The following is a 570,252-nucleotide window of genomic DNA, read 5'->3' as shown; positions in this document are numbered from 1 at the left end:
CTAAACAACATACTTTTAAAAAATGAATGGATCAAAGAAGAAATAAGTGCAGAGATCAAAAGATATATACAGACTAATGAAAATGACAATACGACATATCAGAATCTATGGGATGCAGCAAAAGCAGTGATAAGAGGGAAGTTCATATCACTTCAGGCATATATGAACAAACAAGGGAGAGCCCAAGTGAACCACTTAACTTCCCACCTTAAGGAACTAGAAAAAGAAGAACAAAGACAACCCAAAACCAGCCAAAGAAAGGAGATAATAAAAATCAGAGCAGAAATAAATGAATTAGAGAACAGAAAAACTATAGAAAAAATTAATAGAACAAGGAGCTGGTTCTTTGAAAAGATCAACAAAATTGACAAACCCTTGGCAAGACTTACCAAGGAAAAAAGAGAAAGAACTCATATAAACAAAATCCAAAATGAAAGAGGAGAAATCACCATGGACACTGTAGATATACAAAGAATTATTGTAGAATACTATGAAAAACTTTATGCCACTAAATTCAACAACCTAGAAGAAATGGATAAATTCCTAGAACAATACAACCTTCCTAGACTGAGTCAAGAAGAAGCAGAAAGCCTAAACAGACCTATTAGTAGAGAAGAAATAGAAAAAACCATTAAAAACCTCCCCCAAAATAAAAGTCCAGGCCCTGATGGCTATACCAGCGAATTTTATCAAACATTCAAAGAAGACTTGGTTCCTATTCTACTCAAAGTCTTCCAAAAAATTGAAGAAGAAGCAATACTTCCAAACACATTTTATGAGGCCAACATAACCCTCATACCAAAACCAGGCAAGGATGGCACAAAAAAAGAAAACTACAGACCAATATCTCTAATGAATACAGATGCTAAAATACTAAACAAAATACTAGCAAATCGAATACAACAACATATTAAAAAAATAATACATCATGATCAAGTGAGATTCACCCCAGAATCTCAAGGATGGTTCAACATACGTAAAACGGTTAACGTAATACACCATATCAACAAAACAAAGAACAAAAACCACATGATCTTATCAATAGACGCAGAAAAGGCTTTTGATAAAATACAACACAATTTTATGTTTAAGACGCTCAACAAAATGGGTATAGAAGGAAAATATCTCAACATGATATATGATAAACCATATAAAGGCCATATATGATAAACCATCAGCTAACATCATATTAAATGGCACTAAACTGAAGGCTTTCCCCCTTAAATCAGGAACAAGACAGGGTTGTCCACTCTCTCCACTCTTATTTAATGTGGTACTAGAGGTTCTAGCCAGAGCAATCAGACAAGACAAAGAAATAAAAGGCATCCATATCGGAAAAGAAGAAGTAAAGGTATCACTTTTTGCAGATGATATGATCCTATACATCGAAAACCCCAAAGAATCCACAAAAAGACTACTAGAAACAATAAGCCAATACAGTAAGGTCGCAGGATACAAAATTAACATACAGAAGTCAATAGCCTTTCTATATGCCAACAATGAAACAACTGAGAAGGAACTCAAAAGAATAATCCCCTTCACGATTGCAACAAAAAAAATAAAATACTTAGGAATAAACATAACAAAGAATGTAAAGGACTTATATAATGAAAACTATAAACCATTGTTAAGGGAAATTGAAAAAGATATAATGAGATGGAAGAATATACCTTGTTCTTGGCTAGGAAGAATAAATATAATCAAGATGGCTATACCCAAAGCAATATACAAATTTAATGCAATTCCCATCAAACTTCCAATGACGTTTTTTAAAGAAATAGAGCAAAAAATCATCAGATTTATATGGAACTATAAAAAACCCCGAATAGCCAAAGCAATCCTAAAGAAAAAGAATGAAGCTGGGGGCATTACAATACCTGACTTCAAACTCTATTATAGGGCCACGACAATCAAAACAGCATGGTATTGGCAGAAAAATAGACACTCAGACCAATGAAACAGAATAGAAAGTCCAGAAATAAAACCACATATATATAGTCAAATAATTTTTGATAAAAGGGCCAACAACACACAATGGAGAAAAGAAAGCCTCTTCAATAAATGGTGCTGGGAAAACTGGAAAGCCACATGCAAAAGAATGAAACTGGACTACAGTCTCTCCCCGTGTACAAAAATTAACTCAAAATGGATCAAAGATCTAAACATAAGACCTGAAACAATAAAGTACATAGAAGAAGACATAGGTACTCAACTCATGGACCTGGGTTTTAAAGAGCATTTTATGAATTTGACTCCACAGGCAAGAGAAGTGAAGGCAAAAATTAATGAATGGGACTACATCAGACCAAGAAGTTTTTGCTCAGCAAGAGAAACTGATAACAAAATAAACAGAAAGCCAACTAAATGGGAAATGATATTTTCAAACAACAGCTCAGATAAGGGCCTAATATCCAAAATATACAAAGAACTCATAAAACTCAACAACAAACAAACAAACAATCCAATAAAAAAATGGGAAGAGGATATGAACAGACACTTCTCCCAGGAAGAAATACAAATGGCCAACAGATATATGAAAAGATGCTCATCTTCTTTAGCTATTAGAGAAATGCAAATCAAAACTGCAATGAGATACCATCTCACACCTGTTCGATTAGCTATTATTAGCAAGACAGATAATAGCAAATGTTGGAGAGGCTGTGGAGAAAAAGGAACCCTCATACACTGTTGGTGGGAATGTAAAGTAGTACAACCATTATGGAAGAAAGTATGGTGGTTCCTCAAAAAACTGAAAATAGAATTACCTTATGACCCAGCAATCCCTCTACTGGGTATATACCCCAAAAACTCAGAGACATTGATACGTAAAGACACATGCAGCCCCATGTTCATTGCAGCATTGTTCACAGTGGCCAGGACATGGAAACAACCAAAAAGCCCGTCAATAGATGACTGGATAAAGAAGATGTGGCACATATACACTATGGAATACTACTCAGCCATAAGAAATGATGACATCGGAACATTTACAGCAAAATGGTGGGATTTTGATAACATTATACGAAGTGAAATAAGTAAATCAGAAAAAACCAGGAACTGCATTATTCCATACGTAGGTGGGACATAAAAGTGAAACTAAGAGACATTGATAAGAGTGTGGTGGTTACAGGGGGGAGGGGGGAATGGGAAAGGGAAAGGGGGAGCGGGAGGGGCACAAAGAAAACTAGATAGAAGGTGACAGAGGACAATCTGACTTTGGGTGATGGGTATGTAACATAATTGAACGACAAGATAACCTGGACTTGTTATCTTTGAATATATGTATCCTGATTTATTGATGTCACCCCATTAAAAAAATAAAATTATTATTAAAAAAAAGAAAAGAAACGAGTTCCTCAAAGTTGTAAGATACAAAACCAATACACACAAAAAAATCAATTGCATTTCTATACATACACAATGAACAATATGAAAATGACTCTTGGGTGAAATTTTAATTAAAAATAGCACCAAATAGAATAAAGCATTTAGATTAAATTAAGCAAAATAAGTGCAAGATTTATACACTTAAAGCTATAAAACATTACTGAAGAAGATAAAAAATAAATGAAAAAATAATCATGCTCATAAGTTGGAAGATTTGAGATCATTAAGATGGCAATATTTCCCAACTTGTTCTACTAATTCAACACAAAACCTCATCAAAATTCCAGGTGGTTCCCCTGCAGAAATTAACAAACTAATACTAAAACTCATATGGAAATTCAAGAGACCAATTATAGCCAAAACAGTCTTAAAAAAAAAAGAACAAACTTAACTGCACAGATCTTAAGTTCAAAAATTACTACAAAGCTGCAGTAGTCAAAAAAGTATGGTACTAATATAAGGATAGGATACACCATAGATCAATGGAGTACAGTTGAGATCCAGAAGTAAACCCTCACATTTTTGATCAATTGATTTTTAACAAAGGTGCCAAGATAATCCAATGAGCAAAGAATAGCACTTTTCAACAAGTGGTGCTGAGACAACTGAATATTGACTAAAGGTGGACCCTTATTTTATACCATACACAAAGATTAACTCAAGTGCTATGTGAAAGAAGCCAATAACAAAAGACCACATGTTATATGATTTCATATGAAATATCCAGAATAGATAAATCTATAGAGACAGAAAACAGAATAGTGATTGGCTGTGACTGGGAGGAGGGGGTGAAGAGAATGGAGTGAATGCTAAGGGGTATGGTTTCTTTATGGGGTGATAAAAATGTTCTACAACCGATTGTCTTGATGGTTGCACAATTTAGAGAATATACTAAAAATCATTTAATTGCACTGACTGAGTTATATGATGTGTGAATTATATCTCTACAAAACTGTTATTTTAAGTGCCTGACCAGGTGGTGGTGCAGTGGATGGAGCATCGACTTGGGATGCTGAGGACCCAGGTTCAAAACCTCGAGATTGCTAGCTTGAGCACAGGCTCATTGGCTTGAGCATGGGGTCACTAGCTTGAGCATGGGATATTAGACATGAGCCTTTGGTTGTTGGCTTGAGCCCAAAGGTCACTGACTTGAAGACCAAGGTCGCCGGCTTGAGTAAGGGGTCACTGGCTCAGTTGGATCCCTCCAGTCAAGGCACATATGAGGACACAATCAATGAACAACAAAAGGCTGCAACAATGAATTGATGCTTCTCATCTTTCTCTCTTCCTGTCTATCTGTCCCTCTCTCTGTCTCTCTCACTAAAACAAAAAAACAAACAAGAGACTGATCATGGTAGTGCAATGGAGAGAGTGTTGACCTGGGACTCTGAGGTCTCGGGTTCAAAACCCCAAGATTGCCAACTTGAGCTCAGGGTTGCCGGCTTGAGCTTGGGATCATCAACATGATCCTAAGGTCATTGGCTTTTCTTTTCCTTGTTCTTCTTCTTCTTTTTTTTTTTTTTTGTGGGTTGGATGGATAGATGAATAAATGGATTATGGATAGATGACAACTTTTCAAACCAAGGCTTCTTAAAGAAAGGGCACCAACTAGGTTTCCCCCTAGGAAGTTGCTATAAAAAACTGCTGAAATATCAAATCTCTTTAGTAAGCCACACTGATGTTCCAGAGAAAGGGGCAGCATAAAGTCTTTGTTCCTTAGAGAGAAGTTACCTTTCCCATGACTCAGCCACCAAAGGCAAATTAAGCCACCTTCACTGCATGCTTCCTAAGGCAGGAGAAGTCACCCTTATATTTAGAAAGGATGTTCCCAGACCAAACAGGTTCTATGAAGCTCCTCCCCCTTCAAGGAGTCTCAGCCCACAGGGCTCCACTAGCTCTTCTTATCTTGGGGTAATAGACAAGGCAAGGGGTGGTTTGAAGCTCAAGGTTGCTGGCTTGAGTCCAAGCTTGCTGGCTTGAGCAAGGGGTCACTGGCTTGGCTTCAGCCTCTGGGTCAAGGCACGTATGAGAAGCAATTGATGAGCAACTAAACTGATGGAATTATGAGCTGATGCTTCTTATCTCTCTCCCTGCCTCTCTCTCCCTCCTTCTCTCTCTCTCAAAAACAACAAAACAGCAAAACAAAACAAAACAGAACCCCTAGCAAAACCACACAATATAAACATTTATCTCAAAACTAAGGTAAAGAGGATAATGATTACCCTTGAGGGTAGCTGTAACTGGAAGAGGGTATGAGGTGTATTTCTGGAGTGCTGGTAATATTGTTTCCTGATGTGGATGCTGGTTCCACGATGTACTCAGAAAATATAATTTTGATTGTACACTTATCACTTTGTATTTTTATATGTATGTTTGACTTCAATAAAAAGCATTCAGCACAAAGATACAGAATGAGAAGTTCTAACATATATTTAGTATTAGTTCCATAAAGAGAGAATATGGAAAATGTGAGAGAGGCACTTTTTCCCAGAACTAATGTAAGGCGTGAATCCTCAGATGCAGTAGTGAATTCCAAGCAAACCAAATGAAAAGAAATCTGTTAGACATATTTACATGTTCAAATTCATATTTTTATTATACTAAAAATAACATAATTTACCACCTTGACCACTTTAAAGTGCACGACACAATAGAGTTAACCATATACACATTGTACAACAGATCTCCAGAATTTTGTGTCTTACTAAACAGAAAGTCTGTGTCCACTAAACAATTATTTTCCCTCTTCTCCCAGCCACTGGTAACCACCATTTTATTTTCTAAGAGTTTGACTTCTTTTGATACTCCATCTAAGTGGAATCAAATACATATTTTTATTAAAATATTCTTTTTATTTATTCTTTACAGTCAGAGCATTATATAAATTTTAAAAAATATTGTACCAATACCCTGGCTGGTGTCTCAATGGATAGAGTGTCAGCCTGGCATATGAACGTCCTGGGTTCAGTTTCAGTCGGGACACAAAGAAGTGACCATCTGCCTCTCTCCCCCTCCTCTTACTATTTATTCTCTTCCTCTTCCCCTCCAGCAGCCAGTGGCTCAACTGGTTCAAGAGTGGTCCCGAGCGCTGAGAATAGCTTTGTCAGAGGCATCAACCTCGGATGCTAAAAGTAGCTTGGTACTCGAGCATTGGCCACACATGAGGTTGCCGGGTGGATCCTGGGGTGCATGTGGGAATTTGCCTCACTATTTCCCCTCCTCTTAATATATATATGGTGCCATAAATAGAGCAAAACAAATTATTTTTATTAAAAAATGGCCCCGAGTTACATAGGGTTCAGAACTGCTGAGTCCCATATAAACCTAACTGATGCATATTCATAACATTCCACTCTAGAAACCTTATACACATGACAGACTTTCCTGCCCTTATGCCATATCCGACACCCTGCCTTCCACCTGAGCTAGCTTTATAGCTTCTCTCTAGACTTCATGACCTAGTTTGGTGGCACCTCCTCCATGGAGCCTTTCTATATCTCACCAACTCACATACTGAAGCATTCATTGTCCAAAGCTGTCATTTGGCAATAAATCATGCACTCTCATGAGATAGAAATGTTGTATTGCTATTTACTGTTGCTGTGTGAATGCCTTATCTCTCCAGCTGTAATCTCATAGTTCTTTTCTTTCTTCCCTAGGACTTTAGGAGTATTCTGGGCAGTTAATAAATACTTGTTGATTGCCTGGAACAGCTACTTATAAAACAGACTAAATTAATTTCAGGAGGAAAACTAGAGAGCTTTATTTCTGTTTCCTTTAGCAACCAAAGAATCTGCTGATTCCGTGTGTTTGTGTAGTGCACATTCTAAAATAGCTTTGTCTCTGCTGAGTGCTAGTGAGTTTATCAACAAATTAATAGGAATAAAAACTGGAGTTAAATCTTTTCAACATTGTGCTTATGCTGTTTTGCCAGCAAAATGGCCATTACCCTAATCAAGAACTCACTGCTAAATAACATAGAACTATAATATATTCTGGTTTTGGTAAACCATATTTTTCCTACTAATAATATTTTTAGGCTCTGACTGGTTAGCTCAGTGGGAGAGTGTCAGCCCTGCATGTGGGTGTTTCAACTGGAACTGAACCCAGGATGTTCATATGCTGATTCCCGGTCAGGGCACACAAAAGAAGTGACCATCTGCTTCTCCACCCCTCCCCTCTCCCTTCTCTCTCTATCTCTGTCTTTTCCTCCCGCAACCATGGCTCCATTGGAGCAAGTTGGCCCCAGGCACTGAGGATGGCTCCTTGGCCTAGCCTCAGGTGCTAAAATAGCTCAGCTGCCAAGCAACAAAGCAATAATCCCAGATGGACAGAGCATCACCCCATACTGGGCTTGCCAAGTGGATCCCGGTCGGGGTGCAGGCAGGAGCCTGTCTCTCTGCCTCCCTGCTTCTCACTTAAGAAAAAATAGCAATTTGTCAATATTGTAAATACCCCCTCCCTTTTCAAGGAGCACATATTTGATGGCATCAGGTACATACCTTAACTGTAGACATTAAAATTGTTAACTCATAACTTCTGTTCTAATCTGGAACTCCATATTATAATGAAAATGTTTCCCTTATCCTCGCAGCCTGCCTTCTCTAAAAATTGAGTGTCCTCTGAGACCATTCATTTCCCTCTGGTATCCAGGCAGGGAATAAGGGTCGTCAACACCCTTCACTCTCTCCAACGCCGCTTCCTAAACATTATCTCTTCCCCCTCCAGAAAACTGTTCTCCCCTAGTGTCTCTGACCATCCTGCTATCACTGTCTTTAAGCTTCCTTACCAGTGTCATCTACTGATCTTTGGGTTGCAATCTGCACATTTTCTGAAGACTCTGACACCTGCTCATACTCTCTCACTCCACCCCAAGCCCTGATATCTCACTGGGTAATCTTAAGGTCCATGTGGATAACCCATCCACTATCCTGGCACTCCTAACCTCATCCTCACCTCCTCACCACAGTTTCACTGTGGCTTCCTCTGACTTGGCAGTGACCTGCATCTGCTCTGTTCTACTTCTAAAACTCTTAAATAGGCAGGGGTCCCCAAACTTTTTACACAGGGGGCCAGTTCACTGTCCCTCAGACTGTTGGAGGGCCGGACTATAAAAAAAACTATGAACAAATCCCTATGCACACTGCACATATCTTATTTTAAGGTAAAAAAAAACCCCAAAAAACGAGAACAAATACAATATTTAAAATAAAGAACAAGTAAATTTAAATCAACAAACTGACCAGTATTTCAATGGGAACTATGCTCCTTTCACTGACCACCAATGAAAGAGGTGCCCTTCCGGAAGTGCGGTGGGGGCCAGATAAATGGCCTCAGGGGGCCACATGCAGCCCACGGGCCGTAGTTTGGGGACCCCTGTAAATAGGTCTCTCTTTTTTTCTTTCTCTCTCTCTCTCTCTCTCTCTCTCTGCCTTTCTGAGGTTAAATCCACATAACATAAATTTAATCATTTTAAAGTGTGAGATTCAGTGTCCTTGAGTAGACTCACCATGTGAAATGTAGAAAAGAAAGGCTCTTAATATAACTAACTTGTAGCAATACCTATTTCTCTAAAAAAAAAAAGACTTTCAGAAGAATTTACTTTTTTTTTTCTAAAAGACTCCCTACCCCTGGCCTTGAGGCTGGGTTCCCGGGCTGTAGCCTTGGGATAGTTCCGTAAGGTTGCAGATGTTCCCAGAATGTTTCTCCCTGAATTAATCTTATAGATAAACATTGTAAAAGAGCTTGTTTCACTGCTTTGTTTTACTGCAATGCTTCCCCTCCTTCCTATTCCCTAATCAGTGTGTAACTTTGTCTTTAAAAGCTGACTTCAAACTATGTTTGGAGCCTCATGATTTGAATGACTTAGGTCTCCATGTGGTCTCTGGCTTTGAATAAAGATTCCTTTAAATTTGAACTTTGGTGTGGAGAACGTCTGTATATTCTCACTGGTTTCATTACAACAAATGCTGTGCAACCATAACCTATATCAAGTTCCAGGTTTCAATACCCTAAAAGAAAAATCTCTTGTCCATTAAGTAGTCACTCTTCATTTCTCCCTCCCCATTCCATTACCTGGCAACAACCAATCTGCTTTCTGTCTTTATAGACTTATCTAGTTTGCATTTTCTTCACATAAACTGAATTATACAACATGTGCTTTTGGTGTCTGGTTTTGTTTGTTTTTTTTTCACTTAATATACTGTTTTTGAGGTTTATCCGCACTGTAGCCTGTATCAGTAATTGATTCCTATATTAGTTTTCTTGGGCTGCCATAACAAAATACCACAGACTGAGTGGTTTAAATAACATAGAACTATATCCTAGCCTATCATCATTGGGTCTATAATCTCCATACAACACCAGGGTGGTTAACTCTTTTGTGGACCAGCACAAAATTTTTGGCAGACTAGCACCAGTCCACAGACAGGTAGTTAAAAACCACTGGTTTAAAAAACAGAAATGTATTATCTCATGATTCTAGGGACTGAAGTCCCAGATCAAGGTGCTGATGGGATTAATTTCCTCTGAGGCCTGTCTCCTTGACTTGCAGATGTCTTCACTCTTGCTGACTCTTCACATGGCTGTCTGTCCCTTTGTGCACGCACATGCCCCTAGTAGCTCTTCCTCTTCATGTAAGGACACCACTCATATTGGCTTAGGGCCCCATTTTAATCCATTTAACTTAAACACCTCTTTAATGACCTTATTTCTAAATACTGTAATGTTCAAACATAGGGGTTTGGATTTCAATATATGAATTTGAGGGGACATGATTCAATCCATTACAATAGTTTTCTTATGGCCAAATAATATTCCATTGTAAGTATATACCACATTTTGTTTATCTATTTATTTACTGATGGACATTTGGATTGTTTCCACCTTTTGGCTATTGTGAATACTGGTTCTACGAACACTCAAGTACTAGTATTTGGCTGAGTATCTGTTTTCAACGCATTTAAACTAATCATTAAAAACATCACACCAAGAAGATTTATTTACAGTGCAAAATTTTCGAGTGACATTGCTGAATGTTAGGAAAAATATGTTTCATTTTCCACACAGTGAAAATGTATTTTCCAAATGACCTACATGGTACTCTGACACTTCTGAACTTGAATGACGAGAAAGACATATGAGTTCACATTAATATTAGGATATCTTCTTCAGCTTAGTATTATTTACAGTTTGACCTTAGGGGTAAAATTATGGAAAGTTTACAAAAACATTTTATTTCAGTGTTAAAATACATCTGGGGATATCTTTATGGTAGGTATTTCCATTCAGCCTGTAGCTATCTGGAATTTGGTCCAGGCTGAGGGTGAACATGACAGGACACATATTGGTTGTTTGACAATGGTACTTTGATTCTGCACATACCTTGTTTCAAGTATTGTGTGAAATGTAGGCTACATCTTTACTTTTGACTTATGACACAAGTGTAACGTTCCCTGTACAAGTGCAGTTATATTGGACTTACTGTTAAAGTTAGCTATATAATTGAAATTACTTTTAAACTCGAGGTTAACTTGTGTTCTCTTAAGGGTTGGTAAATCTGTTTACACAATGATGTCTCGGTTTAACATCAGGAATCTGACTGTATATTGAACTCAATATGCTGATAATGGTGTGGTTAAAAAATGAAACACTTTTTCATTAAAAGAAGACGTTCTGCAAACTATTCATGGAATATCTTCCTGAGCAGAAAACAGACACAGTTTAAAAATGAAAGCCTGAAGTTAATTTTATAGCGCTGCCAAACATACACATGAGTGAAGCTAACTCAAAACACCTGAAATTAATTTCAGCAAAAAAACCCAGTTACAAGGAGGAATTAAATCTGACGTGTAAAAGCGTTAACCATTGTCTTGGAAGAATATAGTCCCCTTAGAAGTATGAACTAATCTTTGCACAACTTCTTACCAAAACTATATTAACAGTAATTTAAAATCTCACCATTTCATTCAGTTCAAGAATCTAAGCACAGTGGGGTGGATGTACATTACTGTGTAAAAAAACTGAGTACTATCTCAACATCTAAGGAAAAAAAATATGGCCAAGCACTGCTTCTCTTGAAGAGCAGACCACAGTGTAACTCTAGCAAGTACTATAGTAACTATGAATGGTGATTCTTGTGCAGTTTTGTAAAGAATGAAATGAAAAGGTTGATATATATGGTCACTTTTGAACGTCTGTATACTGTGGGTGTTATATACAGTGCTAAAGCCTACAGAATGCTTTAAAGATATTTCAAGTGTGCTTTTTGCATTAATGGCTGAAGTTACAATGATGATCTGTTCCTTATGGTACTAACACAGACACATGTCTTACCTGCAATGTTCTCTTGCAAACGCTGAACATATAGCAAAGAGCAAAAACATGTATGGGTTGAACGTTTAAAATGGCATCCAAATGGAAACACGGCACTGTTTCTGATAGGCCAGGATCTGAACGTTTTGATTTACATACGTAAAACGTGAAAGAAACAATGTGATGAATATTGACAACACATTTCAACTACTCATTCTATCTACATGTCACTCAAAGCAGATTTGTGTACAGTGTAAGATTTTCGAGTGAGATTCTTAAAATTTTGTCAATGTATGTTTCCTTTTCCATACAGTGAAAATGTATTACTTTCCAAGTGACCTGAATGGTATTCTGACACTTCTGAATGGGAATGACCACGAAAGACTGATGACTTCACATTAATGTTAGGATATCTTCTGAAGATTAGTGTTATGTACAGTTTGACATTAGGGGTAGAATTATGGAAAGTTTAGAAAACCTTTTTTTTCATGGCTAGGATACATCTGGGGTCATCTTTAAGGAAGGTATTTCAATTTAGGTTGTAGATATCTCAAATTTGGTCCAGGCTGAGTGTAAACATGACAGGATACATATTGGTTGTTTGACAATGGTCTTTTGATTCTACACGTACTTTGACCCAAGTATTGTGTGAAACGTAGGAAACATCTTTAGTTTTAACTTATGATGCAAGTGTAATGTTTCCTGTACATGTGCAGTTAAGTTGGACTTGCTGCTAATGTTAGCTAGATTTTTGAAGTTACTTTTAAATTCGGGGTTAGCTTGTGTTTTTTCCAGGGTTTGTAACTCTGTTTCCACAATGATGTCACACTTTACCATCAGAAATCTGATTGTATATTGAACTCTGTATGCTGGTAACAGTGCAATTGGAAAATGAAGTACTGTTTGGTTAAAGGATGACTTTCTGTAACCTGAGCTTGGAAGATCTTCCTGAGCCGGAAATAGAGACAGTTTAAAAATGAAAGCCTGAAGTTGATTTTAAAGGGATACCAATCATAAATGTGAGCAAAGCTAAATCAAAACACTTGAAACTAATTTTAGCAAAAAACACGGATACAACGAAAAAATAAATCTTATGTGTAAAAGCATTAACCATTGTCTTGGAAGAATATAGGCCCTTTCAAAGTATGAACTAATCTTTGCACAACTTTTTACCAAAAATATATTAACAGTAACTTGAAATCTCACCATTTCAGTTCGAGAATCTAAGCACAGTGGGGTGGATGTACATACTGTGTAACGAAACTGAGTACTATCTCATTTCTTAAGGAAAAACAAAATATTGCCAAGCACTGCTTCTCCTGAAGAGCAGAATACAGTGTAACTCTAGGAAGTACTATAGTAACTATGATTGGTGATTCTTGTGCAGTTTTGTAAAGAATGGAATGATAGGGTTAATATATATGGTCACTTTTGAACATCAGTATACTGTGGGTCTTATAGAAAGTGCTAAAGCCTACAGAATGCTTTAAAGATATTTTAAGCGTGCTCTCTGCATTAATGGCTGAAGTTACAATGATGATCTGTTCCTTATGGTACTAACACAGATGCATGTCTTACCTGCAATGTGCCCTTCCAAACGTTGAACATATACCAAGGAGAAAAAACATGTATGTGTTGAACATTTAAAATGACATCCGAATGGAAACACGGCACTGTTTCTGATAGGCTGGGATCGGAACGTTTTGATTTAAAGTTGTAAAATGTGAAAAAAGCAATGTGATAAATATTGTAACACATTTTAACTAATCATTATACACGTCATTCAAAGCAGATTTGTGTACAGTGTATAATTTTTGACTGAGATTGCTAGACTTTAGGCAAAGTATGTTTCCTTTTCCACACAGTGAAAATGTACTACTTTCCAAGTGACCTGAATGGTATTCTGACACTTCTGATCGTAAAAAACCATGAAAGTCTGTTGAGTTCACAACAATATTAGAAAATCTTCTGGAGCTTAATATTATTTACAGTTTGACATTAGGGATAGAATTATGTAATGTTTAGAAAAACATTTTATTTCTGTGCTAAAATACATCTGGGTCATCTTTAAGGTAGGTATTTCAATTTAGGTTGTAGCTCTCTGGAATTTGGTTCAGGCTGAGGGTAAACATAACCAGACACATATTGGTTGTTTGACAATGGTCCTTTGAGTCTGCACATATCTTGTTCCAAGTATTGTGTGAAATATAGGAAACATCTTTAGTTTTAACTTATGACACAAGTGTAATGTTTCCTGTACATGTGCAGTTAAGTCAGACTTGTTGCTAATGATAGCTAGAAGTTTGAAGTTTCTTTTAAATTCAGGGTTAACTTGTGTATTCTTTTTTTAACTTGTGTATTCTTTAGGATTCATAACTCTGTTTACTCACTGATGTCACACTGAACCATCAGGAATCTGATTGTTATATTGAACTCTATAAGCTGGTAACGGCGCAGTTCAAAAATAAAGTCCTTTGTGGTTAAAGGAAGACTTTCTGTAACGTAAGCTTGGAAGATCTTCTTGAGACAGAAATAGAGACAATTTGAAAGCCTGAAGTTAATTTTAAAGTGGTACCACACATGCACACAAGCAAAGCTTACTCAAAACACTTGAAATTAGTTTTAGCAAAAAACCCGGATACAATGAAAAACTAAATCTGACGTTTTTTGCTGCTTCCTTACTGCCCCAACACTTCATCAAACAAATATAAAAGCAAATTTGAAAAAGTGGCCACAAATCTGTACATATCTTTTTTTTTAAAGAAAAAACAAAAATGAAGAGTAGTAGAGAGTATGATGGGAAATTAAAGCCTAGTAATCATTTTATTCTTGTTGATTTTCTTATTAATACTAAATGCAAAAGTCATACACAGTGTTACTTAAATGGCCACATGATAAATAAAAATATTGTTTTAGCATTTGGCACTGGGCTTGCTGTTTCACTCCCATTCGAAATGCCAGCGTGGACATTTTAGCATCATGGATATGTCAGAGGATAAATAAATAGAACAGACTGAGTATTAAGTCTGTGAAAAGTAAATTTTGCATATTTTAAAATATACTTTTTATCTATTAAATGAAAAGAAAATGTTAGAATTGACAAAATTCATATAATTTAATATAGGTTACCAACAAAGAACTTTTTTACCACATATAAATATGGACATGTTTGATCTTTTAAAATCAAATATGCTCCTTGTAAAGAAAAACTTAAGCAGTTCAAAAGCTTGCTTCATGAGCAATACTTCATGTAGCAGGTAAACTAATTTCTTGTAGTAAGAGAGAAAAATTAAAAGTTTTTTTAATCTTAAGAATTGATGTTGACAATTTAAAAAACCTGTTGCATACCTCTCCACATTGGGGATACACTTTCACTTTAAGAGATACACATTGGGGGCAAATGTGTTTGGTGGCAGACTGTCTCTTCTCCACCATCCAGCTGTATTTCTCAAACTCACTGTCATCAGCATAGGGGCCCTTCTCAGTTACCACATTCCACCTATAGACAGCATAAAACTTTGACAGGAAAACTCTAAGTCATGTTCCCCAAATGTTTAGACCCATAAACCTGATTTTCTGAGCCTCTTCCTTTATCTATTTTTAGCTTCTGTCACTTAAAAAATATGTCTTTGCAGTATATAAAATATGCTTTTTATTTCTACAAATTTTTAAAAGTAAAAATAGCTATATATATTTTTATATATATATAAAAGTAAAAAAGATATATTTGCAGTATATAAAATATGCTTTTTATTTCTACAAATTTTTAAAAGTAAAAATAGCTTTCTTTTCTGATTAGCAAAATATTGTATGTTCAATGTAAACAATTCAGACTGTATATACCACTTTCCAACATATGTCCTATTATTTATGTTTTTTAGAAAAATGCAAACATACTATAAGCTGCTTGTTTTTACTTAGTGTTGCATCTTAGTCTAGGTTAACATCCAGAGAACTGATCCAATATATATTTCTTAATGATGAAAGAGTATTCCATTGTATAACTGGTATCTTAATTGGTTCATCCAGTTTTCTATTTACTAACATCAAACTTGTTTTCTATTTTCAGTATCTGAGACTATCTTACATTCCTGTACACATATTTTTGCTCACTAATTGGACTATTTCTTTTGGATTATGTCCAAGACCTGGAGAGGCATGTACATTACTTTCATGTTTCAAATTGTCAAATTGCCCTGTACAATATTTTGTATCAGGTGATTCTCCCACCAACACTGTTAAAGTCTGATTTTACTGTACTTATATCCCCATACTCTTACCAATGCTGGGACTTAGCAATTTTTAAAAACAAATCAAATCAATGAAAGGTGAGATTTTATTACTTTAATTCTAGTGAAGTTAATGATTGTTTTCTGCCTTGAAGTCATACTTAGAAAGTATTTTCTGAATCCTCAGACGGATTTTCTCTGTGCATATGCATTTCCAGTGACTCTTTCTCTTCTTATAGGGCACCATATTGGATAAGAATCCCACCTTCATGTTGTCAACTTATGTATCTCTAAAGATCTTCTCTTCAAATCTGGTCACATTGAGAGGTGGGGCTTCAACTTGTGAGTTTTGAGGATGCAGAAAAAAAGGGGACCATCTTCCAGCCAAGAAGCCTCAGAACAAAGAAACCCTGAAGACACCTTGATCTTGGAGTTCCAGTCTCCAGAACTGTAAGAAATACACATCTGTGGTTTAAGCCACACAGTCTGTGGTATTGTGTTATAGTAGCTGAATGACTCATTAACTTTCCCAACTCAAAATGATAACATTGGTAATCCACATTTTCTTCTCATAAATTATCATCTTTTTTTTTTCAATTTAAATCCTTAACTTTACATCTCAAAATAAAGTTAGGATTTATTTTTAGTGTCCATGAGAGGTGGAGTTCCAACTTTATATTTTTGTGAAAGCTAAGCCATTTGTTCCAAAAAACTTTTTGAAAACCCATTCAATGCAGTGATTTGAAATGTCACTGTATGGCCAGTATCCACGGCCACCATCACAGCCATTTGGCCCATGCAGGTTCATATTGGATTTGGACAGACGGTAATGAAACAGTGGAGCCAAAAACTGATGAGCCATCACCTTTAATCTTAGCTTGCACCTGGCAGGCAAGTAAAAATACACACTGGGCTCCAAAATCCACTCATTCAGTGCTCACAACCAATACCATCACCTGGGTGATGGGCTTCCACATGGGCAGTGCCGTCTTTAACAAAGTGAGCATAATATATTTTATCTGCCCAACAGTCACCTAGAGTGCTTGTTAAATTCCCACTTGTGTCTACTCCTGAGCTCTCTAACCCCGTCCATTAATCTGCCTGTTTTTTCCTGTGCGGGTATCACACGGTATTACACTGTTTCAACTGTCATACCTTAACAATATGGTATAATATGTTTTTGGTAAATTCCCACTCTTACTTTTCTTTCTCAAAATTTTTATAAATATCCCTATATATGTAGCTTTCCAAATAAAAGAGGATTATATTGTAATGTCAAATAAAAGAGGGATCTCTGTTTTATATTTACAAATACATATGTAAAAAAACACCTCATTACTTCATAATACCTGTCCTCCCAACTAGAACAAACAACAGCTCTCCATTCATTCTGACGTCCTTTCACGTTCTCCATTTGGTTGATTGGTTTGTGTCTTTTCTTCATATAGGTTGCATATATGTATTTCTTGTTAAGTTCATTCTTGGTGTTCTTTGCCCTGGGCCTGCACTTTGCATGGGAAGATAAGATGCCCAGCTGTGTCCCTTTGAGTCTAAAATGTATTCCTCCTCCCTGGTGACAGGCTTATTTCTAAAAATACCATTATGAAAAACTTTGATATGCTTTCAATCTATTTTGTTCTCAAGAACAAAATACAGAGCAAAATTTTGAAATGAGAGGCTTCTCCCTGCATTGCTACATCACCTTGTCACTGATTCTCAATAGCTGCAAACATGACCGGAGAATGCGGCCTGTAAAGCTTTGGTTGCTTAGCAACAAATAGGACTACCTCCTCTTCTTCCCGTCCTTCTAGAAAGAAAGGCTTAAGCCTCAGGGCCCTGAAGGGAAACATCAGATTGAAGTCACAGTGAAGGGGCTTTTTTTCCTTAATGTGCCTTCAGTTACATCCAGAAACCCATCCTGCATTCCACGTTTTGGACACGAGAAGAATCTATAAAGGGAAGTCTCATCATACTTGGGAGGGGACCGAAACTAGAAAGTATTGTAAGGTACCAAAGGCTACAGAATTAATATTAATATTTATGAAGCTTAAAGAACATTTTATTAATTTGGGCTAGGCGTGCAGAAAGATTTTGTAAGTGTGATTTCTATACTTGTTATTAGCATAAAACCAAGATGGCCAATGGCATTGTGTTGTAAATGCAGAAGAGGAAGGAGACTTGGATTCTCTGACCTTCCCCCATACCTATGGGGAAATGAGTGAATAGCTAGCCAGGTGTAGGGAAAAAATAAATTAATTAAATCTTTTTTTATACTAATGGACCATTTACAGGCATTTGTTCCCATGAAAACTACCTCTCTCCTCCTGAAAGCATGTAGTTAATGTATGTATCTCTGGACAAAGGAATAGCAAATGAACACTAAAAATTATAGGAATGTCTTTTGGTATGTGAAATGACATTTTTGCCACTGTGTTGCCTTGTAGGTTTTAATGTGTAGAAACATTTTTTTTGTGAATCCGATAGACAGATGTTATAGACTTGCTAATGAATTGTGTCCCATCCCTGTATAGGAGAAAACAGAAGGTATAGACTTACACTTTGATGTCAGGTTATTTCCCCGCCCATATATAATTAACGGTATATAACCAATCCCTAGAATATTAATGAGACACACGATTTGGGACTTTGGAACTGCCCATGAAAGATATATGCGGCCGGCATATCTAATAAATTTTCTCCTTTAATAAAACTTTTCAAAAACTTATTTGAACTACATGCCTCTACAAAAACCTGCAGAATTGTGAATTGGCTACTTTATAACAAAAGTATGTGAGAGAGGCCAGGGTGCCAGAAACTCCCAGCTTCCCCCACTCTCCAAAATAACATTCTTTTCTGTCACTGGCCCAATCTTAGCCAAAGAAATACAGTGTGATAGAGGAGTCTGCTGCAGTCACTTACTGGTGACAGAGCCGGAAGCAGGGGAAGAAACCACTTCCTGCGAGGTGATGTGTTGTAAAGTAGCTAAATCCACAAATCCACTGGTGTTCGTATGGGCACGTAGTACAAATAAGTTTTTGAAAAGTTTTATTAAAGGAGAAAATTTAGTAAATATGCTGGCCGCATATGGCTGACACAGGGCAACAGACCCAAATTGTGCAGCCCCCAAAAACAGTTCAGGAGCTGTTTATAAACTCCTAATTATACATGGGAGGGGAGAAAATCTGACATCACGGCATAAGTTTATACCTTTTGTTTAGAGATGCATACATTAACTACATGCTTTCAGGAGGGGAGGGGTAGTTTCCATAGGGACAAATGCCTGTAAATGGTTCATCAGTATAAGAAAAGATTTAATATAATTTTTTCTCCCTACACCTGGCTAGCTAGCTATTCACCCATTCCCCCATAGGTATGGGGGAAGGTCAGGGAATTCAAGTCTCTTTCCTCTTCTGCACTTACAACATAAAGCCATTGGCCATCTTAGTTTTGATGCTAATCACACAAGCATAGAAATCACACTTAAAAAATCTTTCTGGCCTGACCAGGCAGTGGCTCAGTGGATAGAACGTCAGACTGGGATATGGAAGACCCAGGTTTGAGACCCTGAGGTCACCAGCTTGAGTGCAGGCTCATCTGGTTTGAAAAAAAAAAAAAAAAAAAAAGCTCAACAGCTTGAGTCTAAGGTCGCTGGCTCAAGCAAGGGGTTACTCGGTCTGCTGAAGGCCCGCAGTCAAGGCACATATAATAAAGCAATCAATGAACAACTAAGGTGTTACAATACGCAACGAAAAACTGAAGATTGATGCTTCTCATCTCTCCGTTCCTGTTCCTGTCTGTCCCTGTCTATCCCTCTCTCTCTGATTCTCTCTCTCTGTCTCTATAAAAAAAAAATCTTTCTGCATGCCTAGCCCAAATTAATAAAATGTTCTTTAAATTTTCTAAAATATTAATATTAATTCTGTAGCTTTTGGCACTTTACAACAGATGCGCTATCCATGCTTTTCCCTTTTTTGTTCCCCACTGGACAAGCTTTCTTCCCCATGTCTTTCCTGCTGTGCTTTATCTAAGGCCACAAAGATTTACCAATGGACTCCAACAGTACCCTTCCCCTCAGCGACTTTAATTCCCCCAATTTGGAGAAAGAATCTGATCTTCTCCATTGCCTTTTCAGCCAGGATACAAAGCACAAGCCACTAGCCAGACAGTGGTATGGTCATCCTTCTTCATCCAAAATACTGTATAGCCAGGTGCGGTGGCCCAGAGTCAAAGGATGAAAAGTATGTCCTCTATCCTGCGGCCACAGAGCGAATGTGACTGGGTAACAGCAGTTAACTTGTCTGTCCTACTGTCCTTTTACTTTTCACGTTGAGTCACTTTCTTTCACTCGTCTCTCTTTTAAACACCCCAGAGACTGTTTTCAGCCTAATTTGAGGATTCATCTTTTAAATGAATGAGTTGTTTCAGCCCATTTTCATTTAGATTTACTAGTAGCAATATTTAACTATGGTATGATACTAATAAGATTGTAAAGTCACTAGCCATGGCCACCATCACAGCCGCCTGGCCCATGCAGGTTCTCATTGGATTCGGACAGTCAGTGAAGAAGCAATGGAGCCAAGAACTGGTGGGCCATTAGCTTTAATCCTGGCTTGTACCCGGCAGGCAAGTAAAAACACACACTGGGCTCCAAAACCCACTTATTCAGTGCTCACAAAGCTACTGACTTATCTGAGTTTCCTAGAATCAAAAGTTTCTAGCTCACCAGACTTATTCACCTCTGTTCCTCATCTCCTTCTCTCTGCACAAACTCTGCACAAACTGGCTTCTCCTTCAGCATTCCTCTATCTTGGCTGCTTCTCCTCGCCTCCACATGGCCTTACTCTGCTCCTCCTAGAACGTAATCACTCTTGCCCCCAAACAACGTGATCTCTCTTCCTTTTAAAACCTTTTGGCACAAAAGCTCTTCCCCAACACACATTAATATAATCACGCCCATCCCAAGCAAGAAGGGCAAATAATATTATCACCTGGACAACGGGCTTCCACGTGGGCAGTGCCACCTTTAACAAAGTGGGCATAATATATTTTATCTGCCCAACAAATATCAAATGCACGTTTGATTTATTTACGTTACAATTACTTATTGAGCACTATGTATATAAGCAATATTCTGAAAGCTAGGAGAAACAGGGTAATACATAAATTGCAGTCCTTGCTCTCAAGTAGCTCAATATTTGTGCAGACAGATAAGAAATGTAGGTGAATTCAGTGGGAAACAAACAGCATGTGCTGAGATTCAAATAATTGGAAAAAATAAAATATTTTAGTAGAGGAGTATAATTGTAATTCAGAAAGGTGTCTCTGTTAAGATACTTAGGTAGCCTTGACAATAAGGGTAATTTATTAACAAACTCAAAATTTTACTAGTAGTAGGTTGCAAGTAAAACTTGACCAGCAGCTCTGTGGTGTTCCCAAGTAACAGTCTGGCTTTTCTCCTCAGTTTTCTTCGTGTGGCAAATGTTTTCCAAGGCTTGTTAACCTTATGGTTATAAAATGGATCAATAACCACAATTAAAGGGTGAGTGAGAGAAAGAAGGAAGGAGAAATGGATGAATTCATTTTTTACTCCAAACACCAACTTAAAGTCTTGGATTTCCTTCTAATTGAACCAACCACCTACATCCTTTCCTGATCCTTGGACAATCTTTCTGGCTAGAAGAATTCTATGTATTGAGTAGACTTAGGTCTTGATTTGTTAGTGTAGGCTAATAGCTAGGTATTAGTAGGGAAAAAGAGCAAAGGGAGTTGGACATTATATTTATTAAAACTTGGAAAGCCTGCTTCATTAAGAAACTGCAACATCGCATTTAGCATAAATTGCTAGATGGCTAAAACTATTCATAGACCCCATGGCACATCTCAGGAATGCATTTGTGCTCAGAGTTCATTATGCCTCAGCCCTCAGGACTCAAGTTTAGAAGGAGTCTCCCAGCTCCCAGGGCACAGCCAGTCCCAGTTCTGGGGAGGGTGGGTGGGGAGAGATGTTTCTATGCTTGTACTTTAGGTCATATGCAGTAGAAGCCAGAATGGTGACCACAGGGGCTTGTCAGTCTAGCTTAGAAAAAGGATCTGATGGAGTAGCAGGAGGAATCAATGCAAGCCCGTGAAATTGTAAAGAAACTGATTAGTTAGCTTAATGGAAGCTAGTCCTTCCCAGCCCAAAAATAGAAACAGGAACTTAACAGAGATCCAGCCCCTTTTGCCATTTTTTGTCCTTCTTTCTGCCTTCCTGCTGAGAGAAATGCACTAGCTCCGTTTGCAGCCATGCTGCTTGGACTGACAGCCAGACGATGTCCCAAGTACAGGTCTTGAGCAGCACCTGGACTGGACTAAGCTTTGATATGGACTAAACCATGGTGCAGAATATCTAGACTTTGATCCTTATATTGGGCTTATTGAAGACTAGACTGAACTTTTTCCTTGGCTAGACAGAGGGAGATAAGATATTGGAAACCTGTAAACAGCCTTCTATTTCAACTTAAAATACATCTTTCTGCAAAGGCCCAAGTTTCTCCAAGTGCACTTTTATAAAATGCTTTTTATATGACACTATGCACACACCCTATCAGAACTGATATAAAATTCACATGACCCATTATTCATGAACCAATCTCAACTCTAAAGGGATCATGGCATTAGATAATAAGAGTCCAATTTTAGAAGAGGTGAACTGGCTTAATTTCACTCAAAACATGTGGTTTCCAGATAAATAAGGGTAGTGTGGAAAGAATATGAGGCAGTGACCAAGTATGGCCACTACAGTCCACTCCATTCTGCCATACAAAATCTCATTTTGATATAAGAAGTGGCATTTGAGGTGACTACTGAAGAACAAGAAATAAATACACACCAATTCATTCTTTTCTTGATGGAATAAGAGGGCACTTCAAAATCTTTTAGCGAGTTAACGTCACCATTATACTTAATTTGATGTAGGGAAGACACAATGAAATGAAAGTTTTTCAAGTACCCCAGAGAATCTTCAGTTTCAGGCAGAGAAAGCTGATTCTAGAGGTAGAGCTGTTTTGGTTCTTACATCTTTTCAAAATCTTCCTTTCCTCTTCCCACTTCCCCAAGTAAGATCCCCAAATCAAGGTCTTCAAAACTGAAACCTGATCAGTTAAAGTGGGTGCTTAATGCACTACGAAGCATTTTATTCTGGATATAGAAACTGATCCATGTGTGCCCATGTTTGTGAAGAGGCTTAACTCTCCTCATGGCGTGTGCCTGAAAAGGTATTTTATGTTTTCCAGAGGCCTCTGAACTAACACTTTCTCCCAACTCCTGTTACTCATGCTGGCTATCTGAGCTTCAAAACTACCCTACAACCATTTCTCAACATTCAAATTTGATCCTGACTTCCCTGTTTCCACTTCCCACACTGAATCTATTTTTTCCCCACTATGTGTTATAAAACTGTCCTTCAGTGATATAAACTCTCCTCGTAAAGTTCTGTAATTATAATTGACTTCAGGGATGAGGGGGGAGGCAGGCCCCATGTGCATGGACTGATTCCTGGACTACGACCAGAGCGGGCATCGGCTCCTTTGTTGGATGGACTTACGGATTTTGGACAATGTGAAAAACCTTGATGGCGGGGCAGGGGGGGAAGGGGGGGAGCAGGACTGATGGAGGCCCCCTCTACCAGGAAGCTTTTCATCCAGTTGGAGAGAAGCTCCGAGGACATTTTGCACTTTGGGCAAAGTGCTCAGAGAGACCCTGATGGGCGAGGGCAGCTCCGGTGAAGGGCATCTTTGTAATTATTGAAATTGTATGATTTGTGCTGTTGCTGTAATTTGTGCAATGTGCCTTATTTCCTTGCACAGGAATGCTTGTGGTGTGAATTTTGGATTGCAAAGTGAGCAAAAGGTGTGGAATGTTGGGCAAATACATTTGTAAAATCTGTATTTTCTGGTTTGCTCACTTTTGTTAAAGATGGTCGCTGCCCACATGGTGCAGCTAATTACCTTCCTGCTTGGGAAGGTGCTTGGTTATGCTAATGTGTGCTGGAGGAGGGCTTTCCCACCAAAAAGTTTTAAAAGGAAAAGCTAGGAGGTCATTTTGGCAGAGAAGAGATCACGTTGTTGCAGGGAAGAGAGGCCATGTGGTGGTGGCCGTGACTACTCGCTTTACAACATTCTTAACCCATCATTATTATTTCATTATTTTCCTTCAATGTTTAGAAAACCTAATACCACCTTTTAACCTTTCTAAATTTTCTTTTTTCTTTTCAATATCTACCTCTCTTCCACCTCAAGAAACACCGATACTTCTTTGTTAGTTTCGGGATTTTAGAATCTGGCTCGTGTTTATTCTAGGTATTTAAAACTGGAGTCATCATCAACAGTTCCAAACTCTGCTGAATGCTCACAGTATATAAAGAATTTATAATTCTTTGCTTTTTTTTCAGATCCTTTATGGCTCTCCAACAACATGACCAATCTTTGTAGATGGCATTCTCACAGGGGTCAGATTCACCAAGATTTCAGTCTTGATTCTATTGTCACTGTACCTACTCTTTCCCTCCACCCAAAGCTTAGTCATTTGATTCCTTCCACTTCATCCAGTCCAGTTGACCCTTCTTGCTACAACCTTCTAAGTCCCAGCTCACTTCTCCTGCCCTACAAGGATAAAGCTTTTGGCCGGTCCTTCAAGACTTTCTTTCCATGTTTTCAATTTTCAGTTTCCTTTACTGTTCTCCAGTCCAAATTATACATTCTAGTCAAACTGGTTTAATTACTACCCCATGGACACATCAGTGATCATTATTACCTTGTAATCTTGTTCACTCTCTTTCTGTTGGAAGAAGGATTATTCATTTTCTAAGCTGCAATCTTCATTCTTTTTCATCTCTGGCACACAAAAGCTAAATTTCTAGAATTCTGCAGCACACCAAAGAATGTATTTTATTTTTTGCCAATCTGACAAAAAAATATAAGTATAATTTTGATTCACTACACTGGACGGCTATTGTTCTGTATTGTCATATTTTTTATTTGACAACCTAAGAGAAAAGAGGTCAATGCCTCTGACTAAATAGTCAGGTAGTGCATGTTTTAAAAATTCTTGCAGCATACCTGTTGAAAATCACTGCTCAAAGAAATCATTCAATTTTTATCTACAGAAGAGTTTCCCTGCTTATTCAATCAGAATGATTCTCTTTCTTCTGGACTGTATGGCACTTTTCTTGACCACTATACTGATACTTTATCATAAATATTATGATTATTTAATTTGTCATATGTATGTATGGGCTCTTATTCTTAAGTATATAAGATCCTTAAGGGCAGAGTCTATGGTTTTTATATTTATTTGTATCCTCTACACATAAGAAGAACATAAATAAAAATTATCAGTCTCTGGGGTATACCGATGACAACCTGTAATTTAAATGAAGTTGAATGCTCATCATCTTTAAAGTATTTGCCCAGAGGGGCAGTTTTAGCTGTCCTAAATGTAGTTAAGAAGGCCAGAGGCCTTAGCTTTGATTAATAGCTTATTCTAATTAAGCAGAATTCTTATTCTAACTAAATTCATGGAATATGGCCATGCTATCATTTTATACAAATCTTAAAATTATTGCCCTGAGCTGTTAAAGGAACATTAAGTGCACAGAATTTAAAAAACAAAACAACCAACTAATCCAAGCAAGTAAACAAACAAAATATTTTTAAAATGAGTTTAGAACTGAATGCAAATTCTGTATTCCTTTCATACTAGCTTTACAACTATTTACCATAAATCTAAAACTATTCTAAAATTTAAAAGTTTATTTTAAAAAATGGTTTTCGGAAAAAAAAAAGGTAGAAGAGTGTGTAGATGTCATTTGTTTTTCTTTCTATTTTTCTGTTTCAGATCCTCTTTTTACTATGAAGCCATTGGCTAGAAACATAAAATCCTATTCAACATATAAACTACGTTATAAAATGTTTTTTCTATTTCTTTTTATACTCTCTTGCATGACTTGTTGAGAGTTTAGAAGATAAAAATAAATAAAGTCACTCTAATCTTCATACTACATAAAGAAAAGACCTAAGTGCATTGACATAATGCATTAGCCTTCATATATAACTATAAGGCTGACATACTGTCAATACCACTGAGCTTAGAGCTGAGCAGTGGTGACATATGGATGCTGAACTATCTACAAAGACCCAGAGAATATGTTCAGGGGAAGATGGGCCTAAACTTGGTTGGGAGGGTCTAGGTTAAGCAAATTCTGATAAACTTTGAAGACAGTCAACAAAGTTTCAAGGAAAACTAAGCACAAGGTATAAAATTGTCCCTGCCTTTGGTCAGTCTGTTCACCAGGAACCAAGCTAGGACAATCTTTGCTAGCTAGGTCCAATAGCCTAATAGTGTTCCACTAGTGTACTTTGTATTCCACTGAAGTCAAAAGTAATATCGTTTATGTACCCTAAGGTGTCTACAGAAAACCTTCTTAAAATTAAAGTAAGAAAATATTAGAATTTGTGCTTACATGGATTTTTATCTATAAAGAAATCCATTAAGCCCTGGCCGGTTGGCTCAGCAGTAGAGCTTTGGCCTAGCGTGCGGAGGACCCGGGTTCGATTCCCGGCCAGGGCACACAGGAGAAGCGCCCATTTGCTTCTCCACCCCTCCGTGGCGCTTTCCTCTCTGTCTCTCTCTTCCCCTCCCGCAGCCAAGGCTCCATTGGAGCAAAAATGGCCCGGGCGCTGGGGATGGCTCTGTGGCCTCTGCCTCAGGCGCTAGAGTGGCTCTGGTCGCAACATGGTGACGCCCAGGATGGGCAGAGCATCGCCCCCTGGTGGGCAGAGCTTCGCCCCTGGTGGGCGTGCCGGGTGGATCCCGGTCGGGCGCATGCGGGAGTCTGTCTGACTGTCTCTCCCTGTTTCCAGCTTCAGAAAAATGAAAAAAAAAAAGAAAAAAGAAATCCATTAAAATTTACTGCTATTTGGCCCTGGCCGGTTGGCTCAGCGGTAGAGTGTCGGCCTGGCATGCGGGGACCCAGGTTCGATTCCCGGCCAGGGCACATAGGAGAGGCGCCCATTTGCTTCTCCACTCCCCCCCCTCCTTCCTCTCTGTCTCTCTCTTCCCCTCCTGCACCCAGGGCTCCATTGGAGCAAAGATGGCCCGGGCGCTGGGGATGGCTCCTTGGCCTCTGCCCCAGGCGCTAGAGTGGCTCTGGTCGCGGCAGAGCGACGCCCCGAAGGGACAGAGCATCGCCCCCTGGTGGGCAGAGCGTTGCCCCTAGTGGGCGTGCCGGGTGGATCCCATTCGGGCGCATGCGGGAGTCTGTCTGACTGTCTCTCCCAGTTTCCAGCTTCAGAAAAATACAAAAAAAAAAAATTTACTGCTATTTAATACAGTGGTTCTCAAACTTTTTGAAGTTGGGGTGCATTTAAAATCCTACAAATAATTGTAGATGCTCTATATACAAATTTGAGAAATATGTTATAATAATTAAGTCAAATATTAAAGAAAAAATATAAAGTCCAAGCATGCTTTTATGGTAATTAAACAAAAAAAATATGACAAAATTAAATTTATTCTGACATTAAAAAACATTTTTATGTTACATTTTTTGAGTTATGCTTTTTAGAATTTGTAAAAAAGAGGGATTAAAAAATAAAAAAACGACAAAACAGTTATCTTTTTATATGTGTGTGTGTGTGTGTGTGCGCGTGTGTATATATATATATGGATACACTCTTAGTAAGATTTAATAAGTTGGTCCCGGCATGAATGTGTTAAGTTTTTTCATTTTTGTGCTTATAAGAAACATGAGCCTGATGTGTCCTAGTGATTTCTTCAATGTTTGGGCATATATTTGAAAGGCAAATTCTCATTTCCTCGTCAATACATTGAAGAATTCCTCTCTTTTTACTCTTAATTGTGTTGAGTGCAATAAACCCCCACCATACATATCATCTTAACTTTACACCACACAAAGGATAGAAGAAACTTGCCTCCAGTCTTTAGGGGAACATGGGGGTTAGTGTAAACAATCCAGCACCACAGCTTAACAGCCTTTTGCAACCTAATCAGGCAAGTGAGGTGGGGGGTTGGGCAGACTGTCAGTTTACAGCCAATTCCCCACACCTCTGTTCCCTAAAAATCTAAACTCCAAAAACTCTGTTGGTTTTTTGGTCCCCAACAGGCACATATTTCTCTGAAATAGCATAGGGTGCACCCGGAAATCTTCTAGGGCATACCAGTGCATCCTGGCACACACTTTGAGAACCACTGATTTAATATATAGGTTAACCTTGCCATCCACACCAAAACTATTTGTTAAATATCTTTTTGGTAGAAGAGAACATTGTTTTCTCACACTTAGCTTTTATTAGAAGGGATTGTTCTTGTCAAACCCTTGGTCTCTCTAACCTTCTAACCCAATGCTGTCAGTCTAATCCAGTCTAGCAATGCATAGACTGGGTATGTCTGCTAATTCTGGGACCTCATTAGCAGGTCCATTTTGCTCTCACATTAAACTGCATTCTCTAAACCAGCAGTTCTCAACCTGTGGGTTGCGACCCCGGCGGGGGTTGAACGACCAAAACACAAGGGTCGCCTAAAGCCATCGGAAAATACAGTGTTCCTTCGTTGAAGAGTCCTCTTAGTTTAGTCCAAATCTGGTTTTTCCAGATGATGGTTCTTAAAATTAGATTGTAATACACTTTGGTTCTGGGAGGTGGAAGTTGGTACGTCTGCCTACTCCATAGCCATCTTGTCTTCTGTAATTTTTTATTATATTAAAAATAAAAAAAGTAAGCCAGACTGGTTGCCATGGAAAAGATTATAATGTCACAGTGGATGATGACTTATCACCATCTACAAGAAGCAAGAGCAGATATGCTTGTAAGAAACAAAGATCTTGTTTTCATACAAATGTTCTCAAAACAAAATACAAAGAAAAATACCCAGAGCACATAATATAAAGAAAAAATTTGCTTCTAAATAGAATGTTTTACAAAGTTTTCCATAAAGACTCAGCTGCTCCTCAAAGCACACCCAGCCTGACCATGAATAGCAAACGTGAAATTACAATACAGTGGTACCTGGAGATACAAGTTTTATTTGTTCTGTAACCGAGCTTGTAAGTCAGTCAACTTGTATATCAAACAAATTTCTCCCATTAAAAACAACTGAAATAGATTTAATCCATTCCAGCAATGTGAAACATTCCCACGCCATCCTAAATTATGAAAAAGACATGTTTTTAATTAATAAAAACACATGTATACTTTACCAATGCATAACAAAATATATGAAATAAAAGAAAAAAGTGTTATTTAGTACTGTATTCTTACCTTGGAGACAGACGAGTGCAGCTAACGGAGGTGAATGGTGAAGGAGGAGGGAGGGAGGAAGGGATGCAGGCACTGTAGACACGTAAACTAAAACTGCACTTTCTTAACACTAAAGGTAAACTAAAACTGCATTTTCTTTACTTTAAACAAAACTAAAACTGCACTTTCTTTACTTAAAATGAAACCACAAAAACAATTGTAAAAAATACACTTTCTTAATTTTAAACTTAACCTAAGCTTAACATTACATATTTTTCATTTAATCATCACCTGTTTTTGCCTTTTTGGCTGCACTTTGGGCACTTTCACTTGGAGGACTTTTGAATGAAAATCTATCCAAAGAGGTTTCCTTTTGCCTGCCTTTTAAAATGTTATGTAAATGTGACAAGTGTCATTAAAAAGTGCTGAAGCATGACCAGTTGAAACATTTTCTGGGTGTTTCTTTTCAGTGAAACTTGAAAGCTTCTCCCACATTGCCAGCATGTCTTTAATTTCACTTGTAGAAATCACTTCCTCCAACTCTACCTCCTCCTCACTACTAATCTCACAGAAGCTCCCTATGTTGCATCATCTGTAGCTCCTTCAAATCCTCAGTTGAGAGTTCCTCCTCATGTTCCTCGATGAGCTCATTTACGTTACTGTCATCTAACTCCAGACCCATCAAATTTCCAAGGGACACAATCTCCTCCAATGCTCTACCTCGGTCTCGATCTCTGGTTCGAATCCTTCGAAGTCCCTGTCTGCAACAACATCAGGCCGTAACTTTTTCCATGCTGAGTTCAAGGTTCTTCTTGTAACCTCTTGCCATGCCAAGTCAATAATGCGTAAACATATCACGATGTTGTAGTGATCTTTCCAAATGTCTCAAAGGGTTAGATATGTATTCTCAGTCACCTCAAAGCAGCAACAGAACAAGTGCTTTGTGCAAAGTTTTTTAAAGTTGGCAATGACCTGCTGACCCATAGGTTGCAAGATTGAAGTTGTGTTGGGTGGGAGGTAGAGGACTTTCACAATTTGAACTCATCGAGAAGGTCACCTTCATGACCAGGTGAGTGGGCTGAAGCATTCTCAAGGATTAATAATGCTTTCATTGGGAGTTTATTTTCTTGAAGATATTTCTTCACTGCAGAACCAAAGACAAGATTTACCCATTCAATAAAAAAAAACTCTCGAAAAAAAAAAAAACAAAAACTGCTGCATAACCCATGCCTTAGCATTGGCATGCCACATAACCTGCAGTTTTCTTTAAGAATCTTCTGAGTCTTAAAGGCTCGAGGATTTTCAGAATGATACACTAGTGTTGAGAGTCGATCAACAGCTGCTGGTTGACATAGTCACAGCAAAGAAGATTAACAACTGCTGGTTGACACAGTCACAGCAAAGAAGAGGTGCAACGATACTTCCCCCTTTAACTTTTTGAATTAATTTTTTTTATTCTATTTTTTCTGGGTGTGTGTGCTATCATTTATGGCACAGGGATAATAGCACTGTGCTTTCCCTGCATATTCGTGCTAATTTCTCTGGAAATGAGACAGAATGAGTGAGTTCCACGGAAAAGCCTATAAACCCCCTTGCCTGGGCCCATAGACATAGGAGGCTCGCTATGATATCCCCTGAAAAGGGCTAAGTTTGAGGGAAAATTCCCTCCTATAAATCATATTAGGAAAAAATAGATTGTGACTTTCACTGGATTTGCACTTTTGATGGCATCCTTTTGTTTAAGGATGGTACAAATTGTAGATGTATTGCAGTCGTACAGCCTTGCCAATTCAATCACTCATACACCACGCTCATATTTTTCTATTATTTCTTACTTTACTTCTATCAACATCATTCTCTTCTTCTCACCACTGTCTTTTACACTCACTTTCTTCAGCCCCATGACAGCACGCAAAAAAAGTTAGTAAAAAAAATGCAAAAATGATGCAAGAACGAGTACAGTGCACAAGATTTGACTTGATTCTGAGGGTAACATGTGAGAAAGAATGAGATGCTGGTGTTGTGCTGCCGACACTGGACCCGTGCACCAATGCGCCAACTAGCGGCAGCTTTCCGAATCACGACTCATATCTTGGAATTTTGCTCAGATCTTGAACACAAATATGGACCAAGTCGCAGCTCGTATCTTTAAAAAAAAAAATTCATATGTTGGTCTGCTCGTATCTCAAGGTACCACTGTACTGACAAAATTAGTATTCAGGTTGCACAATCTCTCCTTTCAAAGGCTCTAAGCATATTTGATACACACAAAATGACAGAAGCAGGTAATGAGACAGATTCTGATTTTCCTCCTATTGTTGTTATTGTACTTAGCTAGATAAGCCTTGATAAAATTGCTTTGTTAAAAATAAATCTAAGCAATAATTTATTAATTCTATTGAAAAGGTCTTTTGGCTTTTATTATAATTTGCGTTAGGTATTTTTTAAAACGCATTATTCTGTCCAGAGAGATGAGTAGCAACTTATCAACTTTTAGTAAAGAATCAAAGCTCTGTAACAATTAATTATCTGCAAGCTATAGTATTTCTTTTTACAACTTTATTATTTCACATCACAATTAATTTTATTTGATTTTTAAAATGGATATTCAAAGTTTATGACAATGACCTTCTGAAATGCATAGATAGGATAAAAAATATATATCTAACAAATGGGTTGTGTCAAAATATATTATAATGCTTTCATTACATCACTTTAAATTTAATCCTATAATTTGATGGCCATTTGATGATACCCTCCTAAATTAATTCTTGAGATTCTTAAGTATCACCTTCCCAAACCTCTAATATTTCTTAGAATTTTTCAAAATTTAAATAATAAAATTAGTGATAATAAAGTTCTCATTCCCTAAAGTAAAAAACAAAAATTAAAAAAACCTCCATCCAACTTGCAGCATAAGTTTGTCAATAAAAATTTAGAATTCTTAGATAGCTAAATGAAAGGTATGAACTGAATGGTCTTCGGTTTCATCTCTTTAACCCTGCCAGTAAGTCTGATTCAGGGCTTGCAGCAGATGACCAACCGCAAAGGACTGTCTGACGTCACAAGCTGAGAAGTCCTGGCAAACTTCCATAAAAGCAGCCAATGGGCTAATGCCCCACAACCCGTCTCATTCTCCCTCCCCAAAAACCCTTAAAACCCAGTCCCAGGCTGTGCCTGGCATGCGACTGTCCCTTACGAGTCAGCCCGGCAGGGTTCCTTTCTTCCTTTCTATAAAGCCTGTTACTCTGGTCTTTTCAGACTCCCATGGATTCCAACATTTGGTGCCGAAAACCGGGACAGGATACCGGATGCCTGGACGATCCCCTTTACCAGCCAAACTTACTACTAGGGAAGCAGTGGGCAGCGGCAGCTTGTCCCGGGCTAACTCCCTGATTCTGTTTGGTTGTGTGAATGTAGGTTGATTGGCCGGCGATCTGACCCTGTCTCGAACCCCTGCTGGACCAGAAGGTAAAGAATTTCTGCTCTTTCCCAATCTCCCGTAGGCTCCTCTCCTTCCCTCACCCTCGTTCTACTCTCTGAGGCTCACAGTTTGGGAGGTTTCTACTCCGAGCAGCCTGCTTCTACGGACTTCCTCGGAAGTCTAGGCGCCTAGCCAGGTTGCTTTCCACTACTCTGGAACTGAGATCTCCGGTGACAATCGGTTTCCTCACGCCCCACCCACTCTACTCAAAATAGTTGAAAGAGTAAGAGGATGCTCTTCTCTTTCTCTATTCTCCGCCCACATGGGCTCCTCCCAATCTCAGACCTCAGAGACTACTCCTTCGGGATGCCTCTTAAAAAAAGTCTCATCAAACTCGGCCTCGCGAAAGGTGTGGCCTCAATATAAACACTACTTTCAATTACAGTACACTCAAAGATCTCAGTAATTTCTGCCACCAGACTGGGAAGGCCTCAGAAATTCCTTACATGCAGGCTTCCTTCTATCTTCACTCCTGTCCTTAATTTCTGTGCTGCCTGTTCTACACACAGGCCAGAGAAACCTCACCTAAAACCTCCACTCCTAATCTTTCCTTCTCCACGGACTCCCAACTCTCTCCCCCTCCTGCCTGACCCCCAGGGGCGCCCCTCTCTTGGGACCCCTCTCTGGTCCCTCTGCAGATCTCTTCCACTTCAGTCTCTTCTCTCTAAGAGCCCCCTCCCCTCTCTTTGCTAAATCCTGTTTCTCATTCACTTGTAAATACCAGTCTCTTTCTCCTCCCCTGCTGGCCAGGGGCCCGTCCCTTCTCCACTGTGTTCTTAAACCCCTCCTCCCTCCTTAGAAGCTGTGGCTCTGGCTGCAGTGCCTGTCTCTCCAACCCAACCCCACCAGCTTCAGCTGTATCTTACCCATTCCCCTCTCCCCACTGGCTCCGGCAGTGGTGCCTGTCTCTTCTTTGCCCCAACCCCCCTCCCCACAGGCAACTATGCCTTCCTCCCCCTCATCCTCTCCCCTCTCCTCAGAGCTCTAAATATTTTTGACTCCTCTGACCACATGGCACCACTACCAGCACTTCAACTTCCTCCCCTCCTCCTGCAGATTCTGACCCTCCTTCTTTCCATCCAGCTGCTCACTCTGTCCATCCATCTGCTTCCCCTCTTTCTCCCCTCTATGCTGACAACTCCCTGCCATCTTGAAAAGCTTAAAAAATCAGAGTAGTCTATTAAGCAGTGTGAGTAAGTAATCAGTTTTGTCTCTTTGTTTGTCAGAAAATATCTCTAATATAATTTTAATTGAAACAAGTAAAGCATGCTTATTTAAATCTATTAATTTATAATTTATATATAAAATCTTTGTTTAATGTGTAACTGTATCTGTTTCTAAGGCCTTAAACCAATAATTAACCCACCTCTTAAATCAAGGCTTACTCATCCCCATGGACTCTCCCTGAAATACCCCCATCCTTCCTGTTCAAAAACCTTCAGGGGCTTATTACCTCGCACAAGACTTACACCTACCTAATCAATGAGGAGGTAATTCTCCTCCATCCAGTAGTCCCTAATCTCTACACGTTACTATCACACATTCCCTCAGACATCACTCACTTCATGGTCCTAGGCCTCAAGAATGCCTCCTTTACCATTCCTCTACACCAGGGGTCCCCAAACTTTTTACACAGGGGGCCAGTTCACTGTCTCTCAGACTGTTGGAGGGCCGGAGTATAAAAAAAAACTATGAACAAATCCCTTTGCACACTGCACATATCTTATTTTAAAGTAAAAAAACAAAACAGAAACAAATACAATATTTAAAATAAAGAACAAGTAAATTTAAATCAACAAACTGACCAGTATTTCAGTGGGAACTATACTCCTCTCATGACCACCAATGAAAGAGGTGCCTCTTCCAGAAGTGCAGCGTGGGCTGGATAAATGGCCTCAGGGGGCCGCATGTAGCCCGTGGGTCATAGTTTGGGGACCCCTGCTCTACACCCTGACTCTTACTTTCTGTTTGCCGTTATTTGGATTCTAACACCCGGACACTAATGCAGCCCAGCAACTTACATGGACTGTCTTACACCAGGGGTTCAAAAGCAGCCCACACCAGTTTGGACAGGCACTAGCTCAGAATTTAGCAACATGTAATCTCAAAACTAGCACTCTCTTACAATATGTAAATAACCTACTCCTCTGCAGGCCCTCCCTGCCTGTCTCAAGGAGACACACCGCCACCCTTCTCAACTTCCTCACCATGAAGGGATATCGTGTCTTCTCTGCTAAGGCTCAACTTCACTCTTAGTCCATAGTCTATCTGGGCATCGCCTTAACCCCCACCACCTGAAGTCTCACCCTAGATCAAACTCAGACTCTCCGCAGTCTCCAACCACCTATCACGGAGAATCAAATCCTTTCTTTCCTCAGTCTAATAGGCTTCTTTAGACACTGGATTCCCAATTTTGTTCTCTTAGTCAAGCCCCTTAGTTAGATCTTCTGAGCATGGCTTTTAAGGTCTATAATGGCCAAGGGAGTAACAAAAAAGGCAAATAAGGCCCAAAAGAAGTCAGGAAATACCAACTTTTGGCATATGCTCTTAAAGGCTCCAGCACCCTAAAGGGCTTCATAGGATTCCATCAGGGCCCTGCTCCAGAGTGGAAAGAAAGGTCATTGAACTGAAGCCTGCAAGGCTTCCCAGCCCCACCAGGGACACATCTTTGCTATGGAAAGAGGGACACGAGAAGGTAAGCTGCCCCCTTGCTCCATGGATGGAGGGTTTATTCTCTTCTAACCCTGCTCAAGCTTCCTGTAATCTGACCTTGCCCAGCATGCTGGGAATTGCCACTGAAGGCCCAAGGACATCATTCACAAGCCTAAGGTATTTCTTCCAAATAGCAGATAAACTGATCTCATTTCTTATGAACACAAAGGCCATCTACTATGCCTTGCCTGAATATTTGAGTTTTATTTATCCCTCGAAGATCTCTACTGTGGGTATTGACAGTCTGATTTTGGTGTTTTATTTAATGTATAGTGTCTCTGTTATTCCTCTTGTCTCAATGCCCCATGCCTATTGTAGGCTGGGACCTGCTGCTAATTCCAGCTAGAAGCAGTGGTCACTAGGACTTAAACTCTAGCTGCAAAGTGTAGAAATGTAACCACCCTTTCCCTAAGTACTTGCAGGATTTACAGGTTACTCAGCAAACTACTGTTCAAAGACTATCCAAGAGGTGCTTCCAGCAGTCCATCACCCAAGGACTGACTTTCACATGGACAGGTCCACACACCGTGATCCTGACAACTCCCACTGATGCTCAAGTAGAAAAACAGCATGCCTTACTCCAACCACAAACCGGAAGCTGGTTGGTCTACATATGGCAAATATATAAAAAAACTAAAGACTCTTTTGAACTGGTGACCTCAGCACTCCAGGTCAATGCTTTATTCACTGCACCACCGCAGGTCAGGTTAAGACTCTTTTAATCAGACTTTGGGAAAAGGGAAACTAGGATAAAAAAAAGTCAACTTAATTGTCACTAAAGGTTAAAAATTTTTAAATCAAGAGTTTTGACTAGAAAGGAATTATATGGTTTTAATAATAGAAGGTATAAGGTATGGAAATACTTTTGAAGGAAAAAGGAAAAAAGCAAGTTGTTATGAAGGCCAGTTATTTCTGGATAAGAAAATTCATGAAAGTTGAAGGTTTATGTAAGTTGTAGAAAGTTTGTGCAGGTTGTAGGAGATTTGTACAGAGAGAAAAGAATTTGAACAGTCAGAAAACTGGTTTTTGAAGAATGTTTAATTAGTCACCCTAGTTAACAATCCTATACTCTCCCCATTTACTGGGGAGGCTCTTTCCTCCACCCTGACCATCTGGAGCTCAGAAACAGAGAAATGAAACCGACCCCTTGTCCTTCTATTCTCTATTCACCTCTCATCCTGTATCACCCAATCAGAGGATTTCTATTGTGTGGGACCAACATCTATATATGTCTCCCTACTAACTGGACAGAAACCTGTACCCTAATCCATCTCACCCCAAATATCAACCTAATCCCACCCCATAAGCCTCTTCTAGTTCCTAGTACACTACCCGTCAATCTAAGGACCAAACGAGCTACACAGGTAATTCCTCTTCTTGTCGCTTTAAAAATTTCTATAAAAATAGGTCTAGGGGCAGGGGGACTAGCCACTGCCCTGTCTTACTTTCTCTCTCTCTCTCTCTCTCTCTCTCTCTCTCTATCTATCTATCTATCTCTTTCTCTCAGCGTATTCGTATTCGTAAAAAACAAACCGAGTTATGGAATTAGTGGTTTTGCACAAATTGGGTGTCTTGACTATTGCCTTTCATTGGTCCACTCACTCTTCTATTTATTTTTCTAACTTTTGGACCCTGCCTCTTATGTTTGTTCACTAGTTTCTTACAGAACCGCATGCAGACTTTTCGCCAGTCAGAAAATTGGAAAAATATATCATCTCATTTAACCTTCATTGGAACTTTGTGAAGTTGGAACTATGCTAGGTTAACAAATAAAGAACCTGAAGCTGAAAGAAGGGGACATTATTAGTCCAAGGTCCACTTAGCTAGCAGGTGAAAGATGGATTTGAAACCAGGCGATGCGACTTCAGAACCCCTGACCTAACTGCTGCCCTTCACTGAGTGAGCGAATACATAAATGGTCTCGCTCAGCACCAAACCTGCTCAACTGTGGCTGCACTGGGCTCTTTTTCCTTTAGCCGTGCAGGGGTTTTCAATGGCATTGACATTTCAGGCAGGTGGCACTGCTCTCTGAAAGCAGAACCTATTAAGTGGAAGCTCAGTTGAAATCCTATTTTGTGGACTGTCTTTATATTTCATCAGGCACTTGGCAGGGGTTGTCATTTTCTATACCTGAACCAGGTGAGCCTATTATGAAGAACAATAGGAAAGGGAAAAGAAAGCAGCACATAAAGGAAACCATGCGTTTTGCCCCAAACAGGATGCCTCTGGGACAGAGTGAAATGTTCAGTCTCTCTGATTCCATTTTGGTCAAGCCTGTGTCGCTCTCATGGCCTTCAAGCTAATAATTTCCGTGTTAATCATTACAGGAATTCTGCTTGGGGCTTGAGCTTCTACTAAGATAGCCCCTCCCATTTTCCCTTCTTTTGACATAAAAGAAGCCTGAACCCTTAAAGATGTATTTGAAGAATGACCAGGGCTTCCATCTTCTCAGTTGGCACCTTCTAGGTCAGTAAACCTTTCCTTATTCCCAACTCGGATGCTTTGAGTTTTGGCCTTCTGAAGCACTGGGTGCATGGACTTTGGACGGGTAACACCAGAAGGTGTGGCTTCAGAGCCAGAAAAGGAAATGCAGACATTGGTATTCTGTACCTAGGTTTACAAACAAATATGAGGAACTAGACACCATAGAGATGAAAAGTTGTGAGATCAGTTCTGATATTTAGTTCAAATTGCTTGCTTGTTTGTGTTTCAATTACATTTATTTTCTTTTTATTTATTTGTTATTCAGTGAGAGGAGGGGAGGCAGAAACAGACTCCTGCATGAGTCCTGACTGGAATTCACTTGACAAGCCCTCTACAGGGCAAAGCTCTGCCCATCTGGGGCATTGCTCCATTGCTCAGCAACCAAGCTCTTCTTAGCACCTGAGGTGAGGCCATGGAGCCATCCTCAGCATCCTAGACCAGCTCACTCCGATTGAGTCATGGCTGCAGGAGGAGAAGAGAGAAATAGGGAGAGAGAGAAGTGAGAGGGGGAGGGATGGAGAAGCAGATGGTCTCTTCTCCTGTGTGCCCTGCCTGGGAATTAAACCCAGGACTTCCATATGCCGGGGTGACACTCTACTGCTGAGCTAACCAGCAAGGGCCTCAATTATATTTCTTTATGATAACTGAACTTCCTTATGGTGCCTTCCATCTCAAAGGTGTATGTGTGTATCATGTGCATGCCTTTGGTATAGAATAGGTCACCAGGTTCACCTGAAATAAAGTATCTTCGAAACATAGACACTTATTAAATTGCAGCCCAGAGCGGTAGCTTCCAATCTTCCCCAAATGAGTATTTTTCATACACACACTCATTTCTTCCACAGAATGAGAAAAAAAATAGTGCAATTTTGGGAATCATTTGCATTACAGACATCCACCACCTTTTTAAAGGTCAAAGAAAGGGTGACCTTTAAAAGTGAAAGGTCAAAGATTATTTCACTCTGTCCCAGTATGAGTTAAATAATCTTTTTCATACTTTGTGATTCACATGAAAGAGGAAGGGAGTGTCCTAAACATTAGGAACAATTCAAAATAGCAGCTTAAACCAGACTCAAATTTATCCTTTGGGTTATAATGAAACCCTGCTGTCCCTCTGTGTTCTCTGGAATGTTTCAGCACAAAAGTCATGCTTGGTTCCTCTGTCTTACTGAACGGCGGAGATATTTGTGGTCTATTGCAAAAAAAAGGTTCAAAAAATTTCAGAAATATTTCTATATGTCTTTTCTACATCTTCATGCTTCTTATAGTTCATTAAGTGAAATGGACTATATAAGTAAAAATAAGAGGGAGCTCCTTGAAAAGAGCAGTAAACCTTTTGCGTAATGAATTCGGGAGTGAGGGGAGTGAGAGAAAACAAACTGCAGTAAAAGCCAGTGATGACAAAGCAGGCAGGTAGGTGGGCCTGCACAGAGCAGAATGATAGGCCAGGTGTGAAATGTCAGCAAAGCGAAAGTCGCAGGTGCCTAACAACAGGCAAAACTAGAGAAAAGAGTTATTATAGGCAAGGGCTTCACCCCCAGGGTGACCTTTCCTCTCCTAGCATGTCATTAGTCATGAACTTTAGACTCCGCAGAGGAGGACCAAGAGGGCTGGAAAATGGCCTCATACAACTCCCATACAAGCTCTTGCACGACCACTCCCTCAAGCATTAAGAACTCAGGAAAATGAGGTTGTGACCCACATCAAATAATCTTAAGAACAAATCCTCCTGTCTGCTGACCACAGACAGAGTTTTGGTCAAACTAGAGATAACATCTAGGCCTCAGTTGTGTTTCAGCTGCAGGCCCAGAAGAATAGCAAAACCAGATGGCGCACCATGGCTGACCTGAGGACTGGATGCAATGACCAATTGTTGGGCAGATAAATATGATATTATGCTCACTTTGTTAAAGATGGTGCTGCCCACATGGAAGCCATCACCCAGGTGATATTAATGTGTGTTGGGGGTGAGCTGTGGGCAGGCAGGATCCTTGTAACCTGGGGCTTGGTTTTAGGACTAAGCCTTTCCCACCCTTTTTGATGTGGGGTGGTGCAATCCCATCATGCCTCCGATAGGTGACTTTGTATTAGAGACTTCTCTGTTTTGTGTATTGGATTGAAGGTTTTTATTTCTGCATTATAAAGTGGGGCAGACCGAGAGTTTGCTCTCTCAGTTTCTGAGATTATTAGCATTAGAGGAGGGAGCACAGAAAGGAGAGCAGAGAAAGGCCACATGGAGGAGGCCAGGAGAAGCAGCCAAGATGGTGGAGTGCTGAGTGAGATGCCAGTTTGTGCAGAGTTTGTGCAGAGAGAAGGAGATGGGGAACAGAGGTGAATAAGGCAGGTGAGCTAGAAACCTTTGATTCTAGGAAACTCAGATAGCTTTGTGAGCACTGAATGAGTGGGTTTTGGAGCCCAGTGTGTGTTTTACTTGCCTGCCGGGTGCAAGCCAGGATTAAAGCTAATGGCCCACCAGTTCTTGGCTCCATTGTTTCAATGCCATCTGTCCGAATCTAATGCAAACCTGCATGGGCCAGGTGGCTGTGCTGGTGGCCATGGTTTCTGGCTTTACACTAATGACCCCTCCTCTAATGATGATCAATCAGTAAAGACCACAACCTGCAAGGACACCCAGAAAGCTGATGAAAACTCTATTGAGATCCATCCCTAACACCTCCCTTAAAATCCCCACCTTTAGAAAACAGATAAAAGCCCTTAAGATGAAGAACCCAGCGCATGCTCAGTACGTTTTTCAACCACCAGTTCATGAACTAGTGCCAGTCTACCAGGAATTTTATGCCGGTCTGGAAAGACTTAACCTCCCTGATGTTGAATGAAGATCCAATGATTATAGACTCTATATTCTTCATACAACATCAGGTGGTTAAGTCTTTCGTGGGCCAGTACAAAACTTCTGGTGGATTGGCAGTAGTCCTCAAAGCAGCGGTTGAAAAAAACTGCTCTGCCCATGCCTTCCCACACTCCTCTCCTTAGGCACGTATTTTTTGCTTTCTTTCTCCTAAGCTCCAAGGGCCCTTCTTTTGCCTCTAAAACTTGTTTCCTGAGTCTACACCGCCCAGCTGGGTCCCTTCTTCTGCCTCTGTGACTTTATTTCTAAAAGGCTAAATAAATCTTGTACCAGGGTTCTTGGTTCTCTATTCTTCCTTTGCTGAGCTCAATAACTGAGGTCTAATACCATTAGTAACAAAGGGAGTAATAAAGGAGGTGGAGAAACATGGTGGGGAGAGATGAAGAGGAAAGAAGGAAGAGAGAAGAAGCTCTGTAAGACCCTAGAGGATTTAATTACCCTAGTTGTTCCCCACCTCTCTGGTCTCCTGCTACTCTCCCCAGCCCTTCAGCCCTCTGGCCTCAAATACACCACACATGCACTAAATTTTTCCTCAATAAATCTGTGCTTTCCAACACTAAATTCAGCCTGGGAAGCTACACAAGTGCCACAAAGTTAGGTTCTCTAGAGAAGGCCGTCCTGATGCAGGCAAGAAGAGAGCATGCAGCCAGAAAGCCCACAACACTGAGCACGGGCAGTGCTCGAATCTGCCCTGCCACCACCACGTGGTTCTGGGCTCTAGGTCTCAGGAACCCCAATCATGAGGTTTGCTGGCTTACCGCTATGGAAAACCTCTCCTGAGCCCCACTCTGGCCCCCTACCACGACTATTAGGCCCTACAGGCTCAGAGCTGAAGGCATGCTTCAGCATGGCAAAGGAGAAAGGGCAACGTGGACACAAAGCTCTAATCTGGTTACCAGCTCGCAGAGACTCTCCCCATTCTTGCGCTGTGCAAAGGCGGCGGACCTTGCTTCACTGTGCTTCACAGATACTGCATTTTCATCAAGACCCTCCACCAGCAAAAACCTTACAACTCACCAAAAGCTCAGATAAAATCATTTTTAATTAAGGTAAGTACATGTTTGTTTTAGACATAGGGCTATGGCACACTTGATAGCCTATCATATCATATAAACATAACTTTCATAGGCACGATAAAACCCAATATTCATGGGACTGTCTTTATTACAATGCCCGGTTTGGTGCAGTGATCTGGAACTGAACCTGCAATATCTCCGAAGTATTGTATTAAATAAGTGGGCCTCTGGAGAAAGCTGGCAGGACGAGCGACGAGAAGGGTAAGGCCGGTAGATTAACGGAGACTCTGACCTATGTAGATTGCTTTCATCAAGAGTAAAGCCACCTCTTTCTTCACCCACCTGCTGATGGAGGGGACCCCCCCTTCCCACCCAGGCCTGGCATATAAACCACATCAGCAGGAACACTTCTCCGTCAAAGACAACCACATCTTTATGTTGTGATGCTTAAGGCCATGATGGCAGGGCTGCCATGATGCTGACACTGTGCCACGCATGAAGACATTTCACTGTCATCTGGAACCACCCTTGCACAAAAAGCTTTAGGCCTCAGGCCCTCTCAGTGAGGATAGTTTTAACCCCCCCCCCCCCCACCAGGTATTCAGGACTCACTCTTTTTGAGTTAATCAAAAAACATAATCAACTTTAAGCGTTCAGTGTCATGCAAAAATTCTACAGTTCTACGAAGAAAGAGGAGAAGGCTACTTCTTGCCTGACCTGTGGTGGTGCAGTGGATAAAGCATCAACCCAGCATGCTGATGTCGCTGTCTGAAGCCGCAAGGCTGCCTGCTCTAAGTATGGCTCATTAGCACAGGGTCACTGGCTTGAGCAGGGGAATCGTCCACACAATCCCAAAGCTTGCCAGCTTGAGCCTAAACATCAGAGGCATGAAAAGCCCAAGGTCACTGGATTGAACAAGGGGACACTGGCACGGCTCTGCTCAAGGCTTGTACAAGAAGCCACCAATACACAACTAAAGTGGAAGCAGCTACAATTTGATGCTTCTTACCTTCTCCCTTCCTGTCTCTCTCTCCTTCTCTCTCCCATAAAATGAAATAATAAAAAGTTTTATACTTCTGCCCTGGCCGGTTGGCTCAGTGGTAGAGCGTCGGCCTGGCGTGCAGAAGTCCCGGGTTCGATTCCCGGCCAGGGCACACAGGAGAAGCACCCATTTGCTTCTCCACTTCCCCCCCTCCTTCCTCTCTCTCTCTTCCCCTCCCGCAGCCGAGGCTCCATTGGAGCAAAGATGGCCCGGGCACTGGGGATGGCTCCTTGGCCTCTGCCCCAGGCGCTAGAGTGGCTCTAGTCGCAACAGAGTGACGCCCCCTGGTGGGCGTGCCGGGTGGATCCCGGTCGGGCGCATGCGGGAGTCTGTCTGACTGTCTCTCCCCCTTTCCAGCTTCAGAAAAATACAAATAAATAAATAAATAAATAAATAAAAATAAAAGTTTCAAAATAAAAGTTTTATACTTCCTAGTCCCCAGAGCTCAATCTCTAACTCTTCTCCCTCTTCCTCTGGCCTGAGCGCAGCTTTGCAGCTCTGCAGCCCAGACCTGTTTTCTGCCTCACCCTTGCTCAGAGCCTTGCTACCACATGACTTCTACCCAGACTGCTACAGGGCTGTCTCTGAAACACAGCCACCCTCTGCTCCAGCTTCTCCCACCTACTACCCCTCTTCTGATGTCTCCAAGATAAAGCTCCTATCCCTCCAAACACTCAGCTGCTTTAAAATGTTTTCATCTCCACATTGCCTGCTGAATAAACTTCAATCCAGAATCGTAGTGGTATTCAAGGGCCTTCACTATGTAGATTCTGACCACTCTGACCTCATCCCCTACTGTTGCCACATAACCTGGAACACCAGCCAGGCTGCAGCTCACACTTAGAAAGCCACGCACTGTGTTCCAGGCAATTAACTAAGTATCCCATGCATTTTGTTTTATTTCAATACTAGAAAGCCCGGCGGTCATACGAAATGACCGCTGTTCTAGATATTATAAATTGTAATTAAAATGATTTGTGCAAAGGTGCCTGCTAATTCAAACTGAATTACCCAGAGCAGGCGGCGAGGACGCCCCTTTGCTTACTGCCCCACAGGGTTTCCCCCTTCTACTTGCTTAATTGCTTAAAGTAGAGTGCAATGAAGGAAACCACTGGCGGTACATTTCTTAAGAGCCACCGCTAGCTCAATAAATAAAGGTGATTTAAATAATAAAATATTAATTCACATGTCAAAGTGGCTTGCTGGACATTATACTGCCTTTGATCTAAGTTACGATCACAGACAATGGCCATGGCAATGCTGATTGCTGGCTCATTGCTTGCTATAGCATTAGAGGCCAACTTTTCCTCAACTTCGTGCATCATTTTATATGCAGTAGCAAATGAGTTAATGTCTTGAAATAATTCCCCCATTTCATTAAGTAAGGTCTCAGGAACTCTTTTATTCCATTCTAAACGTGCCGAACTGGCTTCTGAGGGATCAAGTATACATAATTGAGCAAACTTTCTTTTCCTGTCAGAAGGATGCAAAGTTCCAGTTTGATGGTAAACTTGACCATGAAGTCGAAAGCAATAAAGTCCTGGTCCAGGCAAGTCAATTGGTTTGTTTCCCATGGACGCAAAAGCAAACGAACTATTAATGGATCGAATGCTATCCATGTACGGTTTGCTATTTGGATGCTGATTAGTCAATAATTTATTCAAGAGTGGTGGATAATTCTCAATTAGTGGAACTACAATGTTTCCATACTTGCAACATTGAGAAAATCCTTTCTTGCCACGGTCAAATCAATTAGTTTCTAACTTGAAGTTTAAGGACTGACAGTGTTCACATTTAATATTCATGTCACCAGAGGAATGCTCAAAAATTAAAATTTCTCCGTTTGAAACTGTTTTAATCCTTTTTGTGTTTCGGTCAGCATTACTCTGTCGTTTTTTTTGCATTTCTCTCCTGCCTTTGTTCAAGGGACTCATTTTGTCGAGACAGGCTTTTTTGTCTTGCATCTGAGGCAAGCCTTGTTTCTCTATGCTCATCAGTCTCATTTTGCTGAGAAAGATGCATTTGCTCTGCGACTGAAGCAAGCCTTGTCTTTCTCTGCTCAGTGGTTTCTTTTTGTCGAGAAAGCCGTTTTTGTGCAGCTTTAGCTCCTTTTCTCTCCTCTTCAGTGCTGTATTTTCTAGGAGGCATTCTTAAAAGAAATTACGTTAAGACGTAGTTTTTATGTAAAACATATGATTGCCAATGCAAACAAATGTTCACCTTCCCCCTGACCCGCTCAATTTACGTTCAGCCGTGGCAACTTCACCCCATTGGCTAGTACAGTTATGCAAGCAACTAATAAGCTATTGGCGACAAACAGACACTTAAGCCACATATAATAAAGATAAGTGCAAGCATTCATGTAGCTATAGACAAGGAAGCTCCTATAACACAGTATCTTCAGCTGACACTTTTGCACATTTACTAATTAACAGCATTGTTAAAGATCGATGACTATCAGGAAGTAAAAACTAAAGTGTATGTTTTCAAAGACAGATTAATTTCATTTCTATAATTCCTTATAATACTGTGATACCATAACATATGCAAAGTAATTTCATGTTGGGTATATTTTATAATATTCTACCATATCATAAATCATATTATTAGCCATACTCTTTAATTAACCTTAGTATTCTATTTCCTGACTGTACTAGTTACCAGCATACATTATTTTCTATGATTCCAACACCATGATACTAAGAAAATTATGCTTACTTAAAGCAGACTGCTTAAAAAACTAAACATACAAGGAAAATAACTCTTAAACAATTTTAGAAATATTCTGAACTTATTTTTATTTCATAAAAAGAAAATAAACTGTTTTCAGATAAAAATTTTCCTACAAACCTGATTTACATATACATAATATTACCCAAAGTTCCATGTAGCCTCCCCTGAACTATAATCCTTAAACATTTTGTTTTTAATAATTTCCAGGCCCTGGCCGGTTGGCTCAGCGGTAGAGCATCGGCCTGGTGTGTGGGGGACCCGGGTTCGATTTCTGGCCAGGGCACATAGGAGAAGCGCCCATTTGCTTCTCCATCCCCCCCCCTCCTTCCTCTCTGTCTCTCTCTTCCCCTCCCGCAGCCAAGGCTCCATTGAAGCAAAGATGGCCCGGGCGCTGGGGATGGCTCCTTGGCCTCTGCCCCAGGTGCTAGAGTGGCTCTGGTCGCGGCAGAGTGACCCCCCCCCAGGGGCAGAGCATCGCCCCCTGGTGGGCAGAGCGTCGCCCCTGGTGGGCGTGCCGGGTGGATCCCGGTCGGGCGCATGCGGGAGTCTGACTGTCTATCCCCGTTTCCAGCTTCAGAAAAATACACACACAAAAAAGTGCAAAATTAAAAAATAATAATAATAATAATTTCCAACTTCATACAGTCCCTTGAAATAAAAGCTTATTCTAAGGCTTCAGAAATAAATTACAGTTGGAAAAAATTACCTTAAGTAAAGAGATGTAACTTACCAAAAAAGAAGTCAGAAATGGCCAAGTTAAGGAAAAAATAATTACTTTGATGTCTAAGGTTTTTGTCCACCATGAAAGCTAAGATGACAATGGCATTTCCTAGCATGATAGCAAAAGCTAGGAAGCCCATTAAAATGCTAAAGCAATGCTAGTGCTTACTGGTAAAGTAACCGTGTTATTAGTAGCTAACATCATATCAAATGGTGAAGCTCAATATAATAAGAGAATTCTGACAAGTATGAGTCTAATTGTAAAACTAATATATATAGTCTTCTACTCAATATGCTTTTCAAGATTTAAGTACTGATAGCAGTACTTCCTGATTCTTGAAAAGGAAACTTGTATGTTTCCCCTTGACAGTAAAAAAAAAAAAAAATTACTTCCAAAAGACAGTAAACTTTTTACCTTCAACATTTTAATATCATGCACCCATCTCTCATTAATAGAGAGCAATATTATATATTTGATACATTATATAGGGAATAAACTAGGCTCAAATGAGATCCATTTTTAAAGCTAATATGGATCCAATTAAACATTCTCTTCTGATCATGATAAATAACAGGGGCTAAATTCACCATCCTATCTGAAACAATAATACAAACTGGACAATATATATAAAACAATGGTTTTCAAGGCACTGCACATTAGCCATCACTGTCCAGCTGAGAGGAGGGAAGGACACTCAGTGACACCTGCAGTTGCCTGAGCTTACTGACTTGAGTTTCCAGGGCACACAGCAGAGGACATCCAGGAGGAGCCCAGCAGGTGGGGAGATGAGCCGAGAGTCCAGGAATAGCAGACAGCACTTTGTTGCAGAGGAAGTCTAAAAGTGAGTTTCCATTAGCTAGACAATTACACCTTTGTGGTAGAATTAGAAGGAAAGTGATAAGGAATAAAATTTACATACAAGTCTTCCTTTGCCATAATTTTCCTATTCAATGGTGGACCTCATAGTCCCTAAAACCAGAACTATTATTAAGGATCCTAAAGTCTAGTATTATTATAAAACATAATAATATGTATATTAATTTGGATTTAAATGCAAAAATGCCAAAGAGGCGACAGGATGAATTATCTCTCTCCTGCACCTTGCTAAGCTGGGGCTGTTACAAATGTTTTTGCCTTGTGGAAGAGAGAATTCCCACTGATTGGGACTAGAGCAAATGGGAACCCTGGAATATCTCAATTTGCAACCAACAATATAAATATAGACCATCCCAGTGACCTAACCAGAGGAACCTACATTAAGGAGAAAAGTTTGGATTTAAATTAATGATAAATGGATCAAAGGTGGAATTATTGTTGAGGGCAGGGAAGCTAGTAAATGCATGTTACAAAATGGAAAATTTAATATAATTTTGGTGCCTTAAGAGAAGCATAGAGCTGCCCTGGCCAGTGGCTCAACAGACAGAGCATTGGCCCAGTGTATGGATGTCCTGGGTTGAATTCTTGGTCAGGGCACACATGAGAAGTGACCGTATGCTTCTTCTCCTCCCTCTCCTCCTTCTTTCCTTCTTCCCCTCAGGCAGCCAGTGGCTTGCTTGATTGGTTCAAGTGTGGCCCTGGGCGCTGAGGATAGATAGCTCTGTTGGAGCTCATCAGCCTCAGGCACTAAAAATAGCTCCATACTGGAGCTTCGGCTAAAGATGGGGTTGCCAAGTGGATCCCAGTCTGGGCACATGTGGGAGTCTGCCTCACTGTCTCCCCTCCTCTCATCTAAAAAAAAAAAAAGAATAAATAAATAAATAAAAAGAGAGAAGCATAGAGCAAGAGAATATTATTCTCTCTTAGCTTTGACTCAGATGCCTACTGGGTGAGAAACTCTGATTGCCAAAATCATCTCTTTTCAATAACCAAGAAGTAAGCAGGACAACAACCATCCCAATTACTATACTCCTGAGTGGTCTGGTTTCTCAAATGAATGAACAGATAGAAGCTCCGACTCTAACTGTATGTAACAACACTAATGTGGCTAGGACTTCTGATTCCATTTTCACAGGATAGAGCTATTGAAGACCTGAGTTAGGAAAACTATAAGAATATATATATATATATATATATACACACACACACACACACACACACACACACACACACACACAGTTGAATCCAAAGAACACTAATTGACCATCTAAATGAACAACTGCGGATGCTGGCAGGTGGGAGGTTAGCTGGCATGAGCTACAGCAATAAGACCAAAGGTGATTAACTCTTATTAGATACACAGTTTACAAACATTTTCTTGCATTGCACAGGTTGCCTTTTAACTCTGTAGATTGTGTCCTTCAATGGAAAAAAGTTTTTATTTTATTTTATAGTCAAATTACCTATTTTTACTTTCCCTGCCTGTGCTTTTGGTGTCATATGCAACGAGTCCTGTTAGTTTTTGAACATTTTATTACTAGACTCATAAACACATAAAACAAAAAATGAGAAAGCAATACAAGATTTAAAAGAAGAAAAAATTTCCCCAAAGAGTCAATCAACATTGATGCTCAATTTATCCACACTATGGTCTTATTTTTCTTGGAGCTCTATACTCTTTCCATTTTTTTCTCCATGATTCTTCATACACGCAGACCCAGGGTAAAACTCCAAGGCAGGGAAAAGCCAAAGAATGAGGCAGGCCACTCCAGTCTGGCAATTAACAGGAAAAAACTTACATACACGTTGCATCTTAGATTTCAGCCGGACAAAGTGAGTATCTTCTGCACCTCTGGGCAGGTGCTAAAGGGTTAGGTAGAACAGGGCAGGATGCATAGGTGTACTGGTACATAACCGGCCCCAGATAAGGGAAAATACCTTACATGCTTGCCCAGAGTGGAGCTGTGGCTCATTCCAGAGACCAGCATGCCGAGAGGCACAGGGCAGAAGTTAATCAGATTGTCTCTAAGGGGACTGATGGAAAGCAACTTCCGTTCTAGCCTGGATCTAGTACACGGGTTGGCAGCCATCATTTCACAGAGCAGTCTCTCTCCTCCAGAAGGTGCAATTTAAACATCTAATCCAAACTTCTAGGCATTTTTCTTTTATATATTCTAGAGTTTGCCTCTGAGAAATATTCAGTCCTACCTTTCTATACATCCTTTCTTTCACTTTAAAAACTAAATTACCCGTTGGCATCAAGGCGTGCTGCTGCTCGTGACAATACAGTGGGGTTTCTGGTTGGAAGGAGGACAGGCTCTCCTGGGACTCATCACACTCGGCACGCAGCCTGAGAACCGCAGCTCTGTACCCCCTGTCCGAGCCATGTCCTTCCTCCCCGCGTTCTGCTCCTGGTTTCCTGACTCACTTGCCAGTCTGGGCTCCAAAGAAATGGGATCATCCCTTAATGCGTATTTGGTCACTGCCTTTTTTTCACTTCAAGAAAGTTTCTGGCCCTGGCCGCGTCGGCCTGGCGTGCGGAGGACCCGGGTTCAATTCCCGGCCAGGGCACATAGGAGAAGCGCCCATCTGCTTCTCCACCCCCACCCCCTCCTTCCTCTCTGTCTCTCTCTTCCCCTCCTGCATCCAAGGCTCCATTGGAGCAAAGATGGCCCGGGCGCTGGGGATGGCTCCTTGGCCTCTGCCCCAGGCGCTAGAGTGGCTCTGGTCGCGGCAGAGCGATGCCCCGGAGGGGCAGAGCATCGCCCCCTGGTGGGCAGAGCTTCACCCCTGGTGGGCATGCCGGGTGGATCCCGGTCGGGCGCATGCGGAGTCTGTCTGTCTCTCCCCGTTTCCAGCTTCAGAAAAATACAAAAATTAAAAAATAAAATAAAAAAATTAAAAAAAAGAAAAAAAAAGAAAGTTTCTATGGGTTCTTTCCTCAGGAAATTCAATTTCTCTGATGCCTGGCTTCTCCTTTGTTCGACCTAATGCACCTGGGTCATCCAGAACCAAAGCCTAACATTCAAGCTGGCAGCATCCAGCAGGCCATTACCTGAGGGCACCATGCCCATGAGTAAGACAGCAGGGCAACAGCAAGGGCATCTAAATGGCAGTGATATGGCTTCCTGATTAGGAAACAAGGTTTGACTTAAATGGCACCATCACCTACCAAATTTCTCAGCCCAGTATCTAAATGCCAATCTCACTCCTTTCCTACCCCCTAACCACATCTTAAATCCACCCTCTTCCATCCATCCCCACTACCAATAGCTTGATTTAAACCACCATCATCTCTCACTTGGCTTTTCTTTTGACACTGAGTGTACTGTAGGGGAGGAAAAATAATTTTGCCTCTACTTTTCTGAGTTCTTGGCTAAGACCCCTGGTAATTCAAAAACCTCAGCAAGAGAAAAACAAACAGGAGTTTATTAACATGTATGACTCATGTACACATGGGAGATACCCAGGAAAAAGGAGTCAAACTCCAAGCCACTACCTTAAATACGATCTTAAGTTAAGGACAAAAGAGGGATGTTGGGGTGAGCGCGTGGGAAGGAAAGCAATGCACAGGAAAGCAAAGGAGAAACTGTTCATCACCATCCACTACAGTCCTCCGCTCTACCAACTGAGCTATCGAAGGCCCCGCTAGGAGAAACTGTTCAGCAAACAATGTTGCCCAGCCTTGCGCAGGGTGAAAAATGGTGAGTGATAATAGCTCTTTCTGGGACAGGCACCTTTCTCATGTAAATTTTGTCTATAAATATAGATTTCCCTTCCTACAGAGTAACGTCTACTCTGTTCTCAGAGCTTCTTGAAATAACCCAGCTTCAAATAATCCTTCTGGCAAGAGGCATATTTTAGGGAGGCTACTCTGCAACATCAACATCTTACTGATTACAGATCCATCTGATCTCACGTCTCTTACAATGAGAAACATACTAACCATCAGCTATTGAGTTCCCACTGAGTGTGAAGGTTTAAATTAGAGACATTTCACACATTATCTCATTTCATTCAACCCTTCAAAAATCCTATGATGAAGGATTTTTGAGTGTGAAGGTTTAAACTAGAGACATTTCACACATTATCTCATCTCATTCAACCCTTCAAAAATCCTATGACGAAGGATTACTAGCACCATTTTACAGATGATGAAAATAAGGCTCAAATAAGTTAGGTAACTGGCCCAACATGACTTCCATGCCCAAGGCATGGAACCAAAATTCAAATCCAAATCTGATTTCTAAATCTCCTTTTTCTTGATTACAAACACATACTTGTAATTTATCTTGTCTGTTAAACAACAAAATAATACAATTTGGTAATGAGTTTAATGTCCTGTATTCCAGGGAAAACAATTGCAGGTCAGGGGAGCACAGTACCTCACAAACTGGGGAGCACTCTTCCCAAGGGATTGTGGGCAAGAGTTAGTTTTACAGAAGGTTAGAAGAGGCAAGGTGGAAACAGGGCACAATGGGTTAGGACAGGGGTCGGAAACCGTTTAGGCTGAGAGAACCATGAATGCCACATATTTTAAAATGTAATTCTGTGACAGCCATACAACGACCCGTGTACATTACGCATTATCCAATAAAAATTTGGTGTTGTCCCAGAAGACAGCTGTGATTGGCTCCAGCTACCCACAACCATGAACATGAGCAGTAGGAAATGAATGGATTGTAATACATGAGAATGTTTTATATTTTTAACATTATTTTTTTTTTATTAAAGAGTTGTCTGCAAGCCAGATGCAGCCATCAAAAGAGCCACATCTGGCTCGCAAGCCATAGGTTCCCGACCCCTGGGTTAGGAGGTCTGGAGTTTCCTTCAAAGGCTAGCAGTCCTGTTTTCTAGGGTAAGGTAAGCTAGCTAAAGCTGAGTTAGAGGATTGTAATCGGTGCAAGTTAGGTTTCCTTGACAGGTGTTTCCCATTCAGTGCAGGCTAACTTGGGTTTAGATTAGTGATGTGGCCCAGACCACTGGGGCGGCCTTCATTTTATGGGTCCTGATATACAAATTAATTTTATTATTCCCCTAAGAGTATACAACTCAAACCCTGGGCTAAATGGCAAAGAAAACCCTCTTTCCAAGGCTCAGAAATCCAAATCTTCTGTACTAGCATTATACTTTGTGACTTGCCTCTCTCTTTCTACCTGGTCCCCACCAGGGGTCGGCCAACTACGGTTCACAGACCATAGTTTGGCCCCTGGGCGAAGAATGGTTTCTATATGTTGTGATATTATAATTTATAATGAGCAACATTTATTTGGTCTTCATCCCTATTTCTGGAAGAGAACCCCTGGAACCCTAGGAATTTCCTAAGTGATATGAGCACTGGGAGCATCTTTTGAATACTATTTGGTCTTTTGTCACTGGTTCCTGAAATAGCTCCAGAGCCTTCAAGGTAACGGGGTGTCTTGTGATTCCTAACCAGCCCCTTTCAACCACACCTGAGTCTAAGTTAACAGGTGACTTTTGAAAATCCCCTAAGGCTTGTTGGCAGGGGAACCAAACACATGATTAGAAGATTGAAACTTCCAGTCCGCCCGCCTCCCCCCCACACACACACACACCTCAGGAGAGGGGACTCAGGAGACTCGATCACCAATGGCCAATGATTTCATCACAATGCGTACGTAATGGAGCCTCCATGAGAACCTAACGGGATGGGTTTTGGAGAACCTCCAGGGTGGTGAACACATGGAGGTACAGGGAGCGTGGCAAGCCCAGAGTGTGGGAGCTCTGTACCCCTTCCCACACTCCTCGCCCTATGCACCTCCTCCATCAGGCTGTTTCCTTTTATAATAAACTAGTGCCCTAACAAGATGCTTCCCTGAGTTCTGCGAGTCACTACACCAAATCCATGAACTGGAGGCGGGAGTCATGGCAACCTCCAATCTACAGCCAGTTGGTCTGAAGCACAGTTGTGACGACCTGGACGTGCCATTGACATCTGAAGTGTGGGCAAGGCGCAGTCTTGCAGGACTGAGTCCTTAACCTGCAGGAGCGTGTCAGAGCTGAACTGAATTGTAGGACACCTCACTGGTTGTGCAGAAATGACTTGATGTGTGGAAAATCTACATGTCTAGTGTCCGAAGGGACATATTTTGTAAGTAGAGTTTTTGAAAGTAGAGGAGATATACAGAAGATTGTTTTTCCTTTATGCATATTTACACAGTTGAGAAAATTTAAAAAAATATTTCATAACGCATGAAAATACATGAAATTCAAATTTCATTATCCATAAAGTTTTATCGGAACACAGCTTACGCTATTACAGGCGCACACTCTGACCACGACTGCTTTGGCACCACAATATATTGAGTAGCTGTGGCAGAGATGGCTCATGAAGCATAACATAATTTTTGGATGTTTACAGAAAAACGTTTGCAAACTCTGCTCTATACTCCTTGACTAGATTCAGGGCTCCTCAACTAAGCTCTTTCAATATCAACCTGTGGCCTGCTTAGTTAGCTCTTTATATAAGCCTTTCAACATGAAATACAGAGAAACTAGAAAGTTACTAGAGTAACTTTCCCCAGCTTGCAAGCCTTGCAAAAAGCAGACAGAATTCAATACAGACAGACTCTAGACACCCAGCTCTAAGCTACCATGCTTCACTGCCTCCCAACAACAGCCTAACAATTTGATAACCTCAATGTCAACATAAAATTCTAGGTTCTGTTGGCCCTGGACGGTTGGCTCAGTGGATAGAGCATCGGCCCAGCAGGCAGACATCCCGGGCTCAGTCCCTGGTCAGGGCACACATGAGAAGCAACCATCTGCTTCTCTCCCCCTCCCTCTCCTTCTCTCTCTCTTCCTCTCTTGCAGCCAGTGGCTTGATTGGTTCGAGCATCAGCCCCAGATAGGGTTATAAGGTGGATCCTGGTCAGGGGTGCATGCAGGAGTCTGTCTCTCCATCTCCCCTCCTCTCACTTAAAATAATAATTTTAGGTTCTATTAAAATTTTCGGAAATAGCCATCTTAAAAGGTAGGTGAGTTCTTCCACAAAGAGGGAGGAAAAATAAGATTTACTTGATGACTTTATTGAATGCTTATCACATGGAAGGCACCTCATTTAACAACCATAATATCTCAATATCTCAGAGAGGGAGGAATCATCCACATTTTTATAAGTGAGGAAACTAGAAGCAAAAAATGATTAAGTTTCCTATAAATTCACATACCTACTTAGTATCCAGTGGGTTGGTGACCAGATGCTGACATTTACAGACCTGGTGCTCAGATATGCAAAACTGCAACCTTGTTTCTGTGTCTGAATCAAAATCAGACTTGATAACAAACCTTTATTTCCATTCCTAGAAGTGTGTGTGCGGGGGGGGGGGGGGGGGTGTCATTACAAGATTATTCAGTCACTTCAGACATAAAATATAATCCAAGTGTTCAATTTCATTAGTCATCAGGGAAATGCAAACCGCGAAGTGATGCTGCTACAAACCACAATTAAGATGAGTCAGATAATACCAAATGTGGATATGCAGTCACTAGAACTCCCACTCACTACTGGGAGGAGCATAAATAGTTGTAACTATTTGGAAAACTGCTTGGCAGTATGAGTGATGGGTGCTGGAGCTCACCAGAAGTGACTGTTAAAATTTTGAGGAATTTTGTGAGCCAGCTGACTGCACACTGGCAGAGCTTGAAATTAGACAGAATGGGGGTATTTAGACCACAAGAACAGGCACCCACCCCAGTGCCAGTTGCTTAAACTTTACCGGCACACCCTTGGGCAGTATACACTAAATCTCCAGACACATAGCCTATGACTCAACAAATTCATTTCTAGGTATTTACGCTTTAGAAATGTGCATATGTGTCTGACCAGGTGGTGGTGTACTGAAAAGAGTGACTGACTGGTATGCAGAGGACCCAGGTTCAAAACCCTGAGGTCGCCAGCCTGAGCGTGGGCATATCCAGCTTGAATGCAGGCTCACCAGCTTGAATGCAGGGTCGCTGGCTTCAGCATGGGATCATAGACATGACCCCATGGTCGCTGGCTTGAGTCCAAAGTTGCTGGCTTGAGTAAGGGGTCACTTGCTCTGCTGTAGCCCCCAGTCAAGGTACATATGAGAAAGCAATCAACGAACAACTAAGATGCCACAGTGAAAAATTGATGTTTCTCATCTCTCATCTCTCTCCCTTTCTAGCCTGTCTGTCCCTGTCTGCTCCCCCTTCTCAATCACTCACTAAAAAAAAAATAAAAAATGTGTGTATGTGTTGACCAAAAGCCATGTGCAAGAAAGTTCATGGCCCTGGCCAGTTGGCACAGCAGTAGAGTGTCGGCCCAGTATGTGGAAGTTCCAGTTCGATTCCTGGCCAGGGCACACAGGAGAGGCACCCATCTGCTTCTCTACCCCGCCCCCTCTCCTTTCTCTCTATCTCTCTCTTCTCCTCCTACAGCCAAGGCTCCATGAGAGCAAAGTTGGCCCGGGCACTGAGATGGCTCCATGGCCTCCACCTCAGGTGCTAGAATGGCTCCCGTTGCAGTGGAGCAATGGCCCAGATGGGCAGAGCATCGCCCCCTGGTGGGCATGCCCAGTGGATCCCAGTCGGGTACATGAGGGAGTCTGTTTGCCGCCCCCCTCTTCTCACTTCAGAAAAAAAAAAATGTTCATAGCAGCACTAACTATAATAGCCTCAAACTGGAAACACTAATATCCATAAACAGAATTGGTAAATTGTCACATTCATTCACTGGAATACCATGCAATGATAAGAAAGAACTGCTACATGCAACAACCCAGATGAATCCCATAAAATGTTTGAACAAAGGAAGCCCAAACAAGGCTACATATTGCATGTTTGAGCTCACATAAAAGTCAAAACAGACCAAATTAATTCTGATGTCAGAACTGGGGAGAGAGAACAGCTAGTGACTGGCTGAGGCACAAGGACTGTCAGGTGCTGGTACAGCACTCTTTCTTTTCAAACTAAGTGCTGGTTATACAACTGTTTATGTTATGATAATCCATCAATAAAACATCTGATTTAAAATATCCACATTCAGCCCTGGCTGGATAGCTCAGCTGGTCCCAATACGCCAAGTTTCGAGTTCGATACAAGAACCAGGCAAGGAATGAATAAATGAGTAGAATAATAAATTGATGTTTCTCTGTCTCTCTCTCCCCTTCCTCTTTCCCTAAAATCAAGAAACATTTTAAAAAATAAAAATAAAACATCCAGGCCCTGGCCAGTGGGCTCAGTGGTAGAGTGTCAGCCTGGCGTGCAGGAGTCCCGGGTTCGATTCCCAGCCAGGGTACACAGGAGAAGTGCTCATCTGCTTCTCCACCCTTCCTCCTCTTCTTCCTCTCTGTCTCTCTCTTCCCCTCCTGCAGGCAAGGCTCCATTGGAGCAAAGATTGCCCGGGCGCTGATGGCTCTGTGGCCTCTGCCTCAGGCGCTAGAATGGCTCTGGATGCAACAGAGTGACGCCCCAGAGGGGCAGAGCATCGCCTCCAGGTGGGCATGCCGGGTGAATCCCGGTCGGGCGCATGTGGGAGTCTGTCTGACTGCCTCCCCATTTCCAGCTTCGGAAAAATGAAAAAAATAATAATAATAATAAAAATAAAAATAAAACATCCATATGCAAAACAATTAAGTTCAAATTAAATTTCATGTATAAAAAATAATTGCACATAGATAATAGATCTTAAAAAAAATCCCTAAAACTCTGAAACTTTAAAAAGAGAAAACAGATGAAAATCTTCATGACCCAGGGTTAGACAGAGACCTTAGGCATTACACTAAACACACAATCCCTCACCTCCCAAAAAAGATAATTTACTTCACAACAAAATTAAATACTTTCACTCTGTGGAAAACATCCTTAAGAGAATGAAAAGACAAGCTGCAAGCTGGGAGAAGATCTTTCAAATCACATATTTGCCAAAGAATTTGCATCCGGAAGGCATTTCTTGGCTTTGATGGACATATTGTAGCTACATGAGATGTTAATACTAGGACAAAATGAGTATTTGTTACTTTTTATGAGTCTACAACTAGTTAAAAGTAAAGAAGGCCAATTAAAAAGAGTTATTGGTCCTTTCACCTGCCAGGTTGCCTGTTTTTCCCCCTCTTTCCTTGGTATTCTAAGTTTACTCTGATACATACTAATGGAGGGATAGCTAATAAACTTTCTACAGAGTAATTTGGCTACACCAAGAAATTTCATTTATTGGGTTTTTTTCCTAAGAAAGTAAGTAGAGATAATATATAACGCTAGTATACAATGATTTTTCATAGAAGAGTGAAAAATTGGAAAAAATTTTAAAATTGGAGACAAGCAGCAACTAGTTAATATAGTAGACACACCTAGAAAATAGAATATGATGTAATCAAAAGAAATTAAGCCACAGAATAATATTTATTGACATGGTAAAACATTAACAATATACTTCTATATGAAATATCAAGATACAAAACAGTATATACAATTTAATACCATTTTTATGGAAAGAAAAATAGCATATGTACAAAATTATGCACAGGAAAAAAATAGAAGGATGTGCATACCAAAGATTACTAACATTATCTCTAGGTAGCGGAATTAGAGACGATTATACAATTTCCCCAATAAATTTCACCTTCCCTACAATCAGCATCTGCTCCATGCTATTCCTTCTCAGTTGTGATTAGCTTGATACAGTGCTCTTCAAATAGGCTGTTTCATGGTATCTACCTCCTAATCACGCTGCTGTTCCCATTTAAAAGGTAACCGCAACCTGCTCTTTTATTCTGGCATATGGAGAATATAATTGACTAATACAGTAACATACTAGAAAATATGCCACCACATAGATTTATTTGGCTATAGAAAATGTGAAGAATTTGAAAATCTTCTGATCGAGATAAATTTTAAACAGAGAAAAGAAGATACTATGATTAGTCAGGGTCCACATAAGTAGTGTGTGAGATAACTCAGGCTCCACAACTAGAGACTCTGGGATCTCTCCTATTAACTGACTGACTTTGGGCAAAGGAGAATTGGCATTTTAGTAGAAACAAAAATAAGATTGTCTTTAAATAAAGAAAAATAAGATCCCAGATATAAAGTTTTTCTATAAAGTCATAAGTATTAGATAAAAGAGCAAGAAAGAAATTCAAACTTGCTAGTACAGAGAAACAAACTCACATTTATTTTTCTGAAATTATTTCAATATTAATGGTTTTAAACTTCAATTATCTTAAGTGAATATAGGACATAGCTAATTTTTCATGGAATCTGGGGTAAGTGTTCTAAACACATGTCATTCTCTGATGACACTTGATAACTGGCAACAGGAAACACACAACAAATGCAATTTACATTTTAATTCTCAGAATCCATCCTAATGTAAAACTGTTTACTAGATTCTTATTAAAAATACCAAGTAAGGGTGCTGAATGTTTTTAAAAGGTGAAACACCAGAGAACAGCACCCCCCGTCTGCGCCCCCTCTCCTCCACTGCCCCCGCGCACCGCGCCAGCACCAGCAGCCTCCTCATCTCTGCTCCTTCTCTGGACGGGGGTCTCAGGTACATCTGTAACCAATGAGCTCTCATAATTGTTTAGAATCATATCTGAAAGGAAACAGTCAATGACTTATTATATCTCAAAGGTAAATTTATTGTCTAGATGCTGAGAGGTAAATCACACAACTTGCAGATGAAAGAAGAAACGTAAAACACTGATGAAAAGGAAGATTTGATCGTGATGAAGAAAAAGAGAAACTTTTTTTATTTGTTTTTCCAGTCAAAAGTTTTGTTCCAAATCCAGCCCCTGCTCCCCCCATAGCAGGGGCTGGCCCAGGTGGCTGCTACAGCCAGCTCTACCGCTCATGGGCTCCGGGTTCCTGCCCTGGGACCTGGGGATAAGTTTAGCTGTGGACATGGAAAAAAAAAAAAAAGTTTTGTTCCTTTTCTCCACAAAGGCATGGAACTGAGAAAGAGGGCTGGGATGCAGCCGGGACACGTGCAGCACATTTCTGTAACAACACCACATAGCCCTGCCCTACACCATCGGCCACCTATCCTTTGTGTCTCAATAACCAAGCACAGCTTCTAGCATGGCTCTAACTCCTCAGTGAAGACCACAGAAAGGTACTTCCAGGTTGTTAAAAGAAACCAGAATAGCCTGACCAGGCGGTGGCGCAGTGGATAGAGTGTTGGACTGGGATGCGGAGAACCCAGGTTCGAGACCCCGAGGTTGCCAGCTTGAGCGAGGGCTCATCTGGTTTGAGCAAAGCTCACCAGCCTGGATCCAAGGTCGCTGGCTCCAGCAAGGGGTTACTCAGTCTGCTATAGCCCCACGGTCAAGGCACATATGAGAAAGCAATCAATGAACAACTAAAGTGTTGCAACGAAAAACTGATGATTGATGCTTCTCATCTCTCTCCATTCCTGTCTGTCTGTCCCTGTCTATCCCTCTCTGACTCTCTCTCTGTCTCTGTTTAAAAAAAAGAAAAGAAACCAGAATATTACACCAACACATTTCAGGGGTGGGCGGAGACCACTGACACTCCACATTCATTGCTTTACATTACAAGAATTAAACAGAAAAGATAGAGGCTAGAAAATCACTTTTTGAGATTTCACAATCACCAATCTGCGACAGAACTGAAGCATAACACTTATGCTAACAAATATGTTAGATGAATTACTTCAGCAAATAGTTGTAGATGTATCCTTCTGAATTTTCATTTAACCAATTTCTCAATGACCGAACTAGACAATGAAAGGTGACATACTTATGAACTAAAATCACAGAAGAACCTCTCCAAGATCAATCTTCAGTGAGCTCCTATTCCAATAAGCCATAAAGAGCAGTAAGAGGCAGTATTCATTTAACAAAATGAGAATCCCAATGACAAGAAATCAGGTATCTATACTCCTCCAGAGACATTTAGTCCCCACTTAACAAAGGCACTTGACATGTACTGAAATGGACAGTTAATTCAGGTACTGCTCTGGGCAACTGTTACCTTCCTAAAAGTAGGTGAAATGGTGAGTAAGTTCAAATCAAGTCTTCTGAATCAGCCTGAAACACACATGAATATATCACAAGTTCTCTATTTTTGGCAGATGATATAACCAAAGAAGAAAAGGTAATGGTGTCCGTGATGAACTGGCTGACCTGAGCAGTCCAGGATGCCCTCTCTGCACAATATATTCTTTGATGAGTGTGGAATGTGTATATAATTACAGGCAAGTTAACCTTTCGTGTAGTTTCAGGTCTTAATGTTCACTCCTCCTCTTGTCCTTTCTTACTTTTTTGTTCTTTCCCAAAGCCTTAGATGATTCCTCCTGAAAAAAAGACAAAAGTCAATGTGGTATCTCCCCATTTATATGAAGACACTGGCTGAGGAACCTTAAATCTAGTCATAAAGAATAGGTACAACAGTGGAAGTGCAGTCACTTCCATATGTATCATCTTCCTGTCTGATAGGGTGCTTTCACTTACTGTCTACATAGTCACAAAATGATCAAGAATAATCAAGGAAAACACTCATTTATCTAATAGATTTATGTTTAAATAATTTCAATATTATTTAATCTATTGTCTACTTTCTAAAGTAAGGCAGCAGAGTCTAAATACAATAGAAATGAACATAGTTATAAAATATGAAACAAAAAAACCCTCAAAATATAAAGGAAGAAGGCATCTAAAGTCACACCAGGGAAAAGAGGAGATGCTTTTGACAATAACAGAAAATGTAAGAATTTATAGATGTTTAAAGAATATCTAGCCCTGGCCGGTTGGCTCAGTGGTAGAGCAGCAGCCTGGCGTGTGGATGTCCCGGATTCAATTCCTGGCCAGGGCACACTGGAGAAACGCCCATCTACTTCTCCACCCCTCCCCCCTCGCTTCTCTCTTTCTCTTTCTTTCTTTCTCTCTCTCTCTCTCCCCCACTCTTGCAGCCATGGCTTGACTGGAGCAAGCTGGCCCTAGGTGCTGAGGATGGCTTCATGGCCTCTGCCTCAGGTGCTGAGAAGAGCTCAGTTGCTAAACAAACAGAGCAATGCCCCAGATGGGCAGAGCATCACCCTGTAGTGGGCTTGCCACGTGGATACCGGTCAGGGTGCATGCAGGAGTCTGTCTCTGCCTCCCTTCCTCTCACTGAATCAAAAAATAAATTAATTAAAGAATATCTATGTCACTGGAGCACTAGCTGCAACCTCTCTGGGTATCAATTTTAGGGAATGGAAACTAATTGGTCTTTAAGGTTTTTATAAAACTCTATGATTCTATGAAATTAAGGTTCAAGGAGATGAAGTCATCTTCCCAAGGTCACACAACCGGCCAGTCACATGGTTTTGACTAGAACCCAAGTCTCCAGTTTCCCAGTCCAAAGGTTTTTCTATTACATCACATAAATTCTGATTTGTTCTAAACTTTTTTTTAATTTCACAGGCAGTGGTGAGAAACTCTCTAGATATAATATCAATAACAACTTACCGGAGAATTTGTGTAGTTCTTCTCCACTAATATGTTTCTGGCACAGTTGTTGATGTGTTTAAAGCGATCTGGTCCTAGCAGAATCCCTCCATACCAGCGTGACACCACCACCATGACATTTCTCACATTCAAAATCTGTTCAAAAGCGTAATTAGATATACATATATACATGTGCAAATGTGAGTTTTAAAGGCAAATGAAATAACTCATATATAAAATCACATATAAAGTGTTCCCATGACTTTAATGACAAAACCACGAGTGAATGGAGTGAGATACTAACAACTGAGAGGACAGAATGTTATAAATGAGAAGGGAATTTGGAAAACAAACAAATACTGCTCAACAGTGTCTCAAATTCCAAACGCTGGGGCAACAGGACCCAGTGAAGGGGAAATCATGCGGGTGGGGTTCCAGTTCTCGATGACCTCAACCAGAAGAGCTTCGCAGGCACCTTTTACCTTAGGCCAAACAACAACACAGACCCTGCTTCTAAACAAACTACAAGAGAGAACTGGGGTTGCAGGAGTAACTGCTGGTGCCTACCAGGAAGGTCTTCCTCAGTTGGACATTTGTCAAATGCTGCTCTTAATGTGAAGCTCACCAGTCTATAGGCCTGACCCACAAACAGAGTTGCTATCAGGGTTAGTAAACAAACTTCCACATGTAACAGTAGAAGAAACTAAAGCAACTGCCTTAGGAAAAAAAGCAACCCATTCTTAAAATTAATGGACAATGATCCCCAGACAAATGAAGAAAATCCAACAGCATAAAAGAGAAAAGACAAGATAAACTAAAATGAACCAGACAAAATTTGAAAGAACATCTCAAAAAAAACCCCAAAACACTAATTAGTATATTCGAGAAATTTTAGGAGATATTACATCCATAAACCCAGAACAGTACACTATGAAAAAGAAAAAATAGAGAAAAAGCAACTCTTGACAACCAAATACATGGTTGCTAAAACAACATTTTTTAATTCAATAAGAATTTTAGGAGACAATCAAGAAAATGTCTCAGAACATAAGGCAATGAGATGGACAACTTAATAATAATAAAAAAAGAAACATTCTGCATCTATACAGAAGGTCCAGTATCCTAGTAACAAGAATTTCACAAAGATAGAACAGAAAAAATAAAGGGCAGAAAATTGTCAAAAAAAACAAAAAGGAGGTTTTCCAAAGCTGAAGACAATCTTCCCTGGTCTGTGACTGAAAGGCCTGCAAGCACACTGTTACCAGCCCCATATCCAGTGGTTAAAAACTACTCTGTTAGTGTTTAACACTTAACTACGAATTAACCCAAATATCTCACGTTACATAGTCTAACTGATTCACTGATTCCTAAATAGAGCTCTGTCTCGTTGAGCAGTTGTATGGCTCCCAGAACAGGACTGACAGGATGTAAGTTACACTCACCTCCATGAGATGGAGAAGACGTCCACCAGCTGCTGTCTCGCCGTCGTCTTCATAGTCTTGCAGGAAGGTCTGTTTATCCTCACAATATATTCTAGAAATACATTCAACAGTGTTACACGTTGAAACCTCAAAATAGTATAATAAAAGTTACCCCTTCACACTATTTGCAATCAATTTACTTCCCAAATCAACATATTTGTTTTTAAAAAATCTTTACTGAACTATGTATTAGATGTATTTTCACTGATACTTTACTCTCTAGTATGTTTAATTTTTTATATTTGGGAAATCTAGGAATCAAGGGTATCTCCCTTAAATCAGAAGTGGTGCGATTATGAAAGGCGAGTTTACTCATTTAACCTTCAAGCTTTGGATATAGAGAGAAGTCATTGAACATTTATTGAGAGTAAACCCTATTAAAGCATTACACATGATAGGCACTACGAAATGATATGAAAGAAATAAGTGGCATACTCCTGTCCTCAAAGACCCTAAGATCTAGTGAAAGAGACCAAAAGTATATTAAAAAGATGAAGCTGATAAAATCAACAAAAGTTAGTATTCTGTACTTTCCCCACATCTTAGTCTATCAAGTGAGAATTTCTCCATCTTCCCCATTTTAAGTGGAATTATAAAATGTCTTTTTCTCTGTAATTTACCCTGGATAGTTATCAATATCAGGGATAAGTCATGGTATTTTTCGCAGTTAAATTATCTACAAAATTAGCACTTGGAATAATACTGTAGGCCTACATTATAGTAAATAAGCTTAACAATTAAATGTAAGTATAAAAAGAAAAGTGTCAACTAATGGATGCCACATAGTGGATTTCCTAGGCTCCCACAAATGGTACCATCTATTAGGAGTAGGCAAATGTAGCAAAGATAGCTTTCTGACTATGGCCATAAAAAGCCAGATACTACCTTACCTATACACCTAAGTCAATTATATTAATTTTATTATAGCAATCATATTCATGCATTCATTCATTCATCTTTCCACCCACCAATCCATCTATCCATTCACTCACTCAATAGATATTCACTGTCTGCTTACTATATATAGCCAGGTTTTATTATTATTTAAAGTTGACCTTGTTTGAAGAAAAGAGGTTAGTACTATTAAACAAAATTTTATACGGCAAATTTAAGGCAAAAAGGAATAGCAGCTGATTTATATTAGGCTTATAATTATATATAATTATAATCTAACACCAAAATTTTATGAAAAAAATTGACCATATAAATCAGTACTGTTAGGTTATTTAAAAAAATAAAACACCACAGACATTTTCACACAGGTCAAAAAAAGAATGATGTGGCATCTGATAGCTGTGTGTACCAGAAGCCTGAAGAGTGCCCACAACTCCACAGCAGGAACACAGCCCAGAACCTGGAAGCAACCTTAAAAAGACCCTGAGCATTCAAAATACGTAACACCAAGTCCAAGTACCAAATAAGGTCATTATTTTACTCCCAACAGGGTCTCTCAAGCCTCCACCTGTGTCTTTTCAGTCTTATCTGATACGATTCTGACAAGCTCATCTCTTTCTTTCCCAATTAAATGATATTAGGTGGTAAGGTGGAGGGACTGCTACATATAGTCATGCTGACATCTGTGAGAAGTGACAGGTGATCGTATATTAATATGCAGAAGGACAAAAATACTCACAAGAATTTAAAGACCCAAAAATCTGGGGCTTGAAATAGAATATCCGGCACATTATTTAATTTTTTGATAATTTAAAATCAATATTATGTACAGCGATTGTTGAAGGTGCAGACTCACAGCCATGTAGAAATAAAATAGAGACAAATGAAATTAGATTACCAAATTCAGCTCTACCACTTACCAACTACATGATCTTGAAAAGGTTAACCTTTCTACAGTGGCAGACTTGCTGTAATAATCAGAATTCACCTTAGTAAAAATGCTTGGCACAGGAAGTGCTCAGTAAACATGTTGGATGAATGAATGGTAACTATTACTATTTTTACAGCACATTCCAACCACTGAGAGCAAGCACAACCCAATCCCTCATTTTTATATTGATGATACAAACTCATAAGAAGACATTAAAATTGGAATTACATAACAAGTAGTTTATTTTATAAGTTTTAGCACTTAAAAGAATGCCACTTAGTATTAAAAACTCATCTATACAAAATGATGGATATTTTTGAGTTTTCTGAGTTTCAAATAGTCTAGATTTTAGTCTCAATTACATTTTAAATCTGCACCAAATCCCTGTCCATATTCTGCTTTATTTCAGTCCTTAAGTAAGTTCTTTCAAGCCTGTACTAATCTGCATATTTTAAAATAGAATCTTTATCTCTTTACTAACAAATCAGCAAAGATTTGTACAAAACCTTAGTACTCAACAGTAAAAGGCACATAGTAAAGAAGCACCCTTAACTCACTGCTAAAGGAAGCATAAATTGGTTTAACAGAAAAACTGAAAAAAAATTGGCACTATGTATCAGTTTAAGAAATGGTCATACTTTTTGATCATTTTAATTCTAGAAATCTATTTTTACTTCCTTTTTAATTATATCCCCATATCATTTCAAAAAAGACCTGAATCAACTAAAACCTATCCTGAAAAGTTAAGATGGGCCCTGGCTGGTAAGCTCATTGGTTAGAGCACTGTCCTGATACACCAAGGCTGCAGGCTCAATTCCTCCAGTCTGGGCACACAAGAATCAACCAATGAATGCATAAATAAGTGGAACAGCAAACTGATGTTTCTCTCTCTCTTCCTATCTCTAAAATCAATAAAAAATAAGTTAAAAGTAAACAAAGATGTTCATAGGACTATTTTTTTATGTGTATTTTATTTTAGAGAGAGGCAGGAAGAGAGCAGGGAAGAGACAGGAACATCTGTTCTTGTATGTGTCCTGACTGAGGATTGAACCGGCAACCTCTACACTTCTAAACAACCGAGCTATCCAACCAGGTCCATAGGACTATTCTTCGTAATAGTGAAAAAAATAGGAAACTAAAACAAAAAGGAAATGGTTAAATAAATTGCAGCTTGGAGTCTCAGACATATATTATACAACCACTAAAATAATGTTTACAAAGCAATTATAACAACATAGAAAATGTTTTTGTAAATTAAAAAATAAAATAGAATACTTGGGTAAAACATTGGAAAGATAAACTTTGCATTAAAAAGATAGAAAATTCGGCCCTGGCCGGTTGGCTCAGCGGTAGAGCGTTGGCCTAGCGTGCGGAGGACCCGGGTTCGATTCCCGGCCAGGGCACACAGGAGAAGCGCCCATTTGCTTTTCCACCCCTCCGCCGCACCTTCCTCTCTGTCTCTCTCTTCCCCTCCCGCAGCCGAGGCTCCATTGGAAAAAAGATGGCCCGGGCGCTGGGGATGGCTCTGTGGCCTCTGCCTCAGGCGCTAGAGTGGCTCTGGTCGCAACATGGCGACGCCCAGGATGGGCAGAGCATCGCCCCCTGGTGGGCAGAGCGTCGCCCCATGGTGGGCGTGCCGGGTGGATCCCGGTCGGGTGCATGCGGGAGTCTGTCTGACTGTCTCTCCCTGTTTCCAGCTTCAGAAAAATGGAAAAAAAAAAATGAAAATTAAAAAAAAAAAAAAAGATAGAAAATTCATCAAAATAATATCAGTTACATTTATTGGTAGAAAATGGTTGATTTCCCCTCTGATTATTTTTTATTTTCTGAAATTTCCAAATATTCTACACATGATTACTTTTATGATGGAAAAATATATAATATATATATTTTTAAATCATGCATCAGTTTCTCCCATATTTACAAATTGCACATTCCTAAAATCGAGATGCTCACTCACCGGTATGCGTATATGTTGTGGGTGGCACTGGCTATTTTCTTATTCTCATACAATTTGGCAAGAACCATTTTCACCTTAAAAACAGCCACAATATAAATACATAAATAAATGTACACTTTTTATTTTCTCTGTAAATAATACTAGAAAAATATCTTAAAGCTTATTGACATAAATATTGTGATACCAAAAGTTACTTAAAGAATCTTCTACACTCTGAAAAAGCCATTTCCAAAGTTTTCTTCTCATTTCAGGGGCAGAAACTAGTACTCACAATTGGTGTAAAAATGACAGGCCTGGGCCCTGGCTGGTTGGCTCAGCGGTAGAGCGTCGGCCTGGCGTGCGGGGAACCCGGGTTTGATTCCCGGCCAGGGCACATAGGAGAAGCGCCCATTTACTTCTCCACCACCCCCCCCTCCTTCCTCTCTGTCTCTCTTCCCCTCCTGCAGCCAAGGCTCCATTGGAGCAAAGATGGCCCGGGCACTGGGGATGGCTCCTTGGCCTCTGCCCCAGGCACTAGAGTGGCTCTGGTCGTGGCAGAGCAACGCCCCGGAGGGGCAGAGCATCGCCCCCTGGTGGGCAGAGCTTCGCCCCTGGTGGGCGTGCCGGGTGGATCCCGGTCAGGCGCATGCGGGAGTCTGTCTGACTGTCTCTCCCCGTTTCCAGCTTCAAAAAAAGTAAAAAAAAAAAAATGACAGGCCTGGTTTCTAAACAACAATTATCAACAAATAATTGAGCACTAACCATGCCTAGGGTACCTGAACTAGAAATTTTTTCCCCATGAATAGAATTTTCAATGTTAATATGAGAATTTCTAAAAATGAGTTCTGAAAATTTACCAAATTCATGTATATAGTCTGATATATGCACAATAATGGTATGTTCTAAATGTTGTAAATTCCAAACTCTGTGGGAGTCTTGTAAGGTTCACAGAGGATTAACATAAGCCAAGTCCTGAAAGAGAAGTGGCAATTTTTCTGCATCAAAAGGGAAGAAGGGGGTGAGACAGGAAGAAGGATTACATTCAGAGGAAACAGCATGCATAGAAGTACCAGATTTAGCAAATAAAAATAAAAAATGTTTAGTTAAATTGGAATTTCAGATAAATCACAAATAAATGTTTTTTAGAAGTATGTCCCATAAAATAATTATCTTAAATTCCAACTGTTGGGCAAATAAGTTTGTAAAATTTGTGTTCTTTAATTTTGCTCATTTTTATTTTTAAAAATGGCACTGCCCATGTGAATGGAGCTGCCCGGTGATTCTGCTAATTGCCTTCCTGCTTGGGAAGGGGCTCTGTTATGCTAATGTGTGCTGGAGGAGGGGTTTTCATGCCAAAAAGTATTAAGAAGATGGAGAAAGGACAAGGAAGGAGGCCACGCTGTTGCAGGGGAGAGAAGCAGCCAAGATGGCAGGGTGCTAAAGGAGAAGCCAGTTTGTGCAGAGAGAAGGAGATGGGAACCAGAGGAGACTCGAGCTAGTAGGGCCTTTTATTTTAAAAAAAACAAGAGAAAGTCAGTGGCTTTGGGAGCCCTGAATGGAAAGGGAAGTGTTTTCCCGCAGTGTGTATTTACTCGCCCGCCAGTGCGAGGCTAGAATAAAGGCATGGCCCACCAGTTTTTGGCTCTGTTGTTTCTCTACCGTATGCCCGAATCCAATGAGAACCTGCACGTGCCTGGCTGCGACTGTGATGACTGGGGCTACTCGCCATACACCAACTTAACTAGGTTTCCTGTATTTTATCTAGCTACCCTGGCAGGGACATAAAAGAGAAAGGCTCAGGAAGTGACCATCAGGAATGATCAAGCTAAGGGTCATGTCACAAAAGACTTCGTATAACAAGGTTAGATATTTCCTTGTTGATGATGGAAATCTGTAAGGATTATAGGAGGGGGACCTGGGGAAGAGACTTCTGGTCAGATCTTTTGGAAAGGCAACTGACGAGTATGGAAGAAATACTGGAGGCAGGGAAGACTGAATTGGAGTCAGGGAAACCAATTTGGATCAGAAATGGTACAATTTACATTTATCATTTTTTAGCCTTTGGGTGCTCAGATTTATATCAATAAAATAGACATTGACCTCTAAGAATTATTTTAGCTCTCACAGATTATGATCCTACAAATCTAAGTGACTATAATCAGAAATAGAAAGAGGATCCAGGATGAACGGAATCAGAGGGCCCTGACAGTAAGATTATGAGCAAGAGCCAAGGGCAAAATAGGGTTCCTAAGAGAAAAGCCCAAAAGCCTACACTAAAAGCTGTTATCTCAGTCACAAGTCACTGAAGAAAAGAACTGCCTCTTCCAGAGGCTAAAAAAGAGGGTAAAAGGGCAGCCTGGTACAAAAAAATTGTATCCCTATGGGTCAGCACTTTAGGAATGCTAAGAGAATAGAGTGGTTGCAAGACCAAAGGGAAGAGACTAATGCTTGAAACCTATGCTAAGTTAATAAGACTTTTTTTGTTAATTTAACTTTATAGGTAATATTAAAATTATCCCTTATGTCAATCAAGTTTAAACTAGGCTAGATTATAGCAGCAAGGTAGAAGAAAATGATTCTGTTGAAAAGGGGGTAATAAAGACAAAGACTTGGGAATACAATTTTTGAATGAGAAGTCTCCCATTAAATATCCTTTGGTGGAAAAAAAGTCACCTAAGATCGGGAAGCAGAACAGAAAAGAAATTCAGGCAAGAATTGGGCAACAGTGGAACAAACTCAGTTTTCTAGCACTCCCATGTGACAAATAATTCTTTTTAACAAACTATTAAACGCCATAATTTTCTACGGCACTATAAAATGGGATTTTCTTGTTTGAAAAGTCATTTGAAGGTAAACCCTGATCAGAGTTTGATACAATTTTAAAAGTAGTGACAAACAGAAACAAAACAAATCTTCTATGATTCACATTATTTTGGGGGTAAGAAATGAGCAAATCATTTTTATCTTACATGATTAATAACAGTAAAAGGAAGGATATCCTTGTAAAAAGCATTTACTTGAATTACTTTGGTAAAACAGTATCAAAGTGAGCTGGACATAGTAACTTTACCTGTTTGGGACAAACCACTGGAGCCAGATGTGCCTGAAAAGTACTTCGCCGGTCTGTAATAGGAATGCCATGATCAATCGGAGGGAATTCTTCTATTTCTGTAAATTTAAAAAATTGTTAATTTTATTTTTTTTTAATTCATACATTTAAATACTAAAGCAACTGGTGGCCCTGGCCATTTGGCTCAGCAGTAGAGTGTCAGCATGGCATGTGGAAGTCCCAGGTTCAATTCCTAGTCAGGGCACACAGGAAAAGCAACCATCTGCTTTTCCGCCACTCCCTTCTCTCTCTCTCTCTCCTTCTCCCTTTCCCACAGCCATGGCTCAAATGTTTTAAGCAAAGTTGGCCCCAGGCACTGAGGATGGCTCCATGGCCTCGCCTCAGGCGCCAAAATAGTTCAGTTGCTGAGCAACAGAGCAGCAGCCTGAGATGGGCAGAGCATCACCTGGTAGGAGGCTTGCCAGGTGTATCCCAGCTGGAGCGCATGCAGGAGGAGTCTGTCTCTGCTTCCTGGCCTCTCACTTAATTAAAAAAAAAAAATTGGCAATGGTATGGGTGGAGGGGGAGAGTTGGGAAATATAAATTATATGACAAATTAACCCAAATAACATTAATAGTTATCTATCAAAATTAAATTATAATTTTAAGTAACAAGTTTCCAAATATATTGCACAGAAATCATGGATTATACATGTCTAAGGTCACCTAATGGAAATGGTGGGTTGGGACTCAAATCCTGAACTGTTGCAGTCGTGTAAATTGATACAATTAATGTTTTTAAGAGTATATAGGGGGGATCTTGAGGTCAAAAAGATTGACAATTGCTAATATAGAATGGATAACTTATATGATATATCCATTCTATTGATGATGGACCTCAGGGTTGGGAAATCTATGACTTTATTTTATATAGCTATAATACAATGTCTTCTGCTAATAAACCTGTTCCTACTTCATAGGATTGAAACTAAATATATCAAGAATACTGCCTTGGCCAGATAGCTCAGTCGGTTAGAGCATCATCCTGTAGCATGGCGGCTGCCGGTTCGATACCCAGTCGGGGCACATACAAGAACAGAGGGATGTTCCTGTCTCTCCCACTCTCTCTCTCCCTACAATCAGTAAAATAAACATTAAAAAATAATAATAATGTACCAAATTGGATATCATAGAGCAGCACAATTTCCAGTTATTCTGCTTCTGAAACAAATTTAAGAACCGCTAGTTTACCATTAACTCTGATGAGAAACTTACAATCACAACAAGGTTGGGAGAGGTAGAAGAGGGTACAGGGGGACAGGTGGTGATGGAAGGACACTTGACCTGGACTGGGGAACGTACAATGTAATATATAGTTGATGTATTATAGAGTTGTACACCTGAAACCTATATAATTTTATTGAACAATGTCACCCCAATAAATTCAATAAAATTAAAAAAAAAGAAAGAAACTGACCAACCATCCCAGCTGCTCTAACTGCCTCATTTAGGATGAAAAGTTATTCAGAAAATAGAATTACAATTTTTACCTATTTCTATTCACTAATCTGTTGAATCTTACCAAGTCAGTTTGCTTTACAATTGATGAAACACTTCAACAAACACAAGTACAAATATTTCTGGAGAGCTTTACACCACTGCCCAGAATTGCTGCACTGGTTTGCAGCAGCTAGCACACAAAACCAGGTGTGTGCAGGCTGTTTTACCTTCCCCTAAGTGTCCTCTTCTCAAGTAGACTGTGATTACCATACTAGCACAGTATGAACTAGATGCTATTTATTATGACTGTGATTTTTACTCTTCTAATAGTGGATCCTATTTCCCAAAAGAAATCTTTTGCCAAATTCACGAAGATATAAGTGAATAAAATGGGAGCTTTAGATGGAAGCAGGGGTAGGAGTCCTTATCCTCTCCCCAACTCTCACTTCCTTGCATCCCCTCCCACGAGTCCCGAGACACCATGAAAGAACTCTCTACCTTCACGGTGCTGGTTAAAAGCTGCTGCATAATGGCACAGGAGACTCCTTACCTTCAAAGAGAAGGAATGTTTCCTCTGATCTAACATGCTCTTGTAAGAGACTTGAGGACACTGAGGGCATTGTTCAAAACTTTAAAATACTAAAATGGAACATACTTTCTGATATTAACATAGAGCTGATTTACCTTTCATAAATTGCATACCACTAGATTATGGAACAAATTTACTCAAGCAAAAACTACAACCTTAAAGGCATTTTACTAGCCTTAATTCAGTGGTTGTACTCTCAATTATGATATCTGTTTAGTGAGTACAGACTAAAATTTAATTCTGAGACATCAGAAGACAGCTGAGAATTTCAAAACAAAATTGTGAGTTGAAAACACAGCTTTTCTTAGTTTCAATTTCTCCCATCACTAATTCAACACTCTAGAAAGTAGCAAAAAATAAAAATGAATTTCTATTATTTTTTTCTTCACCATTCTGAGAGACCCAGCAAAATCAAAAAGGTCAGCAGGCAGGGAAAAAAATAACTCAGTTTTATGCAAATTAATTATTTCCTAACATGTGCGAGTTTAAAAATTTCTAAACCAATCCACAATTTATAATGCTACCATCCCACTTTCCTCAAAAGAAACTAGTTAGTAACACTATACCTGTTTGCTTTGCACTGATATCAAAACCCAGTGGTTTAACTGGATTTGCTGGTTGCCGTGCTAAGAGGATATCACCTTCACATTCAACACGTTTCTCTTCAGTGTTTTTCTTTACATCTGGGCCTATGTGGACAGGAGACATTATGAGCACAAAGGCACTAAGAAGTTCCAGAGATTTTTTTTTTAAATGTTCAATTCGAGCAACAAAATAATGATAGTATGAAATTTTAACCTATGGAATAAAATAACACATGGGAGTTCATACTAATATAAATAATTACATAAATAAATGGGAGAAGAGACATCTCTTCCTCACAAAAGAATTCCAATTAATAAATGTAGAAGGCCAGAAGAAAATGAGAATCAACATTGAGCAAACATCCAAATACTGTAATAAATACTGTTCAGCACATACACTAATGAATACTAAAATTAGTGAGTGAGAAGTTAAAGAATAAGATATTAGCATATCCTCAAAGTATCTCTCCCAAGATCCTTATGAATTACAAATGAAAAGATAATCATTTTGATGATAAATTTTATATGTCAATTTGGCTAATCCACAGTACTCAGATATTTGGTCAAGCACTATTCTATAATAGATGTTTCTGGAAAGGTATTTCTTGGATGGAATTCACATTCAAAATATAGTAGTTGACTTTGAGTAAAGCAAACTGTCCTCCAGAATGTAGTAAATTTCATCTAGTTAAGGTCTTAATAGAAAAAGGACTGACCTACCCAGGGGTAAAGGAAATTCTGCCAGCAGACAGCCTTCAGATTTGAGCTGTGACATCAACTCTTGCCTAGGTCTTCAGTCTGCCCTGCATATTTTGGACTTGCCAGACTCTATTTGATGAGCCAATTCTTCAAAATAAATCAATCTCTCCCCCTCTCTCCCTCCTTCTCACCCCCACCTCTTTCTCCCTCCTTTTCTCTCTCTCACTTTTTAAATAAACACACACACACACACACACACAAATACAAACACCTCTTCTGCTTCTATGGAGAATCCTGACTAATACAAGGAGACTTTGCAGTGCTGACATCTGGCAGGTACAACCTTATTCAGGGGCTCAAGGTAAATACCACCAAAGGTAAAACATACTGATATCATGAGCTCCTTGATTTAATGTACTGTGAAGAACACAGCATCATTACGCTAAAATGCCTAGTCATATTCCAATTATGAGACAAAAAAAATACTCGAATTAAGAAACATTCCATAAAATAATTGCTCTTCGAAAGAATCAAGTTATAAAAGGTCACAAAAGTCAACAGCTGAGGAACTGTTTAGAAACTATAAGAGAGTAAGAAGAAATAACAATTGCACCAGGGAATCCTGGACAGGATCCAATAGAAGTCAAAAGGACATTAGTGTAAAAATTAGTGAAATCTGAGTAAGCTCTTTAGTTAATGTTACACTAGTGTTAGTTTCCTGTTCTTACTACTTGTACAGTAGTCATGAGAGACGTGACCAGGGAAAGGGTGAGTGATAGAAGCTCCTTGTTTCATTTCTGCAACTTTTCTATAAGTCTAAAATTCAGAATCTTTAAAAATTGCTAATAGTTGTATTCAATTATTTCAAAATTTAATGTTTCTAAAGTAGAAAAAACATGAAATAATAAAATATAAATTTCTATTGAGATCAACATTAAAATCAAAATAAGTTATTTGTCAAGTGGTGCCCTAGGGAGAAAAATTCTCATAAGATATCCTGATCACTAGCTTGTATTAGTTCTTCAGAATTACTAATCCTTCCGTTTTAATATGAAATTTAAAAAACAAAATTTTTGATAAAACATTCCAGCCCCTGCTCAGTTGGATAGAGTGTCATCCTTATATGACTACATGGCAGGTTTGATCCCTGGTAACGGCACATATAAGAATCAACCAATAAATGCATAAATAAGTGGAACAACAAATCAATGTTTCTTTCTCTTTCTCTCTCTCTCTCACTCTGCCCTTCCTCTCTCTCTTAAATTAATAAATACAAGTGTTTTTTTAAATCTCAAACAAAATTTCTAAAAATTGTAATTGTACAACACAAATCAATAACTAAAATTTGAAGAGTGGCTAAACTAATTATGGGAAAAGAGAAAATATATACTTTTAAGATCAATAATTTTTTTAAATCTCCTAAAAGTTGAGTGATCCCAAACTTTCTAGAGTCCTAAATTTTTACAGGTATACATTCTATTTTTGCAATTATCCCAGATTCTAGAATGTTGGATTTGCAAAAATCAGTTTTGTTTTGAGACTGCTTTTTGCATAAATTCCCTGAAATACTATAAAATCATTTATGGATTATAACAAGTTAAGAAAAACACTTAAAAACTGTTACATGGACAAAATACCTTAACATCATTTATATCTTTGGTTTTAATGGAAGCAGTAAAAACATTTGCTTCTAGAAAACAGTAAAATGCTCTGAAAAAATACATACTATCAACTTTAAATATATACTGATTCTGCTAAGGAAGTCCTAAATAACTGGTTCTTTGTAATAACCTTCTAATATAGTCATAAATAAACTAATGGCTTTTTTAACAAGTGAAGTTGACTCGAAGGAACTGCTGACTCAAGCCAGCCCCAATGGGTTTTTTAAATCCCTATTTTTCCAAATGAAAACCATTCTATCAATGATAACAATAAAACACTATTTGGAAATAAAATTAGGTTAAATAGAGTTATTTTCTTCTCCAAAAGGTCTTTATGGTAAGTGAAACAAAGACTATAAAGTAAATAGGAAACATTAGAAATTTCCATGTTATCATATACTTAATAATTCTATAAAATAATAATCATAGAATAAAATATCAATTTTCAAGTGTGAAATTAGACAGTGATGATGTTGTACAACTTTGACCTATACTAAAAACCACTGAATTAATTAGGCATATAAATTATATCTCAATTTTAAAAATCAACTTTCAAAGTCAATTTTTATATCCTTAATATCAATCAGTATGTTTTTCAAAGTTCTTTTTCTACAAACACTGCACTCATTTGAAGCTCATGTTTAACTTATAGTCTAATTCATGACGAATGTTACATGATACATATTACCTTAACAATAATAAAAAAAATGCAGTTTTTTTTGTTTCGAGTTCTTTAACCATAAAATTCTATTACTATAAAAGACTATAATATTAAACCAAAGAAGCTAAACCTTATATTAAGAAACATAATTATATAAGTAAATGAACTTTCCAGAAAACGTATATTTTATCGTATGTAACCCATAAAACAGAATACAGGTTTTCATTAAAAATTTCAATTAGAATATCATGTGAAAATTCAATTACTGTAAGTTAAGATAACACTGATAATATATTTTAATCCTACCTGGTTCTGTCATCTGAGATTTTTGTATTAGAACATCTCTTATTTTCTCCACCCACAGGTAAAGAATACTTTCACCAATATTCTGTCTAAACAAAATTTAGGGGAAAAAATGTTATTTAAAAAAATGTCCTTCTCAAATTCAAAAACTACAGACATATTTACAATGTAAGAATTATATGCATATAGCCATGCCTTTTAAAAAAGAATTTATAAAAATTATAAAAATTTACTTACACCTGTGGATGAGTATTTAATACAGTTTACATTAACATTAAAAATTCTACTGCCTCCAAAAGTAACATTGCCTACTGAAAATAAGCAGAAGTGTTGCAACCAAAGAAGAGAAAGAAAATCTATGAACTTGAACTGGATGCATTAGATAGATGTAAATGCAATTCAGTTTCTCAGTATTAATATCCCATCATCTTTTGCTGTCCTAAACTTTTTGAACAATTTCAAACCACTTATTTTGTATATTTATTATTTAGTGTGCTTATTTCAAGACAAAGAATGCAAAACATTTCAGGAACTCTCTCAGAGAGCCAGTTTATAAGACTTAAAAGACAATCAATGCACCAGCTTTATATTCATATGTTGTTCTTGACAAAATATTCTAATGCCCAAATCGATTCATTTTGGTTCCAAATAATATCTGCCTGCCTCAGATAATTAAATCCATCTCAAAGGATCATTGAAAAAAAGAATGAGTCATACAGTTCATGTCCACACCGTTATGTTAAATAGTGGCAACAGCAACAAAATAAAGGACCAAGTGTCTGTCTATTCTTTAGGGAATGGCACAATTTTAGATAAGTTGTAAAGAAATCACCACACCACTTCAGAAAAACACCTTACCAACTTCCCCTAAAAGTTTCCCTTGAAACCATTATTTCTTTTTATCACCACTCATCAGCTCCCACGGAAGGAAACTTGAAAAACACAGACAGAAGGAAACAACTCAAATCCTCCCTATCTCACCCATAACTCCTTATTATGAAAACAATCCTCTATATTCTTTGGTAATCTGTCTCAAAGCCAAAGTCAATTGGAACGGTTTTTGAAAACTGAGAATATTGGCTGAATTTCTTTTTAAACAATTCCTTTGCCCATCTTCTCCTCAGTAAGACTTAGTTATAGAGGCGGAGAAAGGTAAAATGTATTGAGTATGTACTAATGTAATGCGTAAGTACATTATATGCATCAACACATCTAACACTCATAACTGTCTAATGAAGTAGATTATTTCCCCATCGTACAAATGAGAAAACAGCCATAGAGGGATGAGTTAACTTGTCTAAGTCTTATAAGCAATAAGGGGCTCATAGCTAGAATATGAACACAGACTTAGTCTGAAACTCAGGTGCAAACTACAGTTATTTCTCCCATAAAGCAGCTGTGCATTTAGGCAAGTAAGCCATTTGAACTCTGAAACTCAGCTTCCTCATCTACAAAACAGAGATTCAGCCTTGGCTGCTGGCTCAGTGGATAGAGCATTGGCCCAGCATATGGACATCCTGGGTCTGATTCCTGGTCAGGGCACAAAGGAGAAGTAAACATTTGCTTCTCTCCCCCTCCCCCTTCTCTTTCCCTTCCGCAGCCAGTGGCTCGACTGGTTTGAGCGTGGCCCTGGGTACTGAAGATAGCTGGGTTGGTCCGAGCATGTCAGTCTCAGATGCTAAAAATAGCTCAGTACTCAAGCATCAGCCTCAGACTGGGCCCAACAGGTTGGAGAGGCAGGGGGGATTGCTGGGTGGATCCCAGTCAGGGTGCACATGGAAGTCTGCCTCACAATCTCCCCTCCTTTCATCTAAACAAACAAACAAACAAACAGATTTAGAGCACCTTGTCTTATTTTACAATAGTAGTTTCTTTCTAAGTCAGTGGTTCTCAACCTTTCTAATGTCGTGACCCCACAATACAGTTCCTCATGTTGCGGTGACCCCAAACCAAAAAATAATTTTGGTGGCTACTTCATAACTGTAATTTTGCTACAGTTATGATTCGGAATGTAAATACCTGATATGCATTATGTATTTTCCGATGGCTTTAGGTGACCCCACTGGGGTCGCGACCCACAGGTTGAGAACCAGTGTTCTAAGTGAACCTGTCTTAATTCACTCAACAAATTTTTAGGGCCCTATAAACTGAGCACTACATGCAACCCTGGGGGTGTGGTAGTAAATGAGAAAACTGGGTCCCCTATTTGTGTTTGTAATCATTAGCCTTATATTTTATGGTTTTGCATGTACTTCTCTATCTCCTACTCTCATTCTATTCAATTCTTCACATCATCATCACTAAAGTAGTGAGTAATACTAATATCTAGTGTTCACTGAACACCTACTATATAGAAAACACATAGAAAATGCTTTGTTAATTCACTCAATCCTTACAACAACCCTTTGAGATGGAAAACCATCCCTTTGTGAATATACATTCACATTCAGAACTGGGGGTGGGGTTGGGAGGAGACACACTTTGGAAGAATTATAACAATAAGTAGTATTTCCAAAAAATAGAAAAAGAAATTAAACCTTAACTCCAAAACACCTCTCCTCATGGCCTCCTACAGAAGAACATATAACAGCAACTGTGCCCAACATCTTTGCCTGATGCTTCTTTCTTCCCTAGTATTTAACAAGATTACTGAAATTCAGTAAAAGGAAGGTGTAGTGAATATGAAAGATTTCCTGCAAAAAATGAAAATTATTCTTCCCCCTGAATCCCCAAATTCTACCAGTGATGGTGGGGTTTTTTTCTTCTTTAATTTGTTGTTATTACTGCTGTATTTGTGTTTTCCCTTGTGACAATAGTTTGTTCTTATTTTTTAAATTAATTTATTTATTCATTTTAAGGAGGAGGGGAGAAAGAGAGACAGACAGAGCAGAGGGGGGAGGAGCAGGAAGTATCAACTCCCATATGTGCCTTGACCAGGCAAGCCAGGGTTTTGAACTGGCGACCTCAGCTTTCCAGGTTGACGCTTTGTCCACTGCACCACCACAGTTCAGGCTGTTCTTATTTTTTAATTATCCATTAGGGTTTGTTTTTCAAATTTTTGCCATTGCTGTAATGAAAGCTCTGGCAGTTACAAATTTAAACAAGCAAAAGCTGGGAGTCCTGCCTCCTGTATTGCTCCTCCATGCCCACAACAGGTCTGGAGGGGATCATATAAATCCTAAAGACTCAGACTGCAAAATCTGAGAACTCTTCATTACAGAGTGAGACGTCAAGCTTTTACTTATGAAGTTAAATTATGGTAAAGTAGCAGAATATAAAAAGTTGTTTCAAATTGAATAAAAGACCAAGTGGATTAGAAACTGGTATTTACTTGAGATATTCTGTGGATAACTGATAACTAACATCCAACTTAGAATGATGAAAACAAAGTCGTGGCCCTGGCTGGTTGGCTCAGTGGTAGAGCATCAGCCCAGCATGTGGAAGTTCCAGGTTCAATTCCCGGCCAGGGCACACAGGAGAAACACCCATCTGCTTCTCCACCTCTCCCCCTCTCTTTCCTCTTTATCTCTCTCTTCCCCTCCCGCAGCCAAGGCTCCATTGGAGCAAAGTTGGCCCAGGCGCTGAGGATGGCTTCATGCCTCTGCCTCAGGCGCTAGAATGGCTCTGGTTGCAATGGAGCATCGCCCCCTGGTGGACATGCGGGGTGGATCCCGGTCAGGCGCATGCGGGAGTGTCTGACTGCCTCCCCGCTTCTAACTTTGGAAAAATACAAAAAAAAAAATTGTTACTTGTGACTCTGCTTTCACATATCTCTCATTTTTGTAGCTTTAATTTTTCAATATTTATATTTGTTGACTTAAGGGTAAAGGGACTCACTAAAGTGCAATACTAAGCAGTATGACCTTAGAAAACTCAATGTCTCTGAGTTTCCATCATCTCATCTTTTAAATATTAAAGTTAAATAAGAACAACAAAAAAGAGAGCTATTATATATTCCTTAAGTACACTGCATGAATTATGTCATTTAACCCCACAATATTATTCTATTATCCTCATTTTACAGAAGAGAAAACAGAATCAAAGAGTTCGTACTATGTATTTTAAAAGCTGACTCCAGAGGCTTGACCAAGACAAAAACTTCAGCCTGACTGAACTTCAGACAGGCAGAACCTGACTCAAGCTCATGACCTCCCTTTTCTTAGAAGATTTTTATTAGAAAGCTTATTAATACAAACTCTTGCTCCTTTGGAATATATGAACATCTTGTTAGTTTTATAACCTAGGTCAGTCTTTCTCACTGACCTAGGAGCCGTCCTTTTGAAATGTAATCATCAAAGAAGATAGTGTCCCTGTTTTTTTCTTTTTGTTTTGTGTTTTAGGGGCCTAACTTATGATGAGCAATAACTCGTAAACACATGTGGCCTAATAATAGAAATAATCATTTGTAAACTCAGGCAATAGCAATACACTAGACACATCTCGCTGATCGGCCTCTCCCAGCATCTTCTGGTTCTTTTCTACCAGCTCATCCCAGCCCTTTAAAATTCTCCTTTTTGTCTTAGGACACTAAGTTCCAACTGAGTTCTGGCTCTCTCCCCTAATACAATCTTGAATAGCTTTCTTTGCCTGCTTAACTTTGTCTGCAGTGATTATTGCTTTGACAAGCCTCACTCTCCAACTTTTTGATACTTCAAAATGTGAAAAGCTGTTGAAATTTAAAATAATCATTTTCTTGGACTTTAAATTAAGTATTATTGAAATGGATCATCATAAATTCAAACTACAAAAAATTTCTAATGCCTTTCATTTCCTCTCAAACAATACCAATTGTTCTAAGTAAGTATTTTTAAATGTTATTTACCTTTGGTTTGGTTTTATTAAAATAATTCTTTTCATATATTCAAAATACAGTGGTACCTTGAGATACGAACAGACCAACTTTTTTTAAGATACGAGCTGCGACTTAGTCCGTATTTTTGTTTGAGATCCGAGCAAAATTCCAAGATACGAGTCGTGATTCGGGAAGCTGCCGCTAGTTGGCGCGTTGGAGCACGGGTCCAGTATCAGCGGTTTGATATACGAATTGACTGACTTACAAGCTCGGTTACAGAACGAATTAAATCTGTATCTCAAGGTACCACTGTATCCACATGCAAAATATCAATATTTAAACAAAAATAGGATATGCAAATTAATCTACATCTAATCAATCACCAAAGCCTAGTTTATATTCTTGAGTATTTCTATAACTGGCCATTTTTATCCATTACGCATTCTCATTGCTTTTAAAGGCCTCCATCCTCTCCCTCCTGAGTTACTGACTGCTCTTCCTGTACACCGGTGTCCCTTCCTTCAGGCTCTTTGCAGCCCATCCTCCGCACTGATTACAGATTAAAGACTCCACAAATCTGATTAAAGATTCCTCTGCCTAAAACTCCTACAGCCTACAAGATAGCACCTAAACTTCCTATCCCAGCTTCCAGGTTCTTTCTTCTTATACAAACCTCCCCTTACACACCTGGCATCCTAAACTACTTGCTGAACTCGGAAGATGCCAGGCTGTCCCACACCTACATGATTTTGCGCATGCAGTTCCTGTCTATCAGAAAACCTTTCCCCTTTCGATTACCTGGCAAACACTGTGCTCAACAGTCACCTTCACAATGGAACTCTCCTTACAACCTCATCCACACGCCCAGATAGTTACTAAAACTTCTAAAAAATGCTATTACAGCACTTGGTCCAAACCCCTCAGTAATTATGTCATAATACTGTATTGGTATACATCTTTACTATTTTTTAAATTCCAAACTCCTAAAAGAGTGCCAGTATATAGAAGGTAATAAATGTTTATGGAGAAACTGATAGTTTTCTGACATCTTAGCTCCCTACGTAAGAGGAAATAAATTATAATTCATCTTCCTACCTAGGTAAAAATCAAATTTAGCATTCAAAATGCTGCTAAATTAATATGAAAATCTAGGTAGTTACAATATTAAACATAATAAAAATATAAGCATTAAAAAACTATATGCATGCATTTATCTCATGTTTAATTTTCAGACCAATATTTTTCACTTGCTGCCCCCTGCTGGAATTTTATGGGAAAATATGATTCAAAGTCATCACATAAAACTTTTAGAAACAGAATGCACATTCTATTTAGACCACACGTGAAAAGACTACCACTGGACTTGGGTTATTCAAGCACTTTAATAAAGAAGACAGTATGAATTATATTCTACCTTTAGAACAAATTGCTTTGTAATTTTGGATGCTTCCTAATTCTTAAATAGCTCAACTATACTAGTTAAGAGTAGCAAGTTGTATCCTACGGAAGTATATCTCTTAGTAAAGGGGGGACTTTATGGATAGAGAAAAGAAAGAGTGCAGAACATTGCGCTCAGGTAGGAGAAAATCGTAAAGGATGAGTATGACTAGTGTGACATAAGAAGTGTCCAACCCCACAAATTTACAGAGGCCATGTAAAAACTAAAAAATGAAATACAATTACATTACTGGTGAGCAAATTTGCTATATATTTATATTTACCTTATTCTAATTTAATGGGAAAAATAAATTGCTAAATAAGCATAAATAAAGGATTACAGAAGAAGTTTGTTGGGTGCAAAATGTTAGAATGGTCAATAAGGTAAGGGAAGGGTATCAGGAAGCATTTGAGGACATTACAATTCTTAAATGCTGAGGGTGATGGAGTCACTAAATGAGAACATCTCCTATTGGTATGTTCAGTTTAGTTACTTCTGGAGTCAAGCGTACACCTGGGGACTCAAGGAACACCACACTTCCTCTAGGAAGCAAGAAATAGGAGCAAACTTTTTTTAATTCAATATTTTAGGAGGAACAGAGACCTGGTCTAGATCCCAGGGACACATAGGGAGGGTAGCCACCTAGAACAGGTAAGACAATCCTTACCAATTTGGGGATTACAGTAAAACTGATATTCCAGAGCATTATTTGTTTTACTAATTTAATGTATCTTATTAAAATAAATCCAAATCACAGTCATAGCTTCTCTGGACTACTGCATTAGCCTCCTAATGACATCCCACATCTGTTCTTGCTCCCTTCCAATCAATCTCCACACAGAAACAGAAGGCATTTCCAAATGAAAATTTTATCATGGCATCATACCACTTCAAGCCCTTCTCCTAGTACGATAAAGACAAAAGTCTTTAACATGGCCTACAGGACTCCGTATGACTTCCCTGCCTACCTTACCAGGTCAATACCCCACCATGTTCCCATCTCTCCCCTTCTCTCCCCTCTCCCCTTTCCCACTTCATACCATCAATACTTTGTGTCTTAAAATGTGCCAGACTCCTTGACATAGAGCCTTTGCACATGCTGTGACCTTTCACTGGAGTTATTGTCAACTAAGTAACTCAGCTGTTAAGTCAAATTACCTATTCCTGACCTCCTACGACAGGTCAGGTTTTGTTTTAAACTGAATTAGTACTATACATTGATATCCTCCTTTTAAAGAACTTATCAGAGCTGCAGTTTTACATTCATTTTTACAATGTTATAAGTAATATCTCTTCTACGAGTATATTCTAAATGCCATGAAAACAGGGACCATCGCTTTTTTTTGCTGATATATGTATCTGGGATCTTGTACAGTGCCTGCCATATATCATACTATTTGTTGAATGAATGGCACAGTAATAAATACAGTATATTTAATAAACTCTAATTCTTATGGCATAATATAAGAAAATTACCATTAAAAGTATATAGCAGCTTAATAAATAATTATGCTTAGGATTCTGGTGTTACAGTTTCATTCAACATAGCCTATGATATCAAATGCATATATAAAATGTTATAAGCAATCTTTCAAGGTCTCTTCAAGTGCATCTTTTTTGTTAATGGAAAGGTAGTTTAACAAAAAGTTTGGGAAAAGCCCCTAAATATCACAGTTCCAACAAAAACCCACAACAGAATAACTAATAGAATTGTTTAAATCACCTGTCACTTACATATATATTTCCTCAAGGATATTAGATAAATCCGCACGTTCTTGCCCTTTCAGCCAAGGAGCACTAAAATTAAAGAAAAGATAATAAAAAAATATTATTCAAGGATTCTGTTTATATCTCAAATACAAATTACGGATTATATTACAAATTAGTTTTATTTTAACTTTTAAAATGTTATCTTAAATGAATACAGTTTGAAAATGCTTTCATTGGCATTAACTCAGTCCTCCCAGGAAACCATGATAAAGCCAACACCAATATTATTCAATTAAAATATGGTTTAAAAAACAGGGGTGAGTTCCTAGAATACCGTACCACTGTCCAAGTTCACATAAACAGCAGAACAGGCTCCAGAATCTAAATTCCCAGATTCACAGCATTTGCCACACTATCAGGAATTTCCAGTTTCTTCTAAATGGTATCTCAAAAACAACTCTAACAAATAAGCTGGTTGCCACATGACTGCAAAAAACATTAACTTTTTTTGAAAAGGGTGTTTATGTTTATAAACATGCTGTAATTAAAATTTTAAATAGCCCTGGATGGATAGCTCGGTTGGTTAGAGAATTATCTGGAAGCACAGAGGTTGCTGGTTCGATCCCCAGGCAGGGCACATACAGTAACAGATATATATATAGGTTCCCTGTCTCTCTCTCCTTCTCTCCCTTCCCTCTGCTAAAGTCAATAAAAAGGAAATGTTAAATTTTTTTAAAATTTAATACAAATTTAAAACTACAGGTCTATTATTAACAGCAAATGTTATTACTATGGTTTTAAAATACTCATACTAAAAACAATCTCACTGGTAGATAAAAATTTAGTAACTGAGATTTTTTTTTTTTTCCTGAAGCTGGAAACGGGGAGAGACAGTCAGACTCCCGCATGTGCCCCACTGGGATCCACCCAGCACGCCCACCAGGGGCGATGCTCTGCCCACCAGGGGGCGATGCTCTGCCCCTGAGCCAACCGGCCAGGGCTAGAAACTGAGATTTAATGCAATTCTGTTCACCCAGTTTTATACATCTTTGTAGGTCATGTAGGCCAGGTTGATCAAAGGTTACTTGCAATCAACAGGTCATGACATTAAGATTCAGCTTTGGCTGCTGATGGTTCCTCAACAACAATGGGCAGAAAGAAGTCCCAGAAGCACCCAAGGAGAAGCCCTGGAAGGCAGGCAGTCGCAGGCAGAGCCATGCAAAGGAACTGCGGCTAGATCTGTGGCAGAACCAGGTCAGGAGAAAGTCTACAGGCCAGGGTTCCTAGATTACCAGGTTGTCTAAAGTTCCTTCCCCATCTCTATAGATAAATACTGAGTGATATATGATACTTCACTGTGTTTTTATATAATTTACTTGTTTTATTTAAATGCTTTGTACCAAGTCCAAAAAGTATTTTTAATTTCTATATATTTTTATAAGATGGGTATTTTATAAACACAATGTACAGTATAAACATCCTTGAAAAGTATGATTTTTATAAAGAGATAAATGTAGAAATTAGATCTCACTTCAGCTGATAAACAGGTGGAGCTGTACCAGGGTATTCATCCGGTAGCATCACCTACAAAGCAGTTTACAAACAAATGTTTACATTTCGTGACTCAAAAATAGTATTATTTATAAAGCTAGTCACTGGACAAATTTCTAACTTACCAAACTAAAAACCAACACCATGGTTTTGTTAAATCTCGAGAGAGAACTCCCTCCTCTTATTTATGCTTCTACTTTAAATATGTTGCTAATGATGACACCAGATTTTTAAGAAGGAGCTCATTATTTGTAGAGAAAGTATAAAAACAACAAAAGTTATAAAATAACTGTGGGGAGGACAAAGATGAAAGGAAAACAAAAACTGAAATAGGGTCATTATACCCTAGCCTTACATGAATGGAGTGACATAACACATTCCAGGGATTTTTCTGAAAAATACTCAAAAAATATCCTATTAAATACTGTTGAATACACTACCAGCTACCACTTAGAGAAGCATACAAATTTCTTTTCAAAACAGTATTATTATAAAAACAAATACTGACAAAAACTCAATTTGTCATCTCATGTTGAAACTATAGGCAATAATCAAAGAATCAGCATGAAAACAGAATGCCATATTGATCTTTTCATTCACCAATCCTAACCACAACTCATTCTCAATTAATAAAAAAATGAGTATCTATCTGTGAACCATCCAAATTATTAACCTATTCTTCTTCGAAAATGTTAGCTATCTTCCACCTTTAGAACCTCTCCTATTAAATGGATAGGATAATGAAAGGAAGTGAAACTCAAGTCTGTCAATGGTACATTAAGAACACTTAAATTATTGAGAGAAAACACTGAGACTATCAATTAAAGCTTGACTTGAGAGTGATCTGAGATTTAGTCACCCATTTGTTTAGGTAATCAATAGTTAACACAAGCCAACAACAACAAAAATGGCAATTTAGAAAACGTCACACAAGAATAGTCATTAGGGAAATACAATAGTAGTCAATCATATAGCATTAATGCTGTAACTGATAAATGACTATAAAGAAGGGGGAAAGTTACCTGCAAGCAAAGTGTCCACTTAGGGTCATCTATATCATCGCTAATTCTAATGCAAAATATTTTGGCACAGTCATCAATGACACACCATTCCTCGCCATATATAGCTGCCATGGCTTCAATTTCCTCATTCTGAAAGTTGATAAGGTAAAAAAAAAAAAAAGTCAATAAACATACATATGCTAAAAACCTGAGTTTTCCTTAAAGCCTTTGCCTTTATCATTACTAGTCTGGATGAAGGACCCCTGTTTGTTCTTTGCAGAAACTCACCATGTTCTATCTACTCTGGGTGATTGTCAGACACTATAGACACTGCGCTCTTGGCCACTATTGAGCCAAAATATGTATGCACTCCATTACTCTGCAGCAAGAGTCACAGTGAAGGGATAAACACATCTTCTCTGCTGCACCTTTGCATTTTTAACAGATAATCCCCACCCCCACTCTAGACCTATATATTCCCACTAGACCTATATATTCTCATGGGGTATCTCCCTTGTTTTTGTTTTGGATTTGGGTACGGGGGTGGGTGGTTGTTTGGTTTTTGCTCATCAAAAGATCTAGGAAATTGTTCTTTAGGTTTGGGGTTAAAAAAGAAAAATAACCGGGCCTAAAGGTGAAATAGGAAGCAAAGCATGCATTCAACTGTATCATCTCATTTTGTCCTCGTAGCTCAGGAGGAAAGGCTTGACGGGCGCCAGCGTTGAGCCATGCACAGGGCAAAGCCCAATGCCAAATGAAAATGAGAATTTGCAAGCCCTCGGAGAACTCCAAAATCTGTTACTATTGACCGTTTTGCAAAGGCAGAAACCAGGGTTCTCAAGTGGCTTGTCCAAGGTGACCCGGCGGCGACAAGGCAGGGAGCAGAACCAGGGTTTCCGTCTCCGGCCTTGAGCTGCTCAGTCGCGTGCTGATGGCTGACGATGACATGGTCCGGAGCAGGCCCAGCCCGCCGACGGACGGAAGCGGCTGGCCGGGAACCAGCGCCGGGAAAACAGACCGCGCGGGAGGAGAGGGCGCTGCTAGCAGACCGAGCGGTGCAGGAGGGTGCGGGGGCGGCCTCGGGCTCAGGGTCCCGGGGCAGAGGAGGCCCGGGACGGCGAGGCGAGGCCGACCCCGGAGGTCGGCGCCCCGCCGGGGCCTCACCTGCCTCTGGTCGCTCCCTGAGTCCCCCTCAGCCATGTGGCCCCGGGAGCGGCCAGGCAGCCGCCGCCTGCCAGGTCCGGAGCGCGGGGGCGGGGCGCTGCAGCGGAGAGCAGAGAGCTGAGGCTCGGCCAACCCGGAACCGGAACCCCCTGCGCCGCGCGGTGCGCATCTGCTTCCGGGCTGAGGGTTAGGGATGCAGGGGGTTCCCCGGAGGCTGGGCTCCCTACCCTGCTCTCCGGTCCGCCCAGCTCCCACGCTCTAGCGGGGTCCAGAAAAAGATGTCGTCTCTGAGAGGCGGCTGAACTTGCTCGGCCCCTTCCACTGGAAACTCGCTAGGTCGGGAGCTTCTCACCCTCTGCGGCCTCGGCACTGGCGAGACCCCCACAAGACGTTGGGGACTCGGGTTTTCCTCTATTTTCCAGGAAGGGTCTAGACCAAGTCCGCAGTCCCACGCTCGTCTTTGCACTTAAAGGCGGGGATTTTAAGATCTTTTGTCTGATTTGAGCAGGGATGGGTTTTGATTTACCAAAAACAGGACAGCAGGAGAGAGCAGCAGGTGGCAACTTTGAAAGCGTGCAGAACAACTTACCCTCTGGCTACTGCATTAAGGTGACCAACTTTTTTACAATGAAAAGGAGTACAAAAGTAAATTGAAAAAAATATCGTAAATAAAAGAAACATTTTATTCATTGCAACAATAACACATTATAAGTGCATAAAAACATTTGTAATATTTTATATTGTAATTATGCTTACACTAGAAAGCCCGGCAGTCATACGAAATGACCGCTGTTCTAGATATTATAAATTGTAATTAAAATAATTTGTGCAAAGGTGTCTGCTAATTCAAACTGAATTACCCAGGGCAGGCAGCGAGGACGCCCCTTTGCTTACTGCCCCACAGGGTTTCCCCCTTCTACTTGCTTAATTGCTTAAAGTAGAGTGCAATGAAGGAAACCACTGGCGGTACATTTCTTAAGAGCCACCGCTAGCTCAATAAATAAAGGTGATTTAAATAATAAAATGTTAACTCACATGTCAAAGATCTCTTTGTACAAAACATTTCTTGTGTAGATCTTTCCATCATTTTTAAGCTCGCCTTGCAGAGGACCATCAATTATTTTTAATTTTATGTCCGTTCTTTCACAAACTCTTGAACAGGCAACATAAAGCTGACCGTTTCCAAATGCAGGTTCAGGTAAAAAAATGCCAATACGCTTAAATGTTTGGCCCTGAGACTTATTGATGGTCATAGCAAAGGCAAGTTTTACAGGAAATTGTCTACGTCTCAATTGAAATGGCAACCCTGTTTGAGATGGAGCCAAATCAATTCTTGGAATGACATGTATTTCACCTTTAGAGGAGCCAGTCAAAGACTTAGCTATTATGACATTATTTTTCAATTGGAGAACCTCTAGTCTTGTACCATTGCAAAGACCCCTTCTAGTGTTAAGATTTCTTAACAGCGTAATAATTGCTCCAATCTTTAACCTCAATTTGTGAGGTGGCATGCCAGAAGGCGGGACTATTTGAATGCTGTGGCAACTTCACCCCATTGGCTAGTACAGTTATGCAAGCAACCAATAGGCTATCGGCGACAGACAAGCCACATATAATAAAGATGCCTATTAATTTTTAATAGTAATTGTAAAAAAAAAAAGTACTCATTTAGATATAAGTACGTCACATCACACACAATGGATCGACTGTGCATCTATCGAATACGAATATTTACAGATTAGTCTTCCAATATCAAAAAGGAGGAAATGTAGGAGGACACTTTCCAAGGGAGGATGGAACTTAAAAAACAAGGATTATCCTCCCTAAAGGAGGATGATTGGTCACCTTACTATTGTTCCAGTTTTCTTGGATATTTTGCTTGGGAGCAACTTTTCTACAAGATGCTAGTTGTGCCAATCAATATAGGGATCGTTCATTATCCCCCCAAAATCAGTCATTTTGTGTCATTTCTCCCTGCCCCCACTGCATACTTTGCAATACATTAGTTGTGAATTTTGTCAGTCACCTTGTGGGAGACACCTTAATCAGGCCACTTAATCTCTTACTCAACAGGCATGCTCTCCCCTCTTGTCTCAGTTTCTTTACACAGACAAATTTCAAAATATTACATCTTTTCTCCTGTCTTTTTTAATCATGGGCATGTTTTAATTTGTTTTTAAAGCTATTCTCTGAGTCAAGGGTGCACTCCTTATGTTCTTTTTAAGAATTCTGCCTGAATTACTCTGAGGGAATCCAATATAAGCCTTTTTGTGGACAAGGCCCACTGAGGGTGAGGACGACAGAGACGCAGAGACCCGACTCCAGGGACCAGGTTCAGTGATGCAGATCCGCTTTATTCAGGAAGTAAGCTAGCTTATATACACAGGTTCAGCCTATAGGGTGTTACAGCATGCTCTTCAAAGCCAATGGGCAAAAGGGTCAGGCAGTTGCCTGGTTGGTGCTGAGCCACCTACCCACAGCGGGCAAGCTCCCTCCTGGGTGTGCCTAGGAGGGTTTCAGGTGCTGGAGTGTTCTCACAGCATTGCATCAGCCACAGTTGCTAGGAATGCACTCTGTGCTCTACCTACACCTTGTGGGTTCATTAATTCATTCAACAGACGTTTATTAGACCCTTACTGTGCTAAACTTTGGAGATGCAGGGGCAGATGTCATGCATTGCCTTACGGAGCTAAGAGGTGGGGAAATGAAAGTAAATCAGCATTCAAATGGACTAGAATTGTGTCCTAGTATTGTGTTACTAGCACAAAGAAGGGTCATCCATCTAAATTTTATTGGGCTTCTTGATCCATTGAATGCTTGAGTTGAGTTGTACAGTAGAAGAACAGATAGAGGCTAGCTGATTAAAGAAGGGGGTGGAAGCTCTTCCTGATGAAGAGAAAAATATTGGCAGAAAAATTCTGCCATTTAAGGAACTTTATGCAATTAATGGCCTTCGACATCACAGCTGTAAACTTCCTCTAGTCCCAGCATATAACCCTTTTATGACTGTCTCCATAAATATGCCCATGTGCATTCGAAGAGAGGAGTTGGAGGGCTCTAGCCCTTTCTGATGTCAGTCACATCCCATCCCTCCAATTAAGTGGTTTTCATCTTGAGCAAAAACAGTTTCAAACCCCAACCAAACTTCCAACCAAATTGATCCCCAGGGTCCATGATGCAGTCATTCCATCATGGTATTTCTCTTCTAGGAGAGGAATTTTCTAGAAATGCTGAAGGATTTGGCCATGGTGCATCTCCAGGTTGCTTGAAAACCTTCCTCACTTATCATCCTAATACTTCCTAGGTGTCCCTCCATTGTTAAAAGTTTTCTTTCCTTTCTTTGGTGGTCTGTCTCTGACTTCTTTATATGTCTTATAGCTTCAATTGCATAAAATAGTAGTTGTCATACTTTAAAAAGAAAAAACCATAAAACCCTTCAATGAAAGCTAAGAAAATCAGATTAGTTTGTTCTGGCTGAAATAATAGTGATGCCCCTAACGTCCCAACTACTCAGCAGTTCTCCCTACCAGTATCATATTAAAATGTAACAGAAAACAATGCCTAGGAAAACTTAACCGTCTATACAAAGCAAAATATATCCAGTTTATTGCACATAGCACCTCTTTTCTTACCACATATCATAGCATTAAAGAACAAAATTCAACCAAGTAAATTGAAGATTTAATTGGTTTTAAGTGATTCATGAATCCAGTATCTCATCTAACAACTAGAAGGCTGTTCCAAGGGGTTATACAAAATGGAAAGGTTTTATAGGCAAAAAGAGGGTGAGACTAAAAAGGTAAAAGTAGATTATGTCAGGCAGAGACACCTTCCTTTAGGGTAGAGCAAAGGAGGTCATATCAGGCAGCTATGCTCTCTAGTGTTGATCAAGAAATTTCAGACTGATAGGTTTAAAATTCCATTTGTGGGAGAGGCTAAAAACCTCAATCAGGTTAGTTATTAACTTTGGTTTGGTGACATGGCTTAGCAAAAGTGACTCCATTTTGGGCCTTTTTTTTCTTTTAACAATAGCAACCAACTCTATCTTTCCTTCTGCAGATCACACTGATGATTTTCTATTAATTTCTATTTACTTTAGCTAGAGCCTTTAAATCTTCTTGTGAGCTCAGATTCTAAATGGAAATGACTCTGCCAAAAGGAACTGTTTCTATGAGTGCTTAAGTATGTGGCCACTACAGAGAACCGTAAAAAAGACCCAAAACTCAAGATATGCAAGAGCACTTTGGAAAGAGGAAAGAAGTAATTACTGAAGAAAAAAGCATAGCAGGCAAATCTTCATTTTGCAGAACATACTGGAAGAAAGTAAAACTTTAGACAAGTCATTTGAAAAGACCTTATTTAACATGAATTTTAAGTGGTTGCCTAAACAGAGCCTGAAAATGGTCTGCAAATATACTGCACACAAAAATTAGGAGATATTTCAAAATGAATATAAAGCGATGAAATATCCCCTAATTTTTGTGAGCACTGTAGTAACATAGGCTTGGATATCAGAGTTGTCTCTAAGCCAAACTCTGTGGATTTCTACATTCAATTACCCAAATAGTTCCTGGATATCCCCCGCAAAGTCACTGTTTTAAACTGAGCTCCATATATTTCTCCTTAATCCCATTTCTCCTCCTATCTTTCCCCTTTCAGTAATTGACAACACCCCCCCCCCCGCACTCCTGCATCAACAATTGCCAGGCTTGAAACCTGACAGACATATTCCTCTTTTTCACCCCTTCCATACCCATACAACAAGTTCTGGTGATTCTGGTTCCTTATGTCTGTGTAAGAAGTGCCCAAGCCTTTGGAGCATTTTTATAAGAGTTTATTTGAGCCAAAACCAATGACATTGCCAGCTAGCGGCATCTCAAATGCTTTTGCAATTTCTTCTATACATTTGCACTAAGGCTCTGCTTTCCATGGGCTGCTCTCAGCCAGGAACTGGGCAAAGTTACTCAAACAGACCATTCCTGAGAGACAAGACATTCCTCTGATGGGGCACTTGGGCTCTAAGGCTCCCATGAGGCCTTGCTGAACTTTCCTAAGAACTACACACATTCTTTTTCCGTCCTTCCTTCCTTATCCCCATTTATATTCAGAGTCACAGCATTAGTCTGATGGCTTTCGGAGCACTTTCTGGCTTCCTTCCCATTTTGGTCACAGGTATTTGCCCTATTAAATTTCTTGCACATGTAATCTCATTTTGGTTTGCTTTCTAGGACCCAGACCAACACAAACTGCTTTAGGATATAGGTCAGGGGTAGTCAACCTTTTTATACCTACCGCCCACTTTTGTATCTCTGTTTGTAGTAAAATTTTCTAACCGCCCACCGGTTCCACAGTAGTGGTGATTTATAAAGTAGAGAAGTAACTTTACTTTATAAAATTTATAAGGACAGAGTGACAGCAAGTTAAAGCATATAATAATAATTACTTACCAAGTACTTTATGTCAGATTTTCGCTAAGTTTGGCAGAATAAATCTTTATAAAACAACTTACTATAGTTAAATCTATCTTATTATTTATACTTTGGTTGCTCTGCTACCACCAACCATGAAAGCTGTAATGCCCACTAGTGGGTAGTAGGGACCAAGTTGACTACCACTGATATAGGTGAATTCTACCTCTACAGTGTAGTCTTGTAGTAATATTATCTGTTTCTGAAACATTTTTTCTTAGGGAAAATTCCTTAAAATATTTAATAAACAAAACACAAACAAGTCATCTAAACACACAGTTAATAATGAGTCTTTCCCGTTCTCTGTGTTTATCTGACACTCCAGCTAATGAAAGTGTGTGAATGCTGAGGCTGTAGGTTCTCCTTGTGCCATTTATTTGTGTTTTAACCAACAAACGGACCAATTACGAGCAAGAAAAGTGATAGAAGTTCAAAGAAAGATTAAAATTCTTGACATTAGCCCTGGCTAGATATCTTGGTTGGAACTTCATTGGAAAGGTAGAGGTTGTGGGTTTGATCCACAGTTGGGGACATATACTGGAACAGATCAATGTTTCTGTCTATCTCTTTCTCTCTCTCTAAAATAAATAAACTTAAAAATATCTGGACATTAAACTCTTAAGTTTTATGGAGAATCTCTTCAAAGAAATAGTCAAGGAAACAGTCAAGATTAACAAGCAATTGAGGAAGGGAGGAGACCCTTGAATATATAACACAATAAATAACATGCAGCATGGGAAGGTTAGCTGGAAGTCCTATAAACAATAGTCAGAGGCCCTGGCTGGTTGGTTCAGTGGTAGAGCATCGGCCTTGCGTGCAGGAGTCCTGGGTTTGATTCCCGGCCAGGGCACACAGGAGAAGTGCCCATTTGCTTCTCCACCCCTCCCCCTCTCCTTCCTCTCTGTCTCTCTCTTCCCCTCCCACAGCCAAGGCTCCATTGGAGCAAAGTTTGCCCGGGCGCTGAGGATGGCTCTGTGGCCTCTGCCTCAGGTGCTAGAATGGCTCTGATTGCGGCAGAGCGACGCCCCCTGGTGGGCGTGACGGGTGGATCCTGGTCGGATGCATGCGGGAGTCTGTCTGACTGCCTCCCCGTTTCTGGCTTCGGAAAAGCACGAAGAAAAAAAAACAAAAATAGTCAGGAAAAAAATAGCCAGGCATTACCTGACTTTAAGAAATTTGAAGGAAATGGAAGGATGCTGTCTAATATCAAATGCCAGAGTTCAGCTACAGTGGAACTATGCATGAAGGACCCCGTTACTGCACTGATCTCATCACCACACCATTTCAGAAACAGCACCCCACCCCCATTTGCTAACAAGGTGTGCAGCCACTTAGTGACATCTGGGGCAGTGTCTGATTTCCTAGTAAGTGTCCAAATGTGTATTCCACAGAGATTCATCTCTCAGAGTACAACATGGTCAAAGGGAGAAGGTGTTCTGTTTTTAATCCAGTTTGTCATCGCTGTGCTAAATACACTTCATCTGACATTTTGTTAATATATTCAGAGCCTTTAGAATTTTAATGTGCACTATAATTCTCCAAGAGAGGACAATAATGTGTAGCTTTTCACAGTGTATGACCAAGGAATTTCCCCCTTTCCCTCCTACTTCCTAAAATCTTGGAACAGTAGAATTACTAGGACACTTTTTGATAAGCACTACCCCATTTACTATCATGCTCGCCTGGTGGTAGCATTTCAGGGTTACTGTTATATCTATTTCTGGTCTAATATTAAGAAGGACCTGGATCCCCAATTGCCAAAAATATTAACTTTGACTTCAAAGAAACTTTTTTTAAATATACTTCTAGAAGGGTAGTTACCAGTTTGATTTTTTTTTAAGTGAGAGGCAGAGAGGCAGAGAGACAGACTCCTGCATGCACTCCGACTGGGATCCACTTGGCAAGCCCCCTACAGGGTGATGCTCTGCCCATCTGGGGCTGCTGCTCTGTTGCTCAGCAACAGAGCCATTTTTAGCACCTGAGGCAAGGCCATGTAGTCATCCTCAGCACCTGGGGCCAACTTGCTTGAACCATTTGAGCCATGGCTTCAGGAGGAGAAGAGAGAAAGAAAAAGAGAGAGGGGGGGAAGGGAGAGAAGTGAAGAAGCAGATGGTTGCTTCTCCTGTGTGTCCCAACTGGGAGTCAAACCCTAGATACCAGGCCAGTGCTCTACCACTGAGCCAACCAGCCAAGGCCCAGTTTGATTGTTAAAACCTCAGGAAGGACTGAGTTCTAGCCAACAGAGAACAAGATCCTGGATGAGAATGAGAGAGAAATAAGCCTTCCTCAGCAAAGCACACACTTACACTATCTTAGAGCAAGTATCTTTTACACTCTGCTTCCTTACCTCTTTACATGACACCTCAAATTTCATTTGCTTTAAAAGTTTTTTTAAATTAAAAGTAGGTATCAGAATATAGCTTCCTCCTTACCCTAAAATCAATGGTCAAAGTAGCTGATGTATGTGAAATCAAAATATGTTGGACAAAACATACAAGTTATTTGGTCTTTCTTCTGATAGAAATGTTCTCCCAATCTTCAAATGGCTGTCTCCTACCTTTCAGTTCTCAGCACATTGACACCTCTTCATCAAAGACTTCCCTGAGCACGCTAACTAAAGAATTTCCCCCTCTCCCTCTTGTTGATACCCATTAGTCAAATTCCACCAGGAATATGAGGAACTCCAGCAATAATAGGCTTATTGATGCTCCCAGCAGCAAATGAGACCGCACACCTTGAAAACACGTGGGACATCTTGTTAAAAAAAGTCTTTCAAGTGTCCTTTTAAGGGTTTGTGGTGGTGTTCAAGGAAACAGGGTTTGCTCTGGATTGGGGGCCCTCAGAGTATGGGAGTAATTCTATGATTAGGTATCTGGAAGGCAGTGGAGCAGAGTGGGGGCTGAAGCTGCAGTTGGTAAAGAAGCAGTCTTCACTCGTGTTAGCTAGGAGAGGGGGTTTTTGGTCATTTTAGTGGTTTGCACAGTCTACTTGGTTTTGTCTGTGATCAGACATGATTACAGAGTAGTCTTTTTTCTTCTCCATCGCAGTCATAGAGTAACCTTATCTCAAGTTGGCATGCCATAAAATTGTGCTTGATAGGAGAACACTATAGTCTAGCTGTGAGAGCCAGACTAGCTCCCAGAAAACAGGAAATTTTTTCTTTCCTACTTTACTCCATTATCCTTTGTAATTTTCTTCACAGTATGAGTCGGTAGCCAACAATTATCTTACATATCTTACATACTTATGTATTTTTAATGTGTGTGTGATTTGTACACACACACTTCCATTAATGCATGATATTCTCTTTTGCTCACCACTGTGTCCAAAACCTCAAAGCAGCCCCAGCACACGGTAGATACTCAATAAAAATTAGGTGAATAGATGCATCAATAAGATGCTTGGGGAAGGGGTTCATTTGGAGGTGGGAGAGATGTTCATGAAGAGAAGTCAGAAGTGCTAAGGCATCCACCTGATAGTGCAGCCATTTCAAATTACCTCTAGGATTGGCATGTCAGTGCCAGTGATAAGATATCTGATCTGGGAGTTTAGGAACTACTAATCCAAAAATGAATGGTCTTTTCAATTCTAACTAAAGAATTTTGTGAGGCTGTGAAATGTCAAAATCTGATTTTCTTGTCCAGATAGGTGCAGAAGATATTCCAGCCCTTGCCTGTTTGGATTGTTTCACCTTCAGGAAATAGACCCTGAAAAAAAAATAGTCTATCACCTTTATACAATGGCCACCATAAAGTGTCTTCTCAACCTGGAAATGCTGAGGTCGCCAGTTTGAAACCCTGGGCTTGTCTGGTCAAGGCACATATGGGAGTGGATGCTTCCAGCTCCTCCCCCCTTCTCTCTCTCTGTCTCTCTCTCCTCTCTCTCCCTCTCTGTCTCTCTCTCTCCCTCTCTCTCTCTGCTCTCTAAAAATGAATAAATAAAATAAAATAAAATAAAATTTTTAAAAAAGTGTCTTTTCAGAGCTTTTGTTTTTATGTCCAGCCTTTAGATTCCCCTAAATATGAAAAGAATGTCAATGAATATAGTTCTTTTCTTCTCATTATAATACTATGGTATATTTGGAAATCATTCTGAAGCTTTCAAAGAAAGCATTTCAAGTAAAGATGCTTTCAACTGCACTTAAAAATCTATTAGTAACCATTTTAACCAGTGTAGTTTTATTATTATTATTATTGAATTTTGAGAGAGAGAGAGAGAGAGAAAGAGAGAGAAACATAGCTACGTTGTTAGACTTATTTATGCATTCATTGGTTGACTCTTGTACTTGCCCTGACAGGATCAGACTTGCAAGGTTGGCATATTGGAATCACATTCTACCCAACTTAACTACCTGGCTAGGGCCTTAACCAGTGGTGGGATTCAAATAATTTAACAACCGCTTCTCTGCCCTAATGATCGTTTTAAGTATAAAAAGACAATATACTGAAAGGTAGTTTATCATTTCATACATTTAATACTTAAATAGGAACAATAAAAGTGGTTCACAAAATTAGATTATGTTATAAGAAAGAGCTTTAAAATATCAATAAAAAATATTAAATCATACCTGAGAAAAACCAATAAAACTGTTATTGAAGATATTCCCATATTGCTTCTTGATTGGCATCCTCACTTGCAATTTTTTTCACCTATGAATGGAATGACCATTACTACAGGTGCTTAGAATATGCTGTTGCACAGATGAACAATAAAAAAGAGTAATAAATGTAAATTTGTGATTTCCACATCAGACATCTGCCCAGGCGCCTACCTTAGAAAGAACCATGATTTCAAGTGCCATTTTAACAATCAGTTCACTGAACTCAACAAAAAATTTAGTATCAGTTCTGCCGAACCGGTGAGAACTGGATTAATCCCACCACCAGCCATTACCAGTGCTCTTGAAAATATTCATTGAGCCATTCTCCCAAAGCTAGCAAAAATTTGTATCTAGGAGGTAAAGATAGTGATGTATGTTCATGTTTACTATTTGTATATTTTACTACCACTGTTTTATTTTTTTAATGCCTCCTGATACTTTTCTTACAAAGCTACTAGTTTGGTTGAATGCAATAAATATATAGCAAATGCCTATTTTGTGTTATGTTAAAGGCAGTATGCAATTCATTTCAAAGAAGGCTAAAAAGTATAGGCACACCCCAGGTTACAAGTGAGATAGGTTCTGTAGGTTTATTCTTAAGTTGAATTTGTATGTAAGTTAGAAAAAGTACATTTGCCCTGGCCGGTTGGCTCAGCGGTAGAGCGTCAGCCTAGCGTGCGGAGGACCCGGGTTCGATTCCCGGCCAGGGCACACAGGAGAAGCGCCCATTTGCTTCTCCACCTCTCCGCTGCGCTTTCCTCTCTGTCTCTCTCTTCCCCTCCCGCAGCCAAGGCTCCATTGGAGCAAAGATGGCCCGGGCGCTGGGGATGGCTCTGTGGCCTCTGCCTCAGGCGCTAGAGTGGCTCTGGTCGCAACATGGCGATGCCCAGGATGGGCAGAGCATCGCCCCCTGGTGGGCGTGCCGGGTGGATCCCAGTCGGGCGCATGCGGGAGTCTGTCTGACTGTCTCTCCCTGTTTCCAGCTTCAGAAAAAAAAAAAAAAAGAAAAAAGAAAAAGTACATTTACCTATTAAATGCGGTTTAGATAGATGTTTGTTTTAACAGTTTTTTCTTTTTACCTTTCGGTGCATATAAATACTTAAACATTTTCAAACCTACAGAACCTATCTTGTTTGTAACCTGGGGACTGCCTGTATGTAGGAAAAGTTGTAAGTTTTTTCTATAAGACCTGTTTTCAGCTGTGTAACACACTGAATTATCTTAACTAATTTGTGTTGAAGAGATTCAAAATTGTTAGCCTTACTTACCCAAGAGCTATTTAACATCATCTTAAGAGGTTGATATGGTACATTCAAGCTTCCATAAGTGTATAATTTCTTCCTGTGTTCGTGTTCTTTTTTTTTTAATCATTTTTTATTTTTCAGTTACAGTTGACATACAATAGTATGTTAGTTTCAGGAGTACAGCCTAGTGCAGTGGTTCTCAAACTTTTTGAAGTCAGAGTGCATTTAAAATCCTACAAATAATTGTAGGTGCACTATATACAAATTTCTGAGAAAGCTATAAAAGAAAAAATATAAAGTCCAAGCATGTTTTTATGGTAATTAAATGAAATAAATATGACAAAATTAAATTTATTCTGACATTAAAAAACATTTTTATGTTACATTCTTTGAGTTATATTTTTTAGAATTTGTAAAAAAGAGGGGTTAAAAAATAAAAAAAACAAAAAAAAAGTTATTTTTTTATATATATAGATACATTCTCAGTAAGATTTAGTAAATTCAACAGGTCCCGGCGCATATGTGTTAAGTTTTTTCATTCTTGTGTTTATGAGAAGCATGAACCTGATGTGTCCTAGCAATTTCTTCAATGTTTGGGCATATATTTGAAAGGCAAACTCTCATTTCCTTGTCAATATATTGAAGAATTCCTCTCTTTTTACTCTTAATTGTGTTGAGGGTAGAAAATCCTAAGTCACATAAATAGGATGTTGAAAATTGTAGTAAAATGTTCAAAGCTTTTTAAAATATTGCCACATATTCTTCTTTTATAGAAATCCAAAAGGCTTCAAGAGACAATTCCTGATGTTTAATCATCAATCCACAATCAGTGGATATGGCTGCCAGTTCTTCTTCTTCTGTTAATGTTAAACCAAAATCACTCGAAACTTCCATGAATGGGTTTCTAATCCAATCGTATTGTTCAGTGTTAAGTGATGAAAAATGGGAAAATGCTATAAATTAAATTCTGCCCATCAGCCTTCAAGTCCTATTTTATTTACACTTAACTTTTGCTCACTTCCAGAATCAGAGTCTTCAATATCATGCTTCTTTTTGAGAAATCTATCCATTTTATTTGGGTGTATTTATCTAAAAATAATATAATGATGTGTTAATAATAAATATAATAATGATGTGTTAATAAAGAGTGGTATTTCCATAATGAAATGGTATAATAGAGTAACTATATTTATTTTTATATCTGGGCACATGCTGCAAACCAGCACAGCTAGTAATCCTAGGTCCTGAGTGGGAACAGTGCGGAATTAAGAAAATACAGGGTCAGGAGGGCCCTGTAATTGCTGCTGGCAAGAACAAAGCATGCCCAAAAACCTCATCTTGTTTTATTTATAGGGCAAAGTGAGGCCATTAGCAAATCAATGGTCTCTGATTACATTTCCAAGGCAACCCAAGATTTTACCAAGTGCGGAAAACCCCCACCATACATATCATCTTAACTTTACACCAAACAAAGGATAGAAAAAACTTGCCTTCAGTCTTTCCAGGGAACATGAGGGGTAGTGTAAACAATCCAGCACCACAGCTTAACAGCCTTTTGCAACCTAATAGGACAGGTGAGGAGGGGGGGTTGGGCAGACTGTTGGCTTACAGCCAATTCCCTACATCTCTGTCCCCCAAAAATCTAAACTCCAAAAACCCTGTTGCTTTTTGGTTCCCATCAGGCACATATTTCTCTGAAATACCATAGGGCACACCTGGAAATCTTCTAGGGTGCACCAGTGTGCCCTGGCACACACTTTGAGAACCATTGGCCTAGTGATTAGACATTATATAACTTACTAAGTGGTCACCCAAACAAATGTCGTACCCATCTGACACTGTACATAGTAATTAGAATATTATTGACTATATTCCCTATGCTGTACCTTACATCCATCCCCATGACTATTCAGTAACTGCCAATTTGTAATTCCTAACCTCTTCAACTTTTTCACCCATCCCTCCCCATTCCCCTCCCATCTGGAAACTGTCAAAATGTTCTCTGTATCTACGAGTATGTTTCTGTTCTGCTTGTTTATTTATTTTGATTTTTTTTCAGATTTAATTGTTAATAGATATGTACTTATTGCCATTTCATTGTTCATATTTTTTATCTTTACTTCTTTTTCTTCTTCTTCAAGAAGACCCTTTAACATTTCATATAATACTGGTTTGGTGGTGATGAATTCCTTTTACTTTTTCTTGTCTGGGAAGCTCTTTATATATCCTTCAAATCTAAATGTTAGCTTTGCTGGGTAAAGTATCTTGGTTATATAGGTCCTTATTTTTTATCACTCTTTTTATTTCTCGTCACTCCCTCCTGGCTTGCAAAGTTTCTGTTGAGGAATCAGCTGACAGTCTTATGGGAGCTCCCTTGTAGGTAACCCACTGCTTCTCTCTTGCTGCTTTTAAGATTTCTTCTTTGTTTTCACATTTCGCACTTTAATTATGATGTGTCTTGGTGTAGGCTTCTTTGGGTTCATCTTGTTTGGGACTCTCTGTGCTTCCTGGACTTGTATATCTATTTCCTTCACCAGGTTAGGGAAGTTTTCTGTCATTATTTTTGCAAATAGGTTTTCAATTTCTTGTTCTCTCTCTTCTCCTTCCAGAACCTCCAGAGATGAATTAAGGTTGGTTGAGGCCTTGGGTGCAGAAGAAAATATTGGGCCCCTTAAAAAAGAGAGATACAAAGAAAATAAAAATACATGTTAACCATATTTGTAAGTAAATAAAAATATTATGTACTATTAATGTTAAAATTGCACATATGAAACCAACCTTGGTGTCATTAGAAAAAAGTGTAAAGTTGGGGTTTTGAGGGGCTCTTTCAGAAGTTAGGGTCCAGGGCGCACACTTTGTGTGGCACCATTAAATCCGCCTCCAGGCACCCCTGTGATATGAATGTTAGTACACCTGAAATTGTCCCAGAGGCTCCTTACACTATCTTCATTTGGGGGGATTCTTTTTTTCTTTTTGCTGTTCTAATTGGGTGTTTTTTGCTTCCTTATATCCCAAATTGCTGATTTGATTTTCAGCTTGATGAAAATCTATTGACTCCCTGTAAATTACACTGGGAAACAACATTTTTTTTTTTTGCATCCACAAAGACACTTGTTCTTACCTAATTCGAGTGTGCTGATCTCAAATCCGACATTAGTTTTTCTCTGTAAGCTACAGTTGTTTTGCAATTCAAGATTTTAGGTTTTCATCTTATTATAAAATTTTCAACATTTAGTTTAACATAATGAAGTAGAATGTCTTCTTGGGCATCAGCTTTGTGAAAATATAATAATTTACACAATGCAGTAAATACACTAATACACAAAAAGATATGATTGCATCAGAATTTGTCTATAATTTTGAAATAGAAAATACTAAAACAATTATTTTAATCATAAAATTTGTGCAAAACTTATTTAAATTCTATTCAGGCAAAAATTTGCATTTGTAACTCTTGCATTTGTGTACTTGTTGAGGACAATCTCGTTTGATGCTCTAGCAGTAGTCTGCATCTGCTCATCACTAACAGCTCCAAGATTTTTGGGAAATTTATCAAGGTGACTGTTCAGGAAGTGAATCTTAACACTCATGTTACATCCAATGTCACGGAAAGCCAACAGCATCCTTTGAACCAGAAGTTCATAGTTTTCTGCTTTTTTGTTGCCAAGGAAGTTCTTTGTAACTGCCACAAAAGACTGCCATGCTGCTTTCTCCTCCTTATTTATCTTCCTGGCAAATTCTTTGTCACATATGAGGGTTCAAATTTGAGCTCCATCGAATAAACCTGCTTTTATCTTCTCAAAAGACAAGGCAGGAAAAGCAGAAATAATATGTTGAAAGCATTCAGTTTCTCTATTCAAAGCCTGAACAAACTGCTTCATTAAGCCAAGTTTGATGTGAAGTGGGGGAAGAATGATCCTGTCTCGATTAACTACAGGTTCATTCACAATATTTTGCATTCCTACTTCTAGAGTTTCACGTTTTGGCCACTCCTTCTGTGTCCAGTGTTTCTCCCGAGCTCGGCTGTCCCACAAACACAGAAAGCAAGGATACTTCGTGAAACCTCTCTGTTGTCCTAGCTGGAAATTTACCATTTTAAGATCCACACAAATGATCCAGTTATGCTCCTCATACTTCAGAAAGTTGAGGACAATTTTTATGTCTTTATAATCTTCTTGCAGATGAGTTGAATAACCAATTGGAACTGCTGTATAAACATTACTATTGTGTAGAAGAACACATTTCAGACTCCATTTAGAGCTGTCAAGAAATAGCTGCCATTCTGTTGGACTGTAAGTGGTAACACCTAGCTGGCTGAGAAGACTACTGATATCATGACAGTAAACAAAGTGTTTGTCTTCAGAAAAAATGTCCACAAAAATTTGTTAACACTTCCTGAAATGGGATACTTTAGCTGACCAGTGAAGTACATTCTTTTCTTGAAGCCTGGAGGCTAATAACTCAGCTGCTTTCTTTGATAGGCTCAAATCTCTTACTAAGTCATTCAATTCAGGTTGGCTATACTGTTGAGGGGTTAATGACTGCTTGGCATCAGAAGAAGACCCTTCAGATTCTACACCCATTTCCTTATGCATCTTATCAAAATACACTTGATCACCATGTTCACTTTCTTCATCTTTAGAAGAAATAAAACCATTGAAAACTGGAACCGGGAGTGTCTCAGAGTGTGGGATAGGTCATATTGCTGAAGGAATACTAGGATATGAGATCATATGCCATTTTTTCTTGCTGATGCCCTTTGTATGGATCAGACAGAAATAACAGTCACTGCTGTGGTCCTTAGGTTCATGCCAAACCATGGGAATACCAAAAGGCATTCCTTTGCATTTTCCTTTTATCCAGTCATGAAGCATTTCCTCAAAATTATGACACACAATATGAGGAGCCCAATTCTTGTCTGGATCAAAATGGGAACTTGAAAATAGGCAATATGTGCACATATCACAAATGATGAAATATTGTGCCTTTGACATTGAAGTGTGTAACAGCCAAATATATAACAGAAGGTGTCAGGACTATTCTTACATTTATGCCTACTGGAAGAAGCCATGATTCAATCTTAAAACAAAATAAGAGTGTGTTTTTTATCAGATAATGATTTTTTTACATTTAAAAACAACTACAATTATGTAAAAGTGATTTTTATAAAACATTAATTGCCTTGTGGTTATGTTCAATCCAAGAGTCGTTGCCCTTTAACTCCAATTTAAAAACAAATGCATGCCATTAACTGTAACAAAAAGAAATTAAAATTGCATAAAAACTAGAGCATGCACCCAAAAAACAGATTTCAGATTTGGAATCAGCAATGTAGAAATATATAGAAACAGTTCTAAAACCTCATGCAACAGAAAATGAAAAAAAAAATTGTTCCCCAGTGTTATCCTTTATTTCTGTTAATGTGTCTTCCATTTCTGGCTGGTTCTTTTTTATAGTTTCTATGTTCTTTTTTATACTTATTATTTCTTTAAAGTTCTCATCAAGCTCCTTGAACATCCTTATAAACCAGTGTTTTGAATGCTGTATCTGTTAGTTTGCCCACCACTATTTTCTTTAGTTCTTTTCCTGGAGATTTATCCTGTTCTTTCACTTGGGATATGTTTCTTTTTCTCTGCTTTTTGGATGCTTCCCTGTGTTTGTTTCTATGTAGTCAGTAGAGCTGCTATGTCTCCCAGACCTAGTAGAGAGGCCTTCTGAGGTAGGTGTCCTGTCGGGCCCAGTGGTATAGCCTCCCTAGTAACCCAAGGTGGGTACTCCAGGTGTGCCCCTGTGTGGGCTGTGTGCACTTTCCTGTTGTAGTTGAGCCTTGATTGCTGTTGGTGTCACTGGGAGGCATTGACCCCCCCCCAACTGATCAGGTTTGAGGACTGACTGCAACTACACTGGAGGAACAGTTATGCAGAGTTGACTCAGTGGAGGTGGACTTGCTTCTGTGGGGCTTTGGTGCTCACTGAGTTCGCCCCTTGAGTGTGTCTCTCATGGAAGTTGCAGGGTTGTAATCTTGTATGGTCTGAAGCTGTCCACTGGGTGCATTGGCTCTGGGACCTCCCAGGAGGTGCAAGATCAGCCGTTATGTCCTTCCTGGGGCCACCAGGCATGAGCTATAGAGTAATATGCAGATGGCTGCTACTTGTGCTGGGCTTGGAGGTGCCCAGGAGAGGCCAAGCTGTGAACAAAGGTCAGCGGATTCTAGTGCCAGGCCCAGGGTCACTTAGCTAGAGGTATAGGGTATAGGGAAACCAGATGCTACCTGTTTGAGAGATTTTAGGAAAGTCCAAAGCATGACGTAAGAGAGGCCATCTGTATGGAAAGGCCACTGGACACAGCTTGATGGTGTAATGCCAGTGGCTGAGGCCAGGCAGGTCTACACTGGATTCGGGCTGATGGTAGAGAAACTGTGGAGCCAGACAGTGTTGAACCATTTTCCTTTAATAGAGTCTCACTATGACAGATGAGCAAACAGGCAGGGAAAACCGCTTCTCAGGCAAATAAACAGCAAATTGGCCACTCACAGTGACAGGCAGGCAATCCGCAATCCAACCTGAGGGCAAGCACCCACAGCCTTACATAGACTATACACATGTGGCACTGCCATGTGCTCACGCACTGATCAAGCAAAGTGCTTGCAGCTGGCCAACCAGCAAGCAAGCTTAACACAGCTGTTTCCACAACAGTCCACCTAGTTAGGGTTGCTTGCCTCATAATCTATGTCAGTGGTCCCCAACCTTTTTTGGGCCATGGACTGGTTTAATGTCAGAAAATATTTTCATGGACCGGCCTTTAGGATGGGACGGATAAATGTATCACGTGACTGAGACAAACGTCAAGAGTGAGTCTTAGAAGGATGTAACAGAGGGAATCTGGTCATTTTTTAAAAATAAAACATCGTTCAGACTTAAATATAAATAAAATGGAAATAATGTAAGTTAGTTATTCTTTCTCTGCGGACCAGTACCAAATGGCCCACAGACTGGTACCGGTCCGTGGCCCGGGGGGTTGGGGACCACTGATCTATGTAACAGGTATCTTCTGCAATGGTCCCTGTGCAAGAAGTGAGGTACATGACATAGAGTCTACAGCAACAGCACAAGTTATAGAATAATTACAAAGGTTCCCTTTCCAATGTCTCCCCGAGCACTTGGCCAGAGAGTTAACTGGAGGCCCACCTCTAGCTCCCTACCCCATGGTAGATGGAAGGACCTGTATAGTCCAGGGCTGTGTCCATTGAGACCACAAAGTGTCCATGGTGGATCTCTGCGACTGGATGAGAACCACTTCCCAGTGCAGGAGGGCCTCCACAGGTGCCATGGCCTTCCTCTGGTCACAGTCCATTATACTGCTCAATGATCAGTCCATGATAGATAGCCCAGCTGTCTGTGCAAATCACCAAGGTAAAAGTCCATTACAGACAACTAGCCACACAGCTCTTTATTAACGGACCTCGGCACCTTTCCATAGCACTCTGTCCATTGCCACAGCCCCATCCAAACCATTCAGAGGTCCAATCTCAGAGGGCCCGGTGGAGTCAAACACATTCAAGGCCTGTACCGCCTTGACAGTGCTCTTAGCTGTTACTGTAAAAAAATAAAAGAAAAAGAAAAAAGAAAAGCACCCATTACCTTCTAATGCCAATACCTGCTACACATTAGAAGTGCACCAGAGGATTGCCAATTCCACATGGGGCCTCTGGCCCCTCACCCATCCCCATTGGATGGGTCCCATAACCTTCCCCCTATCCAAACTGGGATAATGGATCTTGGGGATCCTCCTCTTCCACAGCTGTCTCCATCAAGTAATCCTGCAACCGTGCAACCCAAATACCAGCCATTTTCTTGGCAGCTGCCGGTGCCGCCCACTTTCCCTGCTTTCTCGGTGGATGGAACCTCTGTTGTGGCTTGAGCTGCTGCCAAAGCTCTACCAGGACTTTATTAGACCTGCCATTTAATTTATCTCTATCTGCACTGGCCAAAATCAAATCTACCCACATCTGCGTTTGGGTAGTCTTTACAGGCCTCTTTCTCTTGTTAGTCGGTGGGGGGGGGGGGCGCAGCATGGGCAGCAGCCCTCACAGCTTTACGGTCCCATGCTGTCTCCAGTTTCCCCAAATCTGCCACTGTCTGTGTAACCATGTTGATGGGCTGCCTCACATAGGGGCTCAAGATAGCCACTAGTGACCCAAAAAGGGCTGATGGGGTACTACAGAGAATAAGAGCCCTAATTCTTGCCATAAATACTTCCTCATCTGGCCCACAAGACCTCAGGTTGAAAGCAACATTTTTTTTATACCCAGTTCCCAAAGGTCCTAGGGTTGCTCACTATAGGACTGCCACTGACTCACTGCCCCTGGCAAGTCCCCAGCATTCTGCCAGACCATACAAGTGGCAGCCATCACTCATTATAATAGGGTATGATCTCCTGGGTTGTCATGGAAGTTCTGAAGATGCTGCCTCAAGGAGGAGTGTGTGGTAATGGCAGCCAATTTCTCTCTCTCTGTTCTGGAGAGCATGATGCCATCCACCCCCCACATCCCACAACCACAGCAACCAGGCTGCCAGTGGCTTGGTGGGTTTCTGCCTGAATTGCTCCCCCAACTCCATCAGCTCTAGTGATGTAATGACTCCTGGAACAGACTGTTGTCCTGACCTGGTCAAGCATGTTAAGTAATTTCCACACCTTCTAGCATTCACATATTAGTACCCGGGACTATTGCCCCCCCCACTGTTATTCTTCATAGTTCTCTGGCATCTGTCAAGTTGCACAGAAGACGTCCACTTGTAGCCACCCAAGATGCACCTCATATGTAAGTTTCCTTTAATAAACTCTGTTAATTGCCAAACTGGAATGGCCTGACTCTTTATTCAGTCTCTTGCTGCCCCAGCCCCAGTGGTAGGATTCAGCTGGTTTGCTTCAGTTCAGCAGAACTGATACCTATTTTTTTGTTGAGTTCAGTGAACCAGTTGTTAAAATGGCACTTGTAATCAAGGTTCTCTCTAAAGGTGGGTGCCTGGGCAGCCACCCAATGTGGAAATCACAAATTTACATTTCTTACTCTTTTTTAACATTCATCTGCACAACAGCATATTCTCAGCACCTGTAGTTAATGTTAATTCCGTCCATAGGTGAAAAAAATTGCAAGTGAGGATGCCAATCAAGAAGCAATATGGAGGCCCTGGCCGGTTGGCTCAGCGGTAGAGCGTCGGCCTAGCGTGCGGAGGACCCGGGTTCGATTCCGGCCAGGGCACACAGGAGAAGCACCCATTTGCTTCTCCACCCCTCCGCCGCGCTTTCCTCTCTGTCTCTCTCCTCCCCTCCCGCAGCCGAGGCTCCATTGGAGCAAAGATGGCCCGGGCGCTGGGGATGGCTCTGTGGCCTCTGCCCCAGTCGCTAGAGTGGCTCTGGTCGCAACATGGCGACGCCCAGGATGGGCAGAGCATCGCCCCCTGGTGGGCAGAGTGTCGCCCCTGGTGGGCGTGCCGGGTGGATCCCGGTCGGGCGCATGCGGGAGTCTGTCTGACTGTCTCTCCCTGTTTCCAGCTTCAGAAAAATGAAAAAAAAAAAAAAAGAAGCAATATGGAAATATTTTAAATGACAGTTTTATTGTTTTTGTCAGTTATTTTTTAATATTTTTTCATTATTACCTTAAAACTCATAACATAATCTAGTTTGATGCACCTCTTTTATTGTTCTTATTTAAGTATTAAATGCATGAAACAATAAACTACCTTTCGGTATATCATTTTTTTATACTTAACACAGTCATTAGGGCAGAGAACCAGGTGTTAAATTATTTGAATCCCATCACTGCCTGGGTCTGCGTGTACTAACAATTTCCTAATATGTTCCATCCACTGTAAGACAAAAGGAATAAACTGATGAACAATACTACTCATCTATGAAAATAAAGAGGCGTTTGCAGCACAGTGTGGTAAATGTTAGCACAGAAATAAACACAAGGCAAATTGGAAAGCCTGTAAGAGAATTATTAGATACACATAACCCAGTCATAGGGGGTCATGGATGGCCTTAGGAAAGATGTGATTTCTAACCTCAGACTGGATGAAGCATAAACCTCCACAGAATGAGGAAGCAGGGAAGACAGTTCAGACAGAAATGAGCCAAATATCATATGACCTCACTTATATGTGGAATCTAATGAACACAGTGAACTGAGAAATGGAATAGAAGCAGAGGCGCGGTCACAGGGAGCAGAGGGACAGCTGTCAGAGGGAAGGGGGAGGAGGTGATGGGAGCAAAGAAGGTGAAGGGATTAGCCAAATTATATCTATGTAACACATAGATACAGGCAACAGGACAGCAAACCCCAGGAGGAAAACAGAGAGGGTGGGAGGGAATCAGGAAGGGGGACAGAGTGGGAGCAATGGAAGGCACGTTGTTGGGGGTTGAGGGTGTTATATTGAGTGGTACACATGAATCCATGTAAAAAGAATAAATTTAAAAGTTTATTAATAATAATAAAAATAATAATAAAGGATACAAACAAGCAAGATTAGCCAGGTCCTAAGCTAGCAGAGACTGTGTCAGTGTGGGGAACTGAAAGTTGTTTATAATTGCTCAAGTGTAAAATACTATGGTGATGATAAGAGATGAGTCAAGACATTGTGAGGCTTTAGCAGTTTAAACTACATCTCAAAGCAATGAAAAGACAGCATCGAATTTTAAGCAAGAGAATTATTTGATCAGATTTTAAATTGGAAACCTCTCCTGACTACAAAGTGTAGATTCGGTTTGGGGGGAGTTGGGGAGTGGGTAGGCTGGGGAGAATGGAGGAAAAGAAACATGCGTCCTTGCCACTGAGAAAGAGAGGATAAGGAGGGAAGCAGGTTGCAGTGGGGGGGGGGGGACAGAGGAGAAATTGCCCTTTTAGTTGCACTGAGTTTGATTTATTGGTGTGAGTCAGAAACTCAGGAGTGATGTTGGCATTCGAGTTACAGATTTGTGAGACATGAGCATGCGGAGGGGTGGTAAACAGTGGGAGTAAATGACCTTATCCAGAAAGGGTATGAGGAGAGGTAGAATTTAAGACAGAACGTGCAGCATTAAGGGAAGGGCCAAAGACAGGAGCTTAGGGAACAGAGGGAGAGAAGGGGTCACCAGTGCAGAATGCTGCCAAAAGGTCCAATCAAGTTAGGACTTGTAAGGGCTCATTGGGTTTTGCAACAAGGAATCTTTCGGTGTCCTCAGCAGGACCAGTTTTAGCAGAAGATTGGGAACAGAAGCCAGAGAGAGCGCAGAGGAGAGAATATAGGGGAAATGGAGAGAGGCAGCGTAGACTACTCTCTCAAGCAGTTTAATTCTGAAGGAGGAATGAGGAGGGTTTTCAAAAGATGGCAGAGATTAGAGAACACTTGGGCGGCAGGTACAGTGAGAGCATTTCAAGGTGAAAGAGGGAGAGAGTTGATTAGAGTGAGATGAGGAGAGATTGTGAATATGGTGGGAGGTTCTGGCCCTTGATCAGAGGGTTACCTCTTCTATTTTAACAGAAAAAAAAAAGTAGAAAAAAAGTATGGGTTTAAGTAAGCTTGTCAGTTGGGAGTTAAGAAATCTGGGGGCAGCCCTGGCTAGTTGGCTCAGCGGTAGAGCATCAGCCCATTGTGTGGAAGTCCCGGATTCAATTCCCAGTCAGGGCACACAGGAGAAGCGACCATCTGCTTCTCCATCCTTCCTCTTCCCCCTCCTCTTTTTCTCTCTCTCCCCTCCTGCCTCCCACAGCCATGGCTCATTCGAGCAAGTTGGCCTTGGGCACTGAGGATGGCACCATGGCTTTGCCTCAGGCACTAAAATAGCTTGGTTGCTGAGTAATGGAGCAGTGGACCCAGATGGGCAGAGCATTGCCAGGTAGGGTGCTTGCTGGTGAATCCTGGTAGGGGCTCATGTGAGAGTCTGTCTCTCTGCCTACCTGCCTCCCTGCCTCTCACTTGAAAGAAAGAGGGAAGAAAGAAAGAAAGAAAGAAAGAAAGAAAGAAAGAAAGAAAGAAAGAGGGAGGGAGGGAGGGAAAAAGAGAGAGAAAGAAAGGAAGGAAGAAGAATTCTGGGGGCTTCTCATCTAATGGCTTTTGTGGTTTTGGTAATAATGTAGGGGTGAGTCATCTGTTGAGAGTGTGCAGGGGAGCTGTTGGGGAGGGCTTTGAGAAGAGAAAAGGAAGTGCTGTGAAAGGCAGAAAACAAAGCTCAGTCCTAGAGCCTTTCACTCTCACTCTATTCTTCTTTCTCCCTAGACTATCTCTGCAAGGCTCATGGCTCCAAGTCACCTCTACACAAATGGTCCCAAATTTATAGCTCTAGCTATAAATTTCTGAGCTCTCAACCACTTCTGAGCTCTCAACCATCTAACTGACACCTACACTTGAGTGTCTAAAAGCCTCCTTCGATTACCTACCCCTCCAGCTCCAGCTCAGAATTGTCAGGAAAGGATATGGGCAGAGCTGCAAACTCAGTGTATGTTTAGTTCCATGCATCTGCAGTGTGGTCTACTCTGGGCAAGGCCCTATGCTAGCTTTTATGAGCCCCCAACCCCGTCAGTGTTTCCTATACATTTTCATCTGCTTAACATGTCATTTTGCCCTGGCCTGTTGGCTCAGTGGATAGAACATCGGCCCAGCATGCAGACAACCTGGGTTTGATCCCCGGCCACGGTACACAGGAGAAGTGACCATCTGTTTCTCTTTCCTCTCCCTCTTCCCCTTCTCTTTCTCTTTCCCTCTTGCAGCCAGTGGCTCAATGGGTTCAAGCATCAGCCCCAGACTGGGGTTGCCAGGTGGATCCTGATCGGGGCGCATATGGGAGTCTGTCTCACTATCTCCCCTCCTCTCACTTAAAAAAAAAGTCATTTCTCCAACCATTTCTAAATATCAGATTCTATCCATCTTAATGACTTAACTTTAAAAGCCATCCTTTCTGTAAAGCAGTCACCGATAGCTCCAACCGGAAAACAAAGCAAAACTTTCTTCCTTTCATTATTTATCTGATCTTTTCTTATGGTTCTTTTTATTTTCATTTATTTTAATTTAAAATAATTTTTTCCATTGATGATAGAGAAAGAGAGAAAGGAAGGGAAATATAGGAAAAAAGCATCAACTTGTTCCACTTCGTTGTTTCATTTAATTATATAATCACTGGTTGCTTCTTGTATGTGCCCTGACCAGGGATCAAACCTGTGACCTTAGTGTGGTGGGACAGCACTTTATCAATTGAGCCACCTGGCCAGGGCTCCATTTATTTTTTAAAGTTTTTTATTTATTGATTTGAGAGTGAGAGATAGAGAGAGGGAAAGAAACATTGATTTCTTGTTCCACTTATTTTGCACTCATTGGCTGGTTCTTGTGTGTGCCCTGACCTGGGATTGAGCCACAACCTTGGTGTATGGGGACGATGCTCTAACCAACTGAGCTACTTGTTGGGGCTTTCATTTCTTAATATACCTGCAGTATAATATACTTACAAGCTTTATATTGCCATACTAGGTTGATAAGTTCTTGAAGGAAACGCTGTTATCAGATTCATCTTTTATCTCGGAGCCTAAAACACTGCCTATACATAGTATTCACTAAAAAATCATGTCACTTAATTAATATATATTTACTGACTAATGAATAAATGTATTGATCAATGATGAATGTAAAATTCTGTGCTCTGATAGCCTTTACACGTCATTCCAATCTTCTTTCCATGGGTAATCCTATATATATCGGGGTCGGGAAACTTTTTGGCTGAGAGAGCCATGAACGCCACATATTTTAAAATGTTATTCCATGAGAGACATACAACCACCCATGTACATTACACATTATCCAATAAAAATTTGGTGTTGTCCCAGAGGACAGCTGTGATTGGCTCCAGCCACCCGCAACCATGAACATGAGCCGTAGGTAATACATGAGAATGTTTTATATTTTTAACGTTATTATTTTTTAATTAAAGATTTGTCTGCGAGCCAGATGCAGCCATCAAAAGAGCCACATCTGGCTCACGAGCCATAGGTTCCCAACCCCTGCTATATGTCATAGATATTTGTGGATGTTTTTATCTCTGAGCTCTTGCCCAAATTATTCTCCCACATTTTTATTTTCTTGCTGCATCTATCAAATTTACGATGTTAAAGGTACTCATATCCTGTTTCCTAGAGTTTCCTATCTAAAGCTGAGGCTAAGTGTAAACACCACCACTTCTAAATATCTTCTTTATTCTAGCCCTTACTAATCTAGAATACCCAAGTCCTTTAGAATATACTTTATCTACTGCTTTTGGGTGTTATGGCTTGTCTTTTTTGTTAGTTTTCTTTGTATATTCTGCCTCCCAACTAGATTATAAACTTCATGGGGCCAATAATTTGCATATAAATATGTCACTTTTTTGCTGTGCTTCCTCTCTCCTTTCTCCAAGCTTTCCGTCTTTTCATTTAGTTGAAAAAAATAGTTGACACTAGAGGGCAGTAGAGAGGTCAGATAATACGGATGGGGAAAAGGCTATATATATAAATAGTATAGGTTTAGCAAAGTAATATAACTGGACTCTCTTGGGCTTCATGGAATGGATGTGATTTGCTTAATTCTGGATGTTACATTTTAAGAGAGAAATGTGCAAACTGAATATCAGAATGACATGACCAGTTGGAGCATGAGGACAGGTTGGAGCATCTGGAAATATAAGCCAAGAAAACAAATATTAAGGCAGCTCAGGTTGGTTGTCTAACTTTTTAGAAGAATGGCCTGTGAAAGGGTAGTCAAACTTACTGGGTTCAGCTTCACATTGATAACATACAGGTGAGAGCTGAGTGGAGCCAGCATTTCCCTCAGTAAGAGGAACTTCTAACAGTAATGATGTTGGGCGGTGGGTATTGTGGTTTGAGATGATAGAGGCAGAAAACTTTTCCTCTCTTCCCTTCTAGGTTCTTTGTCTGGTTTAATAATTAAATTGACATAAGACAAATTAACAAGAGAAAAACAAATTTTGTACATACCGGAGTACCGTGAAATATGAGGTAATTGAGGCTTGTATACAGTTCTGAGCTAAGGAAAAGGGGGTGGGGGTCTGGGGCCCCAAAGGGGAGGAAGATAATTCACAGGAAGATGAGAAGAGCAAGTGTTTACAAATGGTAAACAAGTGTCTGCCCGGCCTATACAGATAAGTCTTTCTACTATAAAAAGTTGTCTCTGATAATGGCTTTCTTCCTAGTAGAGGCCCTCTTTCTAAATCTAAATTCTGTTGGGCAGTTAAGGGGGAGGTAGAAGCTCTTCCTGAGTCTGTTAGGTACCGATTGTCTTCAGCTCAAAATAACTTACGTTGCAAATGGCACCGCTCTAGGCTGGTGGAGTCTGTTCTCTGCCAACCTGCACTGTGAAGCGGCCATCCAACCGTCCAGGAATTTTCCAGCGCTCAAAAGGGAGTGAAGGGCAGTGCAAGCTTCCTGAGGCTTCCAAGGAGGGGTAGAGTAATTGTCAGGCACACCGTTTGACAAGATATTTATGGATGAAAAGTGCGGTATATTCAAGATGAATAGAGCTAAGGGCTAAAAGTGGACCTAAAAATATTGCCCAAGTTGCTCATGTCTTATGGGAAAATCTATAAAAGAAAAAGGCCTTGATTGAAAAACAAAAAAAGAGACTGTAATGGGCATTTCTGTGATTGTGGCTGCCCATTATCCATTGCTCCTTCCTCTGGTAATATTAGTACACCAGGATCGTGTGTGCGTCTGTGTGTGTGTGTGTGTGTGTGTGTGTGTGTAGGTGGAGAGCTACCTCTCGTGGGATTATCAGTCAAGCTACCCTGCCTGTAAACCAAAAAGTTTTTCTCCTCCCTTTCTCCCTCTTTTTCTCTGTCTTTTTCTCTTTTACCTCTTCTGAAGAAAGACAAAAGTATAGGAGAGCAAAAATAGTTGGAACATATTCTTTCCCAGTGGTGGAAGCCAGGAAAAACTGTACCCTAGCTCGTCCTACTCAGATCCCTGGGTATGCCCTAGTCCTGCTCTTGCCAGGCCAGATTTTCAGCTGTGTCTTTGATCCTGTGCAATACAGCCCCTATCTGCTTCAGTTAGTATCAGCACAGTGCTTGCAACCAGGACACCACAAAGAGACCTTCCTAAACTTTCTGTGTGAGGACCCAGCAAAATCAATCATTGGTGGAAGGCAGTTGCTTAGACATCTGTGTGTCACACCCCTAAGAAAAGGGGGACAGGCACAGAATTAAATCTAGACAGAAATAATTTGATATCTGAAAACATACCAATTCATGTATTTTAGTTATTAAATAGAGTGTAATGGCACAAATGACAAAAACAATTGATACAGCTTTTATGAGAGAAAAAGCCCAAATACCTCATAGCCTTGATGGTATGGAGTTAATCATCACTATAGTGTTAATATATAGGTGTGGGGGATGGTTAATTTCACCCAACTCAACAATTTATCTGAATTTGCTTGATGACATCTGGCCTATTTTTCAGCATTCCAGGCAGTAATTACCCAAAGTCTCAGTTCATAAAATCCTCCTTTTAATATGATTTAACAAGCCTTTAGCGTGCTCCTGAAGCACTTCTAAGTCACACTGGCACCAGGGGAGTGTTTTTAAAACATGCAATGCAGGAAGTGCATTCTGGAGTGTTTCAGGCTTAAGACAAAACAATGGAGACACAAATACCAGGTACTATATTCTTGAGGGAATCGTATTCTGGAGAGAATTGTTGGGATGTGGGGAGAATAGTGGTAGAGAGCTGTGGGCTTTTAAAGGTTCCTGAAACAAGCAAACAAAAGAATCCTAGGTGGATCCAGTCTGAACCAGGCAATGAGCAAGTCTGATGAAGTGCACTGTACTCTAAAGTTAATTGGACCACAGTAATTTTTCAACTGGGTCAGAAGGCATGGGAATGGTAGGGGAAAGGGTTAGTTATGCCCAAATCTCTTTTCTGTCCACCCAGAGCTTCCATTCCTGTTACTACTTACATGCACTGTAGATAGCGATGCCGTAGTTACTTTAACAGGGTCCATCTGCAAAGTTAAAATTCATAAGCTTAAAGAGTTTGGAGAAAATATTGTTTCAAGAGATTCTATGTCTGCCAAATGTTTCTTAAAATAGAGTATGACGTGACTGGGGATAATATAGTAATTGCTTCGTTTTTTTTAGAATAGCACTGCCCAATATGGTAGCTATCCACATGTGGCTCTAAGTTAAAATGAATTAAAATTTAATAAAATGAAAAATTCAAATCTTTGCTCACACTAGACACATGTGGCTCGTGACTACTATATTGGACAAAATAGAATCACAGAACGTTCCCGTCATTGAAGAAAGCTCCATTGGACAGCAGGGTTCTACAATATCATTTACAAGTTTAAGAGAGTAAATTGACTTAAAAAATGAGGGTAGTGAATTTAGTCAAACTATTGTAGAATGAAGGCTTTTGTGGAATCATATGGAAAATTATTTCAATAGTCAGTTTTAATTTTGGCAGTGAAGATAATTCAGTATCATTAGAAAATAAGTCCTGATATCTCTTCTTTGCGAGGCAAATATGACTGCCTTAGTTATCACTCATTTTGCAGTTGAAGTATTATGCTGGTCAAATGCTTTTTTTTTATTAATAAAAAGATGACGCTTGCCTGGTATACATAGTAGGACTGCTTGTGTTGTCCAAAGATTCTCAGAGATCTGTTACATAACCTGTATCACACGTAATGCAATGATCAGCTGGCCTATATGTTCTCAATATGTTCTAGGCTTAAATTACCTGTAAAACTACTGTAAATCCCTTAAAAATGATACCTACTTATTAATTTTTCATCATAAAAAGAACATGTTGAATGCAAGAGTGTTGAAACATTGTTCATATGCTCAGATTTCCTTTCTCTTTTAGTTATGTATATTTTTAAAAAGTTGTAATTATACTAGAGTTTAAACCTGCACATTATAAACTGTGTTAACTCCATTAGCTAGACCTGTTGGGCATCGAGTCTGAAGAGCTGAACTCTTCATAGATTATATGATGGGGGGAAGAAGTGAAGAAAATTTTGCAAATTCATATCTTCTTAAGCATCCCTCACTCATCTATCTGAGAACTTGGAAAACTGTAAGGCATTTTAAGACCATCATTTGTCATGTGAAAAAAACGGGAGCAGGAAGAAACCAAGGAATGGATAAGTAGAACAACAAATGATAGCTTCCCTTTCTCAGTCTCTTTGGAATTAATGAACTTAAAAAAAAAACCTTAAAAAAAAAAAAAGAAAAAGGGGTGTAGCTAATTTACAATGCCAATTAGGTTCCCAAGGGTAAAGTCACAACCAAAGCAGAAAGAAAACATCTGACCCTCTGGGTGATGTATTTGTTTAATAACAAGTTTCCAGAGTATTAACCCAGAATTTACATTTGCTTCGGCTTGGGGGACTTCCTCTCCCCGCCACAGCTCCTCCACGTCCTCCGGGTAGGGTGTACCCCGTCTTGAGTGTTGGGGGGTAGTGGAGGAGCGCGGAGGCCTGCCCCTCCTCTCAGCCGTTGGCAAAGCCTGGAGCCGGCCTCCGTGGTCCAGGACAGGAGCCGGGCGAGAGCGGGGCGTGCCGTGTCGGGGGCGGGGCCGGCGAGCCGAGCGCGCGCCGGGAGGCCCGCGAGCTGGTCACGTGCTGCACAAGCCCGGCACAAATAATACGAGCGCGGGCGCGCGCACTCGTGGAGCGGGCGGCGCGGAGGGGCGGAGCCGGCACCTCGCCGGACGAGGTCCGGGTACTTTGCACTCCTGGCGCGGGGATCCAGGAGAGCGTCCTTTCGCGGGGCCGCGATTACTGGGGAGAGCGAGCTAGGCGATCTCTGCTTCATCCGACGTAAAGCGAGTAGCGGGAAGCCTGCAGCTGTTACCCTCATCCCAGCAGTTCTGGGAGCCTTGGTGGCCGCGTAGGTCAGTTTCCGAGAGCGGTTCCCGTGCGGGCGGGTTCCACCCTGCCCGGCGCTCGGGGGAGGTCTGTCCGCGCCTGGTGGGGGTGCGTGCTGGTCTCCCGCGAACCTCCGAGGATGGTCACAGTCCTGGCGTTGCGCTGCCGGGCTCCAGGGCAGAGTTCGGCTTCCCGGCGGCCGCTGACTGCTTTAGAGCTGCAAGGAAGTTTGTTGTTAAAAGTAGCAAGATGTTGGCATTTGTTGCACTTACACTTGTGGTGCCAAGACTTCGTGCTGGTGCCACATGCGTTCCTTTCCAAGCCATCAGCTATGTGCTTTGTCGGTACTGTTTCCTCTTAACGTGAGGAGGATTGACTCTCAGTGGAAGTCACGAGCTGTTCATGTGATCATTCTCACAGTGTGCAGCGTGGTTAATTCGACAGGCATGAAAGACGCAAAGGGATTAAGAAATAATATGAAAGATTGCAGCTGCACGATAGAAGGAAGGAGTCATTCACCTGATGGCACTATTGATTGCCAGAGTTGTCCTCATTTTATTAATATTAGTTTTCAGCTGCCAACATCGTCGCTGTATTCAGAACTGTATTGTGAAGTTGAACTGTTGGCATTGCGAAATTAAGTTAATTTATTAAGGCTGTTTGAATGTTGTAAATAATAGCTATTACGCTTTTGTGGGTAGTTGGTAGTATATTGAAATCAGCTTTAAAATCAGTGATGTGTTTTCCCTGAAAACCTCAGCCTTAGCATTTCTGTTGATGTCTTCTGGATATAGAGTTTGGTATATCCTCACTTCTTCAGCCAGCATTTGGAAAGTATTGTTGAATGTTTGCTTCTAACAATGATACAGTAAGTTTTTTTGCATCTAGTGTGGTAGGTATAATTTCTGAATCCCCCAGCTGAAAATTTTTTTTTTTTCATTTTTCTGAAGTTGGAAACAGGGAGAGACAGTCAAACAGACTCCCGCATGCATCCGACCGGGATCCACCCGGCACGCCCACCATGGGGCTGCGCTCTGCCCACCAGGGGGTGATGCTCTGCCCATCCTGGCATCGCCATGTTGCGACCAGAGCCACTCTAGCGCCTGAGACAGAGGCCACAGAGCTGTCCCCAGCGCCCAGGCCATCTTTGCTCCAATGGAGCCTTGGCTGTGGGAGGGGAAGAGAGAGACAGAGAGGAAAGAGGGGGTGGGGGGTGGAGAAGCAAATGGGCGCTTCTCCTATGTGCCCTGGCCGGAATCGAACCCGGGTCCTCCGCACGCTAGGCCGACGCTCTACCGCTGAGCCAACCGGCCAGGGCCCAGCTGAAAATTTATAGATTGTTTTAATTAAAGAATAGTTACAAAATCCAGCCTCTTTTCATTTTCTAGTTCTGAACTATGGACTTTATCTACAATTTATGGGGGAAATGAGTGAAAACTGCCAATAATATTTCTTTTTTAAGAGTTAAATATCTTTGTCTTTTCTCCCAGGCAGAGCAACTCTCCCACAGCATCGAGCAACTGATATTAAAAATAGGAGTTAACGGCTGCAAGTTGAGTAAATTTATCTGAAGCAGTTGTATCTCACTCAGTGTAGGATTTGGCCCAGGTCTGTTTATCAGATGACACTAAGTGTCTCATTGTTCAACAGCAGAAATCTGTAGTGGTGGCTAATCCTTGTCTCTGGAGGCAGCTGTCTTGGCAGATATTATTCCAGTATTTACACCTGTAATTCAGAGCAGGTAGATGTTGTTTCTGTAAAAATATTGCTCCACACGCTCCCCAGTAAAGCAAAGGGAAGTATCTTGTTTAGAACCAACAATTAAGTAGATCGAAGACAGCCAGTTTCTTTAGAGCAGTAATATGGTACAGTGTCTATGAAATAAATTTAAAAATTTCCCCTTGTGTCTCTATTTTACTTAGAGATACATCTGTATCACATTTTTAAGGTGGGACTCTGTTGTGACAGTTTCTTACCTCTTGAAATCAATAGTGAGCTTTTGTACATTATATATTTACTGAGAGAAGTGGCCAGTAGAAAGTAGAAATCAACGTAACTAGTAACACATGGAGGAGAGAGAGGACGGTAGCAAGTTAGTACATGGAGAAATTTGTAGTGGGAACCTTGTCAGTTTTTTTCAAGCCAAACCTGATGGTAATCAGAACTTTTATTGCTAACGAGTAAATTCTTCCCAGCTGTAGAAATAGGTCAGATGTTAGCAGTGTAGGCATCAGCTTATATCAGCTCACCAGAATTCATTTATGAGGTGTCAAAAAAAGATAGCTATTCATTTTGTGATGTCATATACTTAGAGGCTGTTCCTGATTCCTAGAAATGTTGGATTTTTCCTTAACCTGGCTTCATCCACTAATAAGGTGAACAAGTATAAGAAATAATTTTAATGCTGTTAGTAAGAGGTTATACTAGGTCATGTACTGTTTCTGAGTTCTTGGATTCATCATTTGGCAAATAGGAAATGACTATATCATGAAAGTAGTTCCTAAATGTACATTTTCCTTATATGACAATGGAAAGTAACCGCATGTTTTTACTTTGTTTCAAGTTTTCCATTAAAGGGAAATTTCTTATGATATGTAACTGGTCAGTATTATACATTGTTTGGAAAACAGTTTACAAATGTAGAATCAAAATGGGAAACAAAATAAATGAACAAGCAGAACAAAAACAGACTCATAGATACAAAGAATATTTGATGGTTGCCAGATGGGAGGGGGTTGGGGGGTGGTGAAAAAGGTGAAGGGATTAAGAAGTACAAAATGGTAGAAACAGAACAGTCATGGGAATGTAAGGTGCAGCATAGGGAATAGAGTCAACACTTCTAATAACTCTGTATGGGGTCAGATGGGTATGAGACCATCAGGATGATCACTTAGTTACACAATGTCTAATCACTGGGTTGCGCACCTGAAATTAAACTAGACCTTAGCCCAGGGGTCCCCAACCTTTATATAGGGGGCCAGTTCTCTGTCCCTCAAACTGTTGGAGGGCCGGAGTATAAAAAAAACTATGAACAAATCCCTATGCACACTGCACATATCTTATTTTTAAGTAAAAAAACAAAACGGGAACAAATACAATAGTTAAAATAAAGAACAAATAAATTTAAACCAACAAACTGACCAGTATTTCAATGGGAACTATGCTCCTCTCACTGACCACCAATGAAACAGGTGCCCCTTCCAGAAGTGCAGTGGGGGCCGGATAAATGGCCTCAGGGGGCCGCATGTGGCCCGTGGGCCATAGTTTGGGGACCCCTGCCTTAGCCAAAAGATAAGAAGCGGTCCCTGAAACTAATATAATATTGTATGTTAACTGAAATTGAAAGTTTAAAAGTGATTTAAAAAATTTGAACTGTTATTTTTCTTTACTATTCATGCTTAATTTCTACAGAATATAGATTCCAAGAAGAAAATTCTTAAAGTTGATAATAAAGTTCAACAATCAGAGCTATTTCGCCCAAGTACCATAAACTCAAAATATTAAATGTGTCTTTTGAGTTCTTAAACAAAATTTAAATATGTGTTGTTTAAAATTTAAGAAATTTTATCATTAAAGGGTAACATTTAGGTTTATTGTTAGTATTTTTATTATCTAACACTGGATTTATCTAATTTGTGGACTTCTCAGCCCTTTGCTCTTATGGATCCAACCTGTTTTGAAACAGTAGATAATAGCTTTCAGAATCAGGTTCAAATTCAAATCAGGTACATCTAAGGGTTAGCTCTTTGTTGTTGCAACGTCTAAAATGTATAGCCATCTATGGTTTAAAAGTTTCATAAAGCAAAGCCACGAAACATTTAAAGTTCACAGATTTTGATAAACGTTACATTTTCCACTGAATAAAGGAGAAGCTGCGACGACACCAGAGGAGCTGCTGTGCAGGGGCTGACCCTCTGGAGCAGGACTAGCTTCAGTGGGGTGCTGCTGCTCACCTGGTCCATCCCTTGAGTGTGTCTCTCACGGAGGTGGTAGGTTTGTAATCTGGTGTGGTCTGAAACTGTCCACCGGGTACAGTGGATCTGAGGCCTCCTGGGAGGTCAAGGTTAGCCACTGCCTGTGCCCTGCTTGGGCCCCCCGCCCCCGCACTAGCTACAGAGTTGATGTGCAGATGGCTGCTACTTGTGCTGGGCTTGGAGAAGCCTAGGAGAGGCCAAGCTATGAACCATGTACAGGGTGTGCAGAGGCCAGATGCTGCTTGTTTAAGAGATTTTAGGAAAGTCTGAAGTGTGAGGCAAGAGAGGCCATTTGTATGGAAAGGCCACTGGAAATGACTTTGGCCTGCAAGTTGGATGGGGTGGGGTCTCAGGGAATCACATGTGTGGGCTGAACATTGTGAGCCACCTCGATGGAAACTCAGATATGTGCCCACTGCTGGCTCTGGGCGGGGAAAGGCTCAGAGGAACAGTGACCGCTGCCATCACTTATCTGGCAGAAACCTGCTCCCACCGAATTTGCCTTGATGGCGTACAATCCAGTTCCTCCCCAATGTCCCTGGTTCCCTTCAAGCTGCTGTCCCAGAGGGACTGAGTCTGAGTAAGTCTGTGCCCAGGCCCTTTAAAAGAAACTGCCTGGGATTGCAGCCACCCTACTCACTCAGCCATAGTCCTTACTGGTTTTTACAGCCAGAAATTATGGAGACTTCTCTTCCTGACTCTGGAACCCTGAGCTGGGGCCTGGTATGGGACTGGGACCCCTCGCTTCTCATGGGGAGCCTCCACAGATGAGCTATCCCTCCTGACTTTAAACTGCCACACGAGTATGGGACCAGTCCCTTCTGCGTCTCCATCCCTCCTACCAGTTTTGACTGGCTTCTTCTTTATTTTTTATTTATTTATTTATTTATTTATTTATTTATTTATTTATTTTTAATGGGGTGACATCAGTAAATCAAGATACATATATCCAAAGATAACATGTCCAGGTTATCTTGTCGTTCAATTATGTTGCATACCCATCACCCAAAGTCAGATTGTCCTCTGTCACCTTCTCTCTAGTTCTCTTTGTGCCCCTCCCCCTTCCCTCTCCCTCTCCCCTCTCCCTTCTCCCCCCAAAACCACCACACTCTTATCAATGTCTCTTGGTCTCACTTTTATGTCCCATCTATGTATGGAATAATGCAGTTCCTGGTTTTTTCTGATTTACTTATTTCACTCCGTATAATGTTGTCAAGATCCCACCATTTTGCTATAAATGATCCGATGTCATCATTTCTTATGGCTGAGTAGTATTCCATAGTGTATATGTGCCACATCTTCTTTATCCCGTCATCTATTGATGGGCTTTTTGGTTGTTTCCATGTCCTAGCATCAAATTAATGAATGGCTTCTTCTTCAAATCCCTGCATATAGGACTTCCGTTCAGCTAGATTTCACGCAGTTCTGAATGATGGTTGTTCTGTAATCTAGTGTTAATTTTGATGTGGCTGTTGGAGTATTTCTGTACCATGTTTACCTACACTGCCATCTTGACCGGCAATCCCTCAAATTATAAAACAGACCCCTGACAAAAGTTAACAAGTCATGATTGCCCTTTAAATTATATGTAAGGTTGAGGGCCTCCACTAAGATCTCAGAGTTCTTAGGGCTGCAGAATTACCCACTATATTGTATGGGGCGTTAGCGCTGTGGACTAGCAAGTATGGTACTACTTTAATTAGGTAATCTTCAGTGTTTATGAAACAACAAAATATAAATTTGCTTTCCATACAATTTAAAATTAGAAGTCTAGCTTCCTCAGTGGACCTTGGAGGAGAGGAACCATGAGGCAAAATGGTCTCTAGTCTCCCAGTTTTTTGAAGCTCAAAATGTTTTTTGTTTAGTTATTTCCTTGGAAACATTCTCTTGGCCTTTCAAATGTCATTAATTAATCTAACAACAGCTTGGACTTGCAGTTGAAAAAAATATGTAATGTGATCATGAAAATTCCTGTGTGTGCTGATAGGGTTTGGCTCGGATCCATTCTGATCAGCTGCATTAAGGGACTGTGTGTCTTTCTCTTTCAGCTTAAACATCAGAGCACTTTTCTGAAATAAGCGCTTGATTCCAAAGAATGTTTTAAAAAATATGTTTAACATGTGAATTTGGATTCTTTCATTTTGCATTATTTCTAAAGGTAACTGTTAATTACAGATATTAATAGTTTATAAATTAGAGATACATCAAATTAAAGAAGTAGTGATAATCTTGAATCACCCTAGTGTGTATTTTTAAAATTTCTCTTTTTTATATTATTTCCTGTGACTTACAAAAAAAACTTTATTAATTTTCTTTTTGTGATTAATTAAAGGTGTACCACTCAAAACAAATGTGTTGCTGTTAAGCCTTCCTGTAGGGAAGCTTGATTGCTTTGTTCTTGAAGAACTTAAGTCCTCATTCATTCATTCATCCATTTCCCCATCTGTCCATTTAATGAATATTTGATTTCTTGCTGTGTTTTAAGCAGCTTGCTAGGTACTAGGATTATAGTGGAGAACATAATAGACGTGGAACCCATTTTCAAATCCAGTTCACAGTATAGTGTGACAGGAGGCAAAAGACAGTTGTGAGGGTTTATATTGTAAAAGGGATCTAGTTGAGGGTGAGGGTGAGGAGGGCAAGTCAAAACTCTTTTTTTTTTTTTTTTTTTTTTTTTTTCATCTTTTCGAAGCTGGAAACGGGGAGGCAGTCAGACAGACTCCTGCATGCACCCAATCGGGATCCATCTGCATGCCCACCAGGGGGCAATGCTCTGCCCCTCTGGGGCGTCGCTCTGTTGCATCCAGAGCCATTCCAGAGCCTGAGGCAGAGGCCACAGAGCCATCCTCAGCGCCTGGGCCATCTTTGCTCCAATGTAGCCTCAGCTGCGGGAGGGGAAGAGAGAGACAGAGAGGAAGGAGAGGAGGAGGGATGGAGAAGCAGATGGGCGCTTCTTCTGTGTGCCCTGGCCAGGAATCGAACCCGGGACTCCCGCACGCCAGGCCGACGCTCCACCACTGAGCCAACCGGCCCAAGTCAGACCTCTTGAGAAATGTGGGTAGTAGTTTGTATACTTGTCTTCCTTACAGTATAAGTTCTCCTAGCAGGAGGTCTGGATTTATTAATGTGTCATTAGAGTTTCTGACAGTACCTGGAATGTGGCAGGCTCTCAATTAAGTGTTTATTGATTCATCTCCTTGCATGGTAGTAGAGATAGGGAAGGCAATGGTACAGCAGGTCCTTAAGTAATGTTTTATTATAACAGTGAGATGCCGAGGAGCTTAACTCTTGTTTATATTGATTATCCTATGGTACAGTTGGTTGTGTTATATGTCATTTCTTTAAAGTCACAGAACCTATCTACAACATTGACCTGGTGGTGATGGGGAAACAGCAGCTTGTTAAGGCTGTCACATTGGACACCTTCCCAGCTCCTGCTGGCTACCTACGTGCCCACCTAAGGAATAGGGTTTTACATACTAATGGATATTTAGAGAATTCAGGTCTGTATAGACAATCGAGGACCTTTAGTTATGCTGGTTCTAGAATGAAGAAAGAAATTATGATGAATGTTTTCATGCCTTGGTTTAGTACACTTTCTTAGTAATTTTTTTGTAGCATAGCTGAAAGGAACTTTAAGATCATTTTATCCTACTGGTATCATTTTAGGATGTTTACTTGGTTTTTCAATTACAGGTATTTTTGGAGTTGAGGGTTGTCTTTTTATCTCTGTGTTTATAGTGTCTTTCAATGAGCAGAATTTTAAACTTTTCATGATATTCAGTTTATTTTTTTGTTGTTGTTATCTATGCTTTTGGTGTTTTATCCAGGAAGTCATTGCCAAATTCAATGTCATAAAGCTTTTGTCCTACCTTCTAAGATTTTTATTGTTTTAAGGGTTTACATTTAGGTCTTCCATCTGTTTAATGTTTATGTCATATGGTGTTATGTAAGGGTCCAACTCTATTCTTTTATGTATGAATACCCAGTTTTTCCAGCATCGTTTGTTGAAAAGGTACCTTTACTCCATTGAATGGTCTTGTCACGCTTGTCAAAAATCATTTGACTGTATATGTGAGGGTAGTCTATTCCATTGGTCTATATGTTTGTTTTTATACCAGTACCAAACTGTTTTGATTACTGTAGCTTTGTGGTAAGTTCTGAAATCAGAAAATTGTGTCTTCCAGCTTTGTTTTTCTAGCTAAAGATTGTTTGACTATTTGAGGTCCTTTGAAATTCCATATGAATTTTGAGATGGGTTTCTCTATTTCTGCAGAACACATTGTTGGGATTTCGATAGGGATTGTAGTGAATCGGTGACTAGCTTTGGAGAGTGTGGACATTTTAACAATGTAAGTCTTCCAATCTGTGGCTATGGGATGTGTTCCTATTTATTTGTTGTTATTGTTTTCTTTCAGCAGAACTTGTTTGTTTGCTTGTTTTTTCTTTTTCTGAGGGTGGAGGTTTTACCTATATATCAAAGGATGAACAGGAAGAGGGCCTAAGGTTAGAGCAGTAGGAGAAAGGCACAATGTTGAATAAGGTGCCTCAGAACTGTCTCTGTGTCGTTGAGTGACAGCTGCCAGTGGCACAGTCTCAGGGCAGCAGTGCCCCCAGGGGTTTTCTTTCAGCACCAGCCACCAAATCTTGGCCCCACTGCAAGGGGGGGAGAGGGAGAGGACTTGTGAAAGTGCTACTTTTGTAGTTTTTATTGTACAGATTTTCCACCTCTTTTGTTAATTAGTATTTTGTTCTTTTTTGATTCTATTGTAAACCAAATTGTTTTGGCAATTTTCTTTTTAGATTGTTTGTTAGTGTATAGAAATGCAACTAATTTTTCTTAACTTTGTATCCTGCTACTTTTCTGAATTCATTTGTTGTTTATAATAGTTTTTTGTGGAATCTTTAGGGTTTTTTGCATTTAAGATTATATCATCTGCAAGCACAGATAATTTTACCTTTTCCTTTACAACTTGGTTGCCTTTTATTTATTTTTCTTGACTAGTTTCTCTGACTAGAACTTCAGTAGTACATAGAATAAAAGTAGTGAAAGCAGGCTCTGGCTGGTTAGCTCAGTCAGTTAGGAGTATCGTCGAGTGTCATCTTGGAACACCGAGGTTGGGGTTTGATCCCTGGTCAGGGCACATACGGGAAGTGACCAGTGAATGCATAAGTAGAACAACAAATGAATGCATCTTTCTCTCTCCTCCCTTTCCTCTCTGTCTGTCTAAAATCAATTAAAAAATAAAGCAGTGAAAGCAGACATCCTTGCCTGTTCCTGATCTTAGAGGAAAAGCTTTTAGTCTTTCACCATTTATATGATAGAGTTTGTCATACAAGGCTTCTATTATATTGATATTGTTTCCTTATATTCCTAATTTTTGAGTGTTTTTATAATGAAAGTTGTTGAATTTTGTCAAATGCTTTTACTGCATCAGTTGAGATGACTTTTTTTCCCCCTTCATTTTTTGAGGTGGTGTATTACCTTGATTTTTGTTTGTCGAGCCATCTTGTATTCCAGGAATAAATCCCACTCATGATGTGTAAGCCTTTTTAATACGCTGCCAAATTTGAATTACTCATATTTTGTTGAGAATTTTTGCATCAGTGTTTATAAGGGATATCGATCTTTAGTTTTCTTCTAGTGTTTTTGGCTTTGGTATCAGGGTGATGCTGGCCTCATGGGGGGGATGAATTGAAAAGTATTCTGTCCACTTCAGTATTTTGGAACTGTTTGGAAAGGATTGGTAATAGTTCTTTAAATGTTTGGTAGAATTAACCAGTGAAGCCATTGGGTCCCAGTCTTATCTTTGTCAGAAGATTTTTGGTTACTGATTCAATCTCCTTACTAAATATAGGTCTGTTCAGATTTTCTGTATTTTCGTGAGTTGGTCTTAGTAGGTTTTTTTGTTTCTACGAATATGTCTCTTTTATCTAGGTTATTAATTTCTTGGCATATAGTAGTTCATAGTATTCCATAAAATTTTTATTTCTTAGAACTAACTTACAGTGATGTCCTTGTGTTTATTTCTGATTTTAGTGATTTGAATTTTTTTTCTTAGTTTAGTTAAAGATTTGTCAGTTTTCTTGACTTTTTCAAAGAACAACTTTTGGTTTTATTTGTGTTTCTCTATTGTTTTTCTCTTCTCTATTATGTTTATCTCTGATTTAATCTTTGTTATATTTTCCTTCTATCTTTGGGTTCAGTTTATTCTTTTTTCTTTTTCTAGTTCCTTAAGTTGTAAAGTTAGGTTTGTGTTTTGAGATCTTTCTTTTTTTTAAATGAGAGGAGGGCAGGTACATAGACTCCTGCATGCACTCTGATTGGGATCCACCTGGCAACCCCTGTCTGGGGCTGATACATGAATCAGCTGAGCTATTTTTAGCACCTGAGGCCAATGCTTGGACCAACTGAGCTATCCTCAGTGCCTGGGCCCAGTGGTCCAACCAGTTGAGCCACTGGCTGTGGTAGGGGAAGTGGGAGAAAAGGTAGAGAGTGACGGGGAGAGAAGCAGATGGTTGCTTCTCTTGTGTGCCTTGACCAGGAATTGAACCCAGGACATCCATATGCTGGGATGGCGCTCTATCCACTAGCCAACCAGCCAGCGCTTCTTGTTTTTTAATGTAAGCATTTTTGCTATAAATTTCCCCTTTAGCACTACTTTTGCTGTACTTCACAAGTTTTTTTAGTTTTCATTTGTCTCTAAACATATTTTAATTCCCCTGTGATTTCTTTTTTCACCCTTTAGTTGTTTAATTTTCATGGTATTGTTATTCCTGCTCTCTTTTGGTTACTATTTGCATGGAATGTCTTTTTTCATCATTGCACTTTTTTATTTTTTAGCAAGAGAGATAGGGAGACAGACAGAAAGGAAGGGAAAGAGATGGGAAGCATCAACTTGTAGTTGTGTCATTTTAGTTGTTAATTGATTGATTCTCATATGTGCCTTAACCAGGGGGCTCCAGCTGAGCCAATGACCTTAGGCTCAAGCCAGTGATCTTGGGCTTCAACCCAGTGACCATGGCTGTGGACAAGGCCCACCGGGGGTGAGGACGACGGAGACGCAGAGACCCGACTCCGGAGACCAGGTTCAGTGACGCAGATTCGATTTATTCAGAAAGTAAGCTAGCGCCTGACCTGTGGTGGCGCAGTGGATAAAGCATCCACCTGGAAATGCTGAGGTTGCTGGTTCGAAACCCTGGGCTTGCCTGGTCAAGGCATATATGGGAGTTGATGCTTCCAGCTCCTCCCCCCTGTCTCTCTCTCCTCTCTAAAATGAATAAATAAAAATTAAAAAAAAATTAAAAAAAAAAGGAAGCTAGCTTATATACACAGGTTCAGCCATAGGGTGTTACAGCATGTCCTTCACAGCCAGTGGCTGAAAAGGCCAGGGAACTGCCTGGTTGGTGCTGAGTTACTTCCTTACAGCAGGCGAGCTCCCTCCTGGGTGTGCCTAGGAAGGTTTCAGGTGCTGGAGTGTTCTCACAGCATTGCATCAGCCACAGCTGCTAGGAATGCACTCTGTGCTCTACCTACACATGGGATCATGTCTTTGTTTCCACATGCAAGATGGCAACTCCACGCTCAGGCTGGTGAGCCTGTGCTCAAGCCAGTGACCTCAGGGTTTCGAATCTGGGTCCTCAGCACCTCAAGTTGATGCTCTATCCACTGTGCCATCACTGGTCAGACTCATCCTTGTACTTTCAACGTACTGGTGTTTATGGATTTCGTGCATATATAACTGCTCTCAAAAATTAGAGGATCAGGGAACGTGCAGATACTCCCGTACTTTTAACCTTTTGTATAGTGCATTTTCACCAATGAAATAAAAGTTGATTTTGCATCTCATTTGCATAATAGAACAACTTTCTTTGACTTGTCGTTTGCTTATCTGATGTTCCTGTTTAATAAAAAAAATCAAATCCTTTTTTTAGTTGCTTCATATTGATTTTGAAATATACCCTAATTTTTGTGAGCAGTATATTTGGATCATGTGTTTTTATCCAATCTTCCAATCTCTATCTTTAATTGGAGAGTTTACTCCATTTACATTTAAAGTAATTACTGATCAGGAGGACTTCTGTCATTTTACTATTTGTTTTTATATGCCTTATCAACGTTTTTGTTCCTCATTTTCTATATTACTGTCATTTAGTTGATTTTTGTGTACTGAAATGTTTAAATGTCTTTATACATTCTATAGCTATTTTCTTTGTGGTTACAATGTGCCTTACTTTCAACATCCTAAAAGTGACCAGAGTTTGAATTCATACCAGCTTAAATTCAATAACATAAGAACAAAAACAAACAAAAAGAAAACCTGTATTTATTTACAGCTCCACCCCACTTGTTTTGGTGATTGATGTCACAAAATTTTATCTCTATGCACTATATGTCCCAAACCATAAACCAATAATTCTTCTAAATGCATTAGTCTCCTAAATTAGCTCACAATATTTGGAGTTACAAACTGCTGTTATAATAATATTAGCTTTTAGGCTGTCAATGTAAGAAATGTTCAAACCTGTAGAGAATTTTTTAGTTTATTTGAGCCAAACCAATGACATTGCTAGGAAACAAGACCTTAAATGCTCCAGAGAATGTCAATTTTGCAGGTTTTAAAAAAATAGACACATTTGGAATTAAGGAGGGAACATAAAATTACATGAAGGTGGGAGAATGCAAGGTCCAGGATAGTTACAAGTATGTGCTCCCTTGAGGGTGTGATGCCTTTGAGGGGTTTGGAAAAAGAGTACTATTTCTGGCATTTCGAGGGTATGTTAACCTAGATACACAAGAACAATAGGGCTGGCTGAAAAATCTATTTCTAAAGAAGTTATAGGCCTGAGCATGACTGCCTACCATGATCTGTCAAGTTAGGAATTTATGATCAGTTCACCTTGTGAGATTCCTTTCAGTGAGATTTAGTCCATTGCTCCCTTCTTGTTCACAAGACTAATTTTTTTTTCCCATTAACTGTATCAGTTTCTTAAATCATATAGAAAACAAAAAGTACAGTTAACAGCTAGTGTTATAGTAATACCAGCTTAATAATTGCCCAGGTATTTACCTTTATTGACATCTTTGTTTCTCCATATGGCTTGGAGTTACCGTCTAGTGACCTTTCGCTTGACCGTGCAGGACTCCCTCTTGAGCGTTTCTCTCTAGAGCAGGTCTAGTGGTAATGAGCTTTCTCAGGTTTTGTTTTTCTGGGACTGTTAATTTTTCTCACATTTTGAAGGACATTTTTGCTGAATATAGGATTTTGGGGTTGACAGTTTTTTTTTTCTTTTGAATATAGCACTTGAATATACAAGCCCACTATCACCTGGCTTCCAAAGTTTCTCATAAGAAATCTGCCCATAATCTGAGAATCCCTTGTATGTGATGATTCATTTCTTTCTTGCTGCTTTCAAGATTCTTTCTTAGTTTTAAAATTTGATTATAATGTATCTCACTGTGGGTCTTTTTGAGTTCAGTCTACTTAGAGTTTGTTGAGATTCTTGGATGTGTATATTCATGCCTTTTTTCATACTTGTGAAGTTTCAGCCATTATTTTCTCAAATATTTTCTCTCTGATCCTACCTCTCTTTGTCTGGGATTCCCACCATGCATATATATATATATATATATATATATATATATATATATTCCTCTTAATGGTGTCTCAGAGGTCCCTTAGGCTCTGCTTACTTTTCTTTAATCCTTTTTTATTTTCAGATTTAATAATTTCCATTGTCCTGTTTTCACATTTGCTGCTTTGTCTACCTTTGAATTCCTTCAGTAAAATTTTTATTTCGGTCATAGTATTTTCAGCTCTAGGATTTATTTTTTGGTTTCTTTTTAGGTCTTTTTATTGATATTCCCATTTTGTTTATATGTTATTTTCTTGACTTTCTCCACATTTTCCTTTAGTTCTCTGAGCATCTTTAAGATGGTTATTTTAAAGTCTTTTTCTAGTATATCTGCCATTAGATCTTTTTCGGGGACAGTTTTTGTTGAGTTGTTTTCTTTTGAATGGGCCATACTTTCTTGTATCCTTTTTTCGCCTTGTGATTTTTTTTTCTTTTGTCAAAAACTGGACATTTGAATAATATGTGGTAACTCTTGAAAATCATATCCTCTTCCTATCCAAGATTTTCTAATTTTTGTTTGTTGTTTCTAGTTTTTCATTTTATTTATTTATTGATCTAGTCTATCTTTCTGCTGAGGGTAAGCTTGAGGTATAAATTTAAGGTCTATGTAGTTTTTTTCTTGAGACTTTATCTAGGTGTGTGAGCAGTCACATTCTAATTTTTCCCCTATGTACAGTTTTTTTTGAGTGTCCTAATCTTTAAAGTTTGGTGTTTAGAAGGGGGAAATAAGAACAATGGAAGTGGTAATAAAGAGGTCTCGGGCCCTTCAAATTGCTTGGAAGATACTTAGGGGGAGGGGGAGGAGCTAGGCTGCCCCTTCTTGGTCTGCTCCTCTGTGATAGCAGAAGCAGCAATTGTTGATCAGAGCACAGATCTCTGGTGCTTGGAGGAAAGGGTCCTTCTCTCAATCCTGCCTCCGTCCGGTTGCTCCAGGGACCCTCTGTAGCTGCCAGCCATGTAGCTGGGGTTGGAGGATGCATAGTTAAGCTAAGAGCTGAAATTAGCCTACGTTAACCACAGTTTACCTTCTAAAAATTTTCTTGATAGTTGTAAGCCTTCAGTATATTCTAGAATTTCTAGAAAAGTTTTCACCAAATTCTCCCAGTGCATTTGTTATCTTATTGGACAGAAAGATTCTTGGTGCTCTACACTGTTATCTTTCTAGAATTTTCCTCAGTGTTTGTGTATTAGGAAATTTAAAAAATACTATCAAATAGTTGCCTCTCCCCTGCAACATAAGAAAAATTGTATACATTTACATTTTAGTTTACATTAATTTTTTAGTTTTACAGAAGGAGGCTGGAATGAGAAGTATCAACCCATAGTTGCTTCATTTTAGTTGTTCATTGCTTGCTTATTGTATGTGCCTTGACTGGGCAAGCCTGGGGTTTCAGACCCACAACTTCAGCATTCCAGGTCAACTCTTTATCCACTGCGTCACCACAGGCCAGGCTCTATGCATTTACATTTACATGAACTGTTTATCAGAGTGCACATTGCCTGTCCTCCATGCAAGCATTGAATGTGTTTAATCCTTTTTTTTTTTTTTTTTTTGGCTAATCTGGTAGGCAAAAAAATGTATCATTTGTGTTTATTTGTATTTATTTGATTATTAGTAAAAATATATTTTGGGAATTTCTGTTCATAACAGTTTGACATAAATGCTTTATCTTTCTTTGTAGTCCTCTGTATTTGTTTTGGAGTTTGGAAGAAAATATGAAAAAAAAATTTATTTGTAATGGCCACTTCAGAGTCCTTATCAAAAGTTATTTTTTGTATTCAGAAATTTTTTGCACAGATTTTGTATGTGTTAATTTGCGTTTCAGCCTTTAATATTTTTATTTGAATGGCCATATTTTAATTTATGTCTAGTAATTGTTGTAATAATAACTATTTGCCAAAGGCCTGTATGTGACCGAATACAGAATGCTTTTATAGGTGTAGTCTTATAATAGCTCATGGAATTGGATGTATCTTGCAGATGAGGAAACAGGCTTTGATAGATTAAGAAACTTGCCCAAATGTCTTGCGCATTTCTTCAGTAATAATGCAGAGGGCAAGCTGTCCGGGTCCAGCTCTGGCCCTGCAACTGATTTATTAAATTAGTTGTGTCTAGCTGCAAAATAAAGATAATTCTTTTAACAGGTAATATCTAAAAGCTGTTTATGTTTTTAAATCAAAGCAATTTTTTTTAAACATAGCAATGAATACAGAAGCAGAACAACAGCTTCTCCATCATGCCAGGAATGGCCATGCTGAGGAAGTACGGCAGCTATTAGAGACCATGGAAAAGAATGAAGTAATTGCTGACATTAATTGCAAAGGTAAGCTTTGAATGAATTTTTCACTTTCTCTTTTACTACCTATACACCCTCTCTTATGTACTAATCTGTCGTTCATGTTGTATTAATCTTTCTGATATTGCTTGTAATAAATTTCCATCTCTTATCCTGGAAAACACCCCCATAAGAGAGGTAAAATGTCTGTCCCACTTCCTTCTCAGTCAGAGAAATTGAGATCTAGTCTTAAAATTGTTGTGGATAGTAAACCTTATAGCTCCAAGCGTGACCCTGAGATGCATGCTATGGCAATTTGTTCTTCTACTGTAATTGAATTAGCAGATTTGAGTGTTTGCTCTATGCCTAGCAAGTCATATGAAGTACCTTACAAGATGGTGTCAGTCAGTATCTCTTCCCTCACTGAGTCTAGGCTAGTAATGTATCAGACTAGACTATATCACATATATGTCTCAGAATATGGAAGTGTAGGGTATCATGAGACCTCCTAGGAGAGGTATGTAACTGGAACTTGAAGGGTTAGTTCCTTGGAGGAAATGATTCTAAGGTGATATGTAGGGGGTCCTCAGGTTATGACAGTCTCGACATATGACGTTTCGAGTTTATGATGCTCTCTCCCATAAAAACTTAAAAAAAAATTGAGACATAAGTGTTTCGGCTTATACCGTTAGTGTCGTACTTACGGACTATATGGGCAAAGTAGTTTGGTTGTGTGCGGAGGAAGAATACATAGTAATGTGGCGTATGGGTGAGGGAGTTAGCATCCCCGGTATGCTTACCTAGGCCATTTTGGACTGTTCATGGGCAAGTGTTCCATTTGGGTTAGGCTAGGGTGTGTTTGGACTTCCTTCAGAATTCGGGTTACGTCACTGTCATAGGAACAGAACTATGTCATAACCCGAAGACCCCCTGTATTAAAAGTGTGTAGGACTTAACCAGGTAAAAATAGAGAAGAGGGTTCAAAGTAGAAAAAACAGTATGTGTCAAGGTCCTGAGGTAAGAGGCAGCCTAGATGGCAAGGGCCTGCAGGCAGGAGGTGGAGAGGGGTAAGGATAGGTAGGTAAGTAAGTAGTAGCCAAATCATAATGTGCCTTGCAAATATATCACACTTGTGTATGCAGACAAATAGAATTTATTTTGTAAAGTGGGTCTGATATTTCAGCCAGCCCCTTCTCATTCTAGGAGGACGGAGGACTAAATGTTAGTCTTTGGGTACTTCAATCTCAGTAGCTTTCTCTGGTTAATGGTTGGTTCTCCAGAGTCTGTCACCTCTGTCCTCCCTGCAGTCTCCCCTGGGGTGGCAATAATGTGAAGGTGATTTTGCTGTGTATTTGTATAGCCTTTGGTTCCTCAGTGACCCCTGTCTTCCTAGTGCTCCTTAAGCATCTGTAGCTAACGTAGAACGTGGGGACAAAGTCAAACTCGGGTCTGTTTGTCATACTATCCAGGTGATACTCCTTGGCTGTCCCAAGAGACTCACCTTGGCTCTCGTTGGCTTTGCTTCACCCTCAGACTGTCGTATCTTTTATCTGGGACATGGCTGAGGCCTCCTGACTCAGCTCAGCCCAGCAAGAGTGAGAATTTGATGACACGAGAGCTCAGAGCAGGTATGGTTAGCCAACGTCTGGCCTTCCCTTTGCCTGGACTACAGTTTTCTTTGCTGTGGCCACCCATGTGGTGGTCCGCTCTGGGGGTCTTTTTTTAGCATCTCAGATACTACTTGCCTGTTCTCAGTGTTTCCCCAATTTATCTTGCTCTCTGGGCTTATGATCAGGAGCCACATGTCTTATCTTATGTCGTCGCCTCTCACAGTCCTCTGTCCCAGTAGATCTTCTATTCTGCTGTGTCAAATTCTCCTGTCCTCGAGTAGCAAGCCGCATGACCTCAGCCTCAGTGGGGAAAGAGTATATTATCTTTGCAACAAGGAAGAAATTGTTGTCTGAGTTGTCCAAAAAGTATGGTCTGAGATGGTTCTTGGTGTGCTAAAAAAAAATCTGAAGATCCTCCTGTCCTTCAGGAAAGACTGATTCTTTTGTGTGTGTGTGTATTATTTTATTTATTTATGATTTTAATTTCTGTTTACATAGATTCAGGTAGGTGTCCCACTGAATATATCTCCCCCATCCCCTTTTTCCCCTCGGCCCCCCCATGCTCCCTCCCCCCAATGCCTACCCCCTTCCCTCCAGGATTTGCTGTCCTGTTCTCTATAATGCTGTGTTATGTTATGTATATTTAATTTTTCTTTTTTATCATTTGAAACATGTTCATCTGTTTACCTTTGAAAAAGTTAAATTCAGTGGGGCGACATTGGTCCCTAAGGTTTCAAGTAGACATCTCTGTGGCATTTGAACTGTAGACTGTGTTGGGTGCCTGTCACCCAAAGTCAAATCATTTTCTGTCACCATATATTCAAACAATGTAAGTCAACTTGCTTTAGGTCAGTTTTTCTGATATCTTTTCTTTTTATGATCACTAGAGGGCAGCAGTTAGAAAATATGTACAATTGCCACTTATTTTATTATTTTTTGGTTATTGTTTTACTTCTCCAAAATTAAGATTAAAGTATCCTTATAGAGGCAAAATATTCTGAATTTTAAATATTCTGTTCTATTACCCAACTATGTTTTCAGATTTTAACTTTGGATTGTGCTACTGTCAATATACTTTTTTTTTATTATTATTATGTTTACATAGATTCTAGTTTCCCCCTCCCCCGAACACCTCCTCCCCTCCCCCACGTTCCCCCATACATCCCCCCTTCCCCGTAACGCCCTCCCTGCTTCCCTCCAGGATTTGCTTTTCTGCTCTCATCCCATCCTATCACCCTATCATCCGCTTTCCCTCTGTCCGCTTTCCTTCTGGTCCCTTTGATCCTGTCTCTGTCTCTATTCCACTCCTCAGTTCATATTGTTTGTCAAATTCCTCAAATGAGTGAGATCATATGATATTTTTCTTTCTCTGCCTGGCTTATTTCACTTAGCATAATGGTTTCCAGATCCATCTGTGTTGTCGCAAAAGGTAAGATTTCCTTCTTTTTCATGGCCCCATAGTATTCTATTGTGTATTATGGACCATAGCTTTTTTTTCTTTTTTTTCTTTTTTTGTATTTTTCTGAAGCTGGAAATGGGGAGGCAGTCAGACAGACTCCTGCATGTGCCCGACCGGGGTCCACCCGGCCCGCCCACCAGGGGGCGATGCTCTGCCCATCCAGGGCATCACTCTGTTGCATCCAGAGCCATTCCAGCGCCTGGGGCAGAGGCCACAGAGCCATCCTCAGCACCCAGGCCATCTTTGCTCCAATGGAGTCTCGGCTGCGGGAGGGGAAGAGAGAGACAGAGAGGAAGGAGAGGGGGAGGGGTGGAGAAGCAGATGGGCGCTTCTCCTGTGTGCCCTGGCCGGGAATCGGGGAATCGAACCTGGGACTTCCACGTGCCAGGCCGACGCTCTACCACTGAGCCAACCGGCCAGAGCCTGTACCATAGCTTTTTAATCCACTTGTCCACTGTCGGACTCTTGGGCTGTTTCCAGATCTTTGCTATTGTAAACAATGCTGCCATAAACATGGGGGTGCATTTCTCCTTTTGAATTGTTGATGTGGTGTTCTTGGGATATATTCCTAAAAGTGAGATGGCTAGGTCAAAAGGCAGTTTGATTTTTAATTTTTTGAGGAATCTCCATACTGTTTTCCACAAGTAGCTGCACCAGTCTGCATTCCCACTAGCAGTGCAGGAGGGTTCCCTTTTCTCCACATCCTCGCCAGCACCTATTCTGTGTTGTTTTGTTGATGAGTGCCATTCTGACTGGTGTGAAGTGATATCTCATTGTGGTTTTAATTTGCATTTCTCTAATGATTTGTTATGTTGAGCATTTTTTCATATGCCTATTGGCTATCTGTAGGTCCTCTTTGGAGAAGTGTCTATTCATTTCTTTTGCTCATTTTTTGATAGAATTTTTCATCTTTCTGGTGTTGAGATTTACAAGTTCTTTATAAATTTTGGTTATTAACCCCTTATCAGATGTTTTGTTGAGTATGTTCTCCCATTGTGTCATTTGCCTTTTTATTTTGTTCATACTGTCTTTATCTATGCAAAAGCTTTTTAGTTTGATATAGTCCCATTTGTTTATCCTGTCTTTTATTTCCCTTGTGTGTGGAGATAAATCAGTAAACATATTGCTGTGAGTGATGTCGGAGAGCTTATTGCCTATGTTTTCCTCTAGGATGCTTATGGTTTCATGACTTACATTTAAGTCTTTTATCTATTTTGAGTTTATTTTTGTGAATGGTGTAAGTTGGTGGTCTAGTTTTATTTTTTTGCAGGTAGCCGTCCAATTTTCCCAACACTATTTGGTGGTGTTTTTTTTTTTTTTAGGTTTTTTTTGTTTTGTTTTGTTTTGTTTTGTATTTTTCTGAAGCTGGAAACAGGGAGGCATTCAGACAGACTCCCGCATGTGCCCGACCGGGATCTACCCAGCACGCCCACCAGGGGGCGATGCTCTGCCCATCTGGGGCGTCGCTCTGTCATGACCAGAGCCACTCTAGCGCCTAAGGCAGAGGCCAAGGAGCCATCCCTAGCGCCAGGGCCATCTTTGCTCCAATGGAGCCTTGGCTGTGGGAGGGGAAGAGAGAGACAGAGAGGAAGGAGAGGGGGAGGGGTGGAGAAGCAGATGGGCGCTTCTCCTGTGTGCCCTGGCCGGGAATCGAACCCGGGACTTACGCACGCCAGGCCGACGCTCTACCACTGAGCCAACCAGCCAGGGCCCAACACTATTGGTTAAAGAGACTGTCTTTACTTCATTATATGCTATTACCACCCTTGTCAAATACCAATTCTTCATAAAGGTGCAGGTTTATTTCTGCGTTCTCTGTTCTGTTCCATTGATCTATATGCCTGTTCTTATGCCAGTACCAGGCTGTTTTCAGTACAATGGCCTTGTAGTATAACTTGATATCAGGAAGTATGATACCACCCACTTTATTCTTTTTTTTTAAGATTGCTGAGGCTATTTGTTCTTTTTGGTTCCATATGAATTTTTGGAATATTTGTTCTATATCTTTGAAGTATGTCCTTGGTATTTTCATAGGAATTGCATTGAATTTATAAATTGCTTTGGGTAATATGGACATTTTAATGGTGTTTATTCTTCCTAGCCATGAACATGGTATGTGCTTCAACTTGTTTGTGTCTTCCTTGATTTCTTTTATCAATGTTTCATAATTTTCTGAGTACAGGTCTTTAACCTCCTTGGTTAAATTTACTCCTAGGTACTTTATTTTTTTGTTGCAGTAGTGAAGGGGATTGTTTTTTTAATTTCTCTTTCAGACAGATCATTGTTGGTATATAAAAATGCCTCTGATTTCTGAGTATTAATTTTATATCCAGACACCTTGCTGAATTTCTTTATCAGGTCCAGTAGTTTTTTGACTGCGACTTTAGAGTTTTCTATGTACAGTATCATCTCATCAGCAACTAATGATAGTTTTACTTCTTCATTTCCAATTTGGATGCCTTTTATTTTTTCTTCTTGTCTGATTGGTGTGGCTAGGACTTCCAGAACTATATTGAATAAGAGTGGTGAAAGGGTGTACCCCTGCCTTGTTCCTGATCTTAAGGGGATTGCTTTAAACTTTTGCCCATTGAGTATGGTGTTGTCTGTGGGCCTGTCATAGATGGCCTTTATCATGTTCAGATATGTTCCCTGTATTCCCACTTTGCTGAGAGTTTTTATCATAAATGTGTACTGGATTTTATTGAATGCTTTTTCTGCATCTATTGATATTTATCATGTGGTTTTTGTCCATTTGTTTATATGATGAATCACATTGATTTGCAAATATTGTACCAGCCTTGCCTCCCCAGAATAAATCCCACTTGATTATGATGTATGATTTTTTTTCATGTATTGCTGGATCTGGTTTGCTAATATTTTGTTGAGAATTTTAGCATCTAAATTCATCAGGGATATTTGGCCTATAGTTTTCTTTGTGTTGTCTTTGCCTCGTTTTGGAATCTGAATTATGCTCTCCTCATAGAAGGAGCTTGGAAATCTTCCCTCCCTTGAATTTTTTGAAATAGCTTGAGAAGGATAGGAGTTAGTTTTTCTTTGAATGTTTGGTTGAATTTTCCTGTGAAGCCATCTGTCCCAGGGCTTTTCTTTGTTGGGAGTTTTTTGATAACTGTTTTGATCTCATTTGTTATAATCGGTCTATTTAGGTTTTCTGATTCTTCCAGACTGATTTTTGAAAGATTATAGTTTTCAAGGAATTTGTCCATTTCACCTAGGTTATCTAATTTTTTGGCATACAGTTCTTCATAGTATTTTCTTACAATCTTTTGTATTTCTGCTGTGTCCATTGTTACTACTCCACCCTTATTTCTAATTTTATTTATTTGAGTCCTTTCTCTTTTTTTCTTGGTGAGCCTGGCTAAGGGTTCATCGATCTTGTTTACTTTTTCAAAGAATCAGCTCTTGGTTTCATTGATCCTCAGTATTGTTTTTTTAGTCTCTATGTCATTTATTTCCACTCTAATCTTTATTATTCCTTCTATTTCCTCTAGGCTTTACTTACTATTCTTTTTTTAGTTCTTTAGGTTGCAGGATTAAGTTGTTTATTTGAGCTTTTTTTAGCTTCTTAAGGTTTGCCTGTAATGCTATGAACTTCTCTCTCAGGACTGCTTTTGTTGTATTCCACAGATTTTGAGTTGTTGTATGCTCATTTTCATTTGTTTCAAGAAAATTTTTTATTTCTTCCTTGATCTTATTGTTGATCCATTCATTATTTAATAACATGTTGTTTAGTTTCCAAATGTTTTTCAGTTTTTGTATTGTAGTTGATTTCTAGTTTCATGCCATTGTGGTCAGAGAAGATGCTTGATATGGTTTCAATCTTCTTAAATTTGTTGAGGCTCATTTTATGCCCTAATATGGAGGCTATCCTAGAGAGTGTACTATGCACACTTTGAAAGAATGTATATTCTGCTGCTTTAGGGTGAAAGGTTCTGAAGATATCTATTAAATCCAGTTAATCTAGTGTGTCCCTTAATTCTGCTGTTTCTTTGTTAATATTCTTTCTTGAGGATCTATCCATTGATGTTAGTGGAGTATTGAAATCCCCTACTATTATAGTATTGCTGTTGATCTCTCCCTGTATGTCCATCAACATCTCCTTTATATATGTAGGTTCTCCTATATTAGGTGCAGAGATATTTATAATGGTTATCTCTTCCTGTTGGATTGCTCCCTTTATCATTATGTATTGACCTTCTTTATCCCTTACTGTGTAGTCTTTGTTTTAAAGTCTATTTTGTCAGATATAAGTATTGCTATCCCAGCTTTTTTTCATTTCCATTTCCATGAAATATTTTTTTCCATCCTTTTACTTTCAGTTTATGTGTATCTTTTGTTTTGAGGTGGATCTCCTGTAAACAGCATATGTACGGGTCCTGTTTTCTTATCCATTCATCTGCCCTCTGTCTTTTAATTGGAGCATTTAACCCATTTACATTTAAGGTTATTATTGATATGTAGTTGTTTATTGCCATTTTTTCTTTAAATCTGTATTCCTCTTTTACTATATATATATATTTTTTTTTTTTTAAAAAAATTTTTCCTGCTTTGTTCTGTCTACAGCAGGTCCCTTAACATTTCTTTCAGTGTTGGTTTTGTTTTGATGAATTCTTTGAGTTTTTTTTTGTCTGTTAAGCTTTTTATTCTTCAATTTTAAACGATAGTCTTGCTGGATAAAGAAGTCTTGGTTGTGGGTTCTTGTTCTGCATTACTTTGAATTTTCTTGCCAATTCCTTCTGGCCTCAGGTGTTTCTGTTGAGAAGTCGGATGTCATCCTTATGGGTGTTCCTTTGTAGATGATTGACTGTTTTTCTCTTACAGCTTTTAATAGTCTTTCTTTATCTCTTAGCTTTGGTATTTTGATTATGATATGTCTTGGTGTGTGTCTCTTTGGGTTCTTTTTTAATGAGGTTCTCTTTGCTTCTTGAACTTGTGTGACTCTTTCCTGTATCAATTTAGGGACATTTTCAGCTAAAATTTCTTCAAAGAGCTTCTCTAGTCTTTGTTCTTTCTCTTCTTCTTCAGGAACCCCTATTATGCAGATATTGTTTCTCTTCATGTTGTCACAGAGCTCTCTTATAGTTTCCTCATACTTTTTAATCATCTTTTCTTTTTGCTTTTCTATTTCCATGCTTTTGCTTATCTTGTCCTCTAAGTCGCTGATTCGATCCTCTGCTTTATCCAGCCTGCTTTTAATTGCTTCTAGTGTAGTCTTCATTTCTGATATTGTGTTTGTCATTTCTGTCTGGTTCTTCCTTATATTTCTGTGTCCTTTTTGATGCTTACAATTTCTTTATTGAAGTGTTAAGTCCATCCATTGTAGCTTTGAGATCCTTAAGCATCCTAACAATCATTATTTTATACTCTGCATCTAGTAATTTGATTACTTCCGATTCATCCAGGATTTTTTCTGAGGATTTATCTTGTTGAAGCATATGACTTATGCTTCTCTGCCTTCTCATTTTTCTCTGTTTTCCAGTTGTGGTCTCCTTGGCTAGTAGAGTAGCTTTGAAATCTTGATTTGTTTGTTTTGTTTTCAGTTTTCTTAACTTGGTGGTAATCTTGTTTACTGATCTCAGTAGGGGGCTTATTTGAAATTGTATCCAGGAATGTGGTGAGTGTAACCTCTTAGGCTCTGCCAGCTACTCTCTGGGGGCCAGGTGCTTTCTCAGCTTCAGTAGGGGGAGCTGTATCTCAGATCTCCATGCAGACCTGAGTTACTGGCCCTCCTCCCCACTTCCTGTTTTTAGCTGTGTCTTTTTGCACTGATTTGAACTGGAAAGCTTTCTGGAGGTGGGTCACCTGGAACCACTTTATGCTTGTGCTGTGTGGAGAGATCAACCCCTTCTCCAGCTATGGTCACCTCCGCACTGGGTGAGTCAGCTTCTCAGGTCATCCCATGCATTCCTCTGCCCCTTTTTCTTGGAAGATAAGCCAGTCCTCTCAGCACACCTTGTTTCCAGGTCCCCAGGCAAGTGGCTGTAATATTTTCTGCTCTTCTCCTTGTAATGAGAGCCCTTCTGGGCTCTCAGCCTCACCCCTTCCCTAAACTCCTGGTAGTAGGGGAGCTCCTACCGTGCCTCCGCACTCCCTACCAGGCTTGGTGTGGCTTCTTCTTTGCTCCTTGGTTTTTGAGACCTGTTCTTTTAGTCCAAAGTTGGTTTTTTATGCTGATTGTTCCTAAATTAATTTGTAATCCAGTTTGGTGGTGTGAGCTGGGAATCTGTGCATCTGCCTACTCTGCTGCCATCTTGGTATCTCCTGTATATATAATTTCATTAATCTCTTTCCCTTCTCTGATCCCATCTTCTCTTCTACTTTCCCTTTGACTGCTTTCCTTCTGGTCCCTTTAATCCTGCCTCTGCCTCTGTTCCATTGCTCAATTCACATTGTTCATTGGATTCCTCAAATGAATGAGGTCATATGATATTTTTTTTCTCTGCCTAGCTTAGCATGATAGTTTCCAAGTCCATTCATGTTGTCGCAAAAGATAAAATTTCCTTCTTCCTCACGGCCACATATTATTCCATTGTGTATATGTACCACAGCTTTTTAGTCCACCCGTCCAATGACAGACACTTGGGCTGTTTCGAGATATTGGTTATTATAAACAATGCTGCAAGAAACATGAGGGTGCATTTCTTCTTTTGAATCAGTGATTTGGTATTTATAGGATATATTCCTAAAAGTGGGATAGCTGGGCCAAAGGGAGGTTCCATTTTTAATTTTTTGAGGAATCTCCATACTGTTTTCCACAGTGGCTGCACCAGTCTGCATCCCCACCAGCAGTACAGGAGGGTTTCCTTTTCTCTGCACCCTCTCCAGCACTTATTATGTGTTGTTTTGTTAAGCACTTTAAGTGCCATTCTGACAGATATGAGGTGGTATCTCACTGTGGTTTTAATTTGCATTTCTCTAATGATTAGTGATGTTGAAACATTTTTTCATATGCCTATTGGCCATCTGTAGGTCCTCTTTGGAGAAGTATCTATTCATTTCTTTTGCCCATTTTTTATTGGATTGTTTACCTTCTTGGTGTTGAATTTTACAAGTTCTTTATAAATTTTGGTTATTAACCCCTTATCAGGTGTATTGGCGAATATATTCTTTCATTGTGTGGGTTGTCTTTTTATTCTGTTAGTGGTGTCTTTTGCTGTGCAAAACATCTTGGAAGAAAACATAGGCAGTAAGCTCTTCGATATCTCTCGTAGCAATATTTTTGCTGATTTATCTCCATAGGCAAGTGAAATAAAGGACAGGCTGAATAATTGGGACTATATGAAACTAAAAGGAAAGACTGATTGTTAATCTTAACCATTTTTTTGTATTTTTTTTTGTATTTTTCTGAAGCTGGAAATGGGGAGGCAGTCAGACAGACTCCCGCATGCGCCCGACTGGGATCCACCAGGCATGCCCACCAGGGGGCGATGCTCTGCTACAACCAGAGCCACTCTAGCACCTGAGGCAGAGGCCAAGGAGCCATCCCCAGCGCCCGGGCCATCTTTGCTCCAATGGAGCCTCGGCTGCAGGAGGGGAAGAGAGAGACAGAGAGGAAGGAGAGGGGGAGGGGTAAAGAAGCAGATGGGCGCTTCTCCTATGTGCCCTGGCCGGGAATCGAACCCGGGACTCCTGCATGCCAGGCCAATGCTCTACCACTAAGCCAACCTGCCAGGGTCTTAATCTTAACCATTTTGAATGCCACAACATTCCTGATTTGATACTCTTTAGTGACCCTTTACGTGCTGCCTTTCTCATTCGCACCTGTGGTTGTTTTATGTTAATACTCTTCTGAAATTTCATCCTCATTCCACCTGTCAGTCAGACTTTGTCTTCAGGGCAGTTTGGTAGATGAATGACATAATTATATGATGGATAGTTTGCCCAATAGTAGTAAATAGGGAGGGTGGGACTGGACATGAGTAGTGTTTCCATGTGGGAATCCACATTCCGAGCGTTTCTAGGTTTTTCTGTCTTGTTTTTCCAAACCCTGGAAAATGGAGAAAATGGTAAAATGTACGGTAATTCTTAACCTAAAGCTGGATGATTGTTAACCTAAAAATAAAAGACCAATATAAGAGGCAACAAGTGTTTAAGATCCAGAAGAGTATCTAATCTGGAAGCAGTGATTCACCTAGAAACCCAAGCGGTATTCTAATTAGAAGATGAAAGTCAGGGTTATTGAAAAAGGGAAGGGAATAATTACATGAATAGAAAGAGGGCCTTTTTTTGTGTGGCAGAGACATAGAGTCAGAGAGAGGAACAGATAGGGACAGACAGACAGGAAGAGAGAGAGATGAGAAACATCAATTCTTCATTGCGGCTCCTTAGTTGTTCATTGATTGATTTCTCATATGTGTCCTGACCGTGGGGCTACAGCAGACCAAGTAACGCCTTGCTCGAGCCAGCAACCTTGGGCTCAAGCTGGTGAGCCTTGCTCAAACCAGATGAGCCTGTGCTGAAGCTGGCAACCTCGGGGTCTCGAACCTGCGTCCTCCACATCCCAGTCTGACACTCTATCCACTGCGTCACCGCCTGGTCAGGCTGCAGGGGTCCCCAAACTTTTTACACAGGGGACCAGTTCACTGTCCCTGAGACCATTGGGGGGCCGCCACATACAGTGCTCCTCTCACTGACCACCAATGAAAGAGGTGCCCCTCTGGAAGTGTGGTGGGGGACCGGATAAATGGCCTCAGGGGGCCGCATGTGGCCCGCGGGCCGTAGTTTGGGGAAGCCTGCTCTAGGGTTTTAAGGTTTAGTAGGACCCTGTATTTTAGAGTAAGTGTTAAGAGTCTTTTCCATGACTCTGAAGATAAAACATTTGGAAGTATCAGAGTAAGATAATGATTCTTTATAAATGACAGATTTTAAATGACACGATTAAAGATCTGATTAAAATGCAGTTTGCTTTTTTCTGCCACACACAATTTTTAAAGGTAACAGCTGGAATTACAAATGAAAACAATACATCAGGATATTTTAGACTTTTAGAACTTTAAAAAAATTTATTTAGAAAATTAAATTTAATGGGGTGACATTGATCAATAAGAATACATAGGTTTCAGGTAAACATTTTTTTTTTTTTGTATTTTTCTGAAGCTGGAAATGGGGAGAGACAGTCAGACAGACTCCTGCATGCACCCGACCGGGATCCACCTGGCACGCCCACCAGGGGGCGATGCTCTGCCCCTCCGGGGCGTCACTCTGCCGCGACCAGAGCCACTCCAGTGCCTGGGGCAGAGGCCAAGGAGCCATCCCCAGCGCCTGGGCCATATTTGCTCCAGTGGAGCCTTGGCTGCAGGAGGGGAAGAGAGAGACAGAGAGGAAGGAGGGGGGGGGGGTGGAGAAGCAAATGGGTGCCTCTCCTATGTGCCCTGGCCGGGAATCAAACCCGGGTCCCCCACACGCCAGGCCAGCGCTCCACTGCTGAGCCAACCGGCCAGGGCCTCAGGTAAACATTTTTATAGGATTTGAACTGTTGATTATGTTTTATGCCCATCACCCAAAGTCAGATCATTTTCAATTACCTTATATTTTTCCCTCTTTATATCCTTATCTGCACCCCACCCCCTCCCCCACAGCCTCTTCTCCCTGATAACCATCCATATTATCGTAAATGGCAATATGTCATCTTTTCTTATGGCTGAGTAGTATTATTATGTTGTATATATGTACCACATCATTTTTATCCAGTCCTCTATCGAGGGATACTTTGGTTGTTTCCATGTCTTGGCCACTGTGAATAATGCTGCAAATGAACATGGGGCTGCATTTTAATATTATATGCATACAAATACAACATAATAATTCTTATTTGCTTACAGGGCTTCCCATATAACTTTAGCATCTTAAAAAGCCCTAATTTGTGTCTCCTTTTGATACAGAGAGAGGTAGAGATCCTTTGAAATGTTTCAGGGATCTTTCTTAAAAAATCTCAGTTCTTTTCAAGTTAAGAAAAAGACTAATTTTGGAATTTGGGGAAGCTTGTCAAACATATTAAAACTTTTGAGACACTTGGTCAAATAGGATCATAGGACTCTTTGGAATAGTACTTAGTTATCCATTTAATCATGGTGACAAAGACTCGGCAGGCAAATACAGAAAGTTACATAGTTGTGAGAAAATTTAACTAAGACTCAGTTAACTGCCTGATCAGGTGGTGCAGTGGATAGACTGTTGGACTGGGACTCAGAGAACCCAGGTTCGAAAGCCCGAGGTCGCTGGCTTGAGTGCGAACCCATCTGGCTTGAGTGCAAGCTCACCAGCTTGAGCATGGGGTCTTTGGTTTGAGCCCAAGGTCTCTGGCTTGAGCAAGGGGTCACTCTCTCTGCTGTATAGCTCCCACCCCTTGTCAAGGCACATATGAGAAAGCAATCACTAGACAACTAAGGAGCTGCTAGAAAGAATTGATGCTTCTCATCTCTCTCCTTTCCTGTCTGTCTGTCCCTCTCACTGTCTCTCTCTGTCTCTGTCACACACCAAAAAACAAACAAAAACCCAAAAGACAAAAACTCAGTTAACCTAAGCAATTAAAGACCTGATGATAATGAGAACAAGAAATCACAAATTCTTTGCTTTTTTTTTTTTTTTTTTTTTTTGTATTTTTCTGAAGCTGGAAACGGGGAGAGACAGTCAGACAGACTCCCGCATGCGCCCGACCGGGATCCACCCGGCTCGCCCACCAGGGGCAATGCTCTGCCCACCAGGGGGCGATGCTCTGCCCCTCTGGGGTGTCACTCTGCCGCGACCAGAGCCACTCCAGTGCCTGAGGCAGAGGCCAAGGAGCCATCCCCAGCGCCCGGGTCATCCCTGCTCCAATGGAGCCCTGGCTGCGGGAGGGGAAGAAAGAGACAGAGAGGAAGGGGGGTGGAGAAGCAAATGGGCGCTCCTCTTATGTGCCCTGGCCGGCAATCGAACCCGGGTCCCCCGCACGCCAGGCCGATGCTCTACCGCTGAGCCAACTGGCCAGGGCCTGCTTTTTTTTTTTTTTTTATCTCTTATGAAGAGAATTCAAATTGTACAGGAAAAGTTTGCCCTTTTAGCAAATGAAAGAACTTTTTTTTATAGAAGTACACTGTTGATATTAAAGCTTATAGTAAATTTATTCAATCTCATCCAGCTTGTACATACATAAAATTTCTTTTCTCTGGATTCCTTTCCACAGACTTTTTACAACTTCCCTTATAATTCCCTCAAAAATGTATTTTCATGCCTTATACCTTCTTTTACTGAAAACACATATCCAGCTTCTCTTGTAATCAAAGTTGTTTCCTTTATTATTGTTTCAATTGCATGTGTTGAAATTTTTAACGCTGAACTAATTGTGAACGGTTATATCAGTATTATTTTAGATGGGCAAATTTATGAATACATTTCATAATTTTAAGAAACAGTTTTCTTTTTAATAGTACAGTCTTTTAGTAGGACAAAAGAGATGTTTATTAATAAGCCCAAATTTATCTTTAGTATCTCTGCAATAAGAAGCCAAAAGTAGGTAGACTTGGGCATATTTAGCAATTAATATTTCAGTCTTTTATCTTATTTGGAAATGATGTAAATATTCAGAGAATTTTCATCATTTAATTTAGCTAGCAAAACTTTAAAATTTCAAGATACCAAAAGATCTTAGGAAACTCTAAGTACATATATCATAACTCATAATTACTGCTAAAATATGTTACTGGTGCCTGACTAGGTGGTGGTACAGTGGATAGAGGATTGGCCTGGGACGCTGAGGACCCAGGTTCAGAACCCTGAGGTCACTGGCTTAAGGGTGGGCTCATCCTGCTTGAGCTGCAGGGTTGCCAGTTTGAGCGTGGAATGATAGACATGACCCCATGGTCGCTGGCTTGAGGCCCGAGGTCCCTGGCTTGAGCAAGGGGGTCACTGGCTTGGCTGGAGTACCCAATCAAGACACATTTGAGAAATCAATCATTGAACAACTATGAGTTGATGCTTCTCATCTCGCTCCCTTCCTGTCTGTCTGTCCCTGTCTGTCTCTCTTGATAAAAAAAAAGTGTTACTGAAAAATCTTTTATTCTACTTACATCTATTTATTAGGTTTTTTTTTGTTTTTTTTTTGTATTTTTCTGAAGCTGGAAACGGGGAGAGACAGTCAGACAGACTCCCGCATGCGCCCGACCGGGATCCACCCGGCACGCCCACCAGGGGCGATGCTCTGCCCACCAGGGGGCGATGCTCTGCCCCTCCGGGGTGTCGCTCTGCTGTGACCAGAGCCACTCTAGCGCCTGGGGCAGAGGCCAAGGAGCCATCCCCAGCGCCCGGGCCATCCTTGCTCCAATGGAGCCTTGGCTGCGGGAGGGGAAGAGAGAGACAGAGAGGAAGGAGGGGAGGGGGGTGGAGAAGCAAATGGGCGCTTCTCCTATGTGCCCTGGCCGGGAATCGAACCCGGGTCCCCCGCACGCCAGGCCGACGCTCTACCGCTGAGCCAACTGGCCAGGTATTTATTAGTTCTTAACAATTATGTTTAGATCATGAAGTTTTATCATACAAAGTTATTTTTTTTATTGACAGATTTGTAACCTTAGGTAGAATAAAATATTATACTTTATTTTGATAACTAAAGATACATACATTTTTAATTAAACCAACAAATTAGCTTAAGACCAGATTTGTTCTAGGACCTGAAGAATATTTGGGTTAATTTGTTATATTTCTTAATTTGTTTAAGTGCTTAATTCCTTTAAGTCAATTTAAATAGTTCTTTAAAACTTGTTTCTTTAAAACAAATTTGATTAATATCTTCCAGAGGTAAACACACACACACAGATGCAACAAGAGGCCTGATAGTTTAATTTTTAAAATTTCAACCATAATAAAAGTACAATAAGGCAAAAATCCACTAATTTATAACAGTTAAACTAACTTTTAAAAAATCTTTTATTAATTTTAATGCAGTGACATTGATAAATCAGAGTACATATGTTCCGAGAAAGCATCTCCAGATTATTTTGACATTTGATTATGCTGCATACCCCTCACCCAAAGTCAAATTGTCTTCCATCACCTTCTATTTGGTTTTCTCTGTGCCCCTCCCCTCCACCACCCCCTCTCCTTCCTCGCCCCCCCACCCCCCCCACCCTACTCCCTGTTACCATCACATTCTTGTCCATGTCTCTGAGTCTCATTTTTATGTCCCATCTATGTATGGGTTCATATGGTTCTTAGTTTTTTCTGATTTACTTATTTCACTCCGTATAATGTTATCAAGGTCCATCCATGTTATTGTAAATGATCTGATGTCATCATTTCTTATGGCTGAGTAGTATTCCATAGTATATATGTACAAAGCTTTTTAATCCACCTGTCCTCTGATGGACACTTGGGCTGTTTTCAGATCTTTGCTTATCATGAACAATGTTGCCATAAACATGGGGGTGCATTTCTCCTTCTGGAACAGTTCTATGGTGTTCTTGGGGTATATTCCTAAAAGTCGGATAGCTGGGTCAAAAGGCAGTTCGATTTTCAATTTTTTGAGGAACCTCCATACTGTTTTCCACAGAGGCTGCACCAGTGTGCATTCCCACCAGCAGTGCAGGAGGGTTCCCTTTTCTCCACATCCTCGCCAGCACTTATTCTGTGTTTTGTTGATGAGTGCCATTCTGACCGGTGTGAGGTGATATCTCATTGTGGTTTTAATTTGCATTTCTCTAATGATTAGTGATGTTGAGCATTTTTTCATATGCCTATTGGCCATCTGTATGTCCTCAATGGAGAAGTGGCTATTCATTTCTTTTGCCCATTGTTTGATTGAATTGTTTGTCTTTCTGGTGTTGAGATTTACAAGTTCTTTATAAATTTTGATTATTAACCCCTTATCAGATGTATTGTCAAATATGTTCTCCCATTGTGTAGTTTGCCTTTTTATTCTGTTCTTATTGTCTTTGGTTGTGAAAAAGCTTTTTAGTTTGATATAGTCCCATTTGTTTATCCTGTCTTTTATTTCACTTGCCTGTGGAGATAAATCAGCAAATATATTACTGTGAGAGATGTCAGAGAGCTTACTGCCTATGTTTTCTTCTAAGATGCTATGGTTTCACGGCTTACATTTAAGTCTTTTATCCATTTTCAGTTTATTTTTGTGAATGGTGTAAGTTGGTGGTCTAGTTTCATTTTTTGCAGGAAGCTGTTTAATTTTCCCAACACCATTTATTAAAGAGTTTGTCTTTACTCCATTGTATGCCCTTACCTCCTTTGTCAAATACCAGTTGTCCGCAGAGCTGTGGGATAATTTTGGGTTCTCCATTCTGTTCCATTGATCTATGTGCCTGTTCTTATGCCAGTATCAGGCTGTTTTGAGTACAGTGGCCTTGTAGTATAACTTGATATCAGGAAGTGTGATACAACCCCCTTTATTCTTCTTTTTTAAGATTGCTGAGGCTATTTGTGTTCTCTTTTGATTCCATATAAATTTTTGGAATATGTGATCTATATCTTTAAAGTATGTCATTGATATTTTAATTGATATTGCCTTGAATTTATAAATTGCTTTGACTAATAAAGACATTTTAATGATGTTTATTCTTCCTAACCATGAGCATGGTATATGCTTCCACTTGTTTGTATCTTCCTTGATTTCTTTTATTAATGTTTTATAATTTTCCAAGTACAAGTCTTTAGCCTCCTTGGTTAAATGTACTACTAGAAACTTGATTTTTTTGTGTTGTAATAGTGAAGGGGATTATTTTCTTAATTTCTCTTTCTGACTGTTCATTGTTGGTGTATAAAAATGTCTCTGATTTCTGAGTATTAATTTTATATCCTGCCACTTAGCTGAATTCATTTATCAGGTCCAGTAGTTTTTTGACTGAGACGTTAGGGTTTTCTATATACAAGATCATATCATCTGCAAATAATGATAGTTTTACTTCTTCTTTTCCAACTCGAATGACTTTTATTTCTTCTTCTTGTCTGATTGCTGTGGCTAGGACTTCCAGGACTATGTTGAATAAGAGTGGTGAATGGGAGCACCCCTGCCTTGTTCCTGATCTTAAGGGGATTGCTTTTAATTTTTGCCCATTGATTATGATGTTGGCTGTGGGTTTCTCATAGATGGCTTTTATCATGTTGAGGTATGTTCCCTCTATTCTCACTTTGTTGAGAGTTTTGATCATGAATGGGTGCTGGATTTTATCAAATGCTTTTTCTGCATCTATTGAAATTATCATGTGGTTTTTCTCCTTCCTTTTGTTTATGTGATGAATCACATTGATTGATTTGTGAATATTGTACCAGCCTTGCCTCCCCAGAATAAATCCCACTTGATCATGGTGTATGATTTTTTCCATATGTTGTTGGATCCAATTTGCTAATATTTTGTTGAGGATTTTAGCATCTATATTCATCAGGGATATTGGCCTATAATTTTCTTTCTTTGTGTTGTCTGGTTTTGGAATCAGAATTATGCTCACCTCATAAAAGGAGCTTGGAAGTCTTCCTTCCTCTTGAATTTTTTGAAATAGCTTGAGAAGGATAGGAGTTAGTTCTTCTTTGAATATTTGGTAGAATTTACTTGTGAAGCCATCTGTCCTAGGACTTTTCTTTGTTGGGAGTTTTTTGATAACTGTTTTGATCTCATTTGGTGTAATCGGTCTGTTTAGGTTTTCTGATTCTTCCAGATTGATTTTTCGAAGATTGTATGTTTCAAGGAATTTGTCCATTTCATCTAGGTTGTCTAGTTTTTTGGTGTACAGTTTTTCATAGTATTTTCTTACAATATTTTGTATTTCTGTTGTGTCAGTTGTTATTTCTCCACCCTCATTTCTAATTTTATTTATTTGAGTCCTTTCTCTTTTTTTCTTGGTGAGTCTAGTTAAAGATTCATCAATCTTGTTTACCTTTTCAAAGAACCAGCTCCTAGTCTCTTTGATCCTCTGTATTGTTTCTTTAGCCTCTATGTCATTTATTTCTGCTCTGATCTTTATTATTTCCTTCCTTCTACTACATTTGGAATTTACTTGCTGTTCTTTTTCTAGTTCTTTTAGATGCAGTGTTAAGTTGTTTATTTGAGCTTTTTCTAGCTTCTTAAAGTGTGCCTGTAGTGCTATGTAGTTCCCTCTCAGGACTGCTTTTGCTGTGTCCCATAAATTTTGAGTTGTTGTATGCTCATTATCATTCATTTCTAGGAATTTTTTTATTCTTTGATCTCATTCTTAATCCATTCATTATTTAACAACCTGCTATTTAGTTTCCATGTGTTTGAGAATTTTTGAGCTTTTCTGTTGTGGTTGATTTCTGGTTTCATGCCATTGTGATCAGAGAAAGTGCTTGATATGATTTCAATCTTCTTAAATTTGTTGAGAGCACTTTTGTGCCCTAACATGTGGTCTATCCTAGAGAATGTACTATGAGCACTTGAAAAGAATGTATATTCTGCTGCTTTAGGGTTAATGGTTCTAAAGATATCTATTAAATCGAGTTGATCTAGTGTGTCCTTTAAGTCTACTGTTTCCTTGTTAATTTTTTTCTTGAGGATCTATCTAGTGATGTTAGTGGAGTATTAAAATCCCCTACTATTATAGTATTGCTGTTGATTTCTCCCTTTATATCCATTAAAGTCGGCTTTATATATTTAGGTGCTCCTATATTAGGTGCATAGATATTTATAATAGTTATATCTTCCTGTTGGATGGCTCCCTTTATTATTATGTAGTGGCCTTCTTTATCTCTTACTATATTCTTTGTTTTAAAGTCCATTTTGTCTGATATAAGTATTGCTACCCCAGCTTTTTTTTCATTTCCATTTGCATGAAAATTTTTTTCCATCCTTTTACCTTCAGTGTATGTGCATCTTTTGTTTTAAGGTGTGTCTCTTGTGGACAGCATATGTATGGGTCCTGTTTTCTTATCCATGCAGCTACCCTGTTTCTTTTGATTGGATCATTTAATCCATTTACATTTAAGCTTATTATTGATATGTAGTTGTTTATTGCCATTTCATTCTTTAAAGCTGTATTCCTCTTTTGCTATATACTTTTCCCACTTTGATCTGTTTACACCATGCCTGTTAACAATTCCTGGAGCATTGGAATGAATTCCTTGAGGGTTTTTTTTTTTTTTTTTTCTTTGTCTGGGAAGCTTTTTATTTCTCCAATTTTAAATGATAGCCTTGCTGTATAAAGTAGTCTTGGTTGTAGGTTCTTGTTCTGCAATACTTTGAATATTTCTTGCCATTCCCTTCTGGCCTCAAGTGTTTCTGTTGAGAAGTCTGATGTCATTCTTATGGGGGCTCCTTTGAAGGTGATAACCTTTTTTTCTCTAGCAGCTTTTAGTATTTTCTCTTTATCACTTAGCTTTGGTATTTTAATATGATGTGTCTTGGTGTAGGTTTCTTTGGGTTTTTCTTTAGTGGAGTTCTCTGTGCTTCTTGAATTTGTGAGAATTTCTTCTGCATTAATTTAGGGAAGTTTTGACTTATGATATGATTGAACAAAGTCTCTATCCCTTGTTCTTTCTCTTCTTCTTCAGGAACGCCTATCATGCGGATGTTATTTTTCTTTATGTTGTCACAGAGCTAAGAGTTTCCTCAGATATTTTGAGTCTCTTTTCTTTTCTCTTTTCTGCTTTCATACCTTCATTCCAGTTGTCCTCCAACTCATTGATTCGATCCTCTGCTCTATCCATCCTGTTTTTAATTTCTTCCATTGTGGTCTTCATTTCTGATATTGTGTTTGTCATCTCCGACTGATTCTTTTTTTAATATTTTAATATCCTTTTTTATGCTTGCTATTTCTTTAGGTGTTCGTAATGACTATCCATTGTTGTTCTAAATCCCTAAGCATCCTTACAATCATTATTTTGAACTCCACATCCAGAAGTTTGGTTATTTCCATATCACTCAGTTCATTTCCTGGATGTTCGTCTTGTGGTTTCATTTGGATTGCACTTCTCTGTCTTCTCATTATGTCTGTGTGTTTGGGTATTTAGTTTGTAGAGCTGGTTGAGTCTAGGCTTGGTGTTGTCTGCTTCCAGTTTTCAATTGTGTTATTTCTAGTTCTTCTTGGGTTGTCATCAGCTATTATTTGTAATCCACTTTCGGATTTGGGCCACTTTGAAGTCTTGATTTGTTTGTTTTCTTAACAGGTGATTGTCTTGTTTGCTGATCTCAGCAGGGGGCTTATTTGAAACTGTATCCAGGGTTGCAGTGGATGTAACCTGAGACTCTGAAGTCCTCTTCTGCCAGTTAATCTCTCTGGGGGTGGGTTGCTTTCTCAGCTTCAGTAGAGGGAGGTGTATCTCATATCTCCATGGAGACCTGAGTTACTACCCCTCTTCCCTACTTCGTGTTTTTAGCTGTGTCTTATTGCACTGATTGGAGCTGGAGAGATGTCTGGAGATCTGTGACCTGGAAGCACTTTGACTTTCGTTTTGTGGAAGGATCAGCCCCTCCCCCAGCTATGGCTGCCTCCAGCACTGAATGTGTCAGCCTTTCAGGTCGTCCCCTTCATTCCCCTGCCCCTCACCATCTGTCTCTCTCTCTCCCCCTTTGTTTTTGGAAAGAAGCTGGCCCTTTCAACACACCTCGTTCCCTGGTCGCCAGGCAAGTGGCTGTGAGCAGTATTTACTGCTCTTTTACTTGGAGTGAGATCCTTTCTGGGCTCTCAGCCTCACCCCTCCTCTATTCCTGTAAGCAGGGGAGATTCAGGCGCTCCCTACCAAGTTTGTTGTGGCTTCTTCTTTGCTCCTTGGTTTTTGAGAGCTGTTCTTGTAGTCCAAATTTGGTTTTTCACGCTGATTGTTCATAAATTAGTTTGTAATCTAGTTCAGTGGTGTGAGCGGGGAGTCTGTGCGTCTGCCTACTCCCCTGCCATCTTCAGGTCCTCCGAACTAACTTTTTTGTACAGATGGCTAAAGCTTTTACTAGTTGATGGAAGGCTTTTTTTTTTTAAGTGAAGAGGAGGGGAGACAGACAGATTCCTGCATGTGCCCTGACCGTATCCATCCAGCAAGCTCTGTTTGGGGCCAATGTTCAAATCAACCAAGCTATCCATAGTGCCTAAGGCTAATGCTCAGACAACTGAGCTATTCTCAGCATCCAGAGCCGTGCTTGAACCAATCAAGCTACTGGCTGAGAGAGATTAAGAGGAAGAGAAGGGGGAGAGAGGCAGGGAGAGAAGCAGACGGTCACTTCTCATGTGTACCCTGACCAGGGATCTAACCCAGAATGTCCGCACACCAGGCCAATGCTCTACCCATTTGACAAACCTGTCTGGGCCAAGAACACTTCTTTTTTAAGTTTTTATTGATTTTAATCTATTGTGTTTACATAGATTCTAGTGTTGTCCCAAATGCATTCCCCCTCTCCCTGTATTCCTCTCAACATCTTCCTTTGGGCCAAGAAGACTTTTAAGATTTGTTTTTGTCCTTGACAAACAATTTTAAGGAAGGGTGTGTGTGTGTGTGTGTGTGTGTGTGTGTGTGTGTGTACTGCATAGGTAAGGAAATGTTTTCAGCCACTTTTGCTTTTTGAAAGATTCTCCTTTTCCATATTTCCCCCTTGGGTTTGTTTAACTTCAGACAGTGGTGGGCTGTCTTTGCATTCCTGACTATCCACAGGAAGACCTGGGGAGTTGCTGAGGAGGCTTTAAAAAATCTCATCAGACTTTAAAATTCTGTCAAATTTCTAATCATAATTATTAGTCTCTTCACAATATCCTGTTAGGTTTCAGGCAGGACAAACAGTAAGAAATTTTAAAGCACCTGCTCAGGTGGCCAAGTCTTTTCAAATCCTTTTTTGAGCTCTGTGTGTGTGTGTGTGTGTGTGTGTGTGTGTGATTTTTATCTTGTAGAAGTTTCTACACATCAAGGAAAGAGTGTATTCCATTGACTCTGAGAGATATGGAATCCTTTCTGTTAAAGGGGACTGGGTTTTATGTGGACTTTAAATAAAGGTTTTCTTGAATGGCTAAATTATTAAATTACTTTGGCTGAGCTGGTCCATTTTATTAAAAAGATAAGAAAAGGAACCAAATGTTTGTATATATACTAGCTAGAGTTCTCAAGGGAGGGACTTTTAGAGGATGAAGGTCTTGTGTTCAAGACAGAATCCCCTGAGAGCTGTCAGGGCTGAACAAAAAGACAGAAGAGACATTAACCTAAAGCCTCAGGTGGTTAGTTGGACTGCCAAATGCACACAGGCTCATGCACATTTGAATGGCAGGTATCAAAAAGCCAACACTCTCAATACGGAGGAAAACTCCTGTGTTTTATTACTTGCACAGTAATGGCTTTAGTTAAGCCATGGGTCTCTTGGAGCTAAACTAATACCTAAGGGGGATGTGCAGTCTAACCATTTCCATGACCAAACTTATCCTATTATGGAGCCTTCATTTTTTAAGGTTTTAATGACTTTTAATGGGTTTTTAAATTTTTTTATTTGTTTTTAGTGAGGAGAGAAAGAGAGAGAGAGAGAGAGAGAGAGAGAGAAATGGAGGAGGAGCAGGAAGCGTCAATTGACCAGGCAAGTGCAGGGCTTTGAACCCGTGACCTCAGCATTCCAGGTCGACGCTTTATCCACTGTGCCACTACAGGGCAGGCCTCCTCTTAATGACTTAAATGCTTGAACTGTGCCACCAGTTTGCAGCTTGGGCTTTCAAGATTCTCTTTGCAATAGCTTTTATCTCATGTGTATGTAACGCAGTCAAGTTTGCTTAAATAAATGCTGGTCTGGTGATGCCTGCAGCTTGTCAGTTTTGGGGGCCCTGCCCGGAGAACAGGTTTAAAGTGTTTATGCTTGTGTCCTCCCCCATGAAATTTCTTTCTTATGAAAACAATGCAATAGACAGTCACAAGGAAAGGAAAAAGCATTCCACAGGTTTGAGGAGTAAGATGAACAAGGAGGCATTTCCTGTGGGATGGCAGCTTTGACTTTATTTTAAAACGGGTCTGTTTATATTACTTTTACACAATTAATATAGAACTGTTGTTGGTTGAAAGGAATCCACTGATGTCAAGTCAGGAGCAAGAGAAGGAAACATTCATATTCAGTTGAAGGTTAAGGTCAACTTTTCTAGGCTAGGGGCACAGAGGAGGATGTAATTAGTCTTGCTTATAGCTGTTACCATATTATAAGTATGAGTTCATGATTTTTGTCTTTTGCTAATGGTGATACATTCTTACATAAAAAATAAATATTAATATGTTTATATGAATAGTACCATCTTTCCCCATGTATAAGACGCACCATTTGTGTGTGTGTGTGTGTGTGTGTGTGTGTGCGCATGTGTGTGTGTGCGTGAAAAATTTGGGGTCTAAAAACTGGGTGTATCTTACACAGTGGTTGTATTGATAGATTTTTTTTTGTATTTTTCTGAAGTTGGAAATGGGGAGGCAGTCAGATAGACTCCCGCATGCGCCTGACCGGGATTCACCCGGCACGCCCACCAGGACTGATGCTCTGCCCATCTGGGGTGTTGCTCTGTTGCAACCAGAGCCATTCCAGCACCTGAGGCAGAGGCCACAGAGCCATCCTCAGTGCCTGGGCCAACTTTGCTCCAATGGAGCCTTGGCTGCGGGAGGGGAAGAGAGAGACAGAGAGGAAGGAGAAGGGGAAGGGTAGAGAAGGAGATGAGCGCTTCTCCTGTGTGCCCTGGCCGGGAATCGAACCTGGGACTCCTGCATGCCAGGCTGACGATCTACCACTGAGCCAACTGGCCAGGGCCGATAGATATTTTTTTTACTTGCATTTCCAGCTTTCTTGTGCTTGTTGTCTTTTTTTTTTTCAAATTTTGGGCCCCAAAATTAAGGTGAGTCTTATACATTGGAGTGTCTTATACATGGGGAAATACGGTATACTTTATATAAATTATGAATGGTTTTCCAAGAAATAATAAGTTTTAGAAGCAAAATAAGACCTTATATTGGCAATGTCAACACCTGTTTCTGCCTAGTGCTGTCTTGTCACTGAGTAGTAGGTCTGAATGTGAAGTTATTTGTTACCCATAACGTTATTTGCCTATTACCCATAACAAGTTATCTGACTGTTCTTTATTACACCATAACTGTAACTGGTGTTTCACAGTGTTTTTGTATTTTATGTAGGGTATTGTTCTTTGTAAATATTTCTAAGCTGTATGTTTCTTACTCTTGAGCAAAAGATTTGGATATCCATAATAAGTAGGAAAGGGTATAAAGAATGTGTGGAGTATTTAAGAATTAATTTAGGATTTTAGAAATTGATTTCTTTATCCATAATCCCACCTGGAACTAGGCGTAAGGAGACCAGTTCACAAGCTATTATAGTAACTTAGAGAAGACATTCTGGGCTAGATGGGAATGGTGAAAAGTAGAAATCAGGCAAGAGTGCTGCTTCTTGTGCTGCTTCTCTCTCACTGGAGAATGAGGTGAATAACAGCTCAGTTTGTTGTGAAAACAAATGCGGGAGGAAACTAGGTAGTCTGTGCCTGTGGGTATGTAAGATGACAGTTGGGTTCAGCTTTGTGCTTCCTGAGCATGATGTCTACTCGTATCATCCAAATGGAGGTAGAAAGTTGGAAATAGAAATATGAATTCTGAAGTCAACAGCATGTAAACAAAGTGGTGGGAAAGGGCAAGGAGATACTGGAGACACCAATCGTAGAAATCGGAGCCTCCAAAGAACCCTGGAAGAAGTGCCAGGGCAGAGAGAGAAACCCTAGAGAATGCAGGGCTGTGGGAGCCAGAGAGGCTTGCGGCCGTGGTAGTAAATGCTGAACATTGTCGTGGTATTGTGGCAGCTGAACAGTGCCCCTGTGATTTGGTAACAACATTTATTGATAAAAATTGAGGACAGTTTTAATGACATGCTGGGAGGTGATCCCAGTCTGCAGCGGGTGGTGGGAGCTGGTAGGAAGGAGGGCGGTGGGAGAGTAAGCGGGGACTGGGAGTGGGAAGGGAGGGTGAGGACGACAGCCGCTGGCAGGGAGCACAGGTCAGAGAGGGGTTTGGTTGCTTTACTGGTTACACAGAACAGATATGAGTGTCTCCTTGCTCCTTTCTGTGTGCAACTGAAGAGGGAGAGGTTGAAGATGAGAAAAAAGCCTCCTGATAAGCAGGAAAGGGCAGATCCCAACATATCCACAACTGTTGCTCCATTAGTTGATGAGGGTTAAACCACTAGGAAGCTGCTAGAGGGCAGCAGAGAGGTGTTTGAGGGAGCTGTAGCCCTGGCTTGTTGGCAAAAGTCATAAAGTAGTGAAGTCACTGACCAGAGACGGCATTGGATTTTGATGGGAAGGTCCACATGACTTCTGTTCTGTGAGGACCGGTGGGTGTGCAAATGACGGGAGGTTCCACCGAGGGTGGGGTAAAAGAGAATGACCATCAGTAGGAACTAGGTTTCAGTTAGGAACAAAAGGTAAAAGAAATGTTCCATGAAATAGACTAAGGCTCTAGGATTCATTCCCTGTGAATCCAGAGGGCACACATTTGAGAGACAATAGATATGGAAATTTGGGAAAATGTCAAACAATTACAGGGACAGTTGGTGTTGGCAGCCCCTCAGGGAGTGGTTAGAGACCTGTTCTGGGTACACTGAAGTTTGTGGCTGAGGTTGGCTCAAACCTAAAATCCAGGCACCGAACGCAGGCATTAAAGCACCAGCTCCTTCCGAGGATTGCCCTTTCAGACTTAGATAGACCCTCCAGGGTGGTGGGCTCAGGGGATTTGAGAGGCTCTATCCTGTCAAGCCTGATTTGGAATTCTGGTAAGCTTTTGAAACTATCTCAACTCTAGGCTATAATGCCTTCCCCTCCCTTTTCTTGTTTGCTAAATTGAATTGCAGTAGTTTCTGTTTTTGCAATACTTGATTGTTTTATACCTTTTCCCAGTTCTGCTGCTAGGATCTCACATTTAATTGTCTTTAATTTTGGTTCTTGTTATCTAAGCTGACTCTGGTAACCCAATATCCTTATTACCTGAGATTTTATCTGAAGTCAAGACTCCATTTTAAATCACTATTTAGGGAGCTTATAGCTTTCCAGATGCTGCTGGAAAAAAATGATCAATTCCACCTTCCCATGTTACAGGCTTTCAAAGAGAGGCTCTTTTCATGAAATACTGTGTCAAGAAAACCACGTCTTTGCTAGATGATGGCAAGATGGTTAGAGACTCAGGACCTTAGAGTCAACAGCTACTGGAGATCATCTAGTTTGAATGTAACCCCCTCATGGCCCCTTCCACCCTTTCGGAATGAGGACATTGACTTAGGAAAGTGGCAGCAGAGCCTGGGTCCTATCAATTCTAATCCATGACACTATTACCCTTTTCAGTCTGTCGTGTCTCGCACCCCCCCACTCATCAGCAGTGCAGTATGAAAGGGAGTGTTGGCCTAGGCATTAAAGTAGCCTGGCGCAGAGAAATTAACTTGATTGTAAAATTACCTAAATTACATCTAAAAATACCTCCTTTTTTCTATTTTTAGGAAGAAGTAAGTCTAATTTGGGCTGGGCACCTCTTCATCTAGCATGTTATTTTGGACATAGACAAGTGGTCCAGGATCTACTAAAGGTATTTATGGCTTTAACATAATGGTTTATTTAAAGCAATAGCTTGTTACTAAAGACACTAATGTTCTTTACTAAATACAGTACATGAATTCGGTTAATTTCTAATTAAAATTCTAGTCATTTGATTTTTACAGTATTGACTTTTTAAAATTGCAAGAGTAGACATGTGAATTAATGAAGATATTACATATTTTCAATTATTTTAGTGTAACAGTTAAGAAAAATAACCAAAGTACATCCTAAGTAATTAAAAATCCTTCCAGAAATTTTTAATGAGCACTATATAAGAGTGCTCATATTTCTCAATTCTGTGATTAATTTTCACATACTGTTATTTCTGAAGTTGGGTCGCATCTTAAAATTGATGTGTACATTTAAATGATGGCATCTTTTTTCCCCCTGAAAACTTATTAAATTGGTGGCAAAGATACGGTATTTCATTCAGAGATGGTTTGTCTTTTTTCAAAAAATGATTTTCAAAGTTGAATGAAGGTGTATAGATTTTTAAAGAAGAGTTAACTATTTTTCTATCTATCAGGTAGATTTTTACCTTTTAGGAAGTTTACTTATTTACTGTCACTGTGAAATGAACTTATCTTTATTAGTGATAGCCAATTAACAATGAGTTTAAGTTTTGAAATATTTAATGTATTTTTTAAAAAGTTATTTTTACCCTTGTATATTTCTTAATATGTGAAGGATATTTAAAAATTTATATTTACTAGGCTGGTGCAGACGTAAACGTATTAAATGACATGGGAGACACACCACTTCATCGAGCTGCCTTTACAGGACGAAAGGTGAAACACATTCTGTATTCAGTGTTTGTAAATGAAATGTTTGGAACAGCAGTCAGAAATGTTTTTTCTTTTATAACCATATGAATTGCAACTGGGAAGACACAGAAATGTATAAACTAACTCTTTGGGTCAAAAGGCCACAAGCTCCTAGTGTTGGACAGTGACGTCAAATATGAAGGTCATGGAGACTTCCTATCTGGGAACCCTGATAGGAGCTCATTCAGTCTCTGCTTGTGTAATGCAGGGATAGGGAATTCCTGATTATTTCTCTTTTATTTTCCCTTCTTTTCCAAGTGAGAGGAGGGGAGATAGGGAGACAGACTGCCACAGGCGCTCTGACTGGGATCGCCTTGGCAACCCCCGTCTGGGGCCAATGCTCTGCCCATATGGGGCCATGCTCGCAACCAAGCACTTTTTAGCAACTGAGGTGGAAGCTCCACGGAGCCTGCCCAGGCTGATGCACTTGAACCAATCAAGCCATGCTTGCAGGAGGAGAAGAGAGAGAGAGAGAGAATGGGGAGGGGGAGGAGTGGAGAAGCAGATGGTACCTTTTCCTGTGTGCCCTGACCGGGAATTGAACCCAGGACATCCACAGGCCAGGCTGACGTTCTACCACTGAGCCAACCAGCCAGAGCCCCTGATTATTTCTTCAAAACACAAACAGACCCAGCTTCATAGAGAAATAATTTACATTGCATAAAACACACCCACTATAAATGTACATTTCAATTATTTTTAGTAGGTTTGCACATTTCTACAACCATCACCACAGTCCAGTTTTAGAATATTTCCTTTTTCCCCCAAGAATTTCCTCATAATCATTTGCATTCATTTTTGCATTCATTCACAGCCTCTAGTCCAAGCTTCAGGTTACCAGTGATTTTTTTTTCTTTCTATAGATATTTGCTATTTGTAGAAATTCCTCATAAATAGAATCAAACTTTTGTATCTGAATTTTTAGCATAATATTGTTGAAGTTCATCCATGCTGTAGTATGTATCAGTAATTAGTTCCTTTTTATGACTGAATAATATTTCATTGAATTGATATAGCACATTTAAAAAATCTAGCCACTATTTATTGGAAAGACTGCCCATTACGTATATTGTCTTGGTACCTTTGTTGAAATGACTATAAATGTAAGGGCTCATTTTTGGACTTGCTGTTCTCTTCCTTTGCTCTGTATGCCTGCCCTTACACCAGGATCACCCTGTCTTTATTACACTAGCTTTATAATTAAGCTTTGATGTTGAATAGTATAAGTCTTCCAACTGATCTTTTAAAAAGGTATTTTGGCTATTCTTAGTCAAAACTTTGTATGTTCATATAAATTTTAGAATCAGCCTCTCAGTTTATCTAAAGACATCCGTTAGAATTTTGATAGAAATTGTGTTGTCTCAAATCTGTAGATGAATTTTGGAAGAAATGACATTTTTTTGCTACTATATAGAAAAACAATTGATTTTTAAAATGTTGATCTTATATCCTGTTTTCTTGCTGAACTTGTTTATTAGTTTTATTAGTTTTTGGTAGATTCCATGGCCTTTTCAATGAACTTGATCATATCAGCTGCAAATACAGACAGATGTGCTTCTTCCTTCCCTATCAGGGTGCCTTCCCCTCTTTATGTTACTAGCTAGATTCCAGTACAGTGTTGAAATGCGTATGGCAAGAGCAGAAATCCTTGCCTTGTTTTTTGATCTCAGAGGAATAATATCAAGTCTTTTACCAGTAATCATGATGTTATAAGTGTCTTTTAAATGTTCTTTATTAGATTGAGAAAGCTTTTTTTTAGCCTGACCTGTGGTGGCGCAGTGGATAAAGCATCGACCTGGAAATGCTGAGGTCGCTGGTTCGAAATCCTGGGCTTGCCTGGTCAAGGCACATATGGGAGTTGATGCTTCCAGCTCCTCCCCCCTTCTCTCTCTCTGTCCCTCTCTCTCCCTCTCTCTCTTCTCTCTAAAAATGAATAAATAAAGTAAAAAAAATAATAAAAAAATAAATTTTTTTTTAAAAAAAGAGAAAGCTTTTTTCCTATTTCTAGTTTGTTGAGAATATTTGCCATAAATACACGACAGATGTTTTTCCTTTCTTTTGAGATACATGATTTTTGTTCATTAGTCCATTAATAAGGTGTATTAATTACATTAATTGATTTGGGGTGTTAAGCCAACCTTACATTCTTATATAAATCCCACTGATGTTGTTAATAATACCTTTTATATGTTGCTGGAATCTGTTTGCTAATATTCTGTTGTAATTTTTTGGATCTGTATTTATGAGCAATATTGCTGTGTAGTTTTCTTGAGATATATTTGTCTTGAGATATATTTGTTTTGCTTCATAGAATGAGCTGGGAAATATTCTTTAGTCCAGTGGTCCCCAACCTTTTTTGGGCCACGGACCGATTTAATGTCAGAAAATATTTTCATGGACCGGCCTTTAGGGTGGGATGGATAAATGTATCACGTGACCAAGACAAGTGTCAAGAGTGAGTCTTGGATGTAAAGAGGGAATCTGGTCATTTCTTAAAAATAAAACATCGTTCAGACTTAAATATAAATAAAACAAAAATAATGTAAGTTATTTATTCTTTCTCTGCGGACCAGCCCGGGGATTGGGGACCACTGCTTTAGTCCACTGTTTCCTGAAATAGTTTATGAAGGATTATTAATATTTCTTCCTTAAACATTTGATAGAATTCACCAATAAAGTCATCTGTATTTTAGACTTTCTGTGTAGGAAGATTTTAAATTAACTAAATCAGGCCCTGACTGGATGGCTCAGTGGTAAAGCATTGGCCTGGCATGTGGAAGTCCTGGGTTTAATTCCCAGCCAGGGCATGCAGAAGAAGCTACCAACTGCTTCTCCATCCCTCCTCCCCCCCTTCTCTCTCAATCTCTCTCTTCCCCTCCAACAGCCATGGCTCAGTTGGAGCAAGTTGGCCCCGGGCACTGAGGATGGCTCCATGGCCTCACCTCAGGTGCTAAAAATAGCTCAGTTGCTGAGCAACAGAGAAGGGACCCCAGATGGGCAGAACACCACCTGGTAGGGGGCTTGCCGGGTGGATCCTGGTCAGGGCGCATGTGGGATTCTGTCTCTCTGCCTCCCTGCCTCTCACTTAATTAAAAAATAAAATACTGCCTGTCCAGGCAGTGGCGCAGTGGATGGAGCACTGGACTGGGACGTGGAGGACCCAGGTTCGAGGCCCTGCAATAGCCAGCTTGAGTGCGGGTTCATCTGGTTTGAGCAAAGCTCACCAGCTTGAGCCTAAGGTCACTGGCTTGAGCAGGGGGTTGCTCTGTAGTGCCCTGGTCAAGGCTCATATGAGAACAATCAATGAACAGCTGAAGTGCCACAACGAACAACTGATGTTTCTTGTCTCTCTCCCTTTCTGTCTGTCTGTTCCTATCTGTCACTTTCTCCGTCTGTAAAAAAATAAAAAATAAAAAAATTACTAAATCAATTCAATTATTTTATATACCTCTGTTCAGATATTTTGTTTTTTCGTTAGTCAGTTTTGGTTATTTTTGTCTTTCTAGATATTTTTCCATTTTACCTAAGGTGTCTAATTTGTTGGCATAAAGTTAATAATATTCTCCAATAATTCTTTCCATATCTGTGGGATTGGTAATATTTCACTCCAGTTTTTGGTAATTTGTGTATTCTCTTTTTGTGTTGTTAGTTTGCATAAATATTTATCTTTTCTTTTTTTTAAAATCTTTTCAGAGCCAGTATTTGGTTTCATTGACTTTCTGTTTCATTTTCTATTCTTTCTCCTTTTTTGTTCATTAAAGACTTAGATTATTGATTTGAATTTATTCTTTTTCAGTAGAGGTTTTTTTTTTTTGTTTTTTTTTTTTTGTTGTTGTTGTTTTTAAGGTGCAAGGAGCCCTGACTGAGAATCACTGGCAACACTATCTGGAGCTGATGCTCAAGTACCAAGCTATTTTTAGCACCTGAGACAGACATGCTTAGACCAATCAAGCTGTCCTCAGCTCCCAGGGCTGATGTTCGAACAAATCAAGCCACTGGCTGCAGGAGGGGAAGAGGGAGAAAAGGAGAAAGGGAGGGGGAGAGAAGCAGATGGTTGCTTCTCCTGTGTGTCCTGACAGAATTGAACCTGGGATGTCTATACACTGGACTTATGTTCTATTTACTAAGCCACTGGTGAGGGCCACAGAGGCATTTTTTTTAAGCTATAATTTTCCCTCTTAGCTACATACAATAAATTTGGACATGTGTTTTTGTTTTCATTTTAACATATTTTCTACTTTCTTTATGGTATAGCATTTTTTCTATCCTGGAGAATGTTTCTTGAGTTCTTGGAATGTGGGGTATCTATAAATTTACATTAGTTTAAGTTAGTTGATAAGGCTGTTATTCTTAACAAATCAGTTTCTGTTTGGTTGTTTTATCAAATATAAAGAATGTGGTATTGTATGTTAGGTTTCATGGCAAGGCAAAATTGAAGTTGCTGATGGAATTGAGGTTGGTAATCAGCTGACTAAGACAGGAACATTAATCTGGATTATCTGGGTGGGCCCCGTGTAATCACAAAGGTCCTTAAAAGTGTAAGAGGGAGGCAGGGGAAGAGTCAGGGTTGGGAGGGAGATGAGCCTGTGAGAGAATGGTCAGAGAGCTGCAACATTTCTGGCTTGGAAAATGGAGAAAGGGGACCATGAGCCAAGGAATGTGGGCAGCCTTTAGAAGCTGGAACAAGCAAGGAAATGGATTCTCCCCTAGAGCTTCCTAAAGGAATGTACCCTGCTGACACTGATTCTAACCCAGTGGGACTCAGTGTGGACTTCTGACTACAGAACTGTTAACATAGTACATATCTGTGATGCTTTAAGCTGCCACTCTGTGCTAACTATCACAGCAACAACAGAAAACCAATACACTTCAATGGGAAAAGCAGCCTCATGCTACCAGACCTGTAGGTTTTCCTCTTTGTTTCCTACTGAATTTGCTGCTCTTACTGACAGTGACTTTTGGCCCTTTGCTTTAAGTCAAGTCAGTTGCTTCTGGCAGCAAAGCTACTGGTTTTCTCTGCCAACCCTGGCCTGGTCAGACTTCTGTGGGGAGGGGGAAGGGAGTAGCCTATGACTAGAAGCCTAAAGACTTGATGTTTTTATCTGAAGTTCTAGTCCTGTTGATTGTGCTCCTCAATTTGTTTGTCTTTAGTGGAGATTCTGCACCATGAATTGATGTTTTGTAATTTTGTCCAGTTTTATAACTCATTTTTAGGATGACAGTTCTCTGATCTCTTCACACCACCATAGTGAAAAGTTGTTTCACTACTTTTTCCTGGTAATTGTTTGGTTATTTGGATGATTTGGTAAATTAACCATGACATAGGGTATATTTCTTGTGTATTCTGATTGTTGACCATATTCTAACATCCCTAAAGGTTATTTGAAAATCTTATAATTGGAAGATGGGTATATTTATTATGAGTTGAAAAATAAATTTATTACATTTTATACTTTTCATTATTTTCGTGACTAGATTTAACTAGTTTTTATATCAATTATCATGAATCAGCCCTTTAAGTTACGTGCTAAACCTGTTTGAAGTACGACCTTTGACACCATTCCAGTATGGTTTTTTTTAGTTGCTCTTATAGATTTTATTCTATCTTTTATTAATTTTTACTTATTGTGTTAAAATGTATTCAAGTGTCCCACTCAATATAAAACCCTCAACCCCAACAATGAACCCCCCACTACACCCCCCTTACCCCCCTCCCCCTAAGTCCCTCCCTGCATTCCCTCTGGGATTTGCTGTCCTGATATCTGTATCTATGTGTTATACATGTGATTTTACTAATACCTTCACCTTCTCTGATCCTGTCTCCTGATCGCCCTTCCCTCTGACAGCTGTCCCTCTGCTCCCTGTGACCCTGCCTCTGCCTCTATTCCATTCCTCAGTTCATTAGATTCCACATATAAGTGAGATCCTATGATATTTGTCTTTCTCTGCCTGTCTTATTTCACTTAGCGCAATAGTCTCCAGGTTCATCCCTGCCATTGCAAAAGGTAAGATTTCCTTCTTTTTCACATCTGTGTAGTTTTCATTGTGTGTATGTACCACAGCTTTTTAATCCACTTGTCCACTGATGGACCCTTGGGCTGTGTCCAGATCTTGGCTATTGTAAACAATGCTGCAATAAACATGGGGGGTGCATATCTTCTTTTGAATCAGAGACTTGGTATTCTTAGGATATATTCCTAAAAGTGGGATAGCTGGGTTAAAAGGCAGTCCCATTTTTTGAGGAATCTCCATACAGTTTTCCACAGTGGCCGCACAAGTCTGCATTCCTACAAGCAATGCAGGAGGGTTCCTACAAGCAATGCAGGAGGGTTCTCCACACCCTTGCCAGTACTTATTCTGTGTTGATTTGTTAATGAACGCCATTCTGACAGATATGAGGTGGTATCTCATTGTGGTTTTAATTTGCATTTCTATGATGATTAGTGACATTGAACATTTTTTCATATGTCTGTTGGTCATCTGTATGTCCTCTTTGGAGAAGTGTATATTCAGTTCCTTTGCCCATTTATTAATTGGATTGTTTACCTTTCTGGTGTTGAGTTTTAGAAGTTCTTTATAAATTTTGGTTATTAACCTCTTACAGATGTGTTGGCAAATATTATATATTCTCTCATTGTGTGGGTTGAATGTTTATTTATTTTGACTTTTTATTTTGTTAATGCTGTCTGTTGCTGTGCAAAAGCTTTTTAGTTTGCCATTTGTTTATTTTCTCCTTTATTTCACTTGCCCGTGGAGACATCAGCAAAAATATTGCTACGAGAGATATTGGTGAGTTTACTGCCCATGTTTTCTTCCAAGATGTTTATGATTTCGGAATTTACTTTTAAATTTTTTATCCATTTTGAGTTTATTTTTGTGAATGGTGTAAGTTGGTAGTCTAGTTTCATTTTTTTGCATATACCTGTCCAATTTTCCCAACACCATTTATTAAAGAGACTCTCTTTACTCCATTGTATGCTCTTACCTCCTTTGTCAAGTATCAATGGACCATAAAGTCATGGGTTTATTTCTGGGTTTTCTGTTCTGTTCCATTGATTTGTATGCCTGTTCTTATGCCAGTACCAAGCTGTTTTAAGTATAGTGGCCTTGTAGTATATAACTTGATATCATTCGGAAATGTGATACTTCCCACTTTATTCTTTGTTTTCAAGATTGCTTAGGCTATATGTGTTGTTTTTTGGTTCCATATAATTTTTGGAATATTTGTTCTTTATCTTTGAAGTATGCCATCGGTATTTTAATAGGAATTGCATTAAATTTATAGATTGCTTTGGGTAGTATAGACATTTTAATGATGTTTATTCTTCCTATCCATGAACACTGTATATGCTTCCACTTGTTTGTATCTTCCTTGATTTCTTTTTTTAATGTCTTATAATTTTCTGAGTACAAGTATTTTACCTCCTTGGTTAAATTTATTCCTAGGTACTTTTTTTGTTGCTGCTGTTGTTGCAGTATTGAAGAGGATTGTTTCCTTAATTTCTCTGACAGTTTATTGTTGGTGTATAAAAATGCCACTGATTTCTGAACATTAATTTTATATCCTGCCACCTTGCTGAATTCAGTTTATCAGGTCTAGTAGTTTTTTGGCTGAGACTTTAGGGTTTTTCTAAGTACAGTATCATGTCATCAGCAAATAATGATAGTTTTACTTCTTTTCCAATTTGGATGCCTTTTATTTCTTCTGTCTGATTGGTGTGACTAGGACTGTCAGAACTTGGTTGGATAAGAGTGGTCAAAGAAGGAACCCCTGCCTTCTTCCTGATCTTAAGGGGATTGCTTTTGATTTTTGCCCATGGAGTATGATGTTGGTTGTGGGTTTGTCATAGATGGCCTTTATCATGTTGAGGTATGTTCCCTGTATTCCCACTTTGTTAGGGGGTTTTGATCGTAAATGGTTGCTGGATTTTATCAAATGCTTTTTCTACATCTGTTGATATAATTATGTGATTTTTATCCTTCCTTTTGTTTATGTGATGAATCACATTGATTGATTTGCAAATATTGTACCAGCATTGTCTCCCTGGAAAAAATCCCACTTGATCATGATGTGTGATCTCTTTAATGTATTGCTGGATCCAGTTTGCTAATATTTTGTTGAGAATTTTAGCATCTGTGTTCATCAGAGATATTGAGTTGTATTTTTTTTGTTTTTGTTTTTGTCTGGGAAGCTTTTTATTTCTCCTTCAATTTTAAACGATAACCTTGCTGGATAAAGTAGTCTTGGTTGTAAGCTCTTGTTCTGCATTACTTTGAATATTTCTTACCAATCCCTTCTGGCCTCAAGTGTTTCTGTTGAGAAGTTGGATGTCATCTATATGGTGGCTCCTCTGTAGGTAATTAACTGCTTTTCTCTTGCAGTTTTTAGTATCCTTTCTTTGTCCCTTAACTTTGGCATTTTAATTATGATGTGTCTTGGTGTAGGCCTCCTTGGGTTCCTCTTTAATGGGACTCTGTACTTCTTGAACTTGTGTGACTTTTTCCTTCATCAATTTAGGGAAATGTTCAGCTATGATTTCTTCAAACAGGTTCTCTATTCCTTGTTTATTCTTTTCTCTTTTAGGAACCACTGTGATATAGATGTTGTTTCTCTTCATGTTGTCACAGAGGTCTCTTGGAGTTTCCTCAGTCTTTTTGAGCCTCTTCTTTTTGCTGCTCTGCTTCTGTGCTTTGGTTTATCTTGTCCTCTAAATCACTGATTTGATCCTCCACTTCATCCAGCCTGCTGTTGATTTCTTCTAGTGCAGTCTTGATGTCTGATATTGTATTTATTTCTGACTGGTTCTATTTTATGATTTCATTGTCCTTTTTGACGCTTGCTGTCTATTTAGGTACTCATTATGACATCCATTATTGCTCTAATATCCTTGAGCATTCTAAAAATCATCATTTTAAACTCTGCATCTGGTACTTTGGTTCCTTCCATTTCATTTAGTTCTTTTTCTGGGGATTTCTCTTGTTGATTCATTTGGGTTGTATTTCTCTGTCTGCCAATTTTGTCTGTGTATTAGGTAGTGCAGTCTGACTTTGAAATGTGTTGTAGTGTCTTTATGAGGAAGATGGGCTCAGTCAAGGCTGACCCTTAGAACCAGCCAGTGTGTTTGTTAATGTGCTGACACTTGTGAACCATCTAGTGTCTTATTAATGCTGAGAATAAAGTACCTTCTGTGGTAAAAGAGTAAAATAAATAAAGGCAGGGGGTTAGTTGCTATGCTAGACTTTGTGGGATTTCAAGTAGTTTAATTTGCCTAGCCGTTAATAAATAAACTGTTTACTGTTTCCCTTTAGAGTCCTGCACCTCTCATTCTTTTCTGTGTACGTAAGTTCTTTGCCATCTATTTCCACACAGCTCAAGTCTACCCATTCTTGAAAGTGCAGCTCATACACTGGCTCCATGAATTCTCTCCTGACTTCCTGCAACCAGAAGGAAGCTGTGCTTTTCTATTCCTACATGCATGAGATCACTTTCATTCATCTTGTACCTTGTATTCTAATGATTGTTATTTAAGTCTCAACTCTGCTACTAGATTGCAGAGATGCTTTCAAGGAATTAACACATTTCATTTTTTTGTGTCATCCACTAGCACCAACCATGTCTTACTGCTCATCTCTGTAAGTACTTGGACCAGGCCAGTTCTCTTATCCATGCTTTGTTCTTTATATATTTGACCACTTCTACTATTTTCTTTTCTTTTCTTTTTTATCAAGTCAGAGGCAGGGAGGTGGAGAGACAGACTCCTGCATGTGCCCTGACCGGGATCTACCTGGCAACCCCTATCTGGAGCTGCTGCTCTGCCCATTTTGAGCTGCTGCTCTGTTGCTCAGCAACCTAGCTACTTTAGCACCTGAGGCGAGGCCATGGAGTGATCCTCAGTGCCCAGGGCCAACTTGCTCACTTGAGCCATGGCTGCAGGAAGAGAAGAAAGAGAGGCGGGAAGGGGAAGTGGTGGAGAAGCAGATGGTCACTTCTCCTGTGTGCCCTGACTGGGAATCAAACCTGGGACTTCCACACACCAGGCTGATGCTCTACTGCTGAGCCAACTGACCAGGGCACTTGTATTTTCTTTTCTTTTCTTTTCTTTTCTTTTTTTTAACAGGGGCAGAGAGAAAGTAAGAGAGAGGGACAGACAGATAGGAAGGGAGAGAGATGAGAAGCATCAATTCTTCATTGCAGCTCCTTAGTTGTTCAGTGATTGCTTTCTCATATATCCCTTGACTGGGGGGCTACAGCAGAGGGAGTGACCCCTTGCTCTAGCCAGCGACCTTGGCCTCAAGCCAGCGACAATGGAGTCATGTCTATTATCCTATGTTCAAGCTAGCAACCCCTCACTCAAGCTGGTGAGCCTGCGCTCAAGCCGGTGACCTCAGGGTTTTAAACCTGGGTCCTCCATGTCCCAGTTTGACTCTCTATCCACTGCGCCACTGCCTGTTCAGGCTATTTTCTTGAACTCAACATGAGTCTGTGCTAGGTTGGACCTTAGTTAGATTTGAACCATAGCATATATTCTTATTTCTTGTATTAGAAAATAAAATTTGGCTGAAGCTAAATGGTTACATCACATAGGAGACATTAAAAATTTATGTGCTAAATAGCTAAGCATGAATGAATTGTGCAAAAAGTTTAATTTATAATTATACTTATGAAAGGAGTTAAATCCTTATTTCGATGTAATCTTTTACCATGAAAATAAATGATCTATGATAATAAGATTCTGTGAATTAATAAATAGAATGATTAGTTGAACAGGGATTTGGTTTATTATAGAGCATTTTAAATTCTTGTCCTTTGGAATATATAAAATACAGCTGCCAAAATTTTATGCGAGACCACTGGGCTTTTTCTTGGTACATTAGTGACCCCTAGTGTTCTTTAATAAAAATATACCAGAATGCAGATGTATTTAACATTTGTTCCTTTATATTTCAAATGCAGTTTGAATTCTGAAGTTTTTACATTTTTTGTAATCAGTTTAAAATAGGAATACAATTACTATAGTAAATGATTGGATTGCGGTACTGATCTGTGGTTTGACTTTACTGCTTTCTAAGAGAGCTGAGAATACTTTTAAAACAAGTTCTATGTTTTGTGGTTCAGGAATTGTGACTCTCTCAGCTCACATATATATGATCATATAATCCTGGGGTTTATATAAGCTTATCTGTCTTGTTCCCTGGGATGCCATTTCTCATGCTTATGGATTAAATACTTATTACATGTCAGGCACTGTTCAAACAACTTGACACATTTCATCTAATGGAAAATGACCACCTTGAAATACAGGTACAAAAATATTTCTTGTAGGTTGGGCTTTCCAGTATGCCAACTGAGGTGGAGATTAGTGTGTACCTGGTGTGTCAGGGTGCTACGGATCACATCAGGAACGCATCTAGAAGGAAGAAGCGAGGTAGGGGTGGGAGCAGGAGTGGGCAGAAGCTGAAATCAAGCTGTGGTGTATCCTTAAGAAAGGCCAGTATGGGAGCTTTGCAGAAGAGATGACCTTTCAAAGCTGTCCTGATTTGAGGTGAGAGGGCTTGACCCCAGGATGGTCTGTCAGTGCTATGGGCTGCCCTGGGCAGGGGATATATGACCTTGCATGAGGCAGCTTTTTTCAGCTAACATTATCTGAAGTGGTTGACAACTGAAGCCTGCTTCCCAGGCATGCCCAGCGTCAAGGAGAGTAAGCCCTCTATTCCTCAGGGGGAATCTGGGTGGTGCATCGCAGCTTTGACCACAGCCCACCATTTATCCACTCAGTGTCACCTGTTTGTACATTTTAGGAGCTGCTTCTTCAGAGTTCCAGTGGCCTGCTACTCTGGCTGAAATTTAGTAAGAAAAATGGGTGCGACGGACTAGAGTCCCTGTTGTTATAGTTGGTCTTGAGGGGGTCACACCTGAATCATCTCTCTTCTCTGCTATCCAGTCTCAATTCCTCCTCCCCTCAGCCAGCACATCTGGTCTGCATGGCATACCTGGTGGTGTGACTCAGGCCCTCTGGAGGTCTTAGCCCTTGGTAGCCATGCCCTTCTTGGGCTGGACTTGCTACACTTGTCCACTTAACTGTCAAAATAGGGCAAGCGGTATCAATAGACACCTCAGTGTGTCATCTGCATACCAACATATTCCTCCTACTTTCCTAACATGAACTATTTATATAAAGTATGAAAACTTCTCCCAGAATGTTACTTTTTAAATGATAGGAAATGCTAAGATACTTTATAAGAATACACTTTATTGAAATTAGACTTTTTAACCATTTCTCTATATATAAAATGTGGTAGCACATTTTATAGACTAATATTCAGCCATGAAAAGTCTGTTTATAGACACTATAAAATATCCTGGAAAACATATTAGATGAAAAGAGTATAGCGTAAGCAACTATATCATATAAAAAAGTTGTTTTAAAAAAATCCTCAAGCTTATACATGGGAAAAATTAGAAAGAAATACACCAAAATGTTTATTGTGATCATGTAATGACTAGTACAGTGCATATTTTGTTTGTTTGTTTTGTCTGTGTTTTTTGTATTGTTTTTAAACATTTTACTACAGCCTTACCAGGTGGTGGTGCAGGGGATAGAGTGTCGACCTGGGACACTGAGGACCCAGGTTTGAAACCCTGAGGTCACTGGCTTGAGTGTGGGCTCACCAACTTGAGCTGAGGTCACATGCTCACCAGCTTGAGCATGTGATTGTTAACTTGATCCTGTGGTCACTGGCTTGAACTCAAGGTTGCTGGCTTGAGCCCAAGGTCACTGGCTTGAGCAAGGGGTCACTGGCTCAGCTGGAGCTCCCCGGTCAAGGCACGTATGAAAAAGCAATCAGTGAACAACTAAAGTGTCGCAACAATGAATTGAAGCTTCTCATCTCTCTACCTTCCTGTCTTTTTCTCTTTTTTTCTCTTTTGCTAACAAAATAAACATTTTACTACAATTTTTAAAAATTAAACTCATGGGAAATTCATGTGAATCATTGCACCATGATCCTAGAAGTTAGAGTAGTGCTGCATTTTGTCCTGCCTCAGTGTGAACTGGAGAACACATATTACCACCGTCCCCCTGCCACAGGGCTGCACATCCTGGTGAAACTAAACATCAGAGCTCTAATGTTCTCCTGCAAATTGCCAGCATTCCTCTCCATTTCTGCTGTCTTGTTAAGTTGTATAACTGAACAGGACCAGTGATACTGGACTTGTATATAGTATTACTAATATAGTTGAAATTCTTTGAAGGACAGTTGGCCACTTAGATTAAATGAGTTTTGTTTTTTTCTACATTAATATTGACTTTAGGAGATCATTTGTTTATGATAAACTAGAAAGCCCGGCGGTCATACGAAATGACCGCTGTTCTAGATATTATAAATTGTAATTAAAATGATTTGTGCAAAGGTGTCTGCTAATTCAAACTGAATTACCCAGGGCAGGTGGCGAGGATGCCCCTTTGCTTACTGCCCCACAGGGTTTCCCCCTTCTACTTGCTTAATTGCTTAAAGTAGAGTGCAATGAAGGAAACCACTGGCTGTACATTTCTTAAGAGCCACCGCTAGCTCAATAAATAAAGGTGATTTAAATAATAAAATGTTAATTCACATGTAAAAGATCTCTTTGTACACAACATTTCTTATGTAGATCTTTCCATCATTTTTAAGCTTGCCTTGCAGAGGACCATCAATTATTTTTAATTTTACGTCCGTTCTTTCACGAACTCTTGAACAGGCAACATAAAGTTGACCGTGTCCAAATGCAGGCTCAGGTAAAAAAATGCCAACACGCTTAAGCGTTTGGCCCTGAGACTTATTGATGGTCATAGCAAAGTTTTACAGGAAATTGTCTATGTCTCAATTGAAACGGCAACCCTGTTTGAGATGGAGCCAAATCAATTCTTGGAATGATATGTATTTTACCTTTAGAGGAGCCAGTCAAAGACTTGGAATGACATGAGTGTGGGCTCACCAACTTGTGCTGAGGTCACATGCTCACCAGCTTGAGCATATGATTGTTAACTTGATCCTGTGGTCACTGGCTTGAACTCAAGGTTGCTGGCTTGAGCCCAAGGTCACTGGCTTGAGCAAGGGGTCACTTGGAATGACATAGTCAAGACTATTATGACATTATTTTTCAATTGGAGAACCTCTAGTCTTGTACCATTGCAAAGACCCCTTCTGGTGTTAAGATTTCTTAACAGCATAATAATTGCTCCAATCTTTAACCTCAATTTGTGAGGTGGCATGCCAGAAGGCGGGACTATTTGAATGCCATGGCAACTTCACCCCATTGGCTAGTACAGTTACGCAAGCAACCAATAAGCTATCGGCGACAAACAGACACTTAAGCTGCATATAATAAAGATGAATACCACTACTTCAATAGTGGTATATCCTGTCAGTCTGTATCAATTTAGGAAATAATATTCTATTTCTTATAAACATCAAAATTAATTTTTAAAAATCTGGGTCTGCTGGGGAAATTATTTTTTCAAATGGCATTGGAAGAATAATGTTAAATGAATGTACTATCTATAATTTAAATATGTTAACATTAATTAGTTTGATCACATGAATCAATTTGGTTAAAAATATTAAAAATAAATTTTAGAAATTAGAAATGTCTCTGCTAATTGCACAATGGCAATTATTTAGGCCATCGTTAATTATTATTACACTTAGTTGAGTTATAGTATTCAATTTATTGTAATTACTTAGTTTTCACTTACTGTGGACAAAACTGGTGTTAAAAAAATTCCTACATAGTACCTTTTTCTATTGTAGAAACTCAGTAGTAATTAGTAATTTGTGAAAGAAATATAATAAAGTCTTTGTTTAATAATAGCTAAAAATAATTTCTCTTTTTTAGGAGTTGGTAATGCTTCTCTTAGAATATAATGCTGATACTACTATTGTTAATGGGAGTGGACAGACAGCAAAAGAAGTCACTCATGACAAAGAAATTAGAAACATGCTAGAAGGTAAATATTATGGATCTTAAATTGCATTTACTTTCATTATAGTAAAGATGCGGAATATCAGAGAAATGGCTTCTAATATGCAAAGTATATAGATGATACGGAGCCTGTGCTGTAAAGATAATGTAATTTGGGAGTCACTGATTAGACACACAATCAGACACACACTGATTAGACACTGATTAGACACACTCTTAACTTGATACAACATCACGGCAAACTTTAAAAATCTGTTTATCAAATCTCCAGCAAGATTAAAAGTAGACAATTAGAGACGTGGATCATGGCTGGTAGGCTGCAGAAGCATGATAATGGAGGAGTACAGAGGTGCAGGACAGAGGAACTGTGAAGAGACATAGCTGTTTGGAGTCATTTAATGTTGGGGATGATAGCTATGGCCACCTCCATTACCTAACTGCCAGGAAGTTCTTCTTGATGGATTAGCTTCATTGTTATGAACTTTAAAGGTTAAATTGCACTTAAGACAAATGAGTCTGCAGTAACTCAGAGAGATTTCTCTAAAATAGTTTAAGACAAAAATATTTTGATGCCTACATTGGGAAGCCTTCATGCTTTACGATTATCCTGTGAATGGCCAGGGCTTTGCTATCATTATTTTTGGTAACATTTCTATGGTGGAGAAGAGATTTTTTAATTACTACTTTATGAATAAAGATACCAAATAGAGTTGCAGTTTTACGCATATCCTGTGTTGCTTTCCTTTGCAGTTCAGAGAAGGGCAAGATCATTTTGTATTTAAAGGGGGTTGAATTTTTAATTATGAGTATTCTTAGCTATGTAAAAAACCAAGATCTTGCCTTTTTAACTTTCCAGTTGGCCTTGAGAACTAAAATCTCACTTGTTCTCTAGTTACAGAATGCCTGCTTGTCAGATACTTTTTAGATCAGTGTCTTAATATGCTCTTGCATTTAAAATATTGTATCTCATTTTCAATAGACAGATTGACATGTAACATCTTCTCTGAGGCTCTGTATTATGTGATTTTAGGGAGATACTAGATGTTATGCCTGCCCTTTAATAACTTGTGACTTAATTGGGAAGATGAGATAATGCCTTTGATCCTGTTCTACCATTTTAACTGTAACGAGATGAGAACCCAGAACTGGGCTCCTCCTGACAGACTGGAATCTGACAAGTTGACAGTTAATGTGGCCAGTTGTACAATATGTTCTAAGGCTTCCAAAGGGCTTAGCTGACTTTATAGGCACTGATATACATATTTGCAAATATATTTTCTCACTTGGAATATAGAAATAGAAACTTAATCGAGTGATGTTGCTCATGAAGAGATAGTATCACTTGTGGATAGCATGTTAAATGGGTTAGATGGCAGGAGCACATCTACAGCCCACCCAGACCGTGGTAGACCAGGAACCATTTCAGAGAGTAATACATGTAGAAATGAAATGTTTCCCTCTCGAAAGACAGACTTCAGTAGACAGAACACAATCATACTCAAGTATCTGAAGAGCTGTTTGGAGGACTTCTTTGTGACAGACCAGGGCCAGTTGATGTCCCAGCTGATGGACTGCCAGGGAGTTTGTCTTTGGGGGTGGTGTATTGGAATGAAGGCTTGGGTTGTCCTGAAAGGCTTTGTGAGTTTTCCATGCATGGAGATATTTGGAAGAGCGGAGATTACTACTTGCAGGAACTAGAGAGGAATACCTTCTATATATAACTTACTGTAAAAATTTTTGATAAATTTTCAACCTATGGGTAAATTTTAAGAATAGTACATTGAAAACTTGTACATCCTTAACTTAGATTCAGCAATTATTAACATTTCGCCACATCTGGCTTATCCTTTTATATATTATATAATGTCATTTACTTTTAGTTTCTTTTGCTGAAATGGGAATAATTTGCAGACATAGTGATACTTTAGCCTTTAATATGTCAGTATTTATCTCCTAAGAAAATATTTTCCCACATAATTACAATGTATTGATCAGTTTCAGGAAATATAACATATAATACCATTTTACAATATACAGTTTATATTGAGATTTTGCCAGATACCCAAATAATATTCTTTGTAGAGTTTTTCCCCCTCAGTCCAGAAATCAGTTTAGGATTCCATATTGCATTTAATTTTTACATCACTCTAGTCTCCTTTTATCTGGATTAATTATTTAAACTTTGTCTTATGTGATCTTGACCTTTTTTGGAAAAAAAAAATTGTAGAATTGTTTGTGGAATGCCCCTTGATTTCACTTCTATTCTTTTGTGTAATTAGATTCAGGCCGTGCATTTTTGGCGGGAATATAATGTAGGTGAGGTTGTACCCTTTATGTGAGCATCACATAGGAGGTATATGATGTCATTTTGTTCCATTACTGGTACTGTTAACTTTGATTCCTTGGTGGTCCACTGTAAAGATGCCTCTCCCCTTTTGTGATAAATAATCTGGGGGGAGAAAAATTGAGACTATGTGCATATCCTGCTTACTAATAAACTTTTACTACTGGTCTTAGCATTCATTGATAATTCTTGCCTGAATCACTTATTGTAATAGAGATCGCAAAATGGTGATTTGCTTTTGTCAGTGAAGAACATTTGCCCAGTTCTCCCCTGCATTTCAAGTGGACTAGTGTCTAACCTACCCTGTGCATGTTTATAGGTGTCTTGTCAGAATGGAGTGAGACTGTGATTTCTGCAATCCGTACTAACTCTGGATTCTAGTTTTAAAGAAGGATAAAGAGTTAGTTTATAGTCATGTTATAAACTTTAAGACAAATAATATTTGGATGGATGGATTTGCTTAAAAAGCATTTATTGAGGTATAAAATATATGGATAAAAGTATACATCTTTAATGTCTAGCTGACTGTTTTCACAAATGGAACACATCCGTGTAAACAGCACTCTGGAAGCCTCACCTCCCCCCACTGGAATGTTTTTTGTTTATTGACTGGATCAACAGTTGTCTTGCAGTGTCCTGAATGAACTCGGGACAGAAGCATGTGTAGGGTTTTCAACTCTAAATCTCTATTTTTCTTCATTTATGAATCTGGACAATCTAGAACAGGCATCCCCAAACTACGGCCCGCGGGCCACAATGCGGCCCCCTGAGGCCATTTATCCGGCCCCCACTGCACTTCTGGAAGGGGCACCTCTTTCATTGGTGGTCAGTGAGAGGACCACTGTATTTGGCAGCCCTCCAATGGTCTGAGGGACAGTGAACTGGCCCCCTGTGTAAAAAGTTTGGAGACCCCTGAAAAGAAACATTAGGTGTCCTTTACCTCTCTTTCCTAAAGTTTAGAACCAACATTTTAAAGCATTCTCTGATTATTCAGGAAGTATTTATATTTACTCGCCTGATATGCATTATGCCAGACACTGTCATAAATGCCTGGGATCCACAGAGGAGTAAGAACAGGTACCTGCCCTCAGGAGTGCCTGAGGGGATAAGCAACCCTCCGGGTAATACATGCGGCAGTAGAGGAATGTACGAGAGGGATAGGGACGTGACTTCTCAGAGAGCTCACAATCCACTAACCATAGTACCAGTGAGAGGAAAGATTGGGAAAGTTCGAAGAGCGTGAATCCAAGCCAAACAAGGCAAGGTGAGCCTGCTTAGAGACTTGGCTGCCTTCCTCTGAGGTCAAGGGTGTGGTCTGGGTGTGGAAAATAAGACTTGAGACTAGAAGATGGTGGTATATATTAACATAAGCAACTTCTTAAAGCGAAGGTAAACTAGTTCCAGCTATTTCTGTACTCGAGGTGTGTTCCCTGTAGTTGAAATGCGATGGCATGCATAATATCTCCTAACAGTTAGCATACAGTAATCACTAACTTTTAATAAATGTTCATTATTTCTCAGGAAGAACTGAGAAGACTTGAACACATTTAAGTGGGATTTACAAGCCTTTTTGTGAATCGCTTCTTTTTTGTAAGCCAAAGCAATTCAAATGTAGCAAAAATGAGACCTTACATATTCCAGTCTCTGAAGTCAGATCGCCAGCTGCTCTCATTCCCCGCGAGAATGGCTGGGGGAGCAGCACAGGTAGTGACAGAGCATGGACTCTGGAGCCAGCCCGCCCAAATTCACATCCTAACTCCTACTTCTTGGCTGTGTAACTTTGGTTCATCCTAACTCCTACTTCTTGGCTGTGTAACTTTGGTTAAATTCCTTAATCTCTTGTCACCTCAGTTTCTCCATCTATAAAATTGAATAATAGTAACACTTAACAGAGTAGTTATGAGGATCTAATACTCTTCATGTGCTCTCTCTGAATAGCACTTGGCACATAGTGCTATAGTATTTGTTAAAGAGATACATTTGTATTCTACTTGTATATAAATCTAAATGCATTTCTGTGGTTTGTGCATTTTCCTACCATTGCTGTTTCTCATTATTACTTTTCATGTTCTAAGATTCTGAAAGGTATGAACCGCTCTCCCCACTTAACTACCTTTTCAAGGCAGATATGTAGTAGCATTTCAGCATGGAATAATTATTTGTGATAGGTATTATAGTTGAGTAATATACTTAAAGACCTCTGAATTGAAAACAAATTCATTTGAACCTGAAAGAAGTTGAAATCTGAATCGGAAATATAGGGCAGTGAGGATAACAATAAAGATTAACTGCATTTGAATTACAATTCAAAACTTTTTTACTTTTCTTACCATGTTCACTTTGTTCTTGAAACATCTTTGTAATGAATTTGCTAACAGGATCCTGACTGGGGGGGGGAGAGAGAGAGAGAGAGAAAGATTGAGTGTGTTTATTTTCTTTTGCAGCTGTAGAAAGGACTCAGCAAAGAAAGCTTGAAGAATTACTTTTAGCAGCAGCAAGAGAAGGCAAAACTGCAGAACTCATAGCTCTGGTAAAAAAAAAATTATTTCTTTTCACTGCAGGAAAATTTTTACTTAATGTTAACTTTATAATTTAGTAGACTTCTGGGACCCAAATGCTCAAGATAATAATAATGGGCCAAAAGTCTTTAAATATCTAAAAACATGGTAATAGTTTGCTCAGGCTACATTTTAAATGTTGATTTTTTTTCTCTGGATTTCTGATACACATCCCTACCTCCAACTGAAGACCCCCATGGTTTAAGAATCTGATTTTTCAAAGCAAGTACTTAAGTAAGGACAATTTAAGAGTGAAGCATAATATACAATATTCTATAAAAGAATAAGGTCTTCTAATTTTGATGTGCAATTTCTGATAGGTATGCTATACTTCTAGAAAGTAACATACAAAGAAGTGACAGTATTTTGGAATATTTATATCTTGTCAGAACAGACTGAAAGCTTTATGCACTTTCTTTCTTAAGAGACCTACTTTCCAGTTTCCATTTCCTGCATGGTCTTGTTAGGCATGAAACTAAATTGGCTCTAAATTCAAGACTGAAGCACTGACATTTACTTTCAAGTTATTTCAGCTCATTTGAAGGGCCTCTTTGGTTTCCAAACATAGTGCTTAAAATATTTTTTTTAATTTTGTGAAATGGGGACTGTATAAAAAACTTTTTAAAGTAGTGATCTGGAAACAAAAAATTATTTGAATTTGACCATTTCCACATTTAACACGTGGTTTTTGAGCTCTTCTCAGTGACTATCTGGTAGACTGATTGCTAATTTTGCTGTCACGATGTGAATTGCAAGACTGGCGGAAACAGACAATCACAGTGAAATGTAAATCTGGGTGGGTGGCACTGATATAGTGTGGTGTCCGTTGTCAGGGGAGTGTGAGACCTGAGGCTTCATGGCTCCTTGGGGACAAGCATGGGGATGACATGCATTAACTGGTTTAGTGAGCAAGAAGCCGTTGACAGCCCAGATGTCTAGGAGCCCACTGTATGCCAGGCTCTATGGTATGAGGGTTCACCTAAACATTATGGGAGAAAGTCTATCTTTGATATATAATTCTGCATTGCGTTTCTTCAATTATTAGCTCAACAGACCCAATCCCCCTGATGTTAACTGTTCGGACCAGCTGGGAAATACACCCTTGCATTGTGCAGCTTACCGGGCTCATAAGCAATGTGCCTTAAAGCTTCTAAAAAGTGGAGCGGACCCTAATCTGAAGAACAAAAATGGTAAGCATGTTGGTGAAAGCCATTTTGGGTCATTTTGAAGCTATAAAAATAAGTCAGTACCATATAAAATTATGTGTTTTGTTTTAGTATCCAGCCTTTGTTAAACTGTGATTCATGCTCAGTTTTGAAGTCAAGTCATTCACACAAAAGAAAAAAAAATAGCCTTACTAATTTACTTCCCAGTTAAGACAAATATTTCATAATTAGTGCCTACTCCATAGGAAGCACTAATGATGACTAAGATAGATTTGCATCCTCAAGGGAATGATAAGTACAGTTGAGTCTTACTATTTGCACTACTTACATTCTATAAAGTTGTCGTCAACACTGAATTAGTAAATACTGAACCACTGTTGCTAGGGGTAGTGTAGTTACGTTCCTGCAAGCCTCTGATCTCAATATTTTTGTTTACTGATCAGTACATAACCTTGTTTTATGTGTGTTTGTATGATAAACTTATTTTGCATACTTTTGTGTATATTTTTAGTTCATTACCACTGAGATCACTGCCAACAGCACTAGAACGCATGCCTGACCAAAGCGTATCTAACACTCATGCTCCCTCCCCATAAAGCACATCACCGGCTTCCTGTGCTTAGGAACATTGGATAATACTGCATCATGCGTGGCAGTGAGTTTCATCATGAAATTCACTGACAATAAGCCAAAAATAGGAAAAATGTGGCCCTGATAGGCCCTGACGAAGACTCTTGTGTATAGTATGAGCACTGAAGGAAGAAGGCAGGGATGGACCTCCTTTCCTGCCTCACGGGGAATGTGGGCATCAGAAGACTCATATTTTCCACCACTCTGGATATGCCTGTGAGTGACTGAGAAATTGCTGTGAGTCTTCATTTTGGAGTGACAAAAAATTTTAGCAATAGGTGAATTTACAAGTGTGGAATCTACAAATAGTGTCAACTGTACAGGCCTGACAGTATCAGAGATTGAATTGGATTATCAGAAAAGAGGCTCCAGGCCCTGGCCGGTTGGCTCAGTGGTAGAGCGTCGGCCTGGCGTGTGGGGGACCCCGGTTCGATTCCCGGCCAGGGCACATAGGAGAAGCGCCCATTTGCTTCTCCACCCCCCCTTCCTCTCTGTCTCTCTCTTCCCCTCCCGCAGCCGAGGCTCCATTGGAGCAAGGATTGCCTGGGCGCTGGGGATGGCTCCTTAGCCTCTGCCCTAGGCGCTAGAGTGGCTCTGGTCACGGCAGAGCGACGCCCCGGAGGGGCAGAGCATCGCCCCTGGTGGGCATGCCGGGTGGATCCTAGTTGGGCGCATGCGGGAGTCTGTCTGACTGTCTCTCCCCGTTTCCAGCTTCAGAAAAAAAAAAAAATACACACACACACACACACATACAAAAAAAAAAGAAAAGAAAAGAGGCTGCAGAGGTGTGTTGGTATTCAGAGGGGAGCATTCCACTGGGGCTTATGCACATCACTTATTGGGATGCTGCTCTCTGCCTATCACCAACCTGGATTAGGATTTGTCAGTAGTACCATAGGACCCTGTGTTCACCTCCATCATAGGCTAAATGCTACCCCATGGTGATTTTTGGCCTATGTAGCCAACAATCAGACTGAACTAATAAGGGTGGAGCTAATATTTAACTGTCTATTTTACCCAGCACCAAGGGTAATGCTCAGCACAGGATGGCTTCTACATGTTGAATATTTGTTGAAGGTTTGGGTAACTAGAAATAGCTACACAAGGAATAGTTATTTGATAGATAGACCATGAAGTCTTAGTAGAATTAAAAAAAAATGGCTAAATACTTTTGTTTGTATCTCTAACAGCTACCCCCCCCATGGTTTTTCCCTTTTAATATAAACAATGCCATTATTATCTAGTAAGATTTTCATAAGCAGAAGTTTGGGAGAGAGTATTCTATGCAGAGGGGATTATGAGTAAAGACATTAAGGCAAAAAATATAAATCAGGTTTAGGTGACACCCCTGGTTTGGTACATCCAAATGCATGAAGGGCATTTTGGCTGTTTCCATGTCTTGGCCACTGTGAACAATGCTGTGATGATCATGGGTGTATGTGTCTTTACGTACCCATATTTTCAAGTTTTGTGAGTATATACCAAGTAGAGGGATTTTGGGGTCATATATTATCTTAATTTTTTGAGGAACCACCATACTTTCTTCTATAATGGTTGCACTAATTCAAATATACTTTTGCCCTGTAATTTTCATTAGTAACTGAAGTTGAACATTCCTGTTAAACTGTTCTGATAAAAGTCAAGATGTCACCTTCTGAAAGTGTGTGTGTGTGTGTGTATGTGATTTTAAATCATAAGAGTAATATCAAAAATATAGAAAGTTTTAGAAACAGAAAAGAACACAAATTACCAAAGTACAACCTGTTTTACTTCAGCATGTTGTATATTCTTCTAATCTATTTTCATGCCTACTTTAGAGCACTTTTAAATGCAGAAGTAATGTTTATTTATGATTGTAGTGGGGGAAATGAATGCATCAAAAAAGTGTAATCACCTATAACCCACAGATTTAGTTTTTAGTTGTTAATTTTCTATGGTAGACTAGATTTTTTTTTAAGATGGATTTTTTTCCAGAGCATCTTTTATTAAGTTTCTCACTTTTTTAATTGAGGTATAATTGACATATAACATTATATTATCGTATTTCCCCATGTATAAGATGCACCCCTTTTTCAAAAAATTTAACTGGGTACATCGTATACAGTTTTTGTAGATTTTTACTCGCATTTCCCGCTTTTGCGCTCATTGTTGAAGACAGTGATTCATCATCAGACACAGATGATGACAAGCTAATAATGGATGGAGTTTTGACAGTGATGAAGAGTTGTATGAATTTTATGATGAATAAAACTTGAGTTCAATAACTTTGTGTAATACATTTTCTTTCAAATTTCAGGCCCCAAAATTAAGGTATGTATTATACATTGGGGAAATACGGTAGTTTCAGTTGTACAACATAATGATTTGATATTTGTATGTATTGTAAAATGATCACCACAATAAGTCTAGTTAGTATCTGTCACCACATATTTACATATTTTTTTCTTGTGATGAGAACCTTTAAGATTTACTATCTAGGTAACTTTCAAATACACAATCTAGTATTAGTAACTATAGTCACCATGCTGTACGTTACCTCACGAGGATTTATTTTATAATGAGAAGATTGTTTTGACCCCCTTCACCCATTTTGCACACTCCTGTCCCTGGAAACCACCAATCTATTCTTTGTTACTTTTTTTTTTTTTTAAGTTTTAAATCATGCCAACTGAAGAATATAAGCAAAAGAAAGATCATGTATTACTAACTTAAGAGTACAGAGGTAACTCATGGTATTCTGAAGCAGGAAGTACTGTTAGGCATCAGAAGGGATGGAATAAGGAACCAGGAAGCTGTTAGGAAACAAGAGGGCTGCCACTCATTGTATGTGTAGCTTTCTGTCGTTATTATATGGGCTGTATTTTCAGTCTCTTAGCAGATCAGCTGTTTTGGTTTTTCAATATACTTGGTGGAAGATTGCTGCCCTGTATCCCCATACAGTAGGATCTTTTTTTTTTTTTTTTTGTATTTTTCTGAAGTTGGAAACGGGGAGGCAGTCAGACAGACTCCCGCATACGCCTGACCGGGATCCACCTGGCACACCCACCAGGGGGTGATACTCTGCCCATCTGGGGCATTGCTCCGCTGCAACCAGAGCCCTTCTAGCGCCTGAGGTAGAGGCCATAGAGCCATCCCCAGTGCCGGGGCCAACTTTGCTCCAGTGGAGCCTTGGCTACGGGAGGGGAAGAGAGAGACAGAGAGGAAGGAGAGGGGGAGGGGTGGAGAAGCAAATGGGTGCTTCTCCTGTGTGCCCTGGTTGGAAATTGAACCCGGGACTCCTGCATGCCAGGCCGATGCTCTACCACTAAGCCAACCGGCCAGGGCTAGAGTAGGATCTTTTAACCTCAGTTTCAAATTTCAGTGGAAGATAATCTGATGGTACCCATGTGTGTTAGGTGTCTGCCTCTGGTATCATCAGGTGGGATGATGGGGCAGGGCCATGTGGCACACACATGGCTGCTAGGGCCTTTCCCAGAGGGTGTGAAAAGGGCAACGCTCAGAGAATGTTGAAACGTGTGTTCTGGCAGATCCCTCAGAAAGTGTTTGGTTTATGGCCTTTAAATAGAGTTGACACATTAAAATCCCGTATTTTATCAAGCATCAATAGTTTTTCCATAGTCCCTAGAAACATAGTCTTCGTGGCTCACCTTCTGGATAGTAGTATTCACATGGCTATAATATAATTTTCGTCCCCAAAACTCCAGTGATAAGGACAATTATTTCTTGATTTTTTTTCTATGACCAAATTTTCTTAGTCTTTTTTTTTAAAACAAGGTAGGTAGAGATTTGGTAAATATTGATTCTGTTTTTTTCTAGTTTGTCACATTTTTTCATTCAGCAGATGCTGAGCTCTGCTGTGTGCTAGGAACTCTCTTATGTGCTGGAACTCTAATAGCGAGCAAAACCCAACAGCCCCCATGCTCTCAGCTTTTATTCTGGTGGAAGGGCATAGATGAAACGTAAATACTCATAATGCCAGGTAGTAAGGTGCAGAAAAGTAAAACAGGGTGAAAGGACTTGAGAATGACGGTGTAGGGAGGAGCTGTTTTTTTGGAAAAAGAGTTCAGGAGACCTTTCCCTGATGTGAGTCAGCACTCAGCTGAGCTGAATTGAGCAAGGGAGTGAGCTCTGAGGCTATCTGGCAGAAGAGCCCCTGGAGCAGTGATGAGCAATCTTTTGAACTTGGTGTGTCAAAATTTGCCAAAAAACTGAGCATACCTGGGGTGGTGTGTCACTTCAAGAAAAAAACCATAATTTCTCGATACTTATAGTTTAAATAACAAAAATGTATAATTGTAATATATAACTGTATTTAATAAGCCAAAAACTAATTATTTAACTTACCTGCTTAGTGACTTTTTTGTTCATCTGTCAGTTGGTTTCTTTTGTTGGTCTTGGTATTATTTAACTTGTGTGGGTGCCATGAACTAAGATAAGTGAGGGGGAGGGGGAATTCTTTAACTAACCTGCCTATTAGTGACTTTTTTGTTGCTGAATTTCATTGGCTAAATCTTCAATTGAAGGTTGGTATTTTGTACTCTTCAAGCCCAAGCAAGCACTACTAACTTCAATCGTCAATCTGTTTCTTTTGTTGGTTTTGATATTATTTAACGCTGAGAATAAGGTCTCACAAAAGTATGTAGAGGGAAAAATTGTGAGTAAAGCCATTGCTATATTTTTCAGGATGCTAAAAGTGTCTGGTAATCGGTTCCAGGCACTCCAAATTTCCTGTTTGTAGCGACGCTCCTCTTGATTCTCCAAGCGGCACCTTCAGATTCTCAAGCTTTGACCTCAGGTCGACAAACACCTGAGCCCAGATGCTATCTTGAAATTCTGCAAGTTGCATCTTATGTAAATTAAGACGGCTGCTGCTATTTCTAATGGCGGGAAACAGCACCCATAGCACAGGCCCTCGCCTCTCCCAGCCTCCCCCTCACTTATCTCAGTAATGACAGTCAATTAGAAATCCAGGACACCCCAGAACAGTAGATTGGATGATGGTTGCTGTGGTTATGTGGTTGCTGGAAATGGCGATCACAGGGCCCCCAGAGATGCGTCCCCTGCGGCATTCTGCTGTTCCCTGCTTCGTCAGCAGGAAGTGAGGTCAAAGATCCCCTAATGGCCTAACCAGAGGTCCCAGAACTAGATGCTCTGTGCCGGAGTTCTGTTGTTTTGGCCTACAGACCTCCAGCACGGAGTGTCTACACTACAGGAATGTTTTATCCTCGGCTACTGCACCTGGCCGTGCAGGAGCCGAGGATGAAATGTCCTTCTCGGCATGCGGCCCCATACTTCTCTGGTGAGCGACCGCGTGTCATCAAAAATGGCTACATGGGTCAGTGCTGACCTGCATATCACAGGTTCGCCATCACGGCCCTAGAGCAAAGGGCAAACATGCACAAGGACAAACACGTGTGAGACCTCTGGGGTAGGAGAGCACCTGACATATCTGAAGGACAAAGTTCCCAGGGCCGGGTGGTGGGGGGGCTGTTGAGGGGCTGTTGAGGGGCTGTAACCTCCGAAAAGGAACCAGAGGCCCAGCCCTGTGTGTGGGTGTGGTTGGAGGGTTGGAGGCAGGAAAAGGGATATGAGAGTGTTGGTTAGGTAGGATGTGACATGTTTGCTAATCTTTATCTTTATACTTACCCTTTACTGCCCAATCTTTCCCTTTCCATTGTTTTGTTATGCCTTCTTCATACATTTGAAGAATTTATTTTTGTGTTTTCTGTTCTTTCATTGCCTCATCTGTTTCTTCCTTTGCCAGTAGTGCACTTTTAATGATTGTTTTTGTAATGTTTTAATATCAGATAAGGTTTTCCCTTACTAGTCTCCTTTTTTGAGGATTTTCTTGGACATTTTTAATTCTGTGATCATCCACATGGCATTTATAATAATTTTCATAGGCTCTTAGCAAAAATACTGTTGACATTTAATTGAAATTGCATTCCATGTAAATTAATTTGAGGAATGTTGACATTTTTACTTAGTTTTTTCATTAAGGGAAAAATCTGTCGTGCAGAATTTACCTATTGGATCATTTGTGTTTTTTAGCTTACTCTGTGTGGTTGATAGGAGAGGTGGTGCAGTTTTGAAATGACTGATGTGGTGCCCATCCAGGTAGGGAGGCTGTTTCATTCTGTTCAAAGGCATTTTGTTGCATTCTGTGTGCTGGCCACTTTTGGCATTGAAGGCAGAAATGAAGGCTCTGTACTGGGAATTCAGCTTGTTGGCAGGAGTTCAGGATTTATTTCTGGTATTAGGGCAGAATTCTATGAAAGAAATCACACTGTTGTCCTCCTTCCTGCCTGAAGGAATAATTTCTCAAATTATTGCCCTGTAGATAGAATGAGAATAACAGAACTGGCAGACCTTTTTATTGGTCTATGTGTTAGCTAGAAAACCCAAAGTGATTATTAATTTTTCAGTTAACATGATAAGAAGGTTTTTCCATACTAAAGAATATGTGGTCAGCCCCAGAGTTAACCCTCAGTAGTTCTATAACTACCTCTAAGATAAAACTTCAACCCATGAACCTCTCTCTGTATTTACTGCTGTCTGCATTTTGCGGACTCTCTAGTCCAGACCACCAGTAACTTTTACCTGGAGACAGTTATTTGTTTGTGACTGTTATCCTTGCTTTTCTCTTGCCCACATTTAGAAGCTGTTTTCTACATAGCAGCCACAGTGAAATTAAAAAAAAATTTTATTATAGAAATTATCAAAGCTTAAGAAAATTTAACAGTGTAATGAGTTGATGTACACATCACCTTCTTTCAGGAATTATCAATAATGATTATCCTCTTAACATGTTTTTCCTTTATACATATATTTATAAAAGATCACAGCTCCTTTACAGAAAACTATGGCCCTGTGCTAGTTGCACAACTCTGTGAATACACTAAGTGGCATTGAAGTAGATACACTTTCAGTGAAGGAATTGTATGGTGTATGAATTATATTTTGATAGAGCTATTAAAAACATAGCCATGATAGCATTATCCTATTATAATTTTTAAAAATCATCAAATAGCCAAAGTTAACATTTCCCCATTATCTTACAATTTTTTAAACACTTTGACAGAGTTTTAAACATGTCAGATTATGTTTTTCTTCTAGTTAACATCCTTCAGTGGCTTTATATCCTATTGAGAATAAAACTCCTTATACTGGTTCATAAAGGTCTGACCTACAAAGCCCTTACATAGTGTGGCTTTGTCTACTTCTCTGACTGTATCACCTGCCCATTAAATAGTACCTACCTCAGGGCCTTTGCATTAGCTGTTCCCTCTGTTAGAATGCCTTTCCCCTGTGTTTTCAGGAGGTTTGATTCTTCCTTTAAATTTAAACATTCCGTCCTCTGAGGCCTTCGCTGACTAGTACTCCAATCTCCAGTCTGAACTGTTCTCCCAGTCATTCTCTGTAAAACCAGTTACTTAAAAAAATATTAGTATGGCATGGTTTATTATGTGCTCTATATCCTTTTCTATTTATTGTGTTTTTTTCTTTATCCATACTCCCTCACTTTTTGTTTCATATTCACCGTTAAGTCCTCAGTGCTTAAAATATCAATTGATGCATAATGGACTCTGATTAGGAGATATTTATACAAAAAATTGCCCAACACATACCAGGTGTCTGAGTTTTATACAAAGGTTTTTGTACATTGAGGCCTGCGCAGGTCCCAACCTGTCTGTGGTTTGGGGTTGCTACCTGCCTCATACAGCAAAGTAGAGGCTTGTCCTCTGGGAAGACAGAGTCGTCTTCTCCTCTGAAGAAGCCTCCTACACAGATGGCTGTGGTGTCATCCAGGGTGGGGGTGGCTGGGTTGAGGCCTCATGAGTCTGGGTCTTCAGTTGAGGTAGAGAAGACAGACAGTGGTTAGAAATAGAAAGTCTGGGTGTTGTTACCTCCAGACACGTCATCCAGCCTGGGCTTCATGATAGTCAAAGGAGAGGAGTCCTTAGTAATAAACTAATATATAGTTTTAAAAAGGTTATTTGTAGAATATATTAACTTAGTGCATAAACAGAGTTTCAGTCTGATAAGCTATTTTTTGTTTTGAAGTTTTATGTGTAGTTTTTGTTTCTCTAGCAATTAGAAGCTACCTGAGGTTGCAAGATTTTTTCCAGCTTGCATCCTCATGTAGTGAGTGCCCTACTCACTTCAGATCTCAGTAAATAACTTTGACAACCAAATTCTGTTTTTTGTTGCTCGGCAGAGCATAGCGTGCTTGCAGGTGTGAGGTTGGGAAAGTCACCATTGTATCTCGCTTGTCTCATTCTCCATTGTCACGTTTTCCTTTGGTCCTCAGTTGTGGACCATCACACCCTTAGCTTGTGAGGTTATCTCTCCTGCCACTTCTCCAGTAAGGCAGCTTTATAATGACCATGGTAGACTGGATAATGGCCCCACAAAGAGGTAATTAGTTACGTAACTTGAGAGAGGGAGATAATTCTGAAATACCTAGGTGTGCGCAGTGTAATCACACAATTCTTTTTTTTTTTTTTTTTTTTCATTTTTCTGAAGCTGGAAACAAGGAGAGACAGTCAGACAGACTCCCGCATGCGCCTGACCGGGATCCACCCAGCACGCCCACCATGGGGCGACGCTCTGCCCACCAGGGGGCGATGCTCTGCCCATCCTGGGCATCGCCATGTTGCGACCAGAGCCACTCTAGCGCCTGAGGCAGAGGCCACAGAGCCATCCCCAGCGCCCGGGCCATCTTTGCTCCAGTGGAGCCTTGGCTGCCGGAGGGGAAGAGAGAGACAGAGAGGAAAGCGCAGCGGAGGGGTGGAGAAGCAAACGGGCGCTTCTCCTGTGTGCCCTGGCCGGGAATCTAACCCGGGTCCTCCGCACGCTAGGCCGACGCTCTACCGCTGAGCCAACCGGCCAGGGCAATCACACAATTCTTAAAGGGTGGAGGGAGGAGATTCAGAATATCAAGAGAGAAAAATGTAGGGATGGAAGCAGAGGTTGGAATGATGTGCTTCGCAGCGGAGGGAGGGACCACAAACAAAAGATGTCTGTCTGTGGGCTACGGAAGCTGGAAACAGCAAGGAAACCGTTTCTGCCCCTGAGCCCTCAGAGGGCTCCTACCAGCACCTTGCGTTTAGCCCAGCGAAACTAATGTGGGCCGTCTGACCTCGTGAACTGTAAAGGAGTTAATATGTTCTGTGTTAAGCCAAGAGGGTTGTTGGGTAAGCCTGGAAGGTTGTGGTTATTTGTTATATAGCAGCCACAGGAAACTAATAGTGATTTAAGGCAAGAAAGCTTGAATGGTTACAGAACTTGTCCACGTTCTGAGGTTAATCTGATTTGCAAGCTTAATAGCTATGCAAAGGAGGCCATAAAGAACTGAGGTGGCAACTCTGGGAAGGTAGTTTTGGGGGAGCAGAAAAAGGTAAAGTTGGTGGAATAATGAAAGAATATTATGTGCTGCAATTGCATTTGTTGTGCAACTAAGCTCTCAACAGCCATCTTCCTTGTATTCTACCTAGATCAGAAACCCCTTGACCTTGCCCAGTGTGCCGAAGTGAAGCACATTCTCAGTAATAAGGTATGTAGTAATAGATTATATTTGCACGATAATTTTTATTTAAAAAATTTTAAATTCACTCTAAAATATATAGATGCATTTTTAATGAAAAAATGTTTTACCATAGGCCCTCTACAAAGCACTGAAACGATTTGAAGGCCCTCTCTGGAAGGTAGGTTGGAATGTCTTTTTAATTATAAAACTGCAAAGAATTCTGAGGTGTTCTGTTTTTGTTAATTTTTTTTCAATTATTTCTGAATAATTGAAAATGTGATTAATCATTTTTGGATTTTATAATGCAGCCGTTTTTGTACTGCTGAACTTCATTAGGCATCCTCCTGTAGCAGTTACTGTCTTTTGTGGTCATGGTCTAACACTTAAGTGACTAAGTTTGTGCAGAACAGAGTGGGGAAAATACATTTTTTTCCTTACTTAATCATAGAATTATAGTATTGTTTTTGTTATGAACATTAAACCATGGAATATTTAGGAAGAATTTACTGTTTGAATTGTCACAGAGCACACATAAAAAGACTCTCTGTTTCTAAATATTTATATGCATTTTGGAGTTCAGTTATTTTCTGTAATTAACTGTTTTAGAGCATGGAACTTCTTCTGCACTTGCAAGCACTCCCTCTGTACATTTATGCTTAACATTGTATAAAATTAGGATAATTCTCTTTTTTTTTTTAGAAGTTTATTCAGGACTCTGAGGAAATTGTCTTTGAAGCCCACAACTGCTCTATTTCCTGTTAATATCCCTGACCAGTATTGTCAGAACTATGAACTGTGTTCATCGTTGCTCTTCTCAGTCCGTCGTTTCTTCTGTTCCCTGTCAGCTGTGGTGGTGATGCGTTTTCATTACTGCGCATAGCACTTGAGATCATGTTTGATCACTTTTTAATGTTGAAGTGGTATTGTCTAGTTGAGAGACTCAAGTCGAACTTTCATAACTTATTTATCTCTTCTCAAATATTTGAATCTAGATGTGTCAGCTTGGAAAATCTTGGTCATTTTTCCCTTAGAGTTCAAGATTTTTTGGCTGGAGATTATTCTGGGTGGTGTTAGAACATGGAGTCCTTTCATGGTATAGGAAGCAGTAAGTATTATGAAGGTTTTATTAAATGTCAGCATGTAAATTTTAAAAAATTAAAAAGTTTTCACTTATCTCTTTTCCTTTTACCTTTATAATTTAATATTTATTTTGAAGGCCTGACGCAGCCCGTAAGATTTATCGCCAGGGGTGCAAACACCTCACTCAAGCAGTGTGCACGGTAGGATGACACGCATCTTTTGCTTGAACCATGAAATCATTTCTGCAAGCGATTACCCTAAATTATTTGTATAGCTGCCTTGTTAAATTTTGGGGTAGAAACTACTTGAGAATAAATAATGCGGTTGACTCACCATTTTAAAACTAATCAACTTTTGTTTATCTTCACATATTATGGGATGAGAGATGAGTGATCCAAAGACATTTATAGGAACTATGTATCATATATGTACAGGGTGGGCTAAAAGTAGGTTTACAGTTGTTCATATGGAAAATAATACAATAATTAATAATATAAGAATAAACTGTTTCACATACAGCTATAAACCTACGTTTGCCTGACCCTGTGTGTGTGTATAGCTTGTGTGTGTCTAGTATATGTATAGAATGTGTATATATTTACATGTTCATATATGTATATAGGTATTTGTACATGGGTAAATCTGGACAATGGAAGATTTTCTGGTGTTAAACTAAAATTTAAAGCCTGTGTCAAAATTAGGATTCCTAGGGTCTTTGTATTTACTTCTGGCTGTTTTACATCTGTCAAGCAGGAGAAAGTCTCAGACTGGAGCCGAGACAGGGTCTCCTGTTTCCCACGTCAGTCCTTCAGGCTGTCAGCGAGCCACAGCAGCCCGGCCACTCCTCAGAGCTCGGTGCCTGCCTTTCTCAGTGTGAACACGCTCGGACCAGCAGTGTTCACACCTCAGTTGCGTTCCGCAGCAGTGCACCCAATGACACAAGCTGGTCCCTTTCATGTCCTCATACCCCTTCCTCCTCTCATCACATTAGACCAAGGTCCGGGAACCTCCTTCCGGTCTTATCCCTCTAATCTTTTTGTTTCTTCTTGTGATCCAATCCTGGTCATTCTCTTCTGTTCCTGCTCTTTATTCTGCACTCCACAGCCAGGTTTTTCCTTAGTTGGGTTCTTCCTCTTGTCTACCTTAAGCAAAAACCAAACAGACTGCTTCCCCTGTCCTTTTAACATTTCTTGGTTTTTAACTTTTCTGGAATTGATTAGTTCCTGCTCTATTATGCTTCACCTTGTTTGATCATTTTATTCTACTAAGCAACACATACCAATGCCGACTGATAGAATCTAGGGCATTCGTTATGAGGTTGCTATAACGCAGGCTCCATTCACTTTCTGATTTTTTAGGTAGAAGCTTAGGCTATTGATTTAAGATCTTTTTCTCACGTAGGTGTTTACAACTGTGTTTTATTTTTTAAATAAAATGTAAACTACACCACATAAAACTCACCATCTTTAATTTTTAAGTGTACATTAACATTATTTTCACCATCCATCTCCGGATCTCCTTTCGTCTGTCCACCCACCCTAAACTCGGTACCCATTCAGCAGCAGCCCCCCATCCTCCCCCAGCCCGAGGCAGCCACCGTTTTGCTTTCTGTGTCTATGAGTTTGACTACTTCAGGTACCTCAGATCAGTGAAGTCATACGATACTTGTTTTTTTGTGACTGACTGGCTTGTTTCACTTAGCCTAATGCCTTCAAGTTCATCCATGTTGTTGTATGTGTCAGAATTTCCTTCCTTTAAAAAAAAACAAAAATTTTAATTGTAGTAAAAAAAAAGAAAAGCTCATAACAAAATTTAACGTCTCAACCATTGAGTGTACAGTTCAGGAGCTTTAACTGTAGCCACGTGGGTGTACAGCATCTCTCTGGGACTTCTTTATCTTGCACAGGCTGAAACTGTTTGCCCATTAAGCAACCCCCTATTTCCCACCCCCTCATCCCCTGGCACCACCATTCATTCTATTTTATGTTTCTTTGAATTTGACGTCTTCAGCTACCTCATGTAAGTGGAAGCTACAGGATTTGTTCTTTATGACTGGCTTATTTCAGTTAGCATAATATCCTCACGGTTCATCCATGTTGTAGCATGTGACAGGATTTCTTGTTCTAATGCTAGTAATATTCTTTTGGAGATATATACCACATTTTCTTTCTTCATTTATTCATCAATGGACATTTGGATTGCCTCCACCTCTTGGCTGTTGTGAATAATGCTGCCGTAAACATGGATGTGCAAATATCTCTTCATGATCCTGCTTTTAGTTGTTCTGGATATGTACCTAGAAGTGGAACTGCTGGATTATATGGTAGTTCTATTTTTAATTTTTCAAGGAACTTTCATGCTGTTAGCAGTGTACCATGGCTTTAATTTTAGTTTTTCCACATTCTCACCAACATTTATTTCCTCCTCTTCCTATTTTTTTTATTTTTTTTTATTTTTAATCAAGTGAGAGGCAGAGAGACTGATTCCCACATATGTCCCTACCAGGATTCACCTGGCAGTGGCTGTCTGGGACTGATATTCTGCCTATCTGGGGCCACCACTCTGTTGCTCAGCAACCGAGCTATTCCAGCACCTGAAGTGAGGCCATGGAGCCATCCTTAGTGCCCAGGGCCAACTTGCTCATTCAAGCCATGGCTCTGGGAGGAGAAGAAGGTTGGGAGGAGTATAAGGTGGGGAGGGGTAGAGAAGCGAATGGTCACTCTCCTGTGTTCTCTGGGAATTAAACCCAGGACTTAAACACGCTGGGCCAACACTCTATGCTGAGCCAACTGGCCAGGGCCCTAATTGTAGTTTGATTTGCATTTTCAACAATATTGAGACTTTAATACTATGTACATTGTATATTTCTTCATTTATTAAAATCTTTATTTTCTTTTTATAATGTTTTATGACTTTTGTTTCAAATTTTTATTTTCTATATTTTTGCTATTATATAAATACAAAAATTTTTTTTGAGTAGTCAATGTCCTGCAGTGTTGCTAATTCATTTATTCTAGTAACTCCTTTGTAGATTCCTCAAGGTCTCCTATATACATAATTCTGTTTACAAACAAGGATTGTTATAGTTCTTTACAATCCTTATGCCTTTCCTTTTTTAGCCTTGCTTTATTGTATGTAGTAGATAGGACCTTCAGTGCAATTTAAAATAGAATTGGTGAGAGTTGAAATCCTTGTTTTGTTTCTTATGTTAGTTGCAAAGCATTGAGCCTTTTATCATCGAGTTGTTAGCTATAGGTTTTTCAAAGATGCCCTTAACCTGGCTTAGGAAGTTCTTTTCGTTTCCTAGTTTACTGAAAGCTCTCATCACAGTAATCTGTTTTATTAAATGCTTTTTCTGTATTATTGAAATGATCATAGGGTTTTATTTATTTATTCTATTAATATGACTAGTTGATAGACTTTAGGATGTTAATAAACCAATTCTAAATATTTTTAATTGAATTTATTGGGGTAGCCTGATCTGTGGTGGCGCAGTGGATAAAACGTCGACCTGGAAATGCTGAGGTCACCGGTTCGAAACCCTGGGCTTGCCTGGTCAAAGCACATATGGGAGTTGATGCTTCCTGCTCCTCCCCCCCTTCTCTCTCTCTCTCTTTCCTCTCTCTCTCTCTCTCTCCCTCTCCCTCTCCTTTCTAAAATGAATAAATAAAATAAAAATTTAAAAAAAAAAAGAAAAAAGAATTTATTGGGGTAATACTGGTTTAACAAAATTATATAGGTTTCAGGTGCACAGTTCTAAATGCTTCAACTGTACACTGTACTGTGTGTTTACCACTCTAATCCTATGTTGCTGGAATAAAATCCAGTTGGTCATGATGTATAGGATGGGTCATAATTACAAATTTAATGTCTTTAATTGTTATAGGGCTATTTAAATGATTCTATTTTTGTTTGGGTCGGTGTTTGTAATTTTTGCCTTTCAATAAATTTGTCCACGTTCTTAGTAATTCTGACTTAGAACTATCTTTTTTCCTCTCCCCTAACTTTTACTTAAGCTGCTCAATTCTGAAATATTTTCACTTAATCTGGTAAATGGCAACTCTACCATGTCAATTTTGACTTCACTGTTTACTTTGGGCTTAAGATCAAAGAAAAGTCTAGGAAGCCCAGGTACTAGAATTATTATTTTTTTAAACTTTATGGACTGAAGTACTTCCTTATCTGTTGAAATAGTCATTGTTTAAGGAAAGAGTAATTATGGTGAGTGGCAAATTACAGAAAAACAGGATATGAAACACAATTTTAGAGTCTGTTTCCTTTTCTTCAGTAAGAAATCAGCAAAGAAACTATCTCTTAAAAAAAAGAATTTCTCTATTTTCTTTAGGTTATCATATCTATTGTTAATATTAATTCCTTATGTTTTTGATGTTTGTGTGATTGGTACTTTGTATCATCTCTCATTTTATATATTGGTTATTTGTGCCTTCTTTTTTTCTTAGATCAGTCTGACTAGCAGTTTATCAATTTCATTAATCTTTTCAAAGAACCAGCTCTTAATTTTATTGTTTTTTCTACTCATTGAGTTTTGTTCTTTTTAAGAAATTTCTTCATGCTTTGGTTTAATTTGCTCTCTTTAATAGTTCCTTAAGGTTGAAGCTTACATTATTGATTGAATTTGTCTACTTTACTAAATACATCCATTTAAAGCTACCCTTTCCCTAGATGACGTTTTTATAATTGTACATCTGAAACCCATACAATTTTCTTAACCAGTGTTACCCCAATAAATCCCCAATAAATTCAATAAAAAGGAAACAACAAGAGCAAAGAAGAAAATAAGAAAGCTCTAGTTTCCTCTTTGTTGCTTTCTGCTTTCATCCTGCTAATTTTGGTAGATTGTATTTTCATTATCATTTAGTTCAAAATATTTTCCAATTTCTGTTGTGATATTTTCTTTCAACCAATGAGTATTTAGATATATGTTTAATTTTCAAGTAACTGGTATTTTCCTGATTATCTTGTTTTTTATTTATAATTTAATTTCAGTTTGGTCATTGAACATTTTCTATATGATTTCTTTCTTGTCAAATTTACTGATGTTTGCTTAATGGCTCTACTTATGGACTATCCTAGTAAATGCACTTGAAATTAATGTGTATTTTGCTATTATTGATTGCACTGGCCTGTAAATATTCAGTTGTGGTGGATAGTGTCAGATCTTCTTTGTCTTTGCTGATTTGGGCCAATTGTATTGATTACTGACAGATGGGTGTTAAAAACTCCCACCGTGATTGTGGAATTGTTTATTTCTTGCTCTGGTACTGATCACATCCTTACATATGATAAACTAACCTGTTTATCATTATGTGGTACCTCTGATTATATCCTGTAATACATTTTGTTTTGAAATCGCTTTTGCCTGATATTAATATAACCACTCAGGCCTTCTTATGCTTGTTTGTATAGTGTTGCTTTTTCTGTTTAGGTACTTTCAACCTACCTAAAATTTTGTATTTTCTGTCTTTTGTAAATAGTATATATTTGGGTCCTTAGTATGCATTCTGACAGTTATCGCCTTTTAATTAGATTTCATTTGACAATGTGTTCCACTTTCTTCTCCGTGTGTCAGGTAATTTTGGATTGTATCTTTAATATTAATATTATGAATGGGTAGTTCTGGCGATTGTGGAATAATAATTTTTCTCCATCAAATGTTAGGTCCTTTGATTGAGCAGGTCATTTTTTGACTGGGTTTGGATTGTAAACCATTTCTTGGACAGCAGCCCCAGTCTGCACAGGTTGGTGAGTGATTGCTCTGAATCGTGTCTGTGCATCAGTTAGAGATGCGAATAGACGGAGTTTGAGGGTCCCTCCTCTATCTCTTTCCTTTGGGGCATCCCTGACTCTGTTTACTATTTATGGCTCCCAGCTTTCCTTTTCTGATTCCCAAAGGCAGAAAGGCTGGGTTTTTCTACTGGTGCCCTTGCTGTAGTGTCACCATTTGGACTGTGCTTAGTCCCAGGTGAAAAACCTTGGGGATGGGAACTGACTTGCAAAGCTCCTTGTGTTCTTTCTTCCAAGAGAATGTGGCCCACTCCCCCAACTCCCATCAGTTGGTCAGCGTTCGTTCATCCTCCAGCTCCTTCAGGTAGTTGCTGTTTGCTTTAGGTTTTCTAGTTTCCTGCACAGGGTGAGCGGGTTGTACGGTCTTGATGCAGAAATCTATCCTTTTCATTCTTAAATCCCCTGACTTTTAATATTTTAAAAAGATATAATTATTTTCCCCCCTCTTCTTTATCTATCTTATCTACTCATTCTTTTACAGTCAGGTCAAAGATTTTCTATACTTGGCTGAAACAAAAGATTCAGGACAGTGGTGTGAATAAGAAATTGAAGCTGTATTCACAGGATTTTACAGCCCAAGAGCATGCTAAGCTATATTCAATAGAAAGGATAAAACTAAAACTAATGGACTATTAGTATTTACTTTGGATAGTCAAGAATATAAAAGCCCGAGTTGATAAGCTCCAGTGCATTTGACACATCCCGATTTTTATTGATATTTTGAAATGTATATTTTGAAAAGTATAATATTTTAATTATACTCTGTTGAGTATAATTAAATCATATTACTAATTTTAAACTTATATATTTTAATTTTAAGATAATTTTAAGGTTCTTGTTTCTGTACATGAGTGGTGTTGTCTTACTGATGTCTTTATATCCAAGGTAAAGTCCACTGATAGCTGCCTCTTCTTTATTAAATGTTTTGATAACACTATTCACGGCTTCCGGGTCCCTAAGAACAGCATCCAGCAGCCAAGAGAGGTAATTTTATGGATTCATCTATCTTTCATAAAACTCAAAGTACATTTAGAAACATAAAGAATATGAATCCAATATTAACATCCAAAATTTTGTCGATTGTACCTTTTTAATGGGGATGATTATAGGAAGCTTTGAAGTTTGACTTATGAATTAGTTCTTTATCAACATGTACCTGTAGGTACTATATTTCCCCATGTATAAGGCGATCCCATGTATCAGATGCACCTTAATTTGGGGACCTGAAATTTGAAAAGAAAAAAAAGTACTACATAAAGTTATTGAACTCAAGTTTTATTCATCATAAAATGCATACAACTCGTCATCACTGTCAAAACTCCCATCCATTAGCTTGTCCTCATCTGTGTCTGATGATGAATGACTGCCTTCAACAATGAGTGCAAAAACAAGTGCAAAAAAGCAGGAAATGCAAGTAAAAAAAAATCTATAACCACCGTATAAGACGTACCCTGTTTTAGACCCCAAATTTTTTGAAAAAAGAGTTGTCTTATATATGGGGAAATACGGTATTTTCTGTTCATAATTTGTTTTGTTTTTACATTTTGACTCTTTTAATGTAAAGGCCCTTGCTGGTTTTGGGAGGAAAGCCTAAATGATTATTTAGTTTGTCCCCTACATCATTTGTAGGTGAGAAAACTGAGAACAATAAGATTGTTGTACTCTCCTAAGATCTCAAGGTCACATAGCTTGTAAATGACAAAACCTGGGCTGCTGTTCTGATTTACTGTAGTGTAGACTCAGTCTTTTTTTTTTTTCTTGGTAAATTGAGCAATAGCAGCAAGAAAATTGTGATTCATGTGACAAAAATTCACGTTGCAGTTATTTAATGGAGAGTCCATATTCTTTTAGATCAAAGCAGTATTCATAGACATCTCTTGTTTCTTGTAAATTATGTAGTGGGTTGAAAGAATCTATCTTCCAAAGTGGTTAACTTTGGCTCTGCAAAGAACCGTGTAAAAGTTCAAATCATGACTGTCCCAACATTTCATAAAATGGTAAGATTTGAGTAATACTGTATAAGGAAAGAGGAATAAGTAAGGCAGGTGTTTTTAGGGCAAATATTCTTTTTATGAAGTCACTGATTTTCTAAAAACATAGTAAAAGTTAAAGCATCAGGGTAATTATTGGCTCTCTTAAAATGATCTGAGTTTCTTGTGCTTATAATTTTTTTTTTTGTATTTTTCTGAAGTGAGAAGCAGGGAGGCAGAGAGACAGACTCCTGCATGCGCCTGACTGGGATCCACCCAGCAAGCCCACCAAGGAGCATTGCTCCATTGCAACTGGAACCATTCTAGGGCCTGAGGAAGAGGTCATGGAGTAATCCTCAGCGCCCAGGCCAAGTTTGCTCCAGTGGATCCTTGGCTGCAGGAGGGGAAGAGAGAGAGAGAGAGAAAGGAAAGGGGGAAGGGTGGAGAAGCAGATGGGTGTTTTTCCTGTGTGCCCTAGCCAGGAATCGAACCTGGGACTTCCACACACCTGGCCAACGCTCTAGCCAGTCAGGGCCCTCTTGTGCTTATAATTTGATTGGAAGTTAGTAAAATTGTTTTTAGATATATTATTATAACTTATTCAACGGTTTTGAGAACCTAGATTTTTAAGTGAAAAATCCTTCACCCATTACTTAGCTTTTAGGTCTTGGAGTATTAATAAATATATAAATTTATAGATAATATTTTTAGATAATATTTTTAAAGTACTGGAATTTTTTTTTTATCTAGACATGTCATGAATAAGATATGTACTGTATATCCTTTTATTGTTGGGTTTGTTGTTTCTTTTTAAGGCTATAATATTTTTTTCTCCATGTAAACCTTATGCTTTTCAGATCATTGTCATATTACCTCTTTTGAGTAAAAATAGATTTTTCTATAAATCTTTGGATTATTTCAGGACTGGCTGGAAGCAATAGAAGAGCATTCTGCTTATAGCACTCACTACTGTTCCCAGGACCAGTTGACTGATGATGAAGAGGAAGATGCCATTTCTGCTGTGGACTTGAAGGAATCCGTAGAGGTAAATAGGAAAGCTTAACCTGCCCTTGGTAGCAAACCCTGTCATTCAGGTTTTACCATGAATTTGAAAATTTTTTTAATGTGAGATTTTGAAATTTTGAGTTTTGACATGGAGATAGTATTGCTCTTTGACCAGTAATATTGTATTCCTATTTATAATGTCTGTTATGATAATGCCATCAAATGTCTCTATGAACCTTAAAGGTGTGGGCATGTGCCTGTATGTATCTTTTTTTTTGCTGAAATTTTTACATTGCCATAACTAGAGTGTTTTATTCTATTTCAAACTCCTGCCTGCAGGGGGAGCATCCATAACTTGACTTGCTGCCCTTTATGACTTCACTGCATATTTCAGAGTTTAAATAATGCAACCATAGTGATGCATTTGCTACTCAATACTTTTATTTAAAACCACTTGTAATCTGTAAACTTCATTAATTAGAGGTAAGGTAGAGCATCAGTAATGAATGGAGAGGCCTTCATCTGAAGTGACATCAATGCCTTCTCCATACAGAAATGTCAGCATGTATATTATAATTGATATTAAATAGGTATTTTTTATTGGCATAAATTTCTTGGTTTTACCTTTTAAATGGAAATTGGGTTGGAAGAATTAGAACTAAGAAAGGATGATGAGCCCTGGCCGGTTGGCTCAGTGGTAGAGCGTCGGCCTGGCGTGCAGGAGTCCCGGGTTCAATTCCTGGCCAGGGCACACAGGAGAAGCACCCATCTGCTTCTCCACCCCCCCTCCTTCCTCTCTGTCTCTCTCTTCCCCTCCTGCAGCTGAGGCTCCATTGGAGCAAAAAGATGGCCCGGGCACTGGGGATGGCTCCTTGGCCTCTGCCCCAGGCGCTAGAGTGGCTCTGGTCGTGACAGAGCAACGCCCCAGATGGGCAGAGCATCGCCCCCTGGTGGGCGTGCCGAGTGGATCCCAGTTGGGTGCATGCAGGAGTCTGTCTGACTACCTCCCCGTTTCCAGCTTCAAAAAAAAAAAAAAAAAAGAAAGGATGATGATTTTTGTTTCAATCCAAGTAATTGTGTCAGAGCATATTTCACCTACTAAATTTAACCCTTTTTTTCTTTTTCTTTTTTTTTTTATTTATTAAATTTAATGCAGTGACATTGATAAATCAGGGTACATATGTTGAGAGAAAATATCTCTAGATTATTTTGACATTTGATTGTGCTGTATACCCCTCCCCCAAAGTTAAATTGTCTTCTGTCGCCTTCTATCTGGTTTACTTTGTGCCCTTCCCCTCCCCTAACCCCTCTCTCCTTCTTCACCCCCTCCCCCCTCCCCCAACCCCCCACCCCTGTTGCCATCACATTCTTGTTCATGTCTCTGAGTCTCGTTTTTATGTCCCTTCTATGTATGGATTCATCTTAGTTTTTTTTCTGATTTACTTATTTCACTCCGTATAATGTTGTCCAGGTCCATCCATGTTATTGTAAATGATCCGATGTCATCATTTCTTATGGCTGAGTAGTATTCCATAGTATATATGTACCAAGTTTTTTTATCCACTCTTCCTCTGACGGACACTTGGGCTGTTTCCAGATCTTCGCTATTGTGAACAATGCTGCCACAAACATGCGGGTGCATTTCTCCTTTTCGAGCCGTTCTATGGTGTCCTTGGGGTATATTCCTAAAAGTCGGATAGCTGGGTCAAAAGGCAGTTTGATTTTCAGTTTTTTGAGGAATCTCCATACTGTTTTCCACAGTGGCTGCACCAGTCTGCATTCCCACCAGCAGTGCAGGAGGGTTCCCTTTTCTCCACATCCTCGCCAGCACTTATTCTGTGTTGTTTTGTTGATAAGCGCCATTCTGACTGGTGTGAGGTGATATCTCATTGTGGTTTTAATTTGCATTTCTCTAATGATTAGTGATGTTGAGCATTTTTTCATATGCCTATTGGCCATCTGTATGTCCTCTTTGGAGAAGTGTCTATTCATCTCTTTTGCCCATTTGTGGATTGGGTTGTTTGTCTTCCTGGTGTTGAGTTTTACAAGTTCTTTATAAATTTTGGTTATTAACCCCTTATCAGACGTATTGTCAAATATGTTCTCCCATTGTGTAGTTTGTCTTTTTATTCTGTTCTTGTTGTCTTTAGCTGTGCAAAGGCTTTTTAGTTTGATATAGTCCCATTTGTTTATCCTGTCTTTTATTTCACTTCCCTGTGGAGATAAATCAGCAAATATATTGCTCCCAGAGATGTCTGAGAGCTTACTGCCTATGTTTTCTTCTAAGATGCTTATGGTTTCACGGCCTACATTTAAGTCTTTTATCCATTTTGAGTTTATTTTTGTGAGTGGTGTAAGCTGGTGATCTAGTTTCATTTTTTTGCAGGTAGCTGTCCAATTTTCCCAACACCATTTGTTAAAGAGGCTGTCTTTACTTCATTGTATTTCCTTACCTCCTTTGTCAAGTATCAGTTGTCCATAGAACTGTGGGTTTATTTCTAGGTTCTCTGTTCTGTTCCATTGATCTATATGCCTGTTCTTATGCCAGTACCAGGCTGTTTTGAGTACAATGGCCTTGTAGTATAACTTGATATCAGGAAGTGTGATACCTCCCACTTTATTCTTCTTTTTTAAGATTGCTGAGGCTATTCGTGTTCTCTTTTGGTTCCATATAAATTTTTGGAATATGTGTTCTATATCTTTGAAGTATGTCATTGGTATTTTAATTGGTATTGCATTGAATTTATAGATTGCTTTGGGTAATATAGACATTTTAATGATGTTTATTCTTCCTAACCATGAGCATGGTATATGCTTCCACTTGTTTGTATCTTCCTTGATTTCTTTTATCAATGCTTTGTAATTTTCCGAGTACAAGTCTTTAGTCTCCTTGGTTAAGTTTACTCCTAGGTACTTTATTTTTTTTTGGTTGTAATTGTGAAGGGGATTGTTTCCTTAATTTCTCTTTCTGACTGTTCATTGTTGGTGTATAAAAATGCCTCTGATTTCTGAGTATTGATTTTATATCCTGCCACTTTGCTGAATTTATTTATCAGGTCCAGTAGTTTTTTGACTGAGACTTTAGGGTTTTCTATATACAATATCATATCATCTGCAAATAATGATAGTTTTACTTCTTCTTTTCCAACTTGAATGCCTTTTATTTCTTCTTCTTGTCTGATTGCTGTGGCTAGGACTTCTAGGACCATGTTAAATAAGAGTGGTGAAAGGGGGCACCCCTGCCTTGTTCGTGATCTTAAGGGTATTGCTTTTAATTTTTGCCCATTGAGTATGATGTTGGCTATGGGTTTCTCATAGATGGCTTTTATCATGTTGAGATATGTTCTCTATATTCCCACTTTGCTGAGAGTTTTAATCATGAATGGGTGCTGGATTTTATCAAATGCTTTTTCTGCATCTATTGAAATTATCATATGGTTTTTCTCCTTCTTTTTGTTTATGTGATGAATCACATTGATTGATTTGTGAATATTGTGCCAGCCTTGCCTCCCCAGAATAAATCCCACTTGATCATGGTGTATGATTTTTTCCATATATTGTTGGATCCGGTTTGCTAATATTTTGTTGAGGATTTTAGCATCTATAGTCATCAGAGATATTGGCCTATAATTTTCTTTCTTTGTGTTGTCTTTGCCTGGTTTTGGAATCAGAATTATGCTCACCTTATAAAAGGAGCTTGGAAGTCTTCCTTCCTCTTGAATTTTTTGAAATAGTTTGAGAAGGATAGGAGTTAGTTCTTTGAATATTTGGTAGAATTCCGTTGTGAAGCCATCGGGCCCCGGACTTTTCTTTGTTGGGAGTTTTTTGATAACTGTTTCGATCTCATTTGGTGTAATCAGTCTGTTTAGGTTTTCTGATTCTTCCAGATTGATTTTTGGAAGATTGTATGTTTCAAGGAATTTGTCCATTTCATCTAGGGTGTCTAGTTTTTTGGCATACAGTTCTTCATAGTATTTTCTTACAATATTTTGTATTTCTGTTGTGTCAGTTGTTATTTCTCCTCTCTCATTTCTAATTTTATTTGAGTCCTCTCTCTCTTTTTCTTGGTGAGTCTACTTAAAGGTTCATCAATCTTGTTTACCTTTTCAAAGAACCAGCTCCTAGTTTCATTGATCCTCTGTATTGTTTCTTTAGCCTCTATGTCATTTATTTCCGCTCTGATCTTTATTATTTCCTTCCTTCTAGTACATTTGGGCTTTACTTGCTGTTCTTTTTCTAATTCTTTTCGATGCAGGGTTAAATTGTTTATTTGAGCTTTTTCTAGCTTCTGAAAGTGTGCCTGTAGTGCTATGAACTTCCCTCTCAGCACTGCTTTCGCTGTGTCCCATAAATTTTGAGTTGTTGTATGCTCATTATCATTCGTTTCTAGGAATTTCTTTATTTCTTCTTTGATCTCATTCTTAATCCATTCATTATTTAACACCCTGCTATTTAGTTTCCATGTGTTTGAGAATTTTTGAGCTTTACTGCTGTGATTCATTTCTAGTTTCATGCCGTTGTGATCAGAGAAAGTGCTTGATATGATTTCAGTCTTCTTAAATTTGTTGAGAGCACTTTTGTGCCCTAACATGTGGTCTATCCTAGAGAATGTACCATGAGCACTTGAAAAGAATGTATATTCTGCTGCTTTAGGGTGAAAGGTTCTGAAGATATCTATTAAATCGAGTTGATCTAGTGTTTCCAATAAGTCTGCTGTTTCTTTGTTAATTTTCTTTCTTGAGGATCTATCTAGTGATGTTAGTGGGGTATTGAAATTCTCTACTATTATAGTATTGCTGTTGATCTCGCCCTTTAAATCCATCAAAGTCTGTTTTATATATTTGGGTGCTCCTATATTAGGTGCATAGATATTTATAATAGTTATACCTTCCTGTTGGATTACTCCCTTTATCATTATGTAGTGGCCTTATTTATTTCTTACTATATCCTTTGTTTTAAAGTCCAATTTGTCTGATATAAGTATTGCTACCCCTGCTTTTTTTTCATTTCCGTTTGCATGAAATGTTTTTTTCCATCCTTTTACCTTCAATCTATGTGTGCTTTTGTTCTAAGGTGTGTCTCTTGTAGACAACATATGTATGGGTCCTGTTTTCTTATCCACGCAGCTACCCTATGTCTTTTTTTTTTTTCTTTATGAAGCTGGAAACGGGAGAGACAGTCAGACTCCCGCATGCGCCCGACCGGGATCCACCCGACATGCCCATCAGGGGCAACGCTCTGCCCACCAGGGGGCGATGCTGTGCCCCTCCGGGGCGTCGCTCTGCCACGACCACAGCCACTCTAGCGCCTGGGTCAGAGGCCAAAGAGCCATCCCCAGCGCCCGGGCATCTTTGCTCCAGTGGAGCCTTGGCTGCGGGAGGGGAAGAGAGAGACAGAGAGGAAGGGGGGGTGGAGAAGCAAATGGGCGCTTCTCCTGTGTGCCCTGGCCTGGAATCGAACCCGGGTCCCCCGCACGCCAGGCCGATGCTCTACCGCTGAGCCAACCGGCCAGGGCCACCCTATGTCTTTTGATTGGATCATTTAATCCATTTACATTTAAGGTTATTATTGATATGTAGTTGTTTATTGCCATTTTCTTCTTTAAAGGTGTATTCCTTTTTAGCTATATTCTTTTCCCACTTTCATCTGTTTACAACAGGCCCCTTAACATTTCCTGCAGCATTGGTTTGGTTGTAATGAATTCCTTGAGTTGTTTTTTGTCTGGGAAGCTTTTTATTTCTCCTTCGATTTTAAACAATAGCCTTGCTGGATAAAGTAGTCTTGGTTGTAGGTTCTTGTTCTGTATTACTTTGAATATTTCTTGCCATTCCCTTCTGGCCTCAAGTGTTTCTGTTGAGAAGTCGAATGTCATCCTTATGGGGGCTCCTTTGTAGGTGATAACTTTTTTTTCTCTTGCAGCTTTTAATATTTTCTCTTTATCGCTTAGCTTTGGTATTTTAATTATGATGTGTCTTGGTGTAGGTTTTTTTTGGTTTCTCTTTAATGGAGTCCTCTATGCTTCTTGGACTTGTGAGAGTTTCTCTTGCATTAGTTTAGGGAAATTTTCAGCTATGATATGATTGAACAACATCTCTATTCCTTGTTCCTTTTCTTCTTCTTCAGGGACCCCTATGATGCGGATGTTATTTCTCTTCATGTTGTCACAGAGCTCTCGAAGAGTTTCCTCTGACTTTTTGAGTCTCTTTTCTCTTTTCTTCTCTGCTTTCATGCCTTCATTCCAGTTGTCCTCTAACTTGCTGATTCAATCCTCTGCTCTATCTATCCTGTTTTTAATTCCTTCCATTGTGGTCTTTATTTCTGATATTGTATTTGTCATCTCCGACTGATTCTTTTTTATACTTGCTATTTCTTTATTTAGGTGTTTGTAGTGAGCATCCATTGTTGTTCTAAGATCCCTAAGCATCCTTACAATCATTATTTCGAACTCCGCATCTGGAAGTTTGATTATTTCCGTATCACTCAGTTCATCTCCTGAAGGTTTCATTTGGATTGCACTTTTTTGTCTTCTCATTTTTGGTGTTTTGTTTGTAGAGTTGGTTGAGTCTAGGCTTGGTCTTGTCTTTCTTTTTAATAGTAATTAAATGGCACTAATTGTTTATAACAAGACACATCTTATACCCCACTATAGAATAGTATTGGAGATTGAACCTTCTCCAGCTGACCTATTATGTACCCTTTAGGGCAAGCAAATCATCAATCAAGGAAACTTTCTTAGTAACTGTCAGGTAGATATGCTAAGGGACGATGAATGTGATTCGGGTATTTGAGGACGATGCTGTGGAGCATGTTTCTTATCTTTAATTTTAACCCCAGAAACTATCATGTTTATTAAAGATTTGCAATCTGCAAATGAAGCCAGTTCTTTCTTTGATGCATCTTGCTATCATCACAAAAAGGAAACAGTAGTGTTGGCTTTGATGACATGGGCAGGGTGTTAAGTATGTGTAGAGAGAAAATGGCGATTGTATTAATAAGCTGAGTGTTACATTTGGTTGCAGCGCATGTCTTCAGTGCCTCCAGATAGGCTTTTTTCCTGTATTCACGCTATGTCTGAAAAAATGATCCAACATACCATTTCATTTTCTAAGGGGTTTTATTTATTTTTTTGGTTTTTGTTTTTTTTTACAGAGACAGAGAATCAGAGAGAGGGATAGTTAGAGACAGACAGACAGGAAGGGAGAGAGATGAGAAGCATCAATCTTTTGTTGCGGCACCTTAGTTGTCCATTGATTGCTTTCTCATATGTGCCTTGACCATGGGGCTACAGAACACCAAGTAACCCCTTGCTCAAGCCAGCAACCTTGGGCCCAAGCTGGTGAACTTTGCTCAAACCAGATGAACACGTGCTCAAGCTGGCGACCTCGGGGTCTCAAACCTGGGTCTTCCGCATCCCAGTCCAACGCTCTAGCCACTGCGTCACCACCTGGTCAGGCTTTAAGGGGTTTTATTTATTTTTACAGGGACAGAGAGAGGGATAGATAGGGACAGACAGACAGGAATGGAGAGAGATGAGAAGCATCAATCATCAGTTTCTCGTTGCGACACCTTAGTTGTTCATTGATTGCTTTCTCATATGTGCCTTGACCACGGGCCTTCAGCAGACCAAGTGACCCCTTGCTCGAGCAAGCGACCTTGGGTCCAAGCTGGTGAGCTTTTTGCTCAAACCAGATGAGCCCGCACTCAAGCTGGCGACCTCGGGGTCTCGAACCTCGGTCCTCCACATCCCAGTCCGAAGCTATATCCATTGCGCCAACACCTGGTCAGGCTCTAAGGGGTTTTAAATGGCATAGTGTAGGTACCTTCTCTCTCTCAAAAAAAAATTGTATTTTTATTATTAGAGCTCTCAAAACAGAGTAGTGTTGACTTTGAAGAGAAATTGCCTGCCACTAACATGGTACCCTAATTCTACTGAACTGAGTGAGCTTCATAAGCACTAAAAAATATATAAAGTGAATAAGGAGAAAAGGGTGGTTACCTGTGTTACTGGGGCACATAGATCTGATTGGGGGGAGAATATCAAAAATGTTTAGTGATTGGCCAGTTGAGATTAGAAATACAAACTGGGAAGATTCACGGAGCTAAATATATTATTGTACTTGTAACAGTATGATTCTAATATTAATAAAGTCAAGGTTCTCAATAAATATTTTTATTGCCATAACCAATCAACTTTACAATGATAGTTTTCATGCAATTTTTCCACATTTTAAGGTGAAATTATACATAAAATTAACTTAAAGTTACATTGTTAATATAATAAATGGATTTCTCTGATTTTTCATTTTGGACTTCCAAATATATACTAAGATGAGATACAACTTACATCATGAAACTCCATATGTTTTGCTTTTAGGGGTCTAAAAATGGAGAAATTTCAAAGTATGAGGAAGGATGCTTTCTGTAATTGACTTCCCCTTATTTTTATAAGCTTATTCTTACTAAGAAAATGTCCTTATTTGATTATGTGGAGTCTGTGTGCAGTTCTATTGCTGAATGAAATCAGCTTGTGATTTCCAAATGTTAATACCATCTGGATTTTTAAATAGTTTTTAAACACATGAAGGAATGTATTTTGTAATTACTTGATGAATTTAATCAAGCCCATTAAAAATGTTAATAAGTCAGAAATCTTACTCCTTAGATATATATGGTGTATTGAGTTGTGAGGAGTACTTAATGTAGTTGTGTGGCATCTACACAGTAGATGTTGACTGTATTTAGGATTTAGAAATATTTATCTTCATTAATTTGTATGTGACTAAATGTTATATTCAGTTAGTAAGGACATTTTCTATATTTTCTTTCTATTAGGAATATGTCTCAGTTATTACAGTGTATCAATCTATGAACTGAAAGTTTTGATAGAAACATTAAAGTCTCTAGCATAAAAGTCTTTCTATTCATTTGTTTTGTTTGTCTTTTTTTTCTTTTCCAGAAAGCACAAATATGCCAACAAAGACTACACAGAGAAATTTCCAGCTTTTTCAAAATGATTAAAGAGTGCAACATGGCTGAAGGTAAAAAACAAAAAACACTACTCTTTAACACAACCCATATCCTAGTTCTGTTTGATGATGCATTTTATTTAATTTTTGGTTTTTAATTTAGCATTTTATTTGATAAAACTATTTTGAAATTATAAAAGGGCTATTTAAATTTTCTACTGTGGAAGAGGCTTCCTTTATAGATTAGAATGTTTTTATTATTTTAAGAAAAAAACAAAGTCAAAGTTAACATTTGGGGGCTGTAATTCCATTTTGGCTATGTAATAGGAATTCTGCTTCTGAACCTCAGAGACTTAGAATTTGGAGTCAGACTGTCTTGGGCTTTGAATCCTTGCTCTGCCACTCACTAACTGTTACTTTGAAGAGTACATTTAGCTTCTGAGCCTCAGTTTCCTCATCTGTAAATGCAGGGATTGGTTATTTCCAGGTCTTGATTTTCTTTGATTCTATAAATATATATGAACTGGTCATTGATGATTCATCTGCTGTTTAAGTTTTTATGTCTTCACTCTTCATTAGTTATGAATTACTATGAGTTTTGTAAAGACTTCAAAAATAAAAACACAATCCAGTATAAAATGCAATATAAAATCCAATAAAAAATTAAGTATTGAAAATAATTACTGTGTAGATTAAAAAAAAAAGTTTCTTAGACTAACTCTGATGCCTTTCTAAATAACTCCACTAAAATATAATTGATTTAGTTGTCCATGAGTTTATTATTAACTCTCAGTTTTAATAATGAACTAGTTGCCCTCAGTGAACTCCTAGGTTCAGTTTCTGCGTGCCCAGAAAATGTGAAGAAATGTTAGTATTAGAGTAACTGAGTGTAAATCTTCTGTATCTGTCCAGATGTTCATGAGGCATCTCTTGACTTCAGTTTAACAAATAATAATTTATATCAGCAATAAGAGTTTTGGGAAGGACAGCAGTTAGGTCATTTTAATTTTTGTAGGCTAGAAAGAATATCATGTTACTTAGAACTATTTATCTTCATTGGATTTTTTCAATAACAGCTTTATTAGCCTATAATTCACATAGCCCAAAAATCACCTATGTGAAGTGTACCATACAGTAGTTTTTATTTACCATATAGTAGTTTTTATTTTTTATTTATTTTTCCATAGCCCTGGCTATTTGTTTAATTTACTACCATTGTTTACCAAGTAATATACCCCAGAAGTTTTTCATCACTTATTTAACATTGCTTCCCAGGCAAATACTTTACATAAAAGACAGATCTTTTGAGGTGTTCCAGAAGCCCTTTTGGGACACCGCCCATACAGTGGGTTTTAGTATTTCCACAGAGTTATGCAACAGAGACCATCCATGGGCTCTTAAAACACCATATTTACCAAAAACCATCTAAAGGAGATGTAACAATATTTAAAAGTTGGCATCAAAGATTAATTTCCTCAGCTTTCACCAAAGGACAAAAATTATATCAGAACTACAATCAAATTAAGTTTTTTGGTTTTTTTTTAAACTTTGAGTTCAAATCTCTTGGTTCAAATTACCTATATGCTATGTCATTCATAATGATGGCATTCATCATCTGTGCTCTTAGAGATATACATAACATTCAACACCGTGAAAAAGATATTTCATTTGGGAGTGTCATTTGGGAACTTCAAGATGTTTGACTATCATCTGACAACCCTGTTTCATATATCTACAGTAAAAGTCAATTGTCTTACACACCAATAATTATAAACATTTTCTGAAAGATTGGTGTAGAGAAATAAAACTACATCTTATGTAAATAGTAAGTAAATAGGGTTAAGATGATTTCATGAGTGGAATTGTAGTGGAAGGTAATAGGGTTGCTCTGAATGCCAAGGGGTTGATTGCACAGGATAATCTTGTACTGTGTGTTTTGTTCAAGGAAGCTGACAGACACACATCCTGCTCCAGACTGTCTGCATAGTTTGCCAGTGATGTCTCAAGTTGCAAAACTGAAACGTTTGTAGACTAAGTCCACATCTTGTGGTTGAAATTGTCTTCCATTTTAGTACAACATTGTTTGAACTTCAAGACACAATGTGCTTCTTTCTTATTCAGACTCCTGCCATTGTAGCTCAGTTCTTACCAGCCCAGCTCCTGATCACTGCAGCCTGCCCTTCACTCTCCCTGCCTCCCATCCTCAAGGGGAATTGAATCAGAGACTTCCAGGAACTCGTCCAATTCCAGATCTGTGAAATACTGCACCATTGCTTGCCAGATTAATTTTAGAAAGGTGCTTTTTCTGATCATCTTTTTTTTTTCTCTTAAAAAATCTTATATGGGTCCTTGAAATGTTGGAATAAAATGCAAACTCTTTATCCTGACATTTAAGGACTTTTATAGCCTGACCACAACCTGATTTTTCAGCTTATTTGTAAAATTATTCTCTCCCATGATCCCTGTAAACACTTTTGACCAAATACCATGTTTTTGGTCTGAAATGTCTTCTACTGAAATACTACTTTCATTTTCATGAGTGGACCTTAATCTAATTTGCCTCTGGATGAATGTCAGAATTTATCTATCTGGCATTGGCAACACATCGTTCAAGGTTCAAAAACTGAAATCGCTACTATTTTATCTTTACCAAAAGCCTGGTTGCAAACACGGTTAAAATCACCCAAACTAGTAATACTTTAGGGAGACTTCCTGAAGACAAGGTAGTCAATCTCCTCTTCCCTACAGCCCTAAATTGACTGTTAGGTACTAACCGGTTTTTGACTATTATAAATAATGTGACAATGTCCATTTAAATTTGATCACATCACTTCATTACCGTGGGATTTCTAGAAGTGGGATTGGTGGGCGAAAGCAGATGAATGTTTTGGGCCTGTTGCTACATATTGCTAAATTACTGTCCAGACAGGACACTTCACTTCGCATGCCGTCTTTAATGCATCACTTTATTCCACGGTACTAAGTGTATAGAAATGAATCCCTGGTTAAAGAAATTAGAATTGTTTCAGTTATTTAAAGGAAAAATTCAAGGGAAAACACTTAAATCCTCAGAAAACTCTTCATTGAAACCCTCGGTTGTAGTTAAGCATGGTGGTCACCCCTCTCACCACTGCCACCACCGTCTCCCACGTGGATGGTTGAAACGAACCCCTGCACTGGCCTCCAGCCCGCCCTTGCCGCTACGGTTCCTGTCCAGGGAGCCTTTACAGGGTGCCTCACTTAAAGTGAAAGACAAAGTCATCCGATCCACAAAAGTCAAAGACCCTCAACCCCTCCTTTTCCAGTTCCCCCAGTTGTTCCTCCACCCCCAGCAGCCGCCTGCCTGTCCCTCAAAGAATCTGGGCAGACTCCCGCCTCAGGTCTGGGCTGTGCTGGGCCCTGTGTGTGGAAGGCTTTTGTCTAGGGGACTCACTCCCTTCTGACCTCTCCAGGCCTTGACTCAGACAGACCCCCATGCTTTTCTCTTCCGCCTGTATGGGTCTGCTCTGCCATGTCCACTTCCTGCCTGGATCACTACGGACGTCATGACTAGGGTGTCCGTGGCCTCTGACTTCTGAGGGCATTCAGCAGCTGGGAGCTCCTGTCAGGAGACTGGAGCAGGGGTGGATGAGCAGAAGGTTGGGATTGGGGAAGGGATATCCCTGCTCCCTCCAGCTGGGCTGTGGTCTGACTGTGCTGCTGACTTCCTACCCCTGACCCATTTCTCAGCTAATGATGCCAGCCCCTATGGCTTAGCAACACTGTCCCCTTCCTTTGCTCCTTGTCTGGAGTGATAGCCGCCCTGCCTGCCAATCTCTGTTAGTTCACTTGCCTTCCTCCCCTTTGTGCATAATCTCTTTTTAAAATTCTTTTCAAGCCTCCTTGGAATTTGCCAGCTCTAACCCACCAGGACCCTTACTGATACTCTCTCATTCTGTCTAAAATTTCAGCCCCCTCACCACTCACTATCCCCTACCTTGCTTTATTTTTCTCTTGGTCACTTACCAGACTTCTTATATATGTATGTGTAGGTGATTGCCTCTGTCAGTACGATAGAAACTTCATGAGGGCAGGAAAGTTTTCTGTTTTATTCACTAACAGTGACAGAACCTTTACAATGCATGGCACTTATGGGCACTGAATGTGTGTGTGTATGCTTTGAGTAAATGAAATGAATGACCTACTTATCTAGCTTATAAATTTGTTATTTTCCTTAACTCAGGGAGAAACCAGTAATAAATTTGTTCTGTCGACTTAGTAGATACAAAGATTGCACAAGTCAATGAAACTTAATGCAGAGAAACAAACTAGGAAAGAAGCCGTTGGCACTGGAATGTTTCATATTTTTTTACCCGTAGGTTCCACAGTGAATGCCCTTGGTCTTTATTTCCTACTCCTCTCTGGATTCAGTTTTGTTTCTGAGAAAAATCTTTGAGAAATTTTTTCATTAAGCGGCTGTGAGCAGTATGAGCTCTGTCTTATCTTTATTGAACTCTTACTGGATCAGTTACCATCCAATAGCATTTTGAAGGCAGGGTTCCAGCTTCTGACTCCTGATCATCTAGCAATGATACTTGGGTAGACAATTTTTTCTTAACAAAAAAGTTCCCGGCCTGACCTGTGGTGGAGCAGTGGATCAAGCGTGGACCTGGAATGCTGAGGTCGTCGGTTCAAAACCCTGGGCTTGCCTGGTCAAGGCACATATGGGAGTTGATGCTTCTTGCTCCTCCCCCCACCTGTGTGTGTGTGTGTGTGTGTGTTCTCTAAAATGAATAAGTAAATAATAATTAAAAAAACACCTCATTGCTTCAGAGATCTTCACTGTGTCTTTGGTGTTCTGCAGTTCTGTTTTGTCTCAGGGTTTGGCTGCTGTTGACATGTATGTGCTGGTTGAGACTGTAATTCAGAGATGCGTTTCTTATTTCCTTTAGTGTGGTGAAGTTCTTATCAATTAGCTGTCTCTTCAGATTTTGTGTCCTCATTCCTCCTGTTTTCTTCTGCCAGAACTTCTCATGGACATGTGTTGAATCTTATTTTACCTCCCACCTCTTAGTTTCTCATTTCTATTTTTCTGTGTTTCACGCTGAGTAATTTCTTAGATCTATTTTCTAGCTTTAGTTTTTTTTCTCAGTTGGATCTATTTTCTGTGTAATCATTTCACTTTCTAATTTTTGTAGAAATTCTGGGTGGTGGGTTTTAGATTTTATTTTTCCTATAGGAACATGTATTTTTTCCAAATAACATATATTTCTAATTTTATTGTGAATATTTCAAACACATACATTTAAAACTTTTTTGGGGGGGATGTGTTTATGTCTCAAGAAGTTGTGGAGCAAGTTCTGCAGTTTTGCCTTCTAAATGTCCCTTGGGAAGGATTGTTCTCACAATGCATTATATAATTTTTATTGAGAGCTCATCTTCAGGGCGGTTTGTTTTCCTCTGCCTCCTGGATTATGGAGTGTCCCTACGCAGTGGTTATGTGCCTGTTTCTGTGAGGGCTATCCAGGTATTTCTGGTTCTGAGCTAATAGTTTTAAAATTGGATTCTGTACTTAGGTGTGGCACAAGCTCGGAATGTTTATTTCTCATGATTCCCACGCAGAGCAGTCAACAGAAAGTGCTCTTTCTCCCTGATCCCTGGAGCCCAAGGGCAGGGTGTGCGTTCTGGCTTACCCTGGGGTCCAGCCCTGCGCAGGCCTCGCCCCTTAGCTGCGTGAGAGCGGAGCCCTGCGCCCTTAGCTATGTGAGCACGGAGCCCTGCGCCCTTAGCTGCGTGAGAGCGGAGCCCTGCGCCCTTCCCCGGTCAGGGGTCCAGTGGTGTCCACTTCTGCCCTTGCCTGCCCTGCCCAGGCTTCACTGGCTTCTGCTTGTTTCATCAGACTTGACTTTCCTTTGGTTTTTTAGCATATATGGGATTTTGTTCTTTTAAACTCTGCTGTGTGTTATTTTATTCAACATCTTTATGGTTGGGTTGGAGGGATGATTGATTTCCTATCAGCTTGGTATGCCGAGTACCCTAGTGTCCCATTGTCCTTCCAATATAAAACATCCACAATCCACAAATTGTATTATGTAGAATAATAGCAAATACATATAGCCTTTTTGTGCATTTTCCTGTGTACTTTTTTTGCATATTAACTCATTTATTCCTTATAAACACCCATACATATAACCATTGTGTCCATTTTACAGGTAAGCTGAGGCACATGAGTTTAGGTAAGTTGCTTAAGGTCGCACAGCTGGTAAAAACCTGAATTAGGGTTTAGTTTTAGGCAACCTGGCTCCTGAGTCTAGCATCAATCAAGAATTCTGTATTTAACCCTTGAACAGTTGATCTATGAACTAAGAACACTGACAGATTTATACCTAGGTCAACAATGAAAGGTAGAATTTGTTGAGGACAGTCACATTAGCTCGGTCCCTGTCGTTGAGGTGGTGTTCAGATCCTCCTAGTCTCCTCTTGTTCAGAAGTTCAAGGGTAGGATGAGTTTGATGTAGAGCAGAAGTTTCCTACTCACAGAAATTCTCTGTATTTTTCCTGTCAGTGCTTTTTTCCTATTTTCTGGTCCTGTACTTTCTGGTGTTTTTCTTAAAGAATCGTTGGTAGTTCCCACAATTTCTGCAGCCCGAATCGTGGAGTCATCTTAAATTCTCTTTTTGCTGTGTGTATTCTTTCTCTGACGGCTCTCTCTGCATTGTTGCCGTATCCTCCTACCAGACACTGAAATAGGCCACGGCCATTTTTCCTATGAGTTACAGCAACAACTTCTTGTCTGGCCACGGCGCCTCCACTTTTATGTTTCTCTGTTTCCCTCCATGGAACGTTCCAGGGCGTAGTTGGAGAGATGCGGTTTAGCAGGGAAACTTCTGAAAATGGGTAATTATTATTTTCAATATTCAGGGGAGAGTAAACATCTTGAACAAAGGTTTGGAGGTGGTAAAATTGAAGACTGTTTCTAGGAAAACAATTATTTCCAGGAAAACAGTTTGGCTGAAACTGAGTTTACAAAGTGCCTTAAATGTTAAGCTGAGTATGAGTTCACCCTTTTTTTATATTAGAAGAACAATGGAAGCCATCTGTATTAGGGTTTAATTTGTTAACATAATAAGAAACAAGAATTTCCTTAATAGTTTAAAAATTTAACCAAATAAAAATTGTATCATGTATCATGAAAACGACAGATTGTGAGCTTTTTATACATCTCTAATGATACGCTTTTCACATAGGGTCTTCTAGCATCTTTCCTGAGTTCAAAAATAATTTTAGTATTAAAATTTAACATCTTTCCTCACTTAAGTGTCCCAATTTTTATAGTAAGCCAAATATGGTAATATACTTGCCATTTTGCGTTTATTCATTACAGTTTACTTTCTTAAATATTAATTGACTCAAACACATTTGCAGTATTCCCAGTTGGTAACTTCTCTAGAAGTTTAGCTGTTATATTTCTTTTTATATAACTATATGAAAATCTCATTATATAAGAAGTGCACAGTGTGATCCACCTCGGCACCGATGCATGGCAAAGTCCATCGGTTCTGTCACCACACCACTGTGCAAGTTAGTATTAATTTCAGGATGTTGTTTAAACACTAGATTGTCAGAGAAATCAGGTGGTAACCTCTGACTCTTTTAGACAGAAAAACTTGACATTCTCTCAATAACGAATTATATTTCTCTTTTAATTTTTTATTGAACTTATTGGGGTGACCTTGGTTAATAAAATTGTACAGGTTTCAGGTGCCCAATTCTACAATAAATTATCTGTGTATTGCATTGTATGTTCAACACCCCAAGTCAAGACAAAACATTTATTTTGACCTTTAATGTTTGATGCTGATCAACCTGTGTTTAAAATAATGAAATATCTAAAACCTAGACCAAACTGGAGATATTTAAGCATGTAATGGTATTTAATAAAAACAGTAACATCCACAAATGACTATGCTTCTATCTTCCTATCATTTGTCCCGTGAAAGTGGAAAATTACTAGATTAACCAGAAAATTTATGGAAAGCGGAGACCGTGTCTGTTTTTTCTTGTACCATCTCCTCTTAGTGCTCAGTCCCCAGCTCTGTGACAGATCCCTGTTGAGGTGCTGTTTATGTCATATGGCATGTAGCATATGGTATTCTCATTTGCTATTTAATACTAAGTACAGAAGAAATCTTCACATTGTGTATCGAAGATTCAAAATGAAAAATAAAGTATGTGAAGACAAATTTGTTTTAGAATATAGTAGTGTTCTGCTGGATGCTATTAAGAATAGCAAACACTAGGAAACTATTGTATAAGATGAAAAATATGATAAAATGTCATTTGGTTGTTTATTAATGAAAGGTTGTCTATACCTTCATTCACTCAGACCTTCTCCTTTGGTTGCACACTTTGAGTTTTGAGAAATAATTTTTCCAAGAAAAGGACTTTTCTTTGCTAAAATAAACCATATTTTTATATGAAATTTGGTAATTAAAAAATACTATTTGTAATTTTATCACCTAGAAAATATAGCCAAAAATAATTTATCTTCTTGTAGATTTTATTTACTCTGTTTCTTATTTGAAAATATTTGTGTTTTTTTTATTTTTTATTTTTCTGAAGTGAGAAGCTGGAAGGCAGAAAGACTCCCGCATGCTGTGCCCGACCAGGATCTTCCTGGCACGCCCACTAGGGGGCGATGCTCTGCCCATCAGGGGCATTGCTCCATGCCCTGTTTCAACCAGAGCCTTTTTTTTTTTTTTAAGCACTTGAGGCGGAGGCCATGGAGCCATCCTCAGCGCCTGGGCCAACTTTGCTCCAGTGGAGCCTTGGCTGCAGGAGGGGAAGAGAGAGAGAGAGAGAAAGGAGAGGGGAAAGGGTGGAGAAGCAGGTGGGTATTTCTCTAGTGTACCCTGGCCAGGAATCTAACTCGGGACTTCCACACACTGGACCAATGCTCTACTGCTGAGCCAACCTGCCAGGCAGGGCTAAAATATTTGTTTCTTGATGGGACCCACTGCTTTATAGCCTAATTGATTGCAAATTGCTGACATTTGTATTTACTTGATTGCTTTTGTTAATTTACCGTGTTTTCCCATGTTATCAGAACAGTGTTTTGAGTAAGGCTGTTTGAAATACAAAAGATGCTACTTATTTGTCTTTCTCCTTTTTAAGTTATTTTTGATGAAAAGCTTTCTTGATGTCAGGATTTTATTTGATGTAAAAGACACATTAAAAGGCTTTTAATGTTTAATTAACATAAATTTCAAAACTATTTTAACTAAGTATATTTCCCGTGCATTAAACTGGGCAGGATATGATATTTTACTTGTTTTTTAAGTGATGTATGTGCATTTTGCAGCTTTCTCTTGCCAACATTGTTTCTATTTTTCTTTTTTTGGGGGGGGGTGTTTGGTAATGGGTAAATGGATTGAGATTTTCTTTAGGACATTTGGGGAGATATTGATACAGTAGCCTTTCTGTATAGGTGGGGGACTGGCTCCAGGACCTCCTTCTGGATACCAGAATCTGCAGATGCTCACGTCTCTTATATAAAATGGCGTAATAACTTACACATAACCTGCACTCATCCTCTTGGCACCTCTAGATTACCTACAATACCTAATACAGTATAAATGCCAAGTACTGTAAGTGGTTGTTGTACTGTATTGTTTAACCCTTTGAGTAGTACAAACGTTCATGTACATCCTTGTGTCTCCTGACCATCCAGAGTATGATCGTACAAAATTTCTTATTTTAAAAATGTGTAAGGCAACATTAAAAAAAGGCAAATGTATGTTCTTCTTGTTTCCATAAATTGGTTATCAAACAAACATGATTTTAAGTTAATAAAACTGGAACTGGAACTAATTACATTTTTTGGAAAAAAAAATACACTCCTGGGGGTCAGCAAGCATTAAAAAAACTACTCAAAGTGTTTAAGTGGTAATGAGAAACAAAATTTCTATACATGTAGGTTTAACTACACAGTACATGGCAGCAATAGTGTAACATTACTTTCTGATATTTTCTGTCTGCAGTTGATTGAATTCTCAGGTATAGAACCTCTACAGGGACAAACATATACTAAAAGATACTGAAACTCCATAGGGATACATTTTTGAGAGTGATTAGACCTATTTATGCCAAACATCCAAATAAGGACTAGATGAAGTTGAGTTAATGCCTTCTTCAGATATGTTAACCATCACTTCAAGTGCAGGAGTATTTTTGGCTCTTTTTAGCAGTTTGCTTTTGAATAAAATTACTTATCTAGCATAGACTATCATGAAAGGAAATGCTCATGTTTTATAGCTAGTGCAATGAATCCTTGTCAGCTGCTGCTCTTAAACATTATATTATTATTCTATAAACTTGTTTTTAGTCTTGGCTCTTCTTGTAGGATATAGGCCTTTCTAGGACAAGGCTTTATCCTTTCTTTTTTGCACCAATTTATATGGCCTGCATATAGTAGGGTACTTCATGACACCCAAAAGGACATACTGGATGCTTTGTTTAAGGTGACTGGGGAAAAAACATGAAGTTAGTAGCTGTAAAAATATGTTTGTGGTTGTAGTTTACTCTGATTACTTAAAATCCCACTCATTTGATTTATTTTTTTATTTATAGAAATGCTTCCATCATTTCTGCAGAAGGTTGAAGTTGTCTCTGAAGCCTCTAGAGAAACTTGTGTAGCTTTGAGCGATTGCCTTAATCTCTTCACTAAACAAGAAGGGGTAGGTAATACGGAACTGAATTTTTTAACAATTGTTTGGGTGTCACATACTGGATTGTCCAATGAGTCATTACTTTCAAAATGTTCAGAGGGAGGAGGAAGTACTATTAACAAAAGCTATGAAAGCTTCATTCTTTACCAAAATTTAGAACTTATTTATTTCGTTATTAATTTGAATTTTTATAATAGTGTACTTGAGCCAAATTGATGACATATGCTGAGAGAGAAGATCTCAAATGCTCCTAGAATTTATTTATTCTTGTTTAAGCAGGATGATTCTGAAATTATTTGTTTGTGTCATTTCATTCATTTATATAGCCATATTTCACAAGTATGTTTTAAAGTTCTACTTACAGTGAAATGTTTAAGAGGGTTATGGAAATATTCTATAAACCAAAGGTCTTTATGTGAAAACTATAGAATACTTCGATTTATTTATTTATTTATTTATTTATTTATTTATTTTTATTATTTTTTTTTTTTCATTTTTCTGAAGCTGGAAACAGGGAGAGACAGTCAGACAGACTCCCGCATGCGCCCGACCGGGATCCACCCGGCACGCCCACCAGGGGCGGTGCTCTGCCCCCCAGGGGGCGATGCTCTGCCCATCCTGGGCGTCGCCATATTGCGACCAGAGCCACTCTAGCGCCTGAGGCAGAGGCCACAGAGCCATGCCCAGCGCCCGGGCCATCTTTGCTCCAATGGAGCCTTGGCTGCAGGAGGGGAAGAGAGAGACAGTGAGGAAAGCGCGGCGGAGGGGTGGAGAAGCAAATGGGCGCTTCTCCTATGTGCCCTGGCCGGGAATCGAACCCGGGTCCTCCGCATGCTAGGCCGACGCTCTACCGCTGAGCCAACCGGCCAGGGCCTAGAATACTTTGATTTAGAAAATAGAGTGCTCTCATGATTACCTGTGTGAATTGAATTCGGTGGCTTAAATGTTTTTGTGCTCTTTTTCCCTTGCTCTCTCCCTTGTGAAGATTTGCCATTTGCTTTCCAAATATGAGAGAGAGTGCTATGCTTATCCATTAGTAATTCTTTTCCTAAGGACTGAAAAGTTGTAAGGATATGCTTTGGTTGCCTGAACTAGATTTCTTTTCCTTGTTGTGTTTTTTCCCCCATTTTTATTATTTTAATGCAAGGCAAGTAGCTTTTCTTTCCATTTTGTTAACTTGTACATATATGTATAATCTTCAACATTTTAGATGGATATTAAATTTCTTATTACAATTTATTTGTACCATGTGGTGAGAGATTAGCTTTTATTAAAACAACACAGATGAATATTGGTTTTATTATGTTTCTCTTATATGTAAAGGTCTAAAATTTTACTTTCCATGATTAGAATAGAAGCCTTGTGAATTCATTTAAAAATTTTAAGTGCTGTGTTTGTTAACTGCAGATTCCATAGATTTGATTTGATGAATAAGAAAAAAAATGTATAAATAATCAGAATTCATTTAAAACAAACAGAGTCAACAGAATTCTATTGATAGAGACAGAGTCAAAGAGAGGGACAGATAGGGACAGACAGACAGGAAGGGAGAGAGATAAGAAGCATCAATTCTTCATTGTGGCACCTTAGTTGTTCATTGATTGCTTTCTCATAATGTGCCTTGACCAGGGGCTCCACCAGCGATCTTGGGCTTCAAGCCAGAGATCCCGCGCTCAAGCTGGTGAGCCCATGCTCAAGCCTGTGACCTCAGGGTTTTGAACCTGGTTCCTCCACGTCCTAGTCCAGTGCTTTATCCACTGCGCCACTGCCTGGTCAGACAACAAAATTTTATTAATGCAAAAAACCACATAATTGTTTAAACATTTTAAATGGTTGATTCTTCTAATATTGTTTGAAGACATTCCTTCTCAGCATTTTTTTGTTTTTGGTGGCTTGCAGATTTCATATTCTAATTTATTTAAATGAGGAATGATGTAGTCATCTGAATAATCTAAATAGGATGATAGCACTGTAGTTCATCTTCGAAGTGCGCAAATTATGATGTCATGGGATTCAGGTACTATTTTAGTAAGTTGTAAAACCAAGTTTCATTCACAGCTTGTATGTGATACCTGATGGATATATTGATAACTTTTTTTGTTTGTTTTAGAGATGTATAGTTTTAAGGTGAACACTAGATTAGAAATAATTTAATTTCTGGAGAAGCCAACCTATGATAATTTAAAAACTATTTGTTTGAAAAAGTAGCCAGAATAATCACCTATCTGTGAAAATCTAGATGTATGAATGTTAGCCTAAAGGTTAGACTAATTAACCTTATTAGCCTTTTAAATTTGTCATGAGGATTAAATACAGTAATATATGCAAAATGCTTAGCATAGTTCCTGACACATAGTTACCCTGAGTGGAAATCAGCAGTTTCTGTTGTAGGAAACTGCTACAATAAGATTGAAGGTCTAATTACACTTGTGACTCCTTTCTTCTGATGGTGTTTTGGAGCTTTTGTGCCTTTAATATTGGATTTATCTCTTTTGGGGTGGAGGTGGTGGTATTTAAAGGAAATCTGATTTTTATGGAATGATTTCATTGTTCCCATTTTTATTTTCTATTTAAGTGACGATGGACTACTTTAAATTCTTTGAACTTTGATATATTTATCTTTCAAATAAGGAATACCACATAGAAAGTTGTTAAAAGTACTGATCTAATGCAGTAGTTTTCAACCTTTTACACTTCCAGACTGGTGAAAATAGGAGAGTTATTTCGAGGACCACTAAGGCAGAAATCCCCCTGCGCAGAAGAGAATTTGACTAAAATCATTGAGTCTGTAATCTTCATACAACCTCAGGGTAGCTAACTCTTTCGTGACCAGCACAAGGTCTGCATATTGGTGGCTGAAAAACACTGGTCTCATGGAACTCTTTTAAATGTCATTCTTTTCCCTCTAACCAATTGTGGGATCTTGAGCAAGTTTCTGTAAAACAAAAATATATAAATACCCTAGTGTTGAGTGTGGGGATCCAATATGTACAGATGAGTAACATGTATACAGTGGTGGGATTCAAATAACTTAACAGCCGGTTCTCTGCCCTAATGACTGTTTTAAGTATCAAAAAAATTGGGTTGATCTGTGATGGCCCATTGGATAAAGCATTGACTTGGAGTGCTGAGGTCGCTGGTTTGAAACCCTGGGCTTGTCTGGTCAGGGCACAATATGGGAGTTGATGTTTCCTGTTCCTCCCCCTTCTCTCTCTCTCTCTCTCTCTCTCTCTCTCTCTCTCTCTCTCTCTCTCTCTCCCTCTCTTTGTCTTCTCCCTCTCTTTGTCTTCTCTCCTATCCCTTTCCCCTCTCTAAAATGAATAAATAAAAACTTTTTAAGAATATAAAAAAATGATATACCGAAAGGTAGTTTATTATTTCATGCATTTAATACTTACATAGGAAGAATAAAAGAGGTACACAGAACCAGATTGTTATAAGAAAGAGTTTTAAAATATTAATGAAAAAATATGAAATAATATCTGACAAAAAACTTAATAAAACATGGCTTCTTGATCGGTATTCTCACTTGCAGTTTTTTTTACCTATGGACGAAATGGACATTACTACGGGGTCTTAGAATATGCTTTTGCGCAGATGAACGTTAAAAAAGAGTAAGGAGTGTAAATTTCTGATTTCCACATTGGGTGGCTGCCCAGGTGCCCACCTTAGAGAGAATACTGATTACAAGTGCCATTTTAACAACTGGTTTGCCAAACTCAACAAAAAATTAGGTATCAGTTCTGCCGAACCGGTGCAAACTGGCTGAATCCCACCACCGTGTACATAGAGCATATTAGCTTGTTGCATGGCATGCAGTAATCACTTAGTAAATGCCATTTATGTCTTTAAAGTTTTAGAGTATCTTTAAGATTTTGTTTAATTAATTATATGAAATACCAACTCTGTGAAACCCTCAGTGGCATTCATAGATTTTCTTCCGAGAAATATGAATATAAACAATGAGAAGGCCTTAAAAATATTTGAAAGATAAATGGCATCATTGAAGTTACTCTTTCAAATGACTTAAGAATTACAGCCAAGGAATTAATAGCTTCATGGAGACCACAGTGGAATAATCAGGTACTATAATGCTTTATTATCTAGCATCATAGATTGTATTTCTATTTAAAAGAGTAGTCAGAAGCTTCACACTCACATAGACCTGGGTCTGATTCTTGGCTCTGCTATTTAATCTTCCTTTACCTCAGTTTTTAAATACAATCTCCTTTTTATAAAGGGAAGACCAACCAAAAAGAGAGTGTTTTGAGGAGTAAGTCAGGTCATATCGGCAAAGCAGCTGTGTAGTACCTGGCATGAAGTAGGGACTCAACAGATGTATTGATAAATGGTCCCAGGCTCCAGGGCAGCATAACAGCTTCTGTTCTAATCTTTTCTTGACAGTTATTCTAAATGTTTCACATTTATTCCTTAAGCTAAAATTTTAAAACTTAACACAAAAATGGCTTCAAGGGAGAATGTTTATAGGACTCTGTGTTTTTTGACTAACTGGCCCACTCCTACTAATGTTTTGTGAACTCTCTTTTGTTTCTTACGGGATTGTTTATTTATTTATTTGATATGCCACATTTTTATTGAGTTCAAAATATTCCATACTATTTCATAACTACTACTGTGATTTCTTTTTAAATTTTTTCATAAAAGTATTTTTGACATTCATTTCAAGTGTACAACATTGATTCAACATTTAGATACCTTATGAGGCCCTGGCCGGTTGGCTCAGCGGTAGAGCGTCGGCCTGGCATGCGGGGGACCTGGGTTCAATTCCCAGCCAGGGCACATAGGAGAAGCGCCCATTTGCTTCTCCACCCCCCACCCCCTCCTTCCTCTCTGTCTCTCTCTTCCCCTCCCGCAGCCAAGGCTCCATTAGAGCAAAGATGGCCGGGGCGCTGGGGATGGCTCCTTGGCCTCTGCCCCAGGCGCTAGAGTGGCTCTGGTCGCGGCAGAGCGACGCCCCGGAGGGGCAGAGCATCGCCCCCTGGTGGGCAGAGCGTTGCCCCTGGTGGGCGTGCCGGGTGGATCCCGGTCGGGCGCATGCGGGAGTCTGCCTGTCTCTCCCCGTTTCCAGCTTCAGAAAAATACAAAAAAAAAAAAAAATACCTTATGGTGTGATCATCACAGTAAGGCTAGTGACTGTCACCATACAAAAATCAATTATGATATTATTGGCTATTTTTCTATGGCTTCTCCTGGGTTTTTAAAAAATTCTCTTTGATATTTAAATAGACTATGTGCCTGCTTCTAGACATGGAATACTAATCCCTTCTGATTTACTCTTTAAGGCTCCTGTTTATTAAAACAAAACCCAGATAACTAAACTTGGTAAAATTATGTCCACACTAAGAGTCATCTGGCTCTGTGTGAGAAACTTAATGGTTACAATGGGCACAGGGCTTAGTGCCTGGATTTGGGACCTTCTGTTTTTGCAGTATGTGGGTATTCTTTGCCTATTCGAGAATGCTCTGATATGACCCAGGTACTTGAGGTTTCCATATGAGGTTTCCATTTATATAAATGAGGCAATGTGTAGGCATATTTTACTTGTAAATAACACATCTTGTGTTGGGGAAAAAAAAAACTGCAGTAAAGTAAGCTGTAAAGTTTGTGGTTGATGTACTAAGAGGAAATTGACTAGATTTTTTTTATGATGATATACTTGGGAAACATAATAGAATGTCAATGCTGTGATAGTTCTTTAACCTTGTTTGAGAGTTTCATTCAAAAGGCTAGAAATTGATACAGATATAGATAAAAGTGAAGTGGTTATGGGGTGGGGGGGGAAGTAAAGAGGGACAAAATATACGTTGATGGAAAATGACTTGACTGGGTGATGGGCACACAATGTGATCAGCAGTTCAAATTCTATAGAGATGTTTACCTGAAACCTATGTACGCAATGCCACCCTATTAAATTAAATTTCTAAGTAATAAAAGAAGGCTAGAAACTGATTTAATCAATTATTTTTGTTTCTGTGGTTTTCCTCACCAAAAGATGGTAACAAAGTGGTTAACATGTCGTACAGAAGCCATCACTGGTGCCCTTCTTGTTGTGTTTATTATCAAGTGCCCCTGGACATTAGTCAAACCTGTTTTTCCAAGGCAGGAACTTGCCTACTTAAAGTTCGTGTAAGCTCACATATAAACTATTTGTATTTCTGTGTTAAATTTCCTAACTGCAACCAAAGGTGTGATTGGAATGCTAATGATGCTGAGTTTGTTATGTACTGCTTCTCTGAGCCAGATTGCTGACGGAGGGAGAGCAGGCCCTCCTGTGGACTTGTCCCTCCATCATGTCATGGTCTCTAATATTCCTTTAGCTTCCTGTGCTGTTCAGAGTCCTTTAGTCATTTTGTGTCCCTAATCTCTTTTTCATTTTCTAATACCTTTCAGGCCTTCACCTCTCTAACATTTCTACAGTTCCCTCATCCCCTTCCACTCTGAGCAGAATTCTTTGTTAAACATGAGGCAATCATTGTACGTGCTGTCAACTCCCTACCACTCCCTCACCCCAGTTTTTATCTTTTTCCTGTCATTTTATTGGAGCTGTTTCCTTCTATTCTGCTTCTGAATTTGTTTCTCCCTTACAGCTTCTAACTCGCTAGCTCCTTTACAGATCCGTTTTTGATAATGAGATATTTTGTGTTTACTTCTTTATTATTCAACTGTCCACTGAAACCATTCTTGCCAATATTTCCTTATGACTGAATCCGAGGACACCCTTCAGTTATCTTTCCTGTCCTTGGAAAGATCCGGCATTTGATCCTGCTTGCTTGTTAGAATTCTTCTCTGTGATTTCCGCGTTGCCTACTTCTTAGGACTTCTCTTTCCTTTTTCTTCTTCAGTTTTCTTCTAAAGTATCTTTTCTTCTGCCCGAGCCTTGAATGTTAGTATTCCTAGGTTTCTGTGGGTGGCCTTGTCACCAGCTTTCTTCCTAAATGACCTTTCCCACTCGTCCAACCAGAAATCCCTGATGACTCAGATATCTCCACCTTAGATCTCTCCTGAGTGATGAACCAGTATGTCCAGCTGCCTTTGGAACATTTACATATGGTTATATCAGCGGTATTTCAAAACCAGTGTATCAAAACCAAGTAACTCAAGGAATTATATCACCTGTTCAGTAACTCAAGCCAGAAACATGTGAGCTTGTCTGGTTTATCCTTCTTTTTCATCTCTACCTTTAATCAAGTCCTGTCATTTTTACTTCCTGTATCTAAGTTGTCTCTTTCCCTATACTCTCTCTTCCCCCACCCAACACACAAATTCCCTATTGCCATTTTATTTGATTAAGTTCTTAGGATTGCTCTGTTGGATGACTGCCACCATTTTCTAATCCCAGGTTCTATCCTTCAGTATTGGGTTAGATGTTCCTCCTATCCCATGAGTTCCTTGCTATTGTAGCACTGTCACATTGTATCATTCTATGTTTACTTCTCTATATGTTTACTAAACTGGTGCTCCTTAAGTAGGCAACCACATCTAGTTATCTTTGTAGCATTGGTATCTGTCATAGTACTTAGCATGTAATAGTCAATAAATATTTAGGTGATTGAATAATGGATGTATAAAGAAAAGAATAGAAGCTTTTGCATCACACCAGTCAACTCTGGTTTCTTGACCTTGAAGAAATTAATACATTTGAGAGTTCCATTTCCAAATCTGAAATTCCATTTCCAGAGTGACTTATTTGATGTGTAGTTGCTCAGCACCGTGCCTGGCACATTTTAGGTGCTATGTGAATTACCTTCTGAAACAAATTAGCCTGTGTTATTCATTGTTTTTGCTGCCTAGTACTACTTTGTAAACTGGATTCATTCTTTACTTTTTAGGGCCTAAGGAGATTCTGCAGCAAAGGCTCTGTTTAGTGCCATATAAAACCTTTTGAAATATAATACTGTTTAGTATTAAAGAAACAAAGAAAGCAAGAAAGCACACTGGCTTTTCAGAGACACCATGAAGCTCCACGGACAATTCCAAAATTTCAAAGTATGGCATTGTATTTAGGTACTAACTATGTCATCGGGCAAATACAGCCACTACTGTTGGAATTGTGAATTTACCCTAGGAGACTGTCAAAGAAATGATCAGTTTTGTTCATTATTACTCTTTATTACTCTTTTTCCTAAAGTTTGAGAACAGATTTATACAATGAGAAAGGTTTAAACCTACTGTTGGAACAAAAAGTCCACCCCCAGCCTCATGGTTCACCAGGATTTTCAATGGCCTGAACATCCCACTGAAGTGTAGTATTTATGTGGTGGGTTTTCCTGTCCTTGGGGCGTTTGTCAACCCTTCAAGCCTGGCTGGAATCAGAAATCACTTATTTCCTATATGTAGGCTTCACATTAGTAGGATTAATGCTGCTGGTTTTCCTCATTGTTCAAATGGTAGCCCGAAAAGTATATAAAGAAATTAATGTGATGATCACTGCTGTCTTTGTTTTGGAATTGGAAACATTAACTCCTCAGTGTAAGACTGAGTTATTAGTCATCTTCGAGATGAAAGACCCCAGAAAAGAGGATTTCTCTGCTTCTCCCCAGGAGCGGGCTGGCCATTTAAAAGTTGTCAGGGCAGGCGTCTCCAGCAGAGGGCCTGAGCGCACACCACTCTAGGGCCTCGCAGGAGCCCCCCACGGGCTGCATGCAGAGTACCAGTACTAGCAGTTTCCTTACTTCCTTCCCCGAAAATTCTCGGGGGGCGGTCTGCTAGCTTGCTCGGAGGGGCGGGTTGCAGGCTCCGGCCGCCCCCTGGCAGATCCTACCTGCGCCTCCAGGCGTGGCAGGGGGGAGGGCACAGGAGAAGGGACTGGAGGACGACAGCAGCGGCGCTGCCTCCTGCTACAGGCCGTCCCTGCGCTGCCCGCCAGCTCAGTCCCCGGAGAGCCCCGCCAGCGGCCCAGCGGCACCGCGTGGACCTCTGCGGCCCGGGATTCCGGCGCCACGGGCAGGTGGGCCGCGCCTCTGCTCGACCTCACAGGAGGCAGGGGCGGACCACGCAGCACGAAGGTGACTTAGGAAGACCTTGCGGTGCCGCCCTGGGTTGCGCCTCCCGGCTCGGCTGGCGGGAGGTGGAGAAACAGGCCGGGCGCATTTGTGCTGGAGCTGGCCAAGGAGCACAGGGTGGAGCACGAGCTGGGATCCTCCGATCTGGCCCAGGTGGGTGGGTATGTGTGTGCGCTTGCTGGGGGTTTGCCAGGCTAGCCACCGGACATCGGGGACCCTGGGGACGGAACGGGGGAGGGCGGCCAGTTGAGATCAGGGGGTGTTAGTAGATCCAAGAATAGTTGGACGTGTGTGTGCGGAGCAGAGTGCAGCTTCGGGCGTGTGAGAAGGGCTGCGGGAAGCTGGGCGACCCTGCTCCGCATGGTCTTCCTGCAGGCTCTGCGTTTGCAGCGGGTTCCCATGGGAAGAGCCCCTTGGGGGAAAGCCCGTGGACTGATTTTTTTTTTTTTTTCAGCTTAATATTGGTAGTAGGTCAAGTGGGGCCGGAGTGGGAGGAGTAAGACAGTGAAAGACATTATTGTCCTAAATAACCTTCGAAGTTAGTGATTTTTTTTGCGTATCTCTGCCCTGGCTGACATTGAGATGAACTTAGCATTCGCTGTTCAGAAGCCACTAAAATTCCAAGAAAACGAAGGGAAATACATAAGTGGATTGACAAGAGAAAGGGCAGTTTTCCTGGGGTTGGAGAACGGGGAGGTGGCTTTCAACTTTGTTTTGTTTCAGGATTTTGGATTACTCATAGGCATTCTTTGTAGCCTAAACCAGAGGAGAATCACGTTCCCTAGTGTTTAGAGCACGTGGTTAGTTCTGTGTTTTCTGTTGTGCTGGTGTTTTTCTGGATTTGGAGGGAGGATGGGAAGGGGAGGGGAAGATGCTGGGGAAGAGCATAGTACAGCTCTTCAGTTATTAAAGCTATTAAAAGTTTCTTAATTTGAATTAGGTTCAAAGACAGAATAAAAACATTTCATTTTGAAGACATAGCATAGCCTAGCCTGAATCTTTCAAGAGAAACATGCCTGAAATGTGTGTTGGTGGAGTAGTGTGTAGGCTAGAAAATGGGAATCTAAATGTAAATTTTCTTTTCAGTTTGAGGACACACCAAAGCTAATTTCTGGTCCAAATAATGTTTGATTTCAGCTCTGAAACTGATGACTTTAGCAAGTTGGCTCAATTTTAATTGAATAGATATTTAATCAACATGAATACCAGAGAGTTATTTCTGCCTTTGTCCCAGTACCACTTTTACTAGTCACTTGAATCTTAAAAGAATTTGTATTGCAGTGAATATGATTGCAGGACTCTAATTTCTGCTTAGAAGCTCTTTAAAGGTTAATTTTAGAGAATTTCATTGATGGAGAAAGTGACCCATGTAATCTTTCTTTCTACCCTCAGTGGTGCCCCTTTCAGAATGGTAAAAATTTAAAAGCTTATTAGATTTTCCGCATTAAATGCAATGTATGTAGTAATTTTCAAGATAGAGTGTCAATATAGTTCAAGTACATTTTAAATATTGTACACAGAATAATTGACATGATTATGCAACACCATATACTGCTCTATGTACAATTTATGACTTTTACCATTTACATTCTTTTAAAAAGCTTTTGTAAAGTTATTAATATTTCTGGCACTCTAAAATATAATGTGTTTATCAGCTTCATGTGCATTATAAGAAAACTTTGATTCTTTTAGAAATTTAGAGTTTTTACTTGGTCTATGTTATTCAACATATATTCCTAAAATTTTACCTTGTATATGTAATGCAGAAATATACTGCTGCAAATTAATTATAGAAGCAGCTAGGGCATCAGTTAAACATAAATAAAGATTGTGTCAAATGAAGCTGGTTTTCATTTTTTTTTTTTTTTTTGTATTTTTCTGAAGCTGGAAACGGGGAGAGACAGACAGACTCCCTCATGCGCCCGACGGGGATCCACCCGGCACGCCCACCAGGGGCGATGCTCTGCCCACCAGGGGGCGATGCTCTGCCCCTCCAGGGCATTGCTCTGCCGCAACCAGAGCCACTCTAGCGCCTGGGGCAGAGGCCAAGGAGCCATCCCCAGTGCCTGGGCCATCTTTGCTCCAATGGAGCCTCGCTGTGGGAGGGGAAGAGAGAAACAGAGAGGAAGGAGGGGGTGGGGGTGGAGAAGCAAATGGGCGCTTCTCCTATGTGCCCTGGCCGGGAATCAAACCCAGGTCCCCCGCACGCCAGGCCGACGCTCTACTGCTGAGCCAACAGCCAAGGCTGGTTTTCATTTTGATAACATTTGTGGAGTTTTGAACAAAAATACATAGGGTTTTAATTAGCAGCATGAAGTGTGTGTGTGTGTGTGTGTGTGTGTGTGTGTGTGTGGCTTGTTATGCTTGATATGACCCAGGATCTATCTGATGAGTTTTGTATCTTAGGATGGCACCAGAACTGTGGTCTGCATGCTGTTGCGTTTGTCGTGTTCCCCAGTGTATTCCTATTAGAGAGTGCAGTGCCTGACTTGGACTCTAGCTGGTGAATAGTGAATGAGTTATAGGAAGATACAGTTTTTCTCTCATTTTAACTCCAAAGCATTAAGGATGTAACTGCTATACAGTTTTATAATTGTTCTCCGTAGATTGATATCTACTACTTTATGTAGTATTTTATATAGTGTATATTATGTAATATTTGAGTGTATTTTTTCCCTTTATTCAGTAAGTATTTATAGAGTGCCGTGTCAGATACTATTATACCAGTCTGTCTTTGTAGAACTTACAGTTTACTGTAGAATACAGGTGACTAAAGAGGTTCCTTCAGGAAGGCACAATGTACGTACCCAGAGGGAATAGAAAACGATGAATTCTAGCAAATGATTCATTAATGGGGTGGGGGAGGGGTGTGGAGGAATATCAAGGTTAGATGAATAAAAGCGGAGTCTTACTGAAAGACTTTGTAAAATAGCCCTAAAGAGTTTGAATCTTAATTTGGGAAGTTAGAATGATTGCAAGATTTTAGTCAGCGGAGAGACTGCATCAGAATTGCTCCTGATGAGAAGGATTACAGGGCAGGCCTAGAAAGCAGGGAGACCAGGTACAGGAATTCAGGTGAGAGAGAGGCAGAGCCTGAACCAAGTGGGTGTCTGGAAAGGAAAGGAAGACATGGAGCAGAGACAGACTTCAAAAATAAATGATAGAAATCTGAGCTGATAGTAGAGTGAATGTGAGAAACGAGAGCGGGAGGTGGAGTCGTAGATGACGCCCAGGTTTAGGGCCTGTGTCACTGGACAGAAGATGACTAAAGTAGGTAATGAAGGGAGCTGGGGGGAATGAATTCCCCGTTGGACATGATGACATCAAAGTAAGGTTGTCCGTCCTTGTTCAGTAAAACTTTGGGCACGGTTAGTATGCGGAGTCGCCTGAATAAACGTGGTGATGGAGGCCGAAGGGGTAAATGATATCATTTAGGAGAAGCCCAGCCTGAAAGAGTTTGAAATGAACGGATTGCATACTGACGTGAAAAGACAAGTGGAAGGAAGGGAGCCAGTGGGGAGCACTGAGAAAAGGCAGCCGGAGAGGCAGGGAAAGTCTAGAAGAGGAGAGACCAGGGGAGACAAGTGGTCCAAGAAGCTGAGATAACAGCTGGAGTGTGTTTATCCGATTAGGTAGCCCAGTGGTCATCATAGTTGCTGAGGGAAGTTTGGAAGCAAGAACAGGAAGGAGCCAGACTGCAGCAAGCAGAGGGTAGATAGGAAGCGAGAGAGTAGAAACAGTGAAGCTTAACTGACTCTGTCTCTGCAGACCTTCATAAAGTGAATAATTACAATTTCGTTCCTTTTAATTTTTCTACCTCTTATTTTTCTTGTTCTTAATAAAAGCAGGGCTGCCATACTAGGACTTTTAGGACAATGTGAACTAAAAGCTGGGATGGTGGGAATCCATACCCTTCAAGAAAAGCATACCTCTAACTTCTAATAATTCATTGTTAAGAGTGGTATTTAATAAATACTATTTATCAAATTAACAGAATTCCCTTTTGTTTTTATATTGTTGAAGTGGTTTTTTTTTTATCATGAAAGGAGTATTAAATTTTATCAAATGATCTTTTTTTATTATTGTTATTAAGTGAGAGACTGGGAGGCAGAAACAACTGGATGCACCCATTGATGCTCTGCCCAGCGATTCTCTGCCCAGTGATGCTCTGCCCATCTGGGGCCACTGCTCTGTTGCTCAGCAGTTGAGCTATTTTAGTGCCTGAGGAGAGGTTCCTGCCCAGGGCCAACTTACTCAAACCATTTGAGCCATGGCTGTGGAAAGGGAAGGGAGAGAGAAAGAAAGAGAGAAGGAGGAAGGGTGGAGAAGCAGATGGCTGCCTCTCCTGATGCCCTGACCGGGAATCGAACCTGGGACTTCCACATGCCAGGCAGGCAGATGCTGTACCACTAACACAATGGCCAGAGCCAAATGTTCTTTCTGTTTCTATTAAGCTTTTAAAAAAAATTAAGGTCACAGATTACATTTTTAGACTTTTTCTAAGGTTAAGCAATTCTTAAATACCTGGAGCAAACTTAATGTGGTCATGATGCAGTCATCTGTAACATTCTCCTCAGTTCGGTGTGTTTTGGATTTTTGCATCTGTTTATGAATGGGATTGGCTTGTACTTTCTTTTTTAGTTCTGTCCTCTTCAGAATTAAGTATTAAGGTTATACTGACCTCCTAAAAGGAGTTTGGCAGTATTCCCTCTTTGCTGTTCTCTGCAAGAACCTGTATAAAATTGAAATGGTCTGTTTCTTCAAAATTTAATATAACTTTCTTATAAAACCATATTTTTTTGAGATTTTAAAAAATCATTAATTATATGTATTAGGTTATAGGACTGTTTTAGTTTTCAAATTTTTTCTGTCAGTTTTGATGTTATATAATTCAAGGAATTCTTTTCATTCAAGTTTTGAGATTTATTGTAAAGATGTTTATAAAAACTGTCTTTTTAACTTAAGTTGTAGCCTGTAATTATGTACTCCTTATCCTAATCTTGATCCCTTTTTTTTTGCAATATTTGGATGTTTCCAAATAAATGTCTTTCTCTTTTAAAAACCAGCCTTCTTAAAGCTTTGAGTATTTTTTTTAAGAACTGTCTTTAGCTTTATCTATTTTATCTTTTTAAAATTAACTTTTATTATCTCTGTCACTTGTTTTGAGTTTATTTTTTCCCTAGGATCTGTACATTTCTTAACATTTATCTCTTGCAGGAGGATATTTTGTTTAAAATTTATTCTTTCCAGATTTCAAATGGTATATTTCTTTGTTCTAGTTTTTTTATAATTCAGTGAAGACTTACTGCTAGTTTTATCCATTACTTTATCTCATAGACTTTAATAACATACTTCTTAGACTTCCAGACCAAGGACTGCCTTCCTAATATTTAACAGTGTTTTTCATCCACCGGTCTGTGAAGGATGTAACCACGCTGATGTGTGTGAAGATTATAGGGTCTATTGGGTCTACAATCTGTATGTAACATCTGAGTGGTTGACTCTTTTTGTGAAAAGCAGTTGAAAACCACTGATTTAAAATATCTAAAACGTTGGGAGGCGTTTTGACTGCTTACATATTTATTTTTCTTATCCATCCTTTCCTTGTTATCATCTCATGGCATTTTTATTTCTTCCTCTTTTTCCCCACCTTGCCACTCAACCTTTTTCTCTTTCTCTCATCCCTCACAACTTTTTTTCCTATCCCTTGACATTTAGGTGGTGGCGGAAGAATGATCATCACTCCCTTGTCTCCTTCTCCACTCTTTCCTTCTGTCTTCTGGGTTGTATCCCCTCCCCACCACCACCACCACCACTCAGAGGATTTCTTTTTATTATTATCTGCTCAACACATTCCATTTTGTTCTTTCTTTCTCAGAACCTTGACTCCAGTACCAAAGAGGAAAAAGTGGAGAAGCTGTGTTGATTTTCATCAGATTCTCAAAGGTTCACTATTATTTACCCCTTACACAATTACTCCCTTATGTGATCCAGCTGATGACACAGTCAGGGAGAGTATGGGGAACACTTAACAAAGCATAGGTGGTAGATTATGAACCGGCTATTATTTGGAGTCTTGAAGTTTGGGCTGTAGTGTTAGTGACCCTTTTCTCGCTATATGACCCCAGGCAACTTAGTTCTAGGCCTCACATTCTTTCTGTATGACACGGGATTATTAACATAAACCCCTTCTCTCGACTTCATGAGTTGCTGTGAGACTCAAATGAGGTAAGGATAAACTGTTAGTTTATAGAAGATAGCTTTCCAGTGCTCTGTTTTCGGAAAACTATCTTAAAAGGGTTTTGTGCTCAATTCAAGGACAGAGAAGTGGAGTAAAAGTGGTTTGTGGCATGGGGCGTTGGATCAGAAAAACCCTGATAGGAAAGTAGTAGGTAGTGATAGGAATGACAAGAATCACAAAGGGTTCTGCTCAGTGGTTGAGAGAGGTTCAAGCAAGGTGCTGTCCTCTGGCAAAAGGGAGCTAGCTCTTAACCTTCCAGGCTGGAGACAAGGACACAGTGTAACATCTGGTGGCTCCACACTAGCTTGTAATAACCTCTATTCCTTTACCTATTATTTGCTACATTCAGGACACTGTGGCTTACTTCAGAAATCAGCCTTCACTTTTAACAATGTTTCTATGAGGGAGAATTTTTTTCTTATTCTGCAATCTCAACAACTGAATTAAAAATTAAGCTTGTGAATTTATCCTCAGTAAAATTTCTTCTTTGTGGTAGAAATGATTCGATTTTGAGTATTTTCTTTACTCATTTTTATTTTCCTTTGTATTATGAATTAGCTGTTTAAAACCCCCAAATTACAGAATCGATCTTAAATCACAGAGTACCTAGTCCGGTCATTTTTATTTGGGGGCTTAGGTGGACATTATTGGGTGAGATAAAAGGAAAAGCACCTCCTTGTGGAAGGTCCCTTCATAAAACACATTTAGAAATGATTGATCTGTTCTTTATTTTATAGAGAAGGAGAGAAGGGCCTGGCTAGAGAGTCAGCTACTTCAAGTTTATGTAACTAGGATTGGCTGTACTTAGAGCTAAATCCAACATTCTGCCTTCAAACTTAGTGCTGAGGAACGGCCCCACTATATTACACATGGCTTGAATCAGAAAAATCAGTCCATTACAGAAGACAGACCATCTTGTTTCAAAGTTGGTGGGGCCTGTATAAGCTAACTTCTCAGTTTGACAAAAGGATACCAACTATAGAAATAAGCAAAATATTGATCAGGAATATTGGTGTCTTCCGATTTTGCACAGAATACTTATATTCCAGGTTCTCAACAGGAAGGAAATACTGTCTTTTTGGAAATTTTTGCCTGTTAGAGGTCACATTTTTTGGATGATATATAATTTATCTATTTCTCTAGATCTTTTAAATAGAGTGCCAAAATTAAATTAGACTATCACAATGCTACAATCTGGGCTACATTTTCTTAGAAGTGTCTCTCACTCTGTTGTAAATTTGAATTAGACCTTCAATTTTTATTGAGGGGTATTTAAAAAATTGGCTTTAATTACTGATTGTTTTTGCTCTAAAATACTATTATTCCCTATATATTACTGTGAGGAATTAGAACTAAGGTTAAAGAGGGAATTTGTTTTCCTTAAAGAACTGGTGTGTATTTTTTTTTCCTTGTGGACAATTAAAAGGGCATAATTATATTTCCCACTCTGTTTTGGCCTTGAGAGAATTCAAAGCCAGGTTTTGTGGTTCCCGCCCAGTTTCTGCATAGGCTCTGTCACATGTAGGTCCTACCCTGGGACCTTCAGAAATTGTTCTGTGTTTTTGCAGCCGTTTTTCCAGTTTGAAAATCACTGGGTACAGCATCCTCTTGTGACTCGGTCGAATGTAGTTGTGCCCCAGAGTGCACTCAGGTATGATCATTTTATTTTGGCAAGTTTCTGCAAGTAGTAAGTACTAAGTAAATGTTAAAATGTTAGGAATAGATTTGTACCTTATACTATGGTTTTATGTCCAGAAGATATACATTTTAATATTAATTGATTTTATAATAGATTATTTAAAGGACCCAAGTTAAATTATGTGGCAGATGTTACACTGGAAACCTTATTTTCATGTTAATGCAGATTAAACTGACTATATATTTTAGGCCAATATTTGGAGGAAAAAAATTTTCATTTTTATTTGTGGTAAAATACACATAGCATAAAATTTATTCAGTGACGTTAAGTACATTCCCATTGTTGTGCAGCTATCACCAACATCATCTCCAGAACTCTTTTCTTAAACTAAAATTTTGTACCTATTAACTCCCATCCTCTTCTCCTGAGCATCCCCCTCTTCCTCCTCCCCCTCACCCCTTCCTCTCCCCTCCCCCTCCCTCTTCCCCCCTCCCCATCCCTCTCTCCCCATTCCCTTCTCCCTATTCCCCTTTCCCCATTCCCCCCTCGCCCCAGTCCCCCCTCGCCCCATCCCCCCTCGCCCCGTCTCCCCTCCCCATCCCCCTCGCCCTGTCCCCCCCTCCCTCGCCCCATCCCCCCTCGCCCCATTCCCCCCTCCCCGTCCCCCTCACCCCGTCCCCCCTCGTCCCAGTCCCCCCTCGCCCTGTCCCCCCTCCCGCCCCATGTCCCCCCTCGCCCCATCCCCCCTCGTCCTGTCCCCCCCTCACCCTGTCCCCCTTGTCCCATTCCCCCTCACCCCGTCCCCCCTCCCCATCCCCCTCGCCCCGTCCCCCCCTCACCCCATTCCCCCTCGCCCCATCCTCCTTCTCCCATTTCCCTCTCCCTCCACCCAGGCAACTGCTGTTCTGCTTTGTCTCTGAATTTGATTACTTTAGGAACCTCATGTAAGTGGAGACATACAATATGTATTTTTTTGTGACTCTCTTATGTTACTTAGCATAATGCCTTCAACGGTCAACCATGTTGTAACATGTGTCAGAATTTACTTCCTTTTTAAGACTTAATGATGTATTTCATTGGATGTATACATCACATTTTGTTTATCCATTCATTCATCAGTGGTGAACTTGGGTTGATTTCACCTTTTGACTGTTGTAAATAACTCTGCTGTGAACATGACTGTATGAACATCTCTTTGTGTCTCTGCTTTTAGTTCTCTGGGCTATATCCTCAGACGTGGAACTACTGAATCTTATACAGCAGTTCTAGCTTTAATTTTTTGAGGACTCGCCATACTGTTTTCCACAGTGGCTGCACCATTTTACATTTCCACCAGCCGTGCACAAGAAGGGTTCCAGTTTCTCTACACCCTTGCCAACACTTCCTTTTTTTTTTTTTTTAATAGCAGCCATCCTGATAGTTGTGAGGTGTAGAGAAAAAATTTCTGAGTAGAGCTCATCACTTTTTCTACTCAAATGTTACTCCAGAGTTGCCAGACCACCTCTTTTTACACGGGCCCATCACTTCCCTGCAGAGCAGTGACTTTGTTACTTTTTCTGACCGTTCAGACGTTGTTCTGGGTGAGTATGGTGGAGGGTGCCCAGCTCCAGTTCTTCTTAGTCCCCTCTTTTCCCTCCAGTGGCTGAAAAACACCTGCACCAAGCAGGCATGATTCCATGGACTGCAGACTTAGTCTAGATATCTGTAGTCTACATTTATATTTACTATCTTTCTCTACTTTACATACCAAATGTTGATTTGCTGTTGTATTTTCTAGTCTGCAGAGTTAGCATAGGAAAATGAAGATACGTTTGAATCATCACGGTTGTAAAATATGAGATGAAGTGAATATACTTGAGAAAAGTCAAGCCTGCCTTCACCTGTACCCAGGACTAATAAAGTAGCATGTTACTCAAAAAACAGATGATGGTTAGCCTGAGCATTCAAATTGAATGGGGAATTTAACATATTCTATAGTGAAGTTATTATTTGCTACTTACCTGTATTTGAGTACAGTATTTCTATTAATGCTGAAGTCAAAGGAAAAATTTAAAAATAAGATGGAAACGGGAAAAATATAATCACAGCATTATAAAAAGGAGTATTAAGGGTCATTTAATCTTCTTCTATTTGCAAAATCCTCTCCAGCTTTCTGGATAATTTTAGGCACTGTGTCACGTATAGGCAATATAAGCATGTAGGTTACAAGCTTGGAGCCCGAGTCAGACGGACCTGGGTTTTGAGTACTGGCTCTGTCGCTTGCTAGTTATGTGATCCTAGGCAGGTCATGTAATCTGGATAAGCTTGAGTTTCCTCATCATTAATATTGCCTCACAGGATTGTGGGAGGATGATACTCATTATAACATCTGGCCTATACCAAATATATCTAGATACTAACTCCTGCTCTTTCTGCTGCTATTGCTACTATGTACCTGAACTGTCCCTTAGGGCCACCCATTCCAATCTGGGAAAAGTATCAATACTAGGAAGTTAAACCTTACATTAAGGTGAAGTGTTGGTTTTAATTCATGGTTCTAAGTCTGTGCTCTGCAGCATCACACAAAACGGAAGTGTCCTCTCTGTGACAATTCCTCAACTATTTGGAGCAGCCAGTAAATGGCTCCCCCTCCACTGGCCAAACATGTCCAAGTCCCTTCACGTGATACTGCTATGCCAAGATTTCCCAGATTCGTCCTCTTCTCGCTCTTCACTGATCTCTCTCAGTCTTTTTGTCAAAATACGTCACTCAGAAATGAGCCTAACGTTCCACACGAAGTTTGTGTTCAGAGCCTGATGCTTCTCAGTTGGCTTTGCATCCTGTTCAGGGGGAAAAGCCTCAGTTGCTCCAGTGACCTACGATGCCCCACAAAGTAGGCTCTACTGGCCTGCCTCTGGGACCTCTGCTTTATTTTCTTCTTGCCTACTGACTTTTTTGTGAGCAGCATGGCCTCTTGTCCCACAGATGCGTAAGCCCATCCCTGCTTCATAATTTAGGCTGTTTCTGTCCTAAATACTCTTCCCCCAGATACTTGCCTGGTGCTCTCCTCAGCTCCATCAGCCTTTAATCCAGCCAGCCTGTAATCCAGCGGCACTCACTGAGTCATTTGGCCATCCTGTCTCCCAGAACTCCCTGTCCAGTCTTTGTGTGTGCGTGCGTGTGTATTGGGGGTGTCTTTCATATTTTTCTGCCGCCTGTTTTGTTTCCCGCAGTAGACTGCAGGTTCTCTGAGTGCAGGGGTTTTTGTCTGTATTGTTTGCTGCTGGCCCCCTGCGGCCTGGCATGCCCGTTGTGGTGTAGGTGGGTGGCAGCGTCTGTTGCATGGAAAGCGTGATGGGATGGTCTGCCTGCCTCTGCTCAGCAGTGGCATCATGCTGGGCTGGGGAGGGGTGCATGGGCGCCAGGTCATAGTCATTGGGCATTTGTTTTTTAAAATCAGGAAATAAATTTTAAGAAGAAGGAAAAATAAGCCGTGTTCACTATTTTAGGAATTTTTAAATCACTTTGCTTGCTTAATTGATGTTTTTTTGTTTGTTTGTTTTTGTTTCTTGTTTTTTTTGTATTTTTCTGAAGCTGGAAATGGGGAGAGACAGTCAGACAGACTCCCGCATGCGCCCCGACTGGGATCCACCTGGCACGCCCACCAGGGGCGACGCTCTGCCCACCAGGGGGCGATGCTCTGCCCCTCCGGGGCGTCGCTCTGCTGCAACCAGAGCCAGCCCCAGCGCCCAGGCCATCTTTGCTCCAACGGAGCCTTGGCTGCGGAAGGGGAAGAGAGAGACAGAGAGGAAGGAGGGGGGGTGGAGAAGCAAATGGGTGCTTCTCCTGTGTGCCCTGGCCGGGAATTGAACCCGGGTCCCCCGCACGCCAGGCCAACGCTCTACTGCTGAGCCAACCGGCCAGGGCCGCTTAATTGGTTTTTTTAGGTATAATTTTATTGCTTATGAGATTTATGTTTTGTAAAAATAAATGTAGGTTATTAAAACAAGAATATTTGTCTTTCAGGTGTATTTTAATAGAGCCCAGAGCAGTGGACTTAAGATAAGTGATGTTTTTAACTTGTAGAGTGACCAGAACCCCAAGCCAGGAGTTGGTCTCTCAGGTGTGCTTGGTTGCTGTGTGTCCCGACTTGTGACACTAGCACTGGGAAGCTCTGCTTTTCAGATATTTAAAACGTTTCTTCAGATGGAGTTCTCATCTACTGAATTGTAATTCCAACATATTTTAGTCCTCCCCCATCCCAAGTTGAGAACTGTGAACACTTCTCAAAAGGGAATAAAACATCAGAAATCTGTAAAAACAAAGTTACTGTCTTTCTGGGTTTAATGGTCAGCATATGGAGAGGGGTATTGCCAGAGACAGAGTTAAGGCATTAGAAAAGGGATTTGGAGTCAAGGTGTGGTTGTCCAGTGGAATGGTTCTCAGCAGTAGAAAGGAAAGAAATGCATGTAAGTTATGTGCCACAGAAGATGTTTCCATCAACGACATACCACATACATCATGGTGATCCCATTGGATCATAATGGAACTGGAAAACTCCTATTGCCTAGTGATGTCATATGCCTCGTAACATCATAATGTCTAGTGCAATAGTTTACTCACATTTGTAGCAATGCTGGTGTAAACAAACTTACTGATCTGCTAGCCATATACAAGTGTAGCACATACAATACATATAGTACATAAAGTACATAATACTTGTTAATTATAATAAACAATTATGGTACTGATTTACTTACTGCGCTGTACTTGTCATTCTTATAGAGTGCACTCTTTCTCCTTATAACAGTATGCCATGTTACACCTATGCCAACAGTAGCCTCATGCATCGCATGTTTATCGCATCTCTTGATTGCATCATTTTTCTCTTTGTGTTTGATTCAATCTTGTTTTGTACAAGATTGTATTGACTTGTAGCCTTGGAGCAATAGGCTGTACCATATAGCCTATGTGTATAGTAGGCCCTGTCATCTAGGTTTGTGTAAGTCAGTTTGTGATGTCCACACAACTAGGAACTCTCCTAAGGATGCTTTTCTCAGAATGTATGTGCATTGTGAGGTAGCTCATGACTGTACTTGCAACAATGTGAATGGTTCTGAAATATATTATACTTTGAAAGAAGCCAGACACAGTAAAGTGCATCTACATGATTCTATTTATTTGACCTTGAAGAACAGACAAATCTAATGCATAGTTATAGAAATCAGAGCAGTGGTTACCTGGGGAAGGGAGGAATGGATGTGTGACTGTAAAGGGACGCAGGAGAATTTGGCAAGAGGGGACTAGAAACGTTCTATATCTTTTTTTTTTTTTTTGTATTTTTCTGAAGCTGGAAACAGGGAGGCAGTCAGACAGACTCCCGCATGCGCCCGACCGGGATCCACCCGGCACGCCCACCAGGGGGCGATGCTCTGCCCATCCGGGTGTCGCTCTGCTGCCACCAGAGCCACTCTAGCGCCTGGGGCAGAGGCCATGGAGCCATCCCCAGTGCCCGGGCCATCTTTTGCTCCAATGGAGCCCTGGCTGTGGGAGGGGAAGAGAGAGTCAGAGAGAAAGGAGAGGGGGAGGGGTGGAGAAGCAGATGGGCGCTTCTCCTGTGTGCCCTGGCCGGGAATCGAACCCGGGACTTCCGCACGCCAGGCCGATGCTCCACCACTGAGCCAACCGGCCAGGGCCATGTTCTGTATCTTTATAGTGATACTAGCTACATGGGATATATATTTGTGAAAATTCATTGAGCTCCACATCTAGAATGGATGTATTTTATTGCATATAAATAATCTCAAAGTTTATTTTAAAAATTACAATTGATGGGGTATTCTATATATATTTATATATGTAAACATTTCTGATTATTTTTATCCACAGAACTGTCAACTATAAATCCCTTGAATAAACATCTGAAAATAAGATTTGGTTAGATTATGATTAAACTTCCCTGCTTTTAAAAATTATTGTTAACCATTTTTGTGGCATATCACTAAAAAATTTACTTCCAGGATTCATAAACGATATAAATCCATGGCAAATGGATATATAAGGGAAAGCTGTTTTTAGGTAGAAGCTTTGCAACCAAGATGAGACAGGAGTTGCTTAACAGAATCTCCAATTGGGCTCCTATCCTCGATGGCTGAGGGAGCCATGCGTTCTGCACTATTTCAGAGTATCTCACAAACATCCTTTTATGTTTGAATGTAGTGCACAGTTTTGCAAATTTGTTGCAAAAATTTGATGCAAACATCAATTCCTGAATAGACATATTTAAAGTATTTTGAGAGTTTTAAAATTATGACAGCTATATGGAAGATACACAGGGGTATACAGAAAGCTGTTTTCTGTAAGGTATAGAGAACAATATTAAAACCAAAACCCAGCAACCACTGGCAGGATTGTGGTGTCTTAGTTTATTCATGTTGGCAAACATACGCATGCAGCATACATTACTGTTTAGTATCCTACATTGTGCTCGTTTGTATCAGAGTATTTTCTTGTCATAATAGTCTTTGAAAATGTTTGCATAAGAAATGTATTATGATTTTAACTTCTATTGTCACTTATATGGGCAGTCTTTTCACTATTTAATATTGCTAAATATTATCATTTTTTACAGCTTTATTGAGGTATAATTGACGTACAATAAACTGCACGTATTTAAACTGTAATTTAGTGAGGTTTGACATGTGTTTACACTAGGAATATTTCTATTACTTCTGAAAAGTTTTTTCTGCCTTTGGGAATACCTCCCATTTTTTCTCCTATCTACAGCACCTATTGATCAGCTTTCTATCACTAGAGATTGGTAGGCATTTTCTAGAATTTTGCATAAATGAAATCGTATAGTGTGTGCTTTGCGGGAGGGCAGAGGAAGGGTGGCTTCTTTGCCTGAGCGTAATCCTGTTGAGAGTCTTCCAAGTTGTTGCTGTATCAATAGTTCGTTCCTTTTTATTGCTGAACAGGATTCCATTTTCTGGCTGGACTACATTTATCTATTTCCCTGTTGATAGACATTGGGTTGTTTCCAGTTTTGGGCTGTTACGTGGTTCAGCCGAGATATATTTTAAGTATCTAATTTTTCATGTGGTATAACAATCCCACACTGAAGTCTTTTTTCATGTCTTCAGCAGATTGTATATCTTACAGCAGTGCTTTCTGACAAAGGAATATATCTTAGTTTTTCATCACATTTTTGCTGACTACTATTTCAGACATTTTTATGAGTTTGAAAATAAGTATTTCCCCAAGTGATTTGTAGCTTTTTGTCTTTTCTGTTTAAAAACAACAACAACAAAACCTTAGTGGAATTTCTAAACACTTCATTACATTTAGTGAAGAAATTTAAAGGTAAAGCTCTGGACTAAATACCATGTGACTAAAAATCACTAAAAAATATTTTGGAAGATTTATCTTTGCCCTTTGGAAAGTCAGACTTGAAATATTGAACCAAAGTTTATGACTTCATATGCTCATTAGCTTACATCTCAAGGCATAATAGTGATAAATGAAGGGGGACCAACATTATATACGTACGCACATCCACATTTCATACGGTCTTCTGGAGAACTGCTTTCACCTTATTATATGTGATCTGTTTTTACCAGAGTAGCTAGCAGAGAGCTTATACCAGCAGTAGAAGCCTTTGCCATTTTCTCTTTGCTTATAATTGCATCATTAGTTTACCCAATCTGGAGCTCTTTGGCAGTGTTCTTTATGCTATGGGTGCATTTTGTGAGTTAACTAAAACTGGATAATACAGTCTGTAAATCTTTGTGACCAAGTTCTCAAATTGTAGTGCCTGACATACCCTGCAAGGAGGTGCTTCCAGCAGTCTCTGAATGGTAGTTGCCATCTTCCTGAAGTTCCTGTGTATCTTGTGCTTGCCCTCTGACCACGTGATATGTGGACTGTGTAAGGGGATTGTTGTCAATCTGTATATGTAGTATTTTGTCTACTGTTTTTGATAGAATAAATGTGAAAGATTATCCAGTATTTGCATATCTCAAGGGTACACTCCACTCTGAGACTATAACTGCAGAAGGAGTCACTGAAAATCTTTAAATAAGGAAGTAATGCTGGTTTTGCATTTTTATTAGATGAGCTGGGTAGGGACATGAAATGTTTTTTTCTTCTAGATTATAATCTCTCTAATGAATAATTTCTTTCTTATTTTACTTTGTACCTGTCACACTTACTTAAAATAGTAGTAGGTGTTTAGTAGATATTGTTTTAACTGAACAAATTCTTTAAAATCAGTAACCTTTATTCAGAAACTGTATCAGAATGATCTGTGTGTGTTTTGGAACAACAGTACATGCATTAGTGTTAGCATCAACACTGAGCAAAACAAAACCCCCAAACCAAATAACATTAGTTTAAATAATTTACAGATTTTTTTTTCCACCAGGAAGAAGACAGGAGGTGGCAATCTGGGCCTGGGGTAGCAGTTTCAGGTGTTAGGGCTGTTTCCAGTATCAAATTCTAGTCAGCACAGAGGAAGGGGCACAAATAGGAGTATACCTTCCCCTTTAAGGAGATCTGATGAGTTCCTCACTATACTTCCATTCTTCTTGTGCAGAACTTCAGTATATGGCCATAGCTGCCAGCGAGACTGAGAAATAGTCTCTCAGCTGGAGGGCAAGGTAGCCAGCTAGCAAACTGGGATTCCAGCTAAGGAAGGGGAGAACAGATCGGGGGAAATTAGCAATCTCTGCTGTAGTACACAGGCCTATTCACTCTTAGAAGTCCTGATTGAAGTAGGTCTGGGCTAAACTGGGTTTTCTAATTAAAAAAAAAAGCAAAACCATACAACCCTAGACCTGATTCTGATACATTCTTTCTGATGGAGCACGGTGGCTCTAAGCCAGGCTTTGAACAGGACAGATGATAATTCTTGGACTGAGAAGCTGTCTTCCTGGAGGGCGTGGATCCGGCCACTAACTAGTCTACCTCATTTGCCATTTTACAGTGATGTTGTCCTTGACAGGGACCCAAGGGGTGTTTTGTTTTGTTTTTCCTGAAGCTGGAAACGGGGAGAGACAGTCAGACAGACTCCCGCATGCGCCTGACCGGGATCCACCTGGCACGCCCACCAGGGGCGATGCTCTGCCCACCAGGGGGCGATGCTCTGCCCCTCCGGGGCGTCGCTCTGTCTCCACCAGAGCCACTCCAGCGCCTGGGGCAGAGGCCAAGGAGCCATCCCCAGCGCCCGGGCCATCTTTGCTCCAGTGGAGCCTTGGCTGTGGGAGGGGAAGAGAGAGACAGAGAGGAAGAAGAGGGGGGTGGAGAAGCAAATGGGCGCTTCTCCTATGTGCCCTGGCCGGGAATCGAACCCGGGTCCCCACACGCCAGGCCGACGCTCTACCGCTGAGCCAACCGGCCAGGGCCGAAGGGGTGGTTTTAACAAACACTTTACTGTAGTCCAGGAAACTGTGCTCCCCACCCCTAAAAAGTGAGACCTTTTGCTTCTAAGAATCATGATCATGCATTTCCATGAATGATGTTATTGGGCCATATAGTTATTGACAACACTGTGGGTTGGAAAGCTTATGGGATTTGGAGTTAAAAGATCTTGGTTTCAGTTCTTATTGCTCTGCTAACCTTTGGCAAGTAACAAATTTTATGATATTTATACACATATGTATTCCTCATAGGGTTTTTGGGAGGATTTGATGACCTAACAGTATTTAAATGTCCCTTTTAAACTATAAAATGTTATGCATGTACTTTATTAGTACTAGATACAAAAGTAACCTGGTGTGATACTTAAGAAGTTAAGTATTTTTTTTTTGTTTTTTGCTAAATAAACTCTTATACAAAAGTTAAGAGTAATAAGATTTTTAGAGACATTTTTGCTGCAGATCCTGCAGCTACATTATTACTTTTCTTGGTGTACTTTGAAATACTTTTTTTTTCTTGTGACAGAGACAGAAAGAGAGACAGAGAGGGGGTAGATAGGGACAGACATACAGGAAGGGTGAGAGATGAGAAGCATCAATTTTTCATTGCGGCACCTTAGTTGTTCATTGATTGCTTTTTTATATGTGCCTTGACTGGGTGGCTACAGTAGATTAAATGACCCCTTGCTCAAGCCAGTGACCTTGGGCTTCAAGCTAGCAACCTGTGGGCTCAAGCCAGCAACCATGGGGTCATGTCTATGATTCCACACTCAAATCAGCAACCATGTCTGTGCTCGAGCTGGTGAGCCTCTGCTCAAGCTGGTGACTTCAGGGTTTTGAACCTGGGTCTGCTGCGTCCCAGTCCGATGCTTCATCCCCTGTGCCACTGCCTGGTCAGCTGAAATACTTATTAATACTGGTTAAAAAGATCTTATCACTTCTGTGCCCCCTTTCCCTCCCCTGTTCCTTTGTACCTTGATATTTATTCATATGAGATGATCATTTCAGTGCTTACCCTTGCACGTGTTCTGGGCACCATTCCTGGCAGTAGGGAGTATAGTCATGAATGAGTATGTAATGGAGAGTTAAAGAGACATGATAAAAAGTATATAGATTTTTAACAATTTTAGAATCTTTATTAAATAGATTGGTTCATAATATTACCATTTTTATGTAGCCAAATTGCTTTATTACATTACATTGAAAGTTGTTTGCAGTGTATTTAATATATACCATTACACAGCAGTTTAAGATTCTGTTCTATAGTTTACAGTTTGAAACTTTAATACATTATTCTATAGAACCTTATACATTGGAAATTACACATTGAATTGCATAGGGCTTTTAAGAATAAAATCCTGTAAGTGCTATTTTATAGAATGTAAAATGTACATACTTATGGAAATTTTAATTTATTATAGGCATTCCTGTGTGAGTGTTCTAATCAGTGTCAAGTGATTCAACTTTGCAATTGAAAGAGAACATTTTTATGAGATTTTGCTTGTACTAAATTATTTTAAATGCCAGAACCATTGAACAAGGCAGTGGAGTAAACATGAATGAAATCTGTTAGCATACTGTGGAAAGGAACAGTACATTTCTTTCAAGAGACGTATTTCTCTTTTCTGCTTCTTTTAAAGAAATGTAAAACCTAACTTAATTATTCCATTGTTTTATCTAGTACTAATTTCCAATTTATTTTATTTTTATGAGGTTAATTTTAAGTCAGTCTGACAAAAATAAGCATCACATAGGCTGGGTTTATATTGATTCTTCCAAGTGTCACTGTCACCTTGTTTGAAGCCCCCACTGTTTACCAAATATTTCTTACGTGCCTGTTTATTGGGCTCTGTTCTAGATCCAGGACTGTCCAGTTATCTTCTGAATTCTTACTCGATTTACATGTCTGACGATAAATTTGGAAGTAATTACCAGATTATTAGCAGAAATTTCAGTTTAACAAGCTCCCTAGAGGCCCTTTTACTTAGAGCTCGTCAGTAAGTCATCCATCAGATATGAGCCCTCATCTTTCCTAAGGCAGAGCCTGAGGGCAGAGGGGTGCAGAGATATTTCCCAGTGGGATTTCCAGATGGAAGAAGTTGGCAATGCCAGTGAAAAGGGGGCGCTTTTAAATGGTGTCAGGAGCCAATCACAATCTGATCATGCTTGACCAGCCAACGCCCTGTTTTGGGTTGACCTGATTAGTGTGAGTGAGGCTTTGGAGGGCCTTAGAAACTATCTCATTTTTAATCTCAGGACAAACTTTTTATGTCATGTGTAATGTTAAGAGACTAGAGGATTCCTCTTATTACATCACATACAGGGACCTATAGGTTGATGATTTCTTTGTCTGTTTTCTATTCTCTATTTCTCATATGCACTGAGGCAAAAGGAGCAATTAGAAGAAATACGTCCCTGTCTGAATCTGTGCATGTGCAAACACGCTTCCTTTCCCCCTCCAACTATGGATGCACTTTCTGCACCCTTACAAATGCAAACTGTGCACCTGTGTATTAGAGCACAGGAACATCATTTCAGTTCTCTTCCCTCATGCCTGTGCCATTAATTTCCCCTCTCCATGGAGTCTTTCCCAGCAATATAGAAACATGCTTGGTGGTCTTCCATAAGAAAGCCTATCGGCTTCCACCACCCCTCTTAGCAGTTACCTCCCTTTTCTCCTTCCTTTTTAAACAAGACTTCGTAAGAATGAGCTATAATCATTCCAAGTTTCCTTCTTTTCTTTTTCTTTTCTCCTTAAGTGAGGAGTGGGGAAACAAAAAGACAGACTCTACATGTGCCCAAACCAGGATCCACTCAGCAAGCCCTCTACTGAGCAATGCTCTGCCCATCTGGGGCCATTGTTCCATTGCTGGGCAACCAAGCTATTTTAGTGCCTGAGGCAAGGCCATGGTGCCATCCTCAGTGCCTGGGGCTGACTTGCTCCAAAGGAGCCATGCAGTTGAGGGAAGAGAGAAGGTATAGGGCAGCGTGACCCCCCCCCCCCCGGCGGGGGTCACGACCCACAGGTTGAGAACCGCTGGTATAGGGTGAGGGGTGGAGAAGCAGATGGTCGCTTCTCCTGTGTGCTCTGACCAGGAATTGAACCTGGGACATCCACATGCTTGGCTGACGCTCTAGCACTGAGCCCAGCTTCTCCTATATTCTTGACCCACTCCAGTCAAATCTTTGCCTTTAAATTTGCTCAACACTCCACTGAAAATACTGTTGTCAAGTTCACCAGTGACCTCCTCATCACCAAATCCAGAGCTATTTTCTTAGATCTCGTGTTATTTGAGCTGTCATTAGTGTTTGACATAATAATCACTCTTTCCTCCTGGAAGTACTTCCTTGAGCCTTTCCAGATACCATGCTTTCCTGGTTTTCCTTCTACCTCTAATGTCCTCTCTTTTATTTCTTTTGCTGGTTCTTTCTCATCGTTTCCTATTGGGAAGAAATCTCAGTCTTCGTATCAATATTCCCATTTTTATCTTCCTTTCCCCTTAGTGATTCTGTCTGGTCTTATGGCTTAAAGTATAATCTGTTTGCAAATGACTCCACAGTGAAATTTCCAGCCTGGACCTCTTCCCTGAATACTTGATATGCTATCATATCTTTGCCAACTTGACATCTACACTTGGACGTCTGATAGCATCTCACATGTACTTTTTAGGAAACCGTGTTCCTGCTTGTCCCTGTTCCTCCTGCAGTCTTCACCATGTTAGGTAATGAATGATGACTCTGTCTTTAGTTGCTCAGGCCAAAGTCACGGAGTCATCCTTGATCCCACTTTCTCTCACATTTCATAGTCAATCTGTCAGCAAATCATTTAGGCTTGCTTTCAAAATGTATCCAGACTCTGACTACTTCTCAGCATCCCCATTGCCATTCCCTGTCTCTTATCTGGATTGTTGCAGTTTCTCTTAGGGATCTTTTTATTCTACTCCTGACTTCCCCCTAGATTTCTTCTTCAGTTTATTAGCCAGAGAAATTACATTCAGATGTTAATCAAATGATTTCACTCCTCTGCTCAAAACCCTCAGTGGCTCCTCATCTCACTCAAGTAAGAGTTCTCACAGTGGTCTGAAACTTTCTGCAATCCTCCTCCTCACCCACAACCTATACCTACACATCCTAGCTCTTCGTTTCTTCCTATCAGACAAATAAATCAGCTCCAGTTACTGAGACAGTTATTTATTTATTTTTTAGAGAGAGACAGACTGGGATAGACAGCCAGGAAGGGACAGAGATGAGAAGCATCAGTTCTTCATCGCTGCACCTTAGTTGTTCATTGATTGCTTTCTCATATGTGCCTTGACTGGGGGGGGGCTCCAGCCGAGCCAGTGACCCCTTGCTCAAGCCAGTGACCTTGGGCTCAAGCCAGATATCATGGAGTCATGTCTGTGATTCCACACTCAAGCCGGCAACCTCGGGGTTTCAAACCTGGGTCCCCTGCGTACCAGGACAATGCTCTCTCCACTGCGCCACCGCCTGGTCAGGCAAGGCAAGGCATATTTATTTTTAAATAAGTATCTCTACTTAAAATAAGGACTGACAAAAGGCTTCAAGGACATAAGGAAATCTTATGACATTTAAAAAGCAGTGGTGGGATGGCATAAAAGGGATTAGAGTCCATGAAAACCCTAAAATTCAATGTGTGAAAAGGTGTTTTATAAATTTATAAAACCAGTGTTTACTACTATATGCTTATGAGGATATATTTCTATACTTGATCATGCACCAGACGAGACCAGATTTTAGTTTTCCTGGACCCTGGGGGGGGGGTGATTCAGCCTGGCTGTGCTGCATTCACACAACAGCACCGTCCTCGCCCTCCACCAAAACAGTGTCACAGTCATCTGTGAGCAGAGACCCCTTACCAACTATAAATGACCAGACCTACTTTTTAATAGCTAAGTGACAAGAGCAGGGAGGCACCGAAAAAAATATCTTTAAAGAAGTTTCAAAGTCAGTATCTTGTTGGTCATGTAACCGCAGAAATAAGTGGCAGTGTAATTCTTTTCCTTATCTAAAAGATAAAATTAGGTGTTCTTAAATTCAAGATCAGTTTTAAACTAATACATTTTTTGTTATCATAGCTTTACATTTGCTATAACAAAGATAACAAAGAAGAAATGAGTAAGGCTGGTGCTGTTGACCTGACTGGAGGATGCCCAGCTGAGAGCACCACCAGACTTATGATTAAGACCAGAATTTCACCTATCCTATAATTGGATAATTGAACATAGTGTTCTATGAATCCTAATCACTTACTACCCAGTTAGTGGTGTGTGTTTACCAGATTTAATTATTATCTCTGCCTGATTTAATCTCTATGAAACATAGGTAAATAATAGAGTAGTTTAGAGAAAAGAGAGTGTAGATAGAATGTGTATGTGCTGGCTAGCACATGGCTTATTATAACTCTGGGTTCTTTTGCTGGCGTCCATTCACTGTCAGTGTGAAGAAGTATTCATTGTGAATTTCACCTGCCAGTGTGAAATGCAGTAGGAGGAGAAATTCCTCCACCTGTTAAAGTGAATTGACTAGACTCCTGGACAAGCTTGAGTTTGCATTCGTCTTAGAGGCTACAGATGTGGACCAATGTTTATGTTTATTATTAAGTCTGTGGTGTTCAATTCTTAAATTGTTTACTAATAAAAAGTTTTGACATTGACCCTGGCTGGTTAGCTTAGTTGGTTAGAGCATTGTCCAGAAACACCAAGGTTTTGGGTTACATTCTGGTTAGGGCTTATAGAGGAAGCAACCAGTGAATGCATAACTAGGTACAACCAATGAATGCTTTTCCTTCCTTCCTCCTCCACTCCTTCTTCTTTCCCTGTTTCCCTCCCCCTTGTCCTCCTTTCATCCCTCACTCCTACCCTCCTCTCTATACCCCTCCCCCTCCCCTTCCTTTTCTATCTCCTCCCTCCCTCCTCCTTTATCTCCTCCCTCCCTTCTTCATCTCCTCCCTCCCTTCTTCATTTCCTCCCTCTCTTCTTCATTTCCTCCCTCCTTCCTTCCCCACTCCTCCCTCCTTCCCTCTCCATCTCCTCCCTCCCTCCCTCTTTCCATCTCCTCCCTCTCTCCCTCCTTCTCTTCATCTCCTCCCTATCTCCTCTCTCCCTCCCCATCTACTGCCTTCCTCTCTCTCCATCTCCCTACCTCTGTCTCTCTAAAAGTAATCAATAAAAAGAGTTTGACATCTGTTCACTGGTTATATGTTCATTTTTGTTGTGGAAAAGTCATAAGGCTGAGGGTGTAAAATTTATGTGAATTTGAAAAATAAAGTGTCAACCATGTCCTAGAAAGGTTCTAGTGTAATTATAAACATATGTTGGGCTCTACTAATTTTGCAAAGCAAATTCTTTATTCCTTTACTAACTAGGGTAGTTATTATAGTTTGAGAATTTAAGAAATCACCATTAGTATGTATGTCCTGATACATAATGTAAGTGAAACCTTGTGCCCAGAATTGTATTGCATAAAAGGTCATGTTTCTGTGACAGCCTAGTTTGTAAGCTAGCAAGTAAGACGAAGATTTTATGAACTTATACTCTGTATGACTTTATCGGAGTTCTACACTACTTTTCAATGAAGGGTGTCCTCTAGGTGTTCGTGAAATACTGAAATTGGAGAAGATTTAGAATTACATTGTGCCAGTGAGCTTTCTGATTGGCTAAAGGGAGTCAGGGGCAGTTAAGTATGTTTTTAGATGCTTCTCTAAAGCAATGAAGAACTGTTTGTTTACTAGTGCACTTCCTGTGATATATATGTGCACGTTCAGAGTACATTGTACGTGATGAGAGAAATTGCCATTTTGTGAATAGTTTTAGAGTAAAGTATCCTTAGTGCAGAAGATCCTGTTATGCTTGAAATTAATATAAGGGCACTCCCTATCAACTGACAGTTTAAAAACAAGATAACTAGAGCAGGGGTTAGAATCTCTTCTCCAAGCTCTGCTTCCCACCCACCCCCCCACCCCTCTGAAGAACAAGTGAGAACAGATGTCGAGGTGGCAGAGAAGAAGTACTGCTTATTTTAGATGGGCAAGGGATAAATTGGATTTTGAAAAAGATTTTGTTGGGGCCTTGATCACTTATTTTGCCACTTTTCTGAAATCTGCCAGATGAATTTAGGTTTTAAGACTTACATATTTGTTAACTGGAAAGGATAATTCACTTGGTTCTTATATTGAAAGGCACAGTTTCAACAACACATTTGCGTTCCCATATTTGAAAAGCCAGAATGCTGGAGCTGAGGGCCTTCGGCTGAGCGCCCTTTGGCTCTTCCTGCAGTGGGGGGTGGAGGGGGGTGGGGGTTGAATCTGCAAACATAACGGTGCTGATAGCTCTCTTTCCTTTCCAAGAAAGGATCATTTTGGACATTGTGCTTAATTTTGTAGGTTTTTTTAAAAAAATAGATACTTGAATTGTGTAGTCTGTCAAATGGAGGAAGAACAGCTTTTTAAAAAAAATTTTATTTTAACAAGAGAGGGGGAGAGACAGAGAGAGAAAGAGAAAGGCAGGACCATCAATCTGTTCCTGTATGTGCCCTGACCAGGGATCGAACTGTCAACTTCTGCTCTTTGGGATGATGCTCTAACCAACTGAGCTATCCTGCCAGAGGAAGAACAGCTCTTTCCTCCTCCTCCTTCTCCTCCTTCTTTTTCTCCTTCTCCTCCTACCCTCTTCCTTCCCTCCCTCCCTCCCTCCCTCCCTCCCTCCCTCCCTCCCTCCCTCCCTCCTTCCTTCCCTTCCTTCTCTCCCTCCCTTTCTTCAATTCCTTTCTTCCTTCCCTCCCTCCCTCCCTCCCTCCTTCCCTTCCTCCCTTCCTCCTTCTTCCTCCTCCTTCCTTCTTCCTTTATTTATTTTTTTAAGTTGACTTCAGCCATAGTAAAAATATTTATGTTCTGGAGATAAAAATTAGATTATAAGAATATTTGCAAATCTTTTGCAATTTCTTAAAAATTCTAATTATATAAGTGTTTTCAATTTTTTTCTGTCTTCTGTGATCATTATTTCTTATCATTTATTGCTATTATTTTTTTCTAATGATAATCTCATTGCTAAAATGATAAATATTAAGGTTCCTGAGAACTGGAACTGTTCCTGAAGTAATCAAGATTTAATCTTATTTCTGCTCTGAACGTAGCATCTTAATAATTTTTTTGAGTTATATTCAGGAATCTGAGAGCGTTGTACCTCGTGTATGGCTCTCAGAAGCTCAGGGCCACTGAGGGCTCTGGAGTTAGAACAAGAGGCTATCTCTGTACCCTTGGGGGGCCAGCGGAAGAGGCACGTGAGAGGGACTGTCAGGAAGCGAAAGGGGGACTCAGCAGAAAGTAATTCAGGGCACAGCTGTGAGAGAGCTCTGGAGCTCCCAAGACCCAGAACACTAACTGTAAACCTGTAGGACAGCAGTTCTCAACCTGTGGGTCGCAACCCCGCACAGGTTGAGAACCGCTGCTGTAGGAGGTATTGGAGGTCACCCATTCAGTGCTTTAGAACCGTTGAAAGAGCCCTGGCTTGGGGCCCTGAGGGGACCTCAGGGAGGGAGGGGCTGCTGCCGGTGCCACTCTGCTTTCCAGAACATCTGCTTTATAGCGCCGATCACATTTGAGAATTAGGTTCTGCTGCTAAAACTTCAAGTCTGAAGGCCACTGAGTTGAAGACCTCGGATTAGATTATCAGATGCTAGTAGACTTTGACTTTGTAGGTGAGGAAGCTAAGAACGGGGCTTCTGAGCTGACACAGTGGGTAACAGCAGCAAAGCCCATCTCCGCTGCCTCCTGTCTGAAGTGTCAGATGGACTCTGGGTATTAAAAAATTATGGAATGGTTGTGATTTCCAGAGTTCTGATACAGAAATACATAAAACTGCCTGTCCAGTGCCTGTGTCTTCTATGAGGATTAGGTTACCTTAAGTTTTAGAAAGTTTTAGTTCATTGCAAAGGTTCTGATACTCTTGATCAGATGGAAAAATAACTTGTATCTTCAAGGGATGAAAGAAAGCAGGCTTTCCCTTTTCTTCTTTTTATAAGTTATCTTTTATTTTTTTAATGTACTAAATTCAAGGTAAAATAGGGAATCAAAACCAGAATATGGAATTTTAAAATGAAGATAAAAGATTGCATCACCTGAAAGATGGCATCACCTGGCAGCTTGTTTCATTTGCTACACCATCTATTTGGGACGTAAACTGGAGGATTATATCTTAAGCTTTGAAGTGGTATACATTTTAATATAATGGTTTTATTTATTTTGTTCAAAAATTTGCTTACGGTTTTAATTCTTTTGTTCAGACACTGGCTTCTTCATTTCATGATTAATATTGAGAGAGATACTATTTTTCAAAAGTTTTATGATTTCTGAATCGGCTAATATTCTTACATGAGGATCCCAATCATTTGCACTGGATTTGTTTGCTAGTTTTTGTTGTTGTTGTTGTTGTATTTTTCTGAAGCTGGAAACGGGGAAAGACAGTCAGACAGACTCCCGCATGCGCCCAACCGGGATCCACCTGGCATGCCCACCAGGGGGCGATGCTCTGCCCCTCCGGGGCGTCGCTCTGCCGCGACCAGAGCCACTCCAGCACCTGGGGCAGAGGCCAAGGAGCCATCCCCAGCGCCCGGGCCATCTTTGCTCCAATGGAGCCTCGGCTGTGGGAGGGGAAGAGAGAGACAGAGAGGAAGGAAGGGGGGGTGGAGAAGCAGATGGGCGCTTCTCCTGTGTGCCCTGGCTGGGAATCGAACCTGAGACTTCTGCACGCCAGGCCGACGCTCTACCACTGAGCCAATGTTTGCTAGTTTTTAATCTATTTTCATTTGCTTGAGCTGTTGTGAGAAACAGCCCCACGGGAAGAACAGAATTAGCTTAGTAATTTTGCTTTCATTCATGTGTATATAACATGACTGTTTTCATTTCTGACGTTGCAGTTGAATTGGATCAGAATCAAGTAATTTTCACATTCTTCTAAGTCCATCCTCTGTCTCTCTGAAGTCTTTTTTTTTTATACATCTGTTTTCTTCCAGGTGAGGAACTTTAAATTGGAACAAGAGCAAGAAAAAAACAAAATTTTGTCAGAAGCACTGGAGACCCTGGCCACTGAACACCATGAACTAGAGCAGTCTCTGGTGAAAGGCTCACCACCTCCCAGCGTCCTTAGTGAGGACGAGTTCTATGATGCACTGTCAGGTAATTCTAGAACCCTGCCGCCTGTATTGTTGGTGAGTCCAAGTCCACCACCTAAACGTCATCTTAACGTGGATGTCACTTGGAGTTTCATGGATTGAACAGATGGAGCTGTGTCACTACAGCTCTCCAAACTACCTGTGTTTTATGTTGCGTTGTTAAGCCAGGAGCCGGAACGTGTAGAATGAAAGTCATCACTGAGGCTGACGGCGTATGCTCTGTGGGATGGAGAGTTATTAAAATTGCTTGAATTTGCTATCTTTATTCAGTGACCATTAAATACCTCCTAGCTCCAGGCACTGTGACACGTTTAAGGGTAGAGAGGTGGAATTTTTGTCCTCAAAGAGGACGCTCTATCTTCTGAGTAAAAGCTACAGAGATGCTTGCTGCAGCATAGTGTTGTGCTGGGAGCCCTGTGGGAATCCTGCCGCTGACTGTAGCCAGCGGTGTGACCTTCAGCAAGTTCCCTGACCTTGCTGGTTCTCAGTTTATACATATGTAAAATGGGGATAATTATAGTTTTTATAGTATCCATTTCAGCAGATTGAGTCAGGATTAATTGAGTCCATATGTTTAAACAGTGTTTAAGACAGTGCCTGATGCGGCCTAGGTACGCAAAAAATGGGAAATGAATGTGGAGAGTCAAGAGGGACTTGAGAGAGGTACTGCCAGGTAGTTCTGACCTTACAGGAATTTTCTGAGGTGGAATGAGGCTGGGTTGTGTGGAAGGAACATGGTAAAGAGCAGTGGTTGGAGATCCATGAGATAGAGAACAGCTAATTATGTGAAGAAATTTAAGTGCTAATATCCTAGACGAACATATACAATTACTGGCTCTCTCAAAAGTTGACCTTGGAATTAGGAGACCTCAGTGGATAAGGAATTAAAAAATCAAATTTAGCCTGATGAGGCGGTTGCACAGTGTATAGAGCATTGGACTGGGACTCAGAGTTCCCAGGTTTGAAATCCCAAGGTTACCGGCTTGAGTTGTGGGCTCATCTAACTTGAGCGCTAGGTTGCTGGCTTGAGTGTGGGATCATAGACATGGCCCTATGGTCACTGGCTTGAGCCCAGAGGTCGCTGGCTTGAGCCCAAGGTCACTGGCATGAGCAAGGAGTCACTCGCTCTGCTGTAGCCCCCTGTCAAGGTATATATGAGAAAGCAGTAAATGAACAACTAAGGTGCTGCAACAAAGAGTTGATGCTTCTCATCTTTCTCCCTTCCTGTCTCTCTGTCCCTATCTGTCTCTGTCCAAAAAAAAAAAAAAATCAAATTTATAATAGGAAATTAACAGATGCACAGTGAGAGATAATAGAAGTGAGAACTAAAGGAGATTAGGTTAAGGAAGTTAAAGAAAATGATGTCCTAATATAGGATTAGGGGGATGACATTGGTAGACTGATGGAGAAGCGATTCATTATATAACAAACAGAGCAAACAGGAACATTACTATTAGAAGCTGAGCTAAGCTAAAGGGAAAAAGTAATTTTGATAGCCAGATGTTGGGATAATTAGAGAAAAGATGGTAATTATGATGTCACCTAGTTATGGTGGTTGTGGAAAGAGTGACTTCTCTTGGGAAGAGAAAGATGAGGAGGATTTAAAGCAGCGGGCTGAGTGACAGGAATGTGTACCGTGACTGAGGGCGGGTGGCCTTTGTACACAGCTGCCCTGGGCCAAGCCCAGGGGTGTTAACTCCTGTACTCCCCTGTCCCTGCGGCATCTAAAAAGGGAAACACCTACAGGGATTAGAAGATTAAACACAAGGAGGTCTGAAGGTAAAAACCCAGACACTTCAGCTGCTCAAATTTTCTGCCCTTCAAAAAAACAAATTAATATTCATTTAAAAAACATTTGTTATAAAAAAATTTAATGTAAAAGTACATATAGTACTCAGGGAAATTTTCCCTTCATCCCTTATTCTAATTATGCAATCTTATTTAGAGTTTATTAACAGCCTGACATACTCTCTTCCATACATTTTTAAAATATTGACATGTACATGTGTATATTAACATACAGGTTTTTTTAAAAAAAATATGAATGAGATTAGGTGCAGAATTGTTGTGGATCTGCTTTTCCATGAAACCGCGTCTTGGAAACCTTTGCCGTCAGTACTGCAGCTCTAGCTCATTGTTTTTAAAGGCTGCATGGAAGTCCATGATATGATTTACCAATTTTCTTAATCATTCTCTTCTTGATAGACATTTGGCAGCTCATATTTTAACACTCATCTGCACAACTGTCTCATTTAGGAAGAGAAAAAAAACTGTACTCCCTAGGTCAATATTGGCAGATAAATCTCATCTTAAGTGTCAGTTCAGATTGGCTTACACTGCCTGCCGGCTGCTGGATTCCTGCCTTGAGAAGGAGCCTGAGGCTAGGTCCAGGTGCTAGATTAATGAGCGTGTTCCACGAGGCTGTACGGAATGAAGGACAGGGACAGGCTTTGTTCATTGGCTCCTCCCTGCCCTGACTGTCCCACCCGAGTTTTGTTGTATTGCCTGAACATCATCAGCCTTGCTGTGGCCACTCCTACTAATACTGCAAATCTTGGGGATCATTTGGTATGATGACCTAGCCCTTAATTCACTGAGGTCATAGAAGCCATCAATTGGGAATGACTTCATCTTCTCATTACAGTCTCTACACATCAGCCTCCATTCCCACTTTCTCCTTCCCTTCTGTTACAAAAGAAGAAATGTCCCCCCCCCCTTAATTGAAGCTATCCCATCCTCATTTGTTCAGGCACCCGTCTCCTTGCCTGCTCCAGAACGTTTTTGTTTATTTCTTCCTCCTACAGTGTCAGTACCACATCATTTTATTTTTTTTTATTTTTTATTTTTTTACAGAGACAGAGAGTCAGAGAGAGGGATAGACAGGGAAAGACAGACAGGAACAGAGAGATGAGAAGCATCAATTATTAGTTTTTCGTTGCGCGTTGCGACACCTTAGTTGTTCATTGATTACTTTCTCATATGTGCCTTGACCACGGGCCTTCAGCAGACCAAGTAACTCCTTGCTCAAGCCAGCGACCTTGGGTCCAAGCTGGTGAGCTTTTGCTCAAACCAGATGAGCCCGTGCTCAAGCTGGCGACCTCGGGGTCCCGAACCTGGGACCTTCCGCATCCCAGTCCGACGCTCTATCCACTGTGCTACATCATTTTAAGTACTAAAAGTTCTGTAATAGTTTCCTATTGCTGCTATAAAAAATTACTGTAAATGCTATAGCTTCAACAATGCAGGTGTATTCCCTTACAGTCCTGGAAGTCAGAAGTCCTAAAGTCGAGTTGCTGGCAGGGCTGTGCTCCTTCCTGCCGATCTAGGAGAGGGTGTTTCCACGCCTTTTCCAGCTTCTGGAGACTGCCTGCATTCCTCAGCTTGAGGTCCCATTCGCCAGCTTCAGAGGCAGCTGTGTGGTGTCTCCCAGCATCTGACGGTCTTCCTTCTCTTTGGGGAGGAGGCTAGGAATTACAGCGGGTGCACCTCCCATGCCAGAGTCCTTAACTAAGTCACATCTGCAGAATCCTTTTCCATATAAGATGACATGCTCACAGACTCTGAAAATGAGGATGTGGACATCTTTTGGGGGCTATTTTTTGACTACCACAATTCCCAAATTTATCTTAATTCTTCTGGTGTAGGTAACTGTCAGCTTGCTAAATAAAAAATGAATTCTTGATCTTCCTACCACATCCTCTTCTAAGTTTGCCTCATTTTGGTAAAAGGCACCTGGTTCATCTCCTAAAGCCGGAACATGGGAGTGATTTGTGACATTCACACGCCTGAGCTGTGACACCCCGACGGAGATCTGTCTTCCCACTTTCACATCTTACCCTTAACCCTTCTACGTTCTGTTACTACAGCGTAGTGGCTAAGGGTGTGAGTGCCAGGCTGGAAGCTCTCTGATATGTGGCGGCTCTCTCTACCAGTTCTTATTCCCTGTGGAAAGTTACTTCACTTTTCCATGCCTCATTTCTTCATCTGCAGATAAGTCCTAGATTATTGTGAGAAATAAATTCATAAATATTTGTACTTACAATGAAGTAGTTGACAAATGTCAGCTCTCATTATCATCACATGTGCATCCACTCTTGTCCAGCTTCTTAACTCACGCCTGTGCTTCCAGCCCTGCCCTCCTGAAGTTCACTCTGTGCACACCATCCAAATGACACTTGGTTCTGCACACAGCATCCAAATGACACATTGTCACATCATCGCATCCCCCTGCCTAAAGTTCTCGCCTGGCTCCTCATTGCACCTGGAATAAAATTCAGACTCCTTCAAGGCTCTTGACATGATGGAGATCCAGCTTATCTCTCCAGACCAGTCTTGTCCTCTGTTCCCTTCACATCCTGAGCTCTTGCCGTGCTGGCTCCCTTAGTCCTCAGGTGCAGTGGTGACAGCGGGCACTCAGATACAGAGGGAAACAGGAACAAGGAAAGTATACATACCTCTGTTTTGTTTAAAGCTTATTTTTTAATAAGGTGATTTCTCAACAGAAACTTTGTAGACTAGGAGGAAATGACAAGAAATATTCAGTGATGGAAAGCAAGGACTTACAACCAAGTATATTCAGCAAGGCTATTATTATTATTATTATTTTTAATTTTTATTTATTTATTTATTCTTTACAGAGACAGAGAGTGAGTCAGAGAGAGGGACAGACAGGGACAGACAGACAGGAACGGAGAGAGATGAGAAGCATCAATCACTAGCTCCTCACTGCGTGCTGCAACACCCTAGTTGTTCATCGATTGCTCCCCTATATGCGCCCCAACCGCAGGCCTTCAGCAGACCGAGCAACCCCCCGCTTGAGCCAGCGACCCTGGATCCAAGCTGGTGAGCTTTGCTCAAACCAGATGAGTCTGCACTCAAGCCGGTGACCTCGGGGTCTCGAACCCGGGTCCTTCCGCATCCTAGTCCGACGCTCCATCCACTGTGCCACTTCCTGGTCAGGCAAGGCTATTAATTTTAATCAAAGGACAGATAAAGAACTGCTCAGACAAGAAAAAGTTTGAGGAGTTCACCACCACCAAACCAGTATTATTTGAAATGTTAAAGGGTATTCTTTAAGAAGAAGGGGGAAAAAAAAGATAAAAATTATGAATAATATAGACTAACCTGTGGTGGTACAGTGGTTAAAGCGTCAACCTGGAATGCTGAGGTCGCAGGTTCATAACCCCTGGTTTGTCCGATCAAGGCACATACAAGAAGCAACTACTATGAGCTGATGCTTCCAGCTCCTCCCCCACCCTTTTCCCTTTGTCCTCTTTCTAAAACCAAAAAATAAAATCTTAAAAAAACATATGAGCAGTAAAATGTCAAAAAATACCTATCTATCAACAATTGAGTAAAAAAAAAAAAAAAGAATGAGCAGAACAAAAGAAAATTACATATAGATATAAAAAACCTGTTAAAATTGAGAATTAGTGATGGAAGGAGACTTGACTTTGGGTGGTGAACACACAGTATAATATACAGATGATGGATTATAGAATTGTACACCTGAAACCTGTGTAATTTTATTAACCAATATCACCCCAATAAAGTCAATACAAATTTTAAAAAGTAAGAAAAAGTAAAAAAAAATAAAATTGAGGAGCATTATGGGAGACTCTCACTTTGTACTTTGTGTACATCCGTATTGTATAGGTTTGTAAGTCATGTCTTACTTTTGCAGTTATAGTGGTAGTGATTGCACAATGTGAATGAATGTACTTGATGAATTTTAAAGCAAGAACGATCAATCAGACATCTATAAAAAACTTATTTTTAATTGCTGAATCAAAATAATAGATTAAATCAAGCCTATCTTGATATTTAAAAGATGTGAAAAAAAGTTTTTAGATACTCCTCTTAAAACATTTGTAAATTATTTTCACTAAATGCTTAATCTTTTTAGAAGTTACTGACAACTTGTTTTACTTCCTTTAAAATAAAAGAATGGTTTTGTTTCAACTTAAAGCCCATATGACTTCCTGCATCTTATTATCAGATAGATCCCTTTAAGTTTTTCAGATGATCAGGATCAATGGAACTTGCACACCGCGGGCGAGGCCAACCTGATGCAAGCATGCAGTGTAATGTAATTTTTCCAGCCCCGTGGGAATCTCTTGAGTATTTAAAAATTATTTTTCTTGTATGCTGAGTGACTAAAGATTGCAAAAACTCCCTAAGGAAAACAAATTTCTTCCACACTAAATAGTGTAATTTCATTGTGTAAAAGGATTTAAAAGGTGTAAATCTGATGAATCCTCACATTTGTCCTCATTTTGTGCTTGTGTTTAAGAGGTGGTAAAATGATTATGTCAAGTGAAATTTCTGTATTACTATTAGTGAGCACTTGTTGAGAAAAAGGCTAAACATTTATGTATTCAAAGGTTTAATAAGAAATGAACTCGGCCCTGGCCGGTTGGCTCAGTGGTAGAGCGTGGGCCTGGCGTGCAGTAGTCCCAGGTTCAGTTCCCGGCCAGGGCACACAGGAGAAGCGCCCATCTGCTTCTCCACCCCTCCCTCTCTCCTTCCTTTCTGTCTCTCTCTTTCCCTCCTGCAGCCAGGACTCCATTGGAGCAGAGTTGGCCCGGGTGCTGAGGATGGCTCTATGGCCTGATGGCTCTAGTGCCTCAGGCACTAGAATGGCTCTGGTTGCAACAGAGCAATGCCCCAGATGGGCAGAGCATCGCCCCCTGGTGGGCATGCCGGGTGGATCCCGGTCAGGCGCATGTGGGAGTCTGTCTGCCTCCCTGTTTCCAGCTTCGGAGAAATGCAAAAAAAAAAAAGAAAAAGAAAGAAAGAAATGAACTAGTTCTATGGAAAGATTTCATTCTGCCAGCAAATAGTGTAGAAATATGTAGAAAGAACCACTTTAGGGAAGAAGAAAGAGGTTCCTTCTACATGTTCCCATCACATTCTTCCCTTTCATTTTCATCTTTACAATATGCTCCTCTCTTCTCCTACCAAAACTCTCAAGTATCTCTAAATCAGGGGTCAGGAATCTTTTTTGGCTGGGAGAGCCGTGAACGCCACATATTTTAAGATGTAATTTCGTGAGAGCCATACAACGACCCGTGTATGTTAAGCATTATCCAATAAAAATCTGGTGTTGTCCCAGAGGACAGCTGTGATTGGCTCCAGCCACCCACAACCATGAACATGAGCGGTAGGAAATGAATGGATTGTAATACATGAGAATGTTTTATATTTTTAACATTTTTTAATTAAAGATTTGTCTGTGAGCCAGATGCAGCCATCAAAAGAGCCACATCTGCTTGTGAGCCATAGGTTCCGGACCCCTGCTCTAAATTTTCTCCTCTCTTGGTGGCCCCGCCACAGGTGGAATTACGATAATTTCTTCTTCTCTGTTCTCAGTGTGCTCTTCCATTGTATTGTGCTTGTTTCTTTATGGTAGTAGGGTCCATATCTATTTGTATCCCTGAAGTACTTAGCCTAAAATCACAGTCTCTCTCTAAATGTTTGTTGAATGCAGGCTGTTGAATAAATATCATTGATATACCTGTCTTCCCTGAAAATATTTTGACATTTAATGAAAAGGACAAGAGAATTAGTAATACTTGCTGATTTCATACAACCTGTATACACCATGTTAGATGCCAGGTGGGAAAGGAGGGACAGTGACAAAGGAAGTGAGTAGGGTTAAGAGTATTAAAGATACAAGTTGTTCTCAAGGAACGGACAGTTGAGTTGGAGCTATGAGATCTATTCTGCAGAAAGGGGTAAATGAAAAATTAGCTAATGGGGAGAAAATGAAAGGTGCGTGACTTTATGACACTCTAGTAATCTTCTAAGGCTGCAGTTTTCAACCTTCTTCATCTCATGGCACATAAACTAGTTATAAAAATTCTGCGGCACACTCAAAAATATATTTTTTGCTGATCCGACCAAAAAATAGGTATAATTTTGATTCATTTATACTGGACAGCTGTTGTGGTGTTGACCATGGTCATTTTTTTGTTTGACAGTCTAAGGGAAAAGAGGTCAGTGCCCGTGACTAAATAGTCTGATACTGCATGTTTTCAAAATTGTGCACCACACTGGCTGAAAATTGCTGTACGAAGGAATTATGTTTGGAATAGTTATTACCAGTTACCGGTAAATAATTTAAAACTGTTATTCTTTAGTTACTGGTCTGAGATAGCAGATTCATGAAAATATCTGCCTTTTCAGTATTATAACTTCAAAATGTAAGTGTTTTTCTTAATCTCTTTATTTTCCTTTTTAAAAACCTGTTGAGATCAGTTGCTCAAGAAAATCTTTCTTGCTAGGTTTTCCTCTTAGTACAATTTTGGCCAAAATACGCATGAATAATGCATGTAATTCAATAGTGTAGATTGGTGAAACCAAGAGAATTATGTCATGAAGATGAAGCCGGTTTTAGCATTTCTCAGCAGTTGCAAGGGTAGGTGCTTATGTCTTTTCAAATCAAAACTTTCAAAATGGTAGGTGGTACTATAACAATTTTGGCTTTTTCTTGAAAACAGTAACACAGAAACAGTTATGACCTGTGTCAAATAAAGTTTAAGCCAATAAGTATATTTGGTAATGGTTGAGAGAAGTAGTTACATCTATACTGACGTTATGCATATGGAAGGTACAGAATCTGACCTCAGTGGTCAGTGTTGTTGGGGAGAGGGCAGCAGTACATCTGAGCTGTTTAGGTGGACACTGTGCACGCTACTCCTTACGTTCCCAAGTCCAGGGTTTTCACTCCTTCCACAGTTTGTTTCTGAAATAGCTGTGCATTTCTTACCTGGGCCTCTTCTCTGTGTCTTTTCTATAGCGTGGACCTGCTTAGTACTTGGCGATTTCACTCACTTTGTCTTTCCAGCGCTTATTTCTCTCTTGTCCTCACCCCCACCCTTTTTTTGGCCATTATTGCCTGTCCTTGCCCTTTTACTTGTCATCACTTTTTGTGTATTTCTTCATTTCCCCAACAACATTGCATGCCCCTTAAGGGCAGAGAGCTTGTTGTGTTAACTTTCGTATTTCCTTCCTTGCTCAGCGCAAAACAGGTTGACCAGTTGATGTGCTGTACAACCAGTTTAGTGCTCCGGAATACAACTGCTCTAAACCCCTTCCGTATGTGATACATGGTTCAACAATCTGAAGGAAAGCTGGGAAGTAGCAGGAACTCTTAGCCTACTTTTGTGTCTATAGCATTAAAAGTTACTCAGCAGATTACTCGTATGTATGTTAGAGGCAAACCCTGATAAATGTAATTTATCCTTTAGGCTTTGGGTTGACCTTCTGAGGTCTTCATCCTTTTCTAAAATGATTTTATTGACTAAATTATTGTCACCATTAAATGTTTATTGCAAAACCTTGTGCATTTTGTACTGTCCTTAGCACTGAGAGGACTGCATTAGGCAGCCATGGTCACTGAGTGCCCACTGGGTGTCAGGTGCTTATCACCGGTGTAGATAAGCCCCAGTTCCTGAACTGGGGGTTTTGTAGTTGGTCAAGGAGAAAAGACCAAGGCACAGAGAGATGCTTCCAATGGAATGTGAAGGGGATCTGCTCCTCCAGCTCCTGCCCCTGCCCCTGCCCCTGGCCTTGCCCCTGCCCCTGCCCCTGCCCCTGGCCTTGCCCCTGCCCCTGCCCCTGCTCACTCCCAATATCAGACCCCAGAGTTTGCCTCAGTTTCATACATCTTACAATCTGACTCCTGTCTTTTGACCCACTCCCTCTAAAACCCTGATCCCAACATCTGTTTGACCACACCATGACATCTACTCCTTCTTTTCGCTGTCCCTCGCTGCACTCCTGTCCTCACTTCCTCTTTACAAGGCTTAGGTGGTGTGCACCGTATAATCACTCCACTGCCTTTTCCCCCTGTGCTGTACTCACCTGGCAAACTCCCATTCTGTTGCCCACCCTTCCCTGTCAGCCCTCAGCAGACCAGGTCAGCTGGAGACACACCCGAGGCCACACGGGCAGGTCTTGCTTTGAGCCTGTGGTTGTTAACTTCTGTTCTGCCCTTTTGCACTCAGCAGTCTTACTCCATTTTTCTGGTCAGTTCCTTTAACATTTTTTTTCTTTTATTTTTTTATTAATTTTAGAGAGTAACATTGATTTGTTGTTTTACTTCTTATTTATTATTTATGCATTCATTGGTTGTTTCTTGTATGTGCCCTGACCTGGGATGGAACCAGCAACTTTGACATCACAGGAGGATGCTTTAACCAACTGAGCTACCTGGCCAGGGCTGTCATCAGTGCCTTTTGCAAATGCTATTTCATACTTATCTCACCTAAAATTTCTAATACCTTCTCCTCTGTTCTGCTGCATCGGAGGACATTATGTCATTGAACAGCTCCTTGTGTTTCCATTCGAATCAGAGCTCCCACAGACCTGAGTATGTACTCACATATTCTGCCTTCTCGGCTTTATGTTGGTAAATGTTCTGTCCCTAACAGAAGCCAGTTGCTCCGTTTGTGCCTGGCATGGCATAACCTCTGACCTACGGAAGGACATGAACACAGTTCCTTTCCTCTCCCAGGTGATCAGTTATTCCTTGTCCCCATTAGCTGTATTAATTTAAAAAAAATGATGTCTCTTATAAAAATAACTTTGATCCTACGTCATTTTTTTATTATTCTTTCCTGAATACCCTCTATTTCTATGTTTATTCTCACCTTTCGCAGCACTTGCTCTTGACTAAGTAGGTCACTGTTGTCGTATACTCCGTTGCCTCGTTGAGTGGTCCTTTCTCATCTTTCTTGATCTTTCACCAGCTCCTGAAGTTGTGGATTACTCCCTCCATCATAAAACACTTACCTTACTTGGCTTCCACTGGCATTTGATTTTATTTCTCTTTCCTGTGTGGTCCTTTTGCATCCTTCCACCTTTAGATATTATAGTATCTGAGGGTGCAGACACTGAACTTCGTTTTCTTCTACACTTCGCTGATTCTTTGTACTCAGAGTGAGGTCTCAGGAACATCAGCGTTAGCATCGCCTGGGAGTGTGTCAGAAATGCAGAACCGAAGGCCCCCTTTAGAACCTAAAGGCAGAGCTGGTGAATAAAAATTCTGCATTTTCCCCTCAAATTCCTAGGTGATTCATATGGACAGTAAAGCTGGAGTAACGTTGCCTACACGACCTCATCTTGTCCCATGCTGTAAATGTTTTCTGTGTCTCCAGCCCCAGCCCTCCCCTGAGTCTCAGACTATGTCTCTCTACTGGGCCTATTCACTTAAATGTCTAATAACATCTCCTAAATGTCTCATATATAAACTGTTCAAAGGAGAACCCCTGACTTCTGCTCACAAGCCTGCCTCCTCTGCAGCCCTCGGTGCTGTCACAGATGGAAGACCCATCTTTCCAGAAGTTTCAGCCAAGCTTGAGAGCCTTGGACCAACCCACCACAGACTGTTCTGTTTTCTTTGTCTCGTAGCCACATTCAGTCCATCAGCAGATGCTCTCAGATTCAACTCTGCCTTCAGAATACAGTGGAATCTGACCACGTCTCATAATTCTGCCCTATCACTCAGACCCCGGCCCCTATGACCTCCCACCTGGGTTTTATGACAGTAGCTTTCTAACTGCTCTCAGCTTGCACCCTTATTTCTGACAGCATTTTAAACATCGCTTTCAGAGTGATCATATTGCATATGAATCAGTTTGTGTCAGTTCTCCACACAAAACCAAAGGCTTTCCTTCTTGGCTGGAGTAGAAACCGAAGTCCTAGAAGATCTGGCCCTCTGCCACCTTTCTGGGATCTGCCTGTGTCGTCTGTCCTCTCTTTCTTCTCTCACTCTGACCTCAGTGTTTGTTCTTGAACTTGCCACCCTCAGACCTTTGCTTTTTATTACGTCCTCTGCCGGGAACGCTCTTATCCCCAGTTTCCACAGTGCTCACTCCCTCACTTCCAGTGTTTTGCTGCTCAGAGAGACCTTCACTGTGCCATCTTCTGTCCCTTTTTCTTGCCTTTAAAAGGAAATAGCACCTTTCACATAATGCATTCATTTGTTTGTTGTTCTCCCACAATTAAAATGCTGTAAGCTCCTGAGAGAGGGGAGGGATGTATTCCTAGCCTTACCAATAGTGCTAGACAGACAAAGGATGAGTTGCTGAATCAATATTTGCTGGACAAGTGAATGAGTAAGTACTACTAATTGGTACATAAAGAATATTACAGGAATTCAGAGCAGAAGTGGCTATCTGCTTTGAGAAGTTGTAGAAAGAATCAGAAATGACATTCGAGGTGTGTTTTGGGGAGTCAATAGAAAGTTCTCCCACCCAGCAGATGAGATGGGGAGAGGATATTATTCTCTGTGGGGAAAAAGCACGTTCAGAAGTAGAGACTGAGTTTTCAGAAACATTGTGAACTGTACCATGACTGGAGCAGGGGAATGTTTTGGATGCACAGGGGTAGTGATGAGTCAAAGCCAAGAAGGTAGTTCAGGACCAGCTTGTCATGAGTCTTGTTACAAGATTCTGCTCAAGAATTTGAAGTTTAGCATATAGGTAGTAGAGAGACCACAGATACAAATATGTAGAGTGTTAAAGATTAGTATTTTTTTTTTTAGTAAAAATTTAGAATTTTTGTAATGTGCTTGCATCATCCTGAGACTTAAGAATTCAAAGAAAATAAGACATGGTCCCTACTTGGGATTTCACGTTGTAGTAGAGTATTAGTGTTTTAGGAATAAAGATTGATGTAAGCTGCTAATGCCCTAGTTCCCTGGTCGGCACACCGCTGCTCGCGAGCCACATGCAGCTCTTGGGCCCCTTGAGTGTGGCTCTTCCTCAGAACACCACGTGCGGGCGCTACCTCGATAAGGAATGTATCTACGTATATAGTTTAAGTTTTAAAAACCTGGCTCGCAAAAGAAATTTCAACCTTTGTACCGTTGATACTTGGTTCTGTCAACTAATGAGTTTGCTGACCATTGTCCTAGGTGAAAGATGACATGAGTTTGAATAAAAGCAGTTTAAGTGAGAATAGGAAGTTCAGCTCTCTCCCTTTCTATCTGTGGTGAACATGTATCCTTCTGACCTTTTCTCAAGAGTCAGAGGCTTCTTTATGGAAGCCTAGTTGACTCTTTTGACTTGATCTTGTATTTGCTTTTATAGTTTCTCTATGTACCCTAGTGCCATGGTACTTCCTAGAGTTGAAATGTTGTGCTTGTTTGTGTGATTCCTGGGTCCTGTTGGCCTTGCCGCTCAACCACACAGTAGTAAATGCTGTGAGGAACTCTGCGTCCCCAGCAACTGATGTAGGTTCTGGCACATGCTAGTTCAAATATTTGAGTGAGTGAATTTTTAAAAAAATTTTTAATTTATTGTGTTTACATAGATACTAGTGTCTCCTCGAATGTTGAGTGAGTGAATTTTTAAGATATACTTTTAAAGCTAAATTGACTGAACTTGAGAACCAGATGATTCTGAAGGATAATAATATCTTTAAACTTCTTGTTTATTAAAAATTCCCATTTTGCCTGACCTGTGGTGGCGCAGTGGATAAAGCGTTGACCTGGAAATGCTGAGGTCGCCGGTTCGAAACCCTGGGCTTGCCTGGTCAAGGCACATATGGGAGTTGATGCTTCCAGCTCCTTCCCCCTTCTCTCTCTCTGTCTCTCTCCCTCTCTGTCTCTCTCTCTCCTCTCTGTCTCTCTCTCTCCTCTCTAAAAATGAATAAATAAAATTAAAAAAAAAAAAAAAAGAATACAAATCTTTAAAAAAAAAAATTCCCATTTTGGCCCAAAGTATCTCAAGCTCTATATCAGGGGTAGTCAACCTTTTTATACCTACTGCCCACTTTTGTATCTCTGTTAGTAGTAAATTTTTCTAACCGCCCATCGGTTCCACAGTAATGGTGATTTATAAGATAGGGAAGTAACTTTACTTTACAAAATTTATAAAGCAGAGTTACAGCAAGTTAAAGCATATAATAATAATTGCCAAGTACTTTATATTGGATTTTTGCTAAGTTTGGCAGAATAAATCTTTATAAAACAACTTACTATAGTTAAATCTAGCTTTTTATTTATACTTTGGTTGCTCCACTACCGCCTACCATGAAAGCTGGAACACCCACTAGTGGGCGGTAGGGTTGACTACCACTGCTCTATATGGTGGAAACTAGACTTGTATCATCATTTGCCCACTGTGAACACTACAAATGTGGAGGTCATTTTTTATCCTTTTCCTTCCTTCCTTCCTTCCTTCCTTATCCCTTCCTTCCTTCCTTCCTCACCCCCGCCCTCCCTCCTTCCCTCCCTCCCGTTTTCCTAGATTCTAGGGTCGCCCCGAATGCATCCCCTGTCCCCCATATTCCCCTTAACATCTCCCTTGCCCCTCTCCCTACAGCACCATCCCTCCTTCCCTTCAGGTTTATCCCATCCTATCATCCCATTTCCCTCTGTCCTCTTTTCTTCTGGTCCCTTTGATCTCTCCTCTGTCTCAATTCTGTTCCTCAGTTCTCATTGTTCCTTGGATTTCTCAAATGAGTGAGGTCATATGATATGTTTCTTTCTCTGCCTGGCTTATTTCACTGAACATAATAGTTTCCAGGTCCATCCATGTTGTTGCAAAAGGTAATATTTCCTTCTTTTTCATAGCCCCATAGTATTCCATTGTATATATGTATCACAGCTTTTTAATCCACTCGTCCACTGACAAACACTTGGGTTGTTTCCAGATCTTCGCCATTGTGAACAGTGCTGCCATAAACATGGGGGTGCATTTCCTTTTTTCAGTTGTTGATATGGTGTTCTTGGGGTATATTCCTAAAAGTGGGATAGCTGGGTCAAAAGGCAGATCTTCATACTGTTTCCCACAGTGGCTGCACCAGTCTGCATTCCCACCAGCAGTGCAGGAGGGTTCCCTTTTCTCCACATCCTCGCCAGCACCTATCATGTGTTGTTTTGTTAATGAGCGCCATTCTGACTAGTGTGAGGTGGTATCTCATTGTGGTTTTAATTTGCATTTCCAATGACATACTTCAAAGATATAGAACACATATTCCAAAAAATTTATATGGAACCAAAAAAGAACATGAACATCAGCAATCTTAAAAAAGAAGAATACTTCCCAATATCAAGTTATACTACAAGGCTATTTTACTCAAAACAGCCTGGTACTGGCATAAGAACAGGCATATAGATCAATGTAACAGAACAGAGAACCCAGAAAAAAATCTCCACCTTTATTCTTTTTCTTGACCCCTCCCTTATATCTAGGTATCTACTCTTTCCCCCCTTGTCTCCTCCCCCCAGAATTCACTTTCCCTTCTGACCCTACAGACTACGACAGTCCCTTTCTAAGACGTTTCTCTGCTTCTATGATGTCTTTGTCCTTGCCAGCCTGTCTTCCATGTTGCATTTTGTCAGTTGAGGGAGGCTGGAAAGTGGCCCCTAAAAGATATGTCCACTTTCTAATCCTGGGACTCTCTAACCTTTTCTTTCTTTTTGAAAAAAGATCTTTGCAGATGTGATTAAGGATTTTGAGATGAAGGGATCATCATGAATTATGTGAATGGGCCCTATATACCCTTACAAGTACCCTTATAAGAGAAAGGAAGAGGAAGACTAGATAGACACAGAGATGGCTGTGTGGGGCGGGAAGCAGACATTAGAGCGATAGGCCCACAAGCACAGGAAGGTGCAGCCAGCAGAGCTGGACGAGACCGGGAGCGTGTGTCTCCCCTTGAGCCCCACAGGGAGGTGGTCTGGCCAGCACTTTAATTTTGGTCTAGAGAAACTGATTTTGGACTTCTGGCCTCTCCAAATTATGAAAGACTAATTTTTGTTGTTTTAAGCCAGCAAGTTCATGGTAATTGTTACAGCGGCCTTGGGCACTAATAACATCAGAGTTAACTATGAAGTCTAAAACTGATCTCACTCCCTAAAAAAAACATCTAACCACTCCGCATTACTACAAGTCCAAACTCTGTGATCTGGCCCACTTTATTTTAAAATTATACATATATATATATATATATATATATATATATATATATATAACTTTTATACTTGTTTCAGGTGTACAGCATAGTGTTTAGACAATTACATAATTTACAGAGTGATTCCCCTGAAAATTCTAGTACCTACCTGGCACCATAAATAGTTATTACAATATTATTGACTATATTTCCTACACTGTACTTTGTTTTACATCCTCTGTTATGTGACTTCTTACTTTCTTCTCCTTTTTCATCCATCCCACTCACTCTCCTTCCCTCTGACAACCACTAGTCTGTTCTCTGTTTCTGTGAGTTTCTTGGTATTTTGTTTATTTATTGTGTTCTTTAGATTCCACATATGAGTGAAACTTTTGGTATTTGTTTTTCTCTGTCTGACTTCACTAAGTATATATAATACCCTCTAGATCCATCCTTGTTGTTGCAAATGGTAAGATTTCATTTTTTACAGCCGAGTAATATTCCATTGTATGTATGTACTACTTCTTTATCCAGGTGTGATCTGACCCACAGCTGGATAAAAGTTTTTCATCCTTGATTGCAGTTCAAATGTCATCTTTCCTTGGAGACTTAGGTCGCCTAATAGTAACTTCTTCCACTGTCCCCACAAACGTTTTGTATAAACATATATTTACTTTATGTCTTGTACTAGATTAGACTTTGAATACTTGGAGGGCACCAACTATATCTCATTAATCTATCTAAACTTTTTTGACAACTACCCTTTACCTGGTGTTTGGTAAAGGTTAATTTATTAAATTAACCTTTAATAAAACAAAGTAAAGTACTTTGTTTTATAACTATGGATGATTCTGTACCTGGTCTTTAGTTCTAGAATGTTTTTCTTTGTGAAGTACATGCATAAATGACCTTGAAAATAATTTTAAGAATGTCAACCAGACAAATTAGAAAGCTCTGTGGATTTAGTAGTCTAAAATTGATACACAAAAGGTTTCTAGTAGCCCACACAGTATGGTTTGCATAATTCTTCATCCTCGATTACATGTGCAGATTTTGCAAGTTGTAGAAACAGTAGTAGATTTAATTGCTTGGGGGAACAGCCAATACTTTTAAGAAATTCTGTCATAAACCACACTAGAGCATTTGGCTGATTTTGACCTTGTACATTATTCAGAGAGGATATGTCTAGAATGTCTCTGACTCTTGTTTCTTGCTGCTGCCAAGATTCTGTTTCAAGTTGTTTTCCTTTCCTTAGTAGATTATTGTAGCAGTCTCTTGGCAGCCCCTTCTGGACTCATCCTGATTTTCAGTTTGCAATTTAAGTGTGGTCGGTTTTATTTATTTTCTTTGTGCTCTTCTTGTTTACAATGTTGTTTTTGAGTTTATGCAGTAGTATCTTAAAGCCAAGTAAAAATTTAGCACTGATATTTTAAGCTTGGGTTACCTTGGGCTACTCTGGACATTTTTAGAACATGCCTAGTTTGTGGGGAACTATAAACAGTAAAGGTATTAAATTGAGCATGTGTGCCTGACCATTTCCTGTTACCTTCAGTGACGGGGAGGGTCTGTTTGGACATGATCCACAGTTCTTCCACATGTTGCTCCTTTGAACTATTTGTTCTCAAGCTAGTTTTCAAAGGTCATGTTTAAAAAAAAATGTTTATCAGGATAACTCATAAGAATTGACATGTTTATATCATTAACTTCATGACCTCTTCTTTCAGCCTTTTTTTTTAATAGGAAAAACTAAAAAAAGCATGCTAGCAGTAGGATCCTCTTAATTCCAAAGTTATTTTTAAACCACTTTATCGAGGTATGATTGACATACAAAAAGCTGTTGATATAACTTGATAAGTTAGCTTTTTTTAAAGTCACCGTAACCCATTCACAGCCATTGACTTTCATTCTATTTGGATGAGAGAGGGGATAGTGTTCAATCTGAAATGTGTTCAAAATAAAGATCTGGGCCACTGGATATTTGTAACATTAAAACAAGCTTTCTATTAATACTAGTGTTCTATATACATTTTTGTATGTGAACATTTTTAAATTTTTTAAAATTGCACTTATACTCAGTATTATCTTTTATTCACTTGGGGTGTTCTGCATAGTGGTTAGGCAGTTGTGCACTTCATGAAGTGCACCCCCTGATAGTTTTAGTACTCACCTGGCACGTACCTAGTTATACAGTATTACAAATTTATTCCCTAGGTTGTACTTTACATCCCTGTGACTGTTTTATAACTGCCAGTTTGTATCAGTGCTACTGTTTTAACTGAGAAAATAATCAGGCAAAGATTTCTGTTTACCTTAAATGCTTGTCAGTAGTCTAGAGCATTTATCTCATGAAATATTAGTGTTTTTAAGTATTCTTCTGATGTTTTTTTTTCCTATAAAATATAGTTGGCAGTTAAGCCACTGGAATCCTTTTAGAACTACATGAGAATAAACTCACAAATTAGTGCATACTAAGTATTCTATTTCCAGTCATTACTCAGGGCTATTACAGATTGTCCTTATTGCTCAGGCCAAGTTCAGTAAAAAATGTAAGGCTATATCATAAATCCCTGTCCCTGTTTTTCACAAGTAGATGAAGTATTCTGAAAATTTGAGTGACTTTATTTACAATAGAAGCACAAATGTTTGGGAGGGGGAAATGCAGTGGGAAGTAAAAGAAAAAATGAAAGGATGACTTTATCTAAAATCCAGGTATATAGTTAAAAATAAATTTTTTCTGCTGCATTTAAAATCCATCTACATAAAAAGCAGCCAGTTTTGCTTGTATGCGGTTTCCTTCATCACGGGCATTGAAGTGAGAGATAACAGGACCAGAGTAGGGTCCATGCGTCCAGCATGATAGAACTTTAGCTTTGTCTTGACAAGTTTTTGTTTGCTTGTTTGTTTGAATTTTTTTTTATTGTGGCAAAATATACATATTTACCATGGTAACCATTTTTAAGTGCACAGTTCAGTGGCATTAAGTGCAGTCACACTGTTGTGCAACCGTCAACACCATCCACCTGCAGAACTTTTTTATCATCCTAAAATGAAACTTTGCACCTAGTAAACAATAACTCCCCCACTTTCCCTCTTGTTTGTTTTTAAAGCGTGAGTATGGTGGCCTTCTACTCTAAGAGTGCACTGTACCCACCAAACAGGAGACGGTCGCACTTCCCAATATTTTATACTTTCCACTAAGGCGTGCACTGTTCAGTAGTACCTAATAGTAGATAAAATCTGGCCCATTGGATATTCACACTTGTGGGCAAAGCTGAAGAACCTGAAGTTTTAGACTGGAATAATCACTTCAGAGGCACTGAGATCTGTCGCTGACTTAGTAGAGGGAGGCAGAAAACACTTCATGGGCAGGTTTTCCCTTAATCAGTAAGCCTCCACAGTAGCTGCGGCCCCTTTGGGTTCTTAGGGAAATATGTTTGAATTGAAATATATCTGGAAGCATAGCTCTCCAAATGAAATGGTTCTGTACTAAGATAGCTGGATGTGACCAATGCTATGAAGGCATAGAATTTAAGAACGGCTCCCTGTTGCCCACAGAGTAAGTTCAAACTATTTCACGCAATATATGTTAGACATCTCTCTGTTTCTAGTATTAGAAATAACCGAGCTTTTGTTCTTACGAAACTGAGTTTCTGTCTCATGGGCACTGTAAATCATGCCACTGATCACATTTCCTTTTCTGCCTCTGAAGCTAAAGGATGCTGAGAGAGAAGTTTATGACTTACCTGTAGCAAGTATACAGAATGTCATGGCATGTACTGGGCTGTCAACCTCATTCCCAGCCTCTTCTTGTATTTCCATCGCCCCACTGACTGCCTTTGGTTTTAACTGATCCTCTCTAGTCAGCTCCATGACCGACCCGTAGCTTCATTTCCACCCAGCCACCTCTACCAACCCTCCTTTTTGTGTCTTCCCTCCCATCTTACTGAATACTTTATTCCTCCCATATTGGGTCATGCTTTTCCCTTTGCTAGGAATAGTTCCTTATTGCAACTCTCTCCCCCATTCCCACTTTAACTCCTTCTTAATTTAGTTCAGTCATCAGTCAGAGTTCTCTCTGGACACTGTGCTTCGCTCTGTAAAATTTGCTGACCCCACCTTTGCGGTCTGCTGCCCACATTTAGTCTTTTTATTTGTTGAACCTAGAAAAACTGACCTCACATGTTCACAAAAACAGTCTACCTCTGCTAGACCATGGACCAGATCTTACCCTTCGAGTCCACCATGCCTTGAACAGGATAAAGGAGGAGAGGATTGTATAAAGCAGTGTCAGAGATGGTGAATGAGTCATAGTAAGAATTGAAAAGTGACCATTGGACTTTGTAGTATGGAGGTAATTGGTGACCTTTGTCAGAGACCTTTAAGGGATAGGGTGGAGTTTGCCTGATTGTTGGGAGCAAAGAGTAAGGATTGGGGAAGGAGAAGTGAAGGAACCAGGAAGAAAGAGTAGAAGAGAGAAGGACTTAAGAAGGGGGACAGAGAGAGGAAGTCAAGTACTGCCACCCCCAGGAGGACAGGGTGTGAACTAGGTAAGCATGCTGGTCCCCTAATACAGATGAAGGCAGTAGGTCTGGTTTATATTCACTGAGCTGAACTCTGTTTTGAGTTGAAGTCTGTCTTTGCTTCATAGAAGCTCTTGCTGCCTTAGTTCTTCTTGTTTGGTATTCACTGTATATCTGCTTTTGGTTAAGAATTTTCTTTTTAAATGGATAAGTCTCTGGCTTATGGTTTGTATTTCTTAAGTAGCAAAGACAATACCCTGTACATGGTGATGTTTGATAAATGCTTGAGGTGTTTCGCTAGTGCTGTCTGGTTTTCAGGATGTGGGGGAGGAGAGGATTACCTACCCTTCTCGGTTCCTTCCGCTGGTCTAATGATTTAATCCATCTGAGATAGATGAACCAAATTTAATTACATATGGATGAATGGAAGCTCCACATGCCTGAGCCAGAGACCCCACATCCAGGAGAGGTCCAGAGACAGAAAGGAGAAATGAAATATATGTGGCATCCTGAGTGGGGAGTGAGGTCAAGCCCAGGGGCTGCAGAAAGGAGAAGGGTCATAAGAGGAGCAGATGTTCAGTAATTAGATGTTTGCCCTGCTCTATAGAGAGGCCATAAAAAGTTATCTCTGCAAATAACTCTTGCTTTGGGCAAGGCCCCCAATTTAGATTCTTTTAGGTATTTAGGGGAGGGGGAGAAGTTTCTTTTCCATCAAGCCTGTAGGGTCTTGACTGCCTTCAGCTGAAAATAATCCACATACCAAAGTAGCTCATCTTGGATAGGCTTGGTCTGACCCCCTTCAATGACGTCTAAATTATACAGTAATCATACATTTTAAATCATACTGACCCATACAGGCAAGATTATTTTGTGTGACTCTTTAAATTCTTAGTTTTTCTCATATGAAACAAATTGGCAGTGCAGAAGTGAGGAAACCACCCAGCCTCCTCCCCAAGGCTTCTGTCCTCATCTTTTCCTCGGGTTTCGCTCCTGCGGCTCTCCCTCTGAGCAGCGCCTCTCCCCCTCTGAGCAGCGCCTCTCCCCCTCTGAGCAGCGCCTCTCCCTCTGAGCAGCGCCTCTCTCCCTCTGAGCAGCGGCTCTCCCCCTCTGAGCAGCGCGTCTCCCTCTGAGCAGCGCCTCTCCCCCTCTGAGCAGCAGCTCTCCATCTGAGCAGCGCCTCTCCCCCTCTGAGCAGCGCCTCTCCCCCTCGGAGCAGCGCCTCTCCCTCTGAGCAGCGCCTCTCCCCCTCTGAGCAGCGGCTCCCCCTCTGAGCAGCGCCTCTCCCTCTGAGCAGCGCCTCTCTCCCTCTGAGCAGCACCTCTCTCCCTCTGAGCAGCGCCTCTCCCCTCTGAGCAGCGGCTCCCCCTCTGAGCAGCGCCTCTCCCCCTCTGAGCAGTGGCTCTCCCTCTGGGCAGCGCCTCTCCCTCTGGGCAGCGGCTCTCCCTCTGGGCAGTGGCTCTCCCTCTGGGCAGCGCCTCTTCCTCTGGGCAGCGCCTCTTCCTCTGGGCAGCGGCTCCCCCTCTGAGCAGCGGCTCCCCCTCTGAGCAGTGGCTCTCCCCCTCTGAGCAGCGGCTCCCCCTCTGAGCAGCGGCTCCCCCTCTGAGCAGCGCCTCTCCCTCTGAGCAGCGCCCCTCTCCCTCTGAGCAGCGCCTCTCCCTCTGAGCAGCGCCTCTCCCTCTGAGCAGCGCCCCTCTCCCTCTGAGCAGCGCCCCTCTCCCTCTGAGCAGCGCCTCTCCCCCTCTGAGCAGCGCCTCTCCCTCTGAGCAGCGCCTCTCCCCCTCTGAGCAGCGCCTCTCCCTCTGAGCAGCACCTCTCTCCCTCTGAGCAGTGGCTCTCCCCCTCTGAGCAGCGCCTCTCCCTCTGAGCAGCGCCTCTCCCTCTGAGCAGCGCCTCTCCCCCTCTGAGCAGCGGCTCTCCCTCTGGGCAGCGCCTCTCCCCCTCTGGGCAGCGCCTCTCCCCCTCTGGGCAGCGGCTCTCCCTCTGAGCAGCGCCTCTCCCCCTCTGAGCAGCGGCTCTCCCCCTCTGAGCAGCGGCTCTCCCTCTGAGCAGCGCCTCTCCCCCTCTGAGCAGCGGCTCTCCCCCTCTGAGCAGCGGCTCTCTCCCTCTGAGCAGCGCCTCTCCCCCTCTGAGCAGCGGCTCTCCCTCTGGGCAGCGCCTCTCCCTCTGGGCAGCGGCTCCCCCTCTGGGCAGCGCCTCTCCCTCTGAGCAGCGGCTCCCCCTCTGGGCAGCGCCTCTCCCTCTGAGCAGCGCCTCTCCCCCTCTGAGCAGCGGCTCCCCCTCTGAGCAGCGCCTCTCCCCCTCTGAGCAGCGCCTCTCCCTCTGGGCAGCGGCCCTCCCTCTGGGCAGCGGCTCCCCCTCTGGGCAGCGCCTCCCCCTCTGGTCAGCGCCTCCCCCTCTGGGCAGCGCCTCCCCCTCTGGGCAGCGCCTCCCCCTCTGGGCAGCGCCTCTCCCTCTGGGCAGCGCCTCTCTCCCCTCCGCCGGAGTGCTCTTCTCAGTTTTTATTATTATTATTATTTTTTTTTTTTTTTGTGCCCTGGCCGGGAATTTTTTAATTTATTTTTTGTTTATTCATTTTTAGAGATGAGAGGGAGAGACAGAGAGAAAGAGAGAGGAGAGACAGAGAGAGAACAGGGGGAGGAGCTGGAAGCATCAACTCCCATATGTACCTTGACCAGGCAAGCCCAGGGTTTCGAACCGGCGACCTCAGGATTTCCAGGTCGACGCTTTATCCACTGCGCCACCACAGGTCAGGCTCTTCTCAGTTTTTAAAGCTCTGTCGGTGATTGAACCTCTCCTCGGTAGCCTTGGCTGACACCGTCTGCCCACACTGGACAGTGGACTCATCCCCCCTTCGCCTCCCTGTGCTCTGGGACGGACCTGTCGCCGTCCTGCTCTCGTTTGGACCGTGATCTGTTGACCCAAACCAGACTGGTTTTTCTTTGAGGCAGAGTCAAGTTATTTGGCTTATAGTTTAGATTTAGGAAATGGTAACCTGATTTTTTTTTTTTTGGTCTTAGCATTATGTTAAAAAGCGTTTTTCTATTTTATTAAATTGTTTTCATAAATGTAATTTTAACAATTGCTTATTTAATCTAAAGGAAAGACTGTCTCTTGTTATTGGCTATGCAGCTTGCCTTTATTTTTTTTTTCCCAATAAAATATTGTAACTACCTGTCAAAATTGACAATGAAATATACCTCTCTGTATTTATTAAAATATCTGTTTGTTATAAGGTACAGGACAGAACAAAGCTGTATTTTTAATTCTTGTCATGTTGTATATACGAAAACAAAAATAACTTTATCAGCATGGACAGTCTTTCTGTAGGTGACTTACACTAATTACAGGGTTCAGAGTTCAGAGCTCAAAGAGTGTTGTCCACCTCACAATTGGGCTTGTCCAGCAGTTGTTACTAACCAATCTAATGTGATAAGTATAAAGTTCCGTGACTTTGGGTGAATTATAAAGTGCATTGTGGGGGAAAGGGAAGTACCAAACACTTTTATTTCCTGAAAATTTTGGCCATTATGCACATGATCAAAAATGTATTTAAGAAAGTTTGCTTGAATGTGTCTAGGAGTGCTTTCTAGAGCTGAGGATGGTTGAGTGTATAGTCATCTGCGTAAGGGAAGTTAGATGTTACCTCTTTAATAAAAACTTAGGAACCACTTCAAGAGAGATTGAGTGACTGCTGCTTGAGCTGAAATATATATATAGACAAGGAGTCAGAAACCTAGGTGCACATCCTGTTTCACCCACTCACAAACCAGGAGACCATTAGCATTCTTGTTAACTTCATGTTCCTGCCTCATAGTCACCAAAGCACCCTGGAGAAGCTAAAAGGAGGTGAAGAGTGTGACCGAGCCTGAAAATTATAACAGTGTACAAAAATAGTTGTCTTCTACTCACAAACGGGCAGATGGCTCCACTTGGAAGACACAGCCAATTTGGAACATGGCATTTTCATCCTAAAAATGCCTGCCCAATAATTCGACTTTGTATGGACACTTCTGGCTTTAGCTCTTGAGGATTTAAGTAATATCTTACTAGAGGAAGTATTTTTTAATGACCTTTGCTTTCGTGCCTATATTGTCAGATGTCATTTATGCTTCTCTAAAGCACAGCTAAACTAGCTTTTTCTTGATAATAAATTTTTTAAGTTGAATGCTTTTTTGTAAGTTATGCTTAAGATGCTTTGAGAGGGAAAATCAAATTAGACATTTGGGGAGGAGCTACTGGATATGATTTCTTAAAAGAATTTGATACTCTTTGGAAATCTCTTTTAATGGAGAAAATCTGCTTAATTGTAAGTTGGTATGAACCTGTCTGTATCTGTTTTATATGTCCACTTTAGCCTTATTGGGTACAGGTTCTCTGAAATCCATGAGGAGGTAGTTAACGAATGGGCTGTCCAAGAACAAAGTAGGCTGCTTAAGTTTCAAAGCCTAATGCATTAAGGGAGATACACATTGTTACCAAAGCCAAGTTCAGTTCGTTGACTGTGAACCTGCTCTGCCACAGATTCCGAGTCCGAACGGTCCCTGAGTAGATTGGAAGCAGTGACAGCACGCTCCTTTGAAGAGGAAGAAGAGCATCTGAGCAGTAGAAAATACAAAATGTCTGAAGAAAAAGACTGCGGTGGGGGTGATGCCCTCTCCAATGGCATCAAAAAACACAGGTAGGAGAGCCCTTAACAGTCACCATTGCCGACTTTTTCTTTATTATCAAGCCCATTTGAGTTCTTAAAGGTATGCCTTCTCTTCTTCTCCACCCTTTGTTGTATATTTATGTTGCTGTGTCACCGCAAAGAAATGATTTAGTTTAAGTACTTTGTCCATTTAAGAGAAGACCATAACCTGTAATTGTAGGAACAAAGCACAAAGCTTGGTTTTTAGCAGCGTGGTTTCGGGGGAACATAAATCTTTCAGTTGGCGATTTAGAAGGGTTATTCAGAACTCCCTATTGAATGTGATGCTGGGTTCCGTTTTTTCATCATACATCTTTTATGACTTTGCCTCCCAATGCTATTTTAGTTTCTCGTCATTTGATCTTCCTGTTGGTTTTATTAAGAATGGGTGGTAATATTGCCTGCCTGTTGATTCAGTTTAGTTACATTTTAACAAAGACTTTTATTAAGACCCAGGGATTGTTGAACATGTCCATTTTGTACTAATAACATTAGGATCTTTTTCTTCCCTTGATGATTTAGTCCTAGAGATGGTCCCAAATTAATGAGAGTTAATTTATTGAGAGTTCTCCAGTTTCAGCACAAAGGTACAGACACAGTGGGGTGTGTGCATGCTGGTATTCATAGAATAACATATTGATCAAATTATCAGTAAAGGCTAGATCCTGTTGTCATTGTAAAAAGCACTAAGGTAAAAAGTTATTAAAGGTCAATTTCTACAAGGTAATCTTTTGTTTAATATTGGTAAATTGTGCAACTTGAACCCTTTTTCTGTGTCATGATTCTGGCCAGTTGGTCTCAATTATTCTACTGGAAAAATACAACATATCCCTTCTGATTTATGTGTATTTGCCCTTGTAACAAAATGTCTCGTTTTGTACTTAATTCGAAAAGATCAGGGAGTTTAGGTAACAAACTAGATAAAACCAGAGATTTATTTTGTTCGGTAAGATGATGTCCTCTAACCAGGGTTATCGATGGTTGTCTTTTGATGGCATTTCTTGTTTCAAATCACGTGGCTAGCAATGTGTTTTCCTGATTCCCTTTGCAGTTACAGTCAGCTCCTTTGGGGGTCCAGGTCTAAGTATGAGCAGGCCATGAAATACCTAACAGGAAACCTGGCAGGTCTGTCAATCTCTAAAGAGAAGATGACCGTTAACGATTTAAAACAGTGGTAGTCAACCTGGTTCCTACCGCCCACTAGTGGGCGTTCCAGCTTTCATGGTGGGTGGTAGAGGAGCAACCAAAGTATAAATAAAAAAATAGATTTAACTATAGTAAGTTGTTTTATAAAGATTTATTATGCCAAACTTAGCGAACATCTGACATAAAGTACTTGGTAAATAATTATTATTATATGCTTTAACTTGCTGTAACTCTACTTTATAAATTTTATAAAGTAAAGTTACTTTCCTACTTTATAAATCACCATTACTGTGGAACCGGTGGGCGGTTAGAAAATTTTACTACTAACAGAGATACCAAAGTGGGCGGTAGGTGTCAAAAGGTTGACTACCCCTGATTTAAGACATACGTCATGACAGTAAAGTGAGAACACAGGTAGAATCTTTGGACTGTTCACAGAAGCATACAAACGTTGATATAACTGTGAAACATCAGGAGGAGTACTGTGCTTAAATGCTGTCATAGCCTTTGGTTGGAAGGGTATGTCTCTGCTTTTTAGGGCCCGCTGGCCCTTTTGTATGTGTGCTTACTCAAAACAGTTTTTTTGCATTTGAGAGAAATGTATTATACTATGTTTGTGTATTCTGTGTTCTGTCTTAGCCCAAACCCAGAATCGTACAGATGTGTACAGAAAGTTAAGATGCAATTGTTCAAAAAATAAAATCAGAACATGTCACTAAGGAAGCCTGCAAAGAAATATAACTAGATAGTGACCTCGCCAGAAAAGTTAAACTGATAAACAGAATGCAATTTCTTAAGCCTATAAATGTAAAAAACAGTCTTCAGTTATTTAAAGGAAAAGAGATCATTTTAGGAAATTGTCGGCAAATATGTATATAGAAAACATAATTTCTTATTTTAAAAGGTAGCAGTTATAGGAGTTTTTTATTGTAAAGCCTGTCTTTTTTTTCCATGGAGTTCTTCTCTAACTAAATGAACAGCATATGACACACATGATTTACAAGTTTCGTTTTAGAAAATAGGTGGGGTATTCAGTGTTATCAAACCCTTCTTGCCTGCACCTTGAATTGCATTATGAGTAATTTGTGTTTATAATGGGCAATTATTAATATTAAGAGTAATTAAGAGTTAATAGTGATTTTGGTGATGTTTTAGAAAAGCAGATGTACATTGCTATTTGGGGATTGGTTTGAAGTAACTATGAAATCATTTGAAGTTTTCTGTTATATCTTTAATGTGAAATTTGTATTTGACCTTGTCATATATTTGTGTTTTTTTAATATTGAAAAATAATTTATTTATCATTTACTTAACTTGCCCATGAAAACCTTACATTTTCTTTTCATCTCATATCACTTAGGGGATATATACACTTAGTTTAGGAAGAGAAATGGGAAGAATATGGATTATAAATTTAAAAGCGAGACATGAATATTTTAAAACAAAATAAAGAGAAGATATACAAGTTATAGTTCACGTGGACAGTGTTAAATCATGGCTTAACTAATTTGCTTATAAAATAGAACAAGGGTTTTCAACCATTTTTGGTTTTTTAGCCATGGAATCAGTTGTGCAATAGAAATTTAGTGTGTTAACTATTAATAATCTCGGCCACCTTGAAGATTGATGACATTTCCCATAGAGGGATCCCTTCGCCCCTCCCCAATCTCCTGCTGCAGTGGGAATCACCATAGCTACCTCCTGTCCTTGCCATCGGAAACGCTTCAGCTTGACTGTCTGTAGTACGCAGCATAGAAACAACGAGTTTCCTCCACGTGTGACATCATAAGCCATTCCAAACCATCCATGTTCCTGCTTCTGTTAGTGTTAGCACACATACAGTACCTAAGAGAGTACCTGCCACTCGGGAAGTACTCGGTATAAATGTCCCTTTCTCCTCAAAGACAGTGCTTTGGTGTGCTCTGAAGACCCTCTCCTCTTCCACCCAGTTATCATAGGATGGCATCATGGGGTGCACTTTGCAAACCTCAGGCCAAAAGAAACATAACCTGTAGGGCATACCAGCATACTAACTTAATGTTAAAATAAGGCACACTATACTAGTTGAGTTTATTTCTATGATGTTAAAAGTATAAGTATTATGGAATTTTAATTCATCCCATGATATCAGGGGTCAGGAACCTTTTTGGCTGAGAGAGCCATGCATGCCACATATTTTAAAATGTAATTCCATGAGAGCCATACAATGGCCCATGTACGTTAAGCATTATCCAATAAAAATTTGGTGTTGTCCCGGAGGACAGCTGTGATTGGCTCCAGCCACCCGCAATCATGAACATGAGCGGTAGGAAATGAATGGATTGTAATACATGAGAATGTTTTATACTTTTAACATTATTTATTAAAGATTTGTCTGTGAGCCAGATGCAGCCATCAAAAGAGTTACATTTGGCTCGCGAGCCATAGGTTCCCAACCCCTGCATTATATAATTACCAACAAATTGATTCTTCTGTTAACTAAATGGGTAACGTCTTTTTTTTCTTTTTCTTTTCTTTTCTTTTTTTTTTTTTTTGACAGAGACAGAGTCAGAGAGAGGGACAGACAGACAGGAAGGGAAAGAGATGAGAAGCATTAATTCATTGTGGCACCTTAGTTGTTCACTGATTGTTTTCTCATATGTGCCTTGCCTGGGGGGGGAGGTACAGCAAAGTGAGTGAACCTTGGCTCAAGCCATAAGGTCATGTCTGTGACCCCCATGCTCAAGCCAGCGACCCCTTGCTCAAGCTGGTGAGCCTGTGCTCATGCTATCAACCTCGGGGTTTCGAACCTGAGTCCTCCGTGTCCCAGTCCGATGCTCTATCCACTGCGCCACCACCCGGTCAGGCAAGTTGTCTCTTAAGAGTTTGGGCTGAATAATCTGTGAGTTCTCTTCTCAGTCTAAAAATCCTGTGATTGCAAACTGCATTCATGGAAGATGGTTTTTCTACCATATCGAAGTTTTAGAAAACTTCCACAATGTGTCTTAGTATTATTAAGCCTGGGGAGAAAGCAGTGTTTTACTCACTCTGAACTATTGATACGCTGTGTACTCTCCTAGCCAGTGACAGTCACTGCAGAGTTGTGCATGTCATTGGGCTTTTAGGTTAGTTCTAGAGACATACAAAGAATTTATTTAAGTCCTAGAACCAAAAAGACTGCGGAGCTGGAGAACATACAAAATGAATGCTCCAGAGTATACACTGACTTGCTCTGTGGGAAGTGAGCCTGCACCGGGCTGTAGGCAGGTGTGTATTTTCGGGGCTTCTTGTGCATCGCGGTTGTGTTCCAGAGGGTCAGCACTCTATTCTTGCACCTAATTTATTAAGTTTATTCTGAGCTCTAATCTTTTAACTTGTTTGCTTTGACCTCAACTGTTGTATTTGGTAAAGATCATGATATTCATACCGTCGTGTTACTGGATAGAGTGTAGTCTGAAGATACTAATAGGGAACGGATTAGTCAGAATTTGAAATGTTGGGTTCACGTTACGATTCTATAAATGGTGTTCAAATGTTATTCACTGTATTAACGGCACTAGTAGAAGAGGAACCCATATGATCATCCAAATGGATAAAGAAAAAAACATTCAATGAGATTAAACAGTCATTTACGATTAATACCTTAACAAACCACAAGTAGAAGAGAACCTCTTTAATCTGGTTAGAAGCTACCACAAACAAATGATTTGATAATGAGATACTAACCCTTTGAGTTGTACTAACGTTCATGTATGTCCTCGTGCCTCCTGACCATCCAGAGTACATTCATTTTAAAAATGTGTAAGGCAACATTAAAAAAAGGCAAATGTAGCCCTGGCCGGTTGGCTCAGCGGTAGAGCGTCGGCCTGGCGTGCAGAAGTCCCGGGTTCGATTCCTGGCCAGGGCACACAGGAGAGGCGCCCATTTGCTTCTCCACCCCTCCCCCTCTCCTTCCTCTCTGTCTCTCTTCCCCTCCCACAACCGAGGCTCCATTCAGAGCAAAGATGGCCCGGGCACTGGGGATGGCTCCTTCGCCTCTGCCCCAGGCGCTAGAGTGGCTCTGGTGGCAACAGAGCGACGCCCCGGAGGGGCAGAGCATGACCCCCTGGTGGGCAGAGCGTTGCCCCCTGGTGGGCGTGCTGGGTGGATCCCGGTCGGGCGCATGCGGGAGTCTGTCTGACTGTCTCTCCCTGTTTCCAGCTTCAGAAAAATACAAAGAAAAAAAAGAAAAAAAAGTGTTTTTTTTTTAAAAAAAGGCAAATGTATGTTCTTGTTTCCATAAACTGGTTATCAAACAAACATTATTTTAAGTTAATAAAACTGTAACTAGAACCAATTTCATTTTTTGAAAGAAACTTACTACTCATAGTTAAAAACAGTTCTTATAATATCAGGACTAAGACAAGAATGCTTGCTGTCATCTTTTCTATGCAGCATTATTTGGAGGCCATAGAGACAACAAACCCACAAAATTTAGAAATAAGTATAACTGTAAGGCCTGACCAGTGGTGGTACAGTGGATAGAGCATTAACCTGGGATGCTGAGGTCCCAGATTTGAAACCCCAAGATCACCACTGGCTTGAGCGTGAGTTCATCAGTCTTGAGCACAGGGTCACTGGGTTGAGTGTGGGATCATCAATCTGATCACGAGGTTGCTGGCTTAAGCCCAAAGGCTGCTGGCTTGAAGCCCATGGTTGCTGGCTTGAGCAAGGCATCTCTGGCTCAGCTGGGAGCCCTCCTGTCAAGGCACGTCTGAGAGGCAATCAGTGAACAACTTACATGCTGCAACGAGTTGATGCTTCTCATCTCTCTCCCGTCTTCGCTCTCTCTCACTTAAAAAAAAAATTTTTTTTTAAATATTAAGTATTTACAGGCAAGTTAATTTATATGCACCATCAACAAGCAGAAACTGTAGTTAAAATGGGAGGGGGATATTTGGAGTTGTTAAAAAGTCACTGAATAAATCTTATTGAAAAAAGATGTATTATAATAAACTTATGGAAAAACAAAACGTACTGAGAAGAAAACTCATTGTTATAAGGCCAATTAAGGAATTCAGGTTGATCTGCCATTAGGGTAGCTTTCTTTGTTAACAATGTAAAACAAAATGTTTAAAACTTATTTGTAAATAGTAAAAATTGATCTCCAGTAAAAATAAAATTTTTGTCAAATTATCAGTCATCTCAATGTAATCTTAATTAAAATGGCCATGTCCTTTTTTTTGGAAGTTGAGAAATGGATTCTGAAATACGTATTGAAGCACAGAGGTTTTTGAAGAGCCAAGACGCTGCTTGGAAACCAGGCTGGGGGGAGGGGAGACCGACTGTCACAGTGGAGTACGTATCTTCTGTGCAGACTTGTGCTGGAGGCACTGACCTGTGGAATGGAAGTAAAAGGTCCGAAGGCCCGCACATAACGAAACCTGGTGTGTGTCACAGAGGTAGCTAATAGATCGGTGTGGGAGAAAATGGATTGTTAGGTAGATGGTTCTGGGACAGCCATTTACTATGGGAAGAAAGAAGGAAATCATCCCTATTTCATATACATGAATATTAAATTCTAGAAGAATCAAACACCTAAATGCAAAAGGGCAAAACCTTTAGAAGAAAATGTAAAATAATTTGGGAGGATTTCTTGCAACAGAAAAATGATCGAGATTGCAACAGAAAAATGATCGAGCTTGTTTTTATCGGATGCTCATTAATGCCCTTGTACTTGATGTATTTACTTGAGTGGAAAGCCTTCTATTCGTCAGTAAACGTGGCAGGAAGAATCTCAGAGGTTTGTTTTGCTGAGACGGTAGAATGATAGATTAGGACTTGCAGATGGCTGCTTAGTTCACCCTTCATGTATCCTTCCTTGGCTGCTTGAAAATTGAATTACTAGGTAGCCAAATAACAGCTGTCTTCTGTGTGTGACGAGTTCATACAAAGAACATACTGACAAGTTGAAGTCAAAGAGATTGACAATATAAGCCCAGGCAATGTTTTTCTAAGATATATTGAGAAAATGGTGTTGGGTAAATAACAATTATTCACCCAATCTTCATACAGATATGGAGCAAAGTTTTTGGTTGCAGCCTTAATTAGGTCAGGGCATAGGGTTAGTAATGAGTCACCCCACCCAAAGGTCCTCTGGTGCCATGGGAAGAAAAATAATACCCTTGTCCATTAAGACATGGAGTAACTTCCTACTGTCATGTTGTAACCAGGGTCACTTAAGCAGGAGTCCAGATACATCTCTGATTATAATTATTTTTTTTTAAGTGAGAGGAAGGGAGATAGACTCCTGCATGTGCCCTGTGCAGGATCCACCCAACAACTCTGTCTGAGGCTGATGCCAGAATCAACCAAGCCATCCTCAGTGCCTGAGGCCAATGCTCAGACCAGTCGAGCCATCCTCAGTGCCTGAGGTTGACACTCGAACCAGTTGAGCCACTGGCTGCTAGAAGGGAAGAGGGAGAGAAGCAGATGGTCTTTTCTCCTATGTGCCCTGACCAGGGATCAAACCCAAGATGTCTGCATGCCAGCCAATGTGCTGTCCACTGAGCCAACTGATCAGGACCACGTTTCTGATTTTTAAAAGACCCCAGAGTCATGGGAGAAAGCAAGAGTCCTGCCCAGAGTTAATCTGATAGGGCCTGTGGGCTGGAGGGAACAGTGGTTCCAAGGACACAGTGAGTCTGTGGTCTCACCCTACTCCCTGCCCTAGAGTACTTATTTGCTCTGGGAAGTAGAGCACTGTTATTTAAAAAGAAAAAGAAAAAAAGGTACAATTAGAAGCTTACGCAGCTCTATTGTGAGGCTTATTTCTTTAGTAGCCTGTCTCAGTGGCCGAGAGAACAGCAGTAGAGATAGAGGAGAAGCGAGAAGCTTGAGGAGGAGCAGTAGAGGAAGATGCTGGATGCGTTCAAGGAAGTAGAGGTTGGCTGGGGGTACTGCTGCCCGTGGTGTAGACGGACTGCGGCAGGCCTGAAACTAGATGTCTGTCATCAGAGGGCAGCGGAGATTGGACACCCAGGACAGGTTGCCAGGTTGGATGGCAGCGAAAGCAGAGGAATAAAAGCCAGCAGGCCACTCAGATTACGTGAGACATCCATCTCCTACAAAAACTCATTTGGAGATGTCTCAAGAAGTGCCAACTCGGCAGGCAGGGGCTAGATATCAGCAAAAAAGGGTTCAAATGCGAAAACCTTATCTAGGACTACCAGCTGGCAGGCTGTGCGGTTACTTGGGGGTATGTCTGGAAGGGAGATAAAGGTAGTATGAATCTAGGTTGATGGTGATTATTGCTATAAAACCAGGCTATCTTGCTGAATTTATTGCCAGGAAGTAAAAAAATCTCTTAGATATCTTCCCATAGAATCCACCTCTTCCTGCCTTAGTTTAAGCAGCCAGAAGAGGGATTGCTCTTTCCAAAGCAAAGGCTGAGGCTCACAGGGCCCACAGGCCCTTGACCCCTGAAACACCAGTCTGGGCTTGGGACTCTGGAAAAACACAAAGTCACTCCAGGTCTAGAGTTCTGTAAACAAATGATGGTGTGATAACCCTTTCACCTGACTAAGGACTAATTGTTCTAGACCAATGATATTGTGAGCAAATGAGAGCAATTTTCTAGGGCATCCATAATATCAATATATAAAGCTGAAAAAAAGACCAAATAGCTAATGTATTTATGTTGTTTGCCTAGAGAATGAAGAAAAATGAATATATTTTTAGGCATATAATCCCATTTTAAAAACTTTATTATGGAAATTTTCAAGCATACAAATAGAACAATACAATAAATCCTTCATACCTATCACTCATCTTCAATATTATCATGCACCGCATTTCATCTACGGACCTTTCCCCTCTCCTACTCCCCTATAAAATTATAATATATCAAATATAAGATATATTGTTTCATCTATAATTACTTCAGTATGTATCTGTAGAACACTGGGACTCTGATTTGCTAAAACCATAGTATCATTATCACACCTAAAAAATAGTGTTTTAATTGTGGTATTCAGATTCCTCTGATTCTCTCATAAATGTCACTTAGTAATTGGATCTGAAATGTTACTTAATAAAAACATCTAGAAGGCCCACAGATTGCATTTGGTTTATAGGTCTCTGAAATCTGTTTTAATCTCTAGATTTCTTCTCCTCTTCCCCATTTTGTTCTTGCCATTTATTTGTGGGAGAAAGCTGGTCATTTGTCCTGTGCAATAATTCAGTCTGGATATTGCTTGTTGAATTCCCATGGTGTCATGTAGCATATTCTTTCACTCCTGAATTTCTGTAAACTGATGAATTTGTACATGTATATATCGTATATAAACATACATATGTGCATATATAAGGTCTACCGGAAAGTTCTGTCTGTTTTGGAATAATACAAAATATATATTTTTCTTACTGTCAGTAAACTTTATTAAATAATATAATTGCCATTATTATTAATGTTTTCTTGCCAGCGTGAGGGCAATTTGTATATCCCATTTTTGAAAAATGTTTTATCTTTTGATGCGAAAAATTGAACCAGTGCTTGTTTGATATCTTCTTCATTTTTGAATTTTTTGCCCTTCAAACAATTTTGTAAGGACAAAAACAAGTGATAGTCAGAGGGGGCTAAGTCCGAGGAATATGGTGGATGCAACAGACATGCTTCTGTAGCATTTCTTCCTTGTTGAAATTTGTAAAAATTATCAGTAGCCATTGGGTACACTATCACTTCACACATAAGACTAATGTGAATCAACTTTGTTTTAGTTAATTTGCTACGTCAGTATGTATACATTAAGTGATAAAAATAGGCACACATGCGCCAAATAAACATGTGCTTACGTGTTGAAACTTGTTGTGATAGAAATGGACAGAACTTTCCAGTAGACCATATATATATATATTACACACACACACACATACACACACACACACACACAGGTATGAATGTATGAACTCAACTCAGATTTAGGTTTGAATTGTTTGGCACAAAATAATTCATGGGCACACATACCATCCATCCTGTTACATCCATTGAAGTTGTATGCTGTCTGGTTTTTCTTCATTTTGTAATGTTGAGATTGATTCCTGGATCAGGCATTGTCAGTCTAGCACATCCATGTCTTTGAACCTAATGTTGATCAGTGTCTACATCCTCACTTCATTAGGGTCTGCAAAATGGTCATATTACATTGTCATTCTTATACTTTTATTGGCTGGAATTCTTCTGTAAAGACTTCTTATTACTATTTTTTCAGAATACATTTGTTTCCTAACATCCTCCAAATGTAATAATGTATGAACATATGGATTAGATCAGTGATCCCCAACCTTTTTTGGGCCACGGACTGGTTTAATGTCAGAAAATATTTTCACAGGCTGGCCTTTAGGGTGGGGCGGATAAATGCACAAAATAAAATTATGCGACCGGCGTAAAAACTGTGGTATTTTTTAAATATAATTGTCGAACTTACAAGACAAGCATCAAGAGTGAGTCTTAGATGGATGTAACAGAGGGAATCTGGTCATTTTGTAAAAATAAAACATCGTTCAGACTTAAACATAAATAAAACAGAAATAATGTAAGTTATTTATTCTTTCTCTGCGGACCGGTACTGGTCCGTGGCCCGGGGGTTGGGGACCACTGGATTAGATTATTGATCTATTGTAATTAACTTTTTTTCATCTTCAGTCAGGAGGAGGTCCTCTGTGTTGCTTTCTTTTGACAGAACCCCAGTTTTTTCTGTTGTTGTTTTTAGGTGTAATTTGCATACTGTAATCTAGTTGTCTTTGTGAAGAGCTACATACCTTGCTTTCTGATACAAAGAGATATTTCAGCCTTATTTGGTATATTTCCTGCCCCAGACATAGAGTCAGCCATTTCTCTGAAGAGCCACATTTCATTTTAGTGGGAAATAATATTTAGATACAATAGTCTTGAGTAGTGGCATTGTATGGTACTACTGAGTTGGCCATGATCTCCAGTCCTTTTCATTAGAGACACTTATACTCACAAATATAGTATACAAATACTGTTGTTACTAACAATATGATTGGTGTAAAGGGTTTTCAGTTTCTTTTTGGTTCCTTTTACCCTTCTTTCCATCTAGGGACATACAATCAGTGTTATAAGTGTTTTTTGTTGTTGTTTTTTGTTTTGTATGGAAAATAATACAATAATGAATAAATAATATAAGAATAAACTCTGTGTTTTGCATAGTCACAACTGTAAACTTAATTTGCCTCATCCTGTATTTTGAGCCCCTGTTAATGCCAGATTCTATTCCAGGTGCTGAGGTTACAACAAGGAGCAAAGCCCCTGTCCTCAGGGGGAGTCCTTTTCTTTTTTTTTTTTTCTTTCATTTTTCTGAAGCTAGAAACAGGGAGAGACAGCCAGACAGACTCCCGCATGCGCCCGACCGGGATCCACCCGGCACGCCCACCAGGGGCTACACTCTGCCCACCAGGGGGCAATGCTCTGCCCATCCTGGGCGTCGCCATGTTGCGACCGGAGCCACTCTAGCGCCTGAGGCATAGGCCACAGAGCCATCCCCAGTGCCCGGGCCATCTTTGCTCCAATGGAGCCTTGGCTGCAGGAGGGGAAGAGAGAGACAGAGAGGAAAGCGCAGCGGAGGGGTGGAGAAGCAAATGGGCGCTTCTCCTGTGTGTCCTAGCCGGGAATCGAACCCGGGTCCTCCGCACGCTAGGCCGACGCTCTACCACTGAGCCAACCGGCCAGGGCGCTTTTCTGAAGTGGGAGAGGTTGGGCATGTGCTCGTGCGTGGAAGATCTGTTTGTATTTCTTTTTCTGTGAATTGCTTGTGCTCTGTGTTCCCTTTTCTGTGGGAATTTGAACTTAACAATTTTTAGGTGCTAGAACATCATTGGGGAAACTAGCTTTTTATATGTGATTATTAGGGTAGAAAATTTTTTTTCAGGTTTGTCAAATGGTAAGATAATTCTTAGAATTTATCATTCTTACCTCATAGTGAGAAATATATTTACTAAAAAAGCTTTAATAACATTATTAAATAGAAAATCCTGGCTTTTTTGATTTTTCACACCTCTGTATGTGCTCATTGAAAAAAAAATAGAGGTGAACTAGAAAAGTGTAGATATTAAGAGTTACTTGGGTTTGAATTCCATGTCTGCCACATTTTAGACCTTAAACAAGTTAGAATTTCTTTGAAACTCAAGCTCTTCGTCTGTAAAATGGATATAAGAATGATACCTACCTTGTTGGCTTGTTATAATGAGTGAGATAATCTATGCAAAACACTCCCAGTGATTTTAGCTAATTAAATCTCAGGTGCCGTTTTAAGTAGAAATTTGATAAACCCTATGTACAAGTGGGTAAATGAAATGTTCTTTCTTTCTTTTAACATAAGAAAATGACTTAGGATGGATTTTAGATGTTTATATTGTCCTCTGAAACTGAAATTTGGGGAAAAGGTAGCTGAAGAGAAAGTGTTAATCTCTGAATAACATTGTTTTCTTTTGGTGTGAAATATGGAAAATTGCCTTCACATTTAAGTCTCCTGGTTGATTTTTATTATGGTTAAATTGAAATATGGCTTCCCCCCCCCCTATTGAAAATACAAAGGTTTGGCTGCCTACACAAAGCTGGTTGTAAACTTAACTTACATTGTCAGAAGTGTAAACAAGAAGTGTCTAGAGGCTTGAGGCTCTGTTGTTCCTTCCTCGGTCCCTGGAGACAGTACTTGCCCCGTACACAGGTCTCATTACTTGTCCTCCTGATCCCTGGGCTTTTTGAATCTCTTAGGTAAATATTCAATTTCTATTTCAGGTTTGTTTTATATACACTTATAATCCTGAGACTGTCAAAAGAAAAAATTCAAGTTATAATACAATGTATATTTTTGCTTGGCATTTTGCTTTATTTGAAGAGGCACCCTCCACACACAAGAACTCGAGGTTTTGAGTGGTTAGGAAATATCTTTCAGTGTAACTTATTCTTTTAAAGGTTTGGTTATGACTGGATATCTTGACTTCTGATGATGTGAGATTTACAAACACATAGGAGTGTCTCTTTTTCTTTGGAGCTGTGCCAATCTAAATTTCACCCAAAGCAAAAAACTGTCTCAGGACACAAAGTGCTTCGGTCTTGTTTTCTTCACTCGTTAGCTCAGGAGGGATTTTCCTCTTTCAGAAAATACCATATATGATAGCAAGTATTTATAAGGTAAATAAATTAGGGAAGTGATTGTTTTAAAAACCTAGAGTTCTTTTAAAGATTTGTGTGTCTTTAAAACCTTCAGAAAAATTTTTGTTTATTAACAGCTTATCAAAACACATTCATTACATAAAATGTGATATATCCTAATCATGGGCTGTAACCTGCTATTGAGTCATGTTGATAGAGCACCATACTGAGTCAGGATTTGAGACCTTACTATGAACTTCCATTTTCCCATAGTAAGTATTCTCAAAGGCAATTTCATGTTAATGTGGCAGTGACTCACACTAATTACACATCCTGATTCTCAGCCAGGAAGTGTTGTCACTGCACCTGACAAGTGTGGAAAACATAAATGACTGTACCTAGGACTGCATACTGTTACGCTGTGTCATGAGACATTGATCTAAGCAGATAATGTGATATGTGGTAGAGTAGGGGACAGTTTTTGGGAGAGGGGAGAGATGGAGCATAATGCCACACCAGTGCTAAAGTCAAATAGTATGTTTGCTTGAATATTAAGAGAGCATAGTTGGGGCCGTTAACAGTTTTTAGCAAAACAGGTTTCTGTGGTCAACTAAGTAGATTGTTTAGAACAGGGGTCCCCAAACTTTTACACAGGGGGCCAGTTCACTGTCCCTCAAAACTGTTGGAGGGCCAGACTATAAAAAAAAACTATGAACAAATCCCTATGCACATTGCATATATCTTATTTTAAAGTAAAAAAACAAAACGGGGACAAATACGATATTTAAAATAAAGAACAAGTAAATTTAAATCAACAAACTGACCAGTATTTCAATGGAAATTATGGGCCTGCTTTTGGCTAATGAGATGGTCAATGTCCGGTTCCATATTTTTCACTGCTAGCCGTAACAAGTGATATGACGTGCTTCCGGAGCCGTCACGCGTGCATCCCGCGTCACCGGAAGTAGTATTGTACGTGAGTGACGCTGCTACATACAGTACTCCAGGAGCACAGGATATGGATGCTGACTACCAATGAAAGAGGTGCCCCTTCCAGAAGTGTGTCGGGGGCCGGATAAATGACCTCAGGGGGCCGCATGTGGCCCGCGGGCCATAGTTTGGGGACCCCTGGTTTAGAACATAGGTTCTTCACATATTGTTTGACTTTTGTGCTCTGGTGTTTGAGGGTTTTGTTTGTTTGTTTGCTTTTTTCTGCAGTGAGAAGCATGGAGGCAGACAGACAGACTCCCGCATGTGCCCTACTGGGATCCACCCAGCATGCCCACCAGGGGTGATGCTCTGCCCATTGGGGGTGTCGTTCTTCTGCGACCGGAGCCATCTCAGCACCTGAGGCAAAGGCCATGGAGCCATCCTCAGTGCCTGGGCCAACTTTGCTCCAATGGAGCCTTGGCTGCGGGAGGGGAGGAGAGAGATAAAGAGAAAGGAGAGGGGGAGGGGTGGAGAAGCAGATGGGCGCTTCTCCTGTGTGCACTGACCGGGAATCGAACCCGGGACTTCCACACACTGGGCCAATGCTGTACCACTGAGCCAACTGGCCAGGGCCTTTGAGGTTTTTTTAATACCTTAAATATATTGTCAGGAATTCTAGTAGGTGAAGGTGTCCCATGACCATAAGAGGACGAGGATCACCAGCTCAATGTGCTTTCTCTTCCGGGTTTGGTTTCAGCTCTCTGAACTTAGTATAGCTGTAGAACTTTGGTAAGCATTTAACCTACCCATGCCGTAGCGACTTCACCTCTAAAATGGGCAGTACCACATAAAAACAGTCCAGAAGCAGGATGGCTAGTCCCTAGGTCTGTCTGGTTTCTAAAGCTGCCGTCTTCTGACTGTACTGTCAACTTCACATCCAGAGTTGTTTACAAGATTGTGCGTGATGCTTAAGTTGGATTATCAATTGGTATATATAAAGTATATACTTTCACAAACTCCGTAGCTTTTGAGTCTCAAAATATCTGTTATAGATAGGGCACATATTATTATGTCCTCAGTTTTACAGATGAAGTAACTTAAATGCAGAAAGTTTGTCTTCCTCATGATCACTTAACCAGTAAGTGATAGAACCTGCATTCAAACCAGGTCTTGTGACTTCAGAGCATCTATTCTTTTCTTAAAATTTAGATTCTTTATAGATGTTTAGATTAACAGAGATCTTCATACCTAGACAAAAGGCTTCATATTCTGAAATTTAGGGCAATTTGTCCCATCCTTTAATAATGCAGTTCTGTTTTCCTTTATGTGATAATTTCTAGAGAATTAGCATCATAGCCCCAAAGCATTTGTTAAGCACCCATCTGCTATTGGCTCAATGCTGGGCACTTATTACACATTCAGGTGGCCATGGCACTTGCTCTGGGTCTGTATAAAATTTCCACTGTGTTGATATGAGCGTACCAAAGAGCATGGATGTACTTCAAGTTCTGCCAGTTTTAAACAGATCGGGGATAAAAATTTGTTCAATTTAAACAACCCTAGAAAAATAATTTTCTCTTCTAGTAATCTCCGGTATCTACCAACTTCTAGCAAAGCAAAATACTCCAAAGGTTGCAGGACTAATTAAAGATGTAACGTTTTCATGGAAATTGTTTCTCCTCGGTAATTATTCATTCTCTTACTATCAGTGAGAACTAAGATTGGGGCTATTTTCCTTCAAGATATGATGGATGGAACCTGTCTTATCAGAAAGAACAAGAATAGCTCAGAGAGCCAGGTGCACTGCTTGCATCTGATTGCGTTTTAGGACACTAATCTTTCTTAGCAGAAGAAACCTTCCTAGGAAAGAGGAGGAATGCTATGCTTTGCAGTCCAGATATTTCACTGTGCTGAGCGCAATCAGAAAGGAAACAGAAGGGAAACTAACATATATGTCAGATAACTCCCTTGAAGGTATTGTGTGTCACAGAGCAGGAAGGAACCAGAAATTCAACTCTTCCTAGACATTCTATCCCTCTGATGGTAAGCAGTCAAAAACATCTCAGGTCATTTAAAAAGGAAAGGAAATCAGGCAGTTAAGTGGGCTAAAGCAGATCGCGAACCATATTCATTCTGAAAAAAATGGGTGTGGTTTAAAAGGAAAATAAGCCTAAACAGTTCAGACCCACAGAAACAGGCAGTGTGAAAGAGCATTTGTAGAACAACACTGCTTTTACTCAGTCCATGCTGCCTCTCACTGTGTCTTCTCTTACTATTTATCACATAGTTCCCAAACTCATGTTTCACAGATATGAAGTCCTTGTCTGTGATGTTCCAGGAAACATACAGCCTGTTAAATAGTTTTGCCCCAGAGTTGAATTCAAGTACCAATTGTTGCCCTCAAGTACTTAACACCTTTTCAAAGGTCCCACCAATACCTTGCACTGCCTGCAACCAGACTCTTTATCCAGTGGGAGCACATTCAAGTACCAGGATGAAGTATTTGTTAGTACAGGGGGTCCTTGGGTTACGACAGCCTCGACATATGACGTTTCAAGTTTATGACGCTCATTCCCATAAAATGGGTTGAGAACATATGACTCATGAGCCAGATGTGGCTCTTTTGATGGCTGCATCTGGCTCGCAGACAAATCTTTAATAAAAAAAAATAATGTTGGCCCTGGCCGGTTGGCTCAGTGGTAGAGTGTTGGCCTGGCGTGCAGAAGTTCCGGGTTCGATTCCCGGCCAGGGCACACAGGAGAAGCGCCCATCTGCTTCTCCACCCCTCCCCCTCTCCTTCCTCTCTGTCTCTCTCTTCCCCTTCTGCAGCGAGGCTCCATTGGAGCAAAGATGGTGGCCCAGGAACTGAGAATGGCTCCTTGGCCTCTGCCCCAGGCGCTAGAGTGGCTCTGGTCGCGACAGAGCGACGCCCCCGAGGGGCAGAGCATCACCCCCTGGTGGGCAGAGCGTCGCCCCCTGGTGGGCGTGCTGGGTGGATCCTGGTCGGGCACATGCGGGAGTCTGTCTGACTGTCTCTCCCCGTTTCCAGCTTCATAAAAATACAAAAAAAAAAAAAAAGTTAAAAATATAAAACATTCTCATGTATTACAGTCCATTCATTTCCTACTGGTCATGTTCATGGTTGCAGGTGGCTGGAGCCAATCACAGCTGTCCTTCGGGACAACACCAAATTTTTTTGGATAATGCGTAACGTACATGGGTTGTTGTATGGCTCTCGTGGAATTACACTTTAAAATATGTGGCATTCATGGCTCTCTCAGCTAAAAAGGTTCCCAACCCCTGCCATAAAAACTTTAAAAAATTGAGATGTGTTTTGGCTTACGCCATTAGCATCATACTTTTTTACACTCATTTTTTATTTTTTTGTTACTACAGTACAGTGTACAGTATATTTATGTCCTTTCCTTTATCTGTAGCTTAGTTGTGTTTTTATGTTCTAGACAAGTGGTTCTCAAAGTGTGCGCCCTAGAAGATTTCCAGGTGCGCCCTCTGGTATTCCAGAGAAATATGTGCCTGTTGGGGACCAAAAAAACAACAGGGTTTTTGGAGTTTAGATTTTTGGGGGGGACAGAGATGTGGGAAATTGGCTGTAAGCTGACAGTCTGCCCAAGCCCCCACCTCACTTGCCTGATTAGGTTGCAAAAGGCTGTTAAGCTGTGGTGCTGTATTGTTTACACTACCCCCCACGTTCTCCAGAAAGACTGGAGGCAAGTTTCTTCTATCCTTTGTTTGGTGTAAAGTTAAGATGATATGTATGGTGGGGGTTTTCTGAACTTGGTAAAATTCTTGGGTTGCCTTGGAAATATGATCAGAGATCTCTTTGATTTGCTAATGGCCTCACTTTGCCCTATAAATAAAGCAAGATGCGATTTTTGGGTGCACTTTGTTCTTGCCAGCAGCAATTACAGGGCCCTCCCGACTTCATATTTTCTTAATTCTGCATTTGTTTTTAATTCCACACCATTCCCACTCAGGACCTGGAATTACTAGCTGTGCTGGTTCACAGTATGTTCCCAGATATAAAAATAAAAATAAATATAGTTACTTATTATACCATTTCATTATGGAAATACTGCTCTTTTTATTAACACACAATTATTATATTATTAACACATCATTATATTATTTTTAGATAAATACACCCAAATAAAGTGGATAGATTTCTCAAAAAGAAGCATGATATTGAAGAATCTGATTCTGGAAGTGAGCAAAAGTTAAGTGTGAATAAAATAGGACTTGAAGGCTGATAGGCAGAATTTAATTTATAGCATTTTCCCATTTTTCATCACTTAACACTGAACAATATGATTGGATTAGAAGCCCATTCACAGAAGCTTCAAGTGATTTTGGTTTAACATTAACAGAAGAAGAAGAACTAGCAGCTATATCCACTGATCGTGGATTGATGATTAAACATAAAGAATTGTCTCTTGAAGCCTTTTGGATTTCTATAAAAGAAGAATATGTGGCAATATATAAGAAAGCTTTGAACATTTTACTACAATTTTCAACATCCTATTTATGTGACTTAGGATTTTCTACCCTCAACACAATTAAGAGTAAAAAGAGAGGAATTCTTCAATGTATTGACGAGGAAATGAGAGTTTGCCTTTCAAATATATGCCCAAACATTGAAGAAATCGCTAGGACACATCAGACTCCCGCTTCTCATAAACACAAGAATGAAAAAAACACATTCATGCCAGGACCTGCTGAATTTACTAAATCTTACTAAGAATATATCTATATATATATAATGATCACTTTTTTTTTTAACCCCTCTTTTACAAATTCTAAAAAGTGTAACTCAAAGAATGTAACAAAATTGTTTTTTAATGTCAGAATAAATTTAATTTTGTCATATTTATTTCATTTAAATACCATAAAAGCACACTTGGACTTTGTATTTTTTTTCTTTAATATTTGACTTAATTATTACCATATTTCTCAGAAATAGTGTGCCTACAATTAATTGTAGGATTTTAAATGAGCCCCAACTTTAAAAAGTTTCAGAGCTACTGTTCTAAACTATGATTTTACAACTATGTTAGGATAGGAAAGTGACTTAGGCTGGGATGTGTTTTGACTTAAATTCAGGTGGGCCTGAAGTGAGGGGATCCAGTTGTCCAAAGGGACATTTTCTTTTTCTTTTCTTTATTTTAGGTGAAAGGAGGGGGGATATAGTGAGGCAGACTCTCACATGTGCCCCGACTGGGATCTACTTGGCAACCCCTGACTATGGCCATTGCCCAAGTACCAAGCTGTTTTTAGCACCTGAGGCTGATGCACTCGGACCACTGAGCTATCATCAGTGCCCCGGGGCCACACTCAACCCAATGGAGCCACTGGCTATGGAAGGGGAAGAAGGGAGAGAGAAGCAAATGGCCGCCTCTCCTGTGTGCCCTGACCAGGTATCAAACCTAGTATGTCTCTACCCCAGGCTGACACTGTATCCACTGAGCCATGGCCAAGGTCAGGGACAACTTTTTTCTAACCTGAAGGATTGGTTCACAGGTATTCTGTCATCAGTCTATTTTGGCTTGGAAATGTGTTGGCTCTGTCGACTTTTTTGTTCATCTAGTAATGGTGATAAACTAACAAGACTAACAAGTACATTTACAATGTTACCGACGGTGGACGATGAATCATAAATTTTTGAAAATCAGTATGAAGAAGAATTTCAAATTTTGAATATATAGTTTTAACTTACTAAAATCAAACAATACAACCTTTCACCTATGTAGATCCAGATTTATTAAATGATAATCATAATTTTTATAATTTCAAACATCAAAAATGAAAATGATCTTAAGTTAAAAAAAAATTACCACAAAATTAAATAGTAATATCAAATAATTACATGAAATTATCCCAAAGAGCTTAAAATAAGAAACCAGGTTATTGGATTTTTATGAGAGGCATGGTAACTAGGGAAGCATGACTAGTCTTAGAGCTCTTATCTTAGACTTGTACTGAGCTGCTTCCAAGACTCTAGCGGCTCATTTTAGTTGAAGACATCTAGGAACAGCTTAAACACCCAACTGACCAGCTAACCCCATCACTTCCATGTCTGACTCAGCCTGAGTTTCAGTGCTGCTTATAAGAGGCTTCAGAGTGGTACTCTTGGTATGCAGAGAGAACTTGAAGTTCCTATTTATGTTGGAATTCAAACCTTGAAACTGGTAGAAGGGACATTACAATATAAGTCATGCAAGAAATGAGTTATAAGTGATATATATGCTCTTTTATAAAGACCTGTCCAAGATTGCTTCTGTTCCAATGGGGAAAGATAGATTTTAGGAATTTACTTGTATAGGTGTAGTTAGTTATTTTTAATTGTGTTGCTACTAATATATTAAACAAAATATTTTATATGTAAGATGTCTTTGAAGATCTTAATTCTTTTTTCTTTTTTTTTTTTCTTTTTTGTATTTTTCTGAAGCTGGAAACGGGGAGGCGGTCAGACAGACTCCCGCATGTGCCTGACCGGGATCCACCCGGCACGCCCACCAGGGGGTGATGCTCTGCCCATCCGGGGCGTCGCTCTGTTGCAACCAGAGCCACTCTAGTGCCTGGGGCAGAGGCCAAGGAGCCATCCCCAGCACCTGGGCCATCTTTTGCTCCAATGGAGCCTCGGCTGTGGGAGAGTAAGAGAGAGACAGAGAGGAAGGAGAGGAGGAGGGGTGGAGAAGCAGATGGGCGCCTCTCCTGTGTGCCCTGGCCGGGAATCGAACCCAGGACTTACGCACACCAGGCCGACGCTCTACCACTGAGCCAACTGGCCAGGGCTGAAGATCTTAATTCTTCATATGTATTACTACTATAACTTTAGTTAATATTACATGATTGTGAAATAATACTAATTTTAACACTGTAGACATAAGACTTAACCAACTTTGTAGGAGAAACATTACTTACTTTGGTTGCACGAGAGCATTATTTCCCCATGATAAAATCAGATTAAATCAACATAAAGCTGAAATTCTTGTTTTACTCCTTGGTTTACATGTTAAGACAATATGAAACATCTTACTGATTCCAAATACAGTGGTACCTTGAGATACGAGCAGACCAACATACAAATTTTTAAGATACGAGTTGCGACTCGGTCAGTATTTTTGTTCGAGATCCAAGTGAAAGTCCAAGATACAAGTCCTGATTCAGGAAGCTGTTACTAGTTGGCTTGTTGATGCACGGGTCCACTATCAGCAGCACAACACCAGCACCTCGTTCTTCCTCACGTGTTACCCGCAGAATCAAGTCGAATCTCGTGCACTGTACTCATTCTTGCATCGTTTTTGCTTTTTTTTTTTTTTTTTTGTATTTTTCTGAAGCTGGAAATGGGGAGAGACAGTCAGACAGACTCCCGCATGCGCCCGACCGGGATCCACCCGGCACGCCCACCAGGGGCGACACTCTGCCCACCAGGGGGCGATGCTCTGCCCCTCCGGGGCGTCGCTCTGCTGCAACCAGAGCCACTCTAGTGCCTGGGGCAGAGGCCAAGGAGCCATCCCCAGTGCCCGGGCCATCTTTGCTCCAATGGAGCCTTGGCTGCGAGAGGGGAAGAGAGAGACAGAGAGGAAGGGGGGGACGGGGGTGGAGAAGCAAATGGGCACTTCTCCTATGTGCCCTGGCCGGGAAATGAACCCAGGTCCCCCACACGCCAGGCCGACGCTCTACCGCTGAGCCAACTGGCCAGGGCTCGTTTTTGCATTTTTTACTAAGTTTTTTTGTGTGTTATCATGGGGCCGAAGAAAGTGAGTGTAAAGGACAGTGGTGAGAAGAAGAAGAGAATGATGTCGACAGAAGTAAAGCAAGAAATAATAGAAAAACATGAGCGTGGTGTATGAGTGATTGAACTGGCAAGGCTGTACAACCGCAATATATCTACAATTTGTACCATCCTTAAACAAAAGGATGCTATCAAAATCGCAAATCCAACAAAAGGAACTATAATTCTGTCCCAGTTAAGGACAAATATCCATGAAGAAATGGAGAAGCTTCTGCTGGTATGGGTGAAAGAGAAAGAGCTGGCAGGAGATACAGTGACGGAGACTGTAATATGCGAAAAGGCACATATTATTTACAGCAACTTGAAGAAAGAACCATCAACCTCAAAAGAGGCAGCAGAAGATACATTTAAGACAAGTCACGGCTGGTTTGAAAATTTCAAGAAGAGATTTGGCATCCACTTGGTGGTGAGGCATGGTGAAGCTGTGAGTGCTGACACTGAGTCAGCTGAGGAGTACATTGCATGTTTTGCTGTGCTTATCGCAAAGGAAAGCTACATCCCCCAACAAGTGTTCAACTGTGATGAAACAGGATTGTTTTGGAAGAAAACGCCCCGGAGGACTTTCATCACTGCAGAGGAGAAGAAGCTGCCAGGTCATGAACCCATGAAGGACCGTCTGACCCTTGCATTGTGTGCAAATACTAGCGGTGACTGTAAAGTAAAGCCACTGCTAGTGTATCATTCTGAAAATCCTTGAGCCTTTAAGACTCAAGATTCTTAAAGAGAAACTGCAGGTTATGTGGCGCGCCAATGCTAGGGCATGGGTTGCACGGCAGTTTTTTATTGAATGGGTAAATCTCGTCTTTGGTCCTGCAGTGAAGAAATATCTTCAAGAAAATAAACTCCCGATTAAAGCATTACTAATCCTTGAAAATGCTCCAGCCCTGGTCTTGAAGATGACATTCTCGATGAGTTCAAATTTGTGAAAGTCCTCTACCCCCCACCCAACACAATTTCAATCTTGCAACGGATCAGCAGGTCATTTCCAACTTTAAAAAACTTTACACAAAACACTTGTTCTGCCGCTGCTTTGAGGTGACTAAGAATACAATTCTAAGCTTTCAAGGGTTTTGGAAAGATCACTACAACATGGTGATATGTTTACGCATTATTGACTTAGCATGGCAAGAGCTTACAAGAAGAACCTTGAACTCGGCATGGAAAAAGTTGTGGCCTGATGTTGTTGCAGACAGGAACTTCAAAGGATTCGAATCAGAGACAGACCGAGGTAGAAGCGTTGGAGGAGATTGTGTCCCTCGGAAAGTCGATGGGTCTGGAGGTAGATGAGGGTGACATAAACGAGCTCGTCATGGAACATGTGGAGGAACTCTCAACTGAGGAGTTGAAGGAGCTACAGATGATGCAACATACGGAGCTTCAGGAAGAGATTAGTAGTGAGGAGGAGAGATAGAGTTGGAGAAAGTGATTTCTACAAGTGAAATTAAAGACATGTTGGCAATGTGGGAGAAGCTTTCAAGTTTCATTGAAAAGAAACACCCAGTAAAAGTTTCAACTGGTCGTGCTTCAGCACTTTTTAAATGACACTTGTTTGTCACTTTTCCGTAACATTTTAAAGGGTAGGCAACAGCAAACCTCTTTGGATAGGCTTTTATTCAAAAGTCCTACAAGTGAAAGTGCCGAAAGTGCAGCCAAAAAGGCAAAAACAGGTGATGATTAAATGAAAAATATGTAATGTTAAACTTAGGTTAAGTTTAAAGTTAAGAAAGTACAAATTTTTTTTACTGACTTAAAACCACCAATTTTATTATATCTCACAATTCTGTATCAAGAATTCAAGCAGAGCTCAGATGGGCAAGTTTCGGCCCCATGTGGCGTCACCGGGGCCGCTTGGGGACACTCAGGTAACGGCTGGTCTGGTCTGGAGGGTTCGAGACTGCTTGCCCCTGTATGCTCTTGGCAGGAGCAGCTAGAAGGCTGGGTTTAGCTTGACTGGTCCCGCTCCCACATAGCCCTCCCCATGAAGTTTCAGAGGCACAGAGCATCATTTCTGCCATATTCTATTGCTCAAACAAGTCACCAAGGCCAGTTCCAATACAAGGGGAAAGATTCTTCCTCTCAAAAAATTTTGCAGCCAATTTTATTTTTGTTTTATTTATTTATTTTGGTATTTTTCTGAAGTTAGAAGCGGTGGGAGGCAGTCAGACTCCCACATGCGCCCCACCACGATCTACCCAGCAGGCACACCAGGGGCGATGCTCTGCCCATCTAGGGCATTGCTCTGTTGCCACCAGAGCCATTCTAGCGCCTGAGGCGGAGGCCATGGGCCAGTCCTCAGCACCTGGGCCAGCTTTGCTCCCATGGAACCTTGGCTGCTGGAGGGGAAGAGAGAGATAGAGAGAAAGGAGGGGGGAAGGGTGGAGAAGCAGATGGGTGCTCTCCTGTGTGCTCTGACTGGGAATCGAATCCAGGACTCCCACATGCTGGGCTGACACTCTACCACCCAGCCAACTGGCCAGGGCCTGAAAGTGCATTTTTTTACAATTAAGTTTTTGTGGTTTCATTTTAAGTCAAGAAAGTACAGTTTTAGTTTTGTTTAAAGTAAAGAAAATGTATTTTTAGTTTACATTTAGTGTTAAGAAAGTGCAGTTTTAGTTTACGTGTCTACAGTGCCTGCATCCCTTCCTTCCTCCCTCCCTCCTCCACCATTCACCTCCATTAGCCACACTCGTCTGTCTCCAACGTAAGAATACAGTACTAAATAACACTTTTTTCTTTTATTTCATATGTTTTGTTATGCATTGGTAAAGTATACATGTGTGTTTCTTAATTAAAAACATGTCTTTTTTTATAATTTAGGATGGTTTGGGGATGTTTCACAGGGCTGGGATGGATTAAATCTATGTCAGTTATTTTTTTTATTTGTTTAATTTTTTTTTTGAGGACATTTATTTTTTAATCTAATGACATTTCCTATTTGGGAGTCAGGAGTGGGAGGCCCTGGGCAGGATGTCCTGTCACTTGCCAGTCTGTGTTAAATCTCCAGGCTGCCTGCCAGACATAGTCTTGTGATTGGAATGAAGAGTGGGAAATAGTGTGCAAGTGAATCAGGCAGAAGTCAGAGAGAAGTTAGCTTGAGTCCGGGCAGCCAATAGCACAAGGTTAAGGTGGGCAGAAAGAGGTTCAGATCTTCCCATGAATACATGGAAGGGGTTTGAAAACATGAAGGGGATGAAATGACCAGAGAGGAAGAGAATTCCAGAGATAGGAGGACTGGGTGTGGGCATGAAGCTCAGAAAGGAAGCAGGAGGTTTCTTTGTCAAGGTCCACCCAATACCATTTGTTATTAGGGTTACAGCAGGGGTCCCCAAACTTTTTACACAGGGGGCCAGTTCACTGTACCTCAGACCATTGGAGGGCCGGACTATAAAAAAAACCTATGAACAAATCCCTATGCACACTGCACATATCTTATTTTAAAGTAAAAAAACAAAACGGGAACAAATACAATATTTAAAATAAAGAACAAGTAAATTTAAATCAACAAACTGACCAGTATTTCAGTGGGAACTATGGGCCTCCTTTTGGCTAATGAGATGGTGGTGCCCCTTCCGGAAGTGCGGCGGGGCCGGATAAATGGCCTCAGGGGGCTGCATGTGGCCCGCGGGCCGTAGTTTGGGGACCCCTGGGTTACAGAGTACGGAAGCATACCACTAGGAGGATTATGGAATAAAGAATTTGTTATAAGAATTGGATCTTACACAATTGTGGGAGGAGCTGGAGGAGTATGGATCTGAAAGTCTGAGAGGAGGAGTTGAAGGATCACATCACAGAACAGTCACTAACCGACCCTGGTGCAGGTGAACAAAGTGGAGCTTGCGGAAAACCAGGCAGGACTAGCTGCTGGTGTGCGGCTCCTAGAGCATCTTGGGAAGGATGTTGGCTCTGTAGATACTGCCTGTATGAGTTTGTAGCAAATATCTGATGATGAGCTTGGAGTCACTGTTGGTCAACAAAGCCATCAGTATGGAACAGGACAGAGTGGGGACACAGGAGCCTGCCTCCATCTCTGTGTCTCCCCTCACCAGCTCCAGCCAACAGTGGCCCTCAGAGCATGATGGCTGCTGCTTCCTGCTGCCTCCCACATCTGATGCAACCTCAGTTTTGGCCAACTCGAACCAAAGTCATACAGGGAAGGGGGTGCTGGGAGATACAGTTCCCAGTGTAACCAAGGTGACCATCGAACAGTACAGCACTCTGATAGAGGGAAGATGGGAACACACTCGGTTCACACACAGAGCCTCCAAGTTTTGAAGTTTTAAACACATGGTAGAGGAAAGCTTGTCACAGTGTTTCTGTTCACCAAGACTCTGGGTTGCCAGGGACAGAAATCCTAAAACAAACTGGCTTAAGTAAAAAAGAGGCCTTTTCGAAAAATATTGTAGTAGCCCAAAGAATCAAAAGACAGCCTGATGTTTCCTGCTGTGTCTCACGGCGTCCTCTCCAGGTGGTGGCCTCATCCTCCCAGCCTTTGTCACATACAGTTCTATAGCAGCTTCACTGGAAAAGATAGATCATTGTCCCCCACCAGCTTTATTTACAAAAATCCCTGCCTTTTTTTTATCCTTGGATGAATCCTAGACTAATTGCTGTGGCCAGGTGAATAGGATGTTGTCATGGTTAAGCTGGGGCCACATGCCCACCCTGATGGCCCCAGAGGTATAGGCCAGGGTACTTTGATCAGTGGCCCAGAACCATATGGAGAAAGAAAGGAACAATTCCTCCAAGGAAGGAAGTTCTGTCCCCCAAAGAGGAAAAAGGTGCTTGGCAGACACCAGAAACCTGCATATCCAGGACTGAATGGAGTATTCCTCTAATTCCCTCTTCTCATTCTTAACTTAAAAATTTTTTTTTTAGTTTTATTGATTTTAATTTACTGTGTTTACAAAGATTCTAGTGTTGCCCTGAATGCATCCCCCTCCCCCATATTCCCCTCAACATCTCTTCCCCCCCCTCCCCATAGTGCCCTCCCCCCTTCCCTTCAGGTTTATCCCATCCTATCATCCCCTTTCCCTCTGTCCTCTTTTCCTCTGGTCCCTTTGATCTCTCCTCTGTCTCAATTCCATTCCTCAGTTCACATTGTTCATTGGATTCCTCAAATGAGTGAGGTCATACAATATTTTTCTTTCTCTGCCTGGCTTATTTCTCTTAACATAATAGTTTCCAGGTTTATGCATGTTGTCCCAAAAGGTAAGAGTTCCTTCTTTTTCATGGCCCCATAGTATTCCATTGTGTATATGTACCACTGCTTTTTAATCCACTCGTCCACTGATGGGCACTTGGGCTGTTTCCAGATCTTTGCTATTGTGAACAATGCTGCCATAAACATGGGGGTGCATTTCTCCTTTTCAAACAGTGCTATGGTGTTCTTGGGGTATATTCATAAAAGTGGGATAGCTGGGTCAAAAGGCAGTTCAATTTTCAGTTTTTTGAGGAATCTCCATACTGTTTTCCACAATGGTTGCACCAATCTGCATTCCCACCAGCAGTGCAGGAGGGTTCCCTTTTCTCCACATCCTTGCCAGCACTTATTCTGTGCTGTTTTGTTGATGAGCGCCATTCTGACTGCTGTGAGGTGATATCTCATTGTGGTTTTAATTTGCATTTCTCTAATGATTAGTGATGTTGAGCATTTTTTCATATGCCTATTGGCCATCTGTATGTCCTCTTTGGAGAAGTGTTTATTCATTTCTTTTACCCACTTTTTTTTTTTTTTTTTTATAATTTTATTTTTTTAATGGGGTGACATCAATAAATCAGGATACATATATTCAAAGATAACAAGTCCAGGTTATCTTGTCGTTCAATTATGTTGCATACCCACCACCCAAAGTCAGATTGTCCTCTGTCACCTTCTATCTTGTTTTCTTTGTGCCCCTCCCACCCCCTATCCCTCTCCCATTCCCCCCTCCCCCCCGTAACCACCACACTCTTATCAATGTCTCTTAGTTTCACTATTATGTCCCACCTACGTATGGAATAATACAGTTCCTGTTTTTTTCTGATTTACTTATTTCGCTTCGTATCATGTTATCAAGATCCCACCATTTTGCTGTAAATGTTCCGATGTCATCATTTCTTATGGCTGAGTAGTATTCCATAGTGTATATGTGCCACATCTTCTTTATCCAGTCATCTATTGATGGGCTTTTTGGTTGTTTCCATGTCCTGGCCACTGTGAACAATGCTGCAATAAACATGGGGCTGCATGTGTCTTTACGTATCAATGTTTCTGAGTTTTGGGGATATATACCCAGTAGAGGGATTGCTGGGTCATAAGGTAGTTCTATTTTCAGTTTTTTGAGGAACCACCATACTTTCTTCCATAATGGTTGTACTACTTTACATTCCCACCAACAGTGTATGAGGGTTCCTTTTTCTCCACAGCCTCTCCAACATTTGCTATTACCTGACTTGCTAATAACAGCTAATCGAACAGGTGTGAGGTGGTATCTCATTGCCGTTTTGATTTGCATTTCTCTAATAGCTAAAGAAGATGAGCATCTTTTCATATATCTGTTGGCCATTTGTATTTCTTCCTGTGAGAAGTGTCTATTCATATCCTCTTCCCATTTTTTTATTGGATTGTTTGTTTGTTTGTTGTTGAGTTTTATGAGTTCTTTGTATATTTTGGATATTAGGCCCTTATCTGAGCTGTTGTTTGAAAATATCATTTCCCATTTAGTTGGCTTTCTGTTTATTTTGTTATCAGTTTCCCTTGCTGAGCAAAAACTTCTTAGTCTGATGTAGTCCCATTTATTAATTTTTGCCTTCACTTCTCTTGCCATTGGAGTCAAATTCATAAAATGCTCTTTAAAACCCAGGTCCATGAGTTGAGTACCTATGTCTTCTTCTATGTACTTAATTGTTTCAGGTCTTATGTTTAGATCTTTGATCCATTTTGAGTTAATTTTTGTACAGGGGGAGAGACTGTAGTCCAGTTTCATTCTTTTGCATGTGGCTTTCCAGTTTTCCCAGCACCATTTATTGAAGAGGCTTTCTTTTCTCCATTGTGTGTTGTTGGCCCCTTCATCAAAAATTATTTGACTATATATATGTGGTTTTATTTCTGGACTTTCTATTCTGTTCCATTGGTCTGAGTGTCTATTTTTCTGCCAATACCATGCTGTTTTGATTGTCGTGGCCCTATAATAGAGTTTGAAGTCAGGTATTGTTATGCCCCCAGCTTCATTCTTTTTCTTTAGGATTGCTTTGGCTATTCGGGGTTTTTTATAGTTCCATATAAATCTGATGATTTTTTGCTCTATTTCTTTAAAAAATGTCATTGGAATTTTGATGGGAATTGCATTAAATTTGTATATTGCTTTGGGTAATATAGCCATCTTGATTATATTTATTCTTCCTAGCCAAGAACAAGGTATATTCTTCCATCTCATTATATCTTTTTCGATTTCCCTTAACAATGGTTTATAGTTTTCATTATATAAGTCCTTTACATTCTTTGTTATGTTTATTCCTAAGTATTTTATTTTTTTTGTTGCAATCGTGAAGGGGATTATTCTTTTGAGTTCCTTCTCAGTTGTTTCATTGTTGGCATATAGAAAGGCTATTGACTTCTGTATGTTAATTTTGTATCCTGCGACCTTACTGTATTGGCTTATTGTTTCTAGTAGTCTTTTTGTGGATTCTTTGGGGTTTTCGATGTATAGGATCATATCATCTGCAAAAAGTGATACCTTTACTTCTTCTTTTCCGATATGGATGCCTTTTATTTCTTTGTCTTGTCTGATTGCTCTGGCTAGAACCTCTAGTACCACATTAAATAAGAGTGGAGAGAGTGGACAACCCTGTCTTGTTCCTGATTTAAGGGGGAAAGCCTTCAGTTTAGTGCCATTTAATATGATGTTAGCTGATGGTTTATCATATATGGCCTTTATCATGTTGAGATATTTTCCTTCTATACCCATTTTGTTGAGAGTCTTAAACATAAAATTGTGTTGTATTTTATCGAAAGCCTTTTCTGCGTCTATTGATAAGATCATGTGGTTTTTGTTCTTTGTTTTGTTGATATGGTGTATTACATTAACCGTTTTACGTATGTTGAACCATCCTTGAGATTCTGGGATGAATCCCACTTGATCATGATGTATTATTTTTTTAATATGTTGTTGTATTCGATTTGCTAGTATTTTGTTTAGTATTTTAGCATCTGTATTCATTAGAGATATTGGTCTGTAGTTTTCTTTTTTTGTGCCATCCTTGCCTGGTTTTGGTATGAGGGTTATGTTGGCCTCATAAAATGTGTTTGGAAGTATTGCTTCTTCTTCAATTTTTTGGAAGATTTGAGTAGAATAGGAACCAAGTCTTCTTTGAATGTTTGATAAAATTCGCTGGTATAGCCGTCAGGGCCTGGACTTTTATTTTTGGGGAGGTTTTTAATGGTTTTTTCTATTTCTTCTCTACTGATAGGTCTGTTTAGGCTTTCTGCTTCTTCTTGACTCAGTCTAGGAAGGTTGTATTGTTCTAGGAATTTATCCATTTCTTCTAGGTTGTTGAATTTAGTGGCATAAAGTTTTTCATAGTATTCTACAATAATTCTTTGTATATCTACGGTGTCCGTGGTGATTTCTCCTCTTTCATTTTGTATTTTGTTTATATGAGTTCTTTCTCTTTTTTCCTTGGTAAGTCTTGCCAAGGGTTTGTCAATTTTGTTGATCTTTTCAAAGAACCAGCTCCTTGTTCTATTAATTTTTTCTATAGTTTTTCTGTTCTCTAATTCATTTATTTCTGCTCTGATTTTTATTATCTCCTTTCTTCGGCTGGTTTTGGGTTGTCTTTGTTCTTCTTTTTCTAGTTCCTTAAGGTGGGAAGTTAAGTGGTTCACTTGGGCTCTCTCTTGTTTGTTCATATATGCCTGAAGCGATATGAACTTCCCTCTTATCACTGCTTTTGCTGCATCCCATAGATTCTGATATGTCGTATTGTCATTTTCATTAGTCTGTATATATCTTTTGATCTCTGCACTTATTTCTTCTTTGACCCATTCATTTTTTAAAAGTATGTTGTTTAGTTTCCACATTTTTGTGGGATTTTTTTCCTCTTTTTTGCAGTTGAATTCTAGTTTCAAGGCTTTATGATCAGAAAATATGCTTGGTACAACTTCAATTTTTCTGAATTTGCTGATATTGTTTTTGTGGCCCAACATATGGTCAATTCTTGAGAATGATCCATGTACACTGGAGAAAAATGTATACTCAGTCACTTTGGGATGAAATGTCCTGTAGATGTCTATCATATCCAGGTGCTCTAGTGTTTTGTTTAAGGCCACTATGTCTTTGTTGATTCTCTGTTTGGATGACCGATCTAGAGCCGTCAGCGGTGTATTGAGGTCTCCAAGTATGATTGTATTTTTGTCAGTTTTTGTTTTAAGATCAATAAGTAGCTGTCTTATATATTTTGGTGCTCCTTGGTTTGGTGCATATATATTAAGAATTGTTATGTCTTCTTGATTCAGTGTCCCCTTAGCCATTATGAAATGGCCATTTTTGTCTCTAAGTACTTTTCCTGTCTTGTAGTCAGCATTATCCGATATGAGTATTGCTACACCTGCTTTTTTTTGGATGTTATTTGCTTGGAGTATTGTTTTCCAGCCTTTCACTTTGAATTTCTTTTTATCCTTGTTACTTAGATGAGTTTCCTGTAGGCAGCATACAGTTGGATTTTCTTTTTTAATCCATTCTGCTACTCTGTGCCTTTTTATTGGTGAGTTTAATCCATTTACATTTAGTGTAATTATTGATACTTGTGAGTTCCCTATTGCCATTTTATATCTTGCTTTCTGTTAGTTTTGTGTCTTGTTTGATCCTTCTCTTTCGTTTTTCTATCCTTTGTTTTTATTTGGTTGTATTCCATACATCTTTCCTCTGTTGCTATCTTTTTTATCTCATGTGCTTCTGTGGTGGTTTTTTCAATGGTGGTTACCTTTGAGTAATGAAAAGGGTCCCTACCCTGTTCATTGTAGCGAACTATTTTGTGAGTACTTTTGCACTCCATCGTCCTTTGCTCCTGTTAATCTCCGTCTTCTCCCCCTCTTTCTTTTTGTTGTTGTCACAGTTTAAATTTGGTTTTATTGTGTTCTTCTTGGAGCTTTTACTTGTGGCTCTGGTTTTTTTTTGTTCTTTGTATCTGATTGGAGAACCCCCTTTAGTAATTCCTGGAGTGGGGGTTTTCTGATGATAAATTCCCTCATCTTTTCTGTATCTGTGAATGTTTTTATTTCTCCTTCGTATTTGAAGGATAGCTTTGATGGGTATAGTATTCGTGGCTGAAAGTTCCTCTCTTTCAGGACTTTAAATATTGGGGTCCACTCTCTTCTAGCTTGTAGAGTTTCTGCTGAGAAATCTGATGATAATCTAATGGGCCTTCCTTTATATGTTGTATTCTTCTTTTCCCTGGCTGCCTTGAGAATTTTTTCTTTGCTGTTGGTTTGTGTCAATTTCATTATGATATGCCTTGGAGTAGGTTTGTTGGGGTTAAGAAAACTTGGAGTTCTGTTTGCTTCTTGAACTTGAGGCTTTAGTTCTTTCCACAGGCTTGGGAAGTTCTCATCAATTATTTGTTTAAGTATGTTCTCCATTCCATTTTCTCTCTCTTCTCCCTCTGATATACCTATTATTCTTATGTTATTCTTTTTGATGGAGTCAGATAATTCTTGTAGGGCTATCTCATTTTTTTTAATTTTTGAGTCTCTTTCTTCTTCTCTCTGTTGTGCCTCAAGTTGCTTGTCTTCTATTTCACTAATCCTCTCTTCTATCTGACCTGTTCTATTAGCTAAGCTTGTTACTTCGTTTTTCAGCTCGTGAATTGAGTTTTTCATCTCTGTTTGATTTGTTTTTATAGTTTCAATTTCCTTGGACATATATTCTTTGTGTTCATGGAGTTGTTTTCTGATTTCCCTATATTGCCTTTCTGTGTTTTCTTGTATATCTCGGAGGATTTTTAGGATTTCTATCTTGAATTCTCTGTCATTTAGCTCCAAGGTTTCCAATATATTAAATTTTTTCTCCATAGATTTTTCCTCATCTAGCTGTGTTACCTCTCTTTCTTTTGTATCCATGATATTCGATTTTCTCTTCCTTAATGGCATCTGAGGGTGGTTTTGTTGATAGTATTAATGAGATTTAATAAAGAATAAAAAGTTAAAAAAAAAATAACAAATCGAAAAGAGTTGTTTTTTTAAAAAAAAATTAATAATGAAATAAAGAAAAATAAAATAAAATAAAAAATTTTTAAAAAGGGAAATTATTCCCCCCCTCTTTTTTTCCTCTCCTCTCCTCTCCCCTCTTTCTTCAGAAAATCTTGTGGTGGACTGTGAGTTATAACAAACAATGCCTGTGATGGAGGGCCTGAATTGGGGAAAAGTAATAAAGGGGCAAAAAAGAGAGAAAGAAAAAAAAAAAAAAAAAGGAAAAAAAAAAAAAGAAAAAAGAAAAAAAAAAAGAGCGTATGGACCCACAAAAAGCAAATAAGGAAAAAATTTGGGTCAAGAATAAAATGATTTGCTTTTAGGTGTTGGTTTTCTAAGAGTTATGATGAGAGGAATAAGAGGAAAATGGAAAAATTGGGGGACAAATTAAAAACTTACTATTGTATTTAGTGGAACAAGAACTAGATAATATGGAGAGCCAGGGATGGGAGCACTGCTAGTGAGTTAAAAAGGTGAAGTAAAAACCCCCCAAAATGCCACAAACATAGGTTTGAGTCCCAGATAAGATAATTTGTTTGTTATTGAGGTTTGAATGAGAGGAGATGTAAAGGAGAAAGGAAGAAACTAATATAGAGGGAGAAAAGAAAGAGAGAGAGAAAAAAAAAGAGGGAACCACTAAAAGAAGAAAAAAGAAAGGAGAGAGAGAGAGAGAGTTAAGGGTTTTGGAGTGCAACCCTCATAGAGAGAAAGGAAGAGAAGAGAAATGATAATGGGAGATGTAACACTTATGGGTAGTGTAGTTCAAGGAGAGGAGAGAGTAAGACCGGTAGAGAGTTAATCGGCCAAATTGGAGGAGGAAAAAAAAGTCTCAAGAATGAAGATAAGAGAAACAAACGAACAAATATAATAAAATGGGATAGGTTATAAAGTCTGCAGATTATTCTTGATTTTGAGAGGTTATCTTCTTGCTTTTTCTTTTCTCTCCCTCTTCCTGGTCGGTGACTCTGTACCCCGGGTTCTGCCCCTTTGGCACGCTCAGGTAGAGGTTTGCAGTTGATAAGTCTCTATGGCAATGTCATGTATTGTGCTTTATTCTCGTTGGGAGTCGAGGCTCATTAGCATTTATAGGCTCCGACAGTGAGAGAGTCCGTGTTCCTGGAGCCTTTCTCCTAGTCTTTCCTTCCTCAATTAGTAGCCTGATAGTCCAGGTATGGGGTTGCTGCTGCCTCTGCCTGGATAGTAAGAGGCTCAAATTGCTGGCAACTCCCCACTCTATTTCCACTCAGCACAGGGCTCTGGGTAAGGCTCAGTCAGTCAGAGCTGCTAGCATAATCAGGCGGGCTTTCCGCCCACTCGAAGACCTCTGGCTCTGCCACTCTATCCGGTAACACAAGCGGGCGCCCACTTCCGGGGCGCTTGGAGGAAACTCTCACTCACTGTCTGCAACCAGGATATCCGGCCAGCAGTCTCACGCTCTGAGTGAAACCCCCAACCGCAGGGAAAAGTTGCAGCGTTGGAATTGAGTCTCGCTCCATCCCCGTGTGCGGCTTTTGCAAGGCGCTGGGGCGGCCCGAGATTCCGCTTTGGCCCACACAAAGGCCCCTGACTCTGCCCCTCTCTGCGATAACACGGGCGCGCACTGCCGAGGCACTCGGAGGAATCGCTCACTCCTTATCTGCGCGCGCAAACCAGGATATGAGGCCGGCCGTGGTTTTCTCTGAGTGAAACAGCCTCCAGCACGGAAAATCTCCACCGTTGGGATTAGTTCTCACTCCCTCCCGTGCGTGGCTTTCCCAGGGCGCTGGGGCTGCCCAGAGACTCTGCCCTCAGCCCACAGAAAGGCCTCTGACCCTGCCTCTCCGTGGGGCAACACGGGCACCCACTTCCGCGGCTTAGGAAGAAATCTCTCTTCCACTAACTGCGCACCGACCAGGAGACCGGGTAAAATGGCCGCTCCACTTGTCTTTCTTTGTTTGGGTTTGGCGCGAGTGTTAGCTTGTATTGCCCGGGTTGCCACAGGATCAGATTTTCCTCGGCTTGGATCTCTGAGCCACAGCCTGGTTCGGCCGTTTTTGCTGCGGGGGCCTGGATCTATTCACCCCCTTTGCCCGCCTCAGTTTCTATATTCACAGTTACCAGAGAAAGCCGCCCTGTTTAGGTTAGTGAGGAAGGCGGAGCATTTCTTACTCCCTATTTCCTTCGGGGTTTGGTTATATATTTAGCCAATGTTTCACTCAATCATACCTTTGGGTGTATTGCGAAGAATCTGGAAGCTCCAAGTATAGGTTTTTCTGTTTCTGGTTGAAGATCTTGTTGAGTTTTGGGGGAGATTTATCGGTATCGCTTCCTACTCCGCCATTACTCTGACCTCTTTTACCCACTTTTGATTGGATTGTTTATCTGCCTGGTTTTCAGTTTTACAAGTTCTTTATAAATTTTGGTTATTAACCCCTTATCTGGCGTATTGTCAAATATGTTCTCCCATTGTGTAGTTTGTCTTTTTATTCTGTTCTTCTTGTCTTTAGCTGTGCAAAAGCTTTTTAGTTTAATATAGTCCCATTTGTTTATTCTGTCTTTTATTTCACTTGCCTGTGGAGATAAATCGGTAAATATATTGCTGAGAGAGATGACGGAGAGCTTACTGCCTATGTTTTCTTCTAAGATGCTTATAGTTTCATGGCTTACATTTAAGTCTTTATCCATTTTGAGTTTATTTTTGTGAATGGTGTAAGTTGGTGGTCTAGGTTCATTTTTTTGCAGGTTGCTGTCCAATTTTCCCAACACCATTTGTTGAAGAGCTGTCTTTACTCCACTGTATGCTCTTACCTCCTTTGTCAAATATCAGTTGTCCATAAAGGTGTGCATTTATTTCTGGGTTCTCTGTTCTGTTCCATTGACCTATATGCCTGTTCTTATGCCAGTACCAAGCTGTTTGAGTACAATGGCCTTGTAGTATAACTTGATATCAGGAAGTGTGATGCCTTCCACTTTATTCTTTCTTTTCAATATTGCTGAGGTTATTCGTGTTCGTTTTTGGTTCCGTATAAATTTTTGTAATATGTGATCTATATCTTTAAAGTATGTCATTGGTATTTTAATTGGTATTGCATTGAATTTATAGATTGCTTTGGGTAATATAGACATTTTAATGATGTTTATTCTTGCTAACCATGAGCACAGTATATGCTTCCACTTGTTAGTATCTTCCTTGCTTTCTTTTATCAATGCTTTGTAATTTTCCGAGTACAAGTCTTTAGTGCAAGTCTTTAGTACAAGTCTCCTTGGTTAAGTTGACTCCTAGGTACTTTATTTTTTTGGTTGTAATTGTGAAGGGGATTGTTTCCTTAATTTCTCTTTCTGACTGTTCATTGTTGGCATATAAAAATGCCTCTGATTTCTGAGTATTGATTTTATATCCTGCCACTTTGCTGAATTCATTTATCAGGTCCAGTAGTTTTTTGACTGAGACTTTAGGGTTTTCTATATACAATATCATATCATCTGCAAATAATGATAGTTTCACTTCTTCTTTTCCAACTTGAATGCCTTTTATTTCTTCTTGTCTGATTGCTGTTGCTAGGACTTCCAGAACTATGTTGAATAAGAGTGGTGAAAGGAGGCACCCTTGCCTTGTTCGTGATCTTAAGGGGATTGCTTTTAATTTTTGCCCATTGAGTATGATGTTGGCTGTGGGTTTGTCATAGATGGCCTTTATCATGTTGAGGTATGTTCCCTGTATTCCCACTTTGCTGAGCGTTTTGATCATGAATGGGTGCTGGATTTTATCAAGTGCTTTTTCTGCATCTATTGAAATTATCATGTGGTTTTTCTCCTTCCTTTTGTATGTGATGAATCACATTGATAGATTTGCAAATATTATACCAGCCTTGCCTCCCCAGAGTAAATCCTACTTGATCATGGTGTATGATTTTTTTTCATATATTACTGGATCCGGTTTGCTAATATATTGTTGAGGGTTTTAGCATCTAAATTCATCAGGGATATTGACCTATAATTTTATTTCTTTGTGTTGTCTTTGTCTGGTTTTGAAATCAGAATAATGCTTGCCTCATAAAAGGAGCTTGGAAGTTTCCTCTTGAATTTTTTGAAATTGCTTGAGAATGATAGTTCTTCTTTGAATATTTGGTAGAATTCACTTGTGAAGCCATCTGGCCCTGGGTTTTTGTTTGTTGGCAGTTTTTTGATAACTGTTTCTATCTCATTTGTTGTAATTGGTCTGTTTAGGTTTTCTGATTCTTTCAGATTGATTTTTAAAAGATTATATGTTTCAAGGAATTTGTCCATTTCATTTAGGTTGTCTAATTTTTTGGCATACAGTTCTTCGTAGTATTTTCTTACAATACTTTGTATTTCTGTTTTGCCAGTTGTTATTTCTCCATTCTCATTTCTAATTTTAATTGAGTCCTCTCTCTTTTTTTCTTGGTGAATCTGGCTAAAGGTCATCGATCTTGTTTACCTTTTCAAAGAACCAACTCCTGGTTTCATTGATCCTGTGTATTGTTTCTTTAGCTTCTATGTCATTTATTTCTGCTCTGATTTTATTATTTCCTTCTTTCTACTTTCTTGGGTTTTTCTTGCTGTTCTTTTTCTAGTTGTTTTAGATACAGGGTTAAGTTGTTTATTTGAGCTTTTTCTAGCTTCTTAAGGTATGCCTATAATGCTATGCACTTCCCTCTCAGTACTGCTTTTGCTGTGTCCCATAAATTTTGAGGTGTTATATGCTCATTATCATTCGTTTCTAGGAATTTTTTTATTTCTTCTTTGATCTCATTGTTACCCGATTTGTTATTTAATAACATGCTATTTAGTTTCCAAGTGTTTGAGTATTTTTCAGTTTTTCTGTTGTGGTTGATTTCTAGATTCATGCCATTGTGATCAGAGAAAATGCTTGATATGATTTCAGTCTTTTTAAATTTGTTGAGACCGCTTTTCTGCCCTAACATGTGGTCTATCCTAGAGAATGTACCATGAGCACTTGAAAAGAATGTGTAATCTACTTTAGGGTGAAAGGTTCTGAAGATATCTATTAAATTGAGTTTATCTAGTGTATCCTTTAAGTCTGCTGTTTCTTTGTTAATTTTCTCTCTTGAAGATCTATTCAGTGATGTTTGTGGGGTATTGAAATCCCCTACTATTATAGTATTGCTATGGATCTCGCCCTTTATATTCATCAAAGTCTACTTTATATATTTTGGTGCTCCTATATTAGGTGTGTATATAATTATATGATTATATCTTCCTGTTGGATTGCTCTCTTTATTATTATGTAGTGACCTTCTCTATCTCTTACTATAGCCTTTGTTTTAAAGTCCATTTTGTCTGATATAAGTATTGCTACCCCAGCTGTTTTTTCATTTCCATTTGCGTAAAATATTTTTTTCCATCCTTTTACCTTCAGTCTACATATGTGCTTATTTTGTTTTGAGGTGTGTCTCTTATAGACAGCATATGTATGGGTCCTGTTTTCTTATCTATGCAGCTACCCTATGTCTTTGGATCGGATCATTTAATACATTTACATTTAAGGTTATTATTGATATGTATTTGTTTCTTGCCATTTTATTCTTTAAAGCTGTATTCCTCTTTTAATATATTCTTTTTCCCCTTTGATCTGTTTACAACAGGCCCCTTAACATTTCTTGTAACATTGGTTTGGTTGTAATGAATTTCTTGAGAGTTTTTTTTTTTTTTGTCTGGGAAGCTTTTTATTTCTTCTTTAATTTTAAACGATAGCCTTGCTGGATAAAGTAGTCTTGATTGTAGGCTCTTGTTCTTCATTACTTGAAATATTTCTTGCCATTAGTCAGAAATCGTCCTTATGGGGGCTCCTTTGTAGGTGATAGCCTTTTTTTCTCTAGTAGCTTTTAATATTTTCTCTTTATCTCTTAACTTTGGTATTTTAATTATGATGTGTCTTGGTATAGATTTCTTTGGGTTTCTCTTTAATGGAATTCTCTGTGCTTCTTGAACTTGTGTGATGTTTTCCTGCATCAATTTAGGGAAATTTTCAGTTATCATTTGATTGAACAAAGTTTCTATCCCTTGTTCTTTCTCCTCTTCTTCAGGAACCCTATGATGTGGATGTTATTTCTCATCATGTTGTCACAAGCTCTCAGAGTTTCCTCAGACTTTTTGAGTCTCTTTTCTTTTTGCTGCTCTACTTCTGTGCCTTCTTTTATCTTGTTCTTTAACTCACTGGTTCGATCCTCAGCTTTATGCATCCTGCTTTTAATTCCTTCCATTGTGGTCTTCATTTCTGATATTGTATTTGTCATTTCTGACTGATTCTTTTTTATGTCAATGTCCTTTTTTATACTTGCTATCTCTTTATTTAGGTGTTCATTATGTCCATCTATTGTTGTTCTAAGATCTTTAAGCATTGTAGCAATCATTATTTTAAACTCTGCATCTGGTAATTTGCTTATATCTGACTCGTTCTTGTCCTTTTCTGGGGAATTCTCTTGATTCGTTTGTGTTGCATTTCTCTGCCTTCTCATTCTGTCTGTGTATAAGAAGTGTGCGGCCACTGGAGTCCAATGGGTGTGGCCTCTGTGTTCCCTATGTGTGGTCTGTCTGCAGGCCCACCACCCCCTCTGCCACTGCCTTGGGTGTTCGAGTATGGGCGTTGCGGGCGCTGGCCTGCAGTAGTCTCTGCGGTTTCCACCTCTCCTCCACAGGAGGCTATTTCAGTTATTTTAAATGGGAGAAATTTGTTTGATGTACGAGTTGACTTACAAGCTTGGTTACAGAACGAATTAAACTCATATCTCAAGGTAACACTGTACCGTAAAACCCATTTAGCTGAAGAAATGCCAAGTTTTTAGTGTTAAAGCTGAATCCTGACATGAAATAACATTCTGAGACAGAGATATCTCAACTGTTAACATTCTTGACTGTTTTGTTCATCCAGTTTCCTGTGATCCTCAGAACAAATCATAGTAGTAGTTGAAATTCAATCAGTATTGGTTTTTTCTGAAATATCCTTGTTCCGAAATTTCCTAAAGCTATATTGAGAGAAGTGGAGTGCCCGTTTGCTGACTGTCTGGGCAAGGGGTTCTGTAGAGTGGAGTCTGTGGGCTCTTGGTGTTGGTGGGGGGTTCCAAGGACCCTTTCAGGGGAACCTCAATGTTAAAACAATTTTCATAACAATGCTAAAACGTTTGCCTTTTTCATTATCATTCACTAGGTGTGGTACAGTGGAGTTTTCTAGAGATTCCATGATGTGTGACAATGCTAATTCAGTGCAGAAGCGGTCATGAGAAGCCAGCTATCTTCTGTGATCCGGACATTAAAGAGATTGAAAAATTTCAAGTGTTACCACCCTTCCTGATGTATTTTTGCTTTGAAAAAGTTATTTTTTTATGAAAATGTTACTTATTAACATACTGGTTTTACTGTTATTAAATTAGTAAGTAAAACTTATTTTTTTAGTTTTTTTTTTCTAATACAGGAAATAGGGATAGATATAACCCACACTAAAAGAAAAGCAACTTTTTGGGGTCCTAAATAATTTTTTAAGAGTTAAATTTATCTTAACATCAAACAGTTTGAGAAATGCTGATCTCTACCAACAATTGATATCACAGTTTCTTTCTTCTTTGTTAAAGTAAAATTTGTATACAATGAAATTCATAGATCTTAAATATGTAAGTTGATGAGTCTTGGCTAATGCATACACCTATGTAACTACTACCCCAGTCAAGATGTAGAACCTTCCCATTGCTCCATAAGTCCCCTCTACCTGCATTTCAGATTCCAGTCAGTCCCCACCATGGAGAGAAAGCCACTGTTGGGTTCCTATCACTGTAGATACAGTATTCTTGAATGGCACTATAGATGGAATCATACAGTATATACTCTTTTTGAGTCTGGCTTGACTCACTCAACATAATGTTTTATGAGATTCATTCTTTCTTTTTTTTAATTTATTGATTTTGCAAAAGAGGAAGGGGAAAGAGAGACAGGAATTCAATCCTGTATATGCCCTGACCAGGTATCAAACCACCAACCTCTGCTTTGGGATGATGCTCTAACCAACTTAGGTATCCAACCAGGGCCATTTTTATTGTAAATATCAGTGTTCATTGCTTTCTTCATTGTTGAGTAGTAGGCTATTATTTGAACATGCCACAGTTTCTTTGTACCCGTTAATGATCATGTGGGTTGGTTCCATTTTGGTGTTATAATGAGTATAGCTACTTTAAGCATTCTTATACGCATGGTTTTATTAACATATTTTTATTCTCTTTGTCATGTAGAAGTAGAATTTTTGGATCACAGAGAGCTTTATAAGATGTTACTATACTGTTTTCCAAAGTCATTGTACCATTTCTCAGCAATATGTGAGAATTTCAGTTGCTCGATATCCCAATCAGCATTTGGTGTTTTATGGGTATCACATGGTAGCTCATTGTGATTTTGTTTCCTAAGTGATTTTGAGTACGTTTTCATGTGTTAACTAGCCATTGTTATAGCTTTCTTTGTGAAGTGTCTGAGAGTTTTGCACATTTTAAATTGGTTCATATGTATTATTGATTTGTAGGAATTCTTTGTATATTCTGGTTATAATCTTTTATCAAATATATTATGTAAATTTTTTCTTAGTTTGTATCTTATTTTTTCATTTCCTTAATAATGAACAGATGTACAGATATCTTTTTTTTTTTTGACAGAGACAGAGTCAGAAAGAGGGACAGATAGGCACAGACAGATAGGATAGGAGAGAGACGAGAAGCATAAATTCTTTGTTGCAGCTCCTTAGTTGTTTATTGATTGCTTTCTCATATGTGCCTTGACCAGGGGGCTACAGCAGAGCAAATGACCCCTTGCTCAAGCCAGTGACCTTTGGGCTCAAGCCAGCAACCTTGGGCTTTACGCCAGTGACCTTTGGGCTCAAGCCAGCAACCATGGAGTCACCTATCATCCCACACTCAAGCCAGCGACCCCATGCTCAAGCTAATTGCGCCCACACTCAAGCCTGCAACCTTGGGGTTTCAAACTTAGGTCTTCTGCCTCGCAGTCCAATGCTCTATTCACTGCATCACTGCCTGGTCAGGCTGAACAGATGCCTTTAATATTTTCTTTGATCAGCAGTTTTTAAGTTTGGTGAAGTTCACTTTATAATTTTTCTCTTTTATGTTAGGGTTTTTTGTGTCTTAGGAAATCTTCATGTATGCCAAGTTTGTTTTCTTTTTTATAAAATTAAATTTAACAGGATGTCATTGATCAAGAGTACATAGACTTTGGCCCTGGCCAGTTGGCTCAATGGTGGAGCATCAGCCTGGCATACAGGAGTCCCGGGTTCAATTCCCAGCCAGGGCACACAGGAGAAGCGACCATCTGCTTCCCCACCCCTCCCCCTCTCCTACCTCTCTGTCTCTCTCTTCCCCTCCCGCAGCCAAGGCTCCATTGGAGCAAAGTTGGCCCGGATGCTGAGGATGGCTCCATGGCCTCTGCCTCAGGCACTAGAATGGCTCTGGTTGCAACAGAGCAATGCCCCAGATGGGCAGAGCATCGCCCCCTGATGGGCATGCTGGGTGGATCCCAGTCAGGCACCTGCGGGAGTCTGTCTGACTGCCTCCCTCTTTCCAGCTTTGGAAAAATACAAAAAAAGAAAAAAAAGTACATAGATTTCAGATAATCATTTCTTTAACAGTTGATTGTGTTTTATAGCCATCACGCAAAGTCAAATCATTTTCTGTCACTTTATATTTGTCCCCCTTTACACCCTCTTCCTTATCCCTCCCCCTCTCCCACATCCCTTACCACTTGGTAACCATTTCACTTTTATCTATGTCTATGAGACTCAATTTTGTGTCCCACCTATATGTGAAATCATGCAGTTCTTAGCTTTTTCTGATTTACTTATTCGGTACAGTGTTCTCAAGGCCCATCCATGTTGTCATAAATGACACAATGCATCATTTCTTATGACCGAGTAGTATTCCATTGTATATATGTACCACATATTTTTTATCCAATCCTCTATCAAGGAACACTTTGGTTGTTTCCATGTTTTGGACACTGTGAATACATGCTATTATGAACATGGGGGTGCATGTGTGTTGATGAACCAATGTTTTCAAGTTTTTAGGGTAGATACCCAGTAGAGGGATTGCTGGGTTATATGGTAGTTCTAAGTTTTTTGATTAACCACCATACTTTCTTCCATACTGGTTGTACTAATTTTCATTCCCACCAGCAGTGAATGAGGATGAGGATTCCTTTTTCTCCACAGCTTCTCCAACACTTGTTATTACCTGTCTTGTTGATAATAGCTAATCTAACAGGTGTGAGGTGGTGTATCATTGTAGTTTTGATTTGCATTTTTTGAATAGCTAGTGAAGATGAGCATCTTTTCATATATCTGTTAGCCATTTGTATATCTTCTTGGGAGAAGTGTCTATTCAGGTCCTCTCTCCATTTTTTAATTGGATTGCTTGCTAGTTTGTTGCTGAGCTTTTTGAGGTCTTTATTTATTTTGGATATTAACCCCTTATTGGAGCTGCTGTTTGCAAATACCATCTCTCATTTAGTTGGCTGACTGTTTTGTTGTCAGTTTCTTTTGCTGTGAAGAAGCTTTTTAGTTTGATATAGTCCCATTCATTTATTTTTACCTTTTCTTCCCTTGCCTTTGATGTCAAATTCATAAATTGTTCTCTACAACCAAGGTCTGTGAGCTTAGTACCTATGTTTTCTTCTATGTAATTTCTTTGTAGGCCTTTCATCCATTTTGAATAAATTTTTATGCAGGGGACAAACTGTAGTCAAGTTTCATTCTTTTGTATGTGGCTTTCCAATTTTCCCAGCACCATTTGTTGAAGAGAGTTTCTGTTCTCCATTTTGTGTTTTTGGCTCCTTTGTTAAAAATGATTTGTCCATATATATGTGCTTTTATTTCTGGGTTCTCAGTTCTGTCCCATTGATCTGTGTGTTATTTTTCTGCCAATACCATGTGGTTTTTATTATCGTGGCTCTGTAGTATAATTTGAAGTCAGGTAGTGTAATATCTCCAGCTTTCTTCTTTTTCCTCAGGATTGCTTTGACTATTCAGGGTTTTTTCATGTTTTCATTTTTGTTCCATTTATTTTAAAAATTGACATTGGAATTTTGATGAGAAGTGCTTAAATTTGTATGTTGTTTTGGGTAATATGCAATATTTTTCCATTTTACTGTGTCTTTTAAAATTTCTTTTAATAATGCTTTGTAGTTTTCAATCCTTTACATCAGGGGTCCCCAAACTTTTTACACAGGGGGCCAGTTCACTGTACCTCAGACCGTTTGAGGGCCAGACTATAAAAAAAACTATGAACAAATCCCTATGCACACTGCACATATCTTATTTTAAAGTAAAAAAACTAAACGGGAACAAATACGATATTTAAAATAAAGAACAAGTAAATTTAAATCAACAAACTGACCAGTATTTTAATGGGAATTATGGGCCTGCTTTTGGCTAATGAGATGGTCAATGTGCTCCTCTCACTGACCACCAATGAAAGAGATGCCCCTTCCGGAAGTGCAGCGGGGACCGGAAAATGGCCTCGGGGGGCCGCATGTGGCCCGCAGGCCATAGTTTGGGGACCCCTGCTTTACATCCTTTAAGTGTATTCCTAGGTATTTTATTTTTTGTTGTTGCAACTGTAAAAGAGATTATTTTTTTCGTTCATTTTCTGAGGTTTCATTGTTGGTGTATATGAAAGCAATAGAGTTTTGTATGTTGATTTTGTATCCTGCAACTACTATATTAGTTTATTGTTTCTAATAGTTTTTCAGTGGAGTCTTTGGGGTTTTCTATATATAGGATCATGCCATCTATGAAAAGTGATACCTTTACTTCTTTCCCAATATAAATGCCTTTTATTTCTTTCTCTTGCCTCATTGCTCTGGCTAAAACTTCCAGCACTATGTTGAGTAGGAGTAGCAAGAGTGGGCAGCCTTGTCTTGTTCCTTATTTTAGAGGAAAGCTTTCAGTTTTTTCACCATTTTAGTATGATATTAGCTGATGGTTTGTCTTATATGGCCTTTATTATTTTGAAGTACTTTCCCTGTATATCCATTTTATTGTTTTATGTTTTAAACATAAAGTATGTTGTATCTTATCAAATGCCTTCTCTGCATCTATTGATAGGATCATATGATTTTTGTTGATATGGTATATTATGTTAATCAATTTATGTATGTTGAACCATCCTTGTGCTCCTGGAATGAATCCCACTTGATTATGATACATTATTTTTTTAATGTGTTGTTGTATTCAATTTGCTAGTATTTTCTTTAGGATTTTTGTATCTGTATTCATTAGAGATAATGGTCTGTAATTGGTTTTTGTTTTGTGTTGTCCTTGCCAGGTTTTGGTATGAGGGTTATGTTGGCCTCATAAAATGTTTTAAGGAATATGGCTTCTTCTATTTTTGGGAGACCTTGAAAAGGATAGGAACTAAATCTTCTAGTAAATTTAGAAGAATTCACTAGTGTAGCCATCTGGTCCTGGACCTTTAGTTTTGGGGAGATTTTTGATAGTTTTTTCTATTTTCTCCCTGCTTGTGGGTCTATTTAGGTTTTCTACTTTTTTGTGACTCAGTCTAGGAAGATTGTATGGTTCTAGGAATTTATCCATTTCTTCTAGATTGTTGAATTTGGTGGCATGTAATTTTTCTTAGTATTCTACTATGATACCTTGTGCATCTATGATATCTGTGGTAAATTTCTCCTCTTTCATTTCGGATTTTGCTTATATGAGTTGTTTCTTTAATTTCCTGTCACAGTGACAATGTAATAGCTGGAGACCAGATGACATGCTCCGAGGGGCAAAGGACAGGCAACAGCCCCAGTCCACAGACCAGAGGACTGAAGCCCTGTCCCCAGCCTTACTTGGATATTTACTAGCCAGTACAAATAACTCGAGGAAGCAGACAGCAGAAGTTTTCAGAGGGACAAGTAAAGGACAAGGAACATGCTGACTTTTAATCTCTGTTCTGAGAGTGTAAACATTTCTGTATTGCTGAATCTTATCCTGTTGTTTTACTCTTTCCGGTTCTGGGTCAGAAAGGCCCCTGGACTCTGTCCATGCAGGGCTTTCACCCTAAGGCACCTCGCTGTCTCTAATTGTTGTCCTAACTCTGCATGTTTTCATAGTGTATTCCTACATTTTCCTTAGGGAGTTTAGCCAGGGGGTTGTCAATTTTATTGATCTTTTCAAAGAACCAGCTCTTAGCCCTGGCCGGTTGGCTCAGTGGTAGAGCATCGGCCTGGCGTGCAGGAGTCCTGGGTTTGATTCCTGGCCGGGGCACACAGGAGAAGCGCCCATCTGCTTCTCCACTCCCCCCCTCCTTCCTCTCTGTGTCTCTCTTCCCCTCCCGCAGCCAAGGCTCCATTGGAGCAAAAAGATGGCCCGGCACTGGGGATGGCTCCTTGGCCTCTGCCCCAGGTGCTAGAGTGGCTCTGGTCGTGACAGAGCGACGCCCCGGATGGGCAGAGCATCGCCCCCTGGTGGGCGTGCCGGGTGGATCCCGGTCGGGTGCATGCGGGAGTCTGTCTGACTGCCTCCCCGTTTCCAGCTTCAGAAAAAAAAAAAAGAACCAGCTCTTTGTTGTATTAATTTTTTTTTCCAAAGTTAGAAATGGGGAGGCAGACAGACTCCCACATACACCTTACTGGGATCCACCCGGCATACCCATCAGGGGGTGATGCTCTTTCCATCTGGGCCGTTGCTCCGTTGTAGCCGGTGCCATTCTAACACCTTAGGCGGAGGCCATGGAGCCATCCTCAGCGCTCAGGCCAACTTTGCTCCAATGGAGCATTGGCTGCGGGAGGGGAAGAGAGAGATAGAGAGAAGGGAGAGGGGGAAGGGTGGAGAAGCAGATAGGTCCTTCTCTTGTGTGCCCTGACCAGGAATTGAACCTGAGATTTCCACATGCCAGGCCGATGCTCTACCACTGAACCAACCAGCCAGGGCCTGTATTAACTTTTTTTATGGTTTTTCTATTCTCTATTTTATTTATTTCTGCTCTAATTATTACTATTCTCTTTCTTCTGCTGGGTTTGGGTTGCCTTTGTTCTTCTTTTGATAGTTTCTTAAGATGTGACATTAAGTTTTTTATTTGAGATCTCTCTTGTTTCTTCATATAAGCCTGTAACAATATAAACTTTCCTCTTATTACTGCTTTTGCTGCATCTCATAAATTTTGATATGTCATGTCATTTTTGTTAGTCTGTATATATCTTTTGATTTCTGCTTTTATTTCTTCTTTGACCCAATCATTTTTTAGAAGTATGTTGTTTAATTTTCACATTTTTGTGGGTTTCATTACCTCCTTTTTGCAGTTGAATTCTAATTTCAAAACCTTATGGTCAGAGTATGCTTGGTATTATTTCAGTCTTTCTGAATTTGTTAATGTTAGTTTTATGTCTCAACATATGGTCTATTCTTGAGAATGTTCCATGTACACTGGAGAAAAATGTATAATCTGAAGTTTTGGGATGGAATGTCCTATAGATGTCTATTATGTCCATTTGGTCCAGAATGTCATTTAAGGCCGATATTTCTTTATTGATTTTTTGTTTGGATGATCCATCTAAAGCCATCAGTGGTGTATTGACATCTCCAAGCATACCCCAAATTTTTAACCATTACCTTTGTCTCTCTACTATCACTGATGGTGTGTTAACTTCATCATGATCTTTTGATGAGAATGACAAGACATTAATTTCTTAAAGTAAGCAAATAGCATTTTTTTGGTTGTTGGTATGGAAATGGAGGAGTGTAGAGGAGGGATCGACGGTGATGGAGACTTATCCTTGAGGTAGTGAAGACACAATGCAATATACAGATGATGTATTGTAGATTTGTGTACCTGAATCCTGTATAGCTTTATTAGCCAATCTCATCACAATTCAATAAAAAATTGAAAATTTATGTTATAAATACATTGCGGAATGGTTTTCTCAACCTTCACCCCTAATTAATAGAAAAACAACTGGCATAGTTTATCTCAGTGATATTTACTGAGTACCTTCTGGGTCCCAAATGTAGGTTCAGTAGAGCTTAGAATCTAATGATATACAAATATAAGTAGATCTGCAAAAATAGCCTTGTATGTTCTAAAGAAATGAATGGAGGGTGAATAGAGATGTTGCAGTCTCCCTGGTTCTTTGTCATAATCAGGAGGAAGAAGGAATAGGAGGAATGGTAAATTTCCAAAAATGGAACTTGATACTTTCACATGACTTTAAGAATATGTTTACCCACCAATAATGAGACTACTAGGCTTCTCTGCACATCACTTTCTTCTCAGCCTTTTTAAGAGACTAGATTTGCAAATTATGTTCCTGATGAACTATGTAAAATTTGTTTCAAGTAAGATTATACATAATTTGTGAAAATGAAATAGGACTTATTACTACAATAATTTATTCTTAACATTATTTAAAAATCTAATCCTCAACTTTGTGAATATAATATAGTTATTTCTAATGACATCCTAATTTGGACGAATATTTCAATTAGGTGTTTTGTTTAACATCAATAGTGCAATCAAAATGAAAGATAATTGGATTCAAATATAAGCTATGTTCAATAGGATTGTATTTAGATTGGGACTTGTGAAAGAAAAGATTTGGGGTAGAGTGGAAGAAGCATTCTTTCTGATAGTTGAGAAGGGAAGAGAGGTGATAAGTATCTAATGACTACAAATAGATATACACACATAGGTACAAAACAAATACACAGGTACACATTTCAAATTTCATTATCATAGTTTAGATGTATTGAATTCTGATTCTCTGTGGAATGATATTCTTATATTTTTAGTTCATTCTTTTAATCTGGAATCAGAGGTTAAAATTAGGTTCTTTTTAGATTTTTTGAAATGTGCAAGTGCATATCTTGCTACTTAAATTTATGATTCCTTCAGAATATTTAATAACATGAATAAATGTTTAATTATGACATGCAAGTGAAATATGTATTAAGGAATTTAATTTTAAAATGTTTTCCTAAGGAGTGACTTTCAGACACAGTTTGGTTGTGTTCTTCATGTCATACTTGCTACTTACTCATATCTCCCACTTTTCCTCTGTCTTTTTTTCTTTGTCTCATTTTAACTTAAAGATACTGTAGGTAAAACCATTAATTTTAAAACATTGACCAACTGCTCCTTTACATCATGGGGATACAAAAAATAGACATAACCCCTCATGAGTGGCAATTGTGTACAAAAATACCAGAGAGGATAAAGATAGGTAAAATAAAGAATTGTGAAATTATTGGCCAGCCTCAGTGTTTTGAATTTGAACGTCGGAGCTGTCTTTAAAATCCCATTGCTGACAGACAGCATCTTTGAGTTAGACATCGTTACCCTAGTAGGTGCCGGAATGGAGGAGCCATTCAGAATATACTGTATTTGGTGAAAGGAAATACCCTCAGGTCAGTTTTCAGGACAGTGCTCTAACCAACCAAGCTATCCAGCCAGGGCTTCAGGTCAGTTTTAATACATTTTACAATGTCAATGGAATGTTAAAGCACAATAAAATTAAACTTGGGATTTGTTAGTATTTTTTCTTTCATCATTTCAATTAAATGAAAAAATGTTATTTGGACAGAATTGTCCTAGCACTTTCCCTGAGGTCATTTGGCATAAAGACAAAGAATACTAAGAGTTATTAAATGACAAGAAAGAAAGGGATTTACCAAGTTGGAGCCCCTACCAAGTTGCTTTATTGTGTTTTAACCACAATCTGTTTAAAGAACCTTTGTTTAAGACTCCCTGGTCTCCTTACCAACGTTCTGGGGCCAGTGACTCTAATTCAAAAAATAACTTCAGGCCTTGCTGGTGTCTGAGTGCAAATGAGACCACTGTCTTCACTGTTCATCATGCTGGGTAAGGGCTCCCCTTTCATTGTCTGTTTTCTCCAGGGTTACAGAAGTCATTGTTCCCTACCTCCATGTGCACACCTTTATATAATTATACCTCCATGTGCACACCTTTATATAATTATACCTCCATGTGCACACCTTTATATAATTATGAATATTGTTCAATTAACAGCTCTTTTTCTGGATTATCTTTTGAAAATATAATTAGTAATTCTTCCTCCAGAAAGTAGTAGTATTTTTAAATCTTTAACAACTCAGAAAACTGAAATGGTTTTTCCCTGAAATAATTATTAAAATCATCATCAATATCCACTTTATGTTGAGAGTTTCTACCTGTCGGGCACTGAGCTGAATGTTCTTATATCACTCTTTTACTTAAAATATGTATATTTTTAATATTTGACCATGTAGTACATACATATAGGTGGTGTGTGTCTATTATTAGAATGAAATTATCATTTACAATGCCTACCCTTACTAGATTTATTTCATTTTTTAAAATGGCTGGTTATAGGAACCATTAAATTGAATTTACAGACCACTGCAATTAGGACCAAAGTTTAAAAAACACTACTCATTGCCTCACTGGAACCTCACCATGACCATATGAGATAGTATTGTCATTCTCTAAGTAGAAACACTCAGGTGTGGGATAGTTAGATAGTTACTTGTTCAAGTTTATGCAAAGTGGCGGTTAGAGCTCTGAAACCCAGGCACTCAGGATCTGGAGTTAAAGAACCCTGGTTCTACCACTCATTAAATCTGTGACCACGAGCAAGTTATTTAATGAATGTTTACCTGATAGGATTATTTTGAAAATTAAATGAGGTGATGCATATTAAGTGATTATCACAGTGTCTAAAATGCAGTAAACACTAAATATTAGCTATCAGTATTCAAATACTTCACCTTGGTAGAACTCATTTAAAGTTAGTTCTGTGATAGTGTGATGTCACAGTGTTTGCGAAAAATGTTGCTTTTAAAATAACTGAACTTTTCCTGTCCTTCCTGAAGCAGACAGATCAGCGATCAATGGTCTTTTTAAAGGAGGTAGAAGCTGCAGTGAAGCTAAATTAAAATATAGATTCTAAAGATTTCTGGAAGCATGTGTAATAGAAATGTTGGAGAGAGAGCACGTCTGTCTTGTAGGAAAGAACTGGATGACTTCGCAGGCCCCATTGTGCAAGGCATAGAGGCAAGAGGGCACAGGAATCTTAGATGATAGTCACAAGTGGTCCCCAATGAAGGAGCAAGGTCAAACGCCCTAGAGATTTCCAGCTATTTTTATGTGGAGATAGGATCGTAAGATATACATATGTATTTTTTGGTGCTTAAAGAATTATACCACAATCTAAATAAAAGATTATTAAAAGATAAATATATACAACAACTTATTATAAATTGACAGGAAGAATCTAGTGGTTTATAAATGATATAAATAGACAGTTTACAGATGTGTAAATCCAAATGGTCATATGGAAAAATGTTCTAACCAGTCATCAAGGAAAAACAGAATAGCAATGCGATATCATTTTCTAGTTCTGTGTTTTTGTGTGACAAAGGCAGAGGGACAGACAGGAAGGGAGAGAAATGAGAAGCATCAGTTCTTTGTTGCAGCACCTTAGTTGTGTATTGATTGCTTTCTCATATACATTTGTGCCTTGACTGGGGGGCTAGAACAGAGTGAGTGACCTCTTGCCCAAGGCAGTGATCTTGGGCTTTAAGCCAGTGACCCTGGGGTCATGTCTATGATCCTGCGCTCAAGCTGGGTGAGCCCACGCTCAAGCAGGTGACCTCAGGGTTTTGTTCCTGGGTCCTCTGTGTCCCAGTCCAATGCTCTGTCCACTGTGCCACTGCCTGGTCAAGCTCATTTTCCAGTTCTTAGGCTGATGAAACTTCTGTAAAAATACATGTTGACACCCATTGCTGCTGGTGGGGATGTGGGAAGAAATCTCATAGATTATTGGTGAAATGTGAAATTGTTAAAACCTTTTCAGAAAGCAATATGGCAACATCTGTGGATATGTAAAACAGAGTTGCTCTTTGGCCCAGTAGTCTTACCCCTGATAATCTCTTCCATAGAGTTTAAAAGCATCAGATTTAAATAGGAATATAACGTATTAACATGTTTTGCTGTATTGATTTGGCAAAAGAATGAAAACAGTTCATGGAGAATGGAGAATGGCAGAATGTGTTTTGATGTATAGCAGTGATTTTCAACTGATATGCCACAAGAATTTTTAAAACCTGCAATACCTGTTTAGTCAGGGGCTCTGACCTCTTTTTCTTTAGACTGAAAAATAAAAAAAATGACAACAGCCAATACAGCAATTAACTGTTCAGTGTGAATGAATCAAAATTATACCTATTTTTTTGTTAGATTGGCAAAAAATATATTTTTAGTGTTCTACAAAATTTTAGGAATTAGTTTATGTGTGTTGTGATGAAAAGGTTGAAAATTGCTGATATATAGTATTCTGGCCATGGAATATTATTTATTCATTAAGAAAATTAGCTTACTAATTCTTGAATAAGTTTACAGGAATTATCAAAAGGGAAAAGCAAACCATTGAGATCAGTTTGTTAACATGGGTCACAGTGTAATTTCAATGGCAGCAGAGGTGGGGAGTGGGGCAGAAAGCAGAACGAACAAAAGGGATAGGAAAGACTGCATTAAGGCCCTGGCCAGTTGACTCAATGGTAGAGCATCAGCCCAGCATGTAGATGTCCCGGGCTCAATTCCTGGTCAGCACACAGAAGTGCCCATCTGCGTCTCTCCCATTCCCCCATTCTTCTCCCAAAACCATGGCTTGACTGGCTTTGGTGAGTTGGCCTCCTGTCGCTGAGGACGGCTCCATGGGCTCAGCCTCAAGCAATAAAACATGGCTGCACTTGCAAGGAAGCAACGGCCCCAGATGGGCAGAGCATCGCCCCCTAGTGGGCTTGACGGGTGAATCCCAGTCAGGATGCATGCAGGAGACTGTCTCTGCCTTCTCTCCTTTCACAAATAAATAAGTAAATAAATAATAAATAAATAAATAAATAAATAAATAAATAAATAAATAAATACTGCATTAAAATAAAGTCAGCATGCATGATGCACTGCTTATGTAAAATTATACATATGTGCAGGAGTACCTGTGTGAAGATATTGGATGGATAGGTGCACTTATATCAACTTGAGTGATATAACTTGGTATATTATTATTTAATGAGAAAACAATGTGCCCTATAGCAGTGGTTGACAAACTCATTAGTCAACAGAGCCAGATATCAACAGTACAATGATTAAAATTTATTTTGAGCCAAATTTTTTAAACTTAAACTATATAGGTAGGTACATTCCTTATTGAGGTAGTGCCTGCACGTGGTATTTTTGTGGAAGAGCCACACTCAAGGGGCCAAAGAGCCGCATGTGGCTTGCGAGCCGCAGTTTGCCAACCAGGGACCTGTAGGGTAATATTTTTAATTAAAAATATATATATATTTGTATATGCTTGTGCAAGGAGAAAAGCAGCCCAGGGTGTTCTGTTGGTATTGGAGGCCGTGCTACCGTTTCACCGAAAATAAGACCTAGTATAACTTTTTTTCAAGCTTAGAAATATAAGGCCTCCTCTGAAAATAAGACCTACTGCGTCTTTAGGAGCAAAAATTAATATAAGACACTGTCTTGTTTTCAGGGAAAGAGGGTAGATTGTTATACATGGAAATAGGGTCACAAGAAATTCTTGATGGAATTCAGAATTTGGCTGGTTATGCTGATGTTTGTGATGACATGACTACAGTATATTAAAAAAATGTTGATTTTTTTGTTCAGCAATAAATGTGAATTCTTGTTCATGGAAAGATAAGACATCCCCTGAAAATAAGACCAAGTACATCTTTAGGAGCAAAAATAAATATAAGACACTGTCTTATTTTCGGGGAAACACGGTAGATGACTAGCTTGTTCTTTTTCTGGGATTGTTTCACTTGTTATATAATGTATTATTTTGTAATTTGAAAACAAACTACATATTTTTCCCCACTTATTTACTTCCATGTGGTAAATGCTTGAGAAGATTATTTTTGTCGTGTATATTGTTCTCATTTTGATATAAAACTTGAATTTCTAAAAATTTAAGAATGAGATTATAAAAGTTTATGATAAGAGATTTACCTCTTCTTTCCTGGAATGGCTATTAGAATGTTTTTATTTTGTACAGTCAAAAGACTGAAAGATTATTGTGCTTTTCCATTTCACATATGGATTTTGCTTATGCTATGTAGATTAGATTTAGCAAATGATTCTAACAGACAGAATCAGAAGACCACTGTCAGACTTGAAGAAAGTGACATGCAATGTAGGGGTGAATGAAATATTTAGAACATTCAAAGAGATCGAGAAGCTGAAGCTTAGTGGGCAGATGATATCACCAATGGCTGAATAGTCTTAATAGTTTGTACTTTAAATGACAAAGAATTTTTAAAATTCTTTAAAACTTATGGGCAGGTAGGAAACTGAAATCTCATTTCCAAGAGATTGTCATTGTCCCAAGCATTACTTTTCTTAGTACATATTGGGCTGCCAAAGCTGACTTGTACAGCTGTGAGGCTGACTTCGGAGGTTGGCCCAGGTTGTCAGATAGTCTGTGGCAAGAGCGTGCGCTGTGATCCTGTTTCCAAACCACGGTTCTTTTATATCTTCTTGTAAAAGACCCCTGACCCACAGTATTTCTATAGAGTACATAGAGTATGTACCCATACATACACAAGACCCAGAAGAGCTTATGTGGCCTCATGAAAATTAAGAAGCAACCTGAAAAGCCTGAAATACCTGGTAGCTAATTCCAGCCGAGGCTTAGTTCTGCCTGCCTCTGTTCAGTAATCCTTTCCCACTCTCTTTTTTAGTCTCACGAGCAAACTATTGCATGTTGAACATAGTAATGCATGGAGCAGGGGCAGGAAAGCAGTGACAGGACTCAGCAGCTGGACAGAGAGAGTCTGTGTAGGTCGCTGTCAAGACACGCTGTGTTACATATGGTTTCTGCCATCCAAAAACATTTTAAAGATCTGGGAGAGAGAGATCTCCTGAACTTGCACAACTTTTTTCTTTCTTTTTTTCAGAATAAGAGAGATTTTGGTACAGCGCTTGTTAGGTACATTTCATAAGTGAATTTGGTTTGGTTTGGGGTCTGTCTACAAGACTGGAGGGGGGGAGGAATAATGGTGGGATAACACTCAGAGCCTTGCAGCACATAGAAGAAACAACGGTGATGGAGCTTTTCATTAAAAAACCAGTTATTGTTGTGTGGACGCTCGGAATGTCATCTGTATGGTAGAAAATAGAACCAGGACATATCACTCTCAGTCCCTGGTACAGGGTGTTTTTTCTCTGTGTGGGGAGAAAAAAAGGAAGCATAGAATTCAGGATAATGACTCTCAGATAAACTCCAAGTGAAGAGAATAATTTATCTGTAGTTTCAGCCTGAAAAGTCTGACTGCTGCTCTCCCCTGTTCTTATTTCTGCCTGGAGTGACACCTCCGTCCAGTATCTGTAGCGATTTTTCCTTTCTCCTGGTGAAGGGAGTAAAACTATAAAATATAGAAATGTATCCTTTCCAGTATAAATCATTTTTTAAAATTTAATCTGCTACCTAGTTTTTAAAAATTGCTCCCTCTGCCTCTTTAAAATAATACTGCAGAAGACAGCGTTTTCTTGATGATGTTTTGTCTCATTGACTTAACTCTGGCAGGGTATTTTTTTATTTCTTATTTTTAAAAATCTTATTTTTAATTGCCACTTCCATTCAGTATTGTATTAAGTTCAGGTGTGCATCATTGTGGTTAGGCAGTCGTATCCTTTACAAAGTGATACTCCTGATATTTCAAGTACCCACTTGTCAGTAACACCTAGTTATTACAATGTGATTGACTATAATCCCTATGCTGTATTTACATTTCCATGAATGTTTTGAAACTATCAATTAGTACTTCCTAATCTCTTCACCTTTTTCACCCAATCCCCCAAATCCCTCTTCTCTAGTAACCAGAGTCTGTTCTCTGTGCTATGAGTCTGTTTTAATTTTGCTTGTTCATTTATTTTGTTTTTTAGATTTTTACATATAAGTGAAATCATACGTTATTTCTTTGTCTTTCTCTGTCTGACTTAATTCACTTAGCATATAGCTTCTAGGTTCATTGATGCTGTCACAAATGATAAGATTTCATCCTTTTTATGGCCAAGTAATATTCCATTGTGTGTATTTACCATGACTTTTTTTACTCACTCATCTATTGATGGACACTAGGGTTGCTTCCATATCTTGGCTATTGTAAATAACACTGCAGAGAACATAGGAGGGCATATGTTCTTTCTAGTTAATACATATTTTAAAAAAATATTTCCAGAAGTAGAATTGCTGAGTCATAAGGCAGTTCCATTTTAATTTTTCGCAATAACGTCATACTGTTTTCCATAGTGGCTGCGTCAATCTGCATTCTTACCAGTAGAATATGAGGGTTCCCCTTTCTCCACATTCTCGCCAACACTTGTTGTTTGTTGATTTATTGATTATAGTCATTCTGACAGGTGTAAAGTGATATTTCATTGTGGTTTTAGTATGCATTTCTCTGATTCTCATTGACTTTAGACTCCTATATTTGAGGAATTTTTTGCTCTTCCTCCAAACCTTAGAGAAGTTCTATTATTTCATTTTCAGAACTAATCACAGAAACCCAATATGTCCAATATTAGCCACCAACCATCTGTGCTTTTTGAGCACTTGGAATATGGTTAGTGCGACTGAGAAACTGAATTTTTAAGTCTTAATATTAACTAATATGTTTATATTGTAAAAATGAACTAGTATAAGATATTTTTTCATTAAACATACCTAATTCACTTTGACTCTTAAGAACAATTAAGTTGCAATGTGCTGTAAGTGTAAAATATACATGGGATTTTGAAGACTTAGTATAGGAAAAATATCTTAATGTTATTATATTGATTACATGTTGATATGCTAATATTTTGGATACATTGGGTTAAATAAAGTATATTATTAAAATTTATCTTGTTCCTGGCCCTGGCTGGTTGGCTCAGTGGTAGAGCGTCGGCCTGGCGTGGAGTCCTGGGTTTGATTCCCGGCCAGGGCACACAGGAGAAGCACCCATCTGCTTCTCCACCCCTCCCCCTCTCCTTCCTCTCTCTCTCTCTCTCTTCCCCTCCCACAGCCAAGGCTCCATTGGAGCAAAGATGGCCCGGGCACTGCGGATGGCTCCATGGCCTCTGCCTCAGGTGCTAGAATGGCTCTGGCCACAACAGAGCAATGCCCCAGATGGGCAGAGCATCGCCCCCTGGTGGAAATGCCGGGTGGATCCCGGTCAGGCGCATGCAGGAGTCTGTCTGACTGCCTCCCCATTTCTAACTTTGGAAAAATTTTTAAAAAAATTTTTTTTATTTTGTTCCTTTTTTTTTTAATGTAGCCACTACAAGATCTAAGATCTGTGAAGCTCTCATTGTATTTCTGTGGCGGGTTTCTCAGCTTTGGCACTGCTGACATTGGGGCTGGATAGTTCTTTGTTGTGTGGCCCTGTCTTGTTCTCTCTCGGATGCTTAGCAAGATGCCTGGCCCTCGCTGATCTAGACCAACTTCCCGCCTGTGTAGGAACACTTTTCTGGGTTCTGACTGAAAGATCTCCGGCCTCTGTTTGAAACCCTTTCTTAGTAAGAATTTCTCATCTCCCATTTTTGGAATTAATTACAGGACAGACCTTTATGTTAATTGTCCTACAACTTCCATCAGTGGTCCTAGTCTTAATTTTTTAAATAGCACAGAATAAAGGAAATTCTTTATGAAAAGAGATAGTGTGTGCTTAAAATGTGCTTAAAGGCCCTGTAAATTCCAAAGTGCATTCAGCAAAAAGTCCTCCTTTGTGTTAGACATTGTTCCAGGCAGAGGGATGTTCGTTAGATGAAACCTGACTTCACACTTCCACCCAGGTCCGTGGGGAACCCTCAGCAGGCAGTCCGGAGACCCTGCAGCATGTCACCTTGGTCAGCGCTGTGGAGAAGAGCACACAGGCAAGGCCTTGGACTGCTGCTGCTGCTGGGCTGTGGGAACACTTCTACTACAACACCCTGGCCCCACTTTCTGATACCTCAAGACCTCTTTTATGCCCACCATTCCCCAGGGCTTTCGTTCTGTAGTTTCTTCTAGACTACACGGTTCCTTCAGTCGTTGCTTGAGTTGTTTCCCAGACACCCTTGCCTCACCTGTGACCAAGTCCCCCGGAGTAAGGGTGCTATGGTTCCTTTCCAAAGTGGTGTGTTGATCTGAACCTCGCCTCTGCTCTGACCACTGCCGCGCCGGGAGAATGCACTGGCCACGCCTCTCCTGTTGGTGTTCTGAGATGGCACCCGCCTTCTTGGCAGCCTCATCGTGCTGTTGACTTCATTGGGGTCAGCAATCCTGAGGACATTTACTGTGCCAGGACTTCTGCATTATGTACTTGTCCCCTAGGCTGGCATTTCTCGTGCTACTCTGATCAGTTGATTGCACATGATGAGGGTTTGAGCGTGGCTCTGCGTGTCCTACAAGAACACAGCGTGGGCTTTGTGACAGCCCTTTGCCTCACACAGGCCCTTTCACTTTGTGTTCTGGTGGTGCTCGAGAATACATCATTAAGGCTCACATAATCTGACCTCCTCACAAATGAGTAATTACTGCATTTTCATGAGACACCACAAAGAGTTATGTGAATAAAAATGAGTATAGGATATTCCTGGCTGGCATCCTGTGATGATTTCTAAATTGAGAATGAAAATAAAGTTTGCATGTCTTAATGCTTCCATAATATGTCTTGCTTTTCTTGCCCTTCTGCTGTTCTTGCTTTTATTCAGAAGAATAACATAGATTTTTAATGTATTTGTTGGGGGGGGGGGTACAGTCCCTCATTCAGTCTTCACAAAGCTTATTCAGGCTCACAACCTCTTAGGTATATGTTACATTTCTGACTGACTTTCACAGATAGGAAATGAAGAATTTCGTTTATATACATCTCTAAAACTGCATTACACATGGAAAATGGTGGATGATGGCAGGGATTCTATGCCTGGGTTCCATTTTTCATGTCACAGAGATTGATAGTCTTGGATTGAGGAAGATGTGATTTAAATACCATCTGTGGCCACTTACCCAGCAGATTGCTTGGATGACAAATCTGCCAAATGAGCAGTGTGTGTTCCTAAAAAAGAAAAAGCAATTGGAAGAATTTTACCATTGGCGGACTTAAAAATAGTATTTATTTAAAACCTTACAATTTTATTAACTTCTGCAATTCAAATTCATTTATTCAGTTTATAGATTTTTTTTTAAGAAGTTAACTTTTTGTTTCGTATTTCTGTAATATTTTAGTTTTGTGACTATATCTCAAATGGCAGCTGGAACCAGCATCCTTTGCCAGAACCAGAGGTAACAGAAAAGAGCGCATTATTCTGATGGAGTTTCAGAAATAGTCTGGGCGCCCCCGTGGCTCACCCTGCTTGTGCTGTCCTCATGGTCTGTCCAAGGTGCTTGGCTTCCTGCTGGCCATACCCAGCCTCAGGCTGCCTGAGCACAGATATGCTGCTCATTCAGGCCGTAGACCCTCTGCCTCTGACTGCCACCCTCGTCCGTCTACCTCTAAACGCCTGCAGAGGCTTTGAAGATGCTCCTTCTGTAGAGGTTAATTTGTAAGGGATTTTCCACTGTATCTGGAGTTGCTAACTCTCATTCAACATCAGTGTCTTTTGGAAAGTCCTAATACATGTGAACACAGGGTCTAAATCAGGGGTCCCCAAACTACGGCCCATGGGCCGCATGCAGCTCCCTGAGGCCATTTATCCGGCCCCCGCCGCACTTCCGGAAGGGGCACCTCTTTCATTGGTGGTCAGTGAGAGGAGCATAGTTCCCATTGAAATACTGGTCAGTTTGTTGATTTAAATTTACTTGTTCTTTATTTTAAATATTGTATTTGTTCCCACTTTGTTTTTTTACTTTAAAATAAGGTATGTGCGTTGTGCATAGGGATTTGTTCATAGTTTTTTTTTTATAGTCCACCCTCCAACAGTCTGAGGGACAGTGAACTGGCCCCTTGAGTAAAAAGTTTGGGGACCCCTGGTCTAAATTTTACTTTGATTTTTAGCTTGTTTGCATTTTCCTGTTTAGTTTCTTAAAAACATTACACTAGACTTTGTGATGGCATACTGTCTACATTATTTAGCAGCTAGAATAAATTATTAAGTCTCAGAATATTATAGATATGTCTTGAACCAAACAACAGGGTGAGACCCGTCAGTACATGAAAGGACAGTGTCCCTCCCAGTGGTTTCAGCAGCGGGACACCAGCTGGGAGGATTCAGATCGGAACAAGACCAAAGACATAGGGCCCATTAATCTACATGCAACTTCTCAGGGGTCAGAACAGTAGTGAACAGGGGTTCAGCTCCAGGTGGCCCTTGTTTTACCCTCTCTGTATTGCGCATTTTTAAGGTACGTGATTATGTGCCTTAGCTTCATAGCAATGACGGTAATGTTTCCTTCCCAATGTCAATGGCATTAAAATTAAATCTTTATTTTTCTTTCTTTTTTTTTAGAACAAGCTTGCCCTCCCCTATGTTTTCCAGAAATGACTTCAGTATCTGGAGCATCCTCAGAAAATGTATCGGAATGGTAAATTAACTATCAATTTTATACATAACATTGAGCAGATGTGTGCTCCATTGTATATCCTTTGGGAGAGAATCTTAATGTTGCCCTAAAAATGATGCACAGTAATGTTTATGGAAACTTTTGAGAGTCAGAAATTGGGAAAAATGTTATATTAGGTTTTTCTGACAGAATTTGAGCCACTTATGTGTCTTTTAAATATGGCTTTAATCTATATGACTTTTCATTGTAAGAAAATAGGAAACTTGAAAGATTTTTTTCTGTTGCCACACCACATTTTTATTTATCCATCGGATTACCCAGAAAGTCTCTCAGAGAACAGACTCCCCACAGTGTAGAATATACTTTCACTTAGACTACTGTGCACAGGGCAAGTTTTTGCACTGTGAATTTGTAATTGTGGTATATTAGACCTTTGACCAACTAGAATGATGAAAGTGTAAAACCATGTGAGTCCTGAGCTGTTGAAGAATCTGCCTTTAGGTTACCTTTTTAACTTTTGTAATTCAGCCTGACAGTGGACAGAGCATTGACCTGGAACACTGAGGTCACAATTTCAAAACTAAGGTCACCAGCTTGAGCCCAGCGTAGCCAGTCTGTCTGATTCCTCTGGGTCAAGGCACTTATGAGAAGCAATCAGTGCACAACTAAGTGGAGCAACAAGTTGATGCTGCTTTCCCTCTCCCCCTTCCCCTCCCCCTCCCCTCCCTCTCCCTCTCCCTTCCCCCCTTCCCCCTCCCTCTCTCTCACCTCTCCCTCCCTCTCCCCCTCCCTGTCCTCCTTCCTCTCCCCCTCCCTGTCCTCCTTCCTCTCCCCCTCCTTTCCTGTCCCTCTCTCTCTCAAAACAATTTTTTTTTTGCAGTTTAGTGTGCAACCTGGGATACTCCAAGAGCCTTCCTACACTGCGAAGAAGGGTCACTGAACATTTTCACTGTGACACTTAAAATCCTTTGACCTGGTGATGTGCCCATTTGGCATTTTTCTAATGTTTCTGTTCTCTGCTTTGATTACTTTCATGTGAGACTTCCTAAATATAATTTCCAAGGGGCTAATCCCAGAAACATTCATTTTAAACAAATACATTCTGACCCTACTGGGTGAGGAGTAATTTAGCTACACTGTACGTGGATGGCGTGGCCACCTGTGTCTGTGAGACCCTGTGTGGGTTGGCATACCTCCCTGAGTTTTCTCCTGTATAAAATTAGGAGGATGGTTTGTACCTTACAGGTATATTGAGAGGTTTGTAAAATAATTTATGTGAGAAGTCTAGGATAGTCTCTGGTTTAGCAGAATGCTCAGTATTATCTTCAGATGTGGTTTAGTCATTTTAGTCATTGTGGAATGGACTCGCTTGAGCCTGTCTCCTACCATCTTATTTCACCGAGAGTCAGATTTTTTTTTAATTTTATTTATTCATTTTTAGAGAGGAGAGAGAGAGGGAAACAGAGAGAGAGAAGGGGAGAAACAGGAAACATCAACTCCCATATGTGCCTTGACCAGGCAAGCCCAGGGTTTCGAACCGGCGACCTCAGCATTTCCAGGTCGACGCTTTATCCACTGCGCAACCACAGGTCAGGCCGAGAGTCAGGTTTAATGGGAGCTGTCATGCATTTGTTTAGACGAGTAGCCAGTAGTCTGTCTAGTTATGTCTAACGCAGCACCTGTCTAAATGGAAACTAACCCTCCTTTTAGTAGACGGCAGATTGTTTTGTTGGTTTGTACCTGTCATACTTTGAAAGGTACACTGTTTTTCTAGAAGGATGGTTTTATTTTTAGGTGCAAAACTATTTGTGCAAATAAATGCTCCTGCTGAGTCATAAATAAAGTTGATAAAAGCGAAGCTGTTTGGCTTGCAAGGATACCACATAATATTTTGAAACATGTCTCTAGAACTGACTGAATAAAATCACAGAGAAAGAGCTGCAGGGAAAATAATATTGTTGGGAAGTATTCTCTGCCGAGGTTTTATAAGAGACTAATTTTCTGGAAGAGTATTTATTAACTCAGGTTGAAAGGGAAGCACCCAGCTTTTGGAGGCATTGTGTGCTGGGCACTGTCATCGGATCCTTTCTCCTAGCAGTAGGGACAGAGTCAGGTCTGAGTGCTGGCCCACAGAAGAGGCTTCAAGTGCAGAATATCTTGAGAATGAATGCAAACTAGAGTAAATTTTTAAAAGTTATTTTTGATCTTGACCTCTCTGATATCTGCCTCCTTTCATCCCCCAAAAGAAGATAGGTCAAAACTTAGAAAATAATAGTATTTGTAGTTTTAATTGCACTTAAATTCAAAGTGAAGGCACTTTTTAAAAGCCCTCATTACACTCTCTGTTAAAGTTCATCCAAATCCTTCACCTCAGGTCCTTTCTGTGTCAGTAATCTTAGGTACAGAAGTGATGTACACCTTTTGGCTAGCTCATTCCCTAGCTTCATGGGCCTAGTTTCTTCCTTTCGTGATAAGTCTTAAAAATAGTGAAGGAAACTGGGTAGACCCATATAGCCTTTCCCGGTACCTCTGTCAACATGAGGAGCATGTCCAATCCAAGTAGAGGAGTGAGCGTCTTGGAGGTGAAAATCTGACAATCCTACACTGAACTGGAACCCAGTTCCAACGTTTCTTAAAATTAGTGTCTCTCCTTTATGATGATATAGTTCGATGGTTTGATGGTGTTGTATCATTACTCAGAGTCCATGGCTTTTGAGAACTCATGATAGGTGCTAGTTTCCCAGTGTGGGTTAGGTGTCCTTCTGTCTTAATGGGACAGACACCGGTTATCCTGGACCTCAGAGCTCTGCAGCTCCTGTCCAGCCAGGTGCGCTGGGCCTCCATCCTCCACTTCCACATTCGTGCACATTTTACTTGGCTTTTTTTCTTAAAAGAATATAGAGACTTAGATTTCCAAAACGTAAGGACACCCTTTATATTTTTTTTCTCCCAATCTGTTTTGAGCAGGATTATGTTACCAATTCTTGGAATATATTACAGAAATGAATACTTTACATAACTGGAATTCAATCCTAATATCTATGATTGAAGCTTTTACCAAACAAAGTCCCAGCTCAGAATTAATACTTAAGCTGGTTGGTCATTTGAAACCTTGATTTCTTATTTCCTTACGCCCATTGTCTTTTTCTTGAAGGACTTCAGTTTTATAACCCCATTGTCCTGTGTTCCCATGCTTTCTTCCTCATCTCTTCCCAGCCTTTAGGATTTCTCAGCAAGACTCACCCAGAGGTTGGGTCACTTTGAAAACTGGGGCCAGCACTGGGGGAAGACAAGCAAGGCACTTAAGCACAAAATCTCAGTAAGCATTCACACCCAGGGCCATGAAGCATGGACCCTGCGCTTGCTGAATACTGTATGTTGGAGTCATAAAATCTGATATTGAGTCATTATAAGGCATGAAAAGGAAAAAATCTCATATTATAAATACTGACTTCTTAAAGTGAAAATGTTATCACTCTTTTAAAGGTTTCCAGTGGAGCCAAATACCATAGAAAATTGAGTACAAGAGCAAGCTGTTCTAAGAGTTGAAAAGTTTAAGTTCCATTTGCTCCTTTAACAGACATTTCCATTCTGTGTTAGCTATAGAATTTATGCTAGCCTAATTGTATTGATTATCTTTGTTATACTTTACTATCACAAAAGTACACAAATTAAAAATTTACGTCCTGTGACCAAAAGTTTAGTACTAAACATTTGTTTGCATCAAGTTATTCTTACAAATACTGGCATATGAGTGACCAAAATAACAAACATTATGAAATCTCTGAAAATATAACATAAAAGGTAAAATGTCATTGTAAAACGAATTTTTTTCATTGAGTTTAGATGTCTGAGAATGAATATTACCTATTGCTAAAATGAGACAAGATCTTTAGTAACAATTATGTTAATAGATTGAGGGATTAAAAAGTCTGGCTCATATCATAGACAGATGGGAGTAGGAGTTCTGTGTTTTTGTCTAGAAATATCATTCATTTCTCTGACTCTTTCTCAACTATATGCCCAACATCAGATAGCATATTGTCAGAGATCGTTTATGATCCATACGCTGACAGCTTAATTAGAACTCGCCTCAATGTCATTGAAAACAAAAATTTGGAAAACCCTGCCTTGCAAAAGGTCTTATTACCTTCTCTTGGCATCGTGGGCATCGGCGTCTAGAAGACTTACCGGAGACGCTTTACCAGGACTCCCAACTCTCAGTCCCTCGGCTGTACCTTGCAGTGTTGAGGAGTTGCCAACATAATGCTTTTTATGAAATGCCTTTATCTTAGCATGAGCTTTAACACTTTTCCCTCCGAATTTCAGACTTAGCTTGTTCACTTGATCCAGAATGCCTGTCACTCGGCCACAGGGCCAGACTGCTCCCAGACGTACCCAGGTCAACTGTCAGCAGTGTGATAGCACTTCTGGATTGAGATAAACATGTTAGCATGTGTCACTGTGACAACTGCCCCATTCTTGAATTCTAAATCTAAGACAGTAAAGATCTAGATAAGATTTGGAGCTTTGTCAATTTTGGTAGGTTATAAATAGTGACTTGGGAGATGGGGAACAGAAGAAGCAAAAAGCAGCTAAAATTTAACATCTCTTCCATCTCAGTCAGAAGCTGGAGTATCCCAACGTGGGGGAAATGGCCGAAGACCCTGTTCTAATGTCGTCTCTGCCTTCACTGAAACAGGGAGAGCACGGAGCTCTCGGGCAGGATAGGGTGGCTTCACTCATGCCAGCACTGCATCTCCCAATCTCCCTTCTTTGGGGCCTGAAGATTTTTTTACATTTCAGGGCAAAAATACTATAATATGATTCAGGATGGTGCAAAGTGTGTCTCTCTTTTTTTTTTAAGTAGTAGATGGGCATTTATCAAAGAGAAGTGGGAGAGAGGAACAGCAGGACACCTTCAGCACGGGGCCTCTGGGACCTGTCGGATCTTGGGGAAGAGCACGTATGGAGGCTGAGCGTCTGGACGGCCAGGCCCGTGGAGCGTCTCTGCCCAGGAGGCTGCGTGCAGTCTCTGTACCTGGAGGGAATGCAGTGTGAACTGTGACCCGTTGAAGCGTCCAGCCAGGGCTTCTGGTGTCCTTCCGTGTTCCCGGCGAGCAGTGGCCAGGCTTCGGTTAAACGCCTCCCGCAGGAGGGCTGGCACTGCCGCCCAGGACCTGAGAACACTCACTCACTAGACAGGAAGAATAGGAAAGGGATATCTTTTTGTTTACTCTTTCTTCATGGATTTTCTTATCTACTCCTTCCTCTTTTTGCCCCTGGCTGCACCAAGGTGCCCAGTAGTGCGGCTCAGTGCACTCACACACACACACCCCTTTCCTGCTCCATAGTTCCTTCATTTCGGGGCGTGTTACCTTCCACTCCTACCCTGTTGTGTCCCCCTGCGCTGGCCTGTGCAAACCGAGGGACAGTCACCAACAGCAGGAGGCACGAGGGCAGCAGGCGTTGTTCAAACTGCTCATCCACAGTGGTCCCAGGAGGGCTGTCCTGTGATGTCTTCGAGAGACTGCCTGGGACATAATCAGGGTATTCAGAGAGCAGGAACCCCTACGCAGTGATAAACTGGTTGATGGTAGACATCCGGTGAAGAGGAAGCAGACTAACACAGAATGGGAAGGAGACCTTGACCTTCTGAGGCCCTTCAATGTGAGAAGGGTCACTTTTACATCCTTGGTAGCTGTAGGGCAGGGGTCCCCAAACTACGGCCCGCGAGCCGCATGTGGCCCCCTGAGGCCATTTATCCGGGCCCGCCACACTTCCGGAAGGGGCACTTCTTTCATTGGTGGTCAGTGAGAGGAGCATAGTTCCCATTGAAATACGGGTCAGTTTGTTGATTTAAATTTACTTGTTCTTTATTTTAAATATTGTATTTGTTCCCGTTTTGTTTTTTTACTTTAAAATAAGATAAGTGCATTGTGCACCGGGATTTGTTCCTAGTTTTTTTTATAGTCCGGCCCTCCAATGGTCTGAGGGACAGTGAACTGGCCCCCTGTGTAAAAAGTTTGGGGACCCCTGCTGTAGGGTGTGGGGCTATCATGAAGAAAGGATTCGTTGCTGACTTCATCCTCCGGAAGGCACATCCAGCAGCCAAGACCGCTGCCAACACTGGACCATCAGTGAGAGCCTGGAAGCCCACCTAGTGCTTGGGCTCCCCACCCCACCCGGGGGGGACCCTGCCCGCAGGCTGGCAGCGCCGCAGACACACTGAGCCAAAAACCCAGGGGGAGTTTGTCACCCAGATCTTAAATATCTGTACATTTGGACATTACAGTGTAGACTTTTCATATATAAAATGTTTTCCATTTCTTTTGGGCTCAAACATGGCCTTGCCTTTGGGTTTGTTTATAGGGTGCTCAGGTGGTGAAGCATTCTCTCTTTCTTTGTTGTCTTAGTTTATCAGCTGATGAGCAGTCACAATGAAGAGTTTCTTCAGTTTCATCATTGGTTGCTATTCATTTGCATGGATATTTTAAAATTTGCTTTTAGCTGGGTCACAAGGTAGAATTGCCTAACATAAATATTTAATTTTCTAGCTGCCTGAAGCTCTCGGTGATAAAAGTATTCTAGCTAATGTTTCTTCCTGAAACTTGACCTTCATAATTTGCATTGTTGCTTTTCTTATATTGAAATATACACAATACTAATTAGTTGTATAAACTGTCTAGTGATCGTAATACCAGACTTCACTGTATTGAGAGGGAGAACATGGTGTCTCCGTTGAATTTCCAAGAGGGAACAAAATATAGTTGGCATCACTGAGTTTTTTTTATTATATATCCAGGGAACTGTAGACTTTAATAATTAAAATAGTTTTAAAAATAATTATGGACTAAGAGAGGAAATAAAATCGCAAGTCCATTAGTCTGTTTTGAAATAGCACGTTACCCTCTTGGGAGAGGCCCAGGTCCAGGTGGGTTTCCTGGCCGCCGGGATTGGGCGCGAGAGTCCTCTCGGGCCTGTCCCCTCCCTCCCTCTCCTGTTCCTTATTTTGCCCGGACGTGTACCATTGCATTTTCTCGAAGGCTGACATTCTCAGTTATGGGAAGAAAAAGGAAAGTGTTTAAATTATTCTAGATTTCAAACTTGGATATATATAAAAAAGGAAAACCTCTTAGAACTTTAGGAGCTGCCTGACCTGTGGTGGCGCAGTGGATAAAGCGTCGACCTGGAAATGCTGAGGTTGCCGGTTCGAAACCCTGGGCTTGCCTGGTCAAGGCACATATGGGAGTTGATGCTTCCAGCTCCTCCCCCCTGTCTCTCTCTCCTCTCTCTCTCCCCCTCTCTCTCCTCTCTAAAATGAATAAATAAAATAAAATAAAAAAATAAAATAAAATAAAAGAATTTTAGGAGCTTTCCTAATGATTAAAAAATAATCTCCGTATTAAAGTGATGATCAGGCCATGTCCTTCATGTGTTGGTGCCCAGAATTTATACCACAATCCTCGTGGCCTTGCTGACTCACATAACGTCAAGCCACCTGGCGTTGGGCAGCCAGTGACTTGTAGACATTTTTCCTGTCCGATCCTGCTTATGTCATGTATTTTCCCAGGGAAACGTATATGAGGAAATAGTAAGGTACACAGAGTGGCGTTAGAGCTGGAAGATGTTGCCCCAGGCCAGCCTTCCCGTCTGATCGCCCTGCCTAGGGAAGGGCTATAATGCCCTGTCACCCCCAGCACACCTCTCATTTCCTCCGTGAGCATTTTATGGTCCTCACAATACATTGTATTGTAAGAAAAAAAGTCCAGAATCAAATTTACAGATAAAGTTCTTCATTTCTTTAAAGAATAAATCCTTTAATTTAAAAAAAAAAATCTTTTCACCCTGCTGTTGTATGCACAAGGGGAAACGCAGGGTGCAGGAGAGAACTGAGCCAGGGCAGCAGAGCTGCGTCACCTACTGTTCCTGGGACAGGCGCGCGTCACCACTGCGTGGACTCTGTGGTCCTGGTGGCTGGACAGGGCAGCCAGCCAACCCGCAGTGAGAACCTTGCCAGTGGGAACTGCAGTGGCCGCTCCTGGCTGGGGCTCCAGGTGGAGTGGATATCCTGTCCGTCACTCCCTCACCCCCCTTTTCTTTAGGTAAGAGGAGAGGAGACAGGCAGACTCCTGCATGTGCCCTGACTGGGATCCACCTGGTAACCCAGTCAGGGGTGGATGCTTGTATTCCGAACTATTTTTAGCACCCGAGTTTGATGCACTCCAACGGAGCGATCCTCAGTGCCCAGGGCCAACACTCGAACCAGACAAGCCACTGGCTGTGGGAGGAGAACAGGGAGGGTGGGGGAGAAGCAGATGGTCACGCCTCCTATGTGGCCAGGTAATTGAACCCAGGATGTCCATATGCTGGGCCAACACTATCCACTGAGCCACCAGCCAAGGCCACTCCCTCACCCTTTAAAGGCAGAACTCAAAGCCAGGCTGCTGTAAGTGGTTTTTATAGCTCAGCTGCCCAGGCAACGGGCAAGTAGCCCAACTTTCGAAGCCTCTTTGCGTCTATGCAATCATAGAGAACTTAGCGCTCTTGCATGTATTTTTAATGATGATGATCATAGCTTACTTTTATTGCTCACTTAATGTACACTTGGCGCTATTCTCAGTGTTTTTCTATGAATTAAACTAATCTTTACAAGCCCTGTGAGGTATGTAATGCCATCCCCACTTGGGGAGAGGTGAGGGACTTATGGTCACACAAGCAGCAGGTAGTGAGGGACATTTGATTTCAGAGCCCATTACTTTTTTTAAAAAAATTGTGGTAAAATATACATATGACCTAAAACTTGCTATCTTAACTATTTTTTAATATATAGTTAAGTGGCATTAATTACAGGTGTTCTACCATCAGCCACAGAAGTCTTTTCAATCTTGCAGAACTGAAAGGCTGTGCCCATAACCCACTAACCCCCTTTTCCCTGCACCCTGGCTTCCACCATTCTGCTTTCTTTCCACATCTAATTCTTTTTTTTTTTCTGAAGTTGGAAACGGGGAGGCAGTCAGACAGACTCCCGCATGCGCCCGACGGGATCCACCCGGCATGCCCACCAGGGGGCGATGCTCTGCCCATCTGGGGCGTCGCTCTGTTGCGACCAGAGCCATTCTAGCACCTGAGGCAGAGGCCATAGAGCCATCCCCAGCGCCCGGGCCAACTTTGCTCCAATGGAGCCTCGGCTGCGGGAGGGGAAGAGAGAGACAGAGAGGAAGGAGAGGGGGAGGGGTGGAGAAGCAGATGGACACTTCTCCTGTGTGCCCTGCCCGGGAATCGAACCCAGGACTCCTCCACGCCAGGCCGACGCTCTACCACTGAGCCAACCAGCCAGGGCCTCACATCTAATTCTTCTAACCCAAGCACTTCACATTCCTTGGAACTGGACTAGCCTGAGCATATGTTGTTGACCCACTTTTCCTGTCGTGCCACTTACATTTTGCTTTTCTCTTGTATGTTTTGTTATTAGCATAATGTAAGTGTGTATGCGTTGTAAGGCTGACTCTTTTCTGTGGGGCATGGTTTGCTTTTCCATCCTTTCCTTTTACCAGGTTGAAAGTATTACGTTTCAAAATAAGCCTCTTGTTTTACAACCCTGATTGGAATCAGTAGGTGTTCACTTTAGGAAATTTGGAAAATAAAGAAAAGCATGACGAAGGTAATTAAGATGACCTGTACCACTAACTCCTAGAGACAACAACTGTTAACTTTTTGGTGTTGAATCTTCTAATATTTGTCTTCATGTCTAAAATGATATATTTTATAAAATGAGAATATTTTTGAACATTACACTTTCTAAGCTACTTTTTCTTTTTAACATTTTGCCATATGAACTATTGTGAATCGTTAGAAAAGAAGGTTATAACATCAAGGAGCAGGCATTCCAGTGAAGGAGGTAGGACAGTGCAGTGTATTATGCAAAATACTTGAGTGGGAATACACTCTGGGCAGCGGGGACTCATAGAAGCATGTGGGTGGGAGGCACTTGCAATGTGTTCTTCAATCCTTGGCGTGATGAGGACGGATAATGCGGGGATTATATCCTTCCCTTCAGGACCGTATTATTGTTAGTTATGAGACAAGCTGGTTAATGCTCATGACATAACAGCAGGGGCTGTTTACTCTTACATCATATCTGATGTATGAGTAAATGCTAAGATGTGAGGTATAGAGTCTGGTACTCCAGGAGTTGGAAGAGGCAAGGTACCAGTGGGATAATGCTGCAGTGAGCATGGGAGTACAGATCTTTCTTTGGGATGATGGTTTCATTTCCTTTGGATAGATACCCAGAAGTGGGATCGCTGGACCATATAATTCTATGTATAATTTTTTGATGAACCTTCGTGCTGTCTCCCACAGTGTCTGTACCAGTTTACATTCCTACCAATAGTGTACAAGGGCTCCCTTTTCTCCACATTCTTGCCAGCATTCATCTCATCCTGGTCAGTTTCTCCAACAGTTTTCTTTTTTTTTCTTTTATTCAGTGAGAGGAAGGGAGGCAGAGAGACAGACTCCCGCATGCGCCCTGACTGGGATACACCTCTCAAGCCCACGAGGGGGCAATGCTCTGCCCGTCTGGAGCATTGTTCTGTTGCTCAGTAACCGAGCTCATCTTAGTGCCTGAGTTGGAGGCCATGGAGCCATCCTCAGTGCCTGAGGCCAACTCACTCCAATTGAGCCATGGCTGCAGGAGGTGAAGAGAGAGAGAGGAGGGGGAGGGGAGGGGTGGAGAAAGAGATTTGCGCTTCTCCTGTGTGCCCTGACTGGGAATCGCACCTGGGACATCCACACTCTGGGCTTATCACTGAGCCAACTAGCCAGGGCCTGTCCACCAATTTTTAACCACAAAAACCAGGTTGTTTTTGTGCTACTGAGTTGTACGAGTTCTTTATATTTTTTTTATATTAACACCTTATCAAATATATGATTTACAAATATATTCTCCTATTCAGTGGGTTGACTTTTCATTTTGATGATTTTCTTTGTTGTGCCCAGGCTTTTTGTTTGATGTAGTCTTACTAGTTTATTTTTTATTTTGTTGCCTTCAGTTTTGGTCTCAAATACAAAAAATCATCAGCAAGAGTAATATGTTTTCCTCTAGGAGTTTTATGATTTCAGTTCTTACATTAAAGTCTTTAAATTCATTTTGAGTTGATTTTTGTGTGTGGTATAAGGTAGGGGTATAGTTTCATTCTTTGACATGTGTCTGTTCAGTTTTTTCAACACCATTTATTAAAGAGACTCCTTTTTTCCCCATTGTATATTCTTGGCTTCTTTGTCCAGAACTAATTGACCACATATCCATGGATTTATTTCTGTGCTCTCTGTTCTATTGCATCTGTGTGTCTGTTTTTATGCTAGTATCATACTATTTTTATTATTGTAGATTGATAAAAATTAGGAAATGTGATACCTCCAGCTTTGTTCTTCTCAAGATTGCTTCAGCTATTCAGTGTCTTTTGTGACTCCATACAAATTTTAGGGTGTTTTTTTTTCTATTTCTGTGAAAAAATGAAAATTTGATAGGGTTTGCATTGAGTCTGTTAATCACTTTGGATAGTGTGGGCATTTTAACAATATTAATTTTTTCAATCCATGAGCACAGAACATGTATCCATATATTTGTGTCTTCTGCAGTTTCTTTATTAATGTTTTATGGTTTCCGGTGCTTATATCTTTTACTTCCTTAGATAAACTTATTCATAGTATTTTATTTATTTGATGCTTTTTCTTATTTTTCTGATAGTTGGTATAGAAATGCAACAGATTTTAGCATATTGATTTTGTATTTTGCAACTTGACTGAATTTATTAGTTTCTAGCAGTTTATTTTTAATGGAATCTTTAGAGTTATATATATATAACACCATGTCATCTGCAAATATAACAGTTTTACTTCTTCCATTCTAATTTGGATACCTCTTATTTCTTTTTCCTGCCTTATTATTCTGACTAGAACTTCCAGCACTATGGTAACTAAAAGTGGTGAGAGTGAGCATCCTTGTCTTGTTTATGATGTTAGAGGAAGGGCTTTCAGCTTTTCACCATTGAATATGATGTTAGCCGTGGACTAGTCATATATGGGTTTTATTATGTTGAGGTGCGTTCCCTCTATGTGTGATTCTTTTAGAAGTTTTTATTATGAAAAGCTGTTGGGCCCTGGCCAGTTGGCTCAGCAGTAGAGCGTCAGCCTGGTGTGTAGAAGTCCTGGGTTCGATTCCCAGTCAGGGTACACCGGAGAAGTGACCATCTGCTTCTCCACCCCTTTTCCTCCCCTTTCTCTCTCTCTCTTTTCCTCCTGCAGCCATGGTTCAAATGAGCAAATTGGCTTCAGATGCTGAGGACGACTCCATGGCCTTGCCTCAGGTACTAAAATAGCTCGGTTGTTGAGCAATGGAGCAGCTGCCACAGATGGGAAGGACATCAGCCCCAGATGGGGTTGATGGGTGGATCCCAGTTGGGGCACATGCAGGAGTCTGTCTCTCCACCTCCCTGCTTCTCACTTGATTAAAGAAAAAAGTTGAATTTTGTCATTTTTTTTTTGCATCTATTTAGATTATCTTAATCTTTATTTTATTAATGTGGTGTATCATATTGATTGATTTGTGGGTGTTGAACCATCCTTGCATCCCTGGAATAAATTCCACTTAGTTGTGGTTGTATGATACTTTTAATATACTGTTGAATTCAGTTTGCTAATATTTGTTGAGGATTATAGCATGTATGTTCATCAGCGATATTGGCCTATGATTTTTAAAATTTTTATTTATTGATTTTTAGAGAGAGAAACACTGATTTGTTGTTGCACCCATTCATGCATTCATTGGTTGATTCTTGTCTGTGCCTTGACCAGGGACTGAACCCACAGCCGTGGCCTATCAGGACAATGCTCTAACCAACTGAGCTACCCAGCCAGGGCCTAATTTTATTTTCTTGTAATATTTTTTTCTGATTTTGGTATTGGTAATACTAGCTTCATAAAATGAGTGTGGAAGTTTTCCTTCCTTTTCTGTTGTCTTGGGGAAAGTTTAGAAGGATGGGTATTAATTCTTCTTTATGTGCCTGGCCAAATTCACCAGTAAAGTCATCTATCTGGTCCTGAACTTTTGTTTGTTGGGAAGTTTTTGATTACTGCTTCAATCTCCTTCATAGTAATTGGTCTATTCAGATTTCCTGTTTCTTCATGATTCAGTCTTGGTAGGTTGTACATTTCTAGAAATTTACCCATTTCTTTCAGATTTCCAATTTGTTGGCATATAATTTTTCATTGTAGTTCTTATCCTTTGTGTTTCTGGGTTGTCATTTGTAATGTCTCCTCTTTCACTTGCGTCCTCTTATTTTTTATGAGTCTAGCTAAAGATTTGTCTTGTTTAAAAAAAAATAGCTCTCAGTTTCATTGATTTTTCTATTGTCTTCTTCACCTCTTATTTCATTTATCTTCACTCTGATCTTTGTTATTTCCTTCTTCTAGCAACTTTGGGTTTAATTTGTTCATCTTTTTCAATTTCCTTGAGGTGTAAAGTTAGACTGATTGAGATCTTTTTTGGTTCTTTTTTTTTTTTTTCTTTTTCATTTTTCTGAAGCTGGAAACAGGGAGAGACAGTCAGACAGACTCCCGCATGCGCCCGACCGGGATCCACCCGGCACGCCCACCAGGGGGCGATGCTCTGCCCATCCTGGGCGTCGCCATGTTGTGACCAGAGCCACTCTAGCGCCTGGGGCAGAGGCCACAGAGCCATCCCCAGCGCCCGGGCCATCTTTGCTCCAATGGAGCCTTGGCTGCGGGAGGGGAAGAGAGAGACAGAGAGGAAAGCGCGGCGGAGGGGTGGAGAAGCAAATGGGCGCTTCTCCTGTGTGCCCTGGCCGGGAATCGAACCCGGGTCCTCTGCACGCTAGGCCGACGCTCTACCGCTTTTTTGGTTCTTAATATAGGTGTGTGTTCTCTGAGCTTCCCTCTTAGAATTGCTTTTGCTGTATCCCAGAAGTTTTGGTATATTATATTTCCATTTCAATCTGTCTTAAGGTATTTTTTGGTCTCTCTTTTGATTTCGTCTTTGACCCATTGGTGGTTCAGTAGCATGTTGTTTAATCTTCATGTAATTGTAAATTTCTCAATTTTCTTCTGATTTCATACCATTTTGATCAGAAAAGATGCTTGATATGATATGTCTTCTTAAATTTATTAAGACTTGTTTTATGGCCTAATATATGATCTATTGTATGTACTATGGTATTACTATATATTTCTTCCTCTAGATCTGCTAATATTTGCTTTATATTTAGATGTTCCTATGTTGGGTGTATGAATATTTAATTGCTATATCTTCTTGCTGAATTGACCCCTTTATTATTATATAATGACCTTCTTTGTGTCTTGTTATAGTTTTTGGCTTAAAGTCTGTTTTCTCTGATACAAGTAGAGCTATCCCTTCTTACTTTTGGTTTCCATTTATATGGAATACTTTCCCATCCTTTCACTGTCAGTCTTTGTGTGTTGTAAAGCTGAAATGAGTCTCTTACAGGCAACATATACTTAGGTCTTGCTTTATTTTATCCATTCAGCTACTTTGTCTCTTTTGATTGGAGAATTTTGTCCATTTATATTTAAAGTAATTACTGATTACTGTTATTTTAAATTTTTCTGGTGTTTTATATTCCCTTGGTTCTTTTGTTCACTCTTGCTGTGTGTGTGTGTGTGTGTGTGTGTGTGTGAGAGAGAGAGAGAGAGAGAGAGAGAGATATGATTTTCTGTAGTGGTATGCTTTGATTCCTTTGTCTTTATCTTTTAGATATCTACTATAGGGTTTTTTATTCCACTTGTGCTTTATGAGGCTTATGTAAAACATGCTTCATTTATAACTGTCTGTTTTAATCTGATAACTTCGAATGCATACAAAAGCTCTACATTTTAAACCGCCATATTTTTTTTTGGTGTCACTACTTGCATCTTTTTACATTGTATATTCATTAACAAAGTATTGTCATTGTAGTTTTTTTAATACTTTCTTTTATTTTCATACTAAAGTTATAAGTGATTGAGTCACTATCATTAAAGTATTAGAGTATTCAACTAATTACATTTACATGAAGACAAAGTAAAAACATGACCAAATAAACAAATTAGAAGTTTAAAGATCTGACTCTCACAGCATTGGTGGGAGTAAAAATTGGTAAAGCCTTTTTGGAAGACATTTAACTTGATGTAGTAGCTGCAGAATTTTAAATGAGCAGACGCTTAACCCAGAAATTCCACTTAAATCTACTTTAAAGCCATATTTAGCCATCTTAAAGATATACGATTGCCTGACCAGTGGTGCTACAGTGTATGCAGTATCGACCTGGGACACTGAGGTCCTAGGTTCAAAACCCCAAGGTTGCCGGCTTGAGTGCAGGCTTGACAGTTTGAGTACAGCGGCGCTGGCTTGAGTGTGGAGTTCCTGACTTGAAGGTAGGATCATCAACATTATCCCAAGGTTGCTGGCTTTAGCCCAATGTCACTGGCTCGAGCAAGGGATCCCTAGCCCAGCTTGAGCCTCCCACCCCCTGTAAAAGGCATAGATGAGAAGCAATCAATGAACAAATAAAGTGATGCAACTATGAGTTGATTCTCATCACTCTCCTCCCTCCCTCTCTTCCTGCCTTTTGTTCTTTCTCTAAAAATCAATAAAAATAAGCCATATTTAGCCATGTTCTAAAAGATATACTATTGAATAGTTTATGGTATGTCTATACTTAGACTTTTTAAATTTATCAAATACATATAGCATTTACTAATGTGCCCAGAACTGGTCTAATTGTGTTGTAAATACTGTTCTTATAATAATGCTTTGTGGTGGATACTGTGATACTAGTGCCATATTATTGATGAGGAAGCTGGCACTGAGTTAACTGGGCCATAGTCACATAGCTAGTAAATGAGAAAGCCAGCAGTGAAGCAGTTACAAAGAATTTGACAGACTCAGTGATGTACCTTACACGTTTGTAAGACCTCCACAGCATAGTAAAGGTGAGAAGAGCAAGTCACAGGTCACTACATAGAGCAGATCCCATGCATTCTAAAAACCAATAATAATTAAATGTACACACCTGTGTCTCCCAAAATGTTGATGGTGCTTTGCCTACATGGGGAAGGAGCAGTTTTGTGTTTTTACTTCTGTATTATTAAATTTTATACTGAGAGTTATATATTGCTCTATTGATTTGAAAAGAAAAATAAGTCCCAGTTTTCTTGGCTTGGCCCCAAAAGTGAATTTCTGGATTTAATGCGATCTTAGGGTATATATAGTTGAGCCTTCCTTTCTTTATGTCTTTATAGATTCTTCTCCTCCCATGTGTTCTTAGTGAGGTGGCAGTAAACCTACCGTTTCTTTTAATTAGGTCGTTGCTGTATGTCCTTCTGTGTTCTGGGATATTTTATGGTAACGAGTAAACTTTTTTTTTTATTAGCTTCAGAGAAAGAGAGAAAAGGATGGACAATGGACAGGAAGGGAGAGAGATGAGAAGCATCAACTTGCAGTTGTGACACCTTAGTTGTTCATTGATTGCTTCTCATATGTGCCTTGACCAGGGGGCTTCAGCTAAACCAGTGACCCCTTTCCTCAAGCCAGTGACCTTGAGCTTCAAGCCAGCAACCTTTGAGCTCAAGCCATGACCATAGGGTCATGTCTATGATCTCACGCTCAAGTGGGCGACCCTGTGTTCAAGCCGGCAACCTCAGGGTTTCAAGCCTGGTCCCCTGCATCCTAGGCCGACATTCTGTCCACTGCACTACTGTCTGATCTGAATGAACCTTTTTTAAAAAATGTGTTTCGGTTGTAGCTTTGTGAGGATTGCATTATTTTTAATTGTGCAGATTGGTGAAAATGTGGATGTTTAAGGGGAAAACAACAGCTGATACAGGTGGCAAATGGTCACCTTTTAGTGTTTACCTGGTCATTTGTCTTTCTTCAAGAAGGACCTAGTTCCCAAGGGAAATGTAGATAATGGTATGTGGGGTGGCAGTAAACCTTAAAGGGTTTTATGGTGCTTGCTGACAACATATAGTCAATAGGTTGTAATTCAGGTCAGAGAACCCCTAACTAGTAATTCAGTTACTTCTGTGATTGTGTAATTTTGGCAGACGGAGATTAAAACCTGTTCTGTAAAATACACAATAGCCTTCTAGTACCCTAGTCCACAATTTATAGTGATTGGTGTGCTCAGAAAAAGTCAATGTTCTCAGTCAAAAATAGTCTGAAATTTATTTTGGAATATTATTCACAAAAAAATGGTGTGAGTGGTTAATCCTTAGACCACTGTGAAGATCTTTGCTTTTTTGTGCCTCTCGCCTTTATAGTCCTTCCTAATTCTGATCTAAAGTAGACTTATTAACAGTCATCCTCCTGTGCTCACCCCTGATTGTGAGCTCCTTGGATAATCTTTATTTCCTTCAAGGCCTAGAACAGTACGCGCCATAGTGTGAGGTGCTCTGGAAAGATTTGTAAAATTGGACTGATACTAAATTCCAGGGGTTGCTATTTTCTGTTACTTCCTTTTCAGGATGCTATATAAAGATAGCAGCAGATAAATCTGCTGTGTATATAGGACATAACCAGTTCCTTTTTGTTAACTAGGAGCTCTCCAAGATTACAATGCCAGTCATATTTAACGAGCCGTTGAGCTTCCTGCAGCGACTCACTGAGTATATGGAGCATACATACCTCATCCACAAGGCCAGTTCACTTTCTGACCCCATGGAAAGGATGCAGGTATGTTAAAGTGAGCACTGAAGAAGGGTTAAGTCTCAGAGACTTCTCTACCCCTCCCACCCTGCCAGCCCCGCACCCCCACCCCAACACACAGGCACAGAATTAGTGTTGAGCACAAAATGAGGTTGGGAAATGTGATGAAAACCGAGCTGGCGTGTCTGGAGTGTCCTCTATACTCCTTCCTCGCCATCCTCAAGTCAGAGACCCCCGGAGGGAGGGACCTGGGAGACCAGCATGAGAAGCAGGTGGCCCATAGCCAAACCTGGGTGTGGGGAGCTGCTTCTGTGTCTTCATTTCAGGGAGTAGCATTGTGTTGGGAAAAAATTCCACCTTTCTTCTTTCAGACTTTCTCAGCGTTTCCACACACGCTCACATAACTATGTACATTTGTGCTCATGTGTGTATAGAAGTGTGCACACATGGCTCTAGGTTAAAACAGAAGACAACAAAGAACTGCACTTTTTAATTTTCTTTTGAATAGAAGATGTTTACGGGACGTACAGTATATGGATGAACTAGATACAGGCAGAGTATATAGTACATACATTGTTCTGCTTCAAACAAAGCAAGAACTTTCTAAATGGAATCTTTCTGTTCTTTCAGTTAATATTAACTAGCTTTATAAATTGAATATAAATCAGTAATGTGGAATTTGAGTTTTTAAACACCCTTGCAGCACCTTTAGGGTGTTAAAAAACACACAATTGGGAATGACACTACGGGAAGAGACTCAGTAATTTTCATTCTGAATACCCACATTTGCATATGAAGTTGCTAGAGCCATAGCACAATTCAAAGTAATTGAACTCCAAAATAATTTCATAAATCACTTAAGCAGAATTTCAGTTGCTGAAAGAATGAGGACCACCAGACTAGGCTGTTTTTAACCGCCCCAATGCTCCGTCCCACAGTGTGTGGCCGCGTTTGCAGTTTCTGCCGTGGCTTCTCAGTGGGAGCGCACGGGGAAGCCGTTCAACCCGCTCCTGGGAGAGACCTACGAGTTAGTTCGGTAAGCCCTTTCCCTCTCTTCCAGATGAGTAGTTGAACTTGCATGATTTATATATAGCTTTTAAAACGAAAGAAAAAAATATTTTGAGCATCACCAACAATGGTTTTGTATCACTGGAGCAAATGAACAATTTTAATGTTAGTTTCTATAATACTTATTATGTTAGAGACTGTCAAAAAATATTGAAGCATATGTAAAATATTATAAAAAGTAACTACAAGGACTTCATTATTCCTGATCTTATGGGATTATCATCTCATTCTTCTTATGCATATTGTAAGACATGATTGCTTTTTTTCACAATCATACAAAATATGTTAGTATAAATTTGTACTGTTGGCACGGAGAAGGTCTGTTGTTTGCCATACCTGCTTCTGTTTATACACAATTAGGGAATTTGTTTGGCTTTAGTTTTTCTGAATATTATCCTCCTCCTCTGTACAAATTTTGATCTCATTTATCTCCTAGATATTTGAAAGTAGACACACGAGGTTCCTCTACCTCAATATATATGGAATGAAGTGCTTTAAATTTATATGGCTAATATTATAAATTTGTGCTCACCCACATTCATGTGGAGGTGCTTTATTTTAATATGTTTAAACAGGTAGAATTATAAAAATATTGGATTCAGTAGTTTGGCTTGCATTTGTGCAGTTTCTAATATATTAAGTTGTTCTTAGCAGGATAATAAAGAATTCTTTACTTTGTCAAACTCATTTAATACTTTTTGACTGAAATGATAATAATATACACGTTTCATGATGATAATTAAGTACAATGTTCCTTTTTTTTTCATCTTAAGGGAGGACCTTGGTTTTAGGCTCATCTCTGAGCAGGTCAGCCATCACCCACCCATTAGTGCATTTCATGCCGAAGGATTAAACAACGATTTCATCTTCCATGGCTCAATCTATCCCAAACTGAAGTTCTGGGGGAAGAGTGTAGAAGCAGAACCCAAAGGAACCATCACTTTGGAGCTTCTTGAGTAAGTTGGAATTAAGCCACTGTGTGTGTGTGTGTGTGTGTGTGTGTGTATTACCATATAAGTATATACATTTTGATCTTGTTCAAAAACTGGAGGTAATAAGCAGCTTTTATGAAGTGTGCTTTATCTTCTAGCATGTAAAAGAATTTGAGAAACATAGCAATAAGCCATTGTTAATCAATCTGGGTATGTTTTAAAAGTGTAACTTGATGTTTGACCGGTGTTCAGATGTTTTGAGATAGAATGGAGCTAATGAATTCATGGCAATTGTTATGAAACAAGCTTTCCATAAAAGCTTGTGATAATGTTCTGTTGAAACATCTTTCAAATTGAATTCACTTTGTGAATGATTGAAATAACAGTTGTGTGGCATATCTTAGACATTAGGTAAGTTGGAAATTCTCTTCTTTCCAATAGTTAAACAGATTAGCTCTAAATGCAAAGGTAGTTTCAGTTCTGGTTGGGCTAAAGTAGGTTTATTCTATCTTACCTTTCCTACTGATTACTAAGGCCTGGGTAGAAGGCATAAAGCAACTATCTGCGGGCTCTGAAAGTAAATGATAGCAGGTCGACTGGAGAGAGAAATAAAAATCCAAGACCAATATGGCAGCGAGTTTCTTGGTTTTATCCTGCCCCCCCCCCAATATCTCCTGGCTTAGAGTCAGGGGAACCCAAATCCCAGAACTGGACAGTAAAGGCAGGTAGAAAAAGTTCCAAAAGAAACCCTCTCTTTCTGGTTAGAAGCCCTGGAAAGATGTTTTTGTAGAATGGAGAGAACGAGGGAAAGCCTTGGTACTTTTCTCTCCTCGCCTCGCCCCAAGGCAGACCCTCGGCCCCACGGCATATGCCACTACAGGCTGAGGTGGGAGCACCCACACGAGTCCCTGAAACAGAAAAAGCCTTTCTCCTTGGCCAGAGGAACTGGATAAAGGGCTCTCTGTGGTCCAAGGAGTGAGAGGAGAATCACTGTTACTTTTTTCCTGTTTCTTTTCTCTCACTTCTTTGCCCCAGAGGAAGACGCAGTTGTGGAAATGCAGGGCAGAGTCGAGGGCTGAACCCCAGCCTGTAGGCAAAGGCCAGAGACAAAGCCCTCTGTATCTGAGAGTGTGGGAGCCACAGAGAGGAGTGAGCTCAGGAGAGGGACCCTGTGAGGCTATGTGCGCATTCCTAAGATCAGCCTTTCAGAAATGATCCAGAATGGAACAACAAAGGTCGTGAGATCTGATCTGCTGTGTGAACCAGTGCCCAGGGCTCCAAGTGACTGTTGAAGGGAGGATCTTAATGGCCCTAAAAAGGTTTTGAAAATTAAACTGACACTGGAATCGGAGGCCACAGAAAGTGGGTCAGGACTTATAGCCTGAAACTCTATTTATACTGCCTATTAAAACAAAACAATCAATATTCTCCAGAAGGTTTGAAAAGGACCCAGAGTATAGTAATATTCAAATGTTCAGAGTATTTTCCAAAATTATTCATCATGCAAGAAAACAGAAAACCTCAACCCACAATGGAAAAACTTTAACCCAAGATGACTCAGATATTAAAATCTGTATCGAAGACTCGAAAGCAGATGTTATAACTATGTTCCATGAAATAAAGATGAAGACTCCTAAAATGAGTAGAAGGATATTTATTCTAGCAAAGAAATAGAAGTATTTCTGGAAATTTTAGTATTGAAAAATACAGTAACAAATACAGTAGGATAGACTCAGTAGTAGAATGAGGATGATAAAAGTGTATAGGATCTGTTTGCTGAAAACTACAAATACTGATGAAAGTAATCAAAGATATCTCAGTAGTAGAGACACACTGTGTCTCAATGTATTGTTAACATGATATATATGTATATAACATGACATATATAACATTATATATATATAACATGTTAGTTTTCCTGTAATTGATTTATAACACAATCCAAATAAAACTTCTAGAATGATTTTTGATAGATATAGAGATGTTGATTTTAAAATTTATAGGGAAAGGCAAATGAAATAGAACAGCCAAAGCAATTGTAAAAAGAACAGAACTGCTAGACTTCCACTTCCCAATTTTAAGACTTAATTTTAAAGCTATTGTAAATAAGACTGTGCTATTGGCACAAGGATAGACACATATGTCAATGGGACAGTGAAGAGAGTCTAGAAGTTAACCCACAGAAATACGGTCAATTGATTTTTGACAAAGATGCAAAAGCAAAAAAATAGTTCTTTCCACAAATGGTGCGGGAACAGTTGGGCATCCATATGTTAAAAAATGAACCTCAACTTATATCTCACACCTTATATAAAAAGCAGCTCAAAATAAATCACAGGCTAAAATAAAATGTACAAATATAAAACTTTTGAAAGAAAACATAGAAGCAAATTTTTAGAACCTTAGATTTGGCAAAAATGTCTTACAGCTACAATACCAAAGCAAAATCCAGAAAAGGCAACACTGATAAATTAGAGTTTATCAAAATGAAAAGCTTGCTCTGTAGATGTGAAAGACACTGCTCAGAGAATGAAGACACAGACCAGAGATGGGCAAAAATTATTTGCAAATCATATTTCAAACAGAGGACTTGAAACAGAATAACAAACTCTCAAAAGTCAACAATAAGAAAATTACAGAAGGCCCTGGCCAGTTGCCTCAGTGGTAGAGCGTCAGCCCGGCATGTGGATGTCCCAGGTTCAATTCCTGGGCAGGGTACACAGAAGAAGCAACCATCTGCTTCTCCACCCTCTCTTCTCTCTCTCTTCCTCTCCTGCAGCCATGGCTCGATTAGTTCAAGTACATCCCCAGCACTGAGGGTGGCTCCGTAGACCCTTCGCCTCAGGCACTTAAAATAGCTCAGTCGTGAGCATGGCCCCAGATGGGGGTTGCCAGGTGGATCACAGTTGGGGCACATGCAGGACTCTGTCTCACTATCTCCCCTTCTCTCACTTGGAAAAGAAGAAGACGAAAGAATATTCCAGAATAAAAAATTGAGAAAAAAGATGTGAATGAGGAATTCACCAAAAGACAAGTACACGAAAGGGTGCCTAACACGGCAGTCATTAGAGAAATACAAAAACTCACAATGAGATACCTCCTGCTACACACTTAATGGAATGGCAAAAATCAGAATTTTTTAAAATGACAATACTGAAAGTTGGGGAGGATGCAGAACACCTAGAAATTTCATATATTATTGGTGGGGATGTAAAGTGGTTGAGCCTCCAGAGGCTAGTGGGCAGTTTCTTATACAGTTAACTATAGGTTTATTATCTGACTCACCTCTCATAGGTATTAACTCTACAGAAATGAAAACTTATACACAAAATCCATACACAAATATTTACAGTATTATTATTCATAGTTACCCAAAACTGAAAGCAACTCATATATCCTTCAGTGAGCGAATGGTTAAGCCATATAGTAGAATACTACTCAGAAATAAAGAAGAAGAAAAAAATGTACGATATGTAGAATTTCAAATACGTTATTCAAATTGAAGAAGCTAATCTCAAAAGTTGATTTAAGATATCACCCTACCCCTGTGATGTCCTGGATGTGGGTAAAACTGGAGCTTATTCACATTCATGAGGTTAAATAATAGCCTTTTTTTTTTTCTACCTCTAATTTTATTTTTTTAACTATGTCTTTACCTAATTTTTGAATGCCTTAGGTGACTTCATATACATAGTTTATTTGGAGTTTGGTGGAAGTGTAGAGTTTGTTCCTTAAGCTTTTGCATCCGTTGAAGAAACAATGAAAGCAGTAGACTGTGCCTGTTTTACTGAGTCAGCACGGGTGGAGCTGAGTCATTGCCAGTGTGCTCTGATTTATTTCTCTCAGCTAATGGCATTGGAGACAAATGAGCTTTTTGAACAAAGTAACACTTCTTGCTTATTATTCTGGGTGCTGGTTTTATTTTTGTGTTTTAGACACAATGAAGCATATACTTGGACAAATCCTACCTGCTGTGTACATAATATCATTGTGGGCAAACTCTGGATTGAGCAGTACGGCAACATGGAGATCACAAACCACAAGTAAGACACTTTAGGGCACTTACCTGTCCCTTCACTTGTCATCATCCCGTATCAGTGGACTTCATTTAAAAAAATATCTCTAGATAAATTCAGAACAGGCAATGTAACTATTGAGTGACTAGAAGCCCATTCATTAAATGAGCAGTTCATTAAAGTTCTGGTGAGTGACTAGGTGAAGTCTGAGCTCCCCCTTCCTTTGTTGTGAATCTTAACTCCAGCCTCAGCTCGTTCTGCTTACGGTGTTAAGTTTGTTGCTTCACACTGAGAGGGGCTGGAGGAACACAGAAGTTAAAATGAGTTGGGTTGGAAGCCTACTCTGTGACCTTAGGCACGCATTGTGATCAGCTTGGGCTGCTAAACAGACTGCCTTGAACGGTGGGAATTTATTTCTCAGTTCTGGAGGGATTGGTGGCCAGCAGATTTGATGTCTGATGAAGCCCTCCCTCTCCCTAGTTTGCAGACGGCCACCTTCTTGAATCTTCAAATGGCAGAGAGAGAGACATAATCTCTCGTGTCTGTTCTTTTTAAGGCACTAATCCTATTCATGAGGGCTCTACCGTCATGACCTAATAACCTCCAAATACCATCACATTGGGGATTATGGCTTCAACATGAATTTTGAGGGGACACAGATATTCATTCCGTAGCAACAAGTTATTTACTGAGCCTCGCTCCTCTTCGCTGTGATAGGCCCTGTAGCAGACGCTGCTAGAACAGTATTGTAGTCCTTCTCTCCACCGCTTCTTCCACATTGGGTGGTAATCTGAACTTCTGAGCCTCGCTCCTCTTCGCCGTGGTGGGCCCTGTAGCAGACGCTGCTAGCACAGTATTGTAGTCCTTGTCTCCACCGCTTCTTCCACATTGGGTGGTAATCTGAACTTTGTGTCTCCTTCTTAGGACTGGGGACAAATGTGTGTTGAATTTCAAGCCATGTGGCCTTTTTGGTAAGGAATTACACAAAGTTGAAGGCTACATTCAAGATAAAAGGTAAAGTGTCCATTTTAAATGTTGCATAATATAGGTGTAGTTGACTACATAAAATGTCAATATTTAAAATTTGCTGCCATAACCCGGAAAACAGGTATTTAAATAAGTTGAAAAATTTTTTTTCTTATGCAAGGCAATATCTATTTCTTTAAAGAATCTGATTCATAAGCACCTCTATGATAAAACTCAATTATAGCAGAACACACTGGTTTAATTGTTGGCTAAATGTCAGTTTCTCTTGACAGCAAAAAGAAGCTCTGTGCCCTGTATGGGAAGTGGACCGAATGTTTATATAGTGTCGACCCCGCCACTTTTGATGCTTTCAAAAAAAATGATAAGAAACATACTGAAGAGAAGAAGAATAGCAAACAGGTGAAGATCCTATAAGGGGGGGATCGGAGGAATCACTGGACTCTTAATTTGTTCTGATCCTTTTGGAGGTGGCCTGTCACCGGGTCACTAGTGGACCTCTTCTTTCCCCTCTTTGCTAATGCATGTAATTCTTCTCCTTGAATTTAATTGAAGTATAATTGACATGTATCGTTGAGTCTTTTTTTTTATTTTTCATTATTAATTTTAATGTAGTGACATTGATAAATCAGGGTACATATGTTCAGAGAAAACATCTCCAGATTATTTTGACACTTGAGTATGTTGGATACCCCTCACCCAAAGTCAAATTGTCTTCTGTCACCTTCTATCTGGTTTTCTTTGTGCCCCTCCCCCCCCACCCCGTCTCTCTCCTTCCTCGCGCCCCCCCCCCATTACCATCACACTCTTGTCCATATCTCTGAGTCTTATTTTTATGTCCCATCTATGTATGGATTCATATAGTTCTTAGTTTTTTCTGATTTACTTATTTCACTCCGTATAATGTTCTCAAGGTCCATCTATGTTATTGTAAATGATCCGATGTCATTATTTCTTATGTCTGAGTAGTATTCCATAGTATATATGTACCAGTGTTCAACATCACTAATCATTAGAGAAATGCAAATTAAAACCACCACAATGAGATATCACCTTACACCAGTCAGAATGGTGCTCATCAACAAAACAACACAGAATAAGTGCTGGCGAGGATGTGGAGAAAAGGGAACCCTCCTGCACTGCTGGTGGGAATGCAGACTGGTGCAACCACTGTGGAAAACAGTATGGAGATTCCTCAAAAAATTAAAAATCGAACTGCCTTTTGACCCAGCTGTTTCACTTTTAGGAATATACCCTAAGAACACCATAGAACTGTTACAAAAGGAGAAATGCACCCCCATGTTTATGGCAGCATTGTTCACAATAGCGAAGATCTGTAAACAGCCCAATGTCCGTCAGTGGATGAGTGGATCCTTGAGTCTTTTTAGTGAACAGATAATATACCTTAGTAGCAAATGTTTTACCATCTTTTTTTATTATTATTTATTTTTCTGAAGCTGGAAACGGGGAGAGACAGTCAGACAGACTCCCGCATGCGCCCGACCGGGATCCACCCAGCACGCCCACCAGGGGGCGACGCTCTGCCCCTCCGGGGCGTCGCTCTGCCACGACCAGAGCCACTCTAGCACCTGGGGCAGAGGCCAAGGAGCCATCCCCAGCGCCCGGGCCATCTTTGCTCCAATGGAGCCTCGCTGCGGGAGGGGAAGAGAGAGACAGAGAGGAAGAAGAGGGGAGGGGTGGAGAAGCAGATGGGCACTTCTCCTGTGTGCCCTGGCTGGGAATCAAACCCAGGACCTCTGCACGCCAGGCCGACGCTCTACCACTGAGCCAACCGGCCAGGCCTGTTTTACCATCTTGTACAGAGATGAGTGTGTGCAGTTTGTTCATGGGACTTTGAACTCATATGGCTTTGGAAAGTTATAGACAAATTTTCTTTTTCTCCTTTATGTTTATGGGAATTGGAAGTTGAGATTCATTGAATATTTAAAATTTCCTCCAAAATTGTCTCCTTCATATCATACTTATTAGCATTTTTGTTGCTGTCTCCCTTACCTCTAAATATCCAGAGTTAAACCACAGTATGGGAGTCATTCCTAGACTGCTGTCCTTCTGCATTAAACTTTCCTCCTTATTGGACAGTTAAGGTCCTGGTAGAATTTCGCATGTGTGAGGCACACAGTTTCCTGGTGTAGGGCCCTGCGGAGGCTCTAACGTTCAGCAGACTACTGTCCTTTTCCTCCAGGCAGGAGAGCGGAGAGCTAAAGAACCATTGCACATGTTGGGACAGGAAATATCTGAGGACGGATCACTTCTGAGTGACTGGTGTCCTGGTTCAGAGCACAGGCTCTGGGTTGGAAAACCCTGTCTCATTTGTGAGTGGTACAGCCTTCCACAGACTGGGCGCCTCCTCTCGGCCCCAGGGCCTCCATTTGTAAAATGGAGATGACAGATAATATGTTGTCAGACCTACTTGGCAGTGAGTTGATAAATATGAAGGGCTCTGGATAGCACTTGCTCCTAGTAAAGATGACTCGAAGTCCTTTCCGCTGAAAGCGTGTGGGCTGGAGACCTGAGCATCCCCCAAGCACGTGTAGGGGCCCAGGCCGCCCCAGACCTTTGGAACAGCAGCCTCGGGGCTCTTCCAGCATTTCTGCTTGTGAAGGTTTAAGAAACTCCAGTCTTCCTCAAAAACAGAAGGTATATTTACGGACTAACTTCCTTTGTAGATCGAGGTAACCATGGTCCCGAGGTGAAAAGAGTTGTATTAGATGACCAGAGCGTACCACCTTCATGTGGCTTTGGCCTTTTTGTCGTCCCCCCCCCCTCCTGCCGCCATCTGTCTGTGCGCATCTCCGTCTCCGCCCCTCGCCCGCTCTTCCTTCCCAGAGGTGCGCTGACGCTTCCCTGCAGCTGTTACAGAGCTAGCAGGGCTGGAGAGGGACATGTCCCCGGACCCCAGCAGCCCTGACACAAAGTCCGGCCAGGATGAGGCAACATGGCAGATACAGCCTCATCGACACACGTGTCGTCCACCCTCCTTCTGCCGAGGTGGAGTGGGGGACAGCAAGGGACAGTGCTGAAATTCTACAAAATCTCCCCCGTGCAGTGAATCCCTGGCGAATCTTTGGTAGAAGAGTGGCATTACCCACTTGGAAAGAGAACTTGTTCTCAAACATTCACTGCTTGTCTCGTCTCCCTCCTTCCTGTGAGCATCTAGCTGCCAGAGATTTCTGAAGTCCCCGAGCACTTGCACGTGGCGGGAAAGGTAGTTAGCATCGATAGCAGCATTGATATGTCAACTCCTTGCTGCTGTTTAAACCGTATGCACTACGAGCGCCTCTCTCGCCCAGTAGTTCTAGACGTGGTAACTGATATCGGGAATATTCATCTTTCAAGGGTTTCAGTTCCTTTTGAATTCTTACCAAACTGTGGTAATAAAATATCCTCTTAGGTTTATTATGTAAGGACTAAATATAGAGAGGGCTGCTAGCATAGCTGTGGCCTGTGGGGGGTAGCCCAGAAATATGTTCGTTTCCTTTTTAGCCTAACATTTTTAAATTCTTTTTTTATCAAGTGCTTTCAGGATCCCTACTGGTTCGTGTCATTGATCATTTTAACTGCCCCAAGAATTTAATCTTTTCTTGAAGTTTTTATAATGTTCTAGTAAATACTCAGATGAGTTATTCTGTCTTTAAAAAGCTTTAAAAAACATTACAACACTGTAGTAAAAAGTCATGTTGAAGATAATGCCTTGAATGCAAACAGCACTCAATGCTGCAACACATCAGGCTCTTGAGACTCCTGGTCCTTAGGGCACTCTGGCTTTTACTGACTCCCTACATGTTAAAGGTAAGGAGAGAAGAATGAGCGTCATGGTGCCCCGCCCCATGTGGTTCACATGCTGGTGGTGTGCAATAAATAAGTGGCGGCCACTTTCCAGTTTGTAAGTATATTCTTTTTAAAACGTTTCAAATTTGTTCATCTGTTGGCTCTTCCAGATGAGCACATCTGAGGATTCGGATGAAATGCCGATACCAGACTCCGAAAGTGTGTTTGTTATCCCCGGAAGTGTTCTCCTATGGCGGATAGCCCCGCGGCCTCCAAATTCTGCTCAGGTGAGACTGGGCATAATGAACGTGGCCTCGCTGTCTACATTCAGCTGTGATAGTGCTCTTGCCCCAGCATGGGCAGGGCCAGTCCGGGCAGGAGTAGAAGAGGGCAGGGTGTCACTGAAATGCCCCTCAGCTGTCCCTCTGCTGGCTTCTGGGTGCAGTTGCCATTCTCACCATGAGACCCAGTGTATTTGTGCCATTGATCCATTCTAGTGTCTGCCTGGGCAGTGTGTGTTGGAATGGGTGGGACGCGTGAGGACTTATTCAGTAATTACTTTGGAATAATACTGGCTCTCATTAAATGCAGAATGATGTTGCCTCTTTAGGATAAGCCTTCCACATCCAGCAAAGAATGATTTTAGTGAAGAAAATAAAAATAATGATTTTTGCTTATAATTCTACTTAAAGACAGCCATACAGAATGTTCATACTGTGAGACCTGCTTCAAGATTTCTCTGAGGCGAATACCCATAGGTGGTATGGACTTTGGTGAAATATTTAGATACATGGTCTGAGAAAAGCTGATCGTCATTGCTAGAAAAGGGAGGAGTTCATTGTCATATATGTAATCTACCTTCGAGGATTTTGGTATATGTTAACTTGGACATTTTGCTTCTTTTTCAGATGTACAATTTTACTAGCTTTGCAATGGTCTTGAATGAAATAGATAAGGAAATGGAGAGTGTGATTCCTAAGACAGACTGCAGGTTACGGCCTGACATCAGAGCCATGGAGAATGGAGAGATTGGTAATTAGCATCTGATAGTGCTCCTGGTGGAGAGTAATTTCTTTGGGGATGATTTTGTTTTATTCCTGGCAATTGTTAGCATCTTCGGAGTATAAGAATTTTAATTAAAATTAGACTTAAATTTGGTGACTTTTTAAATTTGGAAATTTGAGGCTTAATTCATACTATTTCAGTGATTCTCCCTGATAATTGAATATACTGTATATAGCCAGAAGCATATCTTTTATTTTTAGTCTTTTAATATTTTTCATTACAGCTGACATTGATGTTAGTTTCAGGGGTACAGCATAGTGGTTAGACATTTATATATGTAACTTATGAAGTAATCCCTCCAAGTCTGGGACCCATCAGATACTGCACATAGTCATTACAGTATGATTGACAGTATATTACAGTATATTCCCTGTGCTGTACTTTTATATCCCTGTGACTATTTCGTAACTGCCAATTTGTACTTCTTCATCCCTTCACCTTTTCTACCCATCTGCCAACCCCCCTCCGCTCTGGCCACCATCAGTCTGTTCTAACCAAAATGTCAGAGAAGAAGTTGACAAGATAACATTTTTATCAACATTAAAGTATATTCTAATTATTTTACTATGTATTTTAAAGTTAACACATGCTAATTCTCAAAGAGCTTTACTTCCCCTCGGTTAATTAAAATATGCTTTTATCTGGTCATGTTAAATTTCTTCTTATTCAGGTGTTCTCAGAAAGGGGGCAGCTTTTCCCCAGGGGATATGTGCAATGTCTGGAGACTTTGGTTGTCCCATTGGGAACACTACTGGCAGGTGGTGGGTGGAGGCCTGGGATGCAGCTAACGTCCTACCGTGCACAGGACGCCCCCACAATGTGTCCTCAGTCCAGTATGTCAGTAGTGCCCATGCTGAGAAAACCTGTTCTGACCATTCAGAACGCTCTTTGAATCGTGAGACCGAGTAACCGTTTGGAAAACTGTTTGAATTTCTTATGAAGGGAATCTGAAGGAGCTCTGTTGAGGTCACAGTAAAAATTTAGAAAAATTCACATTGATCCCATTTTTTTGGCCCCATTTTTCATTAAATCATTTTTATAACATGTTTTTGGGGGGCCTTAAGAATAAGCAGGTTCTTTTGGGTAACTGCATATGTTATTGAGGCCACAAACTATAGAAAGCGATGGCTGGGTCTTGAATGCCTGCTCTGCCACCTGCTAAGGTAGATACGTGTTAAAATCTTAACGTACGTTCACTGTGGTGTTCGCGTTCTGACATGGAGATCATGCTGAGACACATGCAGGGCCTGTCTCCACAGCGTGAGGCATGGCGCTGTGCCTGGCACTCTCTACTTGTACAATAACTAGTTTCCATCGATGTCCTTATTTCAGACCAAGCTAGTGAAGAAAAAAAACGACTTGAGGAAAAACAAAGGGCAGCCCGCAAGAACAGGTCCAAGTCGGAGGAGGACTGGAAGACGAGGTACGTGGTTTCTCAGGCTGGACTGTGGGCGGGGCTGGCAGCCGCGTGAATGCAGAGCGGGGTGGGCGGGGCTGGCAGCATTGTGCATGCAGAGCGGGGTGAGACCTGCCAGGCCGTTCTTCCCACTAAGTATTCACGCTTAGAGAGTTGCATGTGTGATAAAGGAAAAAGGACTGTTTGGAAATTAAGGTTAAAATAGCCCCACACAGTTATCCCAGGTACATGCCAGTTAAGAAACACTCTTGCTTCCTCATCTAGCAAAGCCCCATCCTTTCCACAGGTAGAGGGCAATCAAAATTCAGAGTTACAAGTTTTGGCATGAACATAGGTTCAGAGCCATTTGTTTATAGACCAGTAAGTTACAGGGCTGTATGCTTATATATATATTATGTATGAAGGATATTTGATACGTCTTCACTCTTCCAGACACAGAGGACTTAACATGTACTGGAAATACAATTTATATAAAGAACTTTCTGACTCCAATCAGAAATAGAAAGTGGACAATAAAATTTCTGAATTTTGAAAGTTTTTTAAGACTGAGTTACTTAGTAACCATTTTGAGTAATAGAATTGATATAATAAAGGCATTTTCTACTTTTGTATCACATAATAGAAACCATTGTCCCATAATTCAAATTTTAACTTGATGTTCAACTATGGTGTTTCAGAGCCAGTGTGAACGTAATTTTGCAAGAAATTTAGCAGATATTTGGTAGTCCTTTTGCATCTTAAAGATAATTATTAGAATGAGAAATGGCCTTAGATATCATCCAGTTCAGTGGGTTTGGACTTTTTTATTAGCATCAACCTCTATTTTTGCCAGTGGATGCATAGAGAATCTGCAGGTACAGAACACGTGCATACATAGCTGTGGTGGCCAGGCCCCCACCTTCTCCCACTTGCACAGTGTCTGGTCTGCTACCTGTTTAATATGGTTTGAAGACCGGTAGTCTAGAATCCCTTCATTGTACTAGAGGAAGCCAGATGCTGGTGTATTTCATTTAGGGGACTTGTGCAGGGGCCATGGTTAGTGGCCGCACCCGGGATCAGAGCCTCCCCCGTCCTTACTCCTTCAGAGCCACTGTGGCTTTACGGTGACTCCTTTGGAAAAGATTTGATACATTTTATCATTATTTCTACAGTCTTTTGCATAGGACTCTGCTTTTGTACTGTAATTCTGATTAAGTCTTCTTATTTATTTGATTGATTGAATGATTGCGTTTACAGAGATTCTAGTGTCTCCCCAAATGCATCCCCCATGTCTGCTTTTTCTGGTCACATTTTCAAGTACATAATGTAAGTGAAGAGCCCAGGAAGAAGTTTTCCTGCCAGAGAGTCCTAGCATTCAGAAAGCTAAGCTTCAAATAGCTCTGGTGTCGCCTGAAGGTAAAAACCAGAAGCTGCGTTGTGAGCTCTGATTTGGAGCCTCACGCTTACTTTTTCCACAGCTGTGTCCTAGCCCAGTAGTTCTTACATGAGTAGACACATCTTTAAAGTGATCCTACTGACCCTTTGCCAAAAAATGTGTTTTGAGCACTTTTCTAGTGGTGGTAAGAAGACTGCACATTTCACTGACTTAGTTCTTTTCGTCACTGATGCTGTGTATTTAAATAGCTTGGTTCAGTTTGATTAGAGACTGGGGAGGGGAGTCCCTTTTTTTTTTTTTTTTTATTTTTCTGAAGCTGCAAACAGGGAGAGACAGTCAGACAGACTCCCGCATGCGCCCGACCGGGATCCACCCGGCACGCCCACCAGGGGCGACGCTCTGCCCCTCCGGGGCGTGGCTCTGCCGTGACCAGAGCCACTCTAGCGCCTGGGGCAGAGGCCAAGGAGCCATCCCCAGCGCCCGGGCCATCTTTGCTCCAGTGGAGCCTTGTCTGTGGGAGGGGAAGAGAGAGACAGAGAGGAAGGAGAGGGGGAGGGGTGGAGAAGCAAATGGGCGCTTCTCCTGTGTGCCCTGGCCGAGAATCGAACCCGGGTCCCCCGCACGCCAGGCAGACGCTCTACCGCTGAGCCAACCGGCCAGGGCGGAGTCACTTTTATAAAGGGACATTTCCTTCTGGAGACAGGCAGCTAACCTCATAGGAATCAAACTCAGAAATGTAACCTGTCCCAAGTTTTTCCACACTGAAATCTGACATTCCTGTTAACACTCGTTTCACCTCCTCAGAGAGTTCTGGCTCCAGGGTTTTCCAGGGTATAACTGTGGTCCCTGCTTATGAAAGTGGTGACTTGTGACCCAGACCTGTCTTCCTGGAGGAGCCACACACCTTAGTAAGTGGAGTAGAGGAAGTAAGAGGGGAACCGGTGAGAGACACAGGATATGACGAGGAGGAGAGGCAGATGCTGAGGGAAAAAGAAAATGGTGACAGCGTCTCCCCAATGTGAGCATTGTGCAGAATATTTTACAGAGTGTTGTGTTACCCATCGAGACCCATGGACTCTGTACACTCAGAAATAGTGAATGAAAGGAATTTCTTACCCTTTTCTTTCCTATTATCTATGCTTTTCTAAAATGTTTGTAGGAGGAGGGATTAACTGGGCGTTTTTGTATGTGGAGGGGGTGTGATGATAGTGGTAGAGGTTTCCAGACACGAATGCTCAAAATCAGGACACCTACAACTTGAGAGTAACCCTAATCTTTGCATCAGACCATCACCTCCAAGGTGCTCATCGATAGTGCAGTGTTTAGATTTTCTCCGAGAACGAGTGACCCCAAAGGGAGGCCCGCAGACATGGTCTTTAGAGAACTTGGCTCACATGCGAATGAGGAAACATCCTTTGCATTGAATGCACCCGCCTGTGAACTGTGTCGCTGCCGCCCTTTTCCTCAGCGTGGTGGGGAGGAGACCCTGTGGCACAGGGCCTCAGGCTTGGTCAGGTTTTTTTGTTTTTGTTTTTTTCGTTCGTTTGTTTGTTTTATTTTTCTGAAGTTGGAAACGGGGAGGCAGGCAGGCAGGCAGACTCCCGCATGCGCCTGACCGGGATCCACCCAGCATGCCCACCAGGGGGCGATGCTCTGTCCATCTGGGGCGTCACTCTGTTGCAACCAGAGCCACTCGAGCGCCTGAGGCAGTGGCCACAGAGCCATCCTCAATGCCTGGGCCAACTCTGCTCCAGTGGAGCCTTGGCTGCAGGAGGAGAAGAGAGAGAGAGAGGAAGGAGAGGGGGAGGGGTGGAGAAGCAGATGGGCGCTTCTCCTGTGTGCCCTGGCCGGGAATCGAACCCAGGACTCCTGCACGCCAGGCCGATGCTCTACCACTGAGCCAACCGGCCAGGGCTGGCTTGGTCAGTTTTTAAAACTGTCTTTGGTTACCCTGATTTTGATTTGCCAGCTTTTCGGAAGGGCTTGCCTTCACTAGGCCTGATAACAAACGTTCTGCTACTTCTTCAGTTTTTGGGTTTTTTTCAAAATTAAAATATGGAACGCTTCACACATTTGAGTGTCATCAGTGCACAGGGGCCGTGCTTATCTCTGTCCTTCCAGTTTTAGTACATGTGCGCTCAAGTATTTTTAAGACTCAAAATTACAAACTGCATATTAGACAAAAGTTCTGTGACTTTGATCAAATAATGGCTCCTTAATATATATTTCTAGTTTGGTTACCAAAGTCTGAGTAATATATATTTTGATCATCTAAAGGAGACTTTTACATTTTCTAATTAGGGATATGTCCCAAAAGCTAAATAATTTATATAATAATTTTCTAGAAAACTTGGTCTAATTACTTTATGATCTTTCAAGGAATTAGCCTAGTCTGAAGTGTTTTCTCAGGGTTTTTAGGCTACTGGAGTCATAATAGGAATATTTGGGACTTATAAAAACTCTAACCTCACTCTTAATTGTTCAATATTTTTAGAAGGAATTTATTTGAAAAAATGGCAAAGACATTTAAGACCATTTTTATAAATGTTGCTCTGAAAACAATATTTAGGAAATGTTACATAAATTTAATTGTGAATCTTTTGGGCAAATACTTTTGCATTTCTATTACCTAAAGAAGGCTGAACTGGGGGAAATGGGTCACTTGCTTTTTAAAGGGCAAGAAAATGATTAGAGCAGCCCTTTCTAAAATTAGGTAGGGCAGGTTAGGATGTTAAAAGCTAGTATGTAACCTAAGATTCCATATTAGCATGGAGAAAACTGAGACCCAGGGAGATTTGCACTAGATTCATTTCAGTGGATTATGTATAGTATAATATATTTGAAAAATTACGGCCTTTAAAATCAAACAAGTTTGATACCAGTGATTGCTTGGACAAGTTATTCAACTGCTGTAAACATTCAGTTCCTTTCTAAAATGGAGCTAAGGGTTTGGGGGGGCATTACTCTAAACTGGGCACCTTAACACATTACTGTAGTATGTTGTAAAAGTTAATTTTATTCTAATTCCTTATTTCTGTTTTTATTTTATTTTTTTTTTCAAGAATTTTTTTTTTCCATTTTTCTGAAGCTGGAAACAGGGAGAGACAGACAGACTCCCGCATGCGCCCGACCGGGATCCACCCGGCACGCCCACCATGGGGCGACGCTCTGCCCATCCTGGGCGTCGCCATGTTGCGACCAGAGCCACTCTAGCGCCTGAGGCAGAGGCCACAGAGCCATCCCCAGCGCCCGGGCCATCTTTGCTCCAGTGGAGCCTTGGCTGCGGGAGGGGAAGAGAGAGACAGAGAGGAAGGAGAGGGGGAGGGGTGGAAAAGCAAATGGGCGCTTCTCCTGTGTGCCCTGGCCGGGAATCGAACCCGGGTCCTCCGCATGCTAGGCCGACGCTCTACCGCTCCTTATTTCTGTTTTTAAAAGAATGACTTCTAGTGGAAGATAATAGGGTAGAGGATAAACAGACAAAAGTATTGGTTCTAATAACCCTACTAGACAGAAGATCCTAGTTCTAAGTAGCATTAAGTAGTGTTGCTAAATGCTGTGGAAAATCTATAAACATTTTGCATGGTATCATTACATGTCTTGGAACATTACATACATCATCTCTAAAGGGAAATCCCCGACTCCTCACAGGAGGACTTATTGGGAAATGCTGCAGGCTAGCCGAGCAGCAGCACCTGGGGTTGTCACTGTCCCTTAACATCTCCTCCTTTCTCTTCAAACAGGTGGTTCCATCAAGGTCCCAATCCCCACAACGGAGCGCAGGACTGGCTTTACTCGGGCAGCTACTGGGACAGAAACTACTTTAATTTGCCTGACATATATTAAAATGCAGACAAGTCAGGGCATTTGGCTAATCTACAAATAAGTCTTAAACCTGGTTTTTTTTCTTTTGGTTTCTACTCATATTAAAAAAAAAAAAAAGTTCCACTCATAACTTGCATTTCACCCAACAAAAGTAGGGCATAAGGTGATATTGGGATGAAAGTCTTAACAGAAAATGGGTAATTTTGCTATCCAGACATACTTGGAATACTGTAGTATTTTATATGGTGGTGAGAGAGACTGCTGGAGAGCGTGCTTTTTACGGTAACGGTCGCGTCTTTACGGAAGGTTTATACTAAATAACCAGCTTTATGAAATTATATAGTAACCCCAAATGAAATTATTTTGAATATGCTGTCATGCTTGAATGTTTTAGCTGTAACTTTGAAATGTTTAGAATTCTATACAATGTTTATGTGCTCAGATGCACAGAAGGTTATGCCATTTTGTAAAGACTACAGTGATGATAAGAGGGCTTTTCATCTAATCCTCTCAATTTCCCCCTTCCTACCTCCCCCAAAGAAAAAAAAAAATGCCTGACTAGTCAGAATAGGTATTCCTGATCTAAAGTCTAGAGCATTAAACTGAAAAGGTATTTAATTTGCTTATTTTAGTGGTCTCAATTTACTTTTACTATTCTATAATCAGTCATTAGAATTAGGGTGTTTAATTGTATATGTTCCAATTAAAAATACGTATAAAGTCTAGCAATTCACAGAAATACCCTAGAAGTAGATTTTAATCACCACTCTCATTACATAATGGCAAACCTTTTTAATGCTTCACCTTCCAGTGGCCACTGCCACCAGAGCAGCTCAGTTTCACTCATGTATTTTAAGTATCAAACTATATAACAGGATGTCTTGTGCACTTCAAGTTGACAAGGCCCCTGTGTACTTAAATATGTATGGAGACCTACTGTACAGTAGCTTTGCCCCTTTGATTGGGGTACATTAACCCTGTGGTAGTTAGCCACCCAACCCCAGACTGCGATACTGCGCTGGGGACCCTAGGTAGCTGCCAGTAAATTATTTTCATTGCTGTCGTGAAGTTAACAAGTGTTATAACGACATAATCTACCTGATGCTAAATAAAGGCTTTAGAATGTTCAAAAACGTGTGATTTCTTTTGACTTCTCAAGTGTACTAACATTGCCACTTCCTACTATCCTGAATGCTCAAGAAGGTCCTTACAAAGAAGTCCTTGTGGCACTGCAGTCCCCAGGGCTGGAGAGACAGCCGCCAGGCGCATGCCCTGGTAAGCAGGTAGTTGGCGTGTAGTATTCTCTGGGGGGTACAGCATTCTAGTGAGGTGCCGCTCTTCACTGGGTGTGAATGCCAAATACAGAATTATCAAGTGGAAATACCTGCTTAAAAAACCTGGAGTGGAGATGGTTATTTCACTTTGTTTTGCACAACGTGTACATGAGTTGGGAAATGCTGTTGTGTTACAAGTTTGAAGAAATTTAAGGCCGTTTGTGTACCTCCTAAATTACACAGCAAGAATACAAGGTTTTATGCTTGCATGAAGTTTATCGATACATTACACTTGCTGGCAGACTCCACCCTGAACCTTGACTCAAACAGCCTCATTTTCGGCATCTGTTAGGAATAATGTAAGTAGAGAATTATTAAAATTTAATCATGAAACTGAGCATGTGTAATATGTAAAGATCAGAAATGTAAGGTATACCCTTCTGCTTTCTGTCACTAAGCTCTTAATCAATTACCTCTATTTGCACTAAAATATCCTTAGCATCTCATGCTGAAAATAGCCATTTTTGATAAATTCCACTGAAAGTCTAAAAGAGGGATAAATAAGAAATGCACAGCCTGACCAGGTGGTGGCGCCATGGATACAGCGTCAGCCTGGGACCCTGAGGACCCAGGTTTGAAACTCCAAGGTCACTGGCTTTAGTGTGGGATCATAGACATGACCCTGTGGTCACTGGCTCGGCTGGAGCCCCTACCCACCTACCCCCCGCCGTCAAGGCACGCATGAAAGCAATCGATGAACAACTAAAGGACTGCAACTGAGTTGATGCTTCTCATCTCTCTCTTGCATGTGCTAAAAAAGAAAAAATAAGAAATGCAGATAGCCTTAAGATATTTTGATAAGTTATCACTTTTAGTAACTGTAGTAGTTGAACCTGTGAATGAAATCTAGCTTTTGCCCATTAGGTGTGCAGTTTGAAATTCCCAGTGTTAAGTAACTGAACTCATTGGTGTAAGTCTAACACCTGTACTTCTATACTCTTGTCTCCCTGCTTTTAGACTTCCTCCTGATTTGTAATCCTTTCCACATAGCAGCCAGCAGGATCTTTCTTCTGGTTTCTCATTCAATCCAAATCTCTCTCCTTGGTGTGCCGGGTCCCTGGATTATGGTCCCTCTTCACATCCCCAGCCTGCTCTGGTACCCCGTCCTCACCTCACCGGGGCCTGCCTGCAGCTTCTCCAACTCCCAGGCTCTCCTGCCCTGGGAGTCCGTCTGGGGGCTCTCTGCAAGGCTGGCTCCTCTCGCACTCAAGCGTCAGTTTCTGCCGAGCCCAATAAAGAAGAGCCTGGAGCACTACTTTGTTTCATAATACTTAACACGCTAATTTACCTTGCTGTCCTCCTCCTCCACTAAGGTGTAGGTTCCATGTTTTGCTCACTTAACTAGACGTGGGGAAAAGGGGCTCACACTGGCACGAGCACTGGGTTGCATGAAAATTTTTTCAGTGACAGTGATATAAAACTGTTCTATCTACATTTAATTCCACCTTGTCTCTTTAATGTGTTTTCATTCTTTCCATTCTACTGGAAATATTCATTCTTACAAGGGAGCAAACTCTTACTACATTGGGTATTCCACATACAATCTCCTATCTCGTACTGTACACTCCAGTTCCCAGCTCTTACAGCTTGTCTCTGCTCCTCCCTGCCACATTGTACATTCCCTAAAAGACTGTCCCTTTAGGCCCTGGCTGGTTTGCTCAGTGGTAGAGCATTGGCCCAGCATGTAGATGTCCTGGGTTTGATTCCTGGTCAGGGCACACAGGAGAAGTACCCATCTGCTTCTCTACCCTTCCTCTCTTGCTTCTCTCTTCCCCTCCTGCAGCCATGGCTTGATTGGAGCAGGTTGGCCCCAGCACTGAGGATGGTTCCATAGCCTCCACCTCAGGCACTAAGAAGAGCTAGGTTGTGGAACACCCCAAATAGGCAAAGCATCACCCCCTAGTGGGCTTGTTGGGTGGATCCCGGTCCAGGCACATATGGAAGTCTGTCTCTGCCTCCCCTCCTCTCACTGGGAAAAAAAGACTGTCCTTTTAAAACAGGGAGAGCACACACAGAAACAGGGTCATGTGTCAGGCACCGAGTTCTTGGTTGAGTCACGGTTCAGTACACTGCTATGCGTCTACTTATTAGTGCCCGGTGGTAAGGAGCTGGAGACGGTCTCATCGGTTAGAGTACTCTCTAACTCACAGCATATTGCAATTCAATTTAATTTTGTAAAATAGCTCAGTCTCCACATCAACAAATCAAAATGCTGCAAATTCAAGTATGCCAAGGCCCACCTATGGTAACATTTACCTGCCAGTTCTAAGTTTCTGTTCTGCGACTGGCAGTCGTCACAGTTATTTCTCCAGCAATACCGTAACTTCCAAAGGGAGTACATTTGTCACCAGATCCTGAACCTTTCTTAGCTATATCTTCTACTGGAAAGGCAACAGAAAGAAAAACTGGGCTTTTTGGCCTGGGCCCCTCCGGTCCACTTGCAGGACTAGCACTCTGGGAGTTGGGGGAATTTTTCTGGAATATCTGATCTGCAGGAACAGCAATGGGCACTTGGACTGCAGCGTATCTCTTCAAAGTATCTGACTGGGAAACAACAGCATGTCCAGGAAGAGGTTTCCAATCCTGGGCTTCCTGCACGTTTGAGCCTACTAAGATAAAAGGTGGGGCACTGGTCTTCATGCTGTCGTCCATCATCACATAAGTTGGAGAGGTAACTTTCGGTGGATTCGGAAGATCCTTAGGATTAGGTACATAGAGGGTTGCTTGGGGGAAAGGCCCAGGTGCAGGTGGTGGTGACGGGCGACTTTGTTGACTCATATCAGTTAGACAGTAAAGGGTCCACATGTTAGAATATGGTGGTGGTTGTCCTGCTTCGCTTGTTGCTATTGCTAAAAAAAAAAAAAAAAAAAAAAAAAAAAAAAAAAGATTCGCAGGTGTTAAAGATTTGGTCTCTGTATCAGGCGCTATGCACAGAAATATCTCTACTTTTACATATAAATAACAGCGATAGTAATACGTGCCATAAAGCATGCTATAGAGAGGCTAAATAAATTGTGTTTGGTAATGTGAGGGGAGATTCTCGACGGCTGGAAAATGCGACAATAGCGCATGGCAGGACACGAACTGTAGCTACACAAGCAGTCGCATTCTAAGTTGCTGTTTCCAGGTAGTTGGACTTTAAACATGGCTACTTCAAGGTCCTCAGGGGAAAATGGAAAACCAAAAAAATCAATTGAACAGCTTAAGCCATTGAGGGGGAAAAAAAAGGTTAATGCATATGCATAGTGGTCTTTTTTTTTTTTTTTTTTTTTTTTTTGTATTTTTCCGAAGCTGGAAAGGGGGATAGACAGTCAGACTCCCGCATGCGCCCGACCGGGATCCACCCGGCACACCCACCAGGGGGCGACGCTCTGTCGCGACCAGAGCCACTCTAGCGCCTGGGTCAGAGGCCAAGGAGCCATCCCCAGCGCCCGGGCCATCCCTGCTCCAATGGAGCCTTGGCTGCAGGAGGGGAAGAGAGAGACAGAGAGGAAGGAGAGGGGGAGGGGTGGAGAAGCAGATGGGCGCTTCTCCTGTGTGCCCTGGCCGGGAATCGAACCCGGGACCTCTGCACGCCAGGCCAACGCTCTACCACTGAGCAAACCGGCCAGGGCCAGTGGTCTTTTTCTTTATGAAAAGTCTGCACTAGTGTCATCTTTTGATCACATAATCAAATAGCTTTAGCTCTTCCAGGCACCATTATTGCCCGTTAATCAGTCACCACACAGTCGAGGACTCAGAATCCCAGAGAGCGCCCCTTTGAAGCACGGCTTGAAACCACAGATCCTAGGTGACAATAAAAGGCTGGTGGGCCCCACAGGGGTTCTTTAAGAGTAGAAAAGAGGTGTAGGTGTGCCACCCCTGTACTTCCACCAAGGACTCTATAACATCAAGTTTGAGCTGCCTAATGAAGACAGCTCTGTCTCGGAGCCCCGAGTCCTAGAAGATGGGACGGAAGAGGACCGGCTACTGTGCTCAGAAGTGCTGCATGGGCCCAGATGTACTGGGTTCACCTGCTCACACGGCTGCCTATTCCTGGTGCAGCTTCTTCCCCGGAAAAGAAGGTACAGCACTATGTACATGATTAAGCTGCTGTGTTTTTAATAGCTTCAGATACTTTTAATTGGTATTTCTTGAAGCTAATTCAAACATATACATAAGGCAAGTCCTCAGTTTTTTGGGTTTTTAATTTTTTTTTTTTTACTCATTTTAGAGAGGAGAGGGATAGACAGAGAGAGAGAGAAGGGGGGGAGGAGCTGGAAGCATCAACTCCCATATGTGCCTTGACCAGGCAAGCCCAGGGTTTCGAACCGGCGACCTCAGCATTTCCAGGTCGACGCTTTATCCACTGCGCCACCACAGGTCAGACCAAGTCCTCAGTTTTGTTAAAGAACCTCTCAGCTCTTCCTTGATAACCTGTAAGCACCTGAGGACAGTAACTTGGTATGCCTGTCCCACACGCTGTGCTTCCAGCACCGCCTCTGCCTTTTCAGCTGTGCAGAATCTCGGTCACACTGCCAGACAGAATTTGATCTCTAACACCTGCTTGGCAACAACCATTTATCACTGGGGCTCTGATAAGAGTCAACATTGAGAGATTCTGCAAAAGGAATGGGAGAGGCTGGCTCATACATGTTCCATCTGTCCTGCAGGGAGAAAGGCCCCTGCACTTGTCTGAATGGGGCAGAAAGGTGGGCAGACCAAATGCCATCATCAGGTCAAGATGGAGGGCAGAGCATGTCTCCGCCACAGGGGAGCAAGGGCAATAGTTCGCAGCAGTCAGGACAGCAGCTTGGTGTGGGCACTTGTGAGGAAACTCATAGAAGGAAGCCAGTCACCTTAGCCGGGCCCAGCACTGCTCAGTGCCTGCCTGTCCATTCTGCTGCTGCTCTACCTCCTGGCCCCCTGTGTGATGACTGCAGCCTGCCCTGTATCCCCCCACCAGCTCTCAGCTGCTCCCCCAGTGCACGGCCCAGCCCCCCAGACCTGGTTGCAGAGCTCTCCTGACTCGGTGCGAAGCAGAGTCAACCACCACCATTTCTTGTACTTTTTAAATGCCAGTCTATGTAAAGGCACTGTTGTAGTTTGATTTTACAGTCATGAGTGAGAAACTTCAAACTAACACCTCCAGTATTACAGACGTGCAATAGGAGTATTCAAATCATACGACTATATCTGTTCCTGACAACAGGCTCTAAAGTTTTTCACTACATAGTATGATCAAAAGAGGAACATGAGAGTGCTAGATGACCAAACTTTGAGGCCAAGTTCTGATGTCAGTTTAAAATCACTCATAAGAGTAAAACCTCAAATACAACAAAGCCTTTAAATAGGTTTGGCATTTTAAAAGCTATTAAAAATCAGGACTTTTGACCAATCTGCAGGGAGCCTACCTAGACAGTTACCTGAAATACGGATGTCATCTGAAGCCATTTTTAATTTTCTAAGTACCTAATTTTCTTACCTGGTTCCATCAAACCTTGTTCAGTCGCTGCTTCCCACTTGGGTTCAATTTTGGATTCAGAAAGACCTTCTGCAACAGGAGTGGGGGGGCCACTGGATGATCTTACTGATGCACCCGAGTACACAGCTTCTGCAGCTTTCCCGGAGGACATGGGTTCGACTTCCATCTCCGGGGATGCAGCCTTTTCCTCCTGCTCGGGGGCTAACGCAACGACCTCGACTTCAAGATGCAGGGAGTTTTCAGGGCCTACTGCTGTGGTGGGGCCCTCTGCATACAGGGACTGTGCAAGCAGACCTTTCAAGGAGGTCTCAGAGATCAGAATGGTTGCTTCTGCCTCCACATGTACTGAGGTATCAGTTTTTGCAGACATGCCTGAGGCCGTCTTGCTTGCAAGTATGGGATTAAGTGGTGGTGATGGCTCTGTCTCTTTAATACTAGTAACCTGAGCAGTAAAAGGGAAAACTGCTTGTTCTGGTGGTTGCTCAACATAAGTAACTCCTTCGATCACAGGCTCATCGTTAAAGATAGATGATATACGAACCGCTGACGTAACCCCAGTATCAGCCTGCAAAAGGACCTTAGGAGCTTGGTCATATTTAGGAGGTTCTTGTTCAGCCTGCAAGGGGAGTGAGGAAGCCGATGATGGTTCAGCCTTATCGTCTTTAGGTTTAGAACCCAAATCTACATGAACAGATGCATGGCTGACAACCTGCATTGCTTCCCACTCTCCAGAATACTCAACAGAAGCAGCAATCACGTTATCTTCAGCAGCCCCTGCAAGCACCTCATTCGCTATAACAGGTATACTTGTTGCCACATCCACCATTAACACATCAGATGGGTCAGAATGAATAGAGGACACTTTACCTAACATCTGAGTAGCAAACTGAGCGGGGTCAGCTGGGACATAGGCAAACTCTGGTGAGACAGCTGCTGGCGATGGCGATGAGGGTGGGCTAGCAGTCTTAGGGGTGGGTGGTTTCGCAGGACCACAGACTGCTTTCGTTGTCTGCTCGGACTGCAGGAACAGGTCAGCCTGAACTGAGGGGAACTGAGTGGTCTTGTTGCTAAGCAGCGGTCCGGCTACATTGTCCTCCTCTGTGTACGTCGATTTCTCCATCCGTGTCGGTTCCTGGGAAACTGGGGCTGTTCTTTTTACTTCTTTTGGACATTCTGGGACCTTTTCTTGTGCCGTTCCTGGTGACCACTTCTCAACTAAAATTATAACCATATAATTAATAAATATATATTCCCCAAATGAAGAATTTTAACCCTTTGAGTAGTATAAACATTCATGTACGTCCTTGCACCTCCTGACCATCCAGAGTACGATCAATTTATTTTAAAAATGTGTCAGGCAACATTAAAAACAGGCAAATGTATGTTCTTGTTTCCATAAATTAGTTATCAAACAAACATGATTTTAAGTTAATAAAACTGGAACTAATTTCATTTTTTGCAAATATACTCTCGAGGGTCAGCGAGCATGAAAACACTACTCAAAGGGTTAAAGCAATAGGTTGAACATTCAGATATCAATACTGTATAAACAAGTACAAAGAGTTTTACTTTAGTTTCTAAAATCTGTGATTTAATGTGGAAAGTAATGAAACTTATCCCTCTCCACTATAAAGATACCTCCCTCAGTTCATCTCCTGGGAACTTGGTGACTCCAAGCAGCACAGTGACAGAACTAACCAGATGCCACACTCGGCTGGTCAGCATCAAAGGAAAGACCTGACTCTGCCTAGAATTAAGAACACTGACACCTCCATGGACAGGTCTGCAGGTCCAAACTTCCTCACAGCTGAGGAGGGGAGGAGACTTTGGCCAGGCCAAATGCCATCACGTTAATAAAGGCAATCCTCAATGTGAGAATACTGGCATATAAAGTTTAACTTAATTTAACTTGAAAAACTAGGACTAGATGATATTTTTGTATTAGGAAACATCACATAATTCCAACCTAAAAATGGTAGCACCTGCTGGTGGGGTGGAATAAAGCAGCCAGCGTCCTACTGACCCAGAGAGAAAGCAGCAGCCAAGTGATTTCTGGATCCGAAGTGTGGACTCTGAACCCTCAGGCATGAGGAAAATTCCTCAGGTCAAGATAGCTGATGACATAGAAACTCCTCGAGCTGGAAGATACTGTAAAATCCTTTTCTGCTTGTCACCTACACACCTGGGTAACCACCTTTGTTGTAACTCATCGAACAGTTTCATACCTGCTTACTTTACTGAGGATTTTCTCTGGGAAAGGATTTCCCTCATATGAGAAAATCTGAAGAAGTAGAATTTGCTTTACAAGAATGTGTTTGCTTCAAGTCAAAACTTTGGAGATGTTTTTACAGGTTCTGCTGCTTCCTAAAGAACAGTGTCTGGCCTGACTGGGCGGTGGCGCAGTGGATAGAGCGTAGGACTGGGATGTGGAGGACCCAGGTTCGAGACCCCGAGCTCACCAGCTTGAGCGCGGGCTCATCTGGTTTGAGGAAAGCTCACCAGCTTGGACCCAAGGTTGCTGGCTCGAGCAAGGGGTTACTCGGTCTGCTGAAGGCCCGCGGTCAAGGCACATGTGAGAAAGCAATCAGTGAACAAACTAAGGTGTAGCAACAAAAAACTGATGATTGATGCTTCTCATCTCTCTCTGTTTCTGTCTGTCTGTCCCTATCTATCCCTCTCTCTGACTCTGTCAGAGAGTAAAGAAAAAAAAGCACAGTGTCTGATAGTGTCTCCTTCCCTAGCAGCTGCTGACTTATAAACTCAAGTCTGACTCTGAACATGACACCGCACCAGATGCTCACGTGCAGGAGAAAAGCTACGTCTGCTCTTACCTTCCCCTCTGCTTGGTGCAGTGACCTCATTTTCCTAGCCATTCTCCTCCTCAGGACTTCCCCACCCATTTCTAGCTAAGGCCTTTACCCGCTAATCCACTTGGAGTGTTTGAGCTGTGTGTAAGACACTACACTAGGCACTGTTGAGAATGTAAACATGGAGACGAGACCTCAGAAAGCTTACAGTCAATAATGGAGACTACACCTAGTAATGGTCTTAATAAAGATCTATGGAAATTCAGAAGAGGAAAAGAACTTTTCTGGCTACAAAAATAAGGGAAATTTAAATAAGTCTGGCCTTACACTTAAGATATAGGAAGCTGCAAAAGCATCATTCCCATGACAATGAGGAAAGGCCAGATAAACCACAAAATAACTTCTGGAGCCCACTGAGAGGAGTCACAGCAATCAAGGAATCTGATTTCCAAAGAGCAGCCAGTCCCTCCAAGGAAAGAAGAGCCATGAGACCATCTACTCTGTGGCAGGGCCTGGAAAGGAGAGACCACAGCCATACCATTCTGGCTCATAAGGTATCAGCCAGAATCTCAGTGTACTGGTAAAGGCCAGATGTGGGTGGAGACATCAGTCTGGAATAGGAGAGTGCAACTCAAGCACTTTTCCATGGGCCTCACATGAGACAGATCTACAGCAATGCTAAGCACAGGTCTCCTGCCACTGAGCCAGAGGCAGCAAACACTTGCTCAAGACTGACAGATACAGGCAGAGTTTGGCTGCTGCAAGGACAACCAGCAGGAACACTGAGAAAGCCCCACCCCTGAGGCCCAGGTGCACAGGGTCAGCCAAGGTCCGAGTAACAAGAAACATCAGCTGGCTTCCCCTGGTGAGGAACAAGAGTGTGGGGAGAGAGAGACCCTCTGTGGCTGGTGAGAAGGCTGAGGGTGAAGCCCAGACACAGAAAGCCCTGGCCCCCCACCCTGGCCTCAACACAGGGCAGCAGCAGCCCATTGGGGATGGGATTTGAGGCCTGCAGTTCAGTGAAACGGAAATGACCACCACCACAAACCCACGTCCACCCAGACTGGCCTACTCACCCGACACCAGTTCAATGACCATCTTCCCCCAGAAGAACTTCAGTTCCGCAGGTGTTTATTCACCATGAGTTTTCCAGAACCCAGATGATCTAGGGATTGAATTCCTGCAATGCCTGCATGGGACCTCTGTGATGCATTGCTTACATGATGTGGTTTCAGCAACTGGAAAGCTCACTTGCCCTTTTAAAAGTATCTACCTTACAGGCTTGTGGGACCTATAATTACAGTGTGTCCGTAAAGTCATGGTGCACTTTTGAACAGTCACAGGAAAGCAACAAAAGACGATAGAAATGTGAAATCTGCACCAAATAAAAGGAAAACTCTCCCAGTTTCTGTAGGATAATGTGACAGCATGTGTGCATGCACAGATGATGACGTAATACCGTGTCTACAGCGGAGCAGCCCACAGCCATGCCAGTCGAGATGTGGACGGTACAGAGGAAAGTTCCGTGTGTGTTCTGTGGCTCGCTAAATTCAAATCTGTGACCAAAGTGCAACGTGAATATCGGTGTGTTTATAACGAAACACCACCACATAGGAATAACATTACTCGGTGGGATAAGCAGTTGAAGGAAACCGGCAGTTTGGTGGAGAAACCCCGTTCTGGTAGGCCATCAGTCAGTGACGAGTCTGTAGAGGCTATACGGGATAGCTACCTAAGGAGCCCTAAAAAATCTGTGCGTGAGCCCACATCGAACTGCACTGAATAGGTATGAAACTGGGAGGGTTTTCCTTTTATTTGGTGCAGATTTCACATTTCTATTGTCTTTTGTTGCTTTCCTGTGACCGGTCAAAAGTGCACCATGACTTTACGGACACACTGTATATCTGGGAGAGCCCCAGGCCTCATATTTTTGCCTAAGTCCCCTATTCAGCAACAATCATTCTGGAAAGGTAAAGCAGCATGTAATTGTCAATCATTAACAACTCTTTGGGGAATTGATGGTAATGACTTTCTTCCCTGCAACTTTTTCATAGTGAAAACATATATGAGAAGACCCCGGTCTTGGCCGTAGCTGCATGACCCTGGCCAGGTCAACAGCTCTGAGCTTTTGGCCTCTTCCTCTGTAAAATGGTTAATAATCCTGACCTCACTGAGTTTCTGTAGAGATCAGTTGAATCACTAATCTGAAAGTGTTCTATAAACTGTAAATCATGTAAATGGAGAAAGTAAACCAATCCAGTTAAAAACAGAAAAGTTCTGAAATTAAACTTCATATCTTTAATTCAGCTTTGATTAAAATTAAATTGGCTATTTCCTAAACTGAGTGATAGAATGCAGGGTGTTTTTTCTCACTTTTATGTATGTCTACATATAATATATGTAATATTCATGTCATATATCATTTTGAATAGATATTTCATAATTCTAAAAAATTGAGATCAGATGCCTTATGCCTTAAGACTTAATTTTTTTTGTTTTAAGTGAGAGTAGGGGAGATAGACTTCCGCATGTGCCCTAACAGGGATCCACCCAGCAACCTCCATCTGGGACCAATGCTCTGCTCATCCTGGGTTGCTTACAACTGAGCTATTTTTAGAGCCTGAGGCAGAGGCTCAAGAGAGCCATCCTCAGCACCCAGGGCTGACATGCTTGAGGCAATTGAGCCATGGATGCGGGATAGAGAGACAGAGGGGAAGGAGAAAGAAGCAGATGGTCGCCTCTTCTGTGTGCTCTAACCAGGAATCGAACCAGGAATTCTATACATTGAGTTGACACTCTACCACTGAGCCAACTGGCCAGGGCCAAGATTTAATGTTTTTGAAAATGTAAAGCACTATATTAACCATTTGGCTTTGTTTAAAATACATGAGAGAATATTAGCAAATATATGAATACTAATTACCACATATATATAACTTAAATCACTACTGAGTTCTTACTGATATCTGTTTATTAAGAAAGGTAAAGAAATTTTCTCTATAATGATTTAAGATGTTTTAATAATTCCAAAGATCGCTGACTTGAACCTTGAGATTGTGCACAAAACTGTTTATGTGCCTCTGTCCCTAATTAGACTACTCTTTAGGTCTTATTCATCCTCGATTCCTCAGTCTGTCACAACAAAGAAGCTAATGATTGGAGAAGAGAATATGTGTACCATACACATTCCACACCCTCACCTTCAAGCACTCCACTGTGAATTATCCACCCCCATCTTTATCTCCCGCCTTCTCTCGTATTAATCACCTATCTCGCCTCATGTCCTGCTTATTATCCTCTTGTCTTTGACACCTTTCAGATTTCCTTTTAGTGCCAGAATATTACCTTTATATCCTTATTTTTCCCTGCCAGCTATGTGCCCCAGCACCCCAAATCTTCACATGAGTTCTGCCTATTCCAAGAAAATTGCACACGTGGAATTTATCTCTTATTGGTTACATGGAATATCAGTATTGGGATTCTATACTGAATTTTAATCGGTCATTGTATAACATTTAAAGAAAATACTTTTTATCTTTAGTTATATTCTTAATTCTGAATGTACAGGTTCTTTAAATTATACTGCTCACAAAAGTTAGGGGATATTTTATTCCTTCATATTCATTTTGAAATATCCCCTAATTTTTGTGAGCAGTATAGTTTAAGTAGAACCAGATCACTCAAGTCATATAGGGTTAATCTTCATATGGCTGAGAAAATCAACCTACACACCAAATCTAGTTTGCTTGATTGCTTTGTAACTTTCCTCTCAGTTGGGCTCAAGAAAGGTTCTTTTGTGGTCCTGGCCAGTTGGCTCAATGGATAGAGGGCTGGGCCGGCATATGGATGTCCTGGGTTCAATTTCTGGTCAGGGCACACAAGAGAAGTGACCATTTGCTTCTCTCCCTCTTCCCCTCCCGCAGCCAGTGGCTTGATTGGTTCAAGTCTCCTCTCAAAAAAAAAATAATCATCTAAATAAAAATCCCCTTCTCTAGCAGAGTTCTTGTCCTCCTCTGAATGTCCATAGATCTTTATCAGGGTCATTTTAGGTAATTACAATTTACCCATAATATTTGTACAGCTAATCTCTGCTACTGAACATAAGCTTTATGAGGTCTCATCTTAATGTTTATATCCTCAACAGTGCCTCGTTCACTGACTAGCAAGGAACTGTATTCACTGGGTCTATATTCATTATAGGTAGGCAGTGATTTGCTTTCAGTACGTTGGAGATGTCACTCCATTGTCCTAGGTTTCTGTGGTTTCTGTTAAATCAGTCTGAGGTGCGTGAGGTCTACAAAGACGTGAAATGAGAGATGATAGCAAAGGTCAGATAAATTCAGATCATACAAAGCTTTGCAAGCCATGGCTGGTAGAGGGCTCAGACTTCCATACTATGAGTTAGACGTGTCAGAAAGCTGTCCTTTAGCTCATCTAGCTGACCTGTCTGCATTTAAAAAGTTCATTTCCCAATACAAAAGCTGATCTTAATACTTGTCTCTTCTAGTTTAAAAGTCTTTTGGATAATTATTCAGTCTTTTGTGGAACTGCTCTTTTATTAACGGTTATCCGCTCCCAAACAGGGAGTTCGAATGGTAGAGTAGCTCTGGCCGATCCCCCGTGTCCTTTCCTGCTGGCTCTCTGACCTCTGAGACAGGCCATCTTGCACCGCCTGGACTCTGGGTGTTGGTCTGTGACTCAGCTGCATTTACTACTCAGGTGTTTCTACTTTAGCAGAAAATGTGGCCTGTTTGCTTATTTCACCCAGAACTGGGAAATCTCCTTCTTAATTTGGTCCTCTTTAGCATCTGAGTCTAATTTTTAGTTTATTCCCAGCTTGGATACTACCTGTTATAGCTCTCTGCTAGCAGGTTGAGTAACTGCACTTTCTCCCCACCTGATTCCTTGCTAGTCATCATTCTGGGACCATCTAAACATATCTGGACCCATTAACAGCCACACACAGGCCATAGGAAGCCAGAAATCTTATTTCAGGCCTATCTGAAAAAGACTCCAGTACTTCTAATCCATTACCTCAAATGTAATTCTTGTATTTGACAAATATTTAATGTCTGATCACAATTATAATGTAGATGCTGAATATAGCATATGCCATATGTTATGCTAATCAGACAGCTGGCATTGTTCTAGACGACACCCAGGAAAGAACCAGCTTTCTGCTCAGGATTTACAACATTTGACCAGAGATTCTGCCTTCCCTGTCCCCAGCTTTAGGCCCAGCTGGCACTTTGCATGCACTACCCCTGCCCCAGCACATAATCCCATTGCCGAGAAGGGCCTTCCCTTCCCCTTCCTTTGCGCAGGAAAAGACCTTATGTCCTACCTTTCTTCCCTGTCCTCGATGGCTGATACAAAGTAAAAACTTGGTTCTGGTAGCTTTTGCTCTTAATACTCAGCTCTGAAAGTTCCAAGAAAATATTCTCTTAATAAAAACAGGCTCCTGCAACACTCCAAAGTCTTAGCTTCCTTACTGTGAACTTTGGAAACAGTACTTTCTTGTTCCAGGCTGTGTATGCCTTTCCCCTAATGCAAATGAATGCGTCAGTGGGTAGAGATGAACAAAATAAATAGGAATAATTGGAGATGGTCTGAAATCAAGGCAGAAAGTATCCCTACAACACTGAAGAGTTTGGATCTTGTGAACCATCCAAGTTTCTGGATAGCACAGTGATATACTATGAGGCCCAAGATGATCTTCTCATGACTCCTGTCTGTCAGTGTTACTGACCTCATACTGGCAACCTGGGTTCTTGTCCTGGTTGGCCTTATCTGCTTCCCACCCGAGCCACCCCCTTCTCTCTTAATCCTGACCCTGTGTTTCTGTCCCTACTCTGACCCCAATTCTTGACTATACCATTGCTCAATGATTTACTTGCCTTCTTTAGTATGGAAAATATTCCCCAAATGATTAATCTTATCATAACAGAAAAGCATGAAGTACCTAAACGCCCTTCCCAAATCATTCAAACCTTGTTCAATGAAATTCCTGCCGTGGTAAGGATTAACCACCTTGCCTAGGCAAATACAAGACTTCAAGAAATATAAGGGTAATTTGGCAAACTACCCTCCCTGTTTGGGGAATCAGTATAGCGTACTTGAAGAAAATGCCCTGGAAAGTGCAGAGTAGCACCAGAGCTTCACAGAATTTAGTCCTTAGTCCAGAAATAGATTCCTTGTTTGTTTAAAAAGTGTGGATAGCCACAAGCATGTATACCAAACTGTAAAAATAATGCATAAAAATAAAATTTGGCATAAGAAACTAAAAACATTACCATGAATATTTAACATGAATAAACAACTTAAGACAATATTTAATGATATGCATAACTGCTATGGTGCTGCAAAGGAATTAAAATTGGGCCCAAAGATCAGCAGCAGTTCATGACTACTGGTCCCCAAGAATGTTCGGGATCAGTTAGAAAAGTTAACAGGGTAACTCAGGGACTCAGCTGGGCTAGTCCTTGATTCTTCAGAAGGGGTGGTTATTGCCTATCTCTGGTAGAAGCCAAGACAGGGCCGCCCTGGAGACTGGACTCGGGCTCAGGAGGGGGAAGGTGACAGTGATGCTGAGATCTCATCTGCCACTCTGAAGGGAAACCCCTGTCCTCTTCGCTGAGTGGTGAGATCAGAATTAGCCCAATACGGGCTTCAGGTTCCAAGTAAAGAGGAGGAAGTGACTGTGGGAGACAATGAGGGGAAAGGAGGCTGAAACTCCTCTCCTCCCCTTCACTCTTTCAGTTCAGGCATTTAAGTTTTCCCCAGAGGTACGCTAGAATGTAACTCTGTCATGGAAAGAGCTTGAATCACAAACTTGGACCTTAGCTATGTCGAAGTTTAGGCTGTAACTCTGTCAATTAATACTGAGAAGCTTACAACTTATTTAATCACTCACAAGCATTAGATTTTTCTTGAATAAAATTGCAATGATGTCACCTACCTTATAAAGTTGTCTTAATTGACCACTTTATAAGTAAATGCATGGCCAAAACAAGTCCTCACTAAACTTCATTTCTTTCCTTCTTTTCCTAGAAAAGACTAAGGAGTGGAACTCAAGAGAGTTTTTGCCTTAAAATGCTGCCTGCATTTCTAAAATCCCCTCCATTATTTTGATTAGAAATTCTCCTGAGAAGACTGAGAAATGGGGGGGCTTTCCCTGACTCATGGGGTTGCGGGAAAACCAGGGGTGACCTGGGAAAGTGCTCCACCATGAGCTGCTTTGGGAGTGGGCATGTGTGGGTGAAATGCCACAGCAAAGGGTGGCTAGAGTCGGGGACCATCTTAAAGATCCCAGGCTCTGGAAAATGGGGAAGAGATGAGAAGCATCTGAAAAGTGAAAAAGTTACTCCCGTGTATGTTTCTTCTCCTCCTGCCTCATCAATCACCTGCCTCCTCATAAAATTTTGAAGGCACTGGGAAGATGGATAAACACTATTGGCCTTACGGTGAGGCCAGCCAATAAATGGGGCTCATTCTAAGAAAAATCCCAGAATGATGTGTTCAAATAAAACAAATACTATATGTACAGTAGGCAGCGAACTAACCAGTTTGGGAATTAACTGTGGATACAGCATCCCTACTGAACCTTCTTATGAAACACACATCCTTCATGCTCCTATCTCATAACGGGGAGACGAGTGGGGACCAATGCACTAGGGATAGTACTTAGCCCTTGCTCACATCACCAAGTCTTAATAACCGGTGGTGTCTCAAGGCTGATCTAGCCTCATGTTGAAGAGAATAAAAGAACAGAGAAAGAGTCACTTAGTCCTCAAAGAATGGTTAATATCCCCATATTGCAAGTCATTGAAAAGCTGAGAAAGCCACAATCCCTAGGACTAGTAGACTGAGTAGGGTATTCTAGGTGCCGCCATCCACATTTAAAACAGATCCACATAAAGAAAGTTATATTACTGCCCCCGGTATACCTAACCTTTTTTTAAGGTGAGGGGAGAGAGAGTGAGGAGAGATGAGAAACATCAACTCATAGTTGTGTCACTCTAGTTGTTCATTGATTGCTTCTCACAGGTGCCTTAATCAGGGAGCTCAAGCTGAGCCAGTGACCCCTTCCTCAAGCCAGCGACCTTGGGCTTAAGCCAGCAACCTTGGGGTCATGTCGATGATCCTGCACTCAAGCCAGTGACCCCAGGGTTTTGAACCTGGGTCTTCAGTATCCCGGGTTGATGCTATATCCACTGTGCCACCACCAGTCAGGCAGGCTATACCTAACAATTTTATTGCAGAGAACCAAACAACCATGCATCCAAATTTACCCAGAGTTGCCACAGGAATAGCAGGAGGACAATTAAACCAGTCAGAGGCAGAGAACGTCATTCAGGAGAGGACATAACCATACCAAGTGGGAACCTGACGGTGCCTGTATATCCCCAGATAGCCCCTCTATAACCCAGACTGCCGCTTTCCTGGATACAGGTAGAATCATGCTGTCTCTAGGATGGAGATTAATGGCTACTGTGTCCATTTGGCAAGACAATAAAAGGCAAGTGGACAAATGAGCCAAACTGATATTAGACAGTAACTCGAAACTGTATTTTCTGGTTATACCTTTATGTTATCTTCCCATCTCCCTGGTAAACTAGAACCAGCAATATTTGTTTCTACTCTGCTGCCTAAAGAACAATTTGTTTCTACAGCCATACTGTGATCTTCTTTTTAGGATTATCTGTACATTCTTTCAATTTCCTTGATAGCTACAGTTAGTAGAGAAAAGCAGCAGACTCTCCTATCCCTTACTTCTGCTGGAGGTAGGGCTGGCCTCCATTAGTCCAGTGTGTTAATTTTGAACCCTGAGATTCAAAGACATTAACCTAGCTAGCTAGACCAGAACCCACATTAATTTAGTCTACTAGCTAAATTGAATGGTGGGTAAATTCTTCAGTAAGCAAATTAGCCTCAAATGCTACCAGTTAGCTTCCACCATGAGCTATATCACCATTCTCAGACATAATAAACCTGCACACTCCCATAGCTCTGAAACATAGCTCCTGGAACAGAGGATACAAGTATAAAGGCAGTAATAACCTTGACTGCCTGGGAAACCAGGCGCGTAATGAGGGAGGGGGAGGAGGGTCAGTTTTCTAGCACCTTTCTATATACCCTACTGGTGATAAGCAAATCCCAAACCTGCTTCCCACGGCAAGCTGGGAGTGCCGTCAGACCCTGCTGGGAAGAAGCCAGACTAGACAGTAAAATGTTCCTGCACCGCAGCAATTCCCTGTCCTGCTCCTACAAATGCAAACTCTTGCTATTAATCTTGCTTTCAGTTTTGGGTGTCTCTCACTGCACGGCCAAACTGTCATGATTTTTTTTTTTTCATTTTCTTACTCCTGATTTGACCCTATTTTGTCTGTTATCTGTTAGCATCAGCAACAGAGTATAAAAGTAGCTGAAACTCACTGATCCTACCTTTTCTTTCTCTATGATCATTTCATGATTTGTTATTTCCCACTCTGATCGTGTGTCTCCTTTTTCTCCACAAAATTCTGCTGAAAGCCTTTTGTGACCATTCTGTTAGACAGGTGTGCTTGTCCTTAGGATCTGACCAACGCAGCCTCCTTTGCATTTCGCCTCTCCTCCCCTCTGACTTGTTCACTGCTCCTCTGTCCACTTGGTCTCATGTTCATATAAGATATTTACATATATAAAACACTTGTTTTAAGCAGATAGACACCTCTGTGTCACAGAGGCTGGAGGAGAACACTTTTTATGAAGAACTATCTCTTTACTCCAGAGAGGGTCATACAGAAAAGATGGTGACAACTAATTGAATTCCTGTCTTCCAATTTGTCTACAGTTAAACCATCATGGGGAGGAGAAAAACAGTGGTTAAACTTTTCTTTATAAAAAAAAACACCCATCTTCCAACGAGTGTTTATACAATTTTCTTAGGCTCATAATTTGAGTCTTTATTACTACAAACTCCAGTTCTCGTCAAGTTCACTATACTTCCGTAAAGACAGGTCACCATATTGGAAAGGGCTTCTGTCATAGGTTATACACAAAGTTTTAAGTCTCATTGTACAAAATGGTTTGCAAAAGATGTTTCCTATTTTTGCCTTCTTCAGATTTAGAATCTTCCAAAATGTCAGTCTCATATTTAAAAAGAAACACCTGCCTGACCAGGCGGTTGCACAGTGGATAGCACGTCAGAATGGGACGCAAAAGACCCAGGTTTGAAACCCCAGGTCACCAGCTCATCTGTTTTGAGCAAGGCTCACCAGCTTGGACCCAAGGTCACTGGCTTGAGCAAGGGGTTACTCGGTCTGCTGAAGGCCCCCGGTCAAGGCACATATGAGAAAGCAATCAATGAACAACTGAAGTGCCACAACGAAGAATTAATGCTTCTCATCTCTCTCCTTTCCTGCCTGTCTGTCCCTATCTGTCCCTCTGTCTCTGTCTCTGTCAAAAACAAAACAAAAGCCCTGATTTAATAATAAAAATAAAGCATCAATTTATTTAAACATATACAATGTGATTATTTAAAATATTCATGGGCATCTTAAGTTTGACTGTGTGCTATTGTTGATGAAATAATTTATAACTAGTATTATTAAACTATTACTACTTGTGGTACTTACCTTTAATCTGATGGAATTGTTTAACCAGATCTTTTATATCCAGAGAAGCATTCCCTGAAGGAATAAATACAGGAAATCAGATGCAAAAAATTTCCAATTTAAAATGCTTTTTCACAGCAACAAATATATAATCTAAAGCAATAACAAACCTTCTCTGAACAGAATGAGTTCTTCAAAGTAAACCGCTGCAAACTGGGTGATGTTCGACGGCTTGGTTCTTATAACAGCTCTACTAACCCCCTCGAGTAGACTCTTGAGGCCATAAGGTACAACAGGTATGGACTTTGAAGAAAACATTTTGGCAGGATGTCTGTAATCTCAACTATAATGAAGAAAAACAAAGTCTTATAGTTAATAGTTTTTTCTTAAAATGTTATGAGTTTTTTAGAACAAATCTACCTCCTATTAAAATTATTCACTTTAGTTCTAATCTCTTGATATTTAATCTAGCAAAATGGGCTAATTCTTGATGTTAAAAGAAAAAATCACGTTACCAATAGCTTTTTATGTGCAGGGGGGCACTCACAGAAGTCCATAGGAAGAGCCCTGTCAGGCAAACAAAGATAAAAATGCCAACCAAATGAATGAAACCTGTTTCTGTAAAGTTCAGTAAATATTTTGCGCAAGAAAATTTCAAGAAAAGTTTATTAAGCTTATTTATCTGTGTCTAAACAATATCCTTCCAAACTTCAGGGGCACTGGATTTTCTGTACATTCATGAAATAGAATTACAAAGCAGGGTTTCTTCAAGAAAAATGTCTTTTCTGCCTCATTTTTCTAAATATATCCTATCCTTGGGAACACTGACCATATTTAAGTCCACATTTGGTTGGTTCAGTGGTAGAGCGTCGGCCTGGCATGCAGAAGTCCCGGGTTCGATTTCCGGCTAGGACACACAGAAGAAGCACCCATCTGCTTCTCCACCCCTCCCCCTCTCCTTCCTCTCTGTCTCTCTCTTCTCCTCCCGCAGCCAAAGCTCCATTGGAGCAAAGATGGCCCAGGCACTGGGGATGGCTCCTTGGCCTCTGCCCCAGGCGCTAGAGTGGCTCTGGTCGCAACAGAGCGACGCCCCGGAGGGACAGAGCATCACCCCCTGGTGGGCGTGCTGGGTGGATCCCGGTCGGGCGCATGTGGGAGTCTGTCTGACTGTCTCTCTCCGTTTCCAGCTTCAGAAAAATACAAAAAAAAAAAAATCAGAATAAGTATGTTACATGTGGTATTCACCACTCACCACCACGGGCACCTCTTTCTTCTTTCATGTCCTCCCTTAACCTCTGCACTAGTTTCTCCTCTCTCTCCCCCTCCGCCCGCCTCCCTGGATTTTAAGTGGTACCAAAGGTATTGCATTGTATAACTTGTGATTCTGATTTGCAGAGGCTGCCACCCTAAATTTTGTCAGTGTGTGTTCATTGTTTTATTCTTTACAAAAATTCTTTAAAGTGGCTTACAAATACACATAAAGAACAAAATTAAATACTCAAGGAAAAATTATGGTAGGAAAAACAGGACGGAGCTAAAAGTAAGGTTAGTATTCCAATGCAAATCATGGGTCAGGGGTGTCAAATCAGCCCCTGAGCTACTACCAAGCAGCTATCACAAAACAGAAAACAGTTAAAATTATTCAGGTTTCCTAAGACAAACAAATTAGTTGCTTGGGAGAATCACAGCTATTCTGGCCCCTGAGACTCAGGAGAAGTTTTCCCTATGGGTCCTCATGGAGGAGAACAGTGTGTGACATAATGAATTATGTCCTCAACAACAACCTCACAGCAAAGAGTAATGAGTTTCATAGGGTTAAAGTGGCAGTTTAGATACAGTAATCAAATCTCTAATAAAAAGCAACTAATTGGTCAGAACAAAATGCTGAATATTTAAAGGGACAGTCCATCTTCCCAGAGGTCAGAGAAAATAAATTTGGATTGGCCAAAGCAAACACTTTGAGAATTAAGTGTATTGAATCCCTTAATGAAAACATACTATCAGAATACCATCTAACAGGCGCTTTACTGAATTAAACCATCTTTAAAAACCAGTAGTACAGCTTTAGTATGCCCACATGCTAAATGTTAAGGGACAAAGGCAGTAATTATATGTATGATACATACACATATGTGAATTTTTTTTTAAAGGACATTCTTTACACCCAATCTGAGTAGATAGGTCAGTCATAATGTAGCTAACAAAAGACCCTCTCTGTAGGCAGTTAGTGGTGTGTGCTACCAACTGTTGGGCAATCGTCTATGCGGCGGTCCTAATATTTCTCATCCCAGGAGGCCTGCGGCGCCCTCACTCCACTCCTTGTGAATGCGCCTGGCCATTTAGTGCCCCAGGCCAGGTATGCTGAGCACTCCACATCGCAATCCCATACAAGTAAATGTCCGGGGCAGGTTGAGAAATACTGTGACACCAAGCATAATTACAGCACTGCGTATGGTCTCAAATACAGACATCGAGGATTGTTTAAAGTGACAGCTTAATAACTCTGGCCCAATCTCTCCTTTAAATAACATTTGTCAAAACTTAACATCAAGGATTGTTTAAAGTGACAGTTTATAGTTAATTCTGGCCCAATCTCTCCTGTAAATAACGTGTCAAAACTTAACAAATTTTCCAACCCCCAGTCCAAACCGTGAACTTGCATTTACCCACAGCCCCAGGGGTAACCCTCGTGCAGGTAGAACAGTGGCTTCGGCTGAGGATGCCAAAGCGAAGGCCCCGGGGCCACAGAACTCCTCCCTAAAGACCCACGCCGCGGTCTGTGTGCCCCGCTGGGTCTGGGTCTGGGTCTGGGCCTGCTTTGACCTGTAGTTTGTTTGGTGGAACAGGCAGAGAAAGATGGAAGAGCACATATCCCGAGTCGGTGCCAACGGGTTCGCAAGCGGCAGGTGGCGGACGCACCCCGCCTGGCCCGACTGGCGAGGACCGGCTGCCGGCTGCTATCACACTCACTGGTGTGGCGGGCCCTTCCCCGGCGCCTGAGGAACCGTGTACCGTCCCCACCTCGCGACCAGAGAGCCTGACTCCGGGACCCAGGGGCACTCGCCCCACCTTATCTCCCGGTGGGTTCTAATATCCTTCCTCCTTGCCTCCTTGCCGGCGGCTCCTGGAGCGCGCGGCCCAACGGGCCTTTTATACGCTATAGTACGTCAAGGCCTGCGTCACAAAGCCCCGCCCTCGCGCTGCGGCTAAGGCGGGGCCGACGCCCCCCCCTTCCCCCCCCCAAATGGTGAACCAAAAGTGACAGTGACCAGAATTCCGCGAGCCCGGACAGTCCGCTTCAAAGTACTGGCATTTTCAAACAGCCTGGGGTAGGTCAAGGCGACAGTCTCCCCACGGGCTCAACCTAAAATAATAGCTGGTTTGGAAGAAAAGAGAAACACCTTTAGGGCAGTTCTAGCTTGCTGCCACCGCCTCTTCTATTCACACTACCCCTCTCTCCCCATAGTGCCACTCTCCAGCCACCTTTTAGAATAATGTCACAACACACACTAAGAAGTACCTGTAAAAAATGAGAATGGATAATTTTATGAAACACAGTACTTTTCCTCTTGAGAAACTGGCTTGTGGAAGGACAAATTGGGCATTAATCCTAAAACTTCCTGTTTCTAATTCAGATTCTTGCAATACCTTAGCTACAATCTTCCAAACCATATCTTTGCCAGTAACAGGTTCCAAGTCAACATATTGTGTCACATTAGCTCAGTTTCACCAAACTAAAGGAACACAGACTCATTTAAAATGTCCACTCTGCTTTTTCACCCTTTTAGGCTCACACATTTGTGCCAGGCATTAAATTATATCATAATCATGATTACCAGACTCTAAACAGCCTTCATTATAATCCATACTCAAAAGTTTAAAAAGCAACAAAAACCATTAGAAGTCAATTGTTATCTATCATCAGGGCATTTACCTAACAAAAAAGTCAGAAAAATGTTAAGGCTTCCAGAGCACTTTGCAAGAGAGGCAACGTTGAAGTCTCAAGTCTGCATCTTACGCTGCACACAGCCTTTTCTGGGGATAGTAACTTACCTGTTTAATAATGATTACCGAGGGCCATGTTACGTGGCAGACAAGCTCCCTCCTGTCATGAAGATTAGTTTGAAAGCACAAGGGAAATGCTTGCTTTTTTACTTTGTTGTGATGAGTCTGTATTTGGTCCTTCATCACTGTCCCCAGCATCACTTTGGTAGTGTAAATAAAAGTGAAATGAATGAGGCAGTCATGATTGTTGATGGTTTATGTCTATCAAAGGTGTAAAGAAACGGAACTACATTAGACCCATTTATGGTGGCTTTTGGAATTAGAGACATTTATGCTTGGGTAGCCTAACTGGCCTGTGGGAAGAGCTCATGTAACCAGAGCTCACCTGGGTTATAAATGTATCGCTTCTATTCCATCCCCAGTCAACCAGGAACTACAGCTCAGCCCCCTCCCTAGTTTTCACAAGGCGGTGAATTATGCTGTGCACTGGGTGACTTCTGCATACTTTAATCCAGAAAAGGCACTTATTTTATGGACCAAATTTTCATTCTCTTGTTCCCCTTCTTTTCCCTGTTTCTTCTGCCTACCTTCCAAGTCTCCTCCCTCCACTATTTTATCTTCTTGGGATGAGCTGGGTTGACATATTTTCTCCCACAAAATATAGCACCAACGGGATCAAAAAAAAAAAAAAAAAGAAATACATATCAAACAATACATCATGACTGTGAATATATATGTATATAACTATGGAGCCATATTTGAATACTTGCCACCACAAGTTGATTAAGGAAGCAATCAACCAGGAAAGTTTACACAGCAAAACACACACACACCCATGTGCATATTTTAAAAATAAGGTATGCACTGCTCTTCCAATTTAGTTGGCAGAAATATAAAAGTGCAAATTCTGGAAATAATTGACATACAATAAGCAACATAAATATTCTAATTTTCTGTGACATCTGGTAGTAATTCCATACTTAAATACTATTAAATTATCATGTGCCAAAATAAAAGATACCTAACCCAATAAAAGGAAAACCTTAAATATAGTGTATATTAATGACAAAGGTGCATATCACATTCTTATTAGACTCCATGTGTTAGATTACAAATGTGTCCAGAGTACATAAAATACACATTACAAATTTCTCTCATTATAGGCACAATCTAATACAAAAATATATTTGACACTTATAAATCAGAAGATCTATTTGAGAGACTCCAAAATAGGGAAGGGAGAGGAGAGATGCAAACATCAAAAAGAACTCACAGATACAGAGTTCTGCTTATAGGATTATTTTCTTCATCAACAAGCAATTTACCCCAAACTAAGTTTCCAGGCAGATCACAGTAGTTCACAGCTTGGATAAGCCATGGTATGAAGGCCAGATAACTGCTGGAATCACTCAACTCAAAAAATGTACTCCGATTTCAGTAATCTGATTGTACAGTGTACTAGCACTGTGGTTTTGTCTTTTTTTTGTGTGTGTATTTTTCTGAAGCTGGAAACGGGGAGGCAGTCAGACAGACTCCCCGCATGCACCTGACCGGGATCCACCCGGCACGCCCACCAGGGGGCGATGCTCTGCCCATCTGGGGCATCGCTCTGTTGCGACCAGAGCCACTCTAGCACCTGGGGCAGAGGCCAAGGAGCCATCCCCAGCGCCCAGGCCATCTTTTTGCTCCAATGGAGCTTCGGCTGCGGGAGGGGAAGAGAGAGACAGAGAGGAAGGAGAGGGGTAGGAGTGGAGAAGCAGATGGGCGCCTCTCCTCTGTGCCCTGGCCGGGAATTGAACCCGGGACTTCTGCACACCAGGCCGACGCTCTACCACTCAGCCAACCAGCCAGGGCCCATGGTTTTGTGAGTCTTTAGAATCACCATTACTCCTCTCCATGCTCTACCACCAAGTTAAGACAAAAAATAACAACACAGGGGCTATCCTGCATCAAATCTAGGAGAGACAGTATGAAACAGACATATTTCTTCCCCACCAAAGAAAAATCTACTACATGGTGTTGCAAAGTTGTTTATTCTGTTAGGTGAACTGAATACAAACTTACTGAGATCCTGCAATCTCTTTGGAGAAAAAAATACTTTGTAAAGCAGTTAATGTAGGAACATTTTTTTTTTTTAATTACGAAGTACGGGTCTTTATGTAATGTTTACTGAATAATAGTTGGAATAATATTTGAACTGAAAATTTAAGTCCTGAAACGAGAACTTCACGATTCAGAAATGTGCCACAATCCTGAGCAGTTGCCACATCTCCTACAACCAAGAGGAGAACAAAACGGCACGACTATAATTTAAAGATTCATCATAATGTTCTTCCCTTCAGATGAGATGAAACCAGATATCCAGTACTTTTAGACACTAATATTTCTCTTCAGAAAGCACCTGCTTGGCTCTGGACCTACTTTGTCTCGGAAAGTAGGACAGCAATCTTTTCTCTCTGGCTAGTACCTAAAGTCGAGGCAGGACTCACACTAGAGGAACAATGTAAATAAATACTTTGGAAGTGAGGAAACATGAAGAAGTTAGCCAAAGTCAGTGAAGAATAGTTTCTTTCAAAGAAATTATCATCCTCTCAAGACCAAATTAATTAGATTCAACCTGCCAACATTCTAACCTGCTCCACCCATATTTTATTTTGAAAAGAAGTTTTAAAATATTAACATTGCATGAGATTATACTTCAGCTAAAAGGATATGTAAATAAATGCCACCTTAAGATGAAACACTTTAGCTTACATAATTATGGCAGAAAGGCAAGTGATTGAGGTATTCTGATTCTTCAAAACCACAGGTGTGCAGCACTGGACAAAGATGTAAATTAAATGACAAAATCAACAACAAAGGACTAAAAATAATTTTGAACTCCTTTTTATAATATCAAATAACCTGAGCTAAGAGGAAATTATGAAATCCTGGCAAAAGAGAGCCCAGCAAATCTTTTACCAGAAAATATTTGAGGCAAAAAAACCCCTATGTTCATTCAAGAGTAACCTTTTAAATAATATATTAAAAGATTTCCAAAAGTTGGCAATTATACAATTTATTCCAAAGGAAAACTCCTAAAATGTAGGCGTTGTTTATCTAGCCTAAGACGAGGCTTTCAAATAAATTAGCAAAACAGTTATATCTTTGGGTGAAGCTCTATTTGCTTCCACTTGGTTGACTTTCGAAGCAAAAAAGCTCATCACTTTAAAACATTTTGTAGACAATCTGGAGATAAATCATTTGATGACACAACTTCAGCTGAAGAGCAATTGTTTTTTTAATAAAGAAAACATGGGATTCTGGGTTATTAACATATATATTTTTTACAATAAAAGAATATTTGCTTCTTGGTCCAGAGACCTGCTCCACTGATAACAGGAATAATTCACTGGGATAAGTCAATTAGTCTTTCGGTACCTGAGTGTTCTGATCTGGACCATGGGGATAAAAATATCCGTGTCCTATTATACACAGGAGTAATTGGAGGGCCAGGTAAAACACTAGAAAGCACTTCTATTTTTTTCAAAACACAATATAAATGCTATGCCATGACATTGTTAATAATTTTTACAGGTACCTCTTAGTGTTACCCGGTCAGGTGTGTGCTTAAGATAGGTGTTTCTACATGATCACAGGTTGAATATTGAGCTTGATTTTATTTTAAAAATAATAAATCACAAAACTAAAATGTTTGAACAAGGTCACTTAACCCTCTCCCCAGCTTGTTAGTTATAATCACTATTTCCTCATTATTACTTCTGAGCTAGATCTTGACTACGTCAGCCTAACTGGGAAAATGTGTCTCTGGCACAGGTGGTTTTCAGAAGAAAAGCCGATCTTCGTATGAACTGTGTCCTCTGCTTTTATTACAGTGCAGAACCTAGGTGGGAAGGGACAGAGCAGGGCTCCGGGTCCGTCACTGGGGAACCAGCTCCCTCAGAGAGGCCAGAGCGGCATGGATGCGGACATGCAATCTGTTTTCAAAGTCGTAGCCAGAGAAGTCCTCCTGCAAGACCAAAGACAGATGTTCATGGCTCAGCTAAGCTTTCTGAAACACTGCAGCATACACTACACTGAGTTATGTACTTCCCACTGGAAAGCCCTCACACTCCCACTAACGGCTTTACACCCACTGGATTTTCTTATTGCCCAAACGTTGACCTTTGTGTTCATTTTTAAATTGCCAACTGGGTGTCAATAAGTCTGTCTTTGTAAAATTTTCCTCAGGACTCCTGATGCAGTAGTCTTAAATCGTGCTCCATGCACGCTGCTGTTAGAAATTCTTAATTCAAGGATGTAGTTATGAAATAGCAAAAGTTATTTTCCCACTCAAACAAGACAAGTGTTTATAAAGCAGGATGAGCAATTTCATAGGAGTGTCTTTTGGTAATTTCACTCATAACTCAAGTGCTTGCTGATTCAATTATTACCACTTTTCTTTTCCAGGACCATCAATCAGAACAATCATTTCACAGAATTTCTTGAATTCAGACTCAGTACTACAGAGGTTAAGGGCACTCAGAGGAGGGTGTCGTCTTTTTACCTTTGCCTGAAGAAGTAGACTTCTGCCTCTTGCTACAGTCTATGAACACACAGAAAAGATTGTTTAATACTTATGTTTCTAGCTACTCAAGCAGAAAATGTTATAATAAGAGGCTACGTTAACCAAAAACAATTCATAGTAGTCACAGAGTAAGTCAACTGCTCATTAAATTAAGACTCAATATTTCTTTACTATAATAATGCTAATAAGTTTACATCAAGGCATTACTGGATAATTTTTTATAATCACTATAATTTTATAAATGATAACTTATTAGAGTTATAATAGTTTAGCTAAGATCTTACTAAGTAACCTAAAATTGATGATTAATTAAAAGATTTACTGGAAGTCAGGAAGTTTATTTCCTTATATATTTAAGGGCTACTTATACAATCGTATTTCCATCGATTTAACTCAACTTTTAGAAAGTCCATGCATTTGAAAACTGAGTTGAACTTATTAAGACTTAGAATTTTACAAAACCGCCCGACCAGGCAGTGGCACAGTGGCACAAAATCAATATTATGTAATTAAGCTTCTAAAAGAAGGTACCAAGCAAATCCAGCACTACTGAAATCTTATTTTTAAAACACTGGCCCCACTGTATGTACATATACATATTTATAGTAATTATCAGCTTAAACTTATAAAGAATTTTAAAATTTAATCACATATATCATCCTCATTTATTCTCACTACAGTCTTTATTAAATTGGCAAGACAGACATTTTTTTATCCTGTTTTACAGATTAGGAAGAGCGTATATGGTTAAGTGACTTGACCAGAATCACACTCTAAATTACAGGAGTAAAACTGTAATGCAATTCTATGTCCTTTGTTTTTTTAGGAGGAAGAGAGAAACAGACAGAGACAGAGATAGACAGGAAGGGAGAGAGATGAGATCATCAACCCCTAGTTACATCACTTTAGTCGTTCACTGATTGCTTCTCATACACGCCTTGACGGGGGGGCCCCAGCTGAGTGAGTGATCCCTTGCTTAAGCCAGCGACCTTTAGGCTCAAGCCAGTGACCATATAACACTCTCAAGCCAGCCACCCCACACCCAAGCTGGTGAGTTTGAGCTCAAGCTGGCAAACTTGGGGTTTTGAACGTGGGTCCTTAGCATCCTAGGTCGAGGCTCTATCCACCATCACCACTGGTCAGGCAATTCTGTGTTCTTCTGAATAAACCACACTACAGCACATCATTCTATTCTAAAAGTGGCAATGATTTTTCCTTAAACAAGATTTTGTCCAAAAATCTAAATAAACAGAATTAGGAGCTTCTTCGACTCACTTTACATGAAACAAAATAATAAACATAAAACACTGTTTAATCAATTCATTTTAAATGAAGGCTGCTTTGTGCCTGCTCACTTGCAAATTTTTGGTTATTTAAGAACGTACATAAGATCTTACCTCTGGTTTGTCCAATAGAAGACAGCCAAGTTCATAGCAAGCATACGGCTGAACATATAAGTTATTCTGACGACACACCTCATCTTTAACAGCACGCTGAAAGAACTGAAAGCAAATCAAATGTCACTGAAATGAACTGATTTCCCTAATTAGGCTAATTTTTCTACCACGGCTCATCACATCGTCAGGACTCAAGAAGGTGGACTCTGACTAATTTCTGTGTTCTATATCTGATTTTCTCCTCATCCAGCCTCTTTAATCCTTCCCCTCCATCCTCACCCATATTTTACAAGTTTGTTACATGTAACAAACTTCCTCCGGAGTAGGCTTCCCACCAGTCAGCCCCATGTGTACTGCTTATTCCCCCAACTGAAACACTAGCTTCTGCTGGTTTCATCGCAGAGAACATCTTTACCTCAGTCAAAGCATCCCACTTTAATATTTAAAACAGAAAGCACACGAGCCAAGAACCATTTCTTGACATATGTCGTGACTATCTTGCTGATACTTACGTACATGATCAAAAATAAGCTATTTAGTGCTCTCTTCGGCGACACATATACGAAAAATAAGCTATATGGAGCTGTGTAATAATAACTATTAGTACCCCACACGGAAATATTACCTTAAAATTATAGTACAAGCACATTGACATTCTAGGATTTAAAAGTCAAAGTCTCCTATTACACATGAACTCTCAAAAAGTAATCAAAATAATACTAAGATATACCGTATTTTTCGCTCTATAAGATGCACCTGACCATAAGACACACCTAGGGTTTTGAGGAGCAAAATATGAAAAAAACATTCTGAACCAAATGGTGTGTTAAAATATTCAATAAAAATACTGTATTTTTCACTCCATAAGATGCACAGCATTTTCCCCTCCACTTTGGGGGGGGGGGTGCATCTTATGGAGTGAAAAATACAGTACTTCAAAAAAAGCAGCCTAGTTCTGGCTGGGTAGCTCAGCTGGTTAGAGTATCATCCAGCTACACCAAGGTTGTGGGTTTGATCCCCAGCCAGGGCACATATAAGAATCAACCAATGAATTAAATAAGTGGAACAATAAATCAATGTTTCTCTCTCTCTCAAATCAATAAAAATTAAAAAATTTTGGCCCTGGCCGGTTGGCTCAGTGGTAGAGCGTCGGCCTGGCGTGCAGGAGTCCCAGGTTTGATTCCTGGCCAGGGAACATAGGAGAAGCACCCATTTGCTTCTCCACCTCCCCCTCCTTCCTCTCTGTCTCTCTCTTCCCCTCCCGCAGCCGAGGCTCCATTGGAGCAAAAGATGGCCCGGGCACTGGGGATGGCTCCTTGGCCTCTGCCCCAGGCGCTAGAGTGACTCTGGTCACGACAGAGTGACGCCCAGGATGGGCAGAGCATCGCCCCCTGGTGGGCGTGCCGGGTGGATCCCGGTCGGGTGCATGCGGGAGTCTGTCTGACTGCCTCCCCGTTTCCAGCTTCAGAAAAATACAAAAAAAAAAAATTTAAATCAATAAACTCAGAAAAATTTCTCAAATTCTACTTGAAAATAATGAATGGTTCTTTTTCATATAATATGTACATAGATATCCAACCAACAACTATAAGCCATGCATCAGCGATGCATCAGTAATGTACAGTTACAGAGACAAGAAGAGTGAACACACACTAACACACGTAGCAAATACATGTATTTATGAGACTTCATTCTGCACCTCCGACACTGTGTTTACACCTCCTCCTTCAACTGAGACTGTCACTTTGGTAAAAAGCTAGTACCAGAGAAAAGGCAGCTGTGTGTGAAGATGTATTATAGGAACCTGAAGTTACACTGAAAATTAGCATTAACCATCCTCCAGTTCGAACAGAAAAGTAGATACAGCTCACACTGCTGTGGGAGTTTGGTTTTGCTAGTGCGTGTTCACTGGTCTTAGCCACAGCTCACAGATGGGCTGTCAGTTTATCCTCCTCAGCCACGACAACATGAGCAGTTCACCTGCACAGCATCCTCCAGGTTCCCCAGACATTTGTGTATGGCACCGAGAAGCAAATGCTTTAATCCAATGACAGACGGGTCGTCCACCTCATGGCAGGCTTGAAGAGAAATGAGAAGAACGGAGGAAACACATTCACTTCACTCCTTAAATGTCATCAAGAGTTAAGTATTTCATGGTATACACTTACTCAGTTCAAAATTATGCCCCCTAAAAATCAAAAGGCTCCCCTTCCTCAAACATTAGTGAGTATCCTGTCAAAGGAAGGCAAAGATACCACACTTCAGAGGGCCAAGACGTCTCAGAACTGCATGACATTGTTACTAAGTGAAAGAAGACAATGTGAACGCTACATACTGTGTGATTCCAACTACATGACATTCTGAAAAAGACAGAGGTATGGGGGCAGTAACAAGATTAGTGGTTGCCGGGGGCCGGGGTTGGGCGGGATGAACAAACAAATACAGCACCAGGGATTTTTAGAGCCACGAGACTATTCTCTACATGTCATTACACATTGTTCAAATCCCACAGAATGTACAACACAAAGAGTGAACCTAATGTAAACTATGAATTTTGGGTGAGAATGATATGTCAGTATTGGTTCATAAGTGGTTACAAATGTACCACTGGTGGAGGGTGTTGATAGTTAGGGAAGGCAGTTATGTGTGGGGGAATGGAGGTGAACTATGTGGGTATCTGCTCAATTTTGTTGTGAACCTATATTAAATTGCATCGTATCAATTATATAAGCCATGCAATGGGACCCTTTAATGTTTGTATGATGCTGCCTTAGTCACTGAGAAGGGGTCAGACGTGACCCCTCCACTTCAACAGGCTTGCCATATTCTGTGGAAGATGGGAACACACATGGAGGAAGATATGGATATTTTCCAAGGAAATGGAAAAAGTAGAAATTGGAAACATAGTGATGCTAATAAATGAAGAAAGAAAGTCATTTCTATGAACCAATAAAGATACCGAGATTTGACAAGATTTTTTGATAAATGTATACAAACACAGATTTATGCGTGTATGTGTGTGTCTGTGCATACATATATACATGCAGACAGACATACATACATATAACAAGTAACTGGAGGGCATGGAAGAATTGGGTAGAGTAGCAGTAAGTACATGTGAAGAATAGAATCTGAACCTGTAGAAGCAAGAGTTACCTCAACAAGTGAGGTTGGGAATAACTCCACATAAAAAGTACTCAAATGATCTTCAGTCAGCCATATTAAGGAAAGGGGAAAGCAGTTCATGCAGTCGTTCATTCAGTATTTACTGAGCACCTAATATGAGCTAGAAAGTTCTAGGTGCTTGAAATACAACAGTAACAAAATAGAAAAATGTCTCTGCTCTTAAGAAACTAACCATTTGTGGATATGTTCAAGAAATGTTGGTACCAAGGTAAAAAATAAAGCCAGGAAAGAGAAAGAGGGTATGGCACATGTGTTAGAAAGTACGGTTTAAGCTTCACTGAAAAGGTATTATTTGAGTAAAGACCTAAAGGAAATGAATAAAGGAGTCATGTGGATGTCCAAAAGCATTTGCAGGCAGGCGGGAAGAGCCAATGCAAAGGCACTGAGGCCAGCACATGCCTAGTGTGTTCAAGAACAGTAAGGCGTGTGACTGGAGCTGGGTAAGCAAGGAGGAAGAGCAGTGAGAGGCAATGGAAGTGTGTGTGTGTGTGTGTGTGTGTACACACGTACGTACACAAATTGAGGGTATTGCAGACCACTGAATGAATTTGATTTTTACACTGAATGAGACCATAGTGGTTCTGAACTATAAAATGGCATGATGAGTTAGTTTAATAAAATCACTCTGGATGCTAAAAAATACAGACACACCTTTAAAATGGAAGAATGCAGTGGAGGGTGGGTGGAGGAGGGGCTACAAATGAAACCACAAGACAAGGATATAAGACTCCAACTAGTTCTGCTGATAAAGTGAGTTATAGACGGGGACGCTGATGAGCTCAATGCACCAATGTGGACCTGATGAAAAGAGCTTAATAAATGCATATGATCCCACTCACCCACAACCAAGATTTTCCCTGAAACTTAACCTTTCTCTACAAAGCTCTTCACTGTGCTCTATATGACAGAATCCATTTGGATCATTACTGCTTAAGATTGGTGAATACGATCTAATTAATAGATCTTAAAACTGGGTAAACTTTTAACAAAGGAAAAAATTATCTCATTTTTACTACCTCTCCATGACATCTTTGTTGCTTATTTGACACCCGGAAAGGGGGTTCAGAAACTATTAAGTCACATTAAGTGATGATTGTTCTTGTGCCTGCCAATTACTGCCTATATTATATTTGCATTTTGTTTGAATGATCTCTAAATACCTGATCTTGAACTTGTGCATTAAAAAGAAAACTTGGCCCTGGCCGGCTAGCTCAGCAGTAGAGCGTTGGCCCAGCGTGTGGAAGTCCCAGGTTTGATTCCAGGCCAAGGCACACAGGAGAAGAGACCATCTGCTTTTCCACCCTTCCCCCTCTCCTTTCTCTCTATTTCTCTCTTCCTTTCCATCAGCCAAGGCTCCATTGGAGCAAAGTTTGCCCAGGTGCTGAGGATGGCTCTGTGGCCTCCATCTCAGGCACTAGAATGGCTCCAGTTGCAATGGAGCAGCACCCCAGATGGGCAGAGTATCGCACCTAGTGGGCATGTCAGGTGGATCCCGGTTGGGCGCATGCGGGAGTCTGTCTCTGTCTCTCTGCCTCCCTACTTCTTATTTCAGAAAAATACAAAAAAAAAATACTGAAAATTTTTTATTGCTGCTTTGAGTTAGACAACAGTAGATATTCTAGACTTGCATCAACAACTAGGGATGGGTTTAGAGTTATGCATATCTTTTTAAATAGACACAGTAGAACTTGTGCATTCAAGAAAATTTTGTTTCCTTTCAATGAGTCCCCTGAGGAGGGTTACACAGCCACTCTAATTTCAGGGCCTCTGCACACGTTTTTTGGAGCTGCATTATTTTGATCTCTAGAGCAGTGGTCCCCAACCTTTTCTGGGCCACGGACCGGTTTAATGTCAGAAAATATTTTCAAGGACCGGCCTTTAGAGTGGGACAGATAAATGTATCACGTGACCGAGATAAGCATCAAGAGTGAGTCTTAGACGGATGTAACAGAGGGAATCTGGTCATTTTTTAAAAATAAAACATCGTTCAGGCTTAAATATAAATAAAATGGAAATAATGTAAGTTATTTATTCTTCCTCTGCGGACCGATACCAAATGGCCCACAGATTGGTATTGGTCCGTGGCCTGGGGATTGGGGACCACTGGCCTAGAATATTAACACTGAAAAAAGTTTTGAGCATTGGGGGTGCCATCTGCAGGGAAATCTGATGCTAAAAGCATGTGATTCAATGGATGATGTTATATTTGATTAAAAAAAAAAGTATGACTAGAAAACCTGACAAATTTTCTAGAGTAATGACTATTCTTTAATAACTCCAAAATATTAATACTAAATCTCTTTTGAAAAAGTGCAGCATATATGCATATAACAATACATTTTCAAAGATAATTACTTTCTCTGAAGCCATCTTTTGGATATAAGTGTTTGTATTTTAACACAGCAGTGTGCTCTTATAACCGTACTTCTGGCTGTATGATTTCAGTATCTTCACCCCCTGGGAAGATGACACCATGTGGAACGGCGTGAAGCTCTCTCTGCACTCACTCTGCTGTCCTCAGACCAGCAGCATCGACACTCACTCCTATGGGAGCTGGCAAGTCACCTAACTGTCCCGATTTTCGGGTTCCTCATTATAAAATGGGTTTGACAATGCTGTCAGCCATTCCCACCTCCCTGGGTTGCAGTGTGGAGCAAAGTAAGTAATTTGCCAGGCTGTAAATATCATTCAAATGTCTACATTAGACCCTTAGGAATAATGTCACAGTATTTAATAACCAATAAATGCATTATTTTACTTGAAAAATTTAGTTTATTCTGTGAACTTTTCCTACAACTATAATAAAAATGACTTTATGAAGGTTATACTACCATAATCTATGGGTTTAGGTTTTTTTAAAATTTCTGAATTAAAATGGTAGGTTTTCTGCTTATACTCTTAGGCTATTTGCTCAAGAGAAATGAGTGTGTAATGCACACATGACGAGCAAGTACATTTACGTTTGTAGCAGTCTCGCTTATGCTAGTTAAAAAGCCAGACACAAAAACTGTGGTGTAAGCGGAGCCACATAACAGAGCCCCGCTCAGCAAGTGAAAGGGATGGATTAATGACACAGGCTACGTGGATCAAGCTCACAGGCTATCACAAACAAATAAAGCCACGCACTAAAAGTACACACTGTTTGATCCCACTTATACGAGGCTCAAGCACAGGCGACAGTAACCTGTGGGAGAAGAAACAGACAGCGGCTCCCCGAGGCGGGGACTGGGCAGGGCACGAGGGAAACTTCAGGGGCGGTGGAGACGGTGAGGAACTTGATTGTGGTGACAGAGGCCATGCTGTATATGTTCGTCAAAATTCACTGAGCTGTACACTCAATTTCTGTGCATTTTAATGATATAAATCAAACCTGTAAGAAACAGAGGGCTTTCCTGGGGGAAAACATGCTTCCAGCTACCCCCACAGCTGCGGAATGAGTAGCACCTGTAATCAGTGTGCACTGACAGCATGAGCCTGTCTGAACACCCCAGTGCTGCCCGTTCCTGTTCCCCAAGGGGCTGAATTCTCTCATCCCCGCAGCATGTAGCCAAGAATGACAGGTGAGGACTCTGACTTGGATAGTAATGAGAAACTGAAGAAACAAGCTGACGTGTATAGCTGTGCGTGCGTGCACGTGTGTTTACCTTGACTCATCCTCTGCAGGTTGGGGAAGGAGCAGTTTGGAAGGGCCTTCCACAAGTACAGCACCTCGATGGAGGCCAGCACACACAGCACTCTGCTTGGCGTTTGCTTCCGAAACCTCTCTGCCTGCAAGTAGTTAGCAAGGTTAGGCTACAGTTTTTAAAAAAACAAATTCAATTAAAAAATATGCTTCGGAGACACTGAACAGGGCACAGTTCATAGCTGACATGAACAACCGCCTCCCACAGAGCTAAAAATAAAAAGTTGCCTATAAAAATTTTTGCTTTCCAATTTTTAATATTGGCAGACATGCCTTTCAACCATTATTCAGCTCAATCTATTATCATGATTCAGGACCTCGTCTGAAAACTCTGGGGTAAACCTAGGTTCACCTCAGTGTAAATCAGGGATTTATGACAGCTGGGTGACAGGAGCCCACTAGGTGTATAAGGAGGATGTACTATGAGATGCCTGGTAGCTATGGTTTAATGGATTTTTAATTTTCTATAAAGTTGCAGGGTTCTCAGTGGCATTCCACATTACAATCTAGTTTATGCTCAAACTTAAACATTTGATACGGTTTTCTAAAATTAAAATCATGGGATATTTGGGATATGACAAGTTGTCATGCAACCTATGGTAATTCAACTAAATTTTATTCTGCAAAGCACAGGAAGAGTTGGGGACATTATTCCCACAGTTCTGGGCCTTTCTTCTGGTATATTAGATGCATGCTATTTTTTTTCATTAGGTCAAAGTGTGATGTATTCACTATATTGAGAGCCAACAGCCTGTATCTCCTGCCTAGTGTCTGCCCATTTGTACCCTTCTGAAATGACTTACCTCTGTAGACAGAGGCTTTCCCTCCCCAGACATGATCAGTAGCTCTATAGGGTCTGTAATATGGCTACTCACTCAGAAACAAACCAACCAACCAACCTATTTTCATTATCTGCAGCTTTTCCTTCAGAGCAGAAGTATAACCATGGGAGTAATTCTCCCCACAGTGGTGAACTGCATTTTGCTGGCAAGTAAGTTGCCAATATTAAATATGACTTCCTGAAACCTGTCTAAGGCAGTGCTGGTTACAAACACCCATTATAAACACACCCAGATCAACAGGCCCCAACATACCTTTTTCACCGAGAACTGTTCAATCTGATTGTTTTTCCTTTTGAAGAGTTTCTGAACTTCTTTAAAGACAATCTGTGCCCCATCCATATCACCAGTGGCTCCCTGACAAACTGTAAGAAACCATCATTGTATTTCTTCACTATCTGGAGGAAAATACCACTTGGGGTCACTTAGGTTGGTGACACTTGGAAATTTCACAAAAGGAAAAATGGGAGCCAGTATCTTAAAAGACTGTTACACACAGGACTACACCATCCCGCTGACCATCACTCCCCTGAATTCACAGCTGTCTTCCAGGGGCTGGGGCCCCAGAGAGAGCTTTGGGGGGACACAAGGAAAAGCCATGGTCCTATTCTCACAGGGGAGATAGTTTTGTAAGCAACACAATGCAAGTGCACAGTTTAGTGGGAGCCCGCGTACTCAGCAAGTAGAATGAAAAGGAGTCTAGGAAAAAGCCGTAAGGAGCCCAGAGGACGAGAGCTTCCCAGCAGAACACCCCTGTGCCTGGCAAGAAAGCTGTGAAAACCCTACGCACACTGATTGACCCACCACCTCCTAGCCACCGGCAAGAATGTGAAGAAAAAACACACACGCTTGCACCCTGAAAAAACATCAATTTCAGTTCAAGAAATAAGATGCACACAACAGTCTCATAGCTACAGTGTACAAAGTGATGAGTCTTTGGAGTAGGAGAACCGAAGTGCTTTTGGGAAAGCTCAGAAGGAGAAGGAATCATTTCTGTTTGGAGTGATCACAGACGCTTTGAGGAGCGAGCTGTTGAGCTGAGGCGTGGAAGAGGATATAGTTTTTGATAGTCTGCACACCATCCTCAGCCCACCCCTAGTCCCAGGCAAAGCCTTAAAAAGGAATGAAATTCTGATACATGTTACAACATAGAACTCTGAAGAAGACATGCTACAGTGAAACAGTCCAGATACAAAAGACAAGTACTGAATGATTCCACTTATATGAGGTTTGCAGAGACAGAAAGTAGAACGGCGGTTGCGGGGGCTGGAGAGAGAGGGTTAATGGGGAGTGACTGTTTAATGGGTACAGAGCTTCAGTCTGGACCGAGAACGAAGTGCTGGAGGCAGACAGTGGTGATGGCTGCACAGAAAATAACGCATGTACTTAGTGCCACTGAACTGTACACTTAGAATGGTAAAAATGGTTAAAACAGATTTTTATGTTACACATATTTTACCAGTTAAAAAATAATAATACTAGGGATTAACCCATGGGGGCAGCGTTTCTGGTCCCTAATGCCATCCTCTCTAGTGCGTGCGCGCACACACACACACACACACACACATACCCGTGCTCTCTGGTGGAGCCACTCACACAAGCCACTCACACATCTTCTCTCCGGCATGAAATCCCCGTGGAGGCAGAGACAGAGAAATCCCCTGGGGTTTCCGATCTTTGGAAAATAAATGCTCCCCTCAATAGTCACACTGTATGTACATTTATTTCTTCATGGTCTATACTCAACTAGATTTAAGAAAATTGCCGCTCAAAACTGACCACACAACCTGATTACACCATAACCACCACTAGGTCGTGCTGCGGGCCTCTCTGATTTGTCTCATCCATTCCTCAACGTGTTGGGCCCACTGAAGCCACTCAATAAATAGCTGCTTTCACCTGAGATGCCTGAACATTCTATACAACAACTCTTAAAGTGTGAGACGCAGTATACTAACCAGAATATTGAACATTATCCCATTCAGACATAAGCTACGGGACTCTATGACAATGGGTATACTACTGGGACCGCAGTGTGGGTCTGAGGGGGTTTCATTGTGATTCCTAGTGGACTGCAGCTTTAGGGGACAAAGCATAGACATATTGGCCACTGTCTATTCTATCTTACCTTAAATAATCAGTTAAAGAGATGGAATGACAGGAGATGTTTCATTAAGTCCAAATATTCAAAGAAATGATATACTGGAAATAATGTTTGGATTAGTCTTGAATTTTAAATAAACAGTCACTTATATGACTGTATATAGAGAATTTATTGTTTGAGGCAGAAAATAACAACGACCACTTGGGTTTCTTTAATTCCCACCTCTACAATTCTACATCACAATGGCCCTTAGGTATCTCAGGGCACAGACTCCTTTTGGCCACCAGGTGGCAGCACATCTTTAACTATCTCATACAGTGGCAAAAAGCCAAGAAATCCGCACATTCCTATTGGAAATTAGAGGTATTTCTGCTATCATGAGATGCAATGCTGAAATATCTTGTGTTCTGCAAAATCACACTGTAAATACAGCAGGGTTAACAGGTAAAACAAGGTTGGAGAGGACAACTCAAAATCTCCACTACTTGCTAACAAAAGCACTAACAATCATTAAAGATGGAAACAACTAAAAAAGCATGTTACATTCTTAATTCTCTAAATTCTTAATAAATACAAAATATATATTTCAGAAAATAAATCAGAGGGGTAAAGTAGGTTGAGGCGGCTTAGGGCAAAATGTAGGAAAACAGAGAGAACCTTGTGATCAACATTTCCAATTATGAGTATGTGACCAAACCAGCCCCGAGAGGGAGGAGGGAGAGTGGCATGGTGCGTATCTGAAACGGCCAGTGAACACTGGATTAACCGGACTACGCTGCTGTTTACTTGGTACAAAACATTAACGTGCTGGGGAAACTGAGGAAGAACACTGCTTCTGCCTCCTCCTGCCTCCCCTCCCCTCCCACCTGCTGGCACGGGTGAGCCAGCTCACAGCAGACGCAGTCTCCTCACCAGCGGTTAAGTAGGCGTAATAGCACTGGGACCACCGGGACTCGTTCTTCAGCCTCTCAAAGGCATCAAATGCATCCTTGAAATTCAGCTCGATCATGCTGCACCAGCCTGCAGAAGAAATACTGTCAGTGTACAACCTTCCAGTACTGCAGGGAGTTTCACGTCCTGTTCTCTGAGCGACAAATCTCCAATCCTACTTTCTCTGTCAATGTCCTATCTACACTACCTGAAAACTTGTTTAAAGTTCTATTTTTCTCTTAACTATTTTCAATGGGCCATTTTGAGTAAGACGAGGCACTTCTGACTTCACAACCGATTACACAGTTTAGAAAAAAGTGATGTAAAGATTTATATAGACACACTCCAATTTGTCACCAACAGTTGTGAGATGAACCCAAGCACAGTGGTTCTTGTCCAAGAGTGGGCAGAGGAATAGGAAGAGCAGCCCCGTTAGGTTACATAAAGAGTGGCCACCGCAGAAAGACTAACCCATCCCCCCGGAGGGGGGCTCCTTAGTGATTACTGTCAATCCTCAAACTGCTATGGGAGGTGCAGGGCAGGCAGACAGAAATGAAGCACTCGCCCACTCTCCCAGAGCAGGCTGGTTGTGGAGTTGAGAAAAGACCCCTTCTTTTCCAGACCAAAACACTGTTACAGCCTGACTTGTGGTGGCGCAGTGGATAAAGCATTGACCTGGAACGCTGAGGTCGCCGGTTCAAAACCCTGGGCTTGCCTGGTCAAGGCACATATAGGAGTTGATGCTTCCTGCTCCTCCCTCCCCCTTCTCTCTCTTTCTTTCTCTTTCTCACTCTCTCTCCTCTCTAAAAATTAATAAATAAAAATAAAAAACAACTGTTACACTGACATTCTGGTAAGAAATAACAACAAGGGAAATGCAAGGAAGTTTATCCCCATCACTGTAAGTGTCTCCCCTCCACTGAGCCCCTTCGTGTGGCCAAGCCCAGGGCCAGGCACTGATACAATTCCCTCTATTCCCATTACAGCCTTGCAGAGGTAGCTGATGGTATGCTCACTTTGCCCAGGAGGAAACATAAGGCACAGAGGCCCTGGGACTTGCTCAAGACCACACAGCGAACAGAAGGGAAGACGTGAAGACAAAAGGTCAACCCTCTTTTCTGTCCACGTTATTACCTCCACAAAAAGAAAATTCCAGCGTCAAATACACCAGGAAGCAAGTGTCCTCTCAACCTGCCAGGTGTACTACGGGGAAGGGGAGACCAAACTCTCCAATTCTATGGGATAGGACATGACATTGATATGTCTTAAAGAGCAAAACATGTGGCTAAGTATTCTGATACTGTAACAGGGTCCAGGGCGAGATCTGAATTACATGCAATCCAGAGGAGGGGGAGCACGGCGCCTGAGTAAGAACAGGAAGCCTGGGTTCTGATTCTGCTCGTCTTCCCCACAGCTAAGCTTCCGCAGGCCTTCGTCGAGCTGGCTGAGTGGTTTCCAGGCTCCTCCGGCTCTCACATTCTGCAGAGCCGCAGGCCTCCAATGGTGCCTGGAGAAGGCCACCAAAGCTAGGTCTTTGCGCTCAAGTTCTTTGAAACACACCTTAGCCTATGTAATGGCTACCAGCAGAGCTTAGATGACAGAAATATACATTTTCCACTGGATTATACGTCATCTCCCCTCCCCACATATACAAGGCTTAATATTTAAAATACAATATTGCTTACTGGGCAGCTCCCCATCTTTGAGTTTGTACTTTTCTTTAAAGAGATTCAGAAAGACAACCATGTCCATGGCAGGCATGGGGCCAGCGTCGGAGGGCGCCCCTGATTGCTGGTGGCTGGCGCCCCCACGCCCCCACTCTCCGTCTCACTGGAGAGCACGTTCTGAATCCCCCGCTCTCCGTCCCGCTGCGGAGGGAGCACGTTCTGAATCCCCCCGCTCTCCGTCTCGCTGCGGAGGGAGCACGTTCTGAATCCCCCGCTCTGCGTCTTGCTGCGGAGGGAGCACGTTCTGAATCCCCCGCTCTCCGTCCCGCTGCGGAGGGAGCACGTTCTGAATCCCCCGCTCTCCGTCCCGCTGCGGAGGGAGCACGTTCTGAATCCCCCGCTCTCCGTCCCGCTGCGGAGGGAGCACGTTCTGAATCCCCCGCTCTCCGTCCCGCTGCGGAGGGAGCACGTTCTGAATCCCCCGCTCTCCGTCCCGCTGCGGAGGGAGCACGTTCTGAATCCCCCGCTCTCCGTCCCGCTGCGGAGGGAGCACGTTCTGAATCCCCCCGCTCTCCGTCCCGCTGCGGAGGGAGCACGTTCTGAATCCCCCGCTCTCCGTCCCGCTGCGGAGCACGTTCTGAATCCCAGTCTCCCCTTCAATTCTCATCACTACCTCATCTTTGCTTCGTTCCTTTTCTAGGAGCTGTAAGTCGTTAATAGTTTTGAATTCTACTGTGCAGTCGAATTAAGAATTTACAAATGGTTTTTAGTCAATTCATTTAACATTGACAAACACTGATAATAACCTGTAATACTGGCCTGAAATTCTAAAAAGTACAAACCCCTTATTAAAACTTTAGTGTTGTTGCTTCAAGCCCAAAGTTGTTTTTATGCTTCTCAGCAACTGCTACATAAAAGGATTATGGAATCACCAATATAAAAGGACAGAATTTTAGTGCAGTCAACAAAAAAATCAGAGCAATGACTTTGTGGAATGAGGAGGAAATCTTAGGCAAAGAAATTGTTCCAAGTCTGTTTATAAATTCCCCTCCGGGTGGGGAGAAGCCACAGGAAGCAGCTGACACGCGCGGAGGGCCAAGCACCCTGCCTGCAGCTTACCCGTTTTCTTTCATCTAAACCTCACAGCTGCTACGAGGGAGGCACCTCAGCTTCGGTGCCAACTACCAGGTTGTACACAAGTTGGCCATGGTCCCTGAGCTCGTCAGTAGAGAGCTGGGATTGGAGTCCACCGGCCAAATTCCCTCCTACACTACATTTCTTCCTCAGGTAGACAATGGTCGGAGGGCGGAGAAAATAGTTTTGAATTCTACTGTGCAGTCGAATGAAGAATTTACAAATGGTTTTTAGTCAATTCATTTAACATTGACAAACACTGATAATAACCAGTATCCTAAATTCAAAGTATATAAAGAATTATAAAGAGATAACGAGAAGCACTGATAAGCATGACTTGTACTATGATAACAAAGTCCTGTTAACACAAAAAGGCAGCAAGTATTTTATAAGTATCTTTATAAAATGTATACAAGTATCTTTACAAGTATCTTAATAAACTGAATAGAATTAATAATGAAAAAGAGCCTAAGAAAGCACTCATACTCGCACGACACGGCGACGGACACAAGCTGCATGGATTTATCCCTGCATTAACACTATTGCACAACAAGACGCCAGACAGACGTTTCATATTTACCAATTTCATACAGGCAGACGTGCTGGATTTCTCTCTGATCTGCCGCGAGTTCCAAAGCGGTGTGGAAGGACGTCAAGGCACTGTTGATTTGACACTGAGGAGAAAGGAAAACAGTTACTGGCTAGTATGTCCTTAACATCATGATTTCATAATTCAACGCATCCTTCTCCTTAAAAGTTGTTTAAACCCGACTGAGCACTACAGAAGGGAGTGACTTAAGACTCCCGGAAGAACCCTCCCGCTGCCTCACACCCACAGTGGCGAGATGAGCCTGGGCACGGGACTCCTTCGCTCACGCAGAAGCATCCGCAGTGAGGACCGAGCGCACGCTCGCTTTCCCCTACAGCCTCCCTTCAGACTTGCTCCACAGAACCTGCTGTATCAGAATGTTTGCTAACCCAGCTCCTGTTCCCAGCTACGCTGCCCAGGCACAGGGACTGTCTGTCATGTCCCTGTGTATGGCCACAGGGGACCTGGAAAGACTGCCGGTCAGGACTGAGTGACCGCCTGGAGCCGTGCCATCCATCCAGCACCCTGCCTCTGCAACCGGCTCACTCTCAGTCACAGCCGGACAGTCTGCTTCCACACCCCGGAATGCTGTTTCCCTACTGCTTCTCATTGTCACGTCTTCTCTCCCAACACTTACGAAATTCCCTGGGTGGGTGGGAATAGAGAGACTGAGCAAAAACAAACAAGCAAACACACAAACACTCATGGACAGACAGCAGTGTGGTGACTGCCAGGGAGAGGGGTGGGAGGAAGGTTCCGGGGGCATAAATGGTGATGGGCGGAGACTTGACCTGGAGAGGCGAACCCACAATACAGGGTACAGAGATGTGCTGTAGAATTGTGCACCCGAAACCTGTCTAATTATGTAAACCAGTGTCACTTCAATAAATTTAACATAGAAGAAAAACAATTCTCTGAGGGTCCAGAGAACACTTCTGACCTGCATCTCTCTCTAGCACTGTCTAGAGCCCAACAGACTCTCCAACATCTGCTACTTATTCCTGATTAAATACGCTTCCTTCCACTAAAAATCTCCCTCCATCCTCTTCCCACCTGATGCCACAAGCACCTGCCCGGAGCACCTATAAACATCACCAGGATGAAAAGAGTTAGGTGAAATCCTAAGCACGACAATGGCAGGTGACAAGTGTCCTGCATCAATAATAGATACAACCCCGATGCCAGAGGTCTGACACAGCCTGCTCTCAAAGACATATGCCAGCAGCACTTCCCTTCCCGCCCTGCTGGGGCCAGAGCGGCTCTCCCTGCCCAAGCCCTGCCCTGCGTAGTAGCCCCTTCTCCGTGCTTCCCTCTGCTGCTCTCCGCCACCCCCTTTCCAAAGCCCCTGCTGGCCTCTTCTCCCCCAGGCGGCCAGGCGGGGCTGTGGAGGGTCTTATTCCAGGGGCTGGCAGCTTCCCTTGGAACCAGCCCCGACCACATTCCTCATCCCCTTCAGTGATGCGCGGTCACTGTGGGAGGCCTCTTGGACATAAGACGCCTCACAGATGAGCCAGCCAGCAGATCTGCAGGACAGTCTGTGACTCAGGGACACTGTAAGCCAAATGACTCATGACGCAGGCCAGGGCCGGCTCAGTAACTGTCCATGCTCCACAGGACGCTTTATTCAGTGGTCGGGAAGATTCAGACTGCAGCGTTCAATCCGTCTCACCATCCACACATCACCCTGTCACTAGTTCCTGTTCTAAAGTAACTAATATACAGTGGAGGGACCTCCGAGAAATGTAAGAGAGGCCCAAAACTATGAGTCACATGCACACGGGAGCACAGGGCCAAAAAAACTAAAGAGGTGAAAAATTAACCAATCTTCTAGGAAGAGCATGTGTGGAGAGAGAGAGAAACCCTGACACTCATTACAACCATCTCTTAACTTTTCCCTTTCTGGATCAACAGTTCTTTTCCTGCATCACACATGCACTAAATTTAGAATATGTACACAGAAACCAGCATTAGCAAATCTGCATTTCATGTATCACCCCAGTTCACTAAGTTAACAACATTCAACTCTCACACACGGGTTATTTCTGGATAGGCCAGCACTACCAAACTGTCCCCAGCTGGAGTTGAATGCATGACAGTGCAATGATACGATACCCTTCAGAGGACAGATAACTACTTGGTGAACTTTTTATTTATTAGGCAACCACTATGTGCCTGGGATGGTACAAGGCTCCCGAGATACAAAGACCAGTCAAAATAAAGCTCTTTGAATGCAAGAAAAAAAAAAGCAATATTGATATCAACATCCTTTCTCTTCATTCTTTCTCTGTAAAGAGATATGTATTAGTTCCATTTTCAGATGAAATTAAAGTTCAAAGAGGTTAAGTAGCTTGATCACGGTCAACAAGCTAGCAATTTACTAGTTTTCAAACTCTCGTCCCATTTCCTCCAGAGTATGCTTTTTTCCTTTTTTTCCCCAGGGAGACTGTATGCAGGTGTGAGTGAGGATTCTGAGATGAAGGACAGTATCCTGGATTGCCCAGGTGGGCCCTAAATTCAACTGCAAGTGTCCTTCTAAAAGGGAGACAGAAAAGAAAAAATAAATAAATAAATAAAAATAAAAGGGAGACAGAGAGTTGACACATAGAGGAGTAGGCAATGTGACAGCACAAGCACAGATTGGAGTGATGTGGCCACAAGCCCAGGAATGCAGGCAGCCCCCAGTGGTTGTAGGAGACAAAAAAAAAATTTCTCCCTAGAGCCTCCTGAGGGAACACTGCCCTGCCAACACCTTGATTTCATCTCAGTGCGACTGAGTTTGGACTTCTAGCCTCCAGAACTATGAGAAAATAAAGTCTTATTGCTTTAAGCCACCACATTGTGGTAATTTGTTACATAGCCTTCAAAAACTAATATAGTGTATTTCTTTAAAAAGTAAGACAAGTACCATGCTTTTAATTTTACAAGCACTCTAACAGAAAGTAATGAGCCCATATTTGGACCTTAATGACATTATTCCAAGAGCAAGCATAACTCCAAAATTAATTCTAGTTCTATTCTGACAGCTCACTGAGGAATCATAATGAACAGTTATTATTAAAACTGTGGAGATGGCCCTGACTGGTTGGCTCAGTGGTAGAGCATCAGCCCAGCATGTGCAAGTCCCAGGTTCGATTCCCAGTCAGGGCACACAGGAGAAGCGCCCATCTGCTTCTCCACCCCTCCCCCTCTCCTTCCTCTCTCTCTCTCTCTTCCCCTCCCACAGCCAAGGCTCCATTGGAGCAGAGTTGGACCGAGCGCTGAGGATGGCTCCATGGCCTCCGTCTCAGGCACTAGAACAGAATGGCTCCAGTTGCAACAGAGCATCACCCCTGCTGGGCATGCCAGGTGGATCCCAGTCAGGCACATGTGGGAGTGTGTCTCTCTGCCTCCCTGCTTCTCACTTCAGAAAAATAAAAAATAAAAAAAAAAAACAAGCAAATTTCCCCTTATTTTCCACCAAAAAAATTTAAAATAGAAATGATCTGTGGGAGTTTTTAATAAACATCCACAACACCACAGAGGAAGGAAAATTATCCTCAATTTGATACTCATTTTCCAGCTTAGTTATTCAAAGAAATATACATGCCATGGCACGTGGAGAATATAGAAAATGGGCTAGTATGAAAAAGTCAAGAAGCCAAGAATTAGACAGGAAGCATCATAGAACACATACTTCTGTCTCGCAAATTATGCACTGACATGCTGGGTTACAAAAACTAACGAAAGCTTCAGTTTCCTCACTGGTAAAATGAGGGAAATGTGTTGGCCAGTTTTATCTGCTTCCAGAGGATACCGTAGAGAACAAAAGCACAAGTCTCTGCCAAATTAAATGGAACCTGTTTACTGCCAAATTAAAACCAGCATAGCTGATAGCTACTGCATGCATTGTTACCACAGAGATACAGCATGTTTTTTCAGTCATTCGGGACTTCTTTCTTAACAGGTGTGCTCCTAGGCGTTTTACAATCCTTGTGACAACTGAAAAGGGCTTTGCTCCTCCATTTGACTCTTCAAGTGGCTGTTGCTGGTGTCTAGGTAAACTTTGGATTTGGGCTAACTGATTTTGCATACTGTCACATGATTACACTCTTACGAACTCTCTTAATTGTTTTAGTTTTTTTCTTGAGTTTTCCCAGGAAATATTAAAATCATTTGCAAATAATGATGGTTATTTTACAGTTTTTTGAAGTAATTTACAATAGACTTAAATAATTGGTGAGGCCGGCCAGTTAAAATACTGATCATCAGCAAGCACCGTACATGCAACCTTGCTTTCTTGTCACCTTTAACAAGCATGTTCTGAAGTTGCACCATTAAATACAGTTTGCTACACATTTGTAGTAGATTCCATTTTTACCAGACAGTATTCCTTTATGTTTCTAATTTGCTAATAGTTTGATTTTTTTTTTTCTTTCTGAAGCTGGAAACGGGGAGAGACAGTCAGACAGACTCCCGCATGCGCCCGACCGGGATCCACCTGGCACGCCCACCAGGGGCGACGCTCTGCCCACCAGGGGGCGATGCTCTGCCCCTCCGGGGCATCGCTTTGCAGCGACCAGAGCCACTCTAGCGCCTGGGGCAGAGGCCAAGGAGCCATCCCCAGCGCCCGGGCCATCTTTGCTCCAATGGAGCCTTGGCTGCGGGAGGGGAAGAGAGAGACAGAGAGGAAGGATGGGGGGGTGGGGGGGTGGAGAAGCAAATGGGCGCTTCTCCTATGTGCCTTGGCCAGGAATCGAACCCGGGTCCTCCGCACGCCAGGCCGATGCTCTACCACTGAGCCAACCGGCCAGGGCCAAAAGTTTGATTTTTTGAAGTACATTTTATTCAATGCCACTGGACGTCTATTAAAGGGAATGCATGGTTGTATCCACTGCTTCCTCAATGGAGGGAATGACAGAAAGGCACTTCCTGAGGCTGAACCACGCTAGCCTTTTTGGAATAAGCCCTACTGAGTCATAATGCGGCATTCGAAAATAATTATTGGCTTTCATTTGCTAATATTTACTTATAATTTCTATATTTAGAATGAAGTAGACTGTACTTTTTTTCTTTAGTGCCCTCCTCCATGACTTTGGTATCAGGTAATGCCAGAACTGCTGACTTGTAGAAAATACTGTCATATTTTCTAAGCTCTAGGACTATGCATATAGCTAGTTCACTATAAAGCCATACCTTTCAATGGAATAATTCATTAAAAATGTTTAAACAATAATTTTTCGTTCTTTTAACCAGCACACATTGGAACAAAAAAATATTAAAGTTCAATCAACAGTACGAGATTTCAGTGCCAAACTTCTTAACTAACACAATGTGGACCTCTGGGATGAATCTGTTTATACTCTCAGGGGATGTTGTCTGAAATCTGGGCGGAAGAGCAGGAAGCAACGGAAGAGACGGGCGAGGAGCAGCCGATGAGCCTGGAGGAAAAGCCAGGGCTCCACGATCCCTGAGGCTGGAGAGCAAGTGAGTGACACTGAACAACAGAGCCCACACTGGAGGGAATCAGTCTCCTTAGAAATATGGTTGACGAGGACGGTGTTATTTCAAGAGGATCTGCTGAGCACGTGCAAAGGGTATAAGGAGAGGCCTCTGAAACGCCCAATTAATAAAATTTCACATACAAGAAAAAGACTACCCAATGCGAGTAACATGAGACAGGAAAAAGGCTTTGTAAATAATCAAAAATTATGGTGACTCTGGAACACACTTCTCAGGAATAAGGACAGTTGATTTCAGTAAGTCCCTAAGAACTGGATCACAGTGCACAGCATGTGTTACTGATAACTACACATACAAGTTGCAGATTAGCAAATTATACATAGATTTCTATACCATGGGGATGTTCAATGCATCTCCATTTGTCCTCTCATGGTCTGTACAAATTTTTGACGTAAGAGCTATTCTGACATAAGCCTATTAGAAGATACAGACCTCTGTCAGGTAATTATAGTCAATTCTCTACTATCTGGCAAAAGTAAACAGTAGTTATTTCTGGAATGCAAGAGTTTTATCTGTTATTTGATGTACTGTGCATTTTACCATGTTCCCAAATGAACACACATTATTTAGACATAACAAGGTAGTTGAAAATAAATGTTCTGATGCTGAGACTCTCAAGACGGTGGGCTTCACCAGCCTGCCCTGGTCTCACAGTTGTCATCATAGAAACCTACATGTGGCGCTCTTATTGTGTAGTGGGTAAGATGACACAAATCTTGGTGGCTCCATCAGACAATCCGTGTGCTCTGCTGAAGGCCAGACAGCCGCTGGAGGCTGAGGCACCGAAACTGAACCTCTTCATGGTGCCTGTGGAGCCAGCACGCGTCCCCTCCTCTCCCCACTGCCTCTTCCTTCTACGGGCCGCAGGTCCCACCTCCTGGCCGCCCCCACTCACAGTGACCATCCACTCATCCGGCACTTCCCTTTGATTGCCTCGTCTTGCATTCACATTGCTATCTTCATAATTCAATTTCTTTGAGGGCAAGGCCTTTTTTTATTTGTCCTGGCTTTCATTCCCCAGAAGGCCTTTTACATCATAGGCAACAACTGTCTGCCTGTGCTAACAATGGAATATAGTGGTTATGTTTTCAGCACCTCCATGTGAATGGACAGTAGTCCCCTCGAAGAATGCGTTCTGTACTAAATGCACCACTAATGGCAGAGGAACTGAATAATGCATGGGGTACAAGAGTTCCTTGTATCAACTGTTATGCACATTATTTTGACAAAATCTGTGATGAAAAATGCTTCACGGCAGATTTACGACAGATACAATTCTGTCTGAATAAGCAAAGCCCTGACCACGCACTCATTGCTTTATCATATGTCCACGATACATTATTTAAGGCTGACAAGGAAGTCACTGCCCTACTTTTTGTCCACACAGGACACAGGCTCAGAAAGTTCAAACAGCCAGTCAGTGGCAAAGCCCATTGTGAGGTCCACCATGCTGCCTTTTAAAATTATGGAAAGGGATTTATATGAAAAACATCAGTAAATTTAAAATAAATGTGCTTATATTAAAGATGCTATCAAAAAATTAAATGTAACAGTGAAGAAGATAATGCAAAGAATTAACTCAGAAAAACAAAGACCGCCCTGGTCGGTTGGCTCAGAGGTAGAGCGTCGGCCTGGCGTGCAGGAGTCCCGGGTTCGATTCCAGGCCAGGGCACACAGGAGAAGCGCCCATCTGCTTCTCCACCCCTCCCCCTCTCCTTCCTCTCTCTCTCTCTCTCTTCCCCTCCCGTAGCCAAGGCTCCATTGGAGCAAAGATGGCCCGGGCACTGAGGACGGCTCTGTGGCCTCTGCCTCAGGTGCTAGAATGGCTCTGGATGCAACCGAGCGATGCCCCAGAGGGGCAGAGCATCGCCCCCTGGTGGGCATGCCGGGTGGATCCCGATCGGGCGCATGCAGGAGTCTGTCTGACTGCCTCCTGGTTTCCAGCTTCGGAAAAATGAAAAAAAAAAGAAAGAAAAAAGAAAAACAAAGACCACAGAACAGCAATGTATAACAGTCACGCTACTCAAAGACAGCAGTTCAAAATAAACAGACAAACCTATAAAGCAGGTGGAGAAAATCTAATATGCAGAGACTTGTGCAGGAGAAACAAATAGAAGCCGTGATCAGAAGAGTGGTTTTGAAAAGTTTTCCTAGAACTGAGTGGCATCTTCTGCAAAGGACATCTAATAGCAAGGTTCTGTGTGGGCTTTTTCCAAAGAAGAATTAAAGACAAGCTGTCAAAATAATTCCAGGTAGTTAGTTCTGAATATTAAAACATCATAACAATTTTATAACATGCCCTGGCTGATTGGCTCAATGGATAGAGTGTCTGCCTGGCTTGCGGACATCTCAAGTTCGACCCCTGATGGGGGCACACAAGATAAGTGACCATCTGCTTCTCCCCCTTCCATGTCCCCCTTCCTCATCACTGTCAGTGGCTCAGCTGGTCCACGCATCAAACTCTGGTGCCGAGGATAGCTCGGCCGATTCAAGCATCGGCCCCAGACAGGGTTGCCAGACGGATCCTAATTGGGGCACATGTGGAAGTCTGTCTCTCTATCTCCCCTGCTCTCAATTAAAAAGAAATATTTACAACAGCTTTGTTGATCTATATTTCATATACAGGCACATCTTGGAGATATTGTGGATTTGGTTCCAGACCACTGCAATAAAGCGAGTATCACAATGAAGTGAATCACGTGAATATTCTGGTTGCCCAGTGCATATAAAAGTTATGTTTACACTATACTGTGGTCTACTATGTGTGCAGTAGCATTATGTTTAAGAAAACAATACACATACCTCAACTAAAAAATACCTTGGTGCTAAAAAATGCTAACCATCATCTGAGATGTTACAAGAGTAACATCAAAGATCACTGACCCACAGATCACCATAACAAATCTAATAATAAAAGCTTGAAATATTGCAAGGATTACCAAAATATGACACAGAGACAGAAAGTGAGCCAATGGTGCTGGGAAGACGGCAGTGATAGACTTGCTGGGCCCAGCATTGCCACAAACCTTCAGTTTGTTAAAAAATAAGTGCACTATCTGCAAAGCACAATAAAGCAAAGGGCGATAAAACAAAGTATGCCTGAATCAGTCAATTCGTTTTTAGAGTATTCATAGAACCATAAAATTTGAGGGCTGAAAGAAATCTGAAAAATGATGTACCCGAGTGTTACACTGAAGCCCCTGATCTTACAGGGTGCTGGGTGAAAAGGGTTTTCCTGGTCAGACAAACCGGGTATACAGAGCATACACACCTGCATTTTCTGTCTTTGCAACTTTATGCTGCAAAACCAAGTCCCTGAGAACCTCCAGGATATATTCTGATTGACCAGGCATGGAGTCCCTTCTCACGGGTCACACACAAACTAGCCATCAACGCAGCCCTCCAAATCACACGCTTCAAAACACCAATCTAGTCCAACCCCCTAATTTTCCAGGTAAAAAAAGAATGCCATGGAAGGGCACCTGGCTTGGCTGAGGCCTCCCAGCTCTTGCCAACTGTCCGATGTGTGAGTGACCATTCGGAGGCAGAGGTGTTTGTACTGTCTAAGACAGGGCCAAAGGCACGGAAGCAGATCGCCAGCCCCTGGGTCCAGGGCTCCTGCGTACAGTGCGACACGTCAGAGCCAGAAGCTCCAAAGCCACATGCGACACATTCCCAGGGGAACAAGCCCTCTGGGAAACCATGGAGACGTGAGGACTACTATACTAAATACAGGTTTAACTAATCAGTGTGTCCAAATACTAGGCGTCTAAAATCATAAAAACAGAAAAGTTCTATATGATACTATGAGAAAATATAAAATTTCATACAAGAGTTCAGGACAAGGGGTAGGTAAAAGCGTAAAACTAGGCTCTGTCAGCCCATCTGAGTGAGGAACAAAGAAGAGCTAGAACCCTGACTGAATGGATATGTTTAAAACAGAAGAAAAACAAGTAAAATACTATAATCATCTTTTCAATCCGACACTAAAGGGAAATCTACCCAAACCAGGTAGGGAGAAAGGGAAACACACCAGAATAAAAACACAAGCCCTAAGGCTATGGAAACAGTACACTGCATCCTATGCATGATTACTGTGAGCAAGGACACCCCCTGAGAAAGGTGATGCACACTGAGATACCGAATCCAATGCTCTGCTGCTTCTGGAATCAGCCTATTCCACCTGCCTTTCTCCACCTTATGTTCCGTCCCCACTGAGACCAGACACTGAAAGGTCTTCTCCTGGACCTGGGCTAAAACCAGTTTCATCCCCCATGCTGTTACCTCTACAGCAAACTCCTACTGACTCTTCAAGAGCCAGCCCAGATACCTGTACTTCTGGGCTGTCCTTCCCAGCTGTGAGGACTGCACCATGGGTGAGTCGAGCCATGCTTCACCCTTCAGGAGGCCTACTGTTGTTTTGCAAAGCCAGGCCATGCTTTATCTGCTTACCTGCCTACCTGCTACTTGGTCATGATCTCCTCCAGTGCATGAACACTGTGGCTGTCACCATTAGCATCACAGCCCTAACATTAGCCACAGCAGTACCATGTTCATCACAGCCAACAACAACTGGCTCTCAACCAGAGCTCCAGAAGCAGCAGGCCTCTAAGATGACCACCTCCTGGAATCCTAACAGCAAACTGTGCCTTAAACACCACTAGGGTTTCCCTTCACTGAGGAGGGAAGTAGAGTTTAAAGAGATCAAGGGTCTCGGCAAAGGTCACTCAGGCGGCCAGAGGAAGCAGACAAGACTCAGCCCAAAAGCCGGCCTCCAGAGCCAAGCTCTTAGGCACAGGGTCCTGCCAGGCAGGGCACGAACGAGCACCACACACAGACCCGAGCAGGGGACCAAGAGCAAGCCTCCTCACACAGTTTACCAAGGGTTCCAATTTCTCCACATGCTTGCCTACACTCGTCTGGCTCTTTTTTAAATTATAACTAGCCTGGAGATGGAATAGCATCTTGCTTGTTTCTGATTTCTTCATGACATAAGATGTTGAGCATCTTTTCATGTGCTCACTGGCCCTTCGCATCTCTTCCTTGCAATAATGTCGTTTCATATTCTTTGCCTATTCGTTTAACTGGGTTATTTATCTTTTAATAATTGAGTTGTTAGAGTCCTTTTCATATTCTGGATATAAGTCCCTTATCAGATTTATAACTTGCAAATATTGTCTCCCATTCTGTGGGTTGTTTTTTCACTTTCTGGACAGTACTCACTACAGCATCAAATTTTTTTAATTTTGACGTAGTTCAATTTAGGTACATTTTTTGTTGTGCTTTTGATGTGATGTCAAAGAAGCTACTGCCTCAACCAAGAGCTTTCACAGTTTTCACTCTTACATTTAGGTCTTTGATCCATTTGGCATTAATTCTTGTACATAGCGTGAGGTACTGAGTCCAACTTCATTCTTTTCATGGGATATTCAGTTGTCCCACACCATTTGTTGAAAAGACTATTCTTTTATTCTTTGCCCATTGACTTTGCGGCTCAATTAAGTCATGGTGCCATCTTAACAATATTGAGTCTTCTAATACATGAGGAGTCTTATCTGTAATATTTTAAGAACTATCTTTAAACTGCATTAATTTTAATCACTATGGAAAAAAAACAAACTCTGCCGCAGAACACTGCTGCTGATACCAAACACAGAATTATGAATGGCTATACTCAGGCTCATCATTTCTTGAGTATAATCTCTCATCACTTAACAAGATCTACAGAGCTCTTGATACTCTGGTTTTACTAATGACACCACTGACACTATAACCCAAGGAAAAATATGCTAAGGTATTTATTGCAGTACTTGCTATCAAGTGAAATATTGCGAAGTAATAGGGAAAAACAACAATCCAATATCCCAACAACAATTTTCCAACAGAGAAGCATCAAATTATTAACACAGTGGAAATCTAAATAGACTGCACACCAGTTATTTATAAATACTGTACTATGTTAAAACACATAAACATTATAACTATAAACGAAACGGAATAAAGTCTCATATGTGTATATTAAAGATTACAAAATAAATGAAGTAAAACAGTATTTAATTATCACTGGCTTATTTTAGTGAAGTTGCTTAATGTCTTAAAATAAATTATAATGGATGTTTCAAAATGAGAGGCGCTCCTTGTCACCTGTAGCATGCAGAAGGACACGTGACAACCCATGCACTTACATGTGATTCAGCATTAACACCACTGATTATCAATCCTGCTGTCAAGGACACCTGACAAAAGATTGTGCCTTTAACCCCACTCTTAGGACTGGGGCTTCCCTCAGGACAAGGGAAGGCTCCTCCTCTTAGGCATATTTAGTGAGCTCAGGGAAATGAATCCGTATGAACCCTCAACTTGCTTTGCAACCCAACAGCCTATAAAGACAGAGTTTAAGTCGAGCAATAGCAAATGTATTTCACTTATTAGCAATTTTATTATCATCTTCTCCGGTGCGCAGAGTCGTTAAACCACACGATATGAATTTATCTTGTTGGAAAGTAAAGACAGATATATCCTCCATCTCTCCTCCACCAGAATAATCTCCTATTCTGCATAGTTCTAAGAATAAACAGCAGCAGGAGTTTTTGGTGCCTCAAGTAACAAAGAGAACCACGTAGAACGGAAGGAGAGAAGATGCAATTAATGGAACTTCAGGGAATTATTGCTCTTCCTGCATTGCCTTCTTCCTGATCCTATAAATAACAACATGACATCATGCTGGCGAGGCACACTGTTCTAATACAAGAGGCAGGCTTACTCATCAACAGACACAACGGAACACTGCCACCAACAGCTCTCATAGCTCTCCTAACGGTCAAGGCGCCCCGGGGTCAAGGAGCCGGCCCCTACTCCGCATGAGTCCTGAGGACCCCGTCTCTTCTCTACCTGATCAATTAATCACCAGGGGATCCACCTCCACTCTGCTTTTCCTGCCACAATCGTGAGCTCCCGGGCTAGGAAGAAACACTGACCTCCCGCTTATTCTGGGGAACACCAAGGAAAAACATAATTTTGCCTTTAAAAAATCCTGAAACAGGCCCTGGCCGGTTGGCTCAGTGGTAGAGCGTCGGCCTGGCGTGCAGAAGTCCCAGGTTCGATTCCCAGCCAGGGCACACAGTAGAAGCGCCCATTTGCTTCTCCACCCCACTCTCCTTCCTCTCTGTCTCTCTCTTCCCCTCCCGCAGCCGAGGCTCCATTGGAGCAGAGATGGCCCAGGTGCTGGGGATGGCTCCTTGGCCTCTGCCCCAGGCGCTGGAGTGGCTCTGGTTGCGGCAGAGCAACGCCCCCTGGTGGGCAGAGCGTCGCCCCTGGTGGGCGTGCCGGGTGGATCCAGGTCGGGCGCATGTGGGAGTCTGTCTGACTATCTCTCCCCGTTTCCAGCTTCAGAAAAGAAAAAAAAAAAAATCCTGAAACGCCTCTCACACAGAACTGCATGGGGGTCAGAAAGGAGGAATAAAACCCTACCCTCTGGGAAGGAAGGGGACAGGACAGCGGCGAGGGGACGGTCAGCCGTGGACGCAGACCCTGAGACACTACCATGAAGAGAAGAAACCACATCCCACCACACACCTTCCTCGGCAAGATGGGGGAGGGGGCAGAGCAGAGGAGCAGATGCAGCAGGAAGGCTTCAGAAAGGACAGGCAGGCAGCTTCAAATAAGTCAGATCATGTGACCATCCACAAGCCGGTGAAGTTCATCATAACCTTTGGGTATGGCCTTGAGGCCCGGCAAACACGTCCTCATCAAGTACTGTAGCTGCCCGCGTGTCTGAGAGGTCAAGGGCCTACCCGCGAGCAGAGCGGAGTGGGGCGGAGCCTGGGAGGACAGGGCTCCCGCCTTCTCATCTCCCAGCAGGCGGCACAGACTTTGCTGAAATCCAGTTGCTGTTTACTTCGTTTAAATGTATTTCATTCATTTCTTTAGAGTCACACTTCTGTAGCCAGCACATCCGAATATAAATACCTGATTTGGTACCTTCCTTGAAAGGCCATCCTCTTACTCTCATGGCCAAGACATTTTTGCAACTTCCTCAGAACTGGCTTTAGAGAAAGGTTTAGTTTCAGCACCAGAAAAGGAGACAGTCCTTGATAACCAACTTCCTTTCTTAACAAAGAAATGATGTCACTCACATTGATCAGTGGATTTCCTGCCAATAGACTCAACTATTCATTCAACAAATACACACAGAGGGCCAATCTTGTGCTATGCATGAATTTTGTTTCCAACAACCAAACCTAAGGTTTAAAATGCCAGCATTCAGGATATTCAAAAAGGATGAATTCAAGCTCAGAAAACAGTTTCAAAATAAGAGTCCCCAAAATGCTACATAACTTCATTAGAAGGTTTATCAAACTTTATTCATGCAAATATTTGAGCATTTAAGGTAGAGACAGATGAATAAACATATTAAAAATTAATTACTAAGTAGCTGCACTATATAAAATGTTTATACAAAATTATGTATACACATAAAACCAAATAAATGTCTGTATATTACATACTATGTCAATTGTTAAAAGTGAAGGAGGGAAGTCATACAAATCTGTATTATTTAGAACAAAGGTTCCCAAACTACGGCCCACGGGCCGCATGCGGCCCTGAGGCCACTTATCCGGCCCGCACCGCACTTCCAGAAGGGGCACCTCTTTCATTGGCGGTCAGTGAGAGGAGCATAGTTCCCATTGAAATACTGGTCAGTTTGTTGATTTAAATTTACTTGTTCTTTATTTTAAATATTATATTTGTTCCTGTTTCGTTTTTTTACTTTAAAATAAGGTATGTGCAGTGTGCATAGGGATTTGTTCATAGTTTTTTTATAGTCCGGCCCTCCAACGGTCTGAGGGACAGTGAAATGGCCCCCTGTGTAAAAAGTTTGGGGACCCCCTTGATTTAGAGAAAAGAAAGGACTAGAGAGAGAAAAAAGTTTATTAAAATGTAGACTTGTTCCTAATACTTTCAGATTTGCCCCTAATACTTTAAAAATAATCAAGAAAAATAATCACTTGTATATAAATGGACTTTTATCACTACCATAGGCTTAAATGAATGAAAAGAAAAAAAATTACAAAAATTCAAACTTACTGATTCACATTTTATTTTTTATTTTTTTTAATTAATTAATTTATTTATTCATTTTTTAGAGAGGAGAGGGAGAGACAGAGAGAGAGAGAGATAGAGAGAGAGACGAGAGACAGAGAGAAGGAGAAGGGTGGGAGGAGCTGGAAGCATCAACTCCCATATGTGCCTTGACCAGGCAAGCCCAGGTTTCGAACTGGCAACCTCAGTGTTTCCAGGTTGATGCTTTATCCACTGCGCCACCACAGGTCAGGCTTGATTCACATTTTAAAATTGAGATGACCACGGGTCAACTTCCTAATAGCTCCTTACATTGTAGAAATTTAGGGAAAAGTACGTATATTAACTATATAATACTTACAGCCCCACAGGTACATGCACACTCATTTTTTCTAATCACAGGCCTAGATTTACTGACAGCTCTCAACACCAAAACAAGTTATTTCTCCTGACAATAGAAAAGAGAGAGAAAAAAAGAGAGAGGGAGGGAGGCCCTGCCGTTCTGTTAAGTGGTTAGCATCAGCACGGCAGGTGGATGTCCTGGGTTCGATTCCCAGTCATTGCACACAGCAGAAGCAACCGTCTGCTTCTCCACCCCTCCCCCTCTCACCCCTCTCCCTCTCTTTCTTTTTCTCCTCCCACAGCTATAGCTTGATTGGTTTGAGTGCATCGGCTCCAGGCACTAAGGATGGCTCCATGGACCCTCCACCTCAAGCCCTAAAAATATCTCAGTTGTGAGCATGGCTCCAGATGGGCAGAGCATCGGGTGGTCCAGGTCACAGTGTATGCAAGAGTCTGTCTTTCTATCTCTCCTCCTCTCACTTGGAAAAGAAGAAAAAATTAAGAGAAAGAGAGAAAATCTGAGAACCTCCTTCCCAGGCTAAGTGCTCAGGAAGAATAACAGCCACCATCACACCACCACTTAGCACTGTCACATGTTAAGTACCGTGAGAACCTATTTATTCTTCACAGCAACTTGACAGTCACGAGGGGGAAGTTGGTGGAGACAGGGCAGACCTAAGATAGGTAACAGGACAATACGGGAGACGGAGAGGGCTGGATGTGGGAGCATGCAGACATGCTGTGGAGAGATGCACAGGCAGTAAAGCAAGAAAATTCCGTTGGCAGCCTGGCGGAAACGATGTGCTTCCGCAGTCCCGAGAGCAAAGTCACCTGCCATCCTGAGGCGCAGTGAAGCCCACACACCAGCAGAGGTGTAGGACTCACTGTGGCATCAAGTTAGGCCATCACAACAGAACATGATGAAGCCACTACAGTAAGGGCTATGCGAGTGGCTGGCCAAGGGCAGACATGTTAAAGACATGTAAAAAGTTGTTCATAATGTTAGAAGAGAAAGTGCACATCATCTGAAGACAACGAGTACAGGAAAATGTAAATTAACCAGCACACATTGAGCTAGTCACCCTGTGTGACAGCCTGCTCACACAAAGCTGCTGTTAAAATAATTTTGCAGATTCTGAGTCACTGAAGAAACTGAGTCAGTGTCATATGATGCACCTGCCTAAATGAGCCCCAGACCATGCTCTGTTTCTGCTGATCAAGATCTCAAGGGGCTCCAGCTATAACCTAAATGCTCACCGAGAAGAAAAAGATTCTTTGCCAGCAAAGAAGGCAACATGCTGACTGAGCCCTGTGTGTTTTCATACTCTGAGCTGGGACCTCGTGGGGGCAGCGCTCCTCATCGGCAAAATAAAGGATGTCACCATCTGATAGCTTCCTACAGGGTTACCTGGAAAGATGAATAACTACTGTCATCTAAATACCTTGAGGGTAATACTATTTCAACTTAGCCCTAAAATCCTTTTATCCTCTGGGCCTTTGGGAAGAAACACTCACCACATTTCATTTGATCTTCAGGCTACAGCTGACTAAACAAGTAGTAATAGATTTTTCAGTCTTTTTTCCCCCCTTAAAACCAAGTATCAGTTGGGTAAGTAAACTGCTCACAGTGAAAAAGTTCTAACATCTACAACCGCACTCAGATCACAATTTCCCTAAGAGAGACTGAATGCCTGTCAGAAACTCAGTAAGTGAAGCGTTTTTGTTTTAAATTAAAAATTAGCTGAACTTGTAAACCTGACAAAATATAAATCCTGACTTTTACATTTTGACTTAACAGCTTCAAATCCGAGTTTAGAGCTAGTAATACCCGTTGCTGTGTTGCACACAACTGTGACCTTGAGGCTCTCACCCAGTCAGCATCTCTGCCGAACACTGACCCTAGTTGTCAAGTCCAGAGTTATTCAAAACGTATAATGCTTACCCTTTAAGAAATTTACATCTAGGAAAGCACTTACCCTGGACCCAGCTTTCACTTCAGGAATGATCACTGAAGCAAGAAGGTTCAGTCAATTAAAAATTTCCTTTTACAGTGTTATTTCCTCCCAAAAGAGAGAAAATTGAATAGGCTGAACATGCTTTCCTACATGTAAGACCTTTATCTTGAGTTTGAAAAAAAAGAACACTAACATACAGACTGGTCTCAACAGATCGATCAGAACTATGTTTATAAGGTAGTGTCGCTGTGGAGAAACTTCATTTCTTCAGTATGGCCTTTTCTTCTTCCTTCTCTTTTGATTCAAACTGGCCTCATCCAACACCCTGAACTCACCTGCCTCCTTCTCCCTTGCAGAACCATTTCCTTAATCCTTAAGCCAGTGGTTCTCAAAGTGTGCGCCAGGGCACCCTGGTGAGCCCTAGAAGATTGCAGGTGCACCCTATGGTATTCCAGAGAAATATGTGCCTCTTGGGGATCAAAAAACCAACAAGGTTTTTGAAGTTTAGATTTTTGGGGGACAGAGGTGTGGGGAATTGGCTGTAAGCTGACAGTCTGCCCAACCCCCCACCTCACTTGCCTGATTAGGTTGCAAAAGGCTGTTAAACTGTGGTGCTAGATTGTTTACACTACCCCCCCCATGTTCTCCAGGAAGACTGGAGGCAAGTTTCTTCTGTCCTTTGTTTGTGTAAAGTTAAGATTTGCTAATGCCTCACTTTGCCCTACAAATAAAGCAAGATGTGGTTTTTGGGCACACTTTGTTCTTGCCAGCAGCCCTCTCGACCCTGTATTTTCTTAATTCCACACCGTCCCACTAGGGACCTGGAATTACTAGTTGCTCTGGTTCGTGGCATGTGCCCAGATATAAAAATAAATATAGTTACTCTATTATACCATTTAATTACGGAAATACTGTTTTTGTTAACACATCATTATTATATTTATTATTAACACATCATTATATTATTTTTAGATAAATACACCCAAATAAAATGGATAGATTTCTCAAAATGCAGCATGATAATGAAGAATCCGATTCTGGAAGGGAGCAAAAGTGTAAATAAAACAGGACTTGAAGGCTGATGGGCAGAATTTAATTTATAGCATTTTCCCATTTTTCATCACTTAACACTGAACAGTACGACTGGATTAGAAACCCATTCATGGAAGCTTCAAGTGATTTTGGTTTAACATTAACAGAAGAAGAACTGACAGCTATATTCTCTGATCGTGGATTGATGATTAAACATAAGGAATTGTCTCTTGAAGCCTTTTGGATGTCTATAAAAGAAGAATATGTGGCAATATCTAAGAAAGCTTTTAACATTTTACTACAATTTTCAACATACTATTTATGAGAATTAGGATTTTCTACCCTCAACACAAGAGTAAAAAGAGAGGAATTCTTCAATGCATTGATGAGGAAATGAGAATTTGCCTTTCAAATATATGAAGAAATCGCTAGGACACATCAGGCTCATGTTTCTCATAAACACAAGAATGAAAAAACTTAACACATTCGTGCTAGGACCTGACAAATTTATGAAATCTTACTGAGAATGTTATCTATATATATAAAAAGATAAGTTTTGTTTTTTTTTTAACCCGTTTTACAAATTCTAAAAAGCATAACTCGGCCCTGGCCGGTTGGCTCAGCGGTAGAGCGTCGGCCTGGCGTGCGGGGGACCCGGGTTCGATTCCCGGACAGGGCACATAGGAGAAGCGCCCATTTGCTTCTCCACCCCCACCCTCCTTCCTCTCTGTCCCTCTCTTCCCCTCCTGCAGCCGAGGCTCCATTGGAGCAAAGATGGCCCAGGCGCTGGGGATGGCTCCTTGGCCTCTGCCCCAGGCGCTAGAGTGGCTCTGGTTGCGGCAGAGCGATGCCCCGGAGGGGCAGAGCATCGCCCCCTGGTGGGCAGAGCGTCGCCCCCTGGTGGGCGTGCCGGGTGGATCCCGGTCAGGGACATGCGGGAGTCTGTCTCTCCCCGTTTCCAGCTTCAGAAAAATACAAAAAAAAAAAAAAAAAAAGCATAACTCAAAAAATGTAACATAAAAATGTTTTTTAATGTTAGAATTTAATTTTGTCATATGTATTTCATTTAATTAACATAAAAGCATGCTTAGACTTTTTTTTTTTTCTTTACTATTTGACTTACCTTAACATATTTCTCAGAAATTTGTATATAGTGCAGCTACAATTATTTGTAGGATTTTAAATGAGCCCTGACTTCAAAATGTTTGAGACCCACTCCCTTAAGCCCTCAGGACAATGAGGTTCTGATCAGCATCAAAGAATCTTTACTTTTTATTGAACTTACTGGGGTGATACTGGTTGATAACATAGCTTTCAGGTGTACAATTCTACAACACATCATCTGTATACGTCTAGTGTGTTCACCACTCCGAGTCAAGTCTCCTTCCATCACCATTCATCCCCCTTCCATCCTCTCCTTCCTCCTCCCATTTCCTTTCCTTCTTATAATCACCATACTGTTTGTTGTCTGTGAGGGTTTTGGTTTTTTTGTTTTTTGCTTAACCCTTTGCCTCTTTCACCCAGGCCCACAATGCCCTCCCCCCCTCTGACAGCTGTCAGTCTGTTCTCTGTATCTTCGAGTCTGTTTCTATTTTGTTTAGCATCAAATAATCTCAGGAACAGAGCCTTGGGTCTGTTGACCACAAAGACAGAGTTTTAGTCAAACTGGAGATAACATCAAGGCCTCAGTCATGTTTCAGCTCCAGGTCCAGAAAAGCACCGAAACCAGATGAATGTCAACCCTATGGCTGGCATCAGGACCAGACGCACTGATCAGCTATCTCCCGCCCTACCGCTAACCAATCAGTATGGGCCAAAACCGTGACCATGACCCTAACTCCCTTAGCCTCCGTGATTAATAATTTTCCCCTGTATAACCCACCCCCTGGAAGCCACTGACGAGCCAGGTCTTTGAGTAATAGCTTACATGTTACTACAGGCATGGAGAACTTTCTCTTTTTTTTTTTTTTTTTTTTTCTTTTTCTTTTTCATTTTTCTGAAGCTGGAAACAGGGAGAGACAGTCAGACAGACTCCCGCATGCGCCCGACCGGGATCCACCCAGCATGCCCACCAGGGGCGACGCTCTGCCCACCAGGGGGCGATGCTCTGCCCATCCTGGGCGTCGCCATGTTGCGACCAGAGCCACTCTAGCGCCTGGGGCAGAGGCCACAGAGCCATCCCCAGCGCCCGGGCCATCTTTGCTCCAATGGAGCCTTGGCTGCGGGAGGGGAAGAGAGAGACAGAGAGGAAAGCGCGGCGGAGGGGTGGAGAAGCAAATGGGCGCTTCTCCTGTGTGCCCTGGCCGGGAATCGAACCCGGGTCCTCCGCACGCTAGGCCGACGCTCTACCGCTGAGCCAACCGGCCAGGGCTGAGAACTTTCTAATAATAAACCCTTTCTTTGCTGCAAGTTCTGTTCATAGATTATTAAGCTTTGATGTGTGCAGGCAAACAGACCCCTTTTAAACTGGTAACAACAGGAAGAGAAAACCAGGACAAATATAACTGAAGGCTCATGAGGCTAAATGCAAAGAAAAGTAGTTTCCAGATAATAAGAATAAAAACAACTTGGACATGGGTTTAAATAATTCACATCCTGGTGAGCTTTCGGTGCTGTGTTTCAATGATAAATTACTAGTATAATATAATCCCTAAAATGCAACTCCATATATAAAAGTAAGGAGCTCTCAGATTTAAGGAGGTAATTCATGAAGGAAAGAAATTATTGGGGAAATAATACATACTCCATTTCCAACACACACACACACACACACACACACCACACACGTGAACAAAACATCCCTATGCTCATGAAAACATTCATAGGCATAAATCTTCAAAAGCACTCATGGCATTTGCTGGGAGCTGATTTCGGCAGAGTGTCTGATTACCTGAAGGGCAGAGGTTGTTAAAACCTCTCGTTGATCTACCACTAACTGTAGGTGAGAATATGAGTGGTTCACCTAGAACCCTGGTGGGCAAACTGTGGCTCGTGAGCCACATGCGACTCTTTGACCCCTTGAGTGTGGCTCAAAGGCCAGTTTAGGAGTACCCTAATTAAGTTAATAACAATGTACCTACCTATATAGTTTAAAAAATTTTGTTTTCAAAAGAAATTTTAATCACTGTACTGTTGATATTTGGCTCTGCTGACTAATGAGTTTGCTGACCACTGATAGAATGAATACAGCCACTTCTTTCATGCTTATTTCTTATGAACATTTTCATTTCTGTTCAAGTCTTCATGTCGTCAAGCAAGCAGACAAAAAGAGAGGTGCAAGGGAGAAGCAGAGCAACCTGTCCCCTCCCTAGGTAAGGGCGTGTTCTGTTTCTGCGACTAGCCAGCCTGGCCGCACTTGCTGGGTGAGCTCGGGAAGTCACTTGAAGCCCTCTAAGATCCCCTTGCTCCTTTTCTATAAAATGCTGATGACAATTTTGTGTCTTTGCCACAGGGTCGTTCTGAGGATGAAATGTGTAACATTAGTGCATGTACAACGCTCTGGGCACAGTACCAAGCCAAATGAAGCACATGAGAAATAAAAGCTACTATGATTTCAAAGCTGATCCTGCCCTTGACATTTAAGGCAATAACTTGTGTTTATATATCCATTGTTAACCAAAATGAAAATTTAGAAGTAGGTTATTAGTAACTCCAAAAAAAAAAAAACAACCCCACAATTGTATGTTGTGTTGAGACTCGCTGACGCGTCTGTGCTTCCACATAGAGGCCCCAGTCTCATCCCGTTACCGACACACATCTCACCCCAGCTCCACCCTGGCTCCTGAAGGGTCGGCAGCTGACATTCAAGGTTCCTGGGAGGGTCTTTCAGGGCAGTGACGCAACGAAGGGCACAAAAGCAAACTGTTCCTTGGCCCCTGACATGCAAGCTCACTGGGAGCTCGTTCCCAAGACAATTATAGATGTGGTCAACAGAAGGTTTTACTCAATTTTACAAAAAGGGGGAAGGCACCTTACCTCTAATCGTTGTATCCGACCCTTGAAAAACATAAAGAGGGAAGAATTTGGATAAGCAGCTTCTTTCTTGAGAAGAATTTCCTTCGCTTCCTCCAGGCCTGCTTTGTTATCACTGCCATCCAAGGCAAAGAACGGACGGACGACGGTGTGATACCAGAGCAGAGCTAACCTAAGGGAAGAGGGAGACACGTTGAGCGGGACTTCACCGGGAGCACTTCTACTTATAAAAAACCAAGGCACACTTCTTTCAAAAGATGACTATGCAGTCTCTGAAGTAAAATCAGAGTGTGTTGCCCCATTTTAACTATCAATATTTGGAAAACTGCAATTTTAGCGCCACATATAAATCAGCGTACTCTCTTCCATCAGGTGAGAATAAGATGACAGCCTTTCGTTCTTCTGAGGCTTCTAGATGAATCTCTATACCTTACTCATCAATGCACAAGTTAGAAACAGTAACTTGTCACCATGAATGTACTGTCCCCTCATAAGGAAAGCATCACTTTTTTTTGCAAAAGGAAAATGTTGCTTTCTCCTGTGTTCACAAATGTTAGGGTGTTATGTGCTAGAAACAGAATTTAAATATATAAACCACAGGCAAAATTATAATTAATTGGGTTAAAATAAATGAGAGGACCAGATAAAAAGGCTCTTTCTCTGGCCTTTGAGGATGCTCAACTTAAAAAAACAAATAAGCAAATCACTTAAAATTCTGTCACTTCAAATTTTATCCCTTTCCAGAAAATGTCGTCTTAAACTAGGTAAACAAGACAGTCACTGGGATCTGCTTTAACCAACACAACAGATATTTTTATGTAAATGTGTCCTTCTAGCATATTCATAAATGTGGTTCTTTTCTGGAGATCAGCCTAATTTATATTATTAACTCAATTCATTACTCTCTCAGAAAATAATATTAAGATATCAAGAGACAAATTATCACAAGTTACAAATCCATTAAGTCAAATTAATAGAGGACCACTGTATGTGTAATTTAATAAGCCTGGGGAGGCACAAGTTATTTTTGAAATGAAAAATTAATGATCTGTTCAATAGCTACCGCTGAATAACGGTTAACATTCAAATTCCTCCACACTGACATGAGTAGAAACAGAGCTCACTAAGGCTCTTTGTGTATCGATATTTTTGGAAAAATTCTGACAAGTGGTATAATGTCCAAGTACATCAAATGTCTGCTAAAATTATTCAAACTGCAAATGGTAGCTATTTACCAAAACAAAAAAAAAAAGCATAATTTTTAACTGATGGAGTAATGGGTAGACCCTTGCTCTGGAGTGTACACTCTCATATTTAAATAATTGTCACTTAAGCTGAGACTGAGCAACAGAACATGACTCAACTTAGTGGAATAGCACAAAATATCCAAAGCCACATATAAGAGACCAATATGTCAACCAGAATCATCAAGGAAGATTACCCAATATGAGAACATAGGAATAAAAAATTCAGAATCACAGAAAAGTCTTATCAAATTTGTATCCTTTAAGTCCAAAAATCAGAATTGTGCACCTCAGTGACTGTGGTCAAGGTCACAAAAATTGCTTATAAAGTCATTTAAGGTTGAAAAACAGCATCATTTTACCTGTTTAAACATAGGACTCTGGTATGAGACTTAAGAACAGTGCCTCGTTCTCTAAAGACAGCTTCTCTAAACTCCACCAAAAACATGGTCCTTGTCATCGCATTGAAAGGCATCAGTCACGGTATTACGTCAACCAATTAAGCATTTTACCTGAAGATTCCTTTAAAGGTTTCGATTGCTGTTCACTTAGTTTCAACACTATATTATCTACCAAAGCATTGCAATATAGCTACTCACGTAGCTAAAGGGGCCTTCATGTCCTTACTTTCGCTTGCATACATCAGTGAAGAAAGCCCCTGGAGGCGGTCTCCGGGAAAACCCAGCAGGTTGATGATTTTGAGCAGGTTTGGGGGCACCATGGATATGCAAAGGTGAAAAAGGCCATAGCCAAAGCTAACAGCACCTTTCAGTCTGTTTAGAGACTCCTCAGACACCCCTTCAGTCACAATATGATTATCATTTGCAGCATCGGAAGTCAGGGGCTCTTCAGCTAGCTTCTTCTGATACAGCTCCTGGAGGGCATTGATGTCCAGATAGCATTTATTATAAATCTTCCAGGCTTTCCTAAGGATCCACCCACCTTTTATATATGCTAGAAAGAGAAGGAGAGAAAAGCATAAAAAAAAAATAAGCATTCAAAATAATTTACCTCCGCTAACAATAAAAGATAATGAACAGCCTGAAACTTGAGCAAAATTTAAAAAAAAAGAAAGTTAACCACCACCTATCATTGTTCCTTGTTTTCTTTATAGGGCTTAAATTCTTTATTTGTCTGTTTCCCTCTACTACACTACATGACCCATTGGCAAGAACCAAGAATTTTTTTGTTCACTGTTGTATCAAGCCCCTCACACATTAGCTGGAGCACAGTACATAATATAAACTGAACGAAAGAATGAGTAAATGACAATGAGCATGCAAGCATCACTTGACTCTGACCTTGCTTCATGCGTGCTGTGACACATAAAGCTCTAGGACCATGCCTTCCTGACCAGCCTCTCCATCACTTCTTACACCGCTCTACTCTGTTTCATTCCTCCTCAAGGCCAAGCTCTAAGTCGAATGCACTGCTAAATGGAGGCTTGCCCCCCCCCCCATAAAAAGCAATAAAAAGGATTAATATTTACTGGGTAAAGAAATGGCCAGTTTGTTAAAAGCCTTCAGTGTTAAATTCAGAATTGCAAAGAATTCTCAGCTCATTTCTAGCTAATACGCACCAGTGACTTAACTGCACATCAGGATGACTTGATTTGGTCTGTGGCAATGGTGCTCATCCTGTCTCAGCCTACCGAGCCAGTGATGAAGGATGGCAAAGATACTTCAGAATGACCAGGCAGTGGCACAGTGGATAGAGTGTCAGCCTGGGATGCTGAGGACCCAGGTTCAAAACCCCAAGGTCACCGACTTGAGTGCAGGTTCATCCGGCTAGAGTGTGGGGTCACCAGCTATGAGCATGGAATCATAGACATGACCCCACAGTCACTGGCCTGAGCCCAAAGGTTGCTGGCTTGAGCAAAGGGTCACTGGCTCGGCAGAGCCCCCAGTCAAGGCACGTATGAGAAGCAGTCAATGAACAACTAAGATGCTGCAACAAAGAACTGATGCTTCTCATCTCTCTCCCTTCCAGCCAGTCTGTTCCTTTCTGTCTGTCCCTCTCTCCCACTCTCTCTTTCTCATGAAAATAAATAAAAATAAAATAAAAAGCTACTTCACCCCACAGCATGAAAATCTGTTAAAAGATGCTTCCATTAGGGCAATTTTCCTTCCTTCCTTCCCCTTCCTTCCTTCCTTCCTTCCTTCCTTCCTTCCTTCCTTCCTTCCTTCCTTCCTTCCTTCCTTCCTTCCTTCCTTCCCTCCCTCCCTCCCTCCCTCCCTCCCTCCTTTCTTTCTTTCTTTCTTTCTTTCTTTCTTTCTTTCTTTCTTTCTTTTTTTTTTTGTATTTTTCCTAAGCTGGAAACGGGAAGGCAGTCAGACAGACTCCCGCATGCGCCCGACCGGGATCCACCCGGCACGCCCACCAGGGGCGACGCTCTGCCCATCCGGGGCGTCACTCTATCGCAACCAGAGCCACTCTAGCGCCTGGGGCAGAGGCCAAGGAGCCATCCCCAGCGCCCGGGCCATCTCTGCTCCAATGGAGCCTCGGCTGCGGGAGGGGAAGAGAGAGAGAGGAAGGAGAGGGGGAGGGGTGGACAAGCAAACGGGCCCCTCTCCTGTGTGCCCTGGCCGGGAATCGAACCCGGGACCCCTGCACGCCGGGCTGACGCTCTATCACTGAGCCAACCGGCCAGGGCCAGGGCAATTTTTCTTAATAGAGCCCTTCTAAGAATACGTGTCACAGAAACACTTGGAGGCGAGGCCTGGGTTTTCCTTGCCACTTGGCCCAGCGGCCCCTCCCAGCCTCGTGCCCTGCCTCCGCCTCCCCTCCAGTGAGTATTTTCCCTTCTGATGAGGAGTGGAAGAGTGCTATTTGAGTGTGTCAACAACACGTATTTGAGAAAAAGGTCTTCTACAGGGAATTTTTTATAAAATAGTTCTGTGATAACCGCAGAAGGGAGCTTATCCACTTGGCACTGTTACCAACATGGCATCAACCCCGTGACACCAATGTATAAATTAGAATATAACATGAACCTTCCTAGACTGCCAGCCCTTTAGAACAGCAGGAAAAGAAGTCTTTAAAGAGTTATTTTTAAATTATAGAAAACAGAGAAGGGTCCAATCCCTGAACTGAAAGCGATCTAAGAATATATGGTATGTGCAGAAGAGAGTTAACACAGCAGGCTTACTGCTATCCTTTGCAAGACCTGCTTACATTGTCGGCCTTTGGCTGGTATCTGGGAAATTGGATTTGGGGGGCATCCCATCATTCCCAGAACTGATAGAAGTGGCTCACTGTGCCTATATTGTTTGTATAAGCAATGTGTTTTATGCTGAACACCTGCTCTCCTTCTGGGAGTCTGGAATTTAGGCATGTGCAAGGCAGAGGAGACCTACACAGTAGCCCTGGCCCCTGGGTCTCTAACGAGCTTCCCAGTTGGTAACATCGCACATGTGTTGTAATACACATGGTCTTGGGAATTAAGTATATCCTGTGAAATTCCACTGGGAGAGAACCTTGGAAAGTTCTTCCTGGACTTCATCCTGTTTGCTTTTTTCTTTGCTGATTTTGCTTTGTAACCTCTGCCACAAGCAAATCACTGAACTGAAGGTGTTAAGGACCCCCAATACATAGAACAAAGCTATTATTTTACTTCAATGTGTTGATTTTCTGACAAATGATGACCATATGTCCTATAAAACCAAATTCAAAAACGTCCAGATAATTAGCGCCCGTAGCCTAAGTGCACTGAAAAAGAATGCTATAAGATAGAATGAACAAGCAAAACAAATTAGTCTACAAAAGCTTTTTTTTTAAGGGGACTACTTTTATAACTTTATAATTATGAAAGTAATACATGTTTGAAACAATTTATTTTCATTCAGTTCAATTTAACAAAAATATGTGAGCAAGTATTACATTTCAGATACTGAATAATAAATAAAACCGGGATCGTGCCTTAGAGAGTCTCAATGACTTTTTCCTCCTAGACAGAGTACTGTGGGAAGAGAAATGTTTTTTGAGAAAACCCTGGAATCTTCTGTATGCTAACAAAGCATTTAGGCTGCTCCAATATGCCACACACTGAAAGATGACTCAGTTTATGATTCAAAAGGCCCAACAGCTAAATGAAAACAGAAAAAGAAAAGATAAATTGGAAACTAAAATATATATTCTTGAGAACCCAAAAGCATTTGGTCTCTAACTGGAGAGAAATAAAGCTACAGGTAACAAAATGAAAGAAAAAGAAAACTTGCCAAACCTTAAAAAACATTATTCAACTCTTAAGTTCCTATTCTGTGCCTAGGACTGATCTTGGCACCTCAGGTGGATACAAAAGAACTAGAAGACATACCTAATCTCAGCCCGCCACATGCCCACAATAAAATTAAAAGGTAAAACAAATGAAAAACAGAATTGGGTAACTAAGACTATATATCTGTTTGCTTATGCTCCACTGGGCCATCCATAGAAAATGAAAACGAATAATGTCGAGATTACGGGTAAAATTTTACTTCCTTCTCGTCCTTAGATTGTTTTCTATGTAATAAACACACTCATGAATTTAAAAGTGCAAAATAAATATGGCAGGATTTCAGCAGAAAATGTTTCTCCCTCCTACCCCATGCCTACCTGGGAATGTAGAGGGAAAAAGTATCCCCGTGTCCCACCCGTCCTATCCAGGCTGCGGCCGCTTTTCTAGGGGCGGGGCTTCCGTTTAGGGAAAGCAGCACCCGGAGCAGGAAGCGGGAGTGCAGATGAGCCTCAGGTGGACACACAGTTCCACCAGAGGCGGAGGATGACGGGGACACTGGGCCGAAGGGGCAGGGATGATGTGCTCAGACTGTGGGAGCCCCTGAGGTCCAGCGGAGGCAATGGACACACCAGCACGGGAGAAGCAGGGAACTTCTAAGATTTGGGCTGAAGGAACCAGTGTTAGGGAGAGGAGCTGGAGCAATCCAGATCTCAGGCAAAGAGTTACAGAAAGGGGTGGTAGGTAGCAATGGGAACACACCCCAAAGTCTATCCTACCTGCACAGAACTCAGTTAATAAAAACAAAACCTGGTAAGGTAAAACAGCCATGTTTATAGAATGAAAATGAACTTAATTCAACATGTCTTTTAAGTTCTTGCTTAAGACAGGCACTTCGGTGCCAGTGCTAAAAGCATATGTTGAAGGTGAGAGTAACAAGCTTTAATGAACTTGATTTGACCCAGGAAAACAGAGCCCCAGGTTTTGACTAAGTCAGACTAGAAACTAAAAATGTGCCAAACAAAGTTAATTCACGTGTAGAGAGGTTTTGTTTTTACTACTTTCTAAGTTCAATTTGTTGAAACAGTTTCCCCAGGACTGGCCTTACACCCAGTCCCAAATACTTAGTGTCCAATGTCTGAGCACAGCCAGACCCTAGGGAGGAGCCAAAGCTGAGTGAACCTCAAGCTGGTGGTGACTCGCGCTCCAGGCAGACCGACTAACCGACCGACCGACCTCCGCCCCTGCAGCTCAGAGGAGCAGCAATGTGGCCAGTGAGCGCACCTTCCCAACAAACAGAGGAGCTGTACTGAAGAGCAACACACTCTGCACGGCCTTCCTGGGGCTCCCCTGAAAGGTCAACTATAAATCATTCAGACACCGCCTGTGCCTGTGGAGGAGGAGTCCGACCCTCTGCCCTCCCCCATGGGGGCCAGCCTCACTCAGCTGGGAGGTGGAGGGCAGAGCGGACGCAGGGGTGGGGGCGAGCGGCGGAAGTCCTTCCTGGCAAAGGGCAAGGGTTGTCCGGAAAATGGAAATATCCAGCTATAGCAAATTGACCTTGGAAAAAAAAAACTGTAGATGTTTCTGTGGGGACTATGCCTGGTGAGAGCTCCTGCTATAGCATTCTGTCTGTTCATTGTCCTGGATGAGGCTATTAACCCTGTAATGGAAAGAGAGTTCGGGCTTGCCTTTCTTGTGACCCACATAACAGACTCTGGAAGGGAGAACAGACGATTATGCTTTTACTAGCCAGCCTAACTCTTCCTTATCATCTTTACCTGCAGCCAACAGACTTCCAATGAATTCCCTTCCCCAATCCCAACTATTCTTGGGGTTTCCTGGGGCTCAATATCATGCATCTCTTTCCTCAATGGCATCACTCTTCCTTTAATGCACGTATTACACACCCACCATGTGCGAGGCAAAGGTGCCTTATCAGGTGCCAGAGACATAGAGAAGAAATGGACTTCCGTTCCTTATAACCCTCCTCAGGGACAGGACCAGGCATCCCTGGTCCTCCCAGGCAGAGATCAGGAACCGCACATCCCGGCTCAACCCCTATGACTAAATTCTGTGTCTGCTGGCTAAAGTATCACCCTGAATTATAATTTATTTCCTCTTCTTCCTCCCCTGCTAAGTCATCAGTTCCCTCAGGGCAAGAACTACACTTCATCTCTAGACCACTACCATCTATTACCTCACAGTGCCTGACACACAGTCAGTACTCAGTAAATGTGGGGGAAGGAAAGCAGGTAGGCAGTCCCTGCCTTCAAGAAGTTTGTAGTCTAATACCATAGACAAAATCTATGTAAACAAAAATCTGTACAGTGGTGCCCTGACACACGAGTTTAATTTGTTTCATGGCTGAGCTCGTGACTCAATATGCTTGTGTGTCAAATCGAATTTCCCCATTTACATTAATGGGAATGAAAGTAATCCGTTCCGGCCCCCAAAACCCACACAAATTTTTTGTTTTATATGCTTTTAAATAAAAAAGTGTACTTTATAAATAACAAATACATATACATACATACATACATACACACACACACATAATAAGAGAGGATGTAAAGAAATAAACTGGTTTATGAAGTGTATTTACCTTCAAGAACAGCAAAGATGCTGGCGGAGGGGAGGAGACTGGCGGAGGAGGTTTTCATTCCGTGCGCTATGGCTTAACATAACTTACTCTCTACACACTTAATGCTACATTTAACTGCAAAATGTAACTTACACACTATGTATGATATGTATCATTTTTGTTAAACTTACTTAATTGCTATTTTTTTACTATGCTTAATCATCATTTTCTTCACTGACTTTTGGCTTTTTCATCACTTTCCTCACTTTCACTTAGAGTTCATTTCAACAAAAACCTTTCCGTGGAAGTTTGTTTCTTCCTCTCTTTCAGAACATTCGGCAGGCCATTTAGTGGAGGGTGGTGGGAGCTCGTGATTCAAATATTCGCTTGTGACTTAAAGCAAAAAATCCCGCGAGTGACTGCTCATCTCGCAAATTGCTCGTGATTTAAAGTGCTCATGTGTCAAGGTACCACTGTATTGCGGTGTGCTTAATTTTCTGGCTATGTACAGGGTATACACAGAGCAACAGAGGCAAGGAAGGAGACCATGAAGGAAGTTGGCTGTACCTGGATGGGCGAGGGAGAGACAGAGAAAGGGGTGGGGGCATTCTGGGCTGAGAGGGTGTGTGCACACGGGAATTTGGGACCTGTAAGCTTCACTTAGTGAGGTGCGCTGATGGGAAGGCAGGGAGGTGGGGCAGGGACCAGAGACTTCCATGCCACCTGAGGAAGGGACCTGGACTTTCCTTTGCAGTAGTGCAGAGCAGACAAGTGTTTAAGCATAGATGTATCAACTCTCAGTAAGATGGTTCCAATGGCCACATAGAGAATGTGGTCTGGAGCGTGTGAGCTGACAGCAGGCTGTGACAATCGTCCAGGGGTGAGTTTCTCAGGACGTCGGAGAGAGTGGGCATGGGTGGTGAGGAAGAAGGCCTGAGAAACCCAGGTGAGTTTCTCAGGATGTCGGAGAGAGTGGGCATGGGTGGTGAGGGAGAAGGCCGAGAAACCCAGGTGAGTTTCTCAGGATGTCGGAGAGAGTGGGCATGGGTGGTGAGGGAGAAGGCCGAGAGACCCAGGTGAGTTTCTCAGGACGTGGGAGAGAGTGGGCATGGGTGGTGAGGGAGAAGTCCGAGAAACCCAGGTGAGTTTCTCAGGACGTCAGAGAGAACGGGCATGGGTGGTGAGGGAGAAGGCCGAGAGACCCAGGTGAGTTTCTCAGGACGTGGGAGAGAGTGGGCATGGGTGGTGAGGGAGAAGGCCGAGAAACCCAGGTGAGTTTCTCAGGACGTTGGAGAGAGTGGGCGTGGGTGGTGAGGGAGAAGGCCGAGAAACCCAGGTGACTTTCTCAGGACATCAGAGAGAATGGGCATGGGTGATGAGGGAGAAGGCCGAGAAACCCAGGTTTCTGGGACACTTTGAAGGTGGGGGCTCAGGTAACCAGACGAAGGTGATGGGAAATGGTGCTAACACGTGGAACTCAGGTGTGGAATAAAAAACTGGTGGCCTGGGTGCCAATTCTGTCATCACCAACAAGCGGTGCAAATTGCTCAGCCTCAACCAAGTCATTCAGCCTCAACTGCCTCACCAGTAAAATAAGGAATATGATCTCATTGGAGGAAAATTTGTTGAGCATTTATTATGCTAAGAAGAAAAATGAGATGTGGGGCCAATCCTGAAGTCCAAAAGGAAAAAAAAAACAAGATGGCAAGTGCCATAAAAGAGGTTTTCAAAATAATTTCTTTTTATTACAAAAGTAATTAATATATGTTCACTGAAAGAAAAAACACTATTGGATATTATGCTTAAAAGATACTTATAAGCAGTATGGGAAAATAAAGAGAGCAATTGATTATAAAGACATTCAAATGACGTAAAGAAGAACTGTTTTAAAAGTATAAAGAACTAAAAGAATCCACACAGGTTCACATCCACCAGGTGAGCAAATGCACCCCCTCCCCCCAATTCTTTGCCAACCACTCAAGGGATGGGGGAGGGGCACCTATAGCAAACATGTCCAAGGACGAGTTTTTCCCCCAAGAAAATTATTTATCAAAAACGTTTTCTAAGAGGCCCTGGCCGGTTGGCTCTGTGGTAGAGCATCAGCCTGGCGTGTGGGGGACCCGGGCTCGATTCCCGGCCAGGGCACATAGGAGAAGCGCCCATTTGCTTCTCCACCTCCCCCCTCCTTCCTCTCTGTCTCTCTCTTCCCCTCTCACAGCCAAGGCTCCACTGGAGCAAAGATGGCCCGGGCGCTGGGGATGGCTCCTTGGCCTCTGCCCCAGGCAGTAGAGTGGCTCTGGTCGCGGCAAAGCGATGCCCCGGAGGGGCAGAGCGTCGCCCCCTGGTGGGCGTGCCAGGTGGATCCTGGTGGGGCGCATGCGGGAGTCTGTCTGACTGTCTCTCCCCGTTTCCAGCTTCAGAAAAATACAAAAAAAAAAAAGTTTTCTAAGAAACAAACCCCAATAAAGAAGTAAATGTTTTGTTAATAACCCAGTGTGTTTCTAAAAGGAAAATAAAGCCCCTGTTAATTATATTTGTTTATTTGAAACAATGAGCTGTTTATAAAGCAGATGACTGCTACATACATTTATTAGAACCCGAGGTTTTCATGTCTGTCAGAATTTCACTTCAATATTAATATTACAGTCAATAAATTATATGAGTTCAGGAAGGCCCAAGAGCACTGTTAAAATTTTATGAAAACAGGATTAAATAATTAATATCAACCTGGGAGAATGAGTAAAGGCCAAAGAAGTATAGTATATGGAAAAAATATAAAAATAGGTTTAGCTGCACTAACAGCTGAAGGAAAAAAAAAAAAGCAAAGAACACCTGAATATCCAAGAGAAATTGTTTCAATAAATCACAGAAGGTCCATGATAATCTAATATGCTATTATTTAAAATTATATTTTGAAATTGAGTTATGTGGGAATATATAAAATATAATCTAGGAGGAAAAAGTCAGATACAAAACTCTACAGATTCAATTCCAGAAAAGAAATACACAGAAATTTAAGACAGATCCTTAGCAAAACAGAGTGATTTTTTTCCAAGTGGTGAGATTAGTGATGACTTGCTCTCTTTCTTACTTTTATTTATTTTCCATATTCTCTATAACAATGTTTAGTAATTTTGTTATCAGAGTAATTTTAAAAGTAAATACTACTAACTGGTGATTCTCAGTTTCATGATGACAGGGACCATGGCTATGTCTGTATCACAGTGCCTAGTACATTAGATGTGCTCAGTAATTATTTGTTTAATGGACCCATGAATAAACAATTGAAGGCTAAGTGTATTAAATTTTCAATTTTTATATACTTTCAGACTTAGAGACGAGTTGCAAGATTAATACAGGGAATTCCCAGATACCCTTATTACCCAAACATTATACTACATATGATTTATCCTTCTTTTTCCACAGAAGTTTTCTTAATGGCTAAAATCAGCTTCTTAAAAATATCCCTGAGTAGCAGGAAAATGTAGTACCAGCTCAGCTAACAATGAACTCCTGTTTTGATCCCCAAGAGATCCAGACAGTTCTGCTGCCTTTACATACACATTGGTATGGAGCTCCATGTGGGGATTTAACATTCCTGTATTACAGAAAACTGAGCGGCTCTGAGCCCTCAGCATTGTAAGTACACTAGTTATTGTGTACACTAGAATCCTGAGATAAGGATGAAAGAAAAAATAATCACTGAAACAAAGCAAAAGGCCACAGTACAATCATAGATCATATTTAAAGAATAAATTCTAGAAAGTCCCATCCTCAACTGTAAGAAAGAAAACTGAAGAGAATTAGTTTTGGTAGTCTAGTAAGAGAAAGATATATTATAACTTAGCAGCAATATGCACTTCTTCATTTAAGGTTTGGAAGAAAACGCTTTTCTGATTGCAAATTTTAATTGATTTCCTTTTTCAATTTTTCCCTCATGTAAATTCTATCTACCATGGCCAAATTCTGTTGTCAGTATCCGAGATACATAACCACGTAAGCAAAAGAATTAGTGTCAATGTTGGGCACATTCTTACAGCAAGCTATTAGAAACTCAATTTGAGACTATACCACTCAAGATAGTAAAGCTACAAAATTGGACATAACATTTCTCTTGAACTAATTAAGAAATTAGTTTCTATCCCTGACTAAAGGTTAAAATGTAGGTCATTTAAGTATATCAGAAAATGTTTAGCATGTGCTCAGGCTTTCAGTTAACAACTTCCTGAAAACTTAAATTTAAACCAGTCATATTTCACTGTAAAGGTAATTATCACCAGTCATATCACACTGTAAAGGTAATTCCCATCCAGAAAGAAATCTGTCTATGGCATTGGTAATTTCTCTAAGTATGGAGAGAAGATGATGAACAAAGACTTTGGTACTAAAAGTAATCCACTAGGCCCTGGCTGGTTGGCTCAGTGGTAGAGCGTCGACCTGGCGGGCAGAGGTCCCGGGTTCGATTCCCGGCCAGGGCACACAGGAGAAGCGCCCATCTGCTTCTCTACCCCTCCCCCCTCTCCTTCCTCTCTGTCTCTCTCTTCTCCTCCCGCAGCCAAGGCTCCATTGGAGCAGAGATGGCCCGGGCGCTGGGGATGGCTCCTTGGCTTCTGCCCCAGGCAACAGAGCGACGCCTTGGAGGGGCAGAGCATCGCCCCCTGGAGGGCAGAGCGTCGCCCCCTGGTGGGCGTGCCGGGTGGATCCCGGTCGAGCGCATGCGGGAGTCTGTCTGACTGTCTCTTCCCATTTCCAGCTTCAGAAAAATACAAAAAAAAAAAAAAAAAAAAAAAGTAATCCACTAAACATACCTTAAGCAACCATGGTTTCAACTTCCCAAGTAATAAACTGTTATCTTGCCCCAAAGAGGTGGCACATACTTTCAAAGACTGAAATATGAGGTGTTTTAAAGAGTATTGCCCACTTAGCACAATGAACAGTGAAAGCCTTTAACAATAATGCTTCAGAATACCTGACAATTCTTGTTTTACAAACGAGAGCACAGCCAGGTAAACCTGACAGTCAGCTATGATGATCTGCCTCTGAAGTCGATCAACCATAGAGGGGGTGGATTTTCGTACATCAACCTGTTTGATGGGAAGAAAGTACACATGATAAGTCATACCCAAGAAAAATACTCCTTCCGAACAACTATTCACTTATTGTGCAAAGTAATTTCACTAAAATATGACAGTCACTAAAAGCCATTTATACTAGGAGTCTGTTAGTTCTATATTGCCACGAGGTCTAGCTTAATTTTGCTCACAATATAATGCTGAACATTATAACTCAAGGACAAATATTCTAAATGATAAAAACTGAGTTCATGGGAAACAGGAAAGCCAACATAGAAGGTCAAGATTTCACCTTTTAAAAACAATGTAAGTTCTCACTTATCCAAAATAAAATATCATTAAAGATACAAATCATTCCCCAAAGTAGATAAACTAAAAAGCCATTTTGTAGCCTTCAGGTAAGACCAATTTTAATTAAGGTTTACTCCTGGGCACATGCAACTGAGATGTGAGGGGTGGAAAGGGTTTACATTTTGTTAGGGAGAAAATATCCTGGAATTAAAAATTAGCTTTGAATGAATCACAAATTGAACTTGAAATTTAAGTCATATTCTAAGGTGACTCTATAAAATAATAGTTCATATCTGTGCTACACATTACTAAATCGTAGGTCATTTAAGTATATTAGGAAATTCATGCTCAGGACTTCAGTAATAATTTCATGGCCTTCAAAAACAAATACAAGGAGCAAAAAGTAAAACCAAAAAATGGTACTTTTTATAAGATGCTGGGTTTTATCATAAAGAATGTTTCTAAATATAGAAAAATCACTTTGAAAGAGAACACTTCATTCTGAATACAAAGTGAACAAAATAAGTGAAATAGCTTTCATAATGATATAAGAAGTGATAGGATTTTTACAAATATAACCATAGCATACATAGTATACACAACAAAATGACTGGTTATGCATCATGGTCACAGTTGTTCCTGATCTAGTCCCAGCACTCAGCACTTTGCTTAGGTAAAGTCAATTTATTGGCGCTTCTGTGTCTTTGCTTATAACAACATCCACTCTGCAGTGTTGTTGGAAAGGCTAATGAGACACTGTACGTGAAAACACTTTTTAAATTGCAAGGATCCATTACAAATGTTAATTATTAATGTATGTGCTAGGTATGGCACGAGATACAGAAGACAGGCATGTAAATAAGCTCACAGTCTAGTGAGGGAATGCTGACATTTTACATGCAATGCCGTAAGTGTTCCGAAGGATAGGGTACAAGGAACCGTTATGGGACCCTGTACAAGACACACCTAACAGGGTTTGGGGGCTCAGGCAAGAGTCCTTGGAGTAAAGGACATACATCTAGGAAAAAGAATGAGTACAGGTCAAGAGGGAGGAGAATATTCTAGAAAGAGCAAAAATAAATGCCAACTCAGCCACATTAAGGAGCTTGGACTTAATTGTCATGACAATAGTGGGGGACAGAGAAGTCAGCAACCCAGTATTTGCATTTTAGTGACTGTGTTATGGAGAATGAATTACAGAACAGTAAGCAGAGAAGCAGAAATTTCAGTAAGAGTTGTCTTCGGCAAATGGCGTTCGTGGCTGACACTGGGAAATGGCAGGAGGATGGAGAGAAGTAGATGAATTCAGAAGGTATTTAAGAAAGAGAGTCAACAGGACTTGGTCATTGATTAGATGCAGAGTTTGGAGAAAGGGGAATCAAGAAAAACTCTAACCCTTCGGGAGCATTAGGAAACAATATTCTCGACCCATCGGTGGCTTCCTCACGGTGAATGCCATAAGCAAGAGCAGAGGTGAAGAACCTGGACTGACAGGAAAAAATACAGGTGGTTCTGGTGACTATAACCCAGAGACGGGTCAGTTGGCTAAATATGTGACATGTGTAACCCCTGGCACTTCGGAAACATTAGGGTCAAATGGTTACCTTTCCAAAGCCAATGAATGACTCGACTCTTGCACTGGAAGTTAAGAGAGAATTCCAGAAAAGTGGATTATGATGTTGTTATGAGTTTATTTGTAACCAGAGGTGGTAAGGCCTAAGGAAAAGTAGGTAAACACCTGAATTCCCAAATTATGCCCAAATACAATGTATCTGAATTACATATGTGAATGACTCATTTCAAAGCCTTTGTCACGTGGCCAATTATGGGAAAAGATAATTTTAAGATACCAAAGGAGCATGCACTGAATGGCTCTTATGACTAAAGGGGGCTCCTCTTGCTTTAAGAATACATGTTATGTAGTCAAAAGCCTTAAGAAACCTTTAGTGCTTCAGTATATTCTAAATATCAAAACCAAGTAAATAAATCATGTCCTAAAGGACTAGGACACAGTACATAACCTAAAGACATGGTACCTACATTCTTCTTAATTTTATTCTTGATTGTTTCAATTACTCCAGCCTCCTCACTTTCACACAGCTTTTCTGTAGTTTTTAAGTCGTCACATGCCAACTGCATTTTTTCTTCCTCAAATGTCATCATGGCATTCTTCCAAGAAAGAAATGAGAAAAGAATGAATAAATCAGTAAGTGTGTGAAAATTTACAGCAATTTATTACAACAAAATCCCAAAGAACATTCAAATTATTTGGTTTAAGTAAAAATAAGAATGTTACAGCATACCCTATTCATTAAAACAAAACAAACAAAAAATTGTAATCTCAGTATGAAACAATATTACACCAACATGGTGTATATAGGTATACACCAATATACTTATTACACATGGTAACAAACGCCCTACACTTAACTGCTCTACAATGTTTTTTAGTTACAAATGCAGTAACAAAACCCCTATATAATTCCTGATTGGTCTCACTTATTTCAGTTTTTACAACAGTGTCTCATTGGAAAGGACATTCTAACCACAGAGAAATTGCTGGTTCCATCAAGTACTGTACAGACACTAATGCAACTTCAGCTAGTAGGTGTTCTTTGAAAAATCAGTCTTTTCAGGAACAGCAATTCCAGTGGGTTCACTTATAAGGCACTCCTATCGTCCACAGTGAAAAATTCCACTGCCAGCTGTTTCCAAACAGCCCTCCTGGTAGGTTTTTTCAGGCCACATTTCACTGAGGAGGAGCAATCCCTTCTCTGCTGAAAACTTGCTATTTTCACCCGGTAGAACTGAGGTTCCTGAAATAACTGGGCTACTGAGGCAGACCCAGGACACCCCGGTCTTGGAAGGACCTAATGAACTTGTATGTAGCTCTCTGTCCCTACCACACTCGGCCAGCTCTGCCTTGGAACTGTAGGCCTCCTCACTATGACTCTAACCTACTTTTCCTACCTACCCAAAGCAGACCATAGCCGCCTTTGTCCAAGTCTTCCCACCCCAACCCTCAACCCGAGCCAAGCTCTTGGCTGAATCTCCAACAGGTTAGAATTAGAATCCCAACCCACTGAGTACTATTTTCCTTAAGGTAAAGAACTCTGTTTTCTTGCAAAAAGTAAACCTCAAAATTTTTGTAGTATTACCTAGAAATAATAGAAAATAAAGAGCTTGAATGAAAATCCTTGTCACCAGAGGCTGGCATAGTGCCAGTGGCTGGGCAGAGCCAGGCTGCATATAACCCATTTGCTATTATCTTTCAAAATCTGGAATCTAAATGCTTCTTCTATTGGTTTCTACTTGTGACTGTTTTTTTCTTTCTTTCTTTCTTTCTTTCTTGTTTTTATTTTCTGTTATACAATTCTATGATGGTTTTTTAAAATTATGTTTCAAAGTAGTTTATGTGATGTTCCTGAAAAATAGAAGCATCCACTTTTCTATATAATTTACTTTAAAACCTAACTGCAACCTATTCCCTCAACTCCTAATTATTAAATTACATTTGAAAAAATGCAATGGCAAGTGATTAACCTTAGGTCCACTAATTTAACTTGTCTTCCAGTCCACATTTATTTAATGATTTTAAAGCAAGCCTTAATTACCCTAAGGTGGATTTTTAAAACTCTAATACAGTTTAAATTTTTGAAAAGATCTTTCTATTATAATTTTTTATTTAAAATGGACTGTGGTTCAGAAAAATAGAACACTCTACAAGGTATAATAATTTTATTTTTAAAATTAGGAAAGAAGAAGATACCTTATAGGTGCTGGTTCATAGGCAAAAACTTCACTCCAGTGTTAATCTCTAAAATACCTTTCACAACTGTACATCTATATAGACAGTTGTTACTAAAAATCATACGTTATATATTAACTTCTTTCATGCCAGTACCTCTCCCCAAATTAACTTACCAAAAAACTGACAAAGCTGGCTCCAAAACTCATTAGTGGGCTATGATTTCTGTTAAAAAATAAAATAAAATTATTGTTAAGTAAACTTTTATTTTAAGAACATTTAATATATAGGGATCATGATATACTCCTAATAACTGGAGAGAAGTTAAGGCCTTCAAGCAAATTAAATCACCCTAAGAAAAACGTTCAGGATGCATGGAGGCTATCAGGACCGTCTGCCGAGGCAGACTCTGCTGCTACAGAGCCAGGCTAACAGCAGTCACTGTAACAGAGACTGCCTTAGTAACCAATCCTACATCTGCACACATATGGCCAAATAAAGATGGTTAATATTCATGTTAAAAATGCAAAACGTGTTCAAAACTTTACACACATAAAATAAGCATCATTTTTAGCATAGATCAAAGGGTTTTCCTACTGGTTCAGACCATACAAATTCTCCTATCCCACTTTAAGATAGGAGAGCTTTAAGAATGCCTCCCTGGGCCCTGGCCGGTTGGCTCAGCGGTAGAGCGTCGGCCTGGCGTGTGGGGGACCCGGGTTCGATTCCCGGCCAGGGCACATAGGAGAAGTGCCCATTTGCTTCTCCACCCCCCCCCCCTTCCTCTCTGTCTCTCTCTTCCCCTCCCGCAGCCAAGGCTCCATTGGAGCAAAGATGGCCCGGGCGCTGGGGATGGCTCCTTGGCCTCTGCCCCAGGCGCTAGAGTGGCTCTGGCCTCGGCAGAGTGATGCCCCGGAGGGGCAGAGCCTCGTCCCTGGTGGGCGTGCCGGGTGGATCCCAGTCGGGCGCATGCGGGAGTCTGTCTGACTGTCTCTCCCCGTTTCCAGCTTCAGAAAAATACAAAAAAAAAAAAAAAAAAAAAGAATGCCTCCCTGGAGTCAGTCATCGCCTACCGTTAATTACAGTCATTAACCAATGTCATATGTCAGCCAAACATGAAACCAAATCAAACTACTACCAATTCAATTTAAAGAATTTAAACTTTCTGCTTCAAATTCATAGCAAATCTCTATAAATTGCTCTAAAAGGAAAGCAAGTTATAACTGCCTTCTTAGAGGAAATTTTACTATTTTTTTATTATGTAAAAAATACATAGAATGGCGCCGTGAGGGGTGCTCCCGATACCTCTCCCTGAAATTTCAACAAGTTCAACAACTAGATACAGAAAAACAATCCCAGGAGCATCTGAAATACACACACATCAAACAAAGGCACGACTGGAGAAAAGGTGGCTGAATATATAATCTACTCTGAAGGAAATAAGACGGAGAACGGAGTATTCCGCTTTCCTCACTGACCTGAGAAAGGGTTGTTTTCCCTTGGAACCGAGAGGAAGGGAGGTCTGGGGGCAAGGGAAGAAGCTGGGCTAGGGCAGAGACGTTCAAGCCGAGGAGGGAGTGTGCCCATGGCTCTGCTTGAGTTTGCCAACACGGAGCTAATGACAGCAGCAAACCCCGGGAGAGGTGGGGGAGGTTGCTTGCGGAGACTCATACCAGAGCGGCTTTGGGCTTTGTTTACTCCCGATCTCTCAGTCAGTGAGCACGGGCAGTGTGCGAGTGGTTCCACCTGGCACTCCGGGCGTGGGCGCCCACATTCCCGGACAGAGGGGCTGGGTCGAAGAATGTCAGCAGTGGCCCCCGCGTGGGTTGTGGCCAGAGTTTCTGTATAATCCCAGGTTCCCAAACAACAGTGCACAGAAAGTGCTCAGAGCCACCTTCCCTACTCCCAGACCTGTCCGGGCAGGGTGTCTCTGCCAGCCATACAGGCTAACAAAGCAAACTCCTGCGGAGGAGAACTTCGGAAGTGGTGGGGGGAAGGGCGCACAGACAGCCCGTAAGCAGCCTCTGGAGAGCAGACCTGCAGAACACTGAAAGGAGTCTGGTCCACAGTCTGCTCACTGCCCTGCTGGCTTATGCTGGTGGCTCTGGCTGACAAAGCCTTCTTTCCCACGGCTGCAACATAACCAAAAAAACACAGTCTAACGGAACAGACCTCAGAGGACACTGCGGAAGTTGGGCAGGCTGGGCTGTAGGCTTCCAAACAAGGGAGAAGCCTGTGGAGAGCAGACCTGTGGAGACCCGTGGAGTGCTGAGGCAAATTTTAACTAGACATACCCAGGGAACCATAGGAAGGAGCTTGACCAGAAGTCAGCTCACTCCCCTGCCTGCCTAAGCTGGTGGCTTTGGTTGGTAAAGCTATCATACCCAGGGCTGTGCTTTGAACGGACCTGGAGGAGGGACTTGTCGGCTTTTAGAGCTTCTTGCTCTGCAGGCAGTGACTGGGGCATCTTCCTGCCAGCCAATACAGGTTATAAAGTGCAAAAAGCCTGGGGAGAGTAGACCTGTGGAGTGCTGAGGCATACTAGACATGCCTAGAGGCTCATAGAAAGACAACAGAAAGAAAACAGAAAGGCAATCAGCTACCAGCTCTACCTGATTATGCTGATGGCTCTTGCTGGCAAAGCCTTGCCCAGAACCCTGCTTTTAGCGGGGAAAGAGAGGAGACATGGCAGCTCTTAGAGCCTCTTGCTCTCCAGGCAGTGGCTGGGGCAACTTTACAACTGGGTCCCCAGGCTGTTGGTTCAGGAAGAAGAGATTTGGGGAGAGGCTCAGGGAAAACAAACTCTCTCATTTTCAGAGCCAGCAAACGCTAACAAGCCCCGCCTACCAAAGGGACTGAGGCCTAGTTTATGTCATCACCACAGCAACACATCAACTGCAAATCTGTGTCTGAGTGCCACAGGGGCAGAACCTGGGGTACAGTGCCACCACCCAAAAAGAGAGAGAAGAAAGAAAAAAGAAGAAGATAACCTCTCAAAACCAGAAAAAAATCCAGTCTTTATAACTTTTTCCATTTTTTTTCTTTCATTTTAAATCTTTTTTTTCTTCCACCTTGGACATTTTATCCTCTTCCTGTTTTATTATTCTCTTTTCATTTTCAACTACATTACCCATAGGTGTAACATTTTCTATTCTTTTTTTTCTTTTATTTTTTTCCTCTCTGTGTCTTTTTTTCTCTTTCACTTTTTCTCTCATCTGATCCTCACTCACAAATTATTTTATTATGGATTCAAATTTTTTCTTTTAGTGGCATTTTGTGAGCTTTTTACTTCACTTTTCACCTCATTTGCCTTTCCCCCAACTCCAGCTCTCCATTCTATGTAGTTTTTGTTCCACTTAATACAATAGAATTTTCATTTTTCACTGTATTTTTTTCTCTTTTTCTTTTTTTTCTTCTTTTCTCTCTTTTTTTTTTTAATAAATTTTTATTAATGGTAATGGGATGACATTAATAAATCAGGGTACATATATTCAAAGAAAACATGTCTAGGTTATTTTGTCATCAAATTATGTTGCAAACCCCTCGCCCAAAGTCAGATTGTCCTCCGTCACCCACTATCTAGTTCTCTGTGCCCCTCCCCCTCCCCCTAACTCTCTCCCTCCCTCCCTCCCATGTCCTCCCTCCCCCCCCCCACCCTTGGTAACCACCACACTCTTGTCCATGTCTCTTAGTCTCATTTTTATGTTCCACCAATGTATGGAATCATGTAGTTCTTGTTTTTTTCTGATTTGCTTATTTCACTCCTTATAATGTTATCAAGATCCCACCATTTTGCTGTAAATGATCTGATGTCATCATTTCTTATGGCTGAGTAGTATTCCATAGTGTATATGTGCCACATCTTCTTTATCCAGTCTTCTATTGAAGGGCTTTTTGGTTGTTTCCATGTCTTGGCCACTGTGAACAGTGCTGCAATGAACATGGGGCTACATGTGTCTTCACGTATCAATGTTTCTGAGGTTTTGGGGTATATACCCAGTAGAGGGATTGCTGGGTCATAAGGTAGTTCTATTTGCAGTTTTTTGAGGAACCACCATACTTTCCTCCATAATGGTTGTACTACTTTACAGTCCCACCAACAGTGAATGAGGGTTCCTTTTTCTCCACAGCCTCTCCAACATTTGCTATTACCCGTCTTGTTGATAATAGTTAATCTAACAGGAGTGAGGTGGTATCTCATTGTAGTTTTGATTTGCATTTCTCTAATAACTAATGAAGCTGAGCATCTTTTCATATATCTGTTGGCCATTTGTATCTCTTCCTGGGATAAGTGTCTGTTCATGTCCTCTTCCCATTTTTTTATTGGATTGTTTGTTTGTTTGTTGTTGAGTTTTATGAGTTCTTTGTAAATTTTGGATATTAGGCCCTTATCTGAGCTGTCGTTTGAAAATATCAGTTCCCATATAGTTGGCTGTCTGTTTATTTTGATATCAGTTTCTCTTGCTGAGCAAAAACTTTTAATTCTGATGTAGTCCCATTCATTTATCTTTGCCTTCACTTCTCTTGCCATTGGAGTCAAGTTCATAAAATGTTCTTTAAAACCCAGGTCCATGATTTTAGTACCTATGTCTTCTTCTATGTACTTTATTGTTTCAGGTCTTATATTTAGGTCTTTGATCCATTTTGAATTAATTTTAGTACACGGGGACAGGCTGTAGTCGAGTTTCATTCTTTTGCATGTGGCTTTCCAGTTTTCCCAACACCATTTGTTGAAGAGGCTTTCTTTTCTCCATTGTGTGTTGTTGGCCCCTTTATCAAAGATTATTTGACCATATATATGTGGTTTTATTTCTGGGCTTTCTATTCTGTTCCATTGGTCTGAGTGTCTATTTTTTTGCCAATACCATGCTGTATTGATTATCGTGGCCCTATAATATAGTTTAAAGTCAGGTATTGTAATGCCCCCAGCTTCATTCTTTTTCCTTAGGATTGTTTTGGCTATTCGGGGTTTTTTATAGTTCCATATAAATCTGATGATTTTTTGTTCCATTTCTTTAAAAAATCTCATAGGGATTTTGATGGGAATTGCATTAAATTTGTATATTGCTTTGGGTAATATGGCCATTTTGATTATATTTATTCTTCCTATCCAAGAACAAGGAATATTTTTCCATCTCATTGTATCTTTTTCGATTTCCCTTAACAATGCTTTGTAATTTTCATTATATAGGTCCTTTACGTTCTTTGTTATGTTTATTCCTAGGTATTTTATTTTTTTTGTTGCAATCGTGAAGGGGATTATTTTTTTGAGTTCGTTTTCTAATATTTCATTGTTGGCATATAGAAAGGCTATGGACTTTTGTATGTTAATTTTGTATCCTGTGACCTTACTGTATTGGTTTATTGTTTCTAATAATCTTTTTGTGGAGTCCTTCGGGTTTTCGATGTATAGGATCATATCATCAGCAAAAAGTGATAGCTTTACTTCTTCTTTTCCGATATGGATGCCTTTTATTTCTTTGTCTTGTCTGATTGCTCTGGCCAGAACTTCTAGCACCACGTTGAATAAGAGCGGAGAGAGTGGACAACCCTGTCTTGTTCCTGATTTAAGGTAGAAAGTCCTCAGTTTTATGCCGTTTAATAGGATGTTGGCTGATGGTTTATCATATATGGCCTTTATCATGTTGAGATATTTTCCTTCTATACCCATTTTGTTGAGAGTCTTAAACATAAAATTGTGTTGTATTTTATCAAAAGCCTTTTCTGCATCTATTGATAAGATCATGTGGTTTTTGTTCTTTGTTTTGTTGATATGGTGTATTACATTAACCGTTTTGCGTATGTTGAACCATCCTTGAGATTCTGGGATGAATCCCACTTGATCATGATGTATTATTTTTTTAATATGTTGTTGTATTCGGTTTGCCAGTATTTTGTTTAGTATTTTAGCATCTGTATTCATTAGAGATATTGGTCTGTAGTTTTCTTTCTTTGTGCCATCCTTGCCAGGTTTTGGTATGAGGGTTATGTTGGCCTCATAAATGTGTTTGGAAGTATTGCTTCTTCTTCAATTTTTTGGAAGACTTTGAGTAGAATAGGAACCAAGTCTTCTTTGAATGTTTGATAGAATTCATTAGTATAACCGTCTGGGCCTGGACTTTTATTTTTGGGGAGGTTTTTAATAGTTTTTTCTATTTCCTCCCTGCTGATTGGTCTGTTTAGGCTTTCTGCTTCTTCATGACTCAGTCTAGGAAGGTTGTATTGTTCTAGGAATTTATCCATTTCTTCTAGATTGTTGTATTTGGTGGCATATAATTTTTCATAGTATTCTACAATAATTCTTTGTATTTCTATGATGTCTGTGGTGATCTCTCCTCTTTCATTTTGGATTTTATTTATTTGAGTCCTGTGTCTTTTTTCCTTGGTGAGTCTTGCCAAGGGTTTGTCAATTTTGTTGATCTTTACAAAGAACCAGCTCCTTGTTTTATTGATTTTTTCTATAGTTTTTCTGTTCTCTATTTCATTTATTTCTGCTCTGATTTTTATTATCTCCTTTCTTCGGCTGGTTTTGGGTTGTCTTTGTTCTTCTTTTTCTAGTTCCTTAAGGTGTGAAGTTAAGTGGTTTACTTCGGCTCTCTCTTGTTTGTTCATATAGGCCTGAAGTGATATGAACTTTCCTCTTATTACTGCTTTTGCTGCATCCCACAGATTCTGATATGTCGTATTTTCATTTTCATTTGTCTGTATATATCTTTTGATCTCTGCGCTTATTTCTTCTTTGACCCATTCATTTTTTAGAAGTATGTTGTTTAGTTTCCACATTTTTGTGGGTTTTTCCCCCTCTTTTTTGCAGTTGAATTCTAGTTTCAAGGCTTTATGATCAGAAAATATGCTTGGTACAATTTCAATTTTTCTAAATTTGCTGATATTGTCTTTGTGGCCCAACATATGGTCAATTCTTGAGAATGTTCCATGTACACTAGAGAAAAATGTATACTCTGTTGCTTTGGGATGAAGTGTCCTGTAGATGTCTATCATATCCAGGTGTTCTAGTATTTCGTTTAAGGCCACTATATCTTTATTGATTCTCTGTTTGGATGACTGATCTAGAGCCGTCAGCGGTGTATTGAGGTCTCCAAGTATGATTGTATTTTTGTTAGTTTTTGTTTTAAGGTCAATAAGTAGCTGTCTTATATATTTTGGTGCTCCTTGGTTTGGTGCATATATATTAAGGATTGTTATGTCTTCTTGATTCAACTTCCCCTTAATCATTATGAAATGACCATTTTTGTCTCTGAGTACTTTTTCTGTCTTGTAGTCAGCATTATTAGATATGAGTATTGCTACACCTGCTTTTTTTTGGGTGTTGTTTGCTTGGAGTATTGTTTTCCAGCCTTTCACTTTGAATTTGTTTTTATCCTTGTTGCTTAGATGTGTTTCTTGTAGGCAGCATATAGTTGGATTTTCTTTTTTAATCCATTCTGCTACTCTGTGTCTTTTTATTGGTAAGTTTAATCCATTTACATTTAGTGTAATTATTGACACTTGTGGGTTCCCTACTGCCATTTTATAAATTGCTTTCTGTTAGTTTTGTATCTAATTTGATTCTTCTCTTTCGTTTTTCTATCATTTGTTTTTGTTTGTTTGTGTTCCATACTTCTTTCCTCTGTTGCTACCTTTTTTAAGTCAAGTGTTTTTGTGGTGGTTTTTTTAAGGGTGGTTACCATTAAGTAATGAAAAGGGTACCTACCATATTCATTGTAGTACCCTATCTTATAAGTATTTCTGCACTTCATCATCCTTTGCTACTGTTAATCTCCATCCTCTCCCCCCTTTTTTTCCTTTGTTGTCACAGTTTAAGTTTGGTTTTATTGTGTTCTTGGTGGAGCTGTTACTTGTGGTGTTGTTTTCTTTTGTTCTTTGAATCTGGTTGGAAAACCCCCCTTAGTATTTCCTGGAGTGGGGGCTTTCTGTTGATAAATTCTCTCATCTTTTCTGTATTTGTGAATGTTTTTATATCTCCTTCATACTTGAAGGATAGCTTTGATGGGTATAGTATTCTTGGCTGAAAGTTCCTCTCTTTCAGGGCTTTAAATATTGGGGTCCACTCTCTTCTAGCTTGTAGAGTTTCTGCTGAGAAATCTGATGATAATCTAATAGGCCTTCCTTTATATGTTGTACTCTTCTTTTCCCTGGCACCTTGAGAATTTTTTCTTTGTCATTGGTTTGTGTCATCTTTATTATGATGTGTCTTGGAGTGGGTTTGTTGGGGTTAAGAAAACTTGGTGTTCTGTTTGCTTCTTGAATTTGAGGCTTTAGTTCCTTCCACAGGCTTGGGAAGTTCTCGTCTATTATTTGTTTGAGTATATTCTCCATTCCATTTTCTTTCTCTTCTCCCTCTGATATACCTATTATTCTTATGTTATTCTTTCTGATGGAGTCAGACAATTCCTGTAGGGCTTTCTCGTTTTTTATTATTTTTGAGTCTCTTTCTTCTTCTCTCTGTTGTGCCTCAAGTTGTTTGTCTTCTATTTCACTAATCCTATCTTCAATCTGGGCTGTTCTGTTAGCTAAGCTTGTTACCTCGTTTTTCAGCTCGTGAATTGAGTTTTTCATTTCTGTTTGATTTGTTTTTATAGTTTCAATTTCCTTGGTAATATATTCTTTGTGTTCATTGAGTTGTTTTCTGATCTCCCTATATTGCCTTTCTGTGTTTTCTTGTATATCTCTGAGTATTTTTAAGATTTCTATTTTAAATTCTCTGTCATTTAGCTCCAAGGCTTCCAATATGTTAAGTCTTTTCTCCATAGATTTTTCCACATCTATTTGTGTTACCTCTCTTTCTTTTGTATCCATAATATTCGATTTCCTCTTTCTTATCGGCATCTGAGGGTGGTCTTATTGATAGCACTAATTAGAATTAATAAAGAGTAAAAAGAAAAAAAAAAAGGGTAAAACACCCCACAAAAAAAAACAGTAATAATTTATTATTTCCCCCTTTTTTTCTCTCTTCTCTTTCCCTCCTCTCCCCTCCTCAGGGAAATATCGTGCCTATAATGGAGGGCCTGATTTGGGGTGAAGAGTTCAAGGGGCAAAAAAAAGGGAGTAGGGACCTACTAAATGCAAAAAAAAAAAAAAAAAAAAAAGGAAGAAAATCTTAGACAAGCATAAGATGATTTGCTTGTAAGTGATGGTCAACTAAGAGATATAATGAGAGTGATAAGAGGGAATCAGAAAAAAGGACCAAAAGAGAATAATAAAGAAGAAAAAATAAAAATAATAAGTAAAAATCTGTTGTATTAAGTGGAGCGAAGACTAAATACAATGGAGACCTTGGGTTGGGAGGACCCAAAATGCCACAAAAATAAACAAACAAGAGAAAAAAAAATAAAAACAAAAGCAAAAAAGAGAAATAAAGCCAAAAAAAAGCCTTGAGTCCCAAATTAACTAATTTGTTCGTGATTGAGGATTATATGGGAGGAAAGTAAAATGAGAAAAGAAAAAACGAATAGAAAGGAAAAAATAAGAAAAAGAGAAAAACAAAGGAAGAAATAAAATAGGAGAAAAAAACAAAATAAAGCAAGACAAAAAAAAACAAAAGAGGAGAGAGTGAGAGTTAAGTGTTTTGGAGTATAACCTTAAAGGAGGGTGAGGATGAAGAAGAAAAATAAAATGCAACACTCATGGGTAGTGTAGTTCAAGAAAGGGGAAGCATAAGATGGGCAGAGAATAGAAGGACCGAGGTGGAGGAAATAAAGGCAAAAAGATAGAAGAAACAAACAACAACAACAACAAAAAAAAAAAATTAGTGGATCAAGTTGTAAAGTCTGTGGGTTTTTCTTGATTTTGAGAGGTTAACTTCTTCCTTTTTCTTTTCTCTCCCTCTTCCTGGTCGGTGACTCTGTACCCCAGGCTCTGCCCCTGTGTCACTCTTAGGTAGGGATTTGCAGTTGATGGGATTCTATGGCAAAGTCATATAATTGGCTTTAGTCTTGCTGGAAGTAAAGGCTTGTTGGCGTTTGCAGGGTCCAACGATGAGAGAGTTTGCTTTCCTGGATTCTCTCTCCTAGTCCCCCCTTTCTGAATTAGCAGCCTGGTGATCCAGCTATAAGGCTGCAACTGCTTCTGCCTGGGGAGTAAGAGGCTCAAAGAGCTGGGAAATCCCCACTCTATCCCCACTCAGTGCAAGGCTTTGGGAAAGGCTCTGACAGTCAGGGCCTCCAGTGTAATCAGGCGGGGGTGGGAGTCAATTGTTGTCAAGGTGACTGTTCAGCGCCTATCATTTAGTTGGACCTCTCAACCCAGGCTTTCCACACTTTGTAGCCTGTTTTTGCAGGGAAGAAGAGGCACTAGTCTCTGCTTACGACTAGTGTAGTATAGACCTTATTATCTGCCAAGTGCTTCTTGTTAGCGTTTATCCCTGAATATGGAGGCTCTATCAATCAGAAGTTGCCCCCGCCCCTTTAGCGAGAGGCACTAAAAAATATCACGCCTCTTGTCTTGGATCGCTGAACTGAGAGAGATCTTATCAATTAGAACCGAGGGTGCGCAGATTTTATGGTTAAGCTAATTTCAGTGATTGGGTCGCAACTGTGTTTCCGAAGGTATTTTAGGCTGCCTGCGCGCGCCTCTCCCCCAACGCTTGATTGTTAGCTTGAATGGCTGGGTGAGGTGCCCCGCCCACGGAGAGAATCTCCCAAGCCTCTCCCGCTCGCCCCACCGCTGGCGGCTGGACCGCACCAGGCGCAGGATAATGGAGCCCCCTGGGTGTGCGGGCCAGCAGGGCGCCCTGGGCGCGTGGAATGCCCAAGGCACGCGTGCGAATGGGGCGCTCCGGGCACCGGTGGCCGGCGACCCCCACTCGCAGTGTGCGGGCCGCTGGGAACGTCAGCGGTGCTCAACCGGACCGGGCGCGCGCGCGGCGGCTCATGGCGGCCGCTCACGGTGGCAGTTCACGGCGGCAGCTCGTGGGGGCTCGCTGCGGCTCGCGGTGGCGGCTCGCGTCGGCCGCTCGCGGCGGCTCTAGGTTCCCAACTATATGGGCTGACTCACCGCAGGCGCACTCCCTCGCGGCTTGAATGAGCGTCGCTGCTGCGGTAGCTTCCTCCACACCCTCGTCTCTCAGATTCAAGTGATAACAGTCCTTTTGCTTTCAGTTGGTGTGGAACTCCGGAATGTTCCGAGGATAAATTTTTCTGTTTCTAGTTGATAAATTTGTTGTGATTTAGGGGAGAGCTGTCGGACGCGCTTCTCACAGCGCCATTTCCATGACGTCACTCTCTTCTTTTCTCTTTCACTTTCTTTCATGGGACCATCGACCATTGTTTACAACAAATTATTTTACTCTTTTTTTTTTTTTTTTGTATTTTTCCAAAGCTGGAAACAGGGAGAGGCAATCAGACAGACTCCCACATGCGCCCAACCGGGATCCACCCGGCATGCCCACCAGGGGGCAATGCTCTGCCCCTCCGGGGCGTCGCTCTGCTGCGACCAGACCAATCTAGCGCCCGGGGCAGAGGCCAAGGAGCCATCCCCAGCATCTGGGCCATCTTTGCTCCAATGGAGCCTCGCTGCGGGAGGGGAAGAGAGAGACAGAGAGGAAGGAGAGGGGGAGGGGTGGAGAAGCAGATGGGCGCTTCTCCTGTGTGCCCTGGCCGGGAATCGAACCCAGGACCCCTTGCATGCCAGGCCGACGCTCTACCACTGAGCAAACCGGCCAGTGCAATTATTTTACTCTTAATTCAAATTTTTTCCTTGTAGCATTTTGTGGGTTCTTACCTCATTTTTTGTTTCTTTGTCACTTCCCCCTAACTCAGGCCCCACTGTTCTATGTAGTTTCTGTTCCACTTAGCACAATAGAATTTTCTAATTTTTCACTGTATTTTCTCAAAATTTTTTTTATATCAACTCTTATCAGTGTTATTAAAAATACCACGCTCAAATGCCGTTAAGGAAAAAGAATCAAATATCATGGATAAAAAAGACAGAAATGTAGCTCAGCTAGATGAGGAAAAATCTATAGAAAAAAACTTTTAATAGCTTGGAAACCTTGGAATTAAATGACAGAGAATTTAAAATTGAAGTACTAAAAATACTCAGGAATATACAAGAAAGCAGAGAAAGGCAACTTAGGGACTCAAAAATCAATTCAACGAACAGAAAGAATACATCACCAAGGAAATTGAAACTATGAAAATGAATCAAACAGAGATGAAAAACTCAATTCATGAACTGAAAAACAAGGTAACAAGCTTAGCTAATAGAACAGGCCAGATAGAAGAGAAAATTAGTGACATAGAGGACAGGCAACTAGAGACACTACAGAGAGAATAGGAGAGAAACTCACGAATTAAAAAAAAAATGAGAAAGCCCTACAGGAATTGTCTGACTCCATCAGAAAGAGCAACATAAGAATAATGGGTATATGAGAAGGAGAAGAGAGAGAAAATGGAATGGAGAACATATTCAAACCAATAATAGATGAGAACTTCCCAAGCCTGTGGAAATAACTAAAGCCTCAAATTCAAGAAGCAAACAGAACACCGAGTTATCTTAACCCTAACAAACCTACTCCAAGGCACATCATAATTAAACTGGCACAAACCAATGACAAAAAATTCTCAAGGCAGCCAGGGAAAAGAAGAATATAACATATAAAGGAAGGCCACAAAAATATCAACAGATTTCTCTGCAGAAAGTCTACATGCTAGAAGAGAGTGGATCCCAATATTTAAAGTTCTGAAAGAGAAGAACTTCCAGCCAAGAATACTATACCCCTGAAAGCTATCCTTCAAATGTGAAGGAGAATTAAAATCATTCACATATACAGAAAAGATGAGGAAGTTTATCACTAGAAAACCCCCACTTCAGGAAATACTAAAGGAGGTTTTCCAACCAGATACAAAGAACAAAACAAAACTACAGGTAAAGCTCCATCAAGATCACAATAAAAACAAGACTAATCTGTGACAACAAAAACAAAAAAGGGGAGAGGACAAAGATTAAAAGTAGCAAAGGAGGATGGAGTGCAGAAGCACTCATGAGATAATGTACTACAATGAACATGATATGTATCCGTTCTATTACTTAATGGTAACCACCCCTGAAAAAACCACCACAGAAGCACAAGGCTTGAAAAAAGAAGTAACAGAGGAAAGAAGTATGGATTACAACCAAACAAATAAAAATGATAGAAAAACAAAAGAGAAGAACCAAAGAAGATACAAAACTCTCAGAAAGCAATATATAAAATGGCAATAGGAAACAAGTGTCAATAATTACACTAAATATAAATGGATTGAACTCACCAATAAAAAGACACAGAGTAGCAGAATGGATTAAAAAAGAAAATCCAATTGTATGCTGCCTACAAGAAACACATCTAAGCTACAAGGATAAAAACAAATTCAAAATAAAAGGTTGGAAAACAATACTCCAAGCAAATAACATCCAAAAAAAGGTGTAGCAATACTCATATCTAACAATGCTGACTACAAGACAGCAAAGGTAATCAGACAAAAATGGTAATTTTATAATGATAAAGGGGACATTGAACCAAGAAGACATAACACTTCTTAATATATATGCACCAAACCAAGGAGCACCAGAATTTATAAGACAGCTACTGACTGACCAAAAAACAAAAACTGACAAAAATATAATCATACTTGGAGACCTCAATACACCACTGACAGCTCTAGATCGTTCATCCAAACAGAAAATCAATAAAGAATTATAGGCCTTAAATGAAATACTAGAACAATTGGATATGATAGACATTTCATCTCAAAGTGCCAGAGTATACATTTTTCTCTAGTGTACATGGAACATTCTCAAGAATTGACTACATGTTGGGCCACAAAAATAACATCAACAAATTCAGAAAGATTGAAATTATACCAAGCATATTTTCTGATCATAAAGCCTTGAAACTAGAAATCAACTGCAAAAAAGGTAAACAAACCAACAAAACTATGGAAACTAAACAACATACTTTCAAAAAATGAGTGGGTCAAAGAACAAATAAAAGCAGAGATCAAAAGATACATACAGACAAACGAAGATAACAATACCACATATCAGAATCTCTGGGATGCAGCAAAAGCAGTAATAAGAAGGAAGTTCATATCACTTCAGGCCTATATGAACAAAGAAGAGAAAGCCCAAGTAAACCACTGAACTTCACATCTTAAGGAACTAGAAAAAGAAGAACATAGGCAACCCAAAACCAGCAGAAGAAAGGAAATAATAAAAATCAGAGCAGAAATAAACGAAATAGAAACAGAAAAACTATAGAGAAAATTAATAAAACAAGAAGCTAATTCTTTGAAAAGATCAACAAAATCAACAAACCCTTGTCAAGACTCACTAAGGAAAAAAGAGAAAGGACTCATATAAACAAAATCCAAAATGAAAGAGGAGAAATCACCACAGATATCATAGATATACAAAGAATTATTGTAGAATATTATGAAAAACTATATGCCACCAAATTTAACCATTTAGAAGAAATGGATAAATTCCTTGACTGAGTCATGAAGAAGCAGAAAGCCTAAACAGATCCATAAGCAGGGAGGAAATAGAAACAATTATTAAAAAACTTCCCCAAAAATAAAAGTCCAGGGCCAAACAGCTATACTAGTGAATTCTATCAAACATTCAAAGAAGACTTGGTTCCTATTCTACTCAAAGTCTTCCAAAAAATTTAAGAAGTAATACTGCCAAACACATTTTATGAAGCCAACATAACCCTCATACCAAAACCTGGCAAGGATAACACACACAAAAAAACTACAGACCGATATCTCTAATGAATACAGATGCTAAAATACTAAATACTAGCAAATCGAATACAACAACACATTAAAAAAATAATTCATCATGATCAAGTGGGATTCATCCCAGAATCACAAGGATGTTCAACATATGTAAAATGGTTAACGTAACACATCATATCAATAAAACAAAGAACAAAAACCATACAGTCTTATCAATAGATGCAGAAAAGGCATTTGATAAAATACATCATTTTATGTTTAAAACACTCTTTTTTTAAAGAAATGGATCAGAGCCTGACCAGGCGGTGGCGCAATGGATAGAGCGTCAGACTGGGATGCCGAGGACCCAGGTTCGAGACCCCGAGGTTACCAGCTTGAGTGCGGGCTCATCTGGTTTGAGCAAGGCTCACCAGCTTGAGCCCAAGGTTGCTGGCTCAAGCAAGGGGTTACTCGGTCTGCTGAAGGCCCACGGTCAAGGCACATATGAGAAAGCAATCAATGAACAACTAAGGTGTCACAATGCGCAACGAAAAACTAATGATTGATGCTTCTCATCTCTCCTTTCCTGTCTGTCCCTATCTATCCCTCTCTCTGACTCTCTCGCTCTGTGTCTCTGTAAAAAAATAAATAAATAAATAAACGTGCATTTAAAATCAATAAATAAAATCTTTAAAAAAAGCAATCAATGAACAACTAAGGTGTCGCAATGCGCAACGAAAAACTAATGATTGATGCTTCTCATCTCTCTGTTCCTGTCTGTCTGTCCCTGTCTATCCCTCTCTCTGACTCTGTCTCTGTAAAAAAAAAAAAAAAAAAAAAAAAAAAAAAAAAAAGAAAAGAAAAAAAAAGAAATGAAACAAAAAGTCATCAGGTCATCAGGTTTACATGGAACTATAAAAAAAACCAAATAGCCAGAGCAATCCTAAGGAAAAAAAATGAAGCTGGGGGCATTACAATACCTGACTTCAAATTATATAATATAGCCACAATAATCAAAACAGCATGGTATTGGCAGAAAAATAGACACTCAGACCAATGGAACAGAAAAAAAAGCCCAGAAATAAAACCACATATATATGGTCAAATAATTTTTGATAAAGGGGCCAACAACACAATGGAGAAAAGAAAGCCTCTTCAACAAATGGTGCTGGGAAAACTGGAAAGCCACATGTAAAAGAATGAAACTCGACTACAGTTTGTCCCCTTGTACTAAAATTAATTCAAAATGGATCAAAGACCTAAATATAAGACCTGAAACAATAAATTACATAGAAGAAAACATAGGTACTACACTCACGGACTTTGGTTACAAAGAGCACTTTATGAATTTGACCCCAAAGATAAGAGAAGTGAAGTCAGAGATAAATGAATGGGACCACATCAGACTAAGAAGCTTTTGCACAGCAAAAGAAACTGGCAACAAAACAAACAGCCAACTAAATGGGACATGATATTTTCAAACAACAGCACAGATAAGGGCCTAATATCCAAAATATACAAAGACCTCATAAAACTCAACAACAATCCAATAAAAAAAAATGGGAAGAGGACATGAAAAAAACACTTCTCCCACGAAGAAATACAAATGGCCAACAGATATATGAAAAGATGGTCACCTTCATTAGCTATTAGAGAAATGTAAATCAAAACTACAATGAGATACCAATTCACTCCTGTTAGATTAGCTATTATCAATAAGACAGGTAGGTAATAACAAGTGTTGGAGAGGCTGTGGAGAAAAAGGAACCCTCATCCACTGTTGGTGGGAATGTAAAGTAGTACAACCATTATGGAAGAACATATGGTGGTTCCTCAAAAAATTAAAAATAGAACTACCATATGACCCAGCAATTCCTCTACTGAGCATATAACCCCAAAACTCAAAAACACTGGTACGTAAAGACACATGTAGCCCCATGTTCATTGCAGCATTGTTCACAGTGGCCAAGACATGGAAACAACCAAAAAGCCCTTCAATAGATGACTGGATAAAGAAGATGTGGTACATATATACTATGGAAGACTACTCAGCCATAAGAAATGATGACATCGATCATTTACAACAACATGGATGGACCTTGATAACATTATACAGAGTGAAAATAAGTAAATCAGAAAAAACTAAGAACTATTATGATTCCATACATAGGTAGGACATAAAAATGAGACTGAGAGACATGGACAAGAGTGTGGTGGTTATGGGGGGGGGGCACAGAGAAAACCAGACAGAAGGTGACAGAAGAAGACAATTGGACTTTGGGTGATGAGTATGCAACATAATCAAATGTCAAAATAACCTGGAGATGTTTTCTATGAACCTATGTACCCTGATTGATCTATGTCACCCCATTAAAATTAATTTAAAAAAGACTTATAAAAAAGTATATATATATATATATGTATATAAGTATATACATATATATATATGGTCATTATTTTAAAAAGGCAAGAATGATGTATTTAGTCAGTCCCCTATTGGAAATTCAGTTTGTGTCCAAAAGGAGTGTGTGTGTGTGGGGGGGTGAGTACGGAAAGGAGAACATGCATATTTACATGTACATATGTATATGGATACACACACTCATATACACATACGTATATACACACATGTATACCTAGTGCTCAGATGAACATCTTTGCACATACACCTTTGCAAGCAAGTCCAAATAAACTCTTGGAATAAACTGCTAGAGGTAGCGCTGCTGAGTCAAATGCTATGCACATCCATTTCCGCTTGGAGTGTGGCGTACATGCTGGGGGTGGGGGAGGAAAAGGGGTAGCAGTAGCGGGATCAGGAACTCAGTTTATCTGGAATGTTAACCTCCTGCTAAAATGTTTCTTCCATTTACTTGACAGAGACTCAGAGGAAGATTAAGGTCAGCTGAGGCCCCGGGTGCAGAATAAAATACTAGGCCCCTTAAAAAAGAGACAGACAGGAAAAATAAAAATACATGTTAACCATGTTTTTAAATGAATAAATATTATGCACTATTAATGTTAAAACTGCACATATGAAACCAAACTTGGTGCCATTAGAAAAAAGTGTGAAGTTGGGGTTTTGCAGGGCCCTTCAGAAGTCGGGGCTCAGGGCACGTGCCCGGTGCGCCCACCGTTAAATCCGCCTCTGCAGAGACTCTGCCGTGGAGGGACAGACAAGTTCCAATCAGGGGCTGATTAGCATGGCTTTCCCCTTCGTGTACCTTTCCTTGCTCACATGTTAACACTTTGCCATTAAAGAAAGGAAGGAAGCTTAAAATACATCCTAGTGCTGCTACATGTGCTTCTTGTTCTTGACTAAAATTAGGCTTCTGACAGCTATGGCTATCAATTATTCATGGTACCCCAGCCTAGCCCTTACTACTCTGCATAGCACATCATCTTTTTTTTTTCAATTGCCCAATGCTCATTTTATTTATTTTTTTAATTACAGCTTACATTCAATGCTGCTCAGTGTCAGGTGTACAGCATCGTGGTTAGACAATCATGCTTTACAGAGTGGTGCCCGAAACTCAAGTACCCACTTGCCCACCCACCCCCGTACATACTTGTTACAATGTTATTGACTGTATTCCCTAATATTCCTGTGATTATTCTGTAACTACCAATTTGTATTTAATCCTTTCACCTTATTCACAGAGCTCCCCACACACCATCTTATCATTTAAGTGTTACACCCGCCTAATGGAAACATTTCTTCCTCCTTGAACACTGTCTCTGTAAACCTCACAGCACCTGGGTACATCAGACACTCAGAAATGAATGGATCATTAAGCAGGTGTCTTCTCACATGCTGTACTGCCTGGTGTCATAAGAGCTTTCTTTAACAAGAATCACTTGTTTCATTTACTTGTTTTTTTTAACACATATACTTCAAGTGATCTTACATTGATTTACCTTATCTTCATCAACTCTGGCGCACACATTTTTTTTCAATAGAAAATTTATTCATTTTGGAGATTTGGAAATGTTCCCAAAGAGTAGAAGGATCATTACAGACCGATGCTCAGGGAGAAGCAGCGGAGGGCTCCTGGTTCATTTTAGGACGCTCATAATTGGAACCAATGAGCAACAACCAAAACACAAGGGGAAGGGGAGTAGGTATCATGTAAAGGTTGAATATAAAGGGAAACTTTAGAGCCAAAATACAAACCTTTCTAGATACGCAACAATATATAAAAGGAAGTGGGGCAAGTGAAATAGCCACACAGTGGAAACCTCATTTATTTAAAAGAAAGTAAGATCTAAACATATGTATGTATTTCTTGATACTGAAAAAAAATGGTAGGCTGAGTATATTGTTGTAGTGGACACCTGCAAGGCGAGGGATGGAGTAAGGAAAAAGCAACAAGGATAGAAACAAAGCTCATTTATATACACTTTGTTTTGTATGTCTGACTTTGGAACCATGTAAATATGGTACATAATAATATTAAATTAAATTTTAATAAAGTAATCTCTAAAAATAAAAATGAATTCAATGTACCTAAGTGTAAATCCAGTTGGTAAAATAACTGCCTAGAGAACTATTCCAGAAGACTTTTGGAACACAGTAACTTGACAGCGTATCCTTATTATGAAATACTCTTACAGACAGACCCCAAGAGATGGCAAATATTTTTAAATTTTGTTATTGGGAATCATATTCTTACCAATCAAGTTGTAATTGTTACTGTAAAAAGCTATTGGGTTTGTAGTTTGATAAAGCAATATGGAGATATGCTGGCATCTCTTGAGACCCAGGATTTTGTGTGTAGGAAAAAGTGTGCAGTTAAATCAAAATGTTATAGTCCACATTATGCACTGTAAAATCAATGCAAACTCATTGTATTTCTTATTTTTATTTTTTTAGCAAGAGAGACAGGAAGGGAGGGAGGTGAGAAGCATCAACTTGTAGTTATGGCACTTTAGTTGTTTATTAATTGCTTTCTCATATGTGCCTTAATGGGGGGGGGCCTCCAGCTGAGCCAGTCACCCCTTACTAAAAACGAAGACCTTGGGCTTCAAGCCAGTGACCTTGGCATCATGTCTATGAACCCACACTCAAGCTGACGGCCCCGCACTCAAGCTGACAACCCTGCACTCAAGCAGGTGAGCTGGCACTCAAGCTGGTGACCTCGGGGTTTCGAACCTGGGTCCTCTGCATCCCAAGCTGACACTTGATTCACCTCATCAGACTATATAATATTTTATTTTTAAGGAAGAAGGCCTAAGAAGGATAAATGGTGATGGAAGGAGACTTGACTTGGGGTAGTTAACACGCAATACAATATACCAGTGGTAGTCAACCTGGTCCCTATTGCCCACTAGTGGGCATTCCAGCTTTCATGGTGGGCGGTAGCGGAGCAACCAAAGTATAAATAAAAAGATAGTTTTATCTATAGTAAGTTGTTTCATAAAGATTTATTCTGCCAAACTTAGTGAAAATCCAACAAAGTACTTGGTAAGTAATTATTATTATATGCTTTAATTTGCTGTAACGCTGCTTTACAAATTTTATAAAGTAAAATTACTTCCCTACTTTATAAATCACAATCACTGTGGAACCAGTGGGCAATTAGAAAATTTTACTACTAACAGAGATACAAAAGTGGGCAGTAGGTATAAAAAGGTTGACTATTCCTGCAATATACAGTTGATGTATTATAGTATTGTACACCTGAAATCTATATAATTTTATTAACCAATGTCACCCTAATAAATTCAATAAAAATACATATTTTCTAGCTTTGTCTACTAAAAAGACTAGAAACAATGACCACCCAGCAGCCTCTCTAAATAGATTAAGTAAAGGGGACCTTGGCTCCTTGAAGAAATGGCTGATTCCAGGTCATGGGCAACAAATGTTTAGGAAGAGCCTAGAATATCTTGTTATAGCAGAAAGGAAATGAGTTTTAAAAATATATTAGGGTCTTGCCTGACCAGGTGGTGGTGTAGTGGACAGAAAGTTGGCTTGGGACGCAGAGGACCCAGGTTAGAAACCCTGAGGTCACCAGCTTGAGCGTGGGATCATAGACATGACCCCATGGTCACTGGCTTGAAGCCCAAAGTCACTGCCTTGAGCAAGGGGTCACTGGCTCAGCAGGACCCTCCCCCCCGCCCCCATCCAGGCACATATGAGAAAGCAGCCACTGGACAACTAAGTAAGGTACCACAACTACAAGCTAATGCTTCTCATCTCTCTCCCTTCCTATTTGTCTCTCTCTCTTGCTCTCTCTAAAACAAAAGAGATACATAATTTTTATGATCAGAATGCTTTCAATAATGCTAAAATAATAATTTCCCTTACATTGCTATCCCAAGTAAAATCTGTGTGTGTTGAAAGGTTGATTCTAAAATTTATGTGGAAAAGCAAGATACTTCAAATGCTCAAATGAAATCTAAAGAACAAAAGCTAAAAACCTACATTATCTAATATCAAAACAATTAAAAATTAAGAATTTCCACTCACTCATAAGATACTGAAAAAATAAAATCAGAGTAGAAGATATTTGCAATAAACATCAAAGTGCTTATCTCTAGAATATGAACGGAATTTCTATGACTCAGTAAAAAAATGACTGACAACCTAGTTAAAAAAAAAAAAAGGCCAAAAGTCTTGAATAGGCATATCACAAAGAGGATTCCTGAAAGCCAGTAAACATACCAGCAAGTGCTGAAAAGAATTCATTATCAAGGAAACACAAATTAAAACCAAAATGAGGAACCACTATACTCTCCTCAGATTGGCCATCCTTATTGATATAAGGACGGACAATACCAACGTTAGTGAGGATGTGGGGCAACCACAACTCTCATACATTGCTTAGCAGTATGTACTAAAGCTATACATATGCCTACTTCATGATCCAATAACTTCATTCCTGCGTGTGCATACACACACACACACACACACACACACGAGTTGAATTATTATGTCCCTAAAAGACATATATGGTGTGTTAACAGCAGTATTATTCAAAGTAGCCTCCAACTGGTAACATTCAAACGTCCATCAACAGTAGCATGGATCAAATAACTGAAGCATACTCATTCAATGGAATAGTTCACAGCTAAGAAGAAGAAGTACTGCTAAATGAAAAACATGAATCAATCTCATGGACTTAATGTTGAGTGGAAGAAGCCAAACAAGAGTACATACTGAATCATCCCATTTATCTGAAGTTTAAAACCACTATTCTGATGACAGATGTGAGAACAGTGGCACCGTAGTGGAAGTATCAGCTGGAAAGAAACCCAAGGGAGGATGCTGAAAATACCCTGAAACTTTCTCTCTACGTTAGCTGTTACACTGTGACGTTTACGTAACTATAGTCTTTACTGTATGTAACCTTTTCCTTATGAAAAAGAGGAAGAGTTAGAAAAAAATGAGATAAATGATCATTGCTGGGTATCAGATTATATTAGTGAATTACTATTAATTTAAAGCCTCAAAAATTAGACACAGAACTATAGTTGCCCCTTGGTATACACAGGAGATTGGTTTCAGGACCCCTCAAAGGTACCCCAATCCAAGGATGTTCATGTTCCTTACATAAAATAGCATATAGTATTTTCATATAACCTATGCACATTCTCCCATATATTTTAAATCATCTCTCGATTACTTATAATACCTAATACAATGTAAGTAAAGTATGGCAATGGTAGTATGACTACATTTTAAGTAATCTTTTTCTAAAGGTGTGCATGAAAGTATTTACACATGAAATAATATGCTAACTGGATTTGTTTCAAAAATAATTTGAAGAGAATTAAAAGTGAGCAACAATTTAGATAAAACAAGGCTGGCCAAGACTTCATAATTACTGAAGCTGGCTAATTGAAACATGGTATTTGATTAAACTATTTGATGTTGCCTGACCAGGCGGTGGCGCAGTGGATAGAGCGTCGGACTGGGATGCGGAAGTACCCAGGTTCGAGACTCCGAGGTCGCGCGCGGGCTCATCTGGCTTGAGCAAAGAGCTCGCCAGCTTGGACCCAAGGTCGCTGGCTCCAGCAAGGGGTTACTCGGTCTGCTGAAGGCCCACGGTCAAGGCACATGTGAGAAAGCAATCAATGAACAACTAAGAAGTCGCAATGCGCAACGAGAAACTGATGATTGATGCTTCTCATCTCTCTCTGTTCCTGTCTGTCTGTCCCTGTCTATCTCTGCCTCTGTAAAAAAAAAAAACAAAAAAAAAAACAAAAAAAAAAACAACTATTTGATGTACTTTGGGAAATGTAGGCTATTTTTCACCAAAATAAAAAGTTAAAAAACAAACATAAATAAGCCCTTCAAAAGATGTCTTTCAGAATTCTTTGATGAGAAGGCTTCTCTACAGGTAACTACCATCATTTTTCTTTTGAATAGGAACCAGCAGTTGTAAAATGGCTCTAATTTTCTTCCTCTGTATGATGAGTTTCCCAAAGGTAAAAACACTGTTGAGAAAATAAAGAAGCAACTGATTGCCTATTTCTAAATGTATTAACATTGCCATGGAAATTTTAAAAAGTTTCTCCAGATTATTAAAAATTGAACTGAAGATATTGTTTCCTGAAATACAGTGGAAGGGAATGTATACATTTGAATCTAAAGGAGTCATTTTCCATTAAATAATTACTACAAAACAGTTCCTAACTAAAATTGCTCTTTATTTATTGATTTTTTAATTGATTTTTAGAGAGAGGGGAGAGAGAGAGAAGGGGGAGGAGCAGGAAGCATCAACTCCCATATGTGCCTTGACCAGGCAAGCCCAGGGTTTCGAACCGGCAACCTCAGTGTTCCAGGTCGACGCTTTATCCCACTGCGCCACCACAGGTCAGGCCTAAAATTGCTCTTTAAATGCAATTTTATTGCCCATATTGGCAAACAGCTAGAATTTTTTAAGCCTTTGATTTTTCTGAAAATATTCTATTTTTAGGTAATGTTGAGTTCTTTGAAGCTTTTTTTTTTTTTCATTTTTTTAGAGAGGAGAGGGCGAGACAGAGAGAGAAAGAGGAGAGACAGAGAGGGAGAAGAGGGGGAGGAGCAGGAAGCATCAACTCCCATATGTGCCTTGACCAGGCAAGCCCAGGGTTTCAAACCGGCGACCTCAGCATTTCCAGGTCGATGCTTTATCCACTGCACCACCACAGGTCAGGCTCGAAGAATTCTTCAAAATGACTTTTCTCCCTTTCAACTGTGTGAGAAGTTTGGATTGTGTGTATTACATAGCAAAGCCAGGGCCCCCTATCCTGACCAGCCAGGGGCAGTCAGCCTCACCTCTCTCTGCAGCCCCAAGAGCCCAGACCTGAGGCTAAAGAGATGATCGCACTCCTCCCACACTCATCTCAATGCTGCTCTGGGGAGCCTGTGCTAGTCTTCTCTGTGACTCCTGTTGTTTCAGAAATCACAGGCCCAAAGGACGAAGGGAGTTAGTTAACTTCAGACAATCACCAATCAAGGCATTTCTGAGTGCTTCTCCGACAGACACCTCTCCCCTGCCCTTCAGAAACACAACTTTACTAACAGAGGAAAGTCAAGTCCTATCCTCTGCTCTGTGCAGTATCTGAAAAAATGGGTTTTCAGGGGACAAAACTGATTCAGTATTTCATTGTTCCTTCTGAAAGTTAAGAATGCCAACAGAAGGGAAAAGCTAAGTGCACGAAGTCATTCATCGCAACATTATCCAGAATAGGAAAAACTGGGTTTCAATAAACTGTCCACAGAAAGGAAAAGCTTCACCTCATCGAATTTGGTGATGATTTCTTTGATATCACACCAAAAACACAGGCAACAAAAGTAAAATTAGATAACTTTGACATGAAAATAAAAATCTTTAGCACATCAAAGGACAAGCAAAAACGAAAAAGGGTATTATTCCATAATGCGAGAAAAGGTTTGCAAATCAGCTATCTGATAAAGGGTTAATACCCAGACTGTATAAAGAACTACCATGCAACAAAAAAAGGAACTCTGAAAGGTCATGAATAGACACTTCTCTAAAGAAATATGCAAATGGTCAATAAGCACAGGAAACGATGTTCAGCATCCCTAATCATTAGAGAAATGCAAATCAAAACCTCACACTCATTAGCATGGCTACTACCAAAATAACAGAACACACCAAGTACTGGCAAATATGTGGAGAAAGGGGAACCCTTGAAGACTTGGTGAAAACGTGAAATGTTGCAGCCACCATGAAAAACAGTATGCTGGTTCCTCAAAAATTAGACACAGAACTGCGTCGGCCTAGCGTGCGGAGGACCCGGGTTCGATTCCCGGCCAGGGCACACAGGAGAAGCGCCCATTTGCTTCTCCACCCCTCCGCCGCACTTTCCTCTCTGTCTCTCTCTTCCCCTCCCGCAGCCAAGGCTCCATTGGAGCAAAGATGGCCCGGGCGCTGGGGATGGCTCTGTGGCCTCTGCCTCAGGCGCTAGAGTGGCTCTGGTCGCAATATGGCGATGCCCAGGATGGGCAGAGTATCGCCCCCTGGTGGGCAGAGCGTCGCCCCATGGTGGGCGTGCCGGGTGGATCCTGGTCGGGCGCATGCGGGAGTCTGTCTGTCTCTCCCTGTTTCCAGCTTCAGAAAAATGAAAAAAAAAAAAAATTAGACGCAGAACTATAGTTGCCCCTTGGTATACACAGGAGATTGGTTTCAGGACCCCTCAAAGGTACCCCAATCCAAGGATGTTCATGTTCCTTACATAAAATAGCATATAGTATTTTCATATAACTTATGCACATTCTCCCATATATTTTAAATCATCTCTCGATTACTTATAATACCTAATACAATGTAAGTGCTATGTAAATAGTTGTTATACTGAACACAGAGAGTAGTGACAAGAAAAAAGTCTGTACACAGTTAGTACCATCACAGGCCAAACTATATGGTACACCCATCTGCAACAATATTGACATTTTTTCCCCAGACTTTTTGATCTGTGGTTAGCTGAATCTAAGGATGTGGGACCTGTGGATATGGAGGACTATACCATACGACCCAGTGATTTCACTTATGAGTATATACCAAAAGAACTGAAATAAGGAACCCAAACAGATGTTTGTACATCTCTATTCTAGCAGCACCATTCACAATAACCAAAAGGTGGAAACAACCCAATGTCTGTAGATCAGGCGTCCCCAAACTACAGCCCGCAGGCCACATGCGGCCCCCTGAGGCCATTTATCCGGCCCCCGCCGCACTTCCAGAAGAGGCACCTCTTTCATTGGTGGTCAGTGAGAGGAGCACTGTATGTGGCGGCCCTCCAACGGTCTGAGGGACAGTGAATTGGCCCCCTGTGTAAAAAGTTTGGGGACCCCTGCTAGATAGATGAATGGATAAACAGTCTGTGGTGTTTACACACAGTGGAATATTACTCAGCCTTAGAAAGGAAGGGAATTCTGACATACGCTGCAACATGGATGAACCTTGAGGATAGTATGCTAATTGAAGTCCGGTCACAAACAGAAAAGCACTGTATGGTTCCGCTTGTCTGATAAACCCGGAATAGTCAAATTTAGAGAGGCAGGAAGTAGAATAGTGGTTGTCAAGGGCTGGGGGAGGGGAGGGAATGAGAGTTTAATGGGTATAGTTTTAGTTTTGCAAGATGTTAAAGAATTCTGGAGACTGGCTGCCCAACAATGTTAATGTACTTAACACTATTCTTAAAAATAGTTAATATGGTAAACTTTAAAATTTAAATTTAAAAATTTTGGAAATCAAAAGAAATCTTCAACAGAATGCCTCATGAATTCATCAGATGGGATCTTCTGACCTAGAGAAATGCCTGACTAAATACAATGTAAAAAGCAAAACATTCTGTGTACACTACGGTCCAATACATATATGAACAACAACAAAAATGAGTATTTGTTGTGAGAAGCAGTAATATCAAAGTTGATTTTCCTCAGTAACAAGTGTGGGTATAGGGGGGAGATGAACAGTCAAGACGAAAGCCGCACTAATTATCTCTGTCTCAACATCACCAGAGACCTTCTCCCTACAGTCAGACACCTAATTTTAGAGAGAAAAGAGCATCATTCAAATCAATTTATTTGTTCTAAACATTCCCTATGGTTCAGTTGTTGCTTTGATACAATTTCTAAACCAAATATATCACCCAGCCAACCAAACAGAATAAGGAAACAATTATTCATCATTCATTCAATAATGGAGCAAACTGCCAAAGGTGGCTGTGTGAGAGTGAGGAACTCACAAGCTAAGGCCTAGTGAGGTCTAACTGTGCCCAGCTGTGGTCCAGGGTACTGTTTATTCTTTTTTTTTTTTTAGAAAGGAGAGAGAGAGGGAGAGAGAGGAGAGAGAAGCGAGGAGGAACAGGAAGCATCAACTCCCATATGTGCCTTGACCAGGCAAGCCCAGGGTTTTGAACCAGCGACCTCAGCATTTCCAGGTCGACGCTTTATCCACTGCGCCACCACAGGTCAGGCTCCAGGATACTGTTAACACAAGGATAATAAAGAAATGACCCCAACCTGACTGGTGGTAGCACAGCGGAGACAGCATCAACCTGGGACACTGAAGTCCCAGGTTTGAAATCCTGAAGTCACTGGCTTGAGTGCAGTCTTACCAGCTTTGAGCACGGGGTCGCAGGCTTGAGCACAAGATCAGTGATCCCATGGTTACTGGCTTGAGCAAGGGGTCACCGGCTCAGCCTGAGCGCCCCTACCCCATCCCGTCAAGGCACATAGGAGAAGCAACCTATGAACAACTAAAGTGATGTAACTATAAACTGATACTTCTCATCTCTCTCCCTTTCTGTCTCTGTTTGTCTCTCTTGTTCACTAAAAAAAAAGAAAAAGAAAAAAAATTACCTCAATAGAAATAAAGAGAGACACTTATGAGGATACTCCTCCAATCAATTGTTTTTTCAAAAACAAATGCAAATGATTTCGGCATTACTTTTTATATTCTCTATATAAGTAGTACATATAAGATTTTAAATGCATCATTCAAAAGAAAAAATAAGAAGGCCAATAGGACATCAAATAGAAACCAAACATTGTCTTGCTATCTGAACTAATTATTTCTTAAATTTTTTTTCATTTTTAATGGTGCAATCTTCCCTCTACCTAGCTGACTCCTCCCTGCCCTAAGAAAAATAAAAAGCTTTATAATAAAAAGCTGAGTTAAAAACTAAAAATGCCAAAGTCAGTAATAAAATTAAAGCCCTGAAATGTTTCAACTTCACAGGACACTGCCACCTGACCGCAGCCTTCCCTTAACTTGGACTTGTGGTTCCTGGGTCATTTGCTCAATTTTTACTGCCCTGCATTTCAAGTTCTCTACCTTTGAGTATACTGTGTTACCAATCAAGAGGTAAGATTAATTTGAGTCTTCTGCAATAAACTATGTTTTCCAAATATACTGAATTTACTTGTTAACACTTCTCAGAAATGGGATCCTACTCTGTGGAGCTACCTGGAGGCTTCGATCCCAATTTGAAGACATTGCAGCAATAATAATACAGAAAGAATAGCTGGCCTGCCAATGCCAACAAACAGAAAAGTTTTCCCACTCACCAACCAAAAAGACTGAAAAGCTGTTATCTCTGGTCATACTGTGAAAGTAAGAAAGAACCGAGATGTTTTCAGCACCTTGGTTGGGCAGCATTTATTCAACAAAACATTTTTTAAAGAGAGCATCTGCTGTATCCAGAAAGGAAGTGTCCTACAAAGTGCTGAAGGGAAAATGCAGACTACAGGTCCAGGTGGCAGCCGAAGAAAATAACATGTGGAAAAGGTTCATTTAAAGGGCTTTTCTCCCCTGGCCGGTTGGCTCAGCAGCAGAACGTCGGCCCGGCGTGCAGAAGTCCTGGGTTCCATTCCCGGCCAGGGCACACAGAAGCGCCCATCTGCTTCTCCACCCCTCCCCCTCTCCTTTCTCTCTGTCTCTCTCTTCCCCTCCCGCAGCCAAGGCTCCACTGGAGCAAAGTTGGCCCGGGCACTGCCTCCACCTCAGGTGCTAGAATGGCTCTGGTTGCAGCGGAGCAACATCCCAGATGGGCAGAGCATCACCCCCTGGTGGGCATGCCAGGTGGATCCTGGTCAGGTGCATTCAGGAGTCTGTCTGCCTGCCTCCCCCCAACTCCCTCTGCTTCTCACTTCTGAAAAATACAAAAAATAACAAAAAGGGTTTTTCTTGACATGGCTTATAATAGTTATTAACAAAATTTTTTAAAAGGAAAAATCTACCATATTTTTCGCTCCATAAGATGCACGGGCATTTTCCCCTCCACTTTTGGGGATGGAAAAAGTGTGTCTTATGGAGTGAAAAATATGGCATTCTGAAAGCATATTAGTGGAAAGTATTATAAAAGCTTCCATGTATTAGCATTGGTAGAACATTCCCTTCTGAAGCTTGTTACAAATCAGATTATAATAGAAAATTCATCATCTGTGCTCTTTCTAGAACGTTAAATCACTTCCATAGGAATCCCAGTGGATGTATCCCAATCTCTAAGTATCATCATGCAGCACATCTTCTAACTCTCCATGACAAATTTCCAGGTTTAAAGCAGCTTCCCAGGCCCTGGCTGGTTGGCTCAGTAGTAAAGCGTCAGCCAGTGTGTGGATGTCCCAGGTACAATTCCCGGGCAAGGCACACAGGAGAAGTAACCATCTGCTTCTCCACCCCTACCCCTCTCCTTTTTCTCTCTTTCCTCTTCCTTCTTCTTCTCCTCCTCCCACAGCCAAGGCTCAGTTGGAACAAGTTGGCCCCGGGCTCTGAGGATGGCTCTATGGCCTTGCCTCGGCACTAAAATGGCTTGGTTGCCAAGCAACAGAGCAATGGCCTCAAGTGGGCAGAGCCCAGCAGGGGGCTTGCCAGGTGGATCCCAGTGGGGGGGGGCATGCAGGAGTCTGTGTCTCTGCCTCCCGGTTTCTCACTTAAGAAAAATTAAAACACACACACACACACACACACACACATACACACACACACACACAACAAGCCGAATCTGCTTCATGAAAGGTTCAAGTGTTGTACCTATCCAAGCCAAATGGCTAAGAGGCTGATTAAGAAACCAGGCCCACAAAAGGAGTATAATTTACTATCAAAGTCAAAGAAATCATGGGAGGTTTTTCAAGTTGCCCCCTGCCCCTATCAACAAAGTTATCTAAGAGACAATTATAATTAAAAATATATATTTTTAACCAGGATATGTAATTTTAAAGTCACACACACACACAAGTCAAAACCAAGTAACATTCTGCAGTTTAAAAAAAGAAACTGAAAAGTGACCTCTTCTATACCTGAGGCTCCAGGTAAAAATTCTAATCTAGTTTTGTTTCATTCACCCATTCAAAATATATTCCCTGTACACCAAGTATACAGCAGACATATGCAGAGGAGATACAAAAGTGAATGAAAGCACATGTGCTCTTCACAGAGGCTGCTAGAAACATTCCAGTAGTAATAAATGGTGACGGAAAGTGGGTAGATGGCTATTAATTTTACTCACAAAGTCATCTTCCAGTATATTTTATGAAATCTAAAAAAGACTTGCCAACTTTGATTTCCTGACCTCTAGTGTTTCCTTAAAGAGAACATATTATACTCCTCTAATCACTCTCTACAGCACCTCTATATTTCCATTTTCTGCAGAACCTTTACTATTATTTATCTCATTTTTTTAAACAGAATCTCCCGGAGAGCAGGAAGCTCGTCTCTACCACGTGCTGCTGTCCTGACCACAGAGAACACACCTGGCCTGTACCAGGCCGCCCATACACGTCTGTTTAATAACCCAACCGTCTGCTACAAAACCCACACACTTCATGACATTTCATCGATGGACCTTCCTCCACAGTTTCAAAAAAATTCCCAGATGATCAGCACACTGAGCCCATAAAAACTGCTCTCACCAAGAAAAATAAATGTGCTTGGTCCCTTTATCGGAAGATAGCAGTGGGGAATTTCACAGAAAAGCTCCTTTATCAAACGATAGCAGTGGGGATTTTCATACTTTTCAGACACAGTCAAAGCACAATTCTTGGGGAACTTTTTATCTAAGGACAGCATGTCTCTCTAAAAACGCTGATTATCACAGTCATTTAGTTTATGACTGTTTGACTTAACAAGTGTTTGGAATTGATCCAGTCTTCTCCTCAGACATGTGTCTAGGTGCGCCCACCCTTCTTGAGATTTTGGAGTCTTTAGCATATCACCAGCTGGCCTTAGGAGCACCCCACCTCGGGTCAGGGGCACCCCACCTTGGGTCAGGGGCACCGCACTTCAGGTCAGGGGCACCCCACCTCGGGTCAGGGGCACCCCACCTCAGGTCAGGGGCACCGGCGGGCCTGGAGGGACGCCAGTCCCCAGGGTGTGGCAGCCCCTGTGTGCACAGCCACGTCTGCAGTCACAGACCCTGGAGTGTCTTACCGTTTACTTTCACTACTTGTGATGTGGCCTTGCATCTTATCAGGAAGCGACCTTGTAATTGACCATCTGGTGCCAAAAAGCCATGAAAGACTCTCACTAGAAGCAGTGAAGCCATCAGCCAGGGGCAGCACATGGAAGGACCTCTGGGGCAGGTTGAGAATCTGGGTTTCCTCCCCACATAGAGAGAAGAGGCAGGAGCCTAGATGGTGTGTCTCTTCCTACAGCTTGAGGTCAAAATTATTTACAGGTAGGTAAGCCGCCACGCTACACAGCACTCTGAAAAACATCACCAGGTTCTAAACCTTGACTTCTTATGGACAATTGTTCTGAACGATGCATTTCTAGGATATACGTACATTAAGAATGCATCCCCGGAATATGGTAAGATACGCCCCTCCCCTGAAGCCAGAGATGTAAATACAGACTGGTTCTGCAATTTCATGGCAGAAAGAGGATTTCACATTACAGGCTCGTCTAGGCCACCCTGCAAAGGACAAGCTTGCAGATTCAGGGTCATGCCTTAGAACCCGGCGTGGAGGGGCATTTGGGAACAACTACAAATGAGAACTGGTGAACAGGGAGGACACAGAGGGCTCGGTGGGGAGCTGGCAGCCGGCAGGGACGGGTGCTGCCTCTCACCGTGCCCCACGCGGCGGTGGGCACCCAGCCAGCCAGGCCTGTGAGGAAGGACACATGAAAAGGCTGAGGAAAATCTGTGCCCTCGAGCCCCATCATTGAGCTTCCATCATTATCATGTGACTTAAACTAACTGGTCTATTTCATGTGACTGTTTAATAAGTTGATATCTAGGAAATACAATATCTCCATAAAAATTCAGTTTGTCTTGAGACAAAAAACAGAAAAAACACAAAAAATTTCCATTGTTATTTCCTTTTCCATTATTACTTTATCCTGTAAAATTTCCAAATAAGTAAGAAGGGAATACCACACTCTCTTGCCTTTGGCTTTGGCATGGGGTTTCCCCACCTGTGTCACTGCCCGTCCACCTCCTTCCTCACCAGCTCCTGCTCATCGTCCAGGCCTCAGTCCAAAAGGTGCTGGACCGAGCACCCAGCCAGTCCCTGAGCTCGAGCCCTCCTCTGGTCTCACCATCGCTCAGCCTTTACCCTCAGGATGCTACTTGCATACCAGTACTGCTTTTCCCCAGCGCGGGGCCTAGCCCAGCGCCTGGCACACACGGTGCCCTCCACAAGCACATGCTGAGGGAACAAGGGGCCTGACAAAGAAGCAGAAGGATAATTAACTAACGGAAGGCAGAGAAAGTGACATCTGTATGGTGGGTTATTACATGTGGTATGTGATAGGGGAAACTATTTCTGCTTTTTCATGTTGTAAAGCTGGTTTACTTAGTGAAGAAATTCATTGGGCATTGCCTGGCACAGAGGAGGTAAAAATAAGTGTTTGTTCAATGAAGTTAAGAAATAATGACTTTGTCTAAATAAAGAAATCTTTTCCATGCCTAAGAAGCTACATTTGAATACAGAATTAATACCTGCACAGGCTCTGGAGTGTACAAAGTGCCTGACATGCTTTCCTGCTTCACTGTCAGCTCTCCTCAACATCATTGTAGGGCGAGCAGTTGCAGCTGTCGTGGCCATTCACATGCATGTTCCCAGTGGATTCGGACAGACGGTAAAGAAACAGTGGAGCCAAAAAATGGTGGGCCTTGCATTATTCAAGTCTCGCACCGGCCGATGAGCAAACACACAGGGAAAACACTTCCTTCTTCATTCAGAGCTCACAAAGCTCCTGACACATTATCCAGTTCCACAACCAGGAACATCGTCTCCAGTTCCTCCTAGAACCAAGGGCCCCACCAGTCTCGGCAGAGCTCGCAAAAGCCCCTCAGCTCTGGTTCCCATCTGCACACCTTCTCTCTCTCGGCACAAACTGGATTCTTCCTCAGCACTCTGCATTCTCTCTGCTCTCTCACTCTGCAAACATGGCTTCTTTCTCTCCTTTTCAAAACTTTCTGGCATAAAAACCTCTCCTCCCACAAACATTAGCAAAAACAATGGCCCTTCCCCAAGCAGGAAGATATTGCAATTTCACAGACCACATACACCTGGCGCTGCCCAGTGCCATTTTGTAACACTGAAAGTGAGCAAACTAAAAAAATACAAATTTTACAAACTCATTTGCCCAACTATCATTCTACACGTTCATTTCTTGAATACTCACCTGTAGAACTCTGGTGATGACATTATAAAAGCAGGTTCTTAAACTAGGATTTGTTTATGATAAAACTATAAAATTTTTCTCAAGTTGGCAAGCATATCTTAAGAACTTCACAGTCATGTATTGGTATGTTCATTTTATACTTATTGTAAAACTTTAACAATTTAAAATTTAAATAATTATATGTGGTTTTCTCAAAGAACATAATCTATACTAGAAATTAACAAAGCTGTTTTTTAATTATACACTTACAGTCAACCCCAGTCTCAGATGAAGTCCCTGCATTTGAAAAGCTCACCAAAAACAAAACAAACAGAAAACCTCAAAAGAGCAATCACTGACACTTCCCATGAAAGCTGTCTTAAAGATAAATACTTTTATAATTTCTAATAAAATTATAAAGCACAAATAGCAATATATATGTACTCAAAGTTACGCTAAAACTAACTGCTTTTTTGGAAGAATAAAGTTACCTCTTAACTAAAAATTTACAGTTAATTCAAATGTTTATCACATCATTCTTTTTAAAATAATTCAAAATCAGAATGGCAAAGGCCTTTAATTTCCCCTATTCCGGGCATGACAGTCTGCAGGCTGTGTGCAGCCTTGCATAAATGGAAAAGGGCAGGAGGAAGAATACCTCCTTTATTTGAGAAAGTCAAATTTTAATAATTCACTCTCACAAGCCCTTCACTGCTCCTGCAACTATTAATGTTTTATGTGAGGTGATCAAGTATTTTGAAATTGTAAAACTTAATAACGGTTTTGAAAAGGACATGTATGGATTTGTTTTCCAAACTCACTGCTTTATTAGTCTTGTGAAAATTCTTAAAACTACAATGCTACATTATTTTATTTTTATTCTCATCAAAGCATTATCAGGCCACAAACATCATATATATAAGTAACACATAAAACATATCCACAAAGGATTCTGTTGAGTAACAGAATAAAATTTTTTTCTACAGATTAAAGATGCTGTGATGCTATTTGGGAAAGCCACACTACAAATAAAAATAAACAGGCATCAAATTAACAAGACAAAATGAGTACAATGGTGCTCTTTCACATACTTTTGTTATTTTTCTCTCCTGGCCCTATCTCCAGTATAAGTCTGTTACATTTTATAATCATCTGTTATGATTCCAAATTAGACCAGTAGGAGATATTTCTGGCTTTGGTAGTTTTATTCAAGTATCAAACAAAGCTACATATAAGTCAGGGTTTGTTTGGTTGGTTTTATTGTTAACACACACAGCCTCTCCTCTCTGTATACCATATGCTTTCCTGCTACAAAAAGAAATAAAAGAGGGAGTGAAGAAAGTTGAAAGAGAGGGAGAGACAAAGGAAAAAAAAGAAATACTAGACCCTAGTCTAAGAATGAGCTCAAGAAAAAACAAATTGGTGTAACGTACATCTTAAACTACGGACTTCAAGAAACTCAGGTTTGAGCAGGGCAGCGTGTCATACTAAAATTCTATATAATATAGAAACTGATATTTAGAAACAGCTAAATATTTCACTAACAAGTATCCATTAGATTTTGTGATGTAAGAGTCAAAATAAATTATTTAAAGCAAAAAGAATATTTTCAAATGGATTTTTTTTTGAAGTGTGGTTGACATATTACTTCATCTACAAGCATTCAAACACACAATATAATATTTTCAGTAACTGATGGGAATGAAAACTGGTGCAAACCTTTTGGAAAGTTCTACAGTGATGCCTCAGTTTTCGTTGATAATTAGTCTGAAAAAATTGGCAAAATCCAAACCAACGAAAACCGAGGCAATTATTTCCATATGAATCAATGTAAATCCAATTACTGTTTGCAGTAATCACTTACATGTAATTGTAGTATTAGCACTCGCAATCAATAAAATTAAAAGCACAAAAACACTGGAAAGCAATGGAATTGTTTGGCTAGATGTGCAGAGTGATGCTCACACAACGAGGAACAACGCCACACTGAGCAGGAGAATGCGTGGGTCACCCTTCGTTTTCGCAATTATTAGCAGCGAGGTCACGTGGGTACGCCAAAGAAATCCGAGACACATTTTCACAGAAGAAATCAACGAAAACCGAAACCAACAATAACTAAAGTCAACGAAAACTGAGGCATTACTGTATATCTATTTTTAAATCTATCCATTGAGAGACCTAAAAATATTTCTAAGAATCTACCCTAAGAAAAATAAAATGCAGAAGAATGTTTCTACACAAAGATGTTCATTGTATTATACATAGTACCAAGAAATAAGAATACTAGTACACTGAAGAATAAACTGTTAGACAAATTATGCTATGTTCACCTAGCAAAATATTAATTTACCTCCCCAAAACATAGTAACTAAGGAAATCTTACTCTACAGCAGGGGTCGGGAACCTATGGCTTGTGAGCCAGATGTGGCTCTTTTGATGGCTGCATCTGGCTTGCAGACAAATCTTTAATAATAAAAAAAATGTTAAAAATATAGAACATTCTCATGTATTACAATCCATTCATTTCCTACCGTTCCTGGTCATGGTTGTGGGTGGCTGGAGCCAATCACAGTTGTCCTCCGGGACAACACCAAATTTTTATTGGATAATGCATAACGTGCACGGGTCATTGTATGGCTCTCACAGAATTACATTTTAAAATATGTGGCGTTCATGGCTCTCTCAGCCAAAAAGGTTCCCGACCCCTGCTCTACAGTGTTGGAAAAAGCATGGGCTCTAGAAAATGGCCTGGAGTTAAAAAGCTCAACTTGATAACAGACTGGCTGTGTGACCAATGAGAAGATACAAACTCAGCCTATGTTTTATCACTTGGAAATCTGATGCAATTATACCACCTTCTGTGAATGTAATAAGTAAATAAAAATAGCGTCCAAAATGCCTAGTTGTATATCATGGCAGTAACTGGTTTACTGCATGATCATTATGCACCATCATAATATACAAAGTAATATGCGATATAACAAACTATGTTATAACATTCAGAGACTTCTGGTCAAGATGGCAGAGTGGCTAAGCGCTGTGCCCCTTTCCTCCCAGTACATCAAATTACAACTAAATGACAGAACAACCATCACTGACAACCACCTGAAGACAAGCTGAACAGAAGTCCTATAACTAAGGATATAAAGAAGACGCCACATCAAGACTGGTAGGAGGGGAAGACACGGTATGGTGATTAAGAATCTGAAGAAATACCTTGGCTGTTGAGGTCCTCCTTGAGGAGGAAAGGGCCCAGCCTCATACCAGGCTCTGCAGCCCAGAGTTCCAGTGACGGGGAGTCCCCATAATATCTGACTATGAAAACCAGCAGTATTGAGTCTGAGTGAGACAGGGAGCTGCTAGAGTCCCAGGTGTTCCTCTTGAGGGACCTACACATGGACTCACTAGCTCACAAACGCACCAGCTCTGGGGTGGCTCCATAAGAAACAGAAGCTCAAAAAGAGCCAGAGACATCTGGAGAAGAACTGAATTAACTAGCTTCAAGGGAAGAACTGGAGGGGCAGGGGTTGGGGCAGCTGTCTCAGAACTGGAATTGCTAGCAGATGCCATGGTTCCTTTATTAAGCCCTGCTTCCACCAGCTGGCAGACACAGGCAGGTACTAAATGTGTGCTCTTTGTTAACCTAGCTAAAACCCTGCCCTGCCCTGCCCATTCCCTAGCCACCTTGTGCTCCTGGTCCCAGCAGCTTCCTGTGGGTTTTCCACAGGAGCAGCCTGCCTCAGCTCATATTGTGGACTTTCCTAAAATTTCTCAAAGGTTCACAAACCCCAAACAAGCAGCAGCTGGCCTCAGCGTGCCCTGTACCTCATGCTAAGAGACCTTCAGCCCAGCAGAAGTGTTGACTGGTCTCAACTTGCATTGTAACTCTCATCCAGTTGCCTCGAGCCTGACATCAACTTCAATCACTGTGGGCTTGGAACATAGCTTCACCTAAGTAGCCACAAGCTCAGCACAGGTGGTGGCTGGCCTCAGTTTATATATTGTGGTGCTGACCAAATGGTTGCAAGCCTGGCACTAGTGACAGCTGGCCTCAGCTTGCAGCCTCTCCAAAGTGCCTCCAAGCTCGGCACAAGCGGCAACCAACCACAGATCACTTTGTAGTTCCCACCAGGAGGCTTTGCCCAAGCCAGATATAAATGTCAACTGACTTGGGCCCGTACCAGAGCCCCTCCCAAGAGGTTCCACAATCAACACACCTGGTAGCCAGCTTCAGACCACATCAAGGCACAACCCAACCAGCTCCATAAACAACATGCCAGAAAAATTGAACTTGGCAGGCCCCAGAGACCTGCTGAAGTGACTCCTGCTGTGTGGTGTCAGACCCTGCACAGCAGCCTCTCTGCTGCAGTCAAGACCAGCCCTCATAGTCAGTCAGCCGAGGGTCAACCCCACACACTGACATGCCAACAGCAATCAAGGCTCAACTACAATCAGAGGGCACACACAATCAACACAATGGACACCACTGGAGCACCCAGCTCAGGTGACCAGGGAGACTGCACCACTGGACCTCACAGGACACCTACTACATAAGACCACTCTGCCAAGACTGGTAGACATAGATCTACCTAATACATAGAAACAACATACAGGGAGTCAGGAAAAATGCAAAGACAAGAAACATGTCCAAAATGAAAGAATAGAACTCCAGAAAAAAAACTAAATGAAATGGAGACAAGCAATCTACTAGATATAGAGTTCCAAACACTAGTTATAAGGATAATGAAATTTGCTCAATGAACTTAGGGGAAGAATAGATTAATTCAGTGAGAACTTACATAAAGAGATAGGAATTATAGAGAAAAACCAGCCAGAAATGAAAAACACAATATTTGAAATGAAGAATATACTAGAAGGAATCTTCAGTAGATTAGATGAAGCAGAGGATACAATCAACAATTTGGAACACAAAGTAGAAGAAAACACCCAATCAGAGCAGCAAAGGAGGAGGAGGAGAAGTAGGAGAAGGAGAAGAGGAACAGGAAGAGGAGGAGAAAGGAGGAAGGAGGAGGAGGGAAAGGAGGAAGGAGGAGGAGGGAAAGAAGGAAAAGATAAAAAAGAAGAACTAGAAGAAGGAGAAGGATGAGGAGGAAGAAGAAGAAATGCTTAAGGGACCTCTGGAACAAAATCAAGCGCAATAACATCTGCATCTTAGGAAACTAAAAAAATAGAGAGTAAGGAATTGAAAGCCTATTTAAAGAAAAAATGCCAGAAAATTTCCCTAACCTAACCAAGGAAATATACAAGTCCAGGAGGTACAGAGAAAGCTAAACAAGAAGAAACCAAAGAGGCCCATACCAAGACACATTATAATTAAAATGCAAAAGGTTCAAGACAAAGAATCATAAAATAGCAAGGGAAAAGAGGGTAGTTATCTAAAAAAGAGCTCCCTTAAGACTGTCAGCTGATTTCTAAACAGAAACTCTGCAGGCCAGAAAGGACTGGCATAGAATATTTAAAGTGATGAAAAGCAAAGACCTACAACTGAGATTACTCTACCCAGCAAGGCTATTATCTAGAATCAAAGGAGAGATGAGTTTGCTATACAAAGAAAAAGCTAAAGGAGGTCATGACCACCAAACCAATTTTACAAGAAATGTTAAAGGGACTTAAGAAGAAAAGATTTTTAAAATGAATAATATATGAAAGAAAAAAAAAAGTCTCACTGACAAAGGAAGACACTTAATAAAAAGCAGTGAATTAACCAACTATAAAGCTAGTACAAAATTTAAAAGTCAAAAGTAGAAAGACCATGTGTCATTACAACAATTAAGTGACACACACACATAAAACAAGTAAAAATTGATGAAAAACGTGTGAAAAGGTTGAGTAAAAATTGTTGGGATTTTAAAATGTGTTTAAATTTAAACAACTACCAAATTAAAATAGACCGCTCTACGCTTTCTATAGCTTTGTATATATAAAGCACATGGTAACCATAAACCAAAAACCTATAAGAGATAAACAACAAACAGAGAGAAAGGAAACCAAACACAACACTATAGAACAGGGGTCTCAAACTCGCGGCCCGCCCACCAATTTTGTGCGGCCCGCAGACTAATCCCGAAGTTTGATTAGTCTGCGGGCTGCACAAAACTGGTGGGCGGGCAGCATGCGGCCGCGGGCCCGAGTTTGAGATCCTTGCTATAGAAAGTCATCAACATACAAGATCAAAAGAGAATAAAAATGGAACGGAGAACTACAAAAAAACAATCAGAAAACAATAAAATGGCAATAACTACATATGTATCAATAATTACTTTAAATGTAAATGAATTAAATGCTCCAATCAAAAATCATAGGTTGCTGAGTTGATTTAAAAAAAAGATTTGCATATATGCTACCCAAAAGAGACCCACTTCAGATAGAAAGACACACAGACTGAAAGCAAAGACACAGAAAACAGTATCATTTATATGGAAACAAAGAAAAAACTGGAGTAGCAATAATTACATCAGATAAAACAGACTTTAAAACAAGGGCAATAACAAGAAACAAAGAAGGACATTATATAATAATAAAGGGATCAATTCAACAAGAGGCTATAAACCTTGTAAACATTTATACACCCAATGTAGAAGCACCTAAATACATAATGACCGACATAAAAGTAGATTGACAGCAATACAGCCATAATGGAGGATTTTAACATCCCATTGATATCAATGAATAAATTATCCAGACAAAAAATCAACAAGGAAACAGTGGAGTTAATGATGCATTAGATTAAATGGACTTAACTGATATTCTTAGGACATTTTACTCAAAAACAACAGAATTTACATTCTTTTCAAGTACACATGGAACATTATCTAGGATAGACCACATGTTAGGTCACAAAACAGGTCTCAATAAATTTAAGAAGGCTAAAATTATATCAAGCATCTTGTCCAATCACAATGGTTTGAAACTGGAAATCAATTACAAGAAAAAACTGAAAAAACAAACAAATGGAAGCCAAATAACATGCTACAGAACAATGAATGGGTTTAACAATTAGATCAAGAAAAAATCAAAAGCTACCTTGAAACAAATGATAATGAAAACACACTGTGATAGAGGACTGGATAAAGAAGGTGTGGTACACATATACAATGGAATACTACTACTCAGCCATAAGAAATGGTGACATAGTGACATTTATGACAACAACATGGATGGACCTTGAGAACATTATACTGAGTGAAATAAGTAAATCAGAAAAAGTTAGGAACTGTATGATTTCACACATAGATGGTATAGAAAACAGAGTTATAGACACAGATAAAAGTGAAGTGGTTACCAGGGAAAGGAGGATGGGGAGTGGGAAAGGTATAAAGAGGGACAAATATAAGGTAATGAAGGATGAATTGACTTTGGGTGATGGGTATACAACACAATCGACAGTTCAAATGATGTGGAGATGTTTGCCCAAAATCTATATGTACTCTTGTTGATCAATGTCATCCTGTTAAATTTAATTTTCTAAATAAAGAAAAAAAATGCAGTGACCCAAAAATTGATAGTACATAACCAAGCAGCAATTCTCAGAGGGATCTATATCAATATAGGTCTATATCAAGAAGTAAGGGGAAAATTCTCAACCACTAACCTTACACCTAAAGGAACTAGATAAAGAAAAACAAAGCCTAAAGTGGATAGAAGGAAGGAAATAATAAGATTAAAAGTGGAAAAATATTAAATAGGTTCTAAATAAAACAATATAACTGATCAGTGAAGCCAAGATCTGTTTCTTTGAAAAGATAAACAAATTGATAAACCTTTAACCAGACTCATCAAGAAAAAAAGAGGACCCATCTAAATAATAAAAGAGAAATGACAACTGACATCACTGTAATACAAAAGATTATAAGAAAATACTAGGAACAATTCTATGCCAACAAATTAGACAATCTGGAATAAATTCATAGAAACATACAATCTTTTAAGACTGAATCAAGAAAAAAAAAAAACAGAAAATCTCAAACAACTAATAACTGCTAATGACATCAACTCAGTAATAAAAAAACTCCCAACAAATGTCCTGGACAGACGGCTTCACAGGTAAATTATACCAAACATTCAAAGAAGAATTAACACCCCTCCTTCTCAAACTATTTTTAAAAAATTCAAGAGAAGGGAAGGCTCCCAACTTTATTTTACAAGGCCAGAATTACCAATTCTAAAACAAGATAGAGATTACAAAAAAAAAAAGAAAATTATAGGCCAATATACCTGATAAACAAAGATACAAAATCCTCAGCAAAAAATTAGCAAACTCAATTTAGCAATACATTAAAAAGATCACACACTATGACCACATGGGATTTATTCCTGGGATGCACAGTTGGTTCAGTATCATTAATGTAATAGACCACACAAATAAAAAGGATAAAAAGCATATGATCCTGTTAATAGATGTAGAAAAAGCATTAACAAAAATCCAGTATCAATTTATGATAAAAATTCTCAGCAAAGTGGGGATAGAGGGAACATACCTCAACTTTAAAGTTCATATATGACAAAACCACAACTAACATCATACTCAATAGTGAAAAGCTGAAAGCTTTATCTTTGAAATCAGAAACAAGAGAATAATGTCCACTTTCTTCACTTTATTAAATATAGACTTAGAAGTTCCAGCCAGAGAAATTAGAGAAGAAAAAGATAAAAGGTATCTGCCTGACCAGGCAGTGCACAGTGGATAGAGCATTGTACTGGGACATGGAAGTCCCAGGTTCAAAATCTCGAGGTCACCATTTTGAGCGTGGGCTCATCAGCTTAAGCACGGAGTCGCTGGCTTGAAAGTAGGATCATAGACATGACATCATGATCGCTGGCTTGAGAGTGGGATCATAGACATGACCTCATGGTCACTGACTTGAGCCCAAGGGTCGCTGGCTTGAAGCCCAAGGTTGCTGGCTTAAGCAAAGGGTCACTCACTCAGCTGTAGGCACATATGAGAAAGCAATCAATGAACAAGCAATCAACAAACAACTAAGATGCCACAAAAAAGAACTAATGCTTCTCATCTCTCTCCCTTCCTGTCTGTATGTCCCTATTTGTAATGAAGCAACACCCAGATGGGCAGAGCATCGCTCTCTAGTGGGAATGCCGGGTGGATCCCGGTGGAGTGCATGCTGGAATCTGTCTCTCTGCTTCTCCGCTTCTCACTTCAGAAAATAAAAAATAAATAAAAAATAAAAAAATAAGGGGTTAATATCCAAAATATAGAAGGAACTCATACCACTTAACACCAAAGCACAAACAATCCGATTTAAAATTTGGCAGAGGACATGAAAAGACATTTCTCCAAAGAGGACATACAGATTTCCAAGACATCTGAAAAGATGCTCAACATCACCAATCATCAGGAAAATGCAAATCAAAACCAAATGAGATATCTCTCTGACTCTGTCAAAAAGAAAAAAAAGATAAAATGTATCTGAATTGAAAGGGAGAAGTAAAACTGTCATTATTTGCAGATAACATGATACTACATATATAAAGAACCCTAAATCCACCAAAAAAATATTAAAATAATTGAGTTCAATAAAGTATTGGTCTACAAAATTAAAATTCAGAAATAACTTGCATTTTTATACACTATTAATGAACATCAGTAAGAGAAATTAAGAAAACAATCCACCTGGCCTGTGGTGGCACAGTGAATAATATAGAGCTTTGACCTGGAATGTTGAGGTCCCTGGTTTGAAAACCTGGGCTTGCCCAGTCAAAGCACATACAACAAGCAACAAACAAGCAATGAACAACTAAAGTGAAGTAACTATGAGTTGATACTTCTAGCTTCCCCCATCTGTAAAACCAATAAAATCTTCAAAAAAACAAAACAAAAACAAACCCAAAACAATTGCATCCAAAATAAAATAAAATACCTAGGAATAAATTTAACCAAGTATGTAAAATCCCCTTCTCAGAAAACAATAAGACATTCAAGAAGATAAAAATAAATGAGAGGATATACCATGTTCATGGATAGAAAGACTTAACATCATGAAAATGTACATACTGCCCAAAGCAATCTACTATCAAATTACATGATAGGGATTCAATGTAATTCCTATCAAACTGTCAACAGCATTTTTCACAGAACTAAAACAAATAATCCTAAAATTTTCAATAGCCAAAGTAACCTTTATTGGTAAAGAAGAACAAAGCTGGAGGTATCATGCTACATGGTATCAAACTATACATATAAAAAAGCTATAGCAATTAAAACAACAGCATGGTACTGGTATAAAAACAGACAAAAATTAACAGAATAGAGAATTCAGAAATAAACCCACACCTGTATGGTTAATTAATATATGACAAAGGAGTCAAGAACATACAATGGGATAAAGACAGTTTCTTCAATAAATGGTGTTGGGAAAACTGGTCAGATTCATGCAAAAGAATGAAACTGGATCACTTTTTTATACCATATATAAAAATAAACTCAAATAGATTAAAGGCTTAAATGTAAGATATGAAACTATAAAACCCCTAGAAGAAAACTTAGACAGTAAATGCTTTGACATCACTCTTAGCAGTATCTTTTTTGTATAGGTTTCCTCAGGCAAAAGGAAACAAAAGAAAAAACATACAAACGAGACTACACCAAACTAAAGAGGTCTTCCTGCACAATGAAGGAAACCATAAATAAAATGAGAAATCAACCTACTGACTGGGAGAAGATATTCACAAATGATGCATTCAATAAGGGGTTGACCCTGGCCGGTTGGCTCAGTGGTAGAGAACTGGCCTGGCATGTGGAAGTCCCGGGTTCAATTCCCAGCCAGGGCACACAGGAGAAGCGCCCATCTGCTTCTCCACCCCTCCCCCTCTTTTCTCTCTATCTCTCTCTTCCCCTCCCACAGCCAAGGCTCCACTGGAGCAAAAGCTGGCCCGGGTGCTGAGGATGGCTCCATGGCCTCTGCCTCAGGTGCTAGAATGGCTACGGTTGTAATGGAGCAACACCCAGATGGGCAGAGCATCGCTCTCTAGTGGGAATGCCGGGTGGATCCCGGTTGGGGTGCATGCTGGAATCTGTCTCTCTGCTTCCCCGCTTCTCACTTCAGAAAATAAAAAATAAATAAATAAGGGGTTAATATCCAAAATATAGAAGGAACTCATACCACTTAACACCAAAGCACAAACAATCCGATTTAAAATTTGGCAGAGGACATGAAAAGACATTTCTCCAAAGAGGACAAACAGATTTCCAAGACATCTGAAAAGATGCTAAATATCAGCAATCATCAGGAAAATGCAAATCAAAACCAAAATGAGATATCACCTCACACCTATCAGAACAGCTATCAATAAATGAACAAATAAGTGCTGATGTGAATGTGGATAAAAAGAGAACCCTTGTGCACTGTTGGTGTAGCCACTATAGAAAATAGCACTAAGGTTCCTCAAAAAATTAAAACTAATAAAACCCAGTCATTCTACTTCTGGTTATTTATCAGAAGAAATCCAAAACACTAATTCAAATATATATATGCATTTCTATGTTCACTGCAGCACTATTTACAAAGCCAAGATATGGAAGCAACCTAAGTGTTCAAAGACAGAGGAATGAGTAAGGAAGATGAGGTACATTATACAATAGACTAATAGCCATAAAAAGAATGAAATTATGCCATCTGTCACAACATAGATGGACCTGGCGGGTATTATGCTACATGAAATGTCAGACAGAGAAAGTCAAATACCATATGGTTTCACTTATATACAGAATCTAAAAACAAAAGAGAAACTCATAGATACAGAGAACATTTTGATAGATGCAAATGGTGGGGGGTTGGGGCTGGTTGAAACAGGTGAAGGGATTAAGAAGTACAAATTGCTTTTATTAAGAACCATCACAGGAATGTAATGTACAGCATTGGGAATGCAGTCAATAATATTGTAACATATGTGTGGGGTCAAATGGGTACCAGACTTACTGGGGTGATCACTTTGTAAGGCATATAAATGTCTGATCACTATGCTGTACACCTGAAACTAACATAATATTTTATGTTAACTGTAATTAAAAGATAAAAGTAGCCTGACCAGGCAGAGGCGCAGTGAATAGAACATCAGCCTGGAATGCTGAGGACCCAGGTTTGAAACCCAGAGGTCACGGCTTGAGGGCTCATTCGGCTTTAGGGCAGACTCAATAGCTTGAGCACGGAATCACAGACATGATCCCACAGTCACTGGCTTGAGCCCAAAGGTTGTGAGTTTGAAGCCCAAGGTCACTGGCTCAGCTGGAGCCTCCCAGTCAAGGCAATTATGAGAAGCAATCAGTGAACAACTAAAGTGCTGCAACTACAAGTTGATGCTTCTCCTCTCTCCCTGTCTGTCTATCCCTATCTGTCCTCTCTGACTCTGTCTCTGTTTCAAAAAAAAAAAAATCTTTTGAGCACTGTTCCAGGCACTAAAATAAACCCCTTCTCATGAAGTTAATTCTAAGTTCTAGAGTAAGATGACTGACAATGAACAAATACATACTTATTGCTAAATCATCAATTCTATAATTGACCCCATTAAGCACTTTTAAAATGGTGCTCTTGGCATTTATTAGCTTTGCAGAAAACAAACTTAATAGATCATAAAAAATGTTGCAAGCCACAATTTTTTTTTTTAAAGTCACAGAAGACAGTGTGTTGGGGTAGTGCTTTTCACACTCTCCTGTGTGTTCAAACCCCTCCTTGGTGAATTCAGATTCTCATATGTGGGTCTGGGCTGAGGCCTGAGACTCTGCATCCTAACTAGCCCATCAGTGATGCTCATGCCGCTGGGCCCCAGATCACATTTGGAGTAACCAAGTCTGAGAGGCACTGTCAGGACTTTTGTTTTCAAAAATTAAACAGTATGTTAATAAAGCTGGCAGATACAGTTTTGCTAGCTAAAATACTCTCTACATTGTAATATAAACCTTTTAGAAAGGAAAAGAAAAACACTGCTATTAACCCACCTGAAATAAAGAATTCTTGTGTTTATTAATGCCTACTTTGTTGAACCAAATTTAAGATCCCATTCCCAAAAGCAACTCTCAGTCTCTCCATGTGATCACAAGCACCTCATCCTCTCCTTTGTAGGCTGAGGGGTGAGTCTTCTCTTACTCTTCCTAGTCCCTGTCCCTTTCACACCAGCCTCCAGTCCTCACGTCTCAGGACTGGCTTCCCCTAGACTCCAGTCCACACCAAACAGCCACAAACGCAGTGTTTGCTGGGGATACTTTCAGCGTGCCACCTGCCCTTGACCAGCTGCCTCCTCCACTATGCATCAGAACAAACTACTGCCACTGCTGGACCTTGAAGCTCCCCCAATAATCGGGCACTCACTAGCTTTACTTATAATTTCTTCCAAGCAGGCTGTTTGCACCAGCCCTGCCAATTCGCACGCTCCTACCCACACCACATTGCCGAGCTTTTCCTCCAAGCCTTTGCACGTCGTCCCCTCTCCTCTGCACACCCTGATTCAAATCCAGAAAAAAATTCAAATTTTTCCACAGTGCTCCTTTGTGACATGTACCCATGCTCTGTCCACAAAAGAAATCAGAAATCCTGGATTTACAGCATCACTCCAGCAAAACTTGTTACAACACACACACACACACACACACACACACACACACACACGCTCAAACACACAGAGAATTCTTTTGGCCAACATCCATTACAGAAGTTTCATTCCACAGTTGAAAATACCAATAGATGGAGGTAGAAGACCTTTAGTGAGAAGTTAACATGCCATCCTGACTTGTGAGCTGCTATATGTTAAAGGTAATGGCAACAGCGTGCCTGGTAGGAATTCCTTTAAACACTTGGCAGGTGCAAAAATACTTCTTTGATCCTAATCCTGCTGTAATCCCTTAATGCCTTTACACCTCAGATCTTTCTCCTACCTGGGTGTTCCCCAAATGCACACTGCATCTGTCCAAATGCCCTTGCTCAGGGACCTCTGGACTAAGAGTTGCCACGCAGGACCAGAATTCAGTAAACTGTATGAGACAGCATGAAGCGTGTGTGAAAACACTGAGTATGGGACAGTGTGAAAAACTCATTTCCGGCTTTGGGTTCAGCAGTCATGGTCCCAAGTAGCAGGCTGGCAGGTGTCCGGGACACACCTAGAGTACCCAGACCCTCTACCCATCACCTGACGCCAGAGTCTCCTCTAACTTATCAGTGTGTTGACTAGGTGCTGTAATAACTTGTTTCTCTAAATATTTAGGTCTAAGGTGGGGACAGAGGGTAGAAAAAAGAATGAGGTCACCTAATAGCTTCTGATTTCACTTTTTCCAACAATACTGTTTCCATTTACTTTTCAAGCTTTTTCTACAAATTACATTTCTACTACTCTTCGTTTATATTGTAAATATACCTTTCATATGTGTATATAACATAAATCCAAACAGATTCTAAATATCTTGAGAACAGAGACCATGCCTTACTTCCCCCATATAATTTCGTTTTCTCGCTGACAGGTACTACTCTGCAGACACCGCACACAGGAGTTTTTATGAGAGGCCTGTACCTGCTCTCACATTGCTCAGGGAAGCTCCCACATGCCTCCGTTCACGTTCAATACCTGACTGGCTAACAAGAAAATCCCCGAGACCCTAAGTGACCTTAGGCACACCAGGTATTTACACTGTACCACCATACAAGTGTATCTAGTGTGTTTTCACTAGTATATTTACATATTAAAATTAAATGTATGTAATATAGGAGAGGAGAGACAGTCAGAGAGATCTATAAACTGTAAGACTCTGGAAAAGTGATCTGCCTGTATATCGTAACACTGATCTTTCGATTAAAGAATTCCAAAGACATATACAAAGAGGTTCACTAAAGCACTGTTGGGGGCTCTAAGGAAATGGAACTTGACTAGTTATTGGAGGAGTAATGAATTAGTACATCATCTATGTAGATGATGAAACACTATGCTGATTACACTTGATTCATATCTATCAAATGGGTAGACTTCAAAAATAAAATAATTGGGTGAGGCCTGACCTGTGGTGGCGCAGTGGATGAAGCGTCAACCTGGAATGCTGAGGTCACCAGTTCGAAACCCTGGGCTTGCCCAGTCGGGGCACATATGGGAGTTGATGCTTCCTGCTCCTCCCCCCTTTCTTTCTCTCTCTCTCTCTCTCATGCCCTCTCTCTCCCCTTTCTCTCTAAAAATAAATAAATAAAATCTAAAAAATAAAAAAAGAATTGGGTGAAAGAAACTTAAACCGCAAAGGATACTCAATATATACATATAAAAACACAAACCTGTATATTGTTTATGGAGAGAAATGTGCAATAAAGATGTAATGTGGGTGGAAACACATCCCAACTTGAAGACTTACTGCCTGAGCAGGAAGAGGGAAGGACGGATGCAGCACAGAGGGGACTTAACTGTGCCTCCCACGTCTTAGCTCTCTAAGCAATCAGATGTAAATAGGGCAAATGGAAACATTTGTTCATTCTGAGTACCAAGGACATTTGCATTTTTACAATACACTGTAACTATTTGTATGTTTACAATATTTATTAATTTTAAAAGAAAAAGTGATACCATACTCCTATTAAAATTCTTTTTTTTTATTCATTTTAGAGAGGAGATAGAGTCAGAGAGAGACAGAGAGGAAAGAGAGACAGGGGGGAGGAGCTGGAAACATCAACTCCCATATGTGCCTTGACCAGGCAAGCCCAAGGTTTCAAACTGGCGACCTCAGCATTTCCAGGTCAACACTTTATCCACTGCATCACCACAGGTCAGGCCCTATTAAAATTCTTAAAAGCTTCCATCTTTCCACTGGTAAACTAATTGAAGTCAACCAGGAAAATATATTAAGAGAGAAGAGATCACTAAGGTATTTCATGATTACCAGCTATTCCTCATACCGACAAAGGCCAATCCTACACAGCACATATCAGAGGAGAACTTGCAGCTAACATTTCTCCCTGATCTCTTCTGAGCTGGCAGATAGCACTCCTGAGCCTTCTCCTGTGCAAGAAACCCACCACTGATCCACTGGCTGGAAGCTTTCTCCACTGCCCAGACATCTGCTCGAGCTCCATCAAACACAAGCTCTCTGCAAGGTAGAGTCAAGTGTGCTCAAAGACCAACAGCATTCATTCTCTTCCTGTGCTAGCTAATCAGTGCTAACCCTGTCATCTGGGGAAAATGATCGTTTCTGCTACAGTGAACTACATGGGAGGTTGTTTTAGAAGCTACAATTAGCTGTGCTTTTAGCGTTGCTAGAAAGGAGGTGGGCTCATTTTGAAGCAATGATCATTTTAAATGATGTCACCTGGAATCTAAGAAGTCATAAATGATGCAATGACATAAATCTGACTCCCAGAAGGAAATCCTATTCTCTCTCTAGTAATTCAACAATCCCTCAATCCTCCTGTTTCTTGAATTCAATCATTTCATTATTCTATCTAATGAAAAATTCCATTAACAATAGTTTTATTTCAAACTGCCATTGTGTAATGTTTCCTACAATCTACATTTCCTCTTTATAACTGCTCCACGCATAATCAGAACTTTATAAACTGCAGCTCAGAAAGATATGGTACTACCATTTCAAACTGATGTCTACAATTGTCCTTTTTATTAATATACATACACACACACAAAATGCAGACACAGTAGAGAAACCCAACCAATATCCACTCCCCTACACCTCCAGATTAACGATTATGACAGAGAGAGAGAAATAGATGCCCTTTGTCTACTGAACACTCAAGTCAGTGGGCTCTTCTTCTGAACTGACTTAATACTCCCTTAACAGTTTGGTGACTGTTCCCAAACATGTTCGTGCCTGTTGACTTTATTATTGCAATTATATAATTCATATATATGTGTGTGTGTGTGTGTGTGTGTATGTCTATATATAATGCTTATTACATAGATGGAATAAGGGCATGAAAAAATAATATACAGATGAAAAATAATTAAATGCTTCAAAAAGACTGATGAAGACACAGGACTTTAAAAGTTCCATTATGATCTGGAAGTGTGAGGTAACTACAAAACACTTATAAAACCCAGTAGCTTCCACCCAAATTGTTTTGCAAAGGACTTCAGTTTCTGGCTCCACTTCAAAAACCCTGATACTGAAAATCACAGGGATGCACCATAGGTTGGTTCAGGCAAGAAAGCCAATTTGAAAATCCATCAGCAAACTCACAACAGGCCTTGGTCCTTCATCAAAAGTCAGAACAAATGTTTACTACATGTTCTTTCATTTTACAATTCCAAATTAAATAATCACTTGTGGTCTGATTTTGGTGATTAAAAGACCTACAATATAGAGTGGTCCCTCGTCTATTGTGGGAGTTAGGATCCAGAACCCCCTCGATAGGCGGAAATACGTGAAGTAGCGACCTTCTGTTTATTTTACTACTTATATATATTTTAAGGCTTTATAAACCCTCTCCACACTCTTATAAACCTTTCCTACACTCTTATAAACACTTCCTCTGCTCTTAAACACTTTCTTAAACCTATGGAATTTTAATAACATATGAAATTCTATATGGATACTCCCCAGTGAATATCCAGTAATATACTTTTAATATGTTTTAATTAATATTTTTATATCGTTTTCAATTTTTAGGCTAGAAAATGCTTATTTTACTGCAAAAAGAATTAGAATAATAAGTATATTAAGATATCTATATAGCACAAAATCCCGCAATACAGCGAAAAATCCATGATACAAAATTAGATATATATTGATCAATATAATTAAAAATTCGCGATACAGTGAGACTGCGAAAACTGAACTGTGATATGGCGAGGAACAACTTGTATTTGTTATTGCAGCCTGAGCAGACTAGTGCGCCTGCCTGTTCTTGTTTCTATTCTCATGATGTGACTCCATTTAAATTAGATGCTGTGTGGATCTTCCTCACCATACTGGTACCTCTTTCAGGGCACAGAATGGGTGTGATTCACCTTTGCCTCCTCTTAGCACCTACTATGGTTATTCGAACATAGTAGGCAGTCCAATAAATGTTTAATGTCTTAATTAATATGAAGACTTTATTTTAAGCAAACATTACCCTTCTAGAGAACTCAGTGTTGAATTATAAGAGCTAAATGTCATCATTAGACACACATTTGACTATTCAGAAAACATGGGTGCATATAGTATGGTAAGTGTTACTTTTCTATTTTTTACTGACTCTAACCTGTAGAGAAGTTTCACTATGTAAGAATGAAAAAAAGTGAAATGTCTTTTCTCTTAACCTGGTCCATGGTACCTGCCTTCCACAGCCAAATATCATTGTGAAATGCCACAGTCCCTTTATGATCTCCATGAAGACTCTGAGTTCACAAGAGCAAACTTGCCACCAACTATAGGTACAATTTACTACCATCATCCATCTGTACTGAATGTTGTATTGCAACAGGAATCATATACAGTATCTAAGTGCTATAATACCAAAGTGTTACAATAACCAACAAATACTACATAGAATGTCTAATATGTACATACAAGACTTAAAACAGGCCTGACCTGTGGTGGCGCTGTGGATAAAAGTGTCAACCTGGAAATGCTGAGGTCGCCGGATCAAAACCGCTGGATCGAAACCGCCGGTTCGCCTGGTCAAGGCGCATATGGGAGTTGATGCTTCCAGCTCCTCCCCCCTTCTCTCTCTGTCTCTCTCTCTCTCCCTCTGTCTTCTCTAAAAATTAATAAATAAAATTTAAAAAAGAAATCATACCCTGTAACTTCCTGCCTCCATAATATTAAAAAAAAAAAAAGACTTAAAACAGCAAGAGACATCAAGTGATAGTCTTCTCTAGTCCTTCTAGAGACAATTTATCTGAGACTCTGCAATACTACTTTCCAATACCCCTGAAAAAGCTCCTATTACAAGGGCCCCTATTTAAAGGACAGAGGATGTAAAGCACATGTAGTGGGATCCCAGTAACACATGTTTGAAAGCAAGAATCATTCATGCATCATTTACTGACTGAGCACGTACTACATGCCAGACATTAGAGTAGGTGCTGGGTATACAACAGTAAAAATATTCTTAATTTCAAGGAGCATAATCTAGTATGTGTGTTGGAGGGGTCTTATGTTAGGGCATAAATGCAGGCAATGTTTGCTTACATGGTAGTGAAGGATCCCAAAAAGGCATGTGAGCTGAAACCATGCAAAGTGGTCTTAATAATAAGTGGGGGGAAAATACAATTGCCTTGTGACTTTTTTTTTTCTATCTTTGACAGAGACAGAGAGAGAGTCAGAGAGAGGGACAGATAGGGACAGACAGACAAGAAGGGAGAAAAATGAGAAGCATCAATTCTTCATTGCAGCACCTTAGTTGTTCATTGATTGCTTTCTCCTATGTGTCTTGACCAGGGGGGGGAGAGGGCTACAGCAGAGCAAGTGACCCCTTGCTCAAAGCCAGCGACCTTGGGCTTCAAGCCAGCGACCTTTGGGCTCAAGCCAGCAACCATGGGGTCATGTCTATGATCCCACTCTCAAGCCAGCGACCCTGTGCTGAAGCTGGTGAGCCCATGCTCAAGCCAGATGAGTGTGTGCTCAAGCCAGCGACCTTGGGGTTTTAAACCTATGTCCTCCATATCCCAGTCTGATGCTCTATCTACTGCACCACCGCCTGGTCAGGCTGCCCTGTGACTTTAAAAAATTTTTTTTTCAAAAGAGTAAACCTGTGAACATCATACGCAATGGTGAAAGACTGAGAGTTTTACTGTAAAATCAGGAACAACAAGTGGGCAACAAGGGTGCCCACTCTCACCACAGTACTGGAAGGAATCCAAAGTAGAAATGAAGTAAAAATAATCTTTATTCATATATGACATGATCTTATATGTAGAAAATCCTAAAAATACCATGAAAGTATTAGAATAAACAAATTCAGCAAAGTTGCAGATAGAAAATCAACACATAAAAATAAGTTATGCATCTACACACTAGCAATGAATAAACTGAAAAAGAAATTAATAAAACAACTCCATTTATAAAGCAGCAAGAAAAATTAAATACTCAGGAATAAACTTAACCAAGGAAGCAAAGATTTGTATAATGAAAACTACAAACCAATGCTGAATGAAATGAAAGAAAACACCAGTTAATGAAAAGGCATCCTGTATTCATGGTTTGAAATACTTAATATTGTTAAGATGTCAATATTACCCAAAGCTATCTACAGATTCACTGCAGTCTCTATCAAAATTCCAACAACTTTTGAAGAAATAGGAAGATCCATCTTAAAATTCTTATGGAATCTCAATGTGCCCCAAATAGTTCAGATAATCTTGAAAAAGATTAACAAAGCTGTAGGTCTCACACTTACCGATTTCAAAACTTATGACAAAAATATAGTAATCAAAACAGTGTGGTACTAGCACAATGACATTGGGATGGAATGGAATAGAATTGAGAACCCAGAAACAAACTTTTGCATATGTGGTCAAATGATTTTCAACAAGGATGCAAAGGCTATTCAATCAGAAAAAGAGTCTTTCCAACTAATGCTGCTGGAGAAAAACTGGACACCCACTTGCAAAAGAATGACACTGAACACTTACCTACATCATATACAAAAATTAATTCAAAACGGATCAAAGACCTAAGCCTAAGAGCTAAAACCCTTAGAAAAAACATAGGAGAAAAAGTTTCATGTCATTAAATTTGGCAATGATTTCTTGGATGTGATATCAAAAGCATTGGCAAAAAAAAGACAAATTGTATTGCATCAAGATGAAATTTTTTCTGCATCAAAAGAAACTATTAACAGAGTGAAAAGACAGCTGCAACCCAGTGAGTGAATGGGAGAAAATATTTGCAAACCTTTATTTGATAAGGGTTAAAGTTCAGAATATATCAAGTACTACAACTCAACAACAATTGAAAATAGGCAAAGGACTTGAACAGACATTTTTCTAAAGAAAATATACAAGTAACCAACAAGCACATGAAAACATGCTCAACATTGCCAATCATTAAAGAAATACAAATCAAAGCTACAATGAGATACCACCTCACACACTTTAAGATGATTATTACAAAAAAAGAAAAAAGTGTTGGTGAGGATGTGGAGAAACTGGAAACCCATCTTTAATTTATGATTTAATTTAAAATTGCATTGTTGGTGCAAATGTAAAATGGAACAACCACTATAGAAAACAGAATGGGTTTTCCTCAAAATACTAAGAATATAATTAACCATATGATCCAGCAATTCTATTTCTGGGTATATACCCAGAAGAGAAAATTAGGAACTCAAACAGATGTCTGTATGCCCATAATCTAGCGGCATTATTCAAAATAATCAAAAGGTGGAAACAACCAGAATGTCCATCATCAGGTGAGTAAACAAAATATGACATATACATACAATGGAATATTATGCATAAGGAAGGAAATTCTGACACAGGCACCAACATGGATAAACCTTAAAGCCATTATGCTAAGTGAAATGAGCCAGTCACAAAAGGACAAATACTGTGTGATTTCACTCAGATGAGATACCTAGAATAATCAAATTCAGGGAGACAAGTAGCGGTACCATGGCTGTCAGGGTCTGGGCAGAGGAGGGAGCATGGGGGGTTAGTGTTTAATAGGTACAAAGTTTCAGTTTGGAAGATGAAAAAGGATCTGGAGATGGATGGTGGTGATGGCTGCACAACAATGTAATTGTACTTAATGCCGCTGAACTGTGCATTTAAAATGGTTAACATGGTAAATAATTTAGAATTAAAAATAATTTTAAAACATTAGAAACTTACTGTAAGTTACAATAAATATATCAAATAATTAAAAAATTAAAACTAATATTTAGTAGGCTAGAATTTAAAACACTAGAAACATTAATATTAAAATGCTTTATTTTTTTTGGAAAAAAGATCAAGAATATTTGCACAGTGCTTGCCACCTTCTTGTCATAATTTATGGTGCAGTGAGCAATTTTGAGATGGCTTGGTGACATGTCATACTTCTTACAGGTTTGGATCAGCTTCCAACATTTCAGCCTCTGTGACGGTCTCTGAGAGCCTCTTCAACGGGAAGTTATTTTGCCTGCATCACCTATTCTAGGACATACTCTTTTTCTTACCAACACTTTCCTCCTTTGTGTCCATAAGCTCTCCTTCACTGGGCATCCAGGACTACACATGTAACCCTCTCATATGGTGGCAGGGACAACATTCCCAGGTCAGCTCTTCCTTCTGTAACTCCAGTTACACTTGATTCAAATATCCCTTCCAGCACTGCCTTTTTGTTGTTGTTGCACTTTCATGACTTTGTTGGCCAATTCCCTCTTTCCATTATCAATTTTTGTAAAATATCATGTGGGCCTATCAACTGTGAGGCAACACACGCTGTTTGTGTGGGAAATAAGATGCACAGTGACTAATCACAGGGTAGGCTCTGCAAGAAGTGATGTGATTGGTCACTGACCACGATGTGCATCTGTGACATCTATGGTGATTTGTGGGCTGAAGAGCTAGAAGCCTGGGTACAGTTATCCACAGTTCATACATAGGAGTAACTGAAATTTGAACCGTGTTATTGGGAAACTGGTTATTTAACTAAACTCTGGTAACTGAAATTCCTGCATATTAGAACCAAAGCAAGCGAGTGCTATCTGTGTATAACTATGAACTAATGTAAAAAGCCTAAAGGAAAGGATCGTGATTCTTAGACTCTTCAAGAATCTGAAAGAGGTCCACAGTGGGTAGAGGTCAAAGAATAAGGGAAGGACACAAAAGCATGATAAGGCTCCCAAGTGACATAAACTGGCCAAAGTGTTGGTATTTTAAATGAAGATTAATATAAATTCTAAAGTTGATTTAAAACTAAAGTCGTCATCAATTTGAAGCTGTTCTACTTTTCCATTTTTATACAGACCATCATATGAAAAGCTATGAGCCTATTTTATAGCATGGGCTTCCTTGGCGTGGCAGAGCCCCAGCCTAGGGGGAAAAATGAAATTACTTTAAAATATAAGAAAAAATAAAGTAGTCCACAGTCAAGGGGCAAACCAAACAGATTCTGGCCTTAATCCTGAGGTGGTAGTTGGGGGAGGTGTCTTACTTCATTCACTGTGGTTGCTGTAATAAATGACCACAAACTTGGTGGTTTTAAACGACAGAAATGTATTTTCTCCCTGTGCTGGAGGTCAGAAGGCTGGAAGCAACTTCACTGGGCGCAAATCGTGCGGCAGGCCCTGCTCCCTCTGAGGCCTCTGAGGGGAACCCAGTCACTTCGCTAAGGACGCCAGCGTCCGGTGGCTGCATCACTCCATTCAACGCCAACATCTTCCATCTCATTCTCTGCTCCACTTCAGAGTCTTACCCTCTGTGTGTAACAAATCTCTCTCTCATTCTCTAAAGATCCGTGTGACGGCACCAATTTTACAATCTTAAAATCTTTAACTTAATCATGTTTGCAACCACCCCCCTCCTTTTTTTGGCCATATAAGGCAGTGATTGTCAACCATCATGCCATGGCACACTGGTGTGCCGCAAGAATTTTTAAAACATGCAATACCTGACTTTGAGTCAGTAGGCACTGAACTCTTTTCTCTTAGACTGTCAAATAAAAAAAAAGAAAAGAAATGACACTAGTCAATACAACAATAGCCATCTAGTGTGAATGAACCAAAATTAGACCTATGGTTTTTTGTGTCAGATCGACAAAAATTATATTTTGGCGTGCCACAGAATGTTAGTAATTAGCTTATAATGTGCCATGAGAGGAAAAAGGTTGAAAAGTACAGCTCCAAGGCACCACTCAGAGGTTCCAGGAAGTGAGATGGGGATGTCTTTTGTAGGACTGTTTTTCCGCCTGCCAGAGGCCACGAAAGGGTTCTCAGCAGTGAGGCAATCTAATTAGGCCCACATGTTGAAAAGATCACTGCGGTGGCAGTAGAGGAGCACAGAGGATACAAGGAAGCCAGCTGGACTACTGCACCTGTCCAAGTAAGAGGTGACTGGACTAGGTGGTGGCGGCGGAGAGGAAGAAAGTCAATGTCGATCCTCAGGAGGGAAAACAGGCAGTAACTGCAGGTTAGAGGGAGGGGCTAAGAGGGCCTTCTCGACTTTCGAAGGATATAACCTGTTTCAAGTGGTGCTACCCACTGAGCTTGGGAGCACTTGGAAGAAGACCAGATGTGCTAGAGAGTAGGTAAACAAGTGATGTGCAACATTGCTGGGTAATACCAAATAGGGTTCTTCGAGGGAAAGCAGAGGAAACAGCATGCCCTCTGGGGCCAGGCCCAGCTACTCCACTCATAACCTTTCTAGAATTGGGTTCAGTAAGCCTCCCTTTCTTCACATGCAAAGATAATAATACTCATCCTCAGGGCTGCAGACAGAACTGGCATTAAGGATATAATGAACATGACACAGTGCAGGATAAGAGTAAGCACTGATTACCCACTTGATTACCTCTGTCATTCTCTGCCTGTGCAGTAATGCAAGCAAACCAAGCCTGCTGTATAATTACGAGGCTGTAATACTTCTAACTTTATTCCGATTCCTCCCTGGCTTTGTTAATTATATTCATTTATTGCTAAGGCCTTATGATCATTTAGAGTTACTGATACATTCCGAAAATAACTCTTCAAGCTAAATAAAGTCATTTTTCAACCAGTTTCCCTAATCGTGTCACTGACGTGTATCAAATATCTGCCTAAGTCATCACCATTAGTTCCTTCTCTATCTTAATTTATACAAATAGATAATTGACTCTATTATCTCCATTATAGGCCAACAGCAGATGGAGCCAGCACTAAGAAACTTACAAAGAGATCACGCAAACCACATTTTATCAACTACCTAAAAAAAAGCCTTTCCAACCAATCCTTCAAAAAGGGTTATTTTAAAAGCAAAATGGAGCAACATGTTTTCATTATTTTCTCAACAAGTTATAATAGGGTTCCTTTATTATGTGTGACAATAATCCACAAATCGCATAAATATTTTATTTGAGGAGTAAACACACTCAGCTGTTTATATAAGCAATTCAAACACTAATTTATTTTAGAAAATTATTTACAAATTTTGAGATTTCTCTATTACATGGTTAAAAGGTATTTCGATGTGAAGCTAGAGACTCTTCATAATAAAATTTTACTAAATTAGTTATTAGTAAGTGTTGGGCAAACCAGTGTGTTTAAAGTGGTTGCCCGCTTGCACTCTGCCTGTTGCATGAGCCCAGGGCTGCGCCGTGTGTGTGTGTGTGTGTGTGTGTGTGTGTGTGTAGTCTAGTTAAGTCTGCGGGTACTTTCCCTCAGGGCATGAGGCTGCAAACTGTGGATCGCCTGCCTGCTTGGGAAGGGCCACTGTTTGCTGGAGAAGGGGTGTGAGTCCTGAGACAGATAGGCAAGCGGTTTTCTCGGCCTGCTCGCTCATCTGCCTTTGCGAGTCTCCAATAAATGGAATGGCCCACCATTTTCTGGCTCCCCAGTTCCTTCACTGTCTGCTCGTATCCAACGGGAACCTGCACGGCCATGGCAACCTGGCCCTCCATCTGGCACAGCAAGCTGGGTTCGGATCAGATTGTTATGGAGCCGCCATGACCCTTGAGGGGTGGGGTAGAGGAGTGGTCCTTGCTCTCCAGCATATGGTTCCCCATGGCTCTCCTTTTGTGGACTTTTGGCTGGCTTTTTACAACACTGCAAGAGGAAACTAAGAGCTCTGTGCAAGAAGCTGCCTGAGGTCAAAAGCTACAGGGTGAGCTGCAGACCAAGCACCACCAACAGCAGGAACTGGAGTGAGCACTAGAGGAGGCCAACCAGGTTCAAGAGCTGCAGGCTAAGCACCAATTGCACCTGGAACTGGAATGGTCTCTGGAGAAGGAGTTATGGGTTCGCAAGTTGCAGTTTGCCCTGGAAGCTGAATGTAGGCATGGGCAGTTGGTGGAGAAACAACTGCAGGTTCAAGAGCTTGAGTCTCAGCTTCAGAAGCCAAAACGGTTGCTGAAGGAGCAGCAGCATCCGTGCCAGTGAAGAGGCTTTGAGTCTGTGGGAGCAGGCATTTTCAACTCCTCTTCAGAGGATGAGGAGGCTCGAGCTAAAGGTGCCATCTGTGGGCTCAGAGCCCAGCCAGTGGTCGCCCAGAAGGTAAAAACCCAGCAGCAAAGAGTCCCTCAGGGGCAGCCACAGCCCCCTGCACAAATACTGAAGCACTGTGCAGTCCAGCCTTACACCCTGATGAAGCTGGGGGCACGATTCAGACAGAAGCCCACCAAGGCCCTGGCAGTCTGGTTGCTGCAGCTGTGGGACATCGGGTGTGGATGGCTTCGTGCTCTCCAGAACAGAGAGAGAGAAACTGGATGGTAGGTGTAAGAGAGTCCTGTTAGAGGTTTGGCAGCAGCTTGAGCCAGAGCACAGGTTCCAGTCACTGAAAAAATGGGGTAAGTGGGCAGCCCTGGCAGCTGCCAAAAAATGGCTGGTGCTCAGGTTACACAGTGGCAGGATTAGATGATAGAGACAGCTGAGGGAGAGGAGGACCCCCAAAACTCACTGTTTCAATTTGAGTAAGGGGAAGGCCAAGGGATCCCTTTAACAGAGATGGAAGGGGACTGGAAGCCCCACGTGGAACTGGCCATCCACTGGTCCCCTTCTAATGTACAGCAGGTATTGGCTTTAGAAGGCTATAGGTGCTTTTCTGAAGCAGCTAAGAGAACTGGCAAGGTGCAACAGGCCTTGAATGTGTTTGATCCGCCAGGCCCTGTGAGCTTGCTGAGGGGGTGTGGATGGGGCTTGTGGTAACAGAGCGCTTACGGAAAGGCGCTGAGGTCCGTTAATAAAGAGCTGCATGGCCAGTTGTCTGTAATGGACCTTTACCTTGGTGATTTGCACAGACAGCTGGGCTGTCTATCATGGCCTGATCATTGAGTGGTGGAATGGACTCTTGGACTGCAACCAGAGGGGGGCACTGGCCCCCTTGTTGGATAGATATGCCACTGCTAGACATGTATGAGAGACCTTGATGGGGACGGGGGCGGGGGCACATAGCCAGCTCCAGTGGAGGCCCTCCTGCACAAGGAAGCTGCTCTCATTCAGTTGCAGAGATGAACCAAGGACACTTTATGGTTTCCGCGGACACGGCCCTGGACTATACAGCCTCTCCCACCTACCGATGGGTAGGGGGCTAGAGAAGGACCTCCAGTAAGCGCCTTGGGAAGAGTGCCCAGGGAGACATTGTGAAGGGCATCTTTATAATTATTGTCATTGCATAACTTGTGCTGTTGCTGTAGTCTGTTTATGTAATGTACCTCACTCCTCTCATAGGGACACCTGTCATGTAGAAAGTGAACCGAGCGATCCTAAAGGGGTGGAATGTTGGGAAAACCAGTGTTAGGTCCGCTCACTTGCACTTTGCCTAATGGTTGCAAGAGCACAGGTGTATAGCCTAAGGCTGCAGGTGCTTGCCCTCAGGGCAGCAGACTGCAAATTGCAAACTGCCCGCCTGCTTGGGAGGGGCCATTGTTTGCTACTGTTTGTCGGAGAAAGGGTTCTCCCCCCCAGGGGTCGCCCCCCCATCTCCCCCCATCTGCTTGGCCAGAGAGTCCTGAAAGTGAGAGGGAAGAGGTTTTCCCCGCCTGCTTGCTTGTCCACTGGTGAGAATCTCACATAAACGAAACGGCCCACCATTTTCTGGCTCCACAGTTCCTTTACTGACTGCTCGTATCCAATGGGAACCTGTATGCCCACCAGCCTTACAGTAAGCAATCCCGAACTTCATACAGAACTGTCTCTCTTACCAAGGTACCTGCATTTTCCTTTCGTTTTTTTGGTTGTTTGTTTGTTTTTGTATTTTTCTGAAGCTGGAAACGGGGAGAGACAGTCAGACAGACTCCCGCATGCGCCCGACTGGGATCCACCCGGCACGCCCACCAGGGGCGATGCTCTGCCCCTCCGGGCGTCACTCTGCCATGACCAGAGCCACTCTAGCGCCTGGGGCCATCTTTGCTCCAATGGAGCCTTGGCTGCAGGAGGAGAAGAGAGAGACAGAGAAGAAGGAGGGGGGGTGGAGAAGCAAATGGGCGCTTCTCCTATGTGCCCTGGCCGGGAATCGAACCCAGGTCCCCCGCATGCCAGGCCGACGCTCTACCACTGAGCCAACCGGCCAGGGCCCCTTTCGTTTTTAGTAGAGCATAGGTCAAGAAAGTTTCATTTGTGTTTACTTCATCAGTCATAAGATTCCTTCACTATAAATTTAGACTTGAACAAAATTAGCTGAGATTTTTTCACTTTGAGATAAAACTCAACGTTCTCCTATCAAGAGAAAAGCTCACAATTTCAAGGTAGCCTCAATGACTATCTCTTATAAGCCAAGTCCAGATCCGAGATGCCACACAAGAGCTACAGAAAAACACCCAAATTTTCTCAGTTCTTGCCATTTTTACATTGGCAATTTCTCCCAAACAAGAATTTCTTGCCTGACTAGGTGGTAGCGCAGTGGATGGAGCATCGGCCTGGGAGATGCTGAGGACCTAGATTTAAAACCCCAAGGCCACTGGCTTGAGTGTGGGCTCACCAGATTTGATTGCGGGATCACAGACATGACCCCATGGTCTCTTGAGCAAGGGGTCACTGGCTCAGCTGCAGCCCCCCCCATCATGGCACATATGAGAAAGCAATCAATGAACAACTAAGGTGCCACAACTATGAGCTAATGCTTCTCATCTCTCTCCCTTCCTGTCTGTTTGTCTCTAATTCTCTCTCACTAAAAAAATAAAAATAAATTAAAAAAAATTTTTTCTAACATTCTACCCCAGCAGGTCCAGACACTTGGCTAAACTACGTTCGACAGCCATTTTAAACTTTCCCTTGGCCCTCCTCACTTTTCTTCTGTGCTATTTCAAGAGGCATAATTTCTAGCTCAAATTGTAATTTTGATCATTCAAAATAATAAGTGTCTCATCAATACAGAAATAATCAAGAAACATTCAAATCCGCATGTTTGGCACCTGAAACAAATGGCATTCCAGGTTTCTGAGCAATGAAAGCGATGCAAACCTTGCTACAATATGGAGGAATGTGAGAAGCCCAATTACTTTACCGACTGCAGGCCTACAAAAGCAGCCCCATTCTCACCTCGGATGGTTCGAGAGTCACAAACTTGAACAGCTGATGAAGTCAATGTGCTTCTTTATTTTAAACCCGAATAAAGAAGATGAGCATGTTTTACAGACACAAAGTGATGACGTGTTCCTGCTCCAGAGACCAGTTGACAATACATAACCTGAGATTTTGCAATTCACTGTTCAAACTGTGGCAGAAGCCGCACTGGAAGCCTTGACAGTGTGACTCATTATACCGGGAACAACCCTGCAGAGACCGCGCAGCATGAAGTTTAATGCAAATGCTTCTCAAAACCTAAATTTCCATCATTTAGCAAGTTCAACTTGGATTCAGACACAAAATATCATTTTCCCCTTATTTTCTGTCCTGTGAGAATAGTACCCCCCAAAATATTTTTGTGTGATATAGAAATATTTCAAAACCTATTAATCTGGTGATGGTATTTAATGGGTGAATAATTTACATGAAATAAAACCTAAAGTGCAGTCCCAAAGCAAAAGAATCTATCTGGATGGTAGGAAGGCCAAAGTGGGAAGAGCAGCAAATAATGCCTATTAACCACAGGAACCTGAAGAGATACAGCATGCTCAGACTCCTGCTTTCCAAGGAAAGCCTGACCCCACAAGGAACAGGATGGTGCGATCAAGCGTGTAAGAACAGGTTGGGTTAACAAGAATTGGGATGTGACTGGTGTCATGGTTAAGGGTGGGACCAGGGGAAGCTCTGGATATGTGTGTATGGAGGCATCGTATTAGAGACTGTGTGTGTGTGTGTGTGTGTGTGTGTGTGTGTTTTCTCCAACTAGCTGCTTCTAAGTACAGCAGACCAGAAAATCATGAACATTGTGCCCTATTTTCTTTCATTTTAGAAAAATCACTTTGTGGTCCCCTTGGCTGCATAACTTTGGGGTCACTGTGTCATTGTTTCTGAGGAGCTGGCTCCTTTTGTGTGTATGAGTAATCTACTTAGCAAAAACCTTGCTCACTTCTTGAGAAGGACGTGGACCAGTTTATACCCTAACAGTCAAAGTAAGGAAACTTTGGGTGGCAACCGAACAAACAACACTGCACCTCAGAAGTCAAGTCCCTGAGGCAGAAAGACAGGTCCTGCACCCTAGCTCCCCTCTGAGAAGGAAGAAGGGAAGGGGCCCTACTAGTTGAAGAGGTACAGAACCCATGCTGATAGCCCTTCCTGGAGCTGTCCGGGCGCCAGAGGCAGCCGCTGTGTGACCTAAGGAAAGCCGGTGTTCAGGAGCAGGACCCAGTGGGACCCAGCACTGGAAGAACCTGTGCTCACAGGTAAAATGGAGGCACTGCCATCTCCACCACACTCCTTCAGCAGCAACTGAGCCAGCTGGACAGCCTGTCCCCTTCCTGTCCGCAGGGCCTCCACCCCATGTTGTTCCAGCAGCCCCTAGATTTCAGCTGCGGAAATCAACCTTGTCTTGAACCTCATGCCCTACCCCCAAGTTCAGTGCCTCTCAGTGGAGGCATTCTAGAAGTTCATGGGGCCATCTGGGGGTGACACAATGACAGCAGTGGAATGGGTCAAGGACACAATACATCCTGCCATGTGCAAGACAGACCTGTGCATGGCCCTATCAGAGGTAGTCAATCTTTTTATAAAAACTGCCCACTTTTGCAGTGCTGATCAACCTGGTCCCTAGCGCCCACTAGTGGGCGTTCCAGCTTTCATGGTGGGCGGTAGCGGAGCAACCAAAGGGCGCCGGGATTGGCCCACCATGAAAGCTGAACGCCCAATAGCAGGCAGGGACCAGGTTGACCAGCATGCAAAAGTGGGCGGTTCTTGCCTGACCTGCGGTGGCTCAGTGAGTAAAAGCATCAACTTGGAACACTGAGGTCGCCAGTTCAAAACCCCGGGCTTCCCTGGTCAAGGCACATATGGGAGTTGATGCTTTCTGCTCCTCCCTCTCTTCTTTCTCTCTCTCTGTCTCCTCTCTTTAAAATTAATAAAATCTAAAAATAAATAAAAATAAAAAAATTTTAAAAAGTGGGCGGTTCTTATAAAAAGGTTGATTGACTACCCCTGCATGTCCTGCACAACTTCTGAACATCTGGAAATTCACACGAATGAAAACCTGTTTACCATTATTTAGTTCTAAAACCCACCTCCATTGACAGAGAAGCACAAAATCACTGACACTGTTGAAATATACCCTTTATCAAGATCTGTTCACAAATTTAGAAAAATCATGTCACCAACAGCAACACTGCTTGCGGCATTTGAGTTGCCAACACACCCCAACTACAGTAGCCTAATTTTTAGCTATCACATGCCATGATTTTACAGAGATATCAAAAGCTCCTCTCAATATAGGAAAAGCTAAATAAATTATTGAAGATTCATGAGAAAATTGGACACCAATCACCTTCATTAATAATAAACTTATTTCATTTTTACCACCTAATATTATGAATTCATAATAAACTGAAATTTGTATCACAAAAGTTACATAAAGAAATTATTTGGGGTATGAAACTTGTTTTTCTACCTTACTCTTGATATAACTCTCAAGGGTCACATACCACCCTCCTCCACCCAAACTTCCCTGTAACCTTTTATTTTTTCTTTTCCAATTCATCCTCTAATCCCATGCAGTCAGTAAAGCTGTGGTTTCCAAAGTAGCTGGTTTGTGGAGAGCTTTAAAACGGGAGATCCATACTGAGACAGTCTGTCAGCACACATCCCATGTCTAATGCAGGGAATTAATTATTCCGACACAACCCTGACATAAGTGGCCTGGCTCATTGCAAAAATGTCATGCTTCCTCATTTTCTTCATTTCAACAGTCAGTATTCTGCCTTCACATATTATCCCTACTTCAATGAAGGTTACTTCCCTGCTTTCTCTTTATACAGATAAGTTTAGCCAGTTATTTCATTTTAAAAAGCACCTGCTCTCACTTCTCTCCTATAAAATGGCTTCTGACCTTCTCTTAACTCCAAATTTATTCATTCTACATAGGTGCATGCATCTAACTACTTCATCTTCTGATGAAGGTGTGCTGAGTATTTACATTTTGAAATATATGTATTTTTTATTACAGATTTTTTAAACCTCTTCATAATATTTGAGCGTTCTATTCATGTTTGAACATTGTGTGTATGGGCAGGTCATTTCATCTATCAATTACATCCTAGGATCACAGAAGGGGAATTACAGAATATTTGTTATAGAAAGAAGGTATTAACATGATAAGAGTCAAGAGCCACTGCTCTAGAAACCTTCCCCTCCCAGCCACCAAGTTCTTCCAGAGACCAGTTCTTCCTGAAATTCAGGACAGGGATTTTGGAGTCAGGGAGCTAAATTTTTGCCTTCTCGTGACAGAGAGGCAAATGATACAAGATCATATCATACCACCAGCACCAAGTAGCAGCCCAGAGTCCACGCTCAGCGGCAGCTCTGCTCCCCCCACTGCCCCTCACTGAGCACTGGGCATCCTGAAGCCACCAATGGGAAGAGGCTGATGAGCCAGGCAGGAGCTCTGTTACCTGTTTTGACAGCAGGGTCAATCCAGGAGGCATGCGAGAGCACCTAACTGGGTCAAGAGACCCACCCACAACCCAATACGGTGGTGGTGGGGGTGAGGAATAAAGGCTTTCCGAGCTACTAAGGGGCACTGCTCTCGGGCTGCACTTTTCTGTCCAGCAAATACAGGGGAGTCGATTTGCCCATAATACCTCTTGGATCCCACATTGCTCCAGCAACCTCAGTAAGGCCAGGAACACCTGCTGAGTAAGTCCACCCACCCCTACTATCTCAGCCCTCCCACGCAGACAGGCAGCCATGTAAACCACACCCACACATCACCAGAGCTGGATAAAGAAACAGAAGGATGCTACAGGAGCACTGAGCAGTCACACCACCTTTTCATGGCAATCTGAGCTGCATCTTGAACGACAAGTCAGAACTAGTTAGATGCTGCAAAGTATTCCAGCATGCTAGGGAGGAAGGGACAGGAGGGAGGCAGGCAAGCAGACAGGCGGAACACAGGACATCCGATGCCAAGCCAGTAATGGGGACTTTAAAAAAACTGAGAGCCACCAAGGGTCTAATGCTTGGGCTGACACAGTGCCTGAGGACGGACCTCTTGGATGGTTTGCCAGGTAGCCTCTTAGGGTAGGAGTGTGGTTTGCATATTGCTGGGGGAACTTGCCCCAAAATGGCTTAGCAGCACGGAGGTAAATTTCTCTTACCAGATGTTAGAGAAGAGAGATAGGTAGTGTAGTGGTTAAACACACAGACTATAGAGTTGGACAGCCTGCACTCAAACCCAGCCCTCCCACTCACTGTGAAACCCTGGGCATGTCATTCAATGTTCCTTCTCCCCCATAAAGGAGGAGGCACCAAGAGCCCCGCCCAAAGCTGTGGGAGGGTTAGATGAGGATTAATACACGGGAGCGCTGCTGTGTGGCCTGGCACATAGTAAGCACCACTGTGTTTATTTCAATGTGTGGTAAAGAAATGTCACCTAAACCAATGATTTCACAGACAGTACGCCTTTGGACATGACTGTTAGTGACTCTTTGAGGTAGAGTTTTAATTAAGAAAGCACCACCTCCTTGAAAGATGGAACTGCTTCTCACCTTTGTGTCCTGCACAGGACAGACACTTCCAGGAACCTCGCTGTAATAACAGACTCCTTTCCTGTTAGGCAGCAACTCCCCGTTCAGTGTTCTGAAATCCTTGAGCAAGAAGGACGAGATGGGGAAAGCCACCTCGCTGGGGAAAGTGCGGAGATGGCACGCCATCACCCATCTCAAACATGAAGAAAAGCCTCTACCTCAACCTTCAAATCAAATGTCAGGAAGTCGTGGCTTTCTCTTCTTACAATAAGCAGACTTATGAGTTGTTTTATATAAAAACATGCTTTTGCAATTATGTGGTGTGATGCATGTTAACTAGACTTATTATGATGGTTTCACAATATATACAAATATTAAATCATTAATGCTGGACACCTGACCCTAAAATAATGTTATATGTTGATTATATCTCAGTTTAAAAAAACAAACATGCACACAAAGTCACTTGTTTAGAACTTGGAATGAACTGTCCCTGTAAACAAAAAGGATTTAAGAGGTAACTAGATCAATCCCCAGATAGCCCATAAAGACTTTATTCCATCCCGAACTGGACCTAGTTGAACAGCGTGCTGTGAATTTAGGAAACAGAGTAACAGGTAGAAGAGGTAGAAGAGTCAACTCCAAACCCTTTCATGGGAAAGAGCTGGGACTAAGCAAAGTTTTGAAATAACAGAAATTCGTCTTTGCAACACATTCATCTACTTTTTGTATTTTTTATACTTTCTCTTCCTCCTTGAGTCCTTTTCATTATTAAACCCCTCAAAGTCCCACTACTGTTGTGGGCTAAGTAGGAAGGTTACACCCTGGCGGAGGAGACTAGGGGTGAAAAATAGTATTTTAGGACCTAAAACAGCCCATGCAAAAGATCTAGGCTCCTGAAATAGGACGTTTGGGGTTCTACAGTGGTTTTCTGTGACTAGAACAGAAAGTGCTCCACACTTCAGTATTACTTCTCTCCCCTTTTTCTTATCCTCCTCAAAAGCCCATTTCACTCAGTAGAACTCTCAACTAGAGTAGGCAAAAATGGTGGTTTCACCAAACTACTTGTTAATGCAGCATGCGTGACTCGGAGCACGCAGAATATTTTAAGGGTTCACATCTTTGTGCGTTTCTACACACACATCCTCCTCAGTACAGGGATTCACTTTCTTCTGATAATTTCCTATATATGCTTTCCCACTATGCCATGGCAGTTGCATTTTTAAAAGAATCCCAATTAAGCCAAACGAATCTTTCATGAATATTTAATTGGGGCCTTTTCAGAGAGTGCAATAGATGAAAAAATATATATGAGCCTTTTTCCAAACACACTACTGAGTTAAAAAGAGAATGGGAAAAAGCAACAAATGAGTTTCCTGTCTCCCCTGCCAGTTCCCTTACACCATTTCTGCTTCTCACAGCTTCTGCTTTTCCTGCATTCTGAATCTTCATAGACTGGCAGTGAGAGTGGCCAAATCTGAGTGACCTGCAAGCTTTTTCCTGTCCTCCGACACAGTGACACAGCTTTGGAAGAGGTTCAGACGCCTGCTGGCCCAGGTCTCTTACAAAATTGCCTCTTGAGCTTTTCCAGGGAGAACTACTGTCCGAAGCAGGGGTCCACAAACCTTTTTCAGAGAGTAAACAGTTTAGGCTTTGCAACCCATATGGTCTGTCATAGCTATTCATTTCTGCTGTTGTACTGCACAAGCAGCCACAGAAAATACACAACTAAATGGTGTGGCTGCATCCAAGTAAAACTTTATTTTAAAAAACAGCAGGCTAGCCCTGGCTGGTTGGCTCAGTGGTACAGCGTCAGCCTGGCGTGCAGAGGTCCCGGGTTCGATTCCCGGCCAGGGCACACAGGAGAAGCGCCCATCTGCTTCTCCACCCCTCCCCCTCTCCTTCCTCTCTGTCTCTCTCTCTCCCCCTCCCGCAGCGAGGCTCCATTGGAGAAGGGATGGCCCGGGCGCTGGGGATGGCTCCATGGCCTCTGCCCCAGGCGCTAGAGTGGCTCTAGTCGCAACAGAGCGACGCCCCCGGATGGGCAGAGCATCGCCCCCTGGTGAGCATGCCGGGTGGATCCCGGTCGGGCGCATGCAAGAGTCTGTCTGACTGCCTCCCTGTTTCCAGCTTCAGAAAAAGTACAAAAAAAAAAAAAAAAAAAAAACCCAGCAGGCTGAATTTGGCCCGCAGACCACAGTTTACAATTCCTGGGCTACACTGCGCCACCCATACGGTAAGTCTGGTTCCATAACTGACCCGCTCACAGATAAGGGCACGTGTCATATGGCTTTGTTGTACGTACCATAAACTGTGCTAAAGAATTTAGGATCCATATATGTATTCATTTTAAATGTACACATATTAGTATGAATTTTTCTTGCTTTTTAAAATACATATTTGCCATTTCGATAACTTAAAATGGAAAGGAAAAATATCACAATTCATACTAACAACCATGTCCTAATTCTGTATCATATTCATACAATTTCTCCTCAAGAAACATTCATTATAACCACTTTTAGCTGACAACGACAAAATATGACTTTATTAATAATATCCGCAGGCAGAAATCGTTGGTAATGTTGGCAAGAGTAAGAATCAGAGATGTTTTAAGGTTCGACAGAATGGCAGGAGCGAAGGCAGGAGACGGAGACGTGACCTCCAGGGCAGAGGGGGAACCAACATCAAGCCTGTGGCAACAGGAACTGCACAGCTCTTTCCGGCCAGGAGCTCCAAATGTCCCGCCTTCCTCATAGCTCAGTATGCGTCATCTCTATTGACAGTGCACTAATTAAAATATATAACACAGTATATCAAACCAAAAAGAGAAAAAGAGCGATATTATTAGAACCCTGAGGCCCCAAGTTAATTACAGACAGGAGGGCCACACTGTGAGGGACAATGGTCCTCATAAAGCATGAATTCACCAAATACCTACAGGCAAAGTAACCCTGAAAAGCAGCGGCGACTCACAGTAAACACGACAAACCTTCTGGCTCTCAGAAAATAAAGGCAGAACGAACCATCAAACAGGGCAACCTCATGGATTGATCAACTTGCAAGTCTCACCCCTCATCTCCAAATGCCATTTCACATTTTCATGTGGGATTCTCATTGTTTACTCTCCTAGATTTCATTTCCACTCCACCACCTCTCACATCCCTTTCCTCCTCTTCCTCAGCCCTCCCAATTCCTTCCAATTAAACTCTCACTTTTACCCCACTACAATGCTCAACTGGGCTACAAGCTGCTTCTCTATGCTGCTGCCTACAGGACATGGATATGTCTCCCAGCCTCCATGCACTGCAACACCTAAAAATCTAGTGCTTGTCTGTGCCCATAACCACAGCCTACCTCATCCTGGAGCTGCGTACCTAAGGGTCTGAGTGTGTGTCACACGTGAAAACATCAGTTAAGAGAGAGAGAGAGAGTGTGTGTGTAGGAGGAGGGTCAACATTGCGAGGTTAGAGCACTGAGCTCTACAACCAAGACCAGCAATTTGGTTTTGGGTGGTATCAGGGGCTGATAAAGGTACATCCTTGGGCCCAAAGTAGAAAGGCTCCAAAGTAACACCAATCTGTCCCAACCGCTGGGAACATATTGCCAAGTGCATGACGGTGATTTACCATCAACAACCTACTAAATTATTACTGTAATTACAAAGAACATGGCAGGAATGTTTTGACATCCCAACTATGGCATGTTTTATATCTCAAAAGAAAGCCTCCATAACGCATATATTTATTTCGATAGTATGGTGCCTTAATTATACAAGCCAGACTTTTCACTAATTCAGAATGGCCTTAATGATAACCTGTTTCTATGAAGTAACCATTTCTCATTAGATAGTTGTTGATGAAATTTTTATCATGCTAGTATAGTAATGTGGCATGAAAAAAGAAAACTGTCTTCCTTTAATAAAAAATGTTACTGTAACTCTAGATACAAAATGTTTCTATTGGTAAACTTTAACAATAAGATTCCGGAAGATTTACTAGTATGGGAAGAGTGGTTGTGACGAAACAATCCTAGGAAAGGAGAAAACCCATTGCTCTCTGTAAAACCAATATCCACAGCCACCATCACAGCTGCCTGGCCCATGCAGGTTCGCATTTGATTCAGACAGACGATAATGAAACAACAGAGCCAAGAACTGGTGGGCCATTAGCTTTAATCCTAGCTTGCCCCTGGTGGGCAAGAAATACACACAGTGGAAAAACACTTCTCTTTCCATTCAGGGCTCCCAAAGCCACTAACTTATCCGAGTTTCCTAGAATCAAAGGTTTCTAGCTCACCAGAATTATTCACCTCTGTTCCCCATCTCCTTCTCTCTGCACAAACTGCACAAACTGGCTTCTCCTTCAGCACTCCACCATCTTGGTTGCGTCTCCTTTCTTCCACATAGCCTTTCTCTGCTCTCCTCTCTAATGCTAATCTCAGGAACTGAGTTATACACTATAAAATGGGGCTCCCAGTCTGCCTCATTTTATAGTGTATAAGTCAAAACCTTTAACCCAATATACAAACAAGTCTCTGATACAAAGTCACTTATCTGAGGCATAATGATATTCCTCATGAGCAGGGGTCCCCAAACTACGGCCCGCGGGCCGCATGCGGCCCCCTGAGGCCATTTATCCGGCCCCTGCCGCACTTCCAGAAGGGGCACCTCTTTCATTGGTGGTCAGTGAGAGGAGCACATTAACCATCTCATTAGCCAAAAGCAGGCTCATAGTTCCCATTGAAATACTGGTCAGTTTGTTGATTTAAATTTACTTGTTATTTTAAATATTGTATTTGTTCCCATTTTGTTTTTTTACTTTAAAATAAGACATGTGCAGTGTGCATAGGGATTTGTTCATAGTTTTTTTTTATAGTCCGGCCCTCCAACGGTCTGAGGAATAGTGAACTGGCCCCCTGTGTAAAATGTTTGGGGACCCCTGCTCATGAGAATGCTCCACCCCAGGGTGGGAAAAGCTTAGTCTTAAAACTAACTAAGCCTTAGGCTATAGTGACTTTGCCAGTTTACAGCCTGTCTCCAACACCCAAAGCAAGCAAATATATATGTCATATTTACAAACTTCTTTGACCAAACACTCTCCCTCCTGTGAACTGAGCTAGGGGTGTTCCTCAAACATTGCTGATGAAGTAAGTCCCTGCTGAGTTCTGCTGCAGGCCATTCTATTTTGGAACAGGAAGAGAAGTTTCTAATATGTAACAGGATGTAAATCTTTCAAATGCAAATATATGAGGCTAACTTTAAATATAAAAGCAACCTTCATGCAGGATGTTGTCTCTTCTACTCAAACTATACTATCAAGAAGAGAGCAGTCCTGGCCGCTGGCTCAGTGGATAGAGCACTGGCCCAGCATATGGATGTCCAGGTTCAACTGCTGGTCAGGCACACAGAAGTGACTGTCTGCTTCTCTCCTCCACCCTCACCTACTTCTCTCCCCCCTCCCCTCCCGCCTCTCTCAGCCAGTGGCTCAACTGGTTCAGGAGTGTCACCCCCAGGAACTGAGGATGGCTCCTTGGTCCAAGCATCAGCTTTAGGTACACTAAAAATAGCTGGTTTGAGCATTGGCCCCAGGCAGGGCTTGCCAAGTGGATCCTGGTCAGGGTGCATGCGGGACTCTGTCTCACTAGCTTCCCTCCTCTCACTTAAAACAGCATAATAATTATAGGGAAGGCATCAAATACAAAAGCTGACTAATGTTTATTGAGTTCTTACACTGTGCCAGCTACCATGAATTAGGTATTTAATTCTAACAACCACACTATGATGTGGGCTATTCCCATTCTGTAGATAAGGAAGCAAATTGAGAAACCCAAGTTGGCCCCTACAAAAGCTGCAAAACTAGGGTTGCAAGCCTGATTGCAGGAAAGCCAATAGGAGGTTGCTATCACAGGCCACCCCTAAAAAAAGTATAAGCTGCCAAAAAATAAGGTCGCAGGGCAAATTACAAAACCTAATCAACTTAGTGAGATTGGTAGAATGGTATAATGAAAAGAACCTTGATTTAAAACTGAAATGCTTATGTCCTGGTCCATATTAAATATGGAGACTTGAGGCCTTTGCTATAGAATTGTCATGATAAAATACAGAGTTGTCACTAGAGTGCTGAGAATATAAGGAAAGGTGCCTAGCACTGCACTTGACAGAGAACAGCAATACTTTGTCACCTTATCTTCAGTTCCCATTTCAAAACATAAGCTGACAAATACAGTATAGGGAATATAGTCAATATTGTAATAACTATGCATGGTGTCAGATGGGTACTAGACTTAGGGTGATCACTGTGTAAGACATATAATTGTCCAATCTCTATGTTGTACACTGTTGGGCAGATAAAATATATTATGCTCACTTTGTTAAAGATGGCACTGCCCACGTGGAAGCCCGTCGCCCAATGATGCTTGGGATAGGGTATGATTATGTTAATATGTTTTGGGAGAGGGCTTTTGCGCCAAAAGATTTTAAAAGGAAGAGAGATCACATTGTTCTGGAAGAAGAGTGATTATGTTCTAGGACAGTGGTAGTCAACCTGGTCCCTGCCACCAATTAGTGGGCGTTCCAGCTTTTATGGTGGGTGGTAGTGGAGCAACCAAATGGCACGGCAATGGGCCCACCCTAAAAACTGGAACGCCCACTAGTGGGCGGGAGGGACCAGGTTGACCAGCACTGCAAAAGTGGGCGGTTTTTATAAAACAGTTTGCCATCACGGTCCATAGCTGTCTTTTTGGGGGCCGCAGGCTGGCTGACTTTTACAGCCATGCGTGAGGAAACCAAGAGCTCTGTGGAAGAGGCTGCCTAGGACCTGCAAACCAAGCAGTGGAAGGAGCTGGATTAAATGTGGGAGAAAGAGATGCCGACCCTGGAGCTGAAGCAAGCACCAGAGGCTGATCAGATTTGCGAGATTCACCTGGAAATGGAGCAGCCACTGGAAAAGGAATCACAGGTTCGTGAGTTGCCGCTTACCCTGGATGTTGTGAAGAGCCAGCAGCAGCAGGAGGCCAGGGCTGGAGTTGCAAGGCTTGCAGAGCAGAAGGCAGCAGTGGCCTGGAGCTCAAGCCCGGCCGTACAAGCTTATGTTTTTAGTTCACCTTTGGAGGATGAGGGGAATCAGTCTGGAGTTGTGATCCGCAGTCTCCAGAAGGTGAAAGCCCAGTAGCAAGGAGTACCTTCTACGCCTCTGGTAAATCTACGATTTTGGGACATAGGGGTGAATGCCATCATGCTCTCCAGAGCAGAGATGGAAATGCTGACTGCCATTGCCACGTGCTCCTCTTTAGGACAGTGTAAGACCTTCCAGGATGGCAGGAATGGGGTGGCTGAGTCCCCATGTGCATGGACTGATTCCTGGACTGTGACCGGAGTGAGCACTGGCTCCTTTGTTGGATGGACTTATGGATTTTGGACAATGTGAAATGCCCTGATGGGGGCGGCTTTGCTGGAGGCCCTTCCCTTGTCCCGGGAAGCTTTTCCCATGGCTAGAAAGAAGGCCGAGGACATTTTGTGCTTTTTTTTTTTTTTTTTTTTCCTTTTTTCATTTTTCTGAAGCTGGAAACAGGGAGAGACAGTCAGACAGACTCCCGCATGCGCCCGACCGGGATCCACCCGGCACGCCCACCAAGGGCGACGCTCTGCCCACCAGGGGGCGATGCTCTGCCCATCCTGGGCGTCGCCATGTTGCGACCAGAGCCACTCTAGCGCCTGGGGCAGAGGCCACAGAGCCATCCCCAGCGCCCAGGCCATCTTTGCTCCAATGGAGCCTTGGCTGCGGGAGGGGAAGAGAGAGACAGAGAGGAAAGCGCGGCGGAGGGGTGGAGAAGCAAATGGGCGCTTCTCCTGTGTGCCCTGGCCGGGAATCGAACCCGGGTCCTCCACACGCTAGGCCGACGCTCTACCGCTGAGCCAACCGGCCAGGGCCACATTTTGTGCTTTTGGCAAAGTGCTCAGAAACTGGTGACATGTACCTTTGTAATTGTTGAAACTGTATGATTTGTCATGTATTTGTAATTTGTGTAATGTGCCTAATTTCCTTGCACAGGGATGCCGGTGGTGTAGATTGTGGGCAGTAAAGTGAGCATAGGGGTGGATTGTTGGGCAGATAAAATATATTATGCTCACTTTGTTAAAGATGGTGCTGCCCATGTGGAACCCCGTCACCCAGGTGATTGCTTGGGATGGGCGTGGTTATGTTAATGTGTTGGGGGGGGGCTTTCGTGCCAAAAGGTTTGAAAAGGAAGAGAGATCACTTGTTCCGAGAGTAGAGTGATTATGTTCTAGGAGGAGCCCGTACTGTAGGAGAGCAGAGTAAGGCCATGTGGAGGAGAGGAGAAGCAGCCAAGATGGCAGAATGCTGAAGGAGAAGCCAATTTGTGCAGATAGGAGATGGGGAACAGAGGTGAATAAGGCTAGTAGTAAGCTAGAAACCTTTGATTCTAGGAAACTCGGATAAGTCAGTAGCTTTGTGAGCACTGAATGAGTGGGTTTTGGAGCCCAGTGTGTGTATTTCTTGCACGCCGGCTGCAAGCTAGGATTAAAGATGATGGCCCACCAGTTCTTGCTCCGTTATTTCATTACCGTCTGTCTGAATCAAATGCGAACCTGCATTGGCCAGGCGGCTATGATGGTGGCCGTGGCTACTGGCTTTCCATTCACCTAATACATGTCAACTCTAATCGAAAAATAAAATATAAGCAGATAGCTCCTATCTATAAAATATGAAACCTCCTTGCACACCTTCCCCCTCCATCACCCAAATAGACTCTCCCACAGAGAAACATCTTTCAAGGTGTATCTCTCTGCTGTTGCCATGAGAGAAGTTTTCCTATAACTATGTGCCCTCTATTACCATTGCATAAAATTGTACAGATAAAATGTAACAGCAAACAGTGCTATTTCATGCTTTCAGTTTACAGAAACAAGGGAGTAATAATTAAGTACTTTACTAAATAAAGCAGTTTAGGGAAAAAAAGTGATTAAAAAATTAAGTAGCAAGTATGGAAACATGCAAACACTATCTTGATCAGCAACTAAAGAGTCAACTCGACTAAGGCCTCTCATACAACATAAACTGGTAGTCTAGACCGAGCACAGTATATGAAACATTCAGATGTTCTTTTTTTCATGACATATATTCTCAGAAGACTAAAAAACTTTACAAGAAAGACTATTCTCCATGAGCAGCCTCGATAAAACTCTGGCTTGAAATGAGACTACATGCTTTAAAAATAAAAGAGTCTGAGTCAAGCTGAAAGTTTCCATTTTCAGGTTTGAAAACACCCATTTGCATTAGTGAAAAGTTTATGATTGTGAGGCTTTGCTATTAAGACTGTGGAAGCTCCAACCGGTAAAAACCACCATTCTAGGAGGTCTGAAATCATCAGGAGCCTGCCTCTCATCCCCTTTCCTCGCATTTTCTCTCAGTCACACCTGTACATCTTTCCTCCCATTCCTACCACACCACCGACCTAAAACATTTACAGGGAAGCAGCTCATCAACATCCTTGAGTCTTGTCAACATTCAAAGGGCAAATCATAAACTTGCTTCCTAAACCAGAAAGCAGATGCCTCTCGTCCCCAATGAAAGTGAAGGCGCCTCCCACACTCAGGAGAAAGCTACCAGGTTTCAGTTCTTTCCTTAGTTTCTTTAAAAGACGAATAAAAAATAATTAACACACGTGTTCTTCGCTCCAGTCTTACATATATTTAAAATCCTTGTAAGTTAAGAGAATTTCATAACAAATAATACTCGCTTGAAACGCATTAGGCACTCATTTCAAGGCTGAGATTTACAAGACAGGCAGAGAGAGGTGAGCGAGCGGAGTTTGGTTGAGTTTTTTTTCATTCCTTCATGGCAAGGCATGCACGTGTTTGCAAACAATAAAAGCATTTGAAATGCATAATGATGCAAAGTGACGCGAGGCACAAGAAAAGAGGCAACATGCAGCTGGTTGTGCTCCGTGCCACAAAGGCTGCTCCGGCAGCAAGCGAGCGGCGAGCCGGAGTCACAACACCGCAAGTCCAAGGCTCACTGCTGCCTCAAATTGCATCCGGTCGCAGGTCCCAACGCAAAGGGCTCCGGCGGCTGGAGGGCAACCGCGATAGAGAAGCTGATAAACACTGGGCGCCCCTATTGGAGGGCTAGACCCGGGATCAAGTGAAGGGAGCCCGGGGAGGGCGCACGCCGGGTCCCGGGGAGAGAGCGAGAGAGAAAGAGAGAGGACGGCGGAGTGGGGGTGGAAAGGGGCAATATGGCAAAGGCGCAGAAACCGGCTGCAGCTCAGGCCGAGGGAGACGACAAGGGGACCGGGACCAGGGATTAGTGACCAACCGGGGGGGGGGGGGGGAGGACAGCCGCAGACTGAAGCTCATTAAGACCGACCCGCGGGGCGCGGGGCCGGGCCAGGGGAGCAGGGCGCGTCGGTCACCTGTATTGTTTGAAAAGCTGGTCCGACTCCCTAAAGCCGTTGTTGAGCAGCATGTTGATGCCGGCCAGGGCCAGCTCCGCGTCCTGCAGGGGCGCCGCAGCCGCCGCGGCCGAGTCTTCGTCGTCCCGCCGCCGCGGGCGCTGCTGCTCGGAGCCGGCCATGGGCGCACGAGGCTCTGCGCAGGGCCGAGGCGAGGTGGAGCAGCTGGGGCGGCCCCGCGCGCATCCGGGCCCGGCTCTACCTGCCAGGAGCGCCGCGGAGCGGGGGCCGGGGCCGGGGCCGGGCCGGGAGGCGGAGGCGGGGAGGGGCGGGGCGCGGCGGAGAGGGAGGAGCCGGTCAGTGCGGCGCGGCGGGGTACGTGGGTGTCCGGGCCGCCGCCTCCCGCCGCCCTGGGGGGATTACTCAGCAGCGCCCGCCGCACTCCCGTTCGCCCCGAGACGCGCGGCTCGCGCCGGCACTGGAGCCGAATCTGTTTCCGGGTGTCTCTAACCGCGCGGAGTCAGGGACCGAGTGGCCGCCGCCCCCGCTTCCTGCAGCCCCGGTGCGCCGGCCCGCATTCCCACACCGCCCCTCGCCCGGCTCTCGGGGGCTAACGCGCCGAGCCTGCTTGGACACCCATGAGGCCCCCAGGCCCGGACCTTGCCCCCTCCTACACTAGAGCCGGACCTCGGGGTCTCAAGAAAGCCGGATAGAACAAGTGGGTTTGAAAAGGGGACGAGGAACGCCGCCTGAGTCGCAGCGAGAACGCGTGGCGGGAGACTACGGAGCCGCATCTTAGCGCGAGCACCACATCGGAAACTCCTCAAGCCAACGCCCGCGACCCCCAAATTTATCTGGTTCCTCGGGCCGCCCACCAGCCCGTGACAGCCAATCCCACGGAGGTGGGCGGTGGGGGCGGGGTCCCACTGTCACCCCGGCGGAACCGCGGCCCAGAGCCCGGTGCTGAGGAACCTGAAACGGGCACGGGACGGGAGGGTAGTAGAGGGAGGGGGCTCCTGTATCCCAGCACCCACCCCTCTGGTCCGACACTACCGTTTGTGCGATGGGACTAGAAGACTAAATCGAAGCCCATAGGACCTATACCTAAATATGTAAAAGTTATAAAATAAGCTGTTCAAGTGCATATTCTACTTTCCACACTTATACTGCCATACTAATACTACCATACTAATGATACAGAAGAGTAAGTGTGCGTGTTTTTTTATTTTTTTATTTTATTTTTTTTTTAGAGAGGAGAGAGAGAGAGAGAGAGAGGGAGAGAGAAGGGGGGAGGAGCTGGAAGCATCAACTCCCATCTGTGCCTTGACCAGGCAAGCCCAGGGTTTCGAACCGGCGACCTCAGCATTTCCAGGTCGACGCTTTATCCACTGTGCCACCACAGGTCAGGCCGTGCGTGTTTTTTATATCATCAAATGTCAAAGATGACTGAATTTAGTCATTATTGTATGTTTGACTGTTCTAATGATGAGCTGGTGATGTCTGGGTGGATAATATTATGAGGATAAACAATTCATAAATTTTTATGCTTTTCCCTAAATTTGTTTTTCTCCCCTTTATTTTAGCAATATTGCTAATATGTTATTACAATCAAAATGATGGTCTTAATGTCAAATTGAATCACCTTTCTTAAGTCACTGTAGTTCTTAAAGTGTAGTTTATTAATTTTGATTTGGAGAAAATTTGCTCCACTAAAACATACTACTGAAATTGTTTTGAATATTAAAGTGATATTTAGGTTTTGATATAACCCATAAATTTTAAATATCATGTCCAGCATTATAAAGGGATCAATATAATAAATTACCACATCAAACATTACAAACTAATATATTTTTATCACATAAATTACTATCATTTATTTTGTGATTTGTGCCATCTCTTACAAAAATATCTAAATCCATACAGTATTCCCCACATTCATAGATACAAATTGAAAAGAAATATTGGTTGCTGTCTGTGGGGCAGCTGTGTTAGGCTTGCTCACAGGGTTACCAGCTGCAAGCACTCTGCCTGATTGATGTGTGCGTGTGTGGTGCGCCACGTGTGTGTGGCCTATATAAGGCTATGGGTGATTATGCTTGAAAGAGATTTGTGGATTGCCTCCCAGCTACTGTGAGGGGCCATTTTACTGTTTGTGTGCCTGAGAGGCGGTTTCTTCTGCCTGTATGCCTGTCTGCCCTGTGAGACTCTATTAAATGGAATAGACCGATGCTTTTCGGCTCCGCAGTTTCTTTACAATCTGCAGGAATCCAATGTGAACCTGCCTGGACTCAGCCACTGGCATTATAGCCCTCTAATGCAGATACTATACTGGCCATGTGACTCACAAGGTGCTCTTGCCAGAGAGGGAATCCTGGCCACACATTGCCATTGGTAATGGGAGCCAACAACATGCTCAGAGCTTCCAAGCTGCCTGAACTTTGGATCTGCAGAATTGTTTACCCCCAAGTCACTGAAACAATCTATTCAACAAGGGAGGGAAGCCAAGAAATCAGTACCAGACTTAGCAGATAGCCTGTATTCCCTCAACTGGAGAAGGCAGCCAAGTATAGGTCTCTCTGTTCATACTACTGCAGAGAGGAAGAAGAATGTCAGGAAACTGGTGGTAGTATAGGCACTGTTAACAAGTTGTACCTGGGTGTGGGGCAGCTGTGTTAGGCTTGCTTGCTGGTTTACCGGCTGCAAGCATTTTCTTTGCCTGATTGGTGTGTGAGTGTGTAGCTGCACCACGTGTGTATGACCTATGTAAGGCTATGGGTGCTTGTGCTCACAGGATTGCAGATGGTGGGTTGCCTGTCTGCCACTGTGAGGGGCCATTCTTGCTGTTTTCTTTGCTTGAGAAGCGGTTTTCCCCTGCCTGTGTGCTGGTCCGCTGTTGTGAGACTATATTAAATGAAATGGCCCAATGCTGTCCAGCTCCCCAGTTTCTCTACTATCTGCCTGAAACCAATATGGACCTGCCTGGTCTTGGCCACCTGCATATCACTGAACCACTGTAGCTGACAACGGTGCGAGGGGTGAACAAAATCAAAGTAATGTTTGTGCGACTAGTTCTGTCTCAAGAACATAGAACAGTTGGTTATGGTTACAGACTGACTGAAATCTAACTGTTGAATGATTGGGGCAAGGTCCAGTGCAATTGCCCAGCACCCTATATATGGGCAGGGATGGGGAGCAGTGATGTGGATAGAGGATAATCCTGCCATGTTCTATACACCAGCTATGTGCCAAATTGGATTTAACCAGATAACAATTACATTAGCAACAGCATCATGGACAGTTTCAAATATTTGTTCTGTGATAAGGGATACAAAGAAAATTGAAAATGGCCCTCACAATCCTGGAGAGACAGCACATGAACCAGTAATTATACTCATGACACCTGTATTTGCCACTGACATTTGCCCAGGGTTCTCCTAGCAGGTGGGGAATTAAGACTGATTGTGCTTTCTTCACTAGATAATAATAGAAGATAATGATGGATATTTAAGAGATCATGGTATATATTACCTACAAAAGGAAGGGAAGTCTAATTGCTAACACATTAAGGTACCTTACACTTGACGTTGTGAGATTCTCAGCACCCTCTCACAGAACTAATGTAGTTCTTCAGTGCACTTGGCTTCGGTCTAACAGTTACCCCCAAGTGTTAGGGAGAAAAGAGAGAGGGGAGAAGAAGAGACAAGGAAATAACCTATTTCTTTCTGTGGGACAGCTGTGTTAGGCTTGCTCACTGGTTTACCGACTGCAAGCCCTTTGCCTGATGAGTGCATGAGCACATGGCAGTGCCGTATGTGCATGGCCTATATAAGGCTATGGGCACTTGCGCTCAGGGGGATTGCGGATACATGGGTGGCCTGCTCACCACTGTGAGAGGCTATTCTTGCTGTTTGTTTGCCTGAGAGGCGGTTTCCCCTGCCTATGTGCTTGTCTGCTGTTGTGAGACTTTATTAAAAGAAATGGTCCAACCCTTTCCAGCTCCACAGTTTTTCTACCATCTGCCCGAATCCAGTGTGGACCTGCCTGGCCTCAGCCACCAGCGTTACACTTTCCCACATGCGTCTTGATGGGTATTGTCAGCGTTTTGTGGTTCTTCATGAGATTTTATTATAAAAACAAAACTCCAAGTGTAAATAGTCAGTGAAAAGTTTTAGATGTGTATGACTCTTTGCGAGGTAGTTTTTTTTTTTACAAGTGAAAATGTCTTGGTTGCAAGTAACAGAAAAACTGGACCAAACTGTCTCAGAATCGCAAACTTTTGTATTTATGAATGGAGTTTCCAAAAATGAGGTTGTCTCAGAGCTGCAACACTGTGACTAGGACCCAGTTTCTCTACCTCCTCACCTCTCAGCCCTGCCATTCTGGTGCTTATTGGCTCTATTCTCAGGTAGGCCCTTCCTCCTGGTCCCAGAGCAGATGCGAGCTGCCAGGGCTATCTGCTGTACATCCAGCTGCAAGGGACTATTTCTTCAGTACTTCATCAGAATCACCTAAATGAGTCTGATTGGCTTTGATGAGCCTGATCGTGTCCAGGTGCTCGTTCTTGAGCCAATGTGGTTAGGAGGGTGGCTCCTTATGATGGACTAAGCCAATCGGAATCTGTTCCTGGATCTGGGAAGTAGAATCAATTCCATGCAAACTCAATGGCTAGGAAGTTTCAGGTCTACTAGGAACAGGGAGGTAGAGAATGGATGTCAGACAACTAATATCCTCTACCCTTACCCTCCTATACATAAGTTGAGTTTTTGGAATTACAATTTCAATGCACTTAGAGAACATATTACCTAAAGAAAACCCGCTGCTGTGTGCTTAGGTTGTATTAAAATTCATTAGTAATGCTAATAGCCATGCTTTAATGTAGCTCTGTGAATCTGCACTATTAGTTGAAATAAATACAGTTTCCCAGAGCATCTGAAATTCTAAAAAGGAGAACAGGGAAATTAATGTCACTGCATTTTTGTGTTACATGAACTGTGTCATCAACTCAGTCCTTTTACTCAACTGAAGGTGAGGGAAGGTTTCATTTACTGCTCTTAATTAGAAGGCAAATCAGGTCAAAGGTTGATATGTAAAACTGTATGGCTAGTTCCTTCCTGTGCTGCTCACAGGTGGGTCACTAGCTGGCCTCTACAGTGGGGAGCCCGTGGTGGACCCACAGGGGCTCACCTGGCTTTCTCCAGCAGGATGGATGGCTCCCACAGGAAACTCATGCTGCCCTAGCAGTCATCACAGGGCGGGAAACCATCCCCCTTTAAACTGGATACTTCCAGACTTGCCTTTCCCCAAACCAAATACCAACTTATACAATATGGGATTAAGCATAGAGTTTGGATCATTGTTCTGATGCTCTATAGATTCAGAGAAAAGACTGGGGACAAAGGCATTATGTCCCTCTGCTAGTTATTTCCCTCCCATCGGGCAGCTCATGCAGTGAGGCCCCCTGCCCAGTCCTTCACCGGGATATTTCTCCTTGTCTTCAGAAGGCTTCTCTTCACTGTCTTCTCTCTCCCCTCCCATTCTGCCTGCCTTTCTTCCTTCATCCCTCCCTTTAACCTGTCTCCTTGCTTTCCACTGACATTTGCTGTTCCCTAGATCGACCATCCCTTCTCCTTCTTACAGAAATACCCAACTCTCCCTCTCCTTGGTCCTTTCTCAAGCAATGCCCCCTCTGGTGAATGTCTATGTGACTCTTCTGTCCACTGCCTGCTGCTCTGCGAAGGGAGAGGCTGTCTCTGGTTTCAAGGGCTGGGTCTGCAGAGTCCCTGGGGAGGGAAGCAGAGCTCTGGTGTAGGGGTGGGGAGAGGTGTCCAAGGTACAGAAAGTTCCATGTAGTGCACTGGTGGCTTTTCTTCTGGAGAATCTGAAAACAAATATACCTTGCTACTATGATTAATTTCTATCTTGAATCCCCATTTTATCCAAATATGAAAATTAATTTTCCATTTGTGTAACTTTACCTTATTTCTTACTAACAATCCTGGTTTTATTATGCTAACATACTACTAATCCTTTCCAACATTAACTAACAACAAATGGCACAACCCATGTATTCTCCCTAACCACTAGGCTTCTCGCCTGACTACAGGAGGAAGGAAGATCCCTTTTTGTTCATCTAATCACCGATGTGAATCTATTTAGGGTGGAAGTAGCAACAGCTTTGGCATTGGCTTCTTGGAGCAGATCTGTTTCCAGATCTTAAAGTGTAGTCAGATTTCCTAGGACTATCTAGAGCAGTGATTTTTTACCTTTTTCATCTCATAACACATAAACAAAGGAGTTACTGGCCCTGGCCGGTTGGCTCAGCGGTAGAGCGTCGGCCTGGCGTGCGGGGGACCCGGGTTCGTTTCCCAGCCAGGACACATAGGAGAGGCGCCCATTTGCTTCTCCACCGCCCCTCCCCTTCTTCCTCTCTGTCTCTCTCTTCCCCTCCCGCAGCCAAGGCTCCATTGGAGCAAAGATGGCCCGGGCGCTGGGGATGGCTCCTTGGCCTCTGCCCCAGGTGCTAGAGTGGCTCTGGTCGCGGCAGAGTGACGCCCCGGAGGGGCAGAGCATCGCCCCCTGGTGGGCAGAGCATCGCCCCTGGTGGGTGTGCCGGGTGGATCCCGGTCGGGCGCATGCGGGAGTCTGTCTGACTGTCTCTCCCCGTTTCCAGCTTTAGAAAAATACAAAAAAAGAAAAAAAAAAGAAAAAGGAATTACTAAAATTCTGCACACTAAAAATATGTTTTTTTCAGATCTGACAAAAAAATAGGTATAATTGTGATGTATTCACACTGAGCAGCTATTGTGGTGCCGGCTGCTGTCATTTTTTTTTCTATGACAATCTAAGGGAAAAGAGGTCAGTGCCCCTGACTAAATAGCCAGGTATTGCATGTTTTAAAATTTTTTGAGGCGCACCATTTGAAAAATCATTAGTCTAGCATATACAGTAGGTGCTCAATATTGCTTTGTAAGCTGTATGGTAAGGGTGAGCTACCAAGCAGGTGAGGTTGAGGTATTGGGGGGAGAAAGACGGTGCCCGAAGTCTAAATCATAGATTTTCTGGTTCTGTAATCCATTAACTTTGTGACCTGGAGCAATTCCACTTAACCCCTTCCAGCCTCAGTTTCTCCATTATAATATGAAGATATTCAGTATCTTCATGGCAAGTACACTGTCGGGCAGATAAAATATATTATGCTCACTTTGTTAAAGATGGTGCTGCCCTCGTGGAGGCCTGTCGCCCAGGTGATATTAATGTATGTTGGGGGCGAGCTGTGGGCAGGCAGGATCCTTGTAGCCTGGGGCTGGGTTTTAGGACAAAGGCTTTCCCACCCTTTTTGATGTGGGATGGTGCAATCCCATCATGCCTCAGATAAGTGACTTTATATTAGAGACTTCCCTATTTTGTATATTGGATTAAAGGTTTTGATTTCTGCTCTATAAAGTGGGGCAGACTGGGAGCTTTCTCTCTCGGTTCCTGAGATTAGCATTAGAGAGGAGAGCAGAGAAAGGCCATGTGGAGGAGGCCAGGAGAAGCAGCCAAGATGGTGGAGTGCTGAAGGAAAAGCCAGTTTGTGCAGAGTTTGTGCAGGGAGAAGGAAGGAGATGAGGAACAGAGGTGAATAAGTCTGGTGAGCTAGAAACCTTTGATTCTAGGAAACTCGGATAAGTCAGTAGCTTTGTGAGCACTGAATGTGAGTGGGTTTTGGAGCCTAGTGTGTGTATTTCTTGCCCACTGGGTGCAAGCTAGGATTAAAGATGATGGCCCACCAGTTTTTGGCTCCGTTGTTTCATTCCCATCTGTCCGAATCCAATGTGAACCTGCATGTGAATGGCCGCGATGGTGGCTCCTGGCCTTACATACATGAAATAGTGGGTATGTGAAAGTAAGCTATAATAGCAAGATAATATCTGAAGCTATATAATTAATTTTCTAATATTAACTAAAGCCAGGGGATCCTCCTGTTCATATACTTCCTGTCAACAGTATCATCTCGAAATATCCAGCTACAAGAAAGTCCATGCAATAAAATGACCAGATGATGAATTGAAACCATTTCTAATATAAACAATGTATGTTTGGTATTATCAGTTCAGCCTGAGGAAGATTTTCTTCAGAATGAATAAAAAATATAAAGCAAAACTATCTAGAGTTTAGAGTTCTCCATTTGGTTCTAAGTTGTTGCTGCTTTAATAATCTATTAGTGGCCCTGGCCGGTTGGCTCAGCGGTAGAGCGTTGACCTGGCGTGCGGGGGACCCAGGTTTGATACCCGACCAGGGCACATAGGAGAAGCACCCATTTGCTTCTCCACACCCCCTCCTTCCTCTCTGTCTCTCTCTTCCCCTCCCGCAGCCAAGGCTCCATTGGAGCAAAGATGGCCCGGGCGCTGGGGATGGCTCCTTGGCCTCTGCCCCAGGCGCTAGAGTGGCTCTGGTCGCGGCAGAGCGACGCCCCGGAGGGGCAGAGCATCGCCCCCTGGTGGGCAGAGCGTCGCCCCCTGGTGGGCGTGCCGGGTGGATCCCGGTCGGGCACATGCGGGAGTCTGTCTGACTGTCTCTCCCCGTTTCCAGCTTCAGAAAAATACAAAAAAAAAAAAAAGACATAAAAAAAATCTATTAGTATGTTTTTGACACTGCCTGATGGGTTGGACAAGGAAATCGATAATGTTTGGTAGGAAGATTTTAAAAATGCATCTTCTGTGTCCTGTGTGTACAATGTGTTTTGCAGTCAGCCCTTGTTTATCTTTGTAAGGAAAATTGTATTATTAATATAACAATGCCTTATTCGTAAATCACTTGTGTTTTGCTCTGGGTTTAAGTTAGCAATCCACGTGTTCTAACCCAGAACTCAGCACCACTGAATTTCCCACAGTAAATTAAGGTACTGGTTGAAGAAAAAGTTTTCTGTCAATGCAGGTATTTGACACAGGTATTACCTGTGCACATTCATGGACATCTGGAGCTGAGTGTCTTCATACCTGTTTTTTCACAGGGTACTCACTGAGTCTTTCCACTGTGTCAGAACAGAGGTAAGTGTGGGCAATGTGTAGACAAATATTACAAGGCCTCTCACTACAGATGAGACTTGTAGCCAGATACACACTAATAGTACAATATGATAAGTATTAAGGCCATGTGACCTTGGTTAAAAGTTATTCAGAATCCATGTAATTCTTAGATCTAATCCTTAAGTGATTATAACATATGGATACCTTATGAACTGATCTTCACTGACTTTCTATTAATCTTAATTCTTTACACCATCAGAATTAGCATATGGGCCACTCTAGAACATCTGTCTAATTTATAGACAGTCCTTGATTGTTTTGAGCCCCAGAATAGTACTAACCAATGTGAGTTCCCGTTAGTCATGAAGGGAGCTAACCACTATTTTTGATCACTTTCGTATTTATATTTGAAAGAAGATCCACTGTAACTGAAAATGTCTAAAACAATGTGAATAGAATTTTAAAGACAATTCCAGAAGAGGGATTTAAAAGATGAATAAAATAATAGCTTAAAAAGAAAGCATTTGTAGTATCCCAAGGTATATAAAGGGGGAAATATCCATTACAGTGAGTAAGTTTGTATATTTGTTTTAAAAGATTATATTAAACCTTGCTTCTCTACAGAGGGTACAAACACATACACATACACAAGAGATATTAAAAACTCATCTTGAAAATGTTCTAAAATTAAATAGTAGTGATGGTTGCATAACTTTAAATATACTAAAAACCATTGGTTTGTATACTGTAAACAGTGCATTGTCCAGGATGTAAATTATATTTCAATAAAGCTATTACTTTAAAATAAGAAGAATCATGTTAAACTACAGGGTGCGGTACAATGGAAGAAGGGAGTCATGGTTTGATATTTTGATTTCATGTATCTGGTGCAGGAAGAAAATATTGATAGTTCATAATCTCATCTTAAAAAGTGCCCAGAAATGCCTGGTGTGGAGTTAAGATTTTAAACAGGTCATTCCATTTCATTCTCAAAGCGACCCCCTTGGTGTGGGCTTTGTCCCAAGTTCACAAATGTGAAATAAATACAAAGACTTGGATAACTTTCCCAAGGCCATGCAGCCAGTGAGGGTTAAAGTGAGGTTTAAACCAAGGTCTTGGCCCTGGCCGGTTGGCTCAGTGGTAGAGCGTCAGCCTGGCGTGCAGAAGTCCCAGGTTCGATTCCCGGCCAGGGAACACAGGAGAAGTGCCCATCTGCTTCTCCACCCCTCCCCCTCTCCTTCCTCTCTGTCTCTCTCTTCTCCTCCCACAGCCGAGGCTCCATTGGAGCAAAGATGGCCCGGGCGCTGAGGATGGCTCTGTGGCCTCTGCCTCAGGCACTAGAATGGCTCTGGTTGCAACAGAGCGACCCCCCAGAGGGGCAGAGCATCGCCCCCTGGTGGGCATGCCGAGTGGATCCTGGTCGGGCACATGTGGGGGTCTGTCTGACTGCCTCCCCATTTCCAGCTTTGGAAAAATAAATAAATAAATAAATAAATAAATAAATAAATAAATAAAATTAAAAAATAAACCAAGGTCTTGGTGTAAATACTGGTTGTTAAAGTAAACCTTAGTATATTCTGAAGGCCTGACTGAGGGAGTCTATATACACATACATACTTATAAAAACAGGAAAATATATAATCTCATACATCTGATTCTCTAAAACTGGGGTGAAGCCCAGGTGTCTGCATATTACTGAGAGCCCCAGATGAGTCTAATTAATGTCATCAAATCCAGACACCCCTATGGGAAAGAGTTGTCAGTATGGTAGTTCTTAGAGAGCAGAGTGGCCCTTGTTCATCTTTGTGTACCTGGGTCTGATTCTTCACCCTGTGCATGGTTCAGAGATATTATAGGAATTAAATGAGTGAAAGCATTATGTAACATGATGTAAATTATTTTTATGTCCTTGGATATGAAAATTTATGTCATTAAACTGAGGATAAAGGTGTCTCTTTAGGACTTTAAAACAAAAGCATTTTATGTAATATTTTCAACAATTACATGCATTCATGGGCTAGGGATTTCTGTATCCGGAGTTGAAAGAAGCACTATCCAGAGGGTAACCAGACAGAAGACAGGCCCCCTAAGGAGAGAAGAGGATGTAGACACTGAGAAATCACTTAAATCCTAACTCTTGACATTTATTTTTCAAATGTGGTTGTAAAAGAAGACTCAGAACATTCAGCTGTGTCATGGCTAAAAATACACATTTCTTCACTTCTCTGCACACTTCTCACCCTGCCGTTTCCTGTGAGACTAAAACAGAGAAAACAAGGGGGATAGTGTGAGATGATGGGGAAAATGAGCGTGGAGTTTATAGCCACAGATAGGACGCTGGATGCTCAGATCCCACAGGGACTCATTTCTTCATTCCCTGAACCAGGAACAGCTGCTTTCTGGGCTCCAGAGCAATCTTATTTCACTTCCTCTCCGGTAAAGGAAACGACCTCTAGCCCGTGGCCCCTCACCTCTGCCTGTAAGCAGAGCGGCTGTTTCAGTGTCCCTCCCACACTGGGCTTGCCTAATAACAAAAAAGCCTTGTGTAAATTAAAAATGCTTCTGTTCCTCTAGACTTAAGATAGCAATTCTATTGTTTGCCTTTGTTCCACTAAGTAATTCAAGCCAATTTAAAAATTATTTGCCTGTAAAGAGCTCTTTCTCATACAAGTCATAACAAATGGTCATAGGTACACCATAGTGGTTCACACAGGAATGATATACAATGTAAATTGTAGGTCATCTCAGATTATTAACATGATTTAACTACCAGATACGTTAGACTATCATATTTTACCTATAATAAGGGCCAATTCAGTTCAGTAGCATCTTCTTCGAGGATGGACTATGTGCCAACCACTGTATGCTAGGTGCTTCTTAGACAAAGTTGAATCTGAGAATCTGCTGGTCTGGTGAATGAGACAGATCTCTAGAGGTATATTCTCTGTGCCAAAGGAGCTCAGAGGAGGGGCATCAGTCCACCTGGGGGTTCATGGAAGGCTTCTTGTGAGGGGTTTGAGAATTGAGCTGAGTCAGAAGAAAGAGGGGAAACTGTATCATAGGTGGAGGTGACCAGAATGAGCAATGGCTTGGACATATGTAACAGCAGGAACCATCAAACAGAGCAGTTGTTATAGAGGGTAGAATATGGGGGAAATGAATCAGATTTGTGGTAGAGGGAAGGCTCACCGGATTTCATATGAAGGGTTGATTTGATGTGAAGAAGACTAGAGACTTATGAGAGGCAATTCCAGAAAAACCAGAGCACTTGGTACTGCTTAATGTGTGACACTGTTATTCTCTTTTTCTTGCAAGTGACCAAACCCCATTCAAGTGGACTTAAATGGAAAAGGTGTAGCCTGAAGGTGGATCACAGGTATCCACAGGGCTGGATACACGTGTTCACTCAGCGACACCAGGACTCTGCTTCTCTTTACAGCTTAACCCATTTCTCTGCAGCTGTGGGAGAGCAGGTAACAGGGCAAATTCTTCGTTCTGCAGGACTGTCCTGAGCATTGCAATAATCCAGCATTCCTGCTTCCCAATGCTAGAGGCAACTCCCAAGCATTGTAACAACACAGAAATCCTCATACATGAAAAAGAGAGAGAGAGAGAGAGGGAGAGAGAGAAGGAAAAAAGAGAGAGAGAGAAAGTCCTGAGAGTGATAGTATCCCCTATCCTGAGCCATCACTATAGGGCAGTGGTTCTCAAAGTGTGCACCAGGGCATACTGGTGAGCCCTAGAAGATTGCAGGTGCACCCTATGGTATTCCAGAGAAATATGTGCCTCTTGGGGACCAAAAAACCAACAGGGTTTTTGAAGTTTAGATTTTTGGGAAACAGAGGTGTGGGGAATTGGCTGTAAGCTGACAGTCTGCCCAACCCCCCACCTCACTTGCCTGAGTAGCTTGCAAAAGGCTGTTAAACTGCGGTGCTGGGTTGTTTACACTACCCCCTTATATTCCCCGGGAAGACTGGAGGCAAGTTTCTTCTATCCTTTGTTTGTGTAAAGTTAAGATTTGCTAGTGCCCTCACTTTGCCCTATAAATAAAGCAAGATGTGGTGTTTGGGCACACTTTGTTCTTGCCAGCAGCAATTACAGGGCCCTCCCGACTCCATATTTTCTTAATTCCGCACCGTTCCTACTCGGTACCTGGAATTACTAGCTGCGCTGGTACACAGCATGTGCCCAGATATAAAAATAAATATAGTTACTCTATTATACCATTTCATTACTGAAATACCACTCTTTTTGTTAACACATCATTATTATATTTATTATTAACACATCATTATATTATTTTTCGATAAATACACCCAAATAAAATGGGTAGATTTCTCAAAAATAAGTGTGATATTGAAGAATCCAATTCTGGAAGTGAGCAAAAGGTAAGTGCAAGTAAGAAAGCAAAATCACAGCCTACCCGCAAATATAAATATAATGAAAGTTATTTAAGCTTTGGTTTCACTTGGACTAGAAGTGTAGATCCTCCTTTACCATTATGTTTAGTATGTGGATGTAAAATGGCAAATGAATCATTGCTTCCTAGTAAATTGAGTAAACATTTTAAAACTATACACTCTAATTTACAAAACAAATCTGTAAGTTTTTTCAAGAGATTGTCTGAACAGCAAACAAAAGCGGCAAATTCTTTTTAAAGTATAATGACTGTTTCTGATAAAGCTCAAATCACTTCTTATCAAGTCTCAGAACTGATAGCAAAAAATATGAAAGCTCAGACTTTAGGTGAGTCACTTATTTTGCCTGCATGCAAAAAAATGGTCATAACAATGCTAGGAAATGAAGCAGCAATGAAAATAAGCAAGATTCCTCTGTCCAATGATACAGTTCACAGGCCTATTATAGAAATGTCTTCTGATATTGAGAAAAATGTATGCAGTAATAAGCTTCAGTATTCAAATTTTGCATTGCGAGTTGATGAGTCAACAGACATTACCAATGCAGTGCAACTCTTAGCATTCATTCATTTTATTAATGAAGATCAAATAGTAAGTCAGTTTCTTTTTTGCAAAGAATTAGGCGTGTCTACAAAAGGTGAAGACGTTTTTAACATTTTGAATAACTATCTTGATAAATGGCAGTTAACATGGAAGTCGTGTGTAGGCATTTGTACAGATGGCGCCCCTTCCATGGTGGGCTGTGTTAAGGGTCTTACATCTTTTGTAAAAAAACAAAATGAGAATGTCATTGTAACTCACTGCTCTCTTCATAGGGAGGCCTTGATGTCAAAAACATTGGAGAAAAATTAAAAGAAGATTTAAATCAAGTTGTTAGATGGTAAACTTTATTAAAACAAGACCTGTCAAATAGCTTTTATTTGAAAAGCTCTTATCAATATGCATTCACAACACAGACAGCTACTTTTACCCACTGAGATGAGGTGATTGTCAAGAGGAAAAGTACTTACCCATGTACATGAGCTATGACAAAAACTTCTTGCATTTTTTTGGAAAAGATGAAACAGTTACATTTTTGTAACCTCCTTTGGTGTGAATTTTGGAATGCCAGGTTACAGTATTTGGCCAATATATTTCAGCAGCTAAATAATTTGAATACTAGCATGCAAAGTAAAGAAGAAAATATTCTCACATCCACTGACAAAATGAAAGCGTTTCAGAGAAAACTACAGATTTGGAAAAGAAAAGCTGTTGAAGGTTATTTGGAAATGTTTCCACTGGTAAATAACATTTGCATAAATGAAACACAATAATAGTTGAACATTTAATAAGTTTAGAAGAAAAATTGGGTTCTTATTTTTCATCACAGAACAATTCAGTTGGATTAGAAACCCATTCACAGAAGCTTCAAGTGATTTTGGTTTAACATTAACAGAAGAAGAAGAACTGGCAGCTATATCCACTGATCATGGATTGATGATTAAACATAAGGAATTGTCTCTTGAAGCCTTTTGGATTTCTATAAAAGAAGAATATGTGGCAATATCTAAATAAGCTTTGAACATTTTTCTACAATTTTCAGTATCCTATTTATGTGAATTAGAATTTTCTACCCTCCACACAATTAAGAGTAAAAAGAGAGGAATTCTTCAATGTATTGATGAGGAAATGAGAGTTTGCCTTTCAAATATATGCCCAAACATTGAAGAAATCACTAGGACACATCAGGCTCGTGTTTCTCATAAACACAAGAATGAAAAACCTTAACACATTCATGCCGGGACCTGCTGAATTTACTAAATCTTACTAAGAATGTTTCTACATATATAAAAAATAACTTTTTTGTTGTTTTAAAAAATTTTTTAACCCCTCTTTTTATGAATTCTAAAAAGTATAACTCAAGAAATGTAACATAAAACTATTTTTTAATGTCAGAATAAATTTAATTTTGTCATATTTATTTTAATTACCATAAAATCACGCTTGGACTTTATATTTTTTCTTTAATATTTGACTTAATTATTATAACATATTTTTCAGAAATTTGTATATAGTACACCTACAATTATTTGTAGAATTTTAAATGTGCCCCAATTTCAAAAAGTTTGAAAACCACTGCTCTAGGGTATGAGCAATTCAAGCCTCTTCTTTGCAAGACTTGAGTTTTCAGAACCACCAGCCCTTACAACTCTAGATGGCTACTGTTCAAGTCAGTCTGTATGGACCCTCTGAGCTAGTAACCAAAATTAAAAAGATCTTCTCAAGTTGTAGTCTCTAAATCTAGATCCCACTCTCCACTTTTAAATTTTTCCTGTGAGCATTGGTCTCCATACTGCCCATTCCTAGAGGAGAGACTGCTCTCTTCAGTGTCTATGCACCCATTGTCAAGCATGATTCTGTGTGGGGCTGGTTGAGTCACATGGCAAATCCTGAGCCAATCACTGGAAGATAGAAAACTCTGACTGGCCAGCCTAGGTCAGATAGGGAGGCAGCAAGGAGGGTGGAGCACCTTGGCTAACAGCCCACGAGACCCACACAGAATGGGGGAGTTGTTTCCAAAGAAAAGAATGTAGCCATACAGCCTAATGTCTACCTCAGAGGATTAATAAGCAACAACAAAATATAATTACTGCACATCTCACCCTCCAATGTTCCATTCTGTAGTAATGAAAAGTTTATGTTTCTTTTTTTTTTTTTAATTTTATTTATTCATTTTAGAGAGGAGAGAGAGAGACAGAGAGAGAAGGTGGGGAGGAGCTGGAAGCATCAACTCCCATATGTGCCTTGACCAGGCAAACCCAGGGTTTCAAACTGGCAACCTCAGCATTTCCAGGTTGACGCTTTATCCACTGCGCCACCACAGGTCAGGTCAGTAATGAAAAGTTTAAAAATTCGAAAACCTCCTCTTACCTCTTCCAAAAATTTCAGTGTATTTCGAAAATGATCTATTTGAGTAGAACCCAAGAGTTAATTAAGTACAACTTTATTAAGCATTTCTTTAGGCCACTGATGATGTAACTGACTGGAAAATCTTCAGGGCATGTATTCTGGTGATGTTGAGGATAGAGCTGAAGAACTGAGAAACTATAAGAAAAGTGTGGTGGAGTAATGGCTGGCTGAGGAAAAAAGGTAGAAAATCAAAAGAGAGTCAAGAGACCAGCACTGTTGGCCTGATCCATGGAAGAGCATTGGTAAAGCAAGGACAGAAGAGAGAAGAGAGAGGACAAAAGATAGAGGAGAGAAGAGGGGGAAAGAGAGAGAAGATAGGGAAAGATGGTGATACTCCATAATACATAGTTTAGAAGTATTGGTTTATCCCAGAGAAGCCAAGAGGTTGAATATCTAGAACCAAGGAATAGGTTAAATACTTGATTCCCCGTGGTATTTCTCAAGATCTTTGACCAAAGGAATAGATCCAGTAGCTGGAGGTCAAGCAGTTTCTATCTGAACCCAAGCCAGGTGGGCCTGGGACCCAGGCAGGCAAGAACTCTGCTTCTCCAGAGACATGGTGTCTAGTGGAAGCACAGATAAAAGTAGACTAGCAAGGACCAGCCAGAAAGATGATATCACCAGTTGAGCCTGGGGGGAAAGTTCTTAACTAGAAGGCCAGGGACATTAAGGGTCATGCAGAAGATATGGAGCCTGGTTTCCCAGGTTAAACTTCAGTAAAGATAAGTGAGGGAAGCCAGAGCACTGTGTGAAGATTTTACCTCCAAAGTCTCTCACTTTTTAGATAAGTTCTAGAGTTGCAGAATCTCACAGTTGGATGCAGTACAGAGGCCATTGCATAAGAAGCCTCTTAATTCAACACTGGATAGTTCTGTTGACCTTGATCAAGTTGCTTAACCCCTCAGCTTCAGTTTCATCATCAATAAACATAAATAATGATAAAATCTCTGTTTACTTCACAGGGCCTCTGCGATAACCAGGGAACACGAGCTGCTACACATTTTGTGAAGTCCCTGCAAAATGAAAGGGTGAGCTCCTTGTTTAAAAAGTATTAAGAAGTTCAAGATAGCACGGCAGAGCATTAAACCAGGTGCCAGGCACTTCTGAGGACAGAACCCTGTGTGACTGTGCAGGGCTGCTTCCATGAAGTCAGCCTGCCCCGTGGGATAATGCACATCAAAGTGCTTTGGCCACCTACAAAGGGTTCAACAAACTCTTTGTTTGTCCTTCCTAGTTCTCCAGCTTTGTGTGAGTTTGCTAGGGCAGCCACACAAAAGTACCATGACCTGGGTAATTTACACAGAAGAAATTTATTGTCTGTCAGTTCTGGAAGCCAGAAGTCTAAAGTCAAGTTGTCTGTCGGCAGGGGTGCTTCCTTCCCAGGGCTGTGAGGGAAGGACCTGTTCTGGGGCTCTCTCCTTGGCATGTCGTCTCCTCATATCTCTTCAAATTGCCTTCCCTCAGTGCATATCTCTGTGCCCAAATTTCCCTTCTTATAAGGACACCAGTTATACTGTATTAGGGCCCACAGTAGTGACCTCATTTGAACTTGACTGTCTCTGCAAAGAGCCTATCTCCAGATAGTGTCACAGTTTGAGATACTGGAGAGTTAGGACACAATTCCAGGCACTTTTGCTTCCATTTGGCCAACGAGAAAGTCCTGCTGGCTGAGCATCAGGCATGGTCTTTTGTGACACATGGCTGGCACCGTCATACATAACCCTGCATTTACTTCTACTCTCTCCCTGACTTTTTCTTTTCTTTTCTTTTCTTTTTTTGACAAAGGAAGGAGAGAGAGAGAAACATCAATTTGTTGTTCCACCTATTTATACACTCACTGGCGGTTTCTGATGTGCCCAGGGATTGAACCAACAACCTTAGTGTATCAGGACAATGCTCTAACCAAGTGAACTACCTGGCCAGGGCCTTGTTTTCTATTTGTTTTGATTCCCATAGGCAGGGGCCTTGGAAGAAGCCTTTTGTGTGGAACCTGGGAAGGGAAAGGAGGAAACCATTGCATCACGCCCAGAAGTCCACAGCTCTTAACTTACCTAAGGCTCAAAGATATAAATGGCAGGCAACCAGCAATTATGAACAAAGACACTGGATATATTACGAAACGCCAATTATATCAAAGCAACTCAGAGAACTGAGGCAATCATCCCAGATGATTCAGGACATCAGCTGGAAAACAAAAGGGCTTTCACCTGAACCAGCCATGTTAAAGGTGGCGGTAAATGGAGGCCGGGGCTGCAAGTGTGTATTTAGAGGGTGGGGCTTATTCTCCCATAATTACTAAGTATAAGGTGGGAATAATTTGACACTGCACAATAGTTTACCACTTCAGTGCTCCCGGTGCTTCACTCTGTTTGGAACCAGCTTGACCTCTACAGTTCACATTGCAGCACTAGACCAGAAGAGAAATTGGAAATGCAACTTCAGCACAGCATCTATTCTCGTGCGTAAATGGTGACTGGTTAGCCTGTTCAAAGCCATGTGAATCTATTTATAAATTCTCATAGATCCTTTTTGTTTAATGAGTTTCAAGTAAGTCTTTTAAAAATAATAAAGCCCTGGCTGGATAGTTCAGTTGCTTGGAGCATTGCTTGAAGCACAGAGGTTGCTGGTTTGATTCCTGGTCAGGGCACATACAAGAACAGCTCAATGTTCCTGTCTCTCTCTCTCCCTCTCTCTCTCTTCCTTCCTCCCTCACTGAAATTAATTTTTAAAATTAAAAATAATAATAACCGGAGTTGGTGTCAACCAAGGACAAAAATAAAGGGAAATTCCAGAAGGAAAAACAGTTGTTATTTACTAGCTTAATGACCTTGGACAAATGACCAGACCACTCTGAACCTCAGTTTCCTCTTCTATAAAATGGAGAATATAATAACCTCTCTTTAAGTTGTTATCAGAATTAAGGGAGCCAGTGTGTGGGAGAAGCTCAGCCCATGATTAGTGCTCTGTAAATCTTTTTTTGTTTGTTTGTTTTTTTAGAGAGGAGAGAGAGAGAGACAGAGAGAGAGAGAAGGGGGGAGGAGCTAGAAGCATCAACTCCCATATGTGCCTTGACCAGGCAAGCCCAGGGTTTTGAACCGGCGACCTCAGCATTTCCAGGTCGACACTTTATCCACTGCGCCACCACAGGTCAGGCTCTATAAATCTTAATGATTGCTATTACTATCATTGAGTACAACAAATGATTACATCTCAACGCAGAAGCGGGATTATATGTGAGAATTGCTTCTGGGATCATTTTGGAAGTAGGCAAACACACTGTTCTAGTACTCTGTTCCTCATGTCTCCAAAGGAGAACACAAGTTGCTATGCCCAAATTGGCTCAAGAGAATTCTTCTTGACATCAATTTTTTAATAGAGAGACACCTGCCTGTGCCCTGAAGACAAGCTCCAGGGGTGGCGCTCTGGGCCCTGGTCTTCCTCGAGTAAGGTAGGACTCCAAGTGCATATGCAGACTTCTAGCCTCCATCTTCGAAGGTTCTAATTCCTTAGGTCTCAGGTTCAGGACCGGGGAATTATCAGTTTACACATATGTGCACACAAACATAATAATTTTGAGGCAAAAGGTGTCTGGTCCCAATTTCCAGAATTATCCCCTGGAGGTCTGAGAGACTATGGTGAGTATATGCAAATATTCTGTCCCTGGAAAACACTTTCAGGTTTCTCCCTTGGACTGCAGGCATTTTTAATTGGCCAGTTCTGCTCACATCGGCCTTATTTTAAGTGTGGCATACATGCAACAGCTTAAGTTTAGAGTGTCCCACATGGAGAGGATATAATAAGGCAGTGCTTCCCAAACTTCACTACATGTTAGCAGCATTTAGGAAACTTGCCTCCCACACCCAAATCCAATTAGAAAATGGGTAAAAGACAAAATTACATCATTGAAGAGGATATACAGATGGCAAACGCACTCTTGAAAAGATATTCAATATCACTAGCCACAAAGGAAATGAAAATTAAACCACAATGAAGTATCATTATACAACTCTATCAGAATGGCTAAAATAAACCTGATAATACCAAATGCTGACAAGGATATAGCAAACTGGATCTTGCATCCATTATTGGTGGGAATGTAAAATGGTACAGTAACTCTGGAAAATAGTTTGGCAGTTTCTTAAACTAAACATATACTCCACATATGACCTAGCAATTGTGCCCCTGGCATTTATCTCTGAGAAATAAAAAATTTGTGTTCACACAAAAAGCTTTATAGAGATGTTCATGGCAGCTTTAGTAATAAGAAGGAATGACCTATTGATATACACAACAACTTAAGTAGTTCCCAAGAACATTATGCTGAGTGAAAAAGCCAACCACAAAAAGTTCACACTGAATAATTGCATTAATATAACATTCTTAAAATGATAAAAATATAGAGACGAACAGATTAGTGTTTGTTGGGCAGATAAAATGTATTATGCTCACTTTGTTAAAGATGGTGCTGCCCACGTGGAGGCTGTCACCCAGGTGATATTAGTGTGTGGGGGGGCGGGCTGTGGGCAGGCAGATCCTTGTAGCCTGGGGCTGGGTTTTGGGATTAAGCCTTTTCCATCCTTTTTGATGTGGGATGGTGCAATCCCATTATGTCCCAGATAAGTGACTTTGTATTAGAGACTTCCCTATTTTGTATATTGGATTAAAGGTTATGAATCTACACTATAAAATGGGGGCAGAATAGGAGCTTGCTGAGATTAGCATTAGAGATTAGCATTAGAGAGCAGACAGCAAAGAAAGGCCACGTGGGAGAGGCCAGGAGAAGCAGCCAAGATGGCGGAGTGTTGAGTGAGAGGCCAGTGTGTGGAGAGTTTGTGCAGGGAGAAGGAAGGAGATGGGGAACAGAGGTGAATAAGTCTGGTGAGCTAGAAACTTTTGATTCTAGGAAACTCGGATAAGTCAGTAGCTTTGTGAGCACTGAATGTGAGTGGGTTTTGGAGCCCAGTGTGTGTTTTTTGCTTGCCTGCCAGGTGCAAGCTAGGATTAAAGACTATGGCCCATCAGTTTTTGGCTCCGTTGTTTCTTTACCGACTGTCTGAATCCGATGCGAACCTACATGGGCCAGGCTGCTGTGATAGTGGTCGCGGCTACTGGCTTTACAGTGTTCCTAGGAATGCTAGGGAAATGTCCGTAGGTGATACTATAAAAGAGTATAAGGGCAATCTTTACAATGATGGAATAGTTCTGTGTCTTAATCATATGGTAGTAGTGGTTATGCACACATGTGACAAAATGGCTAGAATTATGCACACACATTGTACCAATGTCAATTTCCTTGTTTTAGTATTGTAGCTATATTTATGTAAGATGTAACTGTTGGGCAGATAAAATATATTATGCTCACTTTGTTAAAGATGGTGCTGCCCACGAGGAGGCCATCGCCCAGGTAATATTAATGTGTGTTGGGGGCAGGCTGTGGACAACAGAATTCTTGTAGCCTGGGGCTTGGTTTTAGGACTAAGCCTTTCCCACCCTTTTCGATGTGGGGTGGTACAATCCAATCATCCCTCAGAGAAGTGACTTGTATTAGAGACTTCCCTATTTTGTATATGGGATTAAAGGTTTTGAATCTACACTATAAAATGGGGGCAGAATGAGAGCTTGCTCTCTTGGTTCCTGAGATTATCATTAGAGGAGAGAGCAGAGAGGAGAGGAGAAAGAGGCCATGTGGCCAGGAGAAGCAGCCAAGATGGCGGAGTGTTGAATGAGAAGCCAGTTTGTGCAGAGTGAAGTAAGGAGATGGGGAACAGAGGTGAATAAGTCTGGTGAGCTAGAAACCTTTGATTCTAGAAAACTCGGATAAGTCAGTAGCTTTGTGAACACTGAATGTGAGTGGGTTTTGGAGCCCAGTGTGTGTTTTTTGCTTGCCCGCTGGGTGCAAGCTAGGATTAAAGACTATGGCCCACCAATTTTTGGCTCCGGTGTTTCCTTACTGACTGTCCAAATCCAATGTGAACCTGCATGGGCCAGGCTGCTGTGATAGTGGCCCTGGCCTTAGATACTGGCTTTACAGTAACCATTAGTGAAAACTCTGTAACCTGGCCCTGGCCGGTTGGCTCAGTGGTAGAGCATCGGCCCGGCATGCAGGAGTCCCAGGTCTGAGTCCCGGCCAGGGCACACAGGAGAGGCGCCCATCTGCTTCTCTACTCCTCCCCCTCTTCTTCCTCTCTGTCTCTCTCTGCCCCTCCCACAGCCAAGGCTCCATTGGAGCAAAGTTGGCCTGGGCGCTGAGAATGGCTCCATGGCTTCTGTCTCAGGTGCTAGAATGGCCCTGGTTGCAACAGAGCAGCGCCCCAGATGGGCAGAGCATCGCCCCCTGGTGGACATGCTGGGTAGATCCCGGTTGGGCGCAAGCGAGAGTCTGTCTGACTGCCTCCCCGTTTCCAACTTCAGAAAAAAAAAACAAACCCAAAACTCTGCAACTTCCTGTGCATCTGTAAGTATTTTAAAAAACAATCCTGATGCCCAAGTTCCCTAAAATCAAAACGGTGTGTGGGGGGCAGTCCAGACTTCAGGTGACGGCCAAATGCAGCCAAGGTTGAGATCTTCAGTAATAAGATCTGTGCTTTCATCTGCTGAACATTGTGGTAAGGTACCAAAAAGCTGCAAAATTAATATTGATATTTTAGGAAGAAAGGTCATGCTTTCCTGTCCCGTCCTTTTCTTGGGGAGGGGAGGGAGAAGAATGTAGAAGCTTCCTGACTTACAAGGACAATGGATCATTTAGTTTTAACTATAGAATAAAGGTTGTCTGAGAAACTTCTTTTCTCTTTCAATAAGAGACAGAATTTACATACCACCCTACACTGAAGAGCCAGTGGAATCCTGAGAGTAACACACCTCTAGGCAAAGGAGGGGAGACAGACACTAAAAGATTTGTAAATGTCCTTGATTGTATTACCTTGAAAGTTTTAATGTTTTTGTGGATCCCCGAGACCAGTGGTCCCCAACCTTTTTTGGGGCACGGACTGGTTTAATGTCAGAAAATATTTTCACAGTCTGGTCTTTAGGGTAGGATGGATAAATGTATCATGTGACCAAGACAAGCGTCAAGAGTGAGTCTTAGACAGATGTAACAGAGGGAATCGGTCATTTTTTAAAAATAAAACATCGTTCAGACTTAAATATAAATAAAACAGAAATAATGTAAGTTATTTATTCTTTTTTTTTTCTTTACAGGGACAGAGAGAGAAAGAGAGTCAGAGAGAGGGATAGATAGGGACAGACAGACAGGAACAGAGAGAGATGAGAAGCATCAATCATCAGTTTTTCACGGTGACACCCTAGTTGTTCATTGATTGCTCTCTCATATGTGCCTTGACCGCGGGCCCTCAGCAGACCGAGTAACCCCCTGCTCGAGCCAGCGACCTTGTGTCCAAGCTGGTGAGCACTTTTTATTTTGCTCAAGCCAGATGAGCCCGTGCTCAAGCCGGCGACCTCGGGGTCTCGAACCTGGGTCCTTGGCATCCCAGTCCAACGCTCTATGCACTGTGCCACCGCCTAGTCAGGCAAGTTATTTATTCTTTCTCTGAGGACCGGTACCAAATGGTTCACGGACCGGTACCGGTCCGCGGCCCAGGGGTTGGGGACCACTGCCCTAGAAAAATGTTATAGGCTTGTTAATAATTCTGTCATGATGTTATGCTCCCTCCAACCTGTGTGTAATCAAGGGTATATAACCAGCCTCTGAGATGTATTTGGCGCACACAATTTGGGTCTGCAATGCCCCGTTTTAGTCATAATTGGTCGGCATATTTAATAAATCTCCTCCTTTAATAAAACTCCTTAAAAATTCATTTGGACTTGGTGTCTCTACATAAACCCGCTGAAGTGAGGTACAGTACTTTACAACAACATCATACACAGTAGAGTCATCCAGCTTACAGCAGGGCTATGAGTGCCAACATTCGGTGCATTGTAATGAGATTAAAAAAAAAATCCTTGAACCTGGTCTGACAAATGATATTTCCTGAAGAATGTGAGTACCATTAAATCTGCGTGTGGAGACAAGCCTAGCAATGAGGAGTGCAGGTGGGGACATTCAGTGTTAAACGAGGCTAGGGAAAACACTGGGTTTTATTTTTCTTTGTTTCTCCAGGTTCCTGGACAAATACAAAATGCTCTCTTGGGTTTCTGTTTGAAGTTCATAACAGATTCCCTAAGCATTTATAAAACACCTGCTGCCCACACTGATGGGCTCTCCACAAAGCTTTCAGAGTCACCGGCTGGTTTCCTTTGGTGACTATAATTGGTTTTGTTGGGCAGATAAAATATATTATGCTCACTTTGTTAAAGATGGTGCTGCCCACATAGAAGCCCGTCGCCCAGGTGATAATATTAGTTGCCCTTCTTGCTTGGGATGGACGTGATTATGTTAATGTGTGTTGAGGGAGGGCTTTTGCGTCAAAAGGTTTTAAAAGGAAGAGGGAGGCCCTGGCAGGTTGGCTCAGTGGTAGAGCGTCGGCCTGGCGCGCAGGAGTCCTGGGTTCAATTCCTGGTCAGGGCACACAGGAGAGGCGCTCATCTGCTTCTCCACCCCTCCCCCTCTCCTTCCTCTCTGTCTCTCTCTACCCCTCCTGCAGCCGAGGCTCCATTGGAGCAAAGATGGCCCAGGCGCTGAGGATGGCTCTGTGGCCTCTGCCTCAGGCACTAGAATGGCTCTGATTGCCGCAGAGTGATGCCCCAGATGGGCAGAGCATCACCCCCTGGTGGGCATGCCGGGTGGATCCTGGTCAGGCGCATGCGGGAGTCTGTCTGACTGCCTCCCCGTTTCCAGCTTCGAGAAAAAAAAAAAAAAAGTTAGAGGGATTACGTTCTAGGAGAAGAACAGAGAGGAGAGCAGAGAAAGGCCACGTGGAGGAGGCCAGGAGAAGCAGCCAAGATGGCAGAATGCTGAAGAAGAAGCCAGTTTGTGCAGAGTTCATGCAGAGAGAAGGAGATGGGGAACAGAGGTGAATAAGGCTGGTAAGCTAGAAACCTTTGATTCTAGGAAACTCAGATAAGTCAGTAGCTTTGTGAGCACTGAATGAGTGGCTTTTGGAGCCCAGTGTGTGTTTTTACTTGCCTGCCAGGTGCAAGCTAGGATGTTATTGCTGTCACTTCATATTGTTTCAGCGCTTCATGATCCTGGTAGTTTTAAACGCTTTCCAAAATGGATTTTTCCAGTGGCCTCACAGATGTGAATGCTTCATTACTTGTAACAATTCACTGAAAATTAACATGAAGCTTTCTCGCTGATCATTGGTGATGTTATATGAACTACCAAAACCTCTGATGTCAAACTGGGTCCTTTCTCAATTATATTTCCCAAGATAATTAAACTAGTGTATCATTTTTAAAAAATGGCCTGCCTTAAATAATTATCCAAAATGGTATTGCAAATCGTGACATTACTTAAATATTTATGAAAAGTGAACTTTGATGTGCCATTTCACTCAAAGGCAGGGAAGGCAAGAGTCCAAACCTCACAGCTGGAGGGCTACATTTTGCTCTTTATACAAGTTTAACCAAAATTTACAGTGACTCCGGGGCCATTTTCATATATTCTCAACCAAGTAAAAGTACAAGAACCGTAAGTAAATTACTTGATGCCAAAAGGGGGCCTCATACTTTATAATAGAGTCATATTCAATGCGGTGGATGTTTATTGATAGATATATTACATCTCTAAAATGTGTAGACATTATAGGATTGCAGATCTTCTCTGCTAACCCGACATTAGCACATGTCTTTTAACCTGACCTGCTGGGGACCACCACAGAGATGCTATAACACGGTAGCAGGGATTTAAGAATGGCACAGAGAAAGACGTGTCCCATCTTAGGAGATTCACTCCAGAACCGTTTCTTTCGGTTATACCTTTTGTCCATTTCACGTTGAAAGGCCTTTTATCATGTCCTCAATTTGCAGCAGTATTTTAACATCAAAATGAACTTAACCAAAATGATAGAACAGTTTGCTTCTTCTTATCATTCATGCCATCTCATTAAACCACTTATCATAAAAGAAACTTGGCATTTCTTAGGAGCAAGACAGGAGGGTTCTCAGGAACCAGCCTTCCAGAGCTAGTGGGAGGATGCAGCCACAAGGAAAACCAGGGATTCGGGATAGATAAGAAAGGAGCCAGAAAATAAATTCAGATTCCTGCCACTAGTAGCAAAATTCTTCTTTCTCTTCCCCAATTTTTCTCAGAAACTGTGTACATGGTTGTGGTGCGCCTATATGTGTAAATGGAATTAAAGAGACTGATGCAGCGTGGGGAGTCTTTTCTGTGCTGCATACCAGGGGCACAGCCTTTCTGCTTGAAGCGGTTGGTAACAGCTCTGGTCTGTGTGCGGCCCATTGGTCTGGCCCGCCAATGACTCAACAGCTATGCTGAGGGAGGAGCAGGCCACGCTTGTTAAACAGGTTGCTGCACTCCAAGCACAGAAATTCAAATGCACATAATTACTACTAATTCAAAAACACAAGAAAGCTGCTACAATTAGAGAGCAGTAGAGCAATGTCTTTCTTATTTCTGGAAAGAACCAAAATGACACCCAGGCAGAATACTGAGTGTTCTCTGCCACCTAGTATACACATACATTTTTCCACTTATTCAATGCATCATCATCATCATCATGTATTGTTTTTTGTTTTTTGTTGTTTTTTTTTTTTGTATTTTTCTGAAGCTGGAAACGGGGAGAGACAGTCAGACAGACTCCCGCATGCGCCCAACCGGGATCCACCCGGCACGCCCACCAGGGGCAACGCTCTGCCCACCAGGGGGCGATGCTCTGCCCCTCCAGGGCGTCGCTCTGCCGTGACCAGAGCCACTCTAGCGCCTGGGGCAGAGGCCAAGGAGCCATCCCCAGCACCAGGGCCATCTTTGCTCCAATGGAGCCTTGGCTGCGGGAGGGGAAGAGAGAGACAGAGAGGAAGGAGGGGGGGGGGTGGAGAAGCAAATGGGCGCTTCTCCTATGTGCCCTGGCCGGGAATCGAACCTGGGTCCCCCGCACACCAGGCCGACGCTCTACCGCTGAGCCAACCGGCCAGGGCCCATCATGTATTGTTTTTTAGACTACCCTCTCCCTGTAAGCTTCACGAGGTCAGAAACCATGTGTCTGTTTTATTTACCATTGCCCACACCCAGGGCCATGCAGGAACTCAGTAACTATTTGTTTAATGAATGAAGACCATGGTATTTCATTTGTAGGGAAGAATTTCCACATACATTTCCCCCATTCATTATGACCTTATTCAAACATGTTAACTGAACATTTGACATAACTGCTAGATTATTTATGTTGAATTCCCAGGCCAGGAATGGGGGAAATGACACAGTGGCCTATGAATATTTTATATGAGACGTGCTTGCCATGGAAGCTTGATTATAAGTCATAGATGAGGAGGCACCTTAGCTGGTAGCCTTTTCTATTTCTTTGTCATTTGGAGGGTCTGTTTAGCTCTCATTTAGTATGGTCATACTCTGTATCTGGAAGATAAAGACTTATTGTAAAGAGGCTTTTATTGTCTCCTATAATTTATTCTAATGCTTAACAGTGTTAAAGATGACTACCGCACTGTTGACACATAACAGATGTTAAAGAAATATTATTGCTGTTTTTCGTATTGCACTCAGCAATGAAAATAAAAACTGCAGCTACTAAATATTTGGTGTGAGTTATAGCAGTTTTCTTTAATCTCTGTTTTCAGCTCAGTTGTGTTTGCATGAGTCAAATTGCTTTCCTTTTAATACCCAATGTACACTCAGAGGCGAGCAATTTACAGCCATTTTGACTCCGCCCTACTCAGCATTCCCAGGTTGATGGCTCCTAGCA

General features: G+C 40.9%; 5 protein-coding genes, 1 non-coding gene and 1 pseudogene across 21 annotated transcripts; 2 read left to right on the top strand and 5 right to left on the bottom strand.

Annotated features, from left to right (window-relative positions):
• Positions 1–46,271: 46,271 nt before the first annotated feature.
• On the bottom strand, positions 46,272–46,486 carry HRH4 (histamine receptor H4). Its single transcript, XM_066246247.1, is given in 2 exon segments — positions 46,272–46,426; positions 46,429–46,486. Coding segments are annotated over 2 exon segments (213 nt in total).
• An 11,042-nt stretch (positions 46,487–57,528) lies between these two features.
• Positions 57,529–87,667, bottom strand: IMPACT (impact RWD domain protein). 2 transcript variants are annotated; one of them, XM_066246863.1, is made up of 11 exons: positions 87,544–87,667; positions 86,401–86,529; positions 85,359–85,411; positions 83,852–83,914; positions 75,891–75,976; positions 72,546–72,668; positions 69,912–70,009; positions 66,863–66,936; positions 63,039–63,129; positions 61,618–61,752; positions 57,529–60,464 (listed from the first exon to the last, which is right to left on the bottom strand). In XM_066246863.1, exons 1-11 carry the CDS (start codon positions 87,577–87,579, stop codon positions 60,396–60,398), a joined length of 957 nt encoding a protein of 318 aa, XP_066102960.1. In that variant the 5' UTR covers positions 87,580–87,667; the 3' UTR covers positions 57,529–60,395. The 2 variants fall into 2 exon arrangements, with proteins under 2 accessions (XP_066102960.1, XP_066102961.1); XM_066246864.1 differs by lacking the exon at positions 87,544–87,667 and adding an exon at positions 87,189–87,304.
• Positions 58,917–59,054, top strand: LOC136315820 (small nucleolar RNA SNORA5). Its single transcript, XR_010727599.1, has one exon. It is a non-coding gene; the product is annotated as a small nucleolar RNA SNORA5 (small nucleolar RNA).
• A 29,890-nt stretch (positions 87,668–117,557) lies between the features above and the next one.
• OSBPL1A (oxysterol binding protein like 1A) lies at positions 117,558–382,477 on the top strand. Of its 8 annotated transcripts, none has more exons than XM_066246325.1 (29): positions 117,558–117,774; positions 128,679–128,811; positions 133,560–133,682; positions 161,137–161,222; positions 161,947–162,021; positions 176,933–177,044; positions 181,808–181,893; positions 182,967–183,111; positions 193,215–193,273; positions 193,380–193,424; positions 194,278–194,351; positions 194,463–194,526; positions 201,017–201,115; positions 203,024–203,146; positions 212,063–212,144; positions 222,681–222,787; positions 259,103–259,265; positions 284,209–284,365; positions 345,097–345,172; positions 362,769–362,903; positions 363,815–363,912; positions 364,718–364,900; positions 368,812–368,919; positions 369,817–369,906; positions 370,152–370,278; positions 373,836–373,952; positions 374,574–374,697; positions 376,063–376,153; positions 381,263–382,477. In XM_066246325.1, the coding sequence occupies exons 3-29, from the start codon at positions 133,562–133,564 to the stop codon at positions 381,363–381,365; spliced, it is 2,850 nt and encodes a 949-aa protein (XP_066102422.1). In that variant the 5' UTR covers positions 117,558–117,774; positions 128,679–128,811; positions 133,560–133,561; the 3' UTR covers positions 381,366–382,477. The 8 variants fall into 8 exon arrangements, with proteins under 8 accessions (XP_066102422.1, XP_066102421.1, XP_066102423.1 ...); XM_066246324.1 differs by having other exon boundaries at positions 128,679–128,843; XM_066246326.1 differs by lacking the exon at positions 128,679–128,811.
• Positions 379,572–379,668, bottom strand: LOC136315806 (U6 spliceosomal RNA; annotated as a pseudogene).
• A 164-nt stretch (positions 382,478–382,641) lies between the features above and the next one.
• Positions 382,642–404,663, bottom strand: CABYR (calcium binding tyrosine phosphorylation regulated). Of its 8 annotated transcripts, XM_066247343.1 has the most exons (7): positions 404,614–404,663; positions 402,060–402,111; positions 401,715–401,887; positions 401,566–401,619; positions 388,143–389,357; positions 384,935–385,527; positions 382,642–382,963 (listed from the first exon to the last, which is right to left on the bottom strand). In XM_066247343.1, the coding sequence occupies exons 3-6, from the start codon at positions 401,860–401,862 to the stop codon at positions 384,944–384,946; spliced, it is 2,001 nt and encodes a 666-aa protein (XP_066103440.1). In that variant the 5' UTR covers positions 401,863–401,887; positions 402,060–402,111; positions 404,614–404,663; the 3' UTR covers positions 382,642–382,963; positions 384,935–384,943. The 8 variants fall into 8 exon arrangements, with proteins under 8 accessions (XP_066103440.1, XP_066103446.1, XP_066103439.1 ...); XM_066247349.1 differs by lacking the exon at positions 384,935–385,527; XM_066247342.1 differs by lacking the exon at positions 382,642–382,963 and having other exon boundaries at positions 384,001–385,527.
• A 4,148-nt stretch (positions 404,664–408,811) lies between these two features.
• Positions 408,812–542,372, bottom strand: TTC39C (tetratricopeptide repeat domain 39C). Its single transcript, XM_066247008.1, has 14 exons — positions 542,059–542,372; positions 464,854–464,902; positions 462,970–463,098; positions 460,536–460,650; positions 449,369–449,723; positions 447,529–447,697; positions 425,636–425,729; positions 422,237–422,344; positions 419,476–419,585; positions 418,344–418,467; positions 413,494–413,591; positions 411,514–411,618; positions 410,096–410,134; positions 408,812–409,558 (listed from the first exon to the last, which is right to left on the bottom strand). Exons 1-14 carry the CDS (start codon positions 542,217–542,219, stop codon positions 409,469–409,471), a joined length of 1,746 nt encoding a protein of 581 aa, XP_066103105.1. The 5' UTR covers positions 542,220–542,372; the 3' UTR covers positions 408,812–409,468.
• Positions 542,373–570,252: the final 27,880 nt, after the last annotated feature.

Source organism: Saccopteryx bilineata, chromosome 11 (genome assembly GCF_036850765.1).
Source record: "Saccopteryx bilineata isolate mSacBil1 chromosome 11, mSacBil1_pri_phased_curated, whole genome shotgun sequence".
Lineage (NCBI taxonomy): Eukaryota > Metazoa > Chordata > Mammalia > Chiroptera > Emballonuridae > Saccopteryx > Saccopteryx bilineata.
This window is presented reverse-complemented; position numbering and strand designations above follow the sequence as displayed.

Excerpts from the sequence above, each read along its gene's own strand:
- IMPACT (XM_066246863.1), bottom strand. The coding sequence starts at position 87,579 with ATGGCTGAGGGGGACTCAGGGAGCGACCAGAGGCAG. Across the intron at positions 70,010-72,545 it reads TATCAGTGCAAAGCAAACAG|AAATAGAAGAATTCCCTCCG; the intron begins GTATAGTGTTAC and ends TTAAATTTACAG. Across the intron at positions 63,130-66,862 it reads CACAACATATACGCATACCG|AATATATTGTGAGGATAAAC; the intron begins GTGAGTGAGCAT and ends ATGTATTTCTAG.
- OSBPL1A (XM_066246326.1), top strand. The coding sequence starts at position 133,562 with ATGAATACAGAAGCAGAACAACAGCTTCTCCATCATGCCAGGAATGGC. Across the intron at positions 194,527-201,016 it reads TCACTCAAGCAGTGTGCACG|GTAAAGTCCACTGATAGCTG; the intron begins GTAGGATGACAC and ends TTTATATCCAAG. Across the intron at positions 374,698-376,062 it reads CATGGAGAATGGAGAGATTG|ACCAAGCTAGTGAAGAAAAA; the intron begins GTAATTAGCATC and ends TCCTTATTTCAG.
- CABYR (XM_066247343.1), bottom strand. The coding sequence starts at position 401,862 with ATGTTTTCTTCAAAGTCCATACCTGTTGTACCTTATGGCCTCAAGAGT. Across the intron at positions 389,358-401,565 it reads ACAATTCCATCAGATTAAAG|TTGAGAAGTGGTCACCAGGA; the intron begins GTAAGTACCACA and ends TTATAATTTTAG. Across the intron at positions 385,528-388,142 it reads ACAAGGTTTGATGGAACCAG|CAATAGCAACAAGCGAAGCA; the intron begins GTAAGAAAATTA and ends TTTTTTTTTTAG.
- TTC39C (XM_066247008.1), bottom strand. The coding sequence starts at position 542,219 with ATGGCCGGCTCCGAGCAGCAGCGCCCGCGGCGGCGGGACGACGAAGAC. Across the intron at positions 463,099-464,853 it reads CCAGCTTTGTCAGTTTTTTG|AATGCCATGATGACATTTGA; the intron begins GTAAGTTAATTT and ends CTTTCTTGGAAG. Across the intron at positions 418,468-419,475 it reads AACAGTTCTCGGTGAAAAAG|GCAGAGAGGTTTCGGAAGCA; the intron begins GTATGTTGGGGC and ends AACTACTTGCAG.